A 538903-nucleotide genomic window follows, 5' to 3' on the forward strand; every position below is an offset into this window, starting at 1 on the left:
TGAGTGTCAGAGAGTGTCAGAGAGTGATAGAGAGTGTCAGAGAGTGTCAGAGAGTGATAGAGAGTGTCAGAGAGTGTCAGACAGTGTCTGAGAGTGATAGAGAGTGATAGAGAGTGTCAGAGAGTGTCAGACAGTGTCAGAGAGTGATAGAGAGTGATAGAGAGTGTCAGAGAGAGTCAGACAGTGTCAGAGAGTGATAGAGAGTGTCAGAGAGTGATAGAGAGTGTCAGAGAGTGTCTGAGAGTGTCAGTGAGTGTCTGAGAGTGTCAGAGAGTGATAGAGAGTGATAGAGTGTCACAGAGTGTCAGAGAATGGTAGCGAGTGTCAGAGAGTGTCAGACTGTGTCAGATAGTGATAGTGAGTGTCTGAGAGTGTCAGAGAGTGATAGAGAGTGATAGAGTGTCACAGAGTGTCAGAGAATGATAGCGAGTGTCAGAGAGTGTCAGACAGTGTCAGAGAGTGATAGTGAGTGTCTGAGAGTTTCAGACAGTGTCAGAGACTGATAGAGAGTGATAGAGAGTTTCAGAGAGTGTCAGAGAAGGTCTGAGAGTGTCAGAGAGTGATAGAGAGTGTCAGAGAGTGTCAGAGAGTGTCAGAGAGTGTCAGAGAGTGTCTGAGAGTGTCAGAGAGTGTCTGAGAGTGTCAGAGAGTGATAGAGAGTGATAGAGATTGTCAGAGAGTGTCAGACAGTGTCAGAGAGTGATAGAGAGTGTCAGAGATTGTCAGACAATGTCAGAGAGTGATAGAGAGTGATAGAGAGTTTCAGAGAGTGCCAGAGAGGGTCTGAGAGTGTCAGAGAGTGATAGAGAGTGTCAGAGAGTGTCTGAGAGTGTCAGAGAGTGTCAGAGAGTGTCAGAGAGTGATAGAGAGTGATAGAGAGTGTCAGAGAGTGTCAGACAGTGTCAGAGAGTGATAGAGAGTGTCAGAGAGTGGTAGAGAGTGTCAGAGAGTGTCAGAGAGTGTCAGAGAGTGTCTGAGAGTGTCAGAGAGTGTCTGAGAGTGTCAGAGAGTGTCAGAGAGTGATAGAGAGTGTCAGAGAGTGTCAGACAGAGTCAGAGAGTGACAGAGAGTGTCAGAGAGTGATAGAGAATGTCAGAGAGTGTCTGAGAGTGTCAGAGAGTGTCTGAGAGTGTCAGAGAGTGTCAGAGAGTGATAGAGAGTGTCAGAGAGTGATAGAGAGTGTCAGAGAGTGTCAGAGAGTGATGGAGAGTGTCAGAGAGTGTCAGACAGTGTCAGAGAGTGATAGAGAGTGTGATAGAGAGTGTCAGAGAGTGTCAGACAGTGTCAGAGAGTGATAGAGAGTGTCAGAGAGTGATAGAGAGTGTCAGAGAGAGTCTGAGAGTGTCACTGAGTGTCTGAGAGTGTCAGAGAGTGATAGAGAGTGATAGAGTGTCACAGAGTGTCACAGAGTGTCAGAGAGTGATAGCGAGTGTCAGAGAGTGTCAGACAGTGTCAGAGAGTGATAGTGAGTGTCAGAGAGTGTCAGAGACTGATAGAGAGTGTCAGAGAGTGTCAGAGAGTGATAGAGAGTGTCACAGAGTGTCAGACAGTGTCAGAGAGTGATAGAGAGTGATAGAGAGTGTCAGAGAGTGTCAGACGGTGTCAGAGAGTGATAGAGAGTGATAGAGAGTGTCAGAGAGTGTCAGACAGTGTCAGAGAGTGATAGAGAGTGTCAGAGAGTGATAGAGAGTGATAGAGTGTCATAGAGGGTCAGAGAGTGATAGCGAGTGTCAGAGAGTGTCAGACAGTGTCAGAGAGTGATAGTGAGTGTCTGAGAGTGTCAGAGAGTGTCAGAGAGTGATAGAGAGTGATAGAGAGTGTCAGAGAGTGTCTGAGAGTGTCAGAGAGTGATAGAGAGTATCAGAGAGTGATAGAGAGTTTCAGAGAGTGTCAGAGAGTGATAGAGAGTGATAGAGAGTGTCAGAGAGTGTCTGAGAGTGTCAGAGAGTGATAGAGAGTGTCAGAGAGTGATAGAGAGTTTCAGAGAGTGTCTGAGAGTGTCAGAGAGTGATAGAGAGTGATAGAGATTGTCAGAGAGTGTCAGACAGTGTCAGAGAGTGATAGAGAGTGTCAGAGAGTGTCAGAGAGTGTCAGACAGTGTCAGAGAGTGACAGAGAGTGATAGAGAGTGTCAGAGAGTGTCAGACAGTGTCAGAGAGTGATAGAGAGTGTCAGAGAGTGATAGAGAGTGTCAGAGAGTGTCTGAGAGTGTCAGTGATTGTCTGAGAGTGTCAGAGAGTGATAGAGAGTGATAGAGTGTCACAGAGTGTCAGAGAGTGATAGCGAGTGTCAGAGAGTGTCAGACAGTGTCAGAGAGTGATAGTGAGTGTCAGAGAGTGATAGAGAGTGTCAGAGAGTGTCTGAGAGTGTCAGAGAGTGTCTGAGAGTGTCAGAGAGTGATAGAGAGTGATAGAGCGTCACAGATGGTCAGAGAGTGATAGCGAGTGTCAGAGAGTGTCAGACAGTGTCAGAGAGTGATAGTGAGTGTCTGAGAGTGTCAGAGATTGTCCGAGAGTGATAGAGAGTGATAGAGAGTGTCAGAGAGTGTCTGAGAGTGTCAGAGAGTGTCTGAGAGTATCAGAGAGTTATAGAGAGTGTCAGAGAGTGTCAGAGAGTGATAGAGAGTGTCAGAGAGTGATAGAAAGTGTCAGAGAGTGTCTGAGAGTGTCAGAGAGTGATAGAGAGTGATAGAGATTGTCAGAGAGTGTCAGACAGTGTCAGAGAGTGATAGAGAGTGTCAGCGAGTGTCAGACAGCGTCAGAGAGTGATAGTGAGTGTCTGAGAGTGTCAGATAGTGTCAGAGAGTGTCAGAGAGTGATAGAGAGTGATAGAGAGTTTCAGAGAGTGTCAGAGAGTTTCAGAGAGTGATAGAGAGTGATAGAGAGTTTCAGAGAGTGTCAGAGAGTGTCTGAGAGTGTCAGAGAGTGTCAGAGAGTGTCAGAGAGTGATAGAGAGTGATAGAGAGTGTCAGAGAGTGTCAGAGAGTGTCAGAGAGTGATAGAGAGTGATAGAGTGTTTCAGAGAGTGTCAGACAGTGTCAGAGAGTGATAGAGAGTGTCAGAGAGTGAAAGAGAGTGTCAGAGAGAGTCTGAGAGTGTCAGAGAGTGATAGAGAGTGATAGAGTGTCACAGAGTGTCACAGAGTGTCAGAGAGTGATAGCGAGTGTCAGAGAGTGTCAGACAGTGTCAGAGAGTGATAGTGAGTGTCAGAGAGTGTCAGAGAGTGATAGAGAGTGTCAGAGAGTGTCAGAGAGTGATAGAGAGTGTCAGAGAGTGTCAGACAGTGTCAGAGAGTGATAGAGAGTGATAGAGAGTGTCAGACAGTGTCAGACAGTGTCAGAGAGTGATAGAGAGTGTCAGAGAGTGATAGAGAGTGTCAGAGAGTGTCTGAGAGTGTCAGTGAGTGTCTGAGAGTGTCAGAGAGTGATAGAGAGTGATATAGTGTCACAGAGTGTCAGAGAGTGATAGCGAGTGTCAGAGAGTGTCAGACAGTGTCAGAGAGTGATAGTGAGTGTCTGAGAGTGTCAGAGAGTGATAGAGAGTGCTAGAGTGTCACAGAGTGTCAGAGAATGATAGCGAGTGTCAGAGAGTGTCAGACAGTGTCAGAGAGTGATAGTGAGTGTCTGAGAGTTTCAGACATTGTCAGAGAGTGATAGAGAGTGTCAGAGAGTGATAGAGAGTGTCAGAGAGTGTCTGAGAGTGTCAGTGAGTGTCTGAGAGTGTCAGAGAGTGATAGAGAGTGATAGAGTGTCAGAGAGTGATAGAGAGTGTCAGAGAGTGATAGAGAGTGTCAGAGAGTGTGTGAGAGTGTCAGAGAGTGTCTGAGAGTGTCAGAGAGTGATAGAGAGTGATAGAGCGTCACAGAGTGTCAGAGAGTGACAGCGAGTGTCAGGGAGTGTCAGAGAATGATAGAGAGTGATAGTGAGTGTCTGAGAGTGTCAGAGAGTGTCAGAGAGTGATAGAGAGTGATAGAGAGTGTCAGAGAGTGTCAGAGAGTGATAGAGAGTGTCAGAGAGTGTCAGACATTGTCAGAGAGTGATAGAGAGTGATAGAGAGTGTCAGAGAGTGTCAGACAGTGTCAGAGAGTGATAGAGAGTGTCAGAGAGTGATAGAGAGTTTCAGAGAGTGTCTGAGAGTGTCAGTGAGTGTCTGAGAGTGTCAGAGAGTGATAGAGAGTGATAGAGTGTCATAGAGTGTCAGAGAGTGATAGCGAGTGTCAGAGAGTGTCAGACAGTGTCAGAGAGTGATAGTGAGTGTCTGAGAGTGTCAGAGAGTGATAGCGAGTGTCAGAGAGTGTCAGACAGTGTCAGAGAGTGATAGTGAGTGTCTGAGAGTGTCAGAGAGTGTCAGAGAGTGATAGAGAGTGATAGAGAGTGTCAGAGAGTGTCTGAGAGTGTCAGAGAGTGATAGAGAGTGATAGAGTGTCAGAGAGTGATAGAGAGTGATAGAGAGTGATAGAGTGTCATAGAGTGTCAGAGAGTGATAGCGAGTGTCAGAGAGTGTCAGACAGTGTCAGAGAGTGATAGTGAGTGTCTGAGAGTGTCAGAGAGTGTCAGAGAGTGATAGAGAGTGATAGAGAGTGTCAGAGTGTGTCTGAGAGTGTCAGAGAGTGATAGAGAGTGTCAGAGAGTGATAGAGAGTTTCAGAGAGTGTCTGAGAGTGTCAGAGAGTTATCGAGAGTGATAGAGATTGTCAGAGAGTGTCAGACAGTGTCAGAGAGTGATAGAGAGTGTCAGAGAGTGTAAGACAGTGTCAGACAGTGTCAGAGAGTGATAGAGATTGATAGAGAGTGTCAGAGAGTGTCAGACAGTGTCAGAGAGTGATAGAGAGTGTCAGAGAGTGATAGAGAGTGTCAGTGAGTGTCTGAGAGTGTCAGAGAGTGATAGAGAGTGATAGAGTGTCACAGAGTGTCAGAGAGTGATAGCGAGTGTCAGAGAGTGTCAGACAGTGTCAGAGAGTGATAGTGAGTGTCAGAGAGTGTCTGAGAGTGTCTGAGAGTGTCAGAGAGTGATAGAGAGTGATAGAGAGTGATAGAGTGTCACAGAGTGTCAGAGAGTGATAGCGAGTGTCAGAGAGTGTCAGACAGTGTCAGAGAGTGATAGTGAGTGTCTGAGAGTGTCAGAGATTGTCCGAGAGTGATAGAGAGTGATAGAGAGTGTCAGAGAGTGTCTGAGAGTGTCAGAGAGTGTCTGAGAGTATCAGAGAGTGATAGAGAGTGTCAGAGAGTGTCAGAGAGTGATAGAGAGTGTCAGAGAGTGATAGAGAGTGTCAGAGAGTGTCTGAGAGTGTCAGAGAGTGTCAGAGAGTGATAGATTGTGATAGAGATTGTCAGAGAGTGTCAGACAGTGTCAGAGAGTGATAGAGAGTGTCAGAGAGTGTCAGACAGTGTCAGAGAGTGATAGTGAGTGTCTGAGAGTGTCAGATAGTGTCAGAGAGTGTCAGAGAGTGATAGAGAGTGATAGAGAGTTTCAGAGGGTGTCAGAGAGTTTCAGAGAATGATAGAGAGTGATTGAGAGTTTCAGAGAGTGTCAGAGAGTGTCAGAGAGTGTCAGAGAGTGTCAGAGAGTGATAGAGAGTGATATTGAGTGTCAGAGAGTGTCAGAGAGTGTCAGAGAGTGATAGAGAGTGATAGAGTGTTTCAGAGAGTGTCAGAGAGTGTCAGAGAGTGTCAGAGAGTGATAGAGAGTTTCAGAGAGTGTCAGAGAGTTTCAGAATTGATAGAGAGTGATAGAGAGTTTCAGAGAGTGTCAGAGAGTGTCTGAGAGTGTCAGAGAGTGTCAGAGAGTGATAGAGAGTGATAGAGAGTGATAGAGAGTGTCAGAGAGTGTCAGAGAGTGTCAGAGAGTGATAGAGAGTGATAGAGAGTTTCAGAGAGTGTCAGAGAGTGTCTGAGAGTGTCAGAGAGTGATAGAGAGTGATAGAGAGTTTCAGAGAGTGTCTGAGAGTGTCAGAGAGTGATAGAGAGTGATAGAGAGTGATAGAGAGTGTCAGAGAGTGTCAGACAGTGTCAGAGAGTGATAGAGAGTGTCAGAGAGTGATACAGAGTGTCAGAGAGTGTCAGACAGTGTCAGAGAGTGATAGAGAGTGTCAGAGAGTGATAGAGAGTGTCAGAGAGTGACTGAGAGTGTCAGAGAGTGATAGAGAGTCTCAGAGAGTGTCAGAGAGTGTCTGAGAGTGTCAGAGAGTGATAGAGAGTGATAGAGAGTGTCAGAGAGTGTCTGAGAGTGTCAGAGAGTGTCAGAGAGTGATAGAGAGTGATAGAGAGTGTCAGAGAGTGTCAGAGAGTGATAGAGAGTGATAGAGAGTTTCAGAGAGTGTCAGAGAGTGTCTGAGAGTGTCAGAGAGTGATAGAGAGTGATAGAGAGTTTCAGAGAGTGTCAGAGAGTGTCTGAGAGTGTCAGAGAGTGATAGAGAGTGATAGAGAGTGTCAGAGAGTGTCAGACAGTGTCAGAGAGTGATAGAGAGTGTCAGAGAGTGATAGAGAGTGTCAGAGAGTGTCAGAGAGTGTCAGAGAGTGATAGAGAGTGTCAGAGAGTGATAGAGAGTGTCAGAGAGTGACTGAGAGTGTCAGAGAGTGATAGAGAGTCTCAGAGAGTCTCAGAGAGTGTCAGAGAGTGATAGAGAGTGATAGAGAGTGTCAGAGAGTGTCTGAGAGTGTCAGAGAGTGTCAGAGAGTGATAGAGAGTGATAGAGAGAGTCAGAGAGTGTCAGAGAGTGTCAGAGAGTGATAGAGAGTGATAGAGAGTTTCAGAGAGTGTCAGAGAGTGTCTGAGAGTGTCAGAGAGTGATAGAGAGTGATAGAGAGTTTCAGAGAGTGTCAGAGAGTGTCTGAGAGTGTCAGACAGTGTCAGAGAGTGATAGAGAGTGTCAGAGAGTGATAGAGAGTGTCAGAGAGTGTCTGAGAGTGTCAGAGAGTGTCTGAGAGTGTCAGAGAGTGATAGAGAGTGATAGAGAGTGTCAGAGAGTGTCAGAGAGTGATAGAGAGTGTCAGAGAGTGTCAGAGAGTGTCAGAGAGTGATAGAGAGTGTCAGAGAGTGTCAGAGAGTGATAGAGAGTGTCAGAGAGTGTCAGACAGTGTCAGAGAGTGATAGTGAGTGTCTGAGAGTGTCAGAGAGTGATAGAGAGTGTCAGAGAGTGTCAGACAGTGTCAGAGAGTGATAGAGAGTGATAGAGAGTGTCAGAGAGTGTCAGAGAGTGATAGAGAGTGTCAGAGAGTGTCAGACAGTTTCAGAGAGTGATAGAGAGTGATAGAGAGTGTCAGAGAGTGTCAGACAGTGTCAGAGAGTGATAGAGAGTGTCAGAGAGTGTCAGACAGTGTCAGAGAGTGATAGAGAGTGTCAGAGAGTGATAGAGAGTGTCAGAGAGTGTCCGAGAGTGTCAGAGAGTGTCTGAGAGTGTCTGAGAGTGTCAGAGAGTGATAGAGAGTGATAGAGAGTGTCAGAGAGTGTCAGACAGTGTCAGAGAGTGATAGAGAGTGATAGAGAGTGTCAGACAGTGTCAGAGAGTGATAGAGAGTGTCAGAGAGTGTCAGACAGTTTCAGAGAGTGATAGAGAGTGATAGAGAGTGTCAGAGAGTGTCAGACAGTGTCAGAGAGTGATAGAGAGTGTCAGAGAGTGTCAGACAGTGTCAGAGAGTGATAGAGAGTGTCAGAGAGTGATAGAGAGTGTCAGAGAGTGTCCGAGAGTGTCAGAGAGTGTCTGAGAGTGTCTGAGAGTGTCAGAGAGTGATAGAGAGTGATAGAGAGTGTCAGAGAGTGTCAGACAGTGTCAGAGAGTGATAGAGAGTGTCAGAGAGTGTCAGACAGTGTCAGAGAGTGATAGAGAGTGTCAGAGAGTGATAGAGAGTGTCAGAGAGTGACTGAGAGTGTCAGAGAGTGATAGAGAGTCTCAGAGAGTGTCAGAGAGTGTCTGAGAGTGTCAGAGAGTGATCGAGAGTGATAGAGAGTGTCAGAGAGTGTCAGACAGTGTCAGAGAGTGATAGAGAGTGTCAGAGAGTGTCAGACAGTGTCAGAGAGTGATAGAGAGTGTCAGAGAGTGATAGAGAGTGATAGAGATTTTCAGAGAGTGTCAGAGAGTGTCAGAGAGTGTCTGAGAGTGTCAGAGAGTGTCAGAGAGTGTCAGAGAGTGATAGAGAGTGATAGAGATTTTCAGAGAGTGTCAGAGAGTGTCGGAGATTGTCTGAGAGTGTCAGAGAGTGATAGAGAGTGTCAGAGAGTGTCAGACAGTGTCAGAGAGTGATAGAGAGTGTCAGAGAGTGTCAGAGAGTGTCTGAGAGTGATAGAGAGTGTCAGAGAGTGATAGTGAGTGTCAGAGAGTGATAGAGAGTGGTAGAGAGTTTCAGAGAGTGTCTGAGAGTGTCTGAGAGAGTCAGAGAGTGTCAGAGAGTGTCAGAAAGTGATAGAGAGTGATAGAGAGTGTCAGAGAGTGTCAGAGAGTGTCAGAGAGTGATAGAGAGTGTCAGACAGTGTCAGAGAGTGATAGAGAGTGTCTGAGAGTGTCTGAGACTGTCAGAGAGTGTCAGAGAGTGTCTGAAAGTGTCTGAGAGTGATAGAGAGTGATAGAGAGTGTCAGAGAGTGTCAGACAGTGTCAGAGAGTGAAAGAGAGTGTCAGAGAGTGTCAGAGAGTGTCTGAGAGTGATAGAGAGTGTCAGAGAGTGTCAGAGAGTGATAGTGAGTGTCAGAGAGTGATAGAGAGTGATTGAGAGTTTCAGAGTGTGTCAGAGAGTGTCAGAGAGTGATAGAGAGTGATAGAGAGTGTCAGAGAGTGTCAGAGTGTGTCAGAGAGTGTCAGAGAGTGATAGAGAGTGATAGAGATTTTCAGAGAGTGTCAGAGAGTGTCAGAGAGTGTCTGACAGTGTCAGAGAGTGATAGAGAGTGATAGAGAGTGTCAGAGAGTGTCAGACAGTGTCAGAGAGTGATAGAGAGTGTCAGAGAGTGATAGTGAGTGTCAGAGAGTGAGAGAGAGTGATCGAGAGTTTCAGAGAGTGTCAGAGAGTGTCTGAGAGAGTCAGAGAGTGTCAGAGAGTGATAGAGAGTGATAGAGAGTGATAGAGTGTCACAGAGTGTCAGAGAGTGATAGCGAGTGTCAGAGAGTGTCAGACAGTGTCAGAGAGTGATAGTGAGTGTCTGAGAGTGTCAGAGATTGTCCGAGAGTGATAGAGAGTGATAGAGAGTGTCAGAGAGTGTCTGAGAGTGTCAGAGAGTGTCTGAGAGTATCAGAGAGTGATAGAGAGTGTCAGAGAGTGTCAGACAGTGTCAGAGAGTGATAGAGAGTGATAGAGAGTGTCAGAGAGTGTCAGAGAGTGATAGAGAGTGTCAGAGAGTGTCAGACAGTTTCAGAGAGTGATAGAGAGTGATAGAGAGTGTCAGAGAGTGTCAGACAGTGTCAGAGAGTGATAGAGAGTGTCAGAGAGTGTCAGACAGTGTCAGAGAGTGATAGAGAGTGTCAGAGAGTGATAGAGAGTGTCAGAGAGTGTCCGAGAGTGTCAGAGAGTGTCTGAGAGTGTCTGAGAGTGTCAGAGAGTGATAGAGAGTGATAGAGAGTGATAGAGAGTGTCAGAGAGTGTCAGACAGTGTCAGAGAGTGATAGAGAGTGTCAGAGAGTGTCAGACAGTGTCAGAGAGTGATAGAGAGTGTCAGAGAGTGATAGAGAGTGTCAGAGAGTGACTGAGAGTGTCAGAGAGTGATAGAGAGTCTCAGAGAGTGTCAGAGAGTGTCTGAGAGTGTCAGAGAGTGATCGAGAGTGATAGAGAGTGTCAGAGAGTGTCAGACAGTGTCAGAGAGTGATAGAGAGTGTCAGAGAGTGTCAGACAGTGTCAGAGAGTGATAGAGAGTGTCAGAGAGTGATAGAGAGTGATAGAGATTTTCAGAGAGTGTCAGAGAGTGTCAGAGAGTGTCTGAGAGTGTCAGAGAGTGTCAGAGAGTGTCAGAGAGTGATAGAGAGTGATAGAGATTTTCAGAGAGTGTCAGAGAGTGTCAGAGATTGTCTGAGAGTGTCAGAGAGTGATAGAGAGTGTCAGAGAGTGTCAGACAGTGTCAGAGAGTGATAGAGAGTGTCAGAGAGTGTCAGAGAGTGTCTGAGAGTGATAGAGAGTGTCAGAGAGTGATAGTGAGTGTCAGAGAGTGATAGAGAGTGGTAGAGAGTTTCAGAGAGTGTCTGAGAGTGTCTGAGAGAGTCAGAGAGTGTCAGAGAGTGTCAGAAAGTGATAGAGAGTGATAGAGAGTGTCAGAGAGTGTCAGAGAGTGTCAGAGAGTGATAGAGAGTGTCAGACAGTGTCAGAGAGTGATAGAGAGTGTCTGAGAGTGTCTGAGACTGTCAGAGAGTGTCAGAGAGTGTCTGAGAGTGTCTGAGAGTGATAGAGAGTGATAGAGAGTGTCAGAGAGTGTCAGACAGTGTCAGAGAGTGAAAGAGAGTGTCAGAGAGTGTCAGAGAGTGTCTGAGAGTGATAGAGAGTGTCAGAGAGTGTCAGAGAGTGATAGTGAGTGTCAGAGAGTGATAGAGAGTGATTGAGAGTTTCAGAGTGTGTCAGAGAGTGTCAGAGAGTGATAGAGAGTGATAGAGAGTGTCAGAGAGTGTCAGAGTGTGTCAGAGAGTGTCAGAGAGTGATAGAGAGTGATAGAGATTTTCAGAGAGTGTCAGAGAGTGTCAGAGAGTGTCTGACAGTGTCAGAGAGTGATAGAGAGTGATAGAGAGTGTCAGAGAGTGTCAGACAGTGTCAGAGAGTGATAGAGAGTGTCAGAGAGTGATAGTGAGTGTCAGAGAGTGAGAGAGAGTGATCGAGAGTTTCAGAGAGTGTCAGAGAGTGTCTGAGAGAGTCAGAGAGTGTCAGAGAGTGATAGAGAGTGTCAGAGAGTGTCAGAGAGTGTCAGAGAGTGATAGAGAGTGTCAGGCAGTGTCAGAGAGTGATAGAGAGTGTCTGAGAGTGTCTGAGAGTGTCAGAGAGTGTCAGAGAGTGTCTGAGGGTGTCTGAGAGTGATAGAGAGTGATAGAGAGTGTCTGAGAGTGTCTGAGAGTGTCAGAGAGTGTCAGAGAGTGTCTGAGGGTGTCTGAGAGTGATAGAGAGTGATAGAGAGTGTCAGACAGTGTCAGAGAGTGATAGAGAGTGTCAGAGAGTGTCTAAGAGTGTCAGAGAGTGATAGAGAGTGTCAGAGAGTGTCTGAGAGTGTCCGAGAGTGTCAGAGAGTGTCTGAGAGTGTCAGAGAGTGATAGAGAGTTATAGAGAGTGATAGAGAGTGTCAGAGAGTGATAGAGAGTTATAGAGAGTGATAGAGAGTGTCAGAGAGTGTCAGACAGTGTCAGAGAGCGATAGAGAGTGTCAGAGAGTGTCAGACAGTGTCAGAGAGTGATAGAGAGTGTCAGAGAGTGTCAGACTGTGTCAGAGAGTGATAGTGAGTGTCTGAGAGTGTCAGATAGTGTCAGAGAGTGATAGAGAGTGATAGAGAGTTTCAGAGAGTGTCAGAGAGTGTCACAGAGTGATAGAGAGTGATAGAGAGTGTCATAGAGTGTCTGAGAGTGTCAGAGAGTGATAGAGAGTGTCAGAGAGTGTCTGAGAGTGTCTGAGAGTGTCAGAGAGTGTCAGAGAGTGATAGAGAGTGTCAGAGAGTGATAGAGAGTGTCAGAGAGTGTCAGACAGTGTCAGAGAGCGATAGCGAGTGTCAGAGAGTGGCAGACAGTGTCAGAGAGTGATAGTGAGTGTCTGAGAGTGTCAGATAGTGTCAGAGAGTGATATAGAGAGATAGAGAGTTTCAGAGAGTGTCAGAGTGTGTCAGAGAGTGTCAGAGAGTGATAGAGATTGATAGAGAGTGATAGAGAGTTTCAGAGAGTGTCAGAGAGTGTCTGAGAGTGTCAGAGAGTGATAGAGAGTGATAGAGAGTGTCAGAGAGTGTCAGAGAGTGTCAGAGAGTGATAAAGAGTGATAGAGAGTTTCAGAGAGTGTCAGAGAGTGTCTGAGAGTGTCAGAGAGTGATAGAGAGTGTCAGAGAGTGTCTGAGAGTGTCAGAGAGTGTCAGAGAGTGTCAGAGAGTGTCTGAGAGTGTCAGAGAGTGATAGAGAGTGTCAGAGAGTGATAGAGAGTGATAGAGAGTGTCAGAGAGTGTCAGACAGTGTCAGAGAGTGATAGAGAGTGTCAGAGAGTGTCAGAGAGTGATAGTGAGTGTCAGAGAGTGATAGTGAGTGTCAGAGAGTTTCAGAGAGTGTCAGAGAGTGTCAGAGAGTGTCAGAGAGTGTCAGAAAGTGATATAGAGTGATAGAGAGTGTCAGAGAGTGTCAGAGTGTGTCAGAGAGCGATAGAGAGGGTCAGACAGTGTCAGAGAGTGATAGAGAGTGTCAGAGAGTGTCTGAGAGTGATACAGAGTGTCAGAGAGTGTCAGACAGTGTCAGAGAGTGATAGAGAGTGTCAGAGAGTGATAGAGAGTGTCAGACAGTGTCAGAGAGTGATAGTGAGTGTCTGAGAGTGTCAGAGAGTGATAGTGAGTGTCTGAGAGTGTCAGAGAGTGTCAGAGAGTGTCAGAGAGTGTCAGAGAGTGTCTGAAAGTGTCAGAGAGTGATAGAGAGTGTCAGAGAGTGATAGAGAGTGTCAGACAGTGTCAGAGAGTGATAGTGAGTGTCTGAGAGTGTCAGAGAGTGATAGTGAGTGTCTGAGAGTGTCAGAGAGTGATAGAGAGTGTCAGAGAGTGTCTGAGAGTGTCAGAGAGTGATAGAGAGTGATAGAGAGTGTCACAGAGTGTCAGACAGTGTCAGAGAGTGATAGAGAGTGTCAGAGAGTGTCAGACAGTGTCAGAGAGTGATAGTGAGTGTCTGAGAGTGTCTGAGACTGTCAGATAGTGTCAGAGAGTGATAGAGAGAGATAGAGAGTTTCAGAGAGTGTCAGAGTGTGTCAGAGAGTGTCAGAGAGTGATAGAGAGTGATAGAGAGTGATAGAGAGTTTCAGAGAGTGTCAGAGAGTGTCAGAGAGTGTCAGAGAGTGTCTGAGAGTGTCAGAGAGTGATAGAGAGTGATAGAGAGTGATAGAGAGTGTCAGAGAGTGTCAGACAGTGTCAGAGAGTGATAGAGAGTGTCAGAGAGTGTCAGAGAGTGTCTGAGAGTGATAGAGAGTGATAGAGAGTTTCAGAGAGTGTCAGAGTGTGTCAGAGAGTGTCAGAGAGTGATAGAGAGTGATAGAGAGTGTCAGAGAGTGTCAGACAGTGTCAGAGAGTGATAGAGAGTGTCAGAGAGTGTCAGACAGTGTCAGAGAGTGATAGAGAGTGTCAGATATTGTCTGAGAGTGTCAGAGAGTGATAGACAGTGATAGAGAGTGTCAGAGAGTGTCAGACAGTGTCAGAGAGTGATAGAGAGTGTCAGAGAGTGTCAGACAGTGTCAGAGAGTGATAGTGAGTGTCTGAGAGTGTCAGATAGTGTCAGAGAGTGATAGAGAGTGATAGAGAGTGATAGAGAGTTTCAGAGAGTGTCAGAGAGTGTCAGAGAGTGTCAGAGAGTGTCAGAGAGTGATAGAGAGTGATAGAGAGTGACAGAGAGTGTCAGAGAGTGTCAGAGAGTGATAGAGAGTGTCAGAGAGTGTCTGAGAGTGTCAGAGAGTGTCTGAGAGTGTCAGAGAGTGATAGAGAGTGATAGAGAGTGTCAGACAGTGTCAGACAGTGTCAGAGAGCGATAGAGAGTGTCAGAGAGTGTCAGACAGTGTCAGAGAGTGATAGTGAGTGTCTGAGAGTGTCAGAGAGTGATAGACAGTGATAGAGAGTGTCAGAGAGTGTCAGACAGTGTCAGAGAGTGATAGAGAGTGTCAGAGAGTGTCAGACAGTGTCAGAGAGTGATAGTGAGTGTCTGAGAGTGTCAGATAGTGTCAGAGAGTGATAGAGAGTGATAGAGAGTTTCAGAGAGTGTCAGAGAGTGTCAGAGAGTGTCAGAGAGTGTCAGAGAGTGTCAGAGAGTGATAGAGAGTGACAGAGAGTGTCAGAGAGTGTCAGAGAGTGATAGAGAGTGTCAGAGAGTGTCTGAGAGTGTCAGAGAGTGTCTGAGAGTGTCAGAGAGTGATAGAGAGTGATAGAGAGTGTCAGACAGTGTCAGACAGTGTCAGAGAGCGATAGAGAGTGTCAGAGAGTGTCAGACAGTGTCAGAGAGTGATAGTGAGTGTCTGAGAGTGTCAGATAGTGTCCGAGAGTGATAGAGAGAGATAGAGAGTTTCAGAGAGTGTCAGAGTGTGTCAGAGAGTGTCAGAGAGTGATAGAGAGTGATAGAGAGTTTCAGAGAGTGTCAGAGAGTGTCCGAGAGTGATAGAGAGTGTCAGAGAGTGTCTGAGAGTGTCTGAGAGTGTCAGAGAGTGATAGAGAGTGATAGAGAGTGATAGAGAGTGTCAGAGAGTGTCAGACAGTGTCAGAGAGTGATAGAGAGTGTCAGAGAGTGTCAGAGAGTGTCACAGAGTGATAGAGAGTGTCAGAGAGTGTCAGAGAGTGATAGTGAGTGTCAGAGAGTGATAGAGAGTTTCAGAAAGTGTCAGAGAGTGTCTGAGAGTGTCAGAGAGTGTCAGACAGTGTCAGAAAGTGATAGAGAGCGATAGAGAGGGTCAGACAGTGTCAGAGAGTGATAGAGAGTGTCAGAGAGTGTCTGAGAGTGATAGAGAGTGTCAGAGAGTGTCAGACAGTGTCAGAGAGTGATAGAGAGTGTCAGAGAGTGTCAGAGAGTGTCTGAGAGTGATAGAGAGTGTCAGAGAGTGTCAGAGAGTGATAGTGAGTGTCAGAGAGTGGTAGAGAGTGTCAGAGAGTGTCTGAGAGTGATAGAGAGTGTCAGAGAGTGTCAGACAGTGTCAGAGAGTGATAGAGAGTGTCAGAGAGTGTCTGAGAGTGATAGAGAGTGTCAGAGAGTGTCAGAGAGTGATAGTGAGTGTCTGAGAGTGTCAGATAGTGTCAGAGAGTGATAGAGAGAGATAGAGAGTTTCAGAGAGTGTCAGAGTGTGTCAGAGAGTGTCAGAGAGTGATAGAGAGTTTCATAGAGTGTCAGAGAGTGTCCGAGAGTGTCAGAGAGTGATAGAGAGTGTCAGAGAGTGTCTGAGAGTGTCTGAGAGTGTCAGAGAGTGATAGGGAGTGATAGAGAGTGATAGAGAGTGTCAGAGAGTGTCAGACAGTGTCAGAGAGTGATAGAGAGTGTCAGAGAGAGTCAGAGTGTGTCACAGACTGATAGAGAGTGTCAGAGAGTGTCTGAGAGTGATAGTGAGTGTCAGAGAGTGATAGAGAGTTTCAGAGAGTGTCAGAGAGTGTCTGAGAGTGTCAGAGAGTGTCAGACAGTGTCAGAAAGTGATAGAGAGTGATAGAGAGTGTCAGAGAGTGTCAGAGTGTGTCAGAGAGCGATAGAGAGGGTCAGACAGTGTCAGAGAGTGATAGAGAGTGTCAGAGAGTGTCTGAGAGTGTCAGAGAGTGTCAGAGAGTGTCAGAGAGTGTCTGAGAGTGTCAGAGAGTGACAGAGAGTGATAGAGAGTGTCAGAGAGTGTCAGACAGTGTCAGAGAGTGATAGAGAGTGTCAGAGAGTGTCAGAGAGTGTCTGAGAGTGATAGAGAGTGTCAGAGAGTGTCAGAGAGTGATAGTGAGTGTCAGAGAGTGATAGAGAGTGATAGAGAGTTTCAGAGAGTGTCAGAGAGTGTCTGAGAGTGTCAGAGAGTGTCAGAGAGTGTCAGAAAGTGATAGAGAGTGATAGAGAGTGTCAGAGAGTGTCAGAGAGTGATAGAGAGTGTCAGAGAGTGTCAGAGAGTGTCAGAGAGTGTCAGAGAGTGTCAGAAAGTGATAGAGAGTGATAGAGAGTGTCAGAGAGTGTCAGAGAGTGTCAGAGAGTGATAGAGAGTGTCAGAGAGTGTCAGAGAGTTATAGTGAGTGTCTGAGAGTGTCTGAGAGTGTCAGAGAGTGTCAGAGAGTGATAGAGAGTGATAGAGAGTTTCAGAGAGTGTCAGACAGTGTCAGAGAGTGGTAGAGAGTGTCAGAGAGTGTCAGACAGTGTCAGAGAGTGATAGTGAGTGTCTGAGAGTGATAGAGAGTGTCAGAGAGTGTCTGAGAGTGATAGAGAGTGTCAGAGAGTGTCAGACAGTGTCAGAGAGTGATAGAGAGTGTCAGAGAGTGTCAGAGAGTGTCTGAGAGTGATTGAGAGTGTCAGAGAGTGTCAGAGAGTGATAGTGAGTGTCAGAGAGTGTCAGAGAGTGTCTGAGAGTGTTAGAGAGTTTCAGAGAGTGTCTGAGAGTGATAGAGAGTGTCTGAGAGTGATAGAGAGTGTCAGAGAGTGTCTGAGAGTGATAGAGAGTTTCAGAGAGTGTCTGAGAGTGATAGAGAGTGTCAGAGAGTGTCAGAGAGTGTCTGAGAGTGATAGAGAGTTTCAGAGAGTGTCTGAGAGTGATAGAGAGTGTCTGAGAGTGATAGAGAGTGTCAGAGAGTGTCAGAGAGTGATAGTGAGTGTCTGAGAGTGTCAGATAGTGTCAGAGAGTGATAGAGAGAGATAGAGAGTTTCAGAGAGTGTCAGAGTGTGTCAGAGAGTGTCAGAGAGTGATAGAGAGTTTCAGAGAGTGTCAGAGAGTGTCCGAGAGTGTCAGAGAGTGATAGAGAGTGTCAGAGAGTGTCTGAGAGTGTCTGAGAGTGTCAGAGAGTGATAGGGAGTGATAGAGAGTGATAGAGAGTGTCAGAGAGTGTCAGACAGTGTCAGAGAGTGATAGAGAGTGTCAGAGAGAGTCAGAGAGTGTCACAGAGTGATAGAGAGTGTCAGAGAGTGTCTGAGAGTGATAGTGAGTGTCAGAGAGTGATAGAGAGTTTCAGAGAGTGTCAGAGAGTGTCTGAGAGTGTCAGAGAGTGTCAGACAGTGTCAGAAAGTGATAGAGAGTGATAGAGAGTGTCAGAGAGTGTCAGAGTGTGTCAGAGAGCGATAGAGAGGGTCAGACAGTGTCAGAGAGTGATAGAGAGTGTCAGAGAGTGTCTGAGAGTGTCAGAGAGTGTCAGAGAGTGTCAGAGAGTGTCTGAGAGTGTCAGAGAGTGATAGAGAGTGATAGAGAGTGTCAGAGAGTGTCAGACAGTGTCAGAGAGAGATAGAGAGTGATAGAGAGTGTCAGAGAGTGTCAGAGAGTGTCTGAGAGTGATAGAGAGTGTCAGAGAGTGTCAGAGAGTGATAGTGAGTGTCAGAGAGTGATAGAGAGTGATAGAGAGTTTCAGAGAGTGTCAGAGAGTGTCTGAGAGTGTCAGAGAGTGTCAGAGAGTGTCAGAAAGTGATAGAGAGTGATAGAGAGTGTCAGAGAGTGTCAGAGAGTGATAGAGAGTGTCAGAGAGTGTCAGAGAGTGTCAGAGAGTGTCAGAGAGTGTCAGAACTTGATAGAGAGTGATAGAGAGTGTCAGAGAGTGTCAGAGAGTGTCAGAGAGTGATAGAGAGTGTCAGAGAGTGTCAGAGAGTTATAGTGAGTGTCTGAGAGTGTCTGAGAGTGTCAGAGAGTGTCAGAGAGTGATAGAGAGTGATAGAGAGTGATAGAGAGTTTCAGAGAGTGTCAGACAGTGTCAGAGAGTGGTAGAGAGTGTCAGAGAGTGTCAGAGAGTGATAGTGAGTGTCTGAGAGTGTCTGAGAGTGTCAGAGAGTGATAGAGAGTGTCAGAGAGTGATAGAGAGTGATATAGAGTTTCAGAGAGTGTCAGACAGTGTCAGAGAGTGTCTGAGAGTGATAGAGAGTGTCAGAGAGTGTCAGAGAGTGATAGTGAGTGTCAGAGAGTGATAGAGAGTGATGGAGAGTTTCAGAGAATGTCAGAGAGTGTCTGAGAGTGTCAGAGAGTGTCAGAGAGTGTCAGAGAGTGTCAGAATGTGATAGAGAGTGATAGAGAGTGTCAGAGAGTGTCAGAGAGTGTCAGAGAGTGTCAGAGAGTGATAGAGAGTGTCAGAGAGTGTCAGAGAGTGATAGAGAGTGATAGAGAGTGTCAGAGAGTGTCAGAGAGTGATAGTGAGTGTCAGAGAGTGTCAGAGAGTGTCTGAGAGTGATAGAGAGTGTCAGAGAGTGTCAGAGAGTGATAGTGAGTGTCAGAGAGTGATAGAGAGTGATAGAGAGTTTCAGAGAGTGTCAGAGAGTGTCTGAGAGTGTCAGAGAGTGTCAGAGAGTGTCAGAAAGTGATAGAGAGTGATAGAGAGTGTCAGAGAGTGTCAGAGATTGATAGAGAGTGTCAGAGAGTGTCAGAGAGTGTCAGAGAGTGTCAGAGAGTGTCAGAAAGTGATAGAGAGTGATAGAGAGTGTCAGAGAGTGTCAGAGAGTGTCAGAGAGTGATAGAGAGTGTCAGAGAGTGTCAGAGAGTTATAGTGAGTGTCTGAGAGTGTCTGAGAGTGTCAGAGAGTGTCAGAGAGTGATAGAGAGTGATAGAGAGTTTCAGAGAGTGTCAGACAGTGTCAGAGAGTGGTAGAGAGTGTCAGAGAGTGTCAGACAGTGTCAGAGAGTGATAGTGAGTGTCTGAGAGTGATAGAGAGTGTCAGAGAGTGTCTGAGAGTGATAGAGAGTGTCAGAGAGTGTCAGACAGTGTCAGAGAGTGATAGAGAGTGTCAGAGAGTGTCAGAGAGTGTCTGAGAGTGATAGAGAGTGTCAGAGAGTGTCAGAGAGTGATAGTGAGTGTCAGAGAGTGATAGAGAGTGTCTGAGAGTGATAGAGAGTGTCAGAGAGTGTCTGAGAGTGATAGAGAGTGTCTGAGAGTGATAGAGAGTGTCAGAGAGTGTCAGAGAGTGATAGTGAGTGTCTGAGAGTGTCAGATAGTGTCAGAGAGTGATAGAGAGAGATAGAGAGTTTCAGAGAGTGTCAGAGTGTGTCAGAGAGTGTCAGAGAGTGATAGAGAGTTTCAGAGAGTGTCAGAGAGTGTCCGAGAGTGTCAGAGAGTGATAGAGAGTGTCAGAGAGTGTCTGAGAGTGTCTGAGAGTGTCAGAGAGTGATAGGGAGTGATAGAGAGTGATAGAGAGTGTCAGAGAGTGTCAGACAGTGTCAGAGAGTGATAGAGAGTGTCAGAGAGAGTCAGAGAGTGTCACAGAGTGATAGAGAGTGTCAGAGAGTGTGTGAGAGTGATAGTGAGTGTCAGAGAGTGATAGAGAGTTTCAGAGAGTGTCTGAGAGTGTCAGAGAGTGTCAGACAGTGTCAGAAAGTGATAGAGAGTGATAGAGAGTGTCAGAGAGTGTCAGAGTGTGTCAGAGAGCGATAGAGAGGGTCAGACAGTGTCAGAGAGTGATAGAGAGTGTCAGAGAGTGTCTGAGAGTGTCAGAGAGTGTCAGAGAGTGTCAGAGAGTGTCTGAGAGTGTCAGAGAGTGATAGAGAGTGATAGAGAGTGTCAGAGAGTGTCAGACAGTGTCAGAGAGTGATAGAGAGTGTCAGAGAGTGTCAGAGAGTGTCTGAGAGTAATAGAGAGTGTCAGAGAGTGTCAGAGAGTGATAGTGAGTGTCAGAGAGTGATAGAGAGTGATAGAGAGTTTCAGAGAGTGTCAGAGAGTGTCTGAGAGTGTCAGAGAGTGTCAGAGAGTGTCAGAAAGTGATAGAGAGTGATAGAGAGTGTCAGAGAGTGTCAGAGAGTGATAGAGAGTGTCAGAGAGTGTCAGAGAGTGTCAGAGAGTGTCAGAAAGTGATAGAGAGAGATAGAGAGTGTCAGAGAGTGTCAGAGAGTGTCAGAGAGTGATAGAGAGTGTCAGAGAGTGTCAGAGAGTTATAGTGAGTGTCTGAGAGTGTCTGAGAGTGTCAGAGAGTGTCAGAGAGTGATAGAGAGTGATAGAGAGTGTCAGAGAGTGTCTGAGAGTGTCAGAGAGTGATAGAGAGTGTCAGAGAGTGTCTGAGAGTGTCAGAGAGTGTCAGAGAGTGACAGAGAGTGATAGAGAGTGATAGAGAGTGTCAGAGAGTGTCAGATAGTGTCAGAGAGTGATAGAGAGTGATAGAGAGTGTCAGAGAGTGTCAGAGAGTGTCAGAGAGTGATAGAGAGTGATAGAGAGTGTCAGAGAGTGTCTGAGAGTGTCAGAGAGTGATAGAGAGTGTCAGAGAGTGTCTGAGATTGTCAGAGAGTGTCTGAGAGCGTCAGAGAGTGATAGAGAGTGATAGAGAGTGTCAGAGAGTGTCAGACAGTGTCAGAGAGTGATAGAGAGTGTCAGAGAGTGTCAGAGAGTGTCAGAGAGTGTCAGAGAGTGATAGTGAGTGTCTGAGAGTGTCAGATAGTGTCAGATAGTGAATGAGAAGGGGTGTATTACTGAAGAGGACGGTGTGAAACAGACTGGTAAGCTCGAGGAAGTGCTCGTTAGGAGGGAAGATGTGTTGGGGTTTTTGAATAACTTGAAGATAGACAAGTCTCCCGGGCCTGACGGGGTATATCCAAGGATGTTATGGGAAGCAAGGGATGAAATTGCAGAGCCGCTGGCAATGATCTTTTCATCTTCTCTGCTGACGGGGGTGGTACCAGGTGATTGGAGGGTGGCAAATGTTGTGCCCCTGTTCAAGAAAGGGAATAGGAACAACCCTGGGAATTACAGGCCAGTTAGTCTTACTTCGGTGGTAGGCAAGTTGATGGAAAAGGTGCTGAGGGATAGGATTTCTGAGCATCTGGAAAGACACTGCTTGATTCGGGACAGTCAGCACGGTTTTGTGAGGGGTAGGTCTTGCCTCACAAGCCTGATTGAATTCTTTGAGCAGGTGACCAAGCAAGTGGATGAGGGTAAACCAGTGGATGTGGTGTACATGGATTTTAGTAAGGCATTTGATAAGGTCCCCCATGGTAGACTTATGGAGAAAGTCAGGAGGCATGGGATAGTGGGGAATGTGGCCAGTTGGATTAAGAATTGGCTAACTGATAGAAGGCAGAGAGTGGTCTTAGATGGTAAATACTCAGCCTGGAGCCCAGTTACCAGTGGCGTGCCGCAGGGATCAGTTCTGGGTCCTCTCCTGTTTGTGATTTTTATTAACGACTTGGATGAGGAAGTCGAAGGGTGGGTCAGTAAATTTGCAGATGATACAAAGGTTGGTGGAGTTGTGGATACCGAGGAGGGCTATTGTCGTCTGCAAAGGGACTTGGATAGGTTGCAGTGCTGGGCTGAAAAGTGGCAGATGGAGTTTAACCCTGAAAAGTGTGAGGTCGTCCATTTTGGAAGGACAAACATGAATGCAAAATACTGGGTTAACGGTAGGGTTCTTGGGCATGTGGAGGAGCAGAGAGACCTTGGGGTCTATGTGCATAGATCATTGAAAGTTGCAACTCAAGTGGATAGGGCTGTGAAGAAGGCATATGGGGTGTTAGCGTTCATTAGCAGAGGGATTGAATTTAAGAGCCGTGAGGTGATGATGCAGCTGTACAGGACCTTGGTAAGGCCTCATTTGGAGTACTGTGTGCAGTTCTGGTCGCCTCATTTTAGGAAGGATGTGGAAGCCTTGGAGAGGGTGCAGAGGAGATTTACCAGGATGTTGCCTGGAATGGAGAATAAGTCTTACGAGGAAAGGCTGAACATTCTAGGCCTCTTCTCATTAGAAAGGAGAAGGATGAGGGGTGACATGATAGAGGTTTATAAGATGATCAGGGGAATAGATAGGGTAGACAGTCAGAAACTTTTTCCCCGGGTGGAGCAAAGCGTTACAAGGGGTCATAAATTTAAGGTGAAGGGTGGGAGATATAAGGGGGATGTCAGGGGAAGGTTCTTTACCCAGAGAGTGGTCGAGGCATGGAATGCCTTGCCCGGGGAAGTTGTTGAGGGACTTTAGGGACTTTCAAAAGGCTTTTGGATAGGTATATGGATAAAGGAGAATGATGGGGTATAGATTAAATTGTCCTTGACAGAGGACAAAGGATCGGCACAACATTGTGGGCCGAAGGGCCTGTTCTGTGCAGTATGTTCTATGTTCTATGTTCTATGTTCAGAGAGCGATAGAGAGTGTCAGAGAGTGTCAGAGTGTGTCAGAGAGTGTCAGAGAGTGATAGAGAGTGATAGAGAGTTTCAGAGAGTGTCAGAGACTGTCTGAGAGTGCCAGAGAGTGATAGAGAGTGTCAGAGAGTGTCTGAGAGTGTCAGAGAGTGTCAGAGAGTGTCTGAGAGTGTCTGAGAGAGTCAGAGAGTGATAGAGAGTGTCAGAGAGTGTCAGACAGTGTCAGAGAGTGATAGAGAGTGTCAGAGAGTGTCAGAGAGTGTCTGAGAGTGATAGAGAGTGTCAGAGAGTGTCAGAGAGTGATAGTGAGTGTCAGAGAGTGATAGAGAGTGATAGAGAGTTTCAGAGAGTGTCAGAGAGTGTCTGAGAGTGTCAGAGAGTGTCAGAGAGTGTCAGAAAGTGATAGAGAGTGATAGAGAGTGTCAGAGAGTGTCAGAGAGTGTCAGAAAGTGATAGAGAGTGTCAGACAGTGTCAGAGAGTGATAGAGAGTGTCAGAGAGTGTCTGAGAGTGTCAGAGAGTGTCAGAGAGTGTCTGAGAGTGTCAGAGAGTGATAGAGCGTGATAGAGAGTGTCAGAGAGTGTCAGAGAGTGATAGAGAGTGTCAGAGAGTGATAGAGAGTTTCAGAGAGTGTCAGAGAGTGTCTGAGAGTGTCAGAGAGTGTCAGAGAGTGTCAGAAAGTGATAGAGAGTGATAGAGAGTCTCAGAGAGTGTCAGATAGTGTCAGAGAGTGATAGAGAGTGTCAGACAGTGTCAGAGAGTGTCAGAGAGTGTCAGAGAGTGTCAGAAAGTGATAGAGAGTGATAGAGAGTGTCAGAGAGTGATAGAGAGTGTCAGACAGTGTCAGAGAGTGATAGAGAGTTTCAGAGAGTGTCAGAGAGTGTCTGAGAGTGTCAGAGAGTGTCAGAGAGTGTCAGAAAGTGATAGAGAGTGATAGAGAGTGTCAGAGAGTGATAGAGAGTGTCAGACAGTGTCAGAGAGTGATAGAGAGTGTCAGACAGTGTCAGAGAGTGATAGTGAGTGTCTGAGAGTGTCAGAGAGTGTCAGAGAGTGATAGAGAGTGATAGAGAGTGTCAGAGAGTGTCTGAGAGTGTCAGAGAGTGATAGAGAGTGTCAGAGAGTGATAGAGAGTGATAGAGAGTGTCAGACAGTGTCAGAGAGTGATAGAGAGTGTCAGAGAGTGTCAGACAGTGTCAGAGAGTGATAGAGAGTGTCAGAGAGTGTCAGACAGTGTCAGAGAGTGATAGTGAGTGTCTGAGAGTGTCAGATAGTGTCAGAGAGTGATAGAGAGTGATAGAGAGTGTTAGAGAGTGTCAGAGTGTGTCAGAGAGTGTCAGAGAGTGATAGAGAGTTTCAGAGAGTGTCAGAGACTGTCTGAGAGTGCCAGAGAGTGATAGAGAGTGTCAGAGAGTGTCTGAGAGTTTCAGAGAGTGTCAGAGAGTGTCAGAGAGTGATAGTGAGTGTCTGAGAGTGATAGAGTGTTTCAGAGAGTGTCAGAGAGTGTCTGAGAGTGTCAGAGAGTGTCAGAAAGTGTCAGAAAGTGATAGAGAGTGATAGAGAGTGTCAGAGAGTGTCAGAGAGTGTCAGAGAGTGATAGAGAGTGTCAGACAGTGTCAGAGAGTGATAGTGAGTGTCTGAGAGTGTCAGAGAGTGATAGAGAGGGATAGAGAGTGTCAGAGAGTGTCTGAGAGTGTCAGAGAGTGATAGAGAGTGTCAGAGAGTGATAGAGAGTGATAGAGAGTGTCAGAGAGTGTCAGACAGTGTCAGAGAGTGATAGAGAGTGTCAGAGAGTGTCAGACAGTGTCAGAGAGTGATAGTGAGTGTCAGAGAGTGTCAGATAGTGTCAGAGAGTGATAGAGAGTGATAGAGAGTGTCAGAGAGTGTCAGAGTGTGTCAGAGAGTGTCAGAGAGTGATAGAGAGTGATAGAGAATTTCAGAGAGTGTCAGAGACTGTCTGAGAGTGTCAGAGAGTGATAGAGAGTGTCAGAGAGTGTCTGAGAGTGTCAGAGAGTGTCAGAGAGTGTCTGAGAGTGTCTGAGAGTGTCAGAGAGTGTCAGACAGTGTCAGAGAGTGATAGAGAGTGATAGAGAGTGTCAGATAGTGTCTGAGAGTGTCTGAGAGTGATAGAGAGTGTCAGAGAGTGTCAGAGAGTGATAGTGAGTGTCAGAGAGTGATAGAGAGTTTCAGAGAGTGTCAGAGAGTGTCTGAGAGTGTCAGAGAGTGTCTGAGAGTGATAGAGAGTGTCAGAGAGTGTCAGAGAGTGATAGTGAGTGTCAGAGAGTGATAGAGAGTTTCAGAGAGTGTCAGAGAGTGTCTGAGAGTGTCAGAGAGTGTCAGAGAGTGATAGAGAGTGTCAGACAGTGTCAGAGAGTGATAGTGAGTGTCTGAGAGTGATAGAGAGTATCAGAGAGTGTCAGAGAGTGATAGTGAGTGTCAGAGAGTGATAGAGAGTTTCAGACAGTGTCAGAGAGTGTCTGAGAGTGTCAGAGAGTGTCAGAGAGTGATAGAGAGTTTCAGACAGTTTCAGAGAGTGATAGTGAGTGTCTGAGAGTGTCAGAGAGTGTCAGAGAGTGATAGAGAGTGTCTGAGAGTGTCAGAGAGTGATAGAGAGTGAAAGAGAGTGATAGAGAGTGTCAGAGAGTGTCAGACAGTGTCAGAGAGTGATAGAGAGTGTCAGAGATTGTCAGACAGTGTCAGAGAGTGATAGTGAGTGTCTGAGAGTGTCAGAGAGTGTCAGAGAGTGATAGAGAGTGTCAGACAGTGTCAGAGAGTGATAGTGAGTGTCTGAGAGTGATAGAGAGTATCAGAGAGTGTCAGAGAGTGATAGTGAGTGTCAGAGAGTGATAGAGAGTTTCAGAGAGTGTCAGAGAGTGTCTGAGAGTGTCAGAGAGTGTCAGAGAGTGATAGAGAGTTTCAGACAGTTTCAGAGAGTGATAGTGAGTGTCTGAGAGTGTCAGAGAGTGTCAGAGAGTGATAGAGAGTGTCTGAGAGTGTCAGAGAGTGATAGAGAGTGAAAGAGAGTGATAGAGAGTGTCAGAGAGTGTCAGACAGTGTCAGAGAGTGATAGAGAGTGTCAGAGATTGTCAGACAGTGTCAGAGAGTGATAGTGAGTGTCTGAGAGTGTCAGATAGTGTCAGAGAGTGACAGAGAGTGATAGAGAGTGTCAGAGAGTGTCAGAGTGTGTCAGAGAGTGTCAGAGAGTGATAGAGAGTGATAGAGAGTTTCAGAGAGTGTCAGAGACTGTCTGAGAGTGTCAGAGAGTTATAGAGAGTGTCAGAGAGTGTCTGAGAGTGTCAGAGAGTGTCAGAGAGTGTCTGAGAGTGTCTGAGAGTGTCAGAGAGTGATAGAGAGTGATAGAGAGTGTCAGAGAGTGTCAGAGAGTGATAGAGAGTGTCAGAGAGTGTCAGAGAGTGTCTGAGAGTGATAGAGAGTGATAGAGAGTGTCAGTGAGTGTCTGAGAGTGTCAGAGAGTGATAGAGAGTGATAGAGAGTGATAGAGAGTGTCAGAGAGTGTCTGAGAGTGTCAGAGAGTGTCTGAGAGTGTCAGAGAGTGATAGAGAGTGATAGAGAGTGATAGAGAGTGTCAGAGAGTGTCAGACAGTGTCAGAGAGTGATAGAGAGTGTCAGAGAGTGTCAGAGAGTGTCAGAGAGTGATAGAGAGTGATAGAGAGTGTCATAGAGTGTCAGAGAGTGATAGAGAGTGTCAGAGAGTGATAGAGAGTTTCAGAGAGTGTCAGAGAGTGTCTGAGAGTGTCAGAGAGTGTCAGAGAGTGTCAGAAAGTGATAGAGAGTGATAGAGAGTGTCAGAGAGTGTCAGATAGTGTCAGAGAGTGATAGAGAGTGTCAGACAGTGTCAGAGAGTGATAGTGAGTGTCTGAGAGTGATAGAGAGTTTCAGAGAGTGTCAGAGAGTGTCTGAGAGTGTCAGAGAGTGTCAGAGAGTGTCAGAAAGTGATAGAGAGTGATAGAGAGTGTCAGAGAGTGTCAGAGAGTGTCAGAGAGTGTCAGAGAGTGATAGAGAGTGTCAGACAGTGTCAGAGAGTGATAGAGAGTTTCAGAGAGTGTCAGAGAGTGTCTGAGAGTGTCAGAGAGTGTCAGAGAGTGTCAGAAAGTGATAGAGAGTGATAGAGAGTGTCAGAGAGTGTCAGATAGTGTCAGAGAGTGATAGAGAGTGTCAGACAGTGTCAGAGAGTGATAGTGAGTGTCTGAGAGTGATAGAGAGTTTCAGACAGTGTCAGAGAGTGTCTGAGAGTGTCAGAGAGTGTCAGAAAGTGATAGAGAGTGATAGAGAGTGTCAGAGAGTGTCAGAGAGTGTCAGAGAGTGATAGAGAGTGTCAGACAGTGTCAGAGAGTGATAGTGAGTGTCTGAGAGTGTCAGAGAGTGTCAGAGAGTGATAGAGAGTGATAGCGAGTGTCAGAGAGTGTCTGAGAGTGTCAGAGAGTGATAGAGATTGTCAGAGAGTGATAGAGAGTGATAGAGAGTGTCAGACAGTGTCAGAGAGTGATAGAGAGTGTCAGAGAGTGTCAGACAGTGTCAGAGAGTGATAGAGAGTGTCAGAGAGTGTCAGACAGTGTCAGAGAGTGATAGTGAGTGTCTGAGAGTGTCAGATAGTGTCAGAGAGTGATAGAGAGTGATAGAGAGTGTCAGAGAGTGTCAGAGTGTGTCAGAGAGTGTCAGAGAGTGATAGAGAGTGATAGAGATTTTCAGAGAGTGTCAGAGACTGTCTGAGAGTGCCAGAGAGTGATAGAGAGTGTCAGAGAGTGTCTGAGAGTGTCAGAGAGTGTCAGAGAGTGTCAGAGAGTGATAGTGAGTGTCTGAGAGTGATAGAGTGTTTCAGAGAGTGTCAGAGAGTGTCTGAGAGTGTCAGAGAGTGTCAGAGAGTGTCAGAAAGTGATAGAGAGTGATAGAGAGTGTCAGAGAGTGTCAGAGAGTGTCAGAGAGTGATAGAGAGTGTCAGACAGTGTCAGAGAGTGATAGTGAGTGTCTGAGAGTGTCAGAGAGTGATAGAGAGGGATGGAGAGTGTCAGAGAGTGTCTGAGAGTGTCAGAGAGTGATAGAGAGTGTCAGAGAGTGATAGAGAGTGATAGAGAGTGTCAGAGAGTGTCAGACAGTGTCAGAGAGTGATAGAGAGTGTCAGAGAGTGTCAGACAGTGTCAGAGAGTGATAGAGAGTGTCAGAGAGTGTCAGAGTGTGTCAGAGAGTGTCAGAGAGTGATAGAGAGTGATAGAGAGTTTCAGAGAGTGTCAGAGACTGTCTGAGAGTGTCAGAGAGTGATAGAGAGTGTCAGAGAGTGTCTGAGAGTGTCAGAGAGTGTAAGAGAGTGTCTGAGAGTGTCTGAGAGTGTCAGAGAGTGATAGAGAGTGATAGAGAGTGTCAGAGAGTGTCAGACAGTGTCAGAGAGTGATAGAGAGTGATAGAGAGTGTCAGAGAGTGTCTGAGAGTGTCTGAGAGTGTCAGAGAGTGATAGAGAGTGATAGAGAGTGTCAGAGAGTGTCAGACAGTGTCAGAGAGTGATAGAGAGTGATAGAGAGTGTCAGAGAGTGTCTGAGAGTGTCTGAGAGTGATAGAGAGTGTCAGAGAGAGTCAGAGAGTGATAGTGAGTGTCAGAGAGTGATAGAGAGTTTCAGAGAGTGTCAGAGAGTGTCTGAGAGTGTCAGAGAGTGTCTGAGAGTGATAGAGAGTGTCAGAGAGTGTCAGAGATTGATAGTGAGTGTCAGAGAGTGATAGAGAGTTTCAGAGAGTGTCAGAGAGTGTCTGAGAGTGTCAGAGAGTGTCAGAGAGTGATAGAGAGTGTCAGACAGTGTCAGAGAGTGATTGTGAGTGCCTGAGAGTGATAGAGAGTGTCAGAGAGTGTCAGAGAGTGATAGTGAGTGTCAGAGAGTGATAGAGAGTTTCAGAGAGTGTCAGAGAGTGTCTGAGAGTGTCAGAGAGTGTCAGAGAGTGATAGAGAGTGTCAGACAGTGTCAGAGAGTGATAGTGAGTGTCTGAGAGTGTCAGAGAGTGTCAGAGAGTGATAGAGAGTGATAGAGAGTGTCAGAGAGTGTCTGAGAGTGTCAGAGAGTGTCTGAGAGTGTCAGAGAGTGATAGAGAGTGAAAGAGAGTGATATAGAGTGTCAGAGAGTGTCAGACAGTGTCAGAGAGTGATAGAGAGTGTCAGAGAGTGTCAGACAGTGTCAGAGAGTGATAGTGAGTGTCAGAGAGTGATAGAGAGTGAAAGAGAGTGATATAGAGTGTCAGAGAGTGTCAGACAGTGTCAGAGAGTGATAGAGATTGTCAGAGAGTGTCAGACAGTGTCAGAGAGTGATAGTGAGTGTCTGAGAGTGTCAGATAGTGTCAGAGAGTGACAGAGAGTGATAGAGAGTGTCAGAGAGTGTCAGAGTGTGTCAGAGAGTGTCAGAGAGTGATAGAGAGTGATAGAGAGTTTCAGAGAGTGTCAGAGACTGTCTGAGAGTGTCAGAGAGTTATAGAGAGTGTCAGAGAGTGTCTGAGAGTGTCAGAGAGTGTCAGAGAGTGTCTGAGAGTGTCTGAGAGTGTCAGAGAGTGTCAGAGAGTGATAGAGAGTGATAGAGAGTGTCAGAGAGTGTCAGAGAGTGATAGAGAGTGTCAGAGAGTGTCAGAGAGTGTCTGAGAGTGATAGAGACTGTCAGAGAGTGTCAGAGAGTGATAGTGAGTGTCAGAGAGTGATAGAGAGTGATAGAGAGTTTCAGAGAGTGTCAGAGAGTGTCTGAGAGTGTCAGAGAGTGTCAGCGAGTGTCAGAAAGTGATAGAGAGTGATATAGAGTGTCAGAGAGTGTCAGAGAGTGTCAGAGAGTGATAGAGATTGTCAGACAGTGTCAGAGAGTGATAGAGAGTGTCAGAGAGTGTCTGAGAGTGTCAGAGAGTGATAGAGAGCGATAGAGAGTGTCAGAGAGTGTCAGACAGTGTCAGAGAGTGACAGAGAGTGTCAGAGAGTGTCAGAGAGTGTCTGAGAGTGATAGAGAGTTTCAGAGAGTGTCAGAGAGTGTCTGAGAGTGTCAGAGAGTGTCAGAGAGTGTCAGAAAGTGATAGAGAGCGATAGAGAGTGTCAGAGAGTGTCAGAGAGTGATAAAGAGTGTCAGAGAGTGATAGACAGCGATAGAGAGTGTCAGAGAGTGTCAGACAGTGTCAGAGAGTGACAGAGAGTGTCAGAGAGTGTCAGAGAGTGTCTGAGAGTGATAGAGAGTTTCAGAGAGTGTCAGAGAGTGTCAGAGAGTGTCTGAGAGTGATAGAGAGTTTCAGAGAGTGTCAGAGAGTGTCTGAGAGTGTCAGAGAGTGTCAGAGAGTGTCAGAAAGTGATAGAGAGTGATAGAGAGTGTCAGAGAGTGTCAGAGAGTGATAAAGAGTGTCAGACAGTGTCAGAGAGTGATAGTGAGTGTCTGAGAGTGTCAGAGAGTGTCAGAGGGTGATAGAGAGTGTCAGAGAGTGTCAGAGAGTGTCAGAGAGTGATAGAGAGTGTCAGAGAGTGATAGAGAGTGTCAGAGAGTGTCTGAGAGTGTCAGAGAGTGTCTGAGAGTGTCAGAGAGTGATAGAGAGTGATAGAGAGTGATAGAGCGTGTCAGAGAGTGTCACACAGTGTCAGAGAGTGATAGTGAGTGTCTGAGAGTGTCAGATAGTGTCAGAGAGTGATAGAGAGTGATAGAGAGTGATAGAGAGTTTCAGAGAGTGTCAGAGAGTGTCAGAGAGTGATATAGAGTGATAGAGAGTGTCAGAGAGTGATAGTGAGTGTCAGAGAGTGATAGTGAGTGTCAGAGAGTGATAGAGAGTGTCAGACAGTGTCAGAGAGTGATAGTGAGTGTCTGAGAGTGTCAGAGAGTTTCAGAGAGTGATAGAGAGTGTCAGAGAGTGTCTGAGAGTGTCAGAGAGTGATAGAGAGTGTCAGAGAGTGTCTGAGAGTGTCAGAGAGTGTCTGAGAGTGTCAGAGAGTGATAGAGAGTGATAGAGAGTGTCAAAGAGTGTCAGACAGTGTCAGAGAGTGATAGAGCGTGTCAGAGAGAGTCACACAGTGTCAGAGAGTGACAGTGAGTGTCTGAGAGTGTCAGATAGTGTCAGAGAGTGATAGAGAGAGATAGAGAGATTCAGAGAGTGTCAGAGAGTTTCAGAGAGTGTCAGAGAGTGATAGAGAGTGATAGAGAGTGTCAGAGAGTGTCTGAGAGTGTCAGAGAGTGATAGAGAGTGTCAGAGAGTGTCTGAGAGTGTCAGAGAGTTTCTGAGAGTGTCAGAGAGTGATAGAGAGTGATAGAGAGTGTCAGAGAGTGTCAGACAGTGTCAGAGTGTGATAGAGAGTGTCAGAGAGTGTCTGAGAGTGTCAGAGAGTGTCTGAGAGTGCCAGAGAGTGATAGAGAGTGATAGAGAGTGATAGAGAGTGTCAGAGAGTGTCAGACAGTGTCAGAGAGTGATAGAGAGTGTCAGAGAGTGTCAGACAGTGTCAGAGAGTGATAGTGAGTGTCTGAGAGTGTCAGATAGTGTCAGAGAGTGATAGAGAGTGATAGCGAGTTTCAGAGAGTGTCAGAGAGTGTCAGAGAGTGATAGAGAGTGATAGAGAGTGTCAGAGAGTGTCAGAGAGTGTCAGAGAGTGTCAGAGAGTGATAGAGAGTGTCAGAGAGTGTCAGAGAGTGTCAGAGAGTGATAGAGAGTGATAGAGAGTGTCAGAGAGTGTCAGAGAGTGTCAGAGAGTGTCAGAGAGTGATAGAGAGTGATAGAGAGTGATCAAGAGTGTCAGAGAGTGTCAGAGTGTGTCAGAGAGTGTCAGAGAGTGATAGAGAGTGATAGAGAGTTTCAGAGAGTGTCAGAGAGTGTCTGAGAGTGTCAGAGAGTGATAGAGAGTGTCAGAGAGTGTCAGAGAGTGTCAGAGAGTGATAGAGAGTGATAGAGAGTGTCAGAGAGTGTCAGACAGTGTCAGAGAGTGATAGAGAGTGTCAGAGAGTGTCTGAGAGTGTCAGAGAGTGTCTGAGAGTGATAGAGCGTGTCAGAGAGTGTCACACAGTGTCAGAGAGTGATAGTGAGTGTCAGAGAGTGTCTGAGAGTGTCTGAGAGTGTCAGAGAGTGTCAGAGAGTGATAGAGAGTGATAGAGAGTGTCAGAGAGTGTCAGACAGTGTCAGAGAGTGATAGAGAGTGTCAGAGAGTGTCTGAGAGTGTCAGAGAGTGTCTGAGAGTGATAGAGCGTGTCAGAGAGTGTCACACAGTGTCAGAGAGTGATAGTGAGTGTCTGAGAGTGTCTGAGAGTGTCAGAGAGTGTCAGAGAGTGTCAGAGAGTGATAGAGAGTGATAGAGAGTGTCAGAGAGTGTCAGACAGTGTCAGAGAGTGATAGAGAGTGTCAGAGAGTGTCTGAGAGTGTCAGAGAGTGTCTGAGAGTGATAGAGCGTGTCAGAGAGTGTCACACAGTGTCAGAGAGTGATAGAGAGTGTCAGAGAGTGTCTGAGAGTGTCAGAGAGTGTCAGAGAGTGTCAGAGAGTGATAGAGAGTGATAGAGAGTGTCAGAGAGTGTCAGACAGTGTCAGAGAGTGATAGAGAGTGTCAGAGAGTGTCTGAGAGTGTCAGAGAGTGTCTGAGAGTGATAGAGCGTGTCAGAGAGTGTCACACAGTGTCAGAGAGTGATAGTGAGTGTCAGAGAGTGTCTGAGAGTGTCAGAGAGTGTCAGAGAGTGTCAGAGAGTGATAGAGAGTGATAGAGAGTGTCAGAGAGTGTCAGACAGTGTCAGAGAGTGATAGAGAGTGTCAGAGAGTGTCTGAGAGTGTCAGAGAGTGTCTGAGAGTGATAGAGCGTGTCAGAGAGTGTCACACAGTGTCAGAGAGTGATAGTGAGTGTCTGAGAGTGTCTGAGAGTGTCAGAGAGTGTCAGAGAGTGTCAGAGAGTGATAGAGAGTGATAGAGAGTGTCAGAGAGTGTCAGACAGTGTCAGAGAGTGATAGAGAGTGTCAGAGAGTGTCTGAGAGTGTCAGAGAGTGTCTGAGAGTGATAGAGCGTGTCAGAGAGTGTCACACAGTGTCAGAGAGTGATAGTGAGTGTCTGAGAGTGTCAGATAGTGTCAGAGAGTGATAGAGAGTGATAGAGAGTGATAGAGAGTTTCAGAGAGTGTCAGAGAGTGTCAGAGAGTGATATAGAGTGATAGAGAGTGTCGGAGAGTGATAGAGAGTGTCAGAGAGTGATAGTGAGTGTCAGAGAGTGATAGAGAGTGTCAGACAGTGTCAGAGAGTGATAGTGAGTGTCTGAGAGTGTCAGAGAGTTTCAGAGAGTGATAGAGAGTGATAGAGAGTGTCAGAGAGTGTCTGAGAGTGTCAGAGAGTGATAGAGAGTGTCAGAGAGTGTCTGAGAGTGTCAGAGAGTGTCTGAGAGTGTCAGAGAGTGATAGAGAGTGTCAAAGAGTGTCAGACAGTGTCAGAGAGTGATAGAGCGTGTCAGAGAGAGTCACACAGTGTCAGAGAGTGACAGTGAGTGTCTGAGAGTGTCAGATAGTGTCAGAGAGTGATAGAGAGAGATAGAGAGTTTCAGAGAGTGTCAGAGAGTTTCAGAGAGTGTCAGAGAGTGATAGAGAGTGATAGAGAGTGTCAGAGAGTGTCTGAGAGTGTCAGAGAGTGATAGAGAGTGTCAGAGAGTGTCTGAGAGTGTCAGAGAGTGTCTGAGAGTGTCAGAGAGTGATAGAGAGTGATAGAGAGTGTCAGAGAGTGTCAGACAGTGTCAGAGTGTGATAGAGAGTGTCAGAGAGTGTCAGACAGTGTCAGAGAGTGATAGAGAGTGTCAGAGAGTGTCTGAGAGTGTCAGAGAGTGTCTGAGAGTGCCAGAGAGTGATAGAGAGTGATAGAGAGTGATAGAGAGTGTCAGAGAGTGTCAGACAGTGTCAGAGAGTGATAGAGAGTGTCAGAGAGTGTAAGACAGTGTCAGAGAGTGATAGTGAGTGTCTGAGAGTGTCAGATAGTGTCAGAGAGTGATAGAGAGTGATAGCGAGTGTCAGAGAGTGTCAGAGAGTGATAGAGAGTGATAGAGAGTGTCAGAGAGTGTCAGATAGTGTCAGAGAGTGTCAGAGAGTGATAGAGAGTTTCAGAGAGTGTCAGAGAGTGTCAGAGAGTGTCAGAGAGTGATAGAGAGTGATAGAGAGTGTCAGAGAGTGTCAGAGAGTGTCAGAGAGTGTCAGAGAGTGATAGAGAGTGATAGAGAGTGATCAAGAGTGTCAGAGAGTGTCAGAGTGTGTCAGAGAGTGTCAGAGAGTGATAGAGAGTGATAGAGAGTTTCAGAGAGTGTCAGAGAGTGTCTGAGAGTGTCAGAGAGTGATAGAGAGTGTCAGAGAGTGTCTGAGAGTGTCAGAGAGTGTCAGAGAGTGTCAGAGAGTGATAGAGAGTGATAGAGAGTGTCAGAGAGTGTCAGACAGTGTCAGAGAGTGATAGAGAGTGTCAGAGAGTGTCTGAGAGTTTCAGAGAGTGTCTGAGAGTGTCAGAGAGTGATAGAGAGTGATAGAGAGTGTCAGAGAGTGTCATAGAGTGATAGAGAGTGTCAGAGAGTGTCAGACAGTGTCAGAGAGTGATAGAGAGTGATAGAGAGTGTCAGAGAGTGTCAGACAGTGTCAGAGAGTGATAGAGAGTGTCAGAGAGTGTCTGAGAGTGTCAGAGATTGATAGAGAGTGATAGAGTGATAGAGAGTGTCAGAGAGTGATAGAGAGTGTCAGAGAGTGTCTGAGAGTGTCAGAGAGTGTCTGAGAGTGTCAGAGAGTGATAGAGAGTGATAGAGTGTCAGAGAGTGATAGAGAGTGTCAGAGAGTGTCTGAGAGTGTCAGAGAGTGATAGAGAGTGTCAGAGAGTGTCTGAGAGTGTCAGAGAGTGTCTGAGAGTGTCAGAGAGCGACAGAGAGTGACAGAGATTGTCAGAGAGTGTCAGACAGTGTCAGAGAGTGATAGAGAGTGTCAGAGAGTGTCAGACAGTGTCAGAGAGTGATAGAGAGTTTCAGAGAGTCTCAGAGAGTGTCTGAGAGTGTCAGAGAGTGATAGAGAGTGTCAGAGAGTGTCTGAGAGTGTCAGAGAGGGTCTGAGAATGTCAGAGAGTGATAGAGAGTGAGAGAGAGTGTCAGAGAGTGTCAGACAGTGTCAGAGAGTGATAGAGAGTGTCAGAGAGTGATAGAGAGTGTCAGAGAGTGTCTGAGAGTGTCTGAGAGTGTCAGAGAGTGATAGAGAGTGTCAGAGAGCGTCAGACAGTGTCAGAGAGTGACAGAGAGTGTCAGAGAGTGATAGAGAGTGTCAGAGAGTGTCTGAGAGTGTCTGAAAGTGTCAGAGAGTGATAGAGAGTGTCAGACAGTGTCAGAGAGTGATAGAGAGTGTCAGAGAGTGTCAGACAGTGTCAGAGAGTGATAGAGAGTGATAGAGAGTGTCAGAGAGTGTCAGACAGTGTCAGAGAGTTATAGAGAGTGTCAGAGAGTGATAGAGAGTGATAGAGAGTGTCAGAGAGTGTCTGAGAGTGTCAGTGAGTGTCTGAAAGTGTCAGAGAGTGATGGAGAGTGATAGAGTGTCACAGAGTGTCAGAGAGTGATAGAGAGTGTCAGAGAGTGTCAGACAGTGTCAGAGAGTGATAGAGAGTGATAGAGAGTGTCAGAGAGTGTCAGACAGTGTCAGAGAGTGATAGCGAGTGTCAGAGAGTGTCAGACAGTGTCAGAGAGTGATAGTGAGTGTCAGAGAGTGTCAGAGAATGTCAGACAGTGTCAGAGAGTGATAGAGAGTGTCAGAGAGTGATAGAGAGTGTCAGAGAGTGTCTGAGAGAGTCTGAGAGTGTCAGAGAGTGATAGAGAGTGTCAGAGAGTGTCAGACAGTGTCAGAGAGTGACAGAGAGTGTCAGAGAGTGATAGAGAGTGTCAGAGAGTGTCTGGGAGTGTCTGAGAGTGTCAGAGAGTGATAGAGAGTGTCAGAGAGTGTCAGAGAGTGATAGAGAGTGTCAGAGAGTGTCAGACAGTGTCAGAGAGTGATAGAGAGTGATAGAGAGTGTCAGAGAGTGTCAGACAGTGTCAGAGAGTGATGGAGAGTGTCAGAGAGTGATAGAGAGTGATAGAGAGTGTCAGAGAGTGTCAGAGAGTGTCTGAGAGTGTCAGTGAGTGTCTGAGAGTGTCAGAGAGTGATGGAGAGTGATAGAGTGTCACAGAGTGTCAGAGAGTGATAGCGAGTGTCAGAGAGTGTCAGACAGTGTCAGAGAGTGATAGTGAGTGTCTGAGACTGTCAGAGAGTGTCAGAGAGTGATAGAGAGTGATAGAGAGTTTCAGAGAGTTTCAGAGAGTGTCAGAGAGTGATAGAGAGTGATAGAGAGTGTCAGAGAGTGATAGAGAGTGTCAGAGAGTGATAGAGAGTGTCAGAGAGTGATAGATTGTGTCAGAGAGTGTCTGAGAGTGTCAGAGAGTGTCAGAGAGTGTCTGCGAGTGTCAGAGAGTGTCAGAGAGTGATAGAGTGATAGAGAGTGTCAGAGAGTGATAGAGAGTGTCAGAGAGTTTCTGAGAGTGTCAGAGAGTGTCTGAGAGTGTCAGAGAGTGATCGAGAGTGTCAGAGAGTGATAGAGAGTGATAGAGTGTCAGAGAGTGTCAGAGAGTGATAGAGAGTGTCAGAGAGTGTCAGAGAGTGTCAGAGAGTGATAGAGAGTGTCAGAGAGTGTCAGAGAGTGTCAGAGAGTGATAGAGAGTGTCAGAGAGTGATAGAGAGTGTCAGAGAGTGATACCGAGTGTCAGAGAGTGTCTGAGAGTGTCAGAGAGTGTCTGAGAGTGTCTGAGAGTGTCAGAGAATGATAGAGAGTGATAGAGAGTGTCAGAGACTGTCAGAGAGTGATAGAGAGTGTCAGAGAGTGTCAGACAGTGTCAGAGAGTGATAGAGAGTGATAGAGAGTGTCAGAGAGTGTCAGACAGTGTCAGACAGTGTCAGAGAGTGATAGAGAGTGTCAGAGAGTGATAGAGAGTGTTAGAGAGTGTCTGAGAGTGTCAGAGAGTGTCTGAGAGTGTCAGAGAGTGATAGAGAGTGATAGAGAGTGTCAGAGAGTGATAGAGAGTGTCAGAGAGTGTCTGAGAGTGTCAGAGAGTGTCTGAGAGTGTCAGAGAGTGATAGAGAGTGATAGAGTGTCAGAGAGTGTCAGAGAGTGTCAGAGAGTGATAGAGAGTGATAGAGTGTCAGAGAGTGTCAGAGAGTGATAGAGAGTGTCAGAGAGTGTCAGAGAGTGTCAGAGAGTGACAGAGAGTGTCAGAGAGTGATAGAGAGTGTCAGAGAGTGATAGAGAGTGTCAGAGAGTGATACAGAGTGTCTGAGAGTGTCAGAGAGTGTCAGAGAGCGTCAGAGAGTGTCAGAGAGTGATAAAGAGTGATAGAGAGTGTCAGAGAGTGTCAGAGATTGATAGAGAGTGTCAGAGAGTGTCAGACAGTGTCAGAGAGTGATAGAGAGTGATAGAGAGTGTCAGAGAGTGTCAGACAGTGTCAGAGAGTGATAGAGAGTGTCAGAGAGTGATAGAGAGTGTCAGAGAGTTTCTGAGACTGTCAGAGAGTGTCTGAGAGTGTCAGAGAGTGATAGAGAGTGATAGAGTGATAGAGAGTGTCAGAGAGTGATAGAGAGTGTCAGAGAGTGTCTGAGAGTGTCAGAGAGTGTCTGAGAGTGTCAGAGAGTGATAGAGAGTGATAGAGTGTCAGAGAATGTCAGAGAGTGATAGAGAGTGTCAGAGAGTGTCAGAGAGTGTCAGAGAGTGATAGAGAGCGTCAGAGAGTGTCAGAGAGTGTCAGAGAGTGATGGTGAGTGTCTGAGAGTGTCAGAGAGTGATAAAGAGTGATAGAGAGTGTCAGAGAGTGTCAGAGAGTGTCAGACAGTGTCAGAGAGTGATAGAGAGTGATAGGGAGTGTCAGAGAGTGTCAGACAGTGTCAGAGAGTGATAGAGAGTGTCAGAGAGTGATAGAGAGTGTCAGAGAGTGTCTGAGAGTGTCAGAGAGTGTCTGAGAGTGTCAGAGAGTGATAGAGAGTGATTGAGTGATAGAGAGTGTCAGAGAGTGACAGAGAGTGTCAGAGAGTGTCAGAGAGTGTCAGAGAGTGTCTGAGAGTGTCAGAGAGTGATAGAGAGTGATAGAGTGTCAGAGAGTGATAGAGAGTGTCAGAGAGTGTCAGAGAGTGTCAGAGAGTGATAGAGAGCGTCAGAGAGTGTCAGAGAGTGTCAGAGAGTGATAGTGAGTGTCTGAGAGTGTCAGAGAGTGATAGAGAGCGTCAGAGAGTGTCAGAGAGTGTCAGAGAGTGATAGTGAGTGTCTGAGAGTGTCAGAGAGTGATAGAGAGCGTCAGAGAGTGTCAGAGAGTGTCAGAGAGTGATAGAGAGTGATAGAGTGTCAGAGAGTGATAGAGAGTGTCAGAGAGTGTCAGAGAGTGTCAGAGAGTGATAGAGAGCGTCAGAGAGTGTCAGAGAGTGTCAGAGAGTGATAGTGAGTGTCTGAGAGTGTCAGAGAGTGATAGAGAGCGTCAGAGAGTGTCAGAGAGTGTCAGAGAGTGATAGTGAGTGTCTGAGAGTGTCAGAGAGTGATAGAGAGCGTCAGAGAGTGTCAGAGAGTGTCAGAGAGTGATAGTGAGTGTCTGAGAGTGTCAGAGAGTGATAGAGAGTGATAGAGTGATAGAGTGTGTCAGAGAGTGACAGAGAGTGTAAGAGAGTGTCAGAGAGTGTCAGAGAGTGTCTGAGAGTGTCAGAGAGTGATAGAGAGTGATAGAGTGTCAGAGAGTGATAGAGAGTGTCAGAGAGTGTCAGAGAGTGTCAGAGAGTGATAGAGAGCGTCAGAGAGTGTCAGAGAGTGTCAGAGAGTGATAGTGAGTGTCTGAGAGTGTCAGAGAGTGATAGAGAGCGTCAGAGAGTGTCAGAGAGTGTCAGAGAGTGATAGTGAGTGTCTGAGAGTGTCAGAGAGTGATAGAGAGCGTCAGAGAGTGTCAGAGAGTGTCAGAGAGTGATAGAGAGTGATAGAGTGTCAGAGAGTGATAGAGAGTGTCAGAGAGTGTCAGAGAGTGTCAGAGAGTGATAGAGAGCGTCAGAGAGTATCAGAGAGTGATAGTGAGTGTCTGAGAGTGTCAGAGAGTGATAGAGAGCGTCAGAGAGTGTCAGAGAGTGTCAGAGAGTGATAGTGAGTGTCTGAGAGTGTCAGAGAGTGATAGAGAGCGTCAGAGAGTGTCAGAGAGTGTCAGAGAGTGATAGTGAGTGTCTGAGAGTGTCAGAGAGTGATAGAGAGCGTCAGAGAGTGTCAGAGAGTGTCAGAGAGTGATAGAGAGTGATAGAGTGTCAGAGAGTGATAGAGAGTGTCAGAGAGTGTCAGAGAGTGTCAGAGAGTGATAGAGAGCGTCAGAGAGTGTCAGAGAGTGTCAGAGAGTGATAGTGAGTGTCTGAGAGTGTCAGAGAGTGATAGAGAGCGTCAGAGAGTGTCAGAGAGTGTCAGAGAGTGATAGTGAGTGTCTGAGAGTGTCAGAGAGTGATAGAGAGCGTCAGAGAGTGTCAGAGAGTGTCAGAGAGTGATAGTGAGTGTCTGAGAGTGTCAGAGAGTGTCAGAGAGTGATAGAGAGTGATAGAGTGATAGAGAGTGTCAGAGAGTGACAGAGAGTGTCAGAGAGTGTCAGAGAGTGTCAGAGAGTGTCTGAGAGTGTCAGAGAGTGATAGAGAGTGATAGAGTGTCAGAGAGTGTCAGAGAGTGTCAGAGAGTGATAGAGAGTGTCAGAGAGTGTCTGAGAGTGTCAGAGAGTGATGGAGAGTGATAGAGTGTCAGAGAGTGTCAGAGAGTGATAGAGAGTGTCAGAGAGTGTCAGAGAGTGTCAGAGAGTGATAGAGAGCGTCAGAGAGTGTCAGAGAGTTTCAGAGAGTGTCAGAGAGTGTCAGAGAGTGATAGAGAGTGATAGAGAGTGTCAGAGAGTGTCTGAGAGTCTCAGAGAGTGTCAGAGAGTGTCTGAGAGTGTCAGAGAGTGATAGAGAGTGAAAGAGAGTGATAGAGAGTCTCAGAGAGTGTCAGACAGTGTCAGAGAGTGATAGAGAGTGTCAGAGAGTGTCAGACAGTGTCAGAGAGTGATAGTGAGTGTCAGAGAGTGTCAGAGAGTGTCAGAGAGTGATAGAGAGCGTCAGAGAGTGTCAGAGAGTGTCAGAGAGTGTCAGAGAGTGTCAGAGAGTGATAGAGAGTGATAGAGAGTGTCAGAGAGTGTCTGAGAGTGTCAGAGAGTGTCTGAGAGTGTCAGAGAGTGATAGAGAGTGAAAGAGAGTGATAGAGAGTGTCAGAGAGTGTCAGACAGTGTCAGAGAGTGATAGAGAGTGTCAGAGAGTGTCAGACAGTGTCAGAGAATGATAGTGAGTGTCTGAGAGTGTCAGATAGTGTCAGAGAGTGACAGAGAGTGATAGAGAGTGTCAGAGAGTGTCAGAGTGTGTCAGAGAGTGTCAGAGAGTGATAGAGAGTGATAGAGACTTTCAGAGAGTGTCAGAGACTGTCTGAGAGTGTCAGAGAGTGATAGAGAGTGTCAGAGAGTGTCAGACAGTGTCAGAGAGTGATAGAGAGTGTCAGAGAGTGATAGAGAGTGTCACAGAGTGTCAGAGAGTGTCAGAGAGTGTCTGAGAGTGTCAGAGAGTGATAGAGAGTGATAGAGTGATAGAGAGTGTCAGAGAGCGACAGAGAGTGTCAGAGAGTGTCAGAGAGTGTCAGAGAGTGTCAGAGAGTGTCTGAGAGTGTCAGAGAGTGATAGAGAGTGATAGAGTGTCAGAGAGTGTCAGAGAGTGATAGAGAGTGTCAGAGAGTGTCAGAGAGTGTCAGAGAGTGATAGAGAGCGTCAGAGAGTGTCAGAGAGTGTCAGAGAGTGATAGTGAGTGTCTGAGAGTGTCAGAGAGTGTCAGAGAGTGATAGAGAGTGTCAGAGAGTGTCAGAGAGTGTCTGAGAGCGTCTGAGAGTGTCTGAGAGTGTCAGAGAGTGATAGAGAGTGTCAGAGAGAGTCAGAGAGTGTCAGAGAGTGATAGAGAGTGATGGAGAGTGTCAGAGAGTGATAGAGAGTGTCAGAGATTGTCTGAGAGTGTCAGAGAGTGATAGAGAGTGAAAGAGAGTGATAGAGAGTGTCAGAGAGTGTCAGACAGTGTCAGAGAGTGATAGAGAGTGTCAGAGAGTGTCAGACAGTGTCAGAGAGTGATAGAGAGTGTCAGAGAGTGTCAGACAGTGTCAGAGAGTGATAGTGAGTGTCTGAGAGTGTCAGATAGTGTCAGAGAGTGACAGAGAGTGATAGAGAGTGTCAGAGAGTGTCAGAGTGTGTCAGAGAGTGTCAGAGAGTGATAGAGAGTGATAGAGAGTTTCAGAGAGTGTCAGAGACTGTCTGAGAGTGTCAGAGAGTTATAGAGAGTGTCAGGGAGTGTCTGAGAGTGTCAGAGAGTGTCAGAGAGTGTCTGAGAGTGTCTGAGAGTGTCTGAGAGTGTCAGAGAGTGATAGAGAGTGATAGAGAGTGTCAGAGAGTGTCAGACAGTGTCAGAGAGTGATAGAGAGTGTCAGAGAGTGTCAGAGAGTGTCTGAGAGTGATAGAGAGTGTCAGAGAGTGTCAGAGAGTGATAGTGAGTGTCTGAGAGTGTCAGAGAGTTTCAGAGAGTGTCAGAGAGTGATAGAGAGTGATAGAGAGTGTCAGAGAGTACTGAGAGTGTCAGAGAGTGATAGAGAGTGTCAGAGAGTGTCTGAGAGTGTCAGAGAGTGTCTGAGAGTGTCAGAGAGTGATAGAGAGTGATAGAGAGTGTCAGAGAGTGTCAGACAGTGTCAGAGTGTGATAGAGAGTGTCAGAGAGTGTCAGACAGTGTCAGAGAGTGTCAGAGAGTGTCAGAGAGTGTCAGAGAGTGTCTGAGAGTGCCAGAGAGTGATAGAGAGTGATAGAGAGTGTCAGAGAGTGTCAGACAGTGTTAGAGAGTGATAGAGAGTGTCAGAGAGTGTCAGACAGTGTCAGAGAGTGATAGAGAGTGTCAGAGAGTGTCAGAGAGTGTCAGAGAGTGATAGAGAGTGATAGAGAGTGTCAGAGAGTGTCTGAGAGTGTCAGAGAGTGTCTGAGAGTGTCAGAGAGTGATAGAGAGTGAAAGAGAGTGATAGAGAGTGTCAGAGAGTGTCAGACAGTGTCAGAGAGTGATAGAAAGTGTCAGAGAGTGTCAGACAGTGTCAGAGAGTGATAGTGAGTGTCTGAGAGTGTCAGATAGTGTCAGAGAGTGACAGAGAGTGATAGAGAGTGTCAGAGAGTGTCAGAGTGTGTCAGAGAGTGTCAGAGAGTGATAGAGTGATAGAGAGTTTCAGAGAGTGTCAGAGACTGTCTGAGAGTGTCAGAGAGTTATAGAGAGTGTCAGGGAGTGTCTGAGAGTGTCAGAGAGTGTCAGAGAGTGTCTGAGAGTGTCTGAGAGTGTCTGAGAGTGTCAGAGAGTGATAGAGAGTGATAGAGAGTGTCAGAGAGTGTCAGACAGTGTCAGAGAGTGATAGAGAGTGTCAGAGAGTGTCAGAGAGTGTCTGAGAGTGATAGAGAGTGTCAGAGAGTGTCAGAGAGTGATAGTGAGTGTCTGAGAGTGTCAGAGAGTTTCAGAGAGTGTCAGAGAGTGATAGAGAGTGATAGAGAGTGTCAGAGAGTACTGAGAGTGTCAGAGAGTGATAGAGAGTGTCAGAGAGTGTCTGAGAGTGTCAGAGAGTGTCAGAGAGTGTCTGAGAGTGATAGAGAGTGTCAGAGAGTGTCAGACAGTGTCAGAGAGTGATAGAGAGTGTCAGATAGTGTCAGAGAGTGTCTGAGAGTGATAGAGAGTGTCAGAGAGTGTCAGAGAGTGATAGTGAGTGTCTGAGAGTGTCAGAGAGTTTCAGAGAGTGTCAGAGAGTGATAGAGAGTGATAGAGAGTGTCAGAGAGTACTGAGAGTGTCAGAGAGTGATAGAGAGTGTCAGAGAGTGTCTGAGAGTGTCAGAGAGTGTCTGAGAGTGTCAGAGAGTGATAGAGAGTGATAGAGAGTGTCAGAGAGTGTCAGACAGTGTCAGAGTGTGATAGAGAGTGTCAGAGAGTGTCAGACAGTGTCAGAGAGTGTCAGAGAGTGTCAGAGAGTGTCTGAGAGTGTCAGAGAGTGTCTGAGAGTGCCAGAGAGTGATAGAGAGTGATAGAGAGTGTCAGAGAGTGTCAGACAGTGTCAGAGAGTGATAGAGAGTGTCAGAGAGTGTCAGAGAGTGATAGTGAGTGTCTGAGAGTGTCAGATAGTGTCAGAGAGTGATAGAGAGTGATAGAGAGTTTCAGAGAGTGTCAGAGAGTGTCAGAGAGTGATAGAGAGTGATAGAGAGTGTCAGAGAGTGTCAGAGAGTGTCAGAGAGTGTCAGAGAGTGATAGAGAGTGATAAAGAGTTTCAGAGAGTGTCAGAGAGTGTCAGAGTGTGATAGAGAGTGATGAAGAGTGTCAGAGAGTGATAGAGAGTGATAGAGAGTTTCAGAGAGTGTCAGAGAGTGTCAGAGAGTGATAGAGAGTGATAGAGAGTGTCAGAGAGTGTCAGAGAGTGTCAGAGAGTGTCAGAGAGTGATAGAGAGTGATAGAGAGTGTCAGAGAGTGTCAGAGAGTGATAGAGAGTGATAGAGAGTGATCAAGAGTGTCAGAGAGTGTCAGAGTGTGTCAGAGAGTGTCAGAGAGTGATAGAGAGTGATAGAGAGTTTCAGAGAGTGTCAGAGAGTGTCTGAGAGTGTCAGAGAGTGATAGAGAGTGTCAGAGAGTGTCTGAGAGTGTCAGAGAGTGTCAGAGAGTGTCAGAGAGTGATAGAGAGTGATAGAGAGTGTCAGAGAGTGTCAGACAGTGTCAGAGAGTGATAGAGAGTGTCAGAGAGTGTCTGAGAGTGTCAGAGAGTGTCTGAGAGTGTCAGAGAGTGATAGAGAGTGATAGAGAGTGTCAGAGAGTGTCATAGAGTGATAGAGAGTGTCAGAGAGTGTCAGACAGTGTCAGAGAGTGATAGAGAGTGATAGAGAGTGTCAGAGAGTGTCAGACAGTGTCAGAGAGTGATAGAGAGTGTCAGAGAGTGTCTGAGAGTGTCAGAGAGTGATAGAGAGTGATAGAGTGATAGAGAGTGTCAGAGAGTAATAGAGAGTGTCTGAGAGTGTCAGAGAGTGTCTGAGAGTGTCAGAGAGTGATAGAGAGTGATAGAGTGTCAGAGAGTGATAGAGAGTGATAGAGAGTGTCAGAGAGTGTCAGAGAGTGTCAGAGAGTGTCAGAGAGTGTCTGAGAGTGTCACAGAGTGATAGAGAGTGTCAGAGAGTGTCTGAGAGTGTCAGAGAGTGTCTGAGAGTGTCAGAGAGTGATAGAGAGTGATAGAGATTGTCAGAGAGTGTCAGACAGTGTCAGAGAGTGATAGAGAGTGTCAGAGAGTGTCAGACAGTGTCAGAGAGTGATAGAGAGTGATAGAGAGTTTCAGAGAGTCTCAGAGAGTGTCTGAGAGTGTCAGAGAGTGATAGAGAGTGTCAGAGAGTGTCTGAGAGTGTCAGAGAGGGTCTGAGAATGTCAGAGAGTGATAGAGAGTGAGCGAGAGTGTCAGAGAGTGTCAGACAGTGTCAGAGAGTGATAGAGAGTGTCAGAGAGTGATAGAGAGTGTCAGAGAGTGTCTGAGAGTGTCTGAGAGTGTCAGAGAGTGATAGAGAGTGTCAGAGAGTGTCAGACAGTGTCAGAGAGTGACAGAGAGTGTCAGAGAGTGATAGAGAGTGATAGAGAGTTTCAGAGAGTCTCAGAGAGTGTCTGAGAGTGTCAGAGAGTGATAGAGAGTGTCAGAGAGTGTCTGAGAGTGTCAGAGAGGGTCTGAGAATGTCAGAGAGTGATAGAGAGTGAGAGAGAGTGTCAGAGAGTGTCAGACAGTTTCAGAGAGTGATAGAGAGTGTCAGAGAGTGTCTGAGAGTGTCAGAGAGTGTCTGAGAGTGTCAGAGAGCGATAGCGAGTGTCAGAGAGTGTCAGACAGTGTCAGAGAGTGATAGAGAGTGTCAGAGAGTGTCAGACAGTGTCAGACAGTGATAGAGAGTGATAGAGAGTGTCAGAGAGTGTCAGACAGTGTCAGAGAGTGATAGAGAGTGTCAGAGAGTTTTAGAGAGTGATAGAGAGTGTCAGAGAGTGTCAGAGAGTGTCTGAGAGTGTCAGTGAGTGTCAGAGAGTGTCAGACAGTGTCAGAGAGTGATAGAGAGTGATAGAGAGTGTCAGAGAGTGTCAGACAGTGTCAGAGAGTGATAGAGAGTGTCAGAGAGTGATAGAGAGTGTCAGAGAGTGTCAGAGAGTGTCTGAGAGTGTCAGTGAGTGTCTGAGAGTGTCAGAGAGTGATGGAGAGTGATAGAGTGTCACAGAGTGTCAGAGAGTGATAGCGAGTGTCAGAGAGTGTCAGACAGTGTCAGAGAGTGATAGAGAGTGTCAGAGAGTGTCAGACAGTGTCAGACAGTGATAGAGAGTGATAGAGAGTGTCAGAGAGTGTCAGACAGTGTCAGAGAGTGATAGAGAGTGTCAGAGAGTGATAGAGAGTGATAGAGAGTGTCAGAGAGTGTCAGAGAGTGTCTGAGAGTGTCAGTGAGTGTCTGAGAGTGTCAGAGAGTGATGGAGAGTGATAGAGTGTCACAGAGTGTCAGAGAGTGATAGCGAGTGTCAGAGAGTGTCAGACAGTGTCAGAGAGTGATAGTGAGTGTCTGAGAGTGTCAGAGAGTGTCAGAGAGTGATAGAGAGTGATAGAGAGTGTCAGAGAGTGTCAGAGAGTGTCAGAGAGTGATAGAGAGTGTCAGAGAGTGATAGATTGTGTCAGAGAGTGTCAGAGAGTGATAGAGAGTGTCAGAGAGTGATAGAGAGTGTCAGAGAGTGATACAGAGTGTCAGAGAGTGTCTGAGAGTGTCAGAGAGTGTCAGAGAGTGTCTGAGAGTGTCAGAGAGTGATAGAGAGTGATAGAGAGTGTCAGAGAGTGATAGAGAGTGTCAGAGAGTGTCAGACAGTGTCAGAGAGTGATAGAGAGTGATAGAGAGTGTCAGAGAGTGTCAGACAGTGTCAGACAGTGTCAGAGAGTGATAGAGAGTGTCAGAGAGTGTCAGAGAGTGATAGAGAGTGATAGAGAGTGTTAGAGAGTGTCTGAGAGTGTCAGAGAGTGTCTGAGAGTGTCAGAGAGTGATAGAGAGTGATAGAGAGTGTCAGAGAGTGATAGACAGTGTCAGAGAGTGTCTGAGAGTGTCAGAGAGTGTCTGAGAGTGTCAGAGAGTGATAGAGAGTGATATAGAGTGTCAGAGAGTGTCAGAGAGTGTCAGAGAGTGATAGAGAGTGATAGAGTGTCAGAGAGTGTCAGAGAGTGATAGAGAATGTCAGAGAGTGTCAGAGAGTGTCAGAGAGTGATAGAGAGTGTCAGAGAGTGTCAGAGAGTGTCAGAGAGTGATAGAGAGTGTCAGAGAGTGATAGAGAGTGTCAGAGAGTGATACAGAGTGTCAGAGAGTGTCTGAGTGTGTCAGAGAGTGTCTGAGAGTGTCAGAGAGTTTCAGAGAGTGATAAAGAGTGATAGAGAGTGATAGAGAGTGTCAGAGAGTGTCAGACAGTGTCAGAGAGTGATAGAGAGTGATAGAGAGTGTCAGAGTGTGTCAGACAGTGTCAGAGAGTGATAGAGATTGTCAGAGAGTGATAGAGAGTGTCTGAGAGTGTCAGAGAGTGATAAAGAGTGATAGAGAGAGTCAGAGAGTGTCAGAGATTGATAGAGAGTGTCAGAGAGTGTCAGACAGTGTCAGAGAGTGATAGAGAGTGATAGAGAGTGTCAGAGAGTGTCAGACAGTGTCAGAGAGTGATAGAGAGTGTCAGAGAGTGATAGAGAGTGTCAGAGAGTGTCTGAGAGTGTCAGAGAGTGTCTGAGAGTGTCAGAGAGTGATAGAGAGTGATAGAGTGATAGCGAGTGTCAGAGAGTGACAGAGAGTGTCAGAGAGTGTCAGAGAGTGTCTGAGAGTGTCAAAGAGTGATAGAGAGTGATAGTGTGTCAGAGAGTGTCAGAGAGTGATAGAGAGTGTCAGAGAGTGTCAGAGAGTGTCAGAGAGTGATAGAGAGCGTCAGAGAGTGTCAGAGAGTGTCAGAGAGTGATAGTGAGTGTCTGAGAGGATCAGAGAGTGTCAGAGAGTGATAGAGAGTGTCAGAGAGTGTCAGAGAGTGTCTGAGAGTGTCTGAGAGTGTCTGAGAGTGTCAGAGAGTGATAGAGAGTGTCAGAGAGTGTCAGAGAGTGTCAGACAGTGTCAGAGAGTGATAGAGAGTGTCAGAGAGTGTCAGACAGTGTCAGAGAGTGATAGAGAGTGTCAGAGAGTGTCAGACAGTGTCAGAGAGTGATAGTGAGTGTCTGAGAGGATCAGAGAGTGTCAGAGAGTGATAGAGAGTGTCAGAGAGTGTCAGAGAGTGTCTGAGAGTGTCTGAGAGTGTCTGAGAGTGTCAGAGAGTGATAGAGAGTGTCAGAGAGTGTCAGAGAGTGTCAGAGAGTGATAGAGAGTGTCAGAGAGTGTCAGGCAGTGTCAGAGAGTGATAGAGAGTGTCAGAGAGTGTCAGACAGTGTCAGAGAGTGATAGTGAGTGTCTGAGAGTGTCAGACAGTGTCAGAGAGTGATAGTGAGTGTCTGAGAGTGTCAGATAGTGTCAGAGAGTGATAGAGAGTGATAGAGAGTGTCAGAGAGTGTCAGAGTGTGTCAGAGAGTGTCAGAGAGTGATAGAGAGTGATAGAGAGTTTCAGAGAGTGTCAGAGACTGTCTGAGAGTGTCAAAGAGTGATAGAGAGTGTCAGAGAGTGTCTGAGAGTGTCAGAGAGTGTCAGAGAGTGTCTGAGAGTGTCTGAGAGTGTCAGAGAGTGATAGAGAGTGATAGAGAGTGTCAGAGAGTGTCAGACAGTGTCAGGGAGTGATAGAGAGTGTCAGAGAGTGTCAGAGAGTGTCTGAGAGTGATAGAGAGTGTCAGAGAGTGTCAGAGATTGATAGTGAGTGTCAGAGAGTGATAGAGAGTGATAGACAGTTTCAGAGAGTGTCAGAGAGTGTCTGAGAGTGTCAGAGAGTGTCAGAGAGTGATAGAGAGTGTCAGACAGTGTCAGAGAGTGATAGTGAGTGTCTGAGAGAGTCAGAGAGTGTCAGAGAGTGATAGAGAGTGATAGAGAGTGTCAGAGAGTGTCTGAGAGTGTCAGAGAGTGTCTGAGAGTGTCAGAGAGTGTCAGAGAGTGTCAGAAAGTGCTAGAGAGTGATAGAGAGTGTCAGAGAGTGTCAGAGAGTGATAGAGAGTGTCAGACAGTGTCAGAGAGTGATAGTGAGTGTCTGAGAGTGATAGAGAGTTTCAGAGAGTGTCAGAGAGTGTCTGAGAGTGTCAGAGAGTGTCAGAGAGTGTCAGAGAGTGATAGAGAGTGTCAGAGAGTGATAGAGAGTGTCTGAGAGTGTCAGAGAGTGATAAAGAGTGATAGAGAGAGTCAGAGAGTGTCAGAGATTGATAGAGAGTGTCAGAGAGTGTCAGACAGTGTCAGAGAGTGATAGAGAGTGATAGAGAGTGTCAGAGAGTGTCAGACAGTGTCAGAGAGTGATAGAGAGTGTCAGAGAGTGATAGAGAGTGTCAGAGAGTGTCTGAGAGTGTCAGAGAGTGTCTGAGAGTGTCAGAGAGTGATAGAGAGTGATAGAGTGATAGAGAGTGTCAGAGAGTGACAGAGAGTGTCAGAGAGTGTCAGAGAGTGTCTGAGAGTGTCAAAGAGTGATAGAGAGTGATAGAGTGTCAGAGAGTGTCAGAGAGTGATAGAGAGTGTCAGAGAGTGTCAGAGAGTGTCAGAGAGTGATAGAGAGCGTCAGAGAGTGTCAGAGAGTGTCAGAGAGTGATAGTGAGTGTCTGAGAGGATCAGAGAGTGTCAGAGAGTGATAGAGAGTGTCAGAGAGTGTCTGAGAGTGTCTGAGAGTGTCTGAGAGTGTCAGAGAGTGATAGAGAGTGTCAGAGAGTGTCAGAGAGTGTCAGACAGTGTCAGAGAGTGATAGAGAGTGTCAGAGAGTGTCAGACAGTGTCAGAGAGTGATAGAGAGTGTCAGAGAGTGTCAGACAGTGTCAGAGAGTGATAGTGAGTGTCTGAGAGGATCAGAGAGTGTCAGAGAGTGATAGAGAGTGTCAGAGAGTGTCAGAGAGTGTCTGAGAGTGTCTGAGAGTGTCTGAGAGTGTCAGAGAGTGATAGAGAGTGTCAGAGAGTGTCAGAGAGTGTCAGACAGTGTCAGAGAGTGATAGAGAGTGTCAGAGAGTGTCAGACAGTGTCAGAGAGTGATAGAGAGTGTCAGAGAGTGTCAGACAGTGTCAGAGAGTGATAGTGAGTGTCTGAGAGTGTCAGAGAGTGTCAGACAGTGTCAGAGAGTGATAGAGAGTGTCAGAGAGTGTCAGACAGTGTCAGAGAGTGATAGAGAGTGTCAGAGAGTGATAGAGAGTGTCAGAGAGTGATAGAGAGTGTCAGAGAGTGTCAGACAGTGTCAGAGAGTGATAGAGAGTGTCAGAGAGTGTCAGACAGTGTCAGAGAGTGATAGTGAGTGTCTGAGAGTGTCAGATAGTGTCAGAGAGTGATAGAGAGTGATAGAGAGTGTCAGAGAGTGTCAGAGTGTGTCAGAGAGTGTCAGAGAGTGATAGAGAGTGATAGAGAGTTTCAGAGAGTGTCAGAGACTGTCTGAGAGTGTCAGAGAGTGATAGAGAGTGTCAGAGAGTGTCTGAGAGTGTCAGAGAGTGTCAGAGAGTGTCTGAGAGTGTCTGAGAGTGTCAGAGAGTGATAGAGAGTGATAGAGAGTGTCAGAGAGTGTCAGACAGTGTCAGAGAGTGATAGAGAGTGTCAGAGAGTGTCAGAGAGTGTCTGAGAGTGATAGAGAGTGTCAGAGAGTGTCAGAGATTAATAGTGAGTGTCAGAGAGTGATAGAGAGTGATAGACAGTTTCAGAGAGTGTCAGAGAGTGTCTGAGAGTGTCAGAGAGTGTCAGAGAGTGATAGAGAGTGTCAGACAGTGTCAGAGAGTGATAGTGAGTGTCTGAGAGTGTCAGAGAGTGTCAGAGAGTGATAGAGAGTGTCAGAGAGTGTCAGAGAGTGTCTGAGAGTGTCAGAGAGTGTCTGAGAGTGTCAGAGAGTGTCAGAGAGTGTCAGAAAGTGCTAGAGAGTGATAGAGAGTGTCAGAGAGTGTCAGAGAGTGATAGAGAGTGTCAGACAGTGTCAGAGAGTGATAGTGAGTGTCTGAGAGTGATAGAGAGTTTCAGAGAGTGTCAGAGAGTGTCTGAGAGTGTCAGAGAGTGTCAGAGAGTGTCAGAAAGTGATAGAGAGTGATCGAGAGTGTCAGAGAGGGTCAGAGAGTGATAGAGAGTGTCAGACAGTGTCAGAGAGTGATAGTGAGTGTCTGAGAGTGTCAGAGAGTGTCAGAGAGTGATAGAGAGTGATAGAGAGTGTCAGAGAGTGTCTGAGAGTGTCAGAGAGTGATAGAGAGTGTCAGAGAGTGTCTGAGAGTGTCAGAGAGTGTCTGAGAGTGTCAGAGAGTGATAGAGAGTGATAGAGAGTGATTGAGAGTGTCAGACAGTGTCAGAGAGTGATAGAGCGTGTCAGAGAGTGTCACAAGGTGTCAGAGAGTGATAGTGAGTGTCTGAGAGTGTCAGATAGTGTCAGAGAGTGATAGAGAGTGATAGAGAGTGATAGAGAGTTTCAGAGAGTGTCAGAGAGTGTCAGAGAGTGATAGAGAGTGATAAAGAGTGTCAGAGAGTGATAGAGAGTGTCAGAGAGTGATAGTGAGTGTCAGAGAGTGATAGAGAGTGTCAGAGAGTGATAGAGAGTGATAGAGTGTGTCAGAGAGTGTCAGAGAGTGTCAGAGAGTGTCAGAGAGTGTCAGAGAGTGATAGAGAGTGATAGAGAGTGATCGAGAGTGTCAGAGAGTGTCAGAGTGTGTCAGAGAGTGATAGAGAGTGATAGAGAGTTTCAGAGAGTGTCAGAGAGTGTCTGAGAGTGTCAGAGAGTGATAGAGAGTGTCAGAGACTGTCTGAGAGTGTCAGAGAGTGTCAGAAAGTGTCAGAGAGTGTCAGAGAGTGATAGAGAGTGATAGAGAGTGATAGAGAGTGTCAGACAGTGTCAGAGAGTGATAGAGAGTGTCAGAGAGTGATAGAGAGTGTCTGAGAGTGTCTGGGAGTGTCTGAGAGTGTCAGAGAGTGATAGAGAGTGATAGAGAGTGTCAGAGAGTGTCATAGAGTGATAGAGAGTGTCAGAGAGTGTCAGAGAGTGTCAGAGAGTGTCTGAGAGTGATAGAGAGTGTCAGAGAGTGTCAGAGAGTGATAGTGAGTGTCAGAGAGTGATAGAGAGTTTCAGAGAGTGTCAGAGAGTGTCTGAGAGTGTCAGAGAGTGTCAGCGAGTGTCAGAAAGTGATAGAGAGTGATATAGAGTGTCAGAGAGTGTCAGAGAGTGTCAGAGAGTGTCAGAGAGTGATAGAGAGTGTCAGACAGTGTCAGAGAGTGATAGAGAGTGTCAGAGAGTGTCTGAGAGTGTCTAAGAGTGTCAGAGAGTTTCAGAGAGTGTCAGAGAGTGTCAGAGAGTGATAGAGAGTGATAGAGAGTAATAGAGAGTTTCAGAGAGTGTCAGAGAGTGTCAGAGAGTGATAGAGAGTGATAGAGAGTGTCAGAGAGTGATAGAGAGTGTCAGAGAGTGATAGTGAGTGTCAGAGAGTGATAGAGAGTGTCAGAGAGTGATAGAGAGTGATAGAGTGTGTCAGAGAGTGTCAGATAGTGTCAGAGAGTGATAGAGAGTGATAGAGAGTGATAGAGAGTTTCAGAGAGTGTCAGAGAGTGTCAGAGAGTGATAGAGAGTGATAGAGAGTGTCAGAGAGTGATAGAGAGTGTCAGAGAGTGATAGTGAGTGTCAGAGAGTGATAGAGAGTGTCAGAGAGTGATAGAGAGTGGTAGAGTGTGTCAGAGAGTGTCAGAGAGTGTCAGTGAGTGTCAGAGATTGATAGAGAGTGATAGAGAGTGATCGAGAGTGTCAGAGAGTGTCAGAGTGTGTCAGAGAGTGTCAGAGAGTGATAGAGAGTGATAGAGAGTTTCAGAGAGTGTCAGAGAGTGTCTGAGAGTGTCAGAGAGTGATAGAGAGTGTCAGAGAGTGTCTGAGAGTGTCAGAGAGTGTCAGAGAGTGTCAGAGAGTGTCAGAGAGTGATAGAGAGTGATAGAGAGTGTCAGAGAGTGTCAGACAGTGTCAGAGAGTGATAGAGAGTGTCAGAGAGTGATAGAGAGTGTCTGAGAGTGTCTGGGAGTGTCAGAGAGTGTCTGAGAGTGTCAGAGAGTGATAGAGAGTGATAGAGAGTGTCAGAGAGTGTCATAGAGTGATAGAGAGTGTCAGAGAGTGTCAGAGAGAGTCAGAGAGTGTCTGAGAGTGATAGAGAGTCTCAGAGAGTGTCAGAGAGTGATAGTGAGTGTCAGAGAGTGATAGAGAGTTTCAGAGAGTGTCAGAGAGTGTCTGAGAGTGTCAGAGAGTGTCAGCGAGTGTCAGAAAGTGATAGAGAGTGATATAGAGAGTCAGAGAGTGTCAGAGAGTGTCAGAGAGTGTCAGAGAGTGATAGAGAGTGTCAGACAGTGTCAGAGAGTGATAGAGAGTGTCAGAGAGTGTCTGAGAGTGTCTAAGAGTGTCAGAGAGTTTCAGAGAGTGTCTGAGAGTGTCAGAGAGTGATAGAGAGTGATAGAGAGTGTCAGAGAGTGTCAGACAGTGTCAGAGTGTAACAGAGAGTGTCAGAGAGTTTCTGAGAGTGATAGAGAGTTTCAGAGAGTGTCAGAGAGTGTCTGAGAGTGTCAGAGAGTGTCAGAGAGTGTCAGAAAGTGCTAGAGAGTGATAGAGAGTGTCAGAGAGTGTCAGAGAGTGATAGAGAGTGTCAGACAGTGTCAGAGAGTGATAGTGAGTGTCTGAGAGTGATAGAGAGTTTCAGAGAGTGTCAGAGAGTGTCTGAGAGTGTCAGAGAGTGTCAGAGAGTGTCAGAAAGTGATAGAGAGTGATAGAGAGTGTCAGAGAGGGTCAGAGAGTGATAGAGAGTGTCAGACAGTGTCAGAGAGTGATAGTGAGTGTCTGAGAGTGTCAGAGAGTGTCAGAGAGTGATAGAGAGTGATAGAGAGTGTCAGAGAGTGTCTGAGAGTGTCAGAGAGTGATAGAGAGTGTCAGAGAGTGTCTGAGAGTGTCAGAGAGTGTCTGAGAGTGTCAGAGAGTGATAGAGAGTGATAGAGAGTGATAGAGAGTGTCAGAGAGTGTCAGACAGTGTCAGAGAGTGATAGAGCGTGTCAGAGAGTGTCACAAGGTGTCAGAGAGTGATAGTGAGTGTCTGAGAGTGTCAGATAGTGTCAGAGAGTGATAGAGAGTGATAGAGAGTGATAGAGAGTTTCAGAGAGTGTCAGAGAGTGTCAGAGAGTGATAGAGAGTGATAGAGAGTGTCAGAGAGTGATAGAGAGTGACAGAGAGTGATAGTGAGTGTCAGAGAGTGATAGAGAGTGTCAGAGAGTGATAGAGAGTGATAGAGTGTGTCAGAGAGTGTCAGAGAGTGTCAGAGAGTGTCAGAGAGTGATAGAGAGTGATAGAGAGTGATAGAGAGTGATAGAGAGTGATCGAGAGTGTCAGAGAGTGTCAGAGTGTGTCAGAGAGTGTCAGAGAGTGATAGAGAGTGATAGAGAGTTTCAGAGAGTGTCAGAGAGTGTCTGAGAGTGTCAGAGAGTGATAGAGAGTGTCAGAGAGTGTCTGAGAGTGTCAGAGAGTGTCAGAGAGTGTCAGAGAGTGTCAGAGAGTGATAGAGAGTGATAGAGAGTGTCAGAGAGTGTCAGAGAGTGATAGAGAGTGTCAGAGAGTGATAGAGAGTGTCTGAGAGTGTCAGAGAGTGATAGAGAGTGATAGAGAGTGTCAGAGAGTGTCATAGAGTGATAGAGAGTGTCAGAGAGTGTCAGACAGTGTCAGAGAGTGATAGAGAGTGATAGAGAGTGTCAGAGAGTGTCAGACAGTGTCAGAGAGTGATAGAGAGTGTAAGAGAGTGTCTGAGAGTGTCAGAGAGTGTCTGAGAGTGTCAGAGAGTGATAGAGAGTGATAGAGTGATAGAGAGTGTCAGAGAGTGTCTGAGAGTGATAGAGAGTGTCAGAGAGTGTCAAGAGTGTCAGTGAGTGTCAGAGAGTGATAGAGAGTGATAGACAGTTTCAGAGAGTGTCAGAGAGTGTCTGAGAGTGTCAGAAAGTGATAGAGAGTGTCAGACAGTGTCAGAGAGTGATAGAGAGTGTCAGAGAGTGATAGAGAGTGTCTGAGAGTGTCAGAGAGTGATAGAGAGTGATAGAGAGTGTCAGAGAGTGTCATAGAGTGATAGAGAGTGTCAGAGAGTGTCAGACAGTGTCAGAGAGTGATAGAGAGTGATAGAGAGTGTCAGAGAGTGTCAGACAGTGTCAGAGAGTGATAGAGAGTGTAAGAGAGTGTCTGAGAGTGTCAGAGAGTGTCTGAGAGTGTCAGAGAGTGATAGAGAGTGATAGAGTGATAGAGAGTGTCAGAGAGTGTCTGAGAGTGATAGAGAGTGTCAGAGAGTGTCAAGAGTGTCAGTGAGTGTCAGAGAGTGATAGAGAGTGATAGACAGTTTCAGAGAGTGTCAGAGAGTGTCTGAGAGTGTCAGAAAGTGATAGAGAGTGTCAGACAGTGTCAGAGAGTGATAGTGAGTGTCTGAGAGTGTCAGAGAGTGTCAGAGAGTGATAGAGAGTGATAGAGAGTGTCAGAGAGTGTCTGAGAGTGTCAGAGAGTGTCTGAGAGTGTCAGAGAGTGATAGAGAGTGTCTGAGAGTGTCAGAGAGTGTCTGAGAGTGTCAGAGAGTGATAGAGAGTGATAGAGAGTGATAGAGAGTGTCAGAGAGTGATAGAGAGTGATAGAGAGTGATAGAGAGTGTCAGAGTGTGTCAGACAGTGTCAGAGAGTGATAGAGAGTGTCAGAGAGTGTCAGACAGTGTCAGAGAGTGATAGTGAGTGATAGAGAGTGATAGAGAGTGTCAGAGTGTGTCAGACAGTGTCAGAGAGTGATAGAGAGTGTCAGAGAGTGTCAGACAGTGTCAGAGAGTGATAGTGAGTGTCTGAGAGTGTCAGATAGTGTCAGAGAGTGACAGAGAGTGATAGAGAGTGTCAGAGAGTGTCAGAGTGTGTCAGAGAGTGTCAGAGAGTGATATAGAGTGATAGAGAGTTTCAGAGAGTGTCAGAGACTGTCTGAGAGTGTCAGAGAGTGATAGAGAGTGTCAGAGAGTGCCTGAGAGTGTCAGAGAGTGTCAGAGAGTGTCAGAGAGTGTCTGAGAGTGTCAGAGAGTGATAGAGAGTGTCAGAGAGTGTCAGACAGTGTCAGAGAGTGATAGAGAGTGTCAGAGAGTGTCTGAGAGTGATAGAGAGTGTCAGAGAGTGTCAGAGAGTGATAGTGAGTGTCAGAGAGTGATAGAGAGTTTCAGAGAGTGTCAGAGAGTGTCTGAGAGTGTCAGAGAGTGTCAGCGAGTGTCAGAATGTGATAGAGAGTGATATAGAGTGTCAGAGAGTGTCAGAGAGTGTCAGAGAGTGATAGAGAGTGTCAGACAGTGTCAGAGAGTGATAGAGAGTGTCAGAGAGTGTCTGAGAGTGTCAGAGAGTGTCAGAGAGTGTCAGAGAGTGTCTGAGAGTGTCAGAGAGTGATAGAGAGTGATAGAGACTGTCAGACAGTGTCAGACAGTGTCAGAGAGTAACAGAGAGTGTCAGAGAGTGTCAGAGAGTGTCTGAGAGTGATAGAGAGTTTCAGAGAGTGTCAGAGAGTGTCTGAGAGTGTCAGAGAGTGTCAGAGAGTGTCAGAAAGTGATAGAGAGTGATAGAGAGTGTCAGAGAGTGTCAGAGAGTGATAGAGAGTGTCAGACAGTGTCAGAGAGTGATAGTGAGTGTCTGAGAGTGATAGAGAGTTTCAGAGAGTGTCAGAGAGTGTCTGAGAGTGTCAGAGTGTGTCAGAGAGTGTCAGAAAGTGATAGAGAGTGATAGAGAGTGTCAGAGAGTGTCAGAGAGTGATAGAGAGTGTCAGACAGTGTCAGAGAGTGATAGTGAGTGTCTGAGAGTGTCAGAACGTGTCAGAGAGTGATAGAGAGTGATAGAGAGTGTCAGAGAGTGATAGAGAGTGTCAGAGAGTGATAGAGAGTGTCAGAGAGTGTCTGAGAGTGTCAGAGAGTGTCTGAGAGTGTCAGAGAGTGATAGAGAGTGATAGAGAGTGATAGAGAGTGTCAGAGAGTGTCAGACAGTGTCAGAGAGTGATAGAGCGTGTCAGAGAGTGTCACAAGGTGTCAGAGAGTGATAGAGAGTGTCAGAGAGTGTCTGAGAGTGTCTGAGAGTGTCAGAGAGTGTCTGAGAGTGTCAGAGAGTGATAGAGAGTGATAGAGAGTGATAGAGAGTGTCAGACAGTGTCAGAGAGTGATAGAGCGTGTCAGAGAGTGTCACAAGGTGTCAGAGAGTGATAGTGAGTGTCTGAGAGTGTCAGATAGTGTCAGAGAGTGATAGAGAGTGTCAGAGAGTGTCAGACAGAGTCAGAGAGTGATAGAGCGTGTCAGAGAGTGTCACAAGGTGTCAGAGAGTGATAGTGAGTGTCTGAGAGTGTCAGATAGTGTCAGAGAGTGATAGAGAGTGATAGAGAGTTTCAGAGAGTGATAGAGAGTGATAGAGAGTGTCAGAGAGTGATAGTGAGTGTCAGAGAGTGATAGAGAGTGTCAGAGAGTGATAGAGAGTGATAGAGTGTGTCAGAGAGTGTCAGAGAGTGTCAGAGAGTGTCAGAGAGTGATAGAGAGTGATAGAGAGTGATAGAGAGTGATCGAGAGTGTCAGAGAGTGTCAGAGAGTGTCAGAGAGTGTCTGAGAGTGTCAGAGAGTGATAGAGAGTGATAGAGAGTGTCAGAGAGTGTCTGAGAGTGTCAGAGAGTGTCTGAGAGTGTCAGAGAGTGATAGAGAGTGATAGAGAGTGATAGAGAGTGTCAGAGAGTGATAGAGAGTGATAGAGAGTGATAGAGAGTGTCAGAGAGTGTCAGACAGTGTCAGAGAGTGATAGAGAGTGTCAGAGAGTGTCAGACAGTGTCAGAGAGTGATAGTGAGTGTCAGAGAGTGTCAGAGAGTGATAGAGAGTGTCAGAGAGTGTCAGAGTGTGTCAGAGAGTTTCAGAGAGTGATAGAGAGTGATAGAGAGTTTCAGAGAGTGTCAGAGACTGTCTGAGAGTGTCAGAGAGTGATAGAGAGTGTCAGAGAGTGCCTGAGAGTGTCAGAGAGTGTCAGAGAGTGTCTGAGAGTGTCAGAGAGTGATAGAGAGTGATAGAGAGTGTCAGAGAGTGTCAGACAGTGTCAGAGAGTGATAGAGAGTGTCAGAGAGTGTCAGAGAGTGATAGAGAGTGTCAGACAGTGTCAGAGAGTGATAATGAGTGTCTGAGAGTGTCAGAACGTGTCAGAGAGTGATAGAGAGTGATAGAGAGTGTCAGAGAGTGTCTGAGAGTGTCAGAGAGTGATAGAGAGTGTCAGAGAGTGTCTGAGAGTGTCAGAAAGTGTCTGAGAGTGTCAGAGAGTGATAGAGAGTGATAGAGAGTGATAGAGAGTGTCAGAGAGTGTCAGACAGTGTCAGAGAGTGATAGAGCGTGTCAGAGAGTGTCACAAGGTGTCAGAGAGTGATAGTGAGTGTCAGAGAGTGATAGAGAGTGTCAGAGAGTGATAGAGAGTGTCAGAGAGTGTCTGAGAGTGTCAGAGAATGATAGAGAGTGATAGAGAGTGATAGAGAGTGTCAGAGAGTGTCAGACAGTGTCAGAGAGTGATAGAGCGTGTCAGAGAGTGTCACAAGGTGTCAGAGAGTGATAGAGCGTGTCAGAGAGTGTCACAAGGTGTCAGAGAGTGATAGTGAGTGTCTGAGAGTGTCAGATAGTGTCAGAGAGTGATAGAGAGTGTCAGAGAGTGTCAGACAGAGTCAGAGAGTGATAGAGCGTGTCAGAGAGTGTCACAGGGTGTCAGAGAGTGATAGTGAGTGTCTGAGAGTGTCAGATAGTGTCAGAGAGTGATAGAGAGTGATAGAGAGTGATAGAGAGTTTCAGAGAGTGTCAGAGAGTGTCAGAGAGTGATAAAGAGTGATAGAGAGTGTCAGAGAGTGATAGAGAGTGTCAGAGAGTGATAGTGAGTGTCAGAGAGTGATAGAGAGTGTCAGAGAGTGATAGAGAGTGATAGAGTGTGTCAGAGAGTGTCAGAGAGTGTCAGAGAGTGTCAGAGAGTGATAGAGAGTGATAGAGAGTGATAGAGAGTGATCGAGAGTGTCAGAGAGTGTCAGAGTGTGTCAGAGAGTGATAGAGAGTGATAGAGAGTTTCAGAGAGTGTCAGAGAGTGTCTGAGAGTGTCAGAGAGTGATAGAGAGTGTCTGAGAGTGTCAGAGAGTGTCAGAGAGTGTCAGAGAGTGATAGAGAGTGATAGAGAGTGTCAGAGAGTGTCAGACAGTGTCAGAGAGTGATAGAGAGTGTCAGAGAGTGATCGAGAATGTCAGAGAGTGTCTGGGAGTGTCAGAGAGTGTCTGAGAGTGTCAGAGAGTGATAGAGAGTGATAGAGAGTGTCAGAGAGTGTCATAGAGTGATAGAGAGTGTCAGAGAGTGTCAGACAGTGTCAGAGAGTGATAGAGAGTGATAGAGAGTGTCAGAGAGTGTCAGCCAGTGTCAGAGAGTGATAGAGAGTGTCAGAGAGTGTCAGAGAGTGATAGAGAGTGATAGAGAGTGTCAGAGAGTGTCAGACAGTGTCAGAGAGTGATAGAGAGTGTCAGAGAGTGATCGAGAGTGTCAGAGAGTGTCTGGGAGTGTCAGAGAGTGTCTGAGAGTGTCAGAGAGTGATACAGAGTGATAGAGAGTGTCAGAGAGTGTCATAGAGTGATAGAGAGTGTCAGAGAGTGTCAGACAGTGTCAGAGAGTGATAGAGAGTGATAGAGAGTGTCAGAGAGTGTCAGACAGTGTCAGAGAGTGATAGAGAGTGTCAGAGAGTGTCTGAGAGTGTCAGAGAGTGTCTGAGAGTGTCAGAGAGTGATAGAGAGTGATAGAGTGATAGAGAGTGATAGAGAGTGTCAGAGAGTGTCAGAGAGTGTCAGAGAGTGTCAGAGAGTGTCAGAGAGTGATAGAGAGTGTCAGAGAGTGTCTGAGAGTGTCAGAGAGTGTCTGAGAGTGTCTGAGAGTGTCAGAGAGTGATAGAGAGTGATAGAGATTGTCAGAGAGTGTCAGACAGTGTCAGAGAGTGATAGAGAGTGTCAGAGAGTGTCAGACAGTGTCAGAGAGTGCTAGAGAGTGATAGAGAGTTTCAGAGAGTCTCAGAGAGTGTCTGAGAGTGTCAGAGAGTGATAGAGAGTGTCAGAGAGTGTCTGAGAGTGTCAGAGAGGGTCTGAGAGTGTCAGAGAGTGATAGAGAGTGATAGAGAGTGTCAGAGAGTGTCAGACAGTGTCAGAGAGTGATAGAGAGTGTCAGAGAGTGTCAGAGAGTGTCAGAGAGTGTCAGAGAGTGATAGAGAGTGTCAGAGAGTGATAGAGAGTGTCAGAGAGTGTCTGAGAGTGTCTGAGAGTGTCAGAGAGTGATAGAGAGTGTCAGAGAGTGTCAGACAGTGTCAAAGAGTGACAGAGAGTGTCAGAGAGTGATAGAGAGTGTCAGAGAGTGTCTGAGAGTGTCTGAGAGTGTCAGAGAGTGATAGAGAGTGTCAGAGAGTGTCAGAGAGTGATAGAGAGTGTCAGAGAGTGTCAGACAGTGTCAGAGAGTGATAGAGAGTGATAGAGAGTGTCAGAGAGTGTCAGACAGTGTCAGAGAGTGATAGAGAGTGTCAGAGAGTGATAGAGAGTGATAGAGAGTGTCAGAGAGTGTCAGAGAGTGTCTGAGAGTGTCAGTGAGTGTCTGAGAGTGTCAGAGAGTGATGGAGAGTGATAGAGTGTCACAGAGTGTCAGAGAGTGATAGCGAGTGTCAGAGAGTGTCAGAGAGTGATGGAGAGTGTCAGAGAGTGTCAGACAGTGTCAGAGAGTGATAGAGAGTGATAGAGAGTGTCAGAGAGTGTCAGACAGTGTCAGAGAGTGATAGAGAGTGTCAGAGAGTGATAGAGAGTGATGGAGAGTGTCAGAGAGTGTCAGAGAGTGTCAGAGTGTTTCTGAGAGTGTCAGTGAGTGTCTGAGAGTGTCAGAGAGTGATAGAGAGTGTCAGAGAGTGTCAGAGAGTGTCAGACAGTGTCAGAGAGTGTCAGACAGTGTCAGAGAGTGATAGAGAGTGTCAGAGAGTGATATAGAGTGTCAGAGAGTGTCTGGGAGTGTCAGAGAGTGATAGAGAGTGTCAGAGAGTGATAGAGAGTGATAGAGAGTGTCAGAGAGTGTCATAGAGTGATAGAGAGTGTCAGAGAGTGTCAGACAGTGTCAGAGAGTGATAGAGAGTGATAGAGAGTGTCAGAGAGTGTCAGACAGTGTCAGAGAGTGATAGAGAGTGTCAGAGAGTGTCTGAGATTGTCAGAGAGTGTCAGAGAGTGTCAGACAGTGTCAGAGAGTGATAGAGAGTGTCAGAGAGTGTCAGAGAGTGTCAGAGAGTGATAGAGAGTGTCAGAGAGTGTCTGAGAGTGTCAGAAAGTGTCTGAGAGTGTCAGAGAGTGATAGAGAGTGATAGAGAGTGATAGAGAGTGTCAGAGAGTGTCAGACAGTGTCAGAGAGTGATAGAGCGTGTCAGAGAGTGTCACAAGGTGTCAGAGAGTGATAGTGAGTGTCAGAGAGTGATAGAGAGTGTCAGAGAGTGATAGAGAGTGTCAGAGAGTGTCTGAGAGTGTCAGAGAATGATAGAGAGTGATAGAGAGTGATAGAGAGTGTCAGAGAGTGTCAGACAGTGTCAGAGAGTGATAGAGCGTGTCAGAGAGTGTCACAAGGTGTCAGAGAGTGATAGAGCGTGTCAGAGAGTGTCACAAGGTGTCAGAGAGTGATAGTGAGTGTCTGAGAGTGTCAGATAGTGTCAGAGAGTGATAGAGAGTGTCAGAGAGTGTCAGACAGAGTCAGAGAGTGATAGAGCGTGTCAGAGAGTGTCACAGGGTGTCAGAGAGTGATAGTGAGTGTCTGAGAGTGTCAGATAGTGTCAGAGAGTGATAGAGAGTGATAGAGAGTGATAGAGAGTTTCAGAGAGTGTCAGAGAGTGTCAGAGAGTGATAGAGAGTGATAGAGAGTGTCAGAGAGTGATAGAGAGTGTCAGAGAGTGATAGTGAGTGTCAGAGAGTGATAGAGAGTGTCAGAGAGTGATAGAGAGTGATAGAGTGTGTCAGAGAGTGTCAGAGAGTGTCAGAGAGTGTCAGAGAGTGATAGAGAGTGATAGAGAGTGCTAGAGAGTGATCGAGAGTGTCAGAGAGTGTCAGAGTGTGTCAGAGAGTGATAGAGAGTGATAGAGAGTTTCAGAGAGTGTCAGAGAGTGTCTGAGAGTGTCAGAGAGTGATAGAGAGTGTCTGAGAGTGTCAGAGAGTGTCAGAGAGTGTCAGAGAGTGATAGAGAGTGATAGAGAGTGTCAGAGAGTGTCAGACAGTGTCAGAGAGTGATAGAGAGTGTCAGAGAGTGATCGAGAGTGTCAGAGAGTGTCTGGGAGTGTCAGAGAGTGTCTGAGAGTGTCAGAGAGTGATAGAGAGTGATAGAGAGTGTCAGAGAGTGTCATAGAGTGATAGAGAGTGTCAGAGAGTGTCAGACAGTGTCAGAGAGTGATAGAGAGTGATAGAGAGTGTCAGAGAGTGTCAGACAGTGTCAGAGAGTGATAGAGAGTGTCAGAGAGTGTCAGAGAGTGATAGAGAGTGATAGAGAGTGTCAGAGAGTGTCAGACAGTGTCAGAGAGTGATAGAGAGTGTCAGAGAGTGATCGAGAGTGTCAGAGAGTGTCTGGGAGTGTCAGAGAGTGTCTGAGAGTGTCAGAGAGTGATACAGAGTGATAGAGAGTGTCAGAGAGTGTCATAGAGTGATAGAGAGTGTCAGAGAGTGTCAGACAGTGTCAGAGAGTGATAGAGAGTGTCAGAGAGTGTCTGAGAGTGTCAGAGAGTGTCTGAGAGTGTCAGAGAGTGATAGAGAGTGATAGAGTGATAGAGAGTGATAGAGAGTGTCAGAGAGTGTCAGAGAGTGTCAGAGAGTGTCAGAGAGTGTCAGAGAGTGATAGAGAGTGTCAGAGAGTGTCTGAGAGTGTCAGAGAGTGTCTGAGAGTGTCTGAGAGTGTCAGAGAGTGATGGAGAGTGATAGAGATTGTCAGAGAGTGTCAGACAGTGTCAGAGAGTGATAGAGAGTGTCAGAGAGTGTCAGACAGTGTCAGAGAGTGATAGAGAGTGATAGAGAGTTTCAGAGAGTCTCAGAGAGTGTCTGAGAGTGTCAGAGAGTGATAGAGAGTGTCAGAGAGTGTCTGAGAGTGTCAGAGAGGGTCTGAGAGTGTCAGAGAGTGATAGAGAGTGATAGAGAGTGTCAGAGAGTGTCAGACAGTGTCAGAGAGTGATAGAGAGTGTCAGAGAGTGTCAGAGAGTGTCAGAGAGTGTCAGAGAGTGATGGAGAGTGTCAGAGAGTGATAGAGAGTGTCAGAGAGTGTCTGAGAGTGTCTGAGAGTGTCAGAGAGTGATAGAGAGTGTCAGAGAGTGTCAGACAGTGTCAGAGAGTGACAGAGAGTGTCAGAGAGTGATAGAGAGTGTCAGAGAGTGTCTGAGAGTGTCTGAGAGTGTCAGAGAGTGATAGAGAGTGTCAGAGAGTGTCAGAGAGTGATAGAGAGTGTCAGAGAGTGTCAGACAGTGTCAGAGAGTGATAGAGAGTGATAGAGAGTGTCAGAGAGTGTCAGACTGTGTCAGAGAGTGATAGAGAGTGTCAGAGAGTGATAGAGAGTGATAGAGAGTGTCAGAGAGTGTCAGAGAGTGTCTGAGAGTGTCAGTGAGTGTCTGAGAGTGTCAGAGAGTGATGGAGAGTGATAGAGTGTCACAGAGTGTCAGAGAGTGATAGCGAGTGTCAGAGAGTGTCAGAGAGTGATGGAGAGTGTCAGAGAGTGTCAGACAGTGTCAGAGAGTGATAGAGAGTGATAGAGAGTGATAGAGAGTGTCAGAGAGTGTCAGACAGTGTCAGAGAGTGATAGAGAGTGTCAGAGAGTGATCGAGAGTGTCAGAGAGTGTCTGGGAGTGTCAGAGAGTGTCTGAGAGTGTCAGAGAGTGATACAGAGTGATAGAGAGTGTCAGAGAGTGTCATAGAGTGATAGAGAGTGTCAGAGAGTGTCAGACAGTGTCAGAGAGTGATAGAGCGTGTCAGAGAGTGTCACAAGGTGTCAGAGAGTGATAGTGAGTGTCAGAGAGTGATAGAGAGTGTCAGAGATTGATAGAGAGTGTCAGAGAGTGTATGAGAGTGTCAGAGAATGATAGAGAGTGATAGAGAGTGATAGAGAGTGTCAGAGAGTGTCAGACAGTGTCAGAGAGTGATAGAGCGTGTCAGAGAGTGTCACAAGGTGTCAGAGAGTGATAGAGCGTGTCAGAGAGTGTCACAAGGTGTCAGAGAGTGATAGTGAGTGTCTGAGAGTGTCAGATAGTGTCAGAGAGTGATAGAGAGTGTCAGAGAGTGTCAGACAGAGTCAGAGAGTGATAGAGCGTGTCAGAGAGTGTCACAGGGTGTCAGAGAGTGATAGTGAGTGTCTGAGAGTGTCAGATAGTGTCAGAGAGTGATAGAGAGTGATAGAGAGTGATAGAGAGTTTCAGAGAGTGTCAGAGAGTGTCAGAGAGTGATAGAGAGTGATAGAGAGTGTCAGAGAGTGATAGAGAGTGTCAGAGAGTGATAGTGAGTGTCAGAGAGTGATAGAGAGTGTCAGAGAGTGATAGAGAGTGATAGAGTGTGTCAGAGAGTGTCAGAGAGTGTCAGAGAGTGTCAGAGAGTGATAGAGAGTGATAGAGAGTGATAGAGAGTGATCGAGAGTGTCAGAGAGTGTCAGAGTGTGTCAGAGAGTGATAGAGAGTGATAGAGAGTTTCAGAGAGTGTCAGAGAGTGTCTGAGAGTGTCAGAGAGTGATAGAGAGTGTCTGAGAGTGTCAGAGAGTGTCAGAGAGTGTCAGAGAGTGATAGAGAGTGATAGAGAGTGTCAGAGAGTGTCAGACAGTGTCAGAGAGTGATAGAGAGTGTCAGAGAGTGATCGAGAGTGTCAGAGAGTGTCTGGGAGTGTCAGAGAGTGTCTGAGAGTGTCAGAGAGTGATAGAGAGTGATAGAGAGTGTCAGAGAGTGTCATAGAGTGATAGAGAGTGTCAGAGAGTGTCAGACAGTGTCAGAGAGTGATAGAGAGTGATAGAGAGTGTCAGAGAGTGTCAGACAGTGTCAGAGAGTGATAGAGAGTGTCAGAGAGTGTCAGAGAGTGATAGAGAGTGATAGAGAGTGTCAGAGAGTGTCAGACAGTGTCAGAGAGTGATAGAGAGTGTCAGAGAGTGATCGAGAGTGTCAGAGAGTGTCTGGGAGTGTCAGAGAGTGTCTGAGAGTGTCAGAGAGTGATACAGAGTGATAGAGAGTGTCAGAGAGTGTCATAGAGTGATAGAGAGTGTCAGAGAGTGTCAGAGAGTGTCAGAGAGTGATAGAGAGTGATAGAGAGTGTCAGAGAGTGTCAGACAGTGTCAGAGAGTGATAGAGAGTGTCAGAGAGTGTCTGAGAGTGTCAGAGAGTGTCTGAGAGTGTCAGAGAGTGATAGAGAGTGATAGAGTGATAGAGAGTGATAGAGAGTGTCAGAGAGTGTCAGAGAGTGTCAGAGAGTGTCAGAGAGTGTCAGAGAGTGATAGAGAGTGTCAGAGAGTGTCTGAGAGTGTCAGAGAGTGTCTGAGAGTGTCTGAGAGTGTCAGAGAGTGATAGAGAGTGATAGAGATTGTCAGAGAGTGTCAGACAGTGTCATAGAGTGATAGAGAGTGTCAGAGAGTGTCAGACAGTGTCAGAGAGTGATAGAGAGTGATAGAGAGTTTCAGAGAGTCTCAGAGAGTGTCTGAGAGTGTCAGAGAGTGATAGAGAGTGTCAGAGAGTGTCTGAGAGTGTCAGAGAGGGTCTGAGAGTGTCAGAGAGTGATAGAGAGTGATAGAGAGTGTCAGAGAGTGTCAGACAGTGTCAGAGAGTGATAGAGAGTGTCAGAGAGTGTCAGAGAGTGTCAGAGAGTGTCAGAGAGTGATAGAGAGTGTCAGAGAGTGATAGAGAGTGTCAGAGAGTGTCTGAGAGTGTCTGAGAGTGTCAGAGAGTGATAGAGAGTGTCAGAGAGTGTCAGACAGTGTCAGAGAGTGACAGAGAGTGTCAGAGAGTGATAGAGAGTGTCAGAGAGTGTCTGAGAGTGTCTGAGAGTGTCAGAGAGTGATAGAGAGTGTCAGAGAGTGTCAGAGAGTGATAGAGAGTGTCAGAGAGTGTCAGACAGTGTCAGAGAGTGATAGAGAGTGATAGAGAGTGTCAGAGAGTGTCAGACAGTGTCAGAGAGTGATAGAGAGTGTCAGAGAGTGATAGAGAGTGATAGAGAGTGTCAGAGAGTGTCAGAGAGTGTCTGAGAGTGTCAGTGAGTGTCTGAGAGTGTCAGAGAGTGATGGAGAGTGATAGAGTGTCACAGAGTGTCAGAGAGTGATAGCGAGTGTCAGAGAGTGTCAGAGAGTGATGGAGAGTGTCAGAGAGTGTCAGACAGTGTCAGAGAGTGATAGAGAGTGATAGAGAGTGTCAGAGAGTGTCAGACAGTGTCAGAGAGTGATAGAGAGTGTCAGAGAGTGATAGAGAGTGATGGAGAGTGTCAGAGAGTGTCAGAGAGTGTCAGAGTGTGTCTGAGAGTGTCAGTGAGTGTCTGAGAGTGTCAGAGAGTGATAGAGAGTGTCAGAGAGTGTCAGAGAGTGTCAGACAGTGTCAGAGAGTGTCAGACAGTGTCAGAGAGTGATAGAGAGTGTCAGAGAGTGATATAGAGTGTCAGAGAGTGTCTGGGAGTGTCAGAGAGTGTCTGAGAGTGTCAGAGAGTGATAGAGAGTGATAGAGAGTGTCAGAGAGTGTCATAGAGTGATAGAGAGTGTCAGAGAGTGTCAGACAGTGTCAGAGAGTGATAGAGAGTGATAGAGAGTGTCAGAGAGTGTCAGACAGTGTCAGAGAGTGATAGAGAGTGTCAGAGAGTGTCTGAGAGTGTCAGAGAGTGTCAGAGAGTGTCAGACAGTGTCAGAGAGTGATAGAGAGTGTCAGAGAGTGATATAGAGTGTCAGAGAGTGTCTGGGAGTGTCAGAGAGTGATAGAGAGTGATAGAGAGTGTCAGAGAGTGTCATAGAGTGATAGAGAGTGTCAGAGAGTGTCAGACAGTGTCAGAGAGTGATAGAGAGTGATAGAGAGTGTCAGAGAGTGTCAGACAGTGTCAGAGAGTGATAGAGAGAGTCAGAGAGTGTCTGAGAGTGTCAGAGAGTGTCTGAGAGTGTCAGAGAGTGATAGAGAGTGATAGAGTGATAGAGAGTGATAGAGAGTGTCAGAGAGTGTCAGAGAGTGTCAGAGAGTGTCAGAGAGTGTCTGAGAGTGTCAGAGAGTGATAGAGAGTGTCAGAGAGTGTCTGAGAGTGTCAGAGAGTGTCTGAGAGTGTCTGAGAGTGTCAGAGAGTGATAGAGAGTGATAGAGATTGTCAGAGAGTGTCAGACAGTGTCAGAGAGTGGTAGAGAGTGTCAGAGAGTGTCAGACAGTGTCAGAGAGTGATAGAGAGTGTCAGAGAGTGATATAGAGTGTCAGAGAGTGTCTGGGAGTGTCAGAGAGTGATAGAGAGTGATAGAGAGTGTCAGAGAGTGTCAGAGAGTGATAGAGAGTGTCAGAGAGTGTCAGACAGTGTCAGAGAGTGATAGAGAGTGATAGAGAGTGTCAGAGAGTGTCAGACAGTGTCAGAGAGTGATAGAGAGAGTCAGAGAGTGTCTGAGAGTGTCAGAGAGTGTCTGAGAGTGTCAGAGAGTGATAGAGAGTGATAGAGTGATAGAGAGTGATAGAGAGTGTCAGAGAGTGTCAGAGAGTGTCAGAGAGTGTCAGAGAGTGTCTGAGAGTGTCAGAGAGTGATAGAGAGTGTCAGAGAGTGTCTGAGAGTGTCAGAGAGTGTCTGAGAGTGTCTGAGAGTGTCAGAGAGTGATAGAGAGTGATAGAGATTGTCAGAGAGTGTCAGACAGTGTCAGAGAGTGGTAGAGAGTGTCAGAGAGTGTCAGACAGTGTCAGAGAGTGATAGAGAGTGATAGAGAGTTTCAGAGAGTCTCAGAGAGTGTCTGAGAGTGTCAGAGAGTGATAGAGAGTGTCAGAGAGTGTCTGAGAGTGTCAGAGAGGGTCTGAGAGTGTCAGAGAGTGATAGAGAGTGATAGAGAGTGTCAGAGAGTGTCAGACAGTGTCAGAGAGTGTCAGAGAGTGATAGAGAGTGTCAGAGAGTGTCTGAGAGTGTCTGAGAGTGTCAGAGAGTGATAGAGAGTGTCAGAGAGTGTCAGACAGTGTCAGAGAGTGACAGAGAGTGTCAGAGAGTGATAGAGAGTGTCAGAGAGTGTCTGAGAGTGTCTGAGAGTGTCTGAGAGTGTCAGAGAGTGATAGAGAGTGTCAGAGAGTGTCAGAGAGTGATAGAGCGTGTCAGAGAGTGTCAGACAGTGTCAGAGAGTGATAGAGAGTGATAGAGAGTGTCAGAGAATGTCAGACAGTGTCAGAGAGTGATAGAGAGTGTCAGAGAGTGATAGAGAGTGATAGACAGTGTCAGAGAGTGTCAGAGAGTGTCTGAGAGTGTCAGTGAGTGTCTGAGAGTGTCAGAGAGTGATGGAGAGTGATAGAGTGTCACAGAGTGTCAGAGAGTGATAGCGAGTGTCAGAGAGTGTCAGACAGTGTCAGAGAGTGATAGAGAGTGTCAGAGAGTGTCAGACAGTGTCAGAGAGTGATAGAGAGTGATAGAGAGTGTCAGAGAGTGTCAGACAGTGTCAGAGAGTGATAGAGAGTGTCAGAGAGTGATAGAGAGTGTCAGAGTGTGTCTGGGAGTGTCAGAGAGTGTCTGAGAGTGTCAGAGAGTGATAGAGAGTGATAGAGAGTGTCAGAGAATGTCATAGAGTGATAGAGAGTGTCAGAGAGTGTCAGACAGTGTCAGAGAGTGATAGAGAGTGATAGAGAGTGTCAGAGAGTGTCAGACAGTGTCAGAGAGTGATAGAGAGTGTCAGAGAGTGTCAGAGAGTGTCCGAGAGTGTCAGTGAGTGTCTGAGAGTGTCAGAGAGTGATGGAGAGTGATAGAGTGTCACAGAGTGTCAGAGAGTGATAGCGAGTGTCAGAGAGTGTCAGACAGTGTCAGAGAGTGATAGAGGGTGTCAGAGAGTGTCAGACAGTGTCAGAGAGTGATAGAGAGTGATAGAGAGTGTCAGAGAGTGTCAGACAGTGTCAGAGAGTGATAGAGAGTGTCAGAGAGTGATAGAGAGTGATAGAGAGTGTCAGAGAGTGTCAGAGAGTGTCTGAGAGTGTCAGTGAGTGTCTGAGAGTGTCAGAGAGTGATGGAGAGTTATAGAGTGTCACAGAGTGTCAGAGAGTGATAGCGAGTGTCAGAGAGTGTCAGACAGTGTCAGAGAGTGATAGTGAGTGTCTGAGAATGTCAGAGAGTGTCTGAGAGTGTCTGAGAGTGTCAGAGAGTGTCAGAGAGTGATAGAGGGTGTCAGAGAGTGTCAGAGAGTGATAGAGAGTGTCAGAGAGTGTCAGACAGTGTCAGAGAGTGATACAGAGTGATAGAGAGTGTCAGAGAGTGTCAGACAGTGTCAGAGAGTGATAGAGAGAGTCAGAGAGTGTCAGACAGTGTCAGAGAGTGATAGAGAGTGATAGAGAGTGTCAGAGAGTGTCAGACAGTGTCAGAGAGTGATAGAGAGTGTCAGAGAGTGATAGAGAGTGATAGAGAGTGTCAGAGAGTGTCAGAGAGTGTCTGAGAGTGTCAGTGAGTGTCTGAGAGTATCAGAGAGTGATGGAGAGTGATAAAGTGTCACAGAGTGTCAGAGAGTGATAGCGAGTGTCAGAGAGTGTCAGACAGTGTCAGAGAGTGATAGAGAGTGTCAGAGAGTGTCAGACAGTGTCAGAGAGTGATAGAGAGTGATAGAGAGTGTCAGAGAGTGTCAGACAGTGTCAGAGAGTGATAGAGAGTGTCAGAGAGTGATAGAGAGTGATAGAGAGTGTCAGAGAGTGTCAGAGAGTGTCTGAGAGTGTCAGTGAGTGTCTGAGAGTGTCAGAGAGTGATGGAGAGTTATAGAGTGTCACAGAGTGTCAGAGAGTGATAGCGAGTGTCAGAGAGTGTCAGACAGTGTCAGAGAGTGATAGTGAGTGTCTGAGAGTGTCTGAGAGTGTCTGAGAGTGTCTGAGAGTGTCAGAGAGTGATAGAGAGTGTCAGAGAGTGTCAGAGAGTGATAGAGAGTGTCAGAGAGTGTCAGACAGTGTCAGAGAGTGATAGAGAGTGATAGAGAGTGTCAGAGAGTGTCAGACAGTGTCAGAGAGTGATAGAGAGTGTCAGAGAATGATAGAGAGTGATAGAGAGTGTCAGAGAGTGTCAGAGAGTGTCTGAGAGTGTCTGAGAGTGTCAGAGAGTGATTGAGAGTGATAGAGTGTCACAGAGTGTCAGAGAGTGATAGCGAGTGTCAGAGAGTGTCAGACAGTGTCAGAGAGTGATAGAGAGTGTCAGAGAGTGTCAGACAGTGTCAGAGAGTGATAGAGAGTGATAGAGAGTGTCAGAGAGTGTCAGACAGTGTCAGAGAGTGATAGAGAGTGTCAGAGAGTGATAGAGAGCGATAGAGAGTGTCAGAGAGTGTCAGAGAGTGTCTGAGAGTGTCAGTGAGTGTCTGAGAGTGTCACAGAGTGATGGAGAGTGATAGAGTGTCACAGAGTGTCAGAGAATGATAGCGAGTGTCAGAGAGTGTCAGACAGTGTCAGAGAGTGATAGAGAGTGTCAGAGAGTGTCAGACAGTGTCAGAGAGTGATAGAGAGTGATAGAGAGTGTCAGAGAGTGTCAGACAGTGTCAGAGAGTGATAGAGAGTGTCAGAGAGTGATAGAGAGTGATAGAGAGTGTCAGAGAGTGTCAGAGAGTGTCTGAGAGTGTCAGTGAGTGTCTGAGAGTGTCAGAGAGTGATGGAGAGTTATAGTGTGTCACAGAGTGTCAGAGAGGGATAGCGAGTGTCAGAGAGTGTCAGACAGTGTCAGAGAGTGATAGTGAGTGTCTGAGAGTGTCAGAGAGTGTCTGAGAGTGTCTGAGAGTGTCAGAGAGTGTCAGAGAGTGATAGAGAGTGTCAGAGAGTGTCAGAGAGTGATAGAGAGTGTCAGAGAGTGTCAGACAGTGTCAGAGAGTGATAGAGAGTGATAGAGAGTGTCAGAGAGTGTCAGACAGTGTCAGAGAGTGATAGGGAGTGTCAGTGAGTGTCAGACAGTGTCAGAGAGTGATAGAGAGTGATAGAGAGTGTCAGAGAGTGTCAGACAGTGTCAGAGAGTGATAGAGAGTGTCAGAGAGTGATAGAGAGTGATAGAGAGTGTCAGAGAGTGTCAGAGAGTGTCTGAGAGTGTCAGTGAGTGTCTGAGAGTGTCAGAGAGTGATGGAGAGTGATAGAGTGTCACAGAGTGTCAGAGAGTGATAGCGAGTGTCAGAGAGTGTCAGACAGTGTCAGAGAGTGATAGAGAGTGTCAGAGAGTGTCAGACAGTGTCAGAGAGTGATAGAGAGTGATAGAGAGTGTCAGAGAGTGTCAGAGAGTGATAGAGAGTGTCAGAGAGTGTCTGAGTGTGTCTGAGAGTGTCAGAGAGTGATAGAGAGTGTCAGAGAGTGTCAGAGAGTGATAGAGAGTGTCAGAGAGTGTCAGACAGTGTCAGAGAGTGATAGAGAGTGATAGAGAGTGTCAGAGAATGTCAGACAGTGTCAGAGAGTGATAGAGAGTGTCAGAGAGTGATAGAGAGTGATAGAGAGTGTCAGAGAGTGTCAGAGAGTGTCCGAGAGTATCAGTGAGTGTCTGAGAGTGTCAGAGAGTGATGGAGAGTGATAGAGTGTCACAGAGTGTCAGAGAGTGATAGCGAGTGTCAGAGAGTGTCAGACAGTGTCAGAGAGTGATAGAGGGTGTCAGAGAGTGTCAGACAGTGTCAGAGAGTGATAGAGAGTGATAGAGAGTGTCAGAGAGTGTCAGACAGTGTCAGAGAGTGATAGAGAGTGTCAGAGAGTGATAGAGAGTGATAGAGAGTGTCAGAGAGTGTCAGAGAGTGTCTGAGAGTGTCTGAGAGTGTCAGAGAGTGATGGAGAGTTATAGAGTGTCACAGAGTGTCAGAGAGTGATAGCGAGTGTCAGAGAGTGTCAGACAGTGTCAGAGAGTGATAGTGAGTGTCTGAGAATGTCAGAGAGTGTCTGAGAGTGTCTGAGAGTGTCAGAGAGTGTCAGAGAGTGATAGAGGGTGTCAGAGAGTGTCAGAGAGTGATAGAGAGTGTCAGAGAGTGTCAGACAGTGTCAGAGAGTGATACAGAGTGATAGAGAGTGTCAGAGAGTGTCAGACAGTGTCAGAGAGTGATAGAGAGAGTCAGAGAGTGTCAGACAGTGTCAGAGAGTGATAGAGAGTGATAGAGAGTGTCAGAGAGTGTCAGACAGTGTCAGAGAGTGATAGAGAGTGTCAGAGAGTGATAGAGAGTGATAGAGAGTGTCAGAGAGTGTCAGACAGTGTCAGACAGTGTCAGAGAGTGATAGAGAGTGATAGAGAGTGTCAGAGAGTGTCAGACAGTGTCAGAGAGTGATAGAGAGTGTCAGAGAGTGATAGAGAGTGATAGAGAGTGTCAGAGAGTGTCAGAGAGTGTCAGACAGTGTCAGAGAGTGATAGAGAGAGTCAGAGAGTGTCAGACAGTGTCAGAGAGTATCAGAGAGTGATGGAGAGTGATAGAGTGTCACAGAGTGTCAGAGAGTGATAGCGAGTGTCAGAGAGTGTCAGACAGTGTCAGAGAGTGATAGAGAGTGTCAGAGAGTGTCAGACAGTGTCAGAGAGTGATAGAGAGTGATAGAGAGTGTCAGAGAGTGTCAGACAGTGTCAGAGAGTGATAGAGAGTGTCAGAGAGTGATAGAGAGTGATAGAGAGTGTCAGAGAGTGTCAGAGAGTGTCTGAGAGTGTCAGTGAGTGTCTGAGAGTGTCAGAGAGTGATGGAGAGTTATAGAGTGTCACAGAGTGTCAGAGAGTGATAGCGAGTGTCAGAGAGTGTCAGACAGTGTCAGAGAGTGATAGTGAGTGTCTGAGAGTGTCTGAGAGTGTCTGAGAGTGTCTGAGAGTGTCAGAGAGTGATAGAGAGTGTCAGAGAGTGTCAGAGAGTGATAGAGAGTGTCAGAGAGTGTCAGAGAGTGTCAGAGAGTGATAGAGAGTGATAGAGAGTGTCAGAGAGTGTCAGACAGTGTCAGAGAGTGATAGAGAGTGTCAGAGAATGATAGAGAGTGATAGAGAGTGTCAGAGAGTGTCAGAGAGTGTCTGAGAGTGTCTGAGAGTGTCAGAGAGTGATGGAGAGTGATAGAGTGTCACAGAGTGTCAGAGAGTGATAGCGAGTGTCAGAGAGTGTCAGACAGTGTCAGAGAGTGATAGAGAGTGTCAGAGAGTGTCAGACAGTGTCAGAGAGTGATAGAGAGTGATAGAGAGTGTCAGAGAGTGTCAGACAGTGTCAGAGAGTGATAGAGAGTGTCAGAGAGTGATAGAGAGCGATAGAGAGTGTCAGAGAGTGTCAGAGAGTGTCTGAGAGTGTCAGTGAGTGTCTGAGAGTGTCACAGAGTGATGGAGAGTGATAGAGTGTCACAGAGTGTCAGAGAGTGATAGCGAGTGTCAGAGAGTGTCAGACAGTGTCAGAGAGTGATAGTGAGTGTCTGAGAGTGTCTGAGAGTGTCAGTGAGTGTCTGAGAGTGTCAGAGAGTGATGGAGAGTGATAGAGTGTCACAGAGTGTCAGAGAGTGATAGCGAGTGTCAGAGAGTGTCAGACAGTGTCAGAGAGTGATAGAGAGTGTCAGAGAGTGTCAGACAGTGTCAGAGAGTGATAGAGAGTGATAGAGAGTGTCAGAGAGTGTCAGACAGTGTCAGAGAGTGATAGAGAGTGTCAGAGAGTGATAGAGAGTGATAGAGAGTGTCAGAGAGTGTCAGAGAGTGTCTGAGAGTGTCAGTGAGTGTCTGAGAGTGTCAGAGAGTGATGGAGAGTTATAGAGTGTCACAGAGTGTCAGAGAGTGATAGCGAGTGTCAGAGAGTGTCAGACAGTGTCAGAGAGTGATAGTGAGTGTCTGAGAGTGTCAGAGAGTGTCAGAGAGTGATAGAGAGTGATAGAGTGTTTCAGAGAGTGTCAGAGAGTGTCACAGAGTGATAGAGAGTGATAGAGAGTGTCAGAGAGTGATAGAGAGTGTCAGAGAGTGATAGAGAGTGATATAGAGTGTCAGAGAGTGTCAGACAGTGTCAGAGAGTGATAGAGAGTGATACAGAGTGTCAGAGAGTGTCAGAGAGTGTCTGAGAGTGTCAGAGAGTGTCAGAGAGTGTCTGAGAGTGATAGAGAGTGATAGAGAGTGTCAGAGAGTGATAGAGAGTGTCAGAGAGTGATAGAGAGTGATAGAGAGTGTCAGAGAGTGTCAGACAGTGTCAGAGAGTGATAGAGAGTGATACAGAGTGTCAGAGAGTGTCTGAGAGTGTCAGAGAGTGTCTGAGAGTGTCTGAGAGTGTCAGAGAGTGATAGAGAGTGATAGAGAGTGATAGAGAGTGTCAGAGAGTGTCAGAGAGTGATAGAGAGTGTCAGAGAGTGTCAGAGAGTGTCTGAGAGTGTCAGAGAGTGATAGAGAGTGATAGAGAGTGTCAGAGAGTGATAGAGAGTGTCAGAGAGTGTCAGACAGTGTCAGAGAGTGATAGAGAGTGATAGAGAGTGTCAGAGAGTGACAGACAGTGTCAGAGATTGATAGAGAGTGTCAGAGAGTGATAGATTGTGTCAGAGAGTGTCAGAGGGTGATAGATTGTGTCAGAGAGTGTCTGAGAGTGTCAGAGAGTGTCTGAGAGTGTCAGAGAGTGTCAGAGAGTGATAGAGTGATCGAGAGTGTCTGAGAGTGTCAGAAGGTGTCAGAGAGTGATAGTGAGTGTCTGAGAGTGTCAGATAGTGTCAGAGAGTGATAGAGAGTGATAGAGAGTTTCAGAGAGTGTCAGAGAGTGTCAGAGAGTGATAGAGAGTGATAGAGAGTGTCAGAGAGTGATAGAGAGTGTCAGAGAGTGATAGTGAGTGTCAGAGAATGATAGAGAGTGTCAGAGAGTGATAGAGAGTGATAGAGTGTGTCAGAGAGTGTCAGAGAGTGTCAGAGAGTGTCAGAGAGTGATAGAGAGTGATAGAGAGTGATAGAGAGTGATCGAGAGTGTCAGAGAGTGTCAGAGTGTGTCATAGAGTGTCAGAGAGTGATAGAGAGTGATAGAGAGTTTCAGAGAGTGTCAGAGAGTGTCTGAGAGTGTCAGAGAGTGATAGAGAGTGTCAGAGAGTGATAGAGAGTGTCAGAGAGTGTCAGAGAGTGTCAGAGAGTGTCAGAGAGTGATAGAGAGTGATAGAGAGTGTCAGAGAGTGTCAGAGAGTGATAGAGAGTGATAGAGAGTGTCAGAGAGTGATAGAGAGTGTCAGAGAGTGTCTGGGAGTGTCAGAGAGTGTCTGAGAGTGTCAGAGAGTGATAGAGAGTGATAGAGAGTGTCAGAGAGTGTCATAGAGTGATAGAGAGTGTCAGAGAGTGTCAGACAGTGTCAGAGAGTGATAGAGAGTGTCAGAGAGTGTCAGACAGTGTCAGAGAGTGATAGAGAGTGTCAGAGAGTGTCAGAGAGTGTCAGAGAGTGTCTGAGAGTGTCAGAGAGTGATAGAGAGTGATAGAGTGATAGAGAGTGTCAGAGAGTGATAGAGAGTGTCAGAGAGTGTCTGAGAGTGTCAGAGAGTGTCTGAGAGTGTCAGAGAGTGATAGAGAGTGATAGAGTGTCAGAGAGTGATAGAGAGTGTCAGAGAGTGTCAGAGAGTGTCAGAGAGTGTCTGAGAGTGTCAGAGAGTGATAGAGAGTGTCAGAGAGTGTCTGAGAGTGTCAGAGAGTGTCTGAGAGTGTCAGAGAGTGATAGAGAGTGATAGAGATTGTCAGAGAGTGTCAGACAGTGTCAGAGAGTGATAGAGAGTGTCAGAGAGTGTCAGACAGTGTCAGAGAGTGATAGAGAGTGATAGAGAGTTTCAGAGAGTCTCAGAGAGTGTCTGAGAGTGTCAGAGAGTGATAGAGAGTGTCTGAGAGTGTCAGAGAGGGTCTGAGAGTGTCAGAGAGTGATAGAGTGTGATAGAGAGTGTCAGAGAGTGTCAGACAGTGTCAGAGAGTGATAGAGAGTGTCAGAGAGTGATAGAGAGTGTCAGAGAGTGTCTGAGAGTGTCTGAGAGTGTCAGAGAGTGATAGAGAGTGTCAGAGAGTGTCTGACAGTGTCAGAGAGTGACAGAGAGTGTCAGAGAGTGATAGAGAGTGTCAGAGAGTGTCTGAGAGTGTCTGAGAGTGTCTGAGGGTGTCAGAGAGTGATAGAGAGTGATAGAGTGATAGAGAGTGTCAGAGAGTGATAGAGAGTGTCATAGAGTGTCTGAGAGTGTCAGAGAGTGTCTGAGAGTGTCAGAGAGTGATAGAGAGTGATAGCGTGTCAGAGAGTGTCAGAGAGTGTCAGACAGTGTCAGAGAGTGATAGAGAGTGTCAGAGAGTGATAGAGAGTGTCAGAGAGTGTCTGAGAGTGTCTGAGAGTGTCAGAGAGTGATAGAGAGTGTCAGAGAGTGTCAGACAGTGTCAGGGAGTGACAGAGAGTGTCAGAGAGTGATAGAGAGTGTCAGAGAGTGTCTGAGAGTGTCTGAGAGTGTCTGAGAGTGTCAGAGAGTGATAGAGAGTGATAGAGTGATAGAGAGTGTCAGAGAGTGATAGAGAGTGTCAGAGAGTGATAGAGAGTGTCAGAGAGTGTCTGAGAGTGTCAGAGAGTGTTAGAGAGTGATAGAGTGTCAGAGAGTGATAGAGAGTGTCAGAGAGTGTCAGAGAGTGTCAGAGAGTGTCAGAGAGTGTCAGAGAGTGATACAGAGTGATAGAGAGTGTCAGAGAGTGTCATAGAGTGATAGAGAGTGTCAGAGAGTGTCAGACAGTGTCAGAGAGTGATAGAGCGTGTCAGAGAGTGTCACAAGGTGTCAGAGAGTGATAGTGAGTGTCAGAGAGTGATAGAGAGTGTCAGAGATTGATAGAGAGTGTCAGAGAGTGTATGAGAGTGTCAGAGAATGATAGAGAGTGATAGAGAGTGATAGAGAGTGTCAGAGAGTGTCAGACAGTGTCAGAGAGTGATAGAGCGTGTCAGAGAGTGTCACAAGGTGTCAGAGAGTGATAGAGCGTGTCAGAGAGTGTCACAAGGTGTCAGAGAGTGATAGTGAGTGTCTGAGAGTGTCAGATAGTGTCAGAGAGTGATAGAGAGTGTCAGAGAGTGTCAGACAGAGTCAGAGAGTGATAGAGCGTGTCAGAGAGTGTCACAGGGTGTCAGAGAGTGATAGTGAGTGTCTGAGAGTGTCAGATAGTGTCAGAGAGTGATAGAGAGTGATAGAGAGTGATAGAGAGTTTCAGAGAGTGTCAGAGAGTGTCAGAGAGTGATAGAGAGTGATAGAGAGTGTCAGAGAGTGATAGAGAGTGTCAGAGAGTGATAGTGAGTGTCAGAGAGTGATAGAGAGTGTCAGAGAGTGATAGAGAGTGATAGAGTGTGTCAGAGAGTGTCAGAGAGTGTCAGAGAGTGTCAGAGAGTGATAGAGAGTGATAGAGAGTGATAGAGAGTGATCGAGAGTGTCAGAGAGTGTCAGAGTGTGTCAGAGAGTGATAGAGAGTGATAGAGAGTTTCAGAGAGTGTCAGAGAGTGTCTGAGAGTGTCAGAGAGTGATAGAGAGTGTCTGAGAGTGTCAGAGAGTGTCAGAGAGTGTCAGAGAGTGATAGAGAGTGATAGAGAGTGTCAGAGAGTGTCAGACAGTGTCAGAGAGTGATAGAGAGTGTCAGAGAGTGATCGAGAGTGTCAGAGAGTGTCTGGGAGTGTCAGAGAGTGTCTGAGAGTGTCAGAGAGTGATAGAGAGTGATAGAGAGTGTCAGAGAGTGTCATAGAGTGATAGAGAGTGTCAGAGAGTGTCAGACAGTGTCAGAGAGTGATAGAGAGTGATAGAGAGTGTCAGAGAGTGTCAGACAGTGTCAGAGAGTGATAGAGAGTGTCAGAGAGTGTCAGAGAGTGATAGAGAGTGATAGAGAGTGTCAGAGAGTGTCAGACAGTGTCAGAGAGTGATAGAGAGTGTCAGAGAGTGATCGAGAGTGTCAGAGAGTGTCTGGGAGTGTCAGAGAGTGTCTGAGAGTGTCAGAGAGTGATACAGAGTGATAGAGAGTGTCAGAGAGTGTCATAGAGTGATAGAGAGTGTCAGAGAGTGTCAGAGAGTGTCAGAGAGTGATAGAGAGTGATAGAGAGTGTCAGAGAGTGTCAGACAGTGTCAGAGAGTGATAGAGAGTGTCAGAGAGTGTCTGAGAGTGTCAGAGAGTGTCTGAGAGTGTCAGAGAGTGATAGAGAGTGATAGAGTGATAGAGAGTGATAGAGAGTGTCAGAGAGTGTCAGAGAGTGTCAGAGAGTGTCAGAGAGTGTCAGAGAGTGATAGAGAGTGTCAGAGAGTGTCTGAGAGTGTCAGAGAGTGTCTGAGAGTGTCTGAGAGTGTCAGAGAGTGATAGAGAGTGATAGAGATTGTCAGAGAGTGTCAGACAGTGTCATAGAGTGATAGAGAGTGTCAGAGAGTGTCAGACAGTGTCAGAGAGTGATAGAGAGTGATAGAGAGTTTCAGAGAGTCTCAGAGAGTGTCTGAGAGTGTCAGAGAGTGATAGAGAGTGTCAGAGAGTGTCTGAGAGTGTCAGAGAGGGTCTGAGAGTGTCAGAGAGTGATAGAGAGTGATAGAGAGTGTCAGAGAGTGTCAGACAGTGTCAGAGAGTGATAGAGAGTGTCAGAGAGTGTCAGAGAGTGTCAGAGAGTGTCAGAGAGTGATAGAGAGTGTCAGAGAGTGATAGAGAGTGTCAGAGAGTGTCTGAGAGTGTCTGAGAGTGTCAGAGAGTGATAGAGAGTGTCAGAGAGTGTCAGACAGTGTCAGAGAGTGACAGAGAGTGTCAGAGAGTGATAGAGAGTGTCAGAGAGTGTCTGAGAGTGTCTGAGAGTGTCAGAGAGTGATAGAGAGTGTCAGAGAGTGTCAGAGAGTGATAGAGAGTGTCAGAGAGTGTCAGACAGTGTCAGAGAGTGATAGAGAGTGATAGAGAGTGTCAGAGAGTGTCAGAGAGTGTCAGAGAGTGATAGAGAGTGTCAGAGAGTGATAGAGAGTGATAGAGAGTGTCAGAGAGTGTCAGAGAGTGTCTGAGAGTGTCAGTGAGTGTCTGAGAGTGTCAGAGAGTGATGGAGAGTGATAGAGTGTCACAGAGTGTCAGAGAGTGATAGCGAGTGTCAGAGAGTGTCAGAGAGTGATGGAGAGTGTCAGAGAGTGTCAGACAGTGTCAGAGAGTGATAGAGAGTGATAGAGAGTGTCAGAGAGTGTCAGACAGTGTCAGAGAGTGATAGAGAGTGTCAGAGAGTGATAGAGAGTGATGGAGAGTGTCAGAGAGTGTCAGAGAGTGTCAGAGTGTGTCTGAGAGTGTCAGTGAGTGTCTGAGAGTGTCAGAGAGTGATAGAGAGTGTCAGAGAGTGTCAGAGAGTGTCAGACAGTGTCAGAGAGTGTCAGACAGTGTCAGAGAGTGATAGAGAGTGTCAGAGAGTGATATAGAGTGTCAGAGAGTGTCTGGGAGTGTCAGAGAGTGTCTGAGAGTGTCAGAGAGTGATAGAGAGTGATAGAGAGTGTCAGAGAGTGTCATAGAGTGATAGAGAGTGTCAGAGAGTGTCAGACAGTGTCAGAGAGTGATAGAGAGTGATAGAGAGTGTCAGAGAGTGTCAGACAGTGTCAGAGAGTGATAGAGAGTGTCAGAGAGTGTCTGAGAGTGTCAGAGAGTGTCAGAGAGTGTCAGACAGTGTCAGAGAGTGATAGAGAGTGTCAGAGAGTGATATAGAGTGTCAGAGAGTGTCTGGGAGTGTCAGAGAGTGATAGAGAGTGATAGAGAGTGTCAGAGAGTGTCATAGAGTGATAGAGAGTGTCAGAGAGTGTCAGACAGTGTCAGAGTGTGATAGAGAGTGATAGAGAGTGTCAGAGAGTGTCAGACAGTGTCAGAGAGTGATAGAGAGAGTCAGAGAGTGTCTGAGAGTGTCAGAGAGTGTCTGAGAGTGTCAGAGAGTGATAGAGAGTGATAGAGTGATAGAGAGTGATAGAGAGTGTCAGAGAGTGTCAGAGAGTGTCAGAGAGTGTCAGAGAGTGTCTGAGAGTGTCAGAGAGTGATAGAGAGTGTCAGAGAGTGTCTGAGAGTGTCAGAGAGTGTCTGAGAGTGTCTGAGAGTGTCAGAGAGTGATAGAGAGTGATAGAGATTGTCAGAGAGTGTCAGACAGTGTCAGAGAGTGGTAGAGAGTGTCAGAGAGTGTCAGACAGTGTCAGAGAGTGATAGAGAGTGTCAGAGAGTGATATAGAGTGTCAGAGAGTGTCTGGGAGTGTCAGAGAGTGATAGAGAGTGATAGAGAGTGTCAGAGAGTGTCATAGAGTGATAGAGAGTGTCAGAGAGTGTCAGACAGTGTCAGAGAGTGATAGAGAGTGATAGAGAGTGTCAGAGAGTGTCAGACAGTGTCAGAGAGTGATAGAGAGAGTCAGAGAGTGTCTGAGAGTGTCAGAGAGTGTCTGAGAGTGTCAGAGAGTGATAGAGAGTGATAGAGTGATAGAGAGTGATAGAGAGTGTCAGAGAGTGTCAGAGAGTGTCAGAGAGTGTCAGAGAGTGTCTGAGAGTGTCAGAGAGTGATAGAGAGTGTCAGAGAGTGTCTGAGAGTGTCAGAGAGTGTCTGAGAGTGTCTGAGAGTGTCAGAGAGTGATAGAGAGTGATAGAGATTGTCAGAGAGTGTCAGACAGTGTCAGAGAGTGGTAGAGAGTGTCAGAGAGTGTCAGACAGTGTCAGAGAGTGATAGAGAGTGATAGAGAGTGTCAGAGAGTGTCAGACAGTGTCAGAGAGTGACAGAGAGTGTCAGAGAGTGATAGAGAGTGTCAGAGAGTGTCTGAGAGTGTCTGAGAGTGTCTGAGAGTGTTAGAGAGTGATAGAGAGTGTCAGAGAGTGTCAGAGAGTGTCAGAGAGTGATAGAGAGTGATAGAGAGTGTCAGAGAGTGTCAGACAGTGTCAGAGAGTGATAGAGAGTGTCAGAGAGTGATAGAGAGTGATAGAGAGTGTCAGAGAGTGTCAGAGAGTGTCTGAGAGTGTCAGTGAGTGTCTGAGAGTGTCAGAGAGTGATGGAGAGTGATAGAGTGTCACAGAGTGTCAGAGAGTGATAGCGAGTGTCAGAGAGTGTCAGACAGTGTCAGAGAGTGATAGAGAGTGATAGAGAGTGTCAGAGAGTGTCAGACAGTGTCAGAGAGTGATAGAGAGTGTCAGAGAGTGATAGAGAGTGATGGAGAGTGTCAGAGAGTGTCAGAGAGTGTCAGAGTGTGTCTGAGAGTGTCAGTGAGTGTCTGAGAGTGTCAGAGAGTGATAGAGAGTGTCAGAGAGTGTCAGAGAGTGTCAGACAGTGTCAGAGAGTGTCAGACAGTGTCAGAGAGTGATAGAGAGTGTCAGAGAGTGATATAGAGTGTCAGAGAGTGTCTGGGAGTGTCAGAGAGTGTCTGAGAGTGTCAGAGAGTGATAGAGAGTGATAGAGAGTGTCAGAGAGTGTCATAGAGTGATAGAGAGTGTCAGAGAGTGTCAGACAGTGTCAGAGAGTGATAGAGAGTGATAGAGAGTGTCAGAGAGTGTCAGACAGTGTCAGAGAGTGATAGAGAGTGTCAGAGAGTGTCTGAGAGTGTCAGAGAGTGTCAGAGAGTGTCAGACAGTGTCAGAGAGTGATAGAGAGTGTCAGAGAGTGATATAGAGTGTCAGAGAGTGTCTGGGAGTGTCAGAGAGTGATAGAGAGTGATAGAGAGTGTCAGAGAGTGTCATAGAGTGATAGAGAGTGTCAGAGAGTGTCAGACAGTGTCAGAGAGTGATAGAGAGTGATAGAGAGTGTCAGAGAGTGTCAGACAGTGTCAGAGAGTGATAGAGAGAGTCAGAGAGTGTCTGAGAGTGTCAGAGAGTGTCTGAGAGTGTCAGAGAGTGATAGAGAGTGATAGAGTGATAGAGAGTGATAGAGAGTGTCAGAGAGTGTCAGAGAGTGTCAGAGAGTGTCAGAGAGTGTCTGAGAGTGTCAGAGAGTGATAGAGAGTGTCAGAGAGTGTCTGAGAGTGTCAGAGAGTGTCTGAGAGTGTCTGAGAGTGTCAGAGAGTGATAGAGAGTGATAGAGATTGTCAGAGAGTGTCAGACAGTGTCAGAGAGTGGTAGAGAGTGTCAGAGAGTGTCAGACAGTGTCAGAGAGTGATAGAGAGTGTCAGAGAGTGATATAGAGTGTCAGAGAGTGTCTGGGAGTGTCAGAGAGTGATAGAGAGTGATAGAGAGTGTCAGAGAGTGTCATAGAGTGATAGAGAGTGTCAGAGAGTGTCAGACAGTGTCAGAGAGTGATAGAGAGTGATAGAGAGTGTCAGAGAGTGTCAGACAGTGTCAGAGAGTGATAGAGAGAGTCAGAGAGTGTCTGAGAGTGTCAGAGAGTGTCTGAGAGTGTCAGAGAGTGATAGAGAGTGATAGAGTGATAGAGAGTGATAGAGAGTGTCAGAGAGTGTCAGAGAGTGTCAGAGAGTGTCAGAGAGTGTCTGAGAGTGTCAGAGAGTGATAGAGAGTGTCAGAGAGTGTCTGAGAGTGTCAGAGAGTGTCTGAGAGTGTCTGAGAGTGTCAGAGAGTGATAGAGAGTGATAGAGATTGTCAGAGAGTGTCAGACAGTGTCAGAGAGTGGTAGAGAGTGTCAGAGAGTGTCAGACAGTGTCAGAGAGTGATAGAGAGTGATAGAGAGTTTCAGAGAGTCTCAGAGAGTGTCTGAGAGTGTCAGAGAGTGATAGAGAGTGTCAGAGAGTGTCTGAGAGTGTCAGAGAGGGTCTGAGAGTGTCAGAGAGTGATAGAGAGTGATAGAGAGTGTCAGAGAGTGTCAGACAGTGTCAGAGAGTGTCAGAGAGTGATAGAGAGTGTCAGAGAGTGTCTGAGAGTGTCTGAGAGTGTCAGAGAGTGATAGAGAGTGTCAGAGAGTGTCAGACAGTGTCAGAGAGTGACAGAGAGTGTCAGAGAGTGATAGAGAGTGTCAGAGAGTGTCTGAGAGTGTCTGAGAGTGTCTGAGAGTGTCAGAGAGTGATAGAGAGTGTCAGAGAGTGTCAGAGAGTGATAGAGCGTGTCAGAGAGTGTCAGACAGTGTCAGAGAGTGATAGAGAGTGATAGAGAGTGTCAGAGAATGTCAGACAGTGTCAGAGAGTGATAGAGAGTGTCAGAGAGTGATAGAGAGTGATAGACAGTGTCAGAGAGTGTCAGAGAGTGTCTGAGAGTGTCAGTGAGTGTCTGAGAGTGTCAGAGAGTGATGGAGAGTGATAGAGTGTCACAGAGTGTCAGAGAGTGATAGCGAGTGTCAGAGAGTGTCAGACAGTGTCAGAGAGTGATAGAGAGTGTCAGAGAGTGTCAGACAGTGTCAGAGAGTGATAGAGAGTGATAGAGAGTGTCAGAGAGTGTCAGACAGTGTCAGAGAGTGATAGAGAGTGTCAGAGAGTGATAGAGAGTGTCAGAGAGTGTCTGGGAGTGTCAGAGAGTGTCTGAGAGTGTCAGAGAGTGATAGAGAGTGATAGAGAGTGTCAGAGAATGTCATAGAGTGATAGAGAGTGTCAGAGAGTGTCAGACAGTGTCAGAGAGTGATAGAGAGTGATAGAGAGTGTCAGAGAGTGTCAGACAGTGTCAGAGAGTGATAGAGAGTGTCAGAGAGTGTCAGAGAGTGTCCGAGAGTGTCAGTGAGTGTCTGAGAGTGTCAGAGAGTGATGGAGAGTGATAGAGTGTCACAGAGTGTCAGAGAGTGATAGCGAGTGTCAGAGAGTGTCAGACAGTGTCAGAGAGTGATAGAGGGTGTCAGAGAGTGTCAGACAGTGTCAGAGAGTGATAGAGAGTGATAGAGAGTGTCAGAGAGTGTCAGACAGTGTCAGAGAGTGATAGAGAGTGTCAGAGAGTGATAGAGAGTGATAGAGAGTGTCAGAGAGTGTCAGAGAGTGTCTGAGAGTGTCAGTGAGTGTCTGAGAGTGTCAGAGAGTGATGGAGAGTTATAGAGTGTCACAGAGTGTCAGAGAGTGATAGCGAGTGTCAGAGAGTGTCAGACAGTGTCAGAGAGTGATAGTGAGTGTCTGAGAATGTCAGAGAGTGTCTGAGAGTGTCTGAGAGTGTCAGAGAGTGTCAGAGAGTGATAGAGGGTGTCAGAGAGTGTCAGAGAGTGATAGAGAGTGTCAGAGAGTGTCAGACAGTGTCAGAGAGTGATACAGAGTGATAGAGAGTGTCAGAGAGTGTCAGACAGTGTCAGAGAGTGATAGAGAGAGTCAGAGAGTGTCAGACAGTGTCAGAGAGTGATAGAGAGTGATAGAGAGTGTCAGAGAGTGTCAGACAGTGTCAGAGAGTGATAGAGAGTGTCAGAGAGTGATAGAGAGTGATAGAGAGTGTCAGAGAGTGTCAGAGAGTGTCTGAGAGTGTCAGTGAGTGTCTGAGAGTATCAGAGAGTGATGGAGAGTGATAAAGTGTCACAGAGTGTCAGAGAGTGATAGCGAGTGTCAGAGAGTGTCAGACAGTGTCAGAGAGTGATAGAGAGTGTCAGAGAGTGTCAGACAGTGTCAGAGAGTGATAGAGAGTGATAGAGAGTGTCAGAGAGTGTCAGACAGTGTCAGAGAGTGATAGAGAGTGTCAGAGAGTGATAGAGAGTGATAGAGAGTGTCAGAGAGTGTCAGAGAGTGTCTGAGAGTGTCAGTGAGTGTCTGAGAGTGTCAGAGAGTGATGGAGAGTTATAGAGTGTCACAGAGTGTCAGAGAGTGATAGCGAGTGTCAGAGAGTGTCAGACAGTGTCAGAGAGTGATAGTGAGTGTCTGAGAGTGTCTGAGAGTGTCTGAGAGTGTCTGAGAGTGTCAGAGAGTGATAGAGAGTGTCAGAGAGTGTCAGAGAGTGATAGAGAGTGTCAGAGAGTGTCAGACAGTGTCAGAGAGTGATAGAGAGTGATAGAGAGTGTCAGAGAGTGTCAGACAGTGTCAGAGAGTGATAGAGAGTGTCAGAGAATGATAGAGAGTGATAGAGAGTGTCAGAGAGTGTCAGAGAGTGTCTGAGAGTGTCAGAGAGTGATTGAGAGTGATAGAGTGTCACAGAGTGTCAGAGAGTGATAGCGAGTGTCAGAGAGTGTCAGACAGTGTCAGAGAGTGATAGAGAGTGTCAGAGAGTGTCAGACAGTGTCAGAGAGTGATAGAGAGTGATAGAGAGTGTCAGAGAGTGTCAGACAGTGTCAGAGAGTGATAGAGAGTGTCAGAGAGTGATAGAGAGCGATAGAGAGTGTCAGAGAGTGTCAGAGAGTGTCTGAGAGTGTCAGTGAGTGTCTGAGAGTGTCACAGAGTGATGGAGAGTGATAGAGTGTCACAGAGTGTCAGAGAATGATAGCGAGTGTCAGAGACTGTCAGACAGTGTCAGAGAGTGATAGAGAGTGTCAGAGAGTGTCAGACAGTGTCAGAGAGTGATAGAGAGTGATAGAGAGTGTCAGAGAGTGTCAGACAGTGTCAGAGAGTGATAGTGAGTGTCTGAGAGTGTCAGAGAGTGTCTGAGAGTGTCTGAGAGTGTCAGAGAGTGTCAGAGAGTGATAGAGAGTGTCAGAGAGTGTCAGAGAGTGATAGAGAGTGTCAGAGAGTGTCAGACAGTGTCAGAGAGTGATAGAGAGTGATAGAGAGTGTCAGAGAGTGTCAGACAGTGTCAGAGAGTGATAGGGAGTGTCAGTGAGTGTCAGACAGTGTCAGAGAGTGATAGAGAGTGATAGAGAGTGTCAGAGAGTGTCAGACAGTGTCAGAGAGTGATAGAGAGTGTCAGAGAGTGATAGAGAGTGATAGAGAGTGTCAGAGAGTGTCAGAGAGTGTCTGAGAGTGTCAGTGAGTGTCTGAGAGTGTCAGAGAGTGATGGAGAGTGATAGAGTGTCACAGAGTGTCAGAGAGTGATAGCGAGTGTCAGAGAGTGTCAGACAGTGTCAGAGAGTGATAGAGAGTGTCAGAGAGTGTCAGACAGTGTCAGAGAGTGATAGAGAGTGATAGAGAGTGTCAGAGAGTGTCAGAGAGTGATAGAGAGTGTCAGAGAGTGTCTGAGTGTGTCTGAGAGTGTCAGAGAGTGATAGAGAGTGTCAGAGAGTGTCAGAGAGTGATAGAGAGTGTCAGAGAGTGTCAGACAGTGTCAGAGAGTGATAGAGAGTGATAGAGAGTGTCAGAGAATGTCAGACAGTGTCAGAGAGTGATAGAGAGTGTCAGAGAGTGATAGAGAGTGATAGAGAGTGTCAGAGAGTGTCAGAGAGTGTCCGAGAGTATCAGTGAGTGTCTGAGAGTGTCAGAGAGTGATGGAGAGTGATAGAGTGTCACAGAGTGTCAGAGAGTGATAGCGAGTGTCAGAGAGTGTCAGACAGTGTCAGAGAGTGATAGAGGGTGTCAGAGAGTGTCAGACAGTGTCAGAGAGTGATAGAGAGTGATAGAGAGTGTCAGAGAGTGTCAGACAGTGTCAGAGAGTGATAGAGAGTGTCAGAGAGTGATAGAGAGTGATAGAGAGTGTCAGAGAGTGTCAGAGAGTGTCTGAGAGTGTCTGAGAGTGTCAGAGAGTGATGGAGAGTTATAGAGTGTCACAGAGTGTCAGAGAGTGATAGCGAGTGTCAGAGAGTGTCAGACAGTGTCAGAGAGTGATAGTGAGTGTCTGAGAATGTCAGAGAGTGTCTGAGAGTGTCTGAGAGTGTCAGAGAGTGTCAGAGAGTGATAGAGGGTGTCAGAGAGTGTCAGAGAGTGATAGAGAGTGTCAGAGAGTGTCAGACAGTGTCAGAGAGTGATACAGAGTGATAGAGAGTGTCAGAGAGTGTCAGACAGTGTCAGAGAGTGATAGAGAGAGTCAGAGAGTGTCAGACAGTGTCAGAGAGTGATAGAGAGTGATAGAGAGTGTCAGAGAGTGTCAGACAGTGTCAGAGAGTGATAGAGAGTGTCAGAGAGTGATAGAGAGTGATAGAGAGTGTCAGAGAGTGTCAGACAGTGTCAGACAGTGTCAGAGAGTGATAGAGAGTGATAGAGAGTGTCAGAGAGTGTCAGACAGTGTCAGAGAGTGATAGAGAGTGTCAGAGAGTGATAGAGAGTGATAGAGAGTGTCAGAGAGTGTCAGAGAGTGTCAGACAGTGTCAGAGAGTGATAGAGAGAGTCAGAGAGTGTCAGACAGTGTCAGAGAGTATCAGAGAGTGATGGAGAGTGATAGAGTGTCACAGAGTGTCAGAGAGTGATAGCGAGTGTCAGAGAGTGTCAGACAGTGTCAGAGAGTGATAGAGAGTGTCAGAGAGTGTCAGACAGTGTCAGAGAGTGATACAGAGTGATAGAGAGTGTCAGAGAGTGTCAGACAGTGTCAGAGAGTGATAGAGAGTGTCAGAGAGTGATAGAGAGTGATAGAGAGTGTCAGAGAGTGTCAGAGAGTGTCTGAGAGTGTCAGTGAGTGTCTGAGAGTGTCAGAGAGTGATGGAGAGTTATAGAGTGTCACAGAGTGTCAGAGAGTGATAGCGAGTGTCAGAGAGTGTCAGACAGTGTCAGAGAGTGATAGTGAGTGTCTGAGAGTGTCTGAGAGTGTCTGAGAGTGTCTGAGAGTGTCAGAGAGTGATAGAGAGTGTCAGAGAGTGTCAGACAGTGTCAGAGAGTGATAGAGAGTGATAGAGAGTGTCAGAGAGTGTCAGACAGTGTCAGAGAGTGATAGAGAGTGTCAGAGAATGATAGAGAGTGATAGAGAGTGTCAGAGAGTGTCAGAGAGTGTCAGACAGTGTCAGAGAGTGATAGAGAGTGTCAGAGAGTGTCAGACAGTGTCAGAGAGTGATACAGAGTGATAGAGAGTGTCAGAGAGTGTCAGACAGTGTCAGAGAGTGATAGAGAGTGTCAGAGAGTGATAGAGAGTGATAGAGAGTGTCAGAGAGTGTCAGAGAGTGTCTGAGAGTGTCAGTGAGTGTCTGAGAGTGTCAGAGAGTGATGGAGAGTTATAGAGTGTCACAGAGTGTCAGAGAGTGATAGCGAGTGTCAGAGAGTGTCAGACAGTGTCAGAGAGTGATAGTGAGTGTCTGAGAGTGTCAGAGAGTGATAGAGAGTGTCAGAGAGTGTCAGAGAGTGATAGAGAGTGTCAGAGAGTGTCAGACAGTGTCAGAGAGTGATAGAGAGTGATAGAGAGTGTCAGAGAGTGTCAGACAGTGTCAGAGAGTGATAGAGAGTGTCAGAGAATGATAGAGAGTGATAGAGAGTGTCAGAGAGTGTCAGAGAGTGTCTGAGAGTGTCTGAGAGTGTCAGAGAGTGATGGAGAGTGATAGAGTGTCACAGAGTGTCAGAGAGTGATAGCGAGTGTCAGAGAGTGTCAGACAGTGTCAGAGAGTGATAGAGAGTGTCAGAGAGTGTCAGACAGTGTCAGAGAGTGATAGAGAGTGATAGAGAGTGTCAGAGAGTGTCAGACAGTGTCAGAGAGTGATAGAGAGTGTCAGAGAGTGATAGAGAGCGATAGAGAGTGTCAGAGAGTGTCAGAGAGTGTCTGAGAGTGTCAGTGAGTGTCTGAGAGTGTCACAGAGTGATGGAGAGTGATAGAGTGTCACAGAGTGTCAGAGAGTGATAGCGAGTGTCAGAGAGTGTCAGACAGTGTCAGAGAGTGATAGTGAGTGTCTGAGAGTGTCTGAGAGTGTCAGTGAGTGTCTGAGAGTGTCAGAGAGTGATGGAGAGTGATAGAGTGTCACAGAGTGTCAGAGAGTGATAGCGAGTGTCAGAGAGTGTCAGACAGTGTCAGAGAGTGATAGAGAGTGTCAGAGAGTGTCAGACAGTGTCAGAGAGTGATAGAGAGTGATAGAGAGTGTCAGAGAGTGTCAGACAGTGTCAGAGAGTGATAGAGAGTGTCAGAGAGTGATAGAGAGTGATAGAGAGTGTCAGAGAGTGTCAGAGAGTGTCTGAGAGTGTCAGTGAGTGTCTGAGAGTGTCAGAGAGTGATGGAGAGTTATAGAGTGTCACAGAGTGTCAGAGAGTGATAGCGAGTGTCAGAGAGTGTCAGACAGTGTCAGAGAGTGATAGTGAGTGTCTGAGAGTGTCAGAGAGTGTCAGAGAGTGATAGAGAGTGATAGAGTGTTTCAGAGAGTGTCAGAGAGTGTCACAGAGTGATAGAGAGTGATAGAGAGTGTCAGAGAGTGATAGAGAGTGTCAGAGAGTGATAGAGAGTGATATAGAGTGTCAGAGAGTGTCAGACAGTGTCAGAGAGTGATAGAGAGTGATACAGAGTGTCAGAGAGTGTCAGAGAGTGTCTGAGAGTGTCAGAGAGTGTCTGAGAGTGATAGAGAGTGATAGAGAGTGTCAGAGAGTGATAGAGAGTGTCAGAGAGTGATAGAGAGTGATAGAGAGTGTCAGAGAGTGTCAGACAGTGTCAGAGAGTGATAGAGAGTGATACAGAGTGTCAGAGAGTGTCTGAGAGTGTCAGAGAGTGTCTGAGAGTGTCTGAGAGTGTCAGAGAGTGATAGAGAGTGATAGAGAGTGATAGAGAGTGTCAGAGAGTGTCAGAGAGTGATAGAGAGTGTCAGAGAGTGTCAGAGAGTGTCTGAGAGTGTCAGAGAGTGATAGAGAGTGATAGAGAGTGTCAGAGAGTGATAGAGAGTGTCAGAGAGTGTCAGACAGTGTCAGAGAGTGATAGAGAGTGATAGAGAGTGTCAGAGAGTGACAGACAGTGTCAGAGATTGATAGAGAGTGTCAGAGAGTGATAGATTGTGTCAGAGAGTGTCAGAGGGTGATAGATTGTGTCAGAGAGTGTCTGAGAGTGTCAGAGAGTGTCTGAGAGTGTCAGAGAGTGTCAGAGAGTGATAGAGTGATCGAGAGTGTCTGAGAGTGTCAGAAGGTGTCAGAGAGTGATAGTGAGTGTCTGAGAGTGTCAGATAGTGTCAGAGAGTGATAGAGAGTGATAGAGAGTTTCAGAGAGTGTCAGAGAGTGTCAGAGAGTGATAGAGAGTGATAGAGAGTGTCAGAGAGTGATAGAGAGTGTCAGAGAGTGATAGTGAGTGTCAGAGAATGATAGAGAGTGTCAGAGAGTGATAGAGAGTGATAGAGTGTGTCAGAGAGTGTCAGAGAGTGTCAGAGAGTGTCAGAGAGTGATAGAGAGTGATAGAGAGTGATAGAGAGTGATCGAGAGTGTCAGAGAGTGTCAGAGTGTGTCATAGAGTGTCAGAGAGTGATAGAGAGTGATAGAGAGTTTCAGAGAGTGTCAGAGAGTGTCTGAGAGTGTCAGAGAGTGATAGAGAGTGTCAGAGAGTGATAGAGAGTGTCAGAGAGTGTCAGAGAGTGTCAGAGAGTGTCAGAGAGTGATAGAGAGTGATAGAGAGTGTCAGAGAGTGTCAGAGAGTGATAGAGAGTGATAGAGAGTGTCAGAGAGTGATAGAGAGTGTCAGAGAGTGTCTGGGAGTGTCAGAGAGTGTCTGAGAGTGTCAGAGAGTGATAGAGAGTGATAGAGAGTGTCAGAGAGTGTCATAGAGTGATAGAGAGTGTCAGAGAGTGTCAGACAGTGTCAGAGAGTGATAGAGAGTGTCAGAGAGTGTCAGACAGTGTCAGAGAGTGATAGAGAGTGTCAGAGAGTGTCAGAGAGTGTCAGAGAGTGTCTGAGAGTGTCAGAGAGTGATAGAGAGTGATAGAGTGATAGAGAGTGTCAGAGAGTGATAGAGAGTGTCAGAGAGTGTCTGAGAGTGTCAGAGAGTGTCTGAGAGTGTCAGAGAGTGATAGAGAGTGATAGAGTGTCAGAGAGTGATAGAGAGTGTCAGAGAGTGTCAGAGAGTGTCAGAGAGTGTCTGAGAGTGTCAGAGAGTGATAGAGAGTGTCAGAGAGTGTCTGAGAGTGTCAGAGAGTGTCTGAGAGTGTCAGAGAGTGATAGAGAGTGATAGAGATTGTCAGAGAGTGTCAGACAGTGTCAGAGAGTGATAGAGAGTGTCAGAGAGTGTCAGACAGTGTCAGAGAGTGATAGAGAGTGATAGAGAGTTTCAGAGAGTCTCAGAGAGTGTCTGAGAGTGTCAGAGAGTGATAGAGAGTGTCTGAGAGTGTCAGAGAGGGTCTGAGAGTGTCAGAGAGTGATAGAGTGTGATAGAGAGTGTCAGAGAGTGTCAGACAGTGTCAGAGAGTGATAGAGAGTGTCAGAGAGTGATAGAGAGTGTCAGAGAGTGTCTGAGAGTGTCTGAGAGTGTCAGAGAGTGATAGAGAGTGTCAGAGAGTGTCTGACAGTGTCAGAGAGTGACAGAGAGTGTCAGAGAGTGATAGAGAGTGTCAGAGAGTGTCTGAGAGTGTCTGAGAGTGTCTGAGAGTGTCAGAGAGTGATAGAGAGTGATAGAGTGATAGAGAGTGTCAGAGAGTGATAGAGAGTGTCAGAGAGTGTCTGAGAGTGTCAGAGAGTGTCTGAGAGTGTCAGAGAGTGATAGAGAGTGATAGCGTGTCAGAGAGTGTCAGAGAGTGTCAGACAGTGTCAGAGAGTGATAGAGAGTGTCAGAGAGTGATAGAGAGTGTCAGAGAGTGTCTGAGAGTGTCTGAGAGTGTCAGAGAGTGATAGAGAGTGTCAGAGAGTGTCAGACAGTGTCAGGGAGTGACAGAGAGTGTCAGAGAGTGATAGAGAGTGTCAGAGAGTGTCTGAGAGTGTCTGAGAGTGTCTGAGAGTGTCAGAGAGTGATAGAGAGTGATAGAGTGATAGAGAGTGTCAGAGAGTGATAGAGAGTGTCAGAGAGTGATAGAGAGTGTCAGAGAGTGTCTGAGAGTGTCAGAGAGTGTTAGAGAGTGATAGAGTGTCAGAGAGTGATAGAGAGTGTCAGAGAGTGTCAGAGAGTGTCAGAGAGTGTCAGAGAGTGTCAGAGAGTGATAGAGAGTGTCAGAGAGTGTCTGAGAGTGTCAGAGAGTGTCTGAGAGTGTCAGAGAGTGATAGAGAGTGATAGAGATTGTCAGAGAGTGTCAGACAGTGTCAGAGAGTGATAGAGAGTGTCAGAGAGTGTCAGACAGTGTCAGAGAGTGATAGAGAGTGATAGAGAGTTTCAGAGAGTCTCAGAGAGTGTCTGAGAGTGTCAGAGAGTGATAGAGAGTGTCAGAGAGTGTCTGAGAGTGTCAGAGAGTGTCTAAGAGTGTCAGAGAGTGATAGAGAGTGATAGAGAGTGTCAGAGAGTGTCAGACAGTGTCAGAGAGTGATAGAGAGTGTCAGAGAGTGATAGAGAGTGTCAGAGAGTGTCTGAGAGTGTCTGAGAGTGTCTGAGAGTGTCAGAGAGTGATAGAGAGTGTCAGAGAGTGTCAGACAGTGTCAGAGAGTGACAGAGAGTGTCAGAGAGTGATAGAGAGTGTCAGAGAGTGTCTGAGAGTGTCTGAGAGTGTCTGAGAGTGTTAGAGAGTGATAGAGAGTGTCAGAGAGTGTCAGACAGTGTCAGAGAGTGATAGAGAGTGATAGAGAGTGTCAGAGAGTGTCAGACAGTGTCAGAGAGTGATAGAGAGTGTCAGAGAGTGATAGAGAGTGATAGAGAGTGTCAGAGAGTGTCAGAGAGTGTCTGAGAGTGTCAGTGAGTGTCTGAGAGTGTCAGAGAGTGATGGAGAGTGATAGAGTGTCACAGAGTGTCAGAGAGTGATAGCGAGTGTCAGAGAGTGTCAGACAGTGTCAGAGAGTGATAGAGAGTGTCAGAGAGTGTCAGACAGTGTCAGTGAGTGATAGAGAGTGATAGAGAGTGTCAGAGAGTGTCAGACAGTGTCAGAGAGTGATAGAGAGTGTCAGAGAGTGATAGAGAGTGATAGAGAGTGTCAGAGAGTGTCAGAGAGTGTCTGAGAGTGTCAGTGAGTGTCACAGAGTGTCAGAGAGTGATAGCGAGTGTCAGAGAGTGTCAGACAGTGTCAGAGAGTGTCTGAGAGTGTCAGAGAGTGATAGAGTGTCAGAGAGTGATAGAGAGTGTCAGAGAGTGTCAGAGAGTGATAGAGAGTGTCAGAGAGTGATAGAGAGTGTCAGAGAGTGTCTGAGAGTGTCAGAGAGTGTCTGAGAGTGTCAGAGAGTGATAGAGAGTGATAGAGATTGTCAGAGAGTGTCAGACAGTGTCAGAGAGTGATAGAGAGTGTCAGAGAGTGTCAGACAGTGTCAGAGAGTGATAGAGAGTGATAGAGAGTTTCAGAGAGTCTCAGAGAGTGTCTGAGAGTGTCAGAGAGTGATAGAGAGTGTCAGAGAGTGTCAGAGAGTGTCTGAGAGTGTCAGAGAGGGTCTGAGAGTGTCAGAGAGTGATAGAGAGTGATAGAGAGTGTCAGACAGTGTCAGAGAGTGATAGAGAGTGTCAGAGAGTGATAGAGAGTGTCAGAGAGTGTCTGAGAGTGTCTGAGAGTGTCAGAGAGTGATAGAGAGTGTCAGAGAGTGTCAGACAGTGTCAGAGAGTGACAGAGAGTGTCAGAGAGTGATAGAGAGTGTCAGAGAGTGTCTGAGAGTGTCTGAGAGTGTCTGAGAGTGTCAGAGAGTGATAGAGAGTGTCAGAGAGTGTTAGAGAGTGATAGAGAGTGTCAGAGAGTGTCAGACAGTGTCAGAGAGTGATAGAGAGTGATAGAGAGTGTCAGAGAGTGTCAGACAGTGTCAGAGAGTGATAGAGAGTGTCAGAGAGTGATAGAGAGTGATAGAGAGTGTCAGAGAGTGTCAGAGAGTGTCTGAGAGTGTCAGTGAGTGTCTGAGAGTGTCAGAGAGTGATGGAGAGTGAGAGAGTGTCACAGAGTGTCAGAGAGTGATAGCGAGTGTCAGAGAGTGTCAGACAGTGTCAGAGAGTGATAGAGAGTGTCAGAGAGTGTCAGACAGTGTCAGAGAGTGATAGAGAGTGATAGAGAGTGTCAGAGAGTGTCAGACAGTGTCAGAGAGTGATAGAGAGTGTCAGAGAGTGATAGAGAGTGATAGAGAGTGTCAGAGAGTGTCAGAGAGTGTCTGAGACTGTCAGTGAGTGTCTGAGAGTGTCAGAGAGTGATGGAGAGTTATAGAGTGTCACAGAGTGTCAGAGAGTGATAGCGAGTGTCAGAGAGTGTCAGACAGTGTCAGAGAGTGATAGTGAGTGTCTGAGAGTGTCAGAGAGTGTCAGAGAGTGATAGAGAGTGATAGAGAGTTTCAGAGAGTGTCAGAGAGTGTCAGAGAGTGATAGAGAGTGATAGAGAGTGTCAGAGAGTGATAGAGAGTGTCAGAGAGTGTCTGAGAGTGTCAGTGAGTGTCTGAGAGTGTCAGAGAGTGATGGAGAGTTATAGAGTGTCACAGAGTGTCAGAGAGTGATAGCGAGTGTCAGAGAGTGTCAGACAGTGTCAGAGAGTGATAGTGAGTGTCTGAGAGTGTCAGAGAGTGTCAGAGAGTGATAGAGAGTGATAGAGAGTTTCAGAGAGTGTCAGAGAGTGTCAGAGAGTGATAGAGAGTGTCAGAGAGTGTCAGAGAGTGTCAGAGAGTGTCAGAGAGTGATAGAGAGTGATAGAGAGTGTCAGAGAGTGTCAGAGAGTGATAGAGAGTGTCAGAGAGTGTCAGACAGTGTCAGAGAGTGATAGAGAGTGATAGAGAGTGTCAGACAGTGTCAGAGAGTGATAGAGAGTGTCAGAGAGTGATAGATTGTGTCAGAGAGTGTCTGAGAGTGTCAGAGAGTGTCTGAGAGTGTCAGAGAGTGTCAGAGAGTGATAGAGTGATAGAGAGTGTCAGAGAGTGATAGAGAGTGTCAGAGAGTGTCTGAGAGTGTCAGAGAGTGTCTGAGAGTTTCAGAGAGCGATAGAGAGTGATAGAGTGTCAGAGAGTGTCAGAGAGTGATAGAGAGTGTCAGAGAGTGTCAGAGAGTGTCAGAGAGTGATAGAGAGTGTCAGAGAGTGTCAGAGAGTGTCAGAGAGTGATAGAGAGTGTCAGAGAGTGATAGAGAGTGTCAGAGAGTGATACAGAGTGTCAGAGAGTGTCTGAGAGTGTCAGAGAGTGTCTGAGAGTGTCTGAGAGTGTCAGAGAGTGATAGAGAGTGATAGAGAGTGTCAGAGACTGTCAGAGAGTGATAGAGAGTGTCAGAGAGTGTCAGACAGTGTCAGAGAGTGATAGAGAGTGTCAGAGAGTGTCAGACAGTGCCAGACAGTGTCAGAGAGTGATAGAGAGTGTCAGAGAGTGATAGAGAGTGTTAGAGAGTGTCTGAGAGTGTCAGAGAGTGTCTGAGAGTGTCAGAGAGTGATAGAGAGTGATAGAGAGTGTCAGAGAGTGATAGAGAGTGTCAGAGAGTGTCTGAGAGTGTCAGAGAGTGTCTGAGAGTGTCAGAGAGTGATAGAGAGTGATAGAGTGTCAGAGAGTGTCAGAGAGTGATAGAGAGTGATAGAGTGTCAGAGAGTGTCAGAGAGTGATAGAGAGTGTCAGAGAGTGTCAGAGAGTGTCAGAGAGTGACAGAGAGTGTCAGAGAGTGTCAGAGAGTGTCAGAGAGTGATAGAGAGTGTCAGAGAGTGATAGAGAGTGTCAGAGAGTGTCTGAGAGTGTCAGAGAGTGATAAAGAGTGATAGAGAGTGATTGAGAGTGTCTGAGAGTGTCAGAGAGTGATAGAGAGTGATAGAGTGTCAGAGAGTGATAGAGTGTCAGAGAGTGTCAGAGAGTGTCTGAGAGTGTCAGAGAGTGTCTGAGAGTGTCAGAGAGTGATAGAGAGTGATAGAGTGTCAGAGAGTGTCAGAGAGTGATAGCGAGTGTCAGAGAGTGTCAGAGAGTGTCAGAGAGCGTCAGAGAGTGTCAGAGAGTGTCAGAGAGTGTCAGAGAGTGATAGAGAGTGATAGAGAGTGTCAGAGACTGTCAGAGAGTGATAGAGAGTGTCAGAGAGTGTCAGACAGTGTCAGAGAGTGATAGAGAGTGTCAGAGAGTGTCAGACAGTGCCAGACAGTGTCAGAGAGTGATAGAGAGTGTCAGAGAGTGATAGAGAGTGTTAGAGAGTGTCTGAGAGTGTCAGAGAGTGTCTGAGAGTGTCAGAGAGTGATAGAGAGTGATAGAGAGTGTCAGAGAGTGATAGAGAGTGTCAGAGAGTGTCTGAGAGTGTCAGAGAGTGTCTGAGAGTGTCAGAGAGTGATAGAGAGTGATAGAGTGTCAGAGAGTGTCAGAGAGTGATAGAGAGTGATAGAGTGTCAGAGAGTGTCAGAGAGTGATAGAGAGTGTCAGAGAGTGTCAGAGAGTGTCAGAGAGTGACAGAGAGTGTCAGAGAGTGTCAGAGAGTGTCAGAGAGTGATAGAGAGTGTCAGAGAGTGATAGAGAGTGTCAGAGAGTGTCTGAGAGTGTCAGAGAGTGATAAAGAGTGATAGAGAGTGATTGAGAGTGTCTGAGAGTGTCAGAGAGTGATAGAGAGTGATAGAGTGTCAGAGAGTGATAGAGTGTCAGAGAGTGTCAGAGAGTGTCTGAGAGTGTCAGAGAGTGTCTGAGAGTGTCAGAGAGTGATAGAGAGTGATAGAGTGTCAGAGAGTGTCAGAGAGTGATAGCGAGTGTCAGAGAGTGTCAGAGAGTGTCAGAGAGCGTCAGAGAGTGTCAGAGAGTGTCAGAGAGTGATAGTGAGTGTCTGAGAGTGTCAGAGAGTGATAAAGAGTGATAGAGAGTGTCAGAGAGTGTCAGAGAGTGATAGAGAGTGTCAGAGAGTGTCAGACAGTGTCAGAGAGTGATAGAGAGTGATAGAGAGTGTCAGAGAGTGTCAGACAGTGTCAGAGAGTGATAGAGAGTGTCAGAGAGTGATAGAGAGTGTCAGAGAGTGTCTGAGAGTGTCAGAGAGTGTCTGAGAGTGTCAGAGAGTGATAGAGAGTGATAGAGTGATAGAGAGTGTCAGAGAGTGATAGAGAGTGTCAGAGAGTGTCTGAGAGTGTCAGAGAGTGTCAGAGAGTGATAGAGAGTGATAGAGAGTGTCAGAGTGTCAGAGAGTGTCAGAGAGTGTCTGAGAGTGTCTGAGAGTGTCAGAGAGTGTCTGAGAGTGTCAGAGAGTGATAGAGAGTGATAGAGTGTCAGAGAGTGTCAGAGAGTGTCAGAGAGTGATAGAGAGTGATAGAGTGTCAGAGAGTGTCAGAGAGTGATAGAGAGTGTCAGAGAGTGTCCGAGAGTGTCAGAGAGTGTCAGAGAGTGATAGAGAGTGTCAGAGAGTGTCAGAGAGTGTCAGAGAGTGATAGAGAGTGTCAGAGAGTGATAGAGAGTGTCAGAGAGTGTCTGAGAGTGTCAGAGAGTGATAAAGAGTGATAGAGAGTGATTGAGAGTGTCTGAGAGTGTCAGAGAGTGATAGAGAGTGATAGAGTGATAGAGAGTGTCAGAGAGTGTCTGAGAGTGTCAGAGAGTGTCTGAGAGTGTCAGAGAGTGATAGAGAGTGATAGAGTGTCAGAGAGTGTCAGAGAGTGATAGCGAGTGTCAGAGAGTGATAGAGAGTGTCAGAGAGCGTCGGAGAATGTCAGAGAGTGTCAGAGAGTGATAGTGAGTGTCTGAGAGTGTCAGAGAGTGATAAAGAGTGATAGAGAGTGTCAGAGAGTGTCAGAGAGTGATAGAGAGTGTCAGAGAGTGTCAGACAGTGTCAGAGAGTGATAGAGAGTGATAGAGAGTGTCAGACAGTGTCAGAGAGTGATAGAGAGTGTCAGAGAGTGATAGAGAGTGTCAGAGAGTGTCTGAGAGTGTCAGAGAGTGATAGAGAGTGATAGAGTGATAGAGAGTGTCAGAGAGTGATAGAGAGTGTCAGAGAGTGTCTGAGAGTGTCAGAGAGTGATAGAGAGTGATAGAGTGTCAGAGAGTGTCAGAGAGTGATAGAGAGTGTCAGAGAGTGTCAGAGAGTGTCAGAGAGTGATAGAGAGCGTCAGAGAGTGTCAGAGAGTGTCAGAGAGTGATAGTGAGTGTCTGAGAGTGTCAGAGAGTGTCAGAGAGTGATAGAGAGTGTCAGAGAGTGTCAGAGAGTGTCTGAGAGTGTCAGAGAGTGTCAGAGAGTGATAGAGAGTGTCAGAGAGTGATAGAGAGTGTTAGAGAGTGTCTGAGAGTGTCAGAGAGTGTCTGAGAGTGTCAGAGAGTGATAGAGAGTGATAGAGAGTGTCAGAGAGTGATAGAGAGTGTCAGAGAGTGTCTGAGAGTGTCAGAGAGTGTCTGAGAGTGTCAGAGAGTGATAGAGAGTGATAGAGTGTCAGAGAGTGTCAGAGAGTGTCAGAGAGTGATAGAGAGTGATAGAGTGTCAGAGAGTGTCAGAGAGTGATAGAGAGTGTCAGAGAGTGTCAGAGAGTGTCAGAGAGTGTCAGAGAGTGATAGAGAGTGTCAGAGAGTGTCAGAGAGTGTCAGAGAGTGATAGAGAGTGTCAGAGAGTGATAAAGAGTGATAGAGAGTGATTGAGAGTGTCTGAGAGTGTCAGAGAGTGATAGAGAGTGATAGAGTGATAGAGAGTGTCAGAGAGTGTCTGAGAGTGTCAGAGAGTGTCTGAGAGTGTCAGAGAGTGATAGAGAGTGATAGAGTGTCAGAGAGTGTCAGAGAGTGATAGCGAGTGTCAGAGAGTGTCAGAGAGTGTCAGAGAGCGTCAGAGAGTGTCAGAGAGTGTCAGAGAGTGATAGTGAGTGTCTGAGAGTGTCAGAGAGTGATAAAGAGTGATAGAGAGTGTCAGAGAGTGTCAGAGAGTGATAGAGAGTGTCAGAGAGTGTCAGACAGTGTCAGAGTGTGGTAGAGAGTGATAGAGAGTGTCAGAGAGTGTCAGACAGTGTCAGAGAGTGATAGAGAGTGTCAGAGAGTGATAGAGAGTGTCAGAGAGTGTCTGAGAGTGTCTGAGAGTGTCTGAGAGTGTCAGAGAGTGATAGAGAGTGATAGAGTGATAGAGAGTGTCAGAGAGTGATAGAGAGTGTCAGAGAGTGTCTGAGAGTGTCAGAGAGTGTCTGAGAGTGTCAGAGAGTGATAGAGAGTGATAGAGTGTCAGAGAGTGTCAGAGAGTGATAGAGAGTGTCAGAGAGTGTCAGAGAGTGACAGAGAGTGTCAGAGAGTGTCAGAGAGTGTCAGAGAGTGTCTGAGAGTGTCAGAGAGTGATAGAGAGTGATAGAGTGTCAGAGAGTGTCAGAGAGTGATAGAGAGTGTCAGAGAGTGTCAGAGAGTGACAGAGAGTGTCAGAGAGTGTCAGAGAGTGTCAGAGAGTGATAGTGAGTGTCTGAGAGTGTCAGAGAGTGTCTGAGAGTGTCAGAGAGTGATAGAGAGTGATAGAGTGATAGAGAGTGTCAGAGAGTGATAGAGAGTGATAGAGTGATAGAGAGTGTCAGAGAGTGATAGAGAGTGTCAGAGAGTGTCTGAGAGTGTCAGAGAGTGTCTGAGAGTGTCAGAGAGTGATAGAGAGCGATAGAGTGTCAGAGAGTGTCAGAGAGTGATAGAGAGTGTCAGAGAGTGTCAGAGAGTGTCAGAGAGTGATAGAGAGCGTCAGAGAGTGTCAGAGAGTGTCAGAGAGTGATAGAGAGTGTCAGAGAGTGTCAGAGAGTGTCTGAGAGTGTCAGAGAGTGTCTGAGGGTGTCAGAGAGTGATAGAGAGCGATAGAGTGTCAGAGAGTGTCAGAGAGTGATAGAGAGTGTCAGAGAGTGTCAGAGAGTGTCAGAGAGTGATAGAGAGGGTCAGAGAGTGTCAGAGAGTGATAGAGAGTGATAGAGATTGTCAGAGAGTGTCAGACAGTGTCAAAGAGTGATAGAGAGTGTCAGAGAGTGTCAGACAGTGTCAGAGAGTGATAGAGAGTGATAGAGAGTTTCAGAGAGTGTAAGAGAGGGTCTGAGAGTGTCAGAGAGTGATAGAGAGTGTCAGAGAGTGTCTGAGAGTGTCAGAGAGTGTCTGAGAGTGTCAGAGAGTGATAGAGAGTGATAGAGAGTTTCAGAGAGTGTCAGAGAGGGTCTGAGAGTGTCAGAGAGTGATAGAGAGTGTCAGAGAGTGTCTGAGAGTGTCAGAGAGGGTCTGAGAGTGTCAGAGAGGGTCTGAGAGTGTCTGAGAGTGTCAGAGAGGGTCTGAGAGTGTCAGTGAGTGTCTGAGAGTGTCAGAGAGTGATAGAGAGTGATAGAGTGTCACAGAGTGTCAGAGAGTGATAGCGAGTGTCAGAGAGTGTCAGACAGTGTCAGAGAGTGATAGAGAGTGATAGAGAGTGTCAGAGAGTGATAGAGAGTGATAGAGAGTGTCAGAGAGTGTCAGAGAGTGTCAGAGAGTGTCAGAGAGTGATAGAGAGTGATAGAGAGTGTCAGAGAGTGTCAGAGTGTGTCAGAGAGTGTCAGAGAGTGATAGAGAGTGATAGAGAGTTTCAGAGAGTGTCAGAGAGTGTCTGAGAGTGTCAGAGAGTGATAGAGAGTGTCTGAGAGTGTCTGAGAGTGTCAGAGAGTGTCAGAGAGTGATAGAGAGTGTCAGAGAGTGTCTGAGAGTGTCAGAGAGTGTCTGAGAGTGTCTGAGAGTGTCAGAGAGTGATAGAGAGTGATATAGAGTGTCAGAGAGTGTCAGAGAGTGATAGAGAGTGTCAGAGAGTGTCAGACAGTGTCAGAGAGTGATAGAGAGTGATAGAGAGTGATAGAGAGTGTCAGACAGTGTCAGAGAGTGATAGAGAGTGTCAGAGAGTGATAGAGAGTGTCAGAGAGTGTCTGAGAGTGTCAGAGAGTGTCTGAGAGTGTCAGAGAGTGATAGAGAGTGATAGAGTGATAGAGAGTGTCAGAGAGTGATAGAGAGTGTCAGAGAGTGTCTGAGAGTGTCAGAGAGTGTCTGAGAGTGTCAGAGAGTGATAGAGAGTGATATAGAGTGTCAGAGAGTGTCAGAGAGTGATAGAGAGTGTCAGAGAGTGTCAGACAGTGTCAGAGAGTGATAGAGAGTGATAGAGAGTGATAGAGAGTGTCAGACAGTGTCAGAGAGTGATAGAGAGTGTCAGAGAGTGATAGAGAGTGTCAGAGAGTGTCTGAGAGTGTCAGAGAGTGTCTGAGAGTGTCAGAGAGTGATAGAGAGTGATAGAGTGATAGAGAGTGTCAGAGAGTGATAGTGAGTGTCTGAGAGTGTCTGAGAGTGTCAGAGAGTGATAGAGAGTGATAGAGATTGTCAGAGAGTGTCAGACAGTGTCAGAGAGTGATAGAGAGTGTCAGAGAGTGTCAGACAGTGTCAGAGAGTGATAGAGAGTGATAGAGAGTTTCAGAGAGTGTAAGAGAGGGTCTGAGAGTGTCAGAGAGTGATAGAGAGTGTCAGAGAGTGTCTGAGAGTGTCAGAGAGTGTCTGAGAGTGTCAGAGAGTGATAGAGAGTGATAGAGAGTTTCAGAGAGTGTCAGAGAGGGTCTGAGAGTGTCAGAGAGTGATAGAGAGTGTCAGAGAGTGTCTGAGAGTGTCAGAGAGGGTCTGAGAGTGTCAGAGAGGGTCTGAGAGTGTCTGAGAGTGTCAGAGAGGGTCTGAGAGTGTCAGTGAGTGTCTGAGAGTGTCAGAGAGTGATAGAGAGTGATAGAGTGTCACAGAGTGTCAGAGAGTGATAGCGAGTGTCAGAGAGTGTCAGACAGTGTCAGAGAGTGATAGAGAGTGATAGAGAGTGTCAGAGAGTGATAGAGAGTGATAGAGAGTGTCAGAGAGTGTCAGAGAGTGTCAGAGAGTGTCAGAGAGTGATAGAGAGTGATAGAGAGTGTCAGAGAGTGTCAGAGTGTGTCAGAGAGTGTCAGAGAGTGATAGAGAGTGATAGAGAGTTTCAGAGAGTGTCAGAGAGTGTCTGAGAGTGTCAGAGAGTGATAGAGAGTGTCAGAGAGTGTCTGAGAGTGTCAGAGAGTGTCAGAGAGTGATAGAGAGTGTCAGAGAGTGTCTGAGAGTGTCAGAGAGTGTCTGAGAGTGTCTGAGAGTGTCAGAGAGTGATAGAGAGTGAGATAGAGTGTCAGAGAGTGTCAGAGAGTGATAGAGAGTGTCAGAGAGTGTCAGACAGTGTCAGAGAGTGATAGAGAGTGATAGAGAGTGATAGAGAGTGTCAGACAGTGTCAGAGAGTGATAGAGAGTGTCAGAGAGTGATAGAGAGTGTCAGAGAGTGTCTGAGAGTGTCAGAGAGTGTCTGAGAGTGTCAGAGAGTGATAGAGAGTGATAGAGTGATAGAGAGTGTCAGAGAGTGATAGTGAGTGTCTGAGAGTGTCAGAGAGTGTCAGAGAGTGATAGAGAGTGTCAGATAGTGTCAGAGAGTGTCTGAGAGTGTCAGAGAGTGTCAGAGAGTGATAGAGAGTGATAGAGAGTGTCAGAGAGTGATAGAGAGTGTTAGAGAGTGTCTGAGAGTGTCAGAGAGTGTCTGAGAGTGTCAGAGAGTGATAGAGAGTGATAGAGAGTGTCAGAGAGTGTCAGAGAGTGTCAGAGAGTGTCTGAGAGTGTCAGAGAGTGTCTGAGAGTGTCAGAGAGTGATAGAGAGTGATAGAGTGTCAGAGAGTGTCAGAGAGTGTCAGAGAGTGATAGAGAGTGATAGAGTGTCAGAGAGTGTCAGAGAGTGATAGAGAGTGTCAGAGAGTGTCAGAGAGTGTCAGAGAGTTTCAGAGAGTGATAGAGAGTGTCAGAGAGTGTCAGAGAATGTCAGAGAGTGATAGAGAGTGTCAGAGAGTGATAAAGAGTGATAGAGAGTGATTGAGAGTGTCTGAGAGTGTCAGAGAGTGATAGAGAGTGATAGAGAGTGATAGAGAGTGTCAGAGAGTGTCAGAGAGTGTCAGAGAGTGTCTGAGAGTGTCAGAGAGTGTCTGAGAGTGTCAGAGAGTGATAGAGAGTGATAGAGTGTCAGAGAGTGTCAGAGAGTGTCAGAGAGTGATAGAGAGTGATAGAGTGTCAGAGAGTGTCAGAGAGTGATAGAGAGTGTCAGAGAGTGTCAGAGAGTGTCAGAGAGTTTCAGAGAGTGATAGAGAGTGTCAGAGAGTGTCAGAGAGTGTCAGAGAGTGATAGAGAGTGTCAGAGAGTGTCAGAGAGTGATAGAGAGTGATAGAGTGTCAGAGAGTGTCAGAGAGTGATAGCGAGTGTCAGAGAGTGTCAGAGAGTGTCAGAGAGCGTCAGAGAGTGTCAGAGATTGTCAGAGAGTGATAGTGAGTGTCTGAGAGAGTCAGAGAGTGTCAGACAGTGTCAGAGAGTGATAGAGAGTGATAGAGAGTGTCAGAGAGTGTCAGACAGTGTCAGAGAGTGATAGAGAGTGTCAGAGAGTGATAGAGAGTGTCAGAGAGTGTCTGAGAGTGTCTGAGAGTGTCTGAGAGTGTCAGAGAGTGATAGAGAGTGATAGAGTGATAGAGAGTGTCAGAGAGTGTTAGAGAGTGTCAGAGAGTGTCTGAGAGTGTCAGAGAGTGTCTGAGAGTGTCAGAGAGTGATAGAGAGTGATAGAGGGTCAGAGAGTGTCAGAGAGTGATAGAGAGTGTCAGAGAGTGTCAGAGAGTGATAGTGAGTGTCTGAGAGTGTCAGAGAGTGTCTGAGAGTGTCAGAGAGTGATAGAGAGTGATAGAGTGATAGAGAGTGTCAGAGAGTGATAGAGAGTGTCAGAGAGTGTCTGAGAGTGTCAGAGAGTGTCTGAGAGTGTCAGAGAGTGATAGAGAGTGATAGAGTGTCAGAGAGTGTCAGAGAGTGATAGAGAGTGTCAGAGAGTGTCAGAGAGTGTCAGAGAGTGATAGAGAGTGTCAGAGAGTGATAGAGAGTGTCAGAGAGTGTCTGAGAGTGTCAGAGAGTGTCAGAGAGTGATAGAGAGTGTCAGAGAGTGTCTGAGAGTGTCAGAGAGTGTCTGAGAGTGTCTGAGAGTGTCAGAGAGTGATAGAGAGTGATATAGAGTGTCAGAGAGTGTCAGAGAGTGATAGAGAGTGTCAGAGAGTGTCAGACAGTGTCAGAGAGTGATAGAGAGTGATAGAGAGTGATAGAGAGTGTCAGACAGTGTCAGAGAGTGATAGAGAGTGTCAGAGAGTGATAGAGAGTGTCAGAGAGTGTCTGAGAGTGTCAGAGAGTGTCTGAGAGTGTCAGAGAGTGATAGAGAGTGATAGAGTGATAGAGAGTGTCAGAGAGTGATAGTGAGTGTCTGAGAGTGTCAGAGAGTGATAGAGAGTGATAGAGTGATAGAGAGTGTCAGAGAGTGATAGTGAGTGTCTGAGAGTGTCAGAGAGTGTCAGAGAGTGATAGAGAGTGTCAGATAGTGTCAGAGAGTGTCTGAGAGTGTCAGAGAGTGTCAGAGAGTGATAGAGAGTGATAGAGAGTGTCAGAGAGTGATAGAGAGTGTTAGAGAGTGTCTGAGAGTGTCAGAGAGTGTCTGAGAGTGTCAGAGAGTGATAGAGAGTGATAGAGAGTGTCAGAGAGTGTCAGAGAGTGTCAGAGAGTGTCTGAGAGTGTCAGAGAGTGTCTGAGAGTGTCAGAGAGTGATAGAGAGTGATAGAGTGTCAGAGAGTGTCAGAGAGTGTCAGAGAGTGATAGAGAGTGATAGAGTGTCAGAGAGTGTCAGAGAGTGATAGAGAGTGTCAGAGAGTGTCAGAGAGTGTCAGAGAGTTTCAGAGAGTGATAGAGAGTGTCAGAGAGTGTCAGAGAGTGTCAGAGAGTGATAGAGAGTGTCAGAGAGTGATAAAGAGTGATAGAGAGTGATTGAGAGTGTCTGAGAGTGTCAGAGAGTGATAGAGAGTGATAGAGTGATAGAGAGTGTCAGAGAGTGTCTGAGAGTGTCAGAGAGTGTCTGAGAGTGTCAGAGAGTGATAGAGAGTGATAGAGTGTCAGAGAGTGTCAGAGAGTGATAGCGAGTGTCAGAGAGTGTCAGAGAGTGTCAGAGAGCGTCAGAGAGTGTCAGAGAGTGTCAGAGAGTGATAGTGAGTGTCTGAGAGTGTCAGAGAGTGTCTGAGAGTGTCAGAGAGTGATAGAGAGTGATAGAGTGTCAGAGACTGTCAGAGAGTGATAGCGAGTGTCAGAGAGTGTCAGAGAGTGTCAGAGAGCGTCAGAGAGTGTCAGAGATTGTCAGAGAGTGATAGTGAGTGTCTGAGAGTGTCAGAGAGTGATAAAGAGTGATAGAGAGTGTCAGAGAGTGTCAGAGAGTGATAGAGAGTGTCAGAGAGTGTCAGACAGTGTCAGAGAGTGATAGAGAGTGATAGAGAGTGTCAGAGAGTGTCAGACAGTGTCAGAGAGTGATAGAGAGTGTCAGAGAGTGATAGAGAGTGTCAGAGAGTGTCTGAGAGTGTCTGAGAGTGTCTGAGAGTGTCAGAGAGTGATAGAGAGTGATAGAGTGATAGAGAGTGTCAGAGAGTGATAGAGAGTGTCAGAGAGTGTCTGAGAGTGTCAGAGAGTGTCTGAGAGTGTCAGAGAGTGATAGAGAGTGATAGAGGGTCAGAGAGTGTCAGAGAGTGATAGAGAGTGTCAGAGAGTGTCAGAGAGTGATAGTGAGTGTCTGAGAGTGTCAGAGAGTGTCTGAGAGTGTCAGAGAGTGATAGAGAGTGATAGAGTGATAGAGAGTGTCAGAGAGTGATAGAGAGTGTCAGAGAGTGTCTGAGAGTGTCAGAGAGTGTCTGAGAGTGTCAGAGAGTGATAGAGAGTGATAGAGTGTCAGAGAGTGTCAGAGAGTGATAGAGAGTGTCAGAGAGTGTCAGAGAGTGTCAGAGAGTGATAGAGAGCGTCAGAGAGTGTCAGAGAGTGTCAGAGAGTGTCAGAGAGTGTCTGAGAGTGTCAGAGAGTGATAGAGAGTGATAGAGTGTCAGAGAGTGTCAGAGAGTGATAGAGAGTGTCAGAGAGTGTCAGAGAGTGTCAGAGAGTGATAGAGAGCGTCAGAGAGTGTCAGAGAGTGTCAGAGAGTGATAGTGAGTGTCTGAGAGTGTCAGAGAGTGTCAGAGAGTGATAGAGAGTGTGAGAGAGTGTCTGAGATTGTCTGAGAGTGTCAGAGAGTGATAGAGAGTGATAGAGATTGTCAGAGAGTGTCAGGCAGTGTCAGAGAGTGATAGAGAGTGTCAGAGAGTGTCAGACAGTGTCAGAGAGTGATAGAGAGTGATAGAGAGTTTCAGAGAGTGTAAGAGAGTGTCTGAGAGTGTCAGAGAGTGATAGAGAGTGTCAGAGAGTGTCTGAGAGTGTCAGAGAGTGTCTGAGAGTGTCAGAGAGTGAAAGAGAGTGATAGAGAGTTTCAGAGAGTGTCAGAGAGGGTCTGAGAGTGTCAGAGAGTGATAGAGAGTGTCAGAGAGTGTCTGAGAGTGTCAGAGAGGGTCTGAGAGTGTCAGAGAGGGTCTGAGAGTGTCTGAGAGTGTCAGAGAGGGTCTGAGAGTGTCAGTGAGTGTCTGAGAGTGTCTGAGAGTGTCAGAGAGTGAAAGAGAGTGATAGAGAGTTTCAGAGAGTGTCAGAGAGGGTCTGAGAGTGTCAGAGAGTGATAGAGAGTGTCAGAGAGTGTCTGAGAGTGTCAGAGAGGGTCTGAGAGTGTCAGAGAGGGTCTGAGAGTGTCTGAGAGTGTCAGAGAGGGTCTGAGAGTGTCAGTGAGTGTCTGAGAGTGTCAGAGAGTGATAGAGAGTGATAGATTGTCACAGAGTGTCAGAGAGTGATAGCGAGTGTCAGAGAGTGTCAGAAAGTGTCAGAGAGTGATAGAGAGTGATAGAGAGTGTCAGAGAGTGATAGAGAGTGATAGAGAGTGTCAGAGAGTGTCAGAGAGTGTCATAGAGTGTCAGAGAGTGATAGAGAGTGATAGAGAGTGTCAGAGAGTGTCAGAGTGTGTCAGAGAGTGTCAGAGAGTGATAGAGAGTGATAGAGAGTTTCAGAGAGTGTCAGAGAGTGTCTGAGAGTGTCAGAGAGTGATAGAGAGTGTCAGATAGTGTCTGAGAGTGTCAGAGAGTGTCAGAGAGTGATAGAGAGTGTCAGAGAGTGTCTGAGAGTGTCAGTGAGTGTCTGAGAGTGTCTGAGAGTGTCAGAGAGTGATAGAGAGTGATATAGAGTGTCAGAGAGTGTCAGAGAGTGATAGAGAGTGTCAGAGAGTGTCAGACAGAGTCAGAGAGTGATAGAGAGTGATAGAGAGTGTCAGAGAGTGTCAGACAGTGTCAGAGAGTGATAGAGAGTGTCAGAGAGTGATAGAGAGTGTCAGAGAGTGTCTGAGAGTGTCAGAGAGTGTCTGAGAGTGTCAGAGAGTGATAGAGAGTGATAGAGTGATAGAGAGTGTCAGAGAGTGTCTGAGAGTGTCTGAGAGTGTCAGAGAGTGATAGAGAGTGATAGAGAGTGTCAGAGAGTGTCAGAGAGTGAAAGAGAGTGTCAGAGAGTGTCAGACAGTGTCAGAGAGTGATTGAGAGTGATAGAGTGTCAGAGAGTGTCAGAGAGTGATAGAGAGTGTCAGAGAGTGTCACAGAGTGTCAGAGAGTGATAGAGAGTGTCAGAGAGTGTCAGAGAGTGTCTGAGAGTGATAGAGAGTGTCAGAGAGTGTCTGAGAGTGTCAGAGAGTGTCAGAGAGTGATAGAGAGTGATAGAGAGTGTCAGTGAGTGTCAGACAGTGTCAGAGAGTGATAGAGAGTGTCAGAGCGTGATACAGAGTGTCAGAGAGTGTCTGAGAGTGTCAGAGAGTGTCTGAGAGTGTCTGAGAGTGTCAGAGAGTGATAGAGAGTGATAGAGAGTGTCAGAGAGTGTCAGACAGTGTCAGAGAGTGTCAGAGAGTGATAGAGAGTGTCAGAGAGTGTCTGAGAGTGTCAGAGAGTGTCTGAGAGTTTCAGAGAGTGATAGAGAGTGATAGAGTGATAGAGAGTGTCAGAGAGTGATAGAGAGTGTCAGAGAGTGTCTGAGAGTGTCAGAGAGTGTCTGAGAGTGTCAGAGAGTGTCAGAGAGTGATAGAGAGTGTCAGAGAGTGTCAGAGAGTGATAGAGAGTGATAGAGTGATAGAGAGTGTCAGAGAGTGTCTGAGAGTGTCAGAGAGTGTCTGAGAGTGTCAGAGAGTGTCAGAGAGTGATAGTGAGTGTCTGAGAGTGTCAGAGAGTGTCTGAGAGTGTCGGAGAGTGATAGAGAGTGTCAGAGAGTGATAGAGAGTGTCAGAGAGTGTCAGACAGTGTCAGAGAGTGATAGAGAGTGATAGAGAGTGTCAGAGAGTGTCAGACAGTGTCGGAGAGTGTCAGAGAGTGATAGAGAGTGTCAGAGAGTGTCTGAGAGTGTCAGAGAGTGTCTGAGAGTGTCAGAGAGTGATAGAGAGTGATAGAGTGATAGAGAGTGTCAGAGAGTGATAGAGAGTGTCAGAGAGTGTCAGAGAGTGATAGAGAGTGTCAGAGAGTGTCTGAGAGTGTCAGAGAGTGATAGAGAGTGATAGAGTGATAGAGAGTGTCAGAGAGTGATAGAGAGTGTCAGAGAGTGTCTGAGAGTGTCAGAGAGTGTCTGAGAGTGTCAGAGAGTGTCTGAGAGTGTCTGAGAGTGTCAGAGAGTGATAGAGAGTGATAGAGAGTGTCAGAGAGTGTCAGAGAGTGATAGAGAGTGTCAGAGAGTGTCAGACAGTGCCAGAGAGTGATTGAGAGTGTTTGAGAGTGATAGAGTGTCAGAGAGTGATAGAGAGTGTCAGAGAGTGTCAGAGAGTGTCAGAGAGTGTCAGAGAGTGATAGAGAGTGTCAGAGAGTGTCAGAGAGTGATAGTGAGTGTCTGAGAGTGTCAGAGAGTGTCAGAGAGTGATAGTGAGTGTCTGAGAGTGTCAGAGAGTGTTTGAGAGTGTCAGAGAGTGATAGAGAGTGTCAGAGAGTGATAGAGAGTGTCAGAGAGTGTCAGACAGTGTCAGAGAGTGATAGAGAGTGATAGAGAGTGTCAGAGAGTGTCAGACAGTGTCAGAGAGTGTCAGAGAGTGATAGAGAGTGTCAGAGAGTGTCTGAGAGTGTCAGAGAGTGATAGAGAGCGTCAGAGAGTGTCAGAGAGTGTCAGAGAGTGATAGAGAGTGTCAGAGAGTGTCAGAGAGTGTCTGAGAGTGTCAGAGAGTGTCTGAGAGTGTCAGAGAGTGATAGAGAGCGATAGAGTGTCAGAGAGTGTCAGAGAGTGATAGAGAGTGTCAGAGAGTGTCAGAGAGTGTCAGAGAGTGATAGAGAGCGTCAGAGAGTGTCAGAGAGTGTCAGAGAGTGATAGTGAGTGTCTGAGAGTGTCAGAGAGTGTCAGAGAGTGATAGAGAGTGTCAGAGAGTGTCAGAGAGTGTCTGAGAGTGTCTGAGAGTGTCTGAGAGTGTCAGAGAGTGATAGAGAGTGATAGAGATTGTCAGAGAGTGTCAGACAGTGTCAGAGAGTGATAGAGAGTGTCAGAGAGTGTCAGACAGTGTCAGAGAGTGATAGAGAGTGATAGAGAGTTTCAGAGAGTGTAAGAGAGGGTCTGAGAGTGTCAGAGAGTGATAGAGAGTGTCAGAGAGTGTCTGAGAGTGTCAGAGAGTGTCTGAGAGTGTCAGAGAGTGATAGAGAGTGATAGAGAGTTTCAGAGAGTGTCAGAGAGGGTCTGAGAGTGTCAGAGAGTGATAGAGAGTGTCAGAGAGTGTCTGAGAGTGTCAGAGAGGGTCTGAGAGTGTCAGAGAGGGTCTGAGAGTGTCTGAGAGTGTCAGAGAGGGTCTGAGAGTGTCAGTGAGTGTCTGAGAGTGTCAGAGAGTGATAGAGAGTGATAGAGTGTCACAGAGTGTCAGAGAGTGATAGCGAGTGTCAGAGAGTGTCAGACAGTGACAGAGAGTGATAGAGAGTGATAGAGAGTGTCAGAGAGTGATAGAGAGTGATAGAGAGTGTCAGAGAGTGTCATAGAGTGTCAGAGAGTGATAGAGAGTGATAGAGAGTGTCAGAGAGTGTCAGAGTGTGTCAGAGAGTGTCAGAGAGTGATAGAGAGTGATAGAGAGTTTCAGAGAGTGTCAGAGAGTGTCAGAGAGTGATAGAGAGTGTCAGAGAGTGTCTGAGAGTGTCAGAGAGTGTCAGAGAGTGATAGAGAGTGTCAGAGAGTGTCTGAGAGTGTCAGAGAGTGTCTGAGAGTGTCTGAGAGTGTCAGAGAGTGATAGAGAGTGATATAGAGTGTCAGAGAGTGTCAGAGAGTGATAGAGAGTGTCAGAGAGTGTCAGACAGTGTCAGAGAGTGATAGAGAGTGATAGAGAGTGATAGAGAGTGTCAGACAGTGTCAGAGAGTGATAGAGAGTGTCAGAGAGTGATAGAGAGTGATAGAGAGTGATAGAGAGTGATAGAGAGTGTCAGACAGTGTCAGAGAGTGATAGAGAGTGTCAGAGAGTGATAGAGAGTGTCAGAGAGTGTCTGAGAGTGTCAGAGAGTGTCTGAGAGTGTCAGAGAGTGATAGAGAGTGATAGAGTGATAGAGAGTGTCAGAGAGTGTCTGAGAGTGTCAGAGAGTGATAGAGAGTGATAGAGTGATAGAGAGTGTCAGAGAGTGATAGTGAGTGTCTGAGAGTGTCAGAGAGTGTCAGAGAGTGATAGAGAGTGTCAGATAGTGTCAGAGAGTGTCTGAGAGTGTCAGAGAGTGTCAGAGAGTGTTAGAGAGTGATAGAGAGTGTCAGAGAGTGATAGAGAGTGTTAGAGAGTGTCTGAGAGTGTCAGAGAGTGTCTGAGAGTGTCAGAGAGTGATAGAGAGTGATAGAGAGTGTCAGAGAGTGTCAGAGAGTGTCAGAGAGTGTCTGAGAGTGTCAGAGAGTGTCTGAGAGTGTCAGAGAGTGATAGAGAGTGATAGAGTGTCAGAGAGTGTCAGAGAGTGTCAGAGAGTGATAGAGAGTGATAGAGTGTCAGAGAGTGTCAGAGAGTGATAGAGAGTGTCAGAGAGTGTCAGAGAGTGTCAGAGAGTGTCAGAGAGTGATAGAGAGTGTCAGAGAGTGTCAGAGAGTGTCAGAGAGTGATAGAGAGTGTCAGAGAGTGATAAAGAGTGATAGAGAGTGATTGAGAGTGTCTGAGAGTGTCAGAGAGTGATAGAGAGTGATAGAGTGATAGAGAGTGTCAGAGAGTGTCTGAGAGTGTCAGTGAGTGTCTGAGAGTGTCAGAGAGTGATAGAGAGTGATAGAGTGTCAGAGAGTGTCAGAGAGTGATAGCGAGTGTCAGAGAGTGTCAGAGAGTGTCAGAGAGTGTCAGAGAGTGATAGTGAGTGTCTGAGAGTGTCAGAGAGTGTCAGAGAGTGTCTGAGAGTGTCAGAGAGTGATAGAGAGTGATAGAGTGATAGAGAGTGTCAGAGAGTGATAGTGAGTGTCAGAGAGTGATAGAGAGTGTCAGAGAGTGTCTGAGAGTGTCAGAGAGTGTCTGAGAGTGTCAGAGAGTGATAGAGAGTGATAGAGTGATAGAGAGTGTCAGAGAGTGATAGTGAGTGTCTGAGAGTGTCAGAGAGTGTCAGAGAGTGATAGAGAGTGTCAGATAGTGTCAGAGAGTGTCTGAGAGTGTCAGAGAGTGTCAGAGAGTGATAGAGAGTGATAGAGAGTGTCAGAGAGTGATAGAGAGTGTTAGAGAGTGTCTGAGAGTGTCAGAGAGTGTCTGAGAGTGTCAGAGAGTGTCAGAGAGTGTCAGAGAGTGTCTGAGAGTGTCAGAGAGTGATAGAGAGTGATAGAGTGTCAGAGAGTGTCAGAGAGTGTCAGAGAGTGATAGAGAGTGATAGAGTGTCAGAGAGTGTCAGAGAGTGATAGAGAGTGTCAGAGAGTGTCAGAGAGTGTCAGAGAGTGTCAGAGAGTGATAGAGAGTCTCAGAGAGTGTCAGAGAGTGTCAGAGAGTGATAGAGAGTGTCAGAGAGTGATAAAGAGTGATAGAGAGTGATTGAGAGTGTCTGAGAGTGTCAGAGAGTGATAGAGAGTGATAGAGTGATAGAGAGTGTCAGAGAGTGTCTGAGAGTGTCAGAGAGTGTCTGAGAGTGTCAGAGAGTGATAGAGAGTGATAGAGTGTCAGAGAGTGTCAGAGAGTGATAGCGAGTGTCAGAGAGTGTCAGAGAGTGTCAGAGAGTGTCAGAGAGTGATAGTGAGTGTCTGAGAGTGTCAGAGAGTGTCTGAGAGTGTCAGAGAGTGATAGAGAGTGATAGAGTGTCAGAGAGTGTCAGAGAGTGATAGCGAGTGTCAGAGAGTGTCAGAGAGTGTCAGAGAGCGTCAGAGAGTGTCAGAGATTGTCAGAGAGTGATAGTGAGTGTCTGAGAGTGTCAGAGAGTGATAAAGAGTGATAGAGAGTGTCAGAGAGTGTCAGAGAGTGATAGAGAGTGTCAGAGAGTGTCAGACAGTGTCAGAGAGTGATAGAGAGTGATAGAGAGTGTCAGAGAGTGTCAGACAGTGTCAGAGAGTGATAGAGAGTGTCAGAGAGTGATAGAGAGTGTCAGAGAGTGTCTGAGAGTGTCTGAGAGTGTCTGAGAGTGTCAGAGAGTGATAGAGAGTGATAGAGTGATAGAGAGTGTCAGAGAGTGATAGAGAGTGTCAGAGAGTGTCTGAGAGTGTCAGAGAGTGTCTGAGAGTGTCAGAGAGTGATAGAGAGTGATAGAGGGTCAGAGAGTGTCAGAGAGTGATAGAGAGTGTCAGAGATTGTCAGAGAGTGATAGTGAGTGTCTGAGAGTGTCAGAGAGTGATAAAGAGTGATAGAGAGTGTCAGAGAGTGTCAGAGAGTGATAGAGAGTGTCAGAGAGTGTCAGACAGTGTCAGAGAGTGATAGAGAGTGATAGAGAGTGTCAGAGAGTGTCAGACAGTGTCAGAGAGTGATAGAGAGTGTCAGAGAGTGATAGAGAGTGTCAGAGAGTGTCTGAGAGTGTCTGAGAGTGTCTGAGAGTGTCAGAGAGTGATAGAGAGTGATAGAGTGATAGAGAGTGTCAGAGAGTGATAGAGAGTGTCAGAGAGTGTCTGAGAGTGTCAGAGAGTGTCTGAGAGTGTCAGAGAGTGATAGAGAGTGATAGAGGGTCAGAGAGTGTCAGAGAGTGATAGAGAGTGTCAGAGAGTGTCTGAGAGTGATAGTGAGTGTCTGAGAGTGTCAGAGAGTGTCTGAGAGTGTCAGAGAGTGATAGAGAGTGATAGAGTGATAGAGAGTGTCAGAGAGTGATAGAGAGTGTCAGAGAGTGTCTGAGAGTGTCAGAGAGTGTCTGAGAGTGTCAGAGAGTGATAGAGAGTGATAGAGTGTCAGAGAGTGTCAGAGAGTGATAGAGAGTGTCAGAGAGTGTCAGAGAGTGTCAGAGAGTGTCAGAGAGTGATAGAGAGCGTCAGAGAGTGTCTGAGAGTGTCAGAGAGTGTCTGAGAGTGTCAGAGAGTGATAGAGAGTGATAGAGTGTCAGAGAGTGTCAGAGAGTGTCAGAGAGTGATAGAGAGTGATAGAGTGTCAGAGAGTGTCAGAGAGTGATAGAGAGTGTCAGAGAGTGTCAGAGAGTGTCAGAGAGTGTCAGAGAGTGATAGAGAGTGTCAGAGAGTGTCAGAGAGTGTCAGAGAGTGATAGAGAGTGTCAGAGAGTGATAAAGAGTGATAGAGAGTGATTGAGAGTGTCTGAGAGTGTCAGAGAGTGATAGAGAGTGATAGAGTGATAGAGAGTGTCAGAGAGTGTCTGAGAGTGTCAGAGAGTGTCTGAGAGTGTCAGAGAGTGATAGAGAGTGATAGAGTGTCAGAGAGTGTCAGAGAGTGATAGCGAGTGTCAGAGAGTGTCAGAGAGTGTCAGAGAGTGTCAGAGAGTGATAGTGAGTGTCTGAGAGTGTCAGAGAGTGTCTGAGAGTGTCAGAGAGTGATAGAGAGTGATAGAGTGTCAGAGAGTGTCAGAGAGTGATAGCGAGTGTCAGAGAGTGTCAGAGAGTGTCAGAGAGCGTCAGAGAGTGTCAGAGATTGTCAGAGAGTGATAGTGAGTGTCTGAGAGTGTCAGAGAGTGATAAAGAGTGATAGAGAGTGTCAGAGAGTGTCAGAGAGTGATAGAGAGTGTCAGAGAGTGTCAGACAGTGTCAGAGAGTGATAGAGAGTGATAGAGAGTGTCAGAGAGTGTCAGACAGTGTCAGAGAGTGATAGAGAGTGTCAGAGAGTGATAGAGAGTGTCAGAGAGTGTCTGAGAGTGTCTGAGAGTGTCTGAGAGTGTCAGAGAGTGATAGAGAGTGATAGAGTGATAGAGAGTGTCAGAGAGTGATAGAGAGTGTCAGAGAGTGTCTGAGAGTGTCAGAGAGTGTCTGAGAGTGTCAGAGAGTGATAGAGAGTGATAGAGGGTCAGAGAGTGTCAGAGAGTGATAGAGAGTGTCAGAGATTGTCAGAGAGTGATAGTGAGTGTCTGAGAGTGTCAGAGAGTGATAAAGAGTGATAGAGAGTGTCAGAGAGTGTCAGAGAGTGATAGAGAGTGTCAGAGAGTGTCAGACAGTGTCAGAGAGTGATAGAGAGTGATAGAGAGTGTCAGAGAGTGTCAGACAGTGTCAGAGAGTGATAGAGAGTGTCAGAGAGTGATAGAGAGTGTCAGAGAGTGTCTGAGAGTGTCTGAGAGTGTCTGAGAGTGTCAGAGAGTGATAGAGAGTGATAGAGTGATAGAGAGTGTCAGAGAGTGATAGAGAGTGTCAGAGAGTGTCTGAGAGTGTCAGAGAGTGTCTGAGAGTGTCAGAGAGTGATAGAGAGTGATAGAGGGTCAGAGAGTGTCAGAGAGTGATAGAGAGTGTCAGAGAGTGTCTGAGAGTGATAGTGAGTGTCTGAGAGTGTCAGAGAGTGTCTGAGAGTGTCAGAGAGTGATAGAGAGTGATAGAGTGATAGAGAGTGTCAGAGAGTGATAGAGAGTGTCAGAGAGTGTCTGAGAGTGTCAGAGAGTGTCTGAGAGTGTCAGAGAGTGATAGAGAGTGATAGAGTGTCAGAGAGTGTCAGAGAGTGATAGAGAGTGTCAGAGAGTGTCAGAGAGTGTCAGAGAGTGATAGAGAGCGTCAGAGAGTGTCAGAGAGTGTCAGAGAGTGATAGTGAGTGTCTGAGAGTGTCAGAGAGTGTCAGAGAGTGATAGAGAGTGTCAGAGAGTGTCAGAGAGTGTCTGAGAGTGTCTGAGAGTGTCTGAGAGTGTCTGAGAGTGTCAGAGAGTGATAGAGAGTGATAGAGATTGTCAGAGAGTGTCAGACAGTGTCAGAGAGTGATAGAGAGTGTCAGAGAGTGTCAGACAGAGTCAGAGAGTGATAGAGAGTGATAGAGAGTTTCAGAGAGTGTAAGAGAGTGTCTGAGAGTGTCAGAGAGTGATAGAGAGTGTCAGAGAGTGTCTGAGAGTGTCAGAGAGTGTCTGAGAGTGTCTGAGAGTGTCAGAGAGTGATAGAGAGTGTCTGAGAGTGTCAGAGAGTGTCAGACAGTGTCAGAGAGTGATAGAGAGTGTCAGAGAGTGTCAGACAGAGTCAGAGAGTGATAGAGAGTGATAGAGAGTTTCAGAGAGTGTAAGAGAGTGTCTGAGAGTGTCAGAGAGTGATAGAGAGTGTCAGAGAGTGTCTGAGAGTGTCAGAGAGTGTCTGAGAGTGTCTGAGATTGTCAGAGAGTGATAGAGAGTGATAGAGATTGTCAGAGAGTGTCAGACAGTGTCAGAGAGTGATAGAGAGTGTCAGAGAGTGTCAGACAGAGTCAGAGAGTGATAGAGAGTGATAGAGAGTTTCAGAGAGTGTAAGAGAGTGTCTGAGAGTGTCAGAGAGTGATAGAGAGTGTCAGAGAGTGTCTGAGAGTGTCAGAGAGGGTCTGAGAGTGTCAGAGAGGGTCTGAGAGTGTCTGAGAGTGTCAGAGAGGGTCTGAGAGTGTCAGTGAGTGTCTGAGAGTGTCTGAGAGTGTCAGAGAGTGAAAGAGAGTGATAGAGAGTTTCAGAGAGTGTCAGAGAGGGTCTGAGAGTGTCAGAGAGTGATAGAGAGTGTCAGAGAGTGTCTGAGAGTGTCAGAGAGGGTCTGTGAGTGTCAGAGAGGGTCTGAGAGTGTCTGAGAGTGTCAGAGAGGGTCTGAGAGTGTCAGTGAGTGTCTGAGAGTGTCAGAGAGTGATAGAGAGTGATAGATTGTCACAGAGTGTCAGAGAGTGATAGCGAGTGTCAGAGAGTGTCAGACAGTGTCAGAGAGTGATAGAGAGTGATAGAGAGTGTCAGAGAGTGATAGAGAGTGATAGAGAGTGTCAGAGAGTGTCAGAGAGTGTCATAGAGTGTCAGAGAGTGATAGAGAGTGATAGAGAGTGTCAGAGAGTGTCAGAGTGTGTCAGAGAGTGTCAGAGAGTGATAGAGAGTGATAGAGAGTTTCAGAGAGTGTCAGAGAGTGTCTGAGAGTGTCAGAGAGTGATAGAGAGTGTCAGATAGTGTCTGAGAGTGTCAGAGAGTGTCAGAGAGTGATAGAGAGTGTCAGAGAGTGTATGAGAGTGTCAGTGAGTGTCTGAGAGTGTCTGAGAGTGTCAGAGAGTGATAGAGAGTGATATAGAGTGTCAGAGAGTGTCAGAGAGTGATAGAGAGTGTCAGAGAGTGTCAGACAGTGTCAGAGAGTGATAGAGAGTGATAGAGAGTGTCAGAGAGTGTCAGACAGTGTCAGAGAGTGATAGAGAGTGTCAGAGAGTGATAGAGAGTGTCAGAGAGTGTCTGAGAGTGTCAGAGAGTGTCTGAGAGTGTCAGAGAGTGATAGAGAGTGATAGAGTGATAGAGAGTGTCAGAGAGTGTCTGAGAGTGTCTGAGAGTGTCAGAGAGTGATAGAGAGTGATAGAGAGTGATAGAGAGTGTCAGAGAGTGTCAGACAGTGTCAGAGAGTGATAGAGAGTGTCAGAGAGTGATAGAGAGTGTCAGAGAGTGTCTGAGAGTGTCTGAGAGTGTCTGAGAGTGTCAGAGAGTGATAGAGAGTGATAGAGTGATAGAGAGTGTCAGAGAGTGATAGAGAGTGTCAGAGAGTGTCTGAGAGTGTCAGAGAGTGTCTGAGAGTGTCAGAGAGTGATAGAGAGTGATAGAGGGTCAGAGAGTGTCAGAGAGTGATAGAGAGTGTCAGAGATTGTCAGAGAGTGATAGTGAGTGTCTGAGAGTGTCAGAGAGTGATAAAGAGTGATAGAGAGTGTCAGAGAGTGTCAGAGAATGATAGAGAGTGTCAGAGAGTGTCAGACAGTGTCAGAGAGTGATAGAGAGTGATAGAGAGTGTCAGAGAGTGTCAGACAGTGTCAGAGAGTGATAGAGAGTGTCAGAGAGTGATAGAGAGTGTCAGAGAGTGTCTGAGAGTGTCTGAGAGTGTCTGAGAGTGTCAGAGAGTGATAGAGAGTGATAGAGTGATAGAGAGTGTCAGAGAGTGATAGAGAGTGTCAGAGAGTGTCTGAGAGTGTCAGAGAGTGTCTGAGAGTGTCAGAGAGTGATAGAGAGTGATAGAGGGTCAGAGAGTGTCAGAGAGTGATAGAGAGTGTCAGAGAGTGTCTGAGAGTGATAGTGAGTGTCTGAGAGTGTCAGAGAGTGTCTGAGAGTGTCAGAGAGTGATAGAGAGTGATAGAGTGATAGAGAGTGTCAGAGAGTGATAGAGAGTGTCAGAGAGTGTCTGAGAGTGTCAGAGAGTGTCTGAGAGTGTCAGAGAGTGATAGAGAGTGATAGAGTGTCAGAGAGTGTCAGAGAGTGATAGAGAGTGTCAGAGAGTGTCAGAGAGTGTCAGAGAGTGATAGAGAGCGTCAGAGAGTGTCAGAGAGTGTCAGAGAGTGATAGTGAGTGTCTGAGAGTGTCAGAGAGTGTCAGAGAGTGATAGAGAGTGTCAGAGAGTGTCAGAGAGTGTCTGAGAGTGTCTGAGAGTGTCTGAGAGTGTCAGAGAGTGATAGAGAGTGATAGAGATTGTCAGAGAGTGTCAGACAGTGTCAGAGAGTGATAGAGAGTGTCAGAGAGTGTCAGACAGAGTCAGAGAGTGATAGAGAGTGATAGAGAGTTTCAGAGAGTGTAAGAGAGTGTCTGAGAGTGTCAGAGAGTGATAGAGAGTGTCAGAGAGTGTCTGAGAGTGTCAGAGAGTGTCTGAGAGTGTCTGAGAGTGTCAGAGAGTGATAGAGAGTGATAGAGATTGTCAGAGAGTGTCAGACAGTGTCAGAGAGTGATAGAGAGTGTCAGAGAGTGTCAGACAGAGTCAGAGAGTGATAGAGAGTGATAGAGAGTTTCAGAGAGTGTAAGAGAGTGTCTGAGAGTGTCAGAGAGTGATAGAGAGTGTCAGAGAGTGTCTGAGAGTGTCAGAGAGGGTCTGAGAGTGTCAGAGAGGGTCTGAGAGTGTCTGAGAGTGTCAGAGAGGGTCTGAGAGTGTCAGTGAGTGTCTGAGAGTGTCTGAGAGTGTCAGAGAGTGAAAGAGAGTGATAGAGAGTTTCAGAGAGTGTCAGAGAGGGTCTGAGAGTGTCAGAGAGTGATAGAGAGTGTCAGAGAGTGTCTGAGAGTGTCAGAGAGGGTCTGTGAGTGTCAGAGAGGGTCTGAGAGTGTCTGAGAGTGTCAGAGAGGGTCTGAGAGTGTCAGTGAGTGTCTGAGAGTGTCAGAGAGTGATAGAGAGTGATAGATTGTCACAGAGTGTCAGAGAGTGATAGCGAGTGTCAGAGAGTGTCAGACAGTGTCAGAGAGTGATAGAGAGTGATAGAGAGTGTCAGAGAGTGATAGAGAGTGATAGAGAGTGTCAGAGAGTGTCAGAGAGTGTCATAGAGTGTCAGAGAGTGATAGAGAGTGATAGAGAGTGTCAGAGAGTGTCAGAGTGTGTCAGAGAGTGTCAGAGAGTGATAGAGAGTGATAGAGAGTTTCAGAGAGTGTCAGAGAGTGTCTGAGAGTGTCAGAGAGTGATAGAGAGTGTCAGATAGTGTCTGAGAGTGTCAGAGAGTGTCAGAGAGTGATAGAGAGTGTCAGAGAGTGTATGAGAGTGTCAGTGAGTGTCTGAGAGTGTCTGAGAGTGTCAGAGAGTGATAGAGAGTGATATAGAGTGTCAGAGAGTGTCAGAGAGTGATAGAGAGTGTCAGAGAGTGTCAGACAGTGTCAGAGAGTGATAGAGAGTGATAGAGAGTGTCAGAGAGTGTCAGACAGTGTCAGAGAGTGATAGAGAGTGTCAGAGAGTGATAGAGAGTGTCAGAGAGTGTCTGAGAGTGTCAGAGAGTGTCTGAGAGTGTCAGAGAGTGATAGAGAGTGATAGAGTGATAGAGAGTGTCAGAGAGTGATAGAGAGTGTCAGAGAGTGTCTGAGAGTGTCAGAGAGTGTCTGAGAGTGTCAGAGAGTGATAGAGAGTGATAGAGGGTCAGAGAGTGTCAGAGAGTGATAGAGAGTGTCAGAGAGTGTCTGAGAGTGATAGTGAGTGTCTGAGAGTGTCAGAGAGTGTCTGAGAGTGTCAGAGAGTGATAGAGAGTGATAGAGTGATAGAGAGTGTCAGAGAGTGATAGAGAGTGTCAGAGAGTGTCTGAGAGTGTCAGAGAGTGTCTGAGAGTGTCAGAGAGTGATAGAGAGTGATAGAGTGTCAGAGAGTGTCAGAGAGTGATAGAGAGTGTCAGAGAGTGTCAGAGAGTGTCAGAGAGTGATAGAGAGCGTCAGAGAGTGTCAGAGAGTGTCAGAGAGTGATAGTGAGTGTCTGAGAGTGTCAGAGAGTGTCAGAGAGTGATAGAGAGTGTCAGAGAGTGTCAGAGAGTGTCTGAGAGTGTCTGAGAGTGTCTGAGAGTGTCAGAGAGTGATAGAGAGTGATAGAGATTGTCAGAGAGTGTCAGACAGTGTCAGAGAGTGATAGAGAGTGTCAGAGAGTGTCAGACAGAGTCAGAGAGTGATAGAGAGTGATAGAGAGTTTCAGAGAGTGTAAGAGAGTGTCTGAGAGTGTCAGAGAGTGATAGAGAGTGTCAGAGAGTGTCTGAGAGTGTCAGAGAGTGTCTGAGAGTGTCTGAGAGTGTCAGAGAGTGATAGAGAGTGATAGAGATTGTCAGAGAGTGTCAGACAGTGTCAGAGAGTGATAGAGAGTGTCAGAGAGTGTCAGACAGAGTCAGAGAGTGATAGAGAGTGATAGAGAGTTTCAGAGAGTGTAAGAGAGTGTCTGAGAGTGTCAGAGAGTGATAGAGAGTGTCAGAGAGTGTCTGAGAGTGTCAGAGAGGGTCTGAGAGTGTCAGAGAGGGTCTGAGAGTGTCTGAGAGTGTCAGAGAGGGTCTGAGAGTGTCAGTGAGTGTCTGAGAGTGTCTGAGAGTGTCAGAGAGTGAAAGAGAGTGATAGAGAGTTTCAGAGAGTGTCAGAGAGGGTCTGAGAGTGTCAGAGAGTGATAGAGAGTGTCAGAGAGTGTCTGAGAGTGTCAGAGAGGGTCTGTGAGTGTCAGAGAGGGTCTGAGAGTGTCTGAGAGTGTCAGAGAGGGTCTGAGAGTGTCAGTGAGTGTCTGAGAGTGTCAGAGAGTGATAGAGAGTGATAGATTGTCACAGAGTGTCAGAGAGTGATAGCGAGTGTCAGAGAGTGTCAGACAGTGTCAGAGAGTGATAGAGAGTGATAGAGAGTGTCAGAGAGTGATAGAGAGTGATAGAGAGTGTCAGAGAGTGTCAGAGAGTGTCATAGAGTGTCAGAGAGTGATAGAGAGTGATAGAGAGTGTCAGAGAGTGTCAGAGTGTGTCAGAGAGTGTCAGAGAGTGATAGAGAGTGATAGAGAGTTTCAGAGAGTGTCAGAGAGTGTCTGAGAGTGTCAGAGAGTGATAGAGAGTGTCAGATAGTGTCTGAGAGTGTCAGAGAGTGTCAGAGAGTGATAGAGAGTGTCAGAGAGTGTATGAGAGTGTCAGTGAGTGTCTGAGAGTGTCTGAGAGTGTCAGAGAGTGATAGAGAGTGATATAGAGTGTCAGAGAGTGTCAGAGAGTGATAGAGAGTGTCAGAGAGTGTCAGACAGTGTCAGAGAGTGATAGAGAGTGATAGAGAGTGTCAGAGAGTGTCAGACAGTGTCAGAGAGTGATAGAGAGTGTCAGAGAGTGATAGAGAGTGTCAGAGAGTGTCTGAGAGTGTCAGAGAGTGTCTGAGAGTGTCAGAGAGTGATAGAGAGTGATAGAGTGATAGAGAGTGTCAGAGAGTGTCTGAGAGTGTCTGAGAGTGTCAGAGAGTGATAGAGAGTGATAGAGAGTGTCAGAGAGTGTCAGAGAGTGAAAGAGAGTGTCAGAGAGTGTCAGACAGTGTCAGAGAGTGATTGAGAGTGATAGAGTGTCAGAGAGTGTCAGAGAGTGATAGAGAGTGTCAGAGAGTGTCACAGAGTGTCAGAGAGTGATAGAGAGTGTCAGAGAGTGTCAGAGAGTGTCAGAGAGTGATAGAGAGTGTCAGAGAGTGTCTGAGAGTGTCAGAGAGTGTCAGAGAGTGATAGAGAGTGATAGAGAGTGTCAGAGAGTGTCAGACAGTGTCAGAGAGTGATAGAGAGTGTCAGAGCGTGATTCAGAGTGTCAGAGAGTGTCTGAGAGTGTCAGAGAGTGTCTGAGAGTGTCTGAGAGTGTCAGAGAGTGATAGAGAGTGATAGAGAGTGTCAGAGAGTGTCAGACAGTGTCAGAGAGTGTCAGAGAGTGATAGAGAGTGTCAGAGAGTGTCTGAGAGTGTCAGAGAGTGTCTGAGAGTTTCAGAGAGTGATAGAGAGTGATAGAGTGATAGAGAGTGTCAGAGAGTGATAGAGAGTGTCAGAGAGTGTCTGAGAGTGTCAGAGAGTGTCTGAGAGTGTCAGAGAGTGTCTGAGAGTGTCAGAGAGTGTCAGAGAGTGATAGAGAGTGTCAGAGAGTGTCAGAGAGTGATAGAGAGTGATAGAGTGATAGAGAGTGTCAGAGAGTGTCTGAGAGTGTCAGAGAGTGTCTGAGAGTGTCAGAGAGTGTCAGAGAGTGATAGTGAGTGTCTGAGAGTGTCAGAGAGTGTCTGAGAGTGTCGGAGAGTGATAGAGAGTGTCAGAGAGTGATAGAGAGTGTCAGAGAGTGTCAGACAGTGTCAGAGAGTGATAGAGAGTGATAGAGAGTGTCAGAGAGTGTCAGACAGTGTCGGAGAGTGTCAGAGAGTGATAGAGAGTGTCAGAGAGTGTCTGAGAGTGTCAGAGAGTGTCTGAGAGTGTCAGAGAGTGTCTGAGAGTGTCAGAGAGTGATAGAGAGTGATAGAGTGATAGAGAGTGTCAGAGAGTGATAGAGATTGTCAGAGAGTGTCTGAGAGTGTCAGAGAGTGTCTGAGAGTGTCAGAGAGTGTCTGAGAGTGTCTGAGAGTGTCAGAGAGTGATAGAGAGTGATAGAGAGTGTCAGAGAGTGTCAGAGAGTGATAGAGAGTGTCAGAGAGTGTCAGACAGTGCCAGAGAGTGATTGAGAGTGTTTGAGAGTGATAGAGTGTCAGAGAGTGATAGAGAGTGTCAGAGAGTGTCAGAGAGTGTCAGAGAGTGTCAGAGAGTGATAGAGAGTGTCAGAGAGTGTCAGAGAGTGATAGTGAGTGTCTGAGAGTGTCTGAGAGTGTCAGAGAGTGATAGAGAGTGTCAGAGAGTGATAGAGAGTGATAGAGTGATAGAGAGTGTCAGAGAGTGATAGAGAGTGTCAGAGAGTGTCTGAGAGTGTCAGAGAGTGTCTGAGAGTGTCAGAGAGTGTCAGAGAGTGATAGTGAGTGTCTGAGAGTGTCAGAGAGTGTTTGAGAGTGTCAGAGTGTGATAGAGAGTGTCAGAGAGTGATAGAGAGTGTCAGAGAGTGTCAGACAGTGTCAGAGAGTGATAGAGAGTGATAGAGAGTGTCAGAGAGTGTCAGACAGTGTCAGAGAGTGTCAGAGAGTGATAGAGAGTGTCAGAGAGTTTCTGAGAGTGTCAGAGAGTGTCTGAGAGTGTCATAGAGTGTCTGAGAGTGTCAGAGAGTGATAGAGAGCGATAGAGTGATAGAGAGTGTCAGAGAGTGATAGAGAGTGTCAGAGAGTGTCTGAGAGTGTCAGAGAGTGTCTGAGAGTGTCAGAGAGTGATAGAGAGTGTCAGAGAGTTATAGAGAGTGATAGAGAGTGTCAGAGAGTGTCAGAGAGTGATAGAGAGTGTCAGAGAGTGTCAGACAGTGTCAGAGAGTGATTGAGAGTGATAGAGTGTCAGAGAGTGTCAGAGAGTGATAGAGAGTGTCAGAGAGTGTCAGAGAGTGTCAGAGAGTGATAGAGCGTGTCAGAGAGTGTCAGAGAGTGTCAGAGAGTGATAGTGAGTGTCTGAGAGTGTCAGAGAGTGATAGTGAGTGTCTGAGAGTTTCAGAGATTGTCAGAGAGTGATAGAGAGTGTCAGAGAGTGTCAGAGAGTGTCTGAGAGTGTCAGAGAGTGTCTGAGAGTGTCAGAGAGTGTCAGAGAGTGATAGAGAGTGTCAGAGAGTGTCAGAGAGTGTCTGAGAGTGTCTGAGAGTGTCTGAGAGTGTCAGAGAGTGATAGAGAGTGATAGAGATTGTCAGACAGTGTCAGACAGTGTCAGAGAGTGATAGAGAGTGTCAGAGAGTGTCAGACAGTGTCAGAGAGTGATAGAGAGTGATAGAGAGTTTCAGAGAGTGTAAGAGAGGGTCTGAGAGTGTCAGAGAGTGATAGAGTGTGTCAGAGAGTGTCTGAGAGTGTCAGAGAGTGTCTGAGAGTGTCAGAGAGTGAAAGAGAGTGATAGAGAGTTTCAGAGAGTGTCAGAGAGGGTCTGAGAGTGTCAGAGAGTGACAGAGAGTGTCAGAGAGTGTCTGAGAGTGTCAGAGAGGGTCTGAGAGTGTCAGAGAGGGTCTGAGAGTGTCTGAGAGTGTCAGAGAGGGTCTGAGAGTGTCAGTGAGTGTCTGAGAGTGTCAGAGAGTGATAGAGAGTGATAGATAGTCACAGAGTGTCAGAGAGTGATAGCGAGTGTCAGAGAGTGTCAGACAGTGTCAGAGAGTGATAGAGAGTGATAGAGAGTGTCAGAGAGTGATAGAGAGTGTCAGAGAGTGTCAGAGAGTGTCAGAGAGTGTCATAGAGTGTCAGAGAGTGATAGAGAGTGATAGAGAGTGTCAGAGAGTGTCAGAGAGTGATAGAGAGTGTCAGAGAGTGTCAGAGAGTGTCAGAGAGTGATAGAGAGTGTCAGAGAGTGTCAGAGAGTGATAGTGAGTGTCTGAGAGTGTCTGAGAGTGTCAGAGAGTGATAGAGAGTGTCAGAGAGTGATAGAGAGTGATAGAGTGATAGAGAGTGTCAGAGAGTGATAGAGAGTGTCTGAGAGTGTCAGAGAGTGTCTGAGAGTGTCAGAGAGTGTCAGAGAGTGATAGTGAGTGTCTGAGAGTGTCAGAGAGTGTTTGAGAGTGTCAGAGAGTGATAGAGAGTGTCAGAGAGTGATAGAGAGTGTCAGAGAGTGTCAGACAGTGTCAGAGAGTGATAGAGAGTGATAGAGAGTGTCAGAGAGTGTCAGACAGTGTCAGAGAGTGTCAGAGAGTGATAGAGAGTGTCAGAGAGTTTCTGAGAGTGTCAGAGAGTGTCTGAGAGTGTCATAGAGTGTCTGAGAGTGTCAGAGAGTGATAGAGAGCGATAGAGTGATAGAGAGTGTCAGAGAGTGATAGAGAGTGTCAGAGAGTGTCTGAGAGTGTCAGAGAGTGTCTGAGAGTGTCAGAGAGTGATAGAGAGTGTCAGAGAGTGATAGAGAGTGATAGAGAGTGTCAGAGAGTGTCAGAGAGTGATAGAGAGTGTCAGAGAGTGATAGAGAGTGTCAGAGAGTGTCAGACAGTGTCAGAGAGTGATTGAGAGTGATAGAGTGTCAGAGAGTGTCAGAGAGTGATAGAGAGTGTCAGAGAGTGTCAGAGAGTGTCAGAGAGTGATAGAGAGTGTCAGAGAGTGTCAGAGAGTGTCAGAGAGTGATAGTGAGTGTCTGAGAGTGTCAGAGAGTGATAGTGAGTGTCTGAGAGTTTCAGAGATTGTCAGAGAGTGATAGAGAGTGTCAGAGAGTGTCAGAGAGTGTCTGAGAGTGTCAGAGAGTGTCTGAGAGTGTCAGAGAGTGTCAGAGAGTGATAGAGAGTGTCAGAGAGTGTCAGAGAGTGTCTGAGAGTGTCTGAGAGTGTCTGAGAGTGTCAGAGAGTGATAGAGAGTGATAGAGATTGTCAGAGAGTGTCAGACAGTGTCAGAGAGTGATAGAGAGTGTCAGAGAGTGTCAGACAGTGTCAGAGAGTGATAGAGAGTGATAGAGAGTTTCAGAGAGTGTAAGAGAGGGTCTGAGAGTGTCAGAGAGTGATAGAGTGTGTCAGAGAGTGTCTGAGAGTGTCAGAGAGTGTCTGAGAGTGTCAGAGAGTGAAAGAGAGTGATAGAGAGTTTCAGAGAGTGTCAGAGAGGGTCTGAGAGTGTCAGAGAGTGACAGAGAGTGTCAGAGAGTGTCTGAGAGTGTCAGAGAGGGTCTGAGAGTGTCAGAGAGGGTCTGAGAGTGTCTGAGAGTGTCAGAGAGGGTCTGAGAGTGTCAGTGAGTGTCTGAGAGTGTCAGAGAGTGATAGAGAGTGATAGATTGTCACAGAGTGTCAGAGAGTGATAGCGAGTGTCAGAGAGTGTCAGACAGTGTCAGAGAGTGATAGAGAGTGATAGAGAGTGTCAGAGAGTGATAGAGAGTGTCAGAGAGTGTCAGAGAGTGTCAGAGAGTGTCATAGAGTGTCAGAGAGTGATAGAGAGTGATAGAGAGTGTCAGAGATTGTCAGAGTGTGTCAGAGAGTGTCAGAGAGTGATAGAGAGTGATAGAGAGTTTCAGAGAGTGTCAGAGAGTGTCTGAGAGTGATAGAGAGTGATAGATTGTCACAGAGTGTCAGAGAGTGATAGCGAGTGTCAGAGAGTGTCAGACAGTGTCAGAGAGTGATTGAGAGTGATAGAGAGTGTCAGAGAGTGATAGAGAGTGTCAGAGAGTGTCAGAGAGTGTCAGAGAGTGTCATAGAGTGTCAGAGAGTGATAGAGAGTGATAGAGAGTGTCAGAGAGTGTCAGAGTGTGTCAGAGAGTGTCAGAGAGTGATAGAGAGTGATAGAGAGTTTCAGAGAGTGTCAGAGAGTGTCTGAGAGTGTCAGAGTGTGATAGAGAGTGTCAGATAGTGTCTGAGAGTGTCAGAGAGTGTCAGAGAGTGATAGAGAGTGATATAGAGTGTCAGAGAGTGTCAGAGAGTGATAGAGAGTGTCAGAGAGTGTCAGACAGTGTCAGAGAGTGATAGAGAGTGATAGAGAGTGTCAGAGAGTGATAGAGAGTGTCAGAGAGTGTCTGAGAGTGTCAGAGAGTGTCTGAGAGTGTCAGAGAGTGATAGAGAGTGATAGAGTGATAGAGAGTGTCAGAGAGTGTCTGAGAGTGTCTGAGAGTGTCAGAGAGTGATAGAGAGTGATAGAGAGTGTCAGAGAGTGTCAGAGAGTGAAAGAGAGTGTCAGAGAGTGTCAGACAGCGTCAGAGAGTGATTGAGAGTGATAGAGTGTCAGAGAGTGTCAGACAGTGTCAGAGAGTGTCAGAGAGTGTCACAGAGTGTCAGAGAGTGATAGAGAGTGTCAGAGAGTGTCAGAGAGTGTCAGAGAGTGATAGAGAGTGTCAGAGAGTGTCTGAGAGTGTCAGAGAGTGTCAGAGAGTGATAGAGAGTGATAGAGAGTGTCAGAGAGTGTCAGACAGTGTCAGAGAGTGATAGAGAGTGTCAGAGAGTGATACAGAGTGTCAGAGAGTGTCTGAGAGTGTCAGAGAGTGTCTGAGAGTGTCTGAGAGTGTCAGAGAGTGATAGAGAGTGATAGAGAGTGTCAGAGAGTGTCAGACAGTGTCAGAGAGTGTCAGAGAGTGATAGAGAGTGTCAGAGAGTGTCTGAGAGTGTCAGAGAGTGATAGAGAGTGATAGAGTGATAGAGAGTGATAGAGAGTGTCAGAGAGTGTCAGAGAGTGTCTGAGAGTGTCAGAGAGTGTCTGAGAGTGTCAGAGAGTGATAGAGAGTGATAGAGAGTGTCAGAGAGTGTCAGAGAGTGATAGAGAGTGATAGAGTGATAGAGAGTGTCAGAGAGTGTCTGAGAGTGTCAGAGAGTGTCTGAGAGTGTCAGAGAGTGTCTGAGAGTGTCTGAGAGTGTCGGAGAGTGATAGAGAGTGTCAGAGAGTGATAGAGAGTGTCAGAGAGTGTCAGACAGTGTCAGAGAGTGATAGAGAGTGATAGAGAGTGTCAGAGAGTGTCAGACAGTGTCAGAGAGTGTCAGAGAGTGTCTGAGAGTGTCAGAGAGTGTCTGAGAGTGTCAGAGAGTGATAGAGAGTGATAGAGTAATAGAGAGTGTCAGAGAGTGATAGAGAGTGTCAGAGAGTGTCTGAGAGTGTCAGAGAGTGTCAGAGAGTGTCAGAGAGTGTCTGAGAGTGTCTGAGAGTGTCAGAGAGTGTCAGAGAGTGATAGAGAGTGATAGAGAGTGTCAGAGAGTGTCAGAGAGTGATAGAGAGTGTCAGAGAGTGTCAGACAGTGCCAGAGAGTGATTGAGAGTGATTGAGAGTGATAGAGTGTCAGAGAGTGATAGAGAGTGTCGGAGAGTGTCAGAGAGTGTCAGAGAGTGATAGAGAGTGTCAGAGAGTGTCAGAGAGTGATAGTGAGTGTCTGAGATTTTCTGAGAGTGTCAGAGAGTGATAGAGAGTGATAGAGAGTGTCAGAGAGTGTCAGAGAGTGATAGAGAGTGTCAGAGAGTGTCAGACAGTGCCAGAGAGTGATTGAGAGTGATTGAGAGTGATAGAGTGTCAGAGAGTGATAGAGAGTGTCGGAGAGTGTCAGAGAGTGTCAGAGAGTGATAGAGAGTGTCAGAGAGTGTCAGAGAGTGATAGTGAGTGTCTGAGATTGTCTGAGAGTGTCAGAGAGTGTCAGAGAGTGTCAGAGAGTGTCTGAGAGTGTCAGAGAGTGTCAGAGAGTGATAGTGAGTGTCTGAGAGTGTCAGAGAGTGTCTGAGAGTGTCGGAGAGTGATAGAGAGTGTCAGAGAGTGATAGAGAGTGTCAGAGAGTGTCAGACAGTGTCAGAGAGTGATAGAGAGTGATAGAGAGTGTCAGAGAGTGTCAGACAGTGTCAGAGAGTGTCAGAGAGTGATAGAGAGTGTCAGAGAGTGTCTGAGAGTGTCAGAGAGTGTCTGAGAGTGTCAGAGAGTGTCTGAGAGTGTCAGAGAGTGATAGAGAGTGATAGAGTGATAGAGAGTGTCAGAGAGTGATAGAGAGTGTCAGAGAGTGTCTGAGAGTGTCAGAGAGTGTCTGAGAGTGTCAGAGAGTGTCTGAGAGTGTCTGAGAGTGTCAGAGAGTGATAGAGAGTGATAGAGAGTGTCAGAGAGTGTCAGAGAGTGATAGAGAGTGTCAGAGAGTGTCAGACAGTGCCAGAGAGTGATTGAGAGTGATTGAGAGTGATAGAGTGTCAGAGAGTGATAGAGAGTGTCAGAGAGTGTCAGAGAGTGTCAGAGAGTGTCAGAGAGTGATAGAGAGTGTCAGAGAGTGTCAGAGAGTGATAGTGAGTGTCTGAGAGTGTCTGAGAGTGTCAGAGAGTGATAGAGAGTGTCAGAGAGTGATAGAGAGTGATAGAGTGATAGAGAGTGTCAGAGAGTGATAGAGAGTGTCAGAGAGTGTCTGAGAGTGTCAGAGAGTGTCTGAGAGTGTCAGAGAGTGTCAGAGAGTGATAGTGAGTGTCTGAGAGTGTCAGAGAGTTTCTGAGAGTGTCAGAGAGTGATAGAGAGTGTCAGAGAGTGATAGAGAGTGTCAGAGAGTGTCAGACAGTGTCAGAGAGTGATAGAGAGTGATAGAGAGTGTCAGAGAGTGTCAGACAGTGTCAGAGAGTGTCAGAGAGTGATAGAGAGTGTCAGAGAGTGTCTGAGAGTGTCATAGAGTGTCTGAGAGTGTCAGAGAGTGATAGAGAGCGATAGAGTGATAGAGAGTGTCAGAGAGTGATAGAGAGTGTCAGAGAGTGTCTGAGAGTGTCAGAGAGTGTCTGAGAGTGTCTGAGAGTGTCTGAGAGTGTCAGAGAGTGTTAGAGAGTGATAGAGAGTGTCAGAGAGTGTCAGAGAGTGATAGAGAGTGTCAGAGAGTGTCAGACAGTGTCAGAGAGTGATTGAGAGTGATAGAGTGTCAGAGAGTGTCAGAGAGTGATAGAGAGTGTCAGAGAGTGTCAGAGAGTGTCAGAGAGTGATAGAGAGTGTCAGAGAGTGTCAGAGAGTGTCAGAGAGTGATAGTGAGTGTCTGAGAGTGTCAGAGAGTGATAGTGAGTGTCTGAGAGTTTCAGAGAGTGTCAGAGAGTGATAGAGAGTGTCAGAGAGTGTCAGAGAGTGTCTGAGAGTGTCAGAGAGTGTCAGAGAGTGTCTGAGAGTGTCAGAGAGTGATAGAGAGTGATAGAGATTGTCAGAGAGTGTCAGACAGTGTCAGAGAGTGATAGAGAGTGTCAGAGAGTGTCAGACAGTGTCAGAGAGTGATAGAGAGTGATAGAGAGTTTCAGAGAGTGTCAGAGAGGGTCTGAGAGTGTCAGAGAGTGATAGAGAGTGTCAGAGAGTGTCAGAGAGTGTCAGAGAGTGTCTGAGAGTGTCAGAGAGTGTCTGAGAGTGTCAGAGAGTGTCTGAGAGTGTCAGAGAGTGTCTGAGAGTGTCAGACAGTGTCAGAGAGTGATAGAGAGTGATAGAGATTTTCAGAGAGTGTCAGAGAGTGTCAGACAGTGTCAGAGAGTGATTGAGAGTGATAGAGTGTTAGAGAGTGTCAGAGAGTGATAGAGAGTGTCAGAGAGTGTCAGAGAGTGTCAGAGAGTGATAGAGAGTGTCAGAGAGTGTCAGAGAGTGTCAGAGAGTGATAGTGAGTGTCTGAGAGTGTCAGAGAGTGATAGTGAGTGTCTGAGAGTTTCAGAGAGTGTCAGAGAGTGATAGAGAGTGTCAGAGAGTGTCAGAGAGTGTCTGAGAGTGTCAGAGAGTGTCAGAGAGTGTCTGAGAGTGTCAGAGAGTGATAGAGAGTGATAGAGATTGTCAGAGAGTGTCAGACAGTGTCAGAGAGTGATAGAGAGTGTCAGAGAGTGTCAGACAGTGTCAGAGAGTGATAGAGAGTGATAGAGAGTTTCAGAGAGTGTCAGAGAGGGTCTGAGAGTGTCAGAGAGTGATAGAGAGTGTCAGAGAGTGTCAGAGAGTGTCAGAGAGTGTCTGAGAGTGTCAGAGAGTGTCTGAGAGTGTCAGAGAGTGTCTGAGAGTGTCAGAGAGTGTCTGAGAGTGTCAGACAGTGTCAGAGAGTGATAGAGAGTGATAGAGATTTTCAGAGAGTGTCAGAGAGGGTCTGAGAGTGTCAGAGAGTGATAGAGAGTGATAGAGTGATAGAGAGTGTCAGAGAGTGATAGAGAGTGTCAGAGAGTGTCTGAGAGTGTCAGAGAGTGTCTGAGAGTGTCAGAGAGTGTCTGAGAGTGTCAGAGAGTGTCAGAGAGTGATAGTGAGTGTCTGAGAGTGTCAGAGAGTTTCTGAGAGTGTCAGAGAGTGATAGAGAGTGTCAGAGAGTGATAGAGAGTGTCAGAGAGTGTCAGACAGTGTCAGAGAGTGATAGAGAGTGATAGAGAGTTTCAGAGAGTGTCAGACAGTGTCAGAGAGTGTCAGAGAGTGATAGAGAGTGTCAGAGAGTGTCTGAGAGTGTCAGAGAGTGTCTGAGAGTGTCATAGAGTGTCTGAGAGTGTCAGAGAGTGATAGAGAGCGATAGGGTGATAGAGAGTGTCAGAGAGTGATAGAGAGTGTCAGAGAGTGTCTGAGAGTGTCAGAGAGTGTCTGAGAGTGTCTGAGAGTGTCTGAGAGTGTCAGAGAGTGATAGAGAGTGATAGAGAGTGTCAGAGAGTGTCAGAGAGTGATAGAGAGTGTCAGAGAGTGTCAGACAGTGTCAGAGAGTGATAGTGAGTGTCTGTGAGTGTCAGAGAGTGATAGTGTGTGTCTGAGAGTTTCAGAGAGTGTCAGAGAGTGATAGAGAGTGTCAGAGAGTGTCAGAGAGTGTCTGAGAGTGTCAGAGAGTGTCAGAGAGTGTCTGAGAGTGTCAGAGAGTGATAGAGAGTGATAGAGATTGTCAGAGAGTGTCAGACAGTGTCAGAGAGTGATAGAGAGTGTCAGAGAGTGTCAGACAGTGTCAGAGAGTGATAGAGAGTGATAGAGAGTTTCAGAGAGTGTCAGAGAGGATCTGAGAGTGTCAGAGAGTGATAGAGAGTGTCAGAGAGTGTCAGAGAGTGTCAGAGAGTGTCTGAGAGTGTCAGAGAGTGTCTGAGAGTGTCAGAGAGTGATAGAGAGTGATAGAGATTGTCAGAGAGTGTCAGACAGTGTCAGTGAGTGATAGAGAGTGTCAGAGAGTGTCAGACAGTGTCAGAGAGTGATAGAGAGTGATAGAGATTTTCAGAGAGTGTCAGAGAGGGTCTGAGAGTGTCAGAGAGTGATAGAGAGTGTCAGAGAGTGTCTGAAAGTGTCAGAGAGGGTCTGAGAGTGTCAGAGAGTGATAGAGAGTGATAGAGAGTGTCAGAGAGTGTCAGACAGTGTCAGAGAGTGATAGAGAGTGTCAGAGAGTGGTAGAGAGTGTCAGAGAGTGTCTGAGAGTGTCTGAGAGTGTCAGAGAGTGATAGAGAGTGTCAGAGAGTGTCAGACAGAGTCAGAGAGTGACAGAGAGTGTCAGAGAGTGATAGAGAATGTCAGAGAGTGTCTGAGAGTGTCAGAGAGTGTCAGAGAGTGATAGAGAGTGTCAGAGAGTGATAGAGAGTGTCAGAGAGTGTCAGAGAGTGATGGAGAGTGTCAGAGAGTGTCAGACAGTGTCAGAGAGTGATAGAGAGTGATAGAGAGTGTCAGAGAGTGTCAGACAGTGTCAGAGAGTGATAGAGAGTGTCAGAGAGTGATAGAGAGTGTCAGAGAGAGTCTGAGAGTGTCAGTGAGTGTCTGAGAGTTTCAGAGAGTGACAGAGTGTCACAGAGTGTCACAGAGTGTCAGAGAGTGATAGCGAGTGTCAGAGAGTGTCAGACAGTGTCAGAGAGTGATAGTGAGTGTCAGAGAGTGTCAGAGAGTGATAGAGAGTGTCAGAGAGTGTCAGAGAGTGATAGAGAGTGTCAGAGAGTGTCAGACAGTGTCAGGGAGTGATAGAGAGTGATAGAGAGTGTCAGAGAGTGTCAGACAGTGTCAGAGAGTGATAGAGAGTGATAGAGAGTGTCAGAGAGTGTCAGACAGTGTCAGAGAGTGATAGAGAGTGTCAGAGTGTGATAGAGAGTGTCAGAGAGTGTCTGAGAGTGTCAGTGAGTGTCTGAGAGTGTCAGAGAGTGATAGAGAGTGATAGAGTGTCACAGAGTGTCAGAGAGTGATAGCGAGTGTCAGAGAGTGTCAGACTGTGTCAGATAGTGATAGTGAGTGTCTGAGAGTGTCAGAGAGTGATAGAGAGTGATAGAGTGTCACAGAGTGTCAGAGAATGATAGCGAGTGTCAGAGAGTGTCAGACAGTGTCAGAGAGTGATAGAGAGTGATAGAGATTGTCAGAGAGTGTCAGACAGTGTCAGAGAGTGATAGAGAGTGTCAGAGAGTGTCAGACAGTGTCAGAGAGTGATAGAGAGTGATAGAGAGTTTCAGAGAGTGTCAGAGAGGGTCTGAGAGTGTCAGAGAGTGATAGAGAGTGTCAGAGAGTGTCTGAGAGTGTCAGAGAGTGTCAGAGAGTGTCAGAGAGTGATAGAGAGTGATAGAGAGTGTCAGAGAGTGTCAGACAGTGTCAGAGAGTGATAGAGAGTGTCAGAGAGTGGTAGAGAGTGTCAGAGAGTGTCTGAGAGTGTCTGAGAGTGTCAGAGAGTGATAGAGAGTGTCAGACAGAGTCAGAGAGTGACAGAGAGTGTCAGAGAGTGATAGAGAATGTCAGAGAGTGTCTGAGAGTGTCAGAGAGTGTCTGAGAGTGTCAGAGAGTGTCAGAGAGTGATAGAGAGTGTCAGAGAGTGATAGAGAGTGTCAGAGAGTGTCAGAGAGTGATGGAGAGTGTCAGAGAGTGTCAGACAGTGTCAGAGAGTGATAGAGAGTGATAGAGAGTGTCAGAGAGTGTCAGACAGTGTCAGAGAGTGATAGAGAGTGTCAGAGAGTGATAGAGAGTGTCAGAGAGAGTCTGAGAGTGTCAGTGAGTGTCTGAGAGTGTCAGAGAGTGATAGATAGTGATAGAGTGTCACAGAGTGTCACAGAGTGTCAGAGAGTGATGGCGAGTGTCAGAGAGTGTCAGACAGTGTCAGAGAGTGATAGTGAGTGTCAGAGAGTGTCAGAGAGTGATAGAGAGTGTCAGAGAGTGTCAGAGAGTGATAGAGAGTGTCAGAGAGTGTCAGACAGTGTCAGAGAGTGATAGAGAGTGATAGAGAGTGTCAGAGAGTGTCAGACAGTGTCAGAGAGTGATAGAGAGTGATAGAGAGTGTCAGAGAGTGTCAGACAGTGTCAGAGAGTGATAGAGAGTGTCAGAGAGTGATAGAGAGTGTCAGAGAGTGTCTGAGAGTGTCAGTGAGTGTCTGAGAGTGTCAGAGAGTGATAGAGAGTGATAGAGTGTCACAGAGTGTCAGAGAGTGATAGCGAGTGTCAGAGAGTGTCAGACTGTGTCAGATAGTGATAGTGAGTGTCTGAGAGTGTCAGAGAGTGATAGAGAGTGATAGAGTGTCACAGAGTGTCAGAGAAAGATAGCGAGTGTCAGAGAGTGTCAGACAGTGTCAGAGAGTGATAGTGAGTGTCTGAGAGTTTCAGACAGTGTCAGAGAGTGATAGAGAGTGTCAGAGAGTGATAGAGAGTGTCAGAGAGTGTCTGAGAGTGTCAGTGAGTGTCTGAGAGTGTCAGAGAGTGATAGAGAGTGATAGAGTGTCAGAGAGTGATAGAGAGTGTCAGAGAGTGATGGAGAGTGTCAGAGAGTGTCTGAGAGTGTCAGTGAGTGTCTGAGAGTGTCAGAGAGTGATAGAGAGTGATAGAGTGTCACAGAGTGTCAGAGAGTGACAGCGAGTGTCAGAGAGTGTCAGAGAGTGATAGAGAGTGATAGTGAGTGTCTGAGAGTGTCAGAGAGTGTCAGAGAGTGATAGAGAGTGATAGAGAGTGTCAGAGAGTGTCAGAGAGTGATAGAGAGTGTCAGAGAGTGTCAGACATTGTCAGAGAGTGATAGAGAGTGATAGAGAGTGTCAGAGAGTGTCAGACAGTGTCAGAGAGTGATAGAGAATGTCAGAGAGTGATAGAGAGTGTCAGAGAGTGTCTGAGAGTGTCAGTGAGTGTCTGAGAGTGTCAGAGAGTGATAGAGAGTGATAGAGTGTCATAGAGGGTCAGAGAGTGATAGCGAGTGTCAGAGAGTGTCAGACAGTGTCAGAGAGTGATAGTGAGTGTCTGAGAGTGTCAGAGAGTGTCAGAGAGTGATAGAGAGTGATAGAGAGTGTCAGAGAGTGTCTGAGAGTGTCAGAGAGTGATAGAGAGTGTCAGAGAGTGATAGAGAGTTTCAGAGAGTGTCTGAGAGTGTCAGAGAGTGATAGAGAGTGATAGAGATTGTCAGAGAGTGTCAGACAGTGTCAGAGAGTGATAGAGAATGTCAGAGAGTGTCAGACAGTGTCAGACAGTGTCAGAGAGTGATAGAGAGTGATAGAGAGTGTCAGAGAGTGTCAGACAGTGTCAGAGAGTGATAGAGAGTGTCAGAGAGTGATAGAGAGTGTCAGAGAGTGTCTGAGAGTGTCAGTGAGTGTCTGAGAGTGTCAGATAGTGATAGACAGTGATAGAGTGTCACAGAGTGTCAGAGAGTGATAGCGAGTGTCAGAGAGTGTCAGACAGTGTCAGAGAGTGATAGTGAGTGTCAGAGAGTGATAGAGAGTGTCAGAGAGTGTCTGAGAGTGTCAGAGAGTGTCTGAGAGTGTCAGAGAGTGATAGAGAGTGATAGAGCGTCACAGAGTGTCAGAGAGTGATAGCGAGTGTCAGAGAGTGTCAGACAGTGTCAGAGAGTGATAGTGAGTGTCTGAGAGTGTCAGAGATTGTCCGAGAGTGATAGAGAGTGATAGAGAGTGTCAGAGAGTGTCTGAGAGTGTCAGAGAGTGTCTGAGAGTATCAGAGAGTGATAGAGAGTGTCAGAGAGTGTCAGAGAGTGATAGAGAGTGTCAGAGAGTGATAGAGAGTCTCAGAGAGTGTCTGAGAGTGTCAGAGAGTGATAGAGAGTGATAGAGATTGTCAGAGAGTGTCAGACAGTGTCAGAGAGTGATAGAGAGTGTCAGAGAGTGTCAGACAGTGTCAGAGAGTGATAGTGAGTGTCTGAGAGTGTCAGATAGTGTCAGAGAGTGTCAGAGAGTGATAGAGAGTGTCAGAGAGTGATAGAGAGTGTCAGAGAGTGTCAGAGAGTGATGGAGAGTGTCAGAGAGTGTCAGACAGTGTCAGAGAGTGATAGAGAGTGATAGAGAGTGTCAGAGAGTGTCAGACAGTGTCAGAGAGTGATAGAGAGTGTCAGAGAGTGATAGAGAGTGTCAGAGAGAGTCTGAGAGTGTCAGTGAGTGTCTGAGAGTTTCAGAGAGTGACAGAGTGTCACAGAGTGTCAGAGAGTGATAGCGAGTGTCAGAGAGTGTCAGACAGTGTCAGAGAGTGATAGTGAGTGTCAGAGAGTGTCAGAGAGTGATAGAGAGTGTCAGAGAGTGTCAGAGAGTGATAGAGAGTGTCAGAGAGTGTCAGACAGTGTCAGGGAGTGATAGCGAGTGATAGAGAGTGTCAGAGAGTGTCAGACAGTGTCAGAGAGTGATAGAGAGTGATAGAGAGTGTCAGAGAGTGTCAGACAGTGTCAGAGAGTGATAGAGAGTGTCAGAGAGTGATAGAGAGTGTCAGAGAGTGTCTGAGAGTGTCAGTGAGTGTCTGAGAGTGTCACAGAGTGTCAGAGAGTGATAGCGAGTGTCAGAGAGTGTCAGACAGTGTCAGAGAGTGATAGTGAGTGTCAGAGAGTGTCAGAGAGTGATAGAGAGTGTCAGAGAGTGTCAGAGAGTGATAGAGAGTGTCAGAGAGTGTCAGACAGTGTCAGGGAGTGATAGAGAGTGATAGAGAGTGTCAGAGAGTGTCAGACAGTGTCAGAGAGTGATAGAGAGTGATAGAGAGTGTCAGAGAGTGTCAGACAGTGTCAGAGAGTGATAGAGAGTGTCAGAGAGTGTCTGAGAGTGTCAGTGAGTGTCTGAGAGTGTCAGAGAGTGATAGAGAGTGATAGAGTGTCACAGAGTGTCAGAGAGTGATAGCGAGTGTCAGAGAGTGTCAGAGAGTGTCAGAGAGTGATAGTGAGTGTCAGAGAGTGTCAGAGAGTGATAGAGAGTGTCAGAGAGTGTCAGAGAGTGATAGAGAGTGTCAGAGAGTGTCAGACAGTGTCAGGGAGTGATAGAGAGTGATAGAGAGTGTCAGAGAGTGTCAGACAGTGTCAGAGAGTGATAGAGAGTGATAGAGAGTGTCAGAGAGTGTCAGACAGTGTCAGAGAATGATAGAGAGTGTCAGAGAGTGATAGAGAGTGTCAGAGAGTGTCTGAGAGTGTCAGTGAGTGTCTGAGAGTGTCAGAGAGTGATAGAGAGTGATAGAGTGTCACAGAGTGTCAGAGAGTGATAGCGAGTGTCAGAGAGTGTCAGACTGTGTCAGATAGTGATAGTGAGTGTCTGAGAGTGTCAGAGAGTGATAGAGAGTGATAGAGTGTCACAGAGTGTCAGAGAATGATAGCGAGTGTCAGAGAGTGTCAGACAGTGTCAGAGAGTGATAGAGAGTGATAGAGATTGTCAGACAGTGTCAGACAGTGTCAGAGAGTGATAGAGAGTGTCAGAGAGTGTCAGACAGTGTCAGAGAGTGATAGAGAGTGATAGAGAGTTTCAGAGAGTGTCAGAGAGGGTCTGAGAGTGTCAGAGAGTGATAGAGAGTGTCAGAGAGTGTCTGAGAGTGTCAGAGAGTGTCAGAGAGTGTCAGAGAGTGATAGAGAGTGATAGAGAGTGTCAGAGAGTGTCAGACAGTGTCAGAGAGTGATAGAGAGTGTCAGAGAGTGGTAGAGAGTGTCAGAGAGTGTCTGAGAGTGTCTGAGAGTGTCAGAGAGTGATAGAGAGTGTCAGAGAGTGTCAGACAGAGTCAGAGAGTGACAGAGAGTGTCAGAGAGTGATAGAGAATGTCAGAGAGTGTCTGAGAGTGTCAGAGAGTGTCTGAGAGTGTCAGAGAGTGTCAGAGAGTGATAGAGAGTGTCAGAGAGTGATAGAGAGTGTCAGAGAGTGTCAGAGAGTGTCAGAGAGTGTCAGAGAGTGTCAGACAGTGTCAGAGAGTGATAGAGAGTGATAGAGAGTGTCAGAGAGTGTCAGACAGTGTCAGAGAGTGATAGAGAGTGTCAGAGAGTGATAGAGAGTGTCAGAGAGAGTCTGAGAGTGTCAGTGAGTGTCTGAGAGTGTCAGAGAGTGATAGATAGTGATAGAGTGTCACAGAGTGTCACAGAGTGTCAGAGAGTGATAGCGAGTGTCAGAGAGTGTCAGACAGTGTCAGAGAGTGATAGTGAGTGTCAGAGAGTGTCAGAGAGTGATAGAGAGTGTCAGAGATTGTCAGAGAGTGATAGAGAGTGTCAGAGAGTGTCAGACTGTGTCAGATAGTGATAGTGAGTGTCTGAGAGTGTCAGAGAGTGATAGATAGTGATAGAGTGTCACAGAGTGTCACAGAGTGTCAGAGAGTGATAGCGAGTGTCAGAGAGTGTCAGACAGTGTCAGAGAGTGATAGTGAGTGTCAGAGAGTGTCAGAGAGTGATAGAGAGTGTCAGAGAGTGTCAGAGAGTGATAGAGAGTGTCAGAGAGTGTCAGACAGTGTCAGAGAGTGATAGAGAGTGATAGAGAGTGTCAGAGAGTGTCAGACAGTGTCAGAGAGTGATAGAGAGTGATAGAGAGTGTCAGAGAGTGTCAGACAGTGTCAGAGAGTGATAGAGAGTGTCAGAGAGTGATAGAGAGTGTCAGAGAGTGTCTGAGAGTGTCAGTGAGTGTCTGAGAGTGTCAGAGAGTGATAGAGAGTGATAGAGTGTCACAGAGTGTCAGAGAGTGATAGCGAGTGTCAGAGAGTGTCAGACTGTGTCAGATAGTGACAGTGAGTGTCTGAGAGTGTCAGAGAGTGATAGAGAGTGATAGAGTGTCACAGAGTGTCAGAGAAAGATAGCGAGTGTCAGAGAGTGTCAGACAGTGTCAGAGAGTGATAGTGAGTGTCTGAGAGTTTCAGAAAGTGTCAGAGAGTGATAGAGAGTGTCAGAGAGTGATAGAGAGTGTCAGAGAGTGTCTGAGAGTGTCAGTGAGTGTCTGAGAGTGTCAGAGAGTGATAGAGAGTGATAGAGTGTCAGAGAGTGATAGAGAGTGTCAGAGAGTGATGGAGAGTGTCAGAGAGTGTCTGAGAGTGTCAGTGAGTGTCTGAGAGTGTCAGAGAGTGATAGAGAGTGATAGAGTGTCACAGAGTGTCAGAGAGTGACAGCGAGTGTCAGAGAGTGTCAGAGAGTGATAGAGAGTAATAGTGAGTGTCTGAGAGTGTCAGAGAGTGTCAGAGAGTGATAGAGAGTGATAGAGAGTGTCAGAGAGTGTCAGAGAGTGATAGAGAGTGTCAGAGAGTGTCAGACATTGTCAGAGAGTGATAGAGAGTGATAGAGAGTGTCAGAGAGTGTCAGACAGTGTCAGAGAGTGATAGAGAGTGTCAGAGAGTGATAGAGAGTGTCAGAGAGTGTCTGAGAGTGTCAGTGAGTGTCTGAGAGTGTCAGAGAGTGATAGAGAGTGATAGAGTGTCATAGAGGGTCTGAGAGTGATAGCGAGTGTCAGAGAGTGTCAGACAGTTTCAGAGAGTGATAGTGAGTGTCTGAGAGTGTCAGAGAGTGTCAGAGAGTGATAGAGAGTGATAGAGAGTGTCAGAGAGTGTCTGAGAGTGTCAGAGAGTGATAGAGAGTGTCAGAGAGTGATAGAGAGTTTCAGAGAGTGTCTGAGAGTGTCAGAGAGTGATAGAGAGTGATAGAGATTGTCAGAGAGTGTCAGACAGTGTCAGAGAGTGATAGAGAATGTCAGAGAGTGTCAGACAGTGTCAGACAGTGTCAGAGAGTGATAGAGAGTGATAGAGAGTGTCAGAGAGTGTCAGACAGTGTCAGAGAGTGATAGAGAGTGTCAGAGAGTGATAGAGAGTGTCAGAGAGTGTCTGAGAGTGTCAGTGAGTGTCTGAGAGTGTCAGAGAGTGATAGAGAGTGATAGAGTGTCACAGAGTGTCAGAGAGTGATAGCGAGTGTCAGAGAGTGTCAGACAGTGTCAGAGAGTGATAGTGAGTGTCAGAGAGTGATAGAGAGTGTCAGAGAGTGTCTGAGAGTGTCAGAGAGTGTCTGAGAGTGTCAGAGAGTGACAGAGAGTGATAGAGCGTCACAGAGTGTCAGAGAGTGATAGCGAGTGTCAGAGAGTGTCAGACAGTGTCAGAGAGTGATAGTGAGTGTCTGAGAGTGTCAGAGATTGTCCGAGAGTGATAGAGAGTGATAGAGAGTGTCAGAGAGTGTCTGAGAGTGTCAGAGAGTGTCTGAGAGTATCAGAGAGTGATAGAGAGTGTCAGAGAGTGTCAGAGAGTGATAGAGAGTGTCAGAGAGTGATAGAGAGTCTCAGAGAGTGTCTGAGAGTGTCAGAGAGTGATAGAGAGTGATAGAGATTGTCAGAGAGTGTCAGACAGTGTCAGAGAGTGATAGAGAGTGTCAGAGAGTGTCAGACAGTGTCAGAGAGTGATAGTGAGTGTCTGAGAGTGTCAGATAGTGTCAGAGAGTGTCAGAGAGTGATAGAGAGTGATAAAGAGTTTCAGAGAGTGTCAGAGAGTTTCAGAGAGTGATAGAGAGTGATAGAGAGTTTCAGAGAGTGTCAGAGAGTGTCTGAGAGTGTCAGAGAGTGTCAGAGAGTGTCAGAGAGTGATAGAGAGTGATAGAGAGTGTCAGAGAGTGTCAGAGAGTGTCAGAGAGTGATAGAGAGTGATAGAGTGTTTCAGAGAGTGTCAGAGAGTGATAGTGAGTGTCAGAGAGTGTCAGAGACTGATAGAGAGTGTCAGAGAGTGTCAGAGAGTGATAGAGAGTGTCAGAGAGTGTCAGACAGTGTCAGAGAGTGATAGAGAGTGATAGAGAGTGTCAGACAGTGTCAGACAGTGTCAGAGAGTGATAGAGAGTGTCAGAGAGTGATAGAGAGTGTCAGAGAGTGTCTGAGAGTGTCAGTGAGTGTCTGAGAGTGTCAGAGAGTGATAGAGAGTGATATAGTGTCACAGAGTGTCAGAGAGTGATAGCGAGTGTCAGAGAGTGTCAGACAGTGTCAGAGAGTGATAGTGAGTGTCTGAGAGTGTCAGAGAGTGATAGAGAGTGATAGAGTGTCATAGAGTGTCAGAGAGTGATAGCGAGTGTCAGAGAGTGTCAGACAGTGTCAGAGAGTGATAGTGAGTGTCTGAGAGTGTCAGAGAGTGTCAGAGAGTGATAGAGAGTGATAGAGAGTGTCAGAGAGTGTCAGACAGTGTCAGAGAGTGATAGTGAGTGTCTGAGAGTTTCAGACAGTGTCAGAGAGTGATAGAGAGTGTCAGAGAGTGATAGAGAGTGTCAGAGAGTGTCTGAGAGTGTCAGTGAGTGTCTGAGAGTTTCAGACAGTGATAGAGAGTGATAGAGTGTCAGAGAGTGATAGAGAGTGTCAGAGAGTGATAGAGAGTGTCAGAGAGTGTGTGAGAGTGTCAGTGAGTGTCTGAGAGTGTCAGAGAGTGATAGAGAGTGATAGAGTGTCACAGAGTGTCAGAGAGTGACAGCGAGTGTCAGGGAGTGTCAGAGAATGATAGAGAGTGATAGTGAGTGTCTGAGAGTGTCAGAGAGTGTCAGAGAGTGATAGAGAGTGATAGAGAGTGTCAGAGAGTGATAGAGAGTGATCGAGAGTGTCAGACAGTGTCAGAGAGTGATAGAGAGTGTCAGAGAGTGATAGAGAGTGTCAGAGAGTGTCTGAGAGTGTCAGTGAGTGTCTGAGAGTGTCAGAGAGTGATAGAGAGTGATAGAGTGTCACAGAGTGTCAGAGAGTGATAGCGAGTGTCAGAGAGCGTCAGACAGTGTCAGAGAGTGATAGTGAGTGTCAGAGAGTGTCTGAGAGTGTCAGAGAGTGTCTGAGAGTGTCAGAGAGTGATAGAGAGTGATAGAGTGTCACAGAGTGTCAGAGAGTGATAGCGAGTGTCAGAGAGTGTCAGACAGTGTCAGAGAGTGATAGTGAGTGTCTGAGAGTGTCAGAGATTGTCCGAGAGTGATAGAGAGTGATAGAGAGTGTCAGAGAGTGTCTGAGAGTGTCAGAGAGTGTCTGAGAGTATCAGAGAGTGATAGAGAGTGTCAGAGAGTGTCAGAGAGTGATAGAGAGTGTCAGAGAGTGATAGAGAGTGTCAGAGAGTGATAGAGAGTGTCAGAGAGTGTCTGAGAGTGTCAGTGAGTGTCTGAGAGTGTCAGAGAGTGATAGAGAGTGATATAGTGTCACAGAGTGTCAGAGAGTGTCAGACAGTGTCAGAGAGTGATAGTGAGTGTCTGAGAGTGTAAGATAGTGTCAGAGAGTGTCAGAGAGTGATAGAGAGTGATAAAGAGTTTCAGAGAGTGTCAGAGAGTTTCAGAGAGTGATAGAGAGTGATAGAGAGTTTCAGAGAGTGTCAGAGAGTGTCTGAGAGTGTCAGAGAGTGTCAGAGAGTGTCAGAGAGTGATAGAGAGTGATAGAGAGTGTCAGAGAGTGTCAGAGAGTGTCAGAGAGTGATAGAGAGTGATAGAGTGTTTCAGAGAGTGTCAGAGAGTGATAGTGAGTGTCAGAGAGTGTCAGAGACTGATAGAGAGTGTCAGAGAGTGTCAGAGAGTGATAGAGAGTGTCAGAGAGTGTCAGACAGTGTCAGAGAGTGATAGAGAGTGATAGAGAGTGTCAGACAGTGTCAGACAGTGTCAGAGAGTGATAGAGAGTGTCAGAGATTGATAGAGAGTGTCAGAGAGTGTCTGAGAGTGTCAGTGAGTGTCTGAGAGTGTCAGAGAGTGATAGAGAGTGATATAGTGTCACAGAGTGTCAGAGAGTGATAGCGAGTGTCAGAGAGTGTCAGACAGTGTCAGAGAGTGATAGTGAGTGTCTGAGAGTGTCAGAGAGTGATAGAGAGTGATAGAGTGTCATAGAGTGTCAGAGAGTGATAGCGAGTGTCAGAGAGTGTCAGACAGTGTCAGAGAGTGATAGTGAGTGTCTGAGAGTGTCAGAGAGTGTCAGAGAGTGATAGAGAGTGATAGAGAGTGTCAGAGAGTGTCAGACAGTGTCAGAGAGTGATAGTGAGTGTCTGAGAGTTTCAGACAGTGTCAGAGAGTGATAGAGAGTGTCAGAGAGTGATAGAGAGTGTCAGAGAGTGTCTGAGAGTGTCAGTGAGTGTCTGAGAGTTTCAGACAGTGATAGAGAGTGATAGAGTGTCAGAGAGTGATAGAGAGTGTCAGAGAGTGATAGAGAGTGTCAGAGAGTGTGTGAGAGTGTCAGTGAGTGTCTGAGAGTGTCAGAGAGTGATAGAGAGTGATAGAGTGTCACAGAGTGTCAGAGAGTGACAGCGAGTGTCAGGGAGTGTCAGAGAATGATAGAGAGTGATAGTGAGTGTCTGAGAGTGTCAGAGAGTGTCAGAGAGTGATAGAGAGTGATAGAGAGTGTCAGAGAGTGATAGAGAGTGATAGAGAGTGTCAGACAGTGTCCGAGAGTGATAGAGAGTGTCAGAGAGTGATAGAGAGTGTCAGAGAGTGTCAGAGAGTGTCTGAGAGTGTCAGTGAGTGTCTGAGAGTGTCAGAGAGTGATAGAGAGTGATAGAGTGTCACAGAGTGTCAGAGAGTGATAGCGAGTGTCAGAGAGCGTCAGACAGTGTCAGAGAGTGATAGTGAGTGTCAGAGAGTGTCTGAGAGTGTCAGAGAGTGTCTGAGAGTGTCAGAGAGTGATAGAGAGTGATAGAGTGTCACAGAGTGTCAGAGAGTGATAGCGAGTGTCAGAGAGTGTCAGACAGTGTCAGAGAGTGATAGTGAGTGTCTGAGAGTGTCAGAGATTGTCCGAGAGTGATAGAGAGTGATAGAGAGTGTCAGAGAGTGTCTGAGAGTGTCAGAGAGTGTCTGAGAGTATCAGAGAGTGATAGAGAGTGTCAGAGAGTGTCAGAGAGTGATAGAGAGTGTCAGAGAGTGATAGAGAGTGTCAGAGAGTGATAGATTGTGATAGAGATTGTCAGAGAGTGTCTGAGAGTGTCAGAGAGTGTCAGAGAGTGATAGAGAGTGTCAGTGAGTGTCTGAGAGTGTCAGAGAGTGTCTGAGAGTATCAGAGAGTGATAGAGAGTGTCAGAGAGTGTCAGAGAGTGATAGAGAGTGATAGAGTGTCATAGAGTGTCAGAGAGTGATAGCGAGTGTCAGAGAGTGTCAGACAGTGTCAGAGAGTGATAGTGAGTGTCTGAGAGTGTCAGAGAGTGTCAGAGAGTGATAGAGAGTGATAGAGAGTGTCAGAGAGTGTCAGACAGTGTCAGAGAGTGATAGTGAGTGTCTGAGAGTTTCAGACAGTGTCAGAGAGTGATAGAGAGTGTCAGAGAGTGATAGAGAGTGTCAGAGAGTGTCTGAGAGTGTCAGTGAGTGTCTGAGAGTTTCAGACAGTGATAGAGAGTGATAGAGTGTCAGAGAGTGATAGAGAGTGTCAGAGAGTGATAGAGAGTGTCAGAGAGTGTGTGAGAGTGTCAGTGAGTGTCTGAGAGTGTCAGAGAGTGATAGAGAGTGATAGAGTGTCACAGAGTGTCAGAGAGTGACAGCGAGTGTCAGGGAGTGTCAGAGAATGATAGAGAGTGATAGTGAGTGTCTGAGAGTGTCAGAGAGTGTCAGAGAGTGATAGAGAGTGATAGAGAGTGTCAGAGAGTGATAGAGAGTGATCGAGAGTGTCAGACAGTGTCAGAGAGTGATAGAGAGTGTCAGAGAGTGATAGAGAGTGTCAGAGAGTGTCTGAGAGTGTCAGTGAGTGTCTGAGAGTGTCAGAGAGTGATAGAGAGTGATAGAGTGTCACAGAGTGTCAGAGAGTGATAGCGAGTGTCAGAGAGCGTCAGACAGTGTCAGAGAGTGATAGTGAGTGTCAGAGAGTGTCTGAGAGTGTCAGAGAGTGTCTGAGAGTGTCAGAGAGTGATAGAGAGTGATAGAGTGTCACAGAGTCTCAGAGAGTGATAGCGAGTGTCAGAGAGTGTCAGACAGTGTCAGAGAGTGATAGTGAGTGTCTGAGAGTGTCAGAGATTGTCCGAGAGTGATAGAGAGTGATAGAGAGTGTCAGAGAGTGTCTGAGAGTGTCAGAGAGTGTCTGAGAGTATCAGAGAGTGATAGAGAGTGTCAGAGAGTGTCAGAGAGTGATAGAGAGTGTCAGAGAGTGATAGAGAGTGTCAGAGAGTGATAGAGAGTGTCAGAGAGTGTCTGAGAGTGTCAGTGAGTGTCTGAGAGTGTCAGAGAGTGATAGAGAGTGATATAGTGTCACAGAGTGTCAGAGAGTGTCAGACAGTGTCAGAGAGTGATAGTGAGTGTCTGAGAGTGTCAGATAGTGTCAGAGAGTGTCAGAGAGTGATAGAGAGTGATAAAGAGTTTCAGAGAGTGTCAGAGAGTTTCAGAGAGTGATAGAGAGTGATAGAGAGTTTCAGAGAGTGTCAGAGAGTGTCTGAGAGTGTCAGAGAGTGTCAGAGAGTGTCAGAGAGTGATAGAGAGTGATAGAGAGTGTCAGAGAGTGTCAGAGAGTGTCAGAGAGTGATAGAGAGTGATAGAGTGTTTCAGAGAGTGTCAGAGAGTGATAGTGAGTGTCAGAGAGTGTCAGAGACTGATAGAGAGTGTCAGAGAGTGTCAGAGAGTGATAGAGAGTGTCAGAGAGTGTCAGACAGTGTCAGAGAGTGATAGAGAGTGATAGAGAGTGTCAGACAGTGTCAGACAGTGTCAGAGAGTGATAGAGAGTGTCAGAGAGTGATAGAGAGTGTCAGAGAGTGTCTGAGAGTGTCAGTGAGTGTCTGAGAGTGTCAGAGAGTGATAGAGAGTGATATAGTGTCACAGAGTGTCAGAGAGTGATAGCGAGTGTCAGAGAGTGTCAGACAGTGTCAGAGAGTGATAGTGAGTGTCTGAGAGTGTCAGAGAGTGATAGAGAGTGATAGAGTGTCATAGAGTGTCAGAGAGTGATAGCGAGTGTCAGAGAGTGTCAGACAGTGTCAGAGAGTGATAGTGAGTGTCTGAGAGTGTCAGAGAGTGTCAGAGAGTGATAGAGAGTGATAGAGAGTGTCAGAGAGTGTCAGACAGTGTCAGAGAGTGATAGTGAGTGTCTGAGAGTTTCAGACAGTGTCAGAGAGTGATAGAGAGTGTCAGAGAGTGATAGAGAGTGTCAGAGAGTGTCTGAGAGTGTCAGTGAGTGTCTGAGAGTTTCAGACAGTGATAGAGAGTGATAGAGTGTCAGAGAGTGATAGAGAGTGTCAGAGAGTGATAGAGAGTGTCAGAGAGTGTGTGAGAGTGTCAGTGAGTGTCTGAGAGTGTCAGAGAGTGATAGAGAGTGATAGAGTGTCACAGAGTGTCAGAGAGTGACAGCGAGTGTCAGGGAGTGTCAGAGAATGATAGAGAGTGATAGTGAGTGTCTGAGAGTGTCAGAGAGTGTCAGAGAGTGATAGAGAGTGATAGAGAGTGTCAGAGAGTGATAGAGAGTGATCGAGAGTGTCAGACAGTGTCAGAGAGTGATAGAGAGTGTCAGAGAGTGATAGAGAGTGTCAGAGAGTGTCTGAGAGTGTCAGTGAGTGTCTGAGAGTGTCAGAGAGTGATAGAGAGTGATAGAGTGTCACAGAGTGTCAGAGAGTGATAGCGAGTGTCAGAGAGCGTCAGACAGTGTCAGAGAGTGATAGTGAGTGTCAGAGAGTGTCTGAGAGTGTCAGAGAGTGTCTGAGAGTGTCAGAGAGTGATAGAGAGTGATAGAGTGTCACAGAGTGTCAGAGAGTGATAGCGAGTGTCAGAGAGTGTCAGACAGTGTCAGAGAGTGATAGTGAGTGTCTGAGAGTGTCAGAGATTGTCCGAGAGTGATAGAGAGTGATAGAGAGTGTCAGAGAGTGTCTGAGAGTGTCAGAGAGTGTCTGAGAGTATCAGAGAGTGATAGAGAGTGTCAGAGAGTGTCAGAGAGTGATAGAGAGTGTCAGAGAGTGATAGAGAGTGTCAGAGAGTGATAGATTGTGATAGAGATTGTCAGAGAGTGTCTGAGAGTGTCAGAGAGTGTCAGAGAGTGATAGAGAGTGTCAGTGAGTGTCTGAGAGTGTCAGAGAGTGTCTGAGAGTATCAGAGAGTGATAGAGAGTGTCAGAGAGTGTCAGAGAGTGATAGAGAGTGTCAGAGAGTGATAGAGAGTGTCAGAGAGTGATAGATTGTGATAGAGATTGTCAGAGAGTGTCAGACAGTGTCAGAGAGTGATAGAGAGTGTCAGAGAGTGTCAGACAGTGTCAGAGAGTGATAGTGAGTGTCAGAGAGTGATAGATTGTGATAGAGATTGTCAGAGAGTGTCAGACAGTGTCAGAGAGTGATAGAGAGTGTCAGAGAATGTCAGACAGTGTCAGAGAGTGATAGTGAGTGTCTGAGAGTGTCAGATAGTGTCAGAGAGTGTCAGAGAGTGAAAGAGAGTGATAGAGAGTTTCAGAGAGTGTCAGAGAGTTTCAGAGAGTGATAGAGAGTTTCAGAGAGTGTCAGAGAGTGTCTGAGAGTGTCAGAGAGTGTCAGAGAGTGTCAGAGAGTGATAGAGAGTGATATTGAGTGTCAGAGAGTGTCAGAGAGTGTCAGAGAGTGATAGAGAGTGATAGAGTGTTTCAGAGAGTGTCAGAGAGTGTCAGAGAGTGTCAGAGAGTGATAGAGAGTTTCAGAGAGTGTCTGAGAGTTTCAGAATTGATAGAGAGTGATAGAGAGTTTCAGAGAGTGTCAGAGAGTGTCTGAGAGTGTCAGAGAGTGTCAGAGAGTGATAGAGAGTGATAGAGAGTGTCAGAGAGTGTCAGAGAGTGTCAGAGAGTGATAGAGAGTGATAGAGAGTTTCAGAGAGTGTCAGAGAGTGTCTGAGAGTGTCAGAGAGTGATAGAGAGTGATAGAGAGTTTCAGAGAGTGTCTGAGAGTGTCAGAGAGTGATAGAGAGTGTCAGAGAGTGATAGAGAGTGTCAGAGAGTGTCAGACAGTGTCAGAGAGTGATAGAGAGTGTCAGAGAGTGATAGAGAGTGTCAGAGAGTGACTGAGAGTGTCAGAGAGCGATAGAGAGTCTCAGAGAGTGTCAGAGAGTGTCTGAGAGTGTCAGAGAGTGATAGAGAGTGATAGAGAGTGTCAGAGAGTGTCTGAGAGTGTCAGAGAGTGTCAGAGAGTGATAGAGAGTGATAGAGAGTGTCAGAGAGTGTCAGAGAGTGATAGAGAGTGATAGAGAGTTTCAGAGAGTGTCAGAGAGTGTCAGAGAGTGATAGAGAGTGATAGAGAGTGTCAGAGAGTGTCAGACAGTGTCAGAGAGTGATAGTGTCAGAGAGTGATAGAGAGAGTCAGAGAGTGTCAGAGAGTGTCAGAGAGTGATAGAGAGTTTCAGAGAGTGATAGAGAGTGTCAGAGAGTGACTGAGAGTGTCAGAGAGTGATAGAGAGTCTCAGAGAGTGTCAGAGAGTGTCTGAGAGTGTCAGAGAGTGATATAGAGTGATAGAGAGTGTCAGAGAGTGTCAGACAGTGTCAGAGAGTGATAGAGAGTGTCAGAGAGTGATAGAGAGTGTCAGAGAGTGTCTGAGAGTGTCAGAGAGTGTCTGAGAGTGTCAGAGAGTGATAGAGAGTGATAGAGAGTGTCAGAGAGTGTCAGAGAGTGATAGAGAGTGTCAGAGAGTGTTAGAGAGTGTCAGAGAGTGTCAGACAGTGTCAGAGAGTGATAGAGAGTGTCAGAGAGTGATAGAGAGTGTCAGAGAGTGACTGAGAGTGACTGAGAGTGTCAGAGAGTGATAGAGAGTCTCAGAGAGTGTCTGAGAGTGTCAGAGAGTGATAGAGAGTGATAGAGAGTGTCAGAGAGTGTCTGAGAGTGTCAGAGAGTGTCAGAGAGTGATAGAGAGTGATAGAGAGAGTCAGAGAGTGTCAGAGAGTGTCAGAGAGTGATAGAGAGTGATAGAGAGTTTCAGAGAGTGTCAGAGAGTGTCTGAGAGTGTCAGAGAGTGATAGAGAGTGATAGAGAGTTTCAGAGAGTGTCAGAGAGTGTCTGAGAGTGTCAGAGAGTGATAGAGAGTGTCAGAGAGTGTAAGACAGTGTCAGACAGTGTCAGAGAGTGATAGAGATTGATAGAGAGTGTCAGAGAGTGTCAGACAGTGTCAGAGAGTGATAGAGAGTGTCAGAGAGTGATAGAGAGTGTCAGAGAGTGTCTGAGAGTGTCAGTGAGTGTCTGAGAGTGTCAGAGAGTGATAGAGAGTGATAGAGTGTCACAGAGTGTCAGAGAGTGATAGCGAGTGTCAGAGAGCGTCAGACAGTGTCAGAGAGTGATAGTGAGTGTCAGAGAGTGTCTGAGAGTGTCAGAGAGTGATAGAGAGTGATAGAGAGTGTCAGAGAGTGTCAGAGAGTGATAGAGAGTGTCAGAGAGTGTCAGACAGTGTCAGAGAGTGATAGTGAGTGTCAGAGATTGTCAGAGAGTGATAGTGAGTGTCTGAGAGTGTCAGAGAGTGATAGAGAGTGTCAGAGAGTGTCAGACAATGTCAGAGAGTGATAGAGAGTGATAGAGAGTGTCAGAGAGTGTCAGAGAGTGAGAGAGAGTGTCAGAGAGTGTCAGACAGTGTCAGAGAGTGATAGAGAGTCTCAGAGAGTGTCAGAGAGTGTCTGAGAGTGTCAGAGAGTGATAGAGAGTGATAGAGAGTGTCAGAGAGTGTCAGACAGTGTCAGAGGGTGATAGAGAGTGTCAGAGAGTGTCAGACAGTGTCAGAGAGTGATAGAGAGTGTCAGAGAGTGATAGAGAGTGTCAGAGAGTGTCTGAGAGTGTCAGAGAGTGTCTGAGAGTGTCAGAGAGTGATAGAGAGTGATAGAGAGTGTCAGAGAGTGTCAGAGAGTGATAGAGAGTGTCAGAGAGTGTCAGAGAGTGTCAGAGAGTGATAGAGAGTGTCAGAGAGTGTCAGAGAGTGATAGAGAGTGTCAGAGAGTGTCAGACAGTGTCAGAGAGTGATAGTGAGTGTCTGAGAGTGTCAGAGAGTGATAGAGAGAGTCAGAGAGTGTCAGACAGTGTCAGAGAGTGATAGAGAGTGATAGAGAGTGTCAGAAAGTGTCAGAGAGTGATAGAGAGTGTCAGAGAGTGTCAGACAGTGTCAGAGAGTGATAGTGAGTGTCTGAGAGTGTCAGAGAGTGATAGAGCGTGTCAGAGAGTGTCTGAGAGTGTCAGAGAGTGATAGAGAGTGTCAGAGAGTGATAGAGAGTGTCAGTGAGTGTCTGAGAGTGTCAGAGAGTGATAGCGAGTGATAGAGAGTGTCAGAGAGTGTAAGAGAGTGTCTGAGAGTGATAGAGAGTTTCAGAGAGTGTTAGATTATGTCTGAGAGTGTCAGAGAGTGATAGAGAGTGTCAGAGAGTTTCAGAGAGTGTCAGAGAGTGTCAGAGAGTGTCTGAGAGTGTCAGAGAGTGATAGCGAGTGATAGAGAGTGTCAGAGAGTGTCAGAGAGTGTCAGAGAGTGATAGAGAGTGATAGAGAGTTTCAGAGAGTGTCAGAGAGTGTCAGAGAGTTTCAGAGAGTGTCAGAGAGTGTCAGAGAGTGTCTGAGAGTGTCAGAGAGTGATAGCGAGTGATAGAGAGTGTCAGAGAGTGTCAGAGAGTGTCAGAGAGTGATAGAGAGTGATAGAGAGTTTCAGAGAGTGTCAGAGAGTGTCTGAGAGTGTCAGAGAGTGATACAGAGTGTCATAGAGTGATAGAGAGTGTCAGAGAGTGTCTGAGAGTGTCAGTGAGTGTCTGAGAGTGTCAGAGAGTGATAGAGAGTGATAGAGTGTCACAGAGTGTCAGAGAGTGACAGCGAGTGTCAGAGAGTGATAGAGAGTGATAGTGAGTGTCTGAGAGTGTCAGAGAGTGATAGAGAGTGTCAGAGAGTGATAGAGAGTGTCAGAGAGTGTCTGAGAGTGTCAGAGAGTGTCTGAGATTGTCAGAGAGTGATAGAGAGTGTCAGAGAGTGTCAGAGAGTGATAGAGAGTGTCAGAGAGTTTCAGAGAGTGTCAGAGAGTGATAGTGAGTGTCTGAGAGTGTCAGACAGTGTCAGAGAGTGATAGAGAGTGTCAGAGAGTGTCAGACAGTGTCAGAGAGTGATAGAGAGTGATCGAGAGCGTCAGAGAGTGTCAGAGAGTGATAGAGAGTGTCAGAGAGTGTCAGACAGTGTCAGAGAGTGATAGAGAGTCTCAGAGAGTGTCAGAGAGTGTCTGAGAGTGTCAGAGAGTGATATAGAGTGATAGAGAGTGTCAGAGAGTGTCAGACAGTGTCAGAGAGTGATAGAGAGTGTCAGAGAGTTTCAGACAGTGTCAGAGAGTGATAGAGAGTGTCAGAGAGTGTCTGAGAGTGTCAGAGAGTGTCTGAGAGTGTCTGAGAGTGATAGAGAGTGATAGAGAGTGTCAGAGAGTGTCAGAGAGTGATAGAGAGTGTCAGAGAGTGTCAGACAGTGTCAGAGAGTGATAGTGAGTGTCAGAGAGTGTCAGAGAGTGATAGAGAGTGATAGAGAGTGATAGAGAGTGATAGAGAGTGTCAGAGAGTGATAGAGAGTGTCAGAGAGTGTCAGAGAGTGTTAGTGAGTTTCAGAGAGTGTCAGAGAGTGATAGTGAGTGTCTGAGAGTGTCAGAGAGTGATAGAGAGTGTCAGAGAGTGTCAGACAGTGTCAGAGAGTGATAGAGAGTGATAGAGAGTGTCAGAGAGTGTCAGAGAGTGATAGAGAGTGTCAGAGAGTGTCAGACAGTGTCAGAGAGTGATAGAGAGTGTCAGAGAGTGATAGAGAGTGTCATAGAGTGATAGAGAGTGTCAGAGAGTGATAGAGAGTGTCAGAGAGTGTCTGAGAGTGTCAGAGAGTGTCTGAGAGTGTCAGAGAGTGATAGAGAGTGATAGAGAGTGTCAGAGAGTGTCAGAGAGTGATAGAGAGTGTCAGAGAGTGTCAGACAGTGTCAGAGAGTGATAGTGAGTGTCTGAGAGTGTCAGAGAGTGATAGAGAGTGTCAGAGAGTGTCAGACAGTGTCAGAGAGTGATAGAGAGTGATAGAGAGTGTCAGAGAGTGTCAGAGAGTGATAGAGAGTGTCAGAGAGTGTCAGAGAGTGATATAGAGTGATAGAGAGTGTCAGAGAGTGTCAGACAGTGTCAGAGAGTGATAGAGAGTGTCAGAGAGTTTCAGACAGTGTCAGAGAGTGATAGAGAGTGTCAGAGAGTGTCTGAGAGTGTCAGAGAGTGTCTGAGAGTGTCTGAGAGTGATAGAGAGTGATAGAGAGTGATAGAGAGTGTCAGAGAGTGTCAGAGAGTGATAGAGAGTGTCAGAGAGTGTCTGAGAGTGTCAGAGAGTGTCTGAGAGTGTCTGAGAGTGATAGAGAGTGATAGAGAGTGTCAGAGAGTGTCAGAGAGTGATAGAGAGTGTCAGAGAGTGTCAGACAGTGTCAGAGAGTGATAGTGAGTGTCAGAGAGTGTCAGAGAGTGATAGAGAGTGATAGAGAGTGATAGAGAGTGATAGAGAGTGTCAGAGAGTGTCAGAGAGTGATAGAGAGTGTCAGAGAGTGTCAGACAGTGTCAGAGAGTGTTAGTGAGTTTCAGAGAGTGTCAGAGAGTGATAGTGAGTGTCTGAGAGTGTCAGAGAGTGATAGAGAGTGTCAGAGAGTGTCAGACAGTGTCAGAGAGTGATAGAGAGTGATAGAGAGTGTCAGAGAGTGTCAGAGAGTGATAGAGAGTGTCAGAGAGTGTCAGACAGTGTCAGAGAGTGATAGAGAGTCTCAGAGTGTGTCAGAGAGTGTCTGAGAGTGTCAGAGAGTGATAGAGAGTGATAGAGAGTGTCAGAGAGTGTCAGACAGTGTCAGAGAGTGATAGAGAGTGTCAGAGAGTGATAGAGAGTGTCATAGAGTGATAGAGAGTGTCAGAGAGTGATAGAGAGTGTCAGAGAGTGTCTGAGAGTGTCAGAGAGTGTCTGAGAGTGTCAGAGAGTGATAGAGAGTGATAGAGAGTGTCAGAGAGTGTCAGAGAGTGATAGAGAGTGTCAGAGAGTGTCAGACAGTGTCAGAGAGTGATAGTGAGTGTCTGAGAGTGTCAGAGAGTGATAGAGAGTGTCAGAGAGTGTCAGACAGTGTCAGAGAGTGATAGAGAGTGATAGAGAGTGTCAGAGAGTGTCAGAGAGTGATAGAGAGTGTCAGAGAGTGTCAGAGAGTGATATAGAGTGATAGAGAGTGTCAGAGAGTGTCAGACAGTGTCAGAGAGTGATAGAGAGTGTCAGAGAGTTTCAGACAGTGTCAGAGAGTGATAGAGAGTGTCAGAGAGTGTCTGAGAGTGTCAGAGAGTGTCTGAGAGTGTCTGAGAGTGATAGAGAGTGATAGAGAGTGATAGAGAGTGTCAGAGAGTGTCAGAGAGTGATAGAGAGTGTCAGAGAGTGTCAGACAGTGTCAGAGAGTGATAGTGAGTGTCAGAGAGTGTCAGAGAGTGATAGAGAGTGTCAGAGAGTGTCAGAGAGTGATAGAGAGTGTCAGAGAGTGATATCGAGTGATCGAGAGTGTCAGACAGTGTCAGAGAGTGATAGAGAGTGTCAGAGAGTGTCAGACAGTGTCAGAGAGTGATAGAGAGTGTCAGAGAGTGATAGAGAGTGTCAGAGAGTGTCTGAGAGTGTCAGAGAGTGTCTGAGAGTGTCAGAGAGTGATAGAGAGTGATAGAGAGTGTCAGAGAGTGTCAGAGAGTGATAGAGAGTGTCAGAGAGTGTCAGACAGTGTCAGAGAGTGATAGTGAGTGTCAGAGACTGTCAGAGAGTGATAGTGAGTGTCTGAGAGTGTCAGAGAGTGATAGAGAGTGTCAGAGAGTGTCAGACAGTGTCAGAGAGTGATAGAGAGTGATAGAGAGTGTCAGAGAGTGTCAGAGAGTGATAGAGAGTGTCAGAGAGTGTCAGACAGTGTCAGAGAGTGATAGAGAGTCTCAGAGAGTGTCAGAGAGTGTCTGAGAGTGTCAGAGAGTGATAGAGAGTGATAGAGAGTGTCAGAGAGTGTCAGACAGTGTCAGAGAGTGATAGAGAGTGTCAGAGAGTGTCAGACAGCGTCAGAGAGTGATAGAGAGTGTCAGAGAGTGATAGAGAGTGTCAGAGAGTGTCTGAGAGTGTCAGAGAGTGTCTGAGAGTGTCAGAGAGTGATAGAGAGTGATAGAGAGTGTCAGAGAGTGTCAGAGAGTGATAGAGAGTGTCAGAGAGTGTCAGACAGTGTCAGACAGTGTCAGAGAGTGATAGTGAGTGTCTGAGAGTGTCAGAGAGTGATATCGAGTGATCGAGAGTGTCAGACAGTGTCAGAGAGTGATAGAGAGTGTCAGAGAGTGTCAGACAGTGTCAGAGAGTGATAGAGAGTGTCAGAGAGTGATAGAGAGTGTCAGAGAGTGTCTGAGAGTGTCAGAGAGTGTCTGAGAGTGTCAGAGAGTGATAGAGAGTGATAGAGAGTGTCAGAGAGTGTCAGAGAGTGATAGAGAGTGTCAGAGAGTGTCAGACAGTGTCAGAGAGTGATAGTGAGTGTCAGAGACTGTCAGAGAGTGATAGTGAGTGTCTGAGAGTGTCAGAGAGTGATAGAGAGTGTCAGAGAGTGTCAGACAGTGTCAGAGAGTGATAGAGAGTGATAGAGAGTGTCAGAGAGTGTCAGAGAGTGATAGAGAGTGTCAAAGAGTGTCAGACAGTGTCAGAGAGTGATAGAGAGTCTCAGAGAGTGTCAGAGAGTGTCTGAGAGTGTCAGAGAGTGATAGAGAGTGATAGAGAGTGTCAGAGAGTGTCAGACAGTGTCAGAGAGTGATAGAGAGTGTCAGAGAGTGTCAGACAGCGTCAGAGAGTGATAGAGAGTGTCAGAGAGTGATAGAGAGTGTCAGAGAGTGTCTGAGAGTGTCAGAGAGTGTCTGAGAGTGTCAGAGAGTGATAGAGAGTGATAGAGAGTGTCAGAGAGTGTCAGAGAGTGATAGAGAGTGTCAGAGAGTGTCAGACAGTGTCAGACAGTGTCAGAGAGTGATAGTGAGTGTCTGAGAGTGTCAGAGAGTGATAGAGAGTGTCAGAGAGTGTCAGACAGTGTCAGAGAGTGATAGAGAGTGATAGAGAGTGTCAGAGAGTGTCAGAGAGTGATAGAGAGTGTCAGAGAGTGTCAGACAGTGTCAGAGAGTGATAGTGAGTGTCTGAGAGTGTCAGAGAGTGATAGAGCGTGTCAGAGAGTGTCTGAGAGTGTCAGAGAGTGATAGAGAGTGTCAGAGAGTGATAGAGAGTGTCAGTGAGTGTCTGAGAGTGTCAGAGAGTGATAGCGAGTGATAGAGAGTGTCAGAGAGTGTCAGAGAGTGTCTGAGAGTGTCTGAGAGTGATAGAGAGTTTCAGAGAGTGTCAGATTATGTCTGAGAGTGTCAGAGATTGATAGAGAGTGATAGAGAGTGTCAGAGAGTGTCAGAGAGTGTCAGAGAGTGATAGAGAGTGATAGAGAGTTTCAGAGAGTGTCAGAGAGTGTCTGAGAGTGTCAGAGAGTGATAGAGAGTGTCAGAGAGTGATAGAGAGTGTCAGAGAGTGTCAGAGAGTGATAGAGAGTGATAGAGAGTTTCAGAGAGTGTCAGAGAGTGTCTGAGAGTGTCAGAGAGTGATAGAGAGTGTCAGAGAGTGATAGAGAGTGTCAGAGAGTGTCTGAGAGTGTCAGTGAGTGTCTGAGAGTGTCAGAGAGTGATAGAGAGTGATAGAGTGTCACAGAGTGTCAGAGAGTGACAGCGAGTGTCAGAGAGTGTCAGAGAGTGATAGAGAGTGATAGTGAGTGTCTGAGAGTGTCAGAGAGTGTCAGAGAGTGATAGAGAGTGATAGAGAGTGTCAGAGAGTGTCAGAGAGTGTCAGAGAGTGTCAGAGAGTGTCAGACATTGTCAGAGAGTGATAGAGAGTGATAGAGAGTGTCAGAGAGTGTCAGACAGTGTCAGAGAGTGATAGAGAGTGTCAGAGAGTGATAGAGAGTGTCAGAGAGTGTCTGAGAGTGTCAGTGAGTGTCTGAGAGTTTCAGAGAGTGATAGAGTGTCATAGAGTGTCAGAGAGTGATAGCGAGTGTCAGAGAGTGTCAGACAGTGTCAGAGAGTGATAGTGAGTGTCTGAGAGTGTCAGAGAGTGTCAGAGAGTGATAGAGAGTGATAGAGAGTGTCAGAGAGTGTCTGAGAGTGTCAGAGAGAGATAGAGAGTGTCAGAGAGTGATAGAGAGTGTCAGAGAGTGTCTGAGAGTGTCAGTGAGTGTCTGAGAGTGTCAGAGAGTGATAGAGAGTGATAGAGTGTCAGAGAGTGATAGAGAGTGTCAGAGAGTGATAGAGAGTGTCAGAGAGTGTCTGAGAGTGTCAGTGAGTGTCTGAGAGTGTCAGAGAGTGATAGAGAGTGTCAGAGAGTGTCACAGAGTGTCAGAGAGTGACAGCGAGTGTCAGAGAGTGTCAGAGAGTGATAGAGAGTGATAGTGAGTGTCAGTGAGTGTCTGAGAGTGTCAGAGAGTGATAGAGAGTGATAGAGTGTCAGAGAGTGATAGAGAGTGATAGAGAGTTTCAGAGAGTGTCAGAGAGTGTCTGAGAGTGTCAGAGAGTGATAGAGAGTGTCAGAGAGTGTAAGACAGTGTCAGACAGTGTCAGAGAGTGATAGAGATTGATAGAGAGTGTCAGAGAGTGTCAGACAGTGTCAGAGAGTGATAGAGAGTGTCAGAGAGTGATAGAGAGTGTCAGAGAGTGTCTGAGAGTGTCAGTGAGTGTCTGAGAGTGTCAGAGAGTGATAGAGAGTGATAGAGTGTCACAGAGTGTCAGAGAGTGATAGCGAGTGTCAGAGAGCGTCAGACAGTGTCAGAGAGTGATAGTGAGTGTCAGAGAGTGTCTGAGAGTGTCAGAGAGTGATAGAGAGTGATAGAGAGTGTCAGAGAGTGTCAGAGAGTGATAGAGAGTGTCAGAGAGTGTCAGACAGTGTCAGAGAGTGATAGTGAGTGTCAGAGAGTGTCAGAGAGTGATAGTGAGTGTCTGAGAGTGTCAGAGAGTGATAGAGAGTGTCAGAGAGTGTCAGACAGTGTCAGAGAGTGATAGAGAGTGATAGAGAGTGTCAGAGAGTGTCAGAGAGTGAGAGTGAGTGTCAGAGAGTGTCAGACAGTGTCAGAGAGTGATAGAGAGTCTCAGAGAGTGTCAGAGAGTGTCTGAGAGTGTCAGAGAGTGATAGAGAGTGATAGAGAGTGTCAGAGAGTGTCAGACAGTGTCAGAGGGTGATAGAGAGTGTCAGAGAGTGTCAGACAGTGTCAGAGAGTGATAGAGAGTGTCAGAGAGTGATAGAGAGTGTCAGAGAGTGTCTGAGAGTGTCAGAGAGTGTCTGAGAGTGTCAGAGAGTGATAGAGAGTGATAGAGAGTGTCAGAGAGTGTCAGAGAGTGATAGAGAGTGTCAGAGAGTGTCAGAGAGTGTCAGAGAGTGATAGAGAGTGTCAGAGAGTGTCAGAGAGTGATAGAGAGTGTCAGAGAGTGTCAGACAGTGTCAGAGAGTGATAGTGAGTGTCTGAGAGTGTCAGAGAGTGATAGAGAGTGTCAGAGAGTGTCAGACAGTGTCAGAGAGTGATAGAGAGTGATAGAGAGTGTCAGAGAGTGTCAGAGAGTGATAGAGAGTGTCAGAGAGTGTCAGACAGTGTCAGAGAGTGATAGTGAGTGTCTGAGAGTGTCAGAGAGTGATAGAGCGTGTCAGAGAGTGTCTGAGAGTGTCAGAGAGTGATAGAGAGTGTCAGAGAGTGATAGAGAGTGTCAGTGAGTGTCTGAGAGTGTCAGAGAGTGATAGCGAGTGATAGAGAGTGTCAGAGAGTGTCAGAGAGTGTCTGAGAGTGATAGAGAGTTTCAGAGAGTGTTAGATTATGTCTGAGAGTGTCAGAGAGTGATAGAGAGTGTCAGAGAGTTTCAGAGAGTGTCAGAGAGTGTCAGAGAGTGTCTGAGAGTGTCAGAGAGTGATAGCGAGTGATAGAGAGTGTCAGAGAGTGTCAGAGAGTGTCAGAGAGTGATAGAGAGTGATAGAGAGTTTCAGAGAGTGTCAGAGAGTGTCAGAGAGTTTCAGAGAGTGTCAGAGAGTGTCAGAGAGTGTCTGAGAGTGTCAGAGATTGATAGCGAGTGATAGAGAGTGTCAGAGAGTGTCAAAGAGTGTCAGAGAGTGATAGAGAGTGATAGAGAGTTTCAGAGAGTGTCAGAGAGTGTCTGAGAGTGTCAGAGAGTGACACAGAGTGTCATAGAGTGATAGAGAGTGTCAGAGAGTGTCTGAGAGTGTCAGTGAGTGTCTGAGAGTGTCAGAGAGTGATAGAGAGTGATAGAGTGTCACAGAGTGTCAGAGAGTGACAGCGAGTGTCAGAGAGTGATAGAGAGTGATAGTGAGTGTCTGAGAGTGTCAGAGAGTGTCAGAGAGTGATAGAGAGTGTCAGAGAGTGATAGAGAGTGTCAGAGAGTGTCTGAGAGTGTCAGAGAGTGTCTGAGATTGTCAGAGAGTGATAGAGAGTGTCAGAGAGTGTCAGAGAGTGATAGAGAGTGTCAGAGAGTTTCAGAGAGTGTCAGAGAGTGATAGTGAGTGTCTGAGAGTGTCAGAGAGTGATAGAGAGTGTCAGAGAGTGTCAGACAGTGTCAGAGAGTGATAGAGAGTGATAGAGAGCGTCAGAGAGTGTCAGAGAGTGATAGAGAGTGTCAGAGAGTGTCAGACAGTGTCAGAGAGTGATAGAGAGTCTCAGAGAGTGTCAGAGAGTGTCTGAGAGTGTCAGAGAGTGATATAGAGTGATAGAGAGTGTCAGAGAGTGTCAGACAGTGTCAGAGAGTGTTAGAGAGTGTCAGAGAGTTTCAGACAGTGTCAGAGAGTGATAGAGAGTGTCAGAGAGTGTCTGAGAGTGTCAGAGAGTGTCTGAGAGTGTCTGAGAGTGATAGAGAGTGATAGAGAGTGTCAGAGAGTGTCAGAGAGTGATAGAGAGTGTCAGAGAGTGTCAGACAGTGTCAGAGAGTGATAGTGAGTGTCAGAGAGTGTCAGAGAGTGATAGAGAGTGATAGAGAGTGATAGAGAGTGATAGAGAGTGTCAGAGAGTGTCAGAGAGTGATAGAGAGTGTCAGAGAGTGTCAGACAGTGTCAGAGAGTGTTAGTGAGTTTCAGAGAGTGTCAGAGAGTGATAGTGAGTGTCTGAGAGTGTCAGAGAGTGATAGAGAGTGTCAGAGAGTGTCAGACAGTGTCAGAGAGTGATAGAGAGTGATAGAGAGTGTCAGAGAGTGTCAGAGAGTGATAGAGAGTGTCAGAGAGTGTCAGACAGTGTCAGAGAGTGATAGAGAGTGTCAGAGAGTGATAGAGAGTGTCATAGAGTGATAGAGAGTGTCAGAGAGTGATAGAGAGTGTCAGAGAGTGTCTGAGAGTGTCAGAGAGTGTCTGAGAGTGTCAGAGAGTGATAGAGAGTGATAGAGAGTGTCAGAGAGTGTCAGAGAGTGATAGAGAGTGTCAGAGAGTGTCAGACAGTGTCAGAGAGTGATAGTGAGTGTCAGAGAGTGTCTGAGAGTGTCAGAGAGTGATATAGAGTGATAGAGAGTGTCAGAGAGTGTCAGACAGTGCCAGAGAGTGTTAGAGAGTGTCAGAGAGTTTCAGACAGTGTCAGAGAGTGATAGAGAGTGTCAGAGAGTGTCTGAGAGTGTCAGAGAGTGTCTGAGAGTGTCTGAGAGTGATAGAGAGTGATAGAGAGTGTCAGAGAGTGTCAGAGAGTGATAGAGAGTGTCAGAGAGTGTCAGACAGTGTCAGAGAGTGATAGTGAGTGTCAGAGAGTGTCAGAGAGTGATAGAGAGTGATAGAGAGTGATAGAGAGTGATAGAGAGTGTCAGAGAGTGTCAGAGAGTGATAGAGAGTGTCAGAGAGTGTCAGACAGTGTCAGAGAGTGTTAGTGAGTTTCAGAGAGTGTCAGAGAGTGATAGTGAGTGTCTGAGAGTGTCAGAGAGTGATAGAGAGTGTCAGAGAGTGTCAGACAGTGTCAGAGAGTGATAGAGAGTGATAGAGAGTGTCAGAGAGTGTCAGAGAGTGATAGAGAGTGTCAGAGAGTGTCAGACAGTGTCAGAGAGTGATAGAGAGTGTCAGAGAGTGATAGAGAGTGTCATAGAGTGATAGAGAGTGTCAGAGAGTGATAGAGAGTGTCAGAGAGTGTCTGAGAGTGTCAGAGAGTGTCTGAGAGTGTCAGAGAGTGATAGAGAGTGATAGAGAGTGTCAGAGATTGTCAGAGAGTGATAGAGAGTGTCAGAGAGTGTCAGACAGTGTCAGAGAGTGATAGTGAGTGTCTGAGAGTGTCAGAGAGTGATAGAGAGTGTCAGAGAGTGTCAGACAGTGTCAGAGAGAGATAGAGAGTGATAGAGAGTGTCAGAGAGTGTCAGAGAGTGATAGAGAGTGTCAGAGAGTGTCAGAGAGTGATATAGAGTGATAGAGAGTGTCAGAGAGTGTCAGACAGTGTCAGAGAGTGATAGAGAGTGTCAGAGAGTTTCAGACAGTGTCAGAGAGTGATAGAGAGTGTCAGAGAGTGTCTGAGAGTGTCAGAGAGTGTCTGAGAGTGTCTGAGAGTGATAGAGAGTGATAGAGAGTGATAGAGAGTGTCAGAGAGTGTCAGAGAGTGATAGAGAGTGTCAGAGAGTGTCTGAGAGTGTCAGAGAGTGTCTGAGAGTGTCTGAGAGTGATAGAGAGTGATAGAGAGTGTCAGAGAGTGTCAGAGAGTGATAGAGAGTGTCAGAGAGTGTCAGACAGTGTCAGAGAGTGATAGTGAGTGTCAGAGAGTGTCAGAGAGTGATAGAGAGTGATAGAGAGTGATAGAGAGTGATAGAGAGTGTCAGAGAGTGTCAGAGAGTGATAGAGAGTGTCAGAGAGTGTCAGACAGTGTCAGAGAGTGTTAGTGAGTTTCAGAGAGTGTCAGAGAGTGATAGTGAGTGTCTGAGAGTGTCAGACAGTGTCAGAGAGTGATAGAGAGTGTCAGAGAGTGATAGAGAGTGTCATAGAGCGATAGAGAGTGTCAGAGAGTGATAGAGAGTGTCAGAGAGTGTCAGACAGTGTCAGAGAGTGTTAGTGAGTTTCAGAGAGTGTCAGAGAGTGATAGTGAGTGTCTGAGAGTGTCAGAGAGTGATAGAGAGTGTCAGAGAGTGTCAGACAGTGTCAGAGAGTGATAGAGAGTGATAGAGAGTGTCAGAGAGTGTCAGAGAGTGATAGAGAGTGTCAGAGAGTGTCAGACAGTGTCAGAGAGTGATAGAGAGTCTCAGAGTGTGTCAGAGAGTGTCTGAGAGTGTCAGAGAGTGATAGAGAGTGATAGAGAGTGTCAGAGAGTGTCAGACAGTGTCAGAGAGTGATAGAGAGTGTCAGAGAGTGATAGAGAGTGTCATAGAGCGATAGAGAGTGTCAGAGAGTGATAGAGAGTGTCAGAGAGTGTCTGAGAGTGTCAGAGAGTGTCTGAGAGTGTCAGAGAGTGATAGAGAGTGATAGAGAGTGTCAGAGAGTGTCAGAGAGTGATAGAGAGTGTCAGAGAGTGTCAGACAGTGTCAGAGAGTGATAGTGAGTGTCTGAGAGTGTCAGAGAGTGATAGAGAGTGTCAGAGAGTGTCAGACAGTGTCAGAGAGTGATAGAGAGTGATAGAGAGTGTCAGAGAGTGTCAGAGAGTGATAGAGAGTGTCAGAGAGTGTCAGAGAGTGATATAGAGTGATAGAGAGTGTCAGAGAGTGTCAGACAGTGTCAGAGAGTGATAGAGAGTGTCAGAGAGTTTCAGACAGTGTCAGAGAGTGATAGAGAGTGTCAGAGAGTGTCTGAGAGTGTCAGAGAGTGTCTGAGAGTGTCTGAGAGTGATAGAGAGTGATAGAGAGTGATAGAGAGTGTCAGAGAGTGTCAGAGAGTGATAGAGAGTGTCAGAGAGTGTCAGACAGTGTCAGAGAGTGATAGTGAGTGTCAGAGAGTGTCAGAGAGTGATAGAGAGTGTCAGAGAGTGTCAGAGAGTGATAGAGAGTGTCAGAGAGTGATATCGAGTGTTCGAGAGTGTCAGACAGTGTCAGAGAGTGATAGAGAGTGTCAGAGAGTGTCAGACAGTGTCAGAGAGTGATAGAGAGTGTCAGAGAGTGATAGAGAGTGTCAGAGAGTGTCTGAGAGTGTCAGAGAGTGTCTGAGAGTGTCAGAGAGTGATAGAGAGTGATAGAGAGTGTCAGAGAGTGTCAGAGAGTGATAGAGAGTGTCAGAGAGTGTCAGACAGTGTCAGAGAGTGATAGTGAGTGTCAGAGACTGTCAGAGAGTGATAGTGAGTGTCTGAGAGTGTCAGAGAGTGATAGAGAGTGTCAGAGAGTGTCAGACAGTGTCAGAGAGTGATAGAGAGTGATAGAGAGTGTCAGAGAGTGTCAGAGAGTGATAGAGAGTGTCAGAGAGTGTCAGACAGTGTCAGAGAGTGATAGAGAGTGTCAGAGAGTGTCAGACAGCGTCAGAGAGTGATAGAGAGTGTCAGAGAGTGATAGAGAGTGTCAGAGAGTGTCTGAGAGTGTCAGAGAGTGTCTGAGAGTGTCAGAGAGTGATAGAGAGTGATAGAGAGTGTCAGAGAGTGTCAGAGAGTGATAGAGAGTGTCAGAGAGTGTCAGACAGTGTCAGACAGTGTCAGAGAGTGATAGTGAGTGTCTGAGAGTGTCAGAGAGTGATAGAGAGTGTCAGAGAGTGTCTGACAGTGTCAGAGAGTGATAGAGAGTGATAGAGAGTGTCAGAGAGTGTCAGAGAGTGATAGAGAGTGTCAGAGAGTGTCAGACAGTGTCAGAGAGTGATAGTGAGTGTCTGAGAGTGTCAGAGAGTGATAGAGCGTGTCAGAGAGTGTCTGAGAGTGTCAGAGAGTGATAGAGAGTGTCAGAGAGTGATAGAGAGTGTCAGTGAGTGTCTGAGAGTGTCAGAGAGTGATAGAGAGTGTCAGTGAGTGTCTGAGAGTGTCAGAGAGTGATAGCGAGTGATAGAGAGTGTCAGAGAGTGTCAGAGAGTGTCTGAGAGTGTCTGAGAGTGATAGAGAGTTTCAGAGAGTGTCAGATTATGTCTGAGAGTGTCAGAGATTGATAGAGAGTGATAGAGAGTGTCAGAGAGTTTCAGAGAGTTTCAGAGAGTGTCAGAGAGTGTCTGAGAGTGTCAGAGAGTGATAGCGAGTGATAGAGAGTGTCAGAGAGTGTCAGAGAGTGTCAGAGAGTGATAGAGAGTGATAGAGAGTTTCAGAGAGTGTCAGAGAGTGTCTGAGAGTGTCAGAGAGTGATAGAGAGTGTCAGAGAGTGATAGAGAGTGTCAGAGAGTGTCTGAGAGTGTCAGTGAGTGTCTGAGAGTGTCAGAGAGTGATAGAGAGTGATAGAGTGTCACAGAGTGTCAGAGAGTGACAGCGAGTGTCAGAGAGTGTCAGAGAGTGATAGAGAGTGATAGTGAGTGTCTGAGAGTGTCAGAGAGTGTCAGAGAGTGATAGAGAGTGATAGAGAGTGTCAGAGAGTGTCAGAGAGTGATAGAGAGTGTCAGAGAGTGTCAGACATTGTCAGAGAGTGATAGAGAGTGATAGAGAGTGTCAGAGAGTGTCAGACAGTGTCAGAGAGTGATAGAGAGTGTCAGAGAGTGATAGAGAGTGTCAGAGAGTGTCTGAGAGTGTCAGTGAGTGTCTGAGAGTTTCAGAGAGTGATAGAGAGTGATAGAGTGTCATAGAGTGTCAGAGAGTGATAGCGAGTGTCAGAGAGTGTCAGAGAGTGTCAGAGAGTGATAGTGAGTGTCTGAGAGTGTCAGAGAGTGTCAGAGAGTGATAGAGAGTGATAGAGAGTGTCAGAGAGTGTCTGAGAGTGTCAGAGAGAGATAGAGAGTGTCAGAGAGTGATAGAGAGTGTCAGAGAGTGTCTGAGAGTGTCAGTGAGTGTCTGAGAGTGTCAGAGAGTGATAGAGAGTGATAGAGTGTCAGAGAGTGATAGAGAGTGTCAGAGAGTGATAGAGAGTGTCAGAGAGTGTCTGAGAGTGTCAGTGAGTGTCTGAGAGTGTCAGAGAGTGATAGAGAGTGTCAGAGAGTGTCACAGAGTGTCAGAGAGTGACAGCGAGTGTCAGAGAGTGTCAGAGAGTGATAGAGAGTGATAGTGAGTGTCAGTGAGTGTCTGAGAGTGTCAGAGAGTGATAGAGAGTGATAGAGTGTCAGAGAGTGATAGAGAGTGTCAGAGAGTGATAGAGAGTGTCAGAGAGTGTCTGAGAGTGTCAGTGAGTGTCTGAGAGTGTCAGAGAGTGATAGAGAGTGTCAGAGAGTGTCACAGAGTGTCAGAGAGTGACAGCGAGTGTCAGAGAGTGTCAGAGAGTGATAGAGAGTGATAGTGAGTGTCTGAGAGTGTCAGAGAGTGTCAGAGAGTGATAGAGAGTGTCAGAGAGTGTCACAGAGTGTCAGAGAGTGACAGCGAGTGTCAGAGAGTGTCAGAGAGTGATAGAGAGTGATAGTGAGTGTCTGAGAGTGTCAGAGAGTGTCAGAGAGTGATAGAGAGTGTCAGAGAGTGTCAGAGAGTGATAGAGAGTGTCAGAGAGTGTCAGACAGTGTCAGAGAGTGATAGTGAGTGTCTGAGAGTGTCAGAGAGTGATAGAGCGTGTCAGAGAGTGTCTGAGAGTGTCAGAGAGTGATAGAGAGTGTCAGAGAGTGATAGAGAGTGTCAGTGAGTGTCTGAGAGTGTCAGAGAGTGATAGAGAGTGTCAGAGAGTGTCAGAGAGTGATAGAGAGTGTCAGAGAGTGTCAGACAGTGTCAGAGAGTGATAGTGTGTGTCTGAGAGTGTCAGAGAGTGATAGAGCGTGTCAGAGAGTGTCTGAGAGTGTCAGAGAGTGATAGAGAGTGTCAGAGAGTGATAGAGAGTGTCAGTGAGTGTCTGAGAGTGTCAGAGAGTGATAGCGAGTGATAGAGAGTGTCAGAGAGTGTCAGAGAGTGTCTGAGAGTGTCTGAAAGTGATAGAGAGTTTCAGAGAGTGTCAGATTATGTCTGAGAGTGTCAGAGAGTGATAGAGAGTGATAGAGAGTGTCAGAGAGTTTCAGAGAGTTTCAGAGAGTGTCAGAGAGTGTCTGAGAGTGTCAGAGAGTGATAGCGAGTGATAGAGAGTGTCAGAGAGTGTCAGAGAGTGTCAGAGAGTGTCAGAGAGTGATAGAGAGTGATAGAGAGTTTCAGAGAGTGTCAGAGAGTGTCTGAGAGTGTCAGAGAGTGATAGAGAGTGTCAGAGAGTGATAGAGAGTGTCAGAGAGTGTCTGAGAGTGTCAGTGACTGTCTGAGAGTGTCAGAGAGTGATAGAGAGTGATAGAGTGTCACAGAGTGTCAGAGAGTGACAGCGAGTGTCAGAGAGTGTCAGAGAGTGATAGAGAGTGATAGTGAGTGTCTGAGAGTGTCAGAGAGTGTCAGAGAGTGATAGAGAGTGATAGAGAGTGTCAGAGAGTGTCAGAGAGTGATAGAGAGTGTCAGAGAGTGTCAGACATTGTCAGAGAGTGATAGAGAGTGATAGAGAGTGTCAGAGAGTGTCAGACAGTGTCAGAGAGTGATAGAGAGTGTCAGAGAGTGATAGAGAGTGTCAGAGAGTGTCTGAGAGTGTCAGTGAGTGTCTGAGAGTTTCAGAGAGTGATAGAGAGTGATAGAGTGGCATAGAGTGTCAGAGAGTGATAGCGAGTGTCAGAGAGTGTCAGACAGTGTCAGAGAGTGATAGTGAGTGTCTGAGAGTGTCAGAGAGTGTCAGAGAGTGATAGAGAGTGATAGAGAGTGTCAGAGAGTGTCTGAGAGTGTCAGAGAGTGATAGAGAGTGTCAGAGAGTGATAGAGAGTGTCAGAGAGTGTCTGAGAGTGTCAGTGAGTGTCTGAGAGTGTCAGAGAGTGATAGAGAGTGATAGAGTGTCAGAGAGTGATAGAGAGTGTCAGAGAGTGTCTGAGAGTGTCAGTGAGTGTCTGAGAGTGTCAGAGAGTGATAGAGAGTGTCAGAGAGTGTCACAGAGTGTCAGAGAGTGACAGCGAGTGTCAGAGAGTGTCAGAGAGTGATAGAGAGTGATAGTGAGTGTCAGTGAGTGTCTGAGAGTGTCAGAGAGTGATAGAGAGTGATAGAGTGTCAGAGAGTGATAGAGAGTGTCAGAGAGTGATAGAGAGTGTCAGAGAGTGTCTGAGAGTGTCAGTGAGTGTCTGAGAGTGTCAGAGAGTGATAGAGAGTGTCAGAGAGTGTCAGAGAGTGTCACAGAGTGTCAGAGAGTGACAGCGAGTGTCAGAGAGTGTCAGAGAGTGATAGAGAGTGATAGTGAGTTTCTGAGAGTGTCAGAGAGTGTCAGAGAGTGATAGAGAGTGTCAGAGAGTGATACAGAGTGTCAGAGAGTGTCAGACATTGTCAGAGAGTGATAGAGAGTGTCAGAGACTGTCAGACAGTGTCAGAGAGTGATAGAGAGTGTCAGAGAGTGTCAGACAGTGTCAGACAGTGTCAGAGAGTGATAGAGAGTGATAGAGAGTGTCAGAGAGTGTCAGACAGTGTCAGAGAGTGATAGAGAGTGTCAGAGAGTGATAGAGAGTGTCAGAGAGTGTCTGAGAGTGTCAGTGAGTGTCTGAGAGTGTCAGAGAGTGATAGAGAGTGATAGAGTGTCACAGAGTGTCAGAGAGTGATAGCGAGTGACAGAGAGTGTCTGAGAGTGTCAGAGATTGTCCGAGAGTGATAGAGAGTGATAGAGAGTGTCAGAGAGTGTCTGAGAGTGTCAGAGAGTGTCTGAGAGTATCAGAGAGTGATAGAGAGTGTCAGAGAGTGTCAGAGAGTGATAGAGAGTGTCAGAGAGTGATAGAGAGTGTCAGAGAGTGTCTGAGAGTGTCAGAGAGTGATAGAGAGTGATAGAGATTGTCAGAGAGTGTCAGACAGTGTCAGAGAGTGATAGAGAGTGTCAGAGAGTGTCAGACAGTGTCAGAGAGCGATAGTGAGTGTCTGAGAGTGTCAGATAATGTCAGAGAGTGTCAGAGAGTGATAGAGAGTGATAGAGAGTTTCAGAGAGTGTCAGAGAGTTTCAGAGAGTGATAGAGAGTGACAGAGAGTTTCAGAGAGTGTCAGAGAGTGTCTGAGAGTGTCAGAGAGTGTCAGAGAGTGTCAGAGAGTGATAGAGAGTGATAGAGAGTGTCAGAGAGTGTCAGAGAGTGATAGAGAGTGATAGAGTGTTTCAGAGAGTGTCAGAGAGTGTCAGAGAGTGATAGAGAGTTTCAGAGAGTGTCAGAGAGTTTCAGAATTGATAGAGAGTGATAGAGAGTTTCAGAGAGTGTCAGAGAGTGTCTGAGAGTGTCAGAGAGTGTCAGAGAGTGATTGAGAGTGATAGAGAGTGTCAGAGAATGTCAGAGAGTGTCAGAGAGTGATAGAGAGTGATAGAGAGTTTCAGAGAGTGTCAGAGAGTGTCTGAGAGTGTCAGAGTGTGATAGAGAGTGATAGAGAGTTTCAGAGAGTGTCAGAGAGTGTCTGAGAGTGTCAGAGAGTGATAGAGAGTGATAGAGAGTGTCAGAGAGTGTCAGACAGTGTCAGAGAGTGATAGAGAGTGTCAGAGAGTGATAGAGAGTGTCAGAGAGTGTCAGACAGTGTCAGAGAGTGATAGAGAGTGTCAGAGAGTGATAGAGAGTGTCAGAGAGTGACTGAGAGTGTCAGAGAGTGATAGAGAGTCTCAGAGAGTGTCAGAGAGTGTCTGAGAGTGTCAGAGAGTGATCGAGAGTGATAGAGAGTGTCAGAGAGTGTCAGACAGTGTCAGAGAGTGATAGAGAGTGTCAGAGAGTGTCAGACAGTGTCAGAGAGTGATAGAGAGTGTCAGAGAGTGATAGAGAGTGTCAGAGAGTGTCTGAGAGTGTCAGAGAGTGTCTGAGAGTGTCAGAGAGTGATAGAGAGTGATAGAGAGTGTCAGAGAGTGTCAGAGATTGATAGAGAGTGTCAGAGAGTGTCAGACAGTGTCAGAGAGTGATAGTGAGTGTCTGAGAGTGTCAGAGAGTGATAGAGAGTGTCAGAGAGTGTCAGACAGTGTCAGAGAGTGATAGAGAGTGATAGAGAGTGTCAGAGAGTGTCAGAGAGTGATAGAGAGTGTCAGAGAGTGTCAGACAGTGTCAGAGAGTGATAGAGAGTCTCAGAGAGTGTCAGAGAGTGTCTGAGAGTGTCAGAGAGTGATAGAGAGTGATAGAGAGTGTCAGAGAGTGTCAGAGAGTGATAGAGAGTGTCAGAGAGGGTCAGACAGTGTCAGAGAGTGATAGAGAGTGTCAGAGAGTGATAGAGAGTGTCAGAGAGTGTCTGAAAGTGTCAGAGAGTGTCTGAGAGTGTCAGAGAGTGATAGAGAGTGATAGAGAGTGTCAGAGAGTGTCAGAGAGTGATAGAGAGTGTCAGAGAGTGTCAGACAGTGTCAGAGAGTGATAGTGAGTGTCTGAGAGTGTCAGAGAGTGATAGAGAGTGTCAGAGAGTGTCAGACAGTGTCAGAGAGTGATAGAGAGTGATAGAGAGTGTCAGAGAGTGTCAGAGAGTGATAGAGAGTGTCAGAGAGTGTCAGACAGTGTCAGAGAGTGATAGTGAGTGTCTGAGAGTGTCAGAGAGTGTCAGAGAGTGATAGAGAGTGACAGAGCGTGTCAGAGAGTGTCTGAGAGTGTCAGAGAGTGATAGAGAGTGTCAGAGAGTGATAGAGAATGTCAGTGAGTGTCTGAGAGTGTCAGAGAGTGATAGCGAGTGATAGCGAGTGTCAGAGAGTGTCAGAGAGTGTCTGAGAGTGATAGAGAGTTTAAGAGAGTGTCAGATTATGTCTGAGAGTGTCAGAGAGTGATAGAGAGTGATAGAGAGTGTCAGAGAGTGATAGAGAGTGATAGAGCGTGTCAGAGAGTGTCTGAGAGTGTCAGAGAGTGATAGAGAGTGTCAGAGAGTGATAGAGAGTGTCAGTGAGTGTCTGAGAGTGTCAGAGAGTGATAGCGAGTGATAGAGAGTGTCAGAGAGTGTCAGAGAGTGTCTGAGAGTGATAGAGAGTTTCAGAGAGTGTCAGATTATGTCTGAGAGTGTCAGAGAGTGATAGTGAGTGATAGAGAGTGATAGAGAGTGTCAGAGAGTTTCAGAGAGTGTCAGAGAGTGTCAGAGAGTGTCTGAGAGTGTCAGAGAGTGATAGCGAGTGATAGAGAGTGTCAGAGAGTGTCAGAGAGTGTCAGAGAGTGATAGAGAGTGATAGAGAGTTTCAGAGAGTGTCAGAGAGTGTCTGAGAGTGTCAGAGAGTGATAGAGAGTGTCAGAGAGTGATAGAGAGTGTCAGAGAGTGATAGTGAGTGTCTGAGAGTGATAGAGAGTGATAGAGAGAGATAGAGAGTTTCAGAGAGTGTCAGAGAGTTTCAGAGAGTGATAGAGAGTGATAGAGAAATTCAGAGAGTGTCAGAGAGTGTCAGAGAGTGTCTGAGAGTGTCAGAGAGTGTCAGAGAGTGATAGAGAGTGATAGAGAGTGTCAGAGAGTGTCAGAGAGTGTCAGAGAGTGATAGAGAGTGATAGAGAGTGTCAGACAGTGTCAGAGAGTGATAGAGAGTGTCAGAGAGTGATAGAGAGTGTCAGAGAGTGTCTGAGAGTGTCAGAGAGTGATAGAGAGTTTCAGAGTGTCAGAGAGTGTCTGAGAGTGTCAGAGAGTGATAGAGAGTGATAGAGAGTGTCAGAGAGTGTCAGACAGTGTCAGAGAGTGATAGAGAGTGTCAGAGAGTGTCAGACAGTGTCAGAGAGTGATAGAGAGTGTCAGAGAGTGTCAGAGAGTGTCTGAGAGTGTCAGAGAGTGTCTGAGAGTTTCAGAGAGTGATAGAGAGTGATAGAGAGTGTCAGAGAGTGTCAGAGAGTGATAGAGAGTGTCAGAGAGTGTCAGAGAGTGATAGAGAGTGTCAGAGAGTGATAGTGAGTGTCTGAGAGTGATAGAGAGTGATAGAGAGAGATAGAGAGTTTCAGAGAGTGTCAGAGAGTTTCAGAGAGTGATAGAGAGTGATAGAGAAATTCAGAGAGTGTCAGAGAGTGTCAGAGAGTGTCTGAGAGTGTCAGAGAGTGTCAGAGAGTGTCAGAGAGTGAAAGAGAGTGATAGAGAGTGTCAGAGAGTGTCAGAGAGTGTCAGAGAGTGATAGAGAGTGATAGAGAGTGTCAGACAGTGTCAGAGAGTGATAGAGAGTGTCAGAGAGTGATAGAGAGTGTCAGAGAGTGTCTGAGAGTGTCAGAGAGTGATAGAGAGTTTCAGAGTGTCAGAGAGTGTCTGAGAGTGTCAGAGAGTGATAGAGAGTGATAGGGAGTGTCAGAGAGTGTCAGAGAGTGTCAGACAGTGTCAGAGAGTGATAGAGAGTGTCAGAGAGTGTCAGACAGTGTCAGAGAGTGATAGAGATTGTCAGAGAGTGTCAGAGAGTGTCTGAGAGTGTCTAAGAGTGTCAGAGAGTGTCTGAGAGTGTCAGAGAGTGATAGAGAGTGATAGAGAGTGTCAGACAGTGTCAGAGAGTGATAGAGAGTGTCAGAGAGTGTCAGAGAGAGTCTGAGAGTGTCTGAGAGTGTCAGAGAGTGTCTGAGAGTGTCAGAGAGTGATAGAGAGTGATAGAGAGTGTCAGAGAGTGTCAGAGAGTGATAGAGAGTGTCAGAGAGTGTCAGAGAGTGATAGTGAGTGTCTGAGAGTGTCTGAGAGTGTCTGAGAGTGTCAGAGAGTGTCTGAGAGTGTCAGAGAGTGATAGAGAGTGATAGAGAGTGTCAGAGAGTGTCAGAGAGTGATAGAGAGTGTCAGAGAGTGTCAGAGAGTGATAGTGAGTGTCTGAGAGTGTCAGAGAGTGTCAGAGAGTGATAGAGAGTGATAGAGAGTGTCAGAGAGTGTCTGAGAGGGTCAGAGAGTGATAGAGAGTGTCAGAGAGTGATAGAGAGTGTCAGAGAGTGTCAGAGAGTGTCAGAGAGTGATAGAGAGTGATAGAGAGAGTCAGAGAGTGTCTGAGAGTGTCAGAGAGTGTCAGAGAGTGTCAGAGAGTGTCAGACAGTGTCAGAGAGTGTCAGAGAGTGATAGCGAGTGATAGAGAGTGTCAGAGAGTGTCAGAGAGTTTCAGAGAGTGATAGAGAGTGATAGAGAGTTTCAGACAGTGTCAGAGAGTGTCAGAGAGTGTCAGAGAGTGATAGCGAGTGATAGAGAGTGTCAGAGAGTGTCAGAGAGTGATAGAGAGTTATAGAGAGTTTCAGAGAGTGTCAGAGAGTGTCTGAGAGTGTCAGAGAGTGATAGAGAGTGATAGAGAGTTTCCGAGAGTGTCAGAGAGTTTCGGAGAGTGATAGCGAGTGATAGAGAGTGTCAGAGAGTGTCAGAGAGTGTCAGAGAGTGATAGAGAGTGATAGAGAGTTTCAGAGAGTGTCAGAGAGTGTCTGAGAGTGTCAGAGAGTGTCAGAGTGTGTCAGAGAGTGATAGAGAGTGATAGAGAGTGATAGAGAGTGTCAGAGAGTGTCTGAGAGTGTCAGAGAGTGATAGAGAGTGTCAGAGAGTGATAGAGAGTGTCAGTGAGTGTCTGAGAGTGTCAGAGATTGATAGAGAGTGATAGAGAGTGTCAGAGAGTGTCAGACAGTGTCAGAGAGTGATAGAGAGTGTCAGAGAGTGTCAGACAGTGTCAGCGAGTGATAGAGAGTGATAGAGAGTTTCAGAGAGTGTCAGAGAGTGATAGAGTGTGATAGAGAGTTTCAGAGAGTGTCAGAGAGTGTCAGAGAGTGTCAGAGAGTGTCAGAGAGTGATAGAGAGTGATAGAGAGTGTCAGAGAGTGTCAGAGAGTGATAGAGAGTGTCAGAGAGTGTCAGAGAGTGATAGTGAGTGTCTGAGAGTGTCTGAGAGTGTCTGAGAGTGTCAGAGAGTGTCTGAGAGTGTCAGAGAGTGATAGAGAGTGATAGAGAGTGTCAGAGAGTGTCAGAGAGTGATAGAGAGTGTCAGAGAGTGTCAGAGAGTGATAGTGAGTGTCTGAGAGTGTCAGAGAGTGTCAGAGAGTGATAGAGAGTGATAGAGAGTGTCAGAGAGTGTCTGAGAGGGTCAGAGAGTGATAGAGAGTGTCAGAGAGTGATAGAGAGTGTCAGAGAGTGTCAGAGAGTGTCAGAGAGTGATAGAGAGTGATAGAGAGAGTCAGAGAGTGTCTGAGAGTGTCAGAGAGTGTCAGAGAGTGTCAGAGAGTGTCAGACAGTGTCAGAGAGTGTCAGAGAGTGATAGCGAGTGATAGAGAGTGTCAGAGAGTGTCAGAGAGTTTCAGAGAGTGATAGAGAGTGATAGAGAGTTTCAGACAGTGTCAGAGAGTGTCAGAGAGTGTCAGAGAGTGATAGCGAGTGATAGAGAGTGTCAGAGAGTGTCAGAGAGTGATAGAGAGTTATAGAGAGTTTCAGAGAGTGTCAGAGAGTGTCTGAGAGTGTCAGAGAGTGATAGAGAGTGATAGAGAGTTTCCGAGAGTGTCAGAGAGTTTCGGAGAGTGATAGCGAGTGATAGAGAGTGTCAGAGAGTGTCAGAGAGTGTCAGAGAGTGATAGAGAGTGATAGAGAGTTTCAGAGAGTGTCAGAGAGTGTCTGAGAGTGTCAGAGAGTGTCAGAGTGTGTCAGAGAGTGATAGAGAGTGATAGAGAGTGATAGAGAGTGTCAGAGAGTGTCTGAGAGTGTCAGAGAGTGATAGAGAGTGTCAGAGAGTGATAGAGAGTGTCAGTGAGTGTCTGAGAGTGTCAGAGATTGATAGAGAGTGATAGAGAGTGTCAGAGAGTGTCAGACAGTGTCAGAGAGTGATAGAGAGTGTCAGAGAGTGTCAGACAGTGTCAGCGAGTGATAGAGAGTGATAGAGAGTTTCAGAGAGTGTCAGAGAGTGATAGAGTGTGATAGAGAGTTTCAGAGAGTGTCAGAGAGTGTCAGAGAGTGTCAGAGAGTGTCAGAGAGTGATAACGAGTGATAGAGAGTGTCAGAGAGTGATAGAGAGTGTCAGAGAGTGTCAGACAGTGTCAGAGAGTGTCAGAGAGTGTCAGAGAGTGATAGCGAGTGATAGAGAGTGTCAGAGAGTGTCAGAGAGTGTCAGAGAGTGATAGAGAGTGATAGAGAGTTTCAGAGAGTGTCAGAGAGTGTCTGAGAGTGTCAGAGAGTGATAGAGAGTGATAGAGAGTTTCAGAGAGTGTCAGAGCGTGTCTGAGAGTGTCAGAGAGTGATAGCGAGTGATAGAGAGTGTCAGAGAGTGTCAGAGAGTGATAGAGAGTGATAGAGAGTTTCAGAGAGTGTCAGAGAGTGTCTGAGAGTGTCAGAGAGTGTCAGAGAGTGTCAGACAGTGTCAGACAGTGTCAGAGAGTGTCAGAGAGTGATAGCGAGTGATAGAGAGTGTCAGAGAGTGTCAGAGAGTGTCAGAGAGTGATAGAGAGTTTCAGAGAGTTTCAGAGAGTGTCAGAGAGTGTCAGAGAGTGTCAGAGAGTGATAGAGAGTTTCAGAGAGTTTCAGAGAGTGTCAGAGAGTGTCTGAGAGTGTCAGAGAGTGATAGCGAGTGATAGAGAGTGTCAGAGAGTGTCAGAGAGTGATAGAGTGTGATAGAGAGTTTCAGAGAGTGTCAGAGAGTGTCAGAGAGTGTCAGAGAGTGTCAGAGAGTGATAGCGAGTGATAGAGAGTGTCAGAGTGCGTCAGAGAGAGTCAGAGAGTGATAGAGAGTGATAGAGAGTTTCAGACAGTGTCAGAGAGTGTCAGAGAGTGTCAGAGAGTGATAGCGAGTGATAGAGATTGTCAGAGAGTGTCAGAGAGTGATAGAGAGTTATAGAGAGTTTCAGAGAGTGTCAGAGAGTGTCTGAGAGTGTCAGAGAGTGATTGAGAGTGATAGAGAGTTTCCGAGAGTGTCAGAGAGTGTCAGAGAGTGATAGCGAGTGATAGAGAGTGTCAGAGAGTGTCAGAGAGTGTCAGAGAGTGATAGAGAGTGATAGAGAGTTTCAGAGAGTGTCAGAGAGTGTCTGAGAGTGATAGAGAGTGATAGAGAGTTTCAGAGAGTGTCAGAGAGTGTCTGAGAGTGTCAGAGAGTGATAGCGAGTGATAGAGAGTGTCAGAGAGTGTCAGAGAGTGTCAGAGAGTGATAGAGAGTGTCAGAGAGTGTCAGCCAGTGTCAGAGAGTGATAGAGAGTTTCAGAGAGTGTCAGAGAGTGTCTGAGAGTGTCAGAGAGTGTCAGAGAGTGATAGAGAGTTTCAGAGAGTTTCAGAGAGTGTCAGAGAGTGTCTGAGAGTGTCAGAGAGTGATAGCGAGTGATAGAGAGTGTCAGAGAGTGTCAGAGAGTGATAGAGTGTGATAGAGAGTTTCAGAGAGTGTCAGAGAGTGTCAGAGAGTGTCAGAGAGTGTCAGAGAGTGATAGCGAGTGATAGAGAGTGTCAGAGTGCGTCAGAGAGAGTCAGAGAGTGATAGAGAGTGATAGAGAGTTTCAGACAGTGTCAGAGAGTGTCAGAGAGTGTCAGAGAGTGATAGCGAGTGATAGAGATTGTCAGAGAGTGTCAGAGAGTGATAGAGAGTTATAGAGAGTTTCAGAGAGTGTCAGAGAGTGTCTGAGAGTGTCAGAGAGTGATAGAGAGTGATAGAGAGTTTCCGAGAGTGTCAGAGAGTTTCGGAGAGTGATAGCGAGTGATAGAGAGTGTCAGAGAGTGTCAGAGAGTGTCAGAGAGTGATAGAGAGTGATAGAGAGTTTCAGAGAGTGTCAGAGAGTGTCTGAGAGTGTCAGAGAGTGTCAGAGTGTGTCAGAGAGTGATAGAGAGTGATAGAGAGTGATAGAGAGTGTCAGAGAGTGTCTGACAGTGTCAGAGAGTGATAGAGAGTGTCAGAGAGTGATAGAGAGTGTCAGTGAGTGTCTGAGAGTGTCAGAGATTGATAGAGAGTGATAGAGAGTGTCAGAGAGTGTCAGACAGTGTCAGAGAGTGATAGAGAGTGTCAGAGAGTGTCAGACAGTGTCAGCGAGTGATAGAGAGTGATAGAGAGTTTCAGAGAGTGTCAGAGAGTGATAGAGTGTGATAGAGAGTTTCAGAGAGTGTCAGAGAGTGTCAGAGAGTGTCAGAGAGTGTCAGAGAGTGATAACGAGTGATAGAGAGTGTCAGAGAGTGTCAGAGAGTGTCAGAGAGTGATAGAGAGTGTCAGAGAGTGTCAGACAGTGTCAGAGAGTGTCAGAGAGTGTCAGAGAGTGATAGCGAGTGATAGAGAGTGTCAGAGAGTGTCAGAGAGTGTCAGAGAGTGATAGAGAGTGATAGAGAGTTTCAGAGAGTTTCAGAGAGTGTCAGAGAGTGTCTGAGAGTGTCAGAGAGTGATAGCGAGTGATAGAGAGTGTCAGAGAGTGTCAGAGAGTGATAGAGTGTGATAGAGAGTTTCAGAGAGTGTCAGAGAGTGTCAGAGAGTGTCAGAGAGTGTCAGAGAGTGATAGCGAGTGATAGAGAGTGTCAGAGTGCGTCAGAGAGAGTCAGAGAGTGATAGAGAGTGATAGAGAGTTTCAGACAGTGTCAGAGAGTGTCAGAGAGTGTCAGAGAGTGATAGCGAGTGATAGAGAGTGTCAGAGAGTGTCAGAGAGTGATAGAGAGTTATAGAGAGTTTCAGAGAGTGTCAGAGAGTGTCTGAGAGTGTCAGAGAGTGATAGAGAGTGATAGAGAGTTTCCGAGAGTGTCAGAGAGTTTCGGAGAGTGATAGCGAGTGATAGAGAGTGTCAGAGAGTGTCAGAGAGTGTCAGAGAGTGATAGAGAGTGATAGAGAGTTTCAGAGAGTGTCAGAGAGTGTCTGAGAGTGTCAGAGAGTGTCAGAGTGTGTCAGAGAGTGATAGAGAGTGATAGAGAGTGATAGAGAGTGTCAGAGAGTGTCTGACAGTGTCAGAGAGTGATAGAGAGTGTCAGAGAGTGATAGCGAGTGATAGAGAGTGTCAGAGAGTGTCAGAGAGTGTCAGAGAGTGATAGAGAGTTTCAGAGAGTTTCAGAGAGTGTCAGAGAGTGTCAGAGAGTGTCAGAGAGTGATAGAGAGTTTCAGAGAGTTTCAGAGAGTGTCAGAGAGTGTCTGAGAGTGTCATAGAGTGATAGCGAGTGATAGAGAGTGTCAGAGAGTGTCAGAGAGTGATAGAGTGTGATAGAGAGTTTCAGAGAGTGTCAGAGAGTGTCAGAGAGTGTCAGAGAGTGTCAGAGAGTGATAGCGAGTGATAGAGAGTGTCAGAGTGCGTCAGAGAGAGTCAGAGAGTGATAGAGAGTGATAGAGAGTTTCAGACAGTGTCAGAGAGTGTCAGAGAGTGTCAGAGAGTGATAGCGAGTGATAGAGATTGTCAGAGAGTGTCAGAGAGTGATAGAGAGTTATAGAGAGTTTCAGAGAGTGTCAGAGAGTGTCTGAGAGTGTCAGAGAGTGATAGAGAGAGATAGAGAGTTTCCGAGAGTGTCAGAGAGTTTCGGAGAGTGATAGCGAGTGATAGAGAGTGTCAGAGAGTGTCAGAGAGTGTCAGAGAGTGATAGAGAGTGATAGAGAGTTTCAGAGAGTGTCAGAGAGTGTCTGAGAGTGTCAGAGAGTGTCAGAGTGTGTCAGAGAGTGATAGAGAGTGATAGAGAGTGATAGAGAGTGTCAGAGAGTGTCTGACAGTGTCAGAGAGTGATAGAGAGTGTCAGAGAGTGATAGAGAGTGTCAGTGAGTGTCTGAGAGTGTCAGAGATTGATAGAGAGTGATAGAGAGTGTCAGAGAGTGTCAGACAGTGTCAGAGAGTGATAGAGAGTGTCAGAGAGTGTCAGACAGTGTCAGCGAGTGATAGAGAGTGATAGAGAGTTTCAGAGAGTGTCAGAGAGTGATAGAGTGTGATAGAGAGTTTCAGAGAGTGTCAGAGAGTGTCAGAGAGTGTCAGAGAGTGTCAGAGAGTGATAACGAGTGATAGAGAGTGTCAGAGAGTGTCAGAGAGTGTCAGAGAGTGATAGAGAGTGTCAGAGAGTGTCAGACAGTGTCAGAGAGTGTCAGAGAGTGTCAGAGAGTGATAGCGAGTGATAGAGAGTGTCAGAGAGTGTCAGAGAGTGTCAGAGAGTGATAGAGAGTGATAGAGAGTTTCAGAGAGTTTCAGAGAGTGTCAGAGAGTGTCTGAGAGTGTCAGAGAGTGATAGCGAGTGATAGAGAGTGTCAGAGAGTGTCAGAGAGTGATAGAGTGTGATAGAGAGTTTCAGAGAGTGTCAGAGAGTGTCAGAGAGTGTCAGAGAGTGATAGCGAGTGATAGAGAGTGTCAGAGTGCGTCAGAGAGAGTCAGAGAGTGATAGAGAGTGATAGAGAGTTTCAGACAGTGTCAGAGAGTGTCAGAGAGTGTCAGAGAGTGATAGCGAGTGATAGAGAGTGTCAGAGAGTGATAGAGAGTTATAGAGAGTTTCAGAGAGTGTCAGAGAGTGTCTGAGAGTGTCAGAGAGTGATAGAGAGTGATAGAGAGTTTCCGAGAGTGTCAGAGAGTTTCGGAGAGTGATAGCGAGTGATAGAGAGTGTCAGAGAGTGTCAGAGAGTGTCAGAGAGTGATAGAGAGTGATAGAGAGTTTCAGAGAGTGTCAGAGAGTGTCTGAGAGTGTCAGAGAGTGTCAGAGTGTGTCAGAGAGTGATAGAGAGTGATAGAGAGTGATAGAGAGTGTCAGAGAGTGTCTGACAGTGTCAGAGAGTGATAGAGAGTGTCAGAGAGTGATAGAGAGTGTCAGTGAGTGTCTGAGAGTGTCAGAGATTGATAGAGAGTGATAGAGAGTGTCAGAGAGTGTCAGACAGTGTCAGAGAGTGATAGAGAGTGTCAGAGAGTGTCAGACAGTGTCAGCGAGTGATAGAGAGTGATAGAGAGTTTCAGAGAGTGTCAGAGAGTGATAGAGTGTGATAGAGAGTTTCAGAGAGTGTCAGAGAGTGTCAGAGAGTGTCAGAGAGTGTCAGAGAGTGATAACGAGAGATAGAGAGTGTCAGAGAGTGTCAGAGAGTGTCAGAGAGTGATAGAGAGTGTCAGAGAGTGTCAGACAGTGTCAGAGAGTGTCAGAGAGTGTCTGAGAGTGATAGCGAGTGATAGAGAGTGTCAGAGAGTGTCAGAGAGTGTCAGAGAGTGATAGAGAGTGATAGAGAGTTTCAGAGAGTGTCAGAGAGTGTCTGAGAGTGTCAGAGAGTGATAGAGAGTGATAGAGAGTTTCAGAGAGTGTCAGAGCGTGTCTGAGAGTGTCAGAGAGTGATAGCGAGTGATCGAGAGTGTCAGAGAGTGTCAGACAGTGTCAGCGAGTGATAGAGAGTGATAGAGAGTTTCAGAGAGTGTCAGAGAGTGATAGAGTGTGATAGAGAGTTTCAGAGAGTGTCAGAGAGTGTCAGAGAGTGTCAGAGAGTGTCAGAGAGTGATAACGAGTGATAGAGAGTGTCAGAGAGTGTCAGAGAGTGTCAGAGAGTGATAGAGAGTGTCAGAGAGTGTCAGACAGTGTCAGAGAGTGTCAGAGAGTGTCAGAGAGTGATAGCGAGTGATAGAGAGTGTCAGAGAGTGTCAGAGAGTGTCAGAGAGTGATAGAGAGTGATAGAGAGTTTCAGAGAGTTTCAGAGAGTGTCAGAGAGTGTCTGAGAGTGTCAGAGAGTGATAGCGAGTGATAGAGAGTGTCAGAGAGTGTCAGAGAGTGATAGAGTGTGATAGAGAGTGTCAGAGTGCGTCAGAGAGAGTCAGAGAGTGTCAGAGAGTGTCAGAGAGTGTCAGAGAGTGATAGAGTGTGATAGAGAGTGTCAGAGTGCGTCAGAGAGTGTCAGAGAGTGTCAGAGAGTGTCAGAGAGTGTCAGAGAGTGATAGCGAGTGATAGAGAGTGTCAGAGTGCGTCAGAGAGAGTCAGAGAGTGATAGAGAGTGATAGAGAGTTTCAGACAGTGTCAGAGAGTGTCAGAGAGTGTCAGAGAGTGATAGCGAGTGATAGAGAGTGTCAGAGAGTGTCAGAGAGTGATAGAGAGTTATAGAGAGTTTCAGAGAGTGTCAGAGAGTGTCTGAGAGTGTCAGAGAGTGATAGAGAGTGATAGAGAGTTTCCGAGAGTGTCAGAGAGTTTCGGAGAGTGATAGCGAGTGATAGAGAGTGTCAGAGAGTGTCAGAGAGTGTCAGAGAGTGATAGAGAGTGATAGAGAGTTTCAGAGAGTGTCAGAGAGTGTCTGAGAGTGTCAGAGAGTGTCAGAGTGTGTCAGAGAGTGATAGAGAGTGATAGAGAGTGATAGAGAGTGTCAGAGAGTGTCTGACAGTGTCAGAGAGTGATAGAGAGTGTCAGAGAGTGATAGCGAGTGATAGAGAGTGTCAGAGAGTGTCAGAGAGTGTCAGAGAGTGATAGAGAGTTTCAGAGAGTTTCAGAGAGTGTCAGAGAGTGTCAGAGAGTGTCAGAGAGTGATAGAGAGTTTCAGAGAGTTTCAGAGAGTGTCAGAGAGTGTCTGAGAGTGTCATAGAGTGATAGCGAGTGATAGAGAGTGTCAGAGAGTGTCAGAGAGTGATAGAGTGTGATAGAGAGTTTCAGAGAGTGTCAGAGAGTGTCAGAGAGTGTCAGAGAGTGTCAGAGAGTGATAGCGAGTGATAGAGAGTGTCAGAGTGCGTCAGAGAGAGTCAGAGAGTGATAGAGAGTGATAGAGAGTTTCAGACAGTGTCAGAGAGTGTCAGAGAGTGTCAGAGAGTGATAGCGAGTGATAGAGATTGTCAGAGAGTGTCAGAGAGTGATAGAGAGTTATAGAGAGTTTCAGAGAGTGTCAGAGAGTGTCTGAGAGTGTCAGAGAGTGATAGAGAGAGATAGAGAGTTTCCGAGAGTGTCAGAGAGTTTCGGAGAGTGATAGCGAGTGATAGAGAGTGTCAGAGAGTGTCAGAGAGTGTCAGAGAGTGATAGAGAGTGATAGAGAGTTTCAGAGAGTGTCAGAGAGTGTCTGAGAGTGTCAGAGAGTGTCAGAGTGTGTCAGAGAGTGATAGAGAGTGATAGAGAGTGATAGAGAGTGTCAGAGAGTGTCTGACAGTGTCAGAGAGTGATAGAGAGTGTCAGAGAGTGATAGAGAGTGTCAGTGAGTGTCTGAGAGTGTCAGAGATTGATAGAGAGTGATAGAGAGTGTCAGAGAGTGTCAGACAGTGTCAGAGAGTGATAGAGAGTGTCAGAGAGTGTCAGACAGTGTCAGCGAGTGATAGAGAGTGATAGAGAGTTTCAGAGAGTGTCAGAGAGTGATAGAGTGTGATAGAGAGTTTCAGAGAGTGTCAGAGAGTGTCAGAGAGTGTCAGAGAGTGTCAGAGAGTGATAACGAGTGATAGAGAGTGTCAGAGAGTGTCAGAGAGTGTCAGAGAGTGATAGAGAGTGTCAGAGAGTGTCAGACAGTGTCAGAGAGTGTCAGAGAGTGTCAGAGAGTGATAGCGAGTGATAGAGAGTGTCAGAGAGTGTCAGAGAGTGTCAGAGAGTGATAGAGAGTGATAGAGAGTTTCAGAGAGTTTCAGAGAGTGTCAGAGAGTGTCTGAGAGTGTCAGAGAGTGATAGCGAGTGATAGAGAGTGTCAGAGAGTGTCAGAGAGTGATAGAGTGTGATAGAGAGTTTCAGAGAGTGTCAGAGAGTGTCAGAGAGTGTCAGAGAGTGATAGCGAGTGATAGAGAGTGTCAGAGTGCGTCAGAGAGAGTCAGAGAGTGATAGAGAGTGATAGAGAGTTTCAGACAGTGTCAGAGAGTGTCAGAGAGTGTCAGAGAGTGATAGCGAGTGATAGAGAGTGTCAGAGAGTGATAGAGAGTTATAGAGAGTTTCAGAGAGTGTCAGAGAGTGTCTGAGAGTGTCAGAGAGTGATAGAGAGTGATAGAGAGTTTCCGAGAGTGTCAGAGAGTTTCGGAGAGTGATAGCGAGTGATAGAGAGTGTCAGAGAGTGTCAGAGAGTGTCAGAGAGTGATAGAGAGTGATAGAGAGTTTCAGAGAGTGTCAGAGAGTGTCTGAGAGTGTCAGAGAGTGTCAGAGTGTGTCAGAGAGTGATAGAGAGTGATAGAGAGTGATAGAGAGTGTCAGAGAGTGTCTGACAGTGTCAGAGAGTGATAGAGAGTGTCAGAGAGTGATAGAGAGTGTCAGTGAGTGTCTGAGAGTGTCAGAGATTGATAGAGAGTGATAGAGAGTGTCAGAGAGTGTCAGACAGTGTCAGAGAGTGATAGAGAGTGTCAGAGAGTGTCAGACAGTGTCAGCGAGTGATAGAGAGTGATAGAGAGTTTCAGAGAGTGTCAGAGAGTGATAGAGTGTGATAGAGAGTTTCAGAGAGTGTCAGAGAGTGTCAGAGAGTGTCAGAGAGTGATAACGAGTGATAGAGAGTGTCAGAGAGTGTCAGAGAGTGTCAGAGAGTGATAGAGAGTGTCAGAGAGTGTCAGACAGTGTCAGAGAGTGTCAGAGAGTGTCTGAGAGTGATAGCGAGTGATAGAGAGTGTCAGAGAGTGTCAGAGAGTGTCAGAGAGTGATAGAGAGTGATAGAGAGTTTCAGAGAGTGTCAGAGAGTGTCTGAGAGTGTCAGAGAGTGATAGAGAGTGATAGAGAGTTTCAGAGAGTGTCAGAGCGTGTCTGAGAGTGTCAGAGAGTGATAGCGAGTGATCGAGAGTGTCAGAGAGTGTCAGAGAGTGATAGAGAGTGATAGAGAGTTTCAGAGAGTGTCAGAGAGTGTCTGAGAGTGTCAGAGAGTGTCAGACAGTGTCAGACAGTGTCAGAGAGTGTCAGAGAGTGATAGCGAGTGATAGAGAGTGTCAGAGAGTGTCAGAGAGTGTCAGAGAGTGATAGAGAGTGATAGAGAGTTTCAGAGAGTGTCAGAGAGTGTCAGAGAGTGTCAGAGAGTGATAGAGAGTGATAGAGAGTTTCAGACAGTGTCAGAGAGTGTCAGAGAGTGTCAGAGAGTGATAGCGAGTGATAGAGAGTGTCAGAGAGTGTCAGAGAGTGATAGAGAGTTATAGAGAGTTTCAGAGAGTGTCAGAGAGTGTCTGAGAGTGTCAGAGAGTGATAGAGAGTGATAGAGAGTTTCCGAGAGTGTCAGAGAGTTTCGGAGAGTGATAGCGAGTGATAGAGAGTGTCAGAGAGTGTCAGAGAGTGTCAGAGAGTGATAGAGAGTGATAGAGAGTTTCAGAGAGTGTCAGAGAGTGTCTGAGAGTGTCAGAGAGTGTCAGAGTGTGTCAGAGAGTGATAGAGAGTGATAGAGAGTGATAGAGAGTGTCAGAGAGTGTCTGACAGTGTCAGAGAGTGATAGAGAGTGTCAGAGAGTGATAGAGAGTGTCAGTGAGTGACTGAGAGTGTCAGAGATTGATAGAGAGTGATAGAGAGTGTCAGAGAGTGTCAGAGAGTGATAACGAGTGATAGAGAGTGTCAGAGAGTGTCAGAGAGTGTCAGAGAGTGATAGAGAGTGTCAGAGAGTGTCAGACAGTGTCAGAGAGTGTCAGAGAGTGTCAGAGAGTGATAGCGAGTGATAGAGAGTGTCAGAGAGTGTCAGAGAGTGTCAGAGAGTGATAGAGAGTGATAGAGAGTTTCAGAGAGTTTCAGAGAGTGTCAGAGAGTGTCTGAGAGTGTCAGAGAGTGATAGCGAGTGATAGAGAGTGTCAGAGAGTGTCAGAGAGTGATAGAGTGTGATAGAGAGTTTCAGAGAGTGTCAGAGAGTGTCAGAGAGTGTCAGAGAGTGTCAGAGAGTGATAGCGAGTGATAGAGAGTGTCAGAGTGCGTCAGAGAGAGTCAGAGAGTGATAGAGAGTGATAGAGAGTTTCAGACAGTGTCAGAGAGTGTCAGAGAGTGTCAGAGAGTGATAGCGAGTGATAGAGAGTGTCAGAGAGTGTCAGAGAGTGATAGAGAGTTATAGAGAGTTTCAGAGAGTGTCAGAGAGTGTCTGAGAGTGTCAGAGAGTGATAGAGAGTGATAGAGAGTTTCCGAGAGTGTCAGAGAGTTTCGGAGAGTGATAGCGAGTGATAGAGAGTGTCAGAGAGTGTCAGAGAGTGTCAGAGAGTGATAGAGAGTGATAGAGAGTTTCAGAGAGTGTCAGAGAGTGTCTGAGAGTGTCAGAGAGTGTCAGAGTGTGTCAGAGAGTGATAGAGAGTGATAGTGATAGAGAGTGTCAGAGCGTGTCTGACAGTGTCAGAGAGTGATAGAGAGTGTCAGAGAGTGATAGAGAGTGTCAGTGAGTGTCTGAGAGTGTCAGAGATTGATAGAGAGTGATAGAGAGTGTCAGAGAGTGTCAGACAGTGTCAGAGAGTGATAGAGAGTGTCAGAGAGTGTCAGACAGTGTCAGCGAGTGATAGAGAGTGATAGAGAGTTTCAGAGAGTGTCAGAGAGTGATAGAGTGTGATAGAGAGTTTCAGAGAGTGTCAGAGAGTGTCAGAGAGTGTCAGAGAGTGTCAGAGAGTGATAACGAGTGATAGAGAGTGTCAGAGAGTGTCAGAGAGTGTCAGAGAGTGATAGAGAGTGTCAGAGAGTGTCAGACAGTGTCAGAGAGTGTCAGAGAGTGTCAGAGAGTGATAGCGAGTGATAGAGAGTGTCAGAGAGTGTCAGAGAGTGTCAGCGAGTGATAGAGAGTGATAGAGAGTTTCAGAGAGTGTCAGAGAGTGTCTGAGAGTGTCAGAGAGTGATAGAGAGTGATAGAGAGTTTCAGAGAGTGTCAGAGCGTGTCTGAGAGTGTCAGAGAGTGATAGCGAGTGATAGAGAGTGTCAGAGAGTGTCAGAGAGTGATAGAGAGTGATAGAGAGTTTCAGAGAGTGTCAGAGAGTGTCTGAGAGTGTCAGAGAGTGTCAGAGAGTGTCAGACAGTGTCAGACAGTGTCAGAGAGTGTCAGAGAGTGATAGCGAGTGATAGAGAGTGTCAGAGAGTGTCAGAGAGTGTCAGAGAGTGATAGAGAGTGATAGAGAGTTTCAGAGAGTGTCAGAGAGTGTCAGAGAGTGTCAGAGAGTGATAGAGAGTTTCAGAGAGTTTCAGAGAGTGTCAGAGAGTGTCTGAGAGTGTCAGAGAGTGATAGCGAGTGATAGAGAGTGTCAGAGAGTGTCAGAGAGTGCTAGAGAGTTATAGAGAGTTTCAGAGAGTGTCAGAGAGTGTCTGAGAGTGTCAGAGAGTGATAGAGAGTGATAGAGAGTTTCCGAGAGTGTCAGAGAGTGTCAGAGAGTGATAGCGAGTGATAGACAGTGTCAGAGAGTGTCAGAGAGTGTCAGAGAGTGATAGAGAGTGATAGAGAGTTTCAGAGAGTGTCAGAGAGTGTCTGAGAGTGTCAGAGAGTGATAGAGAGTGATAGAGAGTTTCAGAGAGTGTCAGAGAGTGTCTGAGAGTGTCAGAGAGTGAGAGCGAGTGATAGAGAGTGTCAGAGAGTGTCAGAGAGTGTCAGAGAGTGATAGAGAGTGTCAGAGAGTGTCAGCCAGTGTCAGAGAGTGATAGAGAGTTTCAGAGAGTGTCAGAGAGTGTCTGAGAGTGTCAGAGAGTGATAGAGAGTGATAGAGAGTGTCAGAGAGTGTCAGCCAGTGTCAGAGAGTTTCAGAGAGTGTCAGAGAGTGTCAGAGAGTGTCAGAGAGTGATAGCGAGTGATAGAGAGTGTCAGAGAGTGTCAGAGAGTGTCAGAGAGTGATAGAGAGTGTCAGAGAGTGTCAGCCAGTGTCAGAGAGTGATAGAGAGTTTCAGAGAGTGTCAGAGAGTGTCTGAGAGTGTCAGAGAGTGATAGAGAGTGATAGAGAGTGTCAGAGAGTGTCAGCCAGTGTCAGAGAGTGATAGGGAGTGTCAGAGAGTGTCAGACAGTGTCAGAGAGTGATAGTGAGTGTCTGAGAGTGTCAGAGAGTGACAGAGAGTGTCTGTGAGTGATAGAGAGTTTCAGAGATTGTCAGATTATGTCTGAGAGTGTCAGAGACTGATAGAGAGTGATAGAGAGTGTCAGAGAGTTTCAGAGAGTGTCAGAGAGTGTCAGAGAGTGTCAGAGAGGGATAGAGAGTGATAGAGAGTTATAGAGAGTTTCAGAGAGTGTCAGAGAGTGTCTGAGAGTGTCAGAGAGTGATAGAGAGTGATAGAGAGTTTCCGAGAGTGTCAGAGAGTTTCAGAGAGTGATAGCGAGTGATAGAGAGTGTCAGAGAGTGTCAGAGAGTGATAGAGAGTGATAGAGAGTTTCAGAGAGTGTCAGAGAGTGTCTGAGAGTGTCAGAGAGTGTCAGAGAGTGTCAGAGAGTGATAGAGAGTGATAGAGAGTGATAGAGAGTGTCAGAGAGTGTCTGAGAGTGTCAGAGAGTGATAGAGCGCGTCAGTGAGTGATAGAGAGTGTCAGTGAGTGTCTGAGAGTGTCAGAGATTGATAGAGAGTGATAGAGAGTGTCAGAGAGTGTCAGACAGTGTCAGAGAGTGATAGAGAGTGTCAGAGAGTGTCAGACAGTGTCAGCGAGTGATAGCGAGTGATAGAGAGTTTCAGAGAGTGTCAGAGACTGTCAGAGAGTGATAGAGTGTGATAGAGAGTTTCAGAGAGTGTCAGAGAGTGTCAGAGAGTGTCAGAGAGTGTCAGAGAGTGATAGCGAGTGATAGAGAGTGTCAGAGAGTGTCAGAGAGTGTCAGAGAGTGATAGAGAGTGTCAGAGAGTGTCAGACAGTGTCAGAGAGTGTCAGAGAGTGTCAGAGAGTGATAGCGAGTGATAGAGAGTGTCAGAGAGTGTCAGAGAGTGTCAGAGAGTGATAGAGAGTGATAGAGGGTTTCAGAGAGTGTCAGAGAGTGTCTGAGAGTGTCAGAGAGTGATAGAGAGTGATAGAGAGTTTCAGAGAGTGTCAGAGCGTGTCTGAGAGTGTCAGAGAGTGATAGCGAGTGATAGCGAGTGTCAGAGAGTGTCAGAGAGTGATAGAGAGTGATAGAGAGTTTCAGAGAGTGTCAGAGAGTGTCTGAGAGTGTCAGAGAGTGTCAGAGTGTGTCAGACAGTGTCAGAGAGTGTCAGAGAGTGTCAGAGAGTGATAGCGAGTGATAGAGAGTGTCAGAGAGTGTCAGAGAGTGTCAGAGAGTGATAGAGCGTGATAGAGAGTTTCAGAGAGTGTCAGAGAGTGTCAGAAAGTGTCAGAGAGTGATAGAGAGTGATAGAGAGTTTCAGAGAGTGTCAGAGAGTGTCTGAGAGTGTCAGAGAGTGATAGCGAGTGATAGTGAGTGTCAGAGAGTGTCAGAGAGTGATAGAGAGTTATAGAGAGTTTCAGAGAGTGTCTGAGAGTGTCAGAGAGTGATTGAGAGTGATAGAGAGTTTCCGAGAGTGTCAGAGAGTGTCAGAGAGTGATAGCGAGTGATAGAGAGTGTCAGAGAGTGTCAGAGAGTGTCAGAGAGTGATAGAGAGTGATAGAGAGTTTCAGAGAGTGTCAGAGAGTGTCTGAGAGTGATAGAGAGTGATAGAGAGTTTCAGAGAGTGTCAGAGAGTGTCTGAGAGTGTCAGAGAGTGATAGCGAGTGATAGAGAGTGTCAGAGAGTGTCAGAGAGTGTCGGAGAGTGATAGAGAGTGTCAGAGAGTGTCAGCCAGTGTCAGAGAGTGATAGAGAGTTTCAGAGAGTGTCAGAGAGTGTCTGAGAGTGTCAGAGAGTGATAGAGAGTGATAGAGAGTGCCAGAGAGTGTCAGCCAGTGTCAGAGAGTTTCAGAGAGTGTCAGAGAGTGTCTGAGAGTGTCAGAGAGTGATAGCGAGTGATAGAGAGTGTCAGAGAGTGACAGAGAGTGTCAGAGAGTGATTGAGAGTGATAGAGAGTTTCCGAGAGTGTCAGAGAGTGTCAGAGAGTGATAGCGAGTGATAGAGAGTGTCAGAGAGTGTCAGAGAGTGTCAGAGAGTGATAGAGAGTGATAGAGAGTTTCAGAGAGTGTCAGAGAGTGTCTGAGAGTGATAGAGAGTGATAGAGAGTTTCAGAGAGTGTCAGAGAGTGTCTGAGAGTGTCAGAGAGTGATAGCGAGTGATAGAGAGTGTCAGAGAGTGTCAGAGAGTGATAGAGAGTGTCAGAGAGTGTCAGCCAGTGTCAGAGAGTGATAGAGAGTTTCAGAGAGATTCAGAGAGTGATAGCGAGTGATAGAGAGTGTCAGAGAGTGTCAGAGAGTGATAGAGAGTGTCAGAGAGTGTCAGCCAGTGTCAGAGAGTGATAGAGAGTTTCAGAGAGTATCAGAGAGTGTCTGAGAGTGTCAGAGAGTGTCAGAGAGTGATAGCGAGTGATAGAGAGTGTCAGAGAGTGATAGAGAGTTTAAGAGGGTGATAGAGAGTGATAGAGGGTTTCAGAGAGTGTCAGAGAGTGTCTGAGAGTGTCAGAGAGTGATAGAGAGTGATAGAGAGTTTCAGAGAGTGTCAGAGCGTGTCTGAGAGTGTCAGAGAGTGATAGCGAGTGATAGCGAGTGTCAGAGAGTGTCAGAGAGTGATAGAGAGTGATAGAGAGTTTCAGAGAGTGTCAGAGAGTGTCTGAGAGTGTCAGAGAGTGTCAGAGTGTGTCAGACAGTGTCAGAGAGTGTCAGAGAGTGTCAGAGAGTGATAGCGAGTGATAGAGAGTGTCAGAGAGTGTCAGAGAGTGTCAGAGAGTGATAGAGCGTGATAGAGAGTTTCAGAGAGTGTCAGAGAGTGTCAGAAAGTGTCAGAGAGTGATAGAGAGTGATAGAGAGTTTCAGAGAGTGTCAGAGAGTGTCTGAGAGTGTCAGAGAGTGATAGCGAGTGATAGAGAGTGTCAGAGAGTGTCAGAGAGTGATAGAGAGTTATAGAGAGTTTCAGAGAGTGTCAGAGAGTGTCTGAGAGTGTCAGAGAGTGATTGAGAGTGATAGAGAGTTTCCGAGAGTGTCAGAGAGTGTCAGAGAGTGATAGCGAGTGATAGAGAGTGTCAGAGAGTGTCAGAGAGTGTCAGAGAGTGATAGAGAGTGATAGAGAGTTTCAGAGAGTGTCAGAGAGTGTCTGAGAGTGATAGAGAGTGATAGAGAGTTTCAGAGAGTGTCAGAGAGTGTCTGAGAGTGTCAGAGAGTGATAGCGAGTGATAGAGAGTGTCAGAGAGTGTCAGAGAGTGTCAGAGAGTGATAGAGAGTGTCAGAGAGTGTCAGCCAGTGTCAGAGAGTGATAGAGAGTTTCAGAGAGTGTCAGAGAGTGTCTGAGAGTGTCAGAGAGTGATAGAGAGTGATAGAGAGTGTCAGAGAGTGTCAGCCAGTGTCAGAGAGTTTCAGAGAGTGTCAGAGAGTGTCTGAGAGTGTCAGAGAGTGATAGCGAGTGATAGAGAGTGTCAGAGAGTGACAGAGAGTGTCAGAGAGTGATTGAGAGTGATAGAGAGTTTCCGAGAGTGTCAGAGAGTGTCAGAGAGTGATAGCGAGTGATAGAGAGTGTCAGAGAGTGTCAGAGAGTGTCAGAGAGTGATAGAGAGTGATAGAGAGTTTCAGAGAGTGTCAGAGAGTGTCTGAGAGTGATAGAGAGTGATAGAGAGTTTCAGAGAGTGTCTGAGAGTGTCTGAGAGTGTCAGAGAGTGATAGCGAGTGATAGAGAGTGTCAGAGAGTGTCAGAGAGTGATAGAGAGTGTCAGAGAGTGTCAGCCAGTGTCAGAGAGTGATAGAGAGTTTCAGAGAGTGTCAGAGAGTGATAGCGAGTGATAGAGAGTGTCAGAGAGTGTCAGAGAGTGATAGAGAGTGTCAGAGAGTGTCAGCCAGTGTCAGAGAGTGATAGAGAGTTTCAGAGAGTGTCAGAGAGTGTCTGAGAGTGTCAGAGAGTGATAGAGAGTGATAGAGAGTGTCAGAGAGTGTCAGCCAGTGTCAGAGAGTTTCAAAGAGTTTCAGAGAGTGTCAGAGAGTGTCTGAGAGTGTCAGAGAGTGATAGCGAGTGATAGAGAGTGTCAGAGAGTGTCAGAGAGTGATAGAGAGTGTCAGAGAGTGTCAGCCAGTGTCAGAGAGTGATAGAGAGTTTCAGAGAGTGTCAGAGAGTGTCTGAGAGTGTCAGAAGGTGATAGAGAGTGATAGAGAGTGTCAGAGAGTGTCAGCCAGTGTCAGAGAGTGATAGAGAGTGTCAGAGAGTGTCAGACAGTGTCAGAGAGTGATAGTGAGTGTCTGAGAGTGTCAGAGAGTGACAGAGAGTGTCTGAGAGTGATAGAGAGTTTCAGAGAGTGTCAGATTATGTCTGAGAGTGTCAGAGACTGATAGAGAGTGATAGAGAGTGTCAGAGAGTTTCAGAGAGTGTCAGAGAGTGTCAGAGAGTGTCTGAGAGTGTCAGAGAGGGATAGAGAGTTTTAGAGAGTTTCAGAGAGTGTCAGAGAGTGTCTGAGCGTGTCAGAGAGTGATAGAGAGTGTCAGAGAGTGATAGAGAGTGTCAGAGAGTGTCAGAGAGTGATAGTGAGTGTCTGAGAGTGTCAGAGAGTGTCAGAAAGTGATAGAGAGTGATAGAGAGTGTCAGAGAGTGTCAGACAGTGTCAGAGAGTGATAGCGAGTGATAGAGAGTGTCAGAGAGTGTCAGAGAGTGTCAGAGAGTGATAGAGAGTGTCAGAGAGTGATAGAGAGTGATAGAGAGTTTCAGAGAGTGTCAGAGAGTGTCTGAGAGTGTCAGAGAGTGATAGAGAGTGAAAGAGAGTGTCAGAGAGTGTCAGACAGTGTCAGAGAGTGATAGAGAGTGTCAGAGAGTGTCAGACAGTGTCAGAGAGTGATAGTGAGTGTCTGAGAGTGTCTGAGAGTGATAGAGAGTGTCAGAGAGTGTCTGAGCGTGTCAGAGAGTGATAGAGAGTGTCAGAGAGTGATAGAGAGTGTCAGAGAGTGTCAGAGAGTGATAGTGAGTGTCTGAGAGTGTCAGAGAGTGTCAGAAAGTGATAGAGAGTGATAGAGAGTGTCAGAGAGTGTCAGACAGTGTCAGAGAGTGATAGCGAGTGATAGAGAGTGTCAGAGAGTGTCAGAGAGTGTCAGAGAGTGATAGAGAGTGTCAGAGAGTGATAGAGAGTGATAGAGAGTTTCAGAGAGTGTCAGAGAGTGTCTGAGAGTGTCAGAGAGTGATAGAGAGTGAAAGAGAGTGTCAGAGAGTGTCAGACAGTGTCAGAGAGTGATAGAGAGTGTCAGAGAGTGTCAGACAGTGTCAGAGAGTGATAGTGAGTGTCAGAGAGTGTCTGAGAGTGATAGAGAGTTTCAGAGAGTGTCAGATTATGTCTGAGTGTGTCAGAGACTGATAGAGAGTGATAGAGAGTGTCAGAGAGTTTCAGAGAGTGTCAGAGAGTGTCAGAGAGTGTCTGAGAGTGTCAGAGAGTGATAGCGAGTGATAGAGAGTGTCAGAGAGTGTCAGAGAGTGATAGAGAGTGTCAGAGAGTGTCAGAGTGTCAGACAGTGTCAGAGAGTGATAGTGAGTGTCTGAGAGTGTCAGAGAGTGTCTGAGAGTGTCAGAGAGTGATAGAGAGTGATAGAGAGTGTCAGAGAGTGTCAGAGAGTGATAGAGAGTGTCAGAGAGTGTCAGACAGTGTCAGAGAGTGATAGTGAGTGTCTGAGAGTGTCAGACAGTGTCAGAGAGTGATAGCGAGTGATAGAGAGTGTCAGAGAGTGTCAGAGAGTGATAGAGAGTGATAGAGAGTGTCAGAGTGTCAGACAGTGTCAGAGAGTGATAGTGAGTGTCTGAGAGTGTCAGATAGTGTCTGAGAGTGTCAGAGAGTGATAGAGAGTGATAGAGAGTGTCAGAGAGTGTCAGAGAGTGATAGAGAGTGTCAGAGAGTGTCAGACAGTGTCAGAGAGTGATAGTGAGTGTCTGAGAGTGTCAGAGAGTGATAGAGAGTGATAGAGAGTGTCAGAGAGTGTCAGAGAGTGATAGAGAGTGTCAGAGAGTGTCAGAGAGTGATAGAGAGTGTCAGAGAGTGTCAGACAGTGTCAGAGAGTGATAGCGAGTGATAGAGAGTGTCAGAGAGTGTCAGAGAGTGATAGAGAGTGATAGAGAGTGTCAGAGTGTCAGACAGTGTCAGAGAGTGATAGTGAGTGTCTGAGAGTGTCAGAGAGTGTCTGAGAGTGTCAGAGAGTGATAGAGAGTGATAGAGAGTGTCAGAGAGTGTCAGAGAGTGATAGAGAGTGTCAGAGAGTGTCAGACAGTGTCAGAGAGTGATAGTGAGTGTCTGAGAGTGTCAGACAGTGTCAGAGAGTGATAGCGAGTGATAGAGTGTGTCAGAGAGTGTCAGAGAGTGATAGAGAGTGATAGAGAGTGTCAGAGTGTCAGACAGTGTCAGAGAGTGATAGTGAGTGTCTGAGAGTGTCAGAGAGTGTCTGAGAGTGTCAGAGAGTGATAGAGAGTGATAGAGAGTTTCAGAGAGTGTCAGAGAGTGTCAGAGAGTGATAGAGAGCGATAGAGAGTTTCAGAGAGTGTCAGAGAGTGTCAGAGAGTGTCAGAGAGTGATAGAGAGTTTCAGAGAGTGTCAGAGAGTGTCTGAGAGTGTCAGAGAGTGATAGCGAGTGATAGAGAGTGTCAGAGAGTGTCAGAGAGTGCTCGAGAGTTATAGAGAGTTTCAGAGAGTGTCAGAGAGTGTCTGAGAGTGTCAGAGAGTGATAGAGAGTGATAGAGAGTTTCCGAGAGTTTCAGAGAGTGTCAGAGAGTGATAGAGAGTGATAGAGAGTGTCAGAGTGTCAGACAGTGTCAGAGAGTGATAGTGAGTGTCTGAGAGTGTCAGAGAGTGTCTGAGAGTGTCAGAGAGTGATAGAGAGTGATAGAGAGTGTCAGAGAGTGTCAGAGAGTGATAGAGAGTGTCAGAGAGTGTCAGACAGTGTCAGAGAGTGATAGTGAGTGTCTGAGAGTGTCAGACAGTGTCAGAGAGTGATAGCGAGTGATAGAGTGTGTCAGAGAGTGTCAGAGAGTGATAGAGAGTGATAGAGAGTGTCAGAGTGTCAGACAGTGTCAGAGAGTGATAGTGAGTGTCTGAGAGTGTCAGAGAGTGTCTGAGAGTGTCAGAGAGTGATAGAGAGTGATAGAGAGTTTCAGAGAGTGTCAGAGAGTGTCAGAGAGTGATAGAGAGCGATAGAGAGTTTCAGAGAGTGTCAGAGAGTGTCAGAGAGTGTCAGAGAGTGATATAGAGTTTCAGAGAGTGTCAGAGAGTGTCTGAGAGTGTCAGAGAGTGATAGCGAGTGATAGAGAGTGTCAGAGAGTGTCAGAGAGTGCTCGAGAGTTATAGAGAGTTTCAGAGAGTGTCAGAGAGTGTCTGAGAGTGTCAGAGAGTGATAGAGAGTGATAGAGAGTTTCCGAGAGTTTCAGAGAGTGTCAGAGAGTGATAGCGAGTGATAGAGAGTGTCAGAGAGTGTCAGAGAGTGTCAGAGAGTGATAGAGAGTGATAGAGAGTTTCAGAGAGTGTCAGAGAGTGTCTGAGAGTGTCAGAGAGTGATAGAGAGTGATAGAGAGTTTCAGAGAGTGTCAGAGAGTGTCAGAGAGTGTCAGAGAGTGATAGCGAGTGATAGAGAGTGTCAGAGAGTGTCAGAGAGTGTCAGAGAGTGATAGAGAGTGTCAGAGAGTGTCAGCCAGTGTCAGAGAGTGATAGAGAGTTTCAGAGAGTGTCAGAGAGTGTCTGAGAGTGTCAGAGAGTGATAGAGAGTGATAGAGAGTGTCAGAGAGTGTCAGCCAGTGTCAGAGAGTTTCAGAGAGTGTCAGAGAGTGTCTGAGAGTGTCAGAGAGTGATAGCGAGTGATAGAGAGTGTCAGAGAGTGTCAGAGAGTGTCAGAGAGTGATAGAGAGTGTCAGAGAGTGTCAGCCAGTGTCAGAGAGTGATAGAGAGTTTCAGAGAGTGTCAGAGAGTGTCTGAGAGTGTCAGAGATTGATAGAGAGTGATAGAGAGTGTCAGAGAGTGTCAGCCAGTGTCAGAGAGTGATAGAGAGTGTCAGAGAGTGTCAGACAGTGTCAGAGAGTGATAGTGAGTGTCTGAGAGTGTCAGAGAGTGACAGAGAGTGTCTGAGAGTGATAGAGAGTTTCAGAGATTGTCAGATTATGTCTGAGAGTGTCAGAGACTGATAGAGAGTGAGAGAGAGTGTCAGAGAGTTTCAGAGAGTGTCAGAGAGTGTCAGAGAGTGTCAGAGAGTGTCAGACAGGGATAGAGAGTGATAGACAGTTATAGAGAGTTTCAGAGAGTGTCAGAGAGTGTCTGAGAGTTTCAGAGAGTGATAGAGAGTGATAGAGAGTTTCCGAGAGTGTCAGAGAGTTTCAGAGAGTGATAGCGAGTGATAGAGAGTGTCAGAGAGTGTCAGAGAGTGATAGAGAGTGATAGAGAGTTTCAGAGAGTGTCAGAGAGTGTCTGAGAGTGTCAGAGAGTGTCAGAGAGTGATAGAGAGTGATAGAGAGTGATAGAGAGTGATAGAGAGTGTCAGAGAGTGTCTGAGAGTGTCAGAGAGTGATAGAGAGTGTCAGAGAGTGATAGAGAGTGTCAGTGAGTGTCTGAGAGTGTCAGAGATTGATAGAGAGTGATAGAGAGTGTCAGAGAGTGTCAGACAGTGTCAGAGAGTGATAGAGAGTGTCAGAGAGTGTCAGACAGTGTCAGCGAGTGATAGAGAGTGATAGAGAGTTTCAGAGAGTGTCAGAGAGTGTCAGAGAGTGATAGAGTGTGATAGAGAGTTTCAGAGAGTGTCAGAGAGTGTCAGAGAGTGTCAGAGAGTGATAGCGAGTGATAGAGAGTGTCAGAGAGTGTCAGAGAGTGTCAGAGAGTGATAGAGAGTGTCAGAGAGTGTCAGACAGTGTCAGAGAGTGTCAGAGAGTGTCAGAGAGTGATAGCGAGTGATAGAGAGTGTCAGAGAGTGTCAGAGAGTGTCAGAGAGTGATAGAGAGTGATAGAGGGTTTCAGAGAGTGTCAGAGAGTGTCTGAGAGTGTCAGAGAGTGATAGAGAGTGATAGAGAGTTTCAGAGAGTGTCAGAGCGTGTCTGAGAGTGTCAGAGAGTGATAGCGAGTGATAGAGAGTGTCAGAGAGTGTCAGAGAGTGATAGAGAGTGATAGAGAGTTTCAGAGAGTGTCAGAGAGTGTCTGAGAGTGTCAGAGAGTGTCAGAGAGTGTCAGACAGTGTCAGAGAGTGTCAGAGAGTGTCAGAGAGTGATAGCGAGTGATAGAGAGTGTCAGAGAGTGTCAGAGAGTGATAGAGCATGATAGAGAGTTTCAGAGAGTGTCAGAGAGTGTCAGAGAGTGTCAGAGAGTGATAGAGAGTGATAGAGAGTTTCAGAGAGTGTCAGAGAGTGTCTGAGAGTGTCAGAGAGTGATAGCGAGTGATAGAGAGTGTCAGAGAGTGTCAGAGAGTGATAGAGAGTTATAGAGAGTTTCAGAGAGTGTCAGAGAGTGTCTGAGAGTGTCAGAGAGTGATTGAGAGTGATAGAGAGTTTCCGAGAGTGTCAGAGAGTGTCAGAGAGTGATAGCGAGTGATAGAGAGTGTCAGAGAGTGTCAGAGAGTGATAGAGAGTGATAGAGAGTTTCAGAGAGTGTCAGAGAGTGTCTGAGAGTGATAGAGAGTGATAGAGAGTTTCAGAGAGTGTCAGAGAGTGTCTGAGAGTGTCAGAGAGTGATAGCGAGTGATAGAGAGTGTCAGAGAGTGTCAGAGAGTGTCAGAGAGTGATAGAGAGTGTCAGAGAGTGTCAGCCAGTGTCAGAGAGTGATAGAGAGTTTCAGAGAGTGTCAGAGAGTGTCTGAGAGTGTCAGAGAGTGATAGAGAGTGTCAGAGAGTGTCTGAGAGTGTCAGAGAGTGATAGCGAGTGATAGAGAGTGTCAGAGAGTGTCAGAGAGTGATAGAGAGTGTCAGAGAGTGTCAGCCAGTGTCAGAGTGTGATAGAGAGTTTCCGAGAGTGTCAGAGAGTGTCAGAGAGTGATAGCGAGTGATAGAGAGTGTCAGAGAGTGTCAGAGAGTGTCAGAGAGTGATAGAGAGTGTCAGAGAGTGTCAGAGAGTGATAGAGAGTGTCAGAGAGTGTCAGCCAGTGTCAGAGAGTGATAGAGAGTTTCAGAGAGTGTCAGAGAGTGATAGCGAGTGATAGAGAGTGTCAGAGAGTGTCAGAGAGTGATAGAGAGTGTCAGAGAGTGTCAGCCAGTGTCAGAGAGCGATAGAGAGTTTCAGAGAGTGTCAGAGAGTGTCTGAGAGTGTCAGAGAGTGATAGAGAGTGATAGAGAGTGTCAGAGAGTGTCAGCCAGTGTCAGAGAGTTTCAAAGAGTTTCAGAGAGTGTCAGAGAGTGTCTGAGAGTGTCAGAGAGTGATAGCGAGTGATAGAGAGTGTCAGAGAGTGTCAGAGAGTGATAGAGAGTGTCAGAGAGTGTCAGCCAGTGTCAGAGAGTGATAGAGAGTTTCAGAGAGTGTCAGAGAGTGTCTGAGAGTGTCAGAAGGTGATAGAGAGTGATAGAGAGTGTCAGAGAGTGTCAGCCAGTGTCAGAGAGTGATAGAGAGTGTCAGAGAGTGTCAGACAGTGTCAGAGAGTGATAGTGAGTGTCTGAGAGTGTCAGAGAGTGACAGAGAGTGTCTGAGAGTGATAGAGAGTTTCAGAGAGTGTCAGATTATGTCTGAGAGTGTCAGAGACTGATAGAGAGTGATAGAGAGTGTCAGAGAGTTTCAGAGAGTGTCAGAGAGTGTCAGAGAGTGTCTGAGAGTGTCAGAGAGGGATAGAGAGTGTTAGAGAGTTTCAGAGAGTGTCAGAGAGTGTCTGAGCGTGTCAGAGAGTGATAGAGAGTGTCAGAGAGTGATAGAGAGTGTCAGAGAGTGTCAGAGAGTGATAGTGAGTGTCTGAGAGTGTCAGAGAGTGTCAGAAAGTGATAGAGAGTGATAGAGAGTGTCAGAGAGTGTCAGACAGTGTCAGAGAGTGATAGCGAGTGATAGAGAGTGTCAGAGAGTGTCAGAGAGTGTCAGAGAGTGATAGAGAGTGTCAGAGAGTGATAGAGAGTGATAGAGAGTTTCAGAGAGTGTCAGAGAGTGTCTGAGAGTGTCAGAGAGTGATAGAGAGTGAAAGAGAGTGTCAGAGAGTGTCAGACAGTGTCAGAGAGTGATAGAGAGTGTCAGAGAGTGTCAGACAGTGTCAGAGAGTGATAGTGAGTGTCTGAGAGTGTCAGAGAGTGTCAGAGAGTGTCTGAGAGTGATAGAGAGTTTCAGAGAGTGTCAGATTATGTCTGAGTGTGTCAGAGACTGATAGAGAGTGATAGAGAGTGTCAGAGAGTTTCAGAGAGTGTCAGAGAGTGTCAGAGAGTGTCTGAGAGTGTCAGAGAGTGATAGCGAGTGATAGAGAGTGTCAGAGAGTGTCAGAGAGTGATAGAGAGTGTCAGAGAGTGTCAGAGTGTCAGACAGTGTCAGAGAGTGATAGTGAGTGTCTGAGAGTGTCAGAGAGTGTCTGAGAGTGTCAGAGAGTGTCAGAGAGTGATAGTGAGTGTCTGAGAGTGTCAGAGAGTGTCTGAGAGTGTCAGAGAGTGATAGCGAGTGATAGAGAGTGTCAGAGAGTGTCAGAGAGTGATAGAGAGTGTCAGAGAGTGTCAGAGTGTCAGACAGTGTCAGAGAGTGATAGTGAGTGTCTGAGAGTGTCAGAGAGTGTCTGAGAGTGTCAGAGAGTGATAGAGAGTGATAGAGAGTGTCAGAGAGTGTCAGAGAGTGATAGAGAGTGTCAGAGAGTGTCAGACAGTGTCAGAGAGTGATAGTGAGTGTCTGAGAGTGTCAGACAGTGTCAGAGAGTGATAGCGAGTGATAGAGAGTGTCAGAGAGTGTCAGAGAGTGATAGAGAGTGATAGAGAGTGTCAGAGTGTCAGACAGTGTCAGAGAGTGATAGTGAGTGTCTGAGAGTGTCAGATAGTGTCTGAGAGTGTCAGAGAGTGATAGAGAGTGATAGAGAGTGTCAGAGAGTGTCAGAGAGTGATAGAGAGTGTCAGAGAGTGTCAGACAGTGTCAGAGAGTGATAGTGAGTGTCTGAGAGTGTCAGAGAGTGATAGAGAGTGATAGAGAGTGTCAGAGAGTGTCAGAGAGTGATAGAGAGTGTCAGAGAGTGTCAGAGAGTGATAGAGAGTGTCAGAGAGTGTCAGACAGTGTCAGAGAGTGATAGCGAGTGATAGAGAGTGTCAGAGAGTGTCAGAGAGTGATAGAGAGTGATAGAGAGTGACAGAGTGTCAGACAGTGTCAGAGAGTGATAGTGAGTGTCTGAGAGTGTCAGAGAGTGTCTGAGAGTGTCAGAGAGTGATAGAGAGTGATAGAGAGTGTCAGAGAGTGTCAGAGAGTGATAGAGAGTGTCAGAGAGTGTCAGACAGTGTCAGAGAGTGATAGTGAGTGTCTGAGAGTGTCAGACAGTGTCAGAGAGTGATAGCGAGTGATAGAGTGTGTCAGAGAGTGTCAGAGAGTGATAGAGAGTGATAGAGAGTGTCAGAGTGTCAGACAGTGTCAGAGAGTGATAGTGAGTGTCTGAGAGTGTCAGAGAGTGTCTGAGAGTGTCAGAGAGTGATAGAGAGTGATAGAGAGTTTCAGAGAGTGTCAGAGAGTGTCAGAGAGTGATAGAGAGCGATAGAGAGTTTCAGAGAGTGTCAGAGAGTGTCAGAGAGTGTCAGAGAGTGATAGAGAGTTTCAGAGAGTGTCAGAGAGTGTCTGAGAGTGTCAGAGAGTGATAGCGAGTGATAGAGAGTGTCAGAGAGTGTCAGAGAGTGCTCGAGAGTTATAGAGAGTTTCAGAGAGTGTCAGAGAGTGTCTGAGAGTGTCAGAGAGTGATAGAGAGTGATAGAGAGTTTCCGAGAGTTTCAGAGAGTGTCAGAGAGTGATAGCGAGTGATAGAGAGTGTCAGAGAGTGTCAGAGAGTGTCAGAGAGTGATAGAGAGTGATAGAGAGTTTCAGAGAGTGTCAGAGAGTGTCTGAGAGTGTCAGAGAGTGATAGAGAGTGATAGAGAGTTTCAGAGAGTGTCAGAGAGTGTCAGAGAGTGTCAGAGAGTGATAGCGAGTGATAGAGAGTGTCAGAGAGTGTCAGAGAGTGTCAGAGAGTGATAGAGAGTGTCAGAGAGTGTCAGCCAGTGTCAGAGAGTGATAGAGAGTTTCAGAGAGTGTCAGAGAGTGTCTGAGAGTGTCAGAGAGTGATAGAGAGTGATAGAGAGTGTCAGAGAGTGTCAGCCAGTGTCAGAGAGTTTCAGAGAGTGTCAGAGAGTGTCTGAGAGTGTCAGAGAGTGATAGCGAGTGATAGAGAGTGTCAGAGAGTGTCAGAGAGTGTCAGAGAGTGATAGAGAGTGTCAGAGAGTGTCAGCCAGTGTCAGAGAGTGATAGAGAGTTTCAGAGAGTGTCAGAGAGTGTCTGAGAGTGTCAGAGAGTGATAGAGAGTGATAGAGAGTGTCAGAGAGTGTCAGCCAGTGTCAGAGAGTGATAGAGAGTGTCAGAGAGTGTCAGACAGTGTCAGAGAGTGATAGTGAGTGTCTGAGAGTGTCAGAGAGTGACAGAGAGTGTCTGAGAGTGATAGAGAGTTTCAGAGATTGTCAGATTATGTCTGAGAGTGTCAGAGACTGATAGAGAGTGAGAGAGAGTGTCAGAGAGTTTCAGAGAGTGTCAGAGAGTGTCAGAGAGTGTCAGAGAGTGTCAGAGAGGGATATAGAGTGATAGACAGTTATAGAGAGTTTCAGAGAGTGTCAGAGAGTGTCTGAGAGTTTCAGAGAGTGATAGAGAGTGATAGAGAGTTTCCGAGAGTGTCAGAGAGTTTCAGAGAGTGATAGCGAGTGATAGAGAGTGTCAGAGAGTGTCAGAGAGTGATAGAGAGTGATAGAGAGTTTCAGAGAGTGTCAGAGAGTGTCTGAGAGTGTCAGAGAGTGTCAGAGAGTGTCAGAGAGTGATAGAGAGTGATAGAGAGTGATAGAGAGTGTCAGAGAGTGTCTGAGAGTGTCAGAGAGTGATAGAGAGTGTCAGAGAGTGATAGAGAGTGTCAGTGAGTGTCTGAGAGTGTCAGAGATTGATAGAGAGTGATAGAGAGTGTCAGAGAGTGTCAGACAGTGTCAGAGAGTGATAGAGAGTGTCAGAGAGTGTCAGACAGTGTCAGCGAGTGATAGAGAGTGATAGAGAGTTTCAGAGAGTGTCAGAGAGTGTCAGAGAGTGATAGAGTGTGATAGAGAGTTTCAGAGAGTGTCAGAGAGTGTCAGAGAGTGTCAGAGAGTGATAGCGAGTGATAGAGAGTGTCAGAGAGTGTCAGAGAGTGTCAGAGAGTGATAGAGAGTGTCAGAGAGTGTCAGACAGTGTCAGAGAGTGTCAGAGAGTGTCAGAGAGTGATAGCGAGTGATAGAGAGTGTCAGAGAGTGTCAGAGAGTGTCAGAGAGTGATAGAGAGTGATAGAGGGTTTCAGAGAGTGTCAGAGAGTGTCTGAGAGTGTCAGAGAGTGATAGAGAGTGATAGAGAGTTTCAGAGAGTGTCAGAGCGTGTCTGAGAGTGTCAGAGAGTGATAGCGAGTGATAGAGAGTGTCAGAGAGTGTCAGAGAGTGATAGAGAGTGATAGAGAGTTTCAGAGAGTGTCAGAGAGTGTCTGAGAGTGTCAGAGAGTGTCAGAGAGTGTCAGACAGTGTCAGAGAGTGTCAGAGAGTGTCAGAGAGTGATAGCGAGTGATAGAGAGTGTCAGAGAGTGTCAGAGAGTGATAGAGCATGATAGAGAGTTTCAGAGAGTGTCAGAGAGTGTCGGAGAGTGTCAGAGAGTGATAGAGAGTGATAGAGAGTTTCAGAGAGTGTCAGAGAGTGTCTGAGAGTGTCAGAGAGTGATAGCGAGTGATAGAGAGTGTCAGAGAGTGTCAGAGAGTGATAGAGAGTTATAGAGAGTTTCAGAGAGTGTCAGAGAGTGTCTGAGAGTGTCAGAGAGTGATTGAGAGTGATAGAGAGTTTCCGAGAGTGTCAGAGAGTGTCAGAGTGTGATAGCGAGTGATAGAGAGTGTCAGAGAGTGTCAGAGAGTGATAGAGAGTGATAGAGAGTTTCAGAGAGTGTCAGAGAGTGTCTGAGAGTGATAGAGAGTGATAGAGAGTTTCAGAGAGTGTCAGAGAGTGTCTGAGAGTGTCAGAGAGTGATAGCGAGTGATAGAGAGTGTCAGAGAGTGTCAGAGAGTGTCAGAGAGTGATAGAGAGTGTCAGAGAGTGTCAGCCAGTGTCAGAGAGTGATAGAGAGTTTCAGAGAGTGTCAGAGAGTGTCTGAGAGTGTCAGAGAGTGATAGAGAGTGTCAGAGAGTGTCTGAGAGTGTCAGAGAGTGATAGCGAGTGATAGAGAGTGTCAGAGAGTGTCAGAGAGTGATAGAGAGTGTCAGAGAGTGTCAGCCAGTGTCAGAGAGTGATAGAGAGTTTCAGAGAGTGTCAGAGAGTGTCTGAGAGTGTCAGAGAGTGATAGAGAGTGATAGAGAGTGTCAGAGAGTGTCAGACAGTGTCTGAGAGTGTCAGAGAGTGACAGAGAGTGTCTGAGAGTGATAGAGAGTTTCAGAGAGTGTCAGATTATGTCTGAGAGTGTCAGAGACTGATAGAGAGTGATAGACAGTGTCAGAGAGTTTCAGAGAGTGTCAGAGAGTGTCAGAGAGTGTCTGAGAGTGTCAGAGAGGGATAGAGAGTGTTAGAGAGTTTCAGAGAGTGTCAGAGAGTGTCTGAGCGTGTCAGAGAGTGATAGAGAGTGTCAGAGAGTGTCAGAGAGTGTCAGAGAGTGATAGAGAGTGATAGAGAGTGATAGAGAGTTTCAGAGAGTGTCAGAGAGTGTCTGAGAGTGTCAGAGAGTGATAGCGAGTGATAGAGAGTGTCAGAGAGTGTCAGAGAGTGATAGAGAGTTATAGAGAGTTTCAGAGAGTGTCAGAGAGTGTCTGAGAGTGTCAGAGAGTGTTTGAGAGTGATAGAGAGTTTCCGAGAGTGTCAGAGAGTGTCAGAGAGTGATAGCGAGTGATAGAGAGTGTCAGAGAGTGTCAGAGAGTGTCAGAGAGTGATAGAGAGTGATAGAGAGTGATAGAGAGTTTCAGAGAGCGTCAGAGAGTGTCTGAGAGTGATAGAGAGTGATAGAGAGTTTCAGAGAGTGTCAGAGAGTGTCTGAGAGTGTCAGAGAGTGATAGCGAGTGATAGAGAGTGTCAGAGAGTGTCAGAGAGTGATAGAGAGTTATAGAGAGTTTCAGAGAGTGTCAGAGAGTGTCTGAGAGTGTCAGAGAGTGTTTGAGAGTGATAGAGAGTTTCCGAGAGTGTCAGAGAGTGTCAGAGAGTGATAGCGAGTGATAGAGAGTGTCAGAGAGTGTCAGAGAGTGTCAGAGAGTGATAGAGAGTGATAGAGAGTGATAGAGAGTTTCAGAGAGCGTCAGAGAGTGTCTGAGAGTGATAGAGAGTGATAGAGAGTTTCAGAGAGTGTCAGAGAGTGTCAGAGAGTGTCAGAGAGTGATAGCGAGTGATAGAGAGTGTCAGAGAGTGTCAGAGAGTGTCAGAGAGTGTCAGAGAGTGATAGAGAGTGTCAGAGAGTGTCAGCCAGTGTCAGAGAGTGATAGAGAGTTTCAGAGAGTGTCAGAGAGTGTCTGAGAGTGTCAGACAGTGATAGAGAGTGATAGAGAGTGTCAGAGAGTGTCAGCCAGTGTCAGAGAGTTTCAGAGAGTGTCAGAGAGTGTCTGAGAGTATCAGAGAGTGATAGCGAGTGATAGAGAGTGTCAGAGAGTGTCAGAGAGTGATAGAGAGTGTCAGAGAGTGTCAGCCAGTGTCAGAGAGTGATAGAGAGTTTCAGAGAGTGTCAGAGAGTGTCTGAGAGTGTCAGAGAGTGATAGAGAGTGATAGAGAGTGTCAGAGAGTGTCAGCCAGTGTCAGAGAGTGTCAGACAGTGTCAGAGAGTGATAGTGAGTGTCTGAGAGTGTCAGAGAGTGACAGAGAGTGTCAGAGAGTGATAGAGAGTTTCAGAGAGTGTCAGATTATGTCTGAGAGTGTCAGAGACTGATAGAGAGTGATAGAGAGTGTCAGAGAGTTTCAGAGAGTGTCAGAGAGTGTCAGAGAGTGTCTGAGAGTGTCAGAGAGGGATAGAGAGTGTTAGAGAGTTTCAGAGAGTGTCAGAGAGTGTCTGAGCGTGTCAGAGAGTGATAGAGAGTGTCAGAGAGTGATAGAGAGTGTCAGAGAGTGTCAGAGAGTGATAGTGAGTGTCTGAGAGTGTCAGAGAGTGTCAGAAAGTGATAGAGAGTGATAGAGAGTGTCAGAGAGTGTCAGACAGTGTCAGAGAGTGATAGCGAGTGATAGAGAGTGTCAGAGAGTGTCAGAGAGTGTCAGAGAGTGATAGAGAGTGTCAGAGAGTGATAGAGAGTGATAGAGAGTTTCAGAGAGTGTCAGAGAGTGTCTGAGAGTGTCAGAGAGTGATAGAGAGTGAAAGAGAGTGTCAGAGAGTGTCAGACAGTGTCCGAGAGTGATAGAGAGTGTCAGAGAGTGTCAGACAGTGTCAGAGAGTGATAGAGAGTTTCAGAGAGTGTCAGAGAGTGTCTGAGAGTGTCAGAGAGTGATAGAGAGTGATAGAGAGTGAAAGAGAGTGTCAGAGAGTGATAGAGAGTGAAAGAGAGTGTCAGAGAGTGTCAGACAGTGTCAGAGAGTGATAGAGAGTGTCAGAGAGTGTCAGACAGTGTCAGAGAGTGATAGTGAGTGTCTGAGAGTGTCAGAGAGTGTCAGAGAGTGTCTGAGAGTGATAGAGAGTTTCAGAGAGTGTCAGATTATGTCTGAGTGTGTCAGAGACTGATAGAGAGTGATAGAGAGTGTCAGAGAGTTTCAGAGAGTGTCAGAGAGTGTCAGAGAGTGTCTGAGAGTGTCAGAGAGTGATAGCGAGTGATAGAGAGTGTCAGAGAGTGTCAGAGAGTGATAGAGAGTGATAGAGAGTGTCAGAGTGTCAGACAGTGTCAGAGAGTGATAGTGAGTGTCTGAGAGTGTCAGAGAGTGTCTGAGAGTGTCAGAGAGTGATAGAGAGTGATAGAGAGTGTCAGAGAGTGTCAGAGAGTGATAGAGAGTGTCAGAGAGTGTCAGACAGTGTCAGAGAGTGATAGTGAGTGTCTGAGAGTGTCAGACAGTGTCAGAGAGTGATAGCGAGTGATAGAGAGTGTCAGAGAGTGTCAGAGAGTGATAGAGAGTGATAGAGAGTGTCAGAGTGTCAGACAGTGTCAGAGAGTGATAGTGAGTGTCTGAGAGTGTCAGAGAGTGATAGAGAGTGATAGAGAGTGTCAGAGAGTGTCAGAGAGTGATAGAGAGTGTCAGAGAGTGTCAGACAGTGTCAGAGAGTGATAGTGAGTGTCTGAGAGTGTCAGAGAGTGTCAGAGAGTGATAGAGAGTGATAGAGAGTGTCAGAGAGTGTCAGAGAGTGATAGAGAGTGTCAGAGAGTGTCAGAGAGTGATAGAGAGTGTCAGAGAGTGTCAGACAGTGTCAGAGAGTGATAGCGAGTGATAGAGAGTGTCAGAGAGTGTCAGAGAGTGATAGAGAGTGATAGAGAGTGTCAGAGTGTCAGACAGTGTCAGAGAGTGATAGTGAGTGTCTGAGAGTGTCAGAGAGTGTCTGAGAGTGTCAGAGAGTGATAGAGAGTGATAGAGAGTGTCAGAGAGTGTCAGAGAGTGATAGAGAATGTCAGAGAGTGTCAGACAGTGTCAGAGAGTGATAGTGAGTGTCTGAGAGTGTCAGACAGTGTCAGAGAGTGATAGCGAGTGATAGAGAGTGTCAGAGAGTGTCAGAGAGTGATAGAGAGTGATAGAGAGTGTCAGAGTGTCAGACAGTGTCAGAGAGTGATAGTGAGTGTCTGAGAGTGTCAGAGAGTGTCTGAGAGTGTCAGAGAGTGATAGAGAGTGTCAGAGAGTGTCGGTGAGTGATAGAGAGTGTCAGAGAGTGTCAGACAGTGTCAGAGAGTGATAGTGAGTGTCTGAGAGTGTCAGAGAGTGATAGAGAGTGATAGAGAGTGTCAGAGTGTCAGACAGTGTCAGAGAGTGATAGTGAGTGTCTGAGAGTGTCAGAGAGTGTCTGAGAGTGTCAGAGAGTGATAGAGAGTGATAGAGAGTGTCAGAGAGTGTCAGAGAGTGATAGAGAGTGTCAGAGAGTGTCAGACAGTGTCAGAGAGTGATAGTGAGTGTCTGAGAGTGTCAGACAGTGTCAGAGAGTGATAGCGAGTGATAGAGAGTGTCAGAGAGTGTCAGAGAGTGATAGAGAGTGATAGAGAGTGTCAGAGTGTCAGACAGTGTCAGAGAGTGATAGTGAGTGTCTGAGAGTGTCAGAGAGTGATAGAGAGTGATAGAGAGTGTCAGACAGTGTCAGAGAGTGATAGTGAGTGTCTGAGAGTGTCAGAGAGTGTCAGAGAGTGATAGAGAGTGATAGAGAGTGTCAGAGAGTGTCAGAGAGTGATAGAGAGTGTCAGAGAGTGTCAGAGAGTGATAGAGAGTGTCAGAGAGTGTCAGACAGTGTCAGAGAGTGATAGCGAGTGATAGAGAGTGTCAGAGAGTGTCAGAGAGTGATAGAGAGTGATAGAGAGTGTCAGAGTGTCAGACAGTGTCAGAGAGTGATAGTGAGTGTCTGAGAGTGTCAGAGAGTGTCTGAGAGTGTCAGAGAGTGATAGAGAGTGATAGAGAGTGTCAGAGAGTGTCAGAGAGTGATAGAGAATGTCAGAGAGTGTCAGACAGTGTCAGAGAGTGATAGTGAGTGTCTGAGAGTGTCAGACAGTGTCAGAGAGTGATAGCGAGTGATAGAGAGTGTCAGAGAGTGTCAGAGAGTGATAGAGAGTGATAGAGAGTGTCAGAGTGTCAGACAGTGTCAGAGAGTGATAGTGAGTGTCTGAGAGTGTCAGAGAGTGTCTGAGAGTGTCAGAGAGTGATAGAGAGTGTCAGAGAGTGTCGGTGAGTGATAGAGAGTGTCAGAGAGTGTCAGACAGTGTCAGAGAGTGATAGTGAGTGTCTGAGAGTGTCAGAGAGTGTCAGAGAGTGATAGAGAGTGTCAGAGAGTGTCAGAGAGTGATAGAGAGTGATAGAGAGTGTCAGAGAGTGTCAGAGAGTGATAGAGAATGTCTGAGAGTGTCAGACAGTGTCAGAGAGTGATAGTGAGTGTCTGAGAGTGTCAGACAGTGTCAGAGAGTGATAGCGAGTGATAGAGAGTGTCAGAGAGTGTCAGAGAGTGATAGAGAGTGATAGAGAGTGTCAGAGTGTCAGACAGTGTCAGAGAGTGATAGTGAGTGTCTGAGAGTGTCAGAGAGTGTCTGAGAGTGTCAGAGAGTGATAGAGAGTGTCAGAGAGTGTCGGTGAGTGATAGAGAGTGTCAGAGAGTGTCAGACAGTGTCAGAGAGTGATAGTGAGTGTCTGAGAGTGTCAGAGAGTGTCAGAGAGTGATAGAGAGTGTCAGAGAGTGTCTGCGAGTGTCAGAGAGTGATAGAGAGTGTCAGAGAGTGATAGAGAGTGTCAGTGAGTGTCTGAGAGTGTCAGACAGTGTCAGAGAGTGATAGTGAGTGTCTGAGAGTGTCAGAGAGTGTCAGAGAGTGATAGAGAGTGATAGAGAGTGTCAGAGAGTGTCTGAGAGTGTCAGAGAGTGATAGAGAGTGTCAGAGAGTGATAGAGAGTGTCAGTGAGTGTCTGAGAGTGTCAGAGAGTGATAGAGAGTGATAGAGAGTGTCAGAGAGTGTCAGACAGTGTCAGAGAGTGATAGAGAGTGTCAGAGAGTGTCAGACAGTGTCAGCGAGTGATAGAGAGTGATAGAGAGTTTCAGAGAGTGTCAGAGAGTGTCAGAGAGTGATAGAGTGTGATGGAGAGTTTCAGAGAGTATCAGAGAGTGTCAGAGAGTGTCAGAGAGTGTCAGAGAGTGATAGCGAGTGATAGAGAGTGTCAGAGTGTGTCAGAGAGAGTCAGAGAGTGATAGAGAGTGATAGAGAATGTCAGAGAGTGTCAGACAGTGTCAGAGAGTGTCAGAGAGTGTCAGAGAGTGAAAGCGAGTGACAGAGAGTGTCAGAGAGTGTCAGAGAGTGATAGAGAGTGATAGAGAGTTTCAGAGAGTGTCAGAGAGTGTCTGAGAGTGTCAGAGAGTGATAGAGAGTGATAGAGAGTTTCAGAGAGTGTCAGAGAGTGTCTGAGAGTGTCAGAGAGTGTCAGAGAGTGATAGAGAGTGATAGAGAGTTTCTGAGAGTGTCAGAGAGTGTCAGAGAGTGTCAGACAGTGGCAGAGAGTGTCAGAGAGTGTCAGAGAGTGATAGCGAGTGATAGAGAGTGTCAGAGAGTGTCAGACAGTGTCAGAGAGTGATAGAGAGTGATAGAGAGTTTCAGAGAGTGTCAGAGAGTGTCTGAGAGTGTCAGAGAGTGATAGAGAGTGATAGAGAGTTTCAGAGAGTGTCAGAGAGTGTCTGAGAGTGTCAGAGAGTGATAGAGAGTTTCAGAGAGTATCAGAGAGTGTCTGAGAGTGTCAGAGAGTGATAGAGAGCGTTAGAGAGTTTCAGAGAGTGTCAGAGAGTGTCTGAGAGTGTCAGAGAGTGATAGAGAGTGATAGAGAGTGTCAGAGAGTGTCAGACAGTGTCAGAGAGTGTCTGAGAGTGTCAGAGAGTGTCAGAGAGTGATAGCGAGTGATAGAGAGTGTCAGAGAGTGATAGAGAGTGATAGAGAGTTTCAGAGAGTGTCAGAGAGTGTCAGAGAGTGATAGAGAGTGATAGAGAGTGTCAGAGAGTGATAGAGAGTGATAGAGAGTTTCAGAGAGTGTCAGAGAGTGTCTGAGAGTGTCAGAGAGTGATAGAGAGTGATAGAGAGTGTCAGAGAGTGTCAGACAGTGTCAGAGAGTGATAGTGAGTGTCTGAGAGTGTCAGAGAGTGATAGAGAGTGATAGAGAGTGTCAGAGAGTGTCAGAGAGTGATAGAGAGTGTCAGAGAGTGTCAGACAGTGTCAGAGAGTGATAGTGAGTGTCTGAGAGTGTCAGAGAGTGATAGAGAGTGATAGAGAGTGTCAGAGAGTGTCAGAGAGTGATAGAGAGTGTCAGAGAGTGTCAGAGAGTGATAGAGAGTGTCAGAGAGTGTCAGACAGTGTCAGAGAGTGATAGCGAGTGATAGAGAGTGTCAGAGAGTGTCAGAGAGTGATAGAGAGTGATAGAGAGTGTCAGAGTGTCAGACAGTGTCAGAGAGTGTTAGTGAGTGTCTGAGAGTGTCAGAGAGTGATAGAGAGTGATAGAGAGTGTCAGAGAGTGTCAGAGAGTGTCAGAGAGGGTCTGAGAGTGTCAGAGAGTGTCAGAGAGTGATAGCGAGTGATAGAGAGTGTCAGAGAGTGATAGAGAGTGATAGAGAGTTTCAGAGAGTGTCAGAGAGTGTCAGAGAGTGATAGAGAGTGATAGAGAGTGTCAGAGAGTGATAGAGAGTGATAGAGAGTTTCAGAGAGTGTCAGAGAGTGTCTGAGAGTGTCAGAGAGTGATAGAGAGTGATAGAGTATCAGAGAGTGTCAGACAGTGTCAGAGAGTGATAGAGAGTGTCAGAGAGTGTCAGACAGTGTCAGAGAGTGATAGTGAGTGTCTGAGAGTGTCTGAGAGTGTCAGAGACTGATAGAGAGTGATAGAGAGTGTCAGAGAGTGATAGAGAGTGTCAGAGAGTGTCAGAGAGTGTCAGAGAGTGATAGAGAGTGATAGAGAGTGTCAGAGAGTGTCTGAGAGTGTCAGAGAGTGATAGAGAGTGTCAGAGAGTGATAGAGAGTGTCAGTGAGTGTCTGAGAGTGTCAGAGAGTGATAGAGAGTGATAGAGAGTGTCAGAGAGTGTCAGACAGTGTCAGAGAGTGATAGAGAGTGTCAGAGAGTGTCAGACAGTGTCAGCGAGTGATAGAGAGTGATAGAGAGTTTCAGAGAGTGTCAGAGAGTGTCAGAGAGTGATAGAGTGTGATGGAGAGTTTCAGAGAGTATCAGAGAGTGTCAGAGAGTGTCAGAGAATGTCAGAGAGTGATAGCGAGTGATAGAGAGTGTCAGAGTGTGTCAGAGAGAGTCAGAGAGTGATAGAGAGTGATAGAGAGTGTCAGAGAGTGTCAGACAGTGTCAGAGAGTGTCAGAGAGTGTCAGAGAGTGATAGCGAGTGACAGAGAGTGTCAGAGAGTGTCAGAGAGTGATAGAGAGTGATAGAGAGTTTCAGAGAGTGTCAGAGAGTGTCTGAGAGTGTCAGAGAGTGATAGAGAGTGATAGAGAGTTTCAGAGAGTGTCAGAGAGTGTCTGAGAGTGTCAGAGAGTGTCAGAGAGTGATAGAGAGTGATAGAGAGTTTCTGAGAGTGTCAGAGAGTGTCAGAGAGTGTCAGACAGTGGCAGAGAGTGTCAGAGAGTGTCAGAGAGTGATAGCGAGTGATAGAGAGTGTCAGAGAGTGTCAGACAGTGTCAGAGAGTGATAGAGAGTGATAGAGAGTTTCAGAGAGTGTCAGAGAGTGTCTGAGAGTGTCAGAGAGTGATAGAGAGTGATAGAGAGTTTCAGAGAGTGTCAGAGAGTGTCTGAGAGTGTCAGAGAGTGATAGAGAGTTTCAGAGAGTATCAGAGAGTGTCTGAGAGTGTCAGAGAGTGATAGAGAGCGTTAGAGAGTTTCAGAGAGTGTCAGAGAGTGTCTGAGAGTGTCAGAGAGTGATAGAGAGTGATAGAGAGTGTCAGAGAGTGTCAGAGAGTGTCAGAGAGTGTCTGAGAGTGTCAGAGAGTGTCAGAGAGTGATAGCGAGTGATAGAGAGTGTCAGAGAGTGATAGAGAGTGATAGAGAGTTTCAGAGAGTGTCAGAGAGTGTCAGAGAGTGATAGAGAGTGATAGAGAGTGTCAGAGAGTGATAGAGAGTGATAGAGAGTTTCAGAGAGTGTCAGAGAGTGTCTGAGAGTGTCAGAGAGTGATAGAGAGTGATAGAGTATCAGAGAGTGTCAGACAGTGTCAGAGAGTGATAGAGAGTGTCAGAGAGTGTCAGACAGTGTCAGAGAGTGATAGTGAGTGTCTGAGAGTGTCTGAGAGTGTCAGAGACTGATAGAGAGTGATAGAGAGTGTCAGAGAGTGATAGAGAGTGTCAGAGAGTGTCAGAGAGTGATAGTGAGTGTCAGAGAGTGTCAGAGAGTGTCAGAGAGTGTCAGACAGTGGCAGAGAGTGTCAGAGAGTGTCAGAGAGTGATAGCGAGTGATAGAGAGTGTCAGAGAGTGTCAGACAGTGTCAGAGACTGATAGAGAGTGATAGAGAGTTTCAGAGAGTGTCAGAGAGTGTCTGAGAGTGTCAGAGAGTGATAGAGAGTGATAGAGAGTTTCAGAGAGTGTCTGAGAGTGTCTGAGAGTGTCAGAGAGTGATAGAGAGTTTCAGAGAGTGTCAGAGAGTGTCTGAGAGTGTCAGAGAGTGATAGAGAGTGTTAGAGAGTTTCAGAGAGTGTCAGAGAGTGTCTGAGAGTGTCAGAGAGTGATAGAGAGTGATAGAGAGTGTCAGAGAGTGTCAGACAGTGTCAGAGAGTGTCTGAGAGTGTCAGAGAGTGTCAGAGAGTGATAGCGAGTGATAGAGAGTGTCAGAGAGTGATAGAGAGTGATAGAGAGTTTCAGAGAGTGTCAGAGAGTGTCTGAGAGTGTCAGAGAGTGATAGAGAGTGATAGAGTATCAGAGAGTGTCAGACAGTGTCAGAGAGTGATAGAGAGTGTCAGAGAGTGTCAGACAGTGTCAGAGAGTGATAGTGAGTGTCTGAGAGTGTCAGAGACTGATAGAGAGTGTCAGAGAGTGATAGAGAGTGTCAGAGAGTGATAGAGAGTGTCAGAGAGTGTCAGAGAGTGATAGTGAGTGTCTGAGAGTGTCTGAGAGTGTCAGAGAGTGATAGAGAGTGATAGAGAGTGTCAGAGAGTTTCAGAGAGTGTCAGAGAGTGTCAGAGAGTGTCTGAGAATGTCAGAGAGTGTCAGAGAGTGATAGCGAGTGATAGAGAGTGTCAGAGAGTGTCAGAGCGTGTCAGAGAGGGATAGAGAGTGATAGAGAGTTTCAGAGAGTGTCAGAGAGTGTCTGAGAGTGTCAGAGAGTGATAGAGAGTGTCAGAGAGTGATAGAGAGTGTCAGAGTGTGTCAGAGAGTGATAGAGAGTGTCAGAGAGTGATAGTGAGTGTCTGAGAGTGTCAGAGAGTGTCAGAAAGTGACAGAGAGTGATAGAGAGTGATAGAGAGTGATAGAGAGTTTCAGAGAGTGTCAGAGAGTGTCTGAGAGTGTCAGAGAGTGATAGAGAGTGATAGAGAGTGTCAGAGAGTGTCAGACAGTTTCAGAGAGTGTCTGAGAGTGTCAGAGAGTGTCAGAGAGTGATAGTGAGTGATAGAGAGTGTCAGAGAGTGATAGAGAGTGATAGAGAGTTTCAGAGAGTGTCAGAGAGTGTCAGAGAGTGATAGAGAGTGATAGAGAGTTTCAGAGAGTGTCAGAGAGTGTCTGAGAGTGTCAGAGAGTGATAGAGAGTGATAGAGAGTATCAGAGAGTGTCAGACAGTGTCAGAGAGTGATAGAGAGTGTCAGAGAGTGTCAGAGAGTGTCAGAGAGTGATAGTGAGTGTCTGAGAGTGTCTGAGAGTGTCAGAGAATGATAGAGAGTGATAGAGAGTGTCAGAGAGTGATAGAGAGTGTCAGAGAGTGATAGAGAGTGTCAGAGAGTGTCAGAGAGTGATAGTGAGTGTCTGAGAGTGTCAGAGAGTGTCAGAGAGTGATAGAGAGTGATAGAGAGTGTCAGAGAGTTTCAGAGAGTGTCAGAGAGTGTCAGAGAGTGTCTGAGAGTGTCAGAGAGTGATAGCGAGTGATAGAGAGTGTCAGAGAGTGTCAGAGAGTGTCAGAGAGGGATAGAGAGTGATAGAGAGTTTCAGAGAGTGTCAGAGAGTGTCTGAGAGTGTCAGAGAGTGATAGAGAGTGTCAGAGAGTGATAGAGAGTGTCAGAGAGTCTCAGAGAGTGATAGAGATTGTCAGAGAGTGTCAGAGAGTGATAGTGAGTGTCTGAGAGTGTCTGAGAGTGTCAGAGAGTGATAGAGAGTGATAGAGAGTGTCAGAGAGTTTCAGAGAGTGTCAGAGAGTGTCAGAGAGTGTCTGAGAGTGTCAGAGAGTGTCAGAGAGTGATAGCGAGTGATAGAGAGTGTCAGAGAGTGTCAGAGAGTGTCAGAGAGGGATAGAGAGTGATAGAGAGTTTCAGAGAGTGTCAGAGAGTGTCTGAGAGTGTCAGAGAGTGATAGAGAGTGTCAGAGAGTGATAGAGAGTGTCAGAGAGTCTCAGAGAGTGATAGAGATTGTCAGAGAGTGTCAGAGAGTGATAGTGAGTGTCTGAGAGTGTCAGAGAGTGTCAGAAAGTGACAGAGAGTGATAGAGAGTGTCAGACAGTGTCAGAGAGTGATAGTGAGTGTCTGAGAGTGTCAGAGAGTGTCTGAGAGTGATAGAGAGTTTCAGAGAGTGTCAGATTATGTCTGAGTGTGTCAGAGACTGATAGAGAGTGATAGAGAGTGTCAGAGAATTTCAGAGAGTGTCAGAGAGTGTCAGAGAGTGTCTGAGAGTGTCAGAGAGTGATAGCGAGTGATAGAGAGTGTCAGAGAGTGTCAGAGAGTGATAGAGAGTGTCAGAGTGTCAGACAGTGTCAGAGAGTGATAGTGAGTGTCAGAGAGTGTCAGAGAGTGTCTGAGAGTGTCAGAGAGTGATAGCGAGTGATAGAGAGTGTCAGAGAGTGTCAGAGAGTGATAGAGAGTGTCAGAGTGTCAGACAGTGTCAGAGAGTGATAGTGAGTGTCTGAGAGTGTCAGAGAGTGTCAGAGAGTGATAGAGAGTGTCAGAGTGTCAGACAGTGTCAGAGAGTGATAGTGAGTGTCTGAGAGTGTCAGAGAGTGTCTGAGAGTGTCAGAGAGTGATAGAGAGTGATAGAGAGTGTCAGAGAGTGTCAGAGAGTGATAGAGAGTGTCAGAGAGTGTCAGACAGTGTCAGAGAGTGATAGTGAGTGTCTGAGAGTGTCAGAAAGTGTCAGAGAGTGATAGCGAGTGTCAGAGAGGGATAGAGAGTGATAGAGAGTTTCAGAGAGTGTCAGAGAGTGTCTGAGAGTGTCAGAGAGTGATAGAGAGTGTCAGAGAGTGATAGAGAGTGTCAGAGAGTCTCAGAGAGTGATAGAGATTGTCAGAGAGTGTCAGAGAGTGATAGTGAGTGTCTGAGAGTGTCAGAGAGTGTCAGAAAGTGACAGAGAGTGATAGAGAGTGTCAGACAGTGTCAGAGAGTGATAGTGAGTGTCTGAGAGTGTCAGAGAGTGTCTGAGAGTGATAGAGAGTTTCAGAGAGTGTCAGATTATGTCTGAGTGTGTCAGAGACTGATAGAGAGTGATAGAGAGTGTCAGAGAATTTCAGAGAGTGTCAGAGAGTGTCAGAGAGTGTCTGAGAGTGTCAGAGAGTGATAGCGAGTGATAGAGAGTGTCAGAGAGTGTCAGAGAGTGATAGAGAGTGTCAGAGTGTCAGACAGTGTCAGAGAGTGATAGTGAGTGTCAGAGAGTGTCAGAGAGTGTCTGAGAGTGTCAGAGAGTGATAGCGAGTGATAGAGAGTGTCAGAGAGTGTCAGAGAGTGATAGAGAGTGTCAGAGTGTCAGACAGTGTCAGAGAGTGATAGTGAGTGTCTGAGAGTGTCAGAGAGTGTCAGAGAGTGATAGAGAGTGTCAGAGTGTCAGACAGTGTCAGAGAGTGATAGTGAGTGTCTGAGAGTGTCAGAGAGTGTCTGAGAGTGTCAGAGAGTGATAGAGAGTGATAGAGAGTGTCAGAGAGTGTCAGAGAGTGATAGAGAGTGTCAGAGAGTGTCAGACAGTGTCAGAGAGTGATAGTGAGTGTCTGAGAGTGTCAGAAAGTGTCAGAGAGTGATAGCGAGTGATAGAGAGTGTCAGAGAGTGTCAGAGAGTGATAGAGAGTGTCAGAGTGTCAGACAGTGTCAGAGAGTGATAGTGAGTGTCTGAGAGTGTCAGAGAGTGTCAGAGAGTGATAGAGAGTGTCAGAGTGTCAGACAGTGTCAGAGAGTGATAGTGAGTGTCTGAGAGTGTCAGAGAGTGTCTGAGAGTGTCAGAGAGTGATAGAGAGTGATAGAGAGTGTCAGAGAGTGTCAGAGAGTGATAGAGAGTGTCAGAGAGTGTCAGACAGTGTCAGAGAGTGATAGTGAGTGTCTGAGAGTGTCAGAAAGTGTCAGAGAGTGATAGAGAGTGATAGAGAGTGTCAGAGAGTGTCAGAGAGTGATCGAGAGTGATAGAGAGTGTCAGAGAGTGATAGAGAGTGTCAGAGAGTGTCAGACAGTGTCAGAGAGTGATAGTGAGTGTCTGAGAGTGTCAGAGAGTGTCAGAGAGTGATAGCGAGTGATAGAGAGTGTCAGAGAGTGTCAGAGAGTGATAGAGAGTGTCAGAGTGTCAGACAGTGTCAGAGAGTGATAGTGAGTGTCTGAGAGTGTCAGAGAGTGTCTGAGAGTGTCAGAGAGTGATAGAGAGTGATAGAGAGTGTCAGAGAGTGTCAGAGAGTGATAGAGAATGTCAGAGAGTGTCAGACAGTGTCAGAGAGTGATAGTGAGTGTCTGAGAGTGTCAGAGAGTGTCAGAGAGTGATAGAGAGTGATAGAGAGTGTCAGAGAGTGTCAGAGAGTGATCGAGAGTGATAGAGAGTGTCAGAGAGTGTCAGAGAGTGATAGAGAGTGTCAGAGAGTGTCAGACAGTGTCAGAGAGTGATAGTGAGTGTCTGAGAGTGTCAGAGAGTGTCAGAGAGTGATAGAGAGTGATAGAGAGTGTCAGAGAGTGTCTGAGAGTGTCAGAGAGTGATAGAGAGTGATAGAGAGTGTCAGAGAGTGTCAGACAGTGTCAGAGAGTGATAGAGAGTGTCAGAGAGTGTCAGAGAGTGTCAGCGAGTGATAGAGAGTGATAGAGAGTTTCAGAGAGTGTCAGAGAGTGTCAGAGAGTGATAGAGTGTGATAGAGAGTTTCAGAGAGTGTCAGAGAGTGTCAGAGAGTGTCAGAGAGTGTCAGAGAGTGATAGCGAGTGATAGAGAGTGTCAGAGTGCGTCAGAGAGAGTCAGAGAGTGATAGAGAGTGATAGAGAGTGTCAGAGAGTGTCAGACAGTGTCAGAGAGTGTCAGAGAGTGTCAGAGAGTGATAGCGAGTGACAGAGAGTGTCAGAGAGTGTCAGAGAGTGTCAGAGAGTGATAGCAAGTGATAGAGAGTTTCAGAGAGTGTCAGAGAGTGTCTGAGAGTGTCAGAGAGTGATAGAGAGTGATAGACAGTTTCAGAGAGTGTCAGAGAGTGTCTGAGAGTGTCAGAGAGTGTCAGAGAGTGATAGAGAGTGATAGAGAGTTTCTGAGAGTGTCAGAGAGTGTCAGAGAGTGTCAGACAGTGGCAGAGAGTGTCAGAGAGTGTCAGAGAGTGATAGCGAGTGATAGAGAGTGTCAGAGAGTGTCAGACAGTGTCAGAGAGTGATAGAGAGTGATAGAGAGTTTCAGAGAGTGCCAGAGAGTGTCTGAGAGTGTCAGAGAGTGATAGAGAGTGATAGAGAGTTTCAGAGAGTGTCAGAGAGTGTCTGAGAGTGTCAGAGAGTGATAGAGAGTTTCAGAGAGTGTCAGAGAGTGTCTGAGAGTGTCAGAGAGTGATAGAGAGTGATAGAGAGTTTCAGAGAGTGTCAGAGAGTGTCTGAGAGTGTCAGAGAGTGATAGAGAGTGATAGAGAGTGTCAGAGAGTGTCAGACAGTGTCAGAGAGTGATTGAGAGTGTCAGAGAGTGATAGCAAGTGATAGAGAGTGTCAGAGAGTGATAGAGAGTGATAGAGAGTGTCAGAGAGTTTCAGAGAGTGTCAGAGAGTGTCAGAGAGTGTCTGAGAGTGTCAGAGAGTGACAGAGAGTGATAGCGAGTGATAGAGAGTGTGAGAGAGTGTCAGAGAGTGACAGAGAGGGATAGAGAGTGATAGAGAGTTTCAGAGAGTGTCTGAGAGTGTCAGAGAGTGATAGAGAGTGTCAGAGAGTGATAGAGAGTGTCAGAGAGTGTCAGAGAGTGATAGAGAGTGTCAGAGAGTGTCAGAGAGTGATAGTGAGTGTCTGAGAGTGTCAGAGAGTGATAGAGAGTGATAGAGAGTGTCAGACAGTGTCAGACAGTGTCAGAGAGTGATTGAGAGTGTCAGAGAGTGTCAGAGAGTGATAGCAAGTGATAGAGAGTGTCAGAGAGTGATAGAGAGTGATAGAGCGTTTCAGAGAGTGTCAGAGAGTGTCTGAGAGTGTCAGAGAGTGATAGAGAGTGATAGAGAGTGTCAGAGAGTGTCAGACAGTGTCAGAGAGTGATAGAGAGTGTCAGAGAGTGTCAGACAGTGTCAGAGAGTGATAGTGAGTGTCTGAGAGTGTCTGAGAGTGTCAGAGACTGATAGAGAGTGATAGAGAGTGTCAGAGAGTTTCAGAGAGTGTCAGAGAGTGTCAGAGAGTGTCTGAGAGTGTCAGAGAGTGATAGCGAGTGATAGAGAGTGTCAGAGAGTGTCAGAGAATTTCAGAGGGGGATAGAGAGTGATAGAGAGTTTCAGAGAGTGTCAGAGAGTGATAGAGAGTGTCAGAGAGTGATAGAGAGTGTCAGAGAGTGATAGAGAGTGTCAGAGAGTGTCAGAGAGTGATAGTGAGTGTCTGAGAGTGTCTGAGAGTGTCAGAGAGTGATAGAGAGTGATAGAGAGTGTCAGAGAGTTTCAGAGAGTGTCAGAGAGTGTCAGAGAGTGTCTGAGAGTGTCAGAGAGTGTCAGAGAGTGATAGCGAGTGATAGAGAGTGTCAGAGAGTGTCAGAGAGTGTCAGAGAGGGATAGAGAGCGATAGAGAGTTTCAGAGAGTGTCTGAGAGTGTCAGAGAGTGATAGAGAGTGATAGCGAGTGATAGAGAGTGTCAGAGAGTGTCAGAGAGTGATAGAGAGTGTCAGAGTGTCAGACAGTGTCAGAGAGTGATAGTGAGTGTCTGAGAGTGTCAGAGAGTGTCTGAGAGTGTCAGAGAGTGATAGAGAGTGATAGAGAGTGTCAGAGAGTGTCAGAGAGTGATAGAGAGTGTCAGAGAGTGTCAGACAGTGTCAGAGAGTGATAGTGAGTGTCTGAGAGTGTCAGAGAGTGATAGAGAGTGATCGAGAGTGATAGAGACTGTCAGAGAGTGATCGAGAGTGATAGAGAGTGTCAGAGAGTGTCAGAGAGTGATAGAGAGTGTCAGAGAGTGTCAGACAGTGTCAGAGAGTGATAGTGAGTGTCTGAGAGTGTCTGAGAGTGTCAGAGAGTGATAGCGAGTGATAGAGAGTGTCAGAGAGTGTCAGAGAATTTCAGAGGGGGATAGAGAGTGATAGAGAGTTTCAGAGAGTGTCAGAGAGTGATAGAGAGTGTCAGAGAGTGATAGAGAGTGTCAGAGAGTGATAGAGAGTGTCAGAGAGTGTCAGAGAGTGATAGTGAGTGTCTGAGAGTGTCTGAGAGTGTCAGAGAGTGATAGAGAGTGATAGAGAGTGTCAGAGAGTTTCAGAGAGTGTCAGAGAGTGTCAGAGAGTGTCTGAGAGTGTCAGAGAGTGTCAGAGAGTGATAGCGAGTGATAGAGAGTGTCAGAGAGTGTCAGAGAGTGTCAGAGAGGGATAGAGAGTGATAGAGAGTTTCAGAGAGTGTCTGAGAGTGTCAGAGAGTGATAGAGAGTGATAGCGAGTGATAGAGAGTGTCAGAGAGTGTCAGAGAGTGATAGAGAGTGTCAGAGTGTCAGACAGTGTCAGAGAGTGATAGTGAGTGTCTGAGAGTGTCAGAGAGTGTCTGAGAGTGTCAGAGACTGATAGAGAGTGATAGAGAGTGTCAGAGAGTGTCAGAGAGTGATAGAGAGTGTCAGAGAGTGTCAGACAGTGTCAGAGAGTGATAGTGAGTGTCTGAGAGTGTCAGAGAGTGATAGAGAGTGATCGAGAGTGATAGAGACTGTCAGAGAGTGATCGAGAGTGATAGAGAGTGTCAGAGAGTGTCAGAGAGTGATAGAGAGTGTCAGAGAGTGTCAGACAGTGTCAGAGAGTGATAGTGAGTGTCTGAGAGTGTCAGAGAGTGTCAGAGAGTGATAGAGAGTGATAGAGAGTGTCAGAGAGTGTCAGACAGTGTCAGAGAGTGATAGTGAGTGTCTGAGAGTGTCAGAGAGTGTCAGAGAGTGATAGAGAGTGATAGAGAGTGATAGAGAGTGTCAGAGAGTGTCTGCGAGTGTCAGAGAGTGATAGAGAGTGATAGAGAGTGTCAGAGAGTGATAGAGAGTGTCAGTGAGTGTCTGAGAGTGTCAGAGAGTGTCAGAGAGTGATAGTGAGTGTCTGAGAGTGTCAGAGAGTGTCAGAGAGTGATAGAGAGTGATAGAGAGTGTCAGAGAGTGTCTGAGAGGGTCAGAGAGTGATAGAGAGTGTCAGAGAGTGATAGAGAGTGTCAGTGAGTGTCTGAGAGTGTCAGAGAGTGATAGAGAGTGATAGAGAGTGTCAGAGAGTGTCAGACAGTGTCAGAGAGTGATAGAGAGTGTCAGAGAGTGTCAGACAGTGTCAGCGAGTGATAGAGAGTGATAGAGAGTTTCAGAGAGTGTCAGAGAGTGTCAGAGAGTGATAGAGTGTGATAGAGAGTTTCAGAGAGTGTCAGAGAGTGTCAGAGAGTGTCAGAGAGTGTCAGAGAGTGATAGCGAGTGATAGAGAGTGTCAGAGTGTGTCAGAGAGAGTCAGAAAGTGATAGAGAGTGATAGAGAGTGTCAGAGAGTGTCAGACAGTGTCAGAGAGTGTCAGAGAGTGTCAGAGAGTGATAGCGAGTGACAGAGAGTGTCAGAGAGTGTCAGAGAGTGTCAGAGAGTGATAGAGAGTGATAGAGAGTTTCAGAGAGTGTCAGAGAGTGTCTGAGAGTGTCAGAGAGTGATAGAGAGTGATAGAGAGTTTCAGAGAGTGTCAGAGAGTGTCTGAGAGTGTCAGAGAGTGTCAGAGAGTGATAGAGAGTGATAGAGAGTTTCTGAGAGTGTCAGAGAGTGTCAGAGAGTGTCAGACAGTGGCAGAGAGTGTCAGAGAGTGTCAGAGAGTGATAGCGAGTGATAGAGAGTGTCAGAGAGTGTCAGACAGTGTCAGAGAGTGATAGAGAGTGATAGAGAGTGTCAGAGAGTGTCTGAGAGTGTCAGAGAGTGTCAGAGAGTGATAGCGAGTGATAGAGAGTGTCAGAGAGTGTCAGAGAGTGTCAGAGAGGGATAGAGAGTGATAGAGAGTTTCAGAGAGTGTCAGAGAGTGTCTGAGAGTGTCAGAGAGTGATAGAGAGTGTCAGAGAGTGATAGAGAGTGTCAGAGAGTGTCAGAGAGTGATAGAGATTGTCAGAGAGTGTCAGAGAGTGATAGTGAGTGTCTGAGAGTGTCAGAGAGTGTCAGAAAGTGACAGAGAGTGATAGAGAGTGTCAGAGAGTGTCAGACGGTGTCAGAGAGTGATAGTGAGTGTCTGAGAGTGTCAGAGAGTGTCAGAGAGTGTCTGAGAGTGATAGAGAGTTTCAGAGAGTGTCAGATTATGTCTGAGTGTGTCAGAGACTGATAGAGAGTGATAGAGAGTGTCAGAGAGTTTCAGAGAGTGTCAGAGAGTGTCAGAGAGTGTCTGAGAGTGTCAGAGAGTGATAGCGAGTGATAGAGAGTGTCAGAGAGTGTCAGAGAGTGATAGAGAGTGTCAGAGTGTCAGACAGTGTCAGAGAGTGATAGTGAGTGTCAGAGAGTGTCAGAGAGTGTCTGAGAGTGTCAGAGAGTGATAGCGAGTGATAGAGAGTGTCAGAGAGTGTCAGAGAGTGATAGAGAGTGTCAGAGTGTCAGACAGTGTCAGAGAGTGATAGCGAGTGATAGAGAGTGTCAGAGAGTGTCAGAGAGTGATAGAGAGTGTCAGAGTGTCAGACAGTGTCAGAGAGTGATAGCGAGTGATAGAGAGTGTCAGAGAGTGTCAGAGAGTGATAGAGAGTGTCAGAGTGTCAGACAGTGTCAGAGAGTGATAGTGAGTGTCTGAGAGTGTCAGAGAGTGTCAGAGAGTGATAGAGAGTGTCAGAGTGTCAGACAGTGTCAGAGAGTGATAGTGAGTGTCTGAGAGTGTCAGAGAGTGTCTGAGAGTGTCAGAGAGTGATAGAGAGTGATAGAGAGTGTCAGAGAGTGTCAGAGAGTGATAGAGAGTGTCAGAGAGTGTCAGACAGTGTCAGAGAGTGATAGTGAGTGTCTGAGAGTGTCAGAGAGTGTCAGAGAGTGATAGAGAGTGATAGAGAGTGTCAGAGAGTGTCAGAGAGTGATAGCGAGTGATAGAGAGTGTCAGAGAGTGTCAGAGAGTGATAGAGAGTGTCAGAGTGTCAGACAGTGTCAGAGAGTGTCAGACAGTGTCAGAGAGTGATAGTGAGTGTCTGAGAGTGTCAGAGAGTGTCAGAGAGTGATAGAGAGTGATAGAGAGTGTCAGAGAGTGTCTGAGAGTGTCAGTGAGTGTCTGAGAGTGTCAGAGAGTGATAGAGAGTGATAGAGAGTGTCAGAGAGTGTCAGACAGTGTCAGAGAGTGATAGAGAGTGTCAGAGAGTGTCAGACAGTGTCAGCGAGTGATAGAGAGTGATAGAGAGTTTCAGAGAGTGTCAGAGAGTGTCAGAGAGTGATAGAGTGTGATAGAGAGTTTCAGAGAGTGTCAGAGAGTGTCAGAGAGTGTCAGAGAGTGTCAGAGAGTGATAGCGAGTGATAGAGAGTGTCAGAGTGTGTCAGAGAGAGTCAGAGAGTGATAGAGAGTGATAGAGAGTGTCAGAGAGTGTCAGACAGTGTCAGAGAGTGTCAGAGAGTGTCAGAGAGTGATAGCGAGTGACAGAGAGTGTCAGACAGTGTCAGAGAGTGTCAGAGAGTGATAGAGAGTGATAGAGAGTTTCAGAGAGTGTCAGAGAGTGTCTGAGAGTGTCAGAGAGTGATAGAGAGTGATAGAGAGTTTCAGAGAGTGTCAGAGAGTGTCTGAGAGTGTCAGAGAGTGTCAGAGAGTGATAGAGAGTGATAGAGAGTTTCTGAGAGTGTCAGAGAGTGTCAGAGAGTGTCAGACAGTGGCAGAGAGTGTCAGAGAGTGTCAGAGAGTGATAGCGAGTGATAGAGAGTGTCAGAGAGTGTCAGACAGTGTCAGAGAGTGATAGAGAGTGATAGAGAGTGTCAGAGATTGTCTGAGAGTGTCAGAGAGTGTCAGAGAGTGATAGCGAGTGATAGAGAGTGTCAGAGAGTGTCAGAGAGTGTCAGAGAGGGATAGAGAGTGATAGAGAGTTTCAGAGAGTGTCAGAGAGTGTCTGAGAGTGTCAGAGAGTGATAGAGAGTGTCAGAGAGTGATAGAGAGTGGCAGAGAGTGTCAGAGAGTGATAGAGATTGTCAGAGAGTGTCAGAGAGTGATAGTGAGTGTCTGAGAGTGTCAGAGAGTGTCAGAAAGTGACAGAGAGTGATAGAGAGTGTCAGAGAGTGTCAGACAGTGTCAGAGAGTGATAGTGAGTGTCTGAGAGTGTCAGAGAGTGTCTGAGAGTGTCAGAGAGTGTCAGAGAGTGATAGCGAGTGATAGAGAGTGTCAGAGAGTGTCAGAGAGTGTCAGAGATGGATAGAGAGTGATAGAGAGTTTCAGAGAGTGTCTGAGAGTGTCAGAGAGTGATAGAGAGTGTCAGAGAGTGATAGAGAGTGTCAGAGAGTGTCAGAGAGTGATAGAGATTGTCAGAGAGTGTCAGAGAGTGATAGTGAGTGTCTGAGAGTGTCAGAGAGTGTCAGAAAGTGACAGAGAGTGATAGAGAGTGTCAGAGAGTGTCAGAGAGTGATAGCGAGTGATAGAGAGTGTCAGAGAGTGTCAGAGAGTGATAGAGAGTGTCAGAGTGTCAGACAGTGTCAGAGAGTGATAGTGAGTGTCAGAGAGTGTCTGAGAGTGTCAGAGAGTGATAGCGAGTGATAGAGAGTGTCAGAGAGTGTCAGAGAGTGATAGAGAGTGTCAGAGTGTCAGACAGTGTCAGAGAGTGATAGTGAGTGTCTGAGAGTGTCAGAGAGTGTCTGAGAGTGTCAGAGAGTGATAGAGAGTGATAGAGAGTGTCAGAGAGTGTCAGAGAGTGATAGAGAGTGTCAGAGAGTTTCAGACAGTGTCAGAGATTGATAGTGAGTGTCTGAGAGTTTCAGAGAGTGTCAGAGAGTGATAGAGAGTGATAGAGAGTGTCAGAGAGTGTCAGAGAGTGATCGAGAGTGATAGAGAGTGTCAGAGAGTGTCAGAGAGTGATAGAGAGTGTCAGAGAGTGTCAGACAGTGTCAGAGAGTGATAGTGAGTGTCTGAGAGTGTCAGAGAGTGTCAGAGAGTGATAGCGAGTGATAGAGAGTGTCAGAGAGTGTCAGACAGTGTCAGAGAGTGATAGTGAGTGTCTGAGAGTGTCAGAGAGTGTCAGAGAGTGATAGAGAGTGATAGAGAGTGTCAGAGAGTGTCAGACAGTGTCAGAGAGTGATAGTGAGTGTCTGAGAGTGTCAGAGAGTGTCAGAGAGTGATAGAGAGTGATAGAGAGTGATAGAGAGTGTCAGAGAGTGTCTGCGAGTGTCAGAGAGTGATAGAGAGTGATAGAGAGTGTCAGAGAGTGATAGAGAGTGTCAGTGAGTGTCTGAGAGTGTCAGAGAGTGTCAGAGAGTGATAGTGAGTGTCTGAGAGTGTCAGAGAGTGTCAGAGAGTGATAGAGAGTGATAGAGAGTGTCAGAGAGTGTCTGAGAGGGTCAGAGAGTGATAGAGAGTGTCAGAGAGTGATAGAGAGTGTCAGTGAGTGTCTGAGAGTGTCAGAGAGTGATAGAGAGTGATAGAGAGTGTCAGAGAGTGTCAGACAGTGTCAGAGAGTGATAGAGAGTGTCAGAGAGTGTCAGACAGTGTCAGCGAGTGATAGAGAGTGATAGAGAGTTTCAGAGAGTGTCAGAGAGTGTCAGAGAGTGATAGAGTGTGATAGAGAGTTTCAGAGAGTGTCAGAGAGTGTCAGAGAGTGTCAGAGAGTGTCAGAGAGTGATAGCGAGTGATAGAGAGTGTCAGAGTGTGTCAGAGAGAGTCAGAAAGTGATAGAGAGTGATAGAGAGTGTCAGAGAGTGTCAGACAGTGTCAGAGAGTGTCAGAGAGTGTCAGAGAGTGATAGCGAGTGACAGAGAGTGTCAGAGAGTGTCAGAGAGTGTCAGAGAGTGATAGAGAGTGATAGAGAGTTTCAGAGAGTGTCAGAGAGTGTCTGAGAGTGTCAGAGAGTGATAGAGAGTGATAGAGAGTTTCAGAGAGTGTCAGAGAGTGTCTGAGAGTGTCAGAGAGTGTCAGAGAGTGATAGAGAGTGATAGAGAGTTTCTGAGAGTGTCAGAGAGTGTCAGAGAGTGTCAGACAGTGGCAGAGAGTGTCAGAGAGTGTCAGAGAGTGATAGCGAGTGATAGAGAGTGTCAGAGAGTGTCAGACAGTGTCAGAGAGTGATAGAGAGTGATAGAGAGTGTCAGAGAGTGTCTGAGAGTGTCAGAGAGTGTCAGAGAGTGATAGCGAGTGATAGAGAGTGTCAGAGAGTGTCAGAGAGTGTCAGAGAGGGATAGAGAGTGATAGAGAGTTTCAGAGAGTGTCAGAGAGTGTCTGAGAGTGTCAGAGAGTGATAGAGAGTGTCAGAGAGTGATAGAGAGTGTCAGAGAGTGTCAGAGAGTGATAGAGATTGTCAGAGAGTGTCAGAGAGTGATAGTGAGTGTCTGAGAGTGTCAGAGAGTGTCAGAAAGTGACAGAGAGTGATAGAGAGTGTCAGAGAGTGTCAGACGGTGTCAGAGAGTGATAGTGAGTGTCTGAGAGTGTCAGAGAGTGTCAGAGAGTGTCTGAGAGTGATAGAGAGTTTCAGAGAGTGTCAGATTATGTCTGAGTGTGTCAGAGACTGATAGAGAGTGATAGAGAGTGTCAGAGAGTTTCAGAGAGTGTCAGAGAGTGTCAGAGAGTGTCTGAGAGTGTCAGAGAGTGATAGCGAGTGATAGAGAGTGTCAGAGAGTGTCAGAGAGTGATAGAGAGTGTCAGAGTGTCAGACAGTGTCAGAGAGTGATAGTGAGTGTCAGAGAGTGTCAGAGAGTGTCTGAGAGTGTCAGAGAGTGATAGCGAGTGATAGAGAGTGTCAGAGAGTGTCAGAGAGTGATAGAGAGTGTCAGAGTGTCAGACAGTGTCAGAGAGTGATAGCGAGTGATAGAGAGTGTCAGAGAGTGTCAGAGAGTGATAGAGAGTGTCAGAGTGTCAGACAGTGTCAGAGAGTGATAGCGAGTGATAGAGAGTGTCAGAGAGTGTCAGAGAGTGATAGAGAGTGTCAGAGTGTCAGACAGTGTCAGAGAGTGATAGTGAGTGTCTGAGAGTGTCAGAGAGTGTCAGAGAGTGATAGAGAGTGTCAGAGTGTCAGACAGTGTCAGAGAGTGATAGTGAGTGTCTGAGAGTGTCAGAGAGTGTCTGAGAGTGTCAGAGAGTGATAGAGAGTGATAGAGAGTGTCAGAGAGTGTCAGAGAGTGATAGAGAGTGTCAGAGAGTGTCAGACAGTGTCAGAGAGTGATAGTGAGTGTCTGAGAGTGTCAGAGAGTGTCAGAGAGTGATAGAGAGTGATAGAGAGTGTCAGAGAGTGTCAGAGAGTGATAGCGAGTGATAGAGAGTGTCAGAGAGTGTCAGAGAGTGATAGAGAGTGTCAGAGTGTCAGACAGTGTCAGAGAGTGTCAGACAGTGTCAGAGAGTGATAGTGAGTGTCTGAGAGTGTCAGAGAGTGTCAGAGAGTGATAGAGAGTGATAGAGAGTGTCAGAGAGTGTCTGAGAGTGTCAGTGAGTGTCTGAGAGTGTCAGAGAGTGATAGAGAGTGATAGAGAGTGTCAGAGAGTGTCAGACAGTGTCAGAGAGTGATAGAGAGTGTCAGAGAGTGTCAGACAGTGTCAGCGAGTGATAGAGAGTGATAGAGAGTTTCAGAGAGTGTCAGAGAGTGTCAGAGAGTGATAGAGTGTGATAGAGAGTTTCAGAGAGTGTCAGAGAGTGTCAGAGAGTGTCAGAGAGTGTCAGAGAGTGATAGCGAGTGATAGAGAGTGTCAGAGTGTGTCAGAGAGAGTCAGAGAGTGATAGAGAGTGATAGAGAGTGTCAGAGAGTGTCAGACAGTGTCAGAGAGTGTCAGAGAGTGTCAGAGAGTGATAGCGAGTGACAGAGAGTGTCAGACAGTGTCAGAGAGTGTCAGAGAGTGATAGAGAGTGATAGAGAGTTTCAGAGAGTGTCAGAGAGTGTCTGAGAGTGTCAGAGAGTGATAGAGAGTGATAGAGAGTTTCAGAGAGTGTCAGAGAGTGTCTGAGAGTGTCAGAGAGTGTCAGAGAGTGATAGAGAGTGATAGAGAGTTTCTGAGAGTGTCAGAGAGTGTCAGAGAGTGTCAGACAGTGGCAGAGAGTGTCAGAGAGTGTCAGAGAGTGATAGCGAGTGATAGAGAGTGTCAGAGAGTGTCAGACAGTGTCAGAGAGTGATAGAGAGTGATAGAGAGTGTCAGAGATTGTCTGAGAGTGTCAGAGAGTGTCAGAGAGTGATAGCGAGTGATAGAGAGTGTCAGAGAGTGTCAGAGAGTGTCAGAGAGGGATAGAGAGTGATAGAGAGTTTCAGAGAGTGTCAGAGAGTGTCTGAGAGTGTCAGAGAGTGATAGAGAGTGTCAGAGAGTGATAGAGAGTGGCAGAGAGTGTCAGAGAGTGATAGAGATTGTCAGAGAGTGTCAGAGAGTGATAGTGAGTGTCTGAGAGTGTCAGAGAGTGTCAGAAAGTGACAGAGAGTGATAGAGAGTGTCAGAGAGTGTCAGACAGTGTCAGAGAGTGATAGTGAGTGTCTGAGAGTGTCAGAGAGTGTCTGAGAGTGTCAGAGAGTGTCAGAGAGTGATAGCGAGTGATAGAGAGTGTCAGAGAGTGTCAGAGAGTGTCAGAGATGGATAGAGAGTGATAGAGAGTTTCAGAGAGTGTCTGAGAGTGTCAGAGAGTGATAGAGAGTGTCAGAGAGTGATAGAGAGTGTCAGAGAGTGTCAGAGAGTGATAGAGATTGTCAGAGAGTGTCAGAGAGTGATAGTGAGTGTCTGAGAGTGTCAGAGAGTGTCAGAAAGTGACAGAGAGTGATAGAGAGTGTCAGAGAGTGTCAGAGAGTGATAGCGAGTGATAGAGAGTGTCAGAGAGTGTCAGAGAGTGATAGAGAGTGTCAGAGTGTCAGACAGTGTCAGAGAGTGATAGTGAGTGTCAGAGAGTGTCTGAGAGTGTCAGAGAGTGATAGCGAGTGATAGAGAGTGTCAGAGAGTGTCAGAGAGTGATAGAGAGTGTCAGAGTGTCAGACAGTGTCAGAGAGTGATAGTGAGTGTCTGAGAGTGTCAGAGAGTGTCTGAGAGTGTCAGAGAGTGATAGAGAGTGATAGAGAGTGTCAGAGAGTGTCAGAGAGTGATAGAGAGTGTCAGAGAGTTTCAGACAGTGTCAGAGATTGATAGTGAGTGTCTGAGAGTTTCAGAGAGTGTCAGAGAGTGATAGAGAGTGATAGAGAGTGTCAGAGAGTGTCAGAGAGTGATCGAGAGTGATAGAGAGTGTCAGAGAGTGTCAGAGAGTGATAGAGAGTGTCAGAGAGTGTCAGACAGTGTCAGAGAGTGATAGTGAGTGTCTGAGAGTGTCAGAGAGTGTCAGAGAGTGATAGCGAGTGATAGAGAGTGTCAGAGAGTGTCAGAGAGTGATAGAGAGTGTCAGAGTGTCAGACAGTGTCAGAGAGTGATAGTGAGTGTCTGAGAGTGTCAGAGAGTGTCTGAGAGTGTCAGAGAGTGATAGAGAGTGATAGAGATTGTCAGAGAGTGTCAGAGAGTGATAGAGAATGTCAGAGAGTGTCAGACAGTGTCAGAGAGTGATAGTGAGTGTCTGAGAGTGTCAGAGAGTGTCAGAGAGTGATAGAGAGTGATAGAGAGTGTCAGAGAGTGTCAGAGAGTGATAGCGAGTGATAGAGAGTGTCAGAGAGTGTCAGAGAGTGATAGAGAGTGTCAGAGTGTCAGACAGTGTCAGAGAGTGATAGTGAGTGTCTGAGAGTGTCAGAGAGTGTCTGAGAGTGTCAGAGAGTGATAGAGAGTGATAGAGAGTGTCAGAGAGTGTCAGAGAGTGATAGAGAGTGTCAGAGAGTTTCAGACAGTGTCAGAGAGTGATAGTGAGTGTCTGAGAGTTTCAGAGAGTGTCAGAGAGTGATAGAGAGTGATAGAGAGTGTCAGAGAGTGTCAGAGAGTGATCGAGAGTGATAGAGAGTGTCAGAGAGTGTCAGAGAGTGATAGAGAGTGTCAGAGAGTGTCAGACAGTGTCAGAGAGTGATAGTGAGTGTCTGAGAGTGTCAGAGAGTGTCAGAGAGTGATAGCGAGTGATAGAGAGTGTCAGAGAGTGTCAGAGAGTGATAGAGAGTGTCAGAGTGTCAGACAGTGTCAGAGAGTGATAGTGAGTGTCTGAGAGTGTCAGAGAGTGATAGAGAGTGTCAGAGAGTGTCAGACAGTGTCAGAGAGTGATAGTGAGTGTCTGAGAGTGTCAGAGAGTGTCAGAGAGTGATAGCGAGTGATAGAGAGTGTCAGAGAGTGTCAGAGAGTGATAGAGAGTGTCAGAGTGTCAGACAGTGTCAGAGAGTGATAGTGAGTGTCTGAGAGTGTCAGAGAGTGTCTGAGAGTGTCAGAGAGTGATAGAGAGTGATAGAGATTGTCAGAGAGTGTCAGAGAGTGATAGAGAATGTCAGAGAGTGTCAGACAGTGTCAGAGAGTGATAGTGAGTGTCTGAGAGTGTCAGAGAGTGTCAGAGAGTGATAGAGAGTGATAGAGAGTGTCAGAGAGTGTCAGTGAGTGATCGAGAGTGATAGAGAGTGTCAGAGAGTGTCAGAGAGTGATAGAGAGTGTCAGAGAGTGTCAGACAGTGTCAGAGAGTGATAGTGAGTGTCTGAGAGTGTCAGAGAGTGATAGAGAGTGATAGAGAGTGTCAGAGAGTGTCTGAGAGTGTCAGAGAGTGATAGAGAGTGATAGAGAGTGTCAGAGAGTGTCAGACAGTGTCAGAGAGTGATAGAGAGTGTCAGAGAGTGTCAGAGAGTTTCAGCGAGTGATAGAGAGTGATAGAGAGTTTCAGAGAGTGTCAGAGAGTGTCAGAGAGTGATAGAGTGTGATAGAGAGTTTCAGAGAGTGTCAGAGAGTGTCAGAGAGTGTCAGAGAGTGTCAGAGAGTGATAGCGAGTGATAGAGAGTGTCAGAGTGCGTCAGAGAGAGTCAGAGAGTGATAGAGAGTGATAGAGAGTGTCAGAGAGTGTCAGACAGTGTCAGAGACTGTCAGAGAGTGTCAGAGAGTGATAGCGAGTGACAGAGAGTGTCAGAGAGTGTCAGAGAGTGTCAGAGAGTGATAGCAAGTGACAGAGAGTTTCAGAGAGTGTCAGAGAGTGTCTGAGAGTGTCAGAGAGTGATAGAGAGTGATAGAGAGTTTCAGAGAGTGTCTGAGAGTGTCAGAGAGTGTCAGAGAGTGATAAAGAGTGATAGAGAGTTTCTGAGAGTGTCAGAGAGTGTCAGAGAGTGTCAGACAGTGGCAGAGAGTGTCAGAGAGTGTCAGAGAGTGATAGCGAGTGATAGAGAGTGTCAGAGAGTGTCAGACAGTGACAGAGAGTGATAGAGAGTGATAGAGAGTTTCAGAGAGTGTCAGAGAGTGTCTGAGAGTGTCAGAGAGTGATAGAGAGTGATAGAGAGTTTCAGAGAGTGTCAGAGAGTGTCTGAGAGTGTCAGAGAGTGATAGAGAGTTTCAGAGAGTGTCAGAGAGTGTCTGAGAGTGTCAGAGAGTGATAGAGAGTGATAGAGAGTTTCAGAGAGTGTCAGAGAGTGTCTGAGAGTGTCAGAGAGTGATAGAGAGTGATAGAGAGTGTCAGAGAGTGTCAGACAGTGTCAGAGAGTGATTGAGAGTGTCAGAGAGTGTCAGAGAGTGATAGCAAGTGATAGAGAGTGTCAGAGAGTGATAGAGAGTGATAGAGAGTTTCAGAGAGTGTCAGAGATTGTCAGAGAGTGATAGAGAGTGTCAGAGAGTGATAGAGAGTGATAGAGAGTTTCAGAGAGTGTCAGAGAGTGTCTGAGAGTGTCAGAGAGTGATAGAGAGTGATAGAGAGTGTCAGAGAGTGTCAGACAGTGTCAGAGAGTGATAGAGAGTGTCAGAGAGTGTCAGACAGTGTCAGAGAGTGATAGTGAGTGTCTGAGAGTGTCTGAGAGTGTCAGAGACTGATAGAGAGTGATAGAGAGTGTCAGAGAGTTTCAGAGAGTGTCAGAGAGTGTCAGAGAGTGTCTGAGAGTGTCAGAGAGTGATAGCGAGTGATAGAGATTGTCAGAGAGTGTCAGAGAGTGTCAGAGAGGGATAGAGAGTGATAGAGAGTTTCAGAGAGTGTCAGAGAGTGATAGAGAGTGTCAGAGAGTGATAGAGAGCGTCAGAGAGTGATAGAGATTGTCAGAGAGTGTCAGAGAGTGATAGTGAGTGTCTGAGAGTGTCTGAGAGTGTCAGAGAGTGATAGAGAGTGTCAGAGTGTCAGACAGTGTCAGAGAGTGATAGTGAGTGTCAGAGAGTGTCAGAGAGTGTCTGAGAGTGTCAGAGACTGATAGAGAGTGATAGAGAGTGTCAGAGTGTCAGACAGTGTCAGAGAGTGATAGTGAGTGTCTGAGAGTGTCAGAGAGTGTCAGAGAGTGATAGAGAGTGTCAGAGTGTCAGACAGTGTCAGAGAGTGATAGTGAGTGTCTGAGAGTGTCAGAGAGTGTCTGAGAGTGTCAGAGAGTGATAGAGAGTGATAGAGAGTGTCAGAGAGTGTCAGAGAGTGATAGAGAGTGTCAGAGAGTGTCAGACAGTGTCAGAGAGTGATAGTGAGTGTCTGAGAGTGTCAGAGAGTGTCAGAGAGTGATAGAGAGTGATAGAGAGTGTCAGAGAGTGTCAGAGAGTGATAGCGAGTGATAGAGAGTGTCAGAGAGTGTCAGAGAGTGATAGAGAGTGTCAGAGTGTCAGACAGTGTCAGAGAGTGTCAGACAGTGTCAGAGAGTGATAGTGAGTGTCTGAGAGTGTCAGAGAGTGTCAGAGAGTGATAGAGAGTGATAGAGAGTGTCAGAGAGTGTCTGAGAGTGTCAGTGAGTGTCTGAGAGTGTCAGAGAGTGATAGAGAGTGATAGAGAGTGTCAGAGAGTGTCAGACAGTGTCAGAGAGTGATAGAGAGTGTCAGAGAGTGTCAGACAGTGTCAGCGAGTGATAGAGAGTGATAGAGAGTTTCAGAGAGTGTCAGAGAGTGTCAGAGAGTGATAGAGTGTGATAGAGAGTTTCAGAGAGTGTCAGAGAGTGTCAGAGAGTGTCAGAGAGTGTCAGAGAGTGATAGCGAGTGATAGAGAGTGTCAGAGTGTGTCAGAGAGAGTCAGAGAGTGATAGAGAGTGATAGAGAGTGTCAGAGAGTGTCAGACAGTGTCAGAGAGTGTCAGAGAGTGATAGCGAGTGACAGAGAGTGTCAGACAGTGTCAGAGAGTGTCAGAGAGTGATAGAGAGTTTCAGAGAGTGTCAGAGAGTGTCTGAGAGTGTCAGAGAGTGATAGAGAGTGATAGAGAGTTTCAGAGAGTGTCAGAGAGTGTCTGAGAGTGTCAGAGAGTGTCAGAGAGTGATAGAGAGTGATAGAGAGTTTCTGAGAGTGTCAGAGAGTGTCAGAGAGTGTCAGACAGTGGCAGAGAGTGTCAGAGAGTGTCAGAGAGTGATAGCGAGTGATAGAGAGTGTCAGAGAGTGTCAGACAGTGTCAGAGAGTGATAGAGAGTGATAGAGAGTGTCAGAGATTGTCTGAGAGTGTCAGAGAGTGTCAGAGAGTGATAGCGAGTGATAGAGAGTGTCAGAGAGTGTCAGAGAGTGTCAGAGAGGGATAGAGAGTGATAGAGAGTTTCAGAGAGTGTCAGAGAGTGTCTGAGAGTGTCAGAGAGTGATAGAGAGTGTCAGAGAGTGATAGAGAGTGGCAGAGAGTGTCAGAGAGTGATAGAGATTGTCAGAGAGTGTCAGAGAGTGATAGTGAGTGTCTGAGAGTGTCAGAGAGTGTCAGAAAGTGACAGAGAGTGATAGAGAGTGTCAGAGAGTGTCAGACAGTGTCAGAGAGTGATAGTGAGTGTCTGAGAGTGTCAGAGAGTGTCTGAGAGTGTCAGAGAGTGTCAGAGAGTGATAGCGAGTGATAGAGAGTGTCAGAGAGTGTCAGAGAGTGTCAGAGATGGATAGAGAGTGATAGAGAGTTTCAGAGAGTGTCTGAGAGTGTCAGAGAGTGATAGAGAGTGTCAGAGAGTGATAGAGAGTGTCAGAGAGTGTCAGAGAGTGATAGAGATTGTCAGAGAGTGTCAGAGAGTGATAGTGAGTGTCTGAGAGTGTCAGAGAGTGTCAGAAAGTGACAGAGAGTGATAGAGAGTGTCAGAGAGTGTCAGAGAGTGATAGCGAGTGATAGAGAGTGTCAGAGAGTGTCAGAGAGTGATAGAGAGTGTCAGAGTGTCAGACAGTGTCAGAGAGTGATAGTGAGTGTCAGAGAGTGTCTGAGAGTGTCAGAGAGTGATAGCGAGTGATAGAGAGTGTCAGAGAGTGTCAGAGAGTGATAGAGAGTGTCAGAGTGTCAGACAGTGTCAGAGAGTGATAGTGAGTGTCTGAGAGTGTCAGAGAGTGTCTGAGAGTGTCAGAGAGTGATAGAGAGTGATAGAGAGTGTCAGAGAGTGTCAGAGAGTGATAGAGAGTGTCAGAGAGTTTCAGACAGTGTCAGAGATTGATAGTGAGTGTCTGAGAGTTTCAGAGAGTGTCAGAGAGTGATAGAGAGTGATAGAGAGTGTCAGAGAGTGTCAGAGAGTGATCGAGAGTGATAGAGAGTGTCAGAGAGTGTCAGAGAGTGATAGAGAGTGTCAGAGAGTGTCAGACAGTGTCAGAGAGTGATAGTGAGTGTCTGAGAGTGTCAGAGAGTGTCAGAGAGTGATAGCGAGTGATAGAGAGTGTCAGAGAGTGTCAGAGAGTGATAGAGAGTGTCAGAGTGTCAGACAGTGTCAGAGAGTGATAGTGAGTGTCTGAGAGTGTCAGAGAGTGTCTGAGAGTGTCAGAGAGTGATAGAGAGTGATAGAGATTGTCAGAGAGTGTCAGAGAGTGATAGAGAATGTCAGAGAGTGTCAGACAGTGTCAGAGAGTGATAGTGAGTGTCTGAGAGTGTCAGAGAGTGTCAGAGAGTGATAGAGAGTGATAGAGAGTGTCAGAGAGTGTCAGAGAGTGATAGCGAGTGATAGAGAGTGTCAGAGAGTGTCAGAGAGTGATAGAGAGTGTCAGAGTGTCAGACAGTGTCAGAGAGTGATAGTGAGTGTCTGAGAGTGTCAGAGAGTGTCTGAGAGTGTCAGAGAGTGATAGAGAGTGATAGAGAGTGTCAGAGAGTGTCAGAGAGTGATAGAGAGTGTCAGAGAGTTTCAGACAGTGTCAGAGAGTGATAGTGAGTGTCTGAGAGTTTCAGAGAGTGTCAGAGAGTGATAGAGAGTGATAGAGAGTGTCAGAGAGTGTCAGAGAGTGATCGAGAGTGATAGAGAGTGTCAGAGAGTGTCAGAGAGTGATAGAGAGTGTCAGAGAGTGTCAGACAGTGTCAGAGAGTGATAGTGAGTGTCTGAGAGTGTCAGAGAGTGTCAGAGAGTGATAGCGAGTGATAGAGAGTGTCAGAGAGTGTCAGAGAGTGATAGAGAGTGTCAGAGTGTCAGACAGTGTCAGAGAGTGATAGTGAGTGTCTGAGAGTGTCAGAGAGTGATAGAGAGTGTCAGAGAGTGTCAGACAGTGTCAGAGAGTGATAGTGAGTGTCTGAGAGTGTCAGAGAGTGTCAGAGAGTGATATCGAGTGATAGAGAGTGTCAGAGAGTGTCAGAGAGTGATAGAGAGTGTCAGAGTGTCAGACAGTGTCAGAGAGTGATAGTGAGTGTCTGAGAGTGTCAGAGAGTGTCTGAGAGTGTCAGAGAGTGATAGAGAGTGATAGAGATTGTCAGAGAGTGTCAGAGAGTGATAGAGAATGTCAGAGAGTGTCAGACAGTGTCAGAGAGTGATAGTGAGTGTCTGAGAGTGTCAGAGAGTGTCAGAGAGTGATAGAGAGTGATAGAGAGTGTCAGAGAGTGTCAGTGAGTGATCGAGAGTGATAGAGAGTGTCAGAGAGTGTCAGAGAGTGATAGAGAGTGTCAGAGAGTGTCAGACAGTGTCAGAGAGTGATAGTGAGTGTCTGAGAGTGTCAGAGAGTGATAGAGAGTGATAGAGAGTGTCAGAGAGTGTCTGAGAGTGTCAGAGAGTGATAGAGAGTGATAGAGAGTGTCAGAGAGTGTCAGACAGTGTCAGAGAGTGATAGAGAGTGTCAGAGAATGTCAGAGAGTTTCAGCGAGTGATAGAGAGTGATAGAGAGTTTCAGAGAGTGTCAGAGAGTGTCAGAGAGTGATAGAGTGTGATAGAGAGTTTCAGAGAGTGTCAGAGAGTGTCAGAGAGTGTCAGAGAGTGTCAGAGAGTGATAGCGAGTGATAGAGAGTGTCAGAGTGCGTCAGAGAGAGTCAGAGAGTGATAGAGAGTGATAGAGAGTGTCAGAGAGTGTCAGACAGTGTCAGAGACTGTCAGAGAGTGTCAGAGAGTGATAGCGAGTGACAGAGAGTGTCAGAGAGTGTCAGAGAGTGTCAGAGAGTGATAGCAAGTGACAGAGAGTTTCAGAGAGTGTCAGAGAGTGTCTGAGAGTGTCAGAGAGTGATAGAGAGTGATAGAGAGTTTCAGAGAGTGTCTGAGAGTGTCAGAGAGTGTCAGAGAGTGATAAAGAGTGATAGAGAGTTTCTGAGAGTGTCAGAGAGTGTCAGAGAGTGTCAGACAGTGGCAGAGAGTGTCAGAGAGTGTCAGAGAGTGATAGCGAGTGATAGAGAGTGTCAGAGAGTGTCAGACAGTGACAGAGAGTGATAGAGAGTGATAGAGAGTTTCAGAGAGTGTCAGAGAGTGTCTGAGAGTGTCAGAGAGTGATAGAGAGTGATAGAGAGTTTCAGAGAGTGTCAGAGAGTGTCTGAGAGTGTCAGAGAGTGATAGAGAGTTTCAGAGAGTGTCAGAGAGTGTCTGAGAGTGTCAGAGAGTGATAGAGAGTGATAGAGAGTTTCAGAGAGTGTCAGAGAGTGTCTGAGAGTGTCAGAGAGTGATAGAGAGTGATAGAGAGTGTCAGAGAGTGTCAGACAGTGTCAGAGAGTGATTGAGAGTGTCAGAGAGTGTCAGAGAGTGATAGCAAGTGATAGAGAGTGTCAGAGAGTGATAGAGAGTGATAGAGAGTTTCAGAGAGTGTCAGAGATTGTCAGAGAGTGATAGAGAGTGATAGAGAGTGTCAGAGAGTGATAGAGAGTGATAGAGAGTTTCAGAGAGTGTCAGAGAGTGTCTGAGAGTGTCAGAGAGTGATAGAGAGTGATAGAGAGTGTCAGAGAGTGTCAGACAGTGTCAGAGAGTGATAGAGAGTGTCAGAGAGTGTCAGACAGTGTCAGAGAGTGATAGTGAGTGTCTGAGAGTGTCTGAGAGTGTCAGAGACTGATAGAGAGTGATAGAGAGTGTCAGAGAGTTTCAGAGAGTGTCAGAGAGTGTCAGAGAGTGTCTGAGAGTGTCAGAGAGTGATAGCGAGTGATAGAGATTGTCAGAGAGTGTCAGAGAGTGTCAGAGAGGGATAGAGAGTGATAGAGAGTTTCAGAGAGTGTCAGAGAGTGATAGAGAGTGTCAGAGAGTGATAGAGAGCGTCAGAGAGTGATAGAGATTGTCAGAGAGTGTCAGAGAGTGATAGTGAGTGTCTGAGAGTGTCTGAGAGTGTCAGAGAGTGATAGAGAGTGTCAGAGTGTCAGACAGTGTCAGAGAGTGATAGTGAGTGTCAGAGAGTGTCAGAGAGTGTCTGAGAGTGTCAGAGACTGATAGAGAGTGATAGAGAGTGTCAGAGAGTTTCAGAGAGTGTCAGAGAGTGTCAGAGAGTGTCTGAGAGTGTCAGAGAGTGATAGCGAGTGATAGAGAGTGTCAGAGAGTGTCAGAGAGTGATAGAGAGTGTCAGAGTGTCAGACAGTGTCAGAGAGTGATAGTGAGTGTCAGAGAGTGTCAGAGAGTGTCTGAGAGTGTCAGAGAGTGATAGCGAGTGATAGAGAGTGTCAGAGAGTGTCAGAGAGTGATAGAGAGTGTCAGAGTGTCAGACAGTGTCAGAGAGTGATAGTGAGTGTCTGAGAGTGTCAGAGAGTGTCAGAGAGTGATAGAGAGTGTCAGAGTGTCAGACAGTGTCAGAGAGTGATAGTGAGTGTCTGAGAGTGTCAGAGAGTGTCTGAGAGTGTCAGAGAGTGATAGCGAGTGATAGAGAGTGTCAGAGAGTGTCAGAGAGTGATAGAGAGTGTCAGAGTGTCAGACAGTGTCAGAGAGTGATAGTGAGTGTCAGAGAGTGTCAGAGAGTGTCTGAGAGTGTCAGAGAGTGATAGCGAGTGATAGAGAGTGTCAGAGAGTGTCAGAGAGTGATAGAGAGTGTCAGAGTGTCAGACAGTGTCAGAGAGTGATAGTGAGTGTCTGAGAGTGTCAGAGAGTGTCAGAGAGTGATAGAGAGTGTCAGAGTGTCAGACAGTGTCAGAGAGTGATAGTGAGTGTCTGAGAGTGTCAGAGAGTGTCTGAGAGTGTCAGAGAGTGATAGAGAGTGATAGAGAGTGTCAGAGAGTGTCAGAGAGTGATAGAGAGTGTCAGAGAGTGTCAGACAGTGTCAGAGAGTGATAGTGAGTGTCTGAGAGTGTCAGAGAGTGTCAGAGAGTGATAGAGAGTGATAGAGAGTGTCAGAGAGTGTCAGAGAGTGATCGAGAGTGATAGAGAGTGTCAGAGAGTGTCAGAGAGTGATAGAGAGTGTCAGAGAGTGTCAGACAGTGTCAGAGAGTGATAGTGAGTGTCTGAGAGTGTCAGAGAGTGTCAGAGAGTGATAGCGAGTGATAGAGAGTGTCAGAGAGTGTCAGAGAGTGATAGAGAGTGTCAGACAGTGTCAGAGAGTGATAGTGAGTGTCTGAGAGTGTCAGAGAGTGTCTGAGAGTGTCAGAGAGTGATAGAGAGTGATAGAGAGTGTCAGAGAGTGTCAGAGAGTGATAGAGAATGTCAGAGAGTGTCAGACAGTGTCAGAGAGTGATAGTGAGTGTCTGAGAGTGTCAGAGAGTGTCAGAGAGTGATAGAGAGTGATAGAGAGTGTCAGAGAGTGTCAGTGAGTGATCGAGAGTGATAGAGAGTGTCAGAGAGTGTCAGAGAGTGATAGAGAGTGTCAGAGAGTGTCAGACAGTGTCAGAGAGTGATAGTGAGTGTCTGAGAGTGTCAGAGAGTGATAGAGAGTGATAGAGAGTGTCAGAGAGTGTCTGAGAGTGTCAGAGAGTGATAGAGAGTGATAGAGAGTGTCAGAGAGTGTCAGACAGTGTCAGAGAGTGATAGAGAGTGTCAGAGAGTGTCAGCGAGTGATAGAGAGTGATAGAGAGTTTCAGAGAGTGTCAGAGAGTGTCAGAGAGTGATAGAGTGTGATAGAGAGTTTCAGAGAGTGTCAGAGAGTGTCAGAGAGTGTCAGAGAGTGTCAGAGAGTGATAGCGAGTGATAGAGAGTGTCAGAGTGCGTCAGAGAGAGTCAGAGAGTGATAGAGAGTGATAGAGAGTGTCAGAGAGTGTCAGACAGTGTCAGAGAGTGTCAGAGAGTGTCAGAGAGTGATAGCGAGTGACAGAGAGTGTCAGAGAGTGTCAGAGAGTGTCAGAGAGTGATAGCAAGTGATAGAGAGTTTCAGAGAGTGTCAGAGAGTGTCTGAGAGTGATAGAGAGTGATAGAGAGTTTCAGAGAGTGTCAGAGAGTGTCTGAGAGTGTCAGAGAGTGATAGAGAGTGATAGAGAGTTTCTGAGAGTGTCAGAGAGTGTCAGAGAGTGTCAGACAGTGGCAGAGAGTGTCAGAGAGTGTCAGAGAGTGATAGCGAGTGATAGAGAGTGTCAGAGAGTGTCAGACAGTGTCAGAGAGTGATAGAGAGTGATAGAGAGTTTCAGAGAGTGTCAGAGAGTGTCTGAGAGTGTCAGAGAGTGATAGAGAGTGATAGATAGTTTCAGAGAGTGTCTGAGAGTGTCTGAGAGTGTCAGAGAGTGATAGAGAGTTTCAGAGACTGTCAGAGAGTGTCTGAGAGTGTCAGAGAGTGATAGAGAGTGATAGAGAGTTTCAGAGAGTGTCAGAGAGTGTCTGAGAGTGTCAGAGAGTGATAGAGAGTGATAGAGAGTGTCAGAGAGTGTCAGACAGTGTCAGAGAGTGATTGAGAGTGTCAGAGAGTGTCAGAGAGTGATAGCAAGTGATAGAGAGTGTCAGAGAGTGATAGAGAGTGATAGAGAGTTTCAGAGAGTGTCAGAGATTGTCAGAGAGTGATAGAGAGTGATAGAGAGTGTCAGAGAGTGATAGAGAGTGATAGAGAGTTTCAGAGAGTGTCAGAGAGTGTCTGAGAGTGTCAGAGAGTGATAGAGAGTGATAGAGAGTGTCAGAGAGTGTCAGACAGTGTCAGAGAGTGATAGAGAGTGTCAGAGAGTGTCAGACAGTGTCAGAGAGTGATAGTGAGTGTCTGAGAGTGTCTGAGAGTGTCAGAGACTGATAGAGAGTGATAGAGAGTGTCAGAGAGTTTCAGAGAGTGTCAGAGAGTGTCAGAGAGTGTCTGAGAGTGTCAGAGAGTGATAGCGAGTGATAGAGATTGTCAGAGAGTGTCAGAGAGTGTCAGAGAGGGATAGAGAGTGATAGAGAGTTTCAGAGAGTGTCAGAGAGTGATAGAGAGTGTCAGAGAGTGATAGAGAGCGTCAGAGAGTGATAGAGAGTGTCAGAGAGTGTCAGAGAGTGATAGTGAGTGTCTGAGAGTGTCTGAGAGTGTCAGAGAGTGATAGAGAGTGATAGAGAGTGTCAGAGAGTTTCAGAGAGTGTCAGAGAGTGTCAGAGAGAGTCTGAGAGTGTCAGAGAGTGACAGAGAGTGATAGCGAGTGATAGAGAGTGTCAGAGAGTGTCAGAGAGTGACAGAGAGGGATAGAGAGTGATAGAGAGTTTCAGAGAGTGTCTGAGAGTGTCAGAGAGTGATAGAGAGTGTCAGAGAGTGATAGAGAGTGTCAGAGAGTGTCAGAGAGTGATAGAGAGTGTCAGAGAGTGTCAGAGAGTGATAGTGAGTGTCTGAGAGTGTCAGAGACTGATAGAGAGTGATAGAGAGTGTCAGACAGTGTCAGACAGTGTCAGAGAGTGATTGAGAGTGTCAGAGAGTGTCAGAGAGTGATAGCAAGTGATAGAGAGTGTCAGAGAGTGATAGAGAGTGATAGAGAGTTTCAGAGAGTGTCAGAGAGTGTCAGAGAGTGATAGAGAGTGATAGAGAGTGTCAGAGAGTGATAGAGAGTGATAGAGAGTTTCAGAGAGTGTCAGAGAGTGTCTGAGAGTGTCAGAGAGTGATAGAGAGTGATAGAGAGTGTCAGAGAGTGTCAGACAGTGTCAGAGAGTGATAGAGAGTGTCAGAGAGTGTCAGACAGTGTCAGAGAGTGATAGTGATTGTCTGAGAGTGTCTGAGAGTGTCAGAGACTGATAGAGAGTGATAGAGAGTGTCAGAGAGTTTCAGAGAGTGTCAGAGAGTGTCAGAGAGTGTCTGAGAGTGTCAGAGAGTGATAGCGAGTGATAGAGAGTGTCAGAGAGTGTCAGAGAGTTTCAGAGAGGGATAGAGAGTGATAGAGAGTTTCAGAGAGTGTCAGAGAGTGATAGAGAGTGTCAGAGAGTGATAGAGAGTGTCAGAGAGTGATAGAGAGTGTCAGAGAGTGTCAGAGAGTGATAGTGAGTGTCTGAGAGTGTCTGAGAGTGTCAGAGAGTGATAGAGAGTGATAGAGAGTGTCAGAGAGTTTCAGAGAGTGTCAGAGAGTGTCAGAGAGTGTCAGAGAGTGTCTGAGAGTGTCAGAGAGTGATAGCGAGTGATAGAGAGTGTCAGAGAGTGTCAGAGAGTTTCAGAGAGGGATAGAGAGTGATAGAGAGTTTCAGAGAGTGTCAGAGAGTGATAGAGAGTGTCAGAGAGTGATAGAGAGTGTCAGAGAGTGATAGAGAGTGTCAGAGAGTGTCAGAGAGTGATAGTGAGTGTCTGAGAGTGTCTGAGAGTGTCAGAGAGTGATAGAGAGTGATAGAGAGTGTCAGAGAGTTTCAGAGAGTGTCAGAGAGTGTCAGAGAGTGTCTGAGAGAGTCAGAGAGTGTCAGAGAGTGATAGCGAGTGATAGAGAGTGTCAGAGAGTGTCAGAGAGTGTCAGAGAGGGATAGAGAGTGATAGAGAGTTTCAGAGAGTGTCTGAGAGTGTCAGAGAGTGATAGAGAGTGATAGCGAGTGATAGAGAGTGTCAGAGAGTGTCAGAGAGTGATAGAGAGTGTCAGAGTGTCAGACAGTGTCAGAGAGTGATAGTGAGTGTCTGAGAGTGTCAGAGAGTGTCTGAGAGTGTCAGAGAGTGATAGAGAGTGATAGAGAGTGTCAGAGAGTGTCAGAGAGTGATAGAGAGTGATAGAGAGTGTCAGACAGTGTCAGAGAGTGATAGTGAGTGTCTGAGAGTGTCAGAGAGTGTCAGAGAGTGATAGAGAGTGATCGAGAGTGATAGAGAGTGTCAGAGAGTGATCGAGAGTGATAGAGAGTGTCAGAGAGTGTCAGAGAGTGATAGAGAGTGTCAGAGAGTGTCAGACAGTGTCAGAGAGTGATAGTGAGTGTCTGAGAGTGTCAGAGAGTGTCAGAGAGTGATAGAGAGTGATAGAGAGTGTCAGAGAGTGTCAGACAGTGTCAGAGAGTGATAGTGAGTGTCTGAGAGTGTCAGAGAGTGTCAGAGAGTGATAGAGAGTGATAGAGAGTGTCAGAGAGTGTCTGCGAGTGTCAGAGAGTGATAGAGAGTGATAGAGAGTGTCAGAGAGTGATAGAGAGTGTCAGTGAGTGTCTGAGAGTGTCAGACAGTGTCAGAGAGTGATAGTGAGTGTCTGAGAGTGTCAGAGAGTGTCAGAGAGTGATAGAGAGTGATAGAGAGTGTCAGAGAGTGATAGAGAGTGTCAGAGAGTGATAGAGAGTGTCAGAGAGTGATAGAGAGTGTCAGTGAGTGTCTGAGAGTGTCAGAGAGTGATAGAGAGTGATAGAGAGTGTCAGAGAGTGTCAGACAGTGTCAGAGAGTGATAGAGAGTGTCAGAGAGTGTCAAACAGTGTCAGCGAGTGATAGAGAGTGATAGAGAGTTTCAGAGAGTGTCAGAGAGTGTCAGAGAGTGATAGAGTGTGATAGAGAGTTTCAGAGAGTGTCAGAGAGTGTCAGAGAGTGTCAGAGAGTGTCAGAGAGTGATAGCGAGTGATAGAGAGTGTCAGAGTGTGTCAGAGAGAGTCAGAGAGTGATAGAGAGTGATAGAGAGTGTCAGAGAGTGTCAGACAGTGTCAGAGAGTGTCAGAGAGTGTCAGAGAGTGATAGCGAGTGACAGAGAGTGTCAGAGAGTGTCAGAGAGTGTCAGAGAGTGATAGAGAGTGATAGAGAGTTTCAGAGAGTGTCAGAGAGTGTCTGAGAGTGTCAGAGAGTGATAGAGAGTGATAGAGAGTTTCAGAGAGTGTCAGAGAGTGTCTGAGAGTGTCAGAGAGTGTCAGAGAGTGATAGAGAGTGATAGAGAGTTTCTGAGAGTGTCAGAGAGTGTCAGAGAGTGTCAGACAGTGGCAGAGAGTGTCAGAGAGTGTCAGAGAGTGATAGCGAGTGATAGAGAGTGTCAGAGAGTGTCAGACAGTCTCAGAGAGTGATAGAGAGTGATAGAGAGTTTCAGAGAGTGTCAGACAGTGTCAGAGAGTGATTGAGAGTGTCATAGAGTGTCAGAGAGTGTTAGCAAGTGATAGAGAGTGTCAGAGAGTGATAGAGAGTGACAGAGAGTTTCAGAGAGTGTCAGAGAGTGTCAGAGAGTGATAGAGAGTGTCAGAGAGTGATAGAGAGTGTCAAAGAGTGATAGAGAGTTTCAGAGAGTGTCAGAGAGTGTCTGAGAGTGTCAGAGAGTGATAGAGAGTGATAGAGAGTGTCAGAGAGTGTCAGACAGTGTCATAGAGTGATAGAGAGTGATAGAGAGTTTCAGAGAGTGTCAGACAGTGTCAGAGAGTGATTGAGAGTGTCAGAGAGTGTCAGAGAGTGTTAGCAAGTGATAGAGAGTGTCAGAGAGTGATAGAGAGTGATAGAGAGTTTCAGAGAGTGTCAGAGAGTGTCAGAGAGTGATAGAGAGTGATAGAGAGTGTCAGAGAGTGATAGAGAGTGATAGAGAGTTTCAGAGAGTGTCAGAGAGTGTCTGAGAGTGTCAGAGAGTGATAGAGAGTGATAGAGAGTGTCAGAGAGTGTCAGACAGTGTCAGAGAGTGATAGAGAGTGTCAGAGAGTGTCAGACAGTGTCAGAGAGTGATAGTGAGTGTCTGAGAGTGTCTGAGAGTGTCAGAGACTGATAGAGAGTGATAGAGAGTGTCAGAGAGTGTCAGAGACTTTCAGAGAGTGTCAGAGAGTGTCAGAGAGTGATAGCGAGTGATAGAGATTGTCAGAGAGTGTCAGAGAGTGTCAGAGAGGGATAGAGAGTGATAGAGAGTTTCAGAGAGTGTCAGAGAGTGATAGAGAGTGTCAGAGAGTGATAGAGAGTGTCAGAGAGTGATAGAGAGTGTCAGAGAGTGTCAGAGAGTGATAGCGAGTGATAGAGATTGTCAGAGAGTGTCAGAGAGGGATAGAGAGTGATAGAGAGTTTCAGAGAGTGTCAGAGAGTGATAGAGAGTGTCAGAGAGTGATATAGTGTGTCAGAGAGTGTCAGAGAGTGATAGTGAGTGTCTGAGAGTGTCTGAGAGTGTCAGAGAGTGATAGAGAGTGATAGAGAGTGTCAGAGAGTTTCAGAGAGTGTCAGAGAGTGTCAGAGAGTGTCTGAGAGTGTCAGAGAGTGACAGAGAGTGATAGCGAGTGATAGAGAGTGTCAGAGAGTGTCAGAGAGTGTCAGAGAGGGATAGAGAGTGATAGAGAGTTTCAGAGAGTGTCTGAGAGTGTCAGAGAGTGATAGAGAGTGTCAGAGAGTGATAGAGAGTGTCAGAGAGTGATAGAGAGTGTCAGAGAGTGTCAGAGAGTGATAGAGAGTGTCAGAGAGTGTCAGAGAGTGATAGTGAGTGTCTGAGAGTGTCTGAGAGTGTCAGAGACTGATAGAGAGTGATAGAGAGTGTCAGAGAGTGTCAGAGAGTTTCAGAGAGTGTCAGAGAGTGTCAGAGAGTGATAGCGAGTGATAGAGATTGTCAGAGAGTGTCAGAGAGTGTCAGAGAGGGATAGAGAGTGATAGAGAGTTTCAGAGAGTGTCAGAGAGTGATAGAGAGTGTCAGAGAGTGATAGAGAGTGTCAGAGAGTGATAGAGAGTGTCAGAGAGTGTCAGAGAGTGATAGCGAGTGATAGAGATTGTCAGAGAGTGTCAGAGAGTGTCAGAGAGGGATAGAGAGTGATAGAGAGTTTCAGAGAGTGTCAGAGAGTGATAGAGAGTGTCAGTGAGTGATAGAGAGTGTCAGAGAGTGATAGAGAGTGTCAGAGAGTGTCAGAGAGTGATAGTGAGTGTCTGAGAGTGTCTGAGAGTGTCAGAGAGTGATAGAGAGTGATAGAGAGTGTCAGAGAGTTTCAGAGAGTGTCAGAGAGTGTCTGAGAGTGTCAGAGAGTGACAGAGAGTGATAGCGAGTGATAGAGAGTGTCAGAGAGTGTCAGAGAGTGTCAGAGAGGGATAGAGAGTGATAGAGAGTTTCAGAGAGTGTCTGAGAGTGTCAGAGAGTGATAGAGAGTGTCAGAGAGTGATAGAGAGTGTCAGAGAGTGATAGAGAGTGTCAGAGAGTGTCAGAGAGTGATAGGGAGTGTCAGAGAGTGTCAGAGAGTGATAGTGAGTGTCTGAGAGTGTCAGAGAGTGATAGAGAGTGATAGAGAGTGTCAGACAGTGTCAGACAGTGTCAGAGAGTGATTGAGAGTGTCAGAGAGTGTCAGAGAGTGATAGCAAGTGATAGAGAGTGTCAGAGAGTGATAGAGAGTGATAGAGAGTTTCAGAGAGTGTCAGAGAGTGTCAGAGAGTGATAGAGTGTGATAGAGAGTGTCCTGGAGTGATAGAGAGTGATAGAGAGTTTCAGAGAGTGTCAGAGAGTGTCTGAGAGTGTCAGAGAGTGATAGAGAGTGATAGAGAGTGTCAGACAGTGTCAGACAGTGTCAGAGAGTGATAGAGAGTGTCAGAGAGTGATAGAGAGTGATAGAGAGTTTCAGAGAGTGTCAGAGAGTGTCAGAGAGTGATAGAGAGTGATAGAGAGTGTCAGAGAGTGATAGAGAGTGATAGAGAGTGTCAGAGAGTGTCTGAGAGTGTCAGAGAGTGATAGAGAGTGATAGAGAGTGTCAGAGAGTGTCAGACAGTGTCAGAGAGTGATAGAGAGTGTCAGAGAGTGTCAGACAGTGTCAGAGAGTGATAGTGAGTGTCTGAGAGTGTCTGAGAGTGTCAGAGACTGATAGAGAGTGATAGAGAGTGTCAGAGAGTGTCAGAGAGTTTCAGAGAGTGTCAGAGAGTGTCAGAGAGTGATAGCGAGTGATAGAGATTGTCAGAGAGTGTCAGAGAGTGTCAGAGAGGGATAGAGAGTTTCAGAGAGTGTCAGAGAGTGATAGAGAGTGTCAGAGAGTGATAGAGAGTGTCAGAGAGTGATAGAGAGTGTCAGAGAGTGTCAGAGAGTGATAGCGAGTGATAGAGATTGTCAGAGAGTGTCAGAGAGTGTCAGAGAGGGATAGAGAGTGATAGAGAGTTTCAGAGAGTGTCAGAGAGTGATAGAGAGTGTCAGAGAGTGATAGAGAGTGTCAGAGAGTGATAGAGAGTGTCAGAGAGTGTCAGAGAGTGATAGTGAGTGTCTGAGAGTGTCTGAGAGTGTCAGAGAGTGATAGAGAGTGATAGAGAGTGTCAGAGAGTTTCAGAGAGTGTCAGAGAGTGTCAGAGAGTGTCTGAGAGTGTCAGAGAGTGACAGAGAGTGATAGCGAGTGATAGAGAGTGTCAGAGAGTGTCAGAGAGTGTCAGAGAGGGATAGAGAGTGATAGAGAGTTTCAGAGAGTGTCTGAGAGTGTCAGAGAGTGATAGAGAGTGTCAGAGAGTGATAGAGAGTGTCAGAGAGTGATAGAGAGTGTCAGAGAGTGTCAGAGAGTGATAGAGAGTGCCAGAGAGTGTCAGAGAGTGATAGAGAGTGTCAGAGAGTGATAGAGAGTGTCAGAGAGTGATAGAGAGTGTCAGAGAGTGTCAGAGAGTGATAGAGAGTGTCAGAGAGTGTCAGAGAGTGATAGTGAGTGTCTGAGAGTGTCAGAGAGTGATAGAGAGTGATAGAGAGTGTCAGACAGTGTCAGACAGTGTCAGAGAGTGATTGAGAGTGTCAGAGAGTGTCAGAGAGTGATAGCAAGTGATAGAGAGTGTCAGAGAGTGATAGAGAGTGATAGAGAGTTTCAGAGAGTGTCAGAGAGTGTCAGAGAGTGATAGAGAGTGATAGAGAGTGTCCTGGAGTGATAGAGAGTGATAGAGAGTTTCAGAGAGTGTCAGAGAGTGTCTGAGAGTGTCAGAGAGTGATAGAGAGTGATAGAGAGTGTCAGAGAGTGTCAGACAGTGTCAAAGAGTGATAGAGAGTGTCAGAGAGTGTCAGACAGTGTCAGAGAGTGATAGTGAGTGTCTGAGAGTGTCTGAGAGTGTCAGAGACTGATAGAGAGTGATAGAGAGTGTCAGAGAGTTTCAGAGAGTTTCAGAGAGTGTCAGAGAGTGTCTGAGAGTGTCAGAGAGTGATAGCGAGTGATAGAGAGTGTCACAGAGTGTCAGAGAGGGATAGAGAGTGATAGAGAGTTTAAGAGAGTGTCAGAGAGTGATAGAGAGTGTCAGAGAGTGATAGAGAGTGTCAGAGAGTGTCAGAGAGTGATAGAGAGTGATAGAGAGTGATAGAGAGTGACAGAGAGTGTCAGAGAGTGATAGAGAGTGTCAGAGAGTGATAGAGAGTGTCAGTGAGTGTCTGAGAGTGTCAGATAGTGTCAGAGAGTGATAGAGAGTGTCTGAGAGTGTCAGAGAGTGATAGAGAGTGATAGAGAGTGTCAGAGAGTGTCAGACAGTGTCAGAGAGTGATTGAGAGTGTCAGAGAGTGTCAGAGAGTGATAGCAAGTGATAGAGGGTGTCAGAGAGTGATAGAGAGTGATAGAGAGTTTCAGAGAGTGTCAGAGATTGTCAGAGAGTGATAGAGAGTGATAGAGAGTGTCAGAGAGTGATAGAGAGTGATAGAGAGTTTCAGAGAGTGTCAGAGAGTGTCTGAGAGTGTCAGAGAGTGATAGAGAGTGATAGAGAGTGTCAGAGAGTGTCAGACAGTGTCAGAGAGTGATAGAGAGTGTCAGAGAGTGTCAGACAGTGTCAGAGAGTGATAGTGAGTGTCTGAGAGTGTCTGAGAGTGTCAGAGACTGATAGAGAGTGATAGAGAGTGTCAGAGAGTTTCAGAGAGTGTCAGAGAGTGTCAGAGAGTGTCTGAGAGTGTCAGAGAGTGATAGCGAGTGATAGAGATTGTCAGAGAGTGTCAGAGAGTGTCAGAGAGGGATAGAGAGTGATAGAGAGTTTCAGAGAGTGTCAGAGAGTGATAGAGAGTGTCAGAGAGTGATAGAGAGCGTCAGAGAGTGATAGAGAGTGTCAGAGAGTGTCAGAGAGTGATAGTGAGTGTCTGAGAGAGTCTGAGAGTGTCAGAGAGTGATAGAGAGTGATAGAGAGTGTCAGAGAGTTTCAGAGAGTGTCAGAGAGTGTCAGAGAGTGTCTGAGAGTGTCAGAGAGTGACAGAGAGTGATAGCGAGTGATAGAGAGTGTCAGAGAGTGTCAGAGAGTGACAGAGAGGGATAGAGAGTGATAGAGAGTTTCAGAGAGTGTCTGAGAGTGTCAGAGAGTGATAGAGAGTGTCAGAGAGTGATAGAGAGTGTCAGAGAGTGTCAGAGAGTGATAGTGAGTGTCTGAGAGTGTCAGAGAGTGATAGAGAGTGATAGAGAGTGTCAGACAGTGTCAGACAGTGTCAGAGAGTGATTGAGAGTGTCAGAGAGTGTCAGAGAGTGATAGCAAGTGATAGAGAGTGTCAGAGAGTGATAGAGAGTGATAGAGAGTTTCAGAGAGTGTCAGAGAGTGTCAGAGAGTGATAGAGAGTGATAGAGAGTGTCAGAGAGTGTCAGACAGTGTCAGAGAGTGATAGAGAGTGATAGAGAGTGTCAGAGAGTGTCTGAGAGTGTCAGAGAGTGTCAGAGAGTGATAGCGAGTGATAGAGAGTGTCAGAGAGTGTCAGAGAGTGTCAGAGAGGGATAGAGAGTGATAGAGAGTTTCAGAGAGTGTCAGAGAGTGTCTGAGAGTGTCAGAGAGTGATAGAGAGTGTCAGAGAGTGATAGAGAGTGTCAGAGAGTGTCAGAGAGTGATAGAGATTGTCAGAGAGTGTCAGAGAGTGATAGTGAGTGTCTGAGAGTGTCAGAGAGTGTCAGAAAGTGACAGAGAGTGATAGAGAGTGTCAGAGAGTTTCAGAGAGTATCACAGAGTGTCAGAGAGTGTCTGAGAGTGTCAGAGAGTGACAGAGAGTGATAGCGAGTGATAGAGAGTGTCAGAGAGTGTCAGAGAGTGTCAGAGAGGGATAGAGAGTGATAGAGAGTTTCAGAGAGTGTCTGAGAGTGTCAGAGAGTGATAGAGAGTGTCAGAGAGTGATAGAGAGTGTCAGAGAGTGTCAGAGAGTGATAGAGAGTGTCAGAGAGTGTCAGAGAGTGATAGTGAGTGTCTGAGAGTGTCAGAGAGTGATAGAGAGTGATAGAGAGTGTCAGACAGTGTCAGACAGTGTCAGAGAGTGATTGAGAGTGTCAGAGAGTGTCAGAGAGTGATAGCAAGTGATAGAGAGTGTCAGAGAGTGATAGAGAGTGATAGAGAGTTTCAGAGAGTGTCAGAGAGTGTCAGAGAGTGATAGAGTGTGATAGAGAGTGTCCTGGAGTGATAGAGAGTGATAGAGAGTTTCAGAGAGTGTCAGAGAGTGTCTGAGAGTGTCAGAGAGTGATAGAGAGTGATAGAGAGTGTCAGACAGTGTCAGACAGTGTCAGAGAGTGATAGAGAGTGTCAGAGAGTGATAGAGAGTGATAGAGAGTTTCAGAGAGTGTCAGAGAGTGTCAGAGAGTGATAGAGAGTGATAGAGAGTGTCAGAGAGTGATAGAGAGTGATAGAGAGTGTCAGAGAGTGTCTGAGAGTGTCAGAGAGTGATAGAGAGTGATAGAGAGTGTCAGAGAGTGTCAGACAGTGTCAGAGAGTGATAGAGAGTGTCAGAGAGTGTCAGACAGGGTCAGAGAGTGATAGTGAGTGTCTGAGAGTGTCTGAGAGTGTCAGAGACTGATAGAGAGTGATAGAGAGTGTCAGAGAGTGTCAGAGAGTTTCAGAGAGTGTCAGAGAGTGTCAGAGAGTGATAGCGAGTGATAGAGATTGTCAGAGAGTGTCAGAGAGTGTCAGAGAGGGATAGAGAGTGATAGAGAGTTTCAGAGAGTGTCAGAGAGTGATAGAGAGTGTCAGAGAGTGATAGAGAGTGTCAGAGAGTGATAGAGAGTGTCAGAGAGTGTCAGAGAGTGATAGCGAGTGATAGAGATTGTCAGAGAGTGTCAGAGAGTGTCAGAGAGGGATAGAGAGTGATAGAGAGTTTCAGAGAGTGTCAGAGAGTGATAGAGAGTGTCAGAGTGTGATAGAGAGTGTCAGAGAGTGATAGAGAGTGTCAGAGAGTGTCAGAGAGTGATAGTGAGTGTCTGAGAGTGTCTGAGAGTGTCAGAGAGTGATAGAGAGTGATAGAGAGTGTCAGAGAGTTTCAGAGAGTGTCAGAGAGTGTCAGAGAGTGTCTGAGAGTGTCAGAGAGTGACAGAGAGTGATAGCGAGTGATAGAGAGTGTCAGAGAGTGTCAGAGAGTGTCAGAGAGGGATAGAGAGTGATAGAGAGTTTCAGAGAGTGTCTGAGAGTGTCAGAGAGTGATAGAGAGTGTCAGAGAGTGATAGAGAGTGTCAGAGAGTGTCAGAGAGTGATAGAGAGTGTCAGAGAGTGTCAGAGAGTGATAGTGAGTGTCTGAGAGTGTCAGAGAGTGATAGAGAGTGATAGAGAGTGTCAGACAGTGTCAGACAGTGTCAGAGAGTGATTGAGAGTGTCAGAGAGTGTCAGAGAGTGATAGCAAGTGATAGAGAGTGTCAGAGAGTGATAGAGAGTTTCAGAGAGTGTCAGAGAGTGTCAGAGAGTGATAGAGAGTGATAGAGAGTGTCCTGGAGTGATAGAGAGTGATAGAGAGTTTCAGAGAGTGTCAGAGAGTGTCTGAGAGTGTCAGAGAGTGATAGAGAGTGATAGAGAGTGTCAGAGAGTGTCAGACAGTGTCAGAGAGTGATAGAGTGTCAGAGAGTGTCAGACAGTGTCAGAGAGTGATAGTGAGTGTCTGAGAGTGTCTGAGAGTGTCAGAGACTGATAGAGAGTGATAGAGAGTGTCAGAGAGTTTCAGAGAGTGTCAGAGAGTGTCAGAGAGTGTCTGAGAGTGTCAGAGAGTGACAGCGAGTGATAGAGAGTGTCAGAGAGTGTCAGAGAGGGATAGAGAGTGATAGAGAGTTTAAGAGAGTGTCAGAGAGTGATAGAGAGTGTCAGAGAGTGATAGAGAGTGTCAGAGAGTGTCAGAGAGTGATAGAGAGTGATAGAGAGTGATAGAGAGTGACAGAGAGTGTCAGAGAGTGATAGAGAGTGTCAGAGAGTGATAGAGAGTGTCAGTGAGTGTCTGAGAGTGTCAGATAGTGTCAGAGAGTGATAGAGAGTGTCTGAGAGTGTCAGAGAGTGATAGAGAGTGATAGAGAGTGTCAGAGAGTGTCAGACAGTGTCAGAGAGTGATTGAGAGTGTCAGAGAGTGTCAGAGAGTGATAGCAAGTGATAGAGAGTGTCAGAGAGTGATAGAGAGTGATAGAGAGTTTCAGAGAGTGTCAGAGATTGTCAGAGAGTGATAGAGAGTGTCAGAGAGTGTCAGAGAGTGATAGAGAGTGATAGAGAGTTTCAGAGAGTGTCAGAGAGTGTCTGAGAGTGTCAGAGAGTGATAGAGAGTGATAGAGAGTGTCAGAGAGTGTCAGACAGTGTCAGAGAGTGATAGAGAGTGTCAGAGAGTGTCAGACAGTGTCAGAGAGTGATAGTGAGTGTCTGAGAGTGTCTGAGAGTGTCAGAGACTGATAGAGAGTGATAGAGAGTGTCAGAGAGTTTCAGAGAGTGTCAGAGAGTGTCAGAGAGTGTCTGAGAGTGTCAGAGAGTGATAGCGAGTGATAGAGATTGTCAGAGAGTGTCAGAGAGTGTCAGAGAGGGATAGAGAGTGATAGAGAGTTTCAGAGAGTGTCAGAGAGTGATAGAGAGTGTCAGAGAGTGATAGAGAGCGTCAGAGAGTGATAGAGAGTGTCAGAGAGTGTCAGAGAGTGATAGTGAGTGTCTGAGAGAGTCTGAGAGTGTCAGAGAGTGATAGAGAGTGATAGAGAGTGTCAGAGAGTTTCAGAGAGTGTCAGAGAGTGTCAGAGAGTGTCTGAGAGTGTCAGAGAGTGACAGAGAGTGATAGCGAGTGATAGAGAGTGTCAGAGAGTGTCAGAGAGTGACAGAGAGGGATAGAGAGTGATAGAGAGTTTCAGAGAGTGTCTGAGAGTGTCAGAGAGTGATAGAGAGTGTCAGAGAGTGATAGAGAGTGTCAGAGAGTGTCAGAGAGTGATAGTGAGTGTCTGAGAGTGTCAGAGAGTGATAGAGAGTGATAGAGAGTGTCAGACAGTGTCAGACAGTGTCAGAGAGTGATTGAGAGTGTCAGAGAGTGTCAGAGAGTGATAGCAAGTGATAGAGAGTGTCAGAGAGTGATAGAGAGTGATAGAGAGTTTCAGAGAGTGTCAGAGAGTGTCAGAGAGTGATAGAGAGTGATAGAGAGTGTCAGAGAGTGTCAGACAGTGTCAGAGAGTGATAGAGAGTGATAGAGAGTGTCAGAGAGTGTCTGAGAGTGTCAGAGAGTGTCAGAGAGTGATAGCGAGTGATAGAGAGTGTCAGAGAGTGTCAGAGAGTGTCAGAGAGGGATAGAGAGTGATAGAGAGTTTCAGAGAGTGTCAGAGAGTGTCTGAGAGTGTCAGAGAGTGATAGAGAGTGTCAGAGAGTGATAGAGAGTGTCAGAGAGTGTCAGAGAGTGATAGAGATTGTCAGAGAGTGTCAGAGAGTGATAGTGAGTGTCTGAGAGTGTCAGAGAGTGTCAGAAAGTGACAGAGAGTGATAGAGAGTGTCAGAGAGTTTCAGAGAGTATCACAGAGTGTCAGAGAGTGTCTGAGAGTGTCAGAGAGTGACAGAGAGTGATAGCGAGTGATAGAGAGTGTCAGAGAGTGTCAGAGAGTGTCAGAGAGGGATAGAGAGTGATAGAGAGTTTCAGAGAGTGTCTGAGAGTGTCAGAGAGTGATAGAGAGTGTCAGAGAGTGATAGAGAGTGTCAGAGAGTGTCAGAGAGTGATAGAGAGTGTCAGAGAGTGTCAGAGAGTGATAGTGAGTGTCTGAGAGTGTCAGAGAGTGATAGAGAGTGATAGAGAGTGTCAGACAGTGTCAGACAGTGTCAGAGAGTGATTGAGAGTGTCAGAGAGTGTCAGAGAGTGATAGCAAGTGATAGAGAGTGTCAGAGAGTGATAGAGAGTGATAGAGAGTTTCAGAGAGTGTCAGAGAGTGTCAGAGAGTGATAGAGTGTGATAGAGAGTGTCCTGGAGTGATAGAGAGTGATAGAGAGTTTCAGAGAGTGTCAGAGAGTGTCTGAGAGTGTCAGAGAGTGATAGAGAGTGATAGAGAGTGTCAGACAGTGTCAGACAGTGTCAGAGAGTGATAGAGAGTGTCAGAGAGTGATAGAGAGTGATAGAGAGTTTCAGAGAGTGTCAGAGAGTGTCAGAGAGTGATAGAGAGTGATAGAGAGTGTCAGAGAGTGATAGAGAGTGATAGAGAGTGTCAGAGAGTGTCTGAGAGTGTCAGAGAGTGATAGAGAGTGATAGAGAGTGTCAGAGAGTGTCAGACAGTGTCAGAGAGTGATAGAGAGTGTCAGAGAGTGTCAGACAGGGTCAGAGAGTGATAGTGAGTGTCTGAGAGTGTCTGAGAGTGTCAGAGACTGATAGAGAGTGATAGAGAGTGTCAGAGAGTGTCAGAGAGTTTCAGAGAGTGTCAGAGAGTGTCAGAGAGTGATAGCGAGTGATAGAGATTGTCAGAGAGTGTCAGAGAGTGTCAGAGAGGGATAGAGAGTGATAGAGAGTTTCAGAGAGTGTCAGAGAGTGATAGAGAGTGTCAGAGAGTGATAGAGAGTGTCAGAGAGTGATAGAGAGTGTCAGAGAGTGTCAGAGAGTGATAGCGAGTGATAGAGATTGTCAGAGAGTGTCAGAGAGTGTCAGAGAGGGATAGAGAGTGATAGAGAGTTTCAGAGAGTGTCAGAGAGTGATAGAGAGTGTCAGAGTGTGATAGAGAGTGTCAGAGAGTGATAGAGAGTGTCAGAGAGTGTCAGAGAGTGATAGTGAGTGTCTGAGAGTGTCTGAGAGTGTCAGAGAGTGATAGAGAGTGATAGAGAGTGTCAGAGAGTTTCAGAGAGTGTCAGAGAGTGTCAGAGAGTGTCTGAGAGTGTCAGAGAGTGACAGAGAGTGATAGCGAGTGATAGAGAGTGTCAGAGAGTGTCAGAGAGTGTCAGAGAGGGATAGAGAGTGATAGAGAGTTTCAGAGAGTGTCTGAGAGTGTCAGAGAGTGATAGAGAGTGTCAGAGAGTGATAGAGAGTGTCAGAGAGTGTCAGAGAGTGATAGAGAGTGTCAGAGAGTGTCAGAGAGTGATAGTGAGTGTCTGAGAGTGTCAGAGAGTGATAGAGAGTGATAGAGAGTGTCAGACAGTGTCAGACAGTGTCAGAGAGTGATTGAGAGTGTCAGAGAGTGTCAGAGAGTGATAGCAAGTGATAGAGAGTGTCAGAGAGTGATAGAGAGTTTCAGAGAGTGTCAGAGAGTGTCAGAGAGTGATAGAGAGTGATAGAGAGTGTCCTGGAGTGATAGAGAGTGATAGAGAGTTTCAGAGAGTGTCAGAGAGTGTCTGAGAGTGTCAGAGAGTGATAGAGAGTGATAGAGAGTGTCAGAGAGTGTCAGACAGTGTCAGAGAGTGATAGAGTGTCAGAGAGTGTCAGACAGTGTCAGAGAGTGATAGTGAGTGTCTGAGAGTGTCTGAGAGTGTCAGAGACTGATAGAGAGTGATAGAGAGTGTCAGAGAGTTTCAGAGAGTGTCAGAGAGTGTCAGAGAGTGTCTGAGAGTGTCAGAGAGTGACAGCGAGTGATAGAGAGTGTCAGAGAGTGTCAGAGAGGGATAGAGAGTGATAGAGAGTTTAAGAGAGTGTCAGAGAGTGATAGAGAGTGTCAGAGAGTGATAGAGAGTGTCAGAGAGTGTCAGAGAGTGATAGAGAGTGATAGAGAGTGATAGAGAGTGACAGAGAGTGTCAGAGAGTGATAGAGAGTGTCAGAGAGTGATAGAGAGTGTCAGTGAGTGTCTGAGAGTGTCAGATAGTGTCAGAGAGTGATAGAGAGTGTCTGAGAGTGTCAGAGAGTGATAGAGAGTGATAGAGAGTGTCAGAGAGTGTCAGACAGTGTCAGAGAGTGATTGAGAGTGTCAGAGAGTGTCAGAGAGTGATAGCAAGTGATAGAGAGTGTCAGAGAGTGATAGAGAGTGATAGAGAGTTTCAGAGAGTGTCAGAGATTGTCAGAGAGTGATAGAGAGTGTCAGAGAGTGTCAGAGAGTGATAGAGAGTGATAGAGAGTTTCAGAGAGTGTCAGAGAGTGTCTGAGAGTGTCAGAGAGTGATAGAGAGTGATAGAGAGTGTCAGAGAGTGTCAGACAGTGTCAGAGAGTGATAGAGAGTGTCAGAGAGTGTCAGACAGTGTCAGAGAGTGATAGTGAGTGTCTGAGAGTGTCTGAGAGTGTCAGAGACTGATAGAGAGTGATAGAGAGTGTCAGAGAGTTTCAGAGAGTGTCAGAGAGTGTCAGAGAGTGTCTGAGAGTGTCAGAGAGTGATAGCAAGTGATAGAGATTGTCAGAGAGTGTCAGAGAGTGTCAGAGAGGGATAGAGAGTGATAGAGAGTTTCAGAGAGTATCAGAGAGTGATAGAGAGTGTCAGAGAGTGATAGAGAGCGTCAGAGAGTGATAGAGAGTGTCAGAGAGTGTCAGAGAGTGATAGTGAGTGTCTGAGAGTGTCTGAGAGTGTCAGAGAGGGATAGAGAGTGATAGAGAGTTTCAGAGAGTATCAGAGAGTGATAGAGAGTGTCAGAGAGTGATAGAGAGCGTCAGAGAGTGATAGAGAGTGTCAGAGAGTGTCAGAGAGTGATAGTGAGTGTCTGAGAGTGTCTGAGAGTGTCAGAGAGTGATAGAGAGTGATAGAGAGTGTCAGAGAGTTTCAGAGAGTGTCAGAGAGTGTCAGAGAGTGTCTGAGAGTGTCAGAGAGTGACAGAGAGTGATAGCGAGTGATAGAGAGTGTCAGAGAGTGTCAGAGAGTGACAGAGAGGGATAGAGAGTGATAGAGAGTTTCAGAGAGTGTCTGAGAGTGTCAGAGAGTGATAGAGAGTGTCAGAGAGTGATAGTGAGTGTCTGAGAGTGTCAGAGAGTGATAGAGAGTGATAGAGAGTGTCAGACAGTGTCAGACAGTGTCAGAGAGTGATTGAGAGTGTCAGAGAGTGTCAGAGAGTGATAGCAAGTGATAGAGAGTGTCAGAGAGTGATAGAGAGTGATAGAGAGTTTCAGAGAGTGTCAGAGAGTGTCAGAGAGTGATAGAGAGTGATAGAGAGTGTCAGAGAGTGTCAGACAGTGTCAGAGAGTGATAGAGAGTGATAGAGAGTGTCAGAGAGTGTCTGAGAGTGTCAGAGAGTGTCAGAGAGTGATAGCGAGTGATAGAGAGTGTCAGAGAGTGTCAGAGAGTGTCAGAGAGGGATAGAGAGTGATAGAGAGTTTCAGAGAGTGTCAGAGAGTGTCTGAGAGTGTCAGAGAGTGATAGAGAGTGTCAGAGAGTGATAGAGAGTGTCAGAGAGTGTCAGAGAGTGATAGAGATTGTCAGAGAGTGTCAGAGAGTGATAGTGAGTGTCTGAGAGTGTCAGAGAGTGTCAGAAAGTGACAGAGAGTGATAGAGAGTGTCAGAGAGTGTCAGACAGTGTCAGAGAGTGATAGTGAGTGTCTGAGAGTGTCAGAGAGTGTCAGAGAGTGTCTGAGAGTGATAGAGAGTTTCAGAGAGTGTCAGATTATGTCTGAGTGTGTCAGAGACTGATAGAGAGTGATAGAGAGTGTCAGAGAGTTTCAGAGAGTGTCAGAGAGTGTCAGAGAGTGTCTGAGAGTGTCAGAGAGTGATAGCGAGTGATAGAGAGTGTCAGAGAGTGTCAGAGAGTGATAGAGAGTGTCAGAGTGTCAGACAGTGTCAGAGAGTGATAGTGAGTGTCAGAGAGTGTCAGAGAGTGTCAGAGAGTGATAGCGAGTGATAGAGAGTGTCAGAGAGTGTCAGAGAGTGATAGAGAGTGTCAGAGTGTCAGACAGTGTCAGAGAGTGATAGTGAGTGTCTGAGAGTGTCAGAGAGTGTCAGAGAGTGATAGAGAGTGTCAGAGTGTCAGACAGTGTCAGAGAGTGATAGTGAGTGTCTGAGAGTGTCAGAGAGTGTCTGAGAGTGTCAGAGAGTGATAGAGAGTGATAGAGAGTGTCAGAGAGTGTCACAGAGTGATAGAGAGTGTCAGAGAGTGTCAGACAGTGTCAGAGAGTGATAGTGAGTGTCTGAGAGTGTCAGAGAGTGTCAGAGAGTGATAGAGAGTGATAGAGAGTGTCAGAGAGTGTCAGAGAGTGATCGAGAGTGATAGAGAGTGTCAGAGAGTGTCAGAGAGTGATAGAGAGTGTCAGAGAGTGTCAGACAGTGTCAGAGAGTGATAGTGAGTGTCTGAGAGTGTCAGAGAGTGTCAGAGAGTGATAGCGAGTGATAGAGAGTGTCAGAGAGTGTCAGAGAGTGATAGAGAGTGTCAGACAGTGTCAGAGAGTGATAGTGAGTGTCTGAGAGTGTCAGAGAGTGTCTGAGAGTGTCAGAGAGTGATAGAGAGTGATAGAGAGTGTCAGAGAGTGTCAGAGAGTGATAGAGAATGTCAGAGAGTGTCAGACAGTGTCAGAGAGTGATAGTGAGTGTCTGAGAGTGTCAGAGAGTGTCAGAGAGTGATAGAGAGTGATAGAGAGTGTCAGAGAGTGTCAGTGAGTGATCGAGAGTGATAGAGAGTGTCAGAGAGTGTCAGAGAGTGATAGAGAGTGTCAGAGAGTGTCAGACAGTGTCAGAGAGTGATAGTGAGTGTCTGAGAGTGTCAGAGAGTGATAGAGAGTGATAGAGAGTGTCAGAGAGTGTCTGAGAGTGTCAGAGAGTGATAGAGAGTGATAGAGAGTGTCAGAGAGTGTCAGACAGTGTCAGAGAGTGATAGAGAGTGTCAGAGAGTGTCAGAGAGTGTCAGCGAGTGATAGAGAGTGATAGAGAGTTTCAGAGAGTGTCAGAGAGTGTCAGAGAGTGATAGAGTGTGATAGAGAGTTTCAGAGAGTGTCAGAGAGTGTCAGAGAGTGTCAGAGAGTGTCAGAGAGTGATAGCGAGTGATAGAGAGTGTCAGAGTGCGTCAGAGAGAGTCAGAGAGTGATAGAGAGTGATAGAGAGTGTCAGAGAGTGTCAGACAGTGTCAGAGAGTGTCAGAGAGTGTCAGAGAGTGATAGCGAGTGACAGAGAGTGTCAGAGAGTGTCAGAGAGTGTCAGAGAGTGATAGCAAGTGATAGAGAGTTTCAGAGAGTGTCAGAGAGTGTCTGAGAGTGTCAGAGAGTGATAGAGAGTGATAGAGAGTTTCAGAGAGTGTCAGAGAGTGTCTGAGAGTGTCAGAGAGTGTCAGAGAGTGATAGAGAGTGATAGAGAGTTTCTGAGAGTGTCAGAGAGTGTCAGAGAGTGTCAGACAGTGGCAGAGAGTGTCAGAGAGTGTCAGAGAGTGATAGCGAGTGATAGAGAGTGTCAGAGAGTGTCAGACAGTGTCAGAGAGTGATAGAGAGTGATAGAGAGTTTCAGAGAGTGTCAGAGAGTGTCTGAGAGTGTCAGAGAGTGATAGAGAGTGATAGAGAGTTTCAGAGAGTGTCAGAGAGTGTCTGAGAGTGTCAGAGAGTGATAGAGAGTTTCAGAGACTGTCAGAGAGTGTCTGAGAGTGTCAGAGAGTGATAGAGAGTGATAGAGAGTTTCAGAGAGTGTCAGAGAGTGTCTGAGAGTGTCAGAGAGTGATAGAGAGTGATAGAGAGTGTCAGAGAGTGTCAGACAGTGTCAGAGAGTGATTGAGAGTGTCAGAGAGTGTCAGAGAGTGATAGCAAGTGTTAGAGAGTGTCAGAGAGTGATAGAGAGTGATAGAGAGTTTCAGAGAGTGTCAGAGATTGTCAGAGAGTGATAGAGAGTGATAGAGAGTGTCAGAGAGTGATAGAGAGTGATAGAGAGTTTCAGAGAGTGTCAGAGAGTGTCTGAGAGTGTCAGAGAGTGATAGAGAGTGATAGAGAGTGTCAGAGAGTGTCAGACAGTGTCAGAGTGTGATAGAGAGTGTCAGAGAGTGTCAGACAGTGTCAGAGAGTGATAGTGAGTGTCTGAGAGTGTCTGAGAGTGTCAGAGACTGATAGAGAGTGATAGAGAGTGTCAGAGAGTTTCAGAGAGTGTCAGAGAGTGTCAGAGAGTGTCTGAGAGTGTCAGAGAGTGATAGCGAGTGATAGAGATTGTCAGAGAGTGTCAGAGAGTGTCAGAGAGGGATAGAGAGTGATAGAGAGTTTCAGAGATTGTCAGAGAGTGATAGAGAGTGTCAGAGAGTGATAGAGAGCGTCAGAGAGTGATAGAGAGTGTCAGAGAGTGTCAGAGAGTGATAGTGAGTGTCTGAGAGTGTCTGAGAGTGTCAGAGAGTGATAGAGAGTGATAGAGAGTGCCAGAGAGTTTCAGAGAGTGTCAGAGAGTGTCAGAGAGTGTCTGAGAGTGTCAGAGAGTGACAGAGAGTGATAGCGAGTGATAGAGAGTGTCAGAGAGTGTCAGAGAGTGACAGAGAGGGATAGAGAGTGATAGAGAGTTTCAGAGAGTGTCTGAGAGTGTCAGAGAGTGATAGAGAGTGTCAGAGAGTGATAGAGAGTGTCAGAGAGTGTCAGAGAGTGATAGAGAGTGTCAGAGAGTGTCTGAGAGTGTCAGAGAGTGATAGAGAGTGATAGAGAGTGTCAGAGAGTGTCAGACAGTGTCAGAGAGTGATAGAGAGTGTCAGAGAGTGTCAGCGAGTGATAGAGAGTGATAGAGAGTTTCAGAGAGTGTCAGAGAGTGTCAGAGAGTGATAGAGTGTGATAGAGAGTTTCAGAGAGTGTCAGAGAGTGTCAGAGAGTGTCAGAGAGTGTCAGAGAGTGATAGCGAGTTTTAGAGAGTGTCAGAGTGCGTCAGAGAGAGTCAGAGAGTGATAGAGAGTGATAGAGAGTGTCAGAGAGTGTCAGACAGTGTCAGAGAGTGTCAGAGAGTGTCAGAGAGTGATAGCGAGTGACAGAGAGTGTCAGAGAGTGTCAGAGAGTGTCAGAGAGTGATAGCAAGTGATAGAGAGTTTCAGAGAGTGTCAGAGAGTGTCTGAGAGTGTCAGAGAGTGATAGAGAGTGATAGAGAGTTTCAGAGAGTGTCAGAGAGTGTCTGAGAGTGTCAGAGAGTGTCAGAGAGTGATAGAGAGTGATAGAGAGTTTCTGAGAGTGTCAGAGAGTGTCAGAGAGTGTCAGACAGTGGCAGAGAGTGTCAGAGAGTGTCAGAGAGTGATAGCGAGTGATAGAGAGTGTCAGAGAGTGTCAGACAGTGTCAGAGAGTGATAGAGAGTGATAGAGAGTTTCAGAGAGTGTCTGAGAGTGTCAGAGAGTGATAGAGAGTGATAGAGAGTTTCAGAGAGTGTCAGAGAGTGTCTGAGAGTGTCAGAGAGTGATAGAGAGTTTCAGAGACTGTCAGAGAGTGTCTGAGAGTGTCAGAGAGTGATAGAGAGTGATAGAGAGTTTCAGAGAGTGTCAGAGAGTGTCTGAGAGTGTCAGAGAGTGATAGAGAGTGATAGAGAGTGTCAGAGAGTGTCAGACAGTGTCAGAGAGTGATTGAGAGTGTCAGAGAGTGTCAGAGAGTGATAGCAAGTGATAGAGAGTGTCAGAGAGTGATAGAGAGTGATAGAGAGTTTCAGAGAGTGTCAGAGATTGTCAGAGAGTGATAGAGAGTGATAGAGAGTGTCAGAGAGTGATAGAGAGTGATAGAGAGTTTCAGAGAGTGTCAGAGAGTGTCTGAGAGTGTCAGAGAGTGATAGAGAGTGATAGAGAGTGTCAGAGAGTGTCAGACAGTGTCAGAGAGTGATAGAGAGTGTCAGAGAGTGTCAGACAGTGTCAGAGAGTGATAGTGAGTGTCTGAGAGTGTCTGAGAGTGTCAGAGACTGATAGAGAGTGATAGAGAGTGTCAGAGAGTTTCAGAGAGTGTCAGAGAGTGTCAGAGAGTGTCTGAGAGTGTCAGAGAGTGATAGCGAGTGATAGAGATTGTCAGAGAGTGTCAGACAGTGTCAGAGAGGGATAGAGAGTGATAGAGAGTTTCAGAGAGTGTCAGAGAGTGATAGAGAGTGTCAGAGAGTGATAGAGAGCGTCAGAGAGTGATAGAGAGTGTCAGAGAGTGTCAGAGAGTGATAGTGAGTGTCTGAGAGTGTCTGAGAGTGTCAGAGAGTGATAGAGAGTGATAGAGAGTGTCAGAGAGTTTCAGAGAGTGTCAGAGAGTGTCAGAGAGTGTCTGAGAGTGTCAGAGAGTGACAGAGAGTGATAGCGAGTGATAGAGAGTGTCAGAGAGTGTCAGAGAGTGACAGAGAGGGATAGAGAGTGATAGAGAGTTTCAGAGAGTGTCTGAGAGTGTCAGAGAGTGATAGAGAGTGTCAGAGAGTGATAGAGAGTGTCAGAGAGTGTCAGAGAGTGATAGAGAGTGTCAGAGAGTGTCAGAGAGTGATAGTGAGTGTCTGAGAGTGTCTGAGAGTGTCAGAGACTGATAGAGAGTGATAGAGAGTGTCAGAGAGTTTCAGAGAGTGTCAGAGAGTGTCAGAGAGTGTCTGAGAGTGTCAGAGAGTGATAGCGAGTGATAGAGATTGTCAGAGAGTGTCAGACAGTGTCAGAGAGGGATAGAGAGTGATAGAGAGTTTCAGAGAGTGTCAGAGAGTGATAGAGAGTGTCAGAGAGTGATAGAGAGCGTCAGAGAGTGATAGAGAGTGTCAGAGAGTGTCAGAGAGTGATAGTGAGTGTCTGAGAGTGTCTGAGAGTGTCAGAGAGTGATAGAGAGTGATAGAGAGTGTCAGAGAGTTTCAGAGAGTGTCAGAGAGTGTCAGAGAGTGTCTGAGAGTGTCAGAGAGTGACAGAGAGTGATAGCGAGTGATAGAGAGTGTCAGAGAGTGTCAGAGAGTGACAGAGAGGGATAGAGAGTGATAGAGAGTTTCAGAGAGTGTCTGAGAGTGTCAGAGAGTGATAGAGAGTGTCAGAGAGTGATAGAGAGTGTCAGAGAGTGTCAGAGAGTGATAGAGAGTGTCAGAGAGTGTCAGAGAGTGATAGTGAGTGTCTGAGAGTGTCAGAGAGTGATAGAGAGTGATAGAGAGTGTCAGACAGTGTCAGACAGTGTCAGAGAGTGATTGAGAGTGTCAGAGAGTGTCAGAGAGTGATAGCAAGTGATAGAGAGTGTCAGAGAGTGATAGAGAGTGATAGAGAGTTTCAGAGAGTGTCAGAGAGTGTCAGAGAGTGATAGAGAGTGATAGAGAGTGTCAGAGAGTGATAGAGAGTGATAGAGAGTTTCAGAGAGTGTCAGAGAGTGTCTGAGAGTGTCAGAGAGTGATAGAGAGTGATAGAGAGTGTCAGAGAGTGTCAGACAGTGTCAGAGAGTGATAGAGAGTGTCAGAGAGTGTCAGACAGTGTCAGAGAGTGATAGTGAGTGTCTGAGAGTGTCTGAGAGTGTCAGAGACTGATAGAGAGTTTCAGAGAGTGTCAGAGAGTTTCAGAGAGTGTCAGAGAGTGTCAGAGAGTGTCTGAGAGTGTCAGAGAGTGATAGCGAGTGATAGAGAGTGTCAGAGAGTGTCAGAGAGTTTCAGAGAGGGATAGAGAGTGATAGAGAGTTTCAGAGAGTGTCAGAGAGTGATAGAGAGTGTCAGAGAGTGATAGAGAGTGTCAGAGAGTGATAGAGAGTGTCAGAGAGTGTCAGAGAGTGATAGTGAGTGTCTGAGAGTGTCTGAGAGTGTCAGAGAGTGATAGAGAGTGATAGAGAGTGTCAGAGAGTTTCAGAGAGTGTCAGAGAGTGTCAGAGAGTGTCTGAGAGAGTCAGAGAGTGTCAGAGAGTGATAGCGAGTGATAGAGAGTGTCAGAGAGTGTCAGAGAGTGTCAGAGAGGGATAGAGAGTGATAGAGAGTTTCAGAGAGTGTCTGAGAGTGTCAGAGAGTGATAGAGAGTGATAGCGAGTGATAGAGAGTGTCAGAGAGTGTCAGAGAGTGATAGAGAGTGTCAGAGTGTCAGACAGTGTCAGAGAGTGATAGTGAGTGAATGAGAGTGTCAGAGAGTGTCTGAGAGTGTCAGAGAGTGATAGAGAGTGATAGAGAGTGTCAGAGAGTGTCAGAGAGTGATAGAGAGTGTCAGAGAGTGTCAGACAGTGTCAGAGAGTGATAGTGAGTGTCTGAGAGTGTCAGAGAGTGTCAGAGAGTGATAGAGAGTGATCGAGAGTGATAGAGAGTGTCAGAGAGTGATCGAGAGTGATAGAGAGTGTCAGAGAGTGTCAGAGAGTGATAGAGAGTGTCAGAGAGTGTCAGACAGTGTCAGAGAGTGATAGTGAGTGTCTGAGAGTGTCAGAGAGTGTCAGAGAGTGATAGAGAGTGATAGAGAGTGTCAGAGAGTGTCAGACAGTGTCAGAGAGTGATAGTGAGTGTCTGAGAGTGTCAGAGAGTGTCAGAGAGTGATAGAGAGTGATAGAGAGTGTCAGAGAGTGTCTGCGAGTGTCAGAGAGTGATAGAGAGTGATAGAGAGTGTCAGAGAGTGATAGAGAGTGTCAGTGAGTGTCTGAGAGTGTCAGACAGTGTCAGAGAGTGATAGAGAGTGTCAGAGAGTGTCTGCGAGTGTCAGAGAGTGATAGAGAGTGATAGAGAGTGTCAGAGAGTGATAGAGAGTGTCAGTGAGTGTCTGAGAGTGTCAGACAGTGTCAGAGAGTGATAGTGAGTGTCTGAGAGTGTCAGAGAGTGTCAGAGAGTGATAGAGAGTGATAGAGAGTGTCAGAGAGTGATAGAGAGTGTCAGAGAGTGATAGAGAGTGTCAGAGAGTGATAGAGAGTGTCAGTGAGTGTCTGAGAGTGTCAGAGAGTGATAGAGAGTGATAGAGAGTGTCAGAGAGTGTCAGACAGTGTCAGAGAGTGATAGAGAGTGTCAGAGAGTGTCAGACAGTGTCAGCGAGTGATAGAGAGTGATAGAGAGTTTCAGAGAGTGTCAGAGAGTGTCAGAGAGTGATAGAGTGTGATAGAGAGTTTCAGAGAGTGTCAGAGAGTGTCAGAGAGTGTCAGAGAGTGATAGCGAGTGATAGAGAGTGTCAGATTGTGTCAGAGAGAGTCAGAGAGTGATAGAGAGTGATAGAGAGTGTCAGAGAGTGTCAGACAGTGTCAGAGAGTGTCAGAGAGTGTCAGAGAGTGATAGCGAGTGACAGAGAGTGTCAGAGAGTGTCAGAGAGTGTCAGAGAGTGATAGAGAGTGATAGAGAGTTTCAGAGAGTGTCAGAGAGTGTCTGAGAGTGTCAGAGAGTGATAGAGAGTGATAGAGAGTTTCAGAGAGTGTCAGAGAGTGTCTGAGAGTGTCAGAGAGTGTCAGAGAGTGATAGAGAGTGATAGAGAGTTTCTGAGAGTGTCAGAGAGTGTCAGAGAGTGTCAGACAGTGGCAGAGAGTGTCAGAGAGTGTCAGAGAGTGATAGCGAGTGATAGAGAGTGTCAGAGAGTGTCAGACAGTCTCAGAGAGTGATAGAGAGTGATAGAGAGTTTCAGAGAGTGTCAGACAGTGTCAGAGAGTGATTGAGAGTGTCATAGAGTGTCAGAGAGTGTTAGCAAGTGATAGAGAGTGTCAGAGAGTGATAGAGAGTGATAGAGAGTTTCAGAGAGTGTCAGAGAGTGTCAGAGAGTGCTAGAGAGTGATAGAGAGTGTCAGAGAGTGATAGAGAGTGATAGAGAGTTTCAGAGAGTGTCAGAGAGTGTCTGAGAGTGTCAGAGAGTGATAGAGAGTGATAGAGAGTGTCAGAGAGTGTCAGACAGTGTCATAGAGTGATAGAGAGTGATAGAGAGTTTCAGAGAGTGTCAGACAGTGTCAGAGAGTGATTGAGAGTGTCAGAGAGTGTCAGAGAGTGTTAGCAAGTGATAGAGAGTGTCAGAGAGTGATAGAGAGTGATAGAGAGTTTCAGAGAGTGTCAGAGAGTGTCAGAGAGTGATAGAGAGTGATAGAGAGTGTCAGAGAGTGATAGAGAGTGATAGAGAGTTTCAGAGAGTGTCAGAGAGTGTCTGAGAGTGTCAGAGAGTGATAGAGAGTGATAGAGAGTGTCAGAGAGTGTCAGACAGTGTCAGAGAGTGATAGAGAGTGTCAGAGAGTGTCAGACAGTGTCAGAGAGTGATAGTGAGTGTCTGAGAGTGTCTGAGAGTGTCAGAGACTGATAGAGAGTGATAGAGAGTGTCAGAGAGTGTCAGAGACTTTCAGAGAGTGTCAGAGAGTGTCAGAGAGTGATAGCGAGTGATAGAGATTGTCAGAGAGTGTCAGAGAGTGTCAGAGAGGGATAGAGAGTGATAGAGAGTTTCAGAGAGTGTCAGAGAGTGATAGAGAGTGTCAGAGAGTGATAGAGAGTGTCAGAGAGTGTCAGAGAGTGATAGTGAGTGTCTGAGAGTGTCTGAGAGTGTCAGAGAGTGATAGAGAGTGATAGAGAGTGTCAGAGAGTTTCAGAGAGTGTCAGAGAGTGTCAGAGAGTGTCTGAGAGTGTCAGAGAGTGACAGAGAGTGATAGCGAGTGATAGAGAGTGTCAGAGAGTGTCAGAGAGTGTCAGAGAGGGATAGAGAGTGATAGAGAGTTTCAGAGAGTGTCTGAGAGTGTCAGAGAGTGATAGAGAGTGTCAGAGAGTGATAGAGAGTGTCAGAGAGTGATAGAGAGTGTCAGAGAGTGTCAGAGAGTGATAGAGAGTGTCAGAGAGTGTCAGAGAGTGATAGTGAGTGTCTGAGAGTGTCTGAGAGTGTCAGAGACTGATAGAGAGTGATAGAGAGTGTCAGAGAGTGTCAGAGAGTTTCAGAGAGTGTCAGAGAGTGTCAGAGAGTGATAGCGAGTGATAGAGATTGTCAGAGAGTGTCAGAGAGTGTCAGAGAGGGATAGAGAGTGATAGAGAGTTTCAGAGAGTGTCAGAGAGTGATAGAGAGTGTCAGAGAGTGATAGAGAGTGTCAGAGAGTGATAGAGAGTGTCAGAGAGTGTCAGAGAGTGATAGCGAGTGATAGAGATTGTCAGAGAGTGTCAGAGAGTGTCAGAGAGGGATAGAGAGTGATAGAGAGTTTCAGAGAGTGTCAGAGAGTGATAGAGAGTGTCAGAGAGTGATAGAGAGTGTCAGAGAGTGATAGAGAGTGTCAGAGAGTGTCAGAGAGTGATAGTGAGTGTCTGAGAGTGTCTGAGAGTGTCAGAGAGTGATAGAGAGTGATAGAGAGTGTCAGAGAGTTTCAGAGAGTGTCTGAGAGTGTCAGAGAGTGACAGAGAGTGATAGCGAGTGATAGAGAGTGTCAGAGAGTGTCAGAGAGTGTCAGAGAGGGATAGAGAGTGATAGAGAGTTTCAGAGAGTGTCTGAGAGTGTCAGAGAGTGATAGAGAGTGTCAGAGAGTGATAGAGAGTGTCAGAGAGTGATAGAGAGTGTCAGAGAGTGTCAGAGAGTGTCAGAGAGTGATAGTGAGTGTCTGAGAGTGTCAGAGAGTGATAGGGAGTGATAGAGAGTGTCAGACAGTGTCAGACAGTGTCAGAGAGTGATTGAGAGTGTCAGAGAGTGTCAGAGAGTGATAGCAAGTGATAGAGAGTGTCAGAGAGTGATAGAGAGTGATAGAGAGTTTCAGAGAGTGTCAGAGAGTGTCAGAGAGTGATAGAGTGTGATAGAGAGTGTCCTGGAGTGATAGAGAGTGATAGAGAGTTTCAGAGAGTGTCAGAGAGTGTCTGAGAGTGTCAGAGAGTGATAGAGAGTGATAGAGAGTGTCAGACAGTGTCAGACAGTGTCAGAGAGTGATAGAGAGTGTCAGAGAGTGATAGAGAGTGATAGAGAGTTTCAGAGAGTGTCAGAGAGTGTCAGAGAGTGATAGAGAGTGATAGAGAGTGTCAGAGAGTGATAGAGAGTGATAGAGAGTGTCAGAGAGTGTCTGAGAGTGTCAGAGAGTGATAGAGAGTGATAGAGAGTGTCAGAGAGTGTCAGACAGTGTCAGAGAGTGATAGAGAGTGTCAGAGAGTGTCAGACAGTGTCAGAGAGTGATAGTGAGTGTCTGAGAGTGTCTGAGAGTGTCAGAGACTGATAGAGAGTGATAGAGAGTGTCAGAGAGTGTCAGAGAGTTTCAGAGAGTGTCAGAGAGTGTCAGAGAGTGATAGCGAGTGATAGAGATTGTCAGAGAGTGTCAGAGAGTGTCAGAGAGGGATAGAGAGTGATAGAGAGTTTCAGAGAGTGTCAGAGAGTGATAGAGAGTGTCAGAGAGTGATAGAGAGTGTCAGAGATTGATAGAGAGTGTCAGAGAGTGTCAGAGAGTGATAGCGAGTGATAGAGATTGTCAGAGAGTGTCAGAGAGTGTCAGAGAGGGATAGAGAGTGATAGAGAGTTTCAGAGAGTGTCAGAGAGTGATAGAGAGTGTCAGAGAGTGATAGAGAGTGTCAGAGAGTGATAGAGAGTGTCAGAGAGTGTCAGAGAGTGATAGTGAGTTTCTGAGAGTGTCTGAGAGTGTCAGAGAGTGATAGAGAGTGATAGAGAGTGTCAGAGAGTTTCAGAGAGTGTCAGAGAGTGTCAGAGAGTGTCTGAGAGTGTCAGAGAGTGACAGAGAGTGATAGCGAGTGATAGAGAGTGTCAGAGAGTGTCAGAGAGTGTCAGAGAGGGATAGAGAGTGATAGAGAGTTTCAGAGAGTGTCTGAGAGTGTCAGAGAGTGATAGAGAGTGTCAGAGAGTGATAGAGAGTGTCAGAGAGTGATAGAGAGTGTCAGAGAGTGATAGAGAGTGTCAGAGAGTGATAGAGAGTGTCAGAGAGTGATAGAGAGTGTCAGAGAGTGTCAGAGAGTGATAGAGAGTGTCAGAGAGTGTCAGAGAGTGATAGTGAGTGTCTGAGAGTGTCAGAGAGTGATAGAGAGTGATAGAGAGTGTCAGACAGTGTCAGACAGTGTCAGAGAGTGATTGAGAGTGTCAGAGAGTGTCAGAGAGTGATAGCAAGTGATAGAGAGTGTCAGAGAGTGATAGAGAGTGATAGAGAGTTTCAGAGATTGTCAGAGAGTGTCAGAGAGTGATAGAGAGTGATAGAGAGTGTCCTGGAGTGATAGAGAGTGATAGAGAGTTTCAGAGAGTGTCAGAGAGTGTCTGAGAGTGTCAGAGAGTGATAGAGAGTGATAGAGAGTGTCAGAGAGTGTCAGACAGTGTCAGAGAGTGATAGAGAGTGCCAGAGAGTGTCAGACAGTGTCAGAGAGTGATAGTGAGTGTCTGAGAGTGTCTGAGAGTGTCAGAGACTGATAGTGAGTGATAGAGAGTGTCAGAGAGTTTCAGAGAGTGTCAGAGAGTGTCAGAGAGTGTCTGAGAGTGTCAGAGAGTGATAGCGAGTGATAGAGAGTGTCACAGAGTGTCAGAGAGGGATAGAGAGTGATAGAGAGTTTAAGAGAGTGTCAGAGAGTGATAGAGAGTGTCAGAGAGTGATAGAGAGTGTCAGAGAGTGTCAGAGAGTGATAGAGAGTGATAGAGAGTGATAGAGAGTGACAGAGAGTGTCAGAGAGTGATAGAGAGTGTCAGAGAGTGATAGAGAGTGTCAGTGAGTGTCTGAGAGTGTCAGATAGTGTCAGAGAGTGATAGAGAGTGTCAGAGAGTGTCAGACAGTGTCAGCGAGTGATAGAGAGTGATAGAGAGTTTCAGAGAGTGTCAGACAGTGTCAGAGAGTGTCAGAGAGTGTCAGAGAGTGTCGGACAGTGTCAGAGAGTGTCAGAGAGTGATAGAGAGTGATAGAGAGTGTCAGAGAGTGTCAGAGAGTGATAGAGAGTGTCAGAGAGTGTCAGACAGTGTCAGAGAGTGATAGTGAGTGTCTGAGAGTGTCAGAGAGTGTCAGAGAGTGATAGAGAGTGATAGAGAGTGTCAGAGAGTGTCTGAGAGTGTCAGAGAGTGATAGAGAGTGTCAGAGAGTGATAGAGAGTGTCAGTGAGTGTCTGAGAGTGTCAGAGAGTGATAGAGAGTGATAGAGAGTGTCAGAGAGAGTCAGACAGTGTCAGAGAGTGATAGAGAGTGTCAGAGAGTGTCAGACAGTGTCAGCGAGTGATAGAGAGTGATAGAGAGTTTCAGAGAGTGTCAGAGAGTGTCAGAGAGTGATAGAGTGTGATAGAGAGTTTCAGAGAGTGTCAGAGAGTGTCAGAGAGTGTCAGAGAGTGATAGCGAGTGATAGAGAGTGTCAGAGTGTGTCAGAGAGAGTCAGAGAGTGATAGAGTGTGATAGAGAGTGTCAGAGAGTGTCAGACAGTGTCAGAGAGTGTCAGAGAGTGTCAGAGAGTGATAGCGAGTGACAGAGAGTGTCAGAGAGTGTCAGAGAGTGTCAGAGAGTGATAGAGAGTTTCAGAGAGTGTCAGAGAGTGTCTGAGAGTGTCAGAGAGTGATAGAGAGTGATAGAGAGTTTCAGAGAGTGTCAGAGAGTGTCTGAGAGTGTCAGAGAGTGTCAGAGAGTGATAGAGAGTGATAGAGAGTGTCCTGGAGTGATAGAGAGTGATAGAGAGTTTCAGAGAGTGTCAGAGAGTGTCTGAGAGTGTCAGAGAGTGATAGAGAGTGATAGAGAGTGTCAGAGAGTGTCAGACAGTGTCAGAGAGTGATAGAGAGTGTCAGAGAGTGATAGAGAGTGATAGAGAGTTTCAGAGAGTGTCAGAGAGTGTCAGAGAGTGATAGAGAGTGATAGAGAGTGTCAGAGAGTGATAGAGAGTGATAGAGAGTTTCAGAGAGTGTCAGAGAGTGTCTGAGAGTGTCAGAGAGTGATAGAGAGTGATAGAGAGTGTCAGAGAGTGTCAGACAGTGTCAGAGAGTGATAGAGAGTGTCAGAGAGTGTCAGACAGTGTCAGAGAGTGATAGTGAGTGTCTGAGAGTGTCTGAGAGTGTCAGAGACTGATAGAGAGTGATAGAGAGTGTCAGAGAGTGTCAGAGAGTTTCAGAGAGTGTCAGAGAGTGTCAGAGAGTGATAGCGAGTGATAGAGATTGTCAGAGAGTGTCAGAGAGTGTCAGAGAGGGATAGAGAGTGATAGAGAGTTTCAGAGAGTGTCAGAGAGTGATAGAGAGTGTCAGAGAGTGATAGAGAGTGTCAGAGAGTGATAGAGAGTGTCAGAGAGTGTCAGAGAGTGATAGCGAGAGATAGAGATTTTCAGAGAGTGTCAGAGAGTGTCAGAGAGGGATAGAGAGTGATAGAGAGTTTCAGAGAGTGTCAGAGAGTGATAGAGAGTGTCAGAGAGTGATAGAGAGTGTCAGAGAGTGATAGAGAGTGTCAGAGAGTGTCAGAGAGTGATAGTGAGTGTCTGAGAGTGTCTGAGAGTGTCAGAGAGTGATAGAGAGTGATAGAGAGTGTCAGAGAGTTTCAGAGAGTGTCAGAGAGTGTCAGAGAGTGTCTGAGAGTGTCAGAGAGTGACAGAGAGTGATAGCGAGTGATAGAGAGTGTCAGAGAGTGTTAGAGAGTGTCAGAGAGGGATAGAGAGTGATAGAGAGTTTCAGAGAGTGTCTGAGAGTGTCAGAGAGTGATAGAGAGTGTCAGAGAGTGATAGAGAGTGTCAGAGAGTGATAGAGAGTGTCAGAGAGTGTCAGAGAGTGATAGAGAGTTTAAGAGAGTGCCAGAGAGTGATAGAGAGTGTCAGAGAGTGATAGAGAGTGTCAGAGAGTGTCAGAGAGTGATAGAGAGTGATAGAGAGTGATAGAGAGTGTCAGAGAGTGTCAGAGAGTGATAGAGAGTGTCAGAGAGTGATAGAGAGTGTCAGTGAGTGTCTGAGAGTGTCAGATAGTGTCAGAGAGTGATAGAGAGTGTCTGAGAGTGTCAGAGAGTGATAGAGAGTGATAGAGAGTGTCAGAGAGTGTCAGACAGTGTCAGCGAGTGATAGAGAGTGATAGAGAGTTTCAGAGAGTGTCAGACAGTGTCAGAGAGTGATAGAGAGTGTCAGAGAGTGTCAGAGAGTGATAGAGAGTGATAGAGAGTGTCAGAGAGTGTCAGAGAGTGATAGAGAGTGTCAGAGAGTGTCAGACAGTGTCAGAGAGTGATAGTGAGTGTCTGAGAGTGTCAGAGAGTGATAGAGAGTGATAGAGAGTGATAGAGAGTGTCAGAGAGTGTCAGAGAGTGATAGAGAGTGTCAGAGAGTGATAGAGAGTGTCAGTGAGTGTCTGAGAGTGTCAGACAGTGTCAGAGAGTGATAGTGAGTGTCTGAGAGTGTCAGAGAGTGTCAGAGAGTGATAGAGAGTGATACAGAGTGTCAGAGAGTGTCTGAGAGTGTCAGAGAGTGATAGAGAGTGTCAGAGAGTGATAGAGAGTGTCAGTGATTGTCTGAGAGTGTCAGAGAGTGATAGAGAGTGATAGAGAGTGTCAGAGAGAGTCAGACAGTGTCAGAGAGTGATAGAGAGTGTCAGAGAGAGTCAGACAGTGTCAGCGAGTGATAGAGAGTGATAGTTTTTTCAGAGAGTGTCAGAGAGTGTCAGAGAGTGATAGAGTGTGATAGAGAGTTTCAGAGAGTGTCAGAGAGTGTCAGAGAGTGATAGCGAGTGATAGAGAGTGTCAGAGTGTGTCAGAGAGAGTCAGAGAGTGATAGAGTGTGATAGAGAGTGTCAGAGAGTGTCAGACAGTGTCAGAGAGTGTCAGAGAGTGTCAGAGAGTGATAGCGAGTGACAGAGAGTGTCAGAGAGTGTCAGAGAGTGTCAGAGAGTGATAGAGAGTTTCAGAGAGTGTCAGAGAGTGTCTGAGAGTGTCAGAGAGTGATAGAGAGTGATAGAGAGTTTCAGAGAGTGTCAGAGAGTGTCTGAGAGTGTCAGAGAGTGTCAGAGAGTGATAGAGAGTGATAGAGAGTTTCTGAGAGTGTCAGAGAGTGTCAGAGAGTGTCAGACAGTGGCAGAGAGTGTCAGAGAGTGTCAGAGAGTGATAGCGAGTGATAGAGAGTGTCAGAGAGTGTCAGACAGTGTCAGAGAGTGATAGAGAGTGATAGAGAGTTTCAGAGAGTCTGAGAGTGTCAGAGAGTGATAGAGAGTGATAGAGAGTTTCAGAGAGTGTCAGAGAGTGTCTGAGAGTGTCAGAGAGTGATAGAGAGTTTCAGAGAGTGTCAGAGAGTGTCTGAGAGTGTCAGAGAGTGATAGAGAGTGATAGAGAGTTTCAGAGAGTGTCAGAGAGTGTCTGAGAGTGTCAGAGAGTGATAGAGAGTGATAGAGAGTGTCAGAGAGTGTCAGACAGTGTCAGAGAGTGATTGAGAGTGTCAGAGAGTGTCAGAGAGTGATAGCAAGTGATAGAGAGTGTCAGAGAGTGACAGAGAGTGATAGAGAGTTTCAGAGAGTGTCAGAGAGTGTCAGAGAGTGATAGAGAGTGATAGAGAGTGTCAGAGAGTGATAGAGAGTGATAGAGAGTTTCAGAGAGTGTCAGAGAGTGTCTGAGAGTGTCAGAGAGTGCTAGAGAGTGATAGAGAGTGTCAGAGAGTGTCAGAAAGTGTCAGAGAGTGATAGAGAGTGTCAGAGAGTGATAGAGAGTGTCAGACAGTGTCAGAGAGTGATAGTGAGTGTCTGAGAGTGTCTGAGAGTGTCAGAGACTGATAGAGAGTGATAGAGAGTGTCAGAGAGTTTCAGAGAGTGTCAGAGAGTGTCTGAGAGTGTCAGAGAGTGATAGCGAGTGATAGAGAGTGTCAGAGAGTGTCAGAGAGTGTCAGAGAGGGATAGAGAGTGATAGAGAGTTTCAGAGAGTGTCAGAGAGTGATAGAGAGTGTCAGAGACAGATAGAGAGTGTCAGAGAGTGATAGAGAGTGTCAGAGAGTGTCAGAGAGTGATAGTGAGTGTCTGAGAGTGTCTGAGAGTGTCAGAGTGTGATAGAGAGTGATAGAGAGTGTCAGAGAGTTTCAGAGAGTGTCAGAGAGTGTCAGAGAGTGTCTGAGAGTGTCAGAGAGTGTCAGAGAGTGATAGCGAGAGATAGAGAGTGTCAGAGAGTGTCAGAGAGTGTCAGAGAGTGTCAGAGAGGGATAGAGAGTGATAGAGAGTTTCAGAGTGTGTCAGAGAGTGTCTGAGAGTGTCAGAGAGTGATAGAGAGTGTCAGAGAGTGATAGAGAGTGTCAGAGAGAGTCAGAGAGTGATAGAGAGTGTCAGAGAGTGTCAGAGAGTGATAGAGAGTGATAGAGAGTTTCAGAGAGTGTCAGAGAGTGTCTGAGAGTGTCAGAGCGTGATAGAGAGTGATAGAGAGTTTCAGAGAGTGTCAGAGAGTGTCTGAGAGTGTCAGAGAGTGATAGAGAATTTCAGAGAGTGTCAGAGAGTGTCTGAGAGTGTCAGAGAGTGATAGAGAGTGATAGAGAGTTTCAGAGAGTGTCAGAGAGTGTCTGAGAGTGTCAGAGAGTGATAGAGAGTGTCAGAGAGTGATAGAGAGTGATAGAGAGTGTCAGAGAGTGTCAGACTGTGTCAGAGAGTGATTGAGAGTGTCAGAGAGCGTCAGAGAGTGATAGCGAGTGATAGAGAGTGTCAGAGAGTGATAGAGAGTGATAGAGAGTTTCAGAGAGTGTCAGAGAGTGTCAGAGAGTGATAGAGAGTGATAGAGAGTGTCAGAGAGTGATAGAGAGTGATAGAGAGTTTCAGAGAGTGTCAGAGAGTGTCTGAGAGTGTCAGAGAGTGATAGAGAGTGATAGAGAGTGTCAGAGAGTGTCAGAAAGTGTCAGAGAGTGATAGAGAGTGTCAGAGAGTGTCAGACAGTGTCAGAGAGTGATAGTGAGTGTCTGAGAGTGTCTGAGAGTGTCAGAGACTGATAGAGAGTGATAGAGAGTGTCAGAGAGTTTCAGAGAGTGTCAGAGACTGTCAGAGAGTGTCTGAGAGTGTCAGAGAGAGATAGCGAGTGATAGAGAGTGTCAGAGAGTGTCAGAGAGTGTCAGAGAGGGATAGAGAGTGATAGAGATTTTCAGAGAGATTCAGAGAGTGATAGAGAGTGTCAGAGAGTGATAGAGAGTGTCAGAGAGTGTCAGAGAGTGATAGTGAGTGTCTGAGAGTGTCTGAGAGTGTCAGAGAGTGATAGAGAGTGTCAGAGAGTTTCAGAGAGTGTCAGAGAGTTTCAGAGAGTGTCTGAGAGTGTCAGAGAGTGTCAGAGAGTGATAGCGAGTGATAGAGAGTGTCAGAGAGTGTCAGAGAGTGTCAGAGAGGGATAGAGAGTGATAGAGAGTTTCAGAGAGTGTCAGAGAGTGTCTGAGAGTGTCAGAGAGTGATAGAGAGTGTCAGAGAGTGATAGAGAGTGTCAGAGAGTGTCAGAGAGTGATAGAGAGTGTCAGAGAGTGTCAGAGAGTGATAGTGAGTGTCTGAGAGTGTCAGAGAGTGTCAGAAAGTGATAGAGAGTGTCAGAGAGTGTCAGACAGAGTCAGAGAGTGATAGAGAGTGTCTGAGAGTGTCAGAGAGTGTCAGAGAGTGTCAGAGAGTGTCAGAGAGTGATAGAGAGTGTCAGAGAGTGACAGAGAGTGTCAGAGAGTGATAGAGAGTGTCACAGAGTGTCAGAGAGTGATAGAGAGTGTCAGAGAGTGATAGAGAGTGTCAGAGACTGTCTGAGAGTGTCAGAGAGTGATAGAGAGTGATAGTGATTGTCAGAGAGTGTCAGACAGTGTCAGAGAGTGATAGAGAGTGTCAGAGAGTGTCAGAGTGTGTCAGAGAGTGATAGTGAGTGTCTGAGAGTGTCAGATAGTGTCAGAGAGTGTCAGAGAGTGTCAGAGAGTGATAGCGAGTGATAGAGAGTGTCAGAGAGTGTCAGAGAGTGTCAGAGAGTGATAGAGAGTGATAGAGAGTTTCAGAGAGTGTCTGAGAGTGTGAGAGAGTGATAGAGAGTGATAGAGAGTGATTGAGAGTTTCAGAGAGTGTCAGAGAGTGTCTGAGAGTGTCAGAGAGTGATAGCGACTGATAGAGAATGTCAGAGAGTGTCAGAGAGTGTCAGAGAGTGATAGAGAGTGAAAGAGAGTTTCTGAGAGTGTCAGAGAGTGTCTGAGAGTGTCAGAGAGTGATAGAGAGTGATAGAGAGTTTCAGAGAGTGTCAGAGAGTGTCAGAGAGTGATAGCGAGTGATAGAGAGTGTCAGAGAGTGTCAGAGAGTGATAGAGAGTGATAGAGAGTTTCAGAGAGTGTCAGAGAGGGATAGAGAGTGTCAGAGAGTGATAGAGAGTGATAGAGAGTTTCAGAGAGTGTCAGAGAGTGTCTGAGAGTGTCAGAGAGTGATCGCGAGTGATAGAGAGTGTCAGAGAGTGTCAGAGAGTGTCAGAGAGTGATAGAGAGTGATAGAGAGTGATAGAGAGTTTCAGAGAGTGTCAGAGAGTGTCTGAGAGTGATAGAGAGTTTCAGAGAGTGTCAGAGAGTGTCTGAGAGTGTCAGAGAGTGATAGACAGTGATAGAGAGTGTCAGAGAGTGTCAGACAGTGTCAGAGAGTGATAGAGAGTGTCAGAGAGTGTCAGAGAGTGATAGCGAGTGATAGAGAGTGTCAGAGAGTGTCAGAGAGTGTCTGAGATTGTCAGAGAGTGACAGACAGTGTCAGAGAGTGATAGAGAGTGTCAGAGAGTGTCTGAGAGTGATAGAGAGTGTCAGAGAGTGTCAGAGAGTGATAGTGAGTGTCAGAGAGTGATAGTGAGTGTCTGAGAGTGTCAGAGAGTGTCAGAAAGTGATAGAGAGTGATAGAGAGTGTCAGAGAGTGATAGCGAGTGATAGAGAGTGATAGAGAGTTTCAGAGAGTTTCAGAGAGTGTCAGAGAGTGTCAGAGAGTGTCAGAGAGTGATAGAGAGTGATAGAGAGTTTCAGAGAGTGTCAGAGATTGTCTGAGAGTGTCAGAGAGTGATAGTGAGTGATAGAGAGTGTCAGAGAGTGTCAGAGAGTGTCAGAGAGTGATAGAGAGTGATAGAGAGTTTCAGAGAGTGTCTGAGAGTGTCAGAGAGTGATAGAGAGTGAAAGAGAGTTTCAGAGAGTGTCAGAGAGTGATAGCGAGTGATAGAGAGTGTCAGAGAGTGTCAGAGAGTGATAGAGAGTGATAGAGAGTTTCAGAGAGTGTCAGAGAGTGTCTGAGAGTGTCAGAGAGTGATAGAGAGTGATAGAGAGTGACTGAGAGTGTCAGAGAGTGTCTGAGAGTGTCAGAGAGTGATCACGAGTGATAGAGAGTGTCAGAGAGTGTCAGAGAGTGTCAGAGAGTGATAGAGAGTGATAGAGAGTTTCAGAGAGTGTCAGAGAGTGTCTGAGAGTGTCAGAGAGTGATAGAGAGTTTCAGAGAGTGTCAGAGAGTGTCTGAGAGTGTCAGAGAGTGATAGAGAGTGATAGAGAGTGTCAGAGAGTGTCAGACAGTGTCAGAGAGTGATAGAGAGTGTCAGAGAGTGTCAGAGAGTGATAGCGAGTGATAGAGAGTGTCAGAGAGTGTCAGAGAGCGTCTGAGATTGTCAGAGAGTGATAGACAGTGTCAGAGAGTGATAGAGAGTGTCAGAGAGTGTCTGAGAGTGATAGAGAGTGATAGACAGTGTCAGAGAGTGATAGAGAGTGTCAGAGAGTGTCTGAGAGTGATAGAGAGTGTCAGAGAGTGTCAGAGAGTGATAGTGAGTGTCTGAGAGTGTCAGAGATTGTCAGAAAGTGATAGAGAGTGATAGAGAGTGTCAGAGAGTGTCAGACAGTGATAGAGAGTGATAGAGAGTGTCAGAGATTGTCAGACAGTGTCAGAGAGTGATAGAGAGTGTCAGAGAGTGTCAGAGAGTGATAGCGAGTGATAGAGAGTGATAGAGAGTTTCAGAGAGTTTCAGAGAGTGTCAGAGAGTGTCAGAGAGTGATAGAGAGTGATAGAGAGTGTCAGGGAGTGATAGAGAGTGATAGAGAGTTTCAGAGAGTGTCAGAGAGTGTCTGAGAGTGTCAGAGAGTGATAGAGAGTGATAGAGAGTTTCAGAGAGTGTCAGAGAGTGTCTGAGAGTGTCAGAGAGTGATAGAGAGTGATAGAGAGTGTCAGAGAGTGTCAGACAGTGTCAGAGAGTGATAGAGAGTGTCAGAGAGTGTCAGACAGTGTCAGAGAGTGATAGTGAGTGTCTGAGAGTGTCTGAGAGATTCAGAGACTGATAGAGAGTGATAGAGAGTGTCAGAGAGTTTCAGAGAGTGTCAGAGATTGTCTGAGAGTGTCAGAGAGTGATAGCGAGTGATAGAGAGTGTCAGAGAGTGTCAGAGAGTGTCAGAGAGGGATAGAGAGTGATAGAGAGTTTCAGAGAGTGTCAGAGAGTGTCTGAGAGTGTCAGAGAGTGAAGAGAGTGTCAGAGAGTGATAGAGAGTGTCAGAGAGTGTCAGAGAGTGATAGTGAGTGTCTGAGAGTGTCTGAGAGTGTCAGAGAGTGATAGAGAGTGATAGAGAGTGTCAGAGAGTTTCAGAGAGTGTCAGAGAGTGTCAGAGAGTGTCTGAGAGTGTCAGAGAGTGATAGCGAGTGATAGAGAGTGTCAGAGAGTGTCAGAGAGGGATAGAGAGTGATAGAGTGTGTCAGAGAGTGTCAGAGAGTGTCTGAGAGTGTCAGAGAGTGATAGACAGTGTCAGAGAGTGATAGAGAGTGTCAGAGAGTGTCAGAGAGTGATAGAGAGTGTCAGAGAGTGTCAGAGAGTGATAGTGAGTGTCTGTGAGTGATAGACAGTGATAGAGAGTGATAGAGAGTGATAGAGAGTGTCAGAGAGTGATAGACAGTGTCAGAGAGTGATAGAGAGTGTCAGAGAGTGTCAGAGAGTGATAGTGAGTGTCAGAGAGTGTCAGAGAGTGATAGTGAGTGTCTGAGAGTGATAGAGAGTGATAGAGAGTGATAGAGAGTGTCAGAGAGTGTCAGACAGTGTCAGAGAGTGATAGTGAGTGTCTGAGAGTGTCAGAGAGTGATAGCGAGTGATAGAGAGTGTCAGAGAGTGTCAGAGAGTGTCAGAGAGGGATTGAGAGTGATAGAGAGTGTCAGAGAGTGTCAGAGAGTGTCTGAGAGTGTCAGAGAGTGATAGACAGTGTCAGAGAGTGATAGACAGTGTCAGAGAGTGATAGAGAGTGTCAGAGAGTGTCAGAGAGTGATAGAGAGTGTCAGAGAGTGTCAGAGAGTGATAGTGAGTGTCTGAGAGTGTCAGAGAGTGTCAGAAAGTGATAGAGAGTGATAGAGAGTGTCAGAGAGTGTCAGACAGTGTCAGAGAGTGATAGTGAGTGTCTGAGAGTGTCAGAGAGTGATAGCGAGTGATAGAGAGTGTCAGAGAGTGTCAGAGAGTGTCAGAGAGGGATAGAGAGTGTCAGAGAGTGTCAGAGAGTGTCTGAGAGTGTCAGAGAGTGATAGACAGTGTCAGAGAGTGATAGAGAGTGTCAGAGAGTGTCAGAGAGTGATAGAGAGTGTCAGAGAGTGTCAGAGAGTGATAGTGAGTGTCAGAGAGTGTCAGAGAGTGATAGTGAGTGTCTGAGAGTGTCAGAGAGTGTCAGAAAGTGATAGAGAGTGATAGAGAGTGTCAGAGAGTGTCAGACAGTGTCAGAGAGTGATAGTGAGTGTCTGAGAGTGTCAGAGAGTGATAGCGAGTGATAGAGAGTGTCAGAGAGTGTCAGAGAGTGTCAGAGAGGGATAGAGAGTGTCAGAGAGTGTCAGAGAGTGTCTGAGAGTGTCAGAGAGTGATAGACAGTGTCAGAGAGTGATAGAGAGTGTCAGAGAGTGTCAGAGAGTGATAGAGAGTGTCAGAGAGTGTCAGAGAGTGATAGTGAGTGTCTGAGAGTGTCAGAGAGTGTCAGAAAGTGATAGAGAGTGATAGAGAGTGTCAGAGAGTGTCAGACAGTGTCAGAGAGTGATAGTGAGTGTCTGAGAGTGTCAGAGAGTGTCAGAGAGTTTCAGAGAGTGTCAGAGAGTGATAGAGAGTGTCAGAGAGTGATAGAGAGTGTCAGAGAGTGTCAGAGAGTGATAGAGAGTGTCAGAGAGTGATAGAGAGTGTCAGAGAGTGATAGAGAGTGTCACAGAGTGTCTGAGAGTGTCAGAGAGTGATAGAGAGTGATAGAGATTGTCAGAGAGTGTCAGACAGTGTCAGAGAGTGATAGAGAGTGTCAGAGAGTGTCAGAGAGTGTCTGAGAGTGTCAGAGAGTGTCAGAGAGTGATAGTGAGTGTCTGAGAGTGTCAGAGAGTGTCAGAAAGTGATAGAGAGTGATAGAGAGTGTCAGAGAGTGTCAGACAGTGTCAGAGAGTGATAGTGAGTGTCTGAGAGTGTCAGAGAGTGTCAGAGAGTTTCAGAGAGTGTCAGAGAGTGATAGAGAGTGTCAGAGAGTGATAGAGAGTGTCAGAGAGTGTCAGAGAGTGATAGAGAGTGTCAGAGAGTGATAGAGAGTGTCAGAGAGTGATAGAGAGTGTCACAGAGTGTCTGAGAGTGTCAGAGAGTGATAGAGAGTGATAGAGATTGTCAGAGAGTGTCAGACAGTGTCAGAGAGTGATAGAGAGTGTCAGAGAGTGTCAGACAGTGTCAGAGAGTGATAGTGAGTGTCTGAGAGTGTCAGATAGTGTCAGAGAGTGTCAGAGAGTGATAGAGAGTGATAGAGAGTTTCAGAGAGTGTCAGAGAGTTTCAGAGAGTGATAGAGAGTGATAGAGAGTTTCAGAGAGTGTCAGAGAGTGTCTGAGAGTGTCAGAGAGTGATAGCGAGTGATAGAGAGTGTCAGAGAGTGTCAGAGAGTGTCAGAGAGGGATAGAGAGTGATAGAGAGTTTCAGAGAGTGTCAGAGAGTGTCTGAGAGTGTCAGAGAGTGATAGAGAGTGTCAGAGAGTGATAGAGAGTGTCAGAGAGTGTCAGAGAGTGATAGTGAGTGTCTGAGAGTGTCTGAGAGTGTCAGAGAGTGATAGAGAGTGATACAGAGTGTCAGAGAGTTTCAGAGAGTGTCAGAGAGTGTCAGAGAGTGTCTGAGAGTGTCAGAGAGTGATAGCGAGTGATAGAGAGTGTCAGAGAGTGTCAGAGAGGGATAGAGAGTGATAGAGAGTGTCAGAGAGTGTCAGAGAGTGTCTGAGAGTGTCAGAGAGTGATAGACAGTGTCAGAGAGTGATAGACAGTGTCAGAGAGTGATAGAGAGTGTCAGAGAGTGTCAGAGAGTGATAGAGAGTGTCAGAGAGTGTCAGAGAGTGATAGTGAGTGTCTGAGAGTGTCAGAGAGTGTCAGAGAGTGTCTGAGAGTGTCAGAGAGTGATAGACAGTGTCAGAGAGTGATAGACAGTGTCAGAGAGTGATAGAGAGTGTCAGAGAGTGTCAGAGAGTGATAGAGAGTGTCAGAGAGTGTCAGAGAGTGATAGTGAGTGTCTGAGAGTGTCAGAGAGTGTCAGAGAGTGATAGCGAGTGATAGAGAGTGTCAGAGAGTGTCAGAGAGGGATAGAGAGTGATAGAGAGTGTCAGAGAGTGTCAGAGAGTGTCTGAGAGTGTCAGAGAGTGATAGACAGTGTCAGAGAGTGATAGACAGTGTCAGAGAGTGATAGAGAGTGTCAGAGAGTGTCAGAGAGTGATAGAGAGTGTCAGAGAGTGTCAGAGAGTGATAGTGAGTGTCTGAGAGTGTCAGAGAGTGTCAGAAAGTGATAGAGAGTGATAGAGAGTGTCAGAGAGTGTCAGACAGTGTCAGAGAGTGATAGTGAGTGTCTGAGAGTGTCAGAGAGTGATAGCGAGTGATAGAGAGTGTCAGAGAGTGTCAGAGAGTGTCAGAGAGGGATAGAGAGTGATAGAGAGTGTCAGAGAGTGTCAGAGAGTGTCTGAGATTGTCAGAGAGTGATAGACAGTGTCAGAGAGTGATAGAGAGTGTCAGAGAGTGTCAGAGAGTGATAGAGAGTGTCAGAGAGTGTCAGAGAGTGATAGTGAGTGTCTGAGAGTGTCAGAGAGTGTCAGAAAGTGATAGAGAGTGATAGAGAGTGTCAGAGAGTGTCAGACAGTGTCAGAGAGTGATAGTGAGTGTCTGAGAGTGTCTGAGAGTGTCAGATAGTGTCAGAGAGTTTCAGAGAGTGATAGAGAGTGTCAGAGAGTGATAGAGAGTGTCAGAGAGTGATAGAGAGTGTCAGAGAGTGATAGAGAGTGTCAGAGAGTGATAGAGAGTGTCACAGAGTGTCTGAGAGTGTCAGAGAGTGATAGAGAGTGATAGAGATTGTCAGAGAGTGTCAGACAGTGTCAGAGAGCGATAGAGAGTGTCAGAGAGTGTCAGACAGTGTCAGAGAGTGATAGCGAGTGATAGAGAGTGTCAGAGAGTGTCAGAGAGGGATAGAGAGTGATAGAGAGTGTCAGAGAGTGTCAGAGAGTGTCAGAGAGTGATAGACAGTGTCAGAGAGTGATAGACAGTGTCAGAGAGTGATAGAGAGTGTCAGAGAGTATCAGAGAGTGATAGAGAGTGTCAGAGAGTGTCAGAGAGTGATAGTGAGTGTCTGAGAGTGTCAGAGAGTGTCAGAAAGTGATAGAGAGTGATAGAGAGTGTCAGAGAGTGTCAGACAGTGTCAGAGAGTGATAGTGAGTGTCTGAGAGTGTCAGAGAGTGATAGCGAGTGATAGAGAGTGTCAGAGAGTGTCAGAGAGTGTCAGAGAGGGATAGAGAGTGATAGAGAGTGTCAGAGAGTGTCAGAGAGTGTCTGAGAGTGTCAGAGAGTGATAGACAGTGTCAGAGAGTGATAGAGAGTGTCAGAGAGTGATAGACAGTGTCAGAGAGTGATAGAGAGTGTCAGAGAGTGTCAGAGAGTGATAGAGAGTGTCAGAGAGTGTCAGAGAGTGATAGTGAGTGTCTGAGAGTGTCAGAGAGTGTCAGAAAGTGATAGAGAGTGATAGAGAGTGTCAGAGAGTGTCAGACAGTGTCAGAGAGTGATAGTGAGTGTCTGAGAGTGTCAGAGAGTGTCAGAGAGTTTCAGAGAGTGTCAGAGATTGATAGAGAGTGTCAGAGAGTGATAGAGAGTGTCAGAGAGTGTCAGAGAGTGATAGAGAGTGTCAGAGAGTGATAGAGAGTGTCAGAGAGTGATAGAGAGTGTCACAGAGTGTCTGAGAGTGTCAGAGAGTGATAGAGAGTGATAGAGATTGTCAGAGAGTGTCAGACAGTGTCAGAGAGTGATAGAGAGTGTCAGAGAGTGTCAGACAGTGTCAGAGAGTGATAGTGAGTGTCTGAGAGTGTCAGATAGTGTCAGAGAGTGTCAGAGAGTGATAGAGAGTGATAGAGAGTTTCTGAGAGTGTCAGAGATTTTCAGAGAGTGATAGAGAGTGATAGAGAGTTTCAGAGAGTGTCAGAGAGTGTCTGAGAGTGTCAGAGAGTGTCAGAGAGTGTCAGAGAGTGATAGAGAGTGATAGAGAGTGTCAGAGAGTGTCAGAGAGTGTCAGAGAGTGATAGAGAGTGATAGAGAGTTTCAGAGAGTGTCAGAGATTGTCAGAGAGTGTCAGAGAGTGATAGAGAGTGATAGAGAGTGTCAGAGAGTGTCAGAGAGTGTCAGAGAGTGATAGAGAGTGATAGAGAGTGCCAGAGAGTGTCAGAGAGTGATAGAGAGTGATAGAGAGTTTCAGAGAGTGTCAGAGAGTGTCTTAGAGTGTCAGAGAGTGATAGAGAGTGATAGAGAGTTTCAGAGAGTGTCAGAGAGTGTCTGAGAGTGTCAGAGAGTGATAGAGAGTGATAGAGAGTGTCAGAGATTGTCAGACAGTGTCAGAGAGTGATAGAGAGTGATAGAGATTGTCAGAGAGTGTCAGACAGTGTCAGAGAGTGATAGAGAGTGTCAGAGAGTGTCAGACAGTGTCAGAGAGTGATAGTGAGTGTCTGAGAGTGTCAGATAGTGTCAGAGAGTGTCAGAGAGTGATAGAGAGTGATAGAGAGTTTCAGAGAGTGTCAGAGAGTTTCAGAGAGTGATAGAGAGTGATAGAGAGTTTCAGAGAGTGTCAGAGAGTGTCTGAGAGTGTCAGAGAGTGATAGCGAGTGATAGAGAGTGTCAGAGAGTGTCAGAGAGTGTCAGAGAGGGATAGAGAGTGATAGAGAGTTTCAGAGAGTGTCAGAGAGTGTCTGAGAGTGTCAGAGAGTGATAGAGAGTGTCAGAGAGTGATAGAGAGTGTCAGAGAGTGTCAGAGAGTGATAGTGAGTGTCTGAGAGTGTCTGAGAGTGTCAGAGAGTGATAGAGAGTGATACAGAGTGTCAGAGAGTTTCAGAGAGTGTCAGAGAGTGTCAGAGAGTGTCTGAGAGTGTCAGAGAGTGATAGCGAGTGATAGAGAGTGTCAGAGAGTGTCAGAGAGGGATAGAGAGTGATAGAGAGTGTCAGAGAGTGTCAGAGAGTGTCTGAGAGTGTCAGAGAGTGATAGACAGTGTCAGAGAGTGATAGACAGTGTCAGAGAGTGATAGACAGTGTCAGAGAGTGATAGAGAGTGATAGAGAGTGTCAGAGAGTGATAGAGAGTGTCAGAGAGTGTCAGAGAGTGTCAGAGAGTGTCTGAGAGTGTCAGAGAGTGATAGACAGTGTCAGAGAGTGATAGACAGTGTCAGAGAGTGATAGAGAGTGTCAGAGAGTGTCAGAGAGTGATAGAGAGTGTCAGAGAGTGTCAGAGAGTGATAGTGAGTGTCTGAGAGTGTCAGAGAGTGTCAGAGAGTGATAGCGAGTGATAGAGAGTGTCAGAGAGTGTCAGAGAGGGATAGAGAGTGATAGAGAGTGTCAGAGAGTGTCAGAGAGTGTCTGAGAGTGTCAGAGAGTGATAGACAGTGTCAGAGAGTGATAGACAGTGTCAGAGAGTGATAGAGAGTGTCAGAGAGTGTCAGAGAGTGATAGAGAGTGTCAGAGAGTGTCAGAGAGTGATAGTGAGTGTCTGAGAGTGTCAGAGAGTGTCAGAAAGTGATAGAGAGTGATAGAGAGTGTCAGAGAGTGTCAGACAGTGTCAGAGAGTGATAGTGAGTGTCTGAGAGTGTCAGAGAGTGATAGCGAGTGATAGAGAGTGTCAGAGAGTGTCAGAGAGTGTCAGAGAGGGATAGAGAGTGATAGAGAGTGTCAGAGAGTGTCAGAGAGTGTCTGAGATTGTCAGAGAGTGATAGACAGTGTCAGAGAGTGATAGAGAGTGTCAGAGAGTGTCAGAGAGTGATATAGAGTGTCAGAGAGTGTCAGAGAGTGATAGTGAGTGTCTGAGAGTGTCAGAGAGTGTCAGAAAGTGATAGAGAGTGATAGAGAGTGTCAGAGAGTGTCAGACAGTGTCAGAGAGTGATAGTGAGTGTCTGAGAGTGTCAGATAGTGTCAGAGAGTTTCAGAGAGTGTCAGAGAGTGATAGAGAGTGTCAGAGAGTGATAGAGAGTGTCAGAGAGTGTCATGGAGTGATAGAGAGTGTCAGAGAGTGATAGAGAGTGTCAGAGAGTGATAGAGAGTGTCACAGAGTGTCTGAGAGTGTCAGAGAGTGATAGAGAGTGATAGAGATTGTCAGAGAGTGTCAGACAGTGTCAGAGAGTGATAGAGAGTGTCAGAGAGTGTCAGACAGTGTCAGAGAGTGATAGCGAGTGATAGAGAGTGTCAGAGAGTGTCAGAGAGGGATAGAGAGTGATAGAGAGTGTCAGAGAGTGTCAGAGAGTGTCAGAGAGTGATAGACAGTGTCAGAGAGTGATAGACAGTGTCAGAGAGTGATAGAGAGTGTCAGAGAGTATCAGAGAGTGATAGAGAGTGTCAGAGAGTGTCAGAGAGTGATAGTGAGTGTCTGAGAGTGTCAGAGAGTGTCAGAAAGTGATAGAGAGTGATAGAGAGTGTCAGAGAGTGTCAGACAGTGTCAGAGAGTGATAGTGAGTGTCTGAGAGTGTCAGAGAGTGATAGCGAGTGATAGAGAGTGTCAGAGAGTGTCAGAGAGTGTCAGAGAGGGATAGAGAGTGATAGAGAGTGTCAGAGAGTGTCAGAGAGTGTCTGAGAGTGTCAGAGAGTGATAGACAGTGTCAGAGAGTGATAGAGAGTGTCAGAGAGTGATAGACAGTGTCAGAGAGTGATAGAGAGTGTCAGAGAGTGTCAGAGAGTGATAGAGAGTGTCAGAGAGTGTCAGAGAGTGATAGTGAGTGTCTGAGAGTGTCAGAGAGTGTCAGAAAGTGATAGAGAGTGATAGAGAGTGTCAGAGAGTGTCAGACAGTGTCAGAGAGTGATAGTGAGTGTCTGAGAGTGTCAGAGAGTGTCAGAGAGTTTCAGAGAGTGTCAGAGATTGATAGAGAGTGTCAGAGAGTGATAGAGAGTGTCAGAGAGTGTCAGAGAGTGATAGAGAGTGTCAGAGAGTGATAGAGAGTGTCAGAGAGTGATAGAGAGTGTCACAGAGTGTCTGAGAGTGTCAGAGAGTGATAGAGAGTGATAGAGATTGTCAGAGAGTGTCAGACAGTGTCAGAGAGTGATAGAGAGTGTCAGAGAGTGTCAGACAGTGTCAGAGAGTGATAGTGAGTGTCTGAGAGTGTCAGATAGTGTCAGAGAGTGTCAGAGAGTGATAGAGAGTGATAGAGAGTTTCTGAGAGTGTCAGAGATTTTCAGAGAGTGATAGAGAGTGATAGAGAGTTTCAGAGAGTGTCAGAGAGTGTCTGAGAGTGTCAGAGAGTGTCAGAGAGTGTCAGAGAGTGATAGAGAGTGATAGAGAGTGTCAGAGAGTGTCAGAGAGTGTCAGAGAGTGATAGAGAGTGATAGAGAGTTTCAGAGAGTGTCAGAGATTGTCAGAGAGTGTCAGAGAGTGATAGAGAGTGATAGAGAGTGTCAGAGAGTGTCAGAGAGTGTCAGAGAGTGATAGAGAGTGATAGAGAGTGCCAGAGAGTGTCAGAGAGTGATAGAGAGTGATAGAGAGTTTCAGAGAGTGTCAGAGAGTGTCTTAGAGTGTCAGAGAGTGATAGAGAGTGATAGAGAGTTTCAGAGAGTGTCAGAGAGTGTCTGAGAGTGTCAGAGAGTGATAGAGAGTGATAGAGAGTGTCAGAGATTGTCAGACAGTGTCAGAGAGTGATAGAGAGTGTCAGAGAGTGATAGAGAGTGTCAGAGAGTGATAGAGAGTGTCAGAGAGTGATAGAGAGTGTCAGAGAGTGTCTGAGAGTGTCAGAGAGTGATAGAGAGTTTCAGAGAGTGTCAGAGAGTGTCTGAGAGTGTCAGAGAGTGATAGAGAGAGATAGAGAGTGTCAGAGAGTGTCAGACATTGTCAGAGAGTGATAGAGAGTGTCAGAGTGTGTCAGACAGTGTCAGAGAGTGATAGTGAGTGTCAGAGAGTGATAGAGAGTGTCAGAGAGTGTCTGAGAGTGACAGAGAGTGTCAGAGAGCGATAGAGAGTGATAGAGAGTGTCAGAGAGTGTCAGACTGTGTCAGAGATTGATAGAGAGTGTCAGAGAGTGTCAGACAGTGTCAGAGAGTGATAGAGAGTTTCAGAGAGTGTCAGAGAGTGTCTGAGAGTGTCAGAGAGTGATAGAGAGTGATAGAGAGTGTCAGAGAGTGTCAGACAGTGTCAGAGAGTGATAGAGAGTGTCAGAGAGTGTCAGACAGTGTCAGAGAGTGATAGAGAGTGTCAGAGAGTGATAGAGAGTGTCAGAGAGTGTCTGAGATTGTCAGAGAGTGTCTGAGAGTTTCAGAGAGTGATAGAGAGTGACAGAGAGTGTCAGAGAGTGATAGAGTGTGTCAGAGAGTGTCAGACAGTGTCAGAGAGTGATAGAGAGTTTCAGAGAGTGTCAGAGAGTGCCTGAGAGTGTCAGAGAGAGATAGAGGGTGATAGAGAGTGTCAGAGAGTGTCAGACAGTGTCAGAGAGTGATAGAGAGTGTCAGAGAGTGTCAGACAGTGTCAGAGAGTGATAGAGAGTGTCAGAGAGTGATAGAGAGTGTCAGAGAGTGTCTGAGAGTGTCAGAGAGTGTCAGAGAGTGATAGAGAGTGATATAGAGTGTCAGAGAGTGTCAGACAGTGTCAGAGAGTGATAGAGAGTGTCAGAGAGTGTCAGACAGTGTCAGAGAGTGATAGAGAGTGTCAAAGAGTGATAGGGAGTGTCAGAGAGTGTCTGAGAGTGTCAGAGAGTGATAGAGAGTTTCAGAGAGTGTCTGAGAGTGTCTGAGAGTGTCAGAGAGTGATAGAGAGTGATAGAGAGTGTCAGACAGTGTCAGAGAGTGATAGAGAGTGTCAGAGAGTGTCAGACAGTGTCAGAGAGTGATAGAGAGTGTCAGAGAGTGATAGAGAGTGATAGAGAGTGTCAGAGAGGGTCAGAGAGTGATAGAGAGTGTCAGAGAGTGTCAGACAGTGTCAGAGAGTGATAGTGAGTGTCTGAGAGTGTCAGAGAGTGATAGAGAGTGTCAGAGAGTGTCAGACAGTGTCAGAGAGTGATAGTGAGTGTCTGAGAGTGTCAGAGAGTGATAGAGAGTGTCAGAGAGTGTCAGACAGTGTCAGAGAGTGATAGAGAGTGTCAGAGAGTGATAGAGAGTGTCAGAGAGTGTCTGAGAGTGTCTGGGAGTGTCACAGAGTGTCTGAGAGTGTCAGAGAGTGATAGAGAGTGATAGAGAGTGTCAGAGAGTGTCAGAGAGTGATAGAGAGTGTCAGAGAGTGTCAGACAGTGTCAGAGAGTGATAGAGAGTTTCAGAGAGTGTCAGAGAGTGTCTGAGAGTGTCAGAGAGTGATAGAGAGTGATAGAGAGTGTCAGAGAGTGTCAGACAGTGTCAGAGAGTGATAGTGAGTGTCTGAGAGTGTCAGAGAGTGATAGAGACTGTCAGAGAGTGTCAGACAGTGTCAGAGAGTGATAGTGAGTGTCTGAGAGTGTCAGAGAGTGATAGAGACTGTCAGAGAGTGTCAGACAGTGTCAGAGAGTGATAGTGAGTGTCTGAGAGTGTCAGAGAGTGTCAGAGAGTGTCTGAGAGTGTCAGAGAGTGTCTGAGAGTGTCAGAGAGTGATAGAGAGTGATAGAGAGTGTCAGAGAGTGTCAGAGAGTGATAGAGAGTGTCAGAGAGTGATAGAGAGTGATAGAGAGTGTCAGAGAGTGTCAGAGAGTGATAGAGAGTGACAGAGAGTGTCAGACAGTGTCAGAGAGTGATAGTGAGTGTCTGAGAGTGATAGAGAGTGTCAGAGAGTGATAGAGAGTGTCAGAGAGTGTCTGAGAGTGTCAGAGAGTGATAGAGAGTTTCAGAGAGTGTCAGAGAGTGTCTGAGAGTGTCAGAGAATGATAGAGAGTGATAGAGAGTGTCAGAGAGTGTCAGACAGTGTCAGAGAGTGATAGAGAGTGTCAGAGAGTGTCAGACAGTGTAAGAGAGTGATAGAGAGTGTCAGAGAGTGATAGAGAGAGTCAGAGAGTGTCTGAGAGTGTCAGAATGTGTCTGAGAGTGCCAGAGAGTGATAGAGAGTGATAGAGAGTGTCAGAGAGTGTCAGAGAGTGATAGAGTGTGTCAGAGAGTGTCAGACAGTGTCAGAGAGTGATAGTGAGTGTCAGAGAGTGATAGAGAGTGACAGAGAGTGATAGAGAGTTTCAGAGAGTGTCAGAGAGTGTCTGAGAGTGTCAGAGAGTGATAGAGAGTGATAGAGAGTGTCAGAGAGTGTCAGACAGTGTCAGAGAGTGATAGAGAGTGTCAGAGAGTGTCAGACAGTGTCAGAGAGTGATAGAGTGTCAGAGAGTGATAGAGAGTGTCAGAGAGTGTCTGAGAGTGTCAGAGAGTGTCTGAGAGTGTCAGAGAGTGATAGAGAGTGATAGAGAGTGTCAGAGAGTGTCAGAGAGTGATAGAGTGTGTCCGAGAGTGTCAGACAGTGTCAGAGAGTGATAGTGAGTGTCTGAGAGTGTCAGAGAGTGTCAGAGAGTGATAGAGAGTGATAGAGAGTGTCAGAGAGTGTCAGACAGTGTCCGAGAGTGATAGAGAGTGTCAGAGAGTGATAGAGAGTGTCAGAGAGTGATAGAGAGGGTCAGTGAGTGTCAGAGAGTGTCAGAGAGTGATAGAGAGTGATAGAGAGTGTCAGAGAGTGTCAGACAGTGTCAGCGAGTGATAGAGAGTGATAGAGAGTTTCAGAGAGTGTCAGAGAGTGTCAGAGAGTGATGGAGTGTGATAGAGAGTTTCAGAGAGTGTCAGAGAGTGTCAGAGAGTGTCAGAGAGTGTCAGAGAGTGATAGCGAGTGATAGAGAGTGTCAGAGAGTGTCAGAGAGTGTCAGAGAGTGATAGAGAGTGATAGAGAGTGTCAGAGAGTGTCAGACAGTGTCAGAGAGTGTCAGAGAGTGTCAGAGAGTGATAGCGAGTGATAGAGAGTGTCAGAGAGTGTCAGACAGTGTCAGAGAGTGATAGAGAGTGTCAGAGAGTGTCAGACAGTGTCAGAGAGTGTCAGAGAGTGATAGAGAGTGTTAGAGAGTGTCTGAGAGTGTCAGAGAGTGATAGAGAGTGATAGAGAGTGTCAGACAGTGTCAGAGAGTGATAGAGAGTGTCAGAGAGTGTCAGACAGTGTCAGAGAGTGATAGAGAGTGTCAGAGAGTGATAGAGAGTGTCAGAGAGTGTCTGAGAGTGTCAGAGAGTGATAGAGAGTTTCAGAGAGTGTCAGAGAGTGTCTGAGAGTGTCAGAGAGTGTCAGACAGTGTCAGAGAGTGATAGTGAGTGTCTGAGAGTGTCAGAGAGTGTCAGAGAGTGATAGAGAGTGATAGAGAGTGTCAGAGAGTGTCAGACAGTGTCAGAGAGTGATAGAGAGTGTCAGAGAGTGTCAGACAGTGTCAGAGAGTGATAGAGAGTGTCAGAGAGTTTCTGAGAGTGTCAGAGAGTGATAGAGAGTTTCAGAGAGTGTCAGAGAGTGTCTGAGAGTGTCAGAGAGTGATAGAGAGTGATAGAGAGTTTCAGAGAGTGTCAGACAGTGTCAGAGAGTGATAGAGAGTGTCAGAGAGTGTCAGACAGTGTCAGAGAGTGATAGAGAGTGTCAGAGAGTGTCTGAGAGTGTCTGAGAGTGTCAGAGAGTGATAGAGAGTGATAGAGAGTGTCAGAGAGTGTCAGAGAGTGATAGAGTGTGTCAGAGAGTGTCAGACAGTGTCAGAGAGTGATAGTGAGTGCCAGAGAGTGATAGAGAGTGTCAGAGAGTGACAGAGAGTTTCAGAGAGTGTCAGAGAGTGTCTGAGAGTGTCAGAGAGTGATAGAGAGTGATAGAGAGTGTCAGAGAGTGTCAGACAGTGTCAGAGAGTGATAGAGAGTGTCAGAGAGTGATAGAGAGTGTCAGAGAGTGTCTGAGAGTGTCAGAGAGTGTCTGAGAGTGTCAGAGAGTGATAGAGAGTGATAGAGAGTGTCAGAGAATGTCAGAGAGTGATAGAGAGTGATAGAGAGTGTCAGAGAGTGATAGAGAGTGATAGAGAGTGTCAGAGAGTGTCAGACAGTGTCAGAGAGTGTCAGAGTGTGATAGAGAGTGATAGAGAGTGTCAGAGAGTGTCAGAGAGTGTCAGAGAGTGATAGAGAGTGTCAGAGAGTGATAGAGTGTGTCAGAGAGTGTCAGACAGTGTCAGAGAGTGATAGTGAGTGTCAGAGAGTGATAGAGAGTGTAAGAGAGTGATAGAGAGTTTCAGAGAGTGTCAGAGAGTCTCTGAGAGTGTCAGAGAGTGATAGAGAGTGATAGAGAGTGTCAGAGCGTGTCAGACAGTGTCAGAGAGTGATAGACAGTGTCAGAGAGTAATAGAGAGTGTCAGAGAGTGATAGAGAGTGTCAGAGAGTGTCTGAGAGTGTCAGAGAGTGTCTGAGAGTGTCAGAGAGTGATAGAGAGTGATAGAGAGTGTCAGAGAGTGTCAGAGAGTGTCAGAGAGTGATAGAGTGTGTCAGAGAGTGTCAGACAGTGTCAGAGAGTGATAGTGAGTGTCTGAGAGTGTCAGAGAGTGTCAGAGAGTGATAGAGAGTGTCAGAGAGTGTCAGACAGTGTCAGAGAGTGAGAGTGAGTGTCAGAGAGTGTCAGAGAGTGTCTGAGTGTATCTGAGATTGTCAGAGAGTGGCAGAGAGTGGCAGAGAGTGGCAGCGAGTGATAGAGCGTGTCAGAGAGTCTCGGAGAGTGTCAGGGAGGGTCAGAGAGTGTCAGAGAGTGTGAGAGAGGGTCAGAGAGAGTGTCAGAGAGTGTCAGATAGTCATAGAGAGTGTCAGAGAGTGGCAGAGAGTTTCAGAGAGTGATAGAGAGGGATAGAGAGTGGCAGAGAGTGTCTGAAAGTGTCAGAGAGTGTCTGAGTGTGTCTGAGATTGTCAGAGAGTGTCAGAGAGTGTCAGAGAGTATCAGAGAGTGTCAGAGAGTGTCAGAGAGTGATCGAGAATGTCAGAAAGTGATAGAGAGTGTCAGAGAGTGTCTGAGTGTGTATGAGATTGTCAGAGAGTGATAGAGAGTGATAGAGAGTGTCAGAGAGTGTCAGAGAGTGTCAGAGAATGATAGAGTGTGTCAGAGAGTGTCAGACAGTGTCAGAGAGTGATAGTGAGTGTCTGAGAGTGTCAGAGAGTGTCAGAGAGTGATAGAGAGTGTCAGAGAGTGTCAGACAGTGTCAGAGAGTGAGAGTGAGTGTCTGAGAGTGTCAGAGAGTGATAGAGAGTGATAGAGAGTGTCAGAGAGTGTCTGAGAGTGTCAGAGAGTGATAGAGAGTGTCAGAGAGTGTCAGAGAGTGTCAGAGAGTGTCAGAGAGTGATAGCGAGTGATAGAGAGTGTCAGAGAGTGTCAGAGAGTGTCAGAGAGTGATAGAGAGTGATAGAGAGTGTCAGAGAGTGTCAGACAGTGTCAGAGAGTGTCAGAGAGTGTCAGAGAGTGATAGCGAGTGATAGAGAGTGTCAGAGAGTGTCAGACAGTGTCAGAGAGTGATAGAGATTGTCAGAGAGTGTCAGACAGTGTCAGAGAGTGTCAGAGAGTGATAGAGAGTGTTAGAGAGTGTCTGAGAGTGTCAGAGAGTGATAGAGAGTGATAGAGAGTGTCAGACAGTGTCAGACAGTGTCAGAGAGTGAGAGTGAGTGTCTGAGAGTGTCAGAGAGTGATAGAGAGTGATAGAGAGTGTCAGAGAGTGTCTGAGAGTGTCAGAGAGTGATAGAGAGTGTCAGAGAGTGTCAGAGAGTGTCAGAGAGTGTCAGAGAGTGATAGCGAGTGATAGAGAGTGTCAGAGACTGTCAGAGAGTGTCAGAGAGTGATAGAGAGTGATAGAGAGTGTCAGAGAGTGTCAGACAGTGTCAGAGAGTGTCAGAGAGTGTCAGAGAGTGATAGCGAGTGATAGAGAGTGTCAGAGAGTGTCAGACAGTGTCAGAGAGTGATAGAGATTGTCAGAGAGTGTCAGACAGTGTCAGAGAGTGTCAGAGAGTGATAGAGAGTGTTAGAGAGTGTCTGAGAGTGTCAGAGAGTGATAGAGAGTGATAGAGAGTGTCAGACAGTGTCGGAGAGTGATAGAGAGTGTCAGAGAGTGTCAGACAGTGTCAGAGAGTGATAGAGAGTGTCAGAGAGTGATAGAGAGTGTCAGAGAGTGTCTGAGAGTGTCAGAGAGTGATAGAGAGTTTCAGAGAGTGTCAGAGAGTGTCTGAGAGTGTCAGAGAGTGTCAGAGAGTGATAGAGAGTGTCAGAGAGTGTCAGAGAGTGTCTGAGAGTGTCAGAGAGTGTCAGAGAGTGATAGAGAGTGTCAGAGAGTGTCAGACAGTGTCAGAGAGTGATAGTGAGTGTCAGAGAGTGATAGAGAGTTTCAGAGAGTGTCAGAGAGTGTCTGAGAGTGTCAGAGAGTGTCAGAGAGTGATAGAGAGTGTCAGAGAGTGTCAGACAGTGTCAGAGAGTGATAGTGAGTGTCTGAGAGTGTCAGACAGTGTCAGAGAGTGATAGAGAGTGTCAGAGAATGTCTGAGAGTGTCAGAGAGCGATAGAGAGTTTCAGAGAGTGTCAGAGAGTGTCTGAGAGTGTCAGAGAGTGATAGAGAGTGATAGAGAGTGTCAGAGAGTGTCAGACAGTGTCAGAGAGTGATAGAGAGTGTCTGAGAGTGTCAGAGAGTGTCAGAGAGTGATAGAGAGTGATAGAGAGTGTCAGAGAGTGTCAGACAGTGTCAGAGAGTGATAGAGAGTGTCAGAGGGTGTCAGACAGTGTCAGAGAGTGATAGAGAGTGTCAGAGAGTGATAGAGAGTGTCAGAGAGTGTCTGAGAGTGTCAGAGAGTGATAGAGAGTTTCAGAGAGTGTCAGAGAGTGCCTGAGAGTGTCAGAGAGTGATAGAGAGTGATAGAGAGTGTCAGAGAGTGTCAGACAGTGTCAGAGAGTGATAGGGAGTGTCAGAGAGTGTCAGACAGTGTCAGAGAGTGATAGAGAGTGTCAGAGAGTGTCAGAGAGTGATAGAGAGTGTCAGAGAGTGATAGCGAGTGATAGAGAGTGTCAGAGAGTGTCTGAGAGTGTCAGAGAGTGTCTGAGAGTGTCAGAGAGTGATAGAGAGTGATAGAGAGTGTCAGAGAGTGTCAGAGAGTGATAGAGTGTGTCCGAGAGTGTCAGACAGTGTCAGAGAGTGATAGTGAGTGTCTGAGAGTGTCAGAGAGTGTCAGAGAGTGATAGAGAGTGATAGAGAGTGTCAGAGAGTGTCAGACAGTGTCCGAGAGTGATAGAGAGTGTCAGAGAGTGATAGAGAGTGTCAGAGAGTGATAGAGAGGGTCAGTGAGTGTCAGAGAGTGTCAGAGAGTGATAGAGAGTGATAGAGAGTGTCAGAGAGTGTCAGACAGTGTCAGCGAGTGATAGAGAGTGATAGAGAGTTTCAGAGAGTGTCAGAGAGTGTCAGAGAGTGATGGAGTGTGATAGAGAGTTTCAGAGAGTGTCAGAGAGTGTCAGAGAGTGTCAGAGAGTGTCAGAGAGTGATAGCGAGTGATAGAGAGTGTCAGAGAGTGTCAGAGAGTGTCAGAGAGTGATAGAGAGTGATAGAGAGTGTCAGAGAGTGTCAGACAGTGTCAGAGAGTGTCAGAGAGTGTCAGAGAGTGATAGCGAGTGATAGAGAGTGTCAGAGAGTGTCAGACAGTGTCAGAGAGTGATAGAGAGTGTCAGAGAGTGTCAGACAGTGTCAGAGAGTGTCAGAGAGTGATAGAGAGTGTTAGAGAGTGTCTGAGAGTGTCAGAGAGTGATAGAGAGTGATAGAGAGTGTCAGACAGTGTCAGAGAGTGATAGAGAGTGTCAGAGAGTGTCAGACAGTGTCAGAGAGTGATAGAGAGTGTCAGAGAGTGATAGAGAGTGTCAGAGAGTGTCTGAGAGTGTCAGAGAGTGATAGAGAGTTTCAGAGAGTGTCAGAGAGTGTCTGAGAGTGTCAGAGAGTGTCAGACAGTGTCAGAGAGTGATAGTGAGTGTCTGAGAGTGTCAGAGAGTGTCAGAGAGTGATAGAGAGTGATAGAGAGTGTCAGAGAGTGTCAGACAGTGTCAGAGAGTGATAGAGAGTGTCAGAGAGTGTCAGACAGTGTCAGAGAGTGATAGAGAGTGTCAGAGAGTTTCTGAGAGTGTCAGAGAGTGATAGAGAGTTTCAGAGAGTGTCAGAGAGTGTCTGAGAGTGTCAGAGAGTGATAGAGAGTGATAGAGAGTTTCAGAGAGTGTCAGACAGTGTCAGAGAGTGATAGAGAGTGTCAGAGAGTGTCAGACAGTGTCAGAGAGTGATAGAGAGTGTCAGAGAGTGTCTGAGAGTGTCTGAGAGTGTCAGAGAGTGATAGAGAGTGATAGAGAGTGTCAGAGAGTGTCAGAGAGTGATAGAGTGTGTCAGAGAGTGTCAGACAGTGTCAGAGAGTGATAGTGAGTGCCAGAGAGTGATAGAGAGTGTCAGAGAGTGACAGAGAGTTTCAGAGAGTGTCAGAGAGTGTCTGAGAGTGTCAGAGAGTGATAGAGAGTGATAGAGAGTGTCAGAGAGTGTCAGACAGTGTCAGAGAGTGATAGAGAGTGTCAGAGAGTGATAGAGAGTGTCAGAGAGTGTCTGAGAGTGTCAGAGAGTGTCTGAGAGTGTCAGAGAGTGATAGAGAGTGATAGAGAGTGTCAGAGAATGTCAGAGAGTGATAGAGAGTGATAGAGAGTGTCAGAGAGTGATAGAGAGTGATAGAGAGTGTCAGAGAGTGTCAGACAGTGTCAGAGAGTGTCAGAGTGTGATAGAGAGTGATAGAGAGTGTCAGAGAGTGTCAGAGAGTGTCAGAGAGTGATAGAGAGTGTCAGAGAGTGATAGAGTGTGTCAGAGAGTGTCAGACAGTGTCAGAGAGTGATAGTGAGTGTCAGAGAGTGATAGAGAGTGTAAGAGAGTGATAGAGAGTTTCAGAGAGTGTCAGAGAGTCTCTGAGAGTGTCAGAGAGTGATAGAGAGTGATAGAGAGTGTCAGAGCGTGTCAGACAGTGTCAGAGAGTGATAGACAGTGTCAGAGAGTAATAGAGAGTGTCAGAGAGTGATAGAGAGTGTCAGAGAGTGTCTGAGAGTGTCAGAGAGTGTCTGAGAGTGTCAGAGAGTGATAGAGAGTGATAGAGAGTGTCAGAGAGTGTCAGAGAGTGTCAGAGAGTGATAGAGTGTGTCAGAGAGTGTCAGACAGTGTCAGAGAGTGATAGTGAGTGTCTGAGAGTGTCAGAGAGTGTCAGAGAGTGATAGAGAGTGTCAGAGAGTGTCAGACAGTGTCAGAGAGTGAGAGTGAGTGTCAGAGAGTGTCAGAGAGTGTCTGAGTGTATCTGAGATTGTCAGAGAGTGGCAGAGAGTGGCAGAGAGTGGCAGCGAGTGATAGAGCGTGTCAGAGAGTCTCGGAGAGTGTCAGGGAGGGTCAGAGAGTGTCAGAGAGTGTGAGAGAGGGTCAGAGAGAGTGTCAGAGAGTGTCAGATAGTCATAGAGAGTGTCAGAGAGTGGCAGAGAGTTTCAGAGAGTGATAGAGAGGGATAGAGAGTGGCAGAGAGTGTCTGAAAGTGTCAGAGAGTGTCTGAGTGTGTCTGAGATTGTCAGAGAGTGTCAGAGAGTGTCAGAGAGTATCAGAGAGTGTCAGAGAGTGTCAGAGAGTGATCGAGAATGTCAGAAAGTGATAGAGAGTGTCAGAGAGTGTCTGAGTGTGTATGAGATTGTCAGAGAGTGATAGAGAGTGATAGAGAGTGTCAGAGAGTGTCAGAGAGTGTCAGAGAATGATAGAGTGTGTCAGAGAGTGTCAGACAGTGTCAGAGAGTGATAGTGAGTGTCTGAGAGTGTCAGAGAGTGTCAGAGAGTGATAGAGAGTGTCAGAGAGTGTCAGACAGTGTCAGAGAGTGAGAGTGAGTGTCTGAGAGTGTCAGAGAGTGATAGAGAGTGATAGAGAGTGTCAGAGAGTGTCTGAGAGTGTCAGAGAGTGATAGAGAGTGTCAGAGAGTGTCAGAGAGTGTCAGAGAGTGTCAGAGAGTGATAGCGAGTGATAGAGAGTGTCAGAGAGTGTCAGAGAGTGTCAGAGAGTGATAGAGAGTGATAGAGAGTGTCAGAGAGTGTCAGACAGTGTCAGAGAGTGTCAGAGAGTGTCAGAGAGTGATAGCGAGTGATAGAGAGTGTCAGAGAGTGTCAGACAGTGTCAGAGAGTGATAGAGATTGTCAGAGAGTGTCAGACAGTGTCAGAGAGTGTCAGAGAGTGATAGAGAGTGTTAGAGAGTGTCTGAGAGTGTCAGAGAGTGATAGAGAGTGATAGAGAGTGTCAGACAGTGTCAGACAGTGTCAGAGAGTGAGAGTGAGTGTCTGAGAGTGTCAGAGAGTGATAGAGAGTGATAGAGAGTGTCAGAGAGTGTCTGAGAGTGTCAGAGAGTGATAGAGAGTGTCAGAGAGTGTCAGAGAGTGTCAGAGAGTGTCAGAGAGTGATAGCGAGTGATAGAGAGTGTCAGAGACTGTCAGAGAGTGTCAGAGAGTGATAGAGAGTGATAGAGAGTGTCAGAGAGTGTCAGACAGTGTCAGAGAGTGTCAGAGAGTGTCAGAGAGTGATAGCGAGTGATAGAGAGTGTCAGAGAGTGTCAGACAGTGTCAGAGAGTGATAGAGATTGTCAGAGAGTGTCAGACAGTGTCAGAGAGTGTCAGAGAGTGATAGAGAGTGTTAGAGAGTGTCTGAGAGTGTCAGAGAGTGATAGAGAGTGATAGAGAGTGTCAGACAGTGTCGGAGAGTGATAGAGAGTGTCAGAGAGTGTCAGACAGTGTCAGAGAGTGATAGAGAGTGTCAGAGAGTGATAGAGAGTGTCAGAGAGTGTCTGAGAGTGTCAGAGAGTGATAGAGAGTTTCAGAGAGTGTCAGAGAGTGTCTGAGAGTGTCAGAGAGTGTCAGAGAGTGATAGAGAGTGTCAGAGAGTGTCAGAGAGTGTCTGAGAGTGTCAGAGAGTGTCAGAGAGTGATAGAGAGTGTCAGAGAGTGTCAGACAGTGTCAGAGAGTGATAGTGAGTGTCAGAGAGTGATAGAGAGTTTCAGAGAGTGTCAGAGAGTGTCTGAGAGTGTCAGAGAGTGTCAGAGAGTGATAGAGAGTGTCAGAGAGTGTCAGACAGTGTCAGAGAGTGATAGTGAGTGTCTGAGAGTGTCAGACAGTGTCAGAGAGTGATAGAGAGTGTCAGAGAATGTCTGAGAGTGTCAGAGAGCGATAGAGAGTTTCAGAGAGTGTCAGAGAGTGTCTGAGAGTGTCAGAGAGTGATAGAGAGTGATAGAGAGTGTCAGAGAGTGTCAGACAGTGTCAGAGAGTGATAGAGAGTGTCTGAGAGTGTCAGAGAGTGTCAGAGAGTGATAGAGAGTGATAGAGAGTGTCAGAGAGTGTCAGACAGTGTCAGAGAGTGATAGAGAGTGTCAGAGGGTGTCAGACAGTGTCAGAGAGTGATAGAGAGTGTCAGAGAGTGATAGAGAGTGTCAGAGAGTGTCTGAGAGTGTCAGAGAGTGATAGAGAGTTTCAGAGAGTGTCAGAGAGTGCCTGAGAGTGTCAGAGAGTGATAGAGAGTGATAGAGAGTGTCAGAGAGTGTCAGACAGTGTCAGAGAGTGATAGGGAGTGTCAGAGAGTGTCAGACAGTGTCAGAGAGTGATAGAGAGTGTCAGAGAGTGTCAGAGAGTGATAGAGAGTGTCAGAGAGTGTCAGAGAGTGTCTGAGAGTGTCAGAGAGTGATAGAGAGTGTCAGAGAGTGATAGAGAGTGTCAGAGAGTTGTAGAGAGTGTCAGTGAGTGTCAGAGAGTGTCAGAGAGTGATAGAGAGTGATAGAGAGTGTCAGAGAGTGTCAGACAGTGTCAGCGAGTGATAGAGAGTGATAGAGATTTTCAGAGAGTGTCAGAGAGTGATAGAGTGTGATAGAGAGTTTCAGAGAGTGTCAGAGAGTGTCAGAGAGTGTCAGAGAGTGATAGCGAGTGATAGAGAGTGTCAGAGAGTGTCAGAGAGTGTCAGAGAGTGATAGAGAGTGATAGAGAGTGTCAGAGAGTGTCAGACAGTGTCAGAGAGTGTCAGAGAGTGTCAGAGAGTGATAGCGAGTGATAGAGAGTGTCAGAGAGTGTCAGACAGTGTCAGAGAGTGATAGAGAGTGTCAGAGAGTGTCAGACAGTGTCAGAGAGTGATAGAGAGTGTCAGAGAGTGATAGAGAGTGTCAGAGAGTGTCTGAGAGTGTCAGAGAGTGTCAGAGAGTGATAGAGAGTGTCAGAGAGTGTCAGACAGTGTCAGAGAGTGATGGAGAGTGTCAGAGAGTGTCAGACAGTGTCAGAGAGTGATAGAGAGTGTCAGAGAGTGTCTGAGAGTGTCAGAGAGTGTCTGAGAGTGTCAGAGAGTGATAGAGAGTGATAGAGAGTGTCAGAGAGTGTCAGAGAGTGTCAGAGAGTGATAGAGAGTGTCAGAGAGTGCCAGACAGTGTCAGAGAGTGATAGAGAGTGTCAGAGAGTGTCAGACAGTGTCAGAGAGTGATAGAGAGTGTCAGAGAGTGTCAGACAGTGTCAGAGAGTGATAGAGAGTGTCAGAGAGTGATGGAGAGTGTCAGAGAGTGTCTGAGAGTGTCAGAGAGTGTCTGAGAGTGTCAGAGAGTGATAGAGAGTGATAGAGAGTGTCAGAGAGTGTCAGAGAGTGATAGAGTGTGTCAGAGAGTGTCAGACAGTGTCAGAGAGTGATAGAGAGTGTCAGAGAGTGATAGAGAGTGTCAGAGAGTGATAGAGAGTTTCAGAGAGTGTCAGAGAGTGTCTGAGAGTGTCAGAGAGTGATAGAGAGTGATAGAGAGTGTCAGAGAGTGTCAGACAGTGTCAGAGAGTGATAGAGAGTGTCAGAGAGTGATAGAGAGTGTCAGAGAGTGATAGAGAGTGTCAGAGAGTGATAGAGAGTTTCAGAGAGTGTCAGAGAGTGTCTGAGAGTGTCAGAGAGTGATAGAGAGTGATAGAGAGTGTCAGAGAGTGTCAGACAGTGTCAGAGAGTGATAGAGAGTGTCTGAGAGTGTCAGAGAGTGTCAGAGAGTGATAGAGAGTGATAGAGAGTGTCAGAGAGTGTCAGACAGTGTCAGAGAGTGATAGAGAGTGTCAGAGGGTGTCAGACAGTGTCAGAGAGTGATAGAGAGTGTCAGAGAGTGATAGAGAGTGTCAGAGAGTGTCTGAGAGTGTCAGGGAGTGATAGAGAGTTTCAGAGAGTGTCAGAGAGTGCCTGAGAGTGTCAGAGAGTGATAGAGAGTGATAGAGAGTGTCAGAGGGTGTCAGACATTGTCAGAGAGTGATAGAGAGTGTCAGAGAGTGTCAGACAGTGTCAGAGAGTGATAGAGAGTGTCAGAGAGTGTCAGAGAGTGATAGAGAGTGTCAGAGAGTGTCAGAGAGTGTCTGAGAGTGTCAGAGAGTGATAGAGAGTGTCAGAGAGTGATAGAGAGTGTCAGAGAGTTGTAGAGAGTGTCAGTGAGTGTCAGAGAGTGTCAGAGAGTGATAGAGAGTGATAGAGAGTGTCAGAGAGTGTCAGACAGTGTCAGCGAGTGATAGAGAGTGATAGAGATTTTCAGAGAGTGTCAGAGAGTGATAGAGTGTGATAGAGAGTTTCAGAGAGTGTCAGAGAGTGTCAGAGAGTGTCAGAGAGTGATAGCGAGTGATAGAGAGTGTCAGAGAGTGTCAGAGAGTGTCAGAGAGTGATAGAGAGTGATAGAGAGTGACAGAGAGTGTCAGACAGTGTCAGAGAGTGTCAGAGAGTGTCAGAGAGTGATAGAGAGTGTCAGAGAGTGTCAGACAGTGTCAGAGAGTGATAGAGAGTGTCAGAGAGTGTCAGACAGTGTCAGAGAGTGATAGAGAGTGTCAGAGAGTGATAGAGAGTGTCAGAGAGTGTCTGAGAGTGTCAGAGAGTGTCAGAGAGTGATAGAGAGTGTCAGAGAGTGTCAGACAGTGTCAGAGAGTGATGGAGAGTGTCAGAGAGTGTCAGACAGTGTCAGAGAGTGATAGAGAGTGTCAGAGAGTGTCTGAGAGTGTCAGAGAGTGTCTGAGAGTGTCAGAGAGTGATAGAGAGTGATAGAGAGTGTCAGAGAGTGTCAGAGAGTGTCAGAGAGTGATAGAGAGTGTCAGAGAGTGTCAGACAGTGTCAGAGAGTGATAGAGAGTGTCAGAGAGTGTCAGACAGTGTCAGAGAGTGATAGAGAGTGTCAGAGAGTGTCAGACAGTGTCAGAGAGTGATAGAGAGTGTCAGAGAGTGATGGAGAGTGTCAGAGAGTGTCTGAGAGTGTCAGAGAGTGTCTGAGAGTGTCAGAGAGTGATAGAGAGTGATAGAGAGTGTCAGAGAGTGTCAGAGAGTGATAGAGTGTGTCAGAGAGTGTCAGACAGTGTCAGAGAGTGATAGTGAGTGTCAGAGAGTGATAGAGAGTGTCAGAGAGTGATAGAGAGTTTCAGAGAGTGTCAGAGAGTGTCTGAGAGTGTCAGAGAGTGATAGAGAGTGATAGAGTGTGTCAGAGAGTGTCAGACAGTGTCAGAGAGTGATAGACAGTGTCAGAGAGTGATAGAGAGTGTCAGAGAGTGATAGAGAGTGATAGAGAGTGTCAGAGAGTGTCAGAGAGTGTCAGAGAGTGATATAGTGTGTCAGAGAGTGTCAGACAGAGTCAGAGAGTGATAGTGAGTGTCTGAGAGTGTCAGAGAGTGTCAGAGAGTGATAGAGAGTGTCAGAGAGTGTCAGACAGTGTCAGAGAGTGAGAGTGAGTGTCAGAGAGTGTCAGACAGTGTCAGAGAGTGATAGTGAGTGTCTGAGAGTGTCAGAGAGTGATAGAGAGTGATAGAGAGTGTCAGAGAGTGTCAGACAGTGTCAGAGAGTGATAGTGAGTGTCAGAGAGTGTCAGAGAGTGTCAGAAAGTGTCAGAGAGTGTCTGAGAGTGTCAGAGAGTGATAGAGAGTGTCAGAGAGTTGTAGAGAGTGTCAGTGAGTGTCAGAGAGTGTCAGAGAGTGATAGAGAGTGTCAGAGAGTGTCAGAGAGTGTCAGACAGTGTCAGAGAGTGTCAGAGAGTGTCAGAGAGTGATAGCGAGTGATAGAGAGTGTCAGAGAGTGTCAGACAGTGTCAGAGAGTGACAGAGAGTGTCTGAGAGTGTCAGACAGTGTCAGAGAGTGATAGAGAGTGTCAGAGAGTGATAGAGAGTGTCAGAGAGTGTCTGAGAGTGTCAGAGATGTCAGAGAGTGTCAGAGAGTGATAGAGAGTGTCAGAGAGTGTCAGACAGTGTCAGAGAGTGATAGAGAGTGTCAGAGAGTGTCAGACAGTGTCAGAGAGTGATAGAGAGTGTCAGAGGGTGTCAGACAGTGTCAGAGAGTGATAGAGAGTGTCAGAGAGTGATAGAGAGTGTCAGAGAGTGTCTGAGAGTGTCAGGGAGTGATAGAGAGTTTCAGAGAGTGTCAGAGAGTGCCTGAGAGTGTCAGAGAGTGATAGAGAGTGATAGAGAGTGTCAGAGAGTGTCAGACATTGTCAGAGAGTGATAGAGAGTGTCAGAGAGTGTCAGACAGTGTCAGAGAGTGATAGAGAGTGTCAGAGAGTGTCAGAGAGTGATAGAGAGTGTCAGAGAGTGTCAGAGAGTGTCTGAGAGTGTCAGAGAGTGATAGAGAGTGTCAGAGAGTGATAGAGAGTGTCAGAGAGTTGTAGAGAGTGTCAGTGAGTGTCAGAGAGTGTCAGAGAGTGATAGAGAGTGATAGAGAGTGTCAGAGAGTGTCAGACAGTGTCAGCGAGTGATAGAGAGTGATAGAGATTTTCAGAGAGTGTCAGAGAGTGATAGAGTGTGATAGAGAGTTTCAGAGAGTGTCAGAGAGTGTCAGAGAGTGTCAGAGAGTGATAGCGAGTGATAGAGAGTGTCAGAGAGTGTCAGAGAGTGTCAGAGAGTGATAGAGAGTGATAGAGAGTGACAGAGAGTGTCAGACAGTGTCAGAGAGTGTCAGAGAGTGTCAGAGAGTGATAGAGAGTGTCAGAGAGTGTCAGACAGTGTCAGAGAGTGATAGAGAGTGTCAGAGAGTGTCAGACAGTGTCAGAGAGTGATAGAGAGTGTCAGAGAGTGATAGAGAGTGTCAGAGAGTGTCTGAGAGTGTCAGAGAGTGTCAGAGAGTGATAGAGAGTGTCAGAGAGTGTCAGACAGTGTCAGAGAGTGATGGAGAGTGTCAGAGAGTGTCAGACAGTGTCAGAGAGTGATAGAGAGTGTCAGAGAGTGTCTGAGAGTGTCAGAGAGTGTCTGAGAGTGTCAGAGAGTGATAGAGAGTGATAGAGAGTGTCAGAGAGTGTCAGAGAGTGTCAGAGAGTGATAGAGAGTGTCAGAGAGTGTCAGACAGTGTCAGAGAGTGATAGAGAGTGTCAGAGAGTGTCAGACAGTGTCAGAGAGTGATAGAGAGTGTCAGAGAGTGTCAGACAGTGTCAGAGAGTGATAGAGAGTGTCAGAGAGTGATGGAGAGTGTCAGAGAGTGTCTGAGAGTGTCAGAGAGTGTCTGAGAGTGTCAGAGAGTGATAGAGAGTGATAGAGAGTGTCAGAGAGTGTCAGAGAGTGATAGAGTGTGTCAGAGAGTGTCAGACAGTGTCAGAGAGTGATAGTGAGTGTCAGAGAGTGATAGAGAGTGTCAGAGAGTGATAGAGAGTTTCAGAGAGTGTCAGAGAGTGTCTGAGAGTGTCAGAGAGTGATAGAGAGTGATAGAGTGTGTCAGAGAGTGTCAGACAGTGTCAGAGAGTGATAGACAGTGTCAGAGAGTGATAGAGAGTGTCAGAGAGTGATAGAGAGTGATAGAGAGTGTCAGAGAGTGTCAGAGAGTGTCAGAGAGTGATAGAGTGTGTCAGAGAGTGTCAGACAGAGTCAGAGAGTGATAGTGAGTGTCTGAGAGTGTCAGAGAGTGTCAGAGAGTGATAGAGAGTGTCAGAGAGTGTCAGACAGTGTCAGAGAGTGAGAGTGAGTGTCAGAGAGTGTCAGACAGTGTCAGAGAGTGATAGTGAGTGTCTGAGAGTGTCAGAGAGTGATAGAGAGTGATAGAGAGTGTCAGAGAGTGTCAGACAGTGTCAGAGAGTGATAGTGAGTGTCAGAGAGTGTCAGAGAGTGTCAGAAAGTGTCAGAGAGTGTCTGAGAGTGTCAGAGAGTGATAGAGAGTGTCAGAGAGTTGTAGAGAGTGTCAGTGAGTGTCAGAGAGTGTCAGAGAGTGATAGAGAGAGATAGAGAGTGTCAGAGAGTGTCAGACAGTGTCAGAGAGTGTCAGAGAGTGTCAGAGAGTGATAGCGAGTGATAGAGAGTGTCAGAGAGTGTCAGACAGTGTCAGAGAGTGACAGAGAGTGTCTGAGAGTGAAAGACAGTGTCAGAGAGTGATAGAGAGTGTCAGAGAGTGATAGAGAGTGTCAGAGAGTGTCTGAGAGTGTCAGAGATGTCAGAGAGTGTCAGAGAGTGATAGAGAGTGTCAGAGAGTGTCAGACAGTGTCAGAGAGTGATAGAGAGTGTCAGAGAGTGTCAGACAGCGTCAGAGAGTGATAGAGAGTGTCAGAGAGTGATAGAGAGTGTCAGAGAGTGTCTGAGAGTGTCAGAGAGTGATAGAGAGTTTCAGAGAGTGTCAGAGAGTGCCTGAGAGTGTCAGAGAGTGATAGAGATTGATAGAGAGTGTCAGAGAGTGTCAGACAGTGTCAGAGAGTGATAGAGAGTGTCAGAGAGTGTCAGACAGTGTCAGAGAGTGATAGAGAGTGTCAGAGAGTGTCAGAGAGTGATAGAGAGTGTCAGAGAGTATCAGAGAGTGTCTGAGAGTGTCAGAGAGTGATAGAGAGTGTCAGAGAGTGATAGAGAGTGTCAGAGAGTTGTAGAGAGTGTCAGTGAGTGTCAGAGAGTGTCAGAGAGTGATAGAGAGTGATAGAGAGTGTCAGAGAGTGTCAGACAGTGTCAGCGAGTGATAGAGAGTGATAGAGATTTTCAGAGAGTGTCAGAGAGTGATAGAGTGTGATAGAGAGCTTCAGAGAGTGTCAGAGAGTGTCAGAGAGTGATAGCGAGTGATAGAGAGTGTCAGAGAGTGTCAGAGAGTGTCAGAGAGTGATAGAGAGTGATAGAGAGTGTCAGAGAGTGTCAGACAGTGTCAGAGAGTGTCAGAGAGTGTCAGAGAGTGATAGCGAGTGATAGAGAGTGTCAGAGAGTGTCAGACAGTGTCAGAGAGTGATAGAGAGTGTCAGAGAGTGATAGAGAGTGTCAGAGAGTGTCTGAGAGTGTCAGAGAGTGATAGAGAGTGATAGAGAGTGTCAGAGAGTGTCAGACAGTGTCAGAGAGTGATGGAGAGTGTCAGAGAGTGTCAGACAGTGTCAGAGAGTGATAGAGAGTGTCAGAGAGTGATAGAGAGTGTCAGAGAGTGTCTGAGAGTGTCAGAGAGTGTCTGAGAGTGTCAGAGAGTGATAGAGAGTGATAGAGAGTGATAGAGAGTGTCAGAGAGTGTCAGAGAGTGTCAGAGAGTGATAGAGAGTGTCAGAGAGTGTCAGACAGTGTCAGAGAGTGATTGAGAGTGTCAGAGAGTGTCAGACAGTGTCAGAGAGTGATAGAGAGTGTCAGAGAGTGTCAGACAGTGTCAGAGAGTGATGGAGAGTGTCAGAGAGTGATGGAGAGTGTCAGAGAGTGTCTGAGAGTGTCAGAGAGTGTCTGAGAGTGTCAGAGAGTGATAGAGAGTGATAGAGAGTGTCAGAGAGTGTCAGAGAGTGATAGAGTGTGTCAGAGAGTGTCAGACAGTGTCAGAGAGTGATAGTGAGTGTCAGAGAGTGATAGAGAGTGTCAGAGAGTGATAGAGAGTTTCAGAGAGTGTCAGAGAGTGTCTGAGAGTGTCAGAGAGTGATAGAGAGTGATAGAGAGTGTCAGAGAGTGTCAGACAGTGTCAGAGAGTGATAGACAGTGTCAGAGAGTGATAGAGAGTGTCAGAGAGTGATAGAGAGTGTCAGAGAGTGTCTGAGAGTGTCCGAGAGTGTCTGAGAGTGTCAGAGAGTGATAGAGAGTGATAGAGAGTGTCAGAGAGTGTCAGAGAGTGATAGAGTGTGTCAGAGAGAGTCAGACAGTGTCAGAGAGTGATAGTGAGTGTCTGAGAGTGTCAGAGAGTGATAGAGAGTGATAGAGAGTGTCAGAGAGTGTCAGACAGTGTCAGAGAGTGATAGTGAGTGTCAGAGAGTGTCAGAGAGTGTCAGAAAGTGTCAGAGAGTGTCTGAGAGTGTCAGAGAGTGATAGAGAGTGTCAGAGAGTGATAGAGAGTGTCAGAGAGTTGTAGAGAGTTTCAGTGAGTGTCAGAGAGTGTCAGAGAGTGATAGAGAGAGATAGAGAGTGTCAGAGAGTGTCAGACAGTGTCAGCGAGTGATAGAGTGTGATAGAGATTTTCAGAGAGTGTCAGAGAGTGATAGAGTGTGATAGAGAGTTTCAGAGAGTGTCAGAGAGTGTCAGAGAGTGTCAGAGAGTGATAGCGAGTGATAGAGAGTGTCAGAGAGTGTCAGAGAGTGTCAGAGAGTGATAGAGAGTGATAGAGAGTGTCAGAGAGTGTCAGACAGTGTCAGAGAGTGTCAGAGAGTGTCAGAGAGTGATAGCGAGTGATAGAGAGTGTCAGAGAGTGTCAGACAGTGTCAGAGAGTGATAGAGAGTGTCAGAGAGTGTCAGACAGTGTCAGAGAGTGATAGAGAGTGTCAGAGAGTGATAGAGAGTGTCAGAGAGTGTCTGAGAGTGTCAGAGAGTGTCAGAGAGTGATAGAGAGTGATAGAGAGTGTCAGAGAGTGTCAGACAGTGTCAGAGAGTGATGGAGAGTGTCAGAGTGTGTCAGACAGTGTCAGAGAGTGATAGAGAGTGTCAGAGAGTGATAGAGAGTGTCAGAGAGTGTCTGAGAGTGTCAGAGAGTGTCTGAGAGTGTCAGAGAGTGATAGAGAGTGATAGAGAGTGTCAGAGAGTGTCTGAGAGTGTCAGAGAGTGATAGAGAGTGTCAGAGAGTGTCAGACTGTGTCAGAGAGTGATAGAGAGTGTCAGAGAGTGATAGTGAGTGTCAGAGAGTGATAGAGAGTGTCAGAGAGTGATAGAGAGTTTCAGAGAGTGTCAGAGAGTGTCTGAGAGTGTCAGAGAGTGATAGAGAGTGATAGAGAGTGTCAGAGAGTGTCAGACAGTGTCAGAGAGTGATAGACAGTGTCAGAGAGTGATAGAGAGTGTCAGAGAGTGATAGAGAGTGTCAGAGAGTGTCTGAGAGTGTCCGAGAGTGTCTGAGAGTGTCAGAGAGTGATAGAGAGTGATAGAGAGTGTCATAGAGTGTCAGAGAGTGATAGAGTGTGTCAGAGAGAGTCAGACAGTGTCAGAGAGTGATAGTGAGTGTCTGAGAGTGTCAGAGAGTGTCAGAGAGTGATAGAGAGTGATAGAGAGTGTCAGAGAGTGTCAGACAGTGTCAGAGAGTGATAGTGAGTGTCTGAGAGTGTCAGAGAGTGTCAGAGAGTGATAGAGAGTGATAGAGAGTGTCAGAGAGTGTCTGAGAGTGTCAGAGAGTGATAGAGAGTGTCAGAGAGTGTCAGAGAGTGTCTGAGAGTGTCAGAGAGTGATAGAGAGTGATAGAGAGTGTCAGAGAGTGTCAGAGAGTGTCAGAGAGTGATAGAGAGTGTCAGAGAGTGTCAGACTGTGTCAGAGAGTGATAGAGAGTGTCAGAGAGTGATAGTGAGTGTCAGAGAGTGATAGAGAGTGTCAGAGAGTGATAGAGAGTTTCAGAGAGTGTCAGAGAGTGTCTGAGAGTGTCAGAGAGTGATAGAGAGTGATAGAGAGTGTCAGAGAGTGTCAGACAGTGTCAGAGAGTGATAGAGAGTGTCAGAGAGTGATAGAGAGTGTCAGAGAGTGTCTGAGAGTGTCCGAGAGTGTCTGAGAGTGTCAGAGAGTGATAGAGAGTGATAGAGAGTGTCATAGAGTGTCAGAGAGTGATAGAGTGTGTCAGAGAGAGTCAGACAGTGTCAGAGAGTGATAGTGAGTGTCTGAGAGTGTCAGAGAGTGTCAGAGAGTGATAGAGAGTGATAGAGAGTGTCAGAGAGTGTCAGACAGTGTCAGAGAGTGATAGTGAGTGTCTGAGAGTGTCAGAGAGTGTCAGAGAGTGATAGAGAGTGATAGAGAGTGTCAGAGAGTGTCTGAGAGTGTCAGAGAGTGATAGAGAGTGTCAGAGAGTGTCAGAGAGTGTCTGAGAGTGTCAGAGAGTGATAGAGAGTGATAGAGAGTGTCAGAGAGTGTCAGACAGTGTCAGAGAGTGATGGAGAGTGTCAGAGTGTGTCAGACAGTGTCAGAGAGTGATAGAGAGTGTCAGAGAGTGATAGAGAGTGTCAGAGAGTGTCTGAGAGTGTCAGAGAGTGTCTGAGAGTGTCAGAGAGTGATAGAGAGTGATAGAGAGTGTCAGAGAGTGTCAGAGAGTGTCAGAGAGTGATAGAGAGTGTCAGAGAGTGTCAGACTGTGTCAGAGAGTGATAGAGAGTGTCAGAGAGTGATAGTGAGTGTCAGAGAGTGATAGAGAGTGTCAGAGAGTGATAGAGAGTTTCAGAGAGTGTCAGAGAGTGTCTGAGAGTGTCAGAGAGTGATAGAGAGTGATAGAGAGTGTCAGAGAGTGTCAGACAGTGTCAGAGAGTGATAGACAGTGTCAGAGAGTGATAGAGAGTGTCAGAGAGTGATAGAGAGTGTCAGAGAGTGTCTGAGAGTGTCCGAGAGTGTCTGAGAGTGTCAGAGAGTGATAGAGAGTGATAGAGAGTGTCATAGAGTGTCAGAGAGTGATAGAGTGTGTCAGAGAGAGTCAGACAGTGTCAGAGAGTGATAGTGAGTTTCTGAGAGTGTCAGAGAGTGTCAGAGAGTGATAGAGAGTGATAGAGAGTGTCAGAGAGTGTCAGACAGTGTCAGAGAGTGATAGTGAGTGTCTGAGAGTGTCAGAGAGTGTCAGAGAGTGATAGAGAGTGATAGAGAGTGTCAGAGAGTGTCTGAGAGTGTCAGAGACTGATAGAGAGTGTCAGAGAGTGTCAGAGAGTGTCTGAGAGTGTCAGAGAGTGATAGAGAGTGTCAGAGAGTGATAGTGAGTGTCTGAGAGTGTCAGAGAGTGTCAGAGAGTGATAGAGAGTGATAGAGAGTGTCAGAGAGTGTCTGAGAGTGTCAGAGAGTGTCAGACAGTGTCAGAGAGTGATAGTGAGTGTCTGAGAGTGTCAGAGAGTGTCAGAGAGTGATAGAGAGTGATAGAGAGTGTCAGAGAGTGTCTGAGAGTGTCAGAGAGTGATAGAGAGTGTCAGAGAGTGATAGAGAGTGATAGAGAGTGTCAGAGAGTGTCAGACAGTGTCAGAGAGTGATAGTGAGTGTCTGAGAGTGTCAGAGAGTGTCAGAGAGTGATAGAGAGTGATAGAGAGTGTCAGAGAGTGTCTGAGAGTGTCAGAGAGTGATAGAGAGTGTCAGAGAGTGATAGAGAGTGATAGAGAGTGTCAGAGAGTGTCAGACAGTGTCAGAGAGTGATAGTGAGTGTCTGAGAGTGTCAGAGAGTGTCAGAGAGCGATAGAGAGTGATAGAGAGTGTCAGAGAGTGTCTGAGAGTGTCAGAGAGTGATAGAGAGTGTCAGAGAGTGTCAGAGAGTGTCTGAGAGTGTCAGAGAGTGATAGAGAGTGTCAGAGAGTGATAGAGAGTGTCAGTGAGTGTCAGAGAGTGTCAGAGAGTGATAGAGAGTGATAGAGAGTGTCAGAGAGTGTCAGACAGTGTCAGCGAGTGATAGAGAGTGATAGAGAGTTTCAGAGAGTGTCAGAGAGTGTCAGAGAGTGTCAGAGAGCGATAGCGAGTGATAGAGAGTGTCAGAGAGTGTCAGAGAGTGTCAGAGAGTGATAGAGAGTGATAGAGAGTGTCAGAGAGTGTCAGACAGTGTCAGAGAGTGTCAGAGAGTGTCAGAGAGTGATAGCGAGTGATAGAGAGTGTCAGAGAGTGTCAGAGAGTGTCAGAGAGTGATAGAGAGTGATAGAGAGTGATAGCGAGTGATAGAGAGTGTCAGAGAGTGTCAGAGAGTGTCAGAGAGTGTCAGAGAGTGATAGAGAGTGATAGAGAGTTTCAGAGAGTGTCAGAGAGTGTCTGAGAGTGTCAGAGAGTGATAGAGAGTGATAGAGAGTTTCAGAGAGTGTCAGAGAGAGTCTGAGAGTGTCAGAGAGTGATAGCGAGTGATAGAGAGTGTCAGAGAGTGTCAGAGAGTGTCTGAGAGTGTCAGAGAGTGATAGAGAGTGATAGAGAGTGTCAGAGAGTGTCAGACAGTGTCAGAGAGTGATAGACAGTGATAGAGAGTGTCAGAGAGTGTCAGAGAGTGATAGAGTGTGTCAGAGAGAGTCAGACAGTGTCAGAGAGTGATAGTGAGTGTCTGAAAGTGTCAGAGAGTGTCAGAGAGTGATAGAGAGTGATAGAGATTGTCAGAGAGTGTCAGACAGTGTCAGAGAGTGATAGTGAGTGTCTGAGAGTGTCAGAGAGAGTCAGAGAGTGATAGAGAGTGATAGAGAGTGTCAGAGAGTGTCTGAGAGTGTCAGAGAGTGATAGAGAGTGTCAGAGAGTGTCTGAGAGTGTCAGAGAGTGATAGAGAGTGTCAGACAGTGATAGAGAGTGTCAGTGAGTGTCAGACAGTGTCAGCGAGTGATAGAGAGTTTCAGAGAGTGTCAGAGAGTGTCAGAGAGTGATAGAGTGTGATAGAGAGTTTCAGAGAGTCTCAGAGATTGTCAGAGAGTGTCAGAGAGTGTCAGAGAGTGATAGCGAGTGATAGAGAGTGTCAGAGAGTGTCAGAGAGTGTCAGAGAGTGATAGAGAGTGATAGAGAGTGTCAGAGAGTGATAGAGAGTATCAGAGAGTGTCTGAGAGTGTCAGAGAGTGTCAGAGAGCGATAGAGAGTGTCAGACAGTGTCAGAGAGTGATAGAGAGTGTCAGAGATTGTCTGAGAGTGACAGAGAGTGTCAGAGAGTGCCTGAGAGTGTCAGAGAGTGATAGAGAGCGATAGAGAGTGTCAGAGAGTGTCAGACAGTGTCAGAGAGTGATAGAGAGTGTCTGAGAGTGTCAGAGAGTGTCTGAGAGTGATAGAGAGTTTCAGAGAGTGTCAGAGAGTGTCAGAGAGTGATAGTGATTGTCAGAGAGTGATAGAGAGTGATAGAGAGTTTCAGAGAGTGTCAGAGAGTGTCTGAGAGTGTCAGAGAGTGTCAGAGAGTGTCAGAAAGTGATAGAGAGTGATAGAGAGCGTAAGAGAGTGTCAGAGAGTGTCAGAGAGTGTCAGAGAGTGTCTGAGAGTGTCAGAGAGTGATAGAGAGTGATAGAGAGTGTCAGAGTGTGTCAGAGAGTGTCAGAGAGTGATAGTGAGTGTCAGAGAGTGATAGAGAGTGATAGAGAGTGTCAGACAGTGTCAGAGAGTGATAGAGAGTGTCAGAGAGTGTCAGAGAGTGTCTGAGAGTGATAGAGAGTGTCAGAGAGTGTCAGAGAGTGATAGTGAGTGTCAGAGAGTGATAGAGAGTGATAGAGAGTTTCAGAGAGTGTCAGAGAGTGTCTGAGAGTGACAGAGAGTGTCAGAGAGTGTCAGAGAGTGATAGTGAGTGTCAGAGAGTGATAGAGAGTGATAGGGAGTTTCAGAGAGTGTCAGAGAGTGTCTGAGAGTGTCAGAGAGTGTCAGAGAGTGTCAGAAAGTGATAGAGAGTGATAGAGAGTGTCAGAGAGTGTCATAGAGTGTCAGAGAGTGTCAGAGAGTGATACAGAGTGTCAGAGAGTGTCAGAGATTGATAGTGATAGAGAGTGTCAGAGAGTGATAGAGAGTGATAGAGAGCGTCAGAGAGTGTCAGAGAGTGATAGAGTGTCAGAGAGTGTCAGAGAGTGTCAGAGAGTGATAGAGAGTGTCAGAGAGTGATAGAGAGTGATAGAGAGTGTCAGAGAGTGTCAGAGAGTGTCAGAGAGTGTCAGAGAGTGATAGTGAGTGTCAGAGAGTGATAGAGAGTGATAGAGAGTGTCAGACAGTGTCAGAGAGTGATAGAGAGTGTCAGAGAGTGTCAGAGAGTGTCTGAGAGTGATAGAGAGTGTCAGAGAGTGTCAGAGAGTGATAGTGAGTGTCAGAGAGTGATAGAGAGTGATAGAGAGTTTCAGAGAGTGTCAGAGAGTGTCTGAGAGTGACAGAGAGTGTCAGACAGTGTCAGAGAGTGATAGAGAGTGTCAGAGAGTGATAGAGAGTGTCAGAGAGTGATAGAGAGTGTCAGAGAGTGTCTGAGAGTGTCAGAGAGTGTCTGAGAGTGTCAGAGAGTGATAGAGAGTGATAGAGAGTGTCAGAGAGTGTCAGAGAGTGATAGAGTGTGTCAGAGAGAGTCAGACAGTGTCAGAGAGTGATAGTGAGTGTCTGAAAGTGTCAGAGAGTGTCAGAGAGTGATAGAGAGTGATAGAGATTGTCAGAGAGTGTCAGAGAGTGTCAGAGAGTGATAGTGAGTGTCAGAGAGTGATAGAGAGTGATAGAGAGTTTCAGAGAGTGTCAGAGAGTGTCTGAGAGTGACAGAGAGTGTCAGACAGTGTCAGAGAGTGATAGAGAGTGTCAGAGAGTGATAGAGAGTGTCAGAGAGTGATAGAGAGTGTCAGAGAGTGTCTGAGAGTGTCAGAGAGTGTCTGAGAGTGTCAGAGAGTGATAGAGAGTGATAGAGAGTGTCAGAGAGTGTCAGAGAGTGATAGAGTGTGTCAGAGAGAGTCAGACAGTGTCAGAGAGTGATAGTGAGTGTCTGAAAGTGTCAGAGAGTGTCAGAGAGTGATAGAGAGTGATAGAGATTGTCAGAGAGTGTCAGACAGTGTCAGAGAGTGATAGTGAGTGTCTGAGAGTGTCAGAGAGGGTCAGAGAGTGATAGAGAGTGATAGAGAGTGTCAGAGAGTGTCTGAGAGTGTCAGAGAGTGATAGAGAGTGTCAGAGAGTGTCAGAGAGTGTCAGAGAGTGATAGAGAGTGTCAGACAGTGATAGAGAGTGTCAGTGAGTGTCAGAGAGTGTCAGAGAGTGATAGAGAGTGATAGAGAGTGTCAGAGAGTGTCAGACAGTGTCAGCGAGTGATAGAGAGTTTCAGAGAGTGTCAGAGAGTGTCAGAGAGTGATAGAGTGTGATAGAGAGTTTCAGAGAGTCTCAGAGATTGTCAGAGAGTGTCAGAGAGTGTCAGAGAGTGATAGCGAGTGATAGAGAGTGTCAGAGAGTGTCAGAGAGTGAAAGAGAGTGTCAGAGAGTGATAGAGAGTATCAGAGAGTGTCTGAGAGTGTCAGAGAGTGTCAGAGAGCGATAGAGAGTGTCAGACAGTGTCAGAGAGTGATAGAGAGTGTCAGAGATTGTCTGAGAGTGACAGAGAGTGTCAGAGAGTGCCTGAGAGTGTCAGAGAGTGATAGAGAGCGATAGAGAGTGTCAGAGAGTGTCAGACAGTGTCAGAGGGTGATAGAGAGTGTCTGAGAGTGTCAGAGAGTGTCTGAGAGTGATAGAGAGTTTCAGAGAGTGTCAGAGAGTGTCAGAGAGTGATAGTGATTGTCAGAGAGTGATAGAGAGTGATAGAGAGTTTCAGAGAGTGTCAGAGAGTGTCTGAGAGTGTCAGAGAGTGTCAGAGAGTGTCAGAAAGTGATAGAGAGTGATAGAGAGTGTCAGAGAGTGTCAGAGAGTGTCAGAGAGTGTCTGAGAGTGTCAGAGAGTGATAGAGAGTGATAGAGAGTGTCAGAGTGTGTCAGAGAGTGTCAGAGAGTGATAGTGAGTGTCAGAGAGTGATAGAGAGTGATAGAGAGTGTCAGACAGTGTCAGAGAGTGATAGAGAGTGTCAGAGAGTGTCAGAGAGTGTCTGAGAGTGATAGAGAGTGTCAGAGAGTGTCAGAGAGTGATAGTGAGTGTCAGAGAGTGATAGAGAGTGATAGAGAGTTTCAGAGAGTGTCAGAGAGTGTCTGAGAGTGACAGAGAGTGTCAGAGAGTGTCAGAGAGTGATAGTGAGTGTCAGAGAGTGATAGAGAGTGATAGGGAGTTTCAGAGAGTGTCAGAGAGTGTCTGAGAGTGTCAGAGAGTGTCAGAGAGTGTCAGAAAGTGATAGAGAGTGATAGAGAGTGTCAGAGAGTGTCAGAGAGTGTCAGAGAGTGATAGAGAGTGTCAGAGAGTGTCAGAGATTGATAGTGAGTGTCAGAGAGTGTCAGAAAGTGATAGAGTGATAGAGAGTGTCAGAGAGTGATAGAGAGTGATAGAGAGCGTCAGAGAGTGTCAGAGAGTGATAGAGTGTCAGAGAGTGTCAGAGAGTGTCAGAGAGTGATAGAGAGTGTCAGAGAGTGATAGAGAGTGATAGAGAGTGTCAGAGAGTGTCAGAGAGTGTCAGAGAGTGTCAGAGAGTGATAGTGAGTGTCAGAGAGTGATAGAGAGTGATAGAGAGTGTCAGACAGTGTCAGAGATTGATAGAGAGTGTCAGAGAGTGTCAGAGAGTGATAGAGAGTGTCAGAGAGTGTCAGAGAGTGTCAGAGAGTGTCTGAGAGTGATAGAGAGTGTCAGAGAGTGTCAGAGAGTGTCAGAGAGTGTCTGAGAGTGACAGAGAGTGTCAGAGAGTGTCAGAGAGTGATAGTGAGTGTCAGAGAGTGATAGAGAGTGATAGGGAGTTTCAGAGAGTGTCAGAGAGTGTCTGAGAGTGTCAGAGAGTGTCAGAGAGTGTCAGAAAGTGATAGAGAGTGATAGAGAGTGTCAGAGAGTGTCAGAGAGTGTCAGAGAGTGATAGAGAGTGTCAGAGAGTGTCAGAGATTGATAGTGAGTGTCTGAGAGTGTCAGAGAGTGTCGGAGAGTGATAGAGAGTGTTAGAGAGTGTCAGAGAGTGTCTGAGAGTGTCAGAGAGTGATAGAGAGTGTCAGAGAGTGATAGAGAGTGATAGAGAGTTTCAGAGAGTGTCAGACAGTGTCAGAGAGTGATAGAGAGTGTCAGAGAGTGTCAGACAGTGTCAGAGAGTGATAGTGAGAGTCAGAGAGTGATAGAGAGTGATAGAGAGTTTCAGAGAGTGTCAGAGAGTGTCTGCGAGTGTCAGAGAGTGTCAGAGAGTGTCAGAAAGTGATAGAGAGTGATAGAGAGTGTCAGAGAGTGTCAGAGAGTGTCAGAGAGTGATAGAGAGTGTCAGAGAGTGTCAGAGAGTGTCAGAGAGTGTCTGAGAGTGTCAGAGAGTGATAGAGAGTGATAGAGAGTGTCAGAGAGTGTCAGACAGTGTCAGAGAGTGATAGAGAGTGACAGAGAGTTTCAGAGAGTGTCAGAGAGTGTCTGAGAGTGTCAGAGAGTGTCAGAGAGTGTCAGAAAGTGATAGAGAGTGATAGTGAGTGTCAGAGAGTGTCAGAGAGCGATAGAGAGTGTCAGACAGTGTCAGAGAGTGATAGAGAGTGTCAGAGAGTGTCAGAGAGTGTCAGAAAGTGATAGAGAGTGATAGTGAGTGTCAGAGAGTGTCAGAGAGCGATAGAGAGTGTCAGACAGTGTCAGAGAGTGATAGAGAGTTTCAGAGAGTGTCAGAGAGTGTCTGAGAGTGTCAGAGAGTGTCAGAGAGTGTCAGAAAGTGATAGAGAGTGATAGAGAGTGTCAGAGAGTGTCAGAGAGTGTCAGAGAGTGATAGAGAGTGTCAGAGAGTGTCAGAGATTGATAGTGAGTGTCTGAGAGTGTCAGAGAGTGTCAGAGAGTGATAGAGAGTGTTAGAGAGTGTCAGAGAGTGTCTGAGAGTGTCAGAGAGTGATAGAGAGTGTCAGAGAGTGATAGAGAGTGATAGAGAGTTTCAGAGAGTGTCAGACAGTGTCAGAGAGTGATAGAGAGTGTCAGAGAGTGTCAGACAGTGTCAGAGAGTGATAGTGAGAGTCAGAGAGTGATAGAGAGTGATAGAGAGTTTCAGAGAGTGTCAGAGAGTGTCTGCGAGTGTCAGAGAGTGTCAGAGAGTGTCAGAAAGTGATAGAGAGTGATAGAGAGTGTCAGAGAGTGTCAGAGAGTGTCAGAGAGTGATAGAGAGTGTCAGAGAGTGTCAGAGAGTGTCAGAGAGTGTCTGAGAGTGTCAGAGAGTGATAGAGAGTGATAGAGAGTGTCAGAGAGTGTCAGACAGTGTCAGAGAGTGATAGAGAGTGACAGAGAGTTTCAGAGAGTGTCAGAGAGTGTCTGAGAGTGTCAGAGAGTGTCAGAGAGTGTCAGAAAGTGATAGAGAGTGATAGTGAGTGTCAGAGAGTGTCAGAGAGCGATAGAGAGTGTCAGACAGTGTCAGAGAGTGATAGAGAGTGTCAGAGAGTGTCTGAGAGTGACAGAGAGTGTCAGAGACTGTCTGAGTGTGTCAGAGAGTGATAGAGAGTGATAGAGAGTGTCAGAGAGTGTCAGACAGTGTCAGAGAGTGATAGAGAGTGTCAGAGAGTGTCAGAGAGTGTCTGAGAGTGATAGAGAGTGTCAGAGAGTGTCAGAGAGTGTCAGAGAGTGATAGTGAGTGTCAGAGAGTGATAGAGAGTGTTAGAGAGCTTCAGAGAGTGTCAGAGAGTGTCTGAGAGTGTCAGAGAGTGTCAGAGAGTGTCAGAAAGTGATAGAGAATGATAGAGAGCGTCAGAGAGTGTCAGAGAGTGATAGAGAGTGTCAGAGAGTGTCAGAGAGTGTCAGAGCGTGTCTGAGAGTGTCAGAGAGTGATAGAGAGTGTCAGAGAGTGTCAGAGAGTGATAGTGAGTGTCAGAGAGTGATAGAGAGTGATAGAGAGTGTCAGACAGTGTCAGAGAGTGATAGAGAGTGTCAGAGAGTGTCAGAGAGTGTCAGAGAGTGATAGTGAGTGTCAGAGAGTGATAGAGAGTGATAGAGAGTTTCATAGAGTGTCAGAGAGTGTCAGAGAGTGTCAGAGAGTGTCAGAGAGTGATAGTGAGTGTCAGAGAGTGATAGAGAGTGATAGGGAGTTTCAGAGAGTGTCAGAGAGTGTCTGAGAGTGTCAGAGAGTGTCAGAGAGTGTCAGAAAGTGATAGAGAGTGATAGAGAGTGTCAGAGAGTGTCAGAGAGTGTCAGAGAGTGATAGAGAGTGTCAGAGAGTGTCAGAGATTGATAGTGAGTGTCAGAGAGTGTCAGAAAGTGATAGAGAATGATAGAGAGCGTCAGAGAGTGTCAGAGAGTGATAGAGAGTGTCAGAGAGTGTCAGAGAGTGTCTGAGAGTGTCAGAGAGTGTCAGAGAGTGTCAGAGAGTGTCAGAGTGTGTCAGAGAGTGATAGTGAGTGTCAGAGAGTGATAGAGAGTGATAGAGAGTGTCAGACAGTGTCAGAGAGTGATAGAGAGTGTCAGAGAGTGTCAGAGAGTGTCTGAGAGTGATAGAGAGTGTCAGAGAGTGTCAGAGAGTGATAGTGAGTGTCAGAGAGTGATAGAGAGTGATAGAGAGTTTCAGAGAGTGTCAGAGAGTGTCTGAGAGTGTCAGAGAGTGTCAGAGAGTGTCAGAGAGTGATAGTGAGTGTCAGAGAGTGATAGAGAGTGATAGGGAGTTTCAGAGAGTGTCAGAGAGTGTCTGAGAGTGTCAGAGAGTGTCAGAGAGTGTCAGAAAGTGATAGAGAGTGATAGAGAGTGTCAGAGAGTGTCAGAGAGTGTCAGAGAGTGATAGAGAGTGTCAGAGAGTGTCAGAGATTGATAGTGAGTGTCTGAGAGTGTCAGAGTGTGTCAGAGAGTGATAGAGAGTGATAGAGAGTGTCAGAGAGTGTCTGAGAGTGTCAGAGAGTGATAGAGAGTGTCAGAGAGTGATAGAGAGTGATAGAGAGTTTCAGAGAGTGTCAGACAGTGTCAGAGAGTGATAGAGAGTGTCAGAGAGTGTCAGAGAGTGTCAGAGAGTGATAGTGAGAGTCAGAGAGTGATAGAGAGTGATAGAGTTTCAGAGAGTGTCAGAGAGTGTCTGAGAGTGTCAGAGAGTGTCAGAGAGTGTCAGAAAGTGATAGAGAGTGATAGAGAGTGTCAGAGAGTGTCAGAGAGTGTCAGAGAGTGATAGAGAGTGTCAGAGAGTGTCAGAGAGTGTCAGAGAGTGTCTGAGAGTGTCAGAGAGTGATAGAGAGTGATAGAGAGTGTCAGAGAGTGTCAGACAGTGTCAGAGAGTGTCAGAAAGTGATAGAGAGTGATAGAGAGTGATAGAGAGTGTCAGAGAGTGTCAGAGAGTGTCTGAGAGTGATAGAGAGTGTCAGAGAGTGTCAGAGAGTGATAGTGAGTGTCAGAGAGTGATAGAGAGTGATAGAGAGTTTCAGAGAGTGTCAGAGAGTGTCTGAGAGTGTCAGAGAGTGTCAGAGAGTGTCAGAAATTGATAGAGAGTGGTAGAGAGTGTCAGAGAGTGTCAGAGTGTGTCAGAGAGTGATAGAGAGTGATAGAGAGTTTCAGAGAGTGTCAGACAGTGTCAGAGAGTGATAGAGAGTGTCAGAGAGTGTCAGACAGTGTCAGAGAGTGTCAGAGAGTGTCTGAGAGTGTCAGAGAGTGATAGAGAGTGTCAGAGAGTGATAGAGAGTTTCAGAGAGTGTCAGACAGTGTCAGAGAGTGATAGAGAGTGTCAGAGAATGTCAGAGAGTGTCAGAGAGTGATAGTGAGTGTCTGAGAGTGTCAGAGATTGATAGTGAGTGTCTGAGAGTGTCAGAGATTGATAGTGAGTGTCTGAGAGTGTCAGAGAGTGTCAGAGAGTGATAGAGAGTGTCAGAGAGTGATAGAGAGTGATAGAGAGTTTCAGAGAGTGTCAGACAGTGTCAGAGAGTGATAGAGAGTGCCAGAGAGTCTCAGACTGTGTCAGAGAGTGATAGTGAGTGTCTGAGAGTGTCAGATAGTGTCAGAGAGTGATAGAGAGTGATAAAGAGTTTCAGAGACTGTCAGAGAGTGTCAGAGAATGTCAGAGAGTGATAGAGAGTGTCAGAGAGTGAATGAGAGTGTCAGAGAGTGTCTGAGAGTGTCAGAGAGTGATAGAGAGTGATAGAGAGTGATAGAGAGTGTCAGAGAGTGTCAGACAGTGTCAGAGAGTGATAGAGAGTGTCAGAGAGTGTCAGAAAGTGTCAGAGAGTGATAGTGAGTGTCTGAGAGTGTCAGATAGTGTCAGAGAGTGATAGAGAGTGTCAGAGAGTGTCAGAGTGTGTCAGAGAGTGTCAGAGAGTGATAGAGAGTGTCAGAGAGTGTCTGAGAGTGTCAGAGAGTGTCAGAGAGTGTCTGAGAGTGTCAGAGAGTGATAGAGAGTGATAGAGAGTATCAGAGAGTGTCAGACAGTGTCAGAGAGTGATAGAGAGTGTCAGAGAGTGTCAGAGAGTGTCTGAGAGTGATAGAGAGTGTCAGAGAGTGTCAGAGAGTGATAGTGAGTGTCAGAGAGTGATAGAGAGTGATAGAGAGTTTCAGAGAGTGTCAGAGAGTGTCTGAGAATGTCAGAGAGTGTCAGAGAGTGTCAGAGAGTGTCAGAAAGTGATAGGGAGTGATAGAGAGTGTCAGAGATTGTCAGAGAGTGATAGAGAGTGTCAGACAGTGTCAGAGAGTGATAGAGAGTGTCAGAGAGTGTCTGAGAGTGTCAGAGAGTGTCAGAGATTGTCAGAGAGTGTCAGAGAGTGTCAGAGAGTGATAGAGAGTGTCAGAGAGTGTCAGAGAGTGTCAGAAAGTGATAGAGAGTGATAGAGAGTGTCAGAGAGTGTCAGAGAGTGTCAGAGAGTGTCAGAGATTGATAGAGAGTGCCAGACAGTGTCAGAGAGTGATAGTGAGTGTCTGAGAGTGTCAGAGAGTGTCAGAGAGTGATAGAGAGTGATGGAGAGTGTCAGAGAGTGTCTGAGAGTGTCAGAGAGTGATAGAGAGTGTCAGAGTGTGTCTGAGAGTGTCAGAGTGTCTGAGAGTGTCAGAGAGTGTCAGAGAGTGATAGAGAGTGATAGAGAGTATCAGAGAGTGTCAGACAGTGTCAGAGAGTGATAGAGAGTGTCAGAGAGTGTCAGAGAGTGATAGTGAGTGTCAGAGAGTGATAGAGAGTGATAGAGAGTTTCAGAGAGTGTCAGAGAGTGTCTGAGAATGTCAGAGAGTGTCAGAGAGTGTCAGAGAGTGTCAGAAAGTGATAGAGAGTGATAGAGAGTGTCAGAGATTGTCAGAGAGTGATAGAGAGTGTCAGACAGTGTCAGAGAGTGATAGAGAGTGTCAGAGAGTGTCTGAGAGTGTCAGAGAGTGTCAGAGATTGTCAGAGAGTGTCAGAGAGTGTCAGAGAGTGATAGAGAGTGTCAGAGAGTGTCAGAGAGTGTCAGAAAGTGATAGAGAGTGATAGAGAGTGTCAGAGAGTGTCAGAGATTGATAGAGAGTGCCAGACAGTGTCAGAGAGTGATAGTGAGTGTCTGAGAGTGTCAGAGAGTGTCAGAGAGTGATAGAGAGTGATGGAGAGTGTCAGAGAGTGTCTGAGAGTGTCAGAGAGTGATAGAGAGTGTCAGAGTGTGTCTGAGAGTGTCAGAGTGTCTGAGAGTGTCAGAGAGTGATAGAGAGTGATAGAGAGTGTCAGAGAGTGTCAGACAGCGTCAGAGAGTGATAGAGCGTGTCAGAGAGTGTCACACAGTGTCCGAGAGTGATAGTGAGTGTCTGAGAGTGTCAGATAGTGTCAGAGAGTGATAGAGAGTGATAGAGAGTTTCAGAGAGTGTCAGAGTGTGTCAGAGAGTGATAGAGAGTGATAGAGAGTGTCAGAGAGTGATAGAGAGTGTCAGAGAGTGTCTGAGAGTGTCAGAGAATGTCTGAGTGTGTCAGAGAGTGTCAGAGAGTGTCAGAGATTGTCAGAGAGTGTCAGAAAGTGATAGAGAGTGATAGAGAGTGTCAGAGAGTGTCAGAGAGTGTCAGAGAGTGATAGAGAGTGTCAGAGAGTGTCAGAGAGTGACAGATAGTGTCAGAGAGTGTCAGAGAGTGATAGAGAGTGTCGGAGAGTGTCTGAGAGTGTCAGATAGTGTCAGAGAGTGATAGAGAGTGTCAGAGAGTGTCAGAGTGTGTCAGAGAGTGTCAGAGAGTGATAGAGAGTGTCAGAGAGTGTCTGAGAGTGTCAGAGAGTGTCAGAGAGTGTCTGAGAGTGTCAGAGAGTGATAGAGAGTGATAGAGAGTATCAGAGAGTGTCAGACAGTGTCAGAGAGTGATAGAGAGTGTCAGAGAGTGTCAGAGAGTGTCTGAGAGTGATAGAGAGTGTCAGAGAGTGTCAGAGAGTGATAGTGAGTGTCAGAGAGTGATAGAGAGTGATAGAGAGTTTCAGAGAGTGTCAGAGAGTGTCTGAGAATGTCAGAGAGTGTCAGAGAGTGTCAGAGAGTGTCAGAAAGTGATAGAGAGTGATAGAGAGTGTCAGAGATTGTCAGAGAGTGATAGAGAGTGTCAGACAGTGTCAGAGAGTGATAGAGAGTGTCAGAGAGTGTCTGAGAGTGTCAGAGAGTGTCAGAGATTGTCAGAGAGTGTCAGAGAGTGTCAGAGAGTGATAGAGAGTGTCAGAGAGTGTCAGAGAGTGTCAGAAAGTGATAGAGAGTGATAGAGAGTGTCAGAGAGTGTCAGAGAGTGTCAGAGAGTGTCAGAGATTGATAGAGAGTGCCAGACAGTGTCAGAGAGTGATAGTGAGTGTCTGAGAGTGTCAGAGAGTGTCAGAGAGTGATAGAGAGTGATGGAGAGTGTCAGAGAGTGTCTGAGAGTGTCAGAGAGTGATAGAGAGTGTCAGAGTGTGTCTGAGAGTGTCAGAGTGTCTGAGAGTGTCAGAGAGTGTCAGAGAGTGATAGAGAGTGATAGAGAGTATCAGAGAGTGTCAGACAGTGTCAGAGAGTGATAGAGAGTGTCAGAGAGTGTCAGAGAGTGATAGTGAGTGTCAGAGAGTGATAGAGAGTGATAGAGAGTTTCAGAGAGTGTCAGAGAGTGTCTGAGAATGTCAGAGAGTGTCAGAGAGTGTCAGAGAGTGTCAGAAAGTGATAGAGAGTGATAGAGAGTGTCAGAGATTGTCAGAGAGTGATAGAGAGTGTCAGACAGTGTCAGAGAGTGATAGAGAGTGTCAGAGAGTGTCTGAGAGTGTCAGAGAGTGTCAGAGATTGTCAGAGAGTGTCAGAGAGTGTCAGAGAGTGATAGAGAGTGTCAGAGAGTGTCAGAGAGTGTCAGAAAGTGATAGAGAGTGATAGAGAGTGTCAGAGAGTGTCAGAGATTGATAGAGAGTGCCAGACAGTGTCAGAGAGTGATAGTGAGTGTCTGAGAGTGTCAGAGAGTTTCAGAGAGTGATAGAGAGTGATGGAGAGTGTCAGAGAGTGTCTGAGAGTGTCAGAGAGTGATAGAGAGTGTCAGAGTGTGTCTGAGAGTGTCAGAGTGTCTGAGAGTGTCAGAGAGTGATAGAGAGTGATAGAGAGTGTCAGAGAGTGTCAGACAGCGTCAGAGAGTGATAGAGCGTGTCAGAGAGTGTCACACAGTGTCCGAGAGTGATAGTGAGTGTCTGAGAGTGTCAGATAGTGTCAGAGAGTGATAGAGAGTGATAGAGAGTTTCAGAGAGTGTCAGAGTGTGTCAGAGAGTGATAGAGAGTGATAGAGAGTGTCAGAGAGTGATAGAGAGTGTCAGAGAGTGTCTGAGAGTGTCAGAGAATGTCTGAGTGTGTCAGAGAGTGTCAGAGAGTGTCAGAGATTGTCAGAGAGTGTCAGAAAGTGATAGAGAGTGATAGAGAGTGTCAGAGAGTGTCAGAGAGTGTCAGAGAGTGATAGAGAGTGTCAGAGAGTGTCAGAGAGTGATAGAGAGTGTCAGAGTGTGTCTGAGAGTGTCAGAGTGTCTGAGAGTGTCAGAGAGTGATAGAGAGTGATAGAGAGTGATAGAGAGTGTCAGAGAGTGTCACACAGCGTCAGAGAGTGATCGAGCGTGTCAGAGAGTGTCACACAGTGTCCGAGAGTGATAGTGAGTGTCTGAGAGTGTCAGATAGTGTCAGAGAGTGATAGAGAGTGATAGAGAGTTTCAGAGAGTGTCAGAGTGTGTCAGAGAGTGATAGAGAGTGATAGAGAGTGTCAGAGAGTGATAGAGAGTGTCAGAGAGTGTCTGAGAGTGTCAGAGAATGTCTGAGTGTGTCAGAGAGTGTCAGAGAGTGTCAGAGATTGTCAGAGAGTGTCAGAAAGTGATAGAGAGTGATAGAGAGTGTCAGAGAGTGATAGAGAGTGTCAGAGAGTGTCAGAGAGTGTCAGAGAGTGATAGAGAGTGTCAGAGAGTGTCAGAGATTGATAGTGAGTGTCTGAGAGTGTCAGAGAGTGTCAGAGAGTGATAGAGCGTGATAGAGAGTGTCAGAGAGTGTCTGAGAGTGTCAGAGAGTGATAGAGAGTGTCAGAGAGTGATAGAGAGTGATAGAGAGTTTCAGAGAGTGTCAGACAGTGTCAGAGAGTGATAGAGAGTGTCAGAGAGTGTCAGACAGTGTCAGAGAGTGATAGTGAGAGTCAGAGAGTGATAGAGAGTGATAGAGAGTTTCAGAGAGTGTCAGAGAGTGTCTGAGAGCGTCAGAGAGTGTCAGAGAGTGTCAGAAAGTGATAGAGAGTGATAGAGAGTGTCAGAGAGTGTCAGAGAGTGTCAGAGAGTGATAGAGAGTGTCAGAGAGTGTCAGAGATTGTCAGAGAGTGTCTGAGAGTGTCAGAGAGTGATAGAGAGTGATAGAGAGTGTCAGAGAGTGTCAGACAGTGTCAGAGAGTGTCAGAAAGTGATAGAGAGTGATAGAGAGTGTCAGAGAGTGTCAGGGAGTGTCTGAGAGTGATAGAGAGTGTCAGAGAGTGTCAGAGAGTGTCAGAGAGTGATAGAGAGTGATAGAGAGTTTCAGAGAGTGTCAGAGAGTGTCTGAGAGTGTCAGAGAGTGTCAGAGAGTGTCAGAAAGTGATAGAGAGTGATAGAGAGTGTCAGAGAGTGTCAGAGAGTGTCAGAGAGTGATAGTGAGTGTCTGAGAGTGTCAGAGATTGATAGTGAGTGTCTGAGAGTGTCAGAGATTGATAGTGAGTGTCTGAGAATGTCAGAGAGTGTCAGAGAGTGATAGAGAGTGTCAGAGAGTGATAGAGAGTGATAGAGAGTTTCAGAGAGTGTCAGACAGTGTCAGAGAGTGATAGAGAGTGTCAGAGAGTGTCAGACTGTGTCAGAGAGTGATAGTGAGTGTCTGAGAGTGTCAGAGAGTGTCAGAGAGTGTCAGAGAGTGATAGAGAGTGTCAGAGAGTGTCAGAGATTGTCAGAGAGTGTCTGAGAGTGTCAGAGAGTGATAGAGAGTGATAGAGAGTGTCAGAGAGTGTCAGACAGTGTCAGAGAGTGTCAGAAAGTGATAGAGAGTGATAGAGAGTGTCAGAGAGTGTCAGGGAGTGTCTGAGAGTGATAGAGAGTGTCAGAGAGTGTCAGAGAGTGTCAGAGAGTGATAGAGAGTGATAGAGAGTTTCAGAGAGTGTCAGAGAGTGTCTGAGAGTGTCAGAGAGTGTCAGAGAGTGTCAGAGAGTGTCAGAAAGTGATAGAGAGTGATAGAGAGTGTCAGAGAGTGTCAGAGAGTGTCAGAGAGTGATAGTGAGTGTCTGAGAGTGTCAGAGATTGATAGTGAGTGTCTGAGAGTGTCAGAGATTGATAGTGAGTGTCTGAGAGTGTCAGAGAGTGTCAGAGAGTGATAGAGAGTGTCAGAGAGTGATAGAGAGTGATAGAGAGTTTCAGAGAGTGTCAGACAGTGTCAGAGAGTGATAGAGAGTGTCAGAGAGTGTCAGACTGTGTCAGAGAGTGATAGTGAGTGTCTGCGAGTGTCAGATAGTGTCAGAGAGTGATAGAGAGTGATAAAGAGTTTCAGAGACTGTCAGAGAGTGTCAGAGAATGTCAGAGAGTGATAGAGAGTGTCAGAGAGTGAATGAGAGTGTCAGAGAGTGTCTGAGAGTGTCAGAGAGTGATAGAGAGTGATAGAGAGTGATAGAGAGTGTCAGAGAGTGTCAGACAGTGTCAGAGAGTGATAGAGAGTGTCAGAGAGTGTCTGAGAGTGTCAGAGAGTGTCTGAGTGTGTCAGAGAGTGTCAGAGAGTGTCAGAGAGTGTCAGAGAGTGTCAGAGAGTGTCAGAAAGTGATAGAGAGTGATAGAGAGTGTCAGAGAGTGTCAGAGAGTGTCAGAGAGTGATAGAGAGTGTCAGAGAGTGTCAGAGATTGATAGTGAGTGTCTGAGAGTGTCAGAGAGTGTCAGAGAGTGATAGAGAGTGATAGAGAGTGTCAGAGAGTGTCTGAGAGTGTCAGAGAGTGATAGAGAGTGTCAGAGAGTGATAGAGAGTGATAGAGAGTTTCAGAGAGTGTCAGACAGTGTCAGAGAGTGATAGAGAGTGTCAGAGAGTGTCAGACAGTGTCAGAGAGTGATAGTGAGAGTCAGAGAGTGATAGAGAGTGATAGAGAGTTTCAGAGAGTGTCAGAGAGTGTCTGAGAGTGTCAGAGAGTGTCAGAGAGTGTCAGAAAGTGATAGAGAGTGATAGAGAGTGTCAGAGAGTTTCAGAGAGTGTCAGAGAGTGATAGAGAGTGTCAGAGAGTGTCAGAGATTGTCAGAGAGTGTCTGAGAGTGTCAGAGAGTGATAGAGAGTGATAGAGAGTGTCAGAGAGTGTCAGACAGTGTCAGAGAGTGTCAGAAAGTGATAGAGAGTGATAGAGAGTGTCAGAGAGTGTCAGAGAGTGTCTGAGAGTGATAGAGAGTGTCAGAGAGTGTCAGAGAGTGTCAGAGAGTGATAGTGAGTGTCAGAGAGTGATAGAGAGTGATAGAGAGTTTCAGAGAGTGTCAGAGAGTGTCTGAGAGTGTCAGAGAGTGTCAGAGAGTGTCAGAAAGTGATAGAGAGTGATAGAGAGTGTCAGAGAGTGTCAGAGAGTGTCAGAGAGTGATAGTGAGTGTCTGAGAGTGTCAGAGATTGATAGTGAGTGTCTGAGAGTGTCAGAGATTGATAGTGAGTGTTGGAGAGTGTCAGAGAGTGTCAGAGAGTGATAGAGAGTGTCAGAGAGTGATAGAGAGTGATAGAGAGTTTCAGAGAGTGTCAGACAGTGTCAGAGAGTGATAGAGAGTGTCAGAGAGTGTCAGACTGTGTCAGAGAGTGATAGTGAGTGTCTGAGAGTGTCAGATAGTGTCAGAGAGTGATAGAGAGTGATAGAGAGTTTCAGAGACTGTCAGAGAGTGTCAGAGAATGTCAGAGAGTGATAGAGAGTGTCAGAGAGTGATAGAGAGTGTCACAGAGTGTCTGAGAGTGTCAGAGAGTGATAGAGAGTGATAGAGAGTGATAGAGAGTGTCAGAGAGTGTCAGACAGTGTCAGAGAGTGATAGAGAGTGTCAGAGAGTGTCAGACAGTGTCAGAGAGTGATAGTGAGTGTCTGAGAGTGTCAGATAGTGTCAGAGAGTGATAGAGAGTGTCAGAGAGTGTCAGAGTGTGTCAGATAGTGTCAGAGAGTGATAGAGACTGATAGAGAGTTTCAGAGAGTGTCAGAGACTGTCTGAGAGTGTCAGAGAGTGATAGAGAGTGTCAGAGAGTGTCTGAGAGTGTCAGAGAGTGTCTGAGAGTGTCAGAGAGTGATAGAGAGTGATAGAGAGTGATAGAGAGTATCAGAGAGTGTCAGACAGTGTCAGAGAGTGATAGAGAGTGTCTGAGAGTGTCTGAGAGTGATAGAGAGTGTCAGAGAGTGTCACAGAGTGATAGAATTAGAATTAGAATTAGAATTAGAATATTACAGCGCAGTACAGGCCCTTCGGCCCTCGATGTTGCGCCGATCATCTGACCTACACTATTCCATTTACATCCATATGTCTATCCAATGACCACTTAAATGCCCTTAAAGGTGGCGAGTCTACTACTGTTGCAGGCAGGGCGTTCCACGCCCCTACTACTCTCTGTGTAAAGAAACTACCTCTGACATCTGTCCTATATCTTTCACCCCTCAACTTAAAGCTATGTCCCCTCGTGTTTGCCATCCTCATCCGAGGAAAAAGACTCTCACTATCCACCCTATCTAACCCTCTGATTATCTTGTATGTCTCTATTAAGTCACCTCTCCTCCTCCTTCTCTCTAACGAAAACAACCCCAAGTCCCTCAGCCTTTCCTCGTAAGACCTTCCTTCCATACCAGGCAACATCCTAGTAAATCTCCTCTGCACCCTTTCCAAAGCTTCGACATCCTTCCTATAATGCGGTGACCAGAACTGCACGCAATACTCCAGGTGCGGCCTCACCAGAGTTTTGTACAGCTGCATCATGACCCCGTGGCTCTGAAACTCGATCCCCCTACTAATAAAGGCTAACACACCATATGCCTTCTTAACAGCCCTATTAACCTGGGTAGCAACTTTCAGGGATTTATGTACCTGGATACCAAGATCTCTCTGCTCATCTACACTACCAAGAATCTTCCCATTAGCCCAGTACTCTGCATTGCTGTTACTCCTTCCAAAGTAAATCACCTCACACTTCTCCGCATTAAACTCCATTTGCCATCTCTCAGCCCAGCTCTGCAGCCTATCTATGTCCCTCTGTACCCTACAACACCCTTCGACACTATCCACAACTCCACCGACCTTCGTGTCATCCGCAAATTTACTAACCCACCCTTCTACACCCTCATCCAGGTCGTTTATAAAAATGACAAACAGCAGTGGCCCCAAAACAGAACCTTGCGGTACACCACTAGTAACTAAACTCCAGGATGAACATTTGCCATCAACCACCACCCTCTGTCTTCTTTCAGCTAGCCAATTTCTGATCCAAAGCTCTAAATCACCTTCAACCCCATACTTGCGTATTTTCTGCAATAGCCTACCGTGGGGAACCTTATCAAACGCCTTACTGAAATCCATATACACCACAGTGAGTGTCAGAGAGTGATAGAGAGTGATAGAGAGTTTCAGAGAGTGTCAGAGAGTGTCTGAGAGTGTCAGAGAGTGTCAGAGAGTGTCAGAAAGTGATAGAGAGTGATTAGAGAGTGTCAGAGAGTGTCAGAGAGTGATAGAGAGTGTCAGACAGTGTCAGAGAGTGATAGAGAGTGTCAGAGAGTGTCTGAGAGTGTCAGAGAGTGTCAGAGATTGTCAGAGAGTGTCAGAGAGTGTCAGAGAGTGATAGAGAGTGTCAGAGAGTGTCAGAGAGTGTCAGAAAGTGATAGAGAGTGATAGAGAGTGTCAGAGAATGTCAGAGAGTGTCAGAGAGTGTCAGAGATTGATAGAGAGTGCCAGACAGTGTCAGAGAGTGATAGTGAGTGTCTGAGAGTGTCAGAGAGTGTCAGAGAGTGATAGAGAGTGATGGAGAGTGTCAGAGAGTGTCTGAGAGTGTCAGAGTGTGATAGAGAGTGTCAGGGTGTGTCTGAGAGTGTCAGAGTGTCTGAGAGTGTCAGAGAGTGATAGAGAGTGATAGAGAGTGATAGAGAGTGTCAGAGAGTGTCAGACAGCGTCAGAGAGTGATAGAGCGTGTCAGAGAGTGTCACACAGTGTCCGAGAGTGATAGTGAGTGTCTGAGAGTGTCAGATAGTGTCAGAGAGTGATAGAGAGTGATAGAGAGTTTCAGAGAGTGTCAGAGAGTGTCAGAGAGTGATAGAGAGTGATAGAGAGCGTCAGAGAGTGATAGAGAGTGTCAGAGAGTGTCTGAGAGTGTCAGAGAGTGTCTGAGTGTGTCAGAGAGTGTCAGAGAGTGTCAGAGAGTGTCAGAGAGTGTCAGAGAGTGTCAGAAAGTGATAGAGAGTGATAGAGAGTGTCAGAGAGTGTCAGAGAGTGTCAGAGAGTGTCAGAAAGTGATAGAGAGTGATAGAGAGTGTCAGAGAGTGTCAGAGAGTGTCAGAGAGAGATAGAGAGTGTCAGAGAGTGTCAGAGATTGATAGTGAGTGTCTGAGAGTGTCAGAGAGTGTCAGAGAGTGATAGAGAGTGATAGAGAGTGTCAGAGAGTGTCTGAGAGTGTCAGAGAGTGATAGAGAGTGTCAGAGAGTGATAGAGAGTGATAGAGAGTTTCAGAGAGTGTCAGACAGTGTCAGAGAGTGATAGAGAGTGTCAGAGAGTGTCAGACAGTGTCAGAGAGTGATAGTGAGAGTCAGAGAGTGATAGAGAGTGATAGAGAGTTTCAGAGAGTGTCAGAGAGTGTCTGAGAGTGTCAGAGAGTGTCAGAGAGTGTCAGAAAGTGATAGAGAGTGATAGAGAGTGTCAGAGAGTGTCAGAGAGTGTCAGAGAGTGATAGAGAGTGTCAGAGAGTGTCAGAGAGTGTCAGAGAGTGTCTGAGAGTGTCAGAGAGTGATAGAGAGTGATAGAGAGTGTCAGAGAGTGTCAGACAGTGTCAGAGAGTGTCAGAAAGTGATAGAGAGTGATAGAGAGTGATAGAGAGTGTCAGAGAGTGTCAGAGAGTGTCTGAGAGTGATAGAGAGTGTCAGAGAGTGTCAGAGAGTGATAGTGAGTGTCAGAGAGTGATAGAGAGTGATAGAGAGTTTCAGAGAGTGTCAGAGAGTGTCTGAGAGTGTCAGAGAGTGTCAGAGAGTGTCAGAAAGTGATAGAGAGTGATAGAGAGTGTCAGAGAGTGTCAGAGAGTGATAGAGAGTGATAGAGAGTGTCTGAGAGTGTCAGAGAGTGATAGAGAGTGTCAGAGAGTGATAGAGAGTGATAGAGAGTTTCAGAGAGTGTCAGACAGTGTCAGAGAGTGATAGAGAGTGTCAGAGAGTGTCAGACAGTGTCAGAGAGTGTCAGAGAGTGTCTGAGAGTGTCAGAGAGTGATAGAGAGTGTCAGAGAGTGATAGAGAGTGATAGAGAGTTTCAGAGAGTGTCAGACAGTGTCAGAGAGTGATAGAGAGTGTCAGAGAGTGTCAGACAGTGTCAGAGAGTGTCAGAGAGTGTCTGAGAGTGTCAGAGAGTGATAGAGAGTGTCAGAGAGTGATAGAGAGTGATAGAGAGTTTCAGAGAGTGTCAGACAGTGTCAGAGAGTGATAGAGAGTGTCAGAGAATGTCAGACAGTGTCAGAGAGTGATAGTGAGTGTCTGAGAGTGTCAGAGATTGATAGTGAGTGTCTGAGAGTGTCAGAGATTGATAGTGAGTGTCTGAGAGTGTCAGAGAGTGTCAGAGAGTGATAGAGAGTGTCAGAGAGTGATAGAGAGTGATAGAGAGTTTCAGAGAGTGTCAGACAGTGTCAGAGAGTGATAGAGAGTGTCAGAGAATGTCAGACAGTGTCAGAGAGTGATAGTGAGTGTCTGAGAGTGTCAGAGATTGATAGTGAGTGTCTGAGAGTGTCAGAGATTGATAGTGAGTGTCTGAGAGTGTCAGAGAGTGTCAGAGAGTGATAGAGAGTGTCAGAGAGTGATAGAGAGTGATAGAGAGTTTCAGAGAGTGTCAGACAGTGTCAGAGAGTGATAGAGAGTGTCAGAGAGTGTCAGACTGTGTCAGAGAGTGATAGTGAGTGTCTGAGAGTGTCAGATAGTGTCAGAGAGTTTCAGAGAGTGATAGAGAGGTTCAGAGACTGTCAGAGAGTGTCAGAGAATGTCAGAGAGTGATGGAGAGTGTCAGAGAGTGATAGAGAGTGTCACAGAGTGTCTGAGAGTGTCAGAGAGTGATAGAGAGTGATAGAGAGTGATAGAGAGTGTCAGAGAGTGTCAGACAGTGTCAGAGAGTGATAGAGAGTGTCAGAGAGTGTCAGACAGTGTCAGAGAGTGATAGTGAGTGTCTGAGAGTGTCAGATAGTGTCAGAGAGTGTCTGAGAGTGTCAGAGAGTGTCAGAGAGTGTCAGAAAGTGATAGAGAGTGATAGAGAGTGTCAGAGAGTGTCAGAGAGTGTCAGAGAGTGATAGAGAGTGTCAGAGAGTGTCAGAGAGTGTCAGAGAGTGTCTGAGAGTGTCAGAGAGTGATAGAGAGTGATAGAGAGTGTCAGAGAGTGTCAGACAGTGTCAGAGAGTGTCAGAAAGTGATAGAGAGTGATAGAGAGTGATAGAGAGTGTCAGAGAGTGTCAGAGAGTGTCTGAGAGTGATAGAGAGTGTCAGAGAGTGTCAGAGAGTGATAGTGAGTGTCAGTGAGTGATAGAGAGTGATAGAGAGTTTCAGAGAGTGTCAGAGAGTGTCTGAGAGTGTCAGAGAGTGTCAGAGAGAGTCAGAAAGTGATAGAGAGTGATAGAGAGTGTCAGAGAGTGTCAGAGAGTGATAGAGAGTGATAGAGAGTGTCTGAGAGTGTCAGAGAGTGATAGAGAGTGTCAGAGAGTGATAGAGAGTGATAGAGAGTTTCAGAGAGTGTCAGACAGTGTCAGAGAGTGATAGAGAGTGTCAGAGAGTGTCAGACAGTGTCAGAGAGTGTCAGAGAGTGTCTGAGAGTGTCAGAGAGTGATAGAGAGTGTCAGAGAGTGATAGAGAGTGATAGAGAGTTTCAGAGAGTGTCAGACAGTGTCAGAGAGTGATAGAGAGTGTCAGAGAATGTCAGACAGTGTCAGAGAGTGATAGTGAGTGTCTGAGAGTGTCAGAGATTGATAGTGAGTGTCTGAGAGTGTCAGAGATTGATAGTGAGTGTCTGAGAGTGTCTGAGAGTGTCAGAGAGTGATAGAGAGTGTCAGAGAGTGATAGAGAGTGATAGAGAGTTTCAGAGAGTGTCAGACAGTGTCAGAGAGTGATAGAGAGTGTCAGAGAATGTCAGACAGTGTCAGAGAGTGATAGTGAGTGTCTGAGAGTGTCAGAGATTGATAGTGAGTGTCTGAGAGTGTCAGAGATTGATAGTGAGTGTCTGAGAGTGTCAGAGAGTGTCAGAGAGTGATAGAGAGTGTCAGAGAGTGATAGAGAGTGATAGAGAGTTTCAGAGAGTGTCAGACAGTGTCAGAGAGTGATAGAGAGTGTCAGAGAGTGTCAGACTGTGTCAGAGAGTGATAGTGAGTGTCTGAGAGTGTCAGATAGTGTCAGAGAGTGATAGAGAGTGATAGAGAGTTTCAGAGACTGTCAGAGAGTGTCAGAGAATGTCAGAGAGTGATGGAGAGTGTCAGAGAGTGATAGAGAGTGTCACAGAGTGTCTGAGAGTGTCAGAGAGTGATAGAGAGTGATAGAGAGTGATAGAGAGTGTCAGAGAGTGTCAGACAGTGTCAGAGAGTGATAGAGAGTGTCAGAGAGTGTCAGACAGTGTCAGAGAGTGATAGTGAGTGTCTGAGAGTGTCAGATAGTGTCAGAGAGTGATAGAGAGTGTCAGAGAGTGTCAGAGTGTGTCAGAGAGTGTCAGAGAGTGATAGAGACTGATAGAGAGTTTCAGAGAGTGTCAGAGACTGTCTGAGAGTGTCTGAGAGTGATAGAGAGTGTCAGAGAGTGTCTGAGAGTGTCAGAGAGTGTCAGAGAGTGTCTGAGAGTGTCAGAGAGTGATAGAGAGTGATAGAGAGTGATAGAGAGTATCAGAGAGTGTCAGACAGTGTCAGAGAGTGATAGAGAGTGTCAGAGAGTGTCTGAGAGTGTCAGAGAGTGTCAGAGAGTGTCTGAGAGTGTCAGAGAGTGATAGAGAGTGATAGAGAGTGATAGAGAGTATCAGAGAGTGTCAGACAGTGTCAGAGAGTGATAGAGAGTGTCAGAGAGTGTCAGAGAGTGTCTGAGAGTGTCTGAGAGTGATAGAGAGTGTCAGAGAGTGTCAGAGAGTGATAGTGAGTGTCAGAGAGTGATAGAGAGTGATAGAGAGTTTCAGAGAGTGTCAGAGAGTGTCTGAGAGTGTCAGAGAGTGTCAGAGAGTGTCAGAAAGTGATAGAGAGTGATAGAGAGTGTCAGAGAGTGTCAGAGAGTGATAGAGAGTGTCAGACAGTGTCAGAGAGTGATAGACAGTGTCAGAGAGTGTCTGAGAGTGTCAGAGAGTGTCAGAGATTGTCAGAGAGTGTCAGAGAGTGTCAGAGAGTGATAGAGAGTGTCAGAGAGTGTCAGAGAGTGTCAGAAAGTGATAGAGAGTGACAGAGAGTGTCAGAGAGTGTCAGAGAGTGTCTGAGAGTGATAGAGAGTGTCAGAGAGTGTCAGAGAGTGATAGTGAGTGTCAGAGAGTGATAGAGAGTGATAGAGAGTTTCAGAGAGTGTCAGAGAGTGTCTGAGAGTGTCAGAGAGTGTCAGAGAGTGTCAGAAAGTGATAGAGAGTGATAGAGAGTGTCAGAGAGTGTCAGAGAGTGATAGAGAATGTCAGACAGTGTCAGAGAGTGATAGACAGTGTCAGAGAGTGTCTGAGAGTGTCAGAGAGTGTCAGAGATTGTCAGAGAGTGTCAGAGAGTGTCAGAGAGTGATAGAGAGTGTCAGAGAGTGTCAGAGAGTGTCAGAAAGTGATAGAGAGTGATAGAGAGTGTCAGAGAGTGTCAGAGAGTGTCAGAGATTGATAGAGAGTGCCAGACAGTGTCAGAGAGTGATAGTGAGTGTCTGAGAGTGTCAGAGAGTGTCAGAGAGTGATTGAGAGTGATGGAGAGTGTCAGAGAGTGTCTGAGAGTGTCAGAGTGTGATAGAGAGTGTCAGGGTGTGTCTGAGAGTGTCAGAGTGTCTGAGAGTGTCAGAGAGTGATAGAGAGTGATAGAGAGTGATAGAGAGTGTCAGAGAGTGTCAGACAGCGTCAGAGAGTGATAGAGCGTGTCAGAGAGTGTCACACAGTGTCCGAGAGTGATAGTGAGTGTCTGAGAGTGTCAGATAGTGTCAGAGAGTGATAGAGAGTGATAGAGAGTTTCAGAGAGTGTCAGAGAGTGTCAGAGAGTGATAGAGAGTGATAGAGAGTGTCAGAGAGTGATAGAGAGTGTCAGAGAGTGTCTGAGAGTGTCAGAGAGTGCCTGAGTGTGTCAGAGAGTGTCAGAGAGTGTCAGAGAGTGTCAGAGAGTGATAGAGAGTGTCAGAGAGTGTCAGAGATTGATAGTGAGTGTCTGAGAGTGTCAGAGAGTGTCAGAGAGTGATAGAGAGTGATAGAGAGTGTCAGAGAGTGTCTGAGAGTGTCAGAGAGTGATAGAGAGTGTCAGAGAGTGATCGAGAGTGATAGAGAGTTTCAGAGAGTGTCAGACAGTGTCAGAGAGTGATAGAGAGTGTCAGAGAGTGTCAGACAGTGTCAGAGAGTGATAGTGAGAGTCAGAGAGTGATAGAGAGTGATAGAGAGTTTCAGAGAGTGTCAGAGAGTGTCTGAGAGTGTCAGAGAGTGTCAGAGAGTGTCAGAAAGTGTCAGAGAGTGTCAGAGAGTGATAGAGAGTGACAGAGAGTTTCAGACAGTGTCAGAGAGTGTCAGAGAGTGTCTGAGAGTGTCAGAGAGTGATAGAGAGTGTCAGAGAGTGATAGAGAGTGATAGAGAGTTTCAGAGAGTGTCAGACAGTGTCAGAGAGTGATAGAGAGTGTCAGAGAATGTCAGACAGTGTCAGAGAGTGATAGTGAGTGTCTGAGAGTGTCAGAGATTGATAGTGAGTGTCTGAGAGTGTCAGAGATTGATAGTGAGTGTCTGAGAGTGTCAGAGAGTGTCAGAGAGTGATAGAGAGTGTCAGAGAGTGATAGAGAGTGATAGAGAGTTTCAGACAGTGTCAGACAGTGTCAGAGAGTGATAGAGAGTGTCAGAGAGTGTCAGACTGTGTCAGAGAGTGATAGTGAGTGTCTGAGAGTGTCAGATAGTGTCAGAGAGTGATAGAGAGTGATAGAGAGTTTCAGAGACTGTCAGAGAATGTCAGAGAATGTCAGAGAGTGATGGAGAGTGTCAGAGAGTGATAGAGAGTGTCACAGAGTGTCTGAGAGTGTCAGAGAGTGATAGAGAGTGATAGAGAGTGATAGAGAGTGTCAGAGAGTGTCAGACAGTGTCAGAGAGTGATAGAGAGTGTCAGAGAGTGTCAGACAGTGTCAGAGAGTGATAGTGAGTGTCTGAGAGTGTCAGATAGTGTCAGAGAGTGATAGAGAGTGTCAGAGAGTGTCAGAGTGTGTCAGAGAGTGTCAGAGAGTGATAGAGACTGATAGAGAGTTTCAGAGAGTGTCAGAGACTGTCTGAGAGTGTCAGAGAGTGATAGAGAGTGTCAGAGAGTGTCTGAGAGTGTCAGAGAGTGTCAGAGAGTGTCTGAGAGTGTCAGAGAGTGATAGAGAGTGATAGAGAGTGATAGAGAGTATCAGAGAGTGTCAGACAGTGTCAGAGAGTGATAGAGAGTGTCAGAGAGTGTCTGAGAGTGTCAGAGAGTGTCAGAGAGTGTCTGAGAGTGTCAGAGAGTGATAGAGAGTGATAGAGAGTGATAGAGAGTATCAGAGAGTGTCAGACAGTGTCAGAGAGTGATAGAGAGTGTCAGAGAGTGTCAGAGAGTGTCTGAGAGTGTCTGAGAGTGATAGAGAGTGTCAGAGAGTGTCAGAGAGTGATAGTGAGTGTCAGAGAGTGATAGAGAGTGATAGAGAGTTTCAGAGAGTGTCAGAGAGTGTCTGAGAGTGTCAGAGAGTGTCAGAGAGTGTCAGAAAGTGATAGAGAGTGATAGAGAGTGTCAGAGAGTGTCAGAGAGTGATAGAGAGTGTCAGAGAGTGTCAGAGAGTGATAGACAGTGTCAGAGAGTGTCTGAGAGTGTCAGAGAGTGTCAGAGATTGTCAGAGAGTGTCAGAGAGTGTCAGAGAGTGATAGAGAGTGTCAGAGAGTGTCAGAGAGTGTCAGAAAGTGATAGAGAGTGATAGAGAGTGTCAGAGAGTGTCAGAGAGTGTCAGAGATTGATAGAGAGTGCCAGACAGTGTCAGAGAGTGATAGTGAGTGTCTGAGAGTGTCAGAGAGTGTCAGAGAGTGATAGAGAGTGATGGAGAGTGTCAGAGAGTGTCTGAGAGTGTCAGAGTGTGATAGAGAGTGTCAGGGTGTGTCTGAGAGTGTCAGAGTGTCTGAGAGTGTCAGAGAGTGATAGAGAGTGATAGAGAGTGATAGAGAGTGTCAGAGAGTGTCAGACAGCGTCAGAGAGTGATAGAGCGTGTCAGAGAGTGTCACACAGTGTCCGAGAGTGATAGTGAGTGTCTGAGAGTGTCAGAAAGTGATAGAGAGTGATAGAGAGTGTCAGAGAGTGTCAGAGAGTGTCAGAGATTGATAGAGAGTGCCAGACAGTGTCAGAGAGTGATAGTGAGTGTCTGAGAGTGTCAGAGAGTGTCAGAGAGTGATAGAGAGTGATGGAGAGTGTCAGAGAGTGTCTGAGAGTGTCAGAGTGTGATAGAGAGTGTCAGGGTGTGTCTGAGAGTGTCAGAGTGTCTGAGAGTGTCAGAGAGTGATAGAGAGTGATAGAGAGTGATAGAGAGTGTCAGAGAGTGTCAGACAGCGTCAGAGAGTGATAGAGCGTGTCAGAGAGTGTCACACAGTGTCCGAGAGTGATAGTGAGTGTCTGAGAGTGTCAGATAGTGTCAGAGAGTGATAGAGAGTGATAGAGAGTTTCAGAGAGTGTCAGAGAGTGTCAGAGAGTGATAGAGAGTGATAGAGAGTGTCAGAGAGTGATAGAGAGTGTCAGAGAGTGTCTGAGAGTGTCAGAGAGTGCCTGAGTGTGTCAGAGAGTGTCAGAGAGTGTCAGAGAGTGTCAGAGAGTGTCAGAGAGTGATAGAGAGTGTCAGAGAGTGTCAGAGATTGATAGTGAGTGTCTGAGAGTGTCAGAGAGTGTCAGAGAGTGATAGAGAGTGATAGAGAGTGTCAGAGAGTGATAGAGAGTGTCAGAGAGTGATAGAGAGTGTCAGAGAGTGATCGAGAGTGATAGAGAGTTTCAGAGAGTGTCAGACAGTGTCAGAGAGTGATAGAGAGTGTCAGAGAGTGTCAGACAGTGTCAGAGAGTGATAGTGAGAGTCAGAGAGTGATAGAGAGTGATAGAGAGTTTCAGAGAGTGTCAGAGAGTGTCTGAGAGTGTCAGAGAGTGTCAGAGAGTGTCAGAAAGTGATAGAGAGTGATAGAGAGTGTCAGAGAGTGTCAGAGAGTGATAGAGAGTGTCAGAGAGTGTTAGAGAGTGTCAGAGAGTGTCTGAGAGTGTCAGAGAGTGATAGAGAGTGATAGAGAGTGTCAGAGAGTGTCAGACAGTGTCAGAGAGTGTCAGAAAGTGATAGAGAGTGATAGAGAGTGATAGAGAGTGTCAGAGGGTGTCAGAGAGTGTCTGAGAGTGATAGAGAGTGTCAGAGAGTGTCAGAGATTGATAGTGAGTGTCAGAGAGTGATAGAGAGTGATAGAGAGTTTCAGAGAGTGTCAGAGAGTGTCTGAGAGTGTCAGAGAGTGTCAGAGAGTGTCAGAAAGTGATAGAGAGTGATAGAGAGCGTCAGAGAGTGTCAGAGAGTGTTAGAGAGTGATAGAGACTGTCTGAGAGTGTCAGAGAGTGATAGAGAGTGTCAGAGCGTGTCTGAGAGTGTCAGAGAGTGTCAGAGAGTGTCAGAAAGTGATAGAGAGTGATAGAGAGCGTCAGAGAGTGTCAGAGAGTGATAGAGAGTGATAGAGAGTGTCTGAGAGTGTCAGAGAGTGATAGAGAGTGTCAGAGAGTGATAGAGAGTGATAGAGAGTTTCAGAGAGTGTCAGACAGTGTCAGAGAGTGATAGAGAGTGTCAGAGAGTGTCAGACAGTGTCAGAGAGTGTCAGAGAGTGTCTGAGAGTGTCAGAGAGTGATAGAGAGTGTCAGAGAGTGATAGAGAGTGATAGAGAGTTTCAGAGAGTGTCAGACAGTGTCAGAGAGTGATAGAGAGTGTCAGAGAATGTCAGACAGTGTCAGAGAGTGATAGTGAGTGTCTGAGAGTGTCAGAGATTGATAGTGAGTGTCTGAGAGTGTCAGAGATTGATAGTGAGTGTCTGAGAGTGATAGAGAGTGATAGAGAGTTTCAGAGAGTGTCAGAGAGTGTCTGAGAGTGTCAGAGAGTGTCAGAGAGTGTCAGAAAGTGATAGAGAGTGATAGAGAGTGTCAGAGAGTGTCAGAGAGTGATAGAGAGTGTCAGACAGTGTCAGAGAGTGATAGAGAGTGTCAGAGAGTGTCTGAGAGTGTCAGAGAGTGTCAGAGATTGTCAGAGAGTGTCAGAGAGTGTCAGAGAGTGATAGAGAGTGTCAGAGAGTGATAGAGAGTGTCAGAGAGTGTCAGAGAGTGTCAGAAAGTGATAGAGAGTGATAGAGAGTGTCAGAGAGTGTCAGAGAGTGTCAGAGATTGATGGAGAGTGTCAGACAGTGTCAGAGAGTGATAGAGAGTGTCAGAGAGTGTCTGAGAGTGTCAGAGAGTGTCAGAGATTGTCAGAGAGTGTCAGAGAGTGTCAGAGAGTGATAGAGAGTGTCAGAGAGTGATAGAGAGTGTCAGAGAGTGTCAGAGAGTGTCAGAAAGTGATAGAGAGTGATAGAGAGTGTCAGAGAGTGTCAGAGAGTGTCAGAGATTGATAGAGAGTGTCAGGCAGTGTCAGAGAGTGATAGAGAGTGTCAGAGAGTGATAGAGAGTGATAGAGAGTTTCAGAGAGTGTCAGACAGTGTCAGAGAGTGATAGAGAGTGTCAGAGAATGTCAGACAGTGTCAGAGAGTGATAGTGAGTGTCTGAGAGTGTCAGAGATTGATAGTGAGTGTCTGAGAGTGTCAGAGATTGATAGTGAGTGTCTGAGAGTGATAGAGAGTGATAGAGAGTTTCAGAGAGTGTCAGAGAGTGTCTGAGAGTGTCAGAGAGTGTCAGAGAGTGTCAGAAAGTGATAGAGAGTGATAGAGAGTGTCAGAGAGTGTCAGAGAGTGATAGAGAGTGTCAGACAGTGTCAGAGAGTGATAGAGAGTGTCAGAGAGTGTCTGAGAGTGTCAGAGAGTGTCAGAGATTGTCAGAGAGTGTCAGAGAGTGTCAGAGAGTGATAGAGAGTGTCAGAGAGTGTCAGAGAGTGTCAGAGATTGATGGAGAGTGTCAGACAGTGTCAGAGAGTGATAGAGAGTGTCAGAGAGTGTCTGAGAGTGTCAGAGAGTGTCAGAGATTGTCAGAGAGTGTCAGAGAGTGTCAGAGAGTGATAGAGAGTGTCAGAGAGTGATAGAGAGTGTCAGAGAGTGTCAGAGAGTGTCAGAAAGTGATAGAGAGTGATAGAGAGTGTCAGAGAGTGTCAGAGAGTGTCAGAGATTGATAGAGAGTGTCAGGCAGTGTCAGAGAGTGATAGTGAGTGTCTGAGAGTGTCAGAGAGTGATAGAGAGTGATGGAGAGTGTCAGAGAGTGTCAGGCAGTGTCAGAGAGTGATAGTGAGTGTCTGAGAGTGTCAGAGAGTGATAGAGAGTGATGGAGAGTGTCAGAGGGTGTCTGAGAGTGTCAGAGAGTGATAGAGAGTGTCAGAGTGTGTCTGAGAGTGTCAGAGTGTCTGAGAGTGTCAGAGATTGATAGAGAGTGATAGAGAGTGATAGAGAGTGTCAGAGAGTGTCAGACAGCGTCAGAGAGTATTAGAGCGTGTCAGAGAGTGTCACACAGTGTCCGAGAGTGATAGTGAGTGTCTGAGAGTGTCAGATAGTGTCAGAGAGTGATAGAGATTGATAGAGTGTTTCAGAGAGTGTCAGAGAGTGTCAGAGAGTGAAAGAGAGTGATAGAGAGTGTCAGAGAGTGATAGAGAGTGTCAGAGAGTGTCTGAGAGTGTCAGAGAGTGTCTGAGTGTGTCAGAGAGTGATAGAGAGTGATAGAGAGTGTCAGAGAGTGTCAGACAGTGTCAGAGAGTGATAGAGAGTGTCAGAGAGTGTCAGACAGTGTCAGAGAGTGATAGTGAGTGTCTGAGAGTGTCAGATAGTGTCAGAGAGTGATAGAGAGAGATAGAGAGTGTCAGAGAGCGTCAGAGTGTGTCAGAGAGTGTCAGAGAGTGTCAGAGAGTGATAGAGAGTGATAGAGAGTTTCAGAGAGTGTCAGAGACTGTCTGAGAGTGTCAGAGAGTGATAGAGAGTGTCAGAGAGTGTCTGAGAGTGTCAGAGAGTGTCAGAGAGTGTCTGAGAGTGTCAGAGAGTGATAGAGAGTGATAGAGAGTGTCAGAGAGTGTCAGACAGTGTCAGAGAGTGATAGAGAGTGTCTGAGAGTGTCAGAGAGTGATAGAGAGTGTCAGAGAGTGTCTGAGAGTGTAAGAGAGTGTCTGAGTGTGTCAGAGAGTGATAGAGAGTGATAGAGAGTGATAGAGAGTGTCTGAGAGTGTCAGAGAGTGATAGAGAGTGATAGAGAGTGTCAGAGAGAGTCAGAGAGTGTCAGAGAGTGTCCGAGTGTGTCAGAGAGTGATAGAGAGTGATAGAGAGTGATAGAGAGTGTCAGAGAGTGTCAGACAGTGTCAGAGAGAGATAGAGAATGTCAGAGAGTGTCAGACAGTGTCAGAGAGTGATAGAGAGTGTCAGAGAGTGTCAGACAGTGTCAGAGAGTGATAGTGAGTGCCTGAGAGTGTCAGATAGTGTCAGAGAGTGATAGAGAGTGATAGAGAGTGTCAGAGAGTGTCAGAGTGTGTCAGAGAGTGTCAGATAGTGATAGAGAGTGATAGAGAGTTTCAGAGAGTGTCAGAGAGTGATAGAGAGTGTCAGAGAGTGATAGAGAGTGTCAGAGAATGTCTGAGAGTGTCAGAGAGTGTCAGAGAGTGTCTGAGAGTGTCAGAGAGTGATAGAGAGTGATAGAGAGTGTCAGAGAGTGTCAGACAGTCTCAGAGAGTGATAGAGAGTGTCTGAGAGTGTCAGAGAGTGATAGAGAGTGATAGCGAGTTTCAGAGAGTGTCAGAGAGTATCAGAGAGTGATAGAGAGTGATAGTGAGTGTCTGAGAGTGTCAGAGATTGATAGTGAGTGTCTGAGAGTGATAGAGAGTGATAGAGAGTTTCAGAGAGTGTCAGAGAGTGTCTGAGAGTGTCAGAGAGTGTCAGAGAGTGTCAGAAAGTGATAGAGAGTGATAGAGAGTGTCAGAGAGTGTCAGAGAGTGATAGAGAGTGTCAGACAGTGTCAGAGAGTGATAGAGAGTGTCAGAGAGTGTCTGAGAGTGTCAGAGAGTGTCAGAGATTGTCAGAGAGTGTCAGAGAGTGTCAGAGAGTGATAGAGAGTGTCAGAGAGTGATAGAGAGTGTCAGAGAGTGTCAGAGAGTGATAGAGAGTGTCAGACAGTGTCAGAGAGTGATAGAGAGTGTCAGAGAGTGTCTGAGAGTGTCAGAGAGTGTCAGAGATTGTCAGAGAGTGTCAGAGAGTGTCAGAGAGTGATAGAGAGTGTCAGAGAGTGATAGAGAGTGTCAGAGAGTGTCAGAGAGTGTCAGAAAGTGATAGAGAGTGATAGAGAGTGTCAGAGAGTGTCAGAGAGTGTCAGAGATTGATGGAGAGTGTCAGACAGTGTCAGAGAGTGATAGAGAGTGTCAGAGAGTGTCTGAGAGTGTCAGAGAGTGTCAGAGATTGTCAGAGAGTGTCAGAGAGTGTCAGAGAGTGATAGAGAGTGTCAGAGAGTGATAGAGAGTGTCAGAGAGTGTCAGAGAGTGTCAGAAAGTGATAGAGAGTGATAGAGAGTGTCAGAGAGTGTCAGAGAGTGTCAGAGATTGATAGAGAGTGTCAGGCAGTGTCAGAGAGTGATAGTGAGTGTCTGAGAGTGTCAGAGAGTGATAGAGAGTGATGGAGAGTGTCAGAGGGTGTCTGAGAGTGTCAGAGAGTGATAGAGAGTGTCAGAGTGTGTCTGAGAGTGTCAGAGTGTCTGAGAGTGTCAGAGATTGATAGAGAGTGATAGAGAGTGATAGAGAGTGTCAGAGAGTGTCAGACAGCGTCAGAGAGTATTAGAGCGTGTCAGAGAGTGTCACACAGTGTCCGAGAGTGATAGTGAGTGTCTGAGAGTGTCAGATAGTGTCAGAGAGTGATAGAGATTGATAGAGTGTTTCAGAGAGTGTCAGAGAGTGTCAGAGAGTGAAAGAGAGTGATAGAGAGTGTCAGAGAGTGATAGAGAGTGTCAGAGAGTGTCTGAGAGTGTCAGAGAGTGTCTGAGTGTGTCAGAGAGTGATAGAGAGTGATAGAGAGTGTCAGAGAGTGTCAGACAGTGTCAGAGAGTGATAGAGAGTGTCAGAGAGTGTCAGACAGTGTCAGAGAGTGATAGTGAGTGTCTGAGAGTGTCAGATAGTGTCAGAGAGTGATAGAGAGAGATAGAGAGTGTCAGAGAGCGTCAGAGTGTGTCAGAGAGTGTCAGAGAGTGTCAGAGAGTGATAGAGAGTGATAGAGAGTGATAGAGAGTGTCAGAGACTGTCTGAGAGTGTCAGAGAGTGATAGAGAGTGTCAGAGAGTGTCTGAGAGTGTCAGAGAGTGATAGAGAGTGATAGAGAGTGTCAGAGAGTGTCAGACAGTGTCAGAGAGTGATAGAGAGTGTCTGAGAGTGTCAGAGAGTGATAGAGAGTGTCAGAGAGTGTCAGAGAGAGTCAGAGAGTGTCTGAGTGTGTCAGAGAGTGATAGAGAGTGATAGAGAGTGATAGAGAGTGTCAGAGAGTGTCAGACAGTGTCAGAGAGAGATAGAGAGTGTCAGAGAGTGTCAGACAGTGTCAGAGAGTGATAGAGAGTGTCAGAGAGTGTCAGACAGTGTCAGAGAGTGATAGTGAGTGCCTGAGAGTGTCAGATAGTGTCAGAGAGTGATAGAGAGTGATAGAGAGTGTCAGAGAGTGTCAGAGTGTGTCAGAGAGTGTCAGAGAGTGATAGAGAGTGTCAGAGAGTGATAGAGAGCGTCAGAGAATGTCTGAGAGTGTCAGAGAGTGTCAGAGAGTGTCTGAGAGTGTCAGAGAGTGATAGAGAGTGTCAGAGAGTGTCAGACAGTCTCAGAGAGTGATAGAGAGTGTCTGAGAGTGTCAGAGAGTGATAGAGAGTGATAGCGAGTTTCAGAGAGTGTCAGAGAGTATCAGAGAGTGATAGAGAGTGATAGAGAGTGTCAGAGAGTGATAGAGAGTGTCAGAGAGTGTCAGAGAGTGATAGAGAGTGTCAGAGAGTGATAGAGAGTGATAGAGAGTTTCAGAGAGTGTCAGAGAGTGTCTGAGAGTGTCAGAGAGTGTCAGAGAGTGTCAGAAAGTGATAGACAGTGTCAGACAGTGTCAGAGAGTGATAGAGAGTGTCAGAGAGTGTCAGAGAGTGATAGAGAGTGTCAGAGAGTGTCAGACAGTGTCAGAGAGTGATAGACAGTGTCAGACAGTGTCAGAGAGTGATAGAGAGTGTCAGAGAGTGTCAGAGAGTGATAGAGAGTGTCAGAGAGTGATAGAGAGTGTCAGAGAGTGTCAGAGAGTGTCAGAAAGTGACAGAGAGTGATAGAGAGTGTCAGAGAGTGTCAGAGAGTGTCAGAGATTGATGGAGAGTGTCAGACAGTGTCAGAGAGTGATAGAGAGTGTCAGAGAGTGTCTGAGAGTGTCAGAGAGTGTCAGAGATTGTCAGAGAGTGTCAGAGAGTGTCAGAGAGTGATAGAGAGTGTCAGAGAGTGATAGAGAGTGTCAGAGAGTGTCAGAGAGTGTCAGAAAGTGATAGAGAGTGATAGAGAGTGTCAGAGAGTGTCAGAGAGTGTCAGAGATTGATAGAGAGTGACAGAGAGTTTCAGACAGTGTCAGAGAGTGTCAGAGAGTGTCTGAGAGTGTCAGAGAGTGATAGAGAGTGTCAGAAAGTGATAGAGAGTGATAGAGAGTGTCAGAGAGTGTCAGAGAGTGTCAGAGATTGATAGAGAGTGTCAAGCAGTGTCAGAGAGTGATAGTGAGTGTCTGAGAGTGTCAGAGAGTGATAGAGAGTGATGGAGAGTGTCAGAGGGTGTCTGAGAGTGTCAGAGAGTGATAGAGAGTGTCAGAGTGTGTCTGAGAGTGTCAGAGTGTCTGAGAGTGTCAGAGAGTGATAGAGAGTGATAGAGAGTGATAGAGAGTGTCAGAGAGTGTCAGACAGCGTCAGAGAGTATTAGAGCGTGTCAGAGAGTGTCACACAGTGTCCGAGAGTGATAGTGAGTGTCTGAGAGTGTCAGATAGTGTCAGAGAGTGATAGAGATTGATAGAGTGTTTCAGAGAGTGTCAGAGAGTGTCAGAGAGTGAAAGAGAGTGATAGAGAGTGTCAGAGAGTGATAGAGAGTGTCAGAGAGTGTCTGAGAGTGTCAGAGAGTGTCTGAGTGTGTCAGAGAGTGATAGAGAGTGATAGAGAGTGTCAGAGAGTGTCAGACAGTGTCAGAGAGTGATAGAGGGTGTCAGAGAGTGTCAGACAGTGTCAGAGAGTGATAGTGAGTGTCTGAGAGTGTCAGATAGTGTCAGAGAGTGATAGAGAGAGATAGAGAGTGTCAGAGAGCGTCAGAGTGTGTCAGAGAGTGTCAGAGAGTGTCAGAGAGTGATAGAGAGTGATAGAGAGTTTCAGAGAGTGTCAGAGACTGTCTGAGAGTGTCAGAGAGTGATAGAGAGTGTCTGAGAGTGTCTGAGAGTGTCAGAGAGTGTCAGAAAGTGTCTGAGAGTGTCAGAGAGTGATAGAGAGTGATAGAGAGTGTCAGAGAGTGTCAGACAGTGTCAGAGAGTGATAGAGAGTGTCTGAGAGTGTCAGAGAGTGATAGAGAGTGATAGAGAGTGTCAGAGAGTGATAGAGAGTGATAGAGAGTTTCAGAGAGTGTCAGACAGTGTCAGAGAGTGATAGAGAGTGTCAGAGAGTGTCAGACTGTGTCAGAGAGTGATAGTGAGTGTCTGAGAGTGTCAGATAGTGTCAGAGAGTGATAGAGAGTGATAGAGAGTTTCAGAGACTGTCAGAGAGTGTCAGAGAATGTCAGAGAGTGATAGAGAGTGTCAGAGAGTGATAGAGAGTGTCACAGAGTGTCTGAGAGTGTCAGAGAGTGATAGAGAGTGATAGAGAGTGATAGAGAGTGTCAGAGAGTGTCAGACAGTGTCAGAGAGTGATAGAGAGTGTCAGAGAGTGTCAGACAGTGTCAGAGAGTGATAGTGAGTGTCTGAGAGTGTCAGATAGTGTCAGAGAGTGATAGAGAGTGTCAGAGAGTGTCAGAGTGTGTCAGATAGTGTCAGAGAGTGATAGAGACTGATAGAGAGTTTCAGAGAGTGTCAGAGACTGTCTGAGAGTGTCAGAGAGTGATAGAGAGTGTCAGAGAGTGTCTGAGAGTGTCAGAGAGTGTCTGTGAGTGTCAGAGAGTGATAGAGAGTGATAGAGAGTGATAGAGAGTATCAGAGAGTGTCAGACAGTGTCAGAGAGTGATAGAGAGTGTCTGAGAGTGTCTGAGAGTGATAGAGAGTGTCAGAGAGTGTCACAGAGTGATAGAATTAGAATTAGAATTAGAATTAGAATATTACAGCGCAGTACAGGCCCTTCGGCCCTCGATGTTGCGCCGATCATCTGACCTACACTATTCCATTTACATCCATATGTCTATCCAATGACCACTTAAATGCCCTTAAAGGTGGCGAGTCTACTACTGTTGCAGGCAGGGCGTTCCACGCCCCTACTACTCTCTGCGTAAAGAAACTACCTCTGACATCTGTCCTATATCTTTCACCCCTCAACTTAAAGCTATGTCCCCTCGTGTTTGCCATCCTCATCCGAGGAAAAAGACTCTCACTATCCACCCTATCTAACCCTCTGATTATCTTGTATGTCTCTATTAAGTCACCTCTCCTCCTCCTTCTCTCTAACGAAAACAACCCCAAGTCCCTCAGCCTTTCCTCGTAAGACCTTCCTTCCATACCAGGCAACATCCTAGTAAATCTCCTCTGCACCCTTTCCAAAGCTTCGACATCCTTCCTATAATGCGGTGACCAGAACTGCACGCAATACTCCAGGTGCGGCCTCACCAGAGTTTTGTACAGCTGCATCATAACCCCGTGGCTCTGAAACTCGATCCCCCTACTAATAAAGGCTAACACACCATATGCCTTCTTAACAGCCCTATTAACCTGGGTAGCAACTTTCAGGGATTTATGTACCTGGATACCAAGATCTCTCTGCTCATCTACACTACCAAGAATCTTCCCATTAGCCCAGTACTCTGCATTGCTGTTACTCCTTCCAAAGTAAATCACCTCACACTTCTCCGCATTAAACTCCATTTGCCATCTCTCAGCCCAGCTCTGCAGCCTATCTATGTCCCTCTGTACCCTACAACACCCTTCGACACTATCCACAACTCCACCGACCTTCGTGTCATCCGCAAATTTACTAACCCACCCTTCTACACCCTCATCCAGGTCGTTTATAAAAATGACAAACAGCAGTGGCCCCAAAACAGAACCTTGCGGTACACCACTAGTAACTAAACTCCAGGATGAACATTTGCCATCAACCACCACCCTCTGTCTTCTTTCAGCGAGCCAATTTCTGATCCAAAGCTCTAAATCACCTTCAACCCCATACTTGCGTATTTTCTGCAATAGCCTACCGTGGGGAACCTTATCAAACGCCTTACTGAAATCCATATACACCACAGTGAGTGTCAGAGAGTGATAGAGAGTGATAGAGAGTTTCAGAGAGTGTCAGAGAGTGTCTGAGAGTGTCAGAGAGTGTCAGAGAGTGTCAGAAAGTGATAGAGAGTGATTAGAGAGTGTCAGAGAGTGTCAGAGAGTGATAGAGAGTGTCAGACAGTGTCAGAGAGTGATAGAGAGTGTCAGAGAGTGTCTGAGAGTGTCAGAGAGTGTCAGAGATTGTCAGAGAGTGTCAGAGAGTGTCAGAGAGTGATAGAGAGTGTCAGAGAGTGTCAGAGAGTGTCAGAAAGTGATAGAGAGTGATAGAGAGTGTCAGAGAATGTCAGAGAGTGTCAGAGAGTGTCAGAGATTGATAGAGAGTGCCAGACAGTGTCAGAGAGTGATAGTGAGTGTCTGAGAGTGTCAGAGAGTGTCAGAGAGTGATAGAGAGTGATGGAGAGTGTCAGAGAGTGTCTGAGAGTGTCAGAGTGTGATAGAGAGTGTCAGGGTGTGTCTGAGAGTGTCAGAGTGTCTGAGAGTGTCAGAGAGTGATAGAGAGTGATAGAGAGTGATAGAGAGTGTCAGAGAGTGTCACACAGTGTCCGAGAGTGATAGTGAGTGTCTGAGAGTGTCAGATAGTGTCAGAGAGTGATAGAGAGTGATAGAGAGTTTCAGAGAGTGTCAGAGAGTGTCAGAGAGTGATAGAGAGTGATAGAGAGCGTCAGAGAGTGATAGAGAGTGTCAGAGAGTGTCTGAGAGTGTCAGAGAGTGTCTGAGTGTGTCAGAGAGTGTCAGAGAGTGTCAGAGAGTGTCAGAGAGTGTCAGAAAGTGATAGAGAGTGATAGAGAGTGTCAGAGAGTGTCAGAGAGTGTCAGAGAGTGTCAGAAAGTGATAGAGAGTGATAGAGAGTGTCAGAGAGTGTCAGAGAGTGTCAGAGAGTGATAGAGAGTGTCAGAGAGTGTCAGAGATTGATAGTGAGTGTCTGAGAGTGTCAGAGAGTGTCAGAGAGTGATAGAGAGTGATAGAGAGTGTCAGAGAGTGTCTGAGAGTGTCAGAGAGTGATAGAGAGTGTCAGAGAGTGATAGAGAGTGATAGAGAGTTTCAGAGAGTGTCAGACAGTGTCAGAGAGTGATAGAGAGTGTCAGAGAGTGTCAGACAGTGTCAGAGAGTGATAGTGAGAGTCAGAGAGTGATAGAGAGTGATAGAGAGTTTCAGAGAGTGTCAGAGAGTGTCTGAGAGTGTCAGAGAGTGTCAGAGAGTGTCAGAAAGTGATAGAGAGTGATAGAGAGTGTCAGAGAGTGTCAGAGAGTGTCAGAGAGTGATAGAGAGTGTCAGAGAGTGTCAGAGAGTGTCAGAGAGTGTCTGAGAGTGTCAGAGAGTGATAGAGAGTGATAGAGAGTGTCAGAGAGTGTCAGACAGTGTCAGAGAGTGTCAGAAAGTGATAGAGAGTGATAGAGAGTGATAGAGAGTGTCAGAGAGTGTCAGAGAGTGTCTGAGAGTGATAGAGAGTGTCAGAGAGTGTCAGAGAGTGATAGTGAGTGTCAGAGAGTGATAGAGAGTGATAGAGAGTTTCAGAGAGTGTCAGAGAGTGTCTGAGAGTGTCAGAGAGTGTCAGAGAGTGTCAGAAAGTGATAGAGAGTGATAGAGAGTGTCAGAGAGTGTCAGAGAGTGATAGAGAGTGATAGAGAGTGTCTGAGAGTGTCAGAGAGTGATAGAGAGTGTCAGAGAGTGATAGAGAGTGATAGAGAGTTTCAGAGAGTGTCAGACAGTGTCAGAGAGTGATAGAGAGTGTCAGAGAGTGTCAGACAGTGTCAGAGAGTGTCAGAGAGTGTCTGAGAGTGTCAGAGAGTGATAGAGAGTGTCAGAGAGTGATAGAGAGTGATAGAGAGTTTCAGAGAGTGTCAGACAGTGTCAGAGAGTGATAGAGAGTGTCAGAGAATGTCAGACAGTGTCAGAGAGTGATAGTGAGTGTCTGAGAGTGTCAGAGATTGATAGTGAGTGTCTGAGAGTGTCAGAGATTGATAGTGAGTGTCTGAGAGTGTCAGAGAGTGTCAGAGAGTGATAGAGAGTGTCAGAGAGTGATAGAGAGTGATAGAGAGTTTCAGAGAGTGTCAGACAGTGTCAGAGAGTGATAGAGAGTGTCAGAGAGTGTCAGACTGTGTCAGAGAGTGATAGTGAGTGTCTGAGAGTGTCAGATAGTGTCAGAGAGTTTCAGAGAGTGATAGAGAGTTTCAGAGACTGTCAGAGAGTGTCAGAGAATGTCAGAGAGTGATGGAGAGTGTCAGAGAGTGATAGAGAGTGTCACAGAGTGTCTGAGAGTGTCAGAGAGTGATAGAGAGTGATAGAGAGTGATAGAGAGTGTCAGAGAGTGTCAGACAGTGTCAGAGAGTGATAGAGAGTGTCAGAGAGTGTCAGACAGTGTCAGAGAGTGATAGTGAGTGTCTGAGAGTGTCAGATAGTGTCAGAGAGTGTCTGAGAGTGTCAGAGAGTGTCAGAGAGTGTCAGAAAGTGATAGAGAGTGATAGAGAGTGTCAGAGAGTGTCAGAGAGTGTCAGAGAGTGATAGAGAGTGTCAGAGAGTGTCAGAGAGTGTCAGAGAGTGTCTGAGAGTGTCAGAGAGTGATAGAGAGTGATAGAGAGTGTCAGAGAGTGTCAGACAGTGTCAGAGAGTGTCAGAAAGTGATAGAGAGTGATAGAGAGTGATAGAGAGTGTCAGAGAGTGTCAGAGAGTGTCTGAGAGTGATAGAGAGTGTCAGAGAGTGTCAGAGAGTGATAGTGAGTGTCAGTGAGTGATAGAGAGTGATAGAGAGTTTCAGAGAGTGTCAGAGAGTGTCTGAGAGTGTCAGAGAGTGTCAGAGAGTGTCAGAAAGTGATAGAGAGTGATAGAGAGTGTCAGAGAGTGTCAGAGAGTGATAGAGAGTGATAGAGAGTGTCTGAGAGTGTCAGAGAGTGATAGAGAGTGTCAGAGAGTGATAGAGAGTGATAGAGAGTTTCAGAGAGTGTCAGACAGTGTCAGAGAGTGATAGAGAGTGTCAGAGAGTGTCAGACAGTGTCAGAGAGTGTCAGAGAGTGTCTGAGAGTGTCAGAGAGTGATAGAGAGTGTCAGAGAGTGATAGAGAGTGATAGAGAGTTTCAGAGAGTGTCAGACAGTGTCAGAGAGTGATAGAGAGTGTCAGAGAATGTCAGACAGTGTCAGAGAGTGATAGTGAGTGTCTGAGAGTGTCAGAGATTGATAGTGAGTGTCAGACAGTGTCAGAGAGTGTCAGAGAGTGTCTGAGAGTGTCAGAGAGTGATAGAGAGTGTCAGAGAGTGATAGAGAGTGATAGAGAGTTTCAGAGAGTGTCAGACAGTGTCAGAGAGTGATAGAGAGTGTCAGAGAATGTCAGACAGTGTCAGAGAGTGATAGTGAGTGTCTGAGAGTGTCAGAGATTGATAGTGAGTGTCTGAGAGTGTCAGAGATTGATAGTGAGTGTCTGAGAGTGTCAGAGAGTGTCAGAGAGTGATAGAGAGTGTCAGAGAGTGATAGAGAGTGATAGAGAGTTTCAGAGAGTGTCAGACAGTGTCAGAGAGTGATAGAGAGTGTCTGAGAGTGTCAGAGAGTGATAGAGAGTGATAGAGAGTGTCAGAGAGTGATAGAGAGTGATAGAGAGTTTCAGAGAGTGTCAGACAGTGTCAGAGAGTGATAGAGAGTGTCAGAGAGTGTCAGACTGTGTCAGAGAGTGATAGTGAGTGTCTGAGAGTGTCAGATAGTGTCAGAGAGTGATAGAGAGTGATAGAGAGTTTCAGAGACTGTCAGAGAGTGTCAGAGAATGTCAGAGAGTGATAGAGAGTGTCAGAGAGTGATAGAGAGTGTCACAGAGTGTCTGAGAGTGTCAGAGAGTGATAGAGAGTGATAGAGAGTGATAGAGAGTGTCAGAGAGTGTCAGACAGTGTCAGAGAGTGATAGAGAGTGTCAGAGAGTGTCAGACAGTGTCAGAGAGTGATAGTGAGTGTCTGAGAGTGTCAGATAGTGTCAGAGAGTGATAGAGAGTGTCAGAGAGTGTCAGAGTGTGTCAGATAGTGTCAGAGAGTGATAGAGACTGATAGAGAGTTTCAGAGAGTGTCAGAGACTGTCTGAGAGTGTCAGAGAGTGATAGAGAGTGTCAGAGAGTGTCTGAGAGTGTCAGAGAGTGTCTGAGAGTGTCAGAGTGATAGAGAGTGATAGAGAGTGATAGAGAGTATCAGAGAGTGTCAGACAGTGTCAGAGAGTGATAGAGAGTGTCTGAGAGTGTCTGAGAGTGATAGAGAGTGTCAGAGAGTGTCACAGAGTGATAGAATTAGAATTAGAATTAGAATTAGAATATTACAGCGCAGTACAGGCCCTTCGGCCCTCGATGTTGCGCCGATCATCTGACCTACACTATTCCATTTACATCCATATGTCTATCCAATGACCACTTAAATGCCCTTAAAGGTGGCGAGTCTACTACTGTTGCAGGCAGGGCGTTCCACGCCCCTACTACTCTCTGCGTAAAGAAACTACCTCTGACATCTGTCCTATATCTTTCACCCCTCAACTTAAAGCTATGTCCCCTCGTGTTTGCCATCCTCATCCGAGGAAAAAGACTCTCACTATCCACCCTATCTAACCCTCTGATTATCTTGTATGTCTCTATTAAGTCACCTCTCCTCCTCCTTCTCTCTAACGAAAACAACCCCAAGTCCCTCAGCCTTTCCTCGTAAGACCTTCCTTCCATACCAGGCAACATCCTAGTAAATCTCCTCTGCACCCTTTCCAAAGCTTCGACATCCTTCCTATAATGCGGTGACCAGAACTGCACGCAATACTCCAGGTGCGGCCTCACCAGAGTTTTGTACAGCTGCATCATGACCCCGTGGCTCTGAAACTCGATCCCCCTACTAATAAAGGCTAACACACCATATGCCTTCTTAACAGCCCTATTAACCTGGGTAGCAACTTTCAGGGATTTATGTACCTGGATACCAAGATCTCTCTGCTCATCTACACTACCAAGAATCTTCCCATTAGCCCAGTACTCTGCATTGCTGTTACTCCTTCCAAAGTAAATCACCTCACACTTCTCCGCATTAAACTCCATTTGCCATCTCTCAGCCCAGCTCTGCAGCCTATCTATGTCCCTCTGTACCCTACAACACCCTTCGACACTATCCACAACTCCACCGACCTTCGTGTCATCCGCAAATTTACTAACCCACCCTTCTACACCCTCATCCAGGTCGTTTATAAAAATGACAAACAGCAGTGGCCCCAAAACAGAACCTTGCGGTACACCACTAGTAACTAAACTCCAGGATGAACATTTGCCATCAACCACCACCCTCTGTCTTCTTTCAGCGAGCCAATTTCTGATCCAAAGCTCTAAATCACCTTCAACCCCATACTTGCGTATTTTCTGCAATAGCCTACCGTGGGGAACCTTATCAAACGCCTTACTGAAATCCATATACACCACAGTGAGTGTCAGAGAGTGATAGAGAGTGATAGAGAGTTTCAGAGAGTGTCAGAGAGTGTCTGAGAGTGTCAGAGAGTGTCAGAGAGTGTCAGAAAGTGATAGAGAGTGATTAGAGAGTGTCAGAGAGTGTCAGAGAGTGATAGAGAGTGTCAGACAGTGTCAGAGAGTGATAGAGAGTGTCAGAGAGTGTCTAAGAGTGTCAGAGAGTGTCAGAGATTGTCAGAGAGTGTCAGAGAGTGTCAGAGAGTGATAGAGAGTGTCAGAGAGTGTCAGAGAGTGTCAGAAAGTGATAGAGAGTGATAGAGAGTGTCAGAGAATGTCAGAGAGTGTCAGAGAGTGTCAGAGATTGATAGAGAGTGCCAGACAGTGTCAGAGAGTGATAGTGAGTGTCTGAGAGTGTCAGAGAGTGTCAGAGAGTGATAGAGAGTGATGGAGAGTGTCAGAGAGTGTCTGAGAGTGTCAGAGTGTGATAGAGAGTGTCAGGGTGTGTCTGAGAGTGTCAGAGTGTCTGAGAGTGTCAGAGAGTGATAGAGAGTGATAGAGAGTGATAGAGAGTGTCAGAGAGTGTCAGACAGCGTCAGAGAGTGATAGAGCGTGTCAGAGAGTGTCACACAGTGTCCGAGAGTGATAGTGAGTGTCTGAGAGTGTCAGATAGTGTCAGAGAGTGATAGAGAGTGATAGAGAGTTTCAGAGAGTGTCAGAGAGTGTCAGAGAGTGATAGAGAGTGATAGAGAGCGTCAGAGAGTGATAGAGAGTGTCAGAGAGTGTCTGAGAGTGTCAGAGAGTGTCTGAGTGTGTCAGAGAGTGTCAGAGAGTGTCAGAGAGTGTCAGAGAGTGTCAGAAAGTGATAGAGAGTGATAGAGAGTGTCAGAGAGTGTCAGAGAGTGTCAGAGAGTGTCAGAGAGTGTCAGAAAGTGATAGAGAGTGATAGAGAGTGTCAGAGAGTGTCAGAGAGTGTCAGAGAGTGATAGAGAGTGTCAGAGAGTGTCAGAGATTGATAGTGAGTGTCTGAGAGTGTCAGAGAGTGTCAGAGAGTGATAGAGAGTGATAGAGAGTGTCTGAGAGTGTCAGAGAGTGTCAGAGAGTGATAGAGAGTGTCAGAGAGTGATAGAGAGTGATAGAGAGTTTCAGAGAGTGTCAGACAGTGTCAGAGAGTGATAGAGAGTGTCAGAGAGTGTCAGACAGTGTCAGAGAGTGATAGTGAGAGTCAGAGAGTGATAGAGAGTGATAGAGAGTTTCAGAGAGTGTCAGAGAGTGTCTGAGAGTGTCAGAGAGTGTCAGAGAGTGTCAGAAAGTGATAGAGAGTGATAGAGAGTGTCAGAGAGTGTCAGAGAGTGTCAGAGAGTGATAGAGAGTGTCAGAGAGTGTCAGAGAGTGTCAGAGAGTGTCTGAGAGTGTCAGAGAGTGATAGAGAGTGATAGAGAGTGTCAGAGAGTGTCAGACAGTGTCAGAGAGTGTCAGAAAGTGATAGAGAGTGATAGAGAGTGATAGAGAGTGTCAGAGAGTGTCAGAGAGTGTCTGAGAGTGATAGAGAGTGTCAGAGAGTGTCAGAGAGTGATAGTGAGTGTCAGAGAGTGATAGAGAGTGATAGAGAGTTTCAGAGAGTGTCAGAGAGTGTCTGAGAGTGTCAGAGAGTGTCAGAGAGTGTCAGAAAGTGATAGAGAGTGATAGAGAGTGTCAGAGAGTGTCAGAGAGTGATAGAGAGTGATAGAGAGTGTCTGAGAGTGTCAGAGAGTGATAGAGAGTTTCAGAGAGTGTCAGACAGTGTCAGAGAGTGATAGAGAGTGTCAGAGAGTGTCAGACAGTGTCAGAGAGTGTCAGAGAGTGTCTGAGAGTGTCAGAGAGTGATAGAGAGTGTCAGAGAGTGATAGAGAGTGATAGAGAGTTTCAGAGAGTGTCAGACAGTGTCAGAGAGTGATAGAGAGTGTCAGAGAATGTCAGACAGTGTCAGAGAGTGATAGTGAGTGTCTGAGAGTGTCAGAGATTGATAGTGAGTGTCTGAGAGTGTCAGAGATTGATAGTGAGTGTCTGAGAGTGTCAGAGAGTGTCAGAGAGTGATAGAGAGTGTCAGAGAGTGATAGAGAGTGATAGAGAGTTTCAGAGAGTGTCAGACAGTGTCAGAGAGTGATAGAGAGTGTCAGAGAGTGTCAGACTGTGTCAGAGAGTGATAGTGAGTGTCTGAGAGTGTCAGATAGTGTCAGAGAGTTTCAGAGAGTGATAGAGAGTTTCAGAGACTGTCAGAGAGTGTCAGAGAATGTCAGAGAGTGATGGAGAGTGTCAGAGAGTGATAGAGAGTGTCACAGAGTGTCTGAGAGTGTCAGAGAGTGATAGAGAGTGATAGAGAGTGATAGAGAGTGTCAGAGAGTGTCAGACAGTGTCAGAGAGTGATAGAGAGTGTCAGAGAGTGTCAGACAGTGTCAGAGAGTGATAGTGAGTGTCTGAGAGTGTCAGATAGTGTCAGAGAGTGTCTGAGAGTGTCAGAGAGTGTCAGAGAGTGTCAGAAAGTGATAGAGAGTGATAGAGAGTGTCAGAGAGTGTCAGAGAGTGTCAGAGAGTGATAGAGAGTGTCAGAGAGTGTCAGAGAGTGTCAGAGAGTGTCTGAGAGTGTCAGAGAGTGATAGAGAGTGATAGAGAGTGTCAGAGAGTGTCAGACAGTGTCAGAGAGTGTCAGAAAGTGATAGAGAGTGATAGAGAGTGATAGAGAGTGTCAGAGAGTGTCAGAGAGTGTCTGAGAGTGATAGAGAGTGTCAGAGAGTGTCAGAGAGTGATAGTGAGTGTCAGTGAGTGATAGAGAGTGATAGAGAGTTTCAGAGAGTGTCAGAGAGTGTCTGAGAGTGTCAGAGAGTGTCAGAGAGTGTCAGAAAGTGATAGAGAGTGATAGAGAGTGTCAGAGAGTGTCAGAGAGTGATAGAGAGTGTCTGAGAGTGTCAGAGAGTGATAGAGAGTGTCAGAGAGTGATAGAGAGTGATAGAGAGTTTCAGAGAGTGTCAGACAGTGTCAGAGAGTGATAGAGAGTGTCAGAGAGTGTCAGACAGTGTCAGAGAGTGTCTGAGAGTGTCTGAGAGTGTCAGAGAGTGATAGAGAGTGTCAGAGAGTGATAGAGAGTGATAGAGAGTTTCAGAGAGTGTCAGACAGTGTCAGAGAGTGATAGAGAGTGTCAGAGAATGTCAGACAGTGTCAGAGAGTGATAGTGAGTGTCTGAGAGTGTCAGAGATTGATAGTGAGTGTCTGAGAGTGTCAGAGATTGATAGTGAGTGTCTGAGAGTGTCAGAGAGTGTCAGAGAGTGATAGAGAGTGTCAGAGAGTGATAGAGAGTGATAGAGAGTTTCAGAGAGTGTCAGACAGTGTCAGAGAGTGATAGAGAGTGTCAGAGAGTGTCAGACTGTGTCAGAGAGTGATAGTGAGTGTCTGAGAGTGTCAGATAGTGTCAGAGAGTGATAGAGAGTGATAGAGAGTTTCAGAGACTGTCAGAGAGTGTCAGAGAATGTCAGAGAGTGATGGAGAGTGTCAGAGAGTGATAGAGAGTGTCACAGAGTGTCTGAGAGTGTCAGAGAGTGATAGAGAGTGATAGAGAGTGATAGAGAGTGTCAGAGAGTGTCAGACAGTGTCAGAGAGTGATAGAGAGTGTCAGAGAGTGTCAGACAGTGTCAGAGAGTGTTAGTGAGTGTCTGAGAGTGTCAGATAGTGTCAGAGAGTGATAGAGAGTGTCAGAGAGTGTCAGAGTGTGTCAGAGAGTGTCAGAGAGTGATAGAGACTGATAGAGAGTTTCAGAGAGTGTCAGAGACTGTCTGAGAGTGTCAGAGAGTGATAGAGAGTGTCAGAGAGTGTCTGAGAGTGTCAGAGAGTGTCAGAGAGTGTCTGAGAGTGTCAGAGAGTGATAGAGAGTGATAGAGAGTGATAGAGAGTATCAGAGAGTGTCAGACAGTGTCAGAGAGTGATAGAGAGTGTCAGAGAGTGTCTGAGAGTGTCAGAGAGTGTCAGAGAGGGTCTGAGAGTGTCAGAGAGTGATAGAGAGTGATAGAGAGTGATAGAGAGTATCAGAGAGTGTCAGACAGTGTCAGAGAGTGATAGAGAGTGTCAGAGAGTGTCAGAGAGTGTCTGAGAGTGTCTGAGAGTGATAGAGAGTGTCAGAGAGTGTCAGAGAGTGATAGTGAGTGTCAGAGAGTGATAGAGAGTGATAGAGAGTTTCAGAGAGTGTCAGAGAGTGTCTGAGAGTGTCAGAGAGTGTCAGAGAGTGTCAGAAAGTGATAGAGAGTGATAGAGAGTGTCAGAGAGTGTCAGAGAGTGATAGAGAGTGTCAGACAGTGTCAGAGAGTGATAGACAGTGTCAGAGAGTGTCTGAGAGTGTCAGAGAGTGTCAGAGATTGTCAGAGAGTGTCAGAGAGTGTCAGAGAGTGATAGAGAGTGTCAGAGAGTGTCAGAGAGTGTCAGAAAGTGATAGAGAGTGATAGAGAGTGTCAGAGAGTGTCAGAGAGTGTCTGAGAGTGATAGAGAGTGTCAGAGAGTGTCAGAGAGTGATAGTGAGTGTCAGAGAGTGATAGAGAGTGATAGAGAGTTTCAGAGAGTGTCAGAGAGTGTCTGAGAGTGTCAGAGAGTGTCAGAGAGTGTCAGAAAGTGATAGAGAGTGATAGAGAGTGTCAGAGAGTGTCAGAGAGTGATAGAGAGTGTCAGACAGTGTCAGAGAGTGATAGACAGTGTCAGAGAGTGTCTGAGAGTGTCAGAGAGTGTCAGAGATTGTCAGAGAGTGTCAGAGAGTGTCAGAGAGTGATAGAGAGTGTCAGAGAGTGTCAGAGAGTGTCAGAAAGTGATAGAGAGTGATAGAGAGTGTCAGAGAGTGTCAGAGATTGATAGAGAGTGCCAGACAGTGTCAGAGAGTGATAGTGAGTGTCTGAGAGTGTCAGAGAGTGTCAGAGAGTGATTGAGAGTGATTGAGAGTGATGGAGAGTGTCAGAGAGTGTCTGAGAGTGTCAGAGTGTGATAGAGAGTGTCAGGGTGTGTCTGAGAGTGTCAGAGTGTCTGAGAGTGTCAGAGAGTGATAGAGAGTGATAGAGAGTGATAGAGAGTGTCAGAGAGTGTCAGACAGCGTCAGAGAGTGATAGAGCGTGTCAGAGAGTGTCACACAGTGTCCGAGAGTGATAGTGAGTGTCTGAGAGTGTCAGATAGTGTCAGAGAGTGATAGAGAGTGATAGAGAGTTTCAGAGAGTGTCAGAGAGTGTCAGAGAGTGATAGAGAGTGATAGAGAGTGTCAGAGAGTGATAGAGAGTGTCAGAGAGTGTCTGAGAGTGTCAGAGAGTGCCTGAGTGTGTCAGAGAGTGTCAGAGAGTGTCAGAGAGTGTCAGAGAGTGATAGAGAGTGTCAGAGAGTGTCAGAGATTGATAGTGAGTGTCTGAGAGTGTCAGAGAGTGTCAGAGAGTGATAGAGAGTGATAGAGAGTGTCAGAGAGTGTCTGAGAGTGTCAGAGAGTGATAGAGAGTGTCAGAGAGTGATCGAGAGTGATAGAGAGTTTCAGAGAGTGTCAGACAGTGTCAGAGAGTGATAGAGAGTGTCAGAGAGTGTCAGACAGTGTCAGAGAGTGATAGTGAGAGTCAGAGAGTGATAGAGAGTGATAGAGAGTTTCAGAGAGTGTCAGAGAGTGTCTGAGAGTGTCAGAGAGTGTCAGAGAGTGTCAGAAAGTGTCAGAGAGTGTCAGAGAGTGATAGAGAGTGACAGAGAGTTTCAGACAGTGTCAGAGAGTGTCAGAGAGTGTCTGAGAGTGTCAGAGAGTGATAGAGAGTGTCAGAGAGTGATAGAGAGTGATAGAGAGTTTCAGAGAGTGTCAGACAGTGTCAGAGAGTGATAGAGAGTGTCAGAGAATGTCAGACAGTGTCAGAGAGTGATAGAGAGTGTCACAGAGTGTCTGAGAGTGTCAGAGAGTGATAGAGAGTGATAGAGAGTGATAGAGAGTGTCAGAGAGTGTCAGACAGTGTCAGAGAGTGATAGAGAGTGTCAGAGAGTGTCAGACAGTGTCAGAGATTGATAGTGAGTGTCTGAGAGTGTCAGAGATTGATAGTGAGTGTCTGAGAGTGTCAGAGAGTGTCAGAGAGTGATAGAGAGTGTCAGAGAGTGATAGAGAGTGATAGAGAGTTTCAGACAGTGTCAGACAGTGTCAGAGAGTGATAGAGAGTGTCAGAGAGTGTCAGACTGTGTCAGAGAGTGATAGTGAGTGTCTGAGAGTGTCAGATAGTGTCAGAGAGTGATAGAGAGTGATAGAGAGTTTCAGAGACTGTCAGAGAGTGTCAGAGAATGTCAGAGAGTGATGGAGAGTGTCAGAGAGTGATAGAGAGTGTCACAGAGTGTCTGAGAGTGTCAGAGAGTGATAGAGAGTGATAGAGAGTGATAGAGAGTGTCAGAGAGTGTCAGACAGTGTCAGAGAGTGATAGAGAGTGTCAGAGAGTGTCAGACAGTGTCAGAGAGTGATAGTGAGTGTCTGAGAGTGTCAGATAGTGTCAGAGAGTGATAGAGAGTGTCAGAGAGTGTCAGAGTGTGTCAGAGAGTGTCAGAGAGTGATAGAGACTGATAGAGAGTTTCAGAGAGTGTCAGAGACTGTCTGAGAGTGTCAGAGAGTGATAGAGAGTGTCAGAGAGTGTCTGAGAGTGTCAGAGAGTGTCAGAGAGTGTCTGAGAGTGTCAGAGAGTGATAGAGAGTGATAGAGAGTGATAGAGAGTATCAGAGAGTGTCAGACAGTGTCAGAGAGTGATAGAGAGTGTCAGAGAGTGTCTGAGAGTGTCAGAGAGTGTCAGAGAGTGTCTGAGAGTGTCAGAGAGTGATAGAGAGTGATAGAGAGTGATAGAGAGTATCAGAGAGTGTCAGACAGTGTCAGAGAGTGATAGAGAGTGTCAGAGAGTGTCAGAGAGTGTCTGAGAGTGTCTGAGAGTGATAGAGAGTGTCAGAGAGTGTCAGAGAGTGATAGTGAGTGTCAGAGAGTGATAGAGAGTGATAGAGAGTTTCAGAGAGTGTCAGAGAGTGTCTGAGAGTGTCAGAGAGTGTCAGAGAGTGTCAGAAAGTGATAGAGAGTGATAGAGAGTGTCAGAGAGTGTCAGAGAGCGATAGAGAGTGTCAGACAGTGTCAGAGAGTGATAGACAGTGTCAGAGAGTGTCTGAGAGTGTCAGAGAGTGTCAGAGATTGTCAGAGAGTGTCAGAGAGTGTCAGAGAGTGATAGAGAGTGTCAGAGAGTGTCAGAGAGTGTCAGAAAGTGATAGAGAGTGATAGAGAGTGTCAGAGAGTGTCAGAGAGTGTCAGAGATTGATAGAGAGTGCCAGACAGTGTCAGAGAGTGATAGAGAGTGATGGAGAGTGTCAGAGAGTGTCTGAGAGTGTCAGAGTGTGATAGAGAGTGTCAGGGTGTGTCTGAGAGTGTCAGAGTGTCTGAGAGTGTCAGAGAGTGATAGAGAGTGATAGAGAGTGATAGAGAGTGTCAGAGAGTGTCAGACAGCGTCAGAGAGTGATAGAGCGTGTCAGAGAGTGTCACACAGTGTCCGAGAGTGATAGTGAGTGTCTGAGAGTGTCAGAAAGTGATAGAGAGTGATAGAGAGTGTCAGAGAGTGTCAGAGAGTGTCAGAGATTGATAGAGAGTGCCAGACAGTGTCAGAGAGTGATAGTGAGTGTCTGAGAGTGTCAGAGAGTGTCAGAGAGTGATAGAGAGTGATGGAGAGTGTCAGAGAGTGTCTGAGAGTGTCAGAGTGTGATAGAGAGTGTCAGGGTGTGTCTGAGAGTGTCAGAGTGTCTGAGAGTGTCAGAGAGTGATAGAGAGTGATAGAGAGTGATAGAGAGTGTCAGAGAGTGTCAGACAGCGTCAGAGAGTGATAGAGCGTGTCAGAGAGTGTCACACAGTGTCCGAGAGTGATAGTGAGTGTCTGAGAGTGTCAGATAGTGTCAGAGAGTGATAGAGAGTGATAGAGAGTTTCAGAGAGTGTCAGAGAGTGTCAGAGAGTGATAGAGAGTGATAGAGAGTGTCAGAGAGTGATAGAGAGTGTCAGAGAGTGTCTGAGAGTGTCAGAGAGTGCCTGAGTGTGTCAGAGAGTGTCAGAGAGTGTCAGAGAGTGTCAGAGAGTGATAGAGAGTGTCAGAGAGTGTCAGAGATTGATAGTGAGTGTCTGAGAGTGTCAGAGAGTGTCAGAGAGTGATAGAGAGTGATAGAGAGTGTCAGAGAGTGATAGAGAGTGTCAGAGAGTGATAGAGAGTGTCAGAGAGTGATCGAGAGTGATAGAGAGTTTCAGAGAGTGTCAGACAGTGTCAGAGAGTGATAGAGAGTGTCAGAGAGTGTCAGACAGTGTCAGAGAGTGATAGTGAGAGTCAGAGAGTGATAGAGAGTGATAGAGAGTTTCAGAGAGTGTCAGAGAGTGTCTGAGAGTGTCAGAGAGTGTCAGAGAGTGTCAGAAAGTGATAGAGAGTGATAGAGAGTGTCAGAGAGTGTCAGAGAGTGTCAGAGAGTGATAGAGAGTGTCAGAGAGTGTCAGAGAGTGTCAGAGAGTGTCTGAGAGTGTCAGAGAGTGATAGAGAGTGATAGAGAGTGTCAGAGAGTGTCAGACAGTGTCAGAGAGTGTCAGAAAGTGATAGAGAGTGATAGAGAGTGATAGAGAGTGTCAGAGGGTGTCAGAGAGTGTCAGAGAGTGTCTGAGAGTGTCAGAGAGTGTCAGAGAGTGTCAGAAAGTGATAGAGAGTGATAGAGAGTGTCAGAGAGTGTCAGAGAGTGTCAGAGAGTGATAGAGAGTGTCAGAGAGTGTCAGAGAGTGTCAGAGAGTGTCTGAGAGTGTCAGAGAGTGATAGAGAGTGATAGAGAGTGTCAGAGAGTGTCAGACAGTGTCAGAGAGTGTCAGAAAGTGATAGAGAGTGATAGAGAGTGATAGAGAGTGTCAGAGGGTGTCAGAGAGTGTCAGAGATTGATAGTGAGTGTCAGAGAGTGATAGAGAGTGATAGAGAGTTTCAGAGAGTGTCAGAGAGTGTCTGAGAGTGTCAGAGAGTGTCAGAGAGTGTCAGAAAGTGATAGAGAGTGATAGAGAGCGTCAGAGAGTGTCAGAGAGTGATAGAGAGTGATAGAGACTGTCTGAGAGTGTCAGAGAGTGATAGAGAGTGTCAGAGCGTGTCTGAGAGTGTCAGAGAGTGTCAGAGAGTGTCAGAAAGTGATAGAGAGTGATAGAGAGCGTCAGAGAGTGTCAGAGAGTGATAGAGAGTGATAGAGAGTGTCTGAGAGTGTCAGAGAGTGATAGAGAGTGTCAGAGAGTGATAGAGAGTGATAGAGAGTTTCAGAGAGTGTCAGACAGTGTCAGAGAGTGATAGAGAGTGTCAGAGAGTGTCAGACAGTGTCAGAGAGTGTCAGAGAGTGTCTGAGAGTGTCAGAGAGTGATAGAGAGTGTCAGAGAGTGATAGAGAGTGATAGAGAGTTTCAGAGAGTGTCAGACAGTGTCAGAGAGTGATAGAGAGTGTCAGAGAATGTCAGACAGTGTCAGAGAGTGATAGTGAGTGTCTGAGAGTGTCAGAGATTGATAGTGAGTGTCTGAGAGTGTCAGAGATTGATAGTGAGTGTCTGAGAGTGATAGAGAGTGATAGAGAGTTTCAGAGAGTGTCAGAGAGTGTCTGAGAGTGTCAGAGAGTGTCAGAGAGTGTCAGAAAGTGATAGAGAGTGATAGAGAGTGTCAGAGAGTGTCAGAGAGTGATAGAGAGTGTCAGACAGTGTCAGAGAGTGATAGAGAGTGTCAGAGAGTGTCTGAGAGTGTCAGAGAGTGTCAGAGATTGTCAGAGAGTGTCAGAGAGTGTCAGAGAGTGATAGAGAGTGTCAGAGAGTGATAGAGAGTGTCAGAGAGTGTCAGAGAGTGTCAGAAAGTGATAGAGAGTGATAGAGAGTGTCAGAGAGTGTCAGAGAGTGTCAGAGATTGATGGAGAGTGTCAGACAGTGTCAGAGAGTGATAGAGAGTGTCAGAGAGTGTCTGAGAGTGTCAGAGAGTGTCAGAGATTGTCAGAGAGTGTCAGAGAGTGTCAGAGAGTGATAGAGAGTGTCAGAGAGTGATAGAGAGTGTCAGAGAGTGTCAGAGAGTGTCAGAAAGTGATAGAGAGTGATAGAGAGTGTCAGAGAGTGTCAGAGAGTGTCAGAGATTGATAGAGAGTGTCAGGCAGTGTCAGAGAGTGATAGTGAGTGTCTGAGAGTGTCAGAGAGTGATAGAGAGTGATGGAGAGTGTCAGAGGGTGTCTGAGAGTGTCAGAGAGTGATAGAGAGTGTCAGAGTGTGTCTGAGAGTGTCAGAGTGTCTGAGAGTGTCAGAGATTGATAGAGAGTGATAGAGAGTGATAGAGAGTGTCAGAGAGTGTCAGACAGCGTCAGAGAGTATTAGAGCGTGTCAGAGAGTGTCACACAGTGTCCGAGAGTGATAGTGAGTGTCTGAGAGTGTCAGATAGTGTCAGAGAGTGATAGAGATTGATAGAGTGTTTCAGAGAGTGTCAGAGAGTGTCAGAGAGTGAAAGAGAGTGATAGAGAGTGTCAGAGAGTGATAGAGAGTGTCAGAGAGTGTCTGAGAGTGTCAGAGAGTGTCTGAGTGTGTCAGAGAGTGATAGAGAGTGATAGAGAGTGTCAGAGAGTGTCAGACAGTGTCAGAGAGTGATAGAGAGTGTCAGAGAGTGTCAGACAGTGTCAGAGAGTGATAGTGAGTGTCTGAGAGTGTCAGATAGTGTCAGAGAGTGATAGAGAGAGATAGAGAGTGTCAGAGAGCGTCAGAGTGTGTCAGAGAGTGTCAGAGAGTGTCAGAGAGTGATAGAGAGTGATAGAGAGTTTCAGAGAGTGTCAGAGACTGTCTGAGAGTGTCAGAGAGTGATAGAGAGTGTCAGAGAGTGTCTGAGAGTGTCAGAGAGTGTCAGAGAGTGTCTGAGAGTGTCAGAGAGTGATAGAGAGTGATAGAGAGTGTCAGAGAGTGTCAGACAGTGTCAGAAAGTGATAGAGAGTGTCTGAGAGTGTCAGAGAGTGATAGAGAGTGTCAGAGAGTGTCTGAGAGTGTAAGAGAGTGTCTGAGTGTGTCAGAGAGTGATAGAGAGTGATAGAGAGTGATAGAGAGTGTCTGAGAGTGTCAGAGAGTGATAGAGAGTGATAGAGAGTGTCAGAGAGAGTCAGAGAGTGTCAGAGAGTGTCTGAGTGTGTCAGAGAGTGATAGAGAGTGATAGAGAGTGATAGAGAGTGTCAGAGAGTGTCAGACAGTGTCAGAGAGAGATAGAGAATGTCAGAGAGTGTCAGACAGTGTCAGAGAGTGATAGAGAGTGTCAGAGAGTGTCAGACAGTGTCAGAGAGTGATAGTGAGTGCCTGAGAGTGTCAGATAGTGTCAGAGAGTGATAGAGAGTGATAGAGAGTGTCAGAGAGTGTCAGAGTGTGTCAGAGAGTGTCAGATAGTGATAGAGAGTGATAGAGAGTTTCAGAGAGTGTCAGAGAGTGATAGAGAGTGTCAGAGAGTGATAGAGAGTGTCAGAGAATGTCTGAGAGTGTCAGAGAGTGTCAGAGAGTGTCTGAGAGTGTCAGAGAGTGATAGAGAGTGATAGAGAGTGTCAGAGAGTGTCAGACAGTCTCAGAGAGTGATAGAGAGTGTCTGAGAGTGTCAGAGAGTGATAGAGAGTGATAGCGAGTTTCAGAGAGTGTCAGAGAGTATCAGAGAGTGATAGAGAGTGATAGTGAGTGTCTGAGAGTGTCAGAGATTGATAGTGAGTGTCTGAGAGTGATAGAGAGTGATAGAGAGTTTCAGAGAGTGTCAGAGAGTGTCTGAGAGTGTCAGAGAGTGTCAGAGAGTGTCAGAAAGTGATAGAGAGTGATAGAGAGTGTCAGAGAGTGTCAGAGAGTGTCAGAGAGTGATAGAGAGTGTCAGACAGTGTCAGAGAGTGATAGAGAGTGTCAGAGAGTGTCTGAGAGTGTCAGAGAGTGTCAGATATTGTCAGAGAGTGTCAGAGAGTGTCAGAGAGTGATAGAGAGTGTCAGAGAGTGATAGAGAGTGTCAGAGAGTGTCAGAGAGTGTCAGAAAGTGATAGAGAGTGATAGAGAGTGTCAGAGAGTGTCAGAGAGTGTCAGAGATTGATGGAGAGTGTCAGACAGTGTCAGAGAGTGATAGAGAGTGTCAGAGAGTGTCTGAGAGTGTCAGAGAGTGTCAGAGATTGTCAGAGAGTGTCAGAGAGTGTCAGAGAGTGATAGAGAGTGTCAGAGAGTGATAGAGAGTGTCAGAGAGTGTCAGAGAGTGTCAGAAAGTGATAGAGAGTGATAGAGAGTGTCAGAGAGTGTCAGAGAGTGTCAGAGATTGATAGAGAGTGTCAGGCAGTGTCAGAGAGTGATAGTGAGTGTCTGAGAGTGTCAGAGAGTGATAGAGAGTGATGGAGAGTGTCAGAGGGTGTCTGAGAGTGTCAGAGAGTGATAGAGAGTGTCAGAGTGTGTCTGAGAGTGTCAGAGTGTCTGAGAGTGTCAGAGATTGATAGAGAGTGATAGAGAGTGATAGAGAGTGTCAGAGAGTGTCAGACAGCGTCAGAGAGTATTAGAGCGTGTCAGAGAGTGTCACACAGTGTCCGAGAGTGATAGTGAGTGTCTGAGAGTGTCAGATAGTGTCAGAGAGTGATAGAGATTGATAGAGTGTTTCAGAGAGTGTCAGAGAGTGTCAGAGAGTGAAAGAGAGTGATAGAGAGTGTCAGAGAGTGATAGAGTGTCAGAGAGTGTCTGAGAGTGTCAGAGAGTGTCTGAGTGTGTCAGAGAGTGATAGAGAGTGATAGAGAGTGTCAGAGAGTGTCAGACAGTGTCAGAGAGTGATAGAGAGTGTCAGAGAGTGTCAGACAGTGTCAGAGAGTGATAGTGAGTGTCTGAGAGTGTCAGATAGTGTCAGAGAGTGATAGAGAGAGATAGAGAGTGTCAGAGAGCGTCAGAGTGTGTCAGAGAGTGTCAGAGAGTGTCAGAGAGTGATAGAGAGTGATAGAGAGTGATAGAGAGTGTCAGAGACTGTCTGAGAGTGTCAGAGAGTGATAGAGAGTGTCAGAGAGTGTCTGAGAGTGTCAGAGAGTGTCTGAGAGTGTCAGAGAGTGATAGAGAGTGATAGAGAGTGTCAGAGAGTGTCAGACAGTGTCAGAGAGTGATAGAGAGTGTCTGAGAGTGTCAGAGAGTGATAGAGAGTGTCAGAGAGTGTCTGAGAGTGTAAGAGAGTGTCTGAGTGTGTCAGAGAGTGATAGAGAGTGATAGAGAGTGATAGAGAGTGTCTGAGAGTGTCAGAGAGTGATAGAGAGTGATAGAGAGTGTCAGAGAGTGTCAGAGAGTGTCAGAGAGTGTCTGAGTGTGTCAGAGAGTGATAGAGAGTGATAGAGAGTGATAGAGAGTGTCAGAGAGTGTCAGACAGTGTCAGAGAGAGATAGAGAGTGTCAGAGAGTGTCAGACAGTGTCAGAGAGTGATAGAGAGTGTCAGAGAGTGTCAGACAGTGTCAGAGAGTGATAGTGAGTGCCTGAGAGTGTCAGATAGTGTCAGAGAGTGATAGAGAGTGATAGAGAGTGTCAGAGAGTGTCAGAGTGTGTCAGAGAGTGTCAGATAGTGATAGAGAGTGATAGAGAGTTTCAGAGAGTGTCAGAGAGTGATAGAGAGTGTCAGAGAGTGATAGAGAGTGTCAGAGAATGTCTGAGAGTGTCAGAGAGTGTCAGAGAGTGTCTGAGAGTGTCAGAGAGTGATAGAGAGTGTCAGAGAGTGTCAGACAGTCTCAGAGAGTGATAGAGAGTGTCTGAGAGTGTCAGAGAGTGATAGAGAGTGATAGCGAGTTTCAGAGAGTGTCAGAGAGTATCAGAGAGTGATAGAGAGTGATAGAGAGTGTCAGAGAGTGATAGAGAGTGTCAGAGAGTGTCAGAGAGTGATAGAGAGTGTCAGAGAGTGATAGAGAGTGATAGAGAGTTTCAGAGAGTGTCAGAGAGTGTCAGAGAGTGTCAGATAGTGATAGAGAGTGATAGAGAGTTTCAGAGAGTGTCAGAGAGTGATAGAGAGTGTCAGAGAGTGATAGAGAGTGTCAGAGAATGTCTGAGAGTGTCAGAGAGTGTCAGAGAGTGTCTGAGAGTGTCAGAGAGTGATAGAGAGTGTCAGAGAGTGTCAGACAGTCTCAGAGAGTGATAGAGAGTGTCTGAGAGTGTCAGAGAGTGATAGAGAGTGATAGCGAGTTTCAGAGAGTGTCAGAGAGTATCAGAGAGTGATAGAGAGTGATAGAGAGTGTCAGAGAGTGATAGAGAGTGTCAGAGAGTGTCAGAGAGTGATAGAGAGTGTCAGAGAGTGATAGAGAGTGATAGAGAGTTTCAGAGAGTGTCAGAGAGTGTCTGAGAGTGTCAGAGAGTGTCAGAGAGTGTCAGAAAGTGATAGACAGTGTCAGACAGTGTCAGAGAGTGATAGAGAGTGTCAGAGAGTGTCAGAGAGTGATAGAGAGTGTCAGAGAGTGTCAGACAGTGTCAGAGAGTGATAGACAGTGTCAGACAGTGTCAGAGAGTGATAGAGAGTGTCAGAGAGTGTCAGAGAGTGATAGAGAGTGTCAGAGAGTGATAGAGAGTGTCAGAGAGTGTCAGAGAGTGTCAGAAAGTGATAGAGAGTGATAGAGAGTGTCAGAGAGTGTCAGAGAGTGTCAGAGATTGATGGAGAGTGTCAGACAGTGTCAGAGAGTGATAGAGAGTGTCAGAGAGTGTCTGAGAGTGTCAGAGAGTGTCAGAGATTGTCAGAGAGTGTCAGAGAGTGTCAGAGAGTGATAGAGAGTGTCAGAGAGTGATAGAGAGTGTCAGAGAGTGTCAGAGAGTGTCAGAAAGTGATAGAGAGTGATAGAGAGTGTCAGAGAGTGTCAGAGAGTGTCAGAGATTGATAGAGAGTGACAGAGAGTTTCAGACAGTGTCAGAGAGTGTCAGAGAGTGTCTGAGAGTGTCAGAGAGTGATAGAGAGTGTCAGAAAGTGATAGAGAGTGATAGAGAGTGTCAGAGAGTGTCAGAGAGTGTCAGAGATTGATAGAGAGTGTCAGGCAGTGTCAGAGAGTGATAGTGAGTGTCTGAGAGTGTCAGAGAGTGATAGAGAGTGATGGAGAGTGTCAGAGGGTGTCTGAGAGTGTCAGAGAGTGATAGAGAGTGTCAGAGTGTGTCTGAGAGTGTCAGAGTGTCTGAGAGTGTCAGAGAGTGATAGAGAGTGATAGAGAGTGATAGAGAGTGTCAGAGAGTGTCAGACAGCGTCAGAGAGTATTAGAGCGTGTCAGAGAGTGTCACACAGTGTCCGAGAGTGATAGTGAGTGTCTGAGAGTGTCAGATAGTGTCAGAGAGTGATAGAGATTGATAGAGTGTTTCAGAGAGCGTCAGAGAGTGTCAGAGAGTGACAGAGAGTGATAGAGAGTGTCAGAGAGTGATAGAGAGTGTCAGAGAGTGTCTGAGAGTGTCAGAGAGTGTCTGAGTGTGTCAGAGAGTGATAGAGAGTGATAGAGAGTGTCAGAGAGTGTCAGACAGTGTCAGAGAGTGATAGAGAGTGTCAGAGAGTGTCAGACAGTGTCAGAGAGTGATAGTGAGTGTCTGAGAGTGTCAGATAGTGTCAGAGAGTGATAGAGAGAGATAGAGAGTGTCAGAGAGCGTCAGAGTGTGTCAGAGAGTGTCAGAGAGTGTCAGAGAGTGATAGAGAGTGATAGAGAGTTTCAGAGAGTGTCAGAGACTGTCTGAGAGTGTCAGAGAGTGATAGAGAGTGTCAGAGAGTGTCTGAGAGTGTCAGAGAGTGTCAGAGAGTGTCTGAGAGTGTCAGAGAGTGATAGAGAGTGATAGAGAGTGTCAGAGAGTGTCAGACAGTGTCAGAGAGTGATAGAGAGTGTCTGAGAGTGTCAGAGAGTGATAGAGAGTGATAGAGAGTGTCAGAGAGTGATAGAGAGTGATAGAGAGTTTCAGAGAGTGTCAGACAGTGTCAGAGAGTGATAGAGAGTGTCAGAGAGTGTCAGACTGTGTCAGAGAGTGATAGTGAGTGTCTGAGAGTGTCAGATAGTGTCAGAGAGTGATAGAGAGTGATAGAGAGTTTCAGAGACTGTCAGAGAGTGTCAGAGAATGTCAGAGAGTGATAGAGAGTGTCAGAGAGTGATAGAGAGTGTCACAGAGTGTCTGAGAGTGTCAGAGAGTGATAGAGAGTGATAGAGAGTGATAGAGAGTGTCAGAGAGTGTCAGACAGTGTCAGAGAGTGATAGAGAGTGTCAGAGAGTGTCAGACAGTGTCAGAGAGTGATAGTGAGTGTCTGAGAGTGTCAGATAGTGTCAGAGAGTGATAGAGAGTGTCAGAGAGTGTCAGAGTGTGTCAGATAGTGTCAGAGAGTGATAGAGACTGATAGAGAGTTTCAGAGAGTGTCAGAGACTGTCTGAGAGTGTCAGAGAGTGATAGAGAGTGTCAGAGAGTGTCTGAGAGTGTCAGAGAGTGTCTGAGAGTGTCAGAGAGTGATAGAGAGTGATAGAGAGTGATAGAGAGTGATAGAGAGTATCAGAGAGTGTCAGACAGTGTCAGAGAGTGATAGAGAGTGTCTGAGAGTGTCTGAGAGTGATAGAGAGTGTCAGAGAGTGTCACAGAGTGATAGAATTAGAATTAGAATTAGAATTAGAATATTACAGCGCAGTACAGGCCCTTCGGCCCTCGATGTTGCGCCGATCATCTGACCTACACTATTCCATTTACATCCATATGTCTATCCAATGACCACTTAAATGCCCTTAAAGGTGGCGAGTCTACTACTGTTGCAGGCAGGGCGTTCCACGCCCCTACTACTCTCTGCGTAAAGAAACTACCTCTGACATCTGTCCTATATCTTTCACCCCTCAACTTAAAGCTATGTCCCCTCGTGTTTGCCATCCTCATCCGAGGAAAAAGACTCTCACTATCCACCCTATCTAACCCTCTGATTATCTTGTATGTCTCTATTAAGTCACCTCTCCTCCTCCTTCTCTCTAACGAAAACAACCCCAAGTCCCTCAGCCTTTCCTCGTAAGACCTTCCTTCCATACCAGGCAACATCCTAGTAAATCTCCTCTGCACCCTTTCCAAAGCTTCGACATCCTTCCTATAATGCGGTGACCAGAACTGCACGCAATACTCCAGGTGCGGCCTCACCAGAGTTTTGTACAGCTGCATCATGACCCCGTGGCTCTGAAACTCGATCCCCCTACTAATAAAGGCTAACACACCATATGCCTTCTTAACAGCCCTATTAACCTGGGTAGCAACTTTCAGGGATTTATGTACCTGGATACCAAGATCTCTCTGCTCATCTACACTACCAAGAATCTTCCCATTAGCCCAGTACTCTGCATTGCTGTTACTCCTTCCAAAGTAAATCACCTCACACTTCTCCGCATTAAACTCCATTTGCCATCTCTCAGCCCAGCTCTGCAGCCTATCTATGTCCCTCTGTACCCTACAACACCCTTCGACACTATCCACAACTCCACCGACCTTCGTGTCATCCGCAAATTTACTAACCCACCCTTCTACACCCTCATCCAGGTCGTTTATAAAAATGACAAACAGCAGTGGCCCCAAAACAGAACCTTGCGGTACACCACTAGTAACTAAACTCCAGGATGAACATTTGCCATCAACCACCACCCTCTGTCTTCTTTCAGCGAGCCAATTTCTGATCCAAAGCTCTAAATCACCTTCAACCCCATACTTGCGTATTTTCTGCAATAGCCTACCGTGGGGAACCTTATCAAACGCCTTACTGAAATCCATATACACCACAGTGAGTGTCAGAGAGTGATAGAGAGTGATAGAGAGTTTCAGAGAGTGTCAGAGAGTGTCTGAGAGTGTCAGAGAGTGTCAGAGAGTGTCAGAAAGTGATAGAGAGTGATTAGAGAGTGTCAGAGAGTGTCAGAGAGTGATAGAGAGTGTCAGACAGTGTCAGAGAGTGATAGAGAGTGTCAGAGAGTGTCTGAGAGTGTCAGAGAGTGTCAGAGATTGTCAGAGAGTGTCAGAGAGTGTCAGAGATTGATAGAGAGTGTCAGGCAGTGTCAGAGAGTGATAGTGAGTGTCTGAGAGTGTCAGAGAGTGATAGAGAGTGTCAGAGATTGATAGAGAGTGTCAGGCAGTGTCAGAGAGTGATAGTGAGTGTCTGAGAGTGTCAGAGAGTGATAGAGAGTGATGGAGAGTGTCAGAGGGTGTCTGAGAGTGTCAGAGAGTGATAGAGAGTGTCAGAGTGTGTCTGAGAGTGTCAGAGTGTCTGAGAGTGTCAGAGAGTGATAGAGAGTGATAGAGAGTGATAGAGAGTGTCAGAGAGTGTCAGACAGCGTCAGAGAGTATTAGAGCGTGTCAGAGAGTGTCACACAGTGTCCGAGAGTGATAGTGAGTGTCTGAGAGTGTCAGATAGTGTCAGAGAGTGATAGAGATTGATAGAGTGTTTCAGAGAGCGTCAGAGAGTGTCAGAGAGTGACAGAGAGTGATAGAGAGTGTCAGAGAGTGATAGAGAGTGTCAGAGAGTGTCTGAGAGTGTCAGAGAGTGTCTGAGTGTGTCAGAGAGTGATAGAGAGTGATAGAGAGTGTCAGAGAGTGTCAGACAGTGTCAGAGAGTGATAGAGAGTGTCAGAGAGTGTCAGACAGTGTCAGAGAGTGATAGTGAGTGTCTGAGAGTGTCAGATAGTGTCAGAGAGTGATAGAGAGAGATAGAGAGTGTCAGAGAGCGTCAGAGTGTGTCAGAGAGTGTCAGAGAGTGTCAGAGAGTGATAGAGAGTGATAGAGAGTTTCAGAGAGTGTCAGAGACTGTCTGAGAGTGTCAGAGAGTGATAGAGAGTGTCAGAGAGTGTCTGAGAGTGTCAGAGAGTGTCAGAGAGTGTCTGAGAGTGTCAGAGAGTGATAGAGAGTGATAGAGAGTGTCAGAGAGTGTCAGACAGTGTCAGAGAGTGATAGAGAGTGTCTGAGAGTGTCAGAGAGTGATAGAGAGTGATAGAGAGTGTCAGAGAGTGATAGAGAGTGATAGAGAGTTTCAGAGAGTGTCAGACAGTGTCAGAGAGTGATAGAGAGTGTCAGAGAGTGTCAGACTGTGTCAGAGAGTGATAGTGAGTGTCTGAGAGTGTCAGATAGTGTCAGAGAGTGATAGAGAGTGATAGAGAGTTTCAGAGACTGTCAGAGAGTGTCAGAGAATGTCAGAGAGTGATAGAGAGTGTCAGAGAGTGATAGAGAGTGTCACAGAGTGTCTGAGAGTGTCAGAGAGTGATAGAGAGTGATAGAGAGTGATAGAGAGTGTCAGAGAGTGTCAGACAGTGTCAGAGAGTGATAGAGAGTGTCAGAGAGTGTCAGACAGTGTCAGAGAGTGATAGTGAGTGTCTGAGAGTGTCAGATAGTGTCAGAGAGTGATAGAGAGTGTCAGAGAGTGTCAGAGTGTGTCAGATAGTGTCAGAGAGTGATAGAGACTGATAGAGAGTTTCAGAGAGTGTCAGAGACTGTCTGAGAGTGTCAGAGAGTGATAGAGAGTGTCAGAGAGTGTCTGAGAGTGTCAGAGAGTGTCTGAGAGTGTCAGAGAGTGATAGAGAGTGATAGAGAGTGATAGAGAGTATCAGAGAGTGTCAGACAGTGTCAGAGAGTGATAGAGAGTGTCTGAGAGTGTCTGAGAGTGATAGAGAGTGTCAGAGAGTGTCACAGAGTGATAGAATTAGAATTAGAATTAGAATTAGAATATTACAGCGCAGTACAGGCCCTTCGGCCCTCGATGTTGCGCCGATCATCTGACCTACACTATTCCATTTACATCCATATGTCTATCCAATGACCACTTAAATGCCCTTAAAGGTGGCGAGTCTACTACTGTTGCAGGCAGGGCGTTCCACGCCCCTACTACTCTCTGCGTAAAGAAACTACCTCTGACATCTGTCCTATATCTTTCACCCCTCAACTTAAAGCTATGTCCCCTCGTGTTTGCCATCCTCATCCGAGGAAAAAGACTCTCACTATCCACCCTATCTAACCCTCTGATTATCTTGTATGTCTCTATTAAGTCACCTCTCCTCCTCCTTCTCTCTAACGAAAACAACCCCAAGTCCCTCAGCCTTTCCTCGTAAGACCTTCCTTCCATACCAGGCAACATCCTAGTAAATCTCCTCTGCACCCTTTCCAAAGCTTCGACATCCTTCCTATAATGCGGTGACCAGAACTGCACGCAATACTCCAGGTGCGGCCTCACCAGAGTTTTGTACAGCTGCATCATGACCCCGTGGCTCTGAAACTCGATCCCCCTACTAATAAAGGCTAACACACCATATGCCTTCTTAACAGCCCTATTAACCTGGGTAGCAACTTTCAGGGATTTATGTACCTGGATACCAAGATCTCTCTGCTCATCTACACTACCAAGAATCTTCCCATTAGCCCAGTACTCTGCATTGCTGTTACTCCTTCCAAAGTAAATCACCTCACACTTCTCCGCATTAAACTCCATTTGCCATCTCTCAGCCCAGCTCTGCAGCCTATCTATGTCCCTCTGTACCCTACAACACCCTTCGACACTATCCACAACTCCACCGACCTTCGTGTCATCCGCAAATTTACTAACCCACCCTTCTACACCCTCATCCAGGTCGTTTATAAAAATGACAAACAGCAGTGGCCCCAAAACAGAACCTTGCGGTACACCACTAGTAACTAAACTCCAGGATGAACATTTGCCATCAACCACCACCCTCTGTCTTCTTTCAGCTAGCCAATTTCTGATCCAAAGCTCTAAATCACCTTCAACCCCATACTTGCGTATTTTCTGCAATAGCCTACCGTGGGGAACCTTATCAAACGCCTTACTGAAATCCATATACACCACAGTGAGTGTCAGAGAGTGATAGAGAGTGATAGAGAGTTTCAGAGAGTGTCAGAGAGTGTCTGAGAGTGTCAGAGAGTGTCAGAGAGTGTCAGAAAGTGATAGAGAGTGATTAGAGAGTGTCAGAGAGTGTCAGAGAGTGATAGAGAGTGTCAGACAGTGTCAGAGAGTGATAGAGAGTGTCAGAGAGTGTCTGAGAGTGTCAGAGAGTGTCAGAGATTGTCAGAGAGTGTCAGAGAGTGTCAGAGAGTGATAGAGAGTGTCAGAGAGTGTCAGAGAGTGTCAGAAAGTGATAGAGAGTGATAGAGAGTGTCAGAGAATGTCAGAGAGTGTCAGAGAGTGTCAGAGATTGATAGAGAGTGCCAGACAGTGTCAGAGAGTGATAGTGAGTGTCTGAGAGTGTCAGAGAGTGTCAGAGAGTGATAGAGAGTGATGGAGAGTGTCAGAGAGTGTCTGAGAGTGTCAGAGTGTGATAGAGAGTGTCAGGGTGTGTCTGAGAGTGTCAGAGTGTCTGAGAGTGTCAGAGAGTGATAGAGAGTGATAGAGAGTGATAGAGAGTGTCAGAGAGTGTCAGACAGCGTCAGAGAGTGATAGAGCGTGTCAGAGAGTGTCACACAGTGTCCGAGAGTGATAGTGAGTGTCTGAGAGTGTCAGATAGTGTCAGAGAGTGATAGAGAGTGATAGAGAGTTTCAGAGAGTGTCAGAGAGTGTCAGAGAGTGATAGAGAGTGATAGAGAGCGTCAGAGAGTGATAGAGAGTGTCAGAGAGTGTCTGAGAGTGTCAGAGAGTGTCTGAGTGTGTCAGAGAGTGTCAGAGAGTGTCAGAGAGTGTCAGAGAGTGTCAGAGAGTGTCAGAAAGTGATAGAGAGTGATAGAGAGTGTCAGAGAGTGTCAGAGAGTGTCAGAGAGTGATAGAGAGTGTCAGGGTGTGTCTGAGAGTGTCAGAGTGTCTGAGAGTGTCAGAGAGTGATAGAGAGTGATAGAGAGTGATAGAGAGTGTCAGAGAGTGTCAGACAGCGTCAGAGAGTGATAGAGCGTGTCAGAGAGTGTCACACAGTGTCCGAGAGTGATAGTGAGTGTCTGAGAGTGTCAGAGAGTGTCAGAGAGTGATAGAGAGTGATAGAGAGTTTCAGAGAGTGTCAGAGAGTGTCAGAGAGTGATAGAGAGTGATAGAGAGCGTCAGAGAGTGATAGAGAGTGTCAGAGAGTGTCTGAGAGTGTCAGAGAGTGTCTGAGTGTGTCAGAGAGTGTCAGAGAGTGTCAGAGAGTGTCAGAGAGTGTCAGAGAGTGTCAGAAAGTGATAGAGAGTGATAGAGAGTGTCAGAGAGTGTCAGAGAGTGTCAGAGAGTGATAGAGAGTGTCAGAGAGTGTCAGAGATTGATAGTGAGTGTCTGAGAGTGTCAGAGAGTGTCAGAGAGTGATAGAGAGTGATAGAGAGTGTCAGAGAGTGTCTGAGAGTGTCAGAGAGTGATAGAGAGTGTCAGAGAGTGATAGAGAGTGATAGAGAGTTTCAGAGAGTGTCAGACAGTGTCAGAGATTGATAGAGAGTGTCAGAGAGTGTCAGACAGTGTCAGAGAGTGATAGTGAGAGTCAGAGAGTGATAGAGAGTGATAGAGAGTTTCAGAGAGTGTCAGAGAGTGTCTGAGAGTGTCAGAGAGTGTCAGAGAGTGTCAGAAAGTGATAGAGAGTGATAGAGAGTGTCAGAGAGTGTCAGAGAGTGTCAGAGAGTGATAGAGAGTGTCAGAGAGTGTCAGAGAGTGTCTGAGAGTGTCAGAGAGTGATAGAGAGTGATAGAGAGTGTCAGAGAGTGTCAGACAGTGTCAGAGAGTGTCAGAAAGTGATAGAGAGAGATAGAGAGTGATAGAGAGTGTCAGAGAGTGTCAGAGAGTGTCTGAGAGTGATAGAGAGTGTCAGAGAGTGTCAGAGAGTGATAGTGAGTGTCAGAGAGTGATAGAGAGTGATAGAGAGTTTCAGAGAGTGTCAGAGAGTGTCTGAGAGTGTCAGAGAGTGTCAGAGAGTGTCAGAAAGTGATAGAGAGTGATAGAGAGTGTCAGAGAGTGTCAGAGAGTGATAGAGAGTGATAGAGAGTGTCTGAGAGTGTCAGAGAGTGATAGAGAGTGTCAGAGAGTGATAGAGAGTGATGGAGAGTTTCAGAGAGTGTCAGACAGTGTCAGAGAGTGATAGAGAGTGTCAGAGAGTCTCAGACAGTGTCAGAGAGTGTCAGAGAGTGTCTGAGAGTGTCAGAGAGTGATAGAGAGTGTCAGAGAGTGATAGAGAGTGATAGAGAGTTTCAGAGAGTGTCAGACAGTGTCAGAGAGTGATAGAGAGTGTCAGAGAATGTCAGACAGTGTCAGAGAGTGATAGTGAGTGTCTGAGAGTGTCAGAGATTGATAGTGAGTGTCTGAGAGTGTCAGAGATTGATAGTGAGTGTCTGAGAGTGTCAGAGAGTGTCAGAGAGTGATAGAGAGTGTCAGAGAGTGATAGAGAGTGATAGAGAGTTTCAGAGAGTGTCAGACAGTGTCAGAGAGTGATAGAGAGTGTCAGAGAGTGTCAGACTGTGTCAGAGAGTGATAGTGAGTGTCTGAGAGTGTCAGATAGTGTCAGAGAGTTTCAGAGAGTGATAGAGAGTTTCAGAGACTGTCAGAGAGTGTCAGAGAATGTCAGAGAGTGATGGAGAGTGTCAGAGAGTGATAGAGAGTGTCACAGAGTGTCTGAGAGTGTCAGAGAGTGATAGAGAGTGATAGAGAGTGATAGAGAGTGTCAGAGAGTGTCAGACAGTGTCAGAGAGTGATAGAGAGTGTCAGAGAGTGTCAGACAGTGTCAGAGAGTGATAGAGAGTGTCAGAGAGTGTCAGAGAGTGTCAGAGATTGATAGAGAGTGCCAGACAGTGTCAGAGAGTGATAGTGAGTGTCTGAGAGTGTCAGAGAGTGTCAGAGAGTGATAGAGAGTGATGGAGAGTGTCAGAGAGTGTCTGAGAGTGTCAGAGTGTGATAGAGAGTGTCAGGGTGTGTCTGAGAGTGTCAGAGTGTCTGAGAGTGTCAGAGAGTGATAGAGAGTGATAGAGAGTGATAGAGAGTGTCAGAGAGTGTCAGACAGCGTCAGAGAGTGATAGAGCGTGTCAGAGAGTGTCACACAGTGTCCGAGAGTGATAGTGAGTGTCTGAGAGTGTCAGATAGTGTCAGAGAGTGATAGAGAGTGATAGAGAGTTTCAGAGAGTGTCAGAGAGTGTCAGAGAGTGATAGAGAGTGATAGAGAGTGTCAGAGAGTGATAGAGAGTGTCAGAGAGTGTCTGAGAGTGTCAGAGAGTGCCTGAGTGTGTCAGAGAGTGTCAGAGAGTGTCAGAGAGTGTCAGAGAGTGTCAGAGAGTGATAGAGAGTGTCAGAGAGTGTCAGAGATTGATAGTGAGTGTCTGAGAGTGTCAGAGAGTGTCAGAGAGTGATAGAGAGTGATAGAGAGTGTCAGAGAGTGTCTGAGAGTGTCAGAGAGTGATAGAGAGTGTCAGAGAGTGATCGAGAGTGATAGAGAGTTTCAGAGAGTGTCAGACAGTGTCAGAGAGTGATAGAGAGTGTCAGAGAGTGTCAGACAGTGTCAGAGAGTGATAGTGAGAGTCAGAGAGTGATAGAGAGTGATAGAGAGTTTCAGAGAGTGTCAGAGAGTGTCTGAGAGTGTCAGAGAGTGTCAGAGAGTGTCAGAAAGTGATAGAGAGTGATAGAGAGTGTCAGAGAGTGTCAGAGAGTGTCAGAGAGTGATAGAGAGTGTCAGAGAGTGTCAGAGAGTGTCAGAGAGTGTCTGAGAGTGTCAGAGAGTGATAGAGAGTGATAGAGAGTGTCAGAGAGTGTCAGACAGTGTCAGAGAGTGTCAGAAAGTGATAGAGAGTGATAGAGAGTGATAGAGAGTGTCAGAGAGTGTCAGAGAGTGTCTGAGAGTGATAGAGAGTGTCAGAGAGTGTCAGAGAGTGATAGTGAGTGTCAGAGAGTGATAGAGAGTGATAGAGAGTTTCAGAGAGTGTCAGAGAGTGTCTGAGAGTGTCAGAGAGTGTCAGAGAGTGTCAGAAAGTGATAGAGAGTGATAGAGAGTGTCAGAGAGTGTCAGAGAGTGATAGAGAGTGATAGAGAGTGTCTGAGAGTGTCAGAGAGTGATAGAGAGTGTCAGAGAGTGATAGAGAGTGATAGAGAGTTTCAGAGAGTGTCAGACAGTGTCAGAGAGTGATAGAGAGTGTCAGAGAGTGTCAGACAGTGTCAGAGAGTGTCAGAGAGTGTCTGAGAGTGTCAGAGAGTGATAGAGAGTGTCAGAGAGTGATAGAGAGTGATAGAGAGTTTCAGAGAGTGTCAGACAGTGTCAGAGAGTGATAGAGAGTGTCAGAGAATGTCAGACAGTGTCAGAGAGTGATAGTGAGTGTCTGAGAGTGTCAGAGATTGATAGTGAGTGTCAGAGAGTGATAGAGAGTGATAGAGAGTGTCAGAGAGTGTCAGACAGTGTCAGAGAGTGTCAGAAAGTGATAGAGAGTGATAGAGAGTGATAGAGAGTGTCAGAGAGTGTCAGAGAGTGTCTGAGAGTGATAGAGAGTGTCAGAGAGTGTCAGAGAGTGATAGTGAGTGTCAGAGAGTGATAGAGAGTGATAGAGAGTTTCAGAGAGTGTCAGAGAGTGTCTGAGAGTGTCAGAGAGTGTCAGAGAGTGTCAGAAAGTGATAGAGAGTGATAGAGAGTGTCAGAGAGTGTCAGAGAGTGATAGAGAGTGATAGAGAGTGTCTGAGAGTGTCAGAGAGTGATAGAGAGTGTCAGAGAGTGATAGAGAGTGATAGAGAGTTTCAGAGAGTGTCAGACAGTGTCAGAGAGTGATAGAGAGTGTCAGAGAGTGTCAGACAGTGTCAGAGAGTGTCAGAGAGTGTCTGAGAGTGTCAGAGAGTGATAGAGAGTGTCAGAGAGTGATAGAGAGTGATAGAGAGTTTCAGAGAGTGTCAGACAGTGTCAGAGAGTGATAGAGAGTGTCAGAGAATGTCAGACAGTGTCAGAGAGTGATAGTGAGTGTCTGAGAGTGTCAGAGATTGATAGTGAGTGTCTGAGAGTGTCAGAGATTGATAGTGAGTGTCTGAGAGTGTCAGAGAGTGTCAGAGAGTGATAGAGAGTGTCAGAGAGTGATAGAGAGTGATAGAGAGTTTCAGAGAGTGTCAGACAGTGTCAGAGAGTGATAGAGAGTGTCAGAGAGTGTCAGACTGTGTCAGAGAGTGATAGTGAGTGTCTGAGAGTGTCAGATAGTGTCAGAGAGTGATAGAGAGTGATAGAGAGTTTCAGAGACTGTCAGAGAGTGTCAGAGAATGTCAGAGAGTGATGGAGAGTGTCAGAGAGTGATAGAGAGTGTCACAGAGTGTCTGAGAGTGTCAGAGAGTGATAGAGAGTGATAGAGAGTGATAGAGAGTGTCAGAGAGTGTCAGACAGTGTCAGAGAGTGATAGTGAGTGTCTGAGAGTGTCAGATAGTGTCAGAGAGTGATAGAGAGTGTCAGAGAGTGTCAGAGTGTGTCAGAGAGTGTCAGAGAGTGATAGAGACTGATAGAGAGTTTCAGAGAGTGTCAGAGACTGTCTGAGAGTGTCAGAGAGTGATAGAGAGTGTCAGAGAGTGTCTGAGAGTGTCAGAGAGTGTCAGAGAGTGTCTGAGAGTGTCAGAGAGTGATAGAGAGTGATAGAGAGTGATAGAGAGTATCAGAGAGTGTCAGACAGTGTCAGAGAGTGATAGAGAGTGTCAGAGAGTGTCTGAGAGTGTCAGAGAGTGTCAGAGAGTGTCTGAGAGTGTCAGAGAGTGATAGAGAGTGATAGAGAGTGATAGAGAGTGTCAGAGAGTGTCAGACAGTGTCAGAGAGTGATAGTGAGTGTCAGAGAGTGTCAGAGAATGTCAGAGAGTGATGGAGAGTGTCAGAGAGTGATAGAGAGTGTCACAGAGTGTCTGAGAGTGTCAGAGAGTGATAGAGAGTGATAGAGAGTGATAGAGAGTATCAGAGAGTGTCAGACAGTGTCAGAGAGTGATAGAGAGTGTCAGAGAGTGTCAGAGAGTGTCTGAGAGTGTCTGAGAGTGATAGAGAGTGTCAGAGAGTGTCAGAGAGTGATAGTGAGTGTCAGAGAGTGATAGAGAGTGATAGAGAGTTTCAGAGAGTGTCAGAGAGTGTCTGAGAGTGTCAGAGAGTGTCAGAGAGTGTCAGAAAGTGATAGAGAGTGATAGAGAGTGTCAGAGAGTGTCAGAGAGTGATAGAGAGTGTCAGACAGTGTCAGAGAGTGATAGACAGTGTCAGAGAGTGTCTGAGAGTGTCAGAGAGTGTCAGAGATTGTCAGAGAGTGTCAGAGAGTGTCAGAGAGTGATAGAGAGTGTCAGAGAGTGTCAGAGAGTGTCAGAAAGTGATAGAGAGTGATAGAGAGTGTCAGAGAGTGTCAGAGAGTGTCAGAGATTGATAGAGAGTGCCAGACAGTGTCAGAGAGTGATAGTGAGTGTCTGAGAGTGTCAGAGAGTGTCAGAGAGTGATAGAGAGTGATGGAGAGTGTCAGAGAGTGTCTGAGAGTGTCAGAGTGTGATAGAGAGTGTCAGGGTGTGTCTGAGAGTGTCAGAGTGTCTGAGAGTGTCAGAGAGTGATAGAGAGTGATAGAGAGTGATAGAGAGTGTCAGAGAGTGTCAGACAGCGTCAGAGAGTGATAGAGCGTGTCAGAGAGTTTCACACAGTGTCCGAGAGTGATAGTGAGTGTCTGAGAGTGTCAGATAGTGTCAGAGAGTGATAGAGAGTGATAGAGAGTTTCAGAGAGTGTCAGAGAGTGTCAGAGAGTGATAGAGAGTGATAGAGAGTGTCAGAGAGTGATAGAGAGTGTCAGAGAGTGTCTGAGAGTGTCAGAGAGTGCCTGAGTGTGTCAGAGAGTGTCAGAGAGTGTCAGAGAGTGATAGAGAGTGTCAGAGAGTGTCAGAGATTGATAGTGAGTGTCTGAGAGTGTCAGAGAGTGTCAGAGAGTGATAGAGAGTGATAGAGAGTGTCAGAGAGTGATAGAGAGTGTCAGAGAGTGATAGAGAGCGTCAGAGAGTGATCGAGAGTGATAGAGAGTTTCAGAGAGTGTCAGACAGTGTCAGAGAGTGATAGAGAGTGTCAGAGAGTGTCAGACAGTGTCAGAGAGTGATAGTGAGAGTCAGAGAGTGATAGAGAGTGATAGAGAGTTTCAGAGAGTGTCAGAGAGTGTCTGAGAGTGTCAGAGAGTGTCAGAGAGTGTCAGAAAGTGATAGAGAGTGATAGAGAGTGTCAGAGAGTGTCAGAGAGTGTCAGAGAGTGATAGAGAGTGTCAGAGAGTGTCAGAGAGTGTCAGAGAGTGTCTGAGAGTGTCAGAGAGTGATAGAGAGTGATAGAGAGTGTCAGAGAGTGTCAGACAGTGTCAGAGAGTGTCAGAAAGTGATAGAGAGTGATAGAGAGTGATAGAGAGTGTCAGAGGGTGTCAGAGAGTGTCTGAGAGTGATAGAGAGTGTCAGAGAGTGTCAGAGATTGATAGTGAGTGTCAGAGAGTGATAGAGAGTGATAGAGAGTTTCAGAGAGTGTCAGAGAGTGTCTGAGAGTGTCAGAGAGTGTCAGAGAGTGTCAGAAAGTGATAGAGAGTGATAGAGAGCGTCAGAGAGTGTCAGAGAGTGATAGAGAGTGATAGAGACTGTCTGAGAGTGTCAGAGAGTGATAGAGAGTGTCAGAGCGTGTCTGAGAGTGTCAGAGAGTGTCAGAGAGTGTCAGAAAGTGATAGAGAGTGATAGAGAGCGTCAGAGAGTGTCAGAGAGTGATAGAGAGTGATAGAGAGTGTCTGAGAGTGTCAGAGAGTGATAGAGAGTGTCAGAGAGTGATAGAGAGTGATAGAGAGTTTCAGAGAGTGTCAGACAGTGTCAGAGAGTGATAGAGAGTGTCAGAGAGTGTCAGACAGTGTCAGAGAGTGTCAGAGAGTGTCTGAGAGTGTCAGAGAGTGATAGAGAGTGTCAGAGAGTGATAGAGAGTGATAGAGAGTTTCAGAGAGTGTCAGACAGTGTCAGAGAGTGATAGAGAGTGTCAGAGAATGTCAGACAGTGTCAGAGAGTGATAGTGAGTGTCTGAGAGTGTCAGAGATTGATAGTGAGTGTCTGAGAGTGTCAGAGATTGATAGTGAGTGTCTGAGAGTGATAGAGAGTGATAGAGAGTTTCAGAGAGTGTCAGAGAGTGTCTGAGAGTGTCAGAGAGTGTCAGAGAGTGTCAGAAAGTGATAGAGAGTGATAGAGAGTGTCAGAGAGTGTCAGAGAGTGATAGAGAGTGTCATACAGTGTCAGAGAGTGATAGAGAGTGTCAGACAGTGTCAGAGAGTGTCAGAGAGTGTCAGAGATTGTCAGAGAGTGTCAGAGAGTGTCAGAGAGTGATAGAGAGTGTCAGAGAGTGATAGAGAGTGTCAGAGAGTGTCAGAGAGTGTCAGAAAGTGATAGAGAGTGATAGAGAGTGTCAGAGAGTGTCAGAGAGTGTCAGAGATTGATGGAGAGTGTCAGACAGTGTCAGAGAGTGATAGAGAGTGTCAGAGAGTGTCTGAGAGTGTCAGAGAGTGTCAGAGATTGTCAGAGAGTGTCAGAGAGTGTCAGAGAGTGATAGAGAGTGTCAGAGAGTGATAGAGAGTGTCAGAGAGTGTCAGAGAGTGTCAGAAAGTGATAGAGAGTGATAGAGAGTGTCAGAGAGTGTCAGAGAGTGTCAGAGATTGATAGAGAGTGTCAGGCAGTGTCAGAGAGCGATAGTGAGTGTCTGAGAGTGTCAGAGAGTGATAGAGAGTGATGGAGAGTGTCAGAGGGTGTCTGAGAGTGTCAGAGAGTGATAGAGAGTGTCAGAGTGTGTCTGAGAGTGTCAGAGTGTCTGAGAGTGTCAGAGATTGATAGAGAGTGATAGAGAGTGATAGAGAGTGTCAGAGAGTGTCAGACAGCGTCAGAGAGTATTAGAGCGTGTCAGAGAGTGTCACACAGTGTCCGAGAGTGATAGTGAGTGTCTGAGAGTGTCAGATAGTGTCAGAGAGTGATAGAGATTGATAGAGTGTTTCAGAGAGTGTCAGAGAGTGTCAGAGAGTGAAAGAGAGTGATAGAGAGTGTCAGAGAGTGATAGAGAGTGTCAGAGAGTGTCTGAGAGTGTCAGAGAGTGTCTGAGTGTGTCAGAGAGTGATAGAGAGTGATAGAGAGTGTCAGAGAGTGTCAGACAGTGTCAGAGAGTGATAGAGAGTGTCAGAGAGTGTCAGACAGTGTCAGAGAGTGATAGTGAGTGTCTGAGAGTGTCAGATAGTGTCAGAGAGTGATAGAGAGAGATAGAGAGTGTCAGAGAGCGTCAGAGTGTGTCAGAGAGTGTCAGAGAGTGTCAGAGAGTGATAGAGAGTGATAGAGAGTTTCAGAGAGTGTCAGAGACTGTCTGAGAGTGTCAGAGAGTGATAGAGAGTGTCAGAGAGTGTCTGAGAGTGTCAGAGAGTGTCAGAGAGTGTCTGAGAGTGTCAGAGAGTGATAGAGAGTGATAGAGAGTGTCAGAGAGTGTCAGACAGTGTCAGAGAGTGATAGAGAGTGTCTGAGAGTGTCAGAGAGTGATAGAGAGTGTCAGAGAGTGTCTGAGAGTGTAAGAGAGTGTCTGAGTGTGTCAGAGAGTGATAGAGAGTGATAGAGAGTGATAGAGAGTGTCTGAGAGTGTCAGAGAGTGATAGAGAGTGATAGAGAGTGTCAGAGAGTGTCAGAGAGTGTCAGAGAGTGTCTGAGTGTGTCAGAGAGTGATAGAGAGTGATAGAGAGTGATAGAGAGTGTCAGAGAGTGTCAGACAGTGTCAGAGAGAGATAGAGAGTGTCAGAGAGTGTCAGACAGTGTCAGAGAGTGATAGAGAGTGTCAGAGAGTGTCAGACAGTGTCAGAGAGTGATAGTGAGTGCCTGAGGGTGTCAGATAGTGTCAGAGAGTGATAGAGAGTGATAGAGAGTGTCAGAGAGTGTCAGAGTGTGTCAGAGAGTGTCAGATAGTGATAGAGAGTGATAGAGAGTTTCAGAGAGTGTCAGAGAGTGATAGAGAGTGTCAGAGAGTGATAGAGAGTGTCAGAGAATGTCTGAGAGTGTCAGAGAGTGTCAGAGAGTGTCTGAGAGTGTCAGAGAGTGATAGAGAGTGATAGAGAGTGTCAGAGAGTGTCAGACAGTCTCAGAGAGTGATAGAGAGTGTCTGAGAGTGTCAGAGAGTGATAGAGAGTGATAGCGAGTTTCAGAGAGTGTCAGAGAGTATCAGAGAGTGATAGAGAGTGATAGAGAGTGTCAGAGAGTGATAGAGAGTGTCAGAGAGTGTCAGAGAGTGATAGAGAGTGTCAGAGAGTGATAGAGAGTGATAGAGAGTTTCAGAGAGTGTCAGAGAGTGTCTGAGAGTGTCAGAGAGTGTCAGAGAGTGTCAGAAAGTGATAGACAGTGTCAGACAGTGTCAGAGAGTGATAGAGAGTGTCAGAGAGTGTCAGAGAGTGATAGAGAGTGTCAGAGAGTGTCAGACAGTGTCAGAGAGTGATAGACAGTGTCAGACAGTGTCAGAGAGTGATAGAGAGTGTCAGAGAGTGTCAGAGAGTGATAGAGAGTGTCAGAGAGTGATAGAGAGTGTCAGAGAGTGTCAGAGAGTGTCAGAAAGTGATAGAGAGTGATAGAGAGTGTCAGAGAGTGTCAGAGAGTGTCAGAGATTGATGGAGAGTGTCAGACAGTGTCAGAGAGTGATAGAGAGTGTCAGAGAGTGTCTGAGAGTGTCAGAGAGTGTCAGAGATTGTCAGAGAGTGTCAGAGAGTGTCAGAGAGTGATAGAGAGTGTCAGAGAGTGATAGAGAGTGTCAGAGAGTGTCAGAGAGTGTCAGAAAGTGATAGAGAGTGATAGAGAGTGTCAGAGAGTGTCAGAGAGTGTCAGAGATTGATAGAGAGTGTCAGGCAGTGTCAGCGAGTGATAGTGAGTGTCTGAGAGTGTCAGAGAGTGATAGAGAGTGATGGAGAGTGTCAGAGGGTTTCTGAGAGTGTCAGAGAGTGATAGAGAGTGTCAGAGTGTGTCTGAGAGTGTCAGAGTGTCTGAGAGTGTCAGAGAGTGATAGAGAGTGATAGAGAGTGATAGAGAGTGTCAGAGAGTGTCAGACAGCGTCAGAGAGTATTAGAGCGTGTCAGAGAGTGTCACACAGTGTCCGAGAGTGATAGTGAGTGTCTGAGAGTGTCAGATAGTGTCAGAGAGTGATAGAGATTGATAGAGTGTTTCAGAGAGTGTCAGAGAGTGTCAGAGAGTGAAAGAGAGTGATAGAGAGTGTCAGAGAGTGATAGAGAGTGTCAGAGAGTGTCTGAGAGTGTCAGAGAGTGTCTGAGTGTGTCAGAGAGTGATAGAGAGTGATAGAGAGTGTCAGAGAGTGTCAGACAGTGTCAGAGAGTGATAGAGAGTGTCAGAGAGTGTCAGACAGTGTCAGAGAGTGATAGTGAGTGTCTGAGAGTGTCAGATAGTGTCAGAGAGTGATAGAGAGAGATAGAGAGTGTCAGAGAGCGTCAGAGTGTGTCAGAGAGTGTCAGAGAGTGTCAGAGAGTGATAGAGAGTGATAGAGAGTTTCAGAGAGTGTCAGAGACTGTCTGAGAGTGTCAGAGAGTGATAGAGAGTGTCAGAGAGTGTCTGAGAGTGTCAGAGAGTGTCAGAGAGTGTCTGAGAGTGTCAGAGAGTGATAGAGAGTGATAGAGAGTGTCAGAGAGTGTCAGACAGTGTCAGAGAGTGATAGAGAGTGTCTGAGAGTGTCAGAGAGTGATAGAGAGTGTCAGAGAGTGTCTGAGAGTGTAAGAGAGTGTCTGAGTGTGTCAGAGAGTGATAGAGAGTGATAGAGAGTGATAGAGAGTGTCTGAGAGTGTCAGAGAGTGATAGAGAGTGATAGAGAGTGTCAGAGAGTGTCAGAGAGTGTCAGAGAGTGTCTGAGTGTGTCAGAGAGTGATAGAGAGTGATAGAGAGTGATAGAGAGTGTCAGAGAGTGTCAGACAGTGTCAGAGAGAGATAGAGAGTGTCAGAGAGTGTCAGACAGTGTCAGAGAGTGATAGAGAGTGTCAGAGAGTGTCAGACAGTGTCAGAGAGTGATAGTGAGTGCCTGAGAGTGTCAGATAGTGTCAGAGAGTGATAGAGAGTGATAGAGAGTGTCAGAGAGTGTCAGAGTGTGTCAGAGAGTGTCAGATAGTGATAGAGAGTGATAGAGAGATTCAGAGAGTGTCAGAGAGTGATAGAGAGTGTCAGAGAGTGATAGAGAGTGTCAGAGAATGTCTGAGAGTGTCAGAGAGTGTCAGAGAGTGTCTGAGAGTGTCAGAGAGTGATAGAGAGTGATAGAGAGTGTCAGAGAGTGTCAGACAGTCTCAGAGAGTGATAGAGAGTGTCTGAGAGTGTCAGAGAGTGATAGAGAGTGATAGCGAGTTTCAGAGAGTGTCAGAGAGTATCAGAGAGTGATAGAGAGTGATAGAGTGTGTCAGAGAGTGATAGAGAGTGTCAGAGAGTGTCAGAGAGTGATAGAGAGTGTCAGAGAGTGATAGAGAGTGATAGAGAGTTTCAGAGAGTGTCAGAGAGTGTCTGAGAGTGTCAGAGAGTGTCAGAGAGTGTCAGAAAGTGATAGACAGTGTCAGACAGTGTCAGAGAGTGATAGAGAGTGTCAGAGAGTGTCAGAGAGTGATAGAGAGTGTCAGAGAGTGTCAGACAGTGTCAGAGAGTGATAGACAGTGTCAGACAGTGTCAGAGAGTGATAGAGAGTGTCAGAGAGTGTCAGAGAGTGATAGAGAGTGTCAGAGAGTGTCAGACAGTGTCAGAGAGTGATAGAGAGTGTCAGAGAGAGTCTGAGAGTGATAGAGAGTGTCAGTGAGTGTCAGAGAGTGATAGTGAGTGTCAGAGAGTGATAGAGAGTGATAGAGAGTTTTAGAGAGTGTCAGAGAGCGTCTGAGAGTGTCAGAGAGTGTCAGAAAGTGATAGTGAGTGTCTGAGATTGTCAGAGAGTGTCAGAGAGTGATAGAGAGTGATAGAGAGTGTCAGAGAGTGTCTGAGAGTGTCACAGAGTGATAGAGAGCGTCAGAGAGTGTCTGAGAGTGTCAGAGAGTGTCAGAGAGTGTCTGAGAGTGTCAGAGAGTGATAGAGAGTGATAGAGAGTGATAGAGAGTGTCAAAGAGTGTCAGAGAGTGTCAGAGAGTGATAGAGCGTGTCAGAGAGTGTCACATAGTGTCAGAGAGTGATAGTGAGTGTCTGAGAGTGTCAGATAGTGTCAGAGAGTGATAGAGAGCGATAGAGAGTTTCAGAGAGTGTCAGAGGGAGATAGAGAGTGATAGAGAGTGTCAGAGAGTGTCTGAGAGTGTCAGAGAGTGTCTGAGTGTGTCAGAGAGTGATAGAGAGTGTCACAGAGTGTCTGAGAGTGTCAGAGAGTGTCAGAGAGTGATAGAGAGTGATAGAGAGTTTCAGAGAGTGTCAGAGAGTGTCAGAGAGTGTCAGAGAGTGATAGAGAGTGATAGAGAGTGTCAGAGAGTGTCAGAGAGTGTCAGAGAGTGATAGAGTGTGATAGCGAGTTTCAGAGAGTGTCAGAGAGTGTCAGAGAGTGATATAGAGTGATAGAGAGTGTCAGAGAGTGATAGAGAGTGTCAGAGAGTGTCAGAGAGTGTCAGAGTGTGTCAGAGAGTGATAGAGAGTGATAGAGAGTGTCAGAGTGTCTCAGAGAGTGATAGAGAGTGATAGAGAGTGATAGAGAGTTTCAGAGAGTGTCAGAGAGTGTCTGAGAGTGTCAGAGAGTGATAGAGAGTTTCTGAGAGTGTCAGAGAGTGTCAGAGAGTGATAGAGAGTGATAGAGAGTGTCAGAGAGTGTCAGACAGTGTCAGAGAGTGATAGAGAGTGTCAGAGAGTGTCTGAGAGTGTCAGAGAGTGTCTGAGAGTGATAGAGAGTGTCAGAGAGTGTCAGAGAGTGATAGTGAGTGTCAGAGAGTGATAGAGAGTGATAGAGAGTTTCAGAGAGTGTCAGAGAGTGTCTGAGAGTGTCAGAGAGTGTCAGAAAGTGATAGTGAGTGTCTGAGATTGTCAGAGAGTGTCAGAGAGTGATAGAGAGTGTCAGAGAGTGTCTGAGAGTGTCACAGAGTGATAGAGAGTGTCAGAGAGTGTCTGAGAGTGTCAGAGAGTGTCAGAGAGTGTCTGAGAGTGTCAGAGAGTGATAGAGAGTGATAGAGAGTGTCAAAGAGTGTCAGAGAGTGTCAGAGAGTGTCACACAGTGTCAGAGAGTGATAGTGAGTGTCTGAGAGTGTCAGATAGTGTCAGAGAGTGATAGAGAGCGAAAGAGAGTTTCAGAGAGTGTCAGAGAGTGTCAGAGAGAGATAGAGAGTGATAGAGAGTGTCACAGAGTGTCTGAGAGTGTCAGAGAGTGTCAGAGAGTGATAGAGAGTGTCAGAGAGTGTCTGAGAGTGTCAGAGAGTGTCTGAGTGTGTCAGAGAGTGATAGAGAGAGATAGAGAGTGATAGAGAGTGTCAGAGAGTGTCAGAGAGTGTCAGAGAGTGATAGAGAGTGTCAGAGAGTGTCAGACAGTGTCAGAGAGTGATAGTGAGTGTCTGAGAGTGTCAGACAGTGTCAGAGAGTGATAGTGAGTTTCTGAGAGTGTCAGATAGTGTCAGAGAGTGATAGAGAGTGATAGAGAGTTTCAGAGAGTGTCAGAGAGTGTCAGAGAGTGTCAGAGAGTGATAGAGAGTGATAGAGAGTGTCAGAGAGTGTCAGAGAGTGTCAGAGAGTGTCAGAGAGTGATAGAGAGTGATAGAGAGTGTCAGAGAGTGATAGAGAGTGTCAGAGAGTGTCAGAGAGTGTCAGAGTGTGTCAGAGAGTGATAGAGAGTGATAGAGAGTGTCAGAGTGTGTCAGAGAGTGATAGAGAGTGACAGAGAGTGATAGAGAGTTTCAGAGAGTGTCAGAGAGTGTCTGAGAGTGTCAGAGAGTGATAGAGAGTGTCAGAGAGTGTCTGAGAGTGTCAGAGAGTGTCAGAGAGTGATAGAGAGTGATAGAGAGTGTCAGAGAGTGTCAGACAGTGTCAGAGAGTGATAGAGAGTGTCAGAGAGTGATACAGAGTGTCAGAGAGTGTCTGAGAGTGTCAGAGAGGGTCTGAGAGTGTTAGAGAGTGATAGAGAGTGATAGAGAGTGTCAGAGAGTGTCAGACAGTGTCAGAGAGTGATAGAGAGTGTCAGAGAGTGATACAGAGTGTCAGAGAGTGTCTGAGAGTGTCAGAGAGTGTCTGAGAGTGTCAGAGAGTGTCAGAGAGTGATAGAGAGTATCAGAGAGTGTCAGACAGTGTCAGAGATTGATAGAGAGTGATAGAGAGTGTCAGAGAGTGTCTGACAGTGTCAGAGAGTGATAGAGAGTGTTAGAGAGTGATAGAGAGTGTCAGAGAGTGTCTGAGAGTGTCAGAGAGTGATAGAGAGTGATAGAGTGTCAGCGAGTGATAGAGAGTGTCAGAGAGTGTCAGAGAGTGTCAGAGAGTGATAGAGAGTGTCAGACACTGTCAGAGAGTGATAGAGAGTGTCAGAGAGTGATAGAGAGTGTCAGAGAGTGTCTGAGAGTGTCAGTGAGTGTCTGAGAGTGTCAGAGAGTGAGAGAGAGTGATAGAGTGTCACAGAGTGTCAGAGAGTGATAGCGAGTGTCAGAGAGTGTCAGACAGTGTCAGAGAGTGATAGAGAGTGTCAGAGAGTGTCAGAGAGTGTCAGAGAGTGTCTGAGAGTGTCTGAGAGTGATAGAGAGTGTCAGAGAGTGTCAGAGAGTGATAGAGAGTGTCAGAGAGTGACAGACTGTGTCAGAGAGTGATAGAGAGTGATAGAGAGTGTCAGAGAGTGTGAGACAGTGTCAGAGAGTGATAGAGAGTGTCAGAGAGTGATAGAGAGTGTCAGAGAGTGTCTGAGAGTGTCAGTGAGTGTCTGAGAGTGTCAGAGAGTGATAGAGAGTGATAGAGTGTCAGAGAGTGTCAGAGAGTGACAGCGAGTGTCAGAGAGTGTCAGACAGTGTCAGAGAGTGATAGAGAGTGTCAGAGAGTGTCAGAGAGTGATAGAGAGTGTCAGAGAGTGTCAGAAAGTGTCAGAGAGTGATAGAGAGTGATAGAGAGTGTCAGAGAGTGTCAGAGAGTGTCAGAGAGTGATAGAGAGTGTCAGAGAGTGATAGAGAGTGTCAGAAAGTGTCTGAGAGTGTCAGTGAGTGTCTGAGAGTGTCAGAGAGTGATAGAGAGTGATAGAGTGTCACAGAGTGTCAGAGAGTGATAGCGAGTGTCAGAGAGTGTCAGACAGTGTCTGAGAGTGATAGAGAGTGTCAGAGAGTGTCAGAGAGTGATAGAGAGTGTCAGAGAGTGTCAGACAGTGTCAGAGAGTGATAGAGAGTGATAGAGAGTGTCATAGAGTGATAGAGAGTGTCAGAGAGTGATAGAGAGTGATAGAGAGTTTCAGAGAGTGTCAGACAGTGTCAGAGAGTGATAGAGAGTGTCAGAGAATGTCAGACAGTGTCAGAGAGTGATAGTGAGTGTCTGAGAGTGTCAGAGATTGATAGTGAGTGTCTGAGAGTGTCAGAGATTGATAGTGAGTGTCTGAGAGTGTCAGAGAGTGTCAGAGAGTGATAGAGAGTGTCAGAGAGTGATAGAGAGTGATAGAGAGTTTCAGAGAGTGTCAGACAGTGTCAGAGAGTGATAGAGAGTGTCAGAGAGTGTCAGACTGTGTCAGAGAGTGATAGTGAGTGTCTGAGAGTGTCAGATAATGTCAGAGAGTGATAGAGAGTGATAGAGAGTTTCAGAGATTGTCAGAGAGTGTCAGAGAATGTCAGAGAGTGATAGAGAGTGTCAGAGAGTGATAGAGAGTGTCAGAGAGTGTCTGAGAGTGTCAGAGAGTGATAGAGAGTGATAGAGAGTGATAGAGAGTGATAGAGAGTGTCAGAGAGTGTCAGACAGTGTCAGAGAGTGATAGAGAGTGTCAGAGAGTGTCAGACAGTGTCAGAGATTGATAGTGAGTGTCTGAGAGTGTCAGATAGTGTCAGAGAGTGATAGAGAGTGTCAGAGAGTGTCAGAGTGTGTCAGAGAGTGTCAGAGAGTGATAGAGAGTGATAGAGAGTTTCAGAGAGTGTCAGAGACTGTCTGAGAGTGTCAGAGAGTGATTGAGAGTGTCAGAGAGTGTCTGAGAGTGTCAGAGAGTGTCAAAGAGTGTCTGAGAGTGTCAGAGAGTGATAGAGAGTGATAGAGAGTGATAGAGAGTTTCAGAGAGTGTCAGACAGTGTCAGAGAGTGTCTGAGAGTGATAGAGAGTGTCAGAGAGTGTCAGAGAGTGATGGTGAGTGTCAGAGAGTGATAGAGAGTGATAGAGAGTTTCAGAGAGTGTCAGAGAGTGTCTGAGAGTGTCAGAGAGTGACAGAGAGTGTCAGAGAGTGTCAGAAAGTGATAGAGAGTGATAGAGAGTGTCAGAGAGTGTCAGAGAGTGATAGAGAGTGTCAGACAGTGTCAGAGAGTGATAGAGAGTGTCAGAGAGTGTCTGAGAGTGTCAGAGAGTGTCAGAGATTGTCAGAGAGTTTCAGAGAGTGTCAGAGAGTGATAGAGAGTGTCAGAGAGTGATAGAGAGTGTCAGAGAGTGTCAGAGAGTGTCAGAAAGTGATAGAGAGTGATAGAGAGTGTCAGAGAGTGTCAGAGAGTGTCAGAGATTGATAGAGAGTGTCAGACAGTGTCAGAGAGTGATAGTGAGTGTCTGAGACTGTCAGAGAGTGTCAGAGAGTGATAGAGAGTGATGGAGAGTGTCAGAGAGTGTCTGAGAGTGTCAGAGAGTGATAGAGAGTGTCAGAGTGTGTCTGAGAGTGTCAGAGTGTCTGAGAGTGTCAGAGAGTGATAGAGAGTGATAGAGAGTGATAGAGAGTGTCAGAGAGTGTCAGACAGCGTCAGAGAGTGATAGAGCGTGTCAGAGAGTGTCACACAGTGTCCGAGAGTGATAGTGAGTGTCTGAGAGTGACAGATAGTGTCAGAGAGTGATAGAGAGTGATAGAGAGTTTCAGAGAGTGTCAGAGAGTGTCAGAGAGTGATAGAGAGTGATAGAGAGTGTCAGAGAGTGATAGAGAGTGTCAGAGAGTGTCTGAGAGTGTCAGAGAGTGTCTGAGTGTGTCAGAGAGTGATAGAGAGTGATAGAGAGTGATATAGAGTGTCAGAGAGTGTCAGACAGTGTCAGAGAGTGATAGAGAGTGTCAGAGAGTGTCAGACAGTGTCAGAGAGTGATAGTGAGTGTCTGAGAGTGTCAGATAGTGTCAGAGAGTGTCAGAAAGTGATAGAGAGTGATAGAGAGTGATAGAGAGTGTCAGAGAGTGTCAGAGAGTGTCTGAGAGTGATAGAGAGTGTCAGAGAGTGTCAGAGAGTGATAGTGAGTGTCAGAGAGTGATAGAGAGTGATAGAGAGTTTCAGAGAGTGTCAGAGAGTGTCTGAGAGTGTCAGAGAGTGTCAGAGAGTGTCAGAAAGTGATAGAGAGTGATAGAGAGTGTCAGAGAGTGTCAGAGAGTGATAGAGAGTGATAGAGAGTGTCTGAGAGTGTCAGAGAGTGATAGAGAGTGTCAGAGAGTGATAGAGAGTGATAGAGAGTTTCAGAGAGTGTCAGACAGTGTCAGAGAGTGATAGAGAGTGTCAGAGAGTGTCAGACAGTGTCAGAGAGTGTCAGAGAGTGTCTGAGAGTGTCAGAGAGTGATAGAGAGTGTCAGAGAGTGATAGAGAGTGATAGAGAGTTTCAGAGAGTGTCAGACAGTGTCAGAGAGTGATAGAGAGTGTCAGAGAATGTCAGACAGTGTCAGAGAGTGATAGTGAGTGTCTGAGAGTGTCAGAGATTGATAGTGAGTGTCAGAGAGTGATAGAGAGTGATAGAGAGTGTCAGAGAGTGTCAGACAGTGTCAGAGAGTGTCAGAAAGTGATAGAGAGTGATAGAGAGTGATAGAGAGTGTCAGAGAGTGTCAGAGAGTGTCTGAGAGTGATAGAGAGTGTCAGAGAGTGTCAGAGAGTGATAGTGAGTGTCAGAGAGTGATAGAGAGTGATAGAGAGTTTCAGAGAGTGTCAGAGAGTGTCTGAGAGTGTCAGAGAGTGTCAGAGAGTGTCAGAAAGTGATAGAGAGTGATAGAGAGTGTCAGAGAGTGTCAGAGAGTGATAGAGAGTGATAGAGAGTGTCTGAGAGTGTCAGAGAGTGATAGAGAGTTTCAGAGAGTGATAGAGAGTGATAGAGAGTTTCAGAGAGTGTCAGACAGTGTCAGAGAGTGATAGAGAGTGTCAGAGAGTGTCAGACAGTGTCAGAGAGTGTCAGAGAGTGTCTGAGAGTGTCAGAGAGTGATAGAGAGTGTCAGAGAGTGATAGAGAGTGATAGAGAGTTTCAGAGAGTGTCAGACAGTGTCAGAGAGTGATAGAGAGTGTCAGAGAATGTCAGACAGTGTCAGAGAGTGATAGTGAGTGTCTGAGAGTGTCAGAGATTGATAGTGAGTGTCTGAGAGTGTCAGAGATTGATAGTGAGTGTCTGAGAGTGTCAGAGAGTGTCAGAGAGTGATAGAGAGTGTCAGAGAGTGATAGAGAGTGATAGAGAGTTTCAGAGAGTGTCAGACAGTGTCAGAGAGTGATAGAGAGTGTCAGAGAGTGTCAGACTGTGTCAGAGAGTGATAGTGAGTGTCTGAGAGTGTCAGATAGTGTCAGAGAGTGATAGAGAGTGATAGAGAGTGATAGAGAGTTTCAGAGACTGTCAGAGAGTGTCAGAGAATGTCAGAGAGTGATGGAGAGTGTCAGAGAGTGATAGAGAGTGTCACAGAGTGTCTGAGAGTGTCAGAGAGTGATAGAGAGTGATAGAGAGTGATAGAGAGTGTCAGAGAGTGTCAGACAGTGTCAGAGATTGATAGAGAGTGTCAGAGAGTGTCAGACAGTGTCAGAGAGTGATAGTGAGTGTCTGAGAGTGTCAGATAGTGTCAGAGAGTGATAGAGAGTGTCAGAGAGTGTCAGAGTGTGTCAGAGAGTGTCAGAGAGTGATAGAGACTGATAGAGAGTTTCAGAGAGTGTCAGAGACTGTCTGAGAGTGTCAGAGAGTGATAGAGAGTGTCAGAGAGTGTCTGAGAGTGTCAGAGAGTGTCAGAGAGTGTCTGAGAGTGTCAGAGAGTGATAGAGAGTGATAGAGAGTGATAGAGAGTATCAGAGAGTGTCAGACAGTGTCAGAGAGTGATAGAGAGTGTCAGAGAGTGTCTGAGAGTGTCAGAGAGTGTCAGAGAGTGTCTGAGAGTGTCAGAGAGTGATAGAGAGTGATAGAGAGTGCTAGAGAGTGTCAGAGAGTGTCAGACAGTGTCAGAGAGTGATAGTGAGTGTCAGAGAGTGTCAGAGAATGTCAGAGAGTGATGGAGAGTGTCAGAGAGTGATAGAGAGTGTCACAGAGTGTCTGAGAGTGTCAGAGAGTGATAGAGAGTGATAGAGAGTGATAGAGAGTATCAGAGAGTGTCAGACAGTGTCAGAGAGTGATAGAGAGTGTCAGAGAGTGTCAGAGAGTGTCTGAGAGTGTCTGAGAGTGATAGAGAGTGTCAGAGAGTGTCAGAGAGTGATAGTGAGTGTCAGAGAGTGATAGAGAGTGATAGAGAGTTTCAGAGAGTGTCAGAGAGTGTCTGAGAGTGTCAGAGAGTGTCAGAGAGTGTCAGAAAGTGATAGAGAGTGATAGAGAGTGTCAGAGAGTGTCAGAGAGTGATAGAGAGTGTCAGACAGTGTCAGAGAGTGATAGACAGTGTCAGAGAGTGTCTGAGAGTGTCAGAGAGTGTCAGAGATTGTCAGAGAGTGTCAGAGAGTGTCAGAGAGTGATAGAGAGTGTCAGAGAGTGTCAGAGAGTGTCAGAAGGTGATAGAGAGTGATAGAGAGTGTCAGAGAGTGTCAGAGAGTGTCAGAGATTGATAGAGAGTGCCAGACAGTGTCAGAGAGTGATAGTGAGTGTCTGAGAGTGTCAGAGAGTGTCAGAAAGTGATAGAGAGTGATAGAGAGTGTCAGAGAGTGTCAGAGAGTGTCAGAGATTGATAGAGAGTGCCAGACAGTGTCAGAGAGTGATAGTGAGTGTCTGAGAGTGTCAGAGAGTGTCAGAGAGTGATAGAGAGTGATGGAGAGTGTCAGAGAGTGTCTGAGAGTGTCAGAGTGTGATAGAGAGTGTCAGGGTGTGTCTGAGAGTGTCAGAGTGTCTGAGAGTGTCAGAGAGTGATAGAGAGTGATAGAGAGTGATAGAGAGTGTCAGAGAGTGTCAGACAGCGTCAGAGAGTGATAGAGCGTGTCAGAGAGTGTCACACAGTGTCCGAGAGTGATAGTGAGTGTCTGAGAGTGTCAGATAGTGTCAGAGAGTGATAGAGAGTGATAGAGAGTTTCAGAGAGTGTCAGAGAGTGTCAGAGAGTGATAGAGAGTGATAGAGAGTGTCAGAGAGTGATAGAGAGTGTCAGAGAGTGTCTGAGAGTGTCAGAGAGTGCCTGAGTGTGTCAGAGAGTGTCAGAGAGTGTCAGAGAGTGATAGAGAGTGTCAGAGAGTGTCAGAGATTGATAGTGAGTGTCTGAGAGTGTCAGAGAGTGTCAGAGAGTGATAGAGAGTGATAGAGAGTGTCAGAGAGTGATAGAGAGTGTCAGAGAGTGATAGAGAGCGTCAGAGAGTGATCGAGAGTGATAGAGAGTTTCAGAGAGTGTCAGACAGTGTCAGAGAGTGATAGAGAGTGTCAGAGAGTGTCAGACAGTGTCAGAGAGTGATAGTGAGAGTCAGAGAGTGATAGAGAGTGATAGAGAGTTTCAGAGAGTGTCAGAGAGTGTCTGAGAGTGTCAGAGAGTGTCAGAGAGTGTCAGAAAGTGATAGAGAGTGATAGAGAGTGTCAGAGAGTGTCAGAGAGTGTCAGAGAGTGATAGAGAGTGTCAGAGAGTGTCAGAGAGTGTCAGAGAGTGTCTGAGAGTGTCAGAGAGTGATAGAGAGTGATAGAGAGTGTCAGAGAGTGTCAGACAGTGTCAGAGAGTGTCAGAAAGTGATAGAGAGTGATAGAGAGTGATAGAGAGTGTCAGAGGGTGTCAGAGAGTGTCTGAGAGTGATAGAGAGTGTCAGAGAGTGTCAGAGATTGATAGTGAGTGTCAGAGAGTGATAGAGAGTGATAGAGAGTTTCAGAGAGTGTCAGAGAGTGTCTGAGAGTGTCAGAGAGTGTCAGAGAGTGTCAGAAAGTGATAGAGAGTGATAGAGAGCGTCAGAGAGTGTCAGAGAGTGATAGAGAGTGATAGAGACTGTCTGAGAGTGTCAGAGAGTGATAGAGAGTGTCAGAGCGTGTCTGAGAGTGTCAGAGAGTGTCAGAGAGTGTCAGAAAGTGATAGAGAGTGATAGAGAGCGTCAGAGAGTGTCAGAGAGTGATAGAGAGTGATAGAGAGTGTCTGAGAGTGTCAGAGAGTGATAGAGAGTGTCAGAGAGTGATAGAGAGTGATAGAGAGTTTCAGAGAGTGTCAGACAGTGTCAGAGAGTGATAGAGAGTGTCAGAGAGTGTCAGACAGTGTCAGAGAGTGTCAGAGAGTGTCTGAGAGTGTCAGAGAGTGATAGAGAGTGTCAGAGAGTGATAGAGAGTGATAGAGAGTTTCAGAGAGTGTCAGACAGTGTCAGAGAGTGATAGAGAGTGTCAGAGAATGTCAGACAGTGTCAGAGAGTGATAGTGAGTGTCTGAGAGTGTCAGAGATTGATAGTGAGTGTCTGAGAGTGTCAGAGATTGATAGTGAGTGTCTGAGAGTGATAGAGAGTGATAGAGAGTTTCAGAGAGTGTCAGAGAGTGTCTGAGAGTGTCAGAGAGTGTCAGAGAGTGTCAGAAAGTGATAGAGAGTGATAGAGAGTGTCAGAGAGTGTCAGAGAGTGATAGAGAGTGTCATACAGTGTCAGAGAGTGATAGAGAGTGTCAGACAGTGTCAGAGAGTGTCAGAGAGTGTCAGAGATTGTCAGAGAGTGTCAGAGAGTGTCAGAGAGTGATAGAGAGTGTCAGAGAGTGATAGAGAGTGTCAGAGAGTGTCAGAGAGTGTCAGAAAGTGATAGAGAGTGATAGAGAGTGTCAGAGAGTGTCAGAGAGTGTCAGAGATTGATGGAGAGTGTCAGACAGTGTCAGAGAGTGATAGAGAGTGTCAGAGAGTGTCTGAGAGTGTCAGAGAGTGTCAGAGATTGTCAGAGAGTGTCAGAGAGTGTCAGAGAGTGATAGAGAGTGTCAGAGAGTGATAGAGAGTGTCAGAGAGTGTCAGAGAGTGTCAGAAAGTGATAGAGAGTGATAGAGAGTGTCAGAGAGTGTCAGAGAGTGTCAGAGATTGATAGAGAGTGTCAGGCAGTGTCAGAGAGCGATAGTGAGTGTCTGAGAGTGTCAGAGAGTGATAGAGAGTGATGGAGAGTGTCAGAGGGTGTCTGAGAGTGTCAGAGAGTGATAGAGAGTGTCAGAGTGTGTCTGAGAGTGTCAGAGTGTCTGAGAGTGTCAGAGATTGATAGAGAGTGATAGAGAGTGATAGAGAGTGTCAGAGAGTGTCAGACAGCGTCAGAGAGTATTAGAGCGTGTCAGAGAGTGTCACACAGTGTCCGAGAGTGATAGTGAGTGTCTGAGAGTGTCAGATAGTGTCAGAGAGTGATAGAGATTGATAGAGTGTTTCAGAGAGTGTCAGAGAGTGTCAGAGAGTGAAAGAGAGTGATAGAGAGTGTCAGAGAGTGATAGAGAGTGTCAGAGAGTGTCTGAGAGTGTCAGAGAGTGTCTGAGTGTGTCAGAGAGTGATAGAGAGTGATAGAGAGTGTCAGAGAGTGTCAGACAGTGTCAGAGAGTGATAGAGAGTGTCAGAGAGTGTCAGACAGTGTCAGAGAGTGATAGTGAGTGTCTGAGAGTGTCAGATAGTGTCAGAGAGTGATAGAGAGAGATAGAGAGTGTCAGAGAGCGTCAGAGTGTGTCAGAGAGTGTCAGAGAGTGTCAGAGAGTGATAGAGAGTGATAGAGAGTTTCAGAGAGTGTCAGAGACTGTCTGAGAGTGTCAGAGAGTGATAGAGAGTGTCAGAGAGTGTCTGAGAGTGTCAGAGAGTGTCAGAGAGTGTCTGAGAGTGTCAGAGAGTGATAGAGAGTGATAGAGAGTGTCAGAGAGTGTCAGACAGTGTCAGAGAGTGATAGAGAGTGTCTGAGAGTGTCAGAGAGTGATAGAGAGTGTCAGAGAGTGTCTGAGAGTGTAAGAGAGTGTCTGAGTGTGTCAGAGAGTGATAGAGAGTGATAGAGAGTGATAGAGAGTGTCTGAGAGTGTCAGAGAGTGATAGAGAGTGATAGAGAGTGTCAGAGAGTGTCAGAGAGTGTCAGAGAGTGTCTGAGTGTGTCAGAGAGTGATAGAGAGTGATAGAGAGTGATAGAGAGTGTCAGAGAGTGTCAGACAGTGTCAGAGAGAGATAGAGAGTGTCAGAGAGTGTCAGACAGTGTCAGAGAGTGATAGAGAGTGTCAGAGAGTGTCAGACAGTGTCAGAGAGTGATAGTGAGTGCCTGAGAGTGTCAGATAGTGTCAGAGAGTGATAGAGAGTGATAGAGAGTGTCAGAGAGTGTCAGAGTGTGTCAGAGAGTGTCAGATAGTGATAGAGAGTGATAGAGAGTTTCAGAGAGTGTCAGAGAGTGATAGAGAGTGTCAGAGAGTGATAGAGAGTGTCAGAGAATGTCTGAGAGTGTCAGAGAGTGTCAGAGAGTGTCTGAGAGTGTCAGAGAGTGATAGAGAGTGATAGAGAGTGTCAGAGAGTGTCAGACAGTCTCAGAGAGTGATAGAGAGTGTCTGAGAGTGTCAGAGAGTGATAGAGAGTGATAGCGAGTTTCAGAGAGTGTCAGAGAGTATCAGAGAGTGATAGAGAGTGATAGAGAGTGTCAGAGAGTGATAGAGAGTGTCAGAGAGTGTCAGAGAGTGATAGAGAGTGTCAGAGAGTGATAGAGAGTGATAGAGAGTTTCAGAGAGTGTCAGAGAGTGTCTGAGAGTGTCAGAGAGTGTCAGAGAGTGTCAGAAAGTGATAGACAGTGTCAGACAGTGTCAGAGAGTGATAGAGAGTGTCAGAGAGTGTCAGAGAGTGATAGAGAGTGTCAGAGAGTGTCAGACAGTGTCAGAGAGTGATAGACAGTGTCAGACAGTGTCAGAGAGTGATAGAGAGTGTCAGAGAGTGTCAGAGAGTGATAGAGAGTGTCAGAGAGTGATAGAGAGTGTCAGAGAGTGTCAGAGAGTGTCAGAAAGTGATAGAGAGTGATAGAGAGTGTCAGAGAGTGTCAGAGAGTGTCAGAGATTGATGGAGAGTGTCAGACAGTGTCAGAGAGTGATAGAGAGTGTCAGAGAGTGTCTGAGAGTGTCAGAGAGTGTCAGAGATTGTCAGAGAGTGTCAGAGAGTGTCAGAGAGTGATAGAGAGTGTCAGAGAGTGATAGAGAGTGTCAGAGAGTGTCAGAGAGTGTCAGAAAGTGATAGAGAGTGATAGAGAGTGTCAGAGAGTGTCAGAGAGTGTCAGAGATTGATAGAGAGTGTCAGGCAGTGTCAGAGAGTGATAGTGAGTGTCTGAGAGTGTCAGAGAGTGATAGAGAGTGATGGAGAGTGTCAGAGGGTGTCTGAGAGTGTCAGAGAGTGATAGAGAGTGTCAGAGTGTGTCTGAGAGTGTCAGAGTGTCTGAGAGTGTCAGAGAGTGATAGAGAGTGATAGAGAGTGATAGAGAGTGTCAGAGAGTGTCAGACAGCGTCAGAGAGTATTAGAGCGTGTCAGAGAGTGTCACACAGTGTCCGAGAGTGATAGTGAGTGTCTGAGAGTGTCAGATAGTGTCAGAGAGTGATAGAGATTGATAGAGTGTTTCAGAGAGTGTCAGAGAGTGTCAGAGAGTGAAAGAGAGTGATAGAGAGTGTCAGAGAGTGTCTGAGAGTGTCAGAGAGTGTCTGAGTGTGTCAGAGAGTGATAGAGAGTGATAGAGAGTGTCAGAGAGTGTCAGACAGTGTCAGAGAGTGATAGAGAGTGTCAGAGAGTGTCAGACAGTGTCAGAGAGTGATAGTGAGTGTCTGAGAGTGTCAGATAGTGTCAGAGAGTGATAGAGAGAGATAGAGAGTGTCAGAGAGCGTCAGAGTGTGTGAGAGAGTGTCAGAGAGTGTCAGAGAGTGATAGAGAGTGATAGAGAGTTTCAGAGAGTGTCAGAGACTGTCTGAGAGTGTCAGAGAGTGATAGAGAGTGTCAGAGAGTGTCTGAGAGTGTCAGAGAGTGTCAGAGAGTGTCTGAGAGTGTCAGAGAGTGATAGAGAGTGATAGAGAGTGTCAGAGAGTGTCAGACAGTGTCAGAGAGTGATAGAGAGTGTCTGAGAGTGTCAGAGAGTGATAGAGAGTGTCAGAGAGTGTCTGAGAGTGTAAGAGAGTGTCTGAGTGTGTCAGAGAGTGATAGAGAGTGATAGAGAGTGATAGAGAGTGTCTGAGAGTGTCAGAGAGTGATAGAGAGTGATAGAGAGTGTCAGAGAGTGTCAGAGAGTGTCAGAGAGTGTCTGAGTGTGTCAGAGAGTGATAGAGAGTGATAGAGAGTGATAGAGAGTGTCAGAGAGTGTCAGACAGTGTCAGAGAGAGATAGAGAGTGTCAGAGAGTGTCAGACAGTGTCAGAGAGTGATAGAGAGTGTCAGAGAGTGTCAGACAGTGTCAGAGAGTGATAGTGAGTGCCTGAGAGTGTCAGATAGTGTCAGAGAGTGATAGAGAGTGATAGAGAGTGTCAGAGAGTGTCAGAGTGTGTCAGAGAGTGTCAGATAGTGATAGAGAGTGATAGAGAGTTTCAGAGAGTGTCAGAGAGTGATAGAGAGTGTCAGAGAGTGATAGAGAGTGTCAGAGAATGTCTGAGAGTGTCAGAGAGTGTCAGAGAGTGTCTGAGAGTGTCAGAGAGTGATAGAGAGTGATAGAGAGTGTCAGAGAGTGTCAGACAGTCTCAGAGAGTGATAGAGAGTGTCTGAGAGTGTCAGAGAGTGATAGAGAGTGATAGCGAGTTTCAGAGAGTGTCAGAGAGTATCAGAGAGTGATAGAGAGTGATAGAGTGTGTCAGAGAGTGATAGAGAGTGTCAGAGAGTGTCAGAGAGTGATAGAGAGTGTCAGAGAGTGATAGAGAGTGATAGAGAGTTTCAGAGAGTGTCAGAGAGTGTCTGAGAGTGTCAGAGAGTGTCAGAGAGTGTCAGAAAGTGATAGACAGTGTCAGACAGTGTCAGAGAGTGATAGAGAGTGTCAGAGAGTGTCAGAGAGTGATAGAGAGTGTCAGAGAGTGTCAGACAGTGTCAGAGAGTGATAGACAGTGTCAGACAGTGTCAGAAAGTGATAGAGAGTGTCAGAGAGTGTCAGAGAGTGATAGAGAGTGTCAGAGAGTGTCAGACAGTGTCAGAGAGTGATAGAGAGTGTCAGAGAGAGTCTGAGAGTGATAGAGAGTGTCAGTGAGTGTCAGAGAGTGATAGTGAGTGTCAGAGAGTGATAGAGAGTGATAGAGAGTTTCAGAGAGTGTCAGAGAGCGTCTGAGAGTGTCAGAGAGTGTCAGAAAGTGATAGTGAGTGTCTGAGATTGTCAGAGAGTGTCAGAGAGTGATAGAGAGTGATAGAGAGTGTCAGAGAGTGTCTGAGAGTGTCACAGAGTGATAGAGAGTGTCAGAGAGTGTCTGAGAGTGTCAGAGAGTGTCAGAGAGTGTCTGAGAGTGTCAGAGAGTGATAGAGAGTGATAGAGAGTGATAGAGAGTGTCAAAGAGTGTCAGAGAGTGTCAGAGAGTGATAGAGCGTGTCAGAGAGTGTCACATAGTGTCAGAGAGTGATAGTGAGTGTCTGAGAGTGTCAGATAGTGTCAGAGAGTGATAGAGAGCGATAGAGAGTTTCAGAGAGTGTCAGAGGGAGATAGAGAGTGATAGAGAGTGTCAGAGAGTGTCTGAGAGTGTCAGAGAGTGTCTGAGTGTGTCAGAGAGTGATAGAGAGTGTCACAGAGTGTCTGAGAGTGTCAGAGAGTGTCAGAGAGTGATAGAGAGTGATAGAGAGTTTCAGAGAGTGTCAGAGAGTGTCAGAGAGTGTCAGAGAGTGATAGAGAGTGATAGAGAGTGTCAGAGAGTGTCAGAGAGTGTCAGAGAGTGATAGAGTGTGATAGCGAGTTTCAGAGAGTGTCAGAGAGTGTCAGAGAGTGATATAGAGTGATAGAGAGTGTCAGAGAGTGATAGAGAGTGTCAGAGAGTGTCAGAGAGTGTCAGAGTGTGTCAGAGAGTGATAGAGAGTGATAGAGAGTGTCAGAGTGTCTCAGAGAGTGATAGAGAGTGATAGAGAGTGATAGAGAGTTTCAGAGAGTGTCAGAGAGTGTCTGAGAGTGTCAGAGAGTGATAGAGAGTTTCTGAGAGTGTCAGAGAGTGTCAGAGAGTGATAGAGAGTGATAGAGAGTGTCAGAGAGTGTCAGACAGTGTCAGAGAGTGATAGAGAGTGTCAGAGAGTGTCTGAGAGTGTCAGAGAGTGTCTGAGAGTGATAGAGAGTGTCAGAGAGTGTCAGAGAGTGATAGTGAGTGTCAGAGAGTGATAGAGAGTGATAGAGAGTTTCAGAGAGTGTCAGAGAGTGTCTGAGAGTGTCAGAGAGTGTCAGAAAGTGATAGTGAGTGTCTGAGATTGTCAGAGAGTGTCAGAGAGTGATAGAGAGTGTCAGAGAGTGTCTGAGAGTGTCACAGAGTGATAGAGAGTGTCAGAGAGTGTCTGAGAGTGTCAGAGAGTGTCAGAGAGTGTCTGAGAGTGTCAGAGAGTGATAGAGAGTGATAGAGAGTGTCAAAGAGTGTCAGAGAGTGTCAGAGAGTGTCACACAGTGTCAGAGAGTGATAGTGAGTGTCTGAGAGTGTCAGATAGTGTCAGAGAGTGATAGAGAGCGAAAGAGAGTTTCAGAGAGTGTCAGAGAGTGTCAGAGAGAGATAGAGAGTGATAGAGAGTGTCACAGAGTGTCTGAGAGTGTCAGAGAGTGTCAGAGAGTGATAGAGAGTGTCAGAGAGTGTCTGAGAGTGTCAGAGAGTGTCTGAGTGTGTCAGAGAGTGATAGAGAGAGATAGAGAGTGATAGAGAGTGTCAGAGAGTGTCAGAGAGTGTCAGAGAGTGATAGAGAGTGTCAGAGAGTGTCAGACAGTGTCAGAGAGTGATAGTGAGTGTCTGAGAGTGTCAGACAGTGTCAGAGAGTGATAGTGAGTTTCTGAGAGTGTCAGATAGTGTCAGAGAGTGATAGTGAGTGATAGAGAGTTTCAGAGAGTGTCAGAGAGTGTCAGAGAGTGTCAGAGAGTGATAGAGAGTGATAGAGAGTGTCAGAGAGTGTCAGAGAGTGTCAGAGAGTGTCAGAGAGTGATAGAGAGTGATAGAGAGTGTCAGAGAGTGATAGAGAGTGTCAGAGAGTGTCAGAGAGTGTCAGAGTGTGTCAGAGAGTGATAGAGAGTGATAGAGAGTGTCAGAGTGTGTCAGAGAGTGATAGAGAGTGACAGAGAGTGATAGAGAGTTTCAGAGAGTGTCAGAGAGTGTCTGAGAGTGTCAGAGAGTGATAGAGAGTGTCAGAGAGTGTCTGAGAGTGTCAGAGAGTGTCAGAGAGTGATAGAGAGTGATAGAGAGTGTCAGAGAGTGTCAGACAGTGTCAGAGAGTGATAGAGAGTGTCAGAGAGTGATACAGAGTGTCAGAGAGTGTCTGAGAGTGTCAGAGAGGGTCTGAGAGTGTTAGAGAGTGATAGAGAGTGATAGAGAGTGTCAGAGAGTGTCAGACAGTGTCAGAGAGTGATAGAGAGTGTCAGAGAGTGATACAGAGTGTCAGAGAGTGTCTGAGAGTGTCAGAGAGTGTCTGAGAGTGTCAGAGAGTGTCAGAGAGTGATAGAGAGTATCAGAGAGTGTCAGACAGTGTCAGAGATTGATAGAGAGTGATAGAGAGTGTCAGAGAGTGTCTGACAGTGTCAGAGAGTGATAGAGAGTGTTAGAGAGTGATAGAGAGTGTCAGAGAGTGTCTGAGAGTGTCAGAGAGTGATAGAGAGTGATAGAGTGTCAGCGAGTGATAGAGAGTGTCAGAGAGTGTCAGAGAGTGTCAGAGAGTGATAGAGAGTGTCAGACACTGTCAGAGAGTGATAGAGAGTGTCAGAGAGTGATAGAGAGTGTCAGAGAGTGTCTGAGAGTGTCAGTGAGTGTCTGAGAGTGTCAGAGAGTGAGAGAGAGTGATAGAGTGTCACAGAGTGTCAGAGAGTGATAGCGAGTGTCAGAGAGTGTCAGACAGTGTCAGAGAGTGATAGAGAGTGTCAGAGAGTGTCAGAGAGTGTCAGAGAGTGTCTGAGAGTGTCTGAGAGTGATAGAGAGTGTCAGAGAGTGTCAGAGAGTGATAGAGAGTGTCAGAGAGTGACAGACTGTGTCAGAGAGTGATAGAGAGTGATAGAGAGTGTCAGAGAGTGTGAGACAGTGTCAGAGAGTGATAGAGAGTGTCAGAGAGTGATAGAGAGTGTCAGAGAGTGTCTGAGAGTGTCAGTGAGTGTCTGAGAGTGTCAGAGAGTGATAGAGAGTGATAGAGTGTCAGAGAGTGTCAGAGAGTGACAGCGAGTGTCAGAGAGTGTCAGACAGTGTCAGAGAGTGATAGAGAGTGTCAGAGAGTGTCAGAGAGTGATAGAGAGTGTCAGAGAGTGTCAGAAAGTGTCAGAGAGTGATAGAGAGTGATAGAGAGTGTCAGAGAGTGTCAGACAGTGTCAGAGAGTGATAGAGAGTGTCAGAGAGTGATAGAGAGTGTCAGAAAGTGTCTGAGAGTGTCAGTGAGTGTCTGAGAGTGTCAGAGAGTGATAGAGAGTGATAGAGTGTCACAGAGTGTCAGAGAGTGATAGCGAGTGTCAGAGAGTGTCAGACAGTGTCTGAGAGTGATAGAGAGTGTCAGAGAGTGTCAGAGAGTGATAGAGAGTGTCAGAGAGTGTCAGACAGTGTCAGAGAGTGATAGAGAGTGATAGAGAGTGTCATAGAGTGATAGAGAGTGTCAGAGAGTGATAGAGAGTGATAGAGAGTTTCAGAGAGTGTCAGACAGTGTCAGAGAGTGATAGAGAGTGTCAGAGAATGTCAGACAGTGTCAGAGAGTGATAGTGAGTGTCTGAGAGTGTCAGAGATTGATAGTGAGTGTCTGAGTGTGTCAGAGATTGATAGTGAGTGTCTGAGAGTGTCAGAGAGTGTCAGAGAGTGATAGAGAGTGTCAGAGAGTGATAGAGAGTGATAGAGAGTTTCAGAGAGTGTCAGACAGTGTCAGAGAGTGATAGAGAGTGTCAGAGAGTGTCAGACTGTGTCAGAGAGTGATAGTGAGTGTCTGAGAGTGTCAGATAATGTCAGAGAGTGATAGAGAGTGATAGAGAGTTTCAGAGATTGTCAGAGAGTGTCAGAGAATGTCAGAGAGTGATAGAGAGTGTCAGAGAGTGATAGAGAGTGTCAGAGAGTGTCTGAGAGTGTCAGAGAGTGATAGAGAGTGATAGAGAGTGATAGAGAGTGATAGAGAGTGTCAGAGAGTGTCAGACAGTGTCAGAGAGTGATAGAGAGTGTCAGAGAGTGTCAGACAGTGTCAGAGATTGATAGTGAGTGTCTGAGAGTGTCAGATAGTGTCAGAGAGTGATAGAGAGTGTCAGAGAGTGTCAGAGTGTGTCAGAGAGTGTCAGAGAGTGATAGAGAGTGATAGAGAGTTTCAGAGAGTGTCAGAGACTGTCTGAGAGTGTCAGAGAGTGATTGAGAGTGTCAGAGAGTGTCTGAGAGTGTCAGAGAGTGTCAAAGAGTGTCTGAGAGTGTCAGAGAGTGATAGAGAGTGATAGAGAGTGATAGAGAGTTTCAGAGAGTGTCAGACAGTGTCAGAGAGTGTCTGAGAGTGATAGAGAGTGTCAGAGAGTGTCAGAGAGTGATGGTGAGTGTCAGAGAGTGATAGAGAGTGATAGAGAGTTTCAGAGAGTGTCAGAGAGTGTCTGAGAGTGTCAGAGAGTGACAGAGAGTGTCAGAGAGTGTCAGAAAGTGATAGAGAGTGATAGAGAGTGTCAGAGAGTGTCAGAGAGTGATAGAGAGTGTCAGACAGTGTCAGAGAGTGATAGAGAGTGTCAGAGAGTGTCTGAGAGTGTCAGAGAGTGTCAGAGATTGTCAGAGAGTTTCAGAGAGTGTCAGAGAGTGATAGACAGTGTCAGAGAGTGATAGAGAGTGTCAGAGAGTGTCAGAGAGTGTCAGAAAGTGATAGAGAGTGATAGAGAGTGTCAGAGAGTGTCAGAGAGTGTCAGAGATTGATAGAGAGTGTCAGACAGTGTCAGAGAGTGATAGTGAGTGTCTGAGACTGTCAGAGAGTGTCAGAGAGTGATAGAGAGTGATGGAGAGTGTCAGAGAGTGTCTGAGAGTGTCAGAGAGTGATAGAGAGTGTCAGAGTGTGTCTGAGAGTGTCAGAGTGTCTGAGAGTGTCAGAGAGTGATAGAGAGTGATAGAGAGTGATAGAGAGTGTCAGAGAGTGTCAGACAGCGTCAGAGAGTGATAGAGCGTGTCAGAGAGTGTCACACAGTGTCCGAGAGTGATAGTGAGTGTCTGAGAGTGACAGATAGTGTCAGAGAGTGATAGAGAGTGATAGAGAGTTTCAGAGAGTGTCAGAGAGTGTCAGAGAGTGATAGAGAGTGATAGAGAGTGTCAGAGAGTGATAGAGAGTGTCAGAGAGTGTCTGAGAGTGTCAGAGAGTGTCTGAGTGTGTCAGAGAGTGATAGAGAGTGATAGAGAGTGATATAGAGTGTCAGAGAGTGTCAGACAGTGTCAGAGAGTGATAGAGAGTGTCAGAGAGTGTCAGACAGTGTCAGAGAGTGATAGTGAGTGTCTGAGAGTGTCAGATAGTGTCAGAGAGTGATAGAGAGTGATAGAGAGTGTCAGAGAGTGTCAGAGTGTGTCAGAGAGTGTCAGAGAGTGATAGAGAGTTTCAGAGAGTGTCAGAGACTGTCTGAGAGTGTCAGAGAGTGATAGAGAGTGTCAGAGAGTGTCTGAGAGTGTCAGAGAGTGTCAGAGAGTGTCTGAGAGTGTCAGAGAGTGATAGAGAGTGATAGAGAGTGTCAGAGAATGTCAGACAGTGTCAGAGAGTGATAGAGAGTGTCTGAGAGTGTCAGAGAGTGATAGAGAGTGTCAGAGAGTATCTGAGAGTGTCAGAGAGTGTCTGAGTTTGTCAGAGAGTGATAGAGAGTGATAGAGAGTGATAGAGAGTGTCAGAGAGTGTCAGACAGTGTCAGTGAGCGATAGAGAGTGTCAGAGAATGTCAGACAGTGTCAGAGAGTGATAGTGAGTGTCTGAGAGTGTCAGATAGTGTCAGAGAGTGATAGAGAGTGATAGAGAGTGTCAGTGAGTGTCAGAGTGTGTCAGAGAGTGTCAGATAGTGATAGAGAGTGATAGAGAGTTTCAGAGAGTGTCAGAGACTGTCTGAGAGTGTCAGAGAGTGATAGAGAGTGTCAGAGAATGTCTGAGAATGTCAGAGAGTGTCAGAGAGTGTCTGAGAGTGTCAGAGAGTGATAGAGAGTGATAGAGAGTATCAGAGAGTGTCAGACAGTGTCAGAGAGTGATAGAGAGTGTCTGAGAGTGTCAGAGCGTGATAGAGAGTGATAGCGAGTTTCAGAGAGTGTCAGAGAGTGTCAGAGAGTGATAGAGAGTGATAGAGAGTGTCAGAGAGTGATAGAGAGTGTCAGAGAGTGATAGAGAGTGATAGAGAGTTTCAGAGAGTGTCAGAGAGTGTCTGAGAGTGTCAGAGAGTGTCAGAGAGTGTCAGAAAGTGATAGAGAGTGATAGAGAGAGTCAGAGAGTGTCAGAGAGTGTCAGAGAGTGATAGACAGTGTCAGACAGTGTCAGAGAGTGATAGAGAGTGTCAGAGAGTGTCTGAGAGTGTCAGAGAGTGTCAGAGAGTGATAGAGAGTGTCAGAGAGTGATAGAGAGTGTCAGAGAGTGTCTGAGAGTGTCAGAGAGTGATAGAGAGTGATAGAGAGTGATAGAGAGTGTCAGAGAGTGTCAGACAGTGTCAGAGAGTGATAGAGAGTGTCAGAGAGTGTCAGACAGTGTCAGAGATTGATAGTGAGTGTCTGAGAGTGTCAGATAGTGTCAGAGAGTGATAGAGAGTGTCAGAGAGTGTCAGAGTGTGTCAGAGAGTGTCAGAGAGTGATAGAGAGTGATAGAGAGTTTCAGAGAGTGTCAGAGACTGTCTGAGAGTGTCAGAGAGTGTCAGAGAGTGATAGAGAGTGATAGAGAGTTTCAGAGAGTGTCAGAGACTGTCTGAGAGTGTCAGAGAGTGATTGAGAGTGTCAGAGAGTGTCTGAGAGTGTCAGAGAGTGTCAAAGAGTGTCTGAGAGTGTCAGAGAGTGATAGAGAGTGATAGAGAGTGATAGAGAGTTTCAGAGAGTGTCAGACAGTGTCAGAGAGTGTCTGAGAGTGATAGAGAGTGTCAGAGAGTGTCAGAGAGTGATGGTGAGTGTCAGAGAGTGATAGAGAGTGATAGAGAGTTTCAGAGAGTGTCAGAGAGTGTCTGAGAGTGTCAGAGAGTGACAGAGAGTGTCAGAGAGTGTCAGAAAGTGATAGAGAGTGATAGAGAGTGTCAGAGAGTGTCAGAGAGTGATAGAGAGTGTCAGACAGTGTCAGAGAGTGATAGAGAGTGTCAGAGAGTGTCTGAGAGTGTCAGAGAGTGTCAGAGATTGTCAGAGAGTTTCAGAGAGTGTCAGAGAGTGATAGAGAGTGTCAGAGAGTGATAGAGAGTGTCAGAGAGTGTCAGAGAGTGTCAGAAAGTGATAGAGAGTGATAGAGAGTGTCAGAGAGTGTCAGAGAGTGTCAGAGATTGATAGAGAGTGTCAGACAGTGTCAGAGAGTGATAGTGAGTGTCTGAGACTGTCAGAGAGTGTCAGAGAGTGATAGAGAGTGATGGAGAGTGTCAGAGAGTGTCTGAGAGTGTCAGAGAGTGATAGAGAGTGTCAGAGTGTGTCTGAGAGTGTCAGAGTGTCTGAGAGTGTCAGAGAGTGATAGAGAGTGATAGAGAGTGATAGAGAGTGTCAGAGAGTGTCAGACAGCGTCAGAGAGTGATAGAGCGTGTCAGAGAGTGTCACACAGTGTCCGAGAGTGATAGTGAGTGTCTGAGAGTGACAGATAGTGTCAGAGAGTGATAGAGAGTGATAGAGAGTTTCAGAGAGTGTCAGAGAGTGTCAGAGAGTGATAGAGAGTGATAGAGAGTGTCAGAGAGTGATAGAGAGTGTCAGAGAGTGTCTGAGAGTGTCAGAGAGTGTCTGAGTGTGTCAGAGAGTGATAGAGAGTGATAGAGAGTGATATAGAGTGTCAGAGAGTGTCAGACAGTGTCAGAGAGTGATAGAGAGTGTCAGAGAGTGTCAGACAGTGTCAGAGAGTGATAGTGAGTGTCTGAGCGTGTCAGATAGTGTCAGAGAGTGATAGAGAGTGATAGAGAGTGTCAGAGAGTGTCAGAGTGTGTCAGAGAGTGTCAGAGAGTGATAGAGAGTTTCAGAGAGTGTCAGAGACTGTCTGAGAGTGTCAGAGAGTGATAGAGAGTTTCAGAGAGTGTCTGAGAGTGTCAGAGAGTGTCAGAGAGTGTCAGAGAGTGTCAGAGAGTGATAGAGAGTGATAGAGAGTGTCAGAGAATGTCAGACAGTGTCAGAGAGTGATAGAGAGTGTCTGAGAGTGTCAGAGAGTGATAGAGAGTGTCAGAGAGTATCTGAGAGTGTCAGAGAGTGTCTGAGTTTGTCAGAGAGTGATAGAGAGTGATAGAGAGTGATAGAGAGTGTCAGAGAGTGTCAGACAGTGTCAGTGAGCGATAGAGAGTGTCAGAGAATGTCAGACAGTGTCAGAGAGTGATAGTGAGTGTCTGAGAGTGTCAGATAGTGTCAGAGAGTGATAGAGAGTGATAGAGAGTGTCAGTGAGTGTCAGAGTGTGTCAGAGAGTGTCAGATAGTGATAGAGAGTGATAGAGAGTTTCAGAGAGTGTCAGAGACTGTCTGAGAGTGTCAGAGAGTGATAGAGAGTGTCAGAGAATGTCTGAGAATGTCAGAGATTGTCAGAGAGTGTCTGAGAGTGTCAGAGAGTGATAGAGAGTGATAGAGAGTGTCAGAGAGTGTCAGACAGTGTCAGAGAGTGATAGAGAGTGTCTGAGAGTGTCAGAGCGTGATAGAGAGTGATAGCGAGTTTCAGAGAGTGTCAGAGAGTGTCAGAGAGTGATAGAGAGTGATAGAGAGTGTCAGAGAGTGATAGAGAGTGTCAGAGAGTGATAGAGAGTGATAGAGAGTTTCAGAGAGTGTCAGAGAGTGTCTGAGAGTGTCAGAGAGTGTCAGAGAGTGTCAGAAAGTGATAGAGAGTGATAGAGAGAGTCAGAGAGTGTCAGAGAGTGTCAGAGAGTGATAGACAGTGTCAGACAGTGTCAGAGAGTGATAGAGAGTGTCAGAGAGTGTCTGAGAGTGTCAGAGAGTGTCAGAGAGTGTCAGAGAGTGATAGAGAGTGTCAGAGAGTGTCAGACAGTGTCAGAGAGTGATAGTGAGTGTCTGAGAGTCTCAGAGATTGATAGCGAGTGTCTGAGAGTGTCAGAGATTGATAGTGAGTGTCTGAGAGTGTCAGAGAGTGGCAGAGAATGATAGAGAGTGTCAGAGAGTGATAGAGAGTGATAGAGAGTTTCAGAGAGTGTCAGACAGTGTCAGAGAGTGATAGAGAGTGTCAGAGAGTGTCAGACTGTGTCAGAGAGTGATAGTGAGTGTCTGAGAGTGTCAGATAGTGTCAGAGAGTGATAGAGAGTGATAGAGAGTTTCAGAGACTGTCAGAGAGTGTCAGAGAATGTCAGAGAGTGATAGAGAGTGTCAGATAGTGATAGAGAGTGTCAGAGAGTGATACTGAGTGTCAGAGAGTGTCTGAGAGTGTCAGAGAGGGTCTGAGATTGTTAGAGAGTGATAGAGAGTGATAGAGAGTGTCAGAGAGTGTCAGACAGTGTCAGAGAGTGAAAGAGAGTGTCAGAGAGTGATACAGAGTGTCAGAGAGTGTCTGAGAGTTTCTGAGAGTGTCTGAGAGTGTCAGAGAGTGATAGAGAGTGATAGAGAGTGTCGGAGAGCGTCAGAGAGTGATAGAGAGTGTCACAGAGTGTCAGACAGTGTCAGAGAGTGATAGAGAGTGATAGAGAGTGTCAGAGAGTGTCAGACTGTGTCAGAGAGTGATAGAGAGTGTCAGAGATTGATAAAGTGTGTCAGAGAGTGTCTGAGAGTGTCAGAGAGTGATAGAGAGTGATAGAGTGTCAGAGAGTCAGACAGTGTCAGAGAGTGATAGAGAGTGTCAGAGAGTGATAGAGAGTGTCAGAGAGTGTCTGAGAGTGTCAGTGAGTGTCTGAGAGTGTCAGAGAGTGATAGAGAGTGATAGAGTGTCACAGAGTGTCACAGAGTGATAGCGAGTGTCAGAGAGTGTCAGACAGTGTCAGAGAGTGATAGAGAGTGTCAGAGAGTGTCAGAGAGTGATAGAGAGTGTCAGAGAGTGTCAGACAGTGTCAGAGAGTGATAGAGAGTGATAGAGAGTGTCAGAGAGTGTCAGAGAGTGTCAGACACTGTCAGAGAGTGATAGAGAGTGTCAGAGAGTGATAGAGAGTGTCAGAGAGTGTCTGAGAGTGTCAGTGAGTGTCTGAGAGTGTCAGAGAGTGAGAGAGAGTGATAGAGTGTCACAGAGTGTCAGAGAGTGATAGCGAGTGTCAGAGAGTGTCAGACAGTGTCAGAGAGTGATAGAGAGTGTCAGAGAGTGTCAGAGAGTGTCAGAGAGTGTCTGAGAGTGTCTGAGAGTGATAGAGAGTGTCAGAGAGTGTCAGAGAGTGATAGAGAGTGTCAGAGAGTGACAGACAGTGTCAGAGAGTGATAGAGAGTGATAGAGAGTGTCAGAGAGTGTGAGACAGTGTCAGAGAGTGATAGAGAGTGTCAGAGAGTGATAGAGAGTGTCAGAGAGTGTCTGAGAGTGTCAGTGAGTGTCTGAGAGTGTCAGAGAGTGATAGAGAGTGATAGAGTGTCAGAGAGTGTCAGAGAGTGACAGCGAGTGTCAGAGAGTGTCAGACAGTGTCAGAGAGTGATAGAGAGTGTCAGAGAGTGTCAGAGAGTGATAGAGAGTGTCAGAGAGTGTCAGAAAGTGTCAGAGAGTGATAGAGAGTGATAGAGAGTGTCAGAGAGTGTCAGACAGTGTCAGAGAGTGATAGAGAGTGTCAGAGAGTGATAGAGAGTGTCAGAAAGTGTCTGAGAGTGTCAGTGAGTGTCTGAGAGTGTCAGAGAGTGATAGAGAGTGATAGAGTGTCACAGAGTGTCAGAGAGTGATAGCGAGTGTCAGAGAGTGTCAGACAGTGTCTGAGAGTGATAGAGAGTGTCAGAGAGTGTCAGAGAGTGATAGAGAGTGTCAGAGAGTGTCAGACAGTGTCAGAGAGTGATAGAGAGTGATAGAGAGTGTCAGAGAGTGATAGAGAGTGTCAGAGAGTGATAGAGAGTGATAGAGAGTTTCAGAGAGTGTCAGACAGTGTCAGAGAGTGATAGAGAGTGTCAGAGAATGTCAGACAGTGTCAGAGAGTGATAGTGAGTGTCTGAGAGTGTCAGAGATTGATAGTGAGTGTCTGAGAGTGTCAGAGATTGATAGTGAGTGTCTGAGAGTGTCAGAGAGTGTCAGAGAGTGATAGAGAGTGTCAGAGAGTGATAGAGAGTGATAGAGAGTTTCAGAGAGTGTCAGACAGTGTCAGAGAGTGATAGAGAGTGTCAGAGAGTGTCAGACTGTGTCAGAGAGTGATAGTGAGTGTCTGAGAGTGTCAGATAATGTCAGAGAGTGATAGAGAGTGATAGAGAGTTTCAGAGATTGTCAGAGAGTGTCAGAGAATGTCAGAGAGTGATAGAGAGTGTCAGAGAGTGATAGAGAGTGATAGAGAGTGTCTGAGAGTGTCAGAGAGTGATAGAGAGTGATAGAGAGTGATAGAGAGTGATAGAGAGTGTCAGAGAGTGTCAGACAGTGTCAGAGAGTGATAGAGAGTGTCAGAGAGTGTCAGACAGTGTCAGAGAGTGATAGTGAGTGTCTGAGAGTGTCAGATAGTGTCAGAGAGTGATAGAGAGTGTCAGAGAGTGTCAGAGTGTGTCAGAGAGTGTCAGAGAGTGATAGAGAGTGATAGAGAGTTTCAGAGAGTGTCAGAGACTGTCTGAGAGTGTCAGAGAGTGATAGAGAGTGTCAGAGAGTGTCTGAGAGTGTCAGAGAGTGTCAAAGAGTGTCTGAGAGTGTCAGAGAGTGATAGAGAGTGATAGAGAGTGATAGAGAGTTTCAGAGAGTGTCAGACAGTGTCAGAGAGTGTCTGAGAGTGATAGAGAGTGTCAGAGAGTGATGGTGAGTGTCAGAGAGTGATAGAGAGTGATAGAGAGTTTCAGAGAGTGTCAGAGAGTGTCTGAGAGTGTCAGAGAGTGACAGAGAGTGTCAGAGAGTGTCAGAAAGTGATAGAGAGTGATAGAGAGTGTCAGAGAGTGTCAGAGAGTGATAGAGAGTGTCAGACAGTGTCAGAGAGTGATAGAGAGTGTCAGAGAGTGTCTGAGAGTGTCAGAGAGTGTCAGAGATTGTCAGAGAGTGTCAGAGAGTGTCAGAGAGTGATAGAGAGTGTCAGAGAGTGATAGAGAGTGTCAGAGAGTGTCAGAGAGCGTCAGAAAGTGATAGAGAGTGATAGAGAGTGTCAGAGAGTGTCAGAGAGTGTCAGAGATTGATAGAGAGTGTCAGACAGTGTCAGAGAGTGATAGTGAGTGTCTGAGACTGTCAGAGAGTGTCAGAGAGTGATAGAGAGTGATGGAGAGTGTCAGAGAGTGTCTGAGAGTGTCAGAGAGTGATAGAGAGTGTCGGAGTGTGTCTGAGAGTGTCAGAGTGTCTGAGAGTGTCAGAGAGTGATAGAGAGTGATAGAGAGTGATAGAGAGTGTCAGAGAGTGTCAGACAGCGTCAGAGAGTGATAGAGCGTGTCAGAGAGTGTCACACAGTGTCCGAGAGTGATAGTGAGTGTCTGAGAGTGACAGATAGTGTCAGAGAGTGATAGAGAGTGATAGAGAGTTTCAGAGAGTGTCAGAGAGTGTCAGAGAGTGATAGAGAGTGATAGAGAGTGTCAGAGAGTGATAGAGAGTGTCAGAGAGTGTCTGAGAGTGTCAGAGAGTGATAGAGAGTGATAGAGAGTGATATAGAGTGTCAGAGAGTGTCAGACAGTGTCAGAGAGTGATAGAGAGTGTCAGAGAGTGTCAGACAGTGTCAGAGAGTGATAGTGAGTGTCTGAGAGTGTCAGATAGTGTCAGAGATTGATAGAGAGTGATAGAGAGTGTCAGAGTGTGTCAGAGTGTGTCAGAGAGTGTCAGAGAGTGATAGAGAGTTTCAGAGAGTGTCACAGACTGTCTGAGAGTGTCAGAGAGTGATAGAGAGTGTCAGAGAGTGTTTGAGAGTGTCAGAGAGTGTCAGAGAGTGTCTGAGAGTGTCAGAGAGTGATAGAGAGTGATAGAGAGTGTCAGAGAGTGTCAGACAGTGTCAGAGAGTGATAGAGAGTGTCTGAGAGTGTCAGAGAGTGATAGAGAGTGTCAGAGAGTATCTGAGAGTGTCAGAGAGTGTCTGAGTTTGTCAGAGAGTGATAGAGAGTGATAGAGAGTGATAGAGAGTGTCAGAGAGTGTCAGACAGTGTCAGAGAGCGATAGAGAGTGTCAGAGAATGTCAGACAGTGTCAGAGAGTGATAGTGAGTGTCTGAGAGTGTCAGAGAGTGATAGAGAGTGTCAGAGAGTGATAGAGAGTGTCAGAGAATGTCAGACAGTGTCAGAGAGTGATAGTGAGTGTCAGAGAGGGTCTGAGAGTGTTAGAGAGTGATAGTGAGTGTCAGAGAGTGTCAGAGAGTGTCAGACAGTGTCAGAGAGTGATAGAGAGTGTCAGAGAGTGATACAGAGTGTCAGAAAGTGTCTGAGAGTGTCAGAGAGTGTCTGAGAGTGTCAGAGAGTGTCAGAGAGTGATAGAGAGTGTCAGAGAGTGTCAGACAGTGTCAGAGAGTGATAGAGAGTGATAGAGAGTGTCAGAGGGTGTCTGACAGTGTCAGAGAGTGATAGAGAGTGTCAGAGAGTGATAGAGAGTGTCAGAGAGTGATAGAGAGTGTCAGAGAGTGTCTGAGAGTGTCAGAGAGTGATAGAGAGTGATAGAGTGTCAGAGAGTGATAGAGAGTGTCAGAGAGTGTCAGAGAGTGTCAGAGAGTGTCAGAGAGTGATAGAGAGTGTCAGAAAGTGTCTGAGAGTGTCAGAGAGTGATAGAGTGTGATAGAGAGTTTCAGAGAGTGTCAGAGAGTGTCTGAGAGTGTCAGAGAGTGTCAGAGAGTGATAGAGAGTGTCTGAGAGTGTCTGAGAGTGTCAGAGAGTGATAGAGAGTGATAGAGAGTGTCAGAGAGTGTCAGACAGTGTCAGAGAGTGATAAGGAGTGTCAGAGAGTGTCTGAGAGTGTCTGAGAGTGTCAGAGAGTGATAGAGAGTGATAGAGAGTGTCAGAGAGTGTCAGACAGTGTCAGAGAGTGATAGAGAGTGTCAGAGAGTGTCAGAGAGTGTCTGAGAGTGTCAGAGAGTGATAGAGAGTGATAGAGAGCGATAGAGAGTGTCAAAGAGTGTCAGAGAGTGTCAGAGAGTGATAGAGCGTGTCAGAGAGTGTCACACAGTGTCAGAGAGTGATAGAGAGTGTCAGAGAGTGTCTGAGAGTGTCAGAGAGTGTCAGAGAGTGATAGAGTGTGATAGAGAGTTTCAGAGAGTGTCAGAGAGTGTCTGAGAGTGTCAGAGAGTGTCAGAGAGTGATAGAGAGTGTCTGAGAGTGTCTGAGAGTGTCAGAGAGTGTCTGAGAGTGTCAGAGAGTGTCTGAGAGTGTTAGAGAGTGATAGTGAGTGATAGAGAGTGTCAGAGAGTGTCAGACAGTGTCAGAGAGTGATAGAGAGTGTCAGAGAGTGACACAGAGTGTCAGAGAGTGTCTGAGAGTGTCAGAGAGTTTCTGAGAGTGTCAGAGAGTGTCAGAGAGTGATAGAGAGTGTCAGAGAGTGTCAGACAGTGTCAGAGAGTGATAGAGAGTGATAGAGAGTGTCAGAGGGTGTCTGACAGTGTCAGAGAGTGATAGAGAGTGTCAGAGAGTGATAGAGAGTGTCAGAGAGTGATAGAGAGTGTCAGAGAGTGTCTGAGAGTGTCAGAGAGTGATAGAGAGTGATAGAGTGTCAGAGAGTGATAGAGAGTGTCAGAGAGTGTCAGAGAGTGTCAGAGAGTGATAGAGAGTGTCAGAAAGTGTCTGAGAGTGTCAGAGAGTGATAGAGAGTGTCAGAGAGTGTCTGAGAGTGTCAGAGAGTGTCAGAGAGTGATAGAGTGTGATAGAGAGTTTCAGAGAGTGTCAGAGAGTGTCTGAGAGTGTCAGAGAGTGTCAGAGAGTGATAGAGAGTGTCTGAGAGTGTCTGAGAGTGTCAGAGAGTGATAGAGAGTGATAGAGAGTGTCAGAGAGTGTCAGACAGTGTCAGAGAGTGATAGAGAGTGTCAGAGAGTGTCTGAGAGTGTCTGAGAGTGTCAGAGAGTGATAGAGAGTGATAGAGAGTGTCAGAGAGTGTCAGACAGTGTCAGAGAGTGATAGAGAGTGTCAGAGAGTGTCAGAGAGTGTCTGAGAGTGTCAGAGAGTGATAGAGAGTGATAGAGAGCGATAGAGAGTGTCAAAGAGTGTCAGAGAGTGTCAGAGAGTGATAGAGCGTGTCAGAGAGTGTCACACAGTGTCAGAGAGTGATAGAGAGTGTCAGAGAGTGTCTGAGAGTGTCAGAGAGTGTCAGAGAGTGATAGAGTGTGATAGAGAGTTTCAGAGAGTGTCAGAGAGTGTCTGAGAGTGTCAGAGAGTGTCAGAGAGTGATAGAGAGTGTCTGAGAGTGTCTGAGAGTGTCAGAGAGTGATAGAGAGTGATAGAGAGTGTCAGATAGTGTCAGACAGTGTCAGAGAGTGATAGAGAGTGTCAGAGAGTGTCTGAGAGTGTCTGAGAGTGTCAGAGAGTGATAGAGAGTGTCAGAGAGTGTCAGACAGTGTCAGAGAGTGATAGAGAGTGTCAGAGAGTGTCAGAGAGTGTCTGAGAGTGTCAGAGAGTGATAGAGAGTGATAGAGAGCGATAGAGAGTGTCAAAGAGTGTCAGAGAGTGTCAGAGAGTGATAGAGCGTGTCAGAGAGTGTCACACAGTGTCAGAGAGTGATAGAGAGTGTCAGAGAGTGTCTGAGAGTGTCAGAGAGTGTCAGAGAGTGATAGAGTGTGATAGAGAGTTTCAGAGAGTGTCAGAGAGTGTCTGAGAGTGTCAGAGAGTGTCAGAGAGTGATAGAGAGTGTCTGAGAGTGTCTGAGAGTGTCAGAGAGTGATAGAGAGTGATAGAGAGTGTCAGAGAGTGTCAGACAGTGTCAGAGAGTGATAGAGAGTGTCAGAGAGTGTCTGAGAGTGTCTGAGAGTGTCAGAGAGTGATAGAGAGTGATAGAGAGTGTCAGAGAGTGTCAGACAGTGTCAGAGAGTGATAGAGAGTGTCAGAGAGTGTCAGAGAGTGATAGAGAGTGATAGAGAGCGATAGAGAGTGTCAAAGTGTGTCAGAGAGTGTCAGAGAGTGATAGAGCGTGTCAGAGAGCGTCACACAGTGTCAGAGAGTGATAGTGAGTGTCTGAGAGTGTCAGATAGTGTCAGAGAGTGATAGAGAGCGATAGAGAGTTTCAGAGAGTGTCAGAGAGTGTCAGAGAGAGATAGAGAGTGATAGAGAGTGTCACAGAGTGTCTGAGAGTGTCAGAGAGTGTCAGAGAGTGATAGAGAGTGTCAGAGAGTGTCTGAGAGTGTCAGAGAGTGTCTGAGTGTGTCAGAGAGTGATAGAGAGAGATAGAGAGTGATAGAGAGTGTCAGAGAGTGTCAGACAGTGTCAGTGAGTGATAGAGAGTGCCAGAGAGTGTCAGACAGTGTCAGAGAGTGATAGTGAGTGTCTGAGAGTGTCAGATAGTGTCAGAGAGTGATAGAGAGTGATAGAGAGTTTCAGAGAGTGTCAGAGAGTGTCAGAGAGTGTCAGAGAGTGATAGAGAGTGATAGAGAGTGTCAGAGAGTGTCAGAGAGTGTCAGAGAGTGATAGAGAGTGATAGCGAGTTTCAGAGAGTGTCAGAGAGTGTCAGAGAGTGATAGAGAGTGATAGAGAGTGTCAGAGAGTGATAGAGAGTGTCAGAGAGTGTCAGAGAGTTTTAGAGTGTGTCAGAGAGTGATAGAGAGTGATAGAGAGTGTCAGAGTGTGTCAGAGAGTGATAGAGAGTGATAGAGAGTTTCAGAGAGTGTCAGAGAGTGTCTGAGAGTGTCAGAGAGTGATAGAGAGTGTCAGAGAGTGTCTGAGAGTGTCAGAGAGTGTCAGAGAGTGATAGAGAGTGATAGAGAGTGTCAGAGAGTGTAAGAAAGTGTCAGAGAGTGATAGAGAGTGTCAGAGAGTGATAGAGAGTGTCAGAGAGTGTCTGAGAGTGTCAGAGAGGGTCTGAGAGTGTTAGAGAGTGATAGTGAGTGATAGAGAGTGTCAGAGAGTGTCAGACAGTGTCAGAGAGTGATAGAGAGTGTCAGAGAGTGATACAGAGTGTCAGAGAGTGTCTGAGAGTGTCAGAGAGTGTCTGAGAGTGTCAGAGAGTGTCAGAGAGTGATAGAGAGTGTCAGAGAGTGTCAGACAGTGTCAGAGAGTGATAGAGAGTGATAGAGAGTGTCAGAGGGTGTCTGACAGTGTCAGAGAGTGATAGAGAGTGTCTGAGAGTGTCAGAGAGTGATAGAGAGTGATAGCGAGTTTCAGAGAGTGTCAGAGAGTGTCAGAGAGTGATAGAGAGTGATAGAGAGTGTCAGAGAGTGATAGGGAGTGTCAGAGAGTGATAGAGAGTGATAGAGAGTTTCAGAGAGTGTCAGAGAGTGTCTGAGAGTGTCAGAGAGTGTCAGAGAGTGTCAGAAAGTGATAGAGAGTGATAGAGAGAGTCAGAGAGTGTCAGAGAGTGTCAGAGAGTGATAGAGAGTGATAGAGAGAGTCAGAGAGTGTCAGAGAGTGTCAGAAAGTGATAGAGAGTGATAGAGAGTGTCTGAGAGTGTCAGAGAGTGTCAGAGAGTGATAGAGAGTGTCAGAGAGTGTCAGAGAGTGATAGTGAGTGTCAGAGAGTGTCAGAGAGTGATAGTGAGTGTCAGAGAGTGATAGAGAGTGATAGAGAGTTTCAGAGAGTGTCAGAGAGTGTCTGAGAGTGTCAGAGAGTGTCAGAAAGTGATAGTGAGTGTCTGAGATTGTCAGAGAGTGTCAGAGAGTGATAGAGAGTGATAGAGAGTGTCAGAGAGTGTCTGAGAGTGTCACAGAGTGATAGAGAGTGTCACAGAGTGTCTGAGAGTGTCAGAGAGTGTCAGAGACTGTTAGAGAGTGTCAGAGAGTGTCTGAGAGTGTCAGAGAGTGTCTGAGTGTGTCAGAGAGTGATAGAGAGCGATAGAGAGTGATAGAGAGTGTCAGAGAGTGTCAGACAGTGTCAGAGAGTGATAGAGAGTGCCAGAGAGTGTCAGACAGTGTCAGAGAGTGATAGTGAGTGTCTGAGAGTGTCAGATAGTGTCAGAGAGTGATAGAGAGTGATAGAGAGTGTCAGAGAGTGTCTGAGAGTGTCACAGAGTGTCAGAGACTGATAGAGAGTGTCAGAGAGTGTCTGAGAGTGTCAGAGAGTGTCAGAGAGTGTCAGAGAGTGATAGAGAGTGATAGAGAGTGTCAGAGAGTGTCAGAGAGTGTCAGAGAGTGATAGAGAGTGATAGCGAGTTTCAGAGAGTGTCAGAGAGTGTCAGAGAGTGATAGAGAGTGATAGAGAGTGTCAGAGAGTGATAGAGAGTGTCAGAGATTGTCAGAGAGTTTTAGAGTGTGTCAGAGAGTGATAGAGAGTGATAGAGAGTGTCAGAGTGTGTCAGAGAGTGATAGAGAGTGATAGAGAGTTTCAGAGAGTGTCAGAGAGTGTCTGAGAGTGTCAGAGAGTGATAGAGAGTGTCAGAGAGTGTCTGAGAGTGTCAGAGAGTGTCAGAGAGTGTCAGAGAGTGATAGAGAGTGATAGAGAGTGTCAGAGAGTGTAAGAAAGTGTCAGAGAGTGATAGAGAGTGTCAGAGAGTGATAGAGAGTGTCAGAGAGTGTCTGAGAGTGTCAGAGAGGGTCTGAGAGTGTTAGAGAGTGATAGTGAGTGATAGAGAGTGTCAGAGAGTGTCAGACAGTGTCAGAGAGTGATAGAGAGTGTCAGAGAGTGATACAGAGTGTCAGAGAGTGTCTGAGAGTGTCAGAGAGTGTCTGAGAGTGTCAGAGAGTGTCAGAGAGTGATAGAGAGTGTCAGAGAGTGTCAGACAGTGTCAGAGAGAGATAGAGAGTGATAGAGAGTGTCAGAGGGTGTCTGACAGTGTCAGAGAGTGATAGAGAGTGTCAGAGAGTGATAGAGAGTGTCAGAGAGTGATAGAGAGTGTCAGAGAGTGTCTGAGAGTGTCAGAGAGTGATAGAGAGTGATAGAGTGTCAGAGAGTGATAGAGAGTGTCAGAGAGTGTCAGAGAGTGTCAGAGAGTGTCAGAGAGTGATAGAGAGTGTCAGAAAGTGTCTGAGAGTGTCAGAGAGTGATAGAGTGTGATAGAGAGTTTCAGAGAGTGTCAGAGAGTGTCTGAGAGTGTCAGAGAGTGTCAGAGAGTGATAGAGAGTGTCTGAGAGTGTCTGAGAGTGTCAGAGAGTGATAGAGAGTGATAGAGAGTGTCAGAGAGTGTCAGACAGTGTCAGAGAGTGATAAGGAGTGTCAGAGAGTGTCTGAGAGTGTCTGAGAGTGTCAGAGAGTGATAGAGAGTGATAGAGAGTGTCAGAGAGTGTCAGACAGTGTCAGAGAGTGATAGAGAGTGTCAGAGAGTGTCAGAGAGTGTCTGAGAGTGTCAGAGAGTGATAGAGAGTGATAGAGAGCGATAGAGAGTGTCAAAGAGTGTCAGAGAGTGTCAGAGAGTGATAGAGCGTGTCAGAGAGTGTCACACAGTGTCAGAGAGTGATAGAGAGTGTCAGAGAGTGTCTGAGAGTGTCAGAGAGTGTCAGAGAGTGATAGAGTGTGATAGAGAGTTTCAGAGAGTGTCAGAGAGTGTCTGAGAGTGTCAGAGAGTGTCAGAGAGTGATAGAGAGTGTCTGAGAGTGTCTGAGAGTGTCAGAGAGTGTCTGAGAGTGTCAGAGAGTGTCTGAGAGTGTTAGAGAGTGATAGTGAGTGATAGAGAGTGTCAGAGAGTGTCAGACAGTGTCAGAGAGTGATAGAGAGTGTCAGAGAGTGACACAGAGTGTCAGAGAGTGTCTGAGAGTGTCAGAGAGTTTTTGAGAGTGTCAGAGAGTGTCAGAGAGTGATAGAGAGTGTCAGAGAGTGTCAGACAGTGTCAGAGAGTGATAGAGAGTGATAGAGAGTGTCAGAGGGTGTCTGACAGTGTCAGAGAGTGATAGAGAGTGTCAGAGAGTGATAGAGAGTGTCAGAGAGTGATAGAGAGTGTCAGAGAGTGTCTGAGAGTGTCAGAGAGTGATAGAGAGTGATAGAGTGTCAGAGAGTGATAGAGAGTGTCAGAGAGTGTCAGAGAGTGTCAGAGAGTGATAGAGAGTGTCAGAAAGTGTCTGAGAGTGTCAGAGAGTGATAGAGAGTGTCAGAGAGTGTCTGAGAGTGTCAGAGAGTGTCAGAGAGTGATAGAGTGTGATAGAGAGTTTCAGAGAGTGTCAGAGAGTGTCTGAGAGTGTCAGAGAGTGTCAGAGAGTGATAGAGAGTGTCTGAGAGTGTCTGAGAGTGTCAGAGAGTGATAGAGAGTGATAGAGAGTGTCAGAGAGTGTCAGACAGTGTCAGAGAGTGATAGAGAGTGTCAGAGAGTGTCTGAGAGTGTCTGAGAGTGTCAGAGAGTGATAGAGAGTGATAGAGAGTGTCAGAGAGTGTCAGACAGTGTCAGAGAGTGATAGAGAGTGTCAGAGAGTGTCAGAGAGTGTCTGAGAGTGATAGAGAGTGATAGAGAGCGATAGAGAGTGTCAAAGAGTGTCAGAGAGTGTCAGAGAGTGATAGAGCGTGTCAGAGAGTGTCACACAGTGTCAGAGAGTGATAGAGAGTGTCAGAGAGTGTCTGAGAGTGTCAGAGAGTGTCAGAGAGTGATAGAGTGTGATAGAGAGTTTCAGAGAGTGTCAGAGAGTGTCTGAGAGTGTCAGAGAGTGTCAGAGAGTGATAGAGAGTGTCTGAGAGTGTCTGAGAGTGTCAGAGAGTGATAGAGAGTGATAGAGAGTGTCAGATAGTGTCAGACAGTGTCAGAGAGTGATAGAGAGTGTCAGAGAGTGTCTGAGAGTGATAGAGAGTGTCAGAGAGTGATAGAGAGTGTCAGAGAGTGTCAGACAGTGTCAGAGAGTGATAGAGAGTGTCAGAGAGTGTCAGAGAGTGTCTGAGAGTGTCAGAGAGTGATAGAGAGTGATAGAGAGCGATAGAGAGTGTCAAAGAGTGTCAGAGAGTGTCAGAGAGTGATAGAGCGTGTCAGAGAGTGTCACACAGTGTCAGAGAGTGATAGAGAGTGTCAGAGAGTGTCTGAGAGTGTCAGAGAGTGTCAGAGAGTGATAGAGTGTGATAGAGAGTTTCAGAGAGTGTCAGAGAGTGTCTGAGAGTGTCAGAGAGTGTCAGAGAGTGATAGAGAGTGTCTGAGAGTGTCTGAGAGTGTCAGAGAGTGATAGAGAGTGATAGAGAGTGTCAGAGAGTGTCAGACAGTGTCAGAGAGTGATAGAGAGTGTCAGAGAGTGTCTGAGAGTGTCTGAGAGTGTCAGAGAGTGATAGAGAGTGATAGAGAGTGTCAGAGAGTGTCAGACAGTGTCAGAGAGTGATAGAGAGTGTCAGAGAGTGTCAGAGAGTGATAGAGAGTGATAGAGAGCGATAGAGAGTGTCAAAGAGTGTCAGAGAGTGTCAGAGAGTGATAGAGCGTGTCAGAGAGTGTCACACAGTGTCAGAGAGTGATAGTGAGTGTCTGAGAGTGTCAGATAGTGTCAGAGAGTGATAGAGAGCGATAGAGAGTTTCAGAGAGTGTCAGAGAGTGTCAGAGAGAGATAGAGAGTGATAGAGAGTGTCACAGAGTGTCTGAGAGTGTCAGAGAGTGTCAGAGAGTGATAGAGAGTGTCAGAGAGTGTCTGAGAGTGTCAGAGAGTGTCTGAGTGTGTCAGAGAGTGATAGAGAGAGATAGAGAGTGATAGAGAGTGTCAGAGAGTGTCAGACAGTGTCAGAGAGTGATAGAGAGTGCCAGAGAGTGTCAGACAGTGTCAGAGAGTGATAGTGAGTGTCTGAGAGTGTCAGATAGTGTCAGAGAGTGATAGAGAGTGATAGAGAGTTTCAGAGAGTGTCAGAGAGTGTCAGAGAGTGTCAGAGAGTGATAGAGAGTGATAGAGAGTGTCAGAGAGTGTCAGAGAGTGTCAGAGAGTGATAGAGAGTGATAGCGAGTTTCAGAGAGTGTCAGAGAGTGTCAGAGAGTGATAGAGAGTGATAGAGAGTGTCAGAGAGTGATAGAGAGTGTCAGAGAGTGTCAGAGAGTTTTAGAGTGTGTCAGAGAGTGATAGAGAGTGATAGAGAGTGTCAGAGTGTGTCAGAGAGTGATAGAGAGTGATAGAGAGTTTCAGAGAGTGTCAGAGAGTGTCTGAGAGTGTCAGAGAGTGATAGAGAGTGTCAGAGAGTGTCTGAGAGTGTCAGAGAGTGTCAGAGAGTGATAGAGAGTGATAGAGAGTGTCAGAGAGTGTAAGAAAGTGTCAGAGAGTGATAGAGAGTGTCAGAGAGTGATAGAGAGTGTCAGAGAGTGTCTGAGAGTGTCAGAGAGGGTCTGAGAGTGTTAGAGAGTGATAGTGAGTGATAGAGAGTGTCAGAGAGTGTCAGACAGTGTCAGAGAGTGATAGAGAGTGTCAGAGAGTGATACAGAGTGTCAGAGAGTGTCTGAGAGTGTCAGAGAGTGTCTGAGAGTGTCAGAGAGTGTCAGAGAGTGATAGAGAGTGTCAGAGAGTGTCAGACAGTGTCAGAGAGTGATAGAGAGTGATAGAGAGTGTCAGAGGGTGTCTGACAGTGTCAGAGAGTGATAGAGAGTGTCAGAGAGTGATAGAGAGTGTCAGAGAGTGATAGAGAGTGTCAGAGAGTGTCTGAGAGTGTCAGAGAGTGATAGAGAGTGATAGAGTGTCAGAGAGTGATAGAGAGTGTCAGAGAGTGTCAGAGAGTGTCAGAGAGTGATAGAGAGTGTCAGAAAGTGTCTGAGAGTGTCAGAGAGTGATAGAGTGTGATAGAGAGTTTCAGAGAGTGTCAGAGAGTGTCTGAGAGTGTCAGAGAGTGTCAGAGAGTGATAGAGAGTGTCTGAGAGTGTCTGAGAGTGTCAGAGAGTGATAGAGAGTGATAGAGAGTGTCAGAGAGTGTCAGACAGTGTCAGAGAGTGATAAGGAGTGTCAGAGAGTGTCTGAGAGTGTCTGAGAGTGTCAGAGAGTGATAGAGAGTGATAGAGAGTGTCAGAGAGTGTCAGACAGTGTCAGAGAGTGATAGAGAGTGTCAGAGAGTGTCAGAGAGTGTCTGAGAGTGACAGAGAGTGATAGAGAGTGATAGAGAGCGATAGAGAGTGTCAAAGAGTGTCAGAGAGTGTCAGAGAGTGATAGAGCGTGTCAGAGAGTGTCACACAGTGTCAGAGAGTGATAGAGAGTGTCAGAGAGTGTCTGAGAGTGTCAGAGAGTGTCAGAGAGTGATAGAGTGTGATAGAGAGTTTCAGAGAGTGTCAGAGAGTGTCTGAGAGTGTCAGAGAGTGTCAGAGAGTGATAGAGAGTGTCTGAGAGTGTCTGAGAGTGTCAGAGAGTGTCTGAGAGTGTCAGAGAGTGTCTGAGAGTGTTAGAGAGTGATAGTGAGTGATAGAGAGTGTCAGAGAGTGTCAGACAGTGTCAGAGAGTGATAGAGAGTGTCAGAGAGTGACACAGAGTGTCAGAGAGTGTCTGAGAGTGTCAGAGAGTTTCTGAGAGTGTCAGAGAGTGTCAGAGAGTGATAGAGAGTGTCAGAGAGTGTCAGACAGTGTCAGAGAGTGATAGAGAGTGATAGAGAGTGTCAGAGGGTGTCTGACAGTGTCAGAGAGTGATAGAGAGTGTCAGAGAGTGATAGAGAGTGTCAGAGAGTGATAGAGAGTGTCAGAGAGTGTCTGAGAGTGTCAGAGAGTGATAGAGAGTGATAGAGTGTCAGAGAGTGATAGAGAGTGTCAGAGAGTGTCAGAGAGTGTCAGAGAGTGATAGAGAGTGTCAGAAAGTGTCTGAGAGTGTCAGAGAGTGATAGAGAGTGTCAGAGAGTGTCTGAGAGTGTCAGAGAGTGTCAGAGAGTGATAGAGTGTGATAGAGAGTTTCAGAGAGTGTCAGAGAGTGTCTGAGAGTGTCAGAGAGTGTCAGAGAGTGATAGAGAGTGTCTGAGAGTGTCTGAGAGTGTCAGAGAGTGATAGAGAGTGATAGAGAGTGTCAGAGAGTGTCAGACAGTGTCAGAGAGTGATAGAGAGTGTCAGAGAGTGTCTGAGAGTGTCTGAGAGTGTCAGAGAGTGATAGAGAGTGATAGAGAGTGTCAGAGAGTGTCAGACAGTGTCAGAGAGTGATAGAGAGTGTCAGAGAGTGTCAGAGAGTGTCTGAGAGTGTCAGAGAGTGATAGAGAGTGATAGAGAGCGATAGAGAGTGTCAAAGAGTGTCAGAGAGTGTCAGAGAGTGATAGAGCGTATCAGAGAGTGTCACACAGTGTCAGAGAGTGATAGAGAGTGTCAGAGAGTGTCTGAGAGTGTCAGAGAGTGTCAGAGACTGATAGAGTGTGATAGAGAGTTTCAGAGAGTGTCAGAGAGTGTCTGAGAGTGTCAGAGAGTGTCAGAGAGTGATAGAGAGTGTCTGAGAGTGTCTGAGAGTGTCAGAGAGTGATAGAGAGTGATAGAGAGTGTCAGATAGTGTCAGACAGTGTCAGAGAGTGATAGAGAGTGTCAGAGAGTGTCTGAGAGTGTCTGAGAGTGTCAGAGAGTGATAGAGAGTGTCAGAGAGTGTCAGACAGTGTCAGAGAGTGATAGAGAGTGTCAGAGAGTGTCAGAGAGTGTCTGAGAGTGTCAGAGAGTGATAGAGAGTGATAGAGAGCGATAGAGAGTGTCAAAGAGTGTCAGAGAGTGTCAGAGAGTGATAGAGCGTGTCAGAGAGTGTCACACAGTGTCAGAGAGTGATAGAGAGTGTCAGAGAGTGTCTGAGAGTGTCAGAGAGTGTCAGAGAGTGATAGAGTGTGATAGAGAGTTTCAGAGAGTGTCAGAGAGTGTCTGAGAGTGTCAGAGAGTGTCAGAGAGTGATAGAGAGTGTCTGAGAGTGTCTGAGAGTGTCAGAGAGTGATAGAGAGTGATAGAGAGTGTCAGAGAGTGTCAGACAGTGTCAGAGAGTGATAGAGAGTGTCAGAGAGTGTCTGAGAGTGTCTGAGAGTGTCAGAGAGTGATAGAGAGTGATAGAGAGTGTCAGAGAGTGTCAGACAGTGTCAGAGAGTGATAGAGAGTGTCAGAGAGTGTCAGAGAGTGATAGAGAGTGATAGAGAGCGATAGAGAGTGTCAAAGAGTTTCAGAGAGTGTCAGAGAGTGATAGAGCGTGTCAGAGAGTGTCACACAGTGTCAGAGAGTGATAGTGAGTGTCTGAGAGTGTCAGATAGTGTCAGAGAGTGATAGAGAGCGATAGAGAGTTTCAGAGAGTGTCAGAGAGTGTCAGAGAGAGATAGAGAGTGATAGAGAGTGTCACAGAGTGTCTGAGAGTGTCAGAGAGTGTCAGAGAGTGATAGAGAGTGTCAGAGAGTGTCTGAGAGTGTCAGAGAGTGTCTGAGTGTGTCAGAGAGTGATAGAGAGAGATAGAGAGTGATAGAGAGTGTCAGAGAGTGTCAGACAGTGTCAGAGAGTGATAGAGAGTGCCAGAGAGTGTCAGACAGTGTCAGAGAGTGATAGTGAGTGTCTGAGAGTGTCAGATAGTGTCAGAGAGTGATAGAGAGTGATAGAGAGTTTCAGAGAGTGTCAGAGAGTGTCAGAGAGTGTCAGAGAGTGATAGAGAGTGATAGAGAGTGTCAGAGAGTGTCAGAGAGTGTCAGAGAGTGATAGAGAGTGATAGCGAGTTTCAGAGAGTGTCAGAGAGTGTCAGAGAGTGATAGAGAGTGATAGAGAGTGTCAGAGAGTGATAGAGAGTGTCAGAGAGTGTCAGAGAGTTTTAGAGTGTGTCAGAGAGTGATAGAGAGTGATAGAGAGTGTCAGAGTGTGTCAGAGAGTGATAGAGAGTGATAGAGAGTTTCAGAGAGTGTCAGAGAGTGTCTGAGAGTGTCAGAGAGTGATAGAGAGTGTCAGAGAGTGTCTGAGAGTGTCAGAGAGTGTCAGAGAGTGATAGAGAGTGATAGAGAGTGTCAGAGAGTGTAAGAAAGTGTCAGAGAGTGATAGAGAGTGTCAGAGAGTGATAGAGAGTGTCAGAGAGTGTCTGAGAGTGTCAGAGAGGGTCTGAGAGTGTTAGAGAGTGATAGTGAGTGATAGAGAGTGTCAGAGAGTGTCAGACAGTGTCAGAGAGTGATAGAGAGTGTCAGAGAGTGATACAGAGTGTCAGAGAGTGTCTGAGAGTGTCAGAGAGTGTCTGAGAGTGTCAGAGAGTGTCAGAGAGTGATAGAGAGTGTCAGAGAGTGTCAGACAGTGTCAGAGAGTGATAGAGAGTGATAGAGAGTGTCAGAGGGTGTCTGACAGTGTCAGAGTTTGATAGAGAGTGTCAGAGAGTGATAGAGAGTGTCAGAGAGTGATAGAGAGTGTCAGAGAGTGTCTGAGAGTGTCAGAGAGTGATAGAGAGTGATAGAGTGTCAGAGAGTGATAGAGAGTGTCAGAGAGTGTCAGAGAGTGTCAGAGAGTGTCAGAGAGTGATAGAGAGTGTCAGAAAGTGTCTGAGAGTGTCAGAGAGTGATAGAGTGTGATAGAGAGTTTCAGAGAGTGTCAGAGAGTGTCTGAGAGTGTCAGAGAGTGTCAGAGAGTGATAGAGAGTGTCTGAGAGTGTCTGAGAGTGTCAGAGAGTGATAGAGAGTGATAGAGAGTGTCAGAGAGTGTCAGACAGTGTCAGAGAGTGATAAGGAGTGTCAGAGAGTGTCTGAGAGTGTCTGAGAGTGTCAGAGAGTGATAGAGAGTGATAGAGAGTGTCAGAGAGTGTCAGACAGTGTCAGAGAGTGATAGAGAGTGTCAGAGAGTGTCAGAGAGTGTCTGAGAGTGTCAGAGAGTGATATAGAGTGATAGAGAGCGATAGAGAGTGTCAAAGAGTGTCAGAGAGTGATAGAGCGTGTCAGAGAGTGTCACACAGTGTCAGAGAGTGATAGAGAGTGTCAGAGAGTGTCTGAGAGTGTCAGAGAGTGTCAGAGAGTGATAGAGTGTGATAGAGGGTTTCAGAGAGTGTCAGAGAGTGTCTGAGAGTGTCAGAGAGTGTCAGAGAGTGATAGAGAGTGTCTGAGAGTGTCTGAGAGTGTCAGAGAGTGTCTGAGAGTGTCAGAGAGTGTCTGAGAGTGTTAGAGAGTGATAGTGAGTGATAGAGAGTGTCAGAGAGTGTCAGACAGTGTCAGAGAGTGATAGAGAGTGTCAGAGAGTGACACAGAGTGTCAGAGAGTGTCTGAGAGTGTCAGAGAGTTTCTGAGAGTGTCAGAGAGTGTCAGAGAGTGATAGAGAGTGTCAGAGAGTGTCAGACAGTGTCAGAGAGTGATAGAGAGTGATAGAGAGTGTCAGAGGGTGTCTGACAGTGTCAGAGAGTGATAGAGAGTGTCAGAGAGTGATAGAGAGTGTCAGAGAGTGATAGAGAGTGTCAGAGAGTGTCTGAGAGTGTCAGAGAGTGATAGAGAGTGATAGAGTGTCAGAGAGTGATAGAGAGTGTCAGAGAGTGTCAGAGAGTGTCAGAGAGTGATAGAGAGTGTCAGAAAGTGTCTGAGAGTGTCAGAGAGTGATAGAGAGTGTCAGAGAGTGTCTGAGAGTGTCAGAGAGTGTCAGAGAGTGATAGAGTGTGATAGAGAGTTTCAGAGAGTGTCAGAGAGTGTCTGAGAGTGTCAGAGAGTGTCAGAGAGTGATAGAGAGTGTCTGAGAGTGTCTGAGAGTGTCAGAGAGTGATAGAGAGTGATAGAGAGTGTCAGAGAGTGTCAGACAGTGTCAGAGAGTGATAGAGAGTGTCAGAGAGTGTCTGAGAGTGTCTGAGAGTGTCAGAGAGTGATAGAGAGTGATAGAGAGTGTCAGAGAGTGTCAGACAGTGTCAGAGAGTGATAGAGAGTGTCAGAGAGTGTCAGAGAGTGTCTGAGAGTGTCAGAGAGTGATAGAGAGTGATAGAGAGCGATAGAGAGTGTCAAAGAGTGTCAGAGCGTGTCAGAGAGTGATAGAGCGTGTCAGAGAGTGTCACACAGTGTCAGAGAGTGATAGAGAGTGTCAGAGAGTGTCTGAGAGTGTCAGAGAGTGTCAGAGAGTGATAGAGTGTGATAGAGAGTTTCAGAGAGTGTCAGAGAGTGTCTGAGAGTGTCAGAGAGTGTCAGAGAGTGATAGAGAGTGTCTGAGAGTGTCTGAGAGTGTCAGAGAGTGATAGAGAGTGATAGAGAGTGTCAGATAGTGTCAGACAGTGTCAGAGAGTGATAGAGAGTGTCAGAGAGTGTCTGAGAGTGTCTGAGAGTGTCAGAGAGTGATAGAGAGTGTCAGAGAGTGTCAGACAGTGTCAGAGAGTGATAGAGAGTGTCAGAGAGTGTCAGAGAGTGTCTGAGAGTGTCAGAGAGTGATAGAGAGTGATAGAGAGCGATAGAGAGTGTCAAAGAGTGTCAGAGAGTGTCAGAGAGTGATAGAGCGTGTCAGAGAGTGTCACACAGTGTCAGAGAGTGATAGAGAGTGTCAGAGAGTGTCTGAGAGTGTCAGAGAGTGTCAGAGAGTGATAGAGTGTGATAGAGAGTTTCAGAGAGTGTCAGAGAGTGTCTGAGAGTGTCAGAGAGTGTCAGAGAGTGATAGAGAGTGTCTGAGAGTGTCTGAGAGTGTCAGAGAGTGATAGAGAGTGATAGAGAGTGTCAGAGAGTGTCAGACAGTGTCAGAGAGTGATAGAGAGTGTCAGAGAGTGTCTGAGAGTGTCTGAGAGTGTCAGAGAGTGATAGAGAGTGATAGAGAGTGTCAGAGAGTGTCAGACAGTGTCAGAGAGTGATAGAGAGTGTCAGAGAGTGTCAGAGAGTGATAGAGAGTGATAGAGAGCGATAGTGAGTGTCAAAGAGTGTCAGAGAGTGTCAGAGAGTGATAGAGCGTGTCAGAGAGTGTCACACAGTGTCAGAGAGTGATAGTGAGTGTCTGAGAGTGTCAGATAGTGTCAGAGAGTGATAGAGAGCGATAGAGAGTTTCAGAGAGTGTCAGAGAGTGTCAGAGAGAGATAGAGAGTGATAGAGAGTGTCACAGAGTGTCTGAGAGTGTCAGAGAGTGTCAGAGAGTGATAGAGAGTGTCAGAGAGTGTCTGAGAGTGTCAGAGAGTGTCTGAGTGTGTCAGAGAGTGATAGAGAGAGATAGAGAGTGATAGAGAGTGTCAGAGAGTGTCAGACAGTGTCAGAGAGTGATAGAGAGTGTCAGAGAGTGTCAGACAGTGTCAGAGAGTGATAGTGAGTGTCTGAGAGTGTCAGATAGCGTCAGAGAGTGATAGAGAGTGATAGAGAGTTTCAGAGAGTGTCAGAGAGTGTCAGAGAGTGATAGAGAGTGATAGAGAGTGTCAGAGAGTGTCAGAGAGTGTCAGAGAGTGATAGAGAGTGATAGCGAGATTCAGAGAGTGTCAGAGAGTGTCAGAGAGTGATAGAGAGTGATAGAGAGTGTCAGAGAGTGATAGAGAGTGTCAGAGAGTGTCTGAGAGTGTCAGAGAGTGATAGAGAGTGATAGAGTGTCAGAGAGTGATAGAGAGTGTCAGAGAGTGTCAGAGAGTGTCAGAGAGTGTCAGAGAGTGTCTGAGAGTGATAGAGAGTGATAGAGAGTGTCAGAAAGTGTCTGAGAGTGTCAGAGAGTGATAGAGAGTGTCAGAGAGTGTCTGAGAGTGTCAGAGAGTGTCAGAGAGTGATAGAGTGTGATAGAGAGTTTCAGAGAGTGTCAGAGAGTGTCTGAGAGTGTCAGAGAGTGTCAGAGAGTGATAGAGAGTGTCTGAGAGTGTCTGAGAGTGTCAGAGAGTGATAGAGAGTGATAGAGAGTGTCAGAGAGTGTCAGACAGTGTCAGAGAGTGTCAGAGAGTGTCTGAGAGTGTCTGAGAGTGTCAGAGAGTGATAGAGAGTGATAGAGAGTGTCAGAGAGTGTCAGACAGTGTCAGAGAGTGATAGAGAGTGTCAGAGAGTGTCAGAGAGTGTCTGAGAGTGTCAGAGAGTGATAGAGAGTGATAGAGAGTGATAGAGAGTGTCAAAGAGTGTCAGAGAGTGTCAGAGAGTGATAGAGCGTGTCAGAGAGTGTCACACAGTGTCAGAGAGTGATAGTGAGTGTCAGAGAGTGTCAGAGAGTGTCTGAGAGTGATAGAGAGTGATAGAGAGTGTCAGAAAGTGTCTGAGAGTGTCAGAGAGTGATAGAGAGTGTCAGAGAGTGTCTGAGAGTGTCAGAGAGTGTCAGAGAGTGATAGAGTGTGATAGAGAGTTTCAGAGAGTGTCAGAGAGTGTCTGAGAGTGTCAGAGAGTGTCAGAGAGTGATAGAGAGTGTCTGAGAGTGTCTGAGAGTGTCAGAGAGTGATAGAGAGTGATAGAGAGTGTCAGAGAGTGTCAGACAGTGTCAGAGAGTGTCAGAGAGTGTCTGAGAGTGTCTGAGAGTGTCAGAGAGTGATAGAGAGTGATAGAGAGTGTCAGAGAGTGTCAGACAGTGTCAGAGAGTGATAGAGAGTGTCAGAGAGTGTCAGAGAGTGTCTGAGAGTGTCAGAGAGTGATAGAGAGTGATAGAGAGTGATAGAGAGTGTCAAAGAGTGTCAGAGAGTGTCAGAGAGTGATAGAGCGTGTCAGAGAGTGTCACACAGTGTCAGAGAGTGATAGTGAGTGTCTGAGAGTGTCAGAGAGTGATAGAGAGTGTCAGAAAGTGTCTGAGAGTGTCAGAGAGTGATAGAGAGTGTCAGAGAGTGTCTGAGAGTGTCAGAGAGTGTCAGAGAGTGATAGAGTGTGATAGAGAGTTTCAGAGAGTGTCAGAGAGTGTCTGAGAGTGTCGGAGAGTGTCAGAGAGTGATAGAGAGTGTCTGAGAGTGTCTGAGAGAGTCAGAGAGTGATAGAGAGTGATAGAGAGTGTCAGAGAGTGTCAGACAGTGTCAGAGAGTGTCAGAGAGTGTCTGAGAGTGTCTGAGAGTGTCTGAGAGTGTCAGAGAGTGATAGAGAGTGATAGAGAGTGTCAGAGAGTGTCAGACAGTGTCAGAGAGTGATAGAGAGTGTCAGAGAGTGTCAGAGAGTGTCTGAGAGTGTCAGAGAGTGATAGAGAGTGATAGAGAGTGATAGAGAGTGTCAAAGACTGTCAGAGAGTGTCAGAGAGTGATAGAGCGTGTCAGAGAGTGTCACACAGTGTCAGAGAGTGATAGTGAGTGTCTGAGAGTGTCAGATAGTGTCAGAGAGTGATAGAGAGCGATAGAGAGTTTCAGAGAGTGTCAGAGAGTGTCAGAGAGAGATAGAGAGTGATAGAGAGTGTCACAGAGTGTCTGAGAGTGTCAGAGAGTGTCTGAGAGTGTCAGAGAGTGTCTGAGTGTGTCAGAGAGTGATAGAGAGAGATAAAGAGTGATAGAGAGTGTCTGAGAGTGTCAGAGAGTGATAGAGAGTGATAGAGAGTGTCAGAGAGTGTCAGACAGTGTCAGAGAGTGATAGAGAGTGTCAGAGAGTGTCAGAGAGTGTCTGAGAGAGTCAGAGAGTGATAGAGAGTGATAGAGAGTGATAGAGAGTGTCAAAGAGTGTCAGAGAGTGTCAGAGAGTGATAGAGCGTGTCAGAGAGTGTCACACAGTGTCAGAGAGTGATAGTGAGTGTCTGAGAGTGTCAGATAGTGTCAGAGAGTGATAGAGAGCGATAGAGAGTTTCAGAGAGTGTCAGAGAGTGTCAGAGAGAGATAGAGAGTGATAGAGAGTGTCACAGAGTGTCTGAGAGTGTCAGAGAGTGTCAGAGAGTGATAGAGAGTGTCAGAGAGTGTCTGAGAGTGTCAGAGAGTGTCAGAGAGTGTCTGAGTGTGTCAGAGAGTGATAGAGAGAGATAGAGAGTGATAGAGAGTTTCAGAGAGTGTCAGACAGTGTCAGAGAGTGATAGAGAGTGTCAGAGAGTGTCAGACAGTGTCAGAGAGTGATAGTGAGTGTCTGAGAGTGTCAGATAGTGTCAGAGAGTGATAGAGAGTGATAGAGAGTTTCAGAGAGTGTCAGAGAGTGTCAGAGAGTGTCAGAGGGTGATAGAGAGTGATAGAGAGAGTCAGAGAGTGTCAGAGAGTGTCAGAGAGTGATAGAGAGTGATAGCGAGTTTCAGAGAGTGTCAGAGAGTGATAGAGAGTGATAGAGAGTGTCAGAGAGTGATATAGAGTGTCAGAGAGTGTCAGAGAGTGTCAGAGTGTGTCAGAGAGTGATAGAGAGTGATAGAGAGTGTCAGAGTGTGTCAGAGAGTGATAGAGAGTGATAGAGAGTGATAGAGAGTTTCAGAGAGTGTCAGAGAATGTCTGAGAGTGTCAGAGAGTGATAGAGAGTGTCAGAGAGTGTCTGAGAGTGTCAGAGAGTGATAGAGAGTGATAGAGAGTGTCAGAGAGTGTCAGACAGTGTCAGAGAGTGATAGAGAGTGTCAGAGAGTGATACAGAGTGTCAGAGAGTGTCAGAGAGTGTCAGACAGTGTCAGAGAGTGTCAGAGAGTGTCTGAGAGTGTCTGAGAGTGTCAGAGAGTGTCAGAGAGTTTCTGAGAGTGTCTGAGAGTGATAGAGAGTTTCAGTGAGTGTCAGATTATGTCTGAGAGTGTCAGAGAGTGATAGAGAGTGATAGAGAGTGTCAGAGAGTGTCAGAGAGTGATAGAGAGTGATAGAGAGCGATAGAGAGTGTCAAAGAGTGTCAGAGAGTGTCAGAGAGTGATAGAGCGTGTCAGAGAGTGTCACACAGTGTCAGAGAGTGATAGAGAGTGTCAGAGAGTGTCTGAGAGTGTCAGAGAGTGTCAGAGAGTGATAGAGTGTGATAGAGAGTTTCAGAGAGTGTCAGAGAATGTCTGAGAGTGTCAGAGAGTGTCAGAGAGTGATAGAGAGTGTCTGAGAGTGTCTGAGAGTGTCAGAGAGTGTCTGAGAGTGTCAGAGAGGGTCTGAGAGTGTTAGAGAGTGATAGTGAGTGATAGAGAGTGTCAGAGAGTGTCAGACAGTGTCAGAGAGTGATAGAGAGTGTCAGAGAGTGATACAGAGTGTCAGAGAGTGTCTGAGAGTGTCAGAGAGTTTCTGAGAGTGTCAGAGAGTGTCAGAGAGTGATAGAGAGTGTCAGAGAGTGTCAGACAGTGTCAGAGAGTGATAGAGAGTGATAGAGAGTGTCAGAGGGTGTCTGACAGTGTCAGAGAGTGATAGAGAGTGTCAGAGAGTGATAGAGAATGTCAGAGAGTGATAGAGAGTGTCAGAGAGTGTCTGAGAGTGTCAGAGAGTGATAGAGAGTGATAGAGTGTCAGAGAGTGATAGAGAGTGTCAGAGAAGGTCAGAGAGTGTCAGAGAGTGTCAGAGAGTGATAGAGAGTGTCAGAAAGTGTCTGAGAGTGTCAGAGAGTGATAGAGAGTGTCAGAGAGTGTCAGAGAGTGATAGAGAGTGATAGAGAGCGATAGAGAGTGTCAAAGAGTGTCAGAGAGTGTCAGAGAGTGATAGAGCGTGTCAGAGAGTGTCACACAGTGTCAGAGAGTGATAGAGAGTGTCAGAGAGTGTCTGAGAGTGTCAGAGAGTGTCAGAGAGTGATAGAGTGTGATAGAGAGTTTCAGAGAGTGTCAGAGAGTGTCTGAGAGTGTCAGAGAGTGATAGAGAGTGATAGAGAGTGTCAGAGAGTGTCTGAGAGTGTCAGAGAGTGATAGAGAGTGATAGAGTGTCAGAGAGTGATAGAGAGTGTCAGAGAAGGTCAGAGAGTGTCAGAGAGTGTCAGAGAGTGATAGAGAGTGTCAGAGAGTGTCTGAGAGTGTCAGAGAGTGTCAGAGAGTGATAGAGTGTGATAGAGAGTTTCAGAGAGTGTCAGAGAGTGTCTGAGAGTGTCAGAGAGTGTCAGAGAGTGATAGAGAGTGTCTGAGAGTGTCAGAGAGTGATAGAGAGTGATAGAGAGTGTCAGAGAGTGTCAGACAGTGTCAGAGAGTGATAGAGAGTGTCAGAGAGTGTCTGAGAGTGTCTGAGAGTGTCAGAGAGTGATAGAGAGTGATAGAGAGTGTCAGAGAGTGTCAGACAGTGTCAGAGAGTGATAGAGAGTGTCAGAGAGTGTCAGAGAGTGTCTGAGAGTGTCAGAGAGTGATAGAGAGTGATAGAGAGCGATAGAGAGTGTCAAAGAGTGTCAGAGAGTGTCAGAGAGTGATAGAGCGTGTCAGAGAGTGTCACACAGTGTCAGAGAGTGATAGAGAGTGTCAGAGAGTGTCGGAGAGTGTCAGAGTGTGTCAGAGAGTGATAGAGTGTGATAGAGAGTTTCAGAGAGTGTCAGAGAGTGTCTGAGAGTGTCAGAGAGTGTCAGAGAGTGATAGAGAGTGTCTGAGAGTGTCTGAGAGTGTCAGAGAGTGATAGAGAGTGATAGAGAGTGTCAGATAGTGTCAGACAGTGTCAGAGAGTGATAGAGAGTGTCAGAGAGTGTCTGAGAGTGTCTGAGAGTGTCAGAGAGTGATAGAGAGTGATAGAGAGTGTCAGAGAGTGTCAGACAGTGTCAGAGAGTGATAGAGAGTGTCAGAGAGTGTCAGAGAGTGTCTGAGAGTGTCAGAGAGTGATAGAGAGTGATAGAGAGCGATAGAGAGTGTCAAAGAGTGTCAGAGAGTGTCAGAGAGTGATAGAGCGTGTCAGAGAGTGTCACACAGTGTCAGAGAGTGATAGAGAGTGTCAGAGAGTGTCTGAGAGTGTCAGAGAGTGTCAGAGAGCGATAGAGAGTGTCAAAGAGTGTCAGAGAGTGTCAGAGAGTGATAGAGCGTGTCAGAGAGTGTCACACAGTGTCAGAGAGTGATAGAGAGTGTCAGAGAGTGTCTGAGAGTGTCAGAGAGTGTCAGAGAGTGATAGAGTGTGATAGAGAGTTTCAGAGAGTGTCAGAGAGTGTCTGAGAGTGTCAGAGAGTGTCAGAGAGTGATAGAGAGTGTCTGAGAGTGTCTGAGAGTGTCAGAGAGTGATAGAGAGTGATAGAGAGTGTCAGATAGTGTCAGACAGTGTCAGAGAGTGATAGAGAGTGTCAGAGAGTGTCTGAGAGTGTCTGAGAGTGTCAGAGAGTGATAGAGAGTGATAGAGAGTGTCAGAGAGTGTCAGACAGTGTCAGAGAGTGATAGAGAGTGTCAGAGAGTGTCAGAGAGTGTCTGAGAGTGTCAGAGAGTGATAGAGAGTGATAGAGAGCGATAGAGAGTGTCAAAGAGTGTCAGAGAGTGTCAGAGAGTGATAGAGCGTTTCAGAGAGTGTCACACAGTGTCAGAGAGTGATAGAGAGTGTCAGAGAGTGTCTGAGAGTGTCAGAGAGTGTCAGAGAGTGATAGAGTGTGATAGAGAGTTTCAGAGAGTGTCAGAGAGTGTCTGAGAGTGTCAGAGAGTGTCAGAGAGTGATAGAGAGTGTCTGAGAGTGTCTGAGAGTGTCAGAGAGTGATAGAGAGTGATAGAGAGTGTCAGAGAGTGTCAGACAGTGTCAGAGAGTGATAGAGAGTGATAGAGAGTGTCTGAGAGTGTCTGAGAGTGTCAGAGAGTGATAGAGAGTGATAGAGAGTGTCAGAGAGTGTCAGACAGTGTCAGACAGTGTCAGAGAGTGATAGAGAGTGTCAGAGAGTGTCTGAGAGTGTCTGAGAGTGTCAGAGAGTGATAGAGAGTGATAGAGAGTGTCAGAGAGTGTCAGACAGTGTCAGAGAGTGATAGAGAGTGTCAGAGAGTGTCAGAGAGTGTCTGAGAGTGTCAGAGAGTGATAGAGAGTGATAGAGAGCGATAGAGAGTGTCAAAGAGTGTCAGAGAGTGTCAGAGAGTGATAGAGCGTGTCAGAGAGTGTCACACAGTGTCAGAGAGTGATAGTGAGTGTCTGAGAGTGTCAGATAGTGTCAGAGAGTGATAGAGAGCGATAGAGAGTTTCAGAGAGTGTCAGAGAGTGTCAGAGAGAGATAGAGAGTGATAGAGAGTGTCAGAGAGTGTCAGAGAGTGTCTGAGAGTGTCAGAGAGTGATAGAGAGTGATAGAGAGCGATAGAGAGTGTCAAAGAGTGTCAGAGAGTGTCAGAGAGTGATAGAGCGTGTCAGAGAGTGTCACACAGTGTCAGAGAGTGATAGTGAGTGTCTGAGAGTGTCAGATAGTGTCAGAGAGTGTCAGAGAGTGATAGAGAGTGATAGAGGTGTCAGAGAGTGTCAGACAGTGTCAGAGAGTGATAGAGAGTGTCAGAGAGTGTCAGAGAGTGTCTGAGAGTGTCAGAGAGTGATAGAGAGTGATAGAGAGCGATAGAGAGTGTCAAAGAGTGTCAGAGAGTGTCAGAGAGTGATAGAGCGTGTCAGAGAGTGTCACACAGTGTCAGAGAGTGATAGTGAGTGTCTGAGAGTGTCAGATAGTGTCAGAGAGTGATAGAGAGCGATAGAGAGTTTCAGAGAGTGTCAGAGAGTGTCAGAGAGAGATAGAGAGTGATAGAGAGTGTCACAGAGTGTCTGAGAGTGTCAGAGAGTGTCAGAGAGTGATAGAGAGTGTCAGAGAGTGTCTGAGAGTGTCAGAGAGTGTCTGAGTGTGTCAGAGAGTGATAGAGAGAGATAGAGAGTGATAGAGAGTGTCAGAGAGTGTCAGACAGTGTCAGAGAGTGATAGAGAGTGTCAGAGAGTGTCAGACAGTGTCAGAGAGTGATAGTGAGTGTCTGAGAGTGTCAGATAGCGTCAGAGAGTGATAGAGAGTGATAGAGAGTTTCAGAGAGTGTCAGAGAGTGTCAGAGAGTGATAGAGAGTGATAGAGAGTGTCAGAGAGTGTCAGAGAGTGTCAGAGAGTGATAGAGAGTGATAGCGAGATTCAGAGAGTGTCAGAGAGTGTCAGAGAGTGATAGAGAGTGATAGAGAGTGTCAGAGAGTGATAGAGAGTGTCAGAGAGTGTCTGAGAGTGTCAGAGAGTGATAGAGAGTGATAGAGTGTCAGAGAGTGATAGAGAGTGTCAGAGAGTGTCAGAGAGTGTCAGAGAGTGTCAGAGAGTGTCTGAGAGTGATAGAGAGTGATAGAGAGTGTCAGAAAGTGTCTGAGAGTGTCAGAGAGTGATAGAGAGTGTCAGAGAGTGTCTGAGAGTGTCAGAGAGTGTCAGAGAGTGATAGAGTGTGATAGAGAGTTTCAGAGAGTGTCAGAGAGTGTCTGAGAGTGTCAGAGAGTGTCAGAGAGTGATAGAGAGTGTCTGAGAGTGTCTGAGAGTGTCAGAGAGTGATAGAGAGTGATAGAGAGTGTCAGAGAGTGTCAGACAGTGTCAGAGAGTGTCAGAGAGTGTCTGAGAGTGTCTGAGAGTGTCAGAGAGTGATAGAGAGTGATAGAGAGTGTCAGAGAGTGTCAGACAGTGTCAGAGAGTGATAGAGAGTGTCAGAGAGTGTCAGAGAGTGTCTGAGAGTGTCAGAGAGTGATAGAGCGTGTCAGAGAGTGTCACACAGTGTCAGAGAGTGATAGTGAGTGTCTGAGAGTGTCAGAGAGTGATAGAGAGTGTCTGAGAGTGTCTGAGAGTGTCAGAGAGTGATAGAGAGTGATAGAGAGTGTCAGAGAGTGTCACACAGTGTCAGAGAGTGATAGTGAGTGTCTGAGAGTGTCAGATAGTGTCAGAGAGTGATAGAGAGCGATAGAGAGTTTCAGAGAGTGTCAGAGAGTGTCAGAGAGAGATAGAGAGTGGTAGAGAGTGTCACAGAGTGTCTGAGAGTGTCAGAGAGTGTCAGAGAGTGATAGAGAGTGTCAGAGAGTGTCTGAGAGTGTCAGAGAGTGTCTGAGTGTGTCAGAGAGTGATAGAGAGAGATAGAGAGTGATAGAGAGTGTCAGAGAGTGTCAGACAGTGTCAGAGAGTGATAGAGAGTGTCAGAGAGTGTCAGACAGTGTCAGAGAGTGATAGAGAGTGTCTGAGAGTGTCTGAGAGTGTCAGAGAGTGATAGAGAGTGATAGAGAGTGTCAGAGAGTGTCAGACAGTGTCAGAGAGTGTCAGAGAGTGTCTGAGAGTGTCTGAGAGTGTCAGAGAGTGATAGAGAGTGATAGAGAGTGTCAGAGAGTGTCAGACAGTGTCAGAGAGTGATAGAGAGTGTCAGAGAGTGTCAGAGAGTGTCTGAGAGTGTCAGAGAGTGATAGAGAGTGATAGAGAGTGATAGAGAGTGTCAAAGAGTGTCAGAGAGTGTCAGAGAGTGATAGAGCGTGTCAGAGAGTGTCACACAGTGTCAGAGAGTGATAGTGAGTGTCTGAGAGTGTCAGATAGTGTCAGAGAGTGATAGAGAGCGATAGAGAGTTTCAGAGAGTGTCAGAGAGTGTCAGAGAGAGATAGAGAGTGGTAGAGAGTGTCACAGAGTGTCTGAGAGTGTCAGAGAGTGTCAGAGAGTGATAGAGAGTGTCAGAGAGTGTCTGAGAGTGTCAGAGAGTGTCTGAGTGTGTCAGAGAGTGATAGAGAGAGATAGAGAGTGATAGAGAGTGTCAGAGAGTGTCAGACAGTGTCAGAGAGTGATAGAGAGTGTCAGAGAGTGTCAGACAGTGTCAGAGAGTGATAGTGAGTGTCTGAGAGTGTCAGATAGTGTCAGAGAGTGATAGAGAGTGATAGAGAGTTTCAGAGAGTGTCAGAGAGTGTCAGAGAGTGTCAGAGGGTGATAGAGAGTGATAGAGAGTGTCAGAGAGTGTCAGAGAGTGTCAGAGAGTGATAGAGAGTGATAGCGAGTTTCAGAGAGTGTCAGAGAGTGATAGAGAGTGATAGAGAGTGTCAGAGAGTGATAGAGAGTGTCAGAGAGTGTCAGAGAGTGTCAGAGTGTGTCAGAGAGTGATAGAGAGTGATAGAGAGTGTCAGAGTGTGTCAGAGAGTGATAGAAAGTGATAGAGAGTGATAGAGAGTTTCAGAGAGTGTCAGAGAGTGTCTGAGAGTGTCAGAGAGTGATAGAGAGTGTCAGAGAGTGTCTGAGAGTGTCAGAGAGTGATAGAGAGTGATAGAGAGTGTCAGAGAGTGTCAGACAGTGTCAGAGAGTGATAGAGAGTGTCAGAGAGTGATACAGAGTGTCAGAGAGTGTCAGAGAGTGTCAGACAGTGTCAGAGAGTGTCAGAGAGTGTCTGAGAGTGTCTGAGAGTGTCAGAGAGTGTCAGAGAGTTTCTGAGAGTGTCTGAGAGTGATAGAGAGTTTCAGTGAGTGTCAGATTATGTCTGAGAGTGTCAGAGAGAGATAGAGAGTGATAGAGAGTGTCAGAGAGTGTCAGAGAGTGTCAGACAGTGTCAGAGAGTGTCAGACAGTGTCTGAGAGTGTCAGAGAGTGTCAGAGAGTGTCAGAGACTGTCAGAGAGTTTCAGAGTGTGTCAGAGAGTGTCAGAGAGTGTCTGAGAGTGTCAGAGAGTGATAGAGAGTGATAGAGAGTGTCAGAGAGTGTCAGACAGTGTCAGAGAGTGATCGAGAGTGATAGAGATTGTCAGAGAGTGTCAGAGAGTGTCAGAGAGTGTCAGAGAGTGTCAGAGAGTGTCTGAGATTGTCTGAGAGTGATAGAGAGTGTCAGAGAGTCTCTGAGAGTGTCTGAGAGTGTCTGAGAGTGTCAGAGAGTGATAGAGAGTGATAGAGATTGTCAGAGAGTGTCAGACAGTGTCAGAGAGTGATAGAGAGTGTCAGAGAGTGTCAGACAGTGTCAGAGAGTGATAGTGAGTGTCTGAGAGTGTCAGATAGTGTCAGAGAGTGATATAGAGTGATAGAGAGTGATAGAGAGTTTCAGAGAGTGTCAGTGAGTGTCAGAGCGTGACAGAGAGTGATAGAGAGTGATAGAGAGTTTCAGAGAGTGTCAGAGAGTGTCTGAGAGTGTCAGAGAGTGATAGAGAGTGATAGAGAGTTTCAGAGAGTGTCAGAGAGTGTCAGAGAGTGTCAGAGAGTGATAGAGAGTGATAGAGAGTGTCAGAGAGTGTCAGACGGTGTCAGAGAGTGATAGAGAGTGTCAGAGAGTGTCAGACAGTGTCAGAGAGTGTCAGAGAGTGTCAGAGAGTGTCTGAGAGTGATAGAGAGTTTCAGAGAGTGTCAGATTATGTCTGAGAGTGTCAGAGAGTGATAGAGAGTATCAGAGAGTTTCAGAGTGTGTCAGAGAGTGTCTGAGAGTGTCAGAGAGTGATAGAGAGTGATAGAGAGTGTCAGAGAGTGTCAGAGAGTGTCAGAGAGTGATAGAGAGCGTCAGAGAGTGTCAGACAGTCTCAGAGAGTGATAGAGAGTGATAGAGAGTGTCAGAGAGTGTCAGAGAGTGATAGTGAGTGTCTGAGAGTGTCAGAGAGTGATAGATAGTGTCAGAGAGTGTCAGACAGTGTCAGAGAGTGTCAGACAGTGTCAGACAGTGTCAGAGAGTGATAGAGAGTGATAGAGAGTGTCAGAGAGTGTCAGAGAGTGTCAGAGAGTGTCAGAGAGTGATAGTGAGTGTCAGAGAGTGTCAGAGAGTGTCAGAGAGTGATAGAGAGTGTCAGAGAGTGTCAGAGAGGGTCAGAGAGTGATAGTGAGTGTCAGAGAGTGTCAGAGAGTGATAGAGAGTGCTAGAGAGTGCTAGTGAGTGTCAGAGAGTGTCAGAGAGTGTCAGAGAGTGATAGTGAGTGTCTGAGAGGGATAGAGAGTGTCAGAGAGTGTCAGAGAGTGTCTGAGAGTGATAGAGAGTGTCAGAGAGTGTCAGAGAGTGTCTGAGAGTGTCAGAGAGTGTCTGAGAGTGTCAGAGAGTGATAGAGAGTGATAGAGAGTGATAGAGTGTCAGAGAGTGTCAGAGAGGGATAGAGAGTTATAGAGTGTCAGACAGTGTCAGAGAGAGACAGTGATTGTCTGAGAGTGTCAGAGAGTGTCTGAGAGTGTCAGAGAGTGATAGAGAGTGTCAGAGAGTCTCTGAGAGTCTCTGAGAGTGTCTGAGAGTGTCAGAGAGTGTCTGAGAGTGATAGAGATTGTCAGAGAGTGTCAGACAGTGTCAGAGAGTGATAGTGAGTGTCTGAGAGTGTCAGATACTGTCAGAGAGTGTCAGAGAGTGTCTGAGAGTGTCAGAGAGTGTCTGAGAGTGTCAGAGAGTGATAGAGAGTGATAGAGAGTGATAGAGAGTGTCAGAGAGTGTCAGACAGTGTCAGAGAGTGATAGAGAGTGTCAGAGAGTGTCAGAGAGTGTCAGACAGTGTCAGAGAGTGTCAGAGAGTGTCTGAGAGTGTCAGAGAGTGTCAGAGAGTGTCAGAGAGTGTCTGAGAGTGATAGCGAGTGTCAGAGAGTGTCTGAGAGTTATAGAGAGTTTCAGAGAGTGTCCTATTATGTCTGAGAGTGTCAGAGAGTGATAGAGAGTGATAGAGAGTGTCAGAGAGTTTCAGAGTGTGTCAGAGAGTGTCAGAGAGTGTCTGAGAGTTTCAGAGAGTGTCTGAGAGTGATAGAGAGTGTCAGAGAGTGTCTGAGAGTTATAGAGAGTTTCAGAGAGTGTGAGATTATGTCTGAGAGTGTCAGAGAGTGATAGCGAGTGATAGAGAGTGTCAGAGAGTTTCAGAGTGTGTCAGAGAGTGTCAGAGAGTGTCTGAGAGTGTCAGAGAGTGTCAGAGAGTGATAGCGAGTGTCTGAGAGTGTCAGAGAGTGATAGAGAGTTTCAGAGAGTTTCAGAGAGTGTCAGAGAGTGATAGTGAGTGTCAGAGAGTGATAGAGAGTGTCAGAGAGTGATAGAGAGTGATAGAGAGTGTCAGAGAGTGTCAGAGAGTGATAGTGAGTGATAGAGAGTTTCAGAGAGTGTCAGAGAGTGATAGAGAGTGTCAGAGAGCGATAGAGAGTGATAGAGAGTTTCAGAGAGTGTCAGAGAGTGTCAGAGAGTGATAGAGAGTGATAGAGAGTTTCAGAGATTGTCAGAGAGTGTCAGAGAGTGTCTGAAAGTGATAGAGTGTGTCAGAGATTGTCAGAGTGTGTCAGAGAGTGTCAGAGTGTGTCTGAGAGTGTCAGAGAGGGATAGAGAGTGATAGAGAGTGTCAGAGAGTGTCAGAGAGTGTCAGAGAGTGTCTGAGAGTGATAGAGAGTGTCTGAGAGTGATAGAGAGTGTCAGAGAGTGTCTGAGAGTGATAGAGAGTTTCAGAGAGTGTCAGATTATGTCTGAGAGTGTCAGAGAGTGATAGAGAGTGATAGAGAGTATCAGAGAGTTTCAGAGTGTGTCAGAGAGTGTCAGAGAGTGTCTGAGAGTGTCAGAGAGTGATAGAGAGTGATAGAGAGTGTCAGAGAGTGTCAGAGAGTGTCAGAGAGTGTCAGAGAGTGATAGAGAGCGTCAGAGAGTGTCAGACAGTGTCAGAGAGTGATAGAGAGTGATAGAGAGTGTCAGAGAGTGTCAGAGAGTGATAGTGAGTGTCTGAGAGTGTCAGAGAGTGATAGATAGTGTCAGAGAGTGTCAGACAGTGTCAGAGAGTGTCAGACAGTGTCAGACAGTGTCAGAGAGTGATAGAGAGTGATAGAGAGTGTCAGAGAGTGTCAGAGAGTGTCAGAGAGTGATAGTGAGTGTCAGAGAGTGTCAGAGAGTGTCAGAGAGTGATAGAGAGTGTCAGAGAGTGTCAGAGAGGGTCAGAGAGTGATAGTGAGTGTCAGAGAGTGTCAGAGAGTGATAGAGAGTGCTAGAGAGTGCTAGAGAGTGTCAGAGAGTGTCAGAGAGTGTCAGAGAGTGATAGTGAGTGTCTGAGAGTGATAGAGAGTGTCAGAGAGTGTCAGAGAGTGTCTGAGAGTGATAGAGAGTGTCAGAGAGTGTCAGAGAGTGTCTGAGAGTGTCAGAGAGTGTCTGAGAGTGTCAGAGAGTGATAGAGAGTGATAGAGAGTGATAGAGTGTCAGAGAGTGTCAGAGAGGGATAGAGAGTTATAGAGTGTCAGACAGTGTCAGAGAGTGACAGTGGTTGTCTGAGAGTGTCAGAGAGTGTCTGAGAGTGTCAGAGAGTGATAGAGAGTGTCAGAGAGTCTCTGAGAGTCTCTGAGAGTGTCTGAGAGTGTCAGAGAGTGATAGAGAGTGATAGAGATTGTCAGAGAGTGTCAGACAGTGTCAGAGAGTGATAGAGAGTGTCAGAGAGTGTCAGACAGTGTCAGAGAGTGATAGTGAGTGTCTGAGAGTGTAAGATACTGTCAGAGAGTGTCAGAGAGTGTCTGAGAGTGTCAGAGAGTGTCTGAGAGTGTCAGAGAGTGATAGAGAGTGATAGAGAGTGATAGAGAGTGATAGAGAGTGATAGAGAGTGTCAGAGAGTGTCAGACAGTGTCAGAGAGTGATAGAGAGTGTCAGAGAGTGTCAGAGAGTGTCAGACAGTGTCAGAGAGTGTCAGAGAGTGTCTGAGAGTGTCAGAGAGTGTCAGAGAGTGTCTGAGAGTGATAGAGAGTGTCAGAGAGTGTCTGCGAGTTATAGAGAGTTTCAGAGAGTGTCATATTATGTCTGAGAGTGTCAGAGAGTGATAGAGAGTGATAGAGAGTGTCAGAGAGTTTCAGAGTGTGTCAGAGAGTGTCAGAGAGTGTCTGAGAGTTTCAGAGAGTGTCTGAGAGTGATAGAGAGTGTCAGAGAGTGTCTGAGAGTTATAGAGAGTTTCAGAGAGTGTCAGATTATGTCTGAGAGTGTCAGACAGTGATAGCGAGTGATAGAGAGTGTCAGAGAGTTTCAGAGTGTGTCAGAGAGTGTCAGAGAGTGTCAGAGAGTGTCAGAGAGTGATAGTGAGTGTCTGAGAGTGTCAGAGTGTGATAGAGAGTTTCAGAGAGTTTCAGAGAGTGTCAGAGAGTGATAGTGAGTGTCAGAGAGTGATAGAGAGTGTCAGAGAGTGATAGAGAGTGATAGAGAGTGTCAGAGAGTGTCAGAGAGTGATAGTGAGTGATAGAGAGTTTCAGAGAGTGTCAGAGAGTGATAGAGAGTGTCAGAGAGCGATAGAGAGTGATAGAGTGTTTCAGAGAGTGTCAGAGAGTGTCAGAGAGTGTCAGAGAGTGATAGAGAGTGATAGAGAGTTTCAGAGATTGTCAGAGAGTGTCAGAGAGTGTCTGAAAGTGATAGAGTGTGTCAGAGAGTGTCAGAGTGTGTCAGAGAGTGTCAGAGTGTGTCTGAGAGTGTCAGAGAGTGATAGAGAGTGATAGAGAGTGTCAGAGAGTGTCAGAGAGTGTCTGAGAGTGTCTGAGAGTGTCAGAGAGTGTCAGAGAGTTTCTGAGAGTGTCTGAGAGTGATAGAGAGTTTCAGTGAGTGTCAGATTATGTCTGAGAGTGTCAGAGAGAGATAGAGAGTGATAGAGAGTGTCAGAGAGTGTCAGAGAGTGTCAGACAGTGTCAGAGAGTGTCAGACAGTGTCTGAGAGTGTCAGAGAGTGTCAGAGAGTGTCAGAGAGTGTCAGAGAGTGTCAGAGAGTTTCAGAGTGTGTCAGAGAGTGTCAGAGAGTGTCTGAGAGTGTCAGAGAGTGATAGAGAGTGATAGAGAGTGTCAGAGAGTGTCAGACAGTGTCAGAGAGTGATCGAGAGTGATAGAGATTGTCAGAGAGTGTCAGAGAGTGTGAGAGAGTGTCAGAGAGTGTCAGAGAGTGTCTGAGAGTGTCTGAGAGTGATAGAGAGTGTCAGAGAGTCTCTGAGAGTGTCTGAGAGTGTCTGAGAGTGTCAGAGAGTGATAGAGAGTGATAGAGATTGTCAGAGAGTGTCAGACAGTGTCAGAGAGTGATAGAGAGTGTCAGAGAGTGTCAGACAGTGTCAGAGAGTGATAGTGAGTGTCTGAGAGTGTCAGATAGTGTCAGAGAGTGATATAGAGTGATAGAGAGTGATAGAGAGTTTCAGAGAGTGTCAGTGAGTGTCTGAGCGTGACAGAGAGTGATAGAGAGTGATAGAGAGTTTCAGAGAGTGTCAGAGAGTGTCTGAGAGTGTCAGAGAGTGATAGAGAGTGATAGAGAGTTTCAGAGAGTGTCAGAGAGTGTCAGAGAGTGTCAGAGAGTGATAGAGAGTGATAGAGAGTGTCAGAGAGTGTCAGACGGTGTCAGAGAGTGATAGAGAGTGTCAGAGAGTGTCAGACAGTGTCAGAGAGTGTCAGAGAGTGTCAGAGAGTGTCTGAGAGTGATAGAGAGTTTCAGAGAGTGTCAGATTATGTCTGAGAGTGTCAGAGAGTGATAGAGAGTATCAGAGAGTTTCAGAGTGTGTCAGAGAGTGTCTGAGAGTGTCAGAGAGTGATAGAGAGTGATAGAGAGTGTCAGAGAGTGTCAGAGAGTGTCAGAGAGTGATAGAGAGCGTCAGAGAGTGTCAGACAGTCTCAGAGAGTGATAGAGAGTGATAGAGAGTGTCAGAGAGTGTCAGAGAGTGATAGTGAGTGTCTGAGAGTGTCAGAGAGTGATAGATAGTGTCAGAGAGTGTCAGACAGTGTCAGAGAGTGTCAGACAGTGTCAGACAGTGTCAGAGAGTGATAGAGAGTGATAGAGAGTGTCAGAGAGTGTCAGAGAGTGTCAGAGAGTGTCAGAGAGTGATAGTGAGTGTCAGAGAGTGTCAGAGAGTGTCAGAGAGTGATAGAGAGTGTCAGAGAGTGTCAGAGAGGGTCAGAGAGTGATAGTGAGTGTCAGAGAGTGTCAGAGAGTGATAGAGAGTGCTAGAGAGTGCTAGTGAGTGTCAGAGAGTGTCAGAGAGTGTCAGAGAGTGATAGTGAGTGTCTGAGAGTGATAGAGAGTGTCAGAGAGTGTCAGAGAGTGTCTGAGAGTGATAGAGAGTGTCAGAGAGTGTCAGAGAGTGTCTGAGAGTGTCAGAGAGTGTCTGAGAGTGTCAGAGAGTGATAGAGAGTGATAGAGAGTGATAGAGTGTCAGAGAGTGTCAGAGAGGGATAGAGAGTTATAGAGTGTCAGACAGTGTCAGAGAGTGACAGTGATTGTCTGAGAGTGTCAGAGAGTGATAGAGAGTGATAGAGAGTGATAGAGTGTCAGAGAGTGTCAGAGAGGGATAGAGAGTTATAGAGTGTCAGACAGTGTCAGAGAGTGACAGTGATTGTCTGAGAGTGTCAGAGAGTGTCTGAGAGTGTCAGAGAGTGATAGAGAGTGTCAGAGAGTCTCTGAGAGTCTCTGAGAGTGTCTGAGAGTGTCAGAGAGTGTCTGAGAGTGATAGAGATTGTCAGAGAGTGTCAGACAGTGTCAGAGAGTGATAGTGAGTGTCTGAGAGTGTCAGATACTGTCAGAGAGTGTCAGAGAGTGTCTGAGAGTGTCAGAGAGTGTCTGAGAGTGTCAGAGAGTGATAGAGAGTGATAGAGAGTGATAGAGAGTGTCAGAGAGTGTCAGACAGTGTCAGAGAGTGATAGAGAGTGTCAGAGAGTGTCAGAGAGTGTCAGACAGTGTCAGAGAGTGTCAGAGAGTGTCTGAGAGTGTCAGAGAGTGTCAGAGAGTGTCTGAGAGTGATAGCGAGTGTCAGAGAGTGTCTGAGAGTTATAGAGAGTTTCAGAGAGTGTCCTATTATGTCTGAGAGTGTCAGAGAGTGATAGAGAGTGATAGAGAGTGTCAGAGAGTTTCAGAGTGTGTCAGAGAGTGTCAGAGAGTGTCTGAGAGTTTCAGAGAGTGTCTGAGAGTGATAGAGAGTGTCAGAGAGTGTCTGAGAGTTATAGAGAGTTTCAGAGAGTGTGAGATTATGTCTGAGAGTGTCAGAGAGTGATAGCGAGTGATAGAGAGTGTCAGAGAGTTTCAGAGTGTGTCAGAGAGTGTCAGAGAGTGTCTGAGAGTGTCAGAGAGTGTCAGAGAGTGATAGCGAGTGTCTGAGAGTGTCAGAGAGTGATAGAGAGTTTCAGAGAGTTTCAGAGAGTGTCAGAGAGTGATAGTGAGTGTCAGAGAGTGATAGAGAGTGTCAGAGAGTGATAGAGAGTGATAGAGAGTGTCAGAGAGTGTCAGAGAGTGATAGTGAGTGATAGAGAGTTTCAGAGAGTGTCAGAGAGTGATAGAGAGTGTCAGAGAGCGATAGAGAGTGATAGAGAGTTTCAGAGAGTGTCAGAGAGTGTCAGAGAGTGATAGAGAGTGATAGAGAGTTTCAGAGATTGTCAGAGAGTGTCAGAGAGTGTCTGAAAGTGATAGAGTGTGTCAGAGATTGTCAGAGTGTGTCAGAGAGTGTCAGAGTGTGTCTGAGAGTGTCAGAGAGTGATAGAGAGTGATAGAGAGTGTCAGAGAGTGTCAGAGAGTGTCAGAGAGTGTCTGAGAGTGATAGAGAGTGTCTGAGAGTGATAGAGAGTGTCAGAGAGTGTCTGAGAGTGATAGAGAGTTTCAGAGAGCGTCAGATTATGTCTGAGAGTGTCAGAGAGTGATAGAGAGTGATAGAGAGTATCAGAGAGTTTCAGAGGGTGTCAGAGAGTGTCAGAGAGTGTCTGAGAGTGTCAGAGAGTGATAGAGAGTGATAGAGAGTGTCAGAGAGTGTCAGAGAGTGTCAGAGAGTGATAGAGAGCGTCAGAGAGTGTCAGACAGTGTCAGAGAGTGATAGAGAGTGATAGAGAGTGTCAGAGAGTATCAGAGAGTGATAGTGAGTGTCTGAGAGTGTCAGAGAGTGATAGATAGCGTCAGAGAGTGTCAGACAGTGTCAGAGAGTGTCAGACAGTGTCAGACAGTGTCAGAGAGTGATAGAGAGTGATAGAGAGTGTCAGAGAGTGTCAGAGAGTGATAGTGAGTGTCAGAGAGTGTCAGAGAGTGTCAGAGAGTGATAGAGAGTGTCAGAGAGTGTCAGAGAGGGTCAGAGAGTGATAGTGAGTGTCAGAGAGTGTCAGAGAGTGATAGAGAGTGCTAGAGAGTGCTAGAGAGTGTCAGAGAGTGTCAGAGAGTGTCAGAGAGTGATAGTGAGTGTCTGAGAGTGATAGAGAGTGTCAGAGAGTGTCAGAGAGTGTCTGAGAGTGATAGAGAGTGTCAGAGAGTGTCAGAGAGTGTCTGAGAGTGTCAGAGAGTGTCTGAGAGTGTCAGAGAGTGATAGAGAGTGATAGAGAGTGATAGAGTGTCAGAGAGTGTCAGAGAGGGATAGAGAGTTATAGAGTGTCAGACAGTGTCAGAGAGTGACAGTGGTTGTCTGAGAGTGTCAGAGAGTGTCTGAGAGTGTCAGAGAGTGATAGAGAGTGTCAGAGAGTCTCTGAGAGTCTCTGAGAGTGTCTGAGAGTGTCAGAGAGTGATAGAGAGTGATAGAGATTGTCAGAGAGTGTCAGACAGTGTCAGAGAGTGATAGAGAGTGTCAGAGAGTGTCAGACAGTGTCAGAGAGTGATAGTGAGTGTCTGAGAGTGTCAGATACTGTCAGAGAGTGTCAGAGAGTGTCTGAGAGTGTCAGAGAGTGTCTGAGAGTGTCAGAGAGTGATAGAGAGTGATAGAGAGTGATAGAGAGTGATAGAGAGTGTCAGAGAGTGTCAGACAGTGTCAGAGAGTGATAGAGAGTGTCAGAGAGTGTCAGAGAGTGTCAGACAGTGTCAGAGAGTGTCAGAGAGTGTCTGAGAGTGTCAGAGAGTGTCAGAGAGTGTCTGAGAGTGATAGAGAGTGTCAGAGAGTGTCTGCGAGTTATAGAGAGTTTCAGAGAGTGTCATATTATGTCTGAGAGTGTCAGACAGTGATAGAGAGTGATAGAGAGTGTCAGAGAGTTTCAGAGTGTGTCAGAGAGTGTCAGAGAGTGTCTGAGAGTTTCAGAGAGTGTCTGAGAGTGATAGAGAGTGTCAGAGAGTGTCTGAGAGTTATAGAGAGTTTCAGAGAGTGTCAGATTATGTCTGAGAGTGTCAGACAGTGATAGCGAGTGATAGAGAGTGTCAGAGAGTTTCAGAGTGTGTCAGAGAGTGTCAGAGAGTGTCAGAGAGTGTCAGAGAGTGATAGTGAGTGTCTGAGAGTGTCAGAGTGTGATAGAGAGTTTCAGAGAGTTTCAGAGAGTGTCAGAGAGTGATAGTGAGTGTCAGAGAGTGATAGAGAGTGTCAGAGAGTGATAGAGAGTGATAGAGAGTGTCAGAGAGTGTCAGAGAGTGATAGTGAGTGATAGAGAGTTTCAGAGAGTGTCAGAGAGTGATAGAGAGTGTCAGAGAGCGATAGAGAGTGATAGAGTGTTTCAGAGAGTGTCAGAGAGTGTCAGAGAGTGTCAGAGAGTGATAGAGAGTGATAGAGAGTTTCAGAGATTGTCAGAGAGTGTCAGAGAGTGTCTGAAAGTGATAGAGTGTGTCAGAGAGTGTCAGAGTGTGTCAGAGAGTGTCAGAGTGTGTCTGAGAGTGTCAGAGAGTGATAGAGAGTGATAGAGAGTGTCAGAGAGTGTCAGAGAGTGTCAGAGAGTGTCTGAGAGTGATAGAGAGTGTCTGAGAGTGATAGAGAGTGTCAGAGAGTGTCTGAGAGTGATAGAGAGTTTCAGAGAGTGTCAGATTATGTCTGAGAGTGTCAGAGAGTGATAGAGAGTGTCAGAGAGTTTCAGAGTGTGTCAGAGAGTGTCAGAGAGTGTCTGAGAGTGTCAGAGAGTGATAGAGATTGATAGAGAGTGTCAGAGAGTGTCAGAGAGTGATAGAGAGTGTCAGAGAGTGTCAGACAGTGTCAGAGAGTGATAGAGAGTGATAGAGAGTGTCAGAGAGTGTCAGAGAGTGTCAGAGAGTGATAGAGAGTGATAAAGAGTGTCAGAGAGTGTCAGAGAGTGATAGAGAGTGTCAGAGAGTGTCAGACAGTGTCAGAGAGTGATAGAGAGTGATAGAGAGTGTCAGAGAGTGTCAGAGAGTGTCAGAGAGTGATAGCGAGTGTCTGAGAGTGTCAGAGAGTGATAGAGAGTTTCAGAGAGTTTCAGAGAGTGTCAGAGAGTGATAGAGAGTGTCAGAGAGTGATGGAGAGTGATAGAGAGTGTCAGAGAGTGTCAGAGAGTGTCAGAGAGTGATAGAGAGTGATACAGAGTTTCAGAGAGTGTCAGAGAGTGATAGAGAGTGTCAGAGAGTGATAGAGAGTGATAGAGAGTTTCAGAGAGTGTCAGAGAGTGTCAGAGAGTGTCAGAGAATGTCAGAGAGTGATAGAGAGTGATAGAGAGTGATAGAGAGTGTCAGAGTGTGTCTGAGAGTGTCAGAGAGTGATAGAGAGTGATAGAGAGCGTCAGAGAGTGTCAGATAGTGATAGTGAGTGTCTGAGAGTGTCTGAGAGTGTCAGAGAGTGATAGAGAGTGTCAGAGTGTGATAGAGAGTGTCAGAGAGTGTCAGACAGTGTCAGAGAGTGATAGTGAGTGTCTGAGAGTGTCAGATACTGTCAGAGAGTGTCAGAGAGTGTCTGAGAGTGTCAGAGAGTGTCTGAGAGTGATAGAGAGTGATAGAGATTGTCAGAGAGTGTCAGACAGTGTCAGAGAGTGATAGAGAGTGTCAGAGAGTGTCAGACAGTGTCAGAGAGTGATAGTGAGTGTCTGAGAGTGTCAGATACTGTCAGAGAGTGTCAGAGAGTGTCTGAGAGTGTCAGAGAGTGTCTGAGAGTGTCAGAGAGTGATAGAGAGTGATAGAGAGTGATAGAGAGTGATAGAGAGTGTCAGAGAGTGTCAGACAGTGTCAGAGAGTGATAGAGAGTGTCAGAGAGTGTCAGAGAGTGTCAGACAGTGTCAGAGAGTGTCAGAGAGTGTCTGAGAGTGTCAGAGAGTGTCAGAGAGTGTCTGAGAGTGATAGAGAGTGTCAGAGAGTGTCTGCGAGTTATAGAGAGTTTCAGAGAGTGTCATATTATGTCTGAGAGTGTCAGAGAGTGATAGAGAGTGATAGAGAGTGTCAGAGAGTTTCAGAGTGTGTCAGAGAGTGTCAGAGAGTGTCTGAGAGTTTCAGAGAGTGTCTGAGAGTGATAGAGAGTGTCAGAGAGTGTCTGAGAGTTATAGAGAGTTTCAGAGAGTGTCAGATTATGTCTGAGAGTGTCAGACAGTGATAGCGAGTGATAGAGAGTGTCAGAGAGTTTCAGAGTGTGTCAGAGAGTGTCAGAGAGTGTCAGAGAGTGTCAGAGAGTGATAGTGAGTGTCTGAGAGTGTCAGAGTGTGATAGAGAGTTTCAGAGAGTTTCAGAGAGTGTCAGAGAGTGATAGTGAGTGTCAGAGAGTGATAGAGAGTGTCAGAGAGTGATAGAGAGTGATAGAGAGTGTCAGAGAGTGTCAGAGAGTGATAGTGAGTGATAGAGAGTTTCAGAGAGTGTCAGAGAGTGATAGAGAGTGTCAGAGAGCGATAGAGAGTGATAGAGTGTTTCAGAGAGTGTCAGAGAGTGTCAGAGAGTGTCAGAGAGTGATAGAGAGTGATAGAGAGTTTCAGAGATTGTCAGAGAGTGTCAGAGAGTGTCTGAAAGTGATAGAGTGTGTCAGAGAGTGTCAGAGTGTGTCAGAGAGTGTCAGAGTGTGTCTGAGAGTGTCAGAGAGTGATAGAGAGTGATAGAGAGTGTCAGAGAGTGTCAGAGAGTGTCAGAGAGTGTCTGAGAGTGATAGAGAGTGTCTGAGAGTGATAGAGAGTGTCAGAGAGTGTCTGAGAGTGATAGAGAGTTTCAGAGAGTGTCAGATTATGTCTGAGAGTGTCAGAGAGTGATAGAGAGTGTCAGAGAGTTTCAGAGTGTGTCAGAGAGTGTCAGAGAGTGTCTGAGAGTGTCAGAGAGTGATAGAGATTGATAGAGAGTGTCAGAGAGTGTCAGAGAGTGACAGAGAGTGTCAGAGAGTGTCAGACAGTGTCAGAGAGTGATAGAGAGTGATAGAGAGTGTCAGAGAGTGTCAGAGAGTGTCAGAGAGTGATAGCGAGTGTCTGAGAGTGTCAGAGAGTGATAGAGAGTTTCAGAGAGTTTCAGAGAGTGTCAGAGAGTGATAGAGAGTGTCAGAGAGTGATGGAGAGTGATAGAGAGTGTCAGAGAGTGTCAGAGAGTGTCAGAGAGTGATAGAGAGTGATACAGAGTTTCAGAGAGTGTCAGAGAGTGATAGAGAGTGTCAGAGAGTGATAGAGAGTGATAGAGAGTTTCAGAGAGTGTCAGAGAGTGTCAGAGAGTGTCAGAGAATGTCAGAGAGTGATAGAGAGTGATAGAGAGTGATAGAGAGTGTCAGAGTGTGTCTGAGAGTGTCAGAGAGTGATAGAGAGTGATAGAGAGCGTCAGAGAGTGTCAGATAGTGATAGTGAGTGTCTGAGAGTGTCAGAGAGTGATAGAGAGTGTCAGAGAGTGTCAGAGAGTGATAGAGAGTGCTAGAGAGTGTCAGAGAGTGTCAGAGAGCGTCCGAGAGTGTCAGAGAGTGATAGTGAGTGTCTGAGAGTGTCTGAGAGTGTCAGAGAGTGATAGAGAGTGCTAGAGAGTGTCAGAGAGTGTCAGAGAGCGTCCGAGAGTGTCAGAGAGTGATAGTGAGTGTCTGAGAGTGATAGAGAGTGATAGAGAGTGCTAGAGAGTGTCAGAGAGTGTCAGAGAGTGTCAGAGAGTGATAGTGAGTGTCAGAGAGTGTCAGAGAGTGTCAGAGAGTGATAGAGAGTGTCAGAGAGTGTCAGAGAGGGTCAGAGAGTGATAGTGAGTGTCAGAGAGTGTCAGAGAGTGTCAGAGAGTGATAGAGAGTGCTAGAGAGTGCTAGAGAGTGTCAGAGAGTGTCAGAGAGTGTCAGAGAGTGTCAGAGAGGAATAGTGAGTGTCTGAGAGTGATAGAGGGTGTCAGAGAGTGTCAGAGAGTGATAGAGAGTGATAGAGAGTGCTAGAGAGTGTCAGAGAGTGTCACAGAGTGTCAGAGAGTGATAGTGAGTGTCAGAGAGTGTCAGAGAGTGTCAGAGTGTTTCAGAGAGTGATAGAGAGTGTCAGAGAGTGTCAGAGAGGGTCAGAGAGTGATAGTGAGTGCTAGAGAGTGCTAGAGAGTGTCAGAGAGTGTCAGAGAGTGATAGAGAGTTTCAGAGAGTGTCAGAGAGTGTCAGAGAGTGTCTGACAGTGTCAGAGAGTGATAGAGATTGTCTGAGAGTGTCAGAGAGTGTCTGAGAGTGTCAGAGAGTGATAGAGAGTGTCAGAGAGTCTCTGAGAGTGTCAGAGAGTGTCTGAGAGTGTCAGAGAGTGATAGAGAGTGTCAGAGAGTGTCAGAGAGTGACAGACAGTGTCAGAGAGTGATAGAGAGTGTCAGAGAGTGTCAGACAGTGTCAGAGAGTGATAGTGAGTTTCTGAGAGTGTCAGATAGTGTCAGAGAGTGATATAGAGTGATAGAGAGTGATAGAGATTTTCAGAGAGTGTCAGTGAGTGTCAGAGCGTGACAGAGAGTGATAGAGAGTGATAGAGAATTTCAGAGAGTGTCAGAGAGTGTCTGAGAGTGTCAGAGAGTGATAGAGAGTTTCAGAGAGTGTCAGAGAGTGTCAGAGAGTGTCAGAGAGTGATAGAGAGTGATAGAGAGTGTCAGAGAGTGTCAGACGGTGTCAGAGAGTGATAGAGAGTGTCAGAGAGTGTCAGACAGTGTCAGAGAGTGTCAGAGAGTGTCTGAGAGTGATAGAGAGTTTCAGAGAGTGTCAGATTATGTCTGAGAGTGTCAGAGAGTGATAGAGAGTGATAGAGAGTATCAGAGAGTTTCAGAGTGTGTCAGAGAGTGTCAGAGAGTGTCTGAGAGTGTCAGAGAGTGATAGAGAGTGATAGAGAGTGTCAGAGAGTGTCAGAGAGTGTCAGAGAGTGTCAGGGAGTGATCGAGAGCGTCAGAGAGTGTCAGAAAGTGTCAGAGAGTGATAGAGAGTGATAGAAAATGTCAGAGAGTGTCAGAGAGTGATAGTGAGTGTCTGAGAGTGTCAGAGAGTGATAGATAGTGTCAGAGAGTGTCAGACAGTGTCAGAGAGTGTCAGACAGTGTCAGACAGTGTCAGAGAGTGATAGAGAGTGATAGAGAGTGATAGAGAGTGTCAGAGAGTGTCAGAGAGTGATAGTGAGTGTCAGAGAGTGTCTGAGAGTGATAGAGATTGTCAGAGAGTGTCAGACAGTGTCAGAGAGTGATAGTGAGTGTCTGAGAGTGTCAGATACTGTCAGAGAGTGTCAGAGAGTGTCTGAGAGTGTCAGAGAGTGTCTGAGAGTGTCAGAGAGTGATAGAGAGTGATAGAGAGTGATAGAGAGTGTCAGAGAGTGTCAGACAGTGTCAGAGAGTGATAGAGAGTGTCAGAGAGTGTCAGAGAGTGTCAGACAGTGTCAGAGAGTGTCAGAGAGTGTCTGAGAGTGTCAGAGAGTGTCAGAGAGTGTCAGAGAGTGTCTGAGAGTGATAGCGAGTGTCAGAGAGTGTCTGAGAGTTATAGAGAGTTTCAGAGAGTGTCCTATTATGTCTGAGAGTGTCAGAGAGTGATAGAGAGTGATAGAGAGTGTCAGAGAGTTTCAGAGTGTGTCAGAGAGTGTCAGAGAGTGTCTGAGAGTTTCAGAGAGTGTCTGAGAGTGATAGAGAGTGTCAGAGAGTGTCTGAGAGTTATAGAGAGTTTCAGAGAGTGTGAGATTATGTCTGAGAGTGTCAGAGAGTGATAGCGAGTGATAGAGAGTGTCAGAGAGTTTCAGAGTGTGTCAGAGAGTGTCAGAGAGTGTCTGAGAGTGTCAGAGAGTGTCAGAGAGTGATAGCGAGTGTCTGAGAGTGTCAGAGAGTGATAGAGAGTTTCAGAGAGTTTCAGAGAGTGTCAGAGAGTGATAGTGAGTGTCAGAGAGTGATAGAGAGTGTCAGAGAGTGATAGAGAGTGATAGAGAGTGTCAGAGAGTGTCAGAGAGTGATAGTGAGTGATAGAGAGTTTCAGAGAGTGTCAGAGAGTGATAGAGAGTGTCAGAGAGCGATAGAGAGTGATAGAGAGTTTCAGAGAGTGTCAGAGAGTGTCAGAGAGTGATAGAGAGTGATAGAGAGTTTCAGAGATTGTCAGAGAGTGTCAGAGAGTGTCTGAAAGTGATAGAGTGTGTCAGAGATTGTCAGAGTGTGTCAGAGAGTGTCAGAGTGTGTCTGAGAGTGTCAGAGAGTGATAGAGAGTGATAGAGAGTGTCAGAGAGTGTCAGAGAGTGTCAGAGAGTGTCTGAGAGTGATAGAGAGTGTCTGAGAGTGATAGAGAGTGTCAGAGAGTGTCTGAGAGTGATAGAGAGTTTCAGAGAGTGTCAGATTATGTCTGAGAGTGTCAGAGAGTGATAGAGAGTGATAGAGAGTATCAGAGAGTTTCAGAGTGTGTCAGAGAGTGTCAGAGAGTGTCTGAGAGTGTCAGAGAGTGATAGAGAGTGATAGAGAGTGTCAGAGAGTGTCAGAGAGTGTCAGAGAGTGTCAGAGAGTGATAGAGAGCGTCAGAGAGTGTCAGACAGTGTCAGAGAGTGATAGAGAGTGATAGAGAGTGTCAGAGAGTGTCAGAGAGTGATAGTGAGTGTCTGAGAGTGTCAGAGAGTGATAGATAGTGTCAGAGAGTGTCAGACAGTGTCAGAGAGTGTCAGACAGTGTCAGACAGTGTCAGAGAGTGATAGAGAGTGATAGAGAGTGTCAGAGAGTGTCAGAGAGTGTCAGAGAGTGATAGTGAGTGTCAGAGAGTGTCAGAGAGTGTCAGAGAGTGATAGAGAGTGTCAGAGAGTGTCAGAGAGGGTCAGAGAGTGATAGTGAGTGTCAGAGAGTGTCAGAGAGTGATAGAGAGTGCTAGAGAGTGCTAGAGAGCGTCAGAGAGTGTCAGAGAGTGTCAGAGAGTGATAGTGAGTGTCTGAGAGTGATAGAGAGTGTCAGAGAGTGTCAGAGAGTGTCTGAGAGTGATAGAGAGTGTCAGAGAGTGTCAGAGAGTGTCTGAGAGTGTCAGAGAGTGTCAGAGAGTGTCAGAGAGTGATAGAGAGTGATAGAGAGTGATAGAGTGTCAGAGAGTGTCAGAGAGGGATAGAGAGTTATAGAGTGTCAGACAGTGTCAGAGAGTGACAGTGGTTGTCTGAGAGTGTCAGAGAGTGTCTGAGAGTGTCAGAGAGTGATAGAGAGTGTCAGAGAGTCTCTGAGAGTCTCTGAGAGTGTCTGAGAGTGTCAGAGAGTGATAGAGAGTGATAGAGATTGTCAGAGAGTGTCAGACAGTGTCAGAGAGTGATAGAGAGTGTCAGAGAGTGTCAGACAGTGTCAGAGAGTGATAGTGAGTGTCTGAGAGTGTCAGATACTGTCAGAGAGTGTCAGAGAGTGTCTGAGAGTGTCAGAGAGTGTCTGAGAGTGTCAGAGAGTGATAGAGAGTGATAGAGAGTGATAGAGAGTGTCAGAGAGTGTCAGACAGTGTCAGAGAGTGATAGAGAGTGTCAGAGAGTGTCAGAGAGTGTCAGACAGTGTCAGAGAGTGTCAGAGAGTGTCTGAGAGTGTCAGAGAGTGTCAGAGAGTGTCTGAGAGTGATAGAGAGTGTCAGAGAGTGTCTGCGAGTTATAGAGAGTTTCAGAGAGTGTCATATTATGTCTGAGAGTGTCAGAGAGTGATAGAGAGTGATAGAGAGTGTCAGAGAGTTTCAGAGTGTGTCAGAGAGTGTCAGAGAGTGTCTGAGAGTTTCAGAGAGTGTCTGAGAGTGATAGAGAGTGTCAGAGAGTGTCTGAGAGTTATAGAGAGTTTCAGAGAGTGTCAGATTATGTCTGAGAGTGTCAGACAGTGATAGCGAGTGATAGAGAGTGTCAGAGAGTTTCAGAGTGTGTCAGAGAGTGTCAGAGAGTGTCAGAGAGTGTCAGAGAGTGATAGTGAGTGTCTGAGAGTGTCAGAGTGTGATAGAGAGTTTCAGAGAGTTTCAGAGAGTGTCAGAGAGTGATAGTGAGTGTCAGAGAGTGATAGAGAGTGTCAGAGAGTGATAGAGAGTGATAGAGAGTGTCAGAGAGTGTCAGAGAGTGATAGTGAGTGATAGAGAGTTTCAGAGAGTGTCAGAGAGTGATAGAGAGTGTCAGAGAGCGATAGAGAGTGATAGAGTGTTTCAGAGAGTGTCAGAGAGTGTCAGAGAGTGTCAGAGAGTGATAGAGAGTGATAGAGAGTTTCAGAGATTGTCAGAGAGTGTCAGAGAGTGTCTGAAAGTGATAGAGTGTGTCAGAGAGTGTCAGAGTGTGTCAGAGAGTGTCAGAGTGTGTCTGAGAGTGTCAGAGAGTGATAGAGAGTGATAGAGAGTGTCAGAGAGTGTCAGAGAGTGTCAGAGAGTGTCTGAGAGTGTCTGAGAGTGTCAGAGAGTGTCAGAGAGTTTCTGAGAGTGTCTGAGAGTGATAGAGAGTTTCAGTGAGTGTCAGATTATGTCTGAGAGTGTCAGAGAGAGATAGAGAGTGATAGAGAGTGTCAGAGAGTGTCAGAGAGTGTCAGACAGTGTCAGAGAGTGTCAGACAGTGTCTGAGAGTGTCAGAGAGTGTCAGAGAGTGTCAGAGAGTGTCAGAGACTGTCAGAGAGTTTCAGAGTGTGTCAGAGAGTGTCAGAGAGTGTCTGAGAGTGTCAGAGAGTGATAGAGAGTGATAGAGAGTGTCAGAGAGTGTCAGACAGTGTCAGAGAGTGATCGAGAGTGATAGAGATTGTCAGAGAGTGTCAGAGAGTGTCAGAGAGTGTCAGAGAGTGTCAGAGAGTGTCTGAGAGTGTCTGAGAGTGATAGAGAGTGTCAGAGAGTCTCTGAGAGTGTCTGAGAGTGTCTGAGAGTGTCAGAGAGTGATAGAGAGTGATAGAGATTGTCAGAGAGTGTCAGACAGTGTCAGAGAGTGATAGAGAGTGTCAGAGAGTGTCAGACAGTGTCAGAGAGTGATAGTGAGTGTCTGAGAGTGTCAGATAGTGTCAGAGAGTGATATAGAGTGATAGAGAGTGATAGAGAGTTTCAGAGAGTGTCAGTGAGTGTCAGAGCGTGACAGAGAGTGATAGAGAGTGATAGAGAGTTTCAGAGAGTGTCAGAGAGTGTCTGAGAGTGTCAGAGAGTGATAGAGAGTGATAGAGAGTTTCAGAGAGTGTCAGAGAGTGTCAGAGAGTGTCAGAGAGTGATAGAGAGTGATAGAGAGTGTCAGAGAGTGTCAGACGGTGTCAGAGAGTGATAGAGAGTGTCAGAGAGTGTCAGACAGTGTCAGAGAGTGTCAGAGAGTGTCAGAGAGTGTCTGAGAGTGATAGAGAGTTTCAGAGAGTGTCAGATTATGTCTGAGAGTGTCAGAGAGTGATAGAGAGTATCAGAGAGATTCAGAGTGTGTCAGAGAGTGTCTGAGAGTGTCAGAGAGTGATAGAGAGTGATAGAGAGTGTCAGAGAGTGTCAGAGAGTGTCAGAGAGTGATAGAGAGCGTCAGAGAGTGTCAGACAGTCTCAGAGAGTGATAGAGAGTGATAGAGAGTGTCAGAGAGTGTCAGAGAGTGATAGTGAGTGTCTGAGAGTGTCAGAGAGTGATAGATAGTGTCAGAGAGTGTCAGACAGTGTCAGAGAGTGTCAGACAGTGTCAGACAGTGTCAGAGAGTGATAGAGAGTGATAGAGAGTGTCAGAGAGTGTCAGAGAGTGTCAGAGAGTGTCAGAGAGTGATAGTGAGTGTCAGAGAGTGTCAGAGAGTGTCAGAGAGTGATAGAGAGTGTCAGAGAGTGTCAGAGAGGGTCAGAGAGTGATAGTGAGTGTCAGAGAGTGTCAGAGAGTGATAGAGAGTGCTAGAGAGTGCTAGTGAGTGTCAGAGAGTGTCAGAGAGTGTCAGAGAGTGATAGTGAGTGTCTGAGAGTGATAGAGAGTGTCAGAGAGTGTCAGAGAGTGTCTGAGAGTGATAGAGAGTGTCAGAGAGTGTCAGATAGTGTCTGAGAGTGTCAGAGAGTGTCTGAGAGTGTCAGAGAGTGATAGAGAGTGATAGAGAGTGATAGAGTGTCAGAGAGTGTCAGAGAGGGATAGAGAGTTATAGAGTGTCAGACAGTGTCAGAGAGTGACAGTGATTGTCTGAGAGTGTCAGAGAGTGTCTGAGAGTGTCAGAGAGTGATAGAGAGTGTCAGAGAGTCTCTGAGAGTCTCTGAGAGTGTCTGAGAGTGTCAGAGAGTGTCTGAGAGTGATAGAGATTGTCAGAGAGTGTCAGACAGTGTCAGAGAGTGATAGTGAGTGTCTGAGAGTGTCAGATACTGTCAGAGAGTGTCAGAGAGTGTCTGAGAGTGTCAGAGAGTGTCTGAGAGTGTCAGAGAGTGATAGAGAGTGATAGAGAGTGATAGAGAGTGTCAGAGAGTGTCAGACAGTGTCAGAGAGTGATAGAGAGTGTCAGAGAGTGTCAGAGAGTGTCAGACAGTGTCAGAGAGTGTCAGAGAGTGTCTGAGAGTGTCAGAGAGTGTCAGAGAGTGTCTGAGAGTGATAGCGAGTGTCAGAGAGTGTCTGAGAGTTATAGAGAGTTTCAGAGAGTGTCCTATTATGTCTGAGAGTGTCAGAGAGTGATAGAGAGTGATAGAGAGTGTCAGAGAGTTTCAGAGTGTGTCAGAGAGTGTCAGAGAGTGTCTGAGAGTTTCAGAGAGTGTCTGAGAGTGATAGAGAGTGTCAGAGAGTGTCTGAGAGTTATAGAGAGTGATAGTGAGTGATAGAGAGTTTCAGAGAGTTTCAGAGAGTGTGAGATTATGTCTGAGAGTGTCAGAGAGTGATAGCGAGTGATAGAGAGTGTCATAGAGTTTCAGAGTGTGTCAGAGAGTGTCAGAGAGTGTCTGAGAGTGTCAGAGAGTGTCAGAGAGTGATAGCGAGTGTCTGAGAGTGTCAGAGAGTGATAGAGAGTTTCAGAGAGTTTCAGAGAGTGTCAGAGAGTGATAGTGAGTGTCAGAGAGTGATAGAGAGTGTCAGAGAGTGATAGAGAGTGATAGAGAGTGTCAGAGAGTGTCAGAGAGTGATAGTGAGTGATAGAGAGTTTCAGAGAGTGTCAGAGAGTGATAGAGAGTGTCAGAGAGCGATAGAGAGTGATAGAGAGTTTCAGAGAGTGTCAGAGAGTGTCAGAGAGTGATAGAGAGTGATAGAGAGTTTCAGAGATTGTCAGAGAGTGTCAGAGAGTGTCTGAAAGTGATAGAGTGTGTCAGAGATTGTCAGAGTGTGTCAGAGAGTGTCAGAGTGTGTCTGAGAGTGTCAGAGAGTGATAGAGAGTGATAGAGAGTGTCAGAGAGTGTCAGAGAGTGTCAGAGAGTGTCTGAGAGTCATAGAGAGTGTCTGAGAGTGATAGAGAGTGTCAGAGAGTGTCTGAGAGTGATAGAGAGTTTCAGAGAGTGTCAGATTATGTCTGAGAGTGTCAGAGAGTGATAGAGAGTGATAGAGAGTATCAGAGAGTTTCAGAGTGTGTCAGAGAGTGTCAGAGAGTGTCTGAGAGTGTCAGAGAGTGATAGAGAGTGATAGAGAGTGTCAGAGAGTGTCAGAGAGTGTCAGAGAGTGTCAGAGAGTGATAGAGAGCGTCAGAGAGTGTCAGACAGTGTCAGAGAGTGATAGAGAGTGATAGAGAGTGTCAGAGAGTGTCAGAGAGTGATAGTGAGTGTCTGAGAGTGTCAGAGAGTGATAGATAGTGTCAGAGAGTGTCAGACAGTGTCAGAGAGTGTCAGACAGTGTCAGACAGTGTCAGAGAGTGATAGAGAGTGATAGAGAGTGTCAGAGAGTGTCAGAGAGTGTCAGAGAGTGATAGTGAGTGTCAGAGAGTGTCAGAGAGTGTCAGAGAGTGATAGAGAGTGTCAGAGAGTGTCAGAGAGGGTCAGAGAGTGATAGTGAGTGTCAGAGAGTGTCAGAGAGTGATAGAGAGTGCTAGAGAGTGCTAGAGAGTGTCAGAGAGTGTCAGAGAGTGTCAGAGAGTGATAGTGAGTGTCTGAGAGTGATAGAGAGTGTCAGAGAGTGTCAGAGAGTGTCTGAGAGTGATAGAGAGTGTCAGAGAGTGTCAGAGAGTGTCTGAGAGTGTCAGAGAGTGTCTGAGAGTGTCAGAGAGTGATAGAGAGTGATAGAGAGTGATAGAGTGTCAGAGAGTGTCAGAGAGGGATAGAGAGTTATAGAGTGTCAGACAGTGTTAGAGAGTGACAGTGGTTGTCTGAGAGTGTCAGAGAGTGTCTGAGAGTGTCAGAGAGTGATAGAGAGTGTCAGAGAGTCTCTGAGAGTCTCTGAGAGTGTCTGAGAGTGTCAGAGAGTGATAGAGAGTGATAGAGATTGTCAGAGAGTGTCAGACAGTGTCAGAGAGTGATAGAGAGTGTCAGAGAGTGTCAGACAGTGTCAGAGAGTGATAGTGAGTGTCTGAGAGTGTCAGATACTGTCAGAGAGTGTCAGAGAGTGTCTGAGAGTGTCAGAGAGTGTCTGAGAGTGTCAGAGAGTGATAGAGAGTGATAGAGAGTGATAGAGAGTGATAGAGAGTGTCAGAGAGTGTCAGACAGTGTCAGAGAGTGATAGAGAGTGTCAGAGAGTGTCAGAGAGTGTCAGACAGTGTCAGAGAGTGTCAGAGAGTGTCTGAGAGTGTCAGAGAGTGTCAGAGAGTGTCTGAGAGTGATAGAGAGTGTCAGAGAGTGTCTGCGAGTTATAGAGAGTTTCAGAGAGTGTCATATTATGTCTGAGAGTGTCAGAGAGTGATAGAGAGTGATAGAGAGTGTCAGAGAGTTTCAGAGTGTGTCAGAGAGTGTCAGAGAGTGTCTGAGAGTTTCAGAGAGTGTCTGAGAGTGATAGAGAGTGTCAGAGAGTGTCTGAGAGTTATAGAGAGTTTCAGAGAGTGTCAGATTATGTCTGAGAGTGTCAGACAGTGATAGCGAGTGATAGAGAGTGTCAGAGAGTTTCAGAGTGTGTCAGAGAGTGTCAGAGAGTGTCAGAGAGTGTCAGAGAGTGATAGTGAGTGTCTGAGAGTGTCAGAGTGTGATAGAGAGTTTCAGAGAGTTTCAGAGAGTGTCAGAGAGTGATAGTGAGTGTCAGAGAGTGATAGAGAGTGTCAGAGAGTGATAGAGAGTGATAGAGAGTGTCAGAGAGTGTCAGAGAGTGATAGTGAGTGATAGAGAGTTTCAGAGAGTGTCAGAGAGTGATAGAGAGTGTCAGAGAGCGATAGAGAGTGATAGAGTGTTTCAGAGAGTGTCAGAGAGTGTCAGAGAGTGTCAGAGAGTGATAGAGAGTGATAGAGAGTTTCAGAGATTGTCAGAGAGTGTCAGAGAGTGTCTGAAAGTGATAGAGTGTGTCAGAGAGTGTCAGAGTGTGTCAGAGAGTGTCAGAGTGTGTCTGAGAGTGTCAGAGAGTGATAGAGAGTGATAGAGAGTGTCAGAGAGTGTCAGAGAGTGTCAGAGAGTGTCTGAGAGTGATAGAGAGTGTCTGAGAGTGATAGAGAGTGTCAGAGAGTGTCTGAGAGTGATAGAGAGTTTCAGAGAGTGTCAGATTATGTCTGAGAGTGTCAGAGAGTGATAGAGAGTGTCAGAGAGTTTCAGAGTGTGTCAGAGAGTGTCAGAGAGTGTCTGAGAGTGTCAGAGAGTGATAGAGATTGATAGAGAGTGTCAGAGAGTGTCAGAGAGTGATAGAGAGTGTCAGAGAGTGTCAGACAGTGTCAGAGAGTGATAGAGAGTGATAGAGAGTGTCAGAGAGTGTCAGAGAGTGTCAGAGAGTGATAGAGAGTGATACAGAGTGTCAGAGAGTGTCAGAGAGTGATAGAGAGTGTCAGAGAGTGTCAGACAGTGTCAGAGAGCGATAGAGAGTGATAGAGAGTGTCAGAGAGTGTCAGAGAGTGTCAGAGAGTGATAGCGAGTGTCTGAGAGTGTCAGAGAGTGATAGAGAGTTTCAGAGAGTTTCAGAGAGTGTCAGAGAGTGATAGAGAGTGTCAGAGAGTGATGGAGAGTGATAGAGAGTGTCAGAGAGTGTCAGAGAGTGTCAGAGAGTGATAGAGAGTGATACAGAGTTTCAGAGAGTGTCAGAGAGTGATAGAGAGTGTCAGAGAGTGATAGAGAGTGATAGAGAGTTTCAGAGAGTGTCAGAGAGTGTCAGAGAGTGTCAGAGAATGTCAGAGAGTGATAGAGAGTGATAGAGAGTGATAGAGAGTGTCAGAGTGTGTCTGAGAGTGTCAGAGAGTGATAGAGAGTGATAGAGAGCGTCAGAGAGTGTCAGATAGTGATAGTGAGTGTCTGAGAGTGTCTGAGAGTGTCAGAGAGTGATAGAGAGTGTCAGAGAGTGATAGAGAGTGTCAGAGAGTGTCAGAGAGTGATAGAGAGTGCTAGAGAGTGTCAGAGAGTGTCAGAGAGCGTCCGAGAGTGTCAGAGAGTGATAGTGAGTGTCTGAGAGTGTCTGAGAGTGTCAGAGAGTGATAGAGAGTGCTAGAGAGTGTCAGAGAGTGTCAGAGAGCGTCCGAGAGTGTCAGAGAGTGATAGTGAGTGTCTGAGAGTGTCAGAGAGTGATAGAGAGTGCTAGAGAGTGTCAGAGAGTGTCAGAGAGTGTCAGAGAGTGATAGTGAGTGTCAGAGAGTGTCAGAGAGTGTCAGAGAGTGATAGAGAGTGTCAGAGAGTGTCAGAGAGGGTCAGAGAGTGATAGTGAGTGTCAGAGAGTGTCAGAGAGTGTCAGAGAGTGATAGAGAGTGCTAGAGAGTGCTAGAGAGTGTCAGAGAGTGTCAGAGAGTGTCAGAGAGTGTCAGAGAGGAATAGTGAGTGTCTGAGAGTGATAGAGGGTGTCAGAGAGTGTCAGAGAGTGATAGAGAGTGATAGAGAGTGCTAGAGAGTGTCAGAGAGTGTCACAGAGTGTCAGAGAGTGATAGTGAGTGTCAGAGAGTGTCAGAGAGTGTCAGAGTGTTTCAGAGAGTGATAGAGAGTGTCAGAGAGTGTCAGAGAGGGTCAGAGAGTGATAGTGAGTGCTAGAGAGTGCTAGAGAGTGTCAGAGAGTGTCAGAGAGTGATAGAGAGTTTCAGAGAGTGTCAGAGAGTGTCAGAGAGTGTCTGAGAGTGTCAGAGAGTGATAGAGAGTGATAGAGTGTCAGAGAGTGAAAGAGAGTGATAGAGTGTCAGAGAGTGTCAGAGAGTGATGGAGAGTGACAGAGAGTGTCAGACAGTGTCAGAGAGTGATAGAGATTGTCTGAGAGTGTCAGAGAGTGTCTGAGAGTGTCAGAGAGTGATAGAGAGTGTCAGAGAGTCTCTGAGAGTGTCAGAGAGTGTCTGAGAGTGTCAGAGAGTGATATAGAGTGTCAGAGAGTGTCAGAGAGTGACAGACAGTGTCAGAGAGTGATAGAGAGTGTCAGAGAGTGTCAGACAGTGTCAGAGAGTGATAGTGAGTTTCTGAGAGTGTCAGATAGTGTCAGAGAGTGATATAGAGTGATAGAGAGTGATAGAGATTTTCAGAGAGTGTCAGTGAGTGTCAGAGCGTGACAGAGAGTGATAGAGAGTGATAGAGAATTTCAGAGAGTGTCAGAGAGTGTCTGAGAGTGTCAGAGAGTGATAGAGAGTGATAGAGAGTTTCAGAGAGTGTCAGAGAGTGTCAGAGAGTGTCAGAGAGTGATAGAGAGTGATAGAGAGTGTCAGAGAGTGTCAGACGGTGTCAGAGAGTGATAGAGAGTGTCAGAGAGTGTCAGACAGTGTCAGAGAGTGTCAGAGAGTGTCTGAGAGTGATAGAGAGTTTCAGAGAGTGTCAGATTATGTCTGAGAGTGTCAGAGAGTGATAGAGAGTGATAGAGAGTATCAGAGAGTTTCAGAGTGTGTCAGAGAGTGTCAGAGAGTGTCTGAGAGTGTCAGAGAGTGATAGAGAGTGATAGAGAGTGTCAGAGAGTGTCAGAGAGTGTCAGAGAGTGTCAGGGAGTGATCGAGAGCGTCAGAGAGTGTCAGAAAGTGTCAGAGAGTGATAGAGAGTGATAGAAAATGTCAGAGAGTGTCAGAGAGTGATAGTGAGTGTCTGAGAGTGTCAGAGAGTGATAGATAGTGTCAGAGAGTGTCAGACAGTGTCAGAGAGTGTCAGACAGTGTCAGACAGTGTCAGAGAGTGATAGAGAGTGATAGAGAGTGATAGAGAGTGATAGAGAGTGTCAGAGAGTGTCAGAGAGTGATAGTGAGTGTCTGAGAGTGTCAGAGAGTGTCAGAGAGTGTCAGACAGTGTCAGAGAGTGATAGAGAGTGATAGAGAGTGTCAGAGAGTGTCAGAGAGTGACAGTGAGTGTCTGAGAGTGTCAGAGAGTGATAGAGAGTGACAGAGAGGGTCAGAGAGTGTCAGAGAGTGATAGAGAGTGTCAGAGAGTGTCAGAGAGTGATAGTGAGTGTCTGAGAGTGTCAGAGAGTGATAGAGAGTGTCCGAGAGTGTCAGACAGTGTCAGAGAGTGTCAGAGAGTGATAGAGAGTGTCAGAGAGTGTCAGAGAGTGATAGTGAGTGTCTGAGAGTGATAGTGAGTGTCTGAGAGTGATAGTGAGTGTCTGAGAGTGATAGAGAGTGTCAGAGTGTGTCAGAGAGTGTCAGAGAGTGTCAGAGAGTGATAGTCAGTGTCTGAGAGTGTCAGAGAGTGTCTGAGAGGGTCAGAGAGTGATAGAGAGTGATAGTGAGTGTCTGAGAGTGTCTGAGAGTGTCAGAGAGTGTCAGAGAGTGATAGAGAGTGATAGAGAGATTCAGAGAGTGTCAGTGAGTGTCTGAGTGTGTCAGAAAGTGTCAGAGAGTGTCAGAGAGTGATAGAGAGTGATAGAGAGTGTCAGAGAGTGTCAGAGTGTGTCAGATAGTGATAGTGAGTGTCAGAGAGTGATAGAGAGTGTCTGAGAGTGTCAGAGAGTGATAGAGAGTGATAGAGAGTGTCAGAGAGTGTCAGAGAGTGATAGTGAGTGTCAGAGAGTGTCTGAGATTGTCAGAGAGTGATAGAGAGTGATAGAGAGTGTAGGGGAGAGTGTCAGAGAGTGATAGTGAGTGTCTGAGAGTGTCAGAGAGTGATAGAGTGTGATAGAGAGTGTCAGAGAGTGATAGAGAGTGTCAGAGAGTGTCAGAGTGTGTCAGATAGTGATAGTGAGTGTCAGAGAGTGATAGAGAGTGTCTGAGAGTGTCAGAGAGCGATAGAGAGTGATAGAGAGTGTCAGAGAGTGTCAGAGAGTGATAGTGAGTGTCAGAGAGTGTCTGAGATTGTCAGAGAGTGATAGAGAGTGATAGAGAGTGTCAGAGAGTGTCAGAGAGTGTCAGAGAGTGATAGTGAGTGTCTGAGAGTGTCAGAGAGTGATAGAGTGTGATAGAGAGTGTCAGAGAGTGTCAGAGAGTGATAGAGAGTGATAGAGAGTGTCAGAGAGTGATAGAGAGTGATAGAGTGTGTCAGAGAGTGATAGAGAGTGTCAGAGAGTGTCCGAGAGTGATAGAGAGTGTCAGAGAGTGTCTGAGATTGTCAGAGAGTGATAGAGAGTGATAGAGAGTGATAGAGAGTGTCAGAGAGTGTCAGAGAGTGATAGTGAGTGTCTGAGAGTGTCAGAGAGTTTCAGAGAGTGTCCTATTATGTCTGAGAGTGTCAGAGAGTGATAGAGAGTGATAGAGAGTGTCAGAGAGTTTCAGAGTGTGTCAGAGAGTGTCAGAGAGTGTCTGAGAGTTTCAGAGAGTGTCTGAGAGTGATAGAGAGTGTCAGAGAGTGTCTGAGAGTTATAGAGAGTTTCAGAGAGTGTGAGATTATGTCTGAGAGTGTCAGAGAGTGATAGCGAGTGATAGAGAGTGTCAGAGAGTTTCAGAGTGTGTCAGAGAGTGTCAGAGAGTGTCTGAGAGTGTCAGAGAGTGTCAGAGAGTGATAGCGAGTGTCTGAGAGTGTCAGAGAGTGATAGAGAGTTTCAGAGAGTTTCAGAAAGTGTCAGAGAGTGATAGTGAGTGTCAGAGAGTGATAGAGAGTGTCAGAGAGTGATAGAGAGTGATAGAGAGTGTCAGAGAGTGTCAGAGAGTGATAGTGAGTGATAGAGAGTTTCAGAGAGTGTCAGAGAGTGATAGAGAGTGTCAGAGAGCGATAGAGAGTGATAGAGAGTTTCAGAGAGTGTCAGAGAGTGTCAGGGAGTGATAGAGAGTGATAGAGAGTTTCAGAGATTGTCAGAGAGTGTCAGAGAGTGTCTGAAAGTGATAGAGTGTGTCAGAGATTGTCAGAGTGTGTCAGAGAGTGTCAGAGTGTGTCTGAGAGTGTCAGAGAGTGATAGAGAGTGATAGAGAGTGTCAGAGAGTGTCAGAGAGTGTCAGAGAGTGTCTGAGAGTGATAGAGAGTGTCTGAGAGTGATAGAGAGTGTCAGAGAGTGTCTGAGAGTGATAGAGAGTTTCAGAGAGTGTCAGATTATGTCTGAGAGTGTCAGAGAGTGATAGAGAGTGATAGAGAGTATCAGAGAGTTTCAGAGTGTGTCAGAGAGTGTCAGAGAGTGTCTGAGAGTGTCAGAGAGTGATAGAGAGTGATAGAGAGTGTCAGAGAGTGTCAGAGAGTGTCAGAGAGTGTCAGAGAGTGATAGAGAGCGTCAGAGAGTGTCAGACAGTGTCAGAGAGTGATAGAGAGTGATAGAGAGTGTCAGAGAGTGTCAGAGAGTGATAGTGAGTGTCTGAGAGTGTCAGAGAGTGATAGATAGTGTCAGAGAGTGTCAGACAGTGTCAGAGAGTGTCAGACAGTGTCAGACAGTGTCAGAGAGTGATAGAGAGTGATAGAGAGTGTCAGAGAGTGTCAGAGAGTGTCAGAGAGTGATAGTGAGTGTCAGAGAGTGTCAGAGAGTGTCAGAGAGTGATAGAGAGTGTCAGAGAGTGTCAGAGAGGGTCAGAGAGTGATAGTGAGTGTCAGAGAGTGTCAGAGAGTGATAGAGAGTGCTAGAGAGTGCTAGAGAGTGTCAGAGAGTGTCAGAGAGTGTCAGAGAGTGATAGTGAGTGTCTGAGAGTGATAGAGAGTGTCAGAGAGTGTCAGAGAGTGTCTGAGAGTGATAGAGAGTGTCAGAGAGTGTCAGAGAGTGTCTGAGAGTGTCAGAGAGTGTCTGAGAGTGTCAGAGAGTGATAGAGAGTGATAGAGAGTGATAGAGTGTCAGAGAGTGTCAGAGAGGGATAGAGAGTTATAGAGTGTCAGACAGTGTCAGAGAGTGACAGTGGTTGTCTGAGAGTGTCAGAGAGTGTCTGAGAGTGTCAGAGAGTGATAGAGAGTGTCAGAGAGTCTCTGAGAGTCTCTGAGAGTGTCTGAGAGTGTCAGAGAGTGATAGAGAGTGATAGAGATTGTCAGAGAGTGTCAGACAGTGTCAGAGAGTGATAGAGAGTGTCAGAGAGTGTCAGACAGTGTCAGAGAGTGATAGTGAGTGTCTGAGAGTGTCAGATACTGTCAGAGAGTGTCAGAGAGTGTCTGAGAGTGTCAGAGAGTGTCTGAGAGTGTCAGAGAGTGATAGAGTGTGATAGAGAGTGATAGAGAGTGATAGAGAGTGTCAGAGAGTGTCAGACAGTGTCAGAGAGTGATAGAGAGTGTCAGAGAGTGTCAGAGAGTGTCAGACAGTGTCAGAGAGTGTCAGAGAGTGTCTGAGAGTGTCAGAGAGTGTCAGAGAGTGTCTGAGAGTGATAGAGAGTGTCAGAGAGTGTCTGCGAGTTATAGAGAGTTTCAGAGAGTGTCGTATTATGTCTGAGAGTGTCAGACAGTGATAGCGAGTGATAGAGAGTGTCAGAGAGTTTCAGAGTGTGTCAGAGAGTGTCAGAGAGTGTCAGAGAGTGTCAGAGAGTGATAGTGAGTGTCTGAGAGTGTCAGAGAGTGTCTGAGAGTGTCAGAGAGTGATAGAGAGTGATAGAGAGTGATAGAGAGTGATAGAGAGTGTCAGAGAGTGTCAGACAGTGTCAGAGAGTGATAGAGAGTGTCAGAGAGTGTCAGAGAGTGTCAGACAGTGTCAGAGAGTGTCAGAGAGTGTCTGAGAGTGTCAGAGAGTGTCAGAGAGTGTCTGAGAGTGATAGAGAGTGTCAGAGAGTGTCTGCGAGTTATAGAGAGTTTCAGAGAGTGTCATATTATGTCTGAGAGTGTCAGAGAGTGATAGAGAGTGATAGAGAGTGTCAGAGAGTTTCAGAGTGTGTCAGAGAGTGTCAGAGAGTGTCTGAGAGTTTCAGAGAGTGTCTGAGAGTGATAGAGAGTGTCAGAGAGTGTCTGAGAGTTATAGAGAGTTTCAGAGAGTGTCAGATTATGTCTGAGAGTGTCAGACAGTGATAGCGAGTGATAGAGAGTGTCAGAGAGTTTCAGAGTGTGTCAGAGAGTGTCAGAGAGTGTCAGAGAGTGATAGTGAGTGTCTGAGAGTGTCAGAGTGTGATAGAGAGTTTCAGAGAGTTTCAGAGAGTGTCAGAGAGTGATAGTGAGTGTCAGAGAGTGATAGAGAGTGTCAGAGAGTGATAGAGAGTGATAGAGAGTGTCAGAGAGTGTCAGAGAGTGATAGTGAGTGATAGAGAGTTTCAGAGAGTGTCAGAGAGTGATAGAGAGTGTCAGAGAGCGATAGAGAGTGATAGAGTGTTTCAGAGAGTGTCAGAGAGTGTCAGAGAGTGTCAGAGAGTGATAGAGAGTGATAGAGAGTTTCAGAGATTGTCAGAGAGTGTCAGAGAGTGTCTGAAAGTGATAGAGTGTGTCAGAGAGTGTCAGAGTGTGTCAGAGAGTGTCAGAGTGTGTCTGAGAGTGTCAGAGAGTGATAGAGAGTGATAGAGAGTGTCAGAGAGTGTCAGAGAGTGTCAGAGAGTGTCTGAGAGTGATAGAGAGTGTCTGAGAGTGATAGAGAGTGTCAGAGAGTGTCTGAGAGTGATAGAGAGTTTCAGAGAGTGTCAGATTATGTCTGAGAGTGTCAGAGAGTGATAGAGAGTGTCAGAGAGTTTCAGAGTGTGTCAGAGAGTGTCAGAGAGTGTCTGAGAGTGTCAGAGAGTGATAGAGATTGATAGAGAGTGTCAGAGAGTGTCAGAGAGTGATAGAGAGTGTCAGAGAGTGTCAGACAGTGTCAGAGAGTGATAGAGAGTGATAGAGAGTGTCAGAGAGTGTCAGAGAGTGTCAGAGAGTGATAGAGAGTGATACAGAGTGTCAGAGAGTGTCAGAGAGTGATAGAGAGTGTCAGAGAGTGTCAGACAGTGTCAGAGAGTGATAGAGAGTGATAGAGAGTGTCAGAGAGTGTCAGAGAGTGTCAGAGAGTGATAGCGAGTGTCTGAGAGTGTCAGAGAGTGATAGAGAGTTTCAGAGAGTTTCAGAGAGTGTCAGAGAGTGATAGAGAGTGTCAGAGAGTGATGGAGAGTGATAGAGAGTGTCAGAGAGTGTCAGAGAGTGTCAGAGAGTGATAGAGAGTGATACAGAGTTTCAGAGAGTGTCAGAGAGTGATAGAGAGTGTCAGAGAGTGATAGAGAGTGATAGAGAGTTTCAGAGAGTGTCAGAGAGTGTCAGAGAGTGTCAGAGAATGTCAGAGAGTGATAGAGAGTGATAGAGAGTGATAGAGAGTGTCAGAGTGTGTCTGAGAGTGTCAGAGAGTGATAGAGAGTGATAGAGAGCGTCAGAGAGTGTCAGATAGTGATAGTGAGTGTCTGAGAGTGTCTGAGAGTGTCAGAGAGTGATAGAGAGTGTCAGAGAGTGATAGAGAGTGTCAGAGAGTGTCAGAGAGTGATAGAGAGTGCTAGAGAGTGTCAGAGAGTGTCAGAGAGCGTCCGAGAGTGTCAGAGAGTGATAGTGAGTGTCTGAGAGTGTCTGAGAGTGTCAGAGAGTGATAGAGAGTGCTAGAGAGTGTCAGAGAGTGTCAGAGAGCGTCCGAGAGTGTCAGAGAGTGATAGTGAGTGTCTGAGAGTGTCAGAGAGTGATAGAGAGTGCTAGAGAGTGTCAGAGAGTGTCAGAGAGTGTCAGAGAGTGATAGTGAGTGTCAGAGAGTGTCAGAGAGTGTCAGAGAGTGATAGAGAGTGTCAGAGAGTGTCAGAGAGGGTCAGAGAGTGATAGTGAGTGTCAGAGAGTGTCAGAGAGTGTCAGAGAGTGATAGAGAGTGCTAGAGAGTGCTAGAGAGTGTCAGAGAGTGTCAGAGAGTGTCAGAGAGTGTCAGAGAGGAATAGTGAGTGTCTGAGAGTGATAGAGGGTGTCAGAGAGTGTCAGAGAGTGATAGAGAGTGATAGAGAGTGCTAGAGAGTGTCAGAGAGTGTCACAGAGTGTCAGAGAGTGATAGTGAGTGTCAGAGAGTGTCAGAGAGTGTCAGAGTGTTTCAGAGAGTGATAGAGAGTGTCAGAGAGTGTCAGAGAGGGTCAGAGAGTGATAGTGAGTGCTAGAGAGTGCTAGAGAGTGTCAGAGAGTGTCAGAGAGTGATAGAGAGTTTCAGAGAGTGTCAGAGAGTGTCAGAGAGTGTCTGAGAGTGTCAGAGAGTGATAGAGAGTGATAGAGTGTCAGAGAGTGAAAGAGAGTGATAGAGTGTCAGAGAGTGTCAGAGAGTGATGGAGAGTGTCAGAGAGTGTCAGACAGTGTCAGAGAGTGATAGAGATTGTCTGAGAGTGTCAGAGAGTGTCTGAGAGTGTCAGAGAGTGATAGAGAGTGTCAGAGAGTCTCTGAGAGTGTCAGAGAGTGTCTGAGAGTGTCAGAGAGTGATATAGAGTGTCAGAGAGTGTCAGAGAGTGACAGACAGTGTCAGAGAGTGATAGAGAGTGTCAGAGAGTGTCAGACAGTGTCAGAGAGTGATAGTGAGTTTCTGAGAGTGTCAGATAGTGTCAGAGAGTGATATAGAGTGATAGAGAGTGATAGAGATTTTCAGAGAGTGTCAGTGAGTGTCAGAGCGTGACAGAGAGTGATAGAGAGTGATAGAGAATTTCAGAGAGTGTCAGAGAGTGTCTGAGAGTGTCAGAGAGTGATAGAGAGTGATAGAGAGTTTCAGAGAGTGTCAGAGAGTGTCAGAGAGTGTCAGAGAGTGATAGAGAGTGATAGAGAGTGTCAGAGAGTGTCAGACGGTGTCAGAGAGTGATAGAGAGTGTCAGAGAGTGTCAGACAGTGTCAGAGAGTGTCAGAGAGTGTCTGAGAGTGATAGAGAGTTTCAGAGAGTGTCAGATTATGTCTGAGAGTGTCAGAGAGTGATAGAGAGTGATAGAGAGTATCAGAGAGTTTCAGAGTGTGTCAGAGAGTGTCAGAGAGTGTCTGAGAGTGTCAGAGAGTGATAGAGAGTGATAGAGAGTGTCAGAGAGTGTCAGAGAGTGTCAGAGAGTGTCAGGGAGTGATCGAGAGCGTCAGAGAGTGTCAGAAAGTGTCAGAGAGTGATAGAGAGTGATAGAAAATGTCAGAGAGTGTCAGAGAGTGATAGTGAGTGTCTGAGAGTGTCAGAGAGTGATAGATAGTGTCAGAGAGTGTCAGACAGTGTCAGAGAGTGTCAGACAGTGTCAGACAGTGTCAGAGAGTGATAGAGAGTGATAGAGAGTGATAGAGAGTGTCAGAGAGTGTCAGAGAGTGATAGTGAGTGTCTGAGAGTGTCAGAGAGTGTCAGAGAGTGTCAGACAGTGTCAGAGAGTGATAGAGAGTGATAGAGAGTGTCAGAGAGTGTCAGAGAGTGACAGTGAGTGTCTGAGAGTGTCAGAGAGTGATAGAGAGTGACAGAGAGGGTCAGAGAGTGTCAGAGAGTGATAGAGAGTGTCAGAGAGTGTCAGAGAGTGATAGTGAGTGTCTGAGAGTGTCAGAGAGTGATAGAGAGTGTCCGAGAGTGTCAGACAGTGTCAGAGAGTGTCAGAGAGTGATAGAGAGTGTCAGAGAGTGTCAGAGAGTGATAGTGAGTGTCTGAGAGTGATAGTGAGTGTCTGAGAGTGATAGTGAGTGTCTGAGAGTGATAGAGAGTGTCAGAGTGTGTCAGAGAGTGTCAGAGAGTGTCAGAGAGTGATAGTCAGTGTCTGAGAGTGTCAGAGAGTGTCTGAGAGGGTCAGAGAGTGATAGAGAGTGATAGTGAGTGTCTGAGAGTGTCTGAGAGTGTCAGAGAGTGTCAGAGAGTGATAGAGAGTGATAGAGAGATTCAGAGAGTGTCAGTGAGTGTCTGAGTGTGTCAGAAAGTGTCAGAGAGTGTCAGAGAGTGATAGAGAGTGATAGAGAGTGTCAGAGAGTGTCAGAGTGTGTCAGATAGTGATAGTGAGTGTCAGAGAGTGATAGAGAGTGTCTGAGAGTGTCAGAGAGTGATAGAGAGTGATAGAGAGTGTCAGAGAGTGTCAGAGAGTGATAGTGAGTGTCAGAGAGTGTCTGAGATTGTCAGAGAGTGATAGAGAGTGATAGAGAGTGTAGGGGAGAGTGTCAGAGAGTGATAGTGAGTGTCTGAGAGTGTCAGAGAGTGATAGAGTGTGATAGAGAGTGTCAGAGAGTGATAGAGAGTGTCAGAGAGTGTCAGAGTGTGTCAGATAGTGATAGTGAGTGTCAGAGAGTGATAGAGAGTGTCTGAGAGTGTCAGAGAGCGATAGAGAGTGATAGAGAGTGTCAGAGAGTGTCAGAGAGTGATAGTGAGTGTCAGAGAGTGTCTGAGATTGTCAGAGAGTGATAGAGAGTGATAGAGAGTGTCAGAGAGTGTCAGAGAGTGTCAGAGAGTGATAGTGAGTGTCTGAGAGTGTCAGAGAGTGATAGAGTGTGATAGAGAGTGTCAGAGAGTGTCAGAGAGTGATAGAGAGTGATAGAGAGTGTCAGAGAGTGATAGAGAGTGATAGAGTGTGTCAGAGAGTGATAGAGAGTGTCAGAGAGTGTCCGAGAGTGATAGAGAGTGTCAGAGAGTGTCTGAGATTGTCAGAGAGTGATAGAGAGTGATAGAGAGTGATAGAGAGTGTCAGAGAGTGTCAGAGAGTGATAGTGAGTGTCTGAGAGTGTCAGAGAGTTTCAGAGAGTGTCCTATTATGTCTGAGAGTGTCAGAGAGTGATAGAGAGTGATAGAGAGTGTCAGAGAGTTTCAGAGTGTGTCAGAGAGTGTCAGAGAGTGTCTGAGAGTTTCAGAGAGTGTCTGAGAGTGATAGAGAGTGTCAGAGAGTGTCTGAGAGTTATAGAGAGTTTCAGAGAGTGTGAGATTATGTCTGAGAGTGTCAGAGAGTGATAGCGAGTGATAGAGAGTGTCAGAGAGTTTCAGAGTGTGTCAGAGAGTGTCAGAGAGTGTCTGAGAGTGTCAGAGAGTGTCAGAGAGTGATAGCGAGTGTCTGAGAGTGTCAGAGAGTGATAGAGAGTTTCAGAGAGTTTCAGAGAGTGTCAGAGAGTGATAGTGAGTGTCAGAGAGTGATAGAGAGTGTCAGAGAGTGATAGAGAGTGATAGAGAGTGTCAGAGAGTGTCAGAGAGTGATAGTGAGTGATAGAGAGTTTCAGAGAGTGTCAGAGAGTGATAGAGAGTGTCAGAGAGCGATAGAGAGTGATAGAGAGTTTCAGAGAGTGTCAGAGAGTGTCAGAGAGTGATAGAGAGTGATAGAGAGTTTCAGAGATTGTCAGAGAGTGTCAGAGAGTGTCTGAAAGTGATAGAGTGTGTCAGAGATTGTCAGAGTGTGTCAGAGAGTGTCAGAGTGTGTCTGAGAGTGTCAGAGAGTGATAGAGAGTGATAGAGAGTGTCAGAGAGTGTCAGAGAGTGTCAGAGAGTGTCTGAGAGTGATAGAGAGTGTCTGAGAGTGATAGAGAGTGTCAGAGAGTGTCTGAGAGTGATAGAGAGTTTCAGAGAGTGTCAGATTATGTCTGAGAGTGTCAGAGAGTGATAGAGAGTGATAGAGAGTATCAGAGAGTTTCAGAGTGTGTCAGAGAGTGTCAGAGAGTGTCTGAGAGTGTCAGAGAGTGATAGAGAGTGATAGAGAGTGTCAGAGAGTGTCAGAGAGTGTCAGAGAGTGTCAGAGAGTGATAGAGAGCGTCAGAGAGTGTCAGACAGTGTCAGAGAGTGATAGAGAGTGATAGAGAGTGTCAGAGAGTGTCAGAGAGTGATAGTGAGTGTCTGAGAGTGTCAGAGAGTGATAGATAGTGTCAGAGAGTGTCAGACAGTGTCAGAGAGTGTCAGACAGTGTCAGACAGTGTCAGAGAGTGATAGAGAGTGATAGAGAGTGTCAGAGAGTGTCAGAGAGTGTCAGAGAGTGATAGTGAGTGTCAGAGAGTGTCAGAGAGTGTCAGAGAGTGATAGAGAGTGTCAGAGAGTGTCAGAGAGGGTCAGAGAGTGATAGTGAGTGTCAGAGAGTGTCAGAGAGTGATAGAGAGTGCTAGAGAGTGCTAGAGAGTGTCAGAGAGTGTCAGAGAGTGTCAGAGAGTGATAGTGAGTGTCTGAGAGTGATAGAGAGTGTCAGAGAGTGTCAGAGAGTGTCTGAGAGTGATAGAGAGTGTCAGAGAGTGTCAGAGAGTGTCTGAGAGTGTCAGAGAGTGTCTGAGAGTGTCAGAGAGTGATAGAGAGTGATAGAGAGTGATAGAGTGTCAGAGAGTGTCAGAGAGGGATAGAGAGTTATAGAGTGTCAGACAGTGTCAGAGAGTGACAGTGGTTGTCTGAGAGTGTCAGAGAGTGTCTGAGAGTGTCAGAGAGTGATAGAGAGTGTCAGAGAGTCTCTGAGAGTCTCTGAGAGTGTCTGAGAGTGTCAAGAGTGATAGAGAGTGATAGAGATTGTCAGAGAGTGTCAGACAGTGTCAGAGAGTGATAGAGAGTGTCAGAGAGTGTCAGACAGTGTCAGAGAGTGATAGTGAGTGTCTGAGAGTGTCAGATACTGTCAGAGAGTGTCAGAGAGTGTCTGAGAGTGTCAGAGAGTGTCTGAGAGTGTCAGAGAGTGATAGAGTGTGATAGAGAGTGATAGAGAGTGATAGAGAGTGTCAGAGAGTGTCAGACAGTGTCAGAGAGTGATAGAGAGTGTCAGAGAGTGTCAGAGAGTGTCAGACAGTGTCAGAGAGTGTCAGAGAGTGTCTGAGAGTGTCAGAGAGTGTCAGAGAGTGTCTGAGAGTGATAGAGAGTGTCAGAGAGTGTCTGCGAGTTATAGAGAGTTTCAGAGAGTGTCGTATTATGTCTGAGAGTGTCAGACAGTGATAGCGAGTGATAGAGAGTGTCAGAGAGTTTCAGAGTGTGTCAGAGAGTGTCAGAGAGTGTCAGAGAGTGTCAGAGAGTGATAGTGAGTGTCTGAGAGTGTCAGAGTGTGATAGAGAGTTTCAGAGAGTTTCAGAGAGTGTCAGAGAGTGATAGTGAGTGTCAGAGAGTGATAGAGAGTGTCAGAGAGTGATAGAGAGTGATAGAGAGTGTCAGAGAGTGTCAGAGAGTGATAGTGAGTGATAGAGAGTTTCAGAGAGTGTCAGAGAGTGATAGAGAGTGTCAGAGAGCGATAGAGAGTGATAGAGTGTTTCAGAGAGTGTCAGAGAGTGTCAGAGAGTGTCAGAGAGTGATAGAGAGTGATAGAGAGTTTCAGAGATTGTCAGAGAGTGTCAGAGAGTGTCTGAAAGTGATAGAGTGTGTCAGAGAGTGTCAGAGTGTGTCAGAGAGTGTCAGAGTGTGTCTGAGAGTGTCAGAGAGTGATAGAGAGTGATAGAGAGTGTCAGAGAGTGTCAGAGAGTGTCAGAGAGTGTCTGAGAGTGATAGAGAGTGTCTGAGAGTGATAGAGAGTGTCAGAGAGTGTCTGAGAGTGATAGAGAGTTTCAGAGAGTGTCAGATTATGTCTGAGAGTGTCAGAGAGTGATAGAGAGTGTCAGAGAGTTTCAGAGTGTGTCAGAGAGTGTCAGAGAGTGTCTGAGAGTGTCAGAGAGTGATAGAGAGTGATAGAGAGTGTCAGAGAGTGTCAGAGAGTGATAGAGAGTGTCAGAGAGTGTCAGACAGTGTCAGAGAGTGATAGAGAGTGATAGAGAGTGTCAGAGAGTGTCAGAGAGTGTCAGAGAGTGATGGAGAGTGATAAAGAGTGTCAGAGAGTGTCAGAGAGTGATAGAGAGTGTCAGAGAGTGTCAGACAGTGTCAGAGAGTGATAGAGAGTGATAGAGAGTGTCAGAGAGTGTCAGAGAGTGTCAGAGAGTGATAGCGAGTGTCTGAGAGTGTCAGAGAGTGATAGAGAGTTTCAGAGAGTTTCAGAGAGTGTCAGAGAGTGATAGAGAGTGTCAGAGAGTGATGGAGAGTGATAGAGAGTGTCAGAGAGTGTCAGAGAGTGTCAGAGAGTGATAGAGAGTGATAGAGAGTTTCAGAGAGTGTCAGAGAGTGATAGAGAGTGTCAGAGAGTGATAGAGAGTGATAGAGAGTTTCAGAGAGTGTCAGAGAGTGTCAGAGAGTGTCAGAGAATGTCAGAGAGTGATAGAGAGTGATAGAGAGTGATAGAGAGTGTCAGAGTGTGTCTGAGAGTGTCAGAGAGTGATAGAGAGTGATAGAGAGCGTCAGAGAGTGTCAGATAGTGATAGTGAGTGTCTGAGAGTGTCTGAGAGTGTCAGAGAGTGATAGAGAGTGTCAGAGAGTGATAGAGAGTGTCAGAGAGTGTCAGAGAGTGATAGAGAGTGCTAGAGAGTGTCAGAGAGTGTCAGAGAGCGTCCGAGAGTGTCAGAGAGTGATAGTGAGTGTCTGAGAGTGTCTGAGAGTGTCAGAGAGTGATAGAGAGTGCTAGAGAGTGTCAGAGAGTGTCAGAGAGCGTCCGAGAGTGTCAGAGAGTGATAGTGAGTGTCTGAGAGTGTCAGAGAGTGATAGAGAGTGCTAGAGAGTGTCAGAGAGTGTCAGAGAGTGTCAGAGAGTGATAGTGAGTGTCAGAGAGTGTCAGAGAGTGTCAGAGAGTGATAGAGAGTGTCAGAGAGTGTCAGAGAGGGTCAGAGAGTGATAGTGAGTGTCAGAGAGTGTCAGAGAGTGTCAGAGAGTGATAGAGAGTGCTAGAGTGTGCTAGTGAGTGTCTGAGAGTGATAGAGGGTGTCAGAGAATGTCAGAGAGTGATAGAGAGTGATAGAGAGTGCTAGAGTGTGTCAGAGAGTGTCACAGAGTGTCAGAGAGTGATAGTGAGTGTCAGAGAGTGTCAGAGAGTGTCAGAGTGTTTCAGAGAGTGATAGAGAGTGTCAGAGAGTGTCAGAGAGGGTCAGAGAGTGATAGTGAGTGCTAGAGAGTGCTAGAGAGTGTCAGAGAGTGTCAGAGAGTGATAGAGAGTTTCAGAGAGTGTCAGAGAGTGTCAGAGAGTGTCTGAGAGTGTCAGAGAGTGATAGAGAGTGATAGAGTGTCAGAGAGTGAAAGAGAGTGATAGAGTGTCAGAGAGTGTCAGAGAGTGATGGAGAGTGTCAGAGAGTGTCAGACAGTGTCAGAGAGTGATAGAGATTGTCTGAGAGTGTCAGAGAGTGTCTGAGAGTGTCAGAGAGTGATAGAGAGTGTCAGAGAGTCTCTGAGAGTGTCAGAGAGTGTCTGAGAGTGTCAGAGAGTGATAGAGAGTGTCAGAGAGTGTCAGAGAGTGACAGACAGTGTCAGAGAGTGATAGAGAGTGTCAGAGAGTGTCAGACAGTGTCAGAGAGTGATAGTGAGTTTCTGAGAGTGTCAGATAGTGTCAGAGAGTGATATAGAGTGATAGAGAGTGATAGAGATTTTCAGAGAGTGTCAGTGAGTGTCAGAGCGTGACAGAGAGTGATAGAGAGTGATAGAGAATTTCAGAGAGTGTCAGAGAGTGTCTGAGAGTGTCAGAGAGTGATAGAGAGTGATAGAGAGTTTCAGAGAGTGTCAGAGAGTGTCAGAGAGTGTCAGAGAGTGATAGAGAGTGATAGAGAGTGTCAGAGAGTGTCAGACGGTGTCAGAGAGTGATAGAGAGTGTCAGAGAGTGTCAGACAGTGTCAGAGAGTGTCAGAGAGTGTCTGAGAGTGATAGAGAGTTTCAGAGAGTGTCAGATTATGTCTGAGAGTGTCAGAGAGTGATAGAGAGTGATAGAGAGTATCAGAGAGTTTCAGAGTGTGTCAGAGAGTGTCAGAGAGTGTCTGAGAGTGTCAGAGAGTGATAGAGAGTGATAGAGAGTGTCAGAGAGTGTCAGGGAGTGATCGAGAGCGTCAGAGAGTGTCAGAAAGTGTCAGAGAGTGATAGAGAGTGATAGAAAATGTCAGAGAGTGTCAGAGAGTGATAGTGAGTGTCTGAGAGTGTCAGAGAGTGATAGATAGTGTCAGAGAGTGTCAGACAGTGTCAGAGAGTGTCAGACAGTGTCAGACAGTGTCAGAGAGTGATAGAGAGTGATAGAGAGTGATAGAGAGTGTCAGAGAGTGTCAGAGAGTGATAGTGAGTGTCTGAGAGTGTCAGAGAGTGTCAGAGAGTGTCAGACAGTGTCAGAGAGTGATAGAGAGTGATAGAGAGTGTCAGAGAGTGTCAGAGAGTGACAGTGAGTGTCTGAGAGTGTCAGAGAGTGATAGAGAGTGACAGAGAGGGTCAGAGAGTGTCAGAGAGTGATAGAGAGTGTCAGAGAGTGTCAGAGAGTGATAGTGAGTGTCTGAGAGTGTCAGAGAGTGATAGAGAGTGTCCGAGAGTGTCAGACAGTGTCAGAGAGTGTCAGAGAGTGATAGAGAGTGTCAGAGAGTGTCAGAGAGTGATAGTGAGTGTCTGAGAGTGATAGTGAGTGTCTGAGAGTGATAGTGAGTGTCTGAGAGTGATAGAGAGTGTCAGAGTGTGTCAGAGAGTGTCAGAGAGTGTCAGAGAGTGATAGTCAGTGTCTGAGAGTGTCAGAGAGTGTCTGAGAGGGTCAGAGAGTGATAGAGAGTGATAGTGAGTGTCTGAGAGTGTCTGAGAGTGTCAGAGAGTGTCAGAGAGTGATAGAGAGTGATAGAGAGATTCAGAGAGTGTCAGTGAGTGTCTGAGTGTGTCAGAAAGTGTCAGAGAGTGTCACAGAGTGATAGAGAGTGATAGAGAGTGTCAGAGAGTGTCAGAGTGTGTCAGATAGTGATAGTGAGTGTCAGAGAGTGATAGAGAGTGTCTGAGAGTGTCAGAGAGTGATAGAGAGTGATAGAGAGTGTCAGAGAGTGTCAGAGAGTGATAGTGAGTGTCAGAGAGTGTCTGAGATTGTCAGAGAGTGATAGAGAGTGATAGAGAGTGTCAGAGAGTGTCAGAGAGTGATAGTGAGTGTCTGAGAGTGTCAGAGAGTGATAGAGTGTGATAGAGAGTGTCAGAGAGTGATAGAGAGTGTCAGAGAGTGTCAGAGTGTGTCAGATAGTGATAGTGAGTGTCAGAGAGTGATAGAGAGTGTCTGAGAGTGTCAGAGAGCGATAGAGAGTGATAGAGAGTGTCAGAGAGTGTCAGAGAGTGATAGTGAGTGTCAGAGAGTGTCTGAGATTGTCAGAGAGTGATAGAGAGTGATAGAGAGTGTCAGAGAGTGTCAGAGAGTGTCAGAGAGTGATAGTGAGTGTCTGAGAGTGTCAGAGAGTGATAGAGTGTGATAGAGAGTGTCAGAGAGTGTCAGAGAGTGATAGAGAGTGATAGAGAGTGTCAGAGAGTGATAGAGAGTGATAGAGTGTGTCAGAGAGTGATAGAGAGTGTCAGAGAGTGTCCGAGAGTGATAGAGAGTGTCAGAGAGTGTCTGAGATTGTCAGAGAGTGATAGAGAGTGATAGAGAGTGATAGAGAGTGTCAGAGAGTGTCAGAGAGTGATAGTGAGTGTCTGAGAGTGTCAGAGAGTGATAGAGAGTGATAGAGAGTGTCAGAGAGTGTCAGAGAGTGTCAGAGAGTGATAGAGAGTGATAGAGAGTGTCAGAGAGTGATAGAGAGTGTCAGAGAGTGTCAGAGAGTGATAGAGAGTGTCAGAGAGTGTCTGAGAGTGTCAGACAGTGTCAGAGAGTGTCAGAGAGTGATATAGAGTGATAGAGAGTGTCAGAGAGTGTCAGAGAGTGTCAGAGAGTGATAGTGAGTGATAGAGAGCTTCAGAGAGTGTCAGAGAGTGATAGAGAGTGTCAGAGAGCGATAGAGAGTGATAGAGAGTTTCAGAGAGTGTCAGAGAGTGTCAGAGAGTGATAGAGAGTGATAGAGAGTTTCAGAGAGTGTCAGAGAGTGTCAGAGAGTGTCTGAGAGTGATAGAGAGTGACAGAGATTGTCAGAGTGTGTCAGAGAGTGTCAGAGTGTGTCTGAGAGTGTCAGAGAGTGATAGAGAGTGATAGAGAGTTTCAGAGAGTGTCAGAGAGTGTCAGACGGTGTCAGAGAGTGATAGAGAGTGTCAGAGAGTGTCAGACAGTGTCAGAGAGTGTCAGAGAGTGTCTGAGAGTGATAGAGAGTTTCAGAGAGTGTCAGATTATGTCAGAGTGTCAGAGAGTGATAGAGAGTGATAGAGAGTATCAGAGAGTTTCAGAGTGTGTCAGAGAGTGTCAGAGAGTGTCTGAGAGTGTCAGAGAGTGATAGAGAGTGATAGAGAGTGTCAGAGAGTGTCAGAGAGTGTCAGAGAGTGTCAGGGAGTGATCGAGAGCGTCAGAGAGTGTCAGAAAGTGTCAGAGAGTGATAGAGAGTGATAGAAAATGTCAGAGAGTGTCAGAGAGTGATAGTGAGTGTCTGAGAGTGTCAGAGAGTGATAGATAGTGTCAGAGAGTGTCAGACAGTGTCAGAGAGTGTCAGACAGTGTCAGACAGTGTCAGAGAGTATCAGAGAGTGATAGAGAGTGTCAGAGAGTGTCAGAGAGTGATAGTGAGTGTCTGAGAGTGTCAGAGAGTGATAGAGAGTGTCAGAGAGTGTCAGACAGTGTCAGAGAGTGATAGAGAGTGATAGAGAGTGTCAGAGAGTGTCAGAGAGTGACAGTGAGTGTCTGAGAGTGTCAGAGAGTGATAGAGAGTGACAGAGAGGGTCAGAGAGTGTCAGAGAGTGATAGAGAGTGTCAGACAGTGTCAGAGAGTGTCAGAGAGTGATAGAGAGTGTCAGAGAGTGTCAGAGAGTGATAGTGAGTGTCTGAGAGTGATAGTGAGTGTCTGAGAGTGATAGTGAGTGTCTGAGAGTGATAGAGAGTGTCAGAGTGTGTCAGAGAGTGTCAGAGAGTGTCAGAGAGTGATAGTCAGTGTCTGAGAGTGTCAGAGAGTGTCTGAGAGTGTCAGAGAGTGATAGAGAGTGATAGAGAGTGATAGTGAGTGTCTGAGAGTGTCTGAGAGTGTCTCAGAGTGTCAGAGAGTGTCAGAGAGTGATAGAGAGTGATAGAGAGATTCAGAGAGTGTCAGTGAGTGTCTGAGTGTGTCAGAGAGTGTCAGAGAGTGTCAGAGAGTGATAGAGAGTGATAGAGAGTGTCAGAGAGTGTCAGAGTGTGTCAGATAGTGATAGTGAGTGTCAGAGAGTGATAGAGAGTGTCAGAGAGTGTCAGAGAGTGATAGTGAGTGTCAGAGAGTGTCTGAGATTGTCAGAGAGTGATAGAGAGTGATAGAGAGTGATAGAGAGTGTCAGAGAGTGTCAGAGAGTGATAGTGAGTGTCTGAGAGTGTCAGAGAGCGATAAAGAGTGATAGAGAGTGTCAGAGAGTGTCAGAGAGTGATAGTGAGTGTCAGAGAGTGTCTGAGATTGTCAGAGAGTGATAGAGAGTGATAGAGAGTGTCAGAGAGTGTCAGAGAGTGTCAGAGAGTGACAGTGAGTGTCTGAGAGTGTCAGAGAGTGATAGAGTGTGATAGAGAGTGTCAGAGAGTGTCAGAGAGTGATAGAGAGTGATAGAGAGTGTCAGAGAGTGATAGAGAGTGATAGAGTGTGTCAGAGAGTGATAGAGAGTGTCAGAGAGTGTCCGAGAGTGATAGAGAGTGTCAGAGAGTGTCTGAGATTGTCAGAGAGTGATAGAGAGTGATAGAGAGTGTCAGAGAGTGTCAGAGAGTGATAGTGAGTGTCTGAGAGTGTCAGAGAGTGATAGAGAGTGTCAGAGAGTGTCAGAGAGTGTCAGAGAGTGTCAGAGAGTGATAGAGAGTGTCAGAGAGTGATAGAGAGTGTCAGAGAGTGTCAGAGAGTGATAGAGAGTGTCAGAGAGTGTCTGAGAGTGTCAGACAGTGTCAGAGAGTGTCAGAGAGTGATAGAGAGTGTCAGAGAGTGTCAGAGAGTGATAGTGAGTGTCTGAGAGTGATAGTGAGTGTCTGAGAGTGATAGTGAGTGTCTGAGAGTGATAGAGAGTGTCAGAGTGTGTCAGAGAGTGTCAGAGAGTGTCAGAGAGTGATAGTCAGTGTCTGAGAGTGTCAGAGAGTGTCTGAGAGTGTCAGAGAGTGATAGAGAGTGATAGAGAGTGATAGAGAGTGTCTGAGAGTGTCAGAGAGTGATAGAGAGTGATAGAGAGTGTCAGAGAGTGTCAGAGAGTGATAGTGAGTGTCAGAGAGTGTCTGAGATTGTCAGAGAGTGATAGAGAGTGATAGAGAGTGATAGAGAGTGTCAGAGAGTGTCAGAGAGTGATAGTGAGTGTCTGAGAGTGTCAGAGAGCGATAAAGAGTGATAGAGAGTGTCAGAGAGTGTCAGAGAGTGATAGTGAGTGTCAGAGAGTGTCTGAGATTGTCAGAGAGTGATAGAGAGTGATAGAGAGTGTCAGAGAGTGTCAGAGAGTGTCAGAGAGTGACAGTGAGTGTCTGAGAGTGTCAGAGAGTGATAGAGTGTGATAGAGAGTGTCAGAGAGTGTCTGAGAGTGATAGAGAGTGACAGAGATTGTCAGAGTGTGTCAGAGAGTGTCAGAGTGTGTCTGAGAGTGTCAGAGAATGATAGAGAGTGATAGAGAGTTTCAGAGAGTGTCAGAGAGTGTCAGACGGTGTCAGAGAGTGATAGAGAGTGTCAGAGAGTGTCAGACAGTGTCAGAGAGTGTCAGAGAGTGTCTGAGAGTGATAGAGAGTTTCAGAGAGTGTCAGATTATGTCTGAGAGTGTCAGAGAGTGATAGAGAGTGATAGAGAGTATCAGAGAGTTTCAGAGTGTGTCAGAGAGTGTCAGAGAGTGTCTGAGAGTGTCAGAGAGTGATAGAGAGTGATAGAGAGTGTCAGAGAGTGTCAGAGAGTGTCAGAGAGTGTCAGGGAGTGATCGAGAGCGTCAGAGAGAGTCAGAAAGTGTCAGAGAGTGATAGAGAGTGATAGAAAATGTCAGAGAGTGTCAGAGAGTGATAGTGAGTGTCTGAGAGTGTCAGAGAGTGATAGATAGTGTCAGAGAGTGTCAGACAGTGTCAGAGAGTGTCAGACAGTGTCAGACAGTGTCAGAGAGTGATAGAGAGTGATAGAGAGTGTCAGAGAGTGTCAGAGAGTGATAGTGAGTGTCTGAGAGTGTCAGAGAGTGATAGAGAGTGTCAGAGAGTGTCAGACAGTGTCAGAGAGTGATAGAGAGTGATAGAGAGTGTCAGAGAGTGTCAGAGAGTGACAGTGAGTGTCTGAGAGTGTCAGAGAGTGATAGAGAGTGACAGAGAGGGTCAGAGAGTGTCAGAGAGTGATAGAGAGTGTCAGACAGTGTCAGAGAGTGTCAGAGAGTGATAGAGAGTGTCAGAGAGTGTCAGAGAGTGATAGTGAGTGTCTGAGAGTGATAGTGAGTGTCTGAGAGTGATAGTGAGTGTCTGAGAGTGATAGAGAGTGTCAGAGTGTGTCAGAGAGTGTCAGAGAGTGTCAGAGAGTGATAGTCAGTGTCTGAGAGTGTCAGAGAGTGTCTGAGAGTGTCAGAGAGTGATAGAGAGTGATAGAGAGTGATAGTGAGTGTCTGAGAGTGTCTGAGAGTGTCACAGAGTGTCAGAGAGCGTCAGAGAGTGATAGAGAGTGATAGAGAGATTCAGAGAGTGTCAGTGAGTGTCTGAGTGTGTCAGAGAGTGTCAGAGAGTGTCAGAGAGTGATAGAGAGTGATAGAGAGTGTCAGAGAGTGTCAGAGTGTGTCAGATAGTGATAGTGAGTGTCAGAGAGTGATAGAGAGTGTCTGAGAGTGTCAGAGAGTGATAGAGAGTGATAGAGAGTGTCAGAGAGTGTCAGAGAGTGATAGTGAGTGTCAGAGAGTGTCTGAGATTGTCAGAGAGTGATAGAGAGTGATAGAGAGTGATAGAGAGTGTCAGAGAGTGTCAGAGAGTGATAGTGAGTGTCTGAGAGTGTCAGAGAGCGATAAAGAGTGATAGAGAGTGTCAGAGAGTGTCAGAGAGTGATAGTGAGTGTCAGAGAGTGTCTGAGATTGTCAGAGAGTGATAGAGAGTGATAGAGAGTGTCAGAGAGTGTCAGAGAGTGTCAGAGAGTGACAGTGAGTGTCTGAGAGTGTCAGAGAGTGATAGAGTGTGATAGAGAGTGTCAGAGAGTGTCAGAGAGTGATAGAGAGTGATAGAGAGTGTCAGAGAGTGATAGAGAGTGATAGAGTGTGTCAGAGAGTGATAGAGAGTGTCAGAGAGTGTCCGAGAGTGATAGAGAGTGTCAGAGAGTGTCTGAGATTGTCAGAGAGTGATAGAGAGTGATAGAGAGTGATAGAGAGTGTCAGAGAGTGTCAGAGAGTGATAGTGAGTGTCTGAGAGTGTCAGAGAGTGATAGAGAGTGATAGAGAGTGTCAGAGAGTGTCAGAGAGTGTCAGAGAGTGATAGAGAGTGTCAGAGAGTGATAGAGAGTGTCAGAGAGTGTCAGAGAGTGATAGAGAGTGTCAGAGAGTGTCTGAGAGTGTCAGACAGTGTCAGAGAGTGTCAGAGAGTGATAGAGAGTGTCAGAGAGTGTCAGAGAGTGATAGTGAGTGTCTGAGAGTGATAGTGAGTGTCTGAGAGTGATAGTGAGTGTCTGAGAGTGATAGAGAGTGTCAGAGTGTGTCAGAGAGTGTCAGAGAGTGTCAGAGAGTGATAGTCAGTGTCTGAGAGTGTCAGAGAGTGTCTGAGAGTGTCAGAGAGTGATAGAGAGTGATAGAGAGTGATAGAGAGTGTCTGAGAGTGTCAGAGAGTGATAGAGAGTGATAGAGAGTGTCAGAGAAGGTCAGAGAGTGATAGTGAGTGTCAGAGAGTGTCTGAGATTGTCAGAGAGTGATAGAGAGTGATAGAGAGTGATAGAGAGTGTCAGAGAGTGTCAGAGAGTGATAGTGAGTGTCTGAGAGTGTCAGAGAGCGATAAAGAGTGATAGAGAGTGTCAGAGAGTGTCAGAGAGTGATAGTGAGTGTCAGAGAGTGTCTGAGATTGTCAGAGAGTGATAGAGAGTGATAGAGAGTGTCAGAGAGTGTCAGAGAGTGTCAGAGAGTGACAGTGAGTGTCTGAGAGTGTCAGAGAGTGATAGAATGTGATAGAGAGTGTCAGAGAGTGTCAGAGAGTGATAGAGAGTGATAGAGAGTGTCAGAGAGTGATAGAGAGTGATAGAGTGTGTCAGAGAGTGATAGAGAGTGTCAGAGAGTGTCCGAGAGTGATAGAGAGTGTCAGAGAGTGTCAGAGATTGTCAGAGAGTGATAGAGAGTGATAGAGAGTGATAGAGAGTGTCAGAGAGTGTCAGAGAGTGATAGTGAGTGTCTGAGAGTGATAGTGAGTGTCTGAGAGTGATAGTGAGTGTCTGAGAGTGATAGAGAGTGTCAGAGTGTGTCAGAGAGTGTCAGAGAGTGTCAGAGAGTGATAGTCAGTGTCTGAGAGTGTCAGAGAGTGTCTGAGAGTGTCAGAGAGTGATAGAGAGTGATAGAGAGTGATAGTGAGTGTCTGAGAGTGTCTGAGAGTGTCAGAGAGTGTCAGAGAGTGATAGAGAGTGATAGAGAGATTCAGAGAGTGTCAGTGATTGTCTGAGTGTGTCAGAGAGTGTCAGAGAGTGTCAGAGAGTGATAGAGAGTGATAGAGAGTGTCAGAGAGTGTCAGAGAGTGTCTGAGAGTGATAGAGAGTGACAGAGATTGTCAGAGTGTGTCAGAGAGTGTCATAGTGTGTCTGAGAGTGTCAGAGAGTGATAGAGAGTGATAGAGAGTTTCAGAGAGTGTCAGAGAGTGTCAGAGAGTGTCTGGGAGTGATAGAGAGTGACAGAGATTGTCAGAGTGTGTCAGAGAGTGTCAGAGTGTGTCTGAGAGTGTCAGAGAGTGATATAGAGTGATAGAGAGTGTCAGAGAGTGTCAGAGAGTGTCAGAGAGTGATAGTGAGTGATAGAGAGTTTCAGAGAGTGTCAGAGAGTGATAGAGAGTGTCAGAGAGCGATAGAGAGTGATAGAGAGTTTCAGAGAGTGTCAGAGAGTGTCAGAGAGTGTCTGAGAGTGATAGAGAGTGTCTGAGAGTGATAGAGAGTGACAGAGATTGTCAGAGAGTGTCAGAGAGTGTCAGAGTGTGTCTGAGAGTGTCAGAGAGTGATAGAGAGTGATAGAGAGTTTCAGAGAGTGTCAGAGAGTGTCAGAGAGTGTCTGGGAGTGATAGAGAGTGACAGAGATTGTCAGAGTGTGTCAGAGAGTCTCAGAGTGTGTCTGAGAGTGTCAGAGAGTGATAGAGAGTGATAGAGAGTTTCAGAGAGTGTCAGAGAGTGTCAGAGAGTGTCTGAGAGTGATAGAGAGTGACAGAGATTGTCAGAGTGTGTCAGAGTGTGTCAGAGTGTGTCTGAGAGTGTCAGAGAGTGATAGAGAGTGATAGAGAGTTTCAGAGAGTGTCAGAGAGTGTCAGAGAGTGTCAGAGAGTGATAGAGAGTGACAGAGATTGTCAGAGTGTGTCAGAGAGTGTCAGAGTGTGTCTGAGAGTGTCAGAGAGTGATAGAGAGTGATAGAGAGTGTCAGAGAGTGTCAGAGAGTGTCAGAGAGTGATAGTGAGTGATAGAGAGTTTCAGAGAGTGTCAGAGAGTGATAGAGAGTGTCAGAGAGCGATAGAGAGTGATAGAGAGTTTCAGAGAGTGTCAGAGAGTATCAGAGAGTGATAGAGAGTGATAGAGAGTTTCAGAGAGTGTCAGAGAGTGTCAGAGAGTGTCTGAGAGTGATAGAGAGTGACAGAGATTGTCAGAGTGTGTCAGAGAGTGTCAGAGTGTGTCTGAGAGTGTCAGAGAGTGATACAGAGTGATAGAGACTGTCAGAGAGTGTCAGATAGTGAGAGTGAGTGTCTGAGAGTGTCAGAGAGTGTCAGAGAGTGTCTGAGAGTGTCAGAGAGCGATAGAGAGTGTCAGAGAGTGATAGAGAGTGTCAGAGAGTGATAGAGAGTTTCAGAGAGTGTCAGAGAGTGATAGAGAGTGTCAGAGAGTGATAGAGAGTGATAGAGAGTGTCAGAGAGTGATAGCGAGTGTCAGAGAGTGTCAGAGAGTCATAGAGAGTGTCAGAGAGTGTCTGAGAGTGTCAGACAGTGTCAGAGAGTGTCAGAGAGTGTCAGAGAGTGATAGAGAGTGTCAGAGAGTGTCAGAGAGTGATAGAGAGTGTCAGAGAGTGTCTGAGAGTGTCAGAGAGTGATAGAGAGTGATAGAGTGTGTCAGAGAGTGTCAGAGAGTGATAGTGAGTGATAGAGAGTTTCAGAGAGTGTCAGAGAGTGATAGAGAGTGTCAGAGAGCGATAGAGAGTGATAGAGAGTTTCAGAGAGTGTCAGAGAGTGTCAGAGAGTGATAGAGAGTTTCAGAGAGTGTCAGAGAGTGTCTGAGAGTGATAGAGAGTGACAGAGATTGTCAGAGTGTGTCAGAGAGTGTCAGAGTGTGTCTGAAAGTGTCAGAGAGTGATAGAGAGTGATAGAGAGTGTCAGAGAGTGATAGTGAGTGTCAGAGAGTGATAGAGAGTGTCAGAGAGTGATAGAGAGTTTCAGAGAGTGTCAGAGTGTGTCTGAGAGTGTCAGAGAGTGATAGAGAGTGATAGAGAGTGTCAGAGAGTGATAGCGAGTGTCAGAGAGTGTCAGAGAGTGATAGAGAGTGTCAGAGAGTGTCTGAGAGTGTCAGACAGTGTCAGAGAGTGTCAGAGAATGTCAGAGAGCGATAGAGAGTGTCAGAGAGTGTCAGAGAGTGATAGAGAGTGTCAGAGAGTGTCTGAGAGTGTCAGAGAGTGATAGAGAGTGATAGAGAGTGTCAGAGAGTGTCAGAGAGTGTCAGAGAGTGATAGTGAGTGATAGAGAGTTTCAGAGAGTGTCAGAGAGTGATAGAGAGTGTCAGAGAGCGATAGAGAGTGATAGAGAGTTTCAGAGAGTGTCAGAGAGTGTCAGAGAGTGATAGAGAGTTTCAGAGAGTGTCAGAGAGTGTCAGAGAGTGTCTGAGAGTGATAGATAGTGTCTGAGAGTGTCAGAGAGTGATAGATAGTGTCAGAGAGTGTCAGACAGTGTCAGAGAGTGTCAGACAGTGTCAGACAGTGTCAGAGAGTGATAGAGAGTGATAGAGAGTGTCAGACAGTGTCAGAGAGTGATAGAGAGTGATAGAGAGTGTCAGAGAGTGTCAGACAGTGTCAGACAGTGTCAGAGAGTGATAGAGAGTGTCAGAGAGTGTCAGAGAGTGACAGTGAGTGTCTGAGAGTGTCAGAGAGTGATAGAGAGTGACAGAGAGGGTCAGAGAGTGTCAGAGAGTGATAGAGAGTGTCCGAGAGTGTCAGACAGTGTCAGAGAGTGTCAGAGAGTGATAGAGAGTGTCAGAGAGTGTCAGAGAGTGTCAGACAGTGTCAGACAGTGTCAGAGAGTGATAGAGAGTGTCAGAGAGTGTCAGACAGTGTCAGAGAGTGATAGAGAGTGATAGAGAGTGTCAGAGAGTGTCAGAGAGTGACAGTGAGTGTCTGAGAGTGTCAGAGAGTGATAGAGAGTGACAGAGAGGGTCAGAGAGTGTCAGAGAGTGATAGAGAGTGTCCGAGATTGTCAGACAGTGTCAGAGAGTGTCAGAGAGTGATAGAGAGTGTCAGAGAGTGTCAGAGAGTGATAGTGAGTGTCTGAGAGTGATAGTGAGTGTCTGAGAGTGATAGTGAGTGTCTGAGAGTGATAGAGAGTGTCAGACTGTGTCAGAGAGTGTCAGAGAGTGTCAGAGAGTGATAGTCAGTGTCTGAGAGTGTCAGAGAGTGTCTGAGAGTGTCTGAGAGTGTCAGAGAGTGTCAGAGAGTGATAGAGAGTGATAGAGAGTGATAGTGAGTGTCTGAGAGTGTCTGAGAGTGTCAGAGAGTGTCAGAGAGTGTCAGAGAGTGATAGAGAGTGATAGAGAGATTCAGAGAGTGTCAGTGAGTGTCTGAGTGTGTCAGAGAGTGTCAGAGAGTGTCAGAGAGTGATAGAGAGTGATAGAGAGTGTCAGAGAGTGTCAGAGTGTGTCAGATAGTGATAGTGAGTGCCAGAGAGTGATAGAGAGTGTCAGAGGGTGATAGAGAGTGTCAGAGAGTGTCAGAGAGTGATAGAGAGTGTCAGAGAGTGTCTGAGAGTGTCAGACAGTGTCAGAGAGTGTCAGAGAGTGATAGAGAGTGTCAGAGAGTGTCAGAGAGTGATAGTGAGTGTCTGAGAGTGATAGTGAGTGTCTGAGAGTGATAGTGAGTGTCTGAGAGTGATAGAGAGTGTCAGAGTGTGTCAGAGAGTGTCAGAGAGTGTCAGAGAGTGATAGTCAGTGTCTGAGAGTGTCAGAGAGTGTCTGAGAGTGTCAGAGAGTGATAGAGAGTGATAGAGAGTGATAGTGAGTGTCTGAGAGTGTCTGAGAGTGTCAGAGAGTGTCAGAGAGTGATAGAGAGTGATAGAGAGATTCAGAGAGTGTCAGTGAGTGTCTGAGTGTGTCAGAGAGTGTCAGAGAGTGTCAGAGAGTGATAGAGAGTGATAGAGAGTGTCAGAGAGTGTCAGAGAGTGTCTGAGAGTGATAGAGAGTGACAGAGATTGTCAGAGTGTGTCAGAGAGTGTCAGAGTGTGTCTGAGAGTGTCAGAGAGTGATAGAGAGTGATAGAGAGTTTCAGAGAGTGTCAGAGAGTGTCAGAGAGTGTCTGGGAGTGATAGAGAGTGACAGAGATTGTCAGAGTGTGTCAGAGAGTGTCAGAGTGTGTCTGAGAGTGTCAGAGAGTGATAGAGAGTGATAGAGAGTTTCAGAGAGTGTCAGAGAGTGTCAGAGAGTGTCTGAGAGTGATAGAGAGTGACAGAGATTGTCAGAGTGTGTCAGAGAGTGTCAGAGTGTGTCTGAGAGTGTCAGAGAGTGATAGAGAGTGATAGAGAGTTTCAGAGAGTGTCAGAGAGTGTCAGAGAGTGTCAGAGAGTGATAGAGAGTGACAGAGATTGTCAGAGTGTGTCAGAGAGTGTCAGAGTGTGTCTGAGAGTGTCAGAGAGTGATAGAGAGTGATAGAGAGTGTCAGAGAGTGTCAGAGAGTGTCAGAGAGTGATAGTGAGTGATAGAGAGTTTCAGAGAGTGTCAGAGAGTGATAGAGAGTGTCAGAGAGCGATAGAGAGTGATAGAGAGTTTCAGAGAGTGTCAGAGAGTGTCTGAGAGTGATAGAGAGTGTCTGAGAGTGATAGAGAGTGACAGAGATTGTCAGAGAGTGTCAGAGAGTGTCAGAGTGTGTCTGAGAGTGTCAGAGAGTGATAGAGAGTGATAGAGAGTTTCAGAGAGTGTCAGAGAGTGTCTGGGAGTGATAGAGAGTGACAGAGATTGTCAGAGTGTGTCAGAGAGTCTCAGAGTGTGTCTGAGAGTGTCAGAGAGTGATAGAGAGTGATAGAGAGTTTCAGAGAGTGTCAGAGAGTGTCAGAGAGTGTCTGAGAGTGATAGAGAGTGACAGAGATTGTCAGAGTGTGTCAGAGAGTGTCAGAGTGTGTCTGAGAGTGTCAGAGAGTGATAGAGAGTGATAGAGAGTTTCAGAGAGTGTCAGAGAGTGTCAGAGAGTGTCAGAGAGTGATAGAGAGTGACAGAGATTGTCAGAGTGTGTCAGAGAGTGTCAGAGTGTGTCTGAGAGTGTCAGAGAGTGATAGAGAGTGATAGAGAGTGTCAGAGAGTGTCAGAGAGTGTCAGAGAGTGATAGTGAGTGATAGAGAGTTTCAGAGAGTGTCAGAGAGTGATAGAGAGTGTCAGAGAGCGATAGAGAGTGATAGAGAGTTTCAGAGAGTGTCAGAGAGTATCAGAGAGTGATAGAGAGTGATAGAGAGTTTCAGAGAGTGTCAGAGAGTGTCAGAGAGTGTCTGAGAGTGATAGAGAGTGACAGAGATTGTCAGAGTGTGTCAGAGAGTGTCAGAGTGTGTCTGAGAGTGTCATAGAGTGATAGAGAGTGATAGAGACTGTCAGAGAGTGTCAGATAGTGAGAGTGAGTGTCTGAGAGTGTCAGAGAGTGTCAGAGAGTGTCTGAGAGTGTCAGAGAGCGATAGAGAGTGTCAGAGAGTGATAGAGAGTGTCAGAGAGTGATAGAGAGTTTCAGAGAGTGTCAGAGAGTGTCTGAGAGTGTCAGAGAGTGATAGAGAGTGATAGAGAGTGTCAGAGAGTGATAGCGAGTGTCAGAGAGTGTCAGAGAGTCATAGAGAGTGTCAGAGAGTGTCTGAGAGTGTCAGACAGTGTCAGAGAGTGTCAGAGAGTGTCAGAGAGTGATAGAGAGTGTCAGAGAGTGTCAGAGAGTGATAGAGAGTGTCAGAGAGTGTCTGAGAGTGTCAGAGAGTGATAGAGAGTGATAGAGAGTGTCAGAGAGTGTCAGAGAGTGATAGTGAGTGATAGAGAGTTTCAGAGAGTGTCAGAGAGTGATAGAGAGTGTCAGAGAGCGATAGAGAGTGATAGAGAGTTTCAGAGAGTGTCAGAGAGTGTCAGAGAGTGATAGAGAGTTTCAGAGAGTGTCAGAGAGTGTCTGAGAGTGATAGAGAGTGACAGAGATTGTCAGAGTGTGTCAGAGAGTGTCAGAGTGTGTCTGAAAGTGTCAGAGAGTGATAGAGAGTGATAGAGAGTGTCAGAGAGTGATAGTGAGTGTCAGAGAGTGATAGAGAGTGTCAGAGAGTGATAGAGAGTTTCAGAGAGTGTCAGAGAGTGTCAGAGAGTGTCTGAGAGTGATAGATAGTGTCTGAGAGTGTCAGAGAGTGATAGATAGTGTCAGAGAGTGTCAGACAGTGTCAGAGAGTGTCAGACAGTGTCAGACAGTGTCAGAGAGTGATAGAGAGTGATAGAGAGTGTCAGACAGTGTCAGAGAGTGATAGAGAGTGATAGAGAGTGTCAGAGAGTGTCAGACAGTGTCAGACAGTGTCAGAGAGTGATAGAGAGTGTCAGAGAGTGTCAGGGAGTGACAGTGAGTGTCTGAGAGTGTCAGAGAGTGATAGAGAGTGACAGAGAGGGTCAGAGAGTGTCAGAGAGTGATAGAGAGTGTCCGAGAGTGTCAGACAGTGTCAGAGAGTGTCAGAGAGTGATAGAGAGTGTCAGAGAGTGTCAGAGAGTGTCAGACAGTGTCAGACAGTGTCAGAGAGTGATAGAGAGTGTCAGAGAGTGTCAGACAGTGTCAGAGAGTGATAGAGAGTGATAGAGAGTGTCAGAGAGTGTCAGAGAGTGACAGTGAGTGTCTGAGAGTGTCAGAGAGTGATAGAGAGTGACAGAGAGGGTCAGAGAGTGTCAGAGAGTGATAGAGAGTGTCCGAGATTGTCAGACAGTGTCAGAGAGTGTCAGAGAGTGATAGAGAGTGTCAGAGAGTGTCAGAGAGTGATAGTGAGTGTCTGAGAGTGATAGTGAGTGTCTGAGAGTGATAGTGAGTGTCTGAGAGTGATAGAGAGTGTCAGAGTGTGTCAGAGAGTGTCAGAGAGTGTCAGAGAGTGATAGTCAGTGTCTGAGAGTGTCAGAGAGTGTCTGAGAGTGTCAGAGAGTGTCTGAGAGTGTCAGAGAGTGATAGAGAGTGATAGAGAGTGATAGTGAGTGTCTGAGAGTGTCTGAGAGTGTCAGAGAGTGTCAGAGAGTGATAGAGAGTGATAGAGAGATTCAGAGAGTGTCAGTGAGTGTCTGAGTGTGTCAGAGAGTGTCAGAGAGTGTCAGAGAGTGATAGAGAGTGATAGAGAGTGTCAGAGAGTGTCAGAGTGTGTCAGATAGTGATAGTGAGTGTCAGAGAGTGATAGAGAGTGTCTGAGAGTGTCAGAGAGTGATAGAGAGTGATAGAGAGTGTCAGAGAGTGTCAGAGAGTGATAGTGAGTGTCAGAGAGTGTCTGAGATTGTCAGAGAGTGATAGAGAGTGATAGAGAGTGTCAGAGAGTGTCAGAGAGTGATAGTGAGCGTCTGAGAGTGTCAGAGAGTGATAGAGTGTGATAGAGAGTGTCAGAGAGTGACAGAGAGTGTCAGAGAGTGTCAGAGTGTGTCAGATAGTGATAGTGAGTGTCAGAGAGTGATAGAGAGTGTCTGAGAGTGTCAGAGAGCGATAGAGAGTGATAGAGAGTGTCAGAGAGTGTCAGAGAGTGATAGTGAGTGTCAGAGAGTGTCTGAGATTGTCAGAGAGTGATAGAGAGTGATAGAGAGTGTCAGAGAGTGTCAGAGAGTGTCAGAGAGTGATAGTGAGTGTCTGAGAGTGTCAGAGAGTGATAGAGTGTGATAGAGAGTGTCAGAGAGTGTCAGAGAGTGATAGAGAGTGATAGAGAGTGTCAGAGAGTGATAGAGAGTGATAGAGTGTGTCAGAGAGTGATAGAGAGTGTCAGAGAGTGTCCGAGAGTGATAGAGAGTGTCAGAGAGTGTCTGAGATTGTCAGAGAGTGATAGAGAGTGATAGAGAGTGATAGAGAGTGTCAGAGAGTGTCAGAGAGTGTCAGAGAGTGATAGTGAGTGTCTGAGAGTGTCAGAGAGTGATAGAGAGTGATAGAGAGTGTCAGAGAGTGTCAGAGAGTGTCAGAGAGTGATAGAGAGTGATAGAGAGTGTCAGAGAGTGATAGAGAGTGTCAGAGAGTGTCAGAGAGTGATAGAGAGTGTCAGAGAGTGTCTGAGAGTGTCAGACAGTGTCAGAGAGTGTCAGAGAGTGATAGAGAGTGTCAGAGAGTGTCAGAGAGTGATAGAGAGTGTCAGAGAGTGTCTGAGAGTGTCAGAGAGTGATAGAGAGTGATAGAGAGTGTCAGAGAGTGTCAGAGAGTGTCAGAGAGTGATAGTGAGTGATAGAGAGCTTCAGAGAGTGTCAGAGAGTGATAGAGAGTGTCAGAGAGCGAGAGAGAGTGATAGAGAGTTTCAGAGAGTGTCAGAGAGTTTCAGAGAGTGATAGAGAGTGATAGAGAGTTTCAGAGAGTGTCAGAGAGTGTCAGAGAGTGTCTGAGAGTGATAGAGAGTGACAGAGATTGTCAGAGTGTGTCAGAGAGTGTCAGAGTGTGTCTGAGAGTGTCAGAGAGTGATAGAGAGTGATAGAGAGTTTCAGAGAGTGTCAGAGAGTGTCAGAGAGTGTCTGAGAGTGATAGAGAGTGACAGAGATTGTCAGAGTGTGTCAGCGAGTGTCAGAGTGTGTCTGAGAGTGTCAGAGAGTGATAGAGAGTGATAGAGAGTTTCAGAGAGTGTCAGAGAGTGTCAGAGAGTGTCTGAGAGTGATAGAGAGTGACAGAGATTGTCAGAGTGTGTCAGAGAGTGTCAGAGTGTGTCTGAGAGTGTCAGAGAGTGATAGAGAGTGATAGAGAGTTTCAGAGAGTGTCAGAGAGTGTCAGAGAGTGTCTGAGAGTGATAGAGAGTGACAGAGATTGTCAGAGTGTGTCAGAGAGTGTCAGAGTGTGTTTGAGAGTGTCAGAGAGTGATAGAGAGTGATAGAGAGTGTCAGAGAGTGTCAGAGAGTGTCAGAGAGTGATAGTGAGTGATAGAGAGTGTCAGAGAGCGATAGAGAGTGATAGAGAGTGTCAGAGAGTGTCAGAGAGTGTCAGAGAGTGTCAGAGAGTGATAGTGAGTGATAGAGAGTGTCAGAGAGCGATAGAGAGTGATAGAGAGTTTCAGAGAGTGTCAGAGAGTGTCAGAGAGTGATAGAGAGTGATAGAGAGTTTCAGAGAGTGTCAGAGAGTGTCAGAGAGTGTCTGAGAGTGATAGAGAGTGACAGAGATTTTCAGAGTGTGTCAGAGAGTGTCAGAGTGTGTCTGAGAGTGTCAGAGAGTGATAGAGAGTGATAGAGAGTGTCAGAGAGTGTCAGAGAGTGTCAGAGAGTGATAGTGAGTGATAGAGAGTGTCAGAGAGCGATAGAGAGTGATAGAGAGTTTCAGAGAGTGTCAGAGAGTGTCAGAGAGTGATAGAGAGTGATAGAGAGTTTCAGAGAGTGTCAGAGAGTGTCAGAGAGTGTCTGAGAGTGATAGAGAGTGACAGAGATTGTCAGAGTGTGTCAGAGAGTGTCAGAGTGTGTCTGAGAGTGTCAGAGAGTGATAGAGAGTGATAGGGACTGTCAGAGAGTGTCAGATAGTGAGAGTGAGTGTCTGAGAGTGTCAGAGAGTGTCAGAGAGTGTCTGAGAGTGTCAGAGAGTGATAGAGAGTGTCAGAGAGTGATAGAGAGTGTCAGAGAGTGATAGAGAGTTTCAGAGAGTGTCAGAGAGTGTCTGAGAGTGTCAGAGAGTGATAGAGAGTGATAGAGAGTGTCAGAGAGTGATAGCGAGTGTCAGAGAGTGTCAGAGAGTCATAGAGAGTGTCAGAGAGTGTCTGAGAGTGTCAGACAGTGTCAGAGAGTGTCAGAGAGTGTCAGAGAGTGATAGAGAGTGTCAGAGAGTGTCAGAGAGTGATAGAGAGTGATAGAGAGTGTCAGAGAGTGTCAGAGAGTGTCAGAGAGTGATAGTGAGTGATAGAGAGTTTCAGAGAGTGTCAGAGAGTGATAGAGAGTGTCAGAGAGCGATAGAGAGTGATAGAGAGTTTCAGAGAGTGTCAGAGAGTGTCAGAGAGTGATAGAGAGTTTCAGAGAGTGTCAGAGAGTGTCTGAGAGTGATAGAGAGTGACAGAGATTGTCAGAGTGTGTCAGAGAGTGTCAGAGTGTGTCTGAGAGTGTCAGAGAGTGATAGAGAGTGTCAGAGAGTGATAGAGAGTTTCAGAGAGTGTCAGAGTGTGTCTGAGAGTGTCAGAGAGTGATAGAGAGTGATAGAGAGTGTCAGAGAGTGATAGCGAGTGTCAGAGAGTGTCAGAGAGTGATAGAGAGTGTCAGAGAGTGTCTGAGAGTGTCAGACAGTGTCAGAGAGTGTCAGAGAGTGTCAGAGAGCGATAGAGAGTGTCAGAGAGTGTCAGAGAGTGATAGAGAGTGTCAGAGAGTGTCTGAGAGTGTCAGAGAGTGATAGAGAGTGATAGAGAGTGTCAGAGAGTGTCAGAGAGTTTCAGAGAGTGTCAGAGAGTGATAGAGAGTGTCAGAGAGCGATAGAGAGTGATAGAGAGTTTCAGAGAGTGTCAGAGAGTTTCAGAGAGTGTCAGAGAGTGTCAGAGAGTGTCTGAGAGTGATAGAGAGTGACAGAGATTGTCAGAGTGTGTCAGAGAGTGTCAGAGTGTGTCTGAGAGTGTCAGAGAGTGATAGAGAGTGATAGAGAGTGTCAGAGAGTCATAGAGAGTGTCAGAGAGTGTCAGAGAGTGAGAGTGAGTGTCTGAGAGTGTCAGAGAGTGTCTGAGAGTGTCAGAGTTTGATAGAGAGTGATAGAGAGTGTCAGAGAGTGATAGCGAGTGTCAGAGAGTGTCAGAGAGTGATAGAGAGTGTCAGAGAGTGTCTGAGAGTGTCAGACAGTGTCAGAGAGTGTCAGAGAGTGTCAGAGAGTGATAGAGAGTGTCAGAGAGTGTCAGAGAGTGATAGAGAGTGTCAGAGAGTGTCTGAGAGTGTCAGAGAGTGATAGAGAGTGATAGAGAGTGTCAGAGAGTGTCAGAGAGTGTCAGAGAGTGATAGTGAGTGATAGAGAGTTTCAGAGAGTGTCAGAGAGTGATAGAGAGTGTCAGAGAGCGATAGAGAGTGATAGAGAGTTTCAGAGAGTGTCAGAGAGTGTCAGAGAGTGATAGAGAGTTTCAGAGAGTGTCAGAGAGTGTCAGAGAGTGTCTGAGAGTGATAGAGAGTGACAGAGATTGTCAGAGTGTGTCAGAGAGTGTCAGAGTGTGTCTGAGAGTGTCAGAGAGTGATAGAGAGTGATAGAGAGTGTCAGAGAGTGTCAGAGAGTGTCAGAGAGTGTCAGATAGTGAGAGTGAGTGTCTGAGAGTGTCTGAGAGTGTCAGAGAGTGTCTGAGAGTGTCAGAGTTTGATAGAGAGTGATAGAGAGTGTCAGAGAGTGATAGCGAGTGTCAGAGAGTGTCAGAGAGTGATAGAGAGTGTCAGAGAGTGTCTGAGAGTGTCAGACAGTGTCAGAGAGTGTCAGAGAGTGTCAGAGAGTGATAGAGAGTGTCAGAGAGTGTCAGAGAGTGATAGAGAGTGTCAGAGAGTGTCTGAGAGTGTCAGAGAGTGATAGAGAGTGATAGAGAGTGTCAGAGAGTGTCAGAGAGTGTCAGAGAGTGATAGTGAGTGATAGAGAGTTTCAGAGAGTGTCAGAGAGTGATAGAGAGTGTCAGAGAGCGATAGAGAGTGATAGAGAGTTTCAGAGAGTGTCAGAGAGTGTCAGAGAGTGATAGAGAGTTTCAGAGAGTGTCAGAGAGTGTCAGAGAGTGTCTGAGAGTGATAGAGAGTGACAGAGATTGTCAGAGTGTGTCAGAGAGTGTCAGAGTGTGTCTGAGAGTGTCAGAGAGTGATAGAGAGTGATAGAGAGTGTCAGAGAGTGTCAGAGAGTGTCAGATAGTGAGAGTGAGTGTCTGAGAGTGTCAGAGAGTGTCAGAGAGTGTCAGAGAGTGTCAGATAGTGAGAGTGAGAGTCTGAGAGTGATAGAGAGTGACAGAGATTGTCAGAGAGTGTCAGAGAGTGTCAGAGTGTGTCTGAGAGTGTCAGAGAGTGATAGAGAGTGATAAAGAGTGTCAGAGAGTGTCAGAGAGTGTCAGAGAGTGTCAGATAGTGAGAGTGAGTGTCTGAGAGTGTCAGAGAGTGTCAGAGAGTGTCAGAGAGTGTCAGATAGTGAGAGTGAGTGTCTGAGAGTGTCAGAGAGTGTCAGAGAGTGTCACAGAGTGTCAGATAGTGAGAGTGAGTGTCTGAGAGTGATAGAGAGTGACAGAGATTGTCAGAGTGTGTCAGAGAGTGTCAGAGTGTGTCTGAGAGTGTCAGAGAGTGATAGAGAGTGATAAAGAGTGTCAGAGAGTGTCAGAGAGTGTCAGAGAGTGTCAGATAGTGAGAGAGAGTGTCTGAGAGTGTCAGAGAGTGTCAGAGAGTGTCAGAGAGTGTCAGATAGTGAGAGTGAGTGTCTGAGAGTGTCAGCGAGTGTCAGAGAGTGTCAGAGAGTGTCAGAGAGTGATAGAGAGTGTCAGAGAGTGATAGAGAGTGTCAGAGAGTGTCAGAGAGTGATAGAGAGTGATAGAGAGTTTCAGAGAGTGTCAGAGAGTGTCAGAGAGTGTCAGAGAGTGAGAGAGAGTGCTAGAGAGTGTCAGAGAGTGTCAGAGAGTGATAGAGAGTGCTAGAGAGTGTCAGAGAGTGTCAGAGAGTGATAGTGAGTGTCTGAGAGTGTCAGAGAGTGATAGAGAGTTTCAGAGAGTGTCAGAGAGTGTCAGAGAGTGTCTGAGAGTGATAGAGAGTGACAGAGATTGTCAGAGAGTGTCAGAGAGTGTCTGAGAGTGATAGAGAGTGACAGAGATTGTCAGAGTGTGTCAGAGAGTGTCAGAGTGTGTCTGAGAGTGTCAGAGAGTGATAGAGAGTGATAGAGAGTGTCAGAGAGTGTCAGAGAGTGTCAGATAGTGAGAGTGAGTGTCAGAGAGTGTCAGAGAGTGTCTGAGAGTGATAGAGAGTGACAGAGATTGTCAGAGTGTGTCAGAGAGTGTCAGAGTGTGTCTGAGAGTGTCAGAGAGTGATAGAGAATGATAGAGAGTGTCAGAGAGTGTCAGAGAGTGTCAGATAGTGAGAGTGAGTGTCTGAGAGTGTCAGAGAGTGTCAGAGAGTGTCAGAGAGTGTCAGATAGTGAGAGTGAGTGTCTGAGAGTGATAGAGAGTGACAGAGATTGTCAGAGTGTGTCAGAGAGTGTCAGAGTGTGTCTGAGAGTGTCAGAGAGTGATAGAGAGTGATAGAGAGTGTCAGAGAGTGTCAGAGAGTGTCAGAGAGTGTCAGATAGTGAGAGTGAGTGTCTGAGAGTGTCAGAGAGTGTCAGAGAGTGTCAGAGAGTGTCAGATAGTGAGCTTGAGTGTCTGAGAGTGTCAGAGAGTGTCAGAGATTGTCAGAGAGTGTCAGAGAGTGATAGAGAGTGTCAGAGAGTGATAGAGAGTGTCAGAGAGTGTCAGAGAGTGATAGAGAGTGATAGAGAGTTTCAGAGAGTGTCAGAGAGTGTCAGAGAGTGTCAGAGAGTGAGAGAGAGTGCTAGAGAGTGTCAGAGAGTGTCAGAGAGTGATAGAGAGTGCTAGAGAGTGTCAGAGAGTGTCAGAGAGTGTCAGAGAGTGATAGTGAGTGTCTGAGAGTATCAGAGAGTGATAGAGAGTGCTAGAGAGTGTGAGAGAGTGTCAGAGAGTGTCAGAGAGTGTCAGAGAGTGATAGTGAGTGTCAGAGAGTGTCAGAGAGTGAGAGTGAGTGTCTGAGAGTGTCAGAGAGTGTCTGAGAGTGTCAGAGAGTGATAGAGAGTGATGGAGAGTGTCAGAGAGTGATAGCGAGTGTCAGAGAGTGTCAGAGAGTGATAGAGAGTGTCAGAGAGTGTCTGAGAGTGTCAGACAGTGTCAGAGAGTGTCAGAGAGTGTCAGAGAGTGATAGAGAGTGTCAGAGAGTGTCAGAGAGTGATAGAGAGTGTCAGAGAGTGTCTGAGAGTGTCAGAGAGTGATAGAGAGTGATAGAGTGTCAGAGAGTGTCAGAGAGTGTCAGAGAGTGATAGTGAGTGATAGAGAGTTTCAGAGAGTGTCAGAGAGTGATAGAGAGTGTCAGAGAGCGATAGAGAGTGATAGAGAGTTTCAGAGAGTGTCAGAGAGTGTCAGAGAGTGATAGAGAGTTTCAGAGAGTGTCAGAGAGTGTCAGAGAGTGTCTGAGAGTGATAGAGAGTGACAGAGATTGTCAGAGTGTGTCAGAGAGTGTCAGAGTGTGTCTGAGAGTGTCAGAGAGTGATAGAGAGTGATAGAGAGTGTCAGAGAGTGTCAGAGAGTGTCAGAGAGTGTCAGATAGTGAGATTGAGTGTCTGAGAGTGTCAGAGAGTGAGAGTGAGTGTCTGAGAGTGTCAGAGAGTGTCTGAGAGTGTCAGAGAGTGATAGAGAGTGATGGAGAGTGTCAGAGAGTGATAGCGAGTGTCAGAGAGTGTCAGAGAGTGATAGAGAGTGTCAGAGAGTGTCTGAGAGTGTCAGACAGTGTCAGAGAGTGTCAGAGAGTGTCAGAGAGTGATAGAGAGTGTCAGAGAGTGTCAGAGAGTGATAGAGAGTGTCAGAGAGTGTCTGAGAGTGTCAGAGAGTGATAGAGAGTGATAGAGTGTCAGAGAGTGTCAGAGAGTGTCAGAGAGTGATAGTGAGTGATAGAGAGTTTCAGAGAGTGTCAGAGAGTGATAGAGAGTGTCAGAGAGCGATAGAGAGTGAAAGAGAGTTTCAGAGAGTGTCAGAGAGTGATAGAGAGTTTCAGAGAATGTCAGAGAGTGTCAGAGAGTGTCTGAGAGTGATAGAGAGTGACAGAGATTGTCAGAGTGTGTCAGAGAGTGTCAGAGTGTGTCTGAGAGTGTCAGAGAGTGATAGAGAGTGATAGAGAGTGTCAGAGAGTGTCAGAGAGTGTCAGAGAGTGTCAGATAGTGAGATTGAGTGTCTGAGAGTGTCAGAGAGTGTCAGAGAGTGTCAGAGAGTGTCAGATAGTGAGAGTGAGTGTCTGAGAGTGATAGAGAGTGACAGAGATTGTCAGAGAGTGTCAGAGAGTGTCAGAGTGTGTCTGAGAGTGTCAGAGAGTGATAGAGAGTGATAGAGAGTGTCAGAGAGTGTCAGAGAGTGTCAGAGAGTGTCAGATAGTGAGAGTGAGTGTCTGAGAGTGTCAGAGAGTGTCAGAGAGTGTCAGAGAGTGTCAGATAGTGAGAGTGAGTGTCTGAGAGTGTCAGAGAGTGTCAGAGACTGTCAGAGAGTGTCAGAGAGTCATAGAGAGTGTCAGAGAGTGATAGAGAGTGTCAGAGAGTGTCAGAGAGTGACAGAGAGTGATAGAGAGTTTCAGAGAGTGTCAGAGAGTGTCAGAGAGTGTCAGAGAGTGAGAGAGAGTGCTAGAGAGTGTCAGAGAGTGTCAGAGAGTGATATAGAGTGCTCGAGAGTGTCAGAGAGTGTCAGAGAGTGTCAGAGAGTGATAGTGAGTGTCTGAGAGTGTCAGAGAGTGATAGAGAGTTTCAGAGAGTGTCAGAGAGTGTCAGAGAGTGTCTGAGAGTGATAGAGAGTGACAGAGATTGTCAGAGAGTGTCAGAGAGTGTCTGAGAGTGATAGAGAGTGACAGAGATTGTCAGAGAGTGTCAGAGAGTGTCAGAGTGTGTCTGAGAGTGTCAGAGAGTGATAGAGAGTGATAGAGAGTGTCAGAGAGTGTCAGAGAGTGTCAGATAGTGAGAGTGAGTGTCTGAGAGTGTCAGAGAGTATCAGAGAGTGTCAGAGAGTGTCAGATAGTGAGAGTGAGTTTCTGAGAGTGATAGAGAGTGACAGAGATTGTCAGAGTGTGTCAGAGAGAGTCAGAGTGTGTCTGAGAGTGTCAGAGAGTGATAGAGAGTGTCAGAGAGTGTCAGAGAGTGTCAGAGAGTGTCAGATAGTGAGAGTGAGTGTCTGAGAGTGTCAGAGAGTGTCAGAGAGAGTCAGAGAGTGTCAGATAGTGAGATTGAGTGTCTGAGAGTGATAGAGAGTGTCAGAGAGTGTCAGAGAGTGTCAGAGAGTGATAGAGAGTGATAGAGAGTGCTAGAGAGTGTCAGAGAGTGTCAGAGAGTGTCAGAGAGAGATAGTGAGTGTCAGAGAGTGTCAGAGAGGGTCAGAGAGTGATAGTGAGTGTCAGAGAGTGTCAGAGAGTGTCAGAGAGTGATAGAGAGTGTCAGAGAGTGTCAGAGAGTGTCAGAGAGTGATAGAGAGTGATAGAGATTGTCAGAGAGTGATAGAGAGTATCAGAGAGTTTCAGAGAGTGTCAGAGAGTGATAGAGTGCGTCAGAGAGCGTCAGAGAGGGTCAGAGAGTGATAGAGAGTGATAGAGAGTGTCAGAGAGTGATAGAGAGTGTCAGAGAGTGTCAGAGAGTGTCAGAGAGTGATAGAGAGCGTCAGAGAGTGTCAGAGAGGGTCAGAGAGTGATAGTGAGTGTCAGAGAGTGTCAGAGAGTGTCAGAGAGTGATAGAGAGTGATAGAGAGTGTCAGAGAGTGTCAGAGAGTGTCAGAGAGTGATAGAGAGTGATAGAGAGTGTCAGAGAGTGATAGAGAGTATCAGAGAGTTTCAGAGAGTGTCAGAGAGTGATAGAGAGTGTCAGAGAGTGATAGAGAGTGATAGGGAGTGTCAGAGAGTGTCAGAGAGTGTCAGAGAGTGATAGTGAGTGTCTGAGAATGTCAGAGTGTGTCAGAGAGTGTCAGAGAGTGATAGAGAGTGATAGAGATATTCAGAGAGTGTCCGTGAGTGTCTGAGAGTGTCAGAGAGTGTCAGAGAGTGTCAGAGTGTGATAGAGAGTGATAGAGAGTGTCAGAGAGTGTCAGAGTGTGTCAGATAGTGATAGTGAGTGTCAGAGAGTGATAGAGAGTGTCTGAGAGTGTCAGAGAGTGTCTGAGAGTGTCAGAGAGTGATAGAGAGTGATGGAGAGTGTCAGAGAGTGATAGCGAGTGTCAGAGAGTGTCAGAGAGTGATAGAGAGTGTCAGAGAGTGTCTGAGAGTGTCAGACAGTGTCAGAGAGTGTCAGAGAGTGTCAGAGAGTGATAGAGAGTGTCAGAGAGTGTCAGAGAGTGATAGAGAGTGTCAGAGAGTGTCTGAGAGTGTCAGAGAGTGATAGAGAGTGATAGAGTGTCAGAGAGTGTCAGAGAGTGATAGTTAGTGATAGAGAGTTTCAGAGAGTGTCAGAGAGTGATAGAGAGTGTCAGAGAGCGATAGAGAGTGAAAGAGAGTTTCAGAGAGTGTCAGAGAGTGATAGAGAGTTTCAGAGAATGTCAGAGAGTGTCAGAGAGTGTCTGAGAGTGATAGAGAGTGACAGAGATTGTCAGAGTGTGTCAGAGAGTGTCAGAGTGTGTCTGAGAGTGTCAGAGAGTGATAGAGAGTGATAGAGAGTGTCAGAGAGTGTCAGAGAGTGTCAGAGAGTGTCAGATAGTGAGATTGAGTGTCTGAGAGTGTCAGAGAGTGTCAGAGAGTGTCAGAGAGTGTCAGATAGTGAGAGTGAGTGTCTGAGAGTGATAGAGAGTGACAGAGATTGTCAGAGAGTGTCAGAGAGTGTCAGAGTGTGTCTGAGAGTGTCAGAGAGTGATAGAGAGTGATAGAGAGTGTCAGAGAGTGTCAGAGAGTGTCAGAGAGTGTCAGATAGTGAGAGTGAGTGTCTGAGAGTGTCAGAGAGTGTCAGAGAGTGTCAGAGAGTGTCAGATAGTGAGAGTGAGTGTCTGAGAGTGTCAGAGAGTGTCAGAGACTGTCAGAGAGTGTCAGAGAGTCATAGAGAGTGTCAGAGAGTGATAGAGAGTGTCAGAGAGTGTCAGAGAGTGACAGAGAGTGATAGAGAGTTTCAGAGAGTGTCAGAGAGTGTCAGAGAGTGTCAGAGAGTGAGAGAGAGTGCTAGAGAGTGTCAGAGAGTGTCAGAGAGTGATATAGAGTGCTCGAGAGTGTCAGAGAGTGTCAGAGAGTGTCAGAGAGTGATAGTGAGTGTCTGAGAGTGTCAGAGAGTGATAGAGAGTTTCAGAGAGTGTCAGAGAGTGTCAGAGAGTGTCTGAGAGTGATAGAGAGTGACAGAGATTGTCAGAGAGTGTCAGAGAGTGTCTGAGAGTGATAGAGAGTGACAGAGATTGTCAGAGTGTGTCAGAGAGTGTCAGAGTGTGTCTGAGAGTGTCAGAGAGTGATAGAGAGTGATAGAGAGTGTCAGAGAGTGTCAGAGAGTGTCAGATAGTGAGAGTGAGTGTCTGAGAGTGTCAGAGAGGGTCAGAGAGTGATAGTGAGTGTCAGAGAGTGTCAGAGAGTGTCAGAGAGTGATAGAGAGTGATAGAGAGTGTCAGAGAGTGTCAGAGAGTGTCAGAGAGTGATAGAGAGTGATAGAGAGTGTCAGAGAGTGATAGAGAGTATCAGAGAGTTTCAGAGAGTGTCAGAGAGTGATAGAGAGTGTCAGAGAGTGATAGAGAGTGATAGGGAGTGTCAGAGAGTGTCAGAGAGTGTCAGAGAGTGATAGTGAGTGTCTGAGAATGTCAGAGTGTGTCAGAGAGTGTCAGAGAGTGATAGAGAGTGATAGAGATATTCAGAGAGTGTCCGTGAGTGTCTGAGAGTGTCAGAGAGTGTCAGAGAGTGTCAGAGTGTGATAGAGAGTGATAGAGAGTGTCAGAGAGTGTCAGAGTGTGTCAGATAGTGATAGTGAGTGTCAGAGAGTGATAGAGAGTGTCTGAGAGTGTCAGAGAGTGTCTGAGAGTGTCAGAGAGTGATAGAGAGTGATGGAGAGTGTCAGAGAGTGATAGCGAGTGTCAGAGAGTGTCAGAGAGTGATAGAGAGTGTCAGAGAGTGTCTGAGAGTGTCAGACAGTGTCAGAGAGTGTCAGAGAGTGTCAGAGAGTGATAGAGAGTGTCAGAGAGTGTCAGAGAGTGATAGAGAGTGTCAGAGAGTGTCTGAGAGTGTCAGAGAGTGATAGAGAGTGATAGAGTGTCAGAGAGTGTCAGAGAGTGATAGTGAGTGATAGAGAGTTTCAGAGAGTGTCAGAGAGTGATAGAGAGTGTCAGAGAGCGATAGAGAGTGAAAGAGAGTTTCAGAGAGTGTCAGAGAGTGATAGAGAGTTTCAGAGAATGTCAGAGAGTGTCAGAGAGTGTCTGAGAGTGATAGAGAGTGACAGAGATTGTCAGAGTGTGTCAGAGAGTGTCAGAGTGTGTCTGAGAGTGTCAGAGAGTGATAGAGAGTGATAGAGAGTGTCAGAGAGTGTCAGAGAGTGTCAGAGAGTGTCAGATAGTGAGATTGAGTGTCTGAGAGTGTCAGAGAGTGTCAGAGAGTGTCAGAGAGTGTCAGATAGTGAGAGTGAGTGTCTGAGAGTGATAGAGAGTGACAGAGATTGTCAGAGAGTGTCAGAGAGTGTCAGAGTGTGTCTGAGAGTGTCAGAGAGTGATAGAGAGTGATAGAGAGTGTCAGAGAGTGTCAGAGAGTGTCAGAGAGTGTCAGATAGTGAGAGTGAGTGTCTGAGAGTGTCAGAGAGTGTCAGAGAGTGTCAGAGAGTGTCAGATAGTGAGAGTGAGTGTCTGAGAGTGTCAGAGAGTGTCAGAGACTGTCAGAGAGTGTCAGAGAGTCATAGAGAGTGTCAGAGAGTGATAGAGAGTGTCAGAGAGTGTCAGAGAGTGACAGAGAGTGATAGAGAGTTTCAGAGAGTGTCAGAGAGTGTCAGAGAGTGTCAGAGAGTGAGAGAGAGTGCTAGAGAGTGTCAGAGAGTGTCAGAGAGTGATATAGAGTGCTCGAGAGTGTCAGAGAGTGTCAGAGAGTGTCAGAGAGTGATAGTGAGTGTCTGAGAGTGTCAGAGAGTGATAGAGAGTTTCAGAGAGTGTCAGAGAGTGTCAGAGAGTGTCTGAGAGTGATAGAGAGTGACAGAGATTGTCAGAGAGTGTCAGAGAGTGTCTGAGAGTGATAGAGAGTGACAGAGATTGTCAGAGTGTGTCAGAGAGTGTCAGAGTGTGTCTGAGAGTGTCAGAGAGTGATAGAGAGTGATAGAGAGTGTCAGAGAGTGTCAGAGAGTGTCAGATAGTGAGAGTGAGTGTCTGAGAGTGTCAGAGAGTGTCAGAGAGTGTCAGAGAGTGTCAGATAGTGAGAGTGAGTGTCTGAGAGTGATAGAGAGTGACAGAGATTGTCAGAGTGTGTCAGAGAGTGTCAGAGTGTGTCTGAGAGTGTCAGAGAGTGATAGAGAGTGTCAGAGAGTGTCAGAGAGTGTCAGAGAGTGTCAGATAGTGAGAGTGAGTGTCTGAGAGTGTCAGAGAGTGTCAGAGAGAGTCAGAGAGTGTCAGATAGTGAGATTGAGTGTCTGAGAGTGATAGAGAGTGTCAGAGAGAGTCAGAGAGTGTCAGAGAGTGATAGAGAGTGATAGAGAGTGCTAGAGAGTGTCAGAGAGTGTCAGAGAGTGTCAGAGAGAGATAGTGAGTGTCAGAGAGTGTCAGAGAGGGTCAGAGAGTGATAGTGAGTGTCAGAGAGTGTCAGAGAGTGTCAGAGAGTGATAGAGAGTGTCAGAGAGTGTCAGAGAGTGTCAGAGAGTGATAGAGAGTGATAGAGAGTGTCAGAGAGTGATAGAGAGTATCAGAGAGTTTCAGAGAGTGTCAGAGAGTGATAGAGAGCGTCAGAGAGTGTCAGAGAGGGTCAGAGAGTGATAGAGAGTGATAGAGAGTGTCAGAGAGTGATAGAGAGTGTCAGAGAGTGTCAGAGAGTGATAGAGAGCGTCAGAGAGTGTCAGAGAGGGTCAGAGAGTGATAGTGAGTGTCAGAGAGTGTCAGAGAGTGTCAGAGAGTGATAGAGAGTGATAGAGAGTGTCAGAGAGTGTCAGAGAGTGTCAGAGAGTGATAGAGAGTGATAGAGAGTGTCAGAGAGTGATAGAGAGTATCAGAGAGTTTCAGAGAGTGTCAGAGAGTGATAGAGAGTGTCAGAGAGTGATAGAGAGTGATAGGGAGTGTCAGAGAGTGTCAGAGAGTGTCAGAGAGTGATAGTGAGTGTCTGAGAATGTCAGAGTGTGTCAGAGAGTGTCAGAGAGTGATAGAGAGTGATAGAGATATTCAGAGAGTGTCCGTGAGTGTCTGAGAGTGTCAGAGAGTGTCAGAGAGTGTCAGAGTGTGATAGAGAGTGATAGAGAGTGTCAGAGAGTGTCAGAGTGTGTCAGATAGTGATAGTGAGTGTCAGAGAGTGATAGAGAGTGTCTGAGAGTGTCAGAGAGTGATAGAGAGTGATAGAGAGTGTCAGAGAGTGTCAGAGAGTGATAGTGAGTGTCAGAGAGTGATAGAGAGTGATAGAGAGTGTCAGAGAGTGTCAGAGAGTGTCAGAGAGTGATAGTGAGTGTCTGAGAATGTCAGAGTGTGTCAGAGAGTGTCAGAAAGTGATAGAGAGTGATAGAGATATTCAGAGAGTGTCAGAGAGTGATAGAGAGTGTCAGAGAGCGATAGAGAGTGATAGAGAGTTTCAGAGAGTGTCAGAGAGTGTCAGAGAGTGATAGAGAGTTTCAGAGAGTGTCAGAGAGTGTCAGAGAGTGTCTGAGAGTGATAGAGAGTGACAGAGATTGTCAGAGTGTGTCAGAGAGTGTCAGAGTGTGTCTGAGAGTGTCAGAGAGTGATAGAGAGTGATAGAGAGTGTCAGAGAGTGTCAGAGAGTGTCAGAGAGTGTCAGATAGTGAGATTCAGTGTCTGAGAGTGTCAGAGAGTGTCAGAGAGTGTCAGAGAGTGTCAGATAGTGAGAGTGAGTGTCTGAGAGTGATAGAGAGTGACAGAGATTGTCAGAGAGTGTCAGAGAGTGTCAGAGTGCGTCTGAGAGTGTCAGAGAGTGTCAGAGAGTGATAGAGAGTGATAGAGAGTGTCAGAGAGTGTCAGAGAGTGTCAGAGAGTGTCAGATAGTGAGAGTGAGTGTCTGAGAGTGTCAGAGAGTGTCAGAGAGTGTCAGAGAGTGTCAGATAGTGAGAGTGAGTGTCTGAGAGTGTCAGAGAGTGTCAGAGAGTGTCAGAGAGTGTCAGAGAGTCATAGAGAGTGTCAGAGAGTGATAGAGAGTGTCAGAGAGTGTCAGAGAGTGACAGAGAGTGATAGAGAGTTTCAGAGAGTGTCAGAGAGTGTCAGAGAGTGTCAGAGAGTGAGAGAGAGTGCTAGAGAGTGTCAGAGAGTGTCAGAGAGTGTCAGAGAGTGATATAGAGTGCTAGAGAGTGTCAGAGAGTGTCAGAGAGTGTCAGAGAGTGATAGTGAGTGTCTGAGAGTGTCAGAGAGTGATAGAGAGTTTCAGAGAGTGTCAGGGAGTGTCTGAGAGTGATAGAGAGTGACAGAGATTGTCAGAGAGTGTCAGAGAGTGTCTGAGAGTGATAGAGAGTGACAGAGATTGTCACAGTGTGTCAGAGAGTGTCAGAGTGTGTCTGAGAGTGTCAGAGAGTGATAGAGAGTGATAGAGAGTGTCAGAGAGTGTCAGAGAGTGTCAGATAGTGAGAGTGAGTGTCTGAGAGTGTCAGAGAGTGTCAGAGAGTGTCAGATAGTGAGAGTGAGTGTCTGAGAGTGATAGAGAGTGACAGAGATTGTCAGAGTGTGTCAGAGAGTGTCAGAGTGTGTCTGAGAGTGTCAGAGAGTGATAGAGAGTGTCAGAGAGTGTCAGAGAGTGTCAGAGAGTGTCAGATAGTGAGAGTGAGTGTCTGAGAGTGTCAGAGAGTGTCAGAGAGTGTCAGAGAGTGTCAGATAGTGAGATTGAGTGTCTGAGAGTGATAGAGAGTGTCAGAGAGTGTCAGAGAGTGTCAGAGAGTGATAGAGAGTGATAGAGAGTGCTAGAGAGTGTCAGAGAGTGTCAGAGAGTGTCAGAGAGTGATAGTGAGTGTCAGAGAGTGTCAGAGAGGGTCAGAGAGTGATAGTGAGTGTCAGAGAGTGTCAGAGAGTGTCAGAGAGTGATAGAGAGTGTCAGAGAGTGTCAGAGAGTGTCAGAGAGTGATAGAGAGTGATAGAGAGTGTCAGAGAGTGATAGAGAGTATCAGAGAGTTTCAGAGAGTGTCAGAGAGTGATAGAGAGCGTCAGAGAGTGTCAGAGAGGGTCAGAGAGTGATAGAGAGTGATAGAGAGTGTCAGAGAGTGATAGAGAATGTCAGAGAGTGTCAGAGAGTGTCAGAGAGTGATAGAGAGCGTCAGAGAGTGTCAGAGAGGGTCAGAGAGTGATAGTGAGTGTCAGAGAGTGTCAGAGAGTGTCAGAGAGTGATAGAGAGTGATAGAGAGTGTCAGAGAGTGTCAGAGAGTGTCAGAGAGTGATAGAGAGTGATAGAGAGTGTCAGAGAGTGATAGAGAGTATCAGAGAGTTTCAGAGAGTGTCAGAGAGTGATAGAGAGTGTCAGAGAGTGATAGAGAGTGATAGGGAGTGTCAGAGAGTGTCAGAGAGTGTCAGAGAGTGATAGTGAGTGTCTGAGAATGTCAGAGTGTGTCAGAGAGTGTCAGAGAGTGATAGAGAGTGATAGAGATATTCAGAGAGTGTCCGTGAGTGTCTGAGAGTGTCAGAGAGTGTCAGAGAGTGTCAGAGTGTGATAGAGAGTGATAGAGAGTGTCAGAGAGTGTCAGAGTGTGTCAGATAGTGATAGTGAGTGTCAGAGAGTGATAGAGAGTGTCTGAGAGTGTCAGAGAGTGATAGAGAGTGATAGAGAGTGTCAGAGAGTGTCAGAGAGTGATAGTGAGTGTCAGAGAGTGATAGAGAGTGATAGAGAGTGTCAGAGAGTGTCAGAGAGTGATAGTGAGTGTCTGAGAATGTCAGAGTGTGTCAGAGAGTGTCAGAGAGTGATAGAGAGTGATAGAGATATTCAGAGAGTGTCAGTGAGTGTCTGAGAGTGTCAGAGAGTGTCAGAGAGTGTCAGAGAGTGATAGAGAGTGATAGAGAGTGTCAGAGAGTGTCAAAGTGTGTCAGATAGTGATAGTGAGTGTCAGAGAGTGATAGAGAGTGTCAGAGAGTGATAGAGAGTGTCAGAGAGTGATAGAGAGTGATAGAGTGTGTCAGAGAGTGATAGAGAGTGTCAGAGAATGTCAGAGAGTGATAGAGAGTGTCAGAGAGTGTCTGAGAGTGTCAGAGAGTGTCAGAGAGTGTCAGAGAGTGATAGAGAGTGTCAGAGAGTGTCAGAGAGTGATAGAGAGTGTCAGAGAGTGTCTGAGAGTGTCAGAGAGTGATAGAGAGTGATAGTGAGTGTCAGAGAGTGTCAGAGAGTGATAGTGAGTGTCAGAGAGTGTCAGAGAGAGTCAGAGAGTGATAGAGAGTGCTAGAGAGTGTCAGAGAGTGTCAGAGGGTGTCAGAGAGTGTCAGAGAGTGATAGCGAGTGTCAGAGAGTGTCAGAGAGTGATAGTGAGTGTCAGAGAGTGTCTGAGATTGTCAGAGAGTGATAGAGAATGATAGAGAGTGTCAGAGAGTGTCAGAGAGTGATAGTGAGTGTCTGAGAGTGTCAGAGAGTGATAGAGAGTGATATAGAGTGTCAGAGAGTGTCAGAGAGTGTCAGAGAGTGATAGAGAGTGTCAGAGAGTGATAGAGAGTGTCAGAGAGTGATAGAGAGTGATAGAGAGTGTCAGAGAGTGATAGAGTGTCAGAGAGTGTCAGAGAGTGATAGAGAGTGTCAGAGAGTGATAGAGAGTGTCAGAGAGTGACATAGAGTGATAGAGAGTGTCAGAGAGTGTCAGAGAGTGATAGAGAGTGTCAGAGAGTGTCTGAGAGTGTCAGAGAGTGATAGAGAGTGTCAGAGAGTGATAGAGAGTGATAGAGAGTGTCAGAGAGTGATAGAGTGTCAGAGAGTGTCAGAGAGTGATAGAGAGTGTCAGAGAGTGATAGAGAGTGTCAGAGAGTGATAGAGAGTGTCAGAGAGTGATAGAGAGTGATAGAGTGTGTCAGAGAGTGATAGAGAGTGTCAGAGAGTGATAGAGAGTGATAGAGAGTGTCAGAGAGTGATAGAGTGTCAGAGAGTGTCAGAGAGTGTCAGAGAGTGATAGAGAGTGTCAGAGAGTGATAGAGAGTGTCAGAGAGTGATAGAGAGTGATAGAGTGTGTCAGAGAGTGATAGAGAGTGTCAGAGAATGTCAGAGAGTGATAGAGAGTGTCAGAGAGTGTCTGAGAGTGTCAGAGAGTGTCAGAGAGTGTCAGAGAGTGATAGAGAGTGTCAGAGAGTGTCAGAGAGTGATAGAGAGTGTCAGAGAGTGTCTGAGAGTGTCAGAGAGTGATAGAGAGTGATAGAGAGTGTCAGAGAATGTCAGAGAGTGATAGAGAGAGTCAGAGAGTGATAGAGAGTGCTAGAGAGTGTCAGAGGGTGTCAGAGGGTGTCAGAGAGTGTCAGAGAGTGATAGCGAGTGTCAGAGAGTGTCAGAGAGTGATAGTGAGTGTCAGAGAGTGTCTGAGATTGTCAGAGAGTGATAGAGAGTGATAGAGAGTGTCAGAGAGTGTCAGAGAGTGATAGTGAGTGTCTGAGAGTGTCAGAGAGTTAGAGAGAGTGATATAGAGTGTCAGAGAGTGTCAGAGAGTGATAGAGAGTGTCAGAGAATGATAGAGAGTGTCAGAGAGTGATAGAGAGTGATAGAGAGTGTCAGAGAGTGATAGAGTGCCAGAGTGTCAGAGAGTGATAGAGAGTGTCAGAGAGTGATAGAGAGTGTCAGAGAGTGACATAGAGTGATAGAGAGTGTCAGAGAGTGTCAGAGAGTGATAGAGAGTGTCTGAGAGTGTCAGAAAGTGATAGAGAGTGATAGAGAGTGTCAGAGAGTGTCAGAGAGTGTCAGAGAGTGATAGTGAGTGTCAGAGAGTGATAGAGAGTGATAGAGAGTTTCAGAGAGTGTCAGAGAGTGTCTGAGAGTGTCAGAGAGTGATAGAGAGTGCTAGAGAGTGTCAGAGAGTGTCAGAGAGTGTCAGAGAGTGTCAGAGAGTGATAGTGAGTGTCTGAGAGGGTCAGAGAGTGATAGAGAGTGCTAGAGAGTGTTAGAGAGTGTCAGAGAGTGTCAGAGAGTGATAGAGAGTGTCAGAGAGTGTCAGAGAGTGTCAGAGAGTGATAGTGAGTGTCAGTGAGTGTCAGAGAGTGTCAGAGAGTGATAGAGAGTGCTAGAGAGTGCTAGAGAGTGTCAGGGAGTGTCAGAGAGTGTCAGAGAGTCTTAGTGAGTGTCTGAGAGTGACAGAGAGTGTCAGAGAGTCAGAGAGTGTCAGAGAGTGTTAGAGAGTGATAGAGAGTGATATAGAGTGTCAGAGAGTGTCAGAGAGTGTCAGAGAGTGATAGAGAGTGTCAGAGAGTGATAGAGAGTGTCAGAGAGTGATAGAGAGTGATAGAGAGTGTCAGAGAGTGATAGAGTGTCAGAGAGTGTCAGAGAGTGATAGAGAGTGTCAGAGAGTGTCAGAGAGTGTCAGAGAGTGATAGAGAGTGATAGAGAGTGTCAGAGAGTGATAGAGAGTGTCAGAGAGTGTCAGACAGTGATAGAGAGTGATAGAGAGTTTCAGAGAGTGTCAGAGAGTGTCTGAGAGTGTCAGAGAGTGATAGAGAGTGATAGAGAGTGTCAGAGAGTGATAGCGAGTGTCAGAGTGTGTCAGAGAGTGAATTAGAGTGTCAGAGAGTGTCTGAGAGTGTCAGACAGTGTCAGAGAGTGTCAGAGAGTGTCAGAGAGTGATAGAGAGTGTCAGAGAGTGTCTGAGAGTATCAGAGAGTGATAGAGAGTGATAGAGAGTGTCAGAGAGTGTCAGAGAGTGTCAGAGAGTGATAGTGAGTGATAGAGAGTTTCAGAGAGTGTCAGAGAGTGATATAGAGTGTCAGAGAGCGATAGAGAGTGATAGAGAGTTTCAGAGAGTGTCAGAGAGTGTCAGAGAGTGATAGAGAGTGATAGAGAGTTTCAGAGAGAGTCAGAGAGTGTCAGAGAGTGTCTGAGAGTGATAGAGAGTGACAGAGATTGTCAGAGTGTGTCAGAGAGTGTCAGAGTGTGTCTGAGAGTGTCAGAGAGTGATAGAGAGTGACAGAGAGTGTCAGAGAGTGTCAGAGAGTGTCAGAGAGTGTCAGATAGTGAGAGTGAGTGTCTGAGAGTGTCAGAGAGTGTCAGAGAGTGTCTGAGAGTGTCAGAGAGTGAAAGAGAGTGTCAGAGAGTGTCAGAGAGTGTCAGAGAGTGATAGAGAGTTTCAGAGAGTGTCAGAGAGTGTCAGAGAGTGTCTGAGAGTGACAGAGAGTGCTAGAGAGTGTCAGAGAGTGATAGAGAGTGCTAGAGAGTGTCAGAGAGTGTCAGAGAGTGTCAGAGAGTGTCAGAGAGTGATAGTGAGTGTCTGAAAGTGTCAGAGAGTGATAGAGCGTGCTAGAGAGTGTCAGAGAGTGTCAGAGAGTGTCAGAGAGTGATAGTGAGTGTCAGAGAGTGTCAGAGAGTGTCAGAGAGTGATAGAGAGTGTCAGAGAGTGTCAGAGAGGGTCAGAGAGGGTCAGAGAGTGATAGTGAGTGTCAGTGAGTGTCAGAGAGTGTCAGAGAGTGATAGAGAGTGCTAGAGAGTGTCAGAGAGTGTCAGAGAGTGATAGAGAGTGATAGAGAGTGATAGAGAGTGCTAGAGAGTGTCAGAGAGTGTCAGAGAGTGTCAGAGAGTGATAGTGAGTGTCAGAGAGTGTCAGAGAGTGTCAGAGAGTGATAGAGAGCGTCAGAGAGTGTCAGAGAGTGTCAGAGAGTGATAGAGAGTGATAGAGAGTGCTAGAGAGTGTCAGAGAGTGTCAGAGAGTGTCAGAGAGTGATAGTGAGTGTCAGAGAGTGTCAGAGAATGTCAGAGAGTGATAGAGAGCGTCAGAGAGTGTCAGAGAGTGTCAGAGAGTGTCAGAGAGTGATAGAGAGTGATAGAGAGTGTCACAGAGTGTCAGAGAGTGTCAGAGAGTGATAGAGAGTGATAGAGAGTGTCAGAGAGTGATAGAGAGTATCAGAGAGATTCAGAGAGTGTCAGAGAGTGATAGAGAGTGTCAGAGAGTGATAGAGAGTGATAGCGAGTGTCAGAGAGTGTCAGAGAGTGTCAGAGAGTGATAGTGAGTGTCTGAGAATGTCAGAGAGTGTCAGAGAGTGTCAGAGAGTGATAGAGAGTGATAGAGAGTGTCAGAGAGTGTCAGAGTGTGTCAGATAGTGATAGTGAGTGTCAGATAGTGATAGAGAGTGTCTGAGAGTGTCAGAGAGTGATAGAGAGTGATAGAGAGTGTCAGAGAGTGTCAGAGAGTGATAGTCAGTGTCAGAGAGTGTCTGAGATTGTCAGAGAGTGATAGAGAGTGTCAGAGAGTGATAGAGAGTGTCAGAGAGTGATAGAGAGTGATAGAGTGTGTCAGAGAGTGATAGAGAGTGTCAGAGATTGTCAGAGAGTGATAGAGAGTGTCAGAGAGTGTCTGAGAGTGTCAGAGAGTGTCAGAGAGTGTCAGAGAGTGATAGAGACTGTCAGAGAGTGTCAGAGAGTGATAGAGAGTGTCAGAGAGTGTCTGAGAGTGTCAGAGAGTAATAGAGAGTGATAGAGAGTGTCAGAGAGTGTCAGAGAGTGACAGTGAGTGTCAGAGAGTGTCTGAGAGTGTCAGAGAGTAATAGAGAGTGATAGAGAGTGTCAGAGAGAGTAAGAGAGTGATAGAGAGTGCTAGAGAGTGTCAGAGAGTGCCAGAGGGTGTCAGAGAGTGTCAGAGAGTGATAGCGAGTGTCAGAGAGTTTCAGAGAGTGATAGTGAGTGTCAGAGAGTGTCAGAGAGTGTCAGAGAGTGATAGAGAGTGTCAGAGAGTGATAGAGAGTGTCAGAGAGTGGTAGAGAGTGTCAGAGAGTTATAGAGAGTGATAGAGTGTGTCAGAGAGTGATAGAGAGTGTCAGAGAGTGTCAGAGAGTGATAGAAAGTGTCAGAGAGTGTCTGAGAGTGTCAGAGAGTGTCAGAGAGTGTCAGAGAGTGATAGAGAGTGTCAGAGAGTGTCAGAGAGTGATAGAGAGTGTCAGAGAGTGTCTGAGAGTGTCAGAGAGTGATAGAGAGTGATAGAGAGTGTCAGAGAGTGTCAGAGAGTGATAGTGAGTGTCAGAGAGAGTCAGAGAGTGTCAGAGAGTCTTAGTGAGTGTCTGAGAGTGACAGAGAGTGTCAGAGAGTCAGAGAGTGTCAGAGAGTGTTAGAGAGTGATAGAGAGTGCTAGAGAGTGTCAGAGAGTGTCAGAGAGTGTCAGAGAGTGATAGTGAGTGTCAGAGAGTGTCAGAGAGTGTCAGAGAGTGATAGAGAGTGTCAGAGAGTGTCAGAGAGGGTCAGAGAGTGATAGTGAGTGTCAGAGAGTGTCAGAGAGTGTCAGAGAGTGTCAGAGAGTGATAGAGAGTGATAGAGAGTGTCAGAGAGTGTCAGAGAGTGTCAGAGAGTGATAGAGAGTGATAGAGAGTGTCAGAGAGTGATAGAGAGTGTCAGAGAGTGTCAGACAGTGATAGAGAGTGATAGAGAGTTTCAGAGAGTGTCAGAGAGTGTCTGAGAGTGTCAGAGAGTGATAGAGAGTGATAGAGAGTGTCAGAGAGTGATAGCGAGTGTCAGAGTGTGTCAGAGAGTGAATTAGAGTGTCAGAGAGTGTCTGAGAGTGTCAGACAGTGTCAGAGAGTGTCAGAGAGTGTCAGAGAGTGATAGAGAGTGTCAGAGAGTGTCTGAGAGTATCAGAGAGTGATAGAGAGTGTTAGAGAGTGTCAGAGAGTGTCAGAGAGTGTCAGAGAGTGATAGTGAGTGATAGAGAGTTTCAGAGAGTGTCAGAGAGTGATATAGAGTGTCAGAGAGCGATAGAGAGTGATAGAGAGTTTCAGAGAGTGTCAGAGAGTGTCAGAGAGTGATAGAGAGTGATAGAGAGTTTCAGAGAGAGTCAGAGAGTGTCAGAGAGTGTCTGAGAGTGATAGAGAGTGACAGAGATTGTCAGAGTGTGTCAGAGAGTGTCAGAGTGTGTCTGAGAGTGTCAGAGAGTGATAGAGAGTGACAGAGAGTGTCAGAGAGTGTCAGAGAGTGTCAGATAGTGAGAGTGAGTGTCTGAGAGTGTCAGAGAGTGTCAGAGAGTGTCTGAGAGTGTCAGAGAGTGATAGAGAGTGTCAGAGAGTGATAGAGAGTGTCAGAGAGTGTCAGAGAGTGTCAGAGAGTGATAGAGAGTTTCAGAGAGTGTCAGAGAGTGTCAGAGAGTGTCTGAGAGTGACAGAGAGTGCTAGAGAGTGTCAGAGAGTGATAGAGAGTGCTAGAGAGTGTCAGAGAGTGTCAGAGAGTGTCAGAGAGTGTCAGAGAGTGATAGTGAGTGTCTGAAAGTGTCAGAGAGTGATAGAGAGTGCTAGAGAGTGTCAGAGAGTGTCAGAGAGTGTCAGAGAGTGATAGTGAGTGTCAGAGAGTGTCAGAGAGTGTCAGAGAGTGTCAGAGAGTGTCAGAGAGTGATAGAGAGTGCTAGAGAGTGTCAGAGAGTGTCAGAGAGTGTCAGAGAGTGTCAGAGAGTGATAGTGAGTGTCAGAGAGTGATAGTGAGTGTCAGAGAGTGTCAGAGAGTGATAGAGAGCGTCAGAGAGTGTCAGAGAGTGTCAGAGAGTGATAGAGAGTGATAGAGAGTGTCAGAGAGTGTCAGAGAGTGTCAGAGAGTGATAGAGAGTGATAGAGAGTGTCAGAGAGTGATATAGAGTATCAGAGAGTTTCAGAGAGTGTCAGAGAGTGATAGAGAGTGTCAGAGAGTGATAGGGAGTGTCAGAGAGTGTCAGAGAGTGTCAGAGAGTGATAGTGAGTGTCTGAGAATGTCAGAGTGTGTCAGAGAGTGTCAGAGAGTGATGGAGAGTGATAGAGAGATTCAGAGAGTGTCAGTGAGTGTCTGAGAGTGTCAGAGAGTGTCAGAGAGTGTCAGAGAGTGATAGAGAGTGATAGAGAGTGTCAGAGAGTGATAGCGAGTGTCAGAGTGTGTCAGAGAGTGAATTAGAGTGTCAGAGAGTGTCTGAGAGTGTCAGACAGTGTCAGAGAGTGTCAGAGAGTGTCAGAGAGTGATAGAGAGTGTCAGAGAGTGTCTGAGAGTATCAGAGAGTGATAGAGAGTGATAGAGAGTGTCAGAGAGTGTCAGAGAGTGTCAGAGAGTGATAGTGAGTGATAGAGAGTTTCAGAGAGTGTCAGAGAGTGATATAGAGTGTCAGAGAGCGATAGAGAGTGATAGAGAGTTTCAGAGAGTGTCAGAGAGTGTCAGAGAGTGATAGAGAGTGATAGAGAGTTTCAGAGAGAGTCAGAGAGTGTCAGAGAGTGTCTGAGAGTGATAGAGAGTGACAGAGATTGTCAGAGTGTGTCAGAGAGTGTCAGAGTGTGTCTGAGAGTGTCAGAGAGTGATAGAGAGTGACAGAGAGTGTCAGAGAGTGTCAGAGAGTGTCAGAGAGTGTCAGATAGTGAGAGTGAGTGTCTGAGAGTGTCAGAGAGTGTCAGAGAGTGTCTGAGAGTGTCAGAGAGTGATAGAGAGTGTCAGAGAGTGATAGAGAGTGTCAGAGAGTGTCAGAGAGTGTCAGAGAGTGATAGAGAGTTTCAGAGAGTGTCAGAGAGTGTCAGAGAGTGTCTGAGAGTGACAGAGAGTGCTAGAGAGTGTCAGAGAGTGATAGAGAGTGCTAGAGAGTGTCAGAGAGTGTCAGAGAGTGTCAGAGAGTGTCAGAGAGTGATAGTGAGTGTCTGAAAGTGTCAGAGAGTGATAGAGAGTGCTAGAGAGTGTCAGAGAGTGTCAGAGAGTGTCAGAGAGTGATAGTGAGTGTCAGAGAGTGTCAGAGAGTGTCAGAGAGTGATAGAGAGTGTCAGAGAGTGTCAGAGAGGGTCAGAGAGGGTCAGAGAGTGATAGTGAGTGTCATTGAGTGTCAGAGAGTGTCAGAGAGTGATAGAGAGTGCTAGAGAGTGTCAGAGAGTGTCAGAGAGTGATAGAGAGTGATAGAGAGTGATAGAGAGTGCTAGAGAGTGTCAGAGAGTGTCAGAGAGTGTCAGAGAGTGATAGTGAGTGTCAGAGAGTGTCAGAGAGTGTCAGAGAGTGATAGAGAGCGTCAGAGAGTGTCAGAGAGTGTCAGAGAGTGATAGAGAGTGATAGAGAGTGCTAGAGAGTGTCAGAGAGTGTCAGAGAGTGTCAGAGAGTGTCAGAGAGTGATAGTGAGTGTCAGAGAGTGTCAGAGAATGTCAGAGAGTGATAGAGAGCGTCAGAGAGTGTCAGAGAGTGTCAGAGAGTGTCAGAGAGTGATAGAGAGTGATAGAGAGTGTCACAGAGTGTCAGAGAGTGTCAGAGAGTGATAGAGAGTGATAGAGAGTGTCAGAGAGTGATAGAGAGTATCAGAGAGATTCAGAGAGTGTCAGAGAGTGATAGAGAGTGTCAGAGAGTGATAGAGAGTGATAGCGAGTGTCAGAGAGTGTCAGAGAGTGTCAGAGAGTGATAGTGAGTGTCTGAGAATGTCAGAGAGTGTCAGAGAGTGTCAGAGAGTGATAGAGAGTGATAGAGAGTGTCAGAGAGTGTCAGAGTGTGTCAGATAGTGATAGTGAGTGTCAGATAGTGATAGAGAGTGTCTGTGAGTGTCAGAGAGTGATAGAGAGTGATAGAGAGTGTCAGAGAGTGTCAGAGAGTGATAGTCAGTGTCAGAGAGTGTCTGAGATTGTCAGAGAGTGATAGAGAGTGTCAGAGAGTGATAGAGAGTGTCAGAGAGTGATAGAGAGTGATAGAGTGTGTCAGAGAGTGATAGAGAGTGTCAGAGATTGTCAGAGAGTGATAGAGAGTGTCAGAGAGTGTCTGAGAGTGTCAGAGAGTGTCAGAGAGTGTCAGAGAGTGATAGAGACTGTCAGAGAGTGTCAGAGAGTGATAGAGAGTGTCAGAGAGTGTCTGAGAGTGTCAGAGAGTAATAGAGAGTGATAGAGAGTGTCAGAGAGTGTCAGAGAGTGACAGTGAGTGTCAGAGAGTGTCTGAGAGTGTCAGAGAGTAATAGAGAGTGATAGAGAGTGTCAGAGAGAGTAAGAGAGTGATAGAGAGTGCTAGAGAGTGTCAGAGAGTGTCAGAGGGTGTCAGAGAGTGTCAGAGAGTGATAGCGAGTGTCAGAGAGTTTCAGAGAGTGATAGTGAGTGTCAGAGAGTGTCAGAGAGTGTCAGAGAGTGATAGAGAGTGTCAGAGAGTGATAGAGAGTGTCAGAGAGTGGTAGAGAGTGTCAGAGAGTTATAGAGAGTGATAGAGTGTGTCAGAGAGTGATAGAGAGTGTCAGAGAGTGTCAGAGAGTGATAGAAAGTGTCAGAGAGTGTCTGAGAGTGTCAGAGAGTGTCAGAGAGTGTCAGAGAGTGATAGAGAGTGTCAGAGAGTGTCAGAGAGTGATAGAGAGTGTCAGAGAGTGTCTGAGAGTGTCAGAGAGTGATAGAGAGTGATAGTGAGTGTCAGAGAGAGTCAGAGAGTGATAGAGAGTGCTAGAGAGTGTCAGAGAGTGTCAGAGAGTGATAGTGAGTGTCAGAGAGTGTCTGAGATTTTCAGAGAGTGATAGAGAGTGTCAGAGAGTGTCAGAGAGTGATAGTGAGTGTCTGAGAGAGTCAGAGAGTGATAGAGAGTGGTAGAGAGTGTCAGAGAGTGTCAGAGAGTGATAGAGAGTGTCAGAGAGTGATAGAGAGTGTCAAAGAGTGATAGAGAGTGTCAGAGAGTGTCAGAGAGTGATAGAGAGTGTCAGAGAGTGATAGAGAGTGTCAGAGAGTGTCAGAGAGTGATAGAGAGTGTCAGAGAGTGTCAGAGAGTGATAGAGAGTGTCAGAGAGTGTCAGAGAGTGTCAGAGAGTGATAGAGAGTGTCAGAGAGTGTCTGAGAGTGTCAGAGAGTGATAGAGAGTTTCAGAGAGTGTCAGAGAGTGTCAGAGAGTGTCAGAGAGTGATAGAGAGTGCTAGAGAGTGTCAGAGAGTGTCAGAGAGTGATAGAGAGTGCTAGAGAGTGTCAGAGAGTGTCAGAGAGTGATAGTGAGTGTCTGAAAGTTTCAGAGAGTGATAGAGAGTGCTAGAGAGTGTCAGAGAGTGTCAGAGAGTGTCAGAGAGTGATAGTGAGTGTCAGAGAGTGTCAGAGAGTGTCAGAGAGTGTCAGAGAGTGTCAGAGAGTGATAGAGAGTGTCAGAGAGTGTCAGAGAGGGTCAGAGAGTGATAGTGAGTGTCAGTGAGTGTCAGAGAGTGTCAGAGAGTGATAGAGAGTGCTAGAGAGTGTCAGAGAGTGTCAGAGAGTGTCAGAGAGTGTCAGAGAGTCATAGTGAGTGTCTGAGAGTGATAGAGAGTGTCAGAGAGTGTCAGAGAGTGTCAGAGAGTGATAGAGAGTGATAGAGAGTGCTAGAGAGTGTCAGAGAGTGTCAGAGAGTGATAGTGAGTGTCAGAGAGTGATAGTGAGTGTCTGAGAGAGTCAGAGAGTGATAGAGAGTGATAGAGAGTGTCAGAGAGTGTCAGAGAGTGATAGAGAGTGTCAGAGAGTGATAGAGAGTGTCAAAGAGTGATAGAGAGTGTCAGAGAGTGTCAGAGAGTGATAGAGAGTGTCAGAGACTGATAGAGAGTGTCAGAGAGTGTCAGAGAGTGATAGAGAGTGTCAGAGAGTGATAGAGAGTGTCAGAGAGTGTCAGAGAGTGATAGAGAGTGTCAGAGAGTGTCTGAGAGTGTCAGAGAGTGATAGAGAGTTTCAGAGAGTGTCAGAGAGTGTCAGAGAGTGTCAGAGAGTTATAGAGAGTGCTAGAGAGTGTCAGAGAGTGTCAGAGAGTGATAGAGAGTGCTAGAGAGTGTCAGAGAGTGTCAGAGAGTGTCAGAGAGTGATAGTGAGTGTCTGAAAGTTTCAGAGAGTGATAGAGAGTGCTAGAGAGTGTCAGAGAGTGTCAGAGAGTGTCAGAGAGTGATAGTGAATGTCAGAGAGTGTCAGAGAGTGTCAGAGAGTGTCAGAGAGTGATAGAGAGTGTCAGAGAGTGTCAGAGAGGGTCAGAGAGTGAGACTGAGTGTCAGTGAGTGTCAGAGAGTGTCAGAGAGTGATAGAGAGTGCTAGAGAGTGTCAGAGAGTGTCTGAGAGTGTCAGAGAGTGTCAGAGAGTCATAGTGAGTGTCTGAGAGTGATAGAGAGTGTCAGAGAGTGTCAGAGAGTGTCAGAGAGTGATAGAGAGTGCTAGAGAGTGTCAGAGAGTGTCAGAGAGTGTCAGAGAGTGTCAGAGAGTGATAGTGAGTGTCAGAGAGTGATAGTGAGTGTCAGAGAGTGTCAGAGAGTGATAGAGAGCGTCAGAGAGTGTCAGAGTGTGTCAGAGAGTGATAGAGAGTGATAGAGAGTGTCAGAGAGTGTCAGAGAGTGTCAGAGAGTGATAGAGAGTGATAGAGAGTGTCAGAGAGTGATATAGAGTATCAGAGAGTTTCAGAGAGTGTCAGAGAGTGATAGAGAGTGTCAGAGAGTGATAGGGAGTGTCAGAGAGTGTCAGAGAGTGTCAGAGAGTGATAGTGAGTGTCTGAGAATGTCAGAGTGTGTCAGAGAGTGTCAGAGAGTGATGGAGAGTGATAGAGAGATTCAGAGAGTGTCAGTGAGTGTCTGAGAGTGTCAGAGAGTGTCAGAGAGTGTCAGAGAGTGATAGAGAGTGATAGAGAGTGTCAGAGAGTGTCAGAGTGTGTCAGATAGTGATAGTGAGTGTCAGAGAGTGATAGAGAGTGTCTGAGAGTGTCAGAGAGTGATAGAGAGTGATAGAGAGTGTCAGAGAGTGATAGTGAGTGTCAGAGAGTGTCTGAGATTGTCAGAGAGTGATAGAGAGTGTCAGAGAGTGATAGAGAGTGTCAGAGAGTGATAGAGACTGTCAGAGAGTGATAGAGAGTGATAGAGTGTGTCAGAGAGTGATAGAGAGTGTCAGAGAGTGTCAGAGAGTGATAAAGAGTGTCAGAGAGTGTCTGAGAGTGTCAGAGAGTGTCTGAGAGTGTCAGAGAGTGTCAGAGAGTGTCAGAGAGTGTCAGAGAGTGATAGAGTGTCAGAGAGTGTCAGAGAGTGATAGAGAGTGTCAGAGAGTGATAGAGAGTGTCAGAGAGTGACAGAGAGTGATAGAGAGTGTCAGAGAGTGTCAGAGAGTGATAGAGAGTGTCAGAGAGTGTCAGAGAGTGTCAGAGAGTGTCAGAAAGTGATAGAGAGTTTCAGAGAGTGTCAGAGAGTGTCTGAGAGTGTCAGAGAGTGATAGAGAGTGCTAGAGAGTGTCAGAGAGTGTCAGAGAGTGTCAGAGAGTGTCAGAGAGTGATAGTGAGTGTCTGAGAGTGTCAGAGAGTGATAGAGAGTGCTAGAGAGTGTTAGAGAGTGTCAGAGAGTGTCAGAGAGTGATAGAGAGTGTCAGAGAGTGTCAGAGAGTGTCAGAGAGTGATAGTGAGTGTCAGTGAGTGTCAGAGAGTGTCAGAGAGTGATAGAGAGTGCTAGAGAGTGCTAGAGAGTGTCAGGGAGTGTCAGAGAGTGTCAGAGAGTGTCAGAGAGTCTTAGTGAGTGTCTGAGAGTGACAGAGAGTGTCAGAGAGTCAGAGAGTGTCAGAGAGTGTTAGAGAGTGATAGAGAGTGCTAGAGAGTGTCAGAGAGTGTCAGAGAGTGTCAGAGAGTGATAGTGAGTGTCAGAGAGTGTCAGAGAGTGTCAGAGAGTGATAGAGAGTGTCAGAGAGTGTCAGAGAGGGTCAGAGAGTGATAGTGAGTGTCAGAGAGTGTCAGAGAGTGTCAGAGAGTGTCAGAGAGTGATAGAGAGTGATAGAGAGTGTCAGAGAGTGTCAGAGAGTGTCAGAGAGTGATAGAGAGTGATAGAGAGTGTCAGAGAGTGATAGAGAGTGTCAGAGAGTGTCAGAGAGTGATAGAGAGTGATAGAGAGTTTCAGAGAGTGTCAGAGAGTGTCTGAGAGTGTCAGAGAGTGATAGAGAGTGATAGAGAGTGTCAGAGAGTGATAGCGAGTGTCAGAGAGTGTCAGAGAGTGATAGAGAGTGTCAGAGAGTGTCAGAGAGTGATAGAGAGTGTCAGAGAGTGTCTGAGAGTGTCAGAGAGTGATAGAGAGTGATAGAGAGTGTCAGAGAGTGTCAGAGAGTGATAGTGAGTGTCAGAGAGTGTCAGACAGAGTCAGAGAGTGATAGAGAGTGCTAGAGAGTGTCAGAGAGTGTCAGAGGGTGTCAGAGAGTGTCAGAGAGTGATAGCGAGTGTCAGAGAGTGTCAGAGAGTGATAGTGAGTGTCAGAGAGTGTCAGAGAGTGTCAGAGAGTGATAGAGAGTGTCAGAGAGTGATAGAGAGTGTCAGAGAGTGATAGAGAGTGATAGAGTGTGTCAGAGAGTGATAGAGAGTGTCAGAGAGTGTCAGAGAGTGATAGAAAGTGTCAGAGAGTCTCTGAGAGTGTCAGAGAGTGTCAGAGAGTGTCAGAGAGTGATAGAGAGTGTCAGAGAGTGTCAGAGAGTGTCAGAGAGTGATAGAGAGTGTCAGAGAGTGTCTGAGAGTGTCAGAGAGTGATAGAGAGTGATAGAGAGTGTCAGAGAGTGTCAGAGAGTGATGGAGATTGTCAGAGAGTGTCAGAGAGTGTCAGAGAGTGATAGAGAGTGTCAGAGAGTGTCTGAGAGTGTCAGAGAGTGATAGAGAGTGATAGAGAGTGTCAGAGAGTGTCAGAGAGTGATAGTGAGTGTCAGAGAGTGTCAGAGAGAGTCAGAGAGTGATAGAGAGTGCTAGAGAGTGTCAGAGAGTGTCAGAGGGTGTCAGAGAGTGTCAGAGAGTGATAGCGAGTGTCAGAGAGTGTCAGAGAGTGATAGTGAGTGTCAGAGAGTGTCAGAGAGTGTCAGAGAGTGATAGAGAGTGTCAGAGAGTGATAGAGAGTGTCAGAGAGTGATAGAGAGTGATAGAGTGTGTCAGAGAGTGATAGAGAGTGTCAGAGAGTGTCAGAGAGTGATAGAAAGTGTCAGAGAGTCTCTGAGAGTGTCAGAGAGTGTCAGAGAGTGTCAGAGAGTGATAGAGAGTGTCAGAGAGTGTCAGAGAGTGATAGAGAGTGTCAGGGAGTGTCAGAGGGTGTCAGAGAGCGTCAGAGAGTGATAGCGAGTGTCAGAGAGTGTCAGAGAGTGATAGTGAGTGTCAGAGAGTGTCTGAGATTGTCAGAGAGTGATAGAGAGTGATAGAGAGTGTCAGAGAGTGTCAGAGAGTGATAGTGAGTGTCTGAGAGTGTCAGAGAGTGTCAGAGAGTGTCAGAGAGTGATAGTGAGTGTCAGAGAGTGTCTGAGATTGTCAGAGAGTGATAGAGAGTGATAGAGAGTGATAGAGTGTGTCAGAGAGTGATAGAGAGTGTCAGAGAGTGTCAGAAAGTGATAGTGAGTGTCTGAGAGTGTCAGAGAGTGATAGAGAGTGCTAGAGAGTATCAGAGAGTTTCAGAGAGTGTCAGAGAGTGATAGAGAGTGTCAGAGAGTGATAGAGAGTGATAGAGAGTGTCAGAGAGTGTCAGAGAGTGTCAGAGAGTGATAGTGAGTGTCTGAGAATGTCAGAGTGTGTCAGATAGTGTCAGAGAGTGATGGAGAGTGATAGAGAGATTCAGAGAGTGTCAGTGAGTGTCTGAGAGTGTCAGAGAGTGTCAGAGAGTGATAGAGAGTGATAGAGAGTGTCAGAGAGTGTCAGAGTGTGTCAGATAGTGATAGTGAGTGTCAGAGAGTGATAGAGAGTGTCTGAGAGTGTCAGAGAGTGATAGAGAGTGATAGAGAGTGTCAGAGAGTGTCAGAGAGTGATAGTGAGTGTCAGAGAGTGTCTGAGATTGTCAGAGAGTGATAGAGAGTGTCAGAGAGTGATAGAGAGTGTCAGAGAGTGATAGAGAGTGTCAGAGAGTGATAGAGAGTGATAGAGTGTGTCAGAGAGTGATAGAGAGTGTCAGAGAGTGTCAGAGAGTGATAGAGAGTGTCAGAGAGTGTCTGAGAGTGTCAGAGAGTGTCAGAGAGTGTCAGAGAGTGATAGAGAGTGTCAAAGAGTGTCAGAGAGTGTCAGAGAGTGATAGAGAGTGTCAGAGAGTGTCTGAGAGTGTCAGAGAGTGATCGAGAGTGATAGAGAGTGTCAGAGAGTGTCAGAGAGTGATAGTGAGTGTCAGAGAGTGTCAGAGAGAGTCAGAGAGTGATAGAGAGTGCTAGAGAGTGTCAGAGAGTGTCAGAGGGTGTCAGAGAGTGTCAGAGAGTGATAGCGAGTGTCAGAGAGTGTCAGAGAGTGATAGTGAGTGTCAGAGAGTGTCAGAGAGTGTCAGAGAGTGATAGAGAGTGTCAGAGAGTGATAGAGAGTGTCAGAGAGTGATAGAGAGTGATAGAGTGTGTCAGAGAGTGATAGAGAGTGTCAGAGAGTGTCAGAGAGTGATAGAAAGTGTCAGAGAGTGTCTGAGAGTGTCAGAGAGTGTCAGAGAGTGTCAGAGAGTGATAGAGAGTGTCAGAGAGTGATAGAGAGTGTCAGAGAGTGTCTGAGAGTGTCAGAGAGTGATAGAGAGTGATAGAGAGTGTCAGAGAGTGTCAGAGAGTGATAGTGAGTGTCAGAGAGAGTCAGAGAGTGATAGAGAGTGCTAGAGAGTGTCAGAGAGTGTCAGAGAGTGTCTGAGAGTGTCAGAGAGTGATAGAGAGTGTCAGAGAGTGTCAGAGAGTGATAGAGAGTGTCAGAGAGTGTCTGAGAGTGTCAGAGAGTGATAGAGAGTGAGAGAGAGTGTCAGAGAGTGTCAGAGAGTGATACTGAGTGTCAGAGAGAGTCAGAGAGTGATAGAGAGTGCTAGAGAGTGCCAGAGAGTATCAGAGGGTGTCAGAGAGTGTCAGAGAGTGATAGCGAGTGTCAGAGAGTGTCAGAGAGTGATAGTGAGTGTCAGAGAGTGTCTGAGATTGTCAGAGAGTGATAGAGAGTGATAGAGAGTGTCAGAGAGTGTCAGAGAGTGATAGAGAGTTATAGAGAGTGTCAGAGAGTGTCAGAGAGTGATAGAGAGTGTCAGAGAGTGATAGAGAGTTTCAGAGATGATAGAGAGTGTCAGAGAGTGTCAGAGAGTGATAGAGAGTGTCAGAGAGTGATAGAGAGTGTCAGAGAGTGTCAGAGAGTGATAGAGAGTGTCAGAGAGTGTCAGAGAGTGATAGAGAGTGTCAGAGAGTGTCAGAGAGTGTCAGAGAGTGATAGTGAGTGTCAAAGAGTGATAGAGAGTGATAGAGAGTTTCAGAGAGTGTCAGAGAGTGTCTGAGAGTGTCAGAGAGTGATAGAGAGTGCTAGAGAGTGTCAGAGAGTGTCAGAGAGTGTCAGAGAGTGATAGTGAGTGTCAGAGAGTGTCTGAGAGTGTCAGAGAGTGATAGAGAGTGTCAGAGAGTGTCAGAGAGTGATAGAGAGTGTCAGAGAGTGTCTGAGAGTGTCAGAGAGTGATAGAGAGTGAGAGAGAGTGTCAGAGAGTGTCAGAGAGTGATAGTGAGTGTCAGAGAGAGTCAGAGAGTGATAGAGAGTGCTAGAGAGTGTCAGAGAGTGTCAGAGGGTGTCAGAGAGTGTCAGAGAGTGATAGCGAGTGTCAGAGAGTGTCAGAGAGTGATAGTGAGTGTCAGAGAGTGTCTGAGATTGTCAGAGAGTGATAGAGAGTGATAGAGAGTGTCAGAGAGTGTCAGAGTGTGATAGTGAGTGTCTGAGAGTGTCAGAGAGTGATAGAGAGTGATAGAGAGTGTCAGAGAGTGTCAGAGAGTGTCAGAGAGTGATAGAGAGTGTCAGAGAGTGATAGAGAGTGTCAGAGAGTGTCAGAGAGTGATAGAGAGTGTCAGAGAGTGATAGAGAGTGTCAGAGAGTGTCAGAGAGTGATAGAGAGTGTCAGAGAGTGTCAGAGAGTGATAGAGAGTGTCAGAGAGTGTCAGAGAGTGTCAGAGAGTGATAGTGAGTGTCAGAGAGTGATAGAGAGTGATAGAGAGTTTCAGAGAGTGTCAGAGAGTGTCTGAGAGTGTCTGAGAGTGTCAGAGAGTGATAGAGTGTGCTAGAGAGTGTCAGAGAGTGTCAGAGAGTGTCAGAGAGTGATAGTGAGTGTCTGAGAGTGATAGTGAGTGATAGAGAGTGCTAGAGAGTGTCAGAGAGTGATAGAGAGTGCTAGAGAGTGTCAGAGAGTGTCAGAGAGTGATAGTGAGTGTCAGAGAGTGTCTGAGATTGTCAGAGAGTGATAGAGAGTGATAGAGAGTGTCAGAGAGTGTCAGAGAGTGATAGTGAGTGTCTGAGAGTGTCAGAGAGTGATAGAGAGTGATAGAGAGTGTCAGAGAGTGTCAGAGAGTGTCAGAGAGTGATAGAGAGTGTCAGAGAGTGATAGAGAGTGTCAGAGAGTGATAGAGAGTGTCAGAGAGTGTCAGAGAGTGATAGAGAGTGTCAGAGAGTGATAGAGAGTGTCAGAGAGTGTCAGAGAGTGATAGAGAGTGTCAGAGAGTGTCAGAGAGTGATAGAGAGTGTCAGAGAGTGTCAGAGAGTGTCAGAGAGTGAGTGTCAGAGAGTGATAGAGAGTGTCAGAGAGTGTCAGAGAGTGATAGAGAGTGTCTGAGAGTGTCAGAGAGTGATAGAGAGTGCTAGAGAGTGTCAGAGAGTGTCAGAGAGTGTCAGAGAGTGATAGTGAGTGTCTGAGAGTGATAGTGAGTGATAGAGAGTGCTAGAGAGTGTCAGAGAGTGATAGAGTGTGTCAGAGAGTGTCAGAGAGTGTCAGAGAGTGATAGTGAGTGTCAGAGAGTGATAGAGAGTTTCAGAGAGTGTCAGAGAGTGCTAGAGAGTGTCAGAGAGTGATAGAGAGTGCTAGAGAGTGTCAGAGAGTGTCAGAGAGTGATAGAGAGTGTCAGAGAGTGTCAGAGAGTGTCAGAGAGTGTCAGAGAGTGATAGAGAGTGTCAGAGAGTGATAGAGAGTGTCAGAGAGTGTCAGAGAGTGTCAGAGAGTGATAGAGAGTGTCAGAGAGTGTCAGAGAGTGATAGAGAGTGTCAGAGAGTGTCAGAGAGTGATAGAGAGTGCTAGAGAGTGTCAGAGAGTGTCAGAGAGTGTCAGAAAGTGATAGTGAGTGTCTGAGAGTGTCAGAGAGTGATAGAGAGTGCTAGAGAGTGTTAGAGAGTGTCAGAGAGTGTCAGAGAGTGATAGAGAGTGTCAGAGAGTGTCAGAGAGTGTCAGAGAGGGTCAGAGAGTGTCAGAGAGTGTCAGAGAGTCAATGTGAAGTGTCTGAGAGTGCTAGAGAGTGTCAGAGAGTGTCAGAGAGTGTCAGAGAGTGATAGTGAGTGTCTGAGAGTGATAGTGAGTGATAGAGTGTGCTAGAGAGTGTCAGAGAGTGATAGAGTGTGTCAGAGAGTGTCAGAGAGTGATAGTGAGTGTCAGAGAGTGATAGAGAGTTTCAGAGAGTGTCAGAGAGTGTCTGAGAGTGTCAGAGAGTGATAGAGAGTGCTAGAGAGTGTCAGAGAGTGTCAGAGAGTGTCAGAAAGTGATAGTGAGTGTCTGAGAGTGTCAGAGAGTGTCAGAGAGTGATAGAGAGTGTCAGAGAGTGTCAGAGAGTGTCAGAGAGTGTCAGAGAGGGTCAGAGAGTGTCAGAGAGTGTCAGAGAGTCATAGTGAAGTGTCTGAGAGTGATAGAGAGTGTCAGAGAGTGTCAGAGAGTGTCAGAGAGTGTCAGAGAGTGCTAGAGAGTGCTAGAGAGTGTCAGAGAGTGTCAGAGAGTGTCAGAGAGTGATAGTGAGTGTCAGAGAGTGTCAGAGAGTGTCAGAGAGTGATAGAGAGTGTCAGAGAGTGTCAGTGAGGGTCAGAGAGTGATAGTGAGTGTCTGAGAGTGTCAGAGAGTGATAGAGAGTGCTAGAGAGTGTCAGAGAGTGTCAGAGAGTGTCAGAAAGTGATAGTGAGTGTCTGAGAGTGTCAGAGAGTGTCAGAGAGTGATAGAGAGTGTCAGAGAGTGTCAGAGAGTGTCAGAGAGTGTCAGAGAGGGTCAGAGAGTGTCAGAGAGTGTCAGAGAGTCATAGTGAAGTGTCTGAGAGTGATAGAGAGTGTCAGAGAGTGTCAGAGAGTGTCAGAGAGTGTCAGAGAGTGCTAGAGAGTGCTAGAGAGTGTCAGAGAGTGTCAGAGAGTGTCAGAGAGTGATAGTGAGTGTCAGAGAGTGTCAGAGAGTGTCAGAGAGTGATAGAGAGTGTCAGAGAGTGTCAGTGAGGGTCAGAGAGTGATAGTGAGTGTCAGAGAGTGTCAGAGAGTGTCAGAGAGTGATAGAGAGTGATAGAGAGTGTCAGAGAGTGTCAGAGAGTGTCAGAGAGTGATAGAGAGTGATAGAGAGTGTCAGAGAGTGATAGAGAGTATCAGAGAGTTTCAGAGAGTGTCAGAGAGTGATAGAGAGTGTCAGAGAGTGATAGAGAATGATGGAGATTGTCAGATAGTGTCAGAGAGTGTCAGAGAGTGATAGTGAGTGTCTGAGAGTGTCAGAGAGTGATAGAGAGTGATAGAGAGTTTCAGAGAGTGTCAGAGAGTGATGTAGAGTGTCAGAGAGCGATAGAGAGTGATAGAGAGTTTCAGAGAGAGTCAGAGAGTGTCAGAGAGTGATAGAGAGTGATAGAGAGTTTCAGAGTATCAGAGAGTGTCAGAGATTGTCTGAGAGTGATAGAGAGTGACAGAGATTGTCAGAGTGTGTCAGAGAGTGTCAGAGTCTGTCTGAGAGTGTCAGAGAGTGATAGAGAGTGATAGAGAGTGTCAGAGAGTGTCAGATAGTGATAGAGAGTGTCAGAGAGTGTCAGATAGTGATAGTGAGTGTCTGAGAGTGTCTGAGAGTGTCAGAGAGTGTCAGAGAGTGTCTGAGAGTGTCAGAGAATGATAGAGAGTGTCAGAGAGTGATAGAGAGTTTCAGAGAGTGTCAGAGAGTGTATGAGAGTGATAGAGAGTGATAGAGAGTTTCAGAGAGTGTCTGAGAGTGTCAGAGAGTGATAGAGAGTGCTAGAGAGTGTCAGAGAGTGTCTGAGAGTGTCAGAGATTGATAGAGAGTGCTAGAGAGTGTCAGAGAGTGTCTGAGAGTGTCAGAGAGTGATAGAGAGTGTCAGAGAGTGATAGAGAGTGCTAGAGAGTGTCAGAGAGTGTCAGAGAGTGATAGTGAGTGTCTGAGAGTGTCAGAGAGTGATAGAGAGTGCTAGAGAGTGTCAGAGAGTGTCAGAGAGTGTCAGAGAGTGATAGTGAGTGTCAGAGCATGTCAGAGAGTGTCAGAGTGTCAGAGAGTGATAGAGAGTGTCAGAGAGTGTCAGAGAGGGTCAGAGAGTGATAGTGATTGTCAGAGAGTGTCAGAGAGTGTCAGAGAGTGATAGTGAGTGTCTCAGAGTGATAGAGAGTGTCAGAGAGTGTCAGAGAGTGATAGAGAGTGATAGAGAGTGATAGAGAGTGTCAGAGAGTGTCAGAGAGTGATAGAGAGTGTCAGAGAGTGATAGAGAGTGTCAGAGAGTGATAGAGAGTGTCAGAGAGTGTCAGAGAGTGATAGAGAGTGTCAGAGAGTGATAGAGAGTGTCAGAGAGTGTCAGAGAATGATAGAGAGTGCCAGAGAGTGTCAGAGAGTGATAGAGAGTGTCAGAGAGTGTCAGAGAGTGTCAGAGAGTGATAGTGAGTGTCAGAGAGTGATAGAGAGTGATAGAGAGTTTCAGAGAGTGTCAGAGAGTGTCTGAGAGTGTCAGAGAGTGATAGAGAGTGCTAGAGAGTGTCAGAGAGTGTCAGAGAGTGTCAGAGAGTGATAGTGAGTGTCTGAGAGTGATAGTGAGTGATAGAGAGTGCTAGAGAGTGTCAGAGAGTGATAGAGTGTGTCAGAGAGTGTCAGAGAGTGTCAGAGAGTGATAGTGAGTGTCAGAGAGTGATAGAGAGTTTCAGAGAGTGTCAGAGAGTGTCTGAGAGTGTCAGAGAGTGATAGAGAGTGCTAGAGAGTGTCAGAGAGTGTCAGAGAGTGATAGAGAGTGTCAGAGAGTGTCAGAGAGTGTCAGAGAGTGTCAGAGAGTGATAGAGAGTGTCAGAGAGTGATAGAGAGTGTCAGAGAGTGTCAGAGAGTGTCAGAGAGTGTCAGAGAGTGATAGAGAGTGTCAGAGAGTGTCAGAGAGTGATAGAGAGTGTCAGAGAGTGTCAGAGAGTGTCAGAGAGTGATAGTGAGTGTCAGAGAGTGATAGAGAGTGATAGAGAGTTTCAGAGAGTGTCAGAGAGTGTCTGAGAGTGTCAGAGAGTGATAGAGAGTGCTAGAGAGTGTCAGAGAGTGTCAGAGAGTGTCAGAGAGTGATAGTGAGTGTCTGAGAGTGATAGTGAGTGATAGAGAGTGCTAGAGAGTGTCAGAGAGTGATAGAGTGTGTCAGAGAGTGTCAGAGAGTGTCAGAGAGTGATAGTGAGTGTCAGAGAGTGATAGAGAGTTTCAGAGAGTGTCAGAGAGTGTCTGAGAGTGTCAGAGAGTGATAGAGAGTGCTAGAGAGTGTCAGAGAGTGTCAGAGAGTGTCAGAAAGTGATAGTGAGTGTCTGAGAGTGTCAGAGAGTGATAGAGAGTGCTAGAGAGTGTTAGAGAGTGTCAGAGAGTGTCAGAGAGTGATAGAGAGTGTCAGAGAGTGTCAGAGAGTGTCAGAGAGGGTCAGAGAGTGTCAGAGAGTGTCAGAGAGTCATAGTGAAGTGTCTGAGAGTGATAGAGAGTGTCAGAGAGTGTCAGAGAGTGTCAGAGAGTGTCAGAGAGTGCTAGAGAGTGCTAGAGAGTGTCAGAGAGTGTCAGAGAGTGTCAGAGAGTGATAGTGAGTGTCAGAGAGTGTCAGAGAGTGATAGAGAGTGTCAGAGAGTGTCAGTGAGGGTCAGAGAGTGATAGTGAGTGTCAGAGAGTGTCAGAGAGTGTCAGAGAGTGATAGAGAGTGATAGAGAGTGTCAGAGAGTGTCAGAGAGTGTCAGAGAGTGATAGAGAGTGATAGAGAGTGTCAGAGAGTGATAGAGAGTATCAGAGAGTTTCAGAGAGTGTCAGAGAGTGATAGAGAGTGTCAGAGAGTGATAGAGAGTGATGGAGAGTGTCAGATAGTGTCAGAGAGTGTCAGAGAGTGATAGTGAGTGTCTGAGAGTGTCAGAGAGTGATAGAGAGTGATAGAGAGTTTCAGAGAGTGTCAGAGAGTGATGTAGAGTGTCAGAGAGCGATAGAGAGTCATAGAGAGTTTCAGAGAGTGTCAGAGAGTGTCAGAGAGTGATAGAGAGTGATAGAGAGTTTCAGAGTGTCAGAGAGTGTCAGAGATTGTCTGAGAGTGATAGAGAGTGACAGAGATTGTCAGAGTGTGTCAGAGAGTGTCAGAGTGTGTCTGAGAGTGTCAGAGAGTGATAGAGAGTGATAGAGAGTGTCAGAGAGTGTCAGATAGTGATAGAGAGTGTCAGATAGTGATAGTGAGTGTCTGAGAGTGTCTGAGAGTGTCAGAGAGTGTCAGAGAGTGTCTGAGAGTGTCAGAGAATGATAGAGAGTGTCAGAGAGTGATAGAGAGTTTCAGAGAGTGTCAGAGAGTGTATGAGAGTGATAGAGAGTGATAGAGAGTTTCAGAGAGTGTCTGAGAGTGTCAGAGAGTGATAGAGAGTGCTAGAGAGTGTCAGAGAGTGTCTGAGAGTGTCAGAGATTGATAGAGAGTGCTAGAGAGTGTCAGAGAGTGTCTGAGAGTGTCACAGAGTGATAGAGAGTGCTAGAGAGTGTCAGAGAGTGTCAGAGAGTGATAGTGAGTGTCTGAGAGTGTCAGAGAGTGATAGAGAGTGCTAGAGAGTGTCAGAGAGTGTCAGAGAGTGTCAGAGAGTGATAGTGAGTGTCAGAGCATGTCAGAGAGTGTCAGAGTGTCAGAGAGTGATAGAGAGTGTCAGAGAGTGTCAGAGAGGGTCAGAGAGTGATAGTGATTGTCAGAGAGTGTCAGAGAGTGTCAGAGAGTGATAGTGAGTGTCTCAGAGTGATAGAGAGTGTCAGAGAGTGTCAGAGAGTGATAGAGAGTGATAGAGAGTGCTAGAGAGTGTCAGAGAGTCTCAGAGAGTGTCAGAGAGTTATAGTGAGTGTCAGAGAGTGTCAGAGAGTGTCAGAGAGTGATAGAGAGTGTCAGAGAGTGTCAGAGAGGGTCAGAGAGTGATAGAGAGTGCTAGAGAGTGCTAGAGAGTGTCAGAGAGTGTCAGAGAGTGATAGTGAGTGTCTGAGAGTGATAGAGAGTGTCAGAGAGTGTCAGAGATAGATAGTGAGTGATAGAGAGTTTCAGAGAGTGTCAGAGAGTGTCTGAGAGTGTCAGAGAGTGATAGAGAATGTCAGAGAGTGATAGAGAGTGATAGAGACTGTCTGAGAGTGTCAGAGAGTGATAGAGAGTGCTAGAGAGTGCTAGAGAGTGTCAGAGAGTGTCAGAGAGTGTCAGAGAGTGTCAGAGAGTGATAGAGAGTGATAGAGAGTGTCAGAGAGTGTCAGAGAGTGTCTGAGAGTGTCAGAGAGTCATAGAGAGTGCTAGAGAGTGTCAGAGAGTGCTAGAGAGTGCTAGAGAGTGTCAGAGAGTGTCAGAGAGTGTCAGAGAGTGTCAGAGAGTGATAGAGAGTGATAGAGAGTGTCAGAGAGTGTCTGAGAGTGTCAGAGAGTGATAGAGAGTGCTAGAGAGTGTCAGAGAGTGCTAGAGAGTGCTAGAGAGTGTCAGAGAGTGTCAGAGAGTGTCAGAGAGTGTCAGTGAGTGTCAGAGAGTGATAGCGAGTGTCTGAGAGTGATAGAGAGTGATAGAGAGTGTCAGAGAGTGTCAGAGAGTGTCTGAGAGTGTCAGAGAGTGATAGAGAGTGCTAGAGAGTGTCAGAGAGTGCTAGAGAGTGCTAGAGAGTGTCAGAGAGTGTCAGAGAGTGTCAGAGAGTGATAGCGAGTGTCTGAGAGTGTCAGAGAGTGATATAGAGTTTCAGAGAGTTTCAGAGAGTGTCAGAGAGTGACAGAGAGTGTCAGAGAGTGATAGAGAGTGTCAGAGAGTGTCAGAGAGTGTCTGAGAGTGTCAGAGAGTGATAGAGAGTGTCAGAGAGTGATAGAGAGTGTCAGAGAGTGTCAGAGAGTGTCAGAGAGTGATAGAGAGTGTCAGAGAGTGTCAGAGAGTGCTAGAGAGTGTCAGAGAGTGTCAGAGAGAGTCAGAGAGTGTCAGAGAGTGATAGAGAGTGATAGAGAGTGTCAGAGAGTGTCAGAGAGTGTCTGAGAATGTCAGAGAGTGATAGAGAGTGATAGAGAGTGTCAGAGAGTGATAGAGAGTGTCAGAGATTGATAGAGAGTGTCAGAGAGTGTCAGAGAGTGATAGAGAGTGTCAGAGAGTGTCAGAGAGTGTCTGAGAGTGTCAGAGAGTGCTGGAGAGTGCTAGAGAGTGTCAGAGAGTGTCAGAGAGTGTCAGAGAGTGTCAGAGAGTGATAGAGAGTGATAGAGAGTGTCAGAGAGTGTCAGAGAGTGTCTGAGAGTGTCAGAGAGTGATAGAGAGTGCGAGAGAGTGTCAGAGAGTGTCAGAGAGAGATAGAGAGTGTCAGAGAGTGTCAGAGAGGGTCAGAGAGTGTCAGAGAGTGTCAGAGAGGGTCAGAGAGTGATAGTGAGTGTCAGAGAGTGTCAGAGAGTGTCAGAGAGTGATAGTGAGTGTCTGAGAGTGATAGAGAGTGTCAGAGAGTGTCAGAGAGTGATAGAGAGTGATAGAGAGTTTCAGAGAGTGTCAGAGAGTGTCTGAGAGTGTCAGAGAGTGATAGAGAGTGCTAGAGAGTGTCAGAGAGTGTCAGAGTGTGTCAGAGAGTGTCAGAGAGTGATAGTGAGTGTCAGAGAGTGTCAGAGAGAGTCAGAGAGTGATAGAGAGTGCTAGAGAGTGTCAGAGAGTGTCAGAGAGTGTCAGAGAGTGATAGAGAGCGATAGAGAGTGTCAGAGAGTGATAGAGAGTTTCAGAGAGTTTCAGAGAGTGTCAGAGAGTGATAGAGAGTGTCAGAGAGTGATAGAGAGTGATAGAGAGTGTCAGAGAGTGTCTGAGAGTGTCAGAGAGTGATAGAGAGTGCTAGAGAGTGTCAGAGAGTGCTAGAGAGTGCTAGAGAGTGTCAGAGAGTGCTAGAGAGTGCTAGAGAGTGTCAGAGAGTGTCAGTGAGTGTCAGAGAGTGATAGCGAGTGTCTGAGAGTGATAGAGAGTGATAGAGAGTGTCAGAGAGTGTCAGAGAGTGTCTGAGAGTGTCAGAGAGTGATAGAGAGTGCTAGAGAGTGTCAGAGAGTGCTAGAGAGTGCTAGAGAGTGTCAGAGAGTGTCAGAGAGTGTCAGAGAGTGATAGCGAGTGTCTGAGAGTGTCAGAGAGTGATATAGAGTTTCAGAGAGTTTCAGAGAGTGTCAGAGAGTGACAGAGAGTGTCAGAGAGTGATAGAGAGTGTCAGAGAGTGTCAGAGAGTGTCTGAGAGTGTCAGAGAGTGATAGAGAGTGTCAGAGAGTGATAGAGAGTGTCAGAGAGTGTCAGAGAGTGTCAGAGAGTGATAGAGAGTGTCAGAGAGTGTCAGAGAGTGTCAGAGAGTGCTAGAGAGTGTCAGAGAGTGTCAGAGAGAGTCAGAGAGTGTCAGAGAGTGATAGAGAGTGATAGAGAGTGTCAGAGAGTGTCAGAGAGTGTCTGAGAATGTCAGAGAGTGATAGAGAGTGATAGAGAGTGTCAGAGAGTGATAGAGAGTGTCAGAGATTGATAGAGAGTGTCAGAGAGTGTCAGAGAGTGATAGAGAGTGTCAGAGAGTGTCAGAGAGTGTCTGAGAGTGTCAGAGAGTGCTGGAGAGTGCTAGAGAGTGTCAGAGAGTGTCAGAGAGTGTCAGAGAGTGTCAGAGAGTGATAGAGAGTGATAGAGAGTGTCAGAGAGTGTCAGAGAGTGTCTGAGAGTGTCAGAGAGTGATAGAGAGTGCGAGAGAGTGTCAGAGAGTGTCAGAGAGAGATAGAGAGTGTCAGAGAGTGTCAGAGAGGGTCAGAGAGTGTCAGAGAGGGTCAGAGAGTGATAGTGAGTGTCAGAGAGTGTCAGAGAGTGTCAGAGAGTGATAGTGAGTGTCTGAGAGTGATAGAGAGTGTCAGAGAGTGTCAGAGAGTGATAGAGAGTGATAGAGAGTTTCAGAGAGTGTCAGAGAGTGTCTGAGAGTGTCAGAGAGTGATAGAGAGTGCTAGAGAGTGTCAGAGAGTGTCAGAGTGTGTCAGAGAGTGTCAGAGAGTGATAGTGAGTGTCAGAGAGTGTCAGAGAGAGTCAGAGAGTGATAGAGAGTGCTAGAGAGTGTCAGAGAGTGTCAGAGAGTGTCAGAGAGTGATAGAGAGCGATAGAGAGTGTCAGAGAGTGATAGAGAGTTTCAGAGAGTTTCAGAGAGTGTCAGAGAGTGATAGAGAGTGTCAGAGAGTGATAGAGAGTGATAGAGAGTGTCAGAGAGTGTCAGAGAGTGTCAGAGAGTGTCAGAGAGTGTCAGAGAGTGTCAGAGAGTGATAGTGAGTGTCTGAGAGTGATAGAGAGTGTCAGAGAGTGTCAGAGAGTGATAGAGAGTGATAGAGAGTTTCAGAGAGTGTCAGAGAGTGTCTGAGAGTGTCAGAGAGTGATAGAGAGTGCTAGAGAGTGTCAGAGAGTGTCAGAGTGTGTCAGAGAGTGTCAGAGAGTGATAGTGAGTGTCAGAGCGTGTCAGAGAGAGTCAGAGAGTGATAGAGAGTGCTAGAGAGTGTCAGAGAGTGTCAGAGAGTGTCAGAGAGTGATAGAGAGCGATAGAGAGTGTCAGAGAGTGATAGAGAGTTTCAGAGAGTTTCAGAGAGTGTCAGAGAGTGATAGAGAGTGTCAGAGAGTGATAGAGAGTGATAGAGAGTGTCAGAGAGTGTCAGAGAGTGTCAGAGAGTGATAGTGAGTGTCAGAGAATGTCAGAGTGTGTCAGAGAGTGTCAGAGAGTGATAGAGAGTGATAGAGAGTTTCAGAGAGTGTCAGAGAGTGTCAGAGAGTGTCAGAGAGTGATAGAGAGTGATAGATAGTGATAGAGAGTTTCAGAGAGTGTCAGAGAGTGATAGAGAGTGTCAGAGAGCGATAGAGAGTGATAAAGAGTTTCAGAGAATGTCAGAGAGTGTCAGAGAGTGTCAGAGAGTGATAGAGAGTGATAGAGAGTGATAGAGAGTTTCAGAGAGTGTCAGAGAGTGTCAGAGAGTGTCTGAGAGTGATAGAGAGTGACAGAGATTGTCAGAGTGTGTCAGAGAGTGTCAGAGTGTGTCTGAGAGTGTCAGAGAGTGTCAGACAGTGTCAGAGAGTGATAGAGAGTGTCAGAGAGTGTCAGAGAGTGTCAGATAGTGATAGAGAGTGTCTGAGAGTGATAGAGAGTGACAGAGATTGTCAGAGTGTGTCAGAGAGTGTCAGAGTGTGTCTGAGAGTGTCAGAGAGTGTCAGAGAGTGTCAGAGAGTGATAGAGAGTGTCAGAGAGTGTCAGAGAGTGTCAGATAGTGATAGTGAGTGTCTGAGAGTGTCAGAGAGTGATAGAGAGTGTCAGAGAGTGTCAGATAGTGATAGTGAGTGTCTGAGAGTGTCAGAGAGAGTCAGAGAGTGATAGAGAGTGCTAGAGAGTGTCAGAGAGTGTCAGATAGTGATAGTGAGTGTCTGAGAGTGTCAGAGAGTGATAGAGAGTGATAGAGAGTGATAGAGAGTGATAGAGAGTGATAGAGAGTGTCAGATAGTGTCAGAGAGTGTCAGATAGTGATAGTGAGTGCGAGAGAGTGTCAGAGAGTGTCAGAGAGTGATAGAGAGTGTCAGAGAGTGTCAGAGAGGGTCAGAGAGTGTCAGAGAGGGTCAGAGAGTGATAGTGAGTGTCAGAGAGTGTCAGAGAGTGATAGAAAGTGCTGGAGAGTGCTAGAGAGTGTCAGAGAGTGTCAGAGAGTGTCAGAGAGTGTCAGAGAGTGATAGTGAGTGTCTGAGAGTGATAGAGAGTGTCAGAGAGTGTCAGAGAGTGATAGAGAGTGATAGAGAGTTTCAGAGAGTGTCAGAGAGTGTCTGAGAGTGTCAGAGAGTGATAGAGAGTGCTAGAGAGTGTCAGAGAGTGTCAGAGTGTGTCAGAGAGTGTCAGAGAGTGATAGTGAGTGTCAGAGAGTGCTAGAGAGTGCTAGAGAGTGTCAGAGAGTGTCAGAGAGTGATAGTGAGTGTCAGAGAGTGTCAGAGAGTGATAATGAGTGCTAGAGAGTGCTAGAGAGTGTCAGAGAGTGTCAGAGAGTGTCAGAGAGTGATAGTGAGTGTCAGAGAGTGTCAGAGAGTGTCAGAGAGTGATAGAGAGTGTCACAGAGTGTCAGAGAGTGTCAGAGAGTGATAGTGAGTGTCAGAGAGTGTCAGAGAGAGTCAGAGAGTGATAGAGAGTGCTAGAGAGTGTCAGAGAGTGTCAGAGAGTGTCAGAGCGTGATAGAGAGCGATAGAGAGTGTCAGAGAGTGATAGAGAGTTTCAGAGAGTTTCAGAGAGTGTCAGAGAGTGATAGAGAGTGTCAGAGAGTGATAGAGAGTGATAGAGAGTGTCAGAGTGTCAGAGAGTGTCAGAGAGTGATAGTGAGTGTCAGAGAATGTCAGAGTGTGTCAGAGAGTGTCAGAGAGTGATAGAGAGTGATAGAGAGTTTCAGAGAGTGTCAGAGAGTGTCAGAGAGTGATAGAGAGTGATAGATAGTGATAGAGAGTTTCAGAGAGTGTCAGAGAGTGATAGAGAGTGTCAGAGAGCGATAGAGAGTGATAAAGAGTTTCAGAGAATGTCAGAGAGTGTCAGAGAGTGTCAGAGAGTGATAGAGAGTGATAGAGAGTTTCAGAGAGTGTCAGAGAGTGTCAGAGAGTGTCTGAGAGTGATAGAGAGTGACAGAGATTGTCAGAGTGTGTCAGAGAGTGTCAGAGTGTGTCTGAGAGTGTCAGAGAGTGTCAGAGAGTGTCAGAGAGTGAAAGAGAGTGTCAGAGAGTGTCAGAGAGTGTCAGATAGTGATAGAGAGTGTCTGAGAGTGATAGAGAGTGACAGAGATTGTCAGAGTGTGTCAGAGAGTGTCAGAGTGTGTCTGAGAGTGTCAGAGAGTGTCAGAGAGTGTCAGAGAGTGATAGAGAGTGTCAGAGAGTGTCAGAGAGTGTCAGATAGTGATAGTGAGTGTCAGAGAGTGTCTGAGAGTGATAGAGAGTGACAGAGATTGTCAGAGTGTGTCAGAGAGTGTCAGAGTGTGTCTGAGAGTGTCAGAGAGTGTCAGAGAGTGTCAGAGAGTGAAAGAGAGTGTCAGAGAGTGTCAGAGAGTGTCAGATAGTGATAGAGAGTGTCTGAGAGTGATAGAGAGTGACAGAGATTGTCAGAGTGTGTCAGAGAGTGTCAGAGTGTGTCTGAGAGTGTCAGAGAGTGTCAGAGAGTGTCAGAGAGTGATAGAGAGTGTCAGAGAGTGTCAGAGAGTGTCAGATAGTGATAGTGAGTGTCTGAGAGTGTCAGAGAGTGTCAGAGAGTGTCAGAGAGTGTCAGAGAGTGTCAGAGAGTGATAGTGAGTGTCAGAGAGTGTCAGAGACTGTCAGAGAGTGATAGAGAGTGTCACAGAGTGTCAGAGAGTGTCAGAGAGTGATAGTGAGTGTCAGAGAGTGTCAGAGAGAGTCAGAGAGTGATAGAGAGTGCTAGAGAGTGTCAGAGAGTGTCAGAGAGTGTCAGAGAGTGATAGAGAGCGATAGAGAGTGTCAGAGAGTGATAGAGAGTTTCAGAGAGTTTCAGAGAGTGTCAGAGAGTGATAGAGAGTGTCAGAGAGTGATAGAGAGTGATAGAGAGTGTCAGAGAGTGTCAGAGAGTGTCAGAGAGTGATAGTGAGTGTCAGAGAATGTCAGAGTGTGTCAGAGAGTGTCAGAGAGTGATAGAGAGTGATAGAGAGTTTCAGAGAGTGTCAGAGAGTGTCAGAGAGTGTCAGAGAGTGATAGAGAGTGATAGATAGTGATAGAGAGTTTCAGAGAGTGTCAGAGAGTGATAGAGAGTGTCAGAGAGCGATAGAGAGTGATAAAGAGTTTCAGAGAATGTCAGAGAGTGTCAGAGAGTGTCAGAGAGTGATAGAGAGTGATAGAGAGTTTCAGAGAGTGTCAGAGAGTGTCAGAGAGTGTCTGAGAGTGATAGAGAGTGACAGAGATTGTCAGAGTGTGTCAGAGAGTGTCAGAGTGTGTCTGAGAGTGTCAGAGAGTGTCAGAGAGTGTCAGAGAGTGAAAGAGAGTGTCAAAGAGTGTCAGAGAGTGTCAGATAGTGATAGAGAGTGTCTGAGAGTGATAGAGAGTGACAGAGATTGTCAGAGTGTGTCAGAGAGTGTCAGAGTGTGTCTGAGAGTGTCAGAGAGTGTCAGAGAGTGTCAGAGAGTGAAAGAGAGTGTCAAAGAGTGTCAGAGAGTGTCAGATAGTGATAGAGAGTGTCTGAGAGTGATAGAGAGTGACAGAGATTGTCAGAGTGTGTCAGAGAGTGTCAGAGTGTGTCTGAGAGTGTCAGAGAGTGTCAGAGAGTGTCAGAGAGTGATAGAGAGTGTCAGAGAGTGTCAGAGAGTGTCAGATAGTGATAGTGAGTGTCTGAGAGTGTCAGAGAGTGATAGAGAGTGTCAGAGAGTGTCAGAGAGTGTCAGATAGTGATAGTGAGTGTCTGAGAGTGTCAGAGAGAGTCAGAGAGTGATAGAGAGTGCTAGAGAGTGTCAGAGAGTGTCAGATAGTGATAGTGAGTGTCTGAGAGTGTCAGAGAGTGTCAGAGAGTGATAGAGAGTGATAGAGAGTGATAGAGAGTGTCAGATAGTGTCAGAGAGTGTCAGATAGTGATAGTGAGTGTCTGAGAGTGTCTGAGAGTGTCTGAGAGTGTCAGAGAGTGTCAGAGAGTGATAGTGAGTGTCAGAGAGTGATAGAGAGTGTCTGAGAGTGTCAGAGATTGATAGAGAGTGCTAGAGAGTGTCAGAGAGTGTCTGAGAGTGTCAGAGAGTGATAGAGAGTGCTAGAGAGTGTCAGAGAGTGTCAGAGAGTGATAGTGAGTGTCTGAGAGTGTCAGAGAGTGATAGAGCGTGCTAGAGAGTGTCAGAGAGTGTCAGAGAGTGTCAGAGAGTGATAGTGAGTGTCAGAGCATGTCAGAGAGTGTCAGAGTGTCAGAGAGTGATAGAGAGTGTCAGAGAGTGTCAGAGAGGGTCAGAGAGTGATAGTGATTGTCAGAGAGTGTCAGAGAGTGTCAGAGAGTGATAGTGAGTGTCTCAGAGTGATAGAGAGTGTCAGAGAGTGTCAGAGAGTGATAGAGAGTGATAGAGAGGGATAGAGAGTGCTAGAGAGTGTCAGAGAGTCTCAGAGAGTGTCAGAGAGTTATAGTGAGTGTCAGAGAGTGTCAGAGAGTGTCAGAGAGTGATAGAGAGTGTCAGAGAGTGTCAGAGAGGGTCAGAGAGTGATAGAGAGTGATAGAGAGTGCTAGAGAGTGTCAGAGAGTGTCAGAGAGTGATAGTGAGTGTCTGAGAGTGATAGAGAGTGTCAGAGAGTGTCAGAGATAGATAGAGAGTGATAGAGAGTTTCAGAGAGTGTCAGAGAGTGTCTGAGAGTGTCAGAGAGTGATAGAGAATGTCAGAGAGTGATAGAGAGTGATAGAGACTGTCTGAGAGTGTCAGAGAGTGATAGAGAGTGCTAGAGAGTGCTAGAGAGTGTCAGAGAGTGTCAGAGAGTGTCAGAGAGTGATAGAGAGTGATAGAGAGTGTCAGAGAGTGTCAGAGAGTGTCTGAGAGTGTCAGAGAGTCATAGAGAGTGCTAGAGAGTGTCAGAGAGTGCTAGAGAGTGCTAGAGAGTGTCAGAGAGTGTCAGAGAGTGTCAGAGAGTGATAGAGAGTGATAGAGAGTGTCAGAGAGTGTCTGAGAGTGTCAGAGAGTGATAGAGAGTGCTAGAGAGTGTCAGAGAGTGCTAGAGAGTGCTAGAGAGTGTCAGAGAGTGTCAGAGAGTGTCAGAGAGTGTCAGTGAGTGTCAGAGAGTGATAGCGAGTGTCTGAGAGTGATAGAGAGTGTCAGAGAGTGTCAGAGAGTGTCTGAGAGTGTCAGAGAGTGATAGAGAGTGCTAGAGAGTGTCAGAGAGAGCTAGAGAGTGCTAGAGAGTGTCAGAGAGTCTCAGAGAGTGTCAGAGAGTGTCAGAGAGTGATAGCGAGTGTCTGAGAGTGTCAGAGAGTGATATAGAGTTTCAGAGAGTTTCAGAGAGTGTCAGAGAGTGACAGAGAGTGTCAGAGAGTGATAGAGAGTGTCAGAGAGTGTCAGAGAGTGTCTGAGAGTGTCAGAGAGTGATAGAGAGTGTCAGAGAGTGATAGAGAGTGTCAGAGAGTGTCAGAGAGTGTCAGAGAGTGATAGAGAGTGTCAGAGAGTGTCAGAGAGTGTCAGAGAGTGCTAGAGCGTGTCAGAGAGTGTCAGAGAGAGTCAGAGAGTGTCAGAGAGTGATAGAGAGTGATAGAGAGTGTCAGAGAGTGTCAGAGAGTGTCTGAGAATGTCAGAGAGTGATAGAGAGTGATAGAGAGTGTCAGAGAGTGATAGAGAGTGTCAGAGAGTCATAGAGAGTGCTAGAGAGTGTCAGAGAGTGCTAGAGAGTGCTAGAGAGTGTCAGAGAGTGTCAGAGAGTGTCAGAGAGTGTCAGAGAGTGATAGAGAGTGATAGAGAGTGTCAGAGAGTGTCTGAGAGTGTCAGAGAGTGATAGAGAGTGCTAGAGAGTGTCAGAGAGTGCTAGAGAGTGCTAGAGAGTGTCAGAGAGTGTCAGAGAGTGTCAGAGAGTGTCAGTGAGTGTCAGAGAGTGATAGCGAGTGTCTGAGAGTGATAGAGAGTGATAGAGAGTGTCAGAGAGTGTCAGAGAGTGTCTGAGAGTGTCAGAGAGTGATAGAGAGTGCTAGAGAGTGTCAGAGAGTGCTAGAGAGTGCTATAGAGTGTCAGAGAGTGTCAGAGAGTGTCAGAGAGTGTCAGAGAGTGATAGCGAGTGTCTGAGAGTGTCAGAGAGTGATATAGAGTTTCAGAGAGTTTCAGAGAGTGTCAGAGAGTGACAGAGAGTGTCAGAGAGTGATAGAGAGTGTCAGAGAGTGTCAGAGAGTGTCAGAGAGTGTCAGAGAGTGATAGAGAGTGTCAGAGAGTGATAGAGAGTGTCAGAGAGTGTCAGAGAGTGTCAGAGAGTGATAGAGAGTGTCAGAGAGTGTCAGAGAGTGTCAGAGAGTGCTAGAGAGTGTCAGAGAGTGTCAGAGAGAGTCAGAGAGTGTCAGAGAGTGATAGAGAGTGATAGAGAGTGTCAGAGAGTGTCAGAGAGTGTCTGAGAATGTCAGAGAGTGATAGAGAGTGATAGAGAGTGTCAGAGAGTGATAGAGAGTGTCAGAGATTGATAGAGAGTGTCAGAGAGTGTCAGAGAGTGTCAGAGAGTGTCTGAGAATGTCAGAGAGTGATAGAGAGTGATAGAGAGTGTCAGAGAGTGATAGAGAGTGTCAGAGATTGATAGAGAGTGTCAGAGAGTGTCAGAGAGTGATAGAGAGTGTCAGAGAGTGTCTGAGAGTGTCAGAGAGTGCTGGAGAGTGCTAGAGAGTGTCAGAGAGTGTCAGAGAGTGTCAGAGAGTGTCAGAGAGTGATAGAGAGTGATAGAGAGTGTCAGAGAGTGTCAGAGAGTGTCTGAGAGTGTCAGAGAGTGATAGAGAGTGCGAGAGAGTGTCAGAGAGTGTCAGAGAGTGATAGAGAGTGTCAGAGAGTGTCAGAGCGGGTCAGAGAGTGTCAGAGAGGGTCAGAGAGTGATAGTGAATGTCAGAGAGTGTCAGAGAGTGATAGAAAGTGCTGAAGAGTGCTAGAGAGTGTCAGAGAGTGTCAGAGAGTGTCAGAGAGTGTCAGAGAGTGATAGTGAGTGTCTGAGAGTGATAGAGAGTGTCAGAGAGTGTCAGAGAGTGATAGAGAGTGATAGAGAGTTTCAGAGAGTGTCAGAGAGTGTCTGAGAGTGTCAGAGAGTGATAGAGAGTGCTAGAGAGTGTCAGAGAGTGTCAGAGTGTGTCAGAGAGTGTCAGAGAGTGATAGTGAGTGTCAGAGAGTGCTAGAGAGTGCTAGAGAGTGTCAGAGAGTGTCAGAGAGTGATAGTGAGTGTCAGAGAGTGTCAGAGAGTGATAATGAGTGCTAGAGAGTGCTAGAGAGTGTCAGAGAGTGTCAGAGAGTGTCAGAGAGTGATAGTGAGTGTCAGAGAGTGTCAGAGAGTGTCAGAGAGTGATAGAGAGTGTCACAGAGTGTCAGAGAGTGTCAGAGAGTGATAGTGAGTGTCAGAGAGTGTCAGAGAGAGTCAGAGAGTGATAGAGAGTGCTAGAGAGTGTCAGAGAGTGTCAGAGAGTGTCAGAGAGTGATAGAGAGCGATAGAGAGTGTCAGAGAGTGATAGAGAGTTTCAGAGAGTTTCAGAGAGTGTCAGAGAGTGATAGAGAGTGTCAGAGAGTGATAGAGAGTGATAGAGAGTGTCAGAGAGTGTCAGAGAGTGTCAGAGAGTGATAGTGAGTGTCAGAGAATGTCAGAGTGTGTCAGAGAGTGTCAGAGAGTGATAGAGAGTGATAGAGAGTTTCAGAGAGTGTCAGAGAGTGTCAGAGAGTGTCAGAGAGTGATAGAGAGTGATAGATAGTGATAGAGAGTTTCAGAGAGTGTCAGAGAGTGATAGAGAGTGTCAGAGAGCGATAGAGAGTGATAAAGAGTTTCAGAGAATGTCAGAGAGTGTCAGAGAGTGTCAGAGAGTGATAGAGAGTGATAGAGAGTTTCAGAGAGTGTCAGAGAGTGTCAGAGAGTGTCTGAGAGTGATAGAGAGTGACAGAGATTGTCAGAGTGTGTCAGAGAGTGTCAGAGTGTGTCTGAGAGTGTCAGAGAGTGTCAGAGAGTGATAGAGAGTGTCAGAGAGTGTCGGAGAGTGATAGAGAGTGGTAGAGAGTTTCAGAGAGTGTCTGAGAGTGTCAGAGAGTGATAGAGAGTGCTAGAGAGTGTCAGAGAGTGTCAGAGAGTGTCAGAGAGTGATAGAGAGTGTCAGAGAGCGTGAGAGAGTGATAGAGAGTGGTAGAGAGTTTCAGAGAGTGTCAGAGAGTGCTAGAGAGTGTCAGAGAGTGTCAGATAGTGATAGTGAGTGTCTGAGAGTTTCAGAGATTGATAGAGAGTGCTGAGAGTGTCAGAGAGTGTCAGAGAGTGATAGTGAGTGTCAGAGAGTGTCAGAGAGTGTCAGAGAGTGTCAGAGAGTGATTGAGAGTGTCAGAGAGGGTCAGAGAGTGATAGTGAGTGTCAGAGAGTGTCAGAGAGTGATGGAGAGTGCTAGAGAGTGCTAGAGAGTGTCAGAGAGTGTCAGAGAGTGATATTGAATGTCTGAGAGTGATATAGAGTGTCAGAGAGTGATAGAGAGTGCTAGAGAGTGTCAGAGAGTGTCAGAGAGTGTCAGAGAGTGATAGAGAGTGTCAGAGAGTGTCAGAGAGTGTCAGAGAGTGATAGAGAGTGGTAGAGAGTTTCAGAGAGTGTCAGAGAGTGTCTGAGAGTGTCAGAGAGTGATAGAGAGTGCTAGAGAGTGTCAGAGAGTGTCAGAGAGTGTCAGAGAGTGATAGTGAGTGTCTGAGAGTGTCAGAGAGTGATAGAGAGTGCTAGAGAGTGTCAGAGCGTGTCAGAGAGTGATAGTGAGTGTCAGAGAGTGTCAGAGAGTGTCAGAGAGTGTCAGAGAGTGATAGAGAGTGTCAGAGAGTGTCAGAGAGGGTCAGAGAGTGATAGTGAGTGTCAGAGAGTGTCAGAGAGTGTCAGAGAGTGATGGAGAGTGGTAGAGAGTGCTAGAGAGTGTCAGAGAGTGATAGTGAGTGTCTGAGAGTGATATAGAGTGTCAGAGAGTGATAGAGAGTGCTAGAGAGTGCTAGAGAGTGTCAGAGAGTGTCAGAGAGTGTCAGAGAGTGTCAGAGTGTGATAGTGAGTGTCAGAGAGTGTCAGAGAGTGTCAGAGAGTGATAGAAAGTGTCAGAGAGTGTCAGAGAGTGTCAGAGAGTGTCAGAGAGTGATAGTGAGTGTCAGAGAGTGTCAGAGAGAGTCAGAGAGTGATAGAGAGTGCTAGAGAGTGTCAGAGAGTGTCAGAGAGTGTCAGAGAGTGTCAGAGAGTGATAGAGAGTGATAGAGACTGTTAGAGAGTGATAGAGAGTTTCAGAGCGTTTCAGAGAGTGTCAGAGAGTGATAGAGAGTGTCAGCGAGTGATAGAGAGTGATAGAGAGTGTCTGAGAATATCAGAGTGTGTCAGAGAGTGTCAGAGAGTGATAGAGAGTGTCAGAGAGTGATAGAGAGTGATAGAGAGTTTCAGAGAGTGTCAGAGAGTGTCAGAGAGTGTCAGAGAGTGATAGAGAGTGATAGAGAGTGATAGAGAGTTTCAGAGAGTGTCAGAGAGTGATAGAGAGTGTCAGAGAGCGATAGAGAGTGTTAGAGAGTTTCAGAGAGTGTCAGAGAGTGTCAGAGAGTGATAGAGAGTGATAGAGAGTGATAGAGAGTTTCAGAGAGTGTCAGAGAGTTTCAGAGAGTGTCTGAGAGTGATAGAGAGTGACAGAGATTGTCAGAGTGTGTCAGAGAGTGTCAGAGTGTGTCTGAGAGTGTCAGAGAGTGTCAGAGAGTGATAGAGAGTGTCAGAGAGTGTCAGAGAGTGTCAGAGAGTGATAGAGAGTGTCAGAGAGGGTCAGAGAGTGATAGTGAGTGTCAGAGAGTGTCAGAGAGTGTCAGAGAGTGGTGGAGAGTGCTAGAGAGTGCTAGAGAGTGTCAGAGAGTGTCAGAGAGTGTCAGAGAGTGTTAGTGAGTGTCTGAGAGTGATAGAGAGTGTAAGAGAGTGTCAGAGAGTGCTAGAGAGTGATAGAGAGTGTTAGAGAGTGTCAGAGAGTGTCAGAGTGTGTCAGAGAGTGTCAGAGAGTGATAGAGAGTGTCAGAGAGTGATAGAGAGTTTCAGAGAGTGTCAGAGAGTGTCAGAGAGTGTCAGAGAGTGATAGTGAGTGATAGAGAGTGATAGAGAGTTTCAGAGAGTGTCAGAGAGTGATAGAGAGTGTCAGAGAGCGATAGAGAGTGATAAGGAGTTTCAGAGAGTGTCAGAGAGTGTGAGAGAGTGTCAGAGAGTGATAGAGAGTGATAGAGAGTGAGAGAGAGTTTCAGAGAGTGTCAGAGAGTTTCAGAGAGTGTCTGAGAGTGATAGAGAGTGACAGAGATTGTCAGAGTGTGTCAGAGTGTGTCTGAGAGTGTCAGAGAGTGTCAGAGAGTGATAGAGAGTGTCAGAGAGTGTCAGATAGTGATAGTGAGTGTCTGAGAGTGTCAGAGAGTGTCAGATAGTGTCTGAGAGTGTCAGAGAGAGCTAGAGAGTGGTAGAGAGTGTCAGAGAGTGTGAGAGAGTGATAGAGAGTGGTAGAGAGTTTCAAAATGTGTCAGAGAGTGTCTGAGAGTGTCAGAGAGTGTCAGAGAGTGCTAGAGAGTGTCAGAGAGTGTCAGAGAGTGATAGAGAGTGTCAGATAGTGTCTGAGAGTGTCAGAGAGTGCCAGAGAGTGTCAGAGAGTGTCAGAGAGTGTCAGAGAGTGATAGAGAGTGTCAGAGAGGGTCAGAGAGTGATAGTGAGTGTCAGAGAGTGTCAGAGAGTGTCAGAGAGTGATGGAGAGTGCTAGA

This window comes from Heterodontus francisci, chromosome 6, assembly GCF_036365525.1.
Source record: "Heterodontus francisci isolate sHetFra1 chromosome 6, sHetFra1.hap1, whole genome shotgun sequence".
Lineage (NCBI taxonomy): Eukaryota > Metazoa > Chordata > Chondrichthyes > Heterodontiformes > Heterodontidae > Heterodontus > Heterodontus francisci.